The sequence below is a fragment of the Leptinotarsa decemlineata genome, unplaced genomic scaffold (genome assembly GCF_025532065.1).
Source record: "Leptinotarsa decemlineata unplaced genomic scaffold, Ldec_3_MD MMD2_tig00078422_RagTag_RagTag, whole genome shotgun sequence".
Lineage (NCBI taxonomy): Eukaryota > Metazoa > Arthropoda > Insecta > Coleoptera > Chrysomelidae > Leptinotarsa > Leptinotarsa decemlineata.
Genome location: NW_027412747.1, coordinates 6,298,504 through 6,875,219, shown reverse-complemented (window position 1 = coordinate 6,875,219; position 576,716 = coordinate 6,298,504). Strand labels below are relative to the sequence as shown.

The 576,716-nt window shown below is 35.1% G+C and overlaps 5 protein-coding genes, 5 long non-coding RNA genes and 2 pseudogenes across 18 annotated transcripts in view; 7 read left to right on the top strand and 5 right to left on the bottom strand.

Annotated features, from left to right (window-relative positions):
- nolo (ADAMTS-like no long nerve cord) overlaps positions 1-121,781 on the top strand; it is an 875,808-nt gene extending 754,027 nt beyond the window's left edge. For 3 of the 6 annotated variants that reach the window (XM_074186240.1, XM_074186239.1, XM_074186238.1), the window contains 12 exons: positions 21,464-21,608; positions 33,805-33,934; positions 61,608-61,710; positions 66,299-66,394; positions 67,178-67,443; positions 93,924-95,322; positions 101,545-101,667; positions 104,355-104,629; positions 110,749-110,909; positions 111,667-111,815; positions 120,907-121,057; positions 121,150-121,781. In XM_074186240.1, the coding sequence (XP_074042341.1) occupies positions 21,464-21,608; positions 33,805-33,934; positions 61,608-61,710; positions 66,299-66,394; positions 67,178-67,443; positions 93,924-95,322; positions 101,545-101,667; positions 104,355-104,629; positions 110,749-110,909; positions 111,667-111,815; positions 120,907-121,057; positions 121,150-121,256 (3,105 nt within the window). In that variant the 3' untranslated portion in view covers positions 121,257-121,781. The remainder of the gene's footprint in view (positions 1-21,463; positions 21,609-33,804; positions 33,935-61,607; positions 61,711-66,298; positions 66,395-67,177; positions 67,444-93,923; positions 95,323-101,544; positions 101,668-104,354; positions 104,630-110,748; positions 110,910-111,666; positions 111,816-120,906; positions 121,058-121,149) is intronic. The other 3 variants (XM_074186241.1, XM_074186243.1, XM_074186242.1) reach the window with 3 other exon arrangements.
- LOC141487358 (ubiquitin carboxyl-terminal hydrolase 2 pseudogene) lies at positions 36,235-37,253 on the top strand (annotated as a pseudogene).
- Positions 121,782-138,211: 16,430 nt separating the features above from the next.
- On the top strand, positions 138,212-160,154 carry LOC111516257 (uncharacterized). Its single transcript, XM_074186064.1, has 3 exons — positions 138,212-138,499; positions 148,153-148,687; positions 159,637-160,154. The coding sequence occupies exons 1-3, from the start codon at positions 138,249-138,251 to the stop codon at positions 160,072-160,074; spliced, it is 1,224 nt and encodes a 407-aa protein (XP_074042165.1). The 5' UTR covers positions 138,212-138,248; the 3' UTR covers positions 160,075-160,154.
- LOC141487231 (uncharacterized) lies at positions 157,547-159,637 on the bottom strand. The gene is made up of 2 exons (XR_012468279.1): positions 158,313-159,637; positions 157,547-158,011 (listed from the first exon to the last, which is right to left on the bottom strand). It is a non-coding gene; the product is annotated as an uncharacterized lncRNA (long non-coding RNA).
- A 14,176-nt stretch (positions 160,155-174,330) lies between the features above and the next one.
- LOC111506332 (Adipokinetic hormone receptor) lies at positions 174,331-504,438 on the top strand. 2 transcript variants are annotated; one of them, XM_074186182.1, is made up of 9 exons: positions 174,331-174,464; positions 297,007-297,117; positions 308,528-308,848; positions 390,762-390,910; positions 394,782-394,881; positions 400,508-400,715; positions 412,547-412,673; positions 467,982-468,123; positions 503,963-504,438. In XM_074186182.1, the coding sequence occupies exons 3-9, from the start codon at positions 308,576-308,578 to the stop codon at positions 504,131-504,133; spliced, it is 1,170 nt and encodes a 389-aa protein (XP_074042283.1). In that variant the 5' UTR covers positions 174,331-174,464; positions 297,007-297,117; positions 308,528-308,575; the 3' UTR covers positions 504,134-504,438. The 2 variants fall into 2 exon arrangements, with proteins under 2 accessions (XP_074042283.1, XP_074042284.1); XM_074186183.1 differs by lacking the exon at positions 297,007-297,117 and having other exon boundaries at positions 174,338-174,464.
- Positions 196,996-212,521, bottom strand: LOC141487282 (uncharacterized). 2 transcript variants are annotated; one of them, XM_074186186.1, is made up of 4 exons: positions 212,357-212,521; positions 212,071-212,290; positions 211,812-211,986; positions 196,996-197,170 (listed from the first exon to the last, which is right to left on the bottom strand). In XM_074186186.1, exons 1-3 carry the CDS (start codon positions 212,506-212,508, stop codon positions 211,957-211,959), a joined length of 402 nt encoding a protein of 133 aa, XP_074042287.1. In that variant the 5' UTR covers positions 212,509-212,521; the 3' UTR covers positions 196,996-197,170; positions 211,812-211,956. The 2 variants fall into 2 exon arrangements, with proteins under 2 accessions (XP_074042287.1, XP_074042286.1); XM_074186185.1 differs by having other exon boundaries at positions 211,812-212,290.
- LOC141487284 (uncharacterized) lies at positions 242,476-254,358 on the bottom strand. Its single transcript, XR_012468307.1, has 2 exons — positions 254,087-254,358; positions 242,476-242,726 (listed from the first exon to the last, which is right to left on the bottom strand). It is a non-coding gene; the product is annotated as an uncharacterized lncRNA (long non-coding RNA).
- Positions 371,351-373,358, top strand: LOC141487281 (uncharacterized). The gene is made up of 2 exons (XM_074186184.1): positions 371,351-372,510; positions 372,574-373,358. The coding sequence occupies exons 1-2, from the start codon at positions 372,359-372,361 to the stop codon at positions 373,319-373,321; spliced, it is 900 nt and encodes a 299-aa protein (XP_074042285.1). The 5' UTR covers positions 371,351-372,358; the 3' UTR covers positions 373,322-373,358.
- On the bottom strand, positions 423,507-451,827 carry LOC141487283 (uncharacterized). The gene is made up of 3 exons (XR_012468306.1): positions 451,677-451,827; positions 432,346-432,458; positions 423,507-423,786 (listed from the first exon to the last, which is right to left on the bottom strand). It is a non-coding gene; the product is annotated as an uncharacterized lncRNA (long non-coding RNA).
- LOC141487357 (ubiquitin carboxyl-terminal hydrolase 2 pseudogene) lies at positions 478,747-487,858 on the top strand (annotated as a pseudogene).
- Positions 504,439-508,945: 4,507 nt separating the features above from the next.
- On the top strand, positions 508,946-511,582 carry LOC141487280 (uncharacterized). Its single transcript, XR_012468305.1, has 2 exons — positions 508,946-510,308; positions 510,996-511,582. It is a non-coding gene; the product is annotated as an uncharacterized lncRNA (long non-coding RNA).
- Positions 511,583-567,295: 55,713 nt separating this feature from the next.
- LOC111511476 (uncharacterized) overlaps positions 567,296-576,716 on the bottom strand; it is a 54,547-nt gene continuing 45,126 nt past the window's right edge. For both annotated transcript variants that reach the window (XR_012468372.1, XR_012468371.1), the window contains one exon: positions 567,296-567,686. This is a non-coding gene — a long non-coding RNA (uncharacterized lncRNA). The remainder of the gene's footprint in view (positions 567,687-576,716) is intronic.

Here is a 576,716-nt window from a genome sequence, read left to right as displayed (position 1 = left end):
TACATATATGTGTAGATCATGCAAAAAAGTTACTTTCAGATACGAACTGGAAGAAAAAGCCCTCCTGAAACAGTTAATTTCATATAAACATTGAATTACATGAAATAAAATTCTTTTGAAAAAAATACTAACATATGAACATTGAATTATGCAAAAAAAAACATTCCTCTACTCTGTTTGTACTCTAAACATTTGTTATCGAATTGAATCAAATATCATTCACAAGATTTCTACACAATATACTAAATAAAATGTAAAAATTTCACTTACATGAAACACTGTCATCCCCACTAGTAGACATCGATGTTTTGCCGAAAAACACTTGCCTTAGGGCTCTTCAGTACTATCTGGATAATATTATAAGAAAAAACACACAATGCATTCATAAATTACGATTTTTATGTCACGAAATAAGTTTGATCTACTTATGTCATCGATGGCATCGTAATGACATTCAATCACTTATTTGATTAAATACCATCCAAAAGGAATCTTGTTTTATTTGAAAGGGTTATATTTTCAGGAGTGAATAATCCTTTATTTTTCTCATGAAGCTTGAAAAACGTTAAGAAATTTGCAAAATTTGGGTGCATTTAGTTGAAAAAAGTGAAAACTAGTTTTCTCATTATTTCATTTCTCCTTGTTTTTGTAAAAAAGGGCTTCAGACTATTCCAATATATAGTTTCAATAATCCTTTCCTATAGTTTGAAACGAGCTTATGAGTAGTTCAGTCAGCACTTGAGGGTGTGAATACTTCTGAAGCTACAGCAATTTTTCATAATTCCGAAGGGTTTCAGAAATATGACAATTTGCTAAAATTCAACATTTCATTAATAGGGAATGAGCAGCAAGTATATTGTTGATATAAATGTGATTAGTTAGAAAAACATTGATCACAAACTGAGCAATTTATAGAGAAAAAGAAGAAGTATAATATAAAAGGCCCACAAAATTAAAATAATCGAGCAGAGAGGCAACCTACATATTCTGAAAACTGAAAGAGATCAATTCCTGAAGAGATCAGGGAGATATTCTTATTGTATCAGAAAGTTCATCAATCCATCATAGTCGAATTGAATTTCATCTAATTCGATAGGAAATTTCAGAAATGAAAATTTCCGATACCAAGTTGACCATGTCATAACAACCCAAAAGAAAAATCGAAATAAACAATGGCCCTTTTGATGAGAAAGAATCTGTTACACTGAGTGCGAGAAGTACTTTTTCAAAAGTTCTGAATATCCTCTAAGCTGATAATTTCCTTTTATTCTTCCTCGAATTGCTTCCCTAATATTTAATTATCCTGTTTCCAACATCAAATTGAATTCTCAAAAGTTTTGAGTAACAACTTTCGATGTAAAGTTGGTGTCAAACTATTTAATTACACTCCAAACTGCTTGCTTCAATTTGCACTTGTTAGCATGTGTCTCTTCTACGGTTCCCTGAAACATACGAGGGTGAATAGTAATTTTCAATGCAGGATGAAAAAGGGTTCTGGATCAGAAATTGAAAAAAAATTGTTCTTTCAGTCGGAAAAACCTTGCGGAGTTTGTACTTGATTTAAAGGGTCAGATTAAATACCACAGAAGATCCGTATTTTGTATACTCACCAATTTACTGATTTTTGAAAAAAGCATAGACATGCTACTGAGTAAAACTGAGAGGATTTATGAAGATATCATTCGGTGGTCTGAAAAGAATTGCCTGTTACTAAATCACAACAAAACAGTCACAATATTTTTTGGGCGCTCCAAACAAAGATCACCTGTGTTATTCAAAAATAAAGAAAAGCTAATAACTTGTAGTGAGGAGGTGAAACTTTTGGGAGTAATTTACGACTAACATCTGCAATGGGCAAGTCATATAGAACTAGTGTCTAATGAGCTGAGAAGTAGTTGCTACGGCATAAAGTATATGTTAGACCACTGTAGCAAAAATGTCTTGCTTACGCTGTACTTTGCACATTTCCACCCCCACATGAAGTACGGTATACTGAATTGGGGAAACAGTGCCAGTATGAATCGGATTTTTATTCTTCAAAAATATGCAATTAGAATAATGGAAAGTATTGATATGAGAACCAGTTGTGGTCAATAATTTATAACTCTTGCTGTACTAACAGTTTACAGTTTATATATAATGGAAGTTTGCACTCATATCTATAAGAATAAAAATAAGTTTGCAATAGATAACAATTATTGCTATAACACCCATCATAGCCTGATATTCATCGCACATCTCTGTACCAAATAAATTTTTATTGTATCGGTTGTAAGATCTATAATATTCTTGATGATCATATAAAATCATCCCCCAATGTTCATATTTTCAAATCAAGGCTGAAAAAGATCCTACTTCGTAAGTGTTGTTATTCCATAGACGATTTCTTTTTATGATGGAGCCTGTGGAGTTTTTCATCGCTCACCAGGAACAAATGTAAAGGACTGTATGCAGGAGTTAGCTGATGTACTGGTGTTAGTTGGTGATATTAATATTAATTTGTTAAACTGTGACTCTCGCGACACTCAACTATTCACTGCCCTAGTTTCTTGTTTCGATATGAATCAAATTGTAGAAAATTCTACTCGGATAACAACAACTTCTGAATCTCTGATTGATGTCATTTGCATTAGTAAGGAAGTAATGGTAAGAAATTCTAATATGATATGAATGGTATAACTGATCATGTGATGGTATTTTGCGATATTGATTTCGAAGACGAAGATACTTATGATCTTGATTTTTTATAGAAATTTCAAGAATTTCAATAATGAACTTTTTTCTCAAGATGCTGCTAACTTACCATGGGGTGATATTATATTGTGAATAGGCAAGATATTAATTCCAAAGTGAATTTTCTCAACGAATGTATCATTATGCTTTTTAACAAAAATGCTCCAATTTGAACTGTAAATAGAAAACATAAAGCATCCCCGTATATAACTTATAATATCAAATTGATGATGAAAACCCGTAATAGAGCTCATGCCAAATATCTTAAAGAAAAGGCAGCAGCCGCTAGACAGTACTATGTAAATTTACGCAACTACGTCAATGACGCAGTAAAACGTGAAAAAACAGCATATAAACAATTTGTTTTGAACAAAAATAAAAACAATTCAAAAATGACATGTTACTGTTTCTACAAAATCATCCTCGCAAACCAATAGCCTGCCAATTGAACTACGTAGACCTGAAGAAATCAATGACTATTTTTTAAACGTAGCTGGACATTCAATAGTAAATAATGACACTATTTCATTCTACAATAATAATAAATTGAACGCTCCTATGAACTTTTACCTCACCGATATAAGTATGTAATGATGATATCTTGACTGATATCAAAGAAATAAAATCTGATGCTTTAGGTATTGACAATATAAATATCAAGATGAATTCGTTAGTGATACCACACTGTAATGATGAAGTTTAACATATTTCCAACGAGTCCTTCAGATAGGGTATTTTTCCAGATGTTTGGAAGGTTGCTAATATAATTCCAATTCCGAAAAGGAATGCACCTACCACGTTCAGTGACCTAAGCCCTATAGACATTCTGCCCTTATTCTCTAAAATATTCGAGAAAAATGTTTCCCGTCAAATAAGAGTTTTTCTTGAAGGAAATCGAATACTCCCGTACGAGCTGTATGGGTTTCGCAAAAAACACGGAACACAGACTGTCCTCTTGAAAGTAATCGACGATCTTGAGAGATTCAGAGATCAATTAAAAGTTACCATTTTAGTACTGCGTGATCAAAGTAAAGCTTTCGATTTAGTTAATTTCGATTTACTCATCAGCAAGCAAGTTCATAGGATTCAATGACATTTCTCTTAAATGGATGACCAGCTATCTCATTTTCTTATACTCACTGTATAATTTTTGGGAGGAGTGGAAGATAGCCTTTGGCTAACCCTTTTCCAGAGGGTCAAACTGGATGATTACTCATGGTCATCCCCAAAAAAAATAATCTCAGGTGTACCGCAGGGAAGTATTTTGGGACCCTTGATATTTTCAGTGTTTACTTTTGATTACCCCACTTTCTTATCACATTGTCAAGTACATCTATACGCAGATGATATACAGTTATATTTGTCTTCTCATAACACCGATACAGAAAGTTATGTGGCCAATATAAACACAGATTTGCACAAAACATTCCTATACTCGGAGAGTCATGGACTGAAAATCAATCCAAATAAAACTTTGGCCTCATGCATAGGGTCTCAAAGACAAATAGTAGAAACTCACTGTAACTTTAGGCTCACTCTCGATAACGCAGACATTGACTGGGCAGCAAGTGCTATAAATCTTGGCGTAACCATTGATAGCTCTTTGTCTTTCCATGAACATGTAATAAACACTTTCAAAGTATCATTTTTCAAACTCAAATCGCTATATAAATTCAAGTATCAATTATCAAAAGAAATGAAACTCAGGTTAGTTAAAATTCTTATTTACCCCCATATCGAGTATTGTTGTTCGGTGTATTACAATTTTTTGCCGCAATATAACAAACAACAAGTTTCAAACAAAGTTACAACGTATACAAAATGCTTGCATGCGATTCGTATGCTGTATACCGAATGGTGAGAATGTCACCCCATTTTTGTTAAAAATGAAGGAGCTCAATGTGAGGTACAGAGTCCAATATTTGATAAAAATGTTTTTGTTCAAGTTGCTTCAAACTGAAACACCTAGTTATTTATATAGTTTATTAAGCTGGCTTTCTGACATACATATGGTCAATTTGAGAATTAACTCATTCAACATACCTAGGCATCGTACTTCCAAATTTCAAGGATGTTTTTTTTATATAGACCCTTCTTATCTGACTTAAATTTTACCCTTTTTAAATCATAATATTCATCAATTTGAGAATGAAATAATATCACAGATGCTCAATACTCAGATGATGTAATAATTTTTTCTCTTCTCTATCATTGTTATGATAGTAAACAAGTATGTTTATAATTATTTTCTTATACTCACTGTATAATTTTTGGGAGGGGTGGAAGATAGCCTTTGGCTAACCCTTTTCCTGTTATGTACAAATGTATTTCATTTTTATTATTATTGATGTTTTTTATATATGCATGTGTACGTACGTAAATTTGTGATTGTTGACATGTCTTCGTCCAATGTACCGATGTAACAGAAATATTGACGTTTTTAATCATTATTATTACTGGCCAAATAATAGTCTTCTACACTCGTTGTGTGGTAAATTGCCGCTAGAATACACTTATTCAAATTTCGATTCTGAGGTTTCTGCTAACTATCAAAAGTTATTGCCATACTAGCGAGAATGATCCCAAAAACTTTGAATTAGTTCGGACTTCCATTGTGTCTAATATGATATAAATTGATTTGAAAATCTATAAAAATAAAAAAGATTTGGCTAAAAAAATAACAATTATATCAAGCAAAAAAACTAAAATTACAAAGCAACAATAAAAATTGAACTAATAACAAAAAATTAAAATTAAAAATTAAAAAAATCCAAGTAAATTCACTTCACGACGTTCCACAATCGTCTTCGGGTGATGACTGGACTCATTCATCGTAGATCTGACTATAGGTCATCAGACTGCTTTCACCTTCTTGCCTCTCTCTGCTTCATCGACAGCAACAACCTTCAAAAAACTTCGAAGTTCATGAGAACTCTCCATGCCGATGTCTAGAGCCTTTAAATACTTCGATAACTACATTCACAGTCATTCAACTGCCCTGCGCAAAAAAAAATTAATAGCTTGAGCTGCAATCTCTTCTCCGTTGAAACAAATACTGTTAACGCACCTATCATTTCTTTTCGAAGAAATTATTGTATACCAAAGCACATGTCTGGGAGAATCTTCAATTTAACTGTTCAAAACGGTTTGATCATATTCAATGAATAATAAACAAAAGAGAATGAAAACAAATATATTACATTACCAGTTATTGAGAAAATGAAGGTTGCTTTCTGGGAATAATGATTCATTAAGTAGGTCCATCAACTTTCAGGCAAGTACCTACGAATTAGTCGCACCAGTCAGAATTTATCCGGTAATACTGTTGAAAGGACAAGAACTTATACTTTAAAAACTACACATCATCTTCAGAGCCCTAGGATATATAACATAAATCTGAAGACTCATTCTACCCATTCTTGTTATTGGCATCAAACACAAAAGCAACACATTACTTTTAGTTATGTTCTTGAATATTAAGGGCACATTCAATAATACGCCCTTGGAGTTACTCATTCAAGTGACGAAAAGTAGAGAAACTGATGATACATGCTCCTGCTTGATAGACCACATGCTCAGAGAAAGATAGGTATACATACTCATAATGGAAATCAATCAAATTGATTAATTCAATTTAATTTGAACTTTATCTTCTTCTTTTATCACGTTTATCATCAGAATCAAAACATTAAACCAATAATTAAACCATAGGAATTGTAACGAGATAATGTTTATACCTCACTTTGTTATAATACTGGCCTAAATCCAGAGACTTCTAGCCAGTGGCGGATTAACACATTTGCCGCCAGTAGGCTATTCCAATTTTGCCGCCCCTTCTGACTTCTGCATATCGATACCCTACACGGACAAAAGACGGTGAACGAAAATATTTCAGAACTGAAAGACTAAAAAATTATTCTTTGTTTTTTAAAAAAATCATATCTCATGAAAAATTAAGAACTAATAACAGTCATTCTAAACCTGTCTAGTGAAGTTTCTAAACTAATAACATTCATTCTAAGCCAGTTTAGTAAATTTTCAGAGCTTCTAAATAATGTAATCCATGAAATCAATAAATACTACCATACAGCAGCATACGAATCGCTAGTAAGCAAGATACTGCTATTTAACATCATTGGATTCCAAAAATAACAATTGGTATACTCATCACAATTATTAAACTATATAAGAATACTTGTACTAATTTTTGATAAATGGTTGACAAAAAAAGATGAATAGTTTGTGAATTTACTAAGCCGTTAATTTCCCATAAAGCTGGATCTTTATTTAGATTATTAGATTTACTTGTACTTGACGTGTGAAACTGAGACGCATCTTCAACTGTGACACATATTCATGATTCCTCTACCGCAACTACCGCCTCTTTGTCAGAAACATACATATCCGTTTTTTCAAAAGCAGATTGTTCAACAGACCCCAGTTGTTGTTGGGCCGCAGAGTTGAAGTCCGTTTCATCTTTTTCAGATTAGTGTATCACTGCATATGGTTGAAGTTCCTGGTCTTACAATATTGTTTCCCCTTACACTTTTGAGAAAACTGTCAATTTTACTGATAACCTGTTCTTGTTCTTCTTTTTTCATTTTGGCGTTTTTTCTATACACATCTCCACTTTAACAAGTTCAGTTAGGTGGTGAAATCTAATAACATTTAGGTATCATGTTTTATTTCTCTAAGACAAAAAAATTTTTTTGGGACTAATTTGCCGCCCCCTAAAATCAGCCGCCCTAGGCTCAAGCCTACTCAGCCTGCTGGTAAATCCGTCACTGCTTCTAGCATTTCATAAAAGTGTCATTTCTTCGTTTTCTATCATTATTCCATTCTCATCTTTCCCAATATACCTATGAATTTCAGAACCAGAACATAAACATTCAGTGTGTGAGTTTTTGATTCACTGATCAGGTCAGAAATATTTTTTATTATTCTACAATGCAATATCAACAAATTGAAGAAAAAAAGTTCAATAATGCTACTGAATATCATTAGTATTAATATTTAACACACAATGGTGTACTATATTTTTGAATGCACAAGTTTGAAAGGAAAATGGAATGGGGGACGGTTTGAAAAGTTATTATCATTATTTTCGAAACTATTTTCAATTTGATGCAGTGAAAATTGAGAAATGAAATTATAAGATGATGAAAAGTCATTATGAAGAACTGAAATTCTCCGAGCACAAGAATTTGACTTGACATAATGGGACCATTTCAGTGATTGAGCCAATGTGCCTAATCCTTGTGAAATGCCAACTGATATTATAACCAAGATGCTAAGAATATCTCTGGCATGATCACTCTGACCCCCTTTCCATGTAAAATATTATGTCAGAAACCCTCGACCTACGGCACTTTTGATGAAGACGTGACGAAGAGGTTCAATAAATTACAGCATTCCACTCACACAGGTTCTAAGTACAACTCAAGTGACGCAGATTGATAATGTCAAGGTCATATTTGGGAATGAACTGAAAGATTATTTTGCGTTATGATACACCCGACAGATTTTGATTATTACACCATCTAACAATATGTTTACAAAGTTGGGTGAATCTAATTTCTTGCATCGGGAGTTTTTGACAAAATAAGGCAAATATATGCATCTTTTTTGTAATGGACACTTTCAAGAATGTGTGTCAGTGTCAGCAGTATCAATAAATATAATAACTGTGATTTATAACTTTCATTTTATTGAAAGATGACAGAACTCGCGTTCATTTCATTATTACAAGCATCGAATTACAAGTCCTATATCGTTGATTGATGAATAACGTATTGTGTGAAGGACACTTTTCGGGATTTTTGGCCGTTTCCTGCAGGATTTCATGCCTGACGTTTTGTCTGCTACAGTGGTAGACATCAAAGGCTACGGTCCCTTGGGTTTCTTGTTCCATTGTGAGTTGTATTTTTGGGTCGGGAGAGATTAGATTCAATAAAAAATTGTTCAGTGCCTCTTCACCATCTTTTCGTACCATGAACGTGACGTCAACATATCGCAGCCAACAATATGGATTCACGGCTACTTGCTTGCTACTTGCCCATTGTTCGAAATTTTCCATGAGAAAGTTTGCCACTGCAGGACTTGATGGACTGTCATTGTGGTACCATCTGATTGTTCGTAAAATACACCATCTCACTAAAAATAAGTTTCTGTCCTCTCCGAGACTTGATACGCGGATAAGAAGATTCGTTTTTCTCAAGCTTCCGGAGGTCAGGTCCCGACTGAGTCTTTTGAAGATCCCTGGATCGAGTGTGGTGACAATTTTCTCATAATACTTGGTGTTTATTACGTTGGTAGACGAAATGTCAGGCACAAAAATCTGCAGACAAAAGCCAAAAAACAAAAAATTGCTCCCACAATGTGATTCTTCGAGAACATCGAAACGGAAACTTGAATTGTATGATGGCATTTTCACAGATCTTTGCCTTGCTTTCCCGGATCCCAATCATCTACAATGTGAAATAAATAAAACTAGAAAAATGAAGATTCTGGTCGAGTGTGGTATGGGCAAAATAATAATATATGAATGACATTTCGTCAACCATTTCTGTTTGTTTGAATGCAATTTACGTGAATATTCGATCTGTTTTGCAATTTCCATCGAATTTTCCGATACTTTCAATAGCTCGCTAGTCTCTTCGGTTTTTTTATTCCGGAAGAAAATCTCATTTTCAGCCCGAAGACGCCAACGAAGCGACACGGAAATCGTTGCGGAAAAAGGGAAAGTGAGAGACTGCATCCAGGGCGTTATTGGCAGAGATGCCTCACGTCTCGATACACTTCAAACCTCTCATTTATTCATCAGCTCGTCTCTGTAGTGACACTCTATAAAAACCCGGGTGGTTTCGTGAACCGTACGTCATTATCGAGATATACACTTCCAGCTGAATATTTTATACTGAAAAGGGTTTTTGCTGCTGGGGAATATCCTTCAATTATGTTCGAGGAGGATTCTCGAGTATTTTGGAAAAGGTGGTATTGGTTATACAGGGTGTTTCCTAATAAGGGTACGGAACTCCAGGGGGTGATTCGTTAGGTTGTTTTGAGAAAAAAGTTTTCATGAACATATTTTTGTAGTTACTCCGTTTCTGAGAAACAGGGCGTTGAAGTTGAACAAAAACGGCATTTATAAAATATCGTAAATATCCTTACACCAATTTGGTTGAAATTCGCTACAGTTATTTGAAGTAATGAAACGCTTACTTAATTTCTCATTTTTTTATATTTAGCAACTGAAAATACAACTTTTTCTTCGCTTGTGTTTTCTTAATATCAAGCTTTGTTTTCGTAAAAATAATCACCTCTAGAAACTATCCATGGACAATATAAAATAAAAACCAAAAGTAAATAATAGACGATTTCGACCTTAAAGTAAATGGGCAACATGTCCACCTTCTGATAATCACATTCCACCTTCTGATAATCAATGACAATCGATTTGTCATTGATTATCTGACACGTTCAAAAATACCTGGAGTATTCCTTATGACATTGCAATTGTCAATTATTCGGTTTCTCAAGTCATTCACATCTAGTATAGGAGTTTTATGGACCAGAGTCTTCAGATGACCCCATATCAGGGCTGCGAGTTGGTAAATTTTGAAATGCTGCATGTCCAATCCAGCGATTGGGGTGTGTGATGTCGAGATGCTGACGAACCAGAATACTGAAATGAGCTGGAGCTTCGTCGTGCATAAACCACATGTTACCTCTTGCAAGTTCTAACGAACTGGGTGAATGATCTCGCGAAAAGTTCATATAGGATTCACCTGTTAATCTTGCTGGTAGAAAAAATGGGCCAGTTAGGTAGTCACCAGTCATTTCTACCCAAAAGTTCAGCAAAAATTGTTGCGGAAAAAGACTTCCTCTAATAACGTGGAGATTTTGGTTGACCCCCAAAAATGGTCATTGCGAAAGTTCATACCAACGTCTCGTGAAAATTTGCTTCGTCCGTGAATAAAATATTCGACAAAAGTTAAAATTGTGTGCCATCGTATGAATCAACCACCTGCAAAACATTAATCTTGGGTGAAAATTCCGAGGCAGTAGAGCTTAGACCCGCTGTGTGTGATATGCGTGTTGGAAGTTTTCTTTCAGAACTGTGCATGCGGTTTTTGTGCTGACTTTGAGCTGCAGTGCAATCTCCTTGGTACCATTTGGAGGATCTTTTTCTATCGCATATATAGCTCCTTCCAGTTCAGGCGTTGTTACACTTTCTGTTCTTCCACCACCTGCATTTTTCATATGATCTTGCATGTAGAGTTCTGAATATTTCAACACATGAAGTTAGCCCGTTAAGATTGCTTCTTCCGCATTTAAATTTGCTAATTCATAAATGAAGTGCATGTTAACCATTTCAGCCTTAGTGAAATTATTCATTTTACTGATATGACAACACTATCACTATCAGCTGGTCTCCAAAGCATGTGTTCATTAATTGCAAAATGGCTTCAAAACACAAAACACAGAAAAGTTGCACTTTCAGTCGATTAATCTAAAAAAAAATAATAGAAAACTACCACAACAAGTCAATAGCGGTTTTATTTTCAATATTGTGGGATTTGGTGCCCACTGAGACTCCACTGGACCTGATAATTTCAATCTAGTTAGGGCTGAATAAGCGCCTTATTACTTCAAATAACTGTAGCAAATTTCAACCAAATCGGTGTGAGGAAATTTGCTCCTATATCTCAGAAAGGAAGCAACACCAGACCAACTTTTTTGATCAAAAACGTTTAAAATATAAGTGTCAGACAATATAGGTACAAAAGAAAATGGGGACTAACCAAATGAAAACACATACACCACAGACAAATTAAAAAATTATTTGAAAATATTTTGGATCACCAAACCAGGCAAAGTTAATATCAGATTAATTATTATTAGATGAATTAGAAAAGTCATAATTCAAAAGGTGAGGGTACCATTTTCTGTACCATTTTCTTTCGTTTCAAACAATCATTGAGTCCTTCAAAAGCTCCGTATGTTTTGTTTCTCAACTTCTGAGGGTTGTCGTTCGCATGTGGGCGACAGCTGATTTTTAGATAAAAAAATATATAATTGCGATCGAATGAAACCCATCAATTTATTTTATTTTAAAATTCACATGGTATTAAAGCTTCTCACGAGAGTTACCACTTTGATGAAAAAACATATTTTATATATTAGAATTACCCATGTCAAGATCAAGTTACATAATACATTCTTGTTCATACAATGTCACCCCCGAAGTATGTACAATATGGAAAACTTATTCAATAAGCGTTTTTTGACAAAAAGTTATTCTTGATAAAAGTTTGTGCATCCCCTAAAGCTAAACATGCACCAACAAAATACAGTACAACACACGTAATATAGGAGGAGCCTTCAAATATTTGATTTCGTGACATGAGTAAAGTACCCTTATTTTGAAAAAGTTCGGAAAATGTTATTTACAAAAGTTGTTCAACATTGAAAAATACATCTAGATTCGAAGTTATGGCCATCTTAGTGAAATTAAATTTTTTTACCTAGATGAATAGACAGCATCCTGTATATGACGGTTCATTTTAAAATCCTGTAATATTACAAATCACACAACTATGGTGTTAACCATGGTCAATTGTTCTGAAAAGTAAATTACTTTTCAAAGTTTTTGGTGCAAAGTTATTTTTATTTTTTGTCAACACCGAAAATCACTCAAAATTATACAGTATTGTAACAAGAACTCAATATTCAATATTATCAAATCACAAAATATCAAAATAAAATAGGCATTTGGGAACAAACTCATTGATTTTCAGGAGATTCAACTTGAAACACTTATTTTAGACAAGAAAATCTCCAAGAAATCAATGAGTTCATTCAGAAATATCTATTTTATTTCGATATTTTATGATTTGATATTATTGAATATGAAGTTTTTGTAACAATACTGCATAATTTTGAGTAATTTTCGGTGATAACAAAAAATTAAAATAAGTCCACCAAAAAGTTTGAAAATTAATTTACTCACAAAACAAGACCCTGGTTAACACGACAGTTGTGTAATTTGTAACATTACAGGCTTTCAAAATGAACCGTCGTATACAGAATGCTATCAACTTATCGTTCTAGCAAAAATTTATTTTCCGTAGTCTCCATAAAAAAATGGGTAAAAAAAACTCAGATGGTCATGACTTCAAATCTAGATGTATTTTTCAATGCTAAACAACTTTTCTGAATAACATTTTCCGAGATATTTCAAAATAAGAGTACTTTACTCCTGTCACAAAATCAAATATTTGAAAGCTCCTCATATATTAAGTGTGTTGTACTGTATTTTGTTGGTGCATGTTTAGTCTTAGGGGATGCATAATTATCAGGAATAACTTTTTGTCGAAAAACCCTCAATAAGCAAGTTTCCCATATTGTGCATACTTTGGGGATGACACTGTATATACAGGTAAATATCATGACAAACTTATATGTCAAGTAAATTGTGTGATAGATTGATTGAATTTAGTGTTTATATTATCTTGTTTTTAGATCATGTGAATAATTATTATGTTCAGAAGACTGCTTTTCACTTATAAATGATTTTTCGTTTTTAAGTAATTGCTGGACATGTTCCTTAGTTTGTACATTTTATTCAATGCGTCATTGTTACAACAATCGTTCGAGCACCACCAGAATATTCCTAACCTCAGCCAAATCACAACTGTTTCAAATTGGTATGGCGGTCATCAAATTTCATGTTTTTCCTTGAACCACATAATAGGGGTACATAAAAAATATACAGTTCGCCCAATTCGAAATATCGAATTCTGAATGATATTTCATTTTTTGTATTGTTCTCATTCGATACCCTTATAAAGATTGTGCATCGAGGATGACTAGCCCGTTATCTTGAGTGGTCCGCCATAATGGACTATGAGGCTGAGACATATTGTTTTTCGTGTTATCACCAACAAGCACTTTCGTTTATCAATCAAACTATGAGAGAGCATAAAAAATAAATAGTATATCATTTCGGGTGATCTATCATATTGGATTTATTTTGACGTCATGCCATTTTCAGTAACAATTTCCTTTAGTACAGTCTTCCAAGTTTAGCTGTATGAAATTTTTCACTGTGCAAGAAACATTAATTTGAGGCCTGAACAGAATGAGTGGATCAATATATCCATAGATAGCAAAGCTACGCTTGGGAAACTGACGAACACAAAAGTGACATCAGTGACATCTACCTATGTCATCAGTGACATTACGTTTTGACATTCATTCGCTCATTTGATTTGATCCGAGTCAGAGTAATCTCTTCGGGAGATGCCCACATTTGTCCTATTCAATTCACATTCAAAACATACGTTGGAGAATTGGATCAGGTATCTTCCACGAGATTGTTACACTATATGGTATTTGAAAGAAATGAAATATCTGCCTCAACGGCAGACATCGATGTTTCGAAATGAAACATTCGTCGTATTGCCTCTTCAGCTCAAATCTGGATAACATTATGAGATGAAGCATTTAATTTATTCATAATATTACATCTCCATGTCACGGGTGAGTTAACTCTACTCTGGACGTAATTCTAGTTTGGAGACGTGTTATCACAAGGAGGCAGAGATGTCCATTTACGGAAGCTTCATAACAATATTCTCAGTTGAAACAGTGGGTTTCAGCAACTGTTTTTGGTGTAAAATGCTTTTATCAATTTTTATATGGAATTGAATGATTCGTGTTTTTGCGCCTCCAAATATTATTTCCCTTATGGCAGCAAATTGTTCAAATAAATATGCATTCTTCTCAATTGGAAGTGATTTTGCTGAAGAATATATAAATATATACCTACCTGTTGTGAAAGTGACATTTTTTAACAAAAAACTTTTTCTTCTAAAGACGATTTGTTCATCTTTGCTTCATGACATTGTGACAATAAGGCATGAAACATTTTTGGATCTGGTACTTATGGAAATATTGTTCAATATGAATGATAGATACATTTAAAATCAAATGGTAATATGGAACCTTGTTTCAAAGAGAGAAATGAAATAGACTCGAAAAAAAGTGTTCTGCTTTGAGATCACTGGATGACTGTTACTTCATACGAAATCTTAATCTGGTAGAAAAACATAGCAGTCATTTTGGTATTGTAATAATGAGGCCATTAACGAGATCATGGGTATGGTGGCCAACGTTGGAGGTTGCTCTGATTGACACAAAACTCATTCGACACCTGAAAAAACACCGTGAAAACTCGGCATGGAGCATGGCAGTCCATTTTTATGAATCTTGTCGGTATCTTGAACCAGACATATTATCGAAGGCTTTGTACTTCCCCATCTTTATACAAAAAATATGGAAAACTTCCGAATCAATGAAGTTCTGAAAGAACTCTTCACAAATATATGTAGATTATGTATATAGATACAAACAGGAAAAAAACCCTACCGAAACAACCACTTTCACATGAACATTGAGTTACACTATAGAACAAGTGCTTCCGAAACAATTACTTCCATATGAACATTGAATTCTACGGAGAAATCACTATTTCCTATTCAGTTCAGTTCCTATTTCACTTATTTGGAACACTATAATCCCCAATGGCGGACTTCGAAGTTTTTGAATAGAATACTCACTTTTCTGGAGAACATCACAAGATGAAGCACTCAATTCATTCGTAAGACCATATGTACGTTGTTAATAGAAAACATACCAAAATTTTCAAAGCAGAGAGAGTGTTTCCGATGAAACGCGAGTTGTCCGAATTCATTTGTTTCAATATTACATGCTCCATGTTCATGTTTCCAGATGAAACTTTACCAAAACGAATTTTCCAATATCAACTCGTATTTCTGATCTTCACTAGACACAATTTTTTTCCTGAAAACATTACACCAACATGGTTTCGCAGCCTAGCATACACAATCTGATCCATATCCAATCTGTCCTCCCAGTGAAATTTTGTATTAGATATTTGAGCGATATAATTGTTGCCATTCCTTTTAGTAGCGTAATCAAATCTAATCGAATTCTTAGAGGACTTCCTGAAAATAATTTGATAAAAATGAATATAAAAACAAATTCACATTTTACAGGTGATTTTCAGATCAACTGTTCAAAATGTTCTAACTGAACCTCCTAACAGTGAAACAGTCTATTTTCGAACTAACTTCTATAATTTTGGAATGTTTCTGGGGTAATGCTAACACGAGTTTCAGTAACTCCGTCTCTGAGTTTCCGTATTGTCGCAGGTTGGGTAACACACCATTTTGATTTTATAAAACCCCAAATGCAAAAATCGAGAGAAGTTGAATCCGTTGAACCAGCAGGCCATTCCAACGGACTGTACTTATCAACCCATATACCTGGGTATGTCCGTTCCAACCGATCTTTTACAGACGTGAAAAATATGGGGGCGCACCATTTTGTTGGAAAATGAATAATTTTTTTTATTCATCTCGATTATTACCCACAATTTCTTGAATCCGTGGGTGAATGGGGTTCTGAAAAATTTTCAAATTCAAATCACCTGTCAGATTTTCCTTCAGATATATGGGATCAATAATATGAGTTTCCAAAATTCCTGCAACCAAATTTATTTCTTCAGGATTTTGAGTGTGAACTTATCGAAACATTTTATACAGTTTCGATTTGCAATCAAATGAATACTTTATCTGCCTCATGAAAATTGCAGCCGACCTCGACGTTAATAGAGATTGCTTCGGTTTCATTCTCTGAAAATATGGCGCTAACCATTCTTTAAAATTCAAACGAAATGAAATTAAACGAATTCTCAGATTCAATAGTGTCAGCCATCGACATAACTTGAAACTTAGACTGCTAATGGTCATATTCCTGCTAGTGGAAAAATTAATCCAAATTGAATTTCTGCGCAATGCGTAGAAGCCTCAAAAACTGTCATTTCAGGCGTTGACACAAGACTACGACCATTTTGTTCACAGGCGTCGTCGACTTGATAGTCATTCTTGAAAGAAAAATTAAAAATTGTGAATAATAACAGTGCAATTTTCTGAAAAATTGCATTGAGTATTTTTCACTAAAAATAAGACCGTGACATGTATTGATCATATAATCATGAACAATAATTTTTTTCAAGATAATGAGGTGGAAGCCATGATAACTGAGTCAAAAATAACAGATCATTATCCTATAATCAACAATTTCAATGAGTCACAAGAAAAAACGGAACAAACCCAACATTCATCTTTATCTGTCGATTATAAAATGCTAGTATTATTGGCGATCAGGGAAGACTGGGGTAATGATTTCATTCAACATACCAATGTTGATAGTATGTCTGAAAATTTAACAATAAAAATGAAGAATACAAAGGAAAGGGTCACACGACAAAAAGTATTACCATTCCTACATAGTAATAGACCATGGTTCACCTCAGAAATGATTTTATGGATGAAAACAAGGGACAAACTATTTAAGGAACATAAAAAAATTCCTAACAATGAAGAACTGTTCAAAAAATATAAAACTCAGCGCAATGAAGTCAATAATACAATAACAAATGAAAAATACAAGTACTATAAGAAGAAAGTATCAGAGAATAGAAATAACCCAAAAGTACTATGGTCTACTGTCAATGAATTTTCAGGAAAGCATAAAAAAAGTCAAACTGTCGAACTGAAAGAAATAAAAACAGAAGATAATTCAATAATCACTAACAAACTCGATATTGCTAATGTATTCGTTAACCATTACTCAACTGTGGGTGGAAAAATGGCTCAAAAAATCAGCCAAACAAGTACATGAGGTAATAACTCAAAATTTCAATACTGTGGGTGTTACTATTTTCCTAACACCATGTGATTAGGCTGAGATACAGAATATAATTAAAAAACAAAAGACAAACACTACACCTGGGTACGATGGAATTTCTGTGAATGTTATCAAAACATTATCTGAACATATAACGAAACCTCTGTGTATTTTGATAAACGCTATTTTTGCCACGTTCATATGCCCCTCGAACTTCAAAATAACAATTGTTAAACCTGTATTTAAGTCGGGCGAAAAACAAAGTAAGCATACACCGTCCAATAAGCATAATATTCAATCTGGCAAAAATTTTTGAAAAAATCCTCAAAAAACGTTCAATGACTTTCACAGAGAGACATCATATAATTTCAGATTTCCAATTTGGTTTTCAAAATGGAAGATCAACCTCTGATGCCATAGTTAATTTAGTCATACAAATATATGATCAGTTAGACAAAAAACGACCATGCCTTGGAGTATTTATCGATTTGGCCAAGGCTTTCGATACCATTAGTCATAAAAATTGCTGTCGACGTTAAATAATCTTGGTATCAAAGGTCTGGCAAATTATAAATCAGAAACTACCTCAATGAAAGAGTACAAATGGTTAAAATAGATGGCGTACTGAGCGACTCATTAGAAATCAAATACGGAGTTCCCCAGGGCACTGTTTTAGGGCCAATCCTATTTATATTATATTTGAATGATATGTTATCCTTGATATTTCTGGAAAAGTTGCCGTTCGTATCGGGGCGACAGCTGATTAACGAAAAAAAAAAAACAGATTTTAAACAGAAACAGAAATGCTGATGATACATAATTATAATTGTCGAACAACCTGGGAAGATGTAATATCTCATACAAGAAATAATATTGACATGATGGTAAATTGGCTTGATGACAGTTTACTGACAATAAATATTGATAAAACATCTTACATTTCATTTTTTAGTCACAGCCATGGTTTTCCCAATGCACAAAACATTGATATTGATTTAACTAGCAGAAATAAAAACATAACTTTGAAAAAATCCAGTTCAGTAAAATATCTCGGAATACAAATTGACCATAATCCTAATTGGAAAATACATATAGACTTTTTTTGTAAATGACTCAGAGCCCTTTTGTATGTTTTTCGAACCATTAAAAATAAACTGGATATCAAGGATTTGCGCAGCATATATTTTTCGTTAGTTCAGTCATTCTTAATGTATGGAAATCTAGGATGGGGTGGGGTCTATAATACAACTGTACAATCGCTTATGATACTACAGAAACGATTTTTCAAAATTATCTATAATTTGAATTTTCGTGTTCTGTCGTCACAATTATTCCAATATTGTAATCTGATGAGTTTGAGATTTTGAGCAATTATTATTATTTACAATAATGATAAAAATCAAAGCGATTCAAATGAACAAAGCTATTGGACAAAGATTAATTACATATATTGGACCCAAGTTATTCAATCTTGCTCTAGATTATACAAAAAAGGAATATATGTTTCAGTTTTTCGAAATTTCAGTGATCAAATGGCTCAAAAATGAAAGTATAACATTACTATAAACGAATCCTACTGAATTATTGTCTCAATTTTTATATATATTTTCCATTTCTACCTAGCATTTTGAATAATTTTAATTTAAGACGAGTTTGTATTTTATATTGTAACATTCATATTTTTATACGTTCACGGTTTTGAATTTTTACGTTTTATATGTTTTACAATATGTACACGTTTAGAGATTTTATACTTTCAGATTTTATATTCAATGTGTTTTTTTTGTAGTATGCTAAGAATATTATTCACTACTTTTGAGGAAAAGATAATATCGACATTGTAATTACTATTTACAAGTATAAGCACTAAAATTTTTTGCCCGAGTTACTCAAAATACATTATATCTCGACCATCTTCAAAGGAAAGAATTTCATATTGATGTTTCGCAGACAAGTTTTCCAAAAACTAAAGTGAATCATCAATACCTATGTTTCCTCTGATAAAAATTCAATATCAAGATTCGTTTTGACAAACCTTTCCTTATATCTATATTAATTGCCCATTTTTCCTATTGTATGCTTTCATAAATACATGTAATTTAGTGACTATTAAAGTACTACTAAACTACTACAACTACTACTACTACTATATTTAGTTACATTTACCATGTGAATTGCTAAGAAATGTGCCTACATGACTCATTGGAGACTATTGTATTGTAGTCTGAAACACTTGCTTCTCTATTCAATTAAACAAAATCGAATTCATATTGAATTTTTTAATCTATTTATACTGATGTATCATTTTCATTTGTTTGCGCTTATTATTTGAGTATTATTTCTACCGATGTTACATAACCATCTAATTTTATTAATGTAAGTTGGTATTATGTACACCAATATTTTCTGGTTGCGTGAATTCTTCCTTAAATTGTAGTTTGCAAAAACAATATATCTATAACCATTTGCAATGAACAACATACTTATGTTTATCTTTATGTATATGAAGATATCTATTTCTAATAAATCTATTTCTATTTCTGTGTTATAAGTACCTGGTTAATAGAGCTTTGCTTGGTATTGATAGTATTACTACTCGTCAATGGATGTCAGGAAGAGTCATACAGAGTACCTATTATAATACAGATGTTTATTTTTGTTTCGCAGATTTCTCTATGAACATAAGTTTGAAAAGCAAGAATTTCACCTGATATCTCTAAAAAATATAGCTGAAAAACTTCTTAAAGGCAAAGCATTCACTGGCAAGTACTGAGAAGAGATTGATGTTTCATTCTCAGTTCAATTTGCATCAACGATTGTTCGGAAGAATTACAAAACCGAATTGCTCTCATAATTTTATACATGAATTTTTTCATTTTCTTTCTGAAACTCAGGAATCATCTGTAGTTAGTTATTGTTATTTATAGTATTTTCATACCAAACGCCATCATTTTTGAAGTTCTTCTGCAAGTAGGCCTTGTTACCCGTACGCCAAACCTCAGGAGCAGCTTGGATATTCGCGGCGAACCAGTCAACCATGAAAAGAGTCATTTCCCAATAAGACAGAGAAAATTTTCAAAAAATTAATATCTGACCCATTAGTTAGGATATCGAAACCACGGTCACATAAGCTTTTAGCTGAATAAAAATTAATGACGCATTTTAAAAATTGATTGATATCCAATCCCTCTATTTCCCGCCATATGCCCCTATGATTTAAAAACGTCATGAAATATTTCATTGCGCATGCCCTGAAGACTCACTGAAATTTCGTGGATGAATGAAGTTTTGTTATAACTTCAAAGTTAGGTGAGGTTAGGCTAGGTTTAAGGTTATGTCGATGGTGTCAGCTGTTGAGTTGACACATTTTTCTCTGTTACAAGGTGTAAATATTCATCTTTTCATCTTCATATTCGATCATGAAACTATCGTCAATCGGATTGAAAACGGAAATGCGGTTTTTAGTAAAATACTTTCGTTCAATTTTTTTCTGAATACAATTCATCCCCATCAACAGTTTCCCCTACACAAAATTTCTGTTACCGGTGATAATTAATTTTGGAGCTTCTTTGGTTGCCAAATTAGGAATTTTCATTTCTTCGAATATCCAATTCATGTAACAATAACGGAAGTGTTTATACAAATCAAAAATAATGTAGGTCACTGTACTTGTACAGGTATGTACTTTGGCTTATTGAAACACTAACCTTGAATCATTTCTTTTGAAATGAAAAAAGTTCATCGCTCGAAAATGGCAAGGATGCACTTTCGTGGAACACGTTCAAGTCGTCAAATTTTCTAAATAGGTTCACTGTTTTCAGCATATACTAACTTGACTCGCTCGAGAGTATGATGAAAGGAACCTCTGTATCTTATACCAAAATCCCTTTTTGGTCTCTCCCACTATGAATTATACATAATGCGGCTAATAATCGTTTCTTCATCATTTCAGAGAGTTGGTTGTGATTTGAGGATAGGATCTGCCAAGCAAGTAGATGAATGTGGTGTTTGTGGAGGAGATGGTTCATCTTGTTCGAGACCTTTGTATCATTGGACGCTAACGTTCACGTCTCTATGTTCGGTGACATGCGGAGGAGGTGAGTGTACCTGAAGATTTTTGCATTTACTTGAGAATAATATAGATGAATACACATTTTTTTCGACGTAATTTTCTAATGCAATGCGAATATCATTCGTTTCAAAAAAATTTGACTTCGATCCACCACACTTTTAATGGATATCCTAGGTATATGATAATAATAATAATGATATATCTTCATTCCGGTCCATACATAAAGATTTTTATACGCTTGGAAAATGTATTCCAATCCTAGGGCTGACATCAAATAAATAACTTATTTGTTCTACTACTTAACCTCACACAAGCTTAACATTCTGGAATATGCGTTTAATACATAATGTTAAAAAACAACAATAACTGGGTCTCTTAACAACTCAAGGATCAAAAATATATTTTTTAGTTTATTGCTCACTCAATAAATTCTTATAGTAGTACTTAAAACTAATAACATTATTTTTTTTTATTTCTTTTGGTACACACGTAGCCAATTTGGTTGAATTAACCAATCGATGGAGTTGAAAGACCTTTAAATCGAATATGGATTGTATGAACATTGGTTCGAAATGGAACCCACATATGTGGGTGAACCAAATGCGCTCACGATGGGACGAAGGGGGCAGTTTTGCTTGTGTATTTTTGGTAGGCCATACAAGCGGGGTGTAAGAGAAGATTTCTCCCTTGGAATGAGAGGTTTCTTTCTCTCAGTGGGAATGTTGGAATTGTTGATGAGTGCTTTGGTCTTCTTTTCGAGGTATACGGTTGGGTATCTAGGGGTTATTTGGTATTCCGGAGAGTCGACTACTGTCGTCAACTTGCCGATGTAGTCTGTGGTATTGAGAACCACCGTGTCATTGCCTTTGTCTGCTGGAAGGATGACAATATTTGGGTTGTTGTTCAGGTTTTTCAAGAATTGTCTCTCAGCTGGGGTAACATTGGATTTTGGAACTTTTGCTCTTCCTAATGTGGTGGCGATGTCTTGACGTGCTTCTTCAGCTAGGTTTTCAGGTAGAGAGAAATGGCCGATTCTGTTTGGGTAATAATAGTTTCGATGGGAATGGATCTGGGAGTTGTGGAGAAGTTGAAGCCTTTTGACAGGATGCTGAGAGTGTTATTATCCAATGGGGTATTGGAGAAGTTGTAAACTAGGACTGGGGGATCAGAAGCGACTGGCTGAGGTGTTTTTCGTTTCCTAAGTGAGTCTAGCTTTTTTACCTGAGTGGCGGTTTTGTTGTCACTGAATGAATTTTTGAATTTGACAAACGTCCGTAATATTAGTATAAACTCATGTTGGTGTAAATAGATCGCGTCTGATGTTCTGAATGGTTTTTCAAATGGGGGCGAAACTGGATCGGTCAAGAATTCGTCTAATCTCTTCAGCTTCATTGTGATATTTGATCTTGAATGCCTTAAGTATGACTTGATGTGTTCTGCAGGCTTTAATAAATGCGAGGTCACACAGAAGTTTGGCCTTTCGAGTGAGTAGTGTGGAATATGTTTTTGAGTGTTTCCTCCCCGTAGAGGCGTAATATGTGTTCGAGTAGGTTTCCACGGTCTGGTTTTTCGAATAAATATATATATATATATATATATATATATATATATATATATATATATATATATATATATATATATATATATATATATATAAACTATTGGATAGTGGGGTATTGCAGCAAGTAAATGAGTACTCTTTTAAGTTAGTCCAAGCTTTCGGAAAATTTTATTTCCATCATCAGGGAAACTACAATAATATAAGTTTTAAGGTAAAATCAACCTCAGTTAAGAGGTCCTTTCTAGAAATGTCTTACATTTTTGAAAATAACAATTGTATGAATAAAAAAACAGACATTAATCACTTGAGTGAAATTTATTCCTACTTATTGACTCTAGATAAAAGCTTTTACAAAAACAATATCAATTTAAACAATTCCATTGTATAATATATCTTAAATTTAATCTTTCATAATAATTTTACCAAACATAAATTTTACATTATACACTAGAGTACACTTGGTACTCCTAGTGAGAGTATATAAGTTTTATCAATTGACAGATGTCACTCTGGCATTTTAACGTTCTATTCTCAGACTCGTTCATTTGAATCCTGCACGCATGGTGTGAATAACGGTCTAACGAATAACAATATTTTATAAAAAATAATCTCAAGCATTTAGAATTGTGTATCAAGTTTCATCTTCTCCAATGTATTAACATTTTTTCTTCAACATCAATGTAACCATCCTCACATAAGATGTAAGTCATGAACAATTAATATTTTTGATTTTACCTCAAAACTTATATTATTGTAGTTTCCCTGATGATGGAAATAAAATTTTCCGAAAGCTTGGACTAACTTGAAAGAGTACTCATTTACTTGCTGCAATACCCCACTATCCAATAGTTTTTATTCTTAACTAGTCAGCAACGACTACCCTTCCTCTATATATATATATATATATATATATATATATATATATATATATATATATATATATATATTATAACTTGGAAAATACGTTATTTTTACCGGTTACCAGAAACTCTGAATATCAAGAACGGTCTCTTGTCAGAGAAGTCGTGAAGAGATAAGGCGAGATGAATAAATGCCTTTTCTCTTCAAAAAAAATCAATTTTTTTCAAAACTTAGTCAAGACTCAGTCGAAACAAGACGAAAGAGGCCATTTTGTTTCCTTTTCTTGACAAGAAGCAACACTAGTATTCCAGATAGTATATGCTTACTTTTCCAATTTCACCTTTGACGAATCAGGCCTGCTTCGAATTTGATTTGAGGCGTAACGGAATTGTAAATCAAGACTTCTACCCCAGTAGTCTGTTCAAAATTGGTGATAATGTGAACTCATTTTCAAGTCACACAATGATTTCTGTCATTCATGGAACAGTTTTTCATTTTTGTCAATCGATGAAGGGCTCCTGCAATTGAAATTTCCGATGGAAGATGCCTATGCATCTTCCAGGAGTTTCTAAGTGGAAATAATTTTCATGACCTTCATTTTCAGTTTTCAGTCAACCATATGAGACTATTCAACCATGAAAATTCACTTTGCTTCAAGAATATCGACTACTTCTCGAAGTTCAGCATTATTTGTGAATCTTCAACCCCTTCAAAATTCTGAAGGTGATCTTCAAATCAATAAGATAAGGTATATTTGTCAATCTTATGAGACATCTCATAACTAGTTTCATTAAACCTTCCAAAATTGGCTGTACGAACATCATTATTTCAGTATCAACGATACTTGTGAAGATGACGTCTTCCCAACATGTCGATAATTTCCACATACTTTATTTCTTGTGAATTTTGAAGTATACACCGTTTCGTTTTGGATACTCCAGAAAAATGCAGGTATCCGAAGAGTAGGTTTCATCATTCCTTCAATCTGTGAGCCTCAATCAATACTTCCACTCGCTGAAGTCAAACTCTGAAAAGTGGAACACTCTACATTTCGACCTCCGTGTGGATTTAGGCGAATAAATGACTCATCAAGTAGAAATGCAATCAATAGTGAGCTGTCTCCGTTACAATAAACAGCATCCGATATACTCTCCTAACTAATTAACCAGCGGTCACTGATAAGGAACTTGTTTAATGACGTGTTGAGACAAAGATGGTTCGTGGATCAATATGTTAGTTGGTAATGACATGAATGATGTTTGCATGGATTGAATAGATACCTGCGCTGCAGTGTAATGTGGTATTAACAATGTCGCTGGATCACTGCAATAGACTCGTTGATTGGGAGAATTGATTGACTCCTTGAGGTTTACACAAGTAGAATATGGAGGTGTATGGGATGGGGATGAGTGCATCTAGGAGAAATAGGAGTGAAAATTGGGGTTATCAGTATGATTAGATGAAACAAAGTTCTCGTCGATTATGAAAACAGTTTGAAGTTGATGTGACTAAACGAAAAAATTGAGAACCTTTTTGGAAAGGATGTGTATACCTAACTATCAGTGTCTCATTTTGCAGAATCTAACAGAAAAAAAAACAAAATAGTGAGACGAGTATTCCATGAAGTTCAGGTTTGTGACCAATTCTGTATATCATTTGTATAATTGGATTTTTTTCAAAAGGGAATTGGGATGTGATCTTGTATTTCGCAGATGACGTCGTTTTTTTTGCAAAGAACAGAACTGAAGAAGATGGTTGGGAATAATAACACTAGTTTACAGCCAATTCACGAATGTGATGCCAAAGGCAGTTTTCTGTTCATTTTTGTTCCCTGAATGCGAAAATAATAGTGAAAATGTCCTAACACATAAGATTTTTGAGTTATGATTTTTTTCACAAAAATTTAATGAACACGACATTCCAAATTTGCTTCTCCCCTAAATTGAGGAAGTTGTTTAAAATTTGGCAACACAGCGGCTCTGCCCAGTATTCGAATCTGCTTTCGATGTATATGAGACTTGTAACGCCGCTTCTCGAACTTCCGATATTCGAAGTTTCCAAAAAATATCAGAATTACGGAACCGCTATAAAAGTAGCAGATTGACAATAGGATCATCAATATTGATTTAACGCGAGTAGTGGTGAGTTAGTATTGGAGAAGCCAGGTGAGCAAACTCGCGAATATTGAGAGTATTATAATAGTGTTATCTTTGTGAATGAAATAAGTTGACTCCTGAAAACGCATATATTTGAACTCGACGTACGCAACAGTAGAAAAATGTCCAAAGAACAGAAACGGGACTGCGTTAATCCCGCAGATAGTTTTTGCGTTATATGTGGTCAGTTTACTCATAAATCGCAGAAACGGCCAATTAATCAAATGACAAAAATAGCTTACCATAAGTATTTTGGATGTGTTGTTGGTGTTCAAGATCGGGATCGGGCCCCTCACATATGTTGCCAAACCTGTGCAGCAGATCTAAGTAACTGGTTGAATGGCAAACGTTTTTTTATGCCTTTTGTAGTTCCAAAGATTTGGCGAGAAACAACATATCATTACAACGACTGATAAAAGTGTCTGGTTTTTCAAGAAAGAACAAACACAAAATTGTATATCCGGATATTTCTTCTGCAAGAAGGCCGGTTTTTCATGGAGAAGATTTACCAGTTTCAACACCCCCGTCAAATTGGGAGAAAGATTTGGAAATATATGATGACCAGGCAGGTTCCCATGATGTGCCAGAAAAAGGCGAGAGTGAAGGAAGAACACCCCATTCATTCTAAGAATCTGAATTGAATGAACTAGTTCGGGACCTCCACTTATCCAAGACGAATGCTGAACTATTAGGGTCTAGATTACTACAATGGAATTTACTAGCCCCTTAAACCAAAGTTACAATATTTGGGAACCGTAACCATGAGCTATCTTCGTTTTTTACTATGCAGGATAAAATGTGTGTCTGTGTAAATCCAAGTGATGTGATGGAAAAATTAGGATTTGCACATAACCCGGAAGAATGGCGTTCATTCATAGATTCGTCTAAAACAAGTTTGTGAGCTATTCTGCTCCATAATGGAAACAAAAGACCCTCTATTTCTCTTGCAGATGCAGTTGCCATGAAGGAAACTCACGAAAGTATGCCACTTATTCTAAATGCAATAAGTCAAAATACGTATAAGTGGTACACGTTAAACTGGGGTTAATGAAAAATTTTGTGAAATCATCAGACAAAGAAGGTGATGCGTTCAAATATCTTAAACACGTTTTTCCATAATTAAGTGATGCAAAGGTCAAGGAATGTATATTTGTTGGACCACAAATTAGAAAACTACTAAGTGATCAACATTTTGATGAAAAATTAAGTGATGTTGAATTAGTTGCGTAGAGTTCTTCCAAAATAATTGTTTCGGGGTTTCTAGAGAAAATGAAAGTAGAAAGTAACGAAACACTTATAGAAGAACTACTTGAAAACTACTGCAGAATTTTTCCCCAGAAAATTTGGGTGCTGTTAGTGACATACATACATACATACTGACAATACAGCAACGTTACCAAGGCAGATGTGATGCAGCAATGATGGGGGATTATTGTTGGTTCCTTATAAGGAAAAACGATGAAACACATAAACGAAAGTCAACATCTGCTAAAAGGTTATGCACAAAAGACTTAATTTGAATGTTTTCTCATATAAAACAAATCATCTAAAGGAACAATTCGTTCAGGCCAGTCTCAACACCCTACACAGTAGGTTAATGGACTGACACCTATCAGAAAACAACTACTCCCCTGGCTAATACCACGAAGGGCGTTGGATTATATCCGACAGGTGTCAGTGCAGGATTCTTCACAGAAGTTATTCCTGCATATGCTGTTGGCGATACAACTGCCGCAATAGATTTTCAATTATTGGAACACACTTGCAGACCGGTTTCGGGCTGTTTGGCCACTCGTCAGTGCAAGGTAGTGTATATCATCAACATAAAGTCGATGATTTCCGATAATTGAAAATCGAATTCCGTCAGAGTATCATTCCTCGAACTAAGCTGAAGACTACAACAAACAACAGGTTTGTCGTCGCTCCATCTGCCTGTGAACGAGGTAACCAACTGCATATCCAAATTTGCCCAATTCCTCGTAAAAGGAAAGAAATCTTTCACGTATAGTCAGTGGGCATACTTGAAGACTGGCTATAAATCAAATCATCTAAAGGAACAATTCGTTCAGGCCAGTCTCAACACCCTACACAGTAGGTTAATGGACTGACACCTATCAGAAAACAACTACTCCCCTGGCTAATACCACGAAGGGCGTTGGATTATATCCGACAGGTGTCAGTGCAGGATTCTTCACAGAAGTTATTCCTGCATATCCTGTTGAGACTGGCCTGAACGAATTGTTCCTTTAGATGATTTGATTTATAGCCAGTCTTCAAGTATGCCCACTGACTATACGTGAAAGATTTCTTTCCTTTTACGAGGAATTGGGCAAATTTGGATATGCAGTTGGTTACCTCGTTCACAGGCAGATGGAGCGACGACAAACCTGTTGTTTGTTGTAGTCTTCAGCTTAGTTCGAGGAATGATACTCTGACGGAATTCGATTTTCAATTATCGGAAATCATCGACTTTATGTTGATGATATACACTACCTTGCACTGACGAGTGGCCAAACAGCCCGAAACCGGTCTGCAAGTGTGTTCCAATAATTGAAAATCTATTGCGGCAGTTGTATCGCCAACAGCATATGCAGGAATAACTTCTGTGAAGAATCCTGCACTGACACCTGTCGGATATAATCCAACGCCCTTCGTGGTATTAGCCAGGGGAGTAGTTGTTTTCTGATAGGTGTCAGTCCATTAACCTACTGTGTAGGGTGTTGAGACTGGCCTGAACGAATTGTTCCTTTAGATGATTTGATTTATAGCCAGTCTTCAAGTATGCCCACTGACTATACGTGAAAGTTTTCTCATATATATTGTAAATAAAGACTGTTATCCTCAAAATATATTGTTTTTTTCTTGTTTTGATCTTACGTTTCACTATAATATGTGAAAATTTTTGTATGAAATAAAAGTAACTATAACTCAAAATCTTAACGTCATGGAGAATTTTTGATGTTGCAGTTAGGATGCTTCAAACTCCCATGTATAGCCATTATAATACTGGTCACAATTTTTTTTTCTTATTTGTTGGCTAGTGTAATCAATTGAAAAAAAATTGACAAGGATACAGACTACTAACAATCAACATGGAAAAGACCCATTACTTTCCATTCACTTATAACAGATCGATAAAATCATCATTCCCATACTTTAATGTGGGTGACCATACAACCGAACCTAAACCGAGAGTAAAATACTGAAGTGTCGTTTCAGACTGACATCTTTGATATAATTCCCATACGAATTATTTATGCAATAAACTGCGTTTCATTCTTTTTAAATTCAAAATTAAGAAATATATTTTGAAAACCACTCAGCTCAGGACTCTGTGGTTAAGAGTTACTTACGCTATGGAATTCCGTCTGGATGGAGCCTTTCACACTCATTCATCCGTTGAAAGTGTTGCAAAATAGGTGTTTCAAATTGCCTTCATTCAAGTCCCCATGCATCTCTATGAAACACTGTTCTATGAGGATCATGTTTATTTACCGCCTCTTTCATGACAACGAAAATAATTTATATGAGAACAAATTCTCTCGACTACCAATTCATTTCTACGATTCCCGGAAAAACATTTTGTTCTACGGACACATAAGTCAGTTATTCTACACACATACAATTATTTTTACTAATACTATTCATACAGTTCTGGAGTTGATGCATTATATGAATGTATTTCTATTCCTAATCAACCAAGACAAGAAATTGCTTATTTCATTGACAACAGAGATATTTTGAATGAATTGAAAGGGATATACTTTGGGAAGAGATTAATTTTTTGGAGAAGGAAGGTTTTTGCTTTCTATTTTTCCATCTCCATACAAAACAAATTTGAATAACTCGCAAATGAGGAAAAAACAATTAATTCAAACTGAAATCATTTAATTGTAGATGTGTAGATCATGCCAAGAGGTACCTTTCAGACACGGATTGGAATTAAAAGTTCTCTCCAAACAACTACTTTCATATAAACATCATATCACACGTGAGGAAAACTACTGAAAATATTTTCATAGGAACATTGAAAATACTTGTCTCTATTCAGTTCGCACTTCGAACATTCGTTATTCACAGGATTGCTATTCGATATGGTATATAAAAAAAGGAAATTTTCACTTACATCGAATACCGTCATTCTCAATGGCGGACATCCGATGTTTGCCAAAACCTTTCTTTTCCAAGATATTTTTATATATTTTGGACAATGTAATATACCAGTATTTATTATTTCACCTCATCTCTTGAATTTTTCAATTCATATCATCCTATTCCGGTGTTACTTCCAAGTATATTTTATGTTTTCTCATACCAACTTTGTGTGGTATTTCATATTTCACTATGCTATATTTCATTCTATTGACTGGATATTTAGAATTATTAATTTCATTCATAACTGAAATCAAGTGGTTAACTCACTGACAACGGTATCTGTTTGTAATTCTGTATACTTAGTTTACTTGTAATAATTTCAGCTTTGCAAATCATTATTATTTTTTCATCTAAAAATTTGCTTTATCAATATGCTAAGAATGTTCATGCAGAATCCTTACACAAAAAAGTGCAAAAGTATGAAGCATTTATGTTTTGGTAGGTTTCCGGGTTTTGCCATGGTCTTCTTTGGTTATAATCTCGAAACTGCAACTGTGGCAGTCATCTTCAGTGGCGTGGTCGAAGTACTCTTCTTGACGTGTCAACTGTTGACACGTCAGTTGATATGTCAAAAAGAGTACTTCGACCAGGAAATGTTTGGCAGATTATAACCATAAATGATCACGGCAAAACCCAGGAACCATCCAAAACATTGACGCTACCCGTGAAAGACTACATTACTGTATAAAGCATTTATTCCCTCAATCAACTGTTGACACGAGATCTTGACACGACAGTTGACACGTCAAGAAGAGTACTTCAACCACTCCATTGGAAATGACTGCCGCAGTTGCAGTCGAAACGTTTGGAGATTATAATCAAAGAAGGCCACGGCAAAACTCGGAAACCAATCAAAAACATTGACGCGAGCCGTGAAGCCTACATTAATATATGAAGCATTTCTCTCTCTACCTATTTTACCAGAATTGATCATGATTGAGTTTTGTAACTATCTACTGTTGTTTAAATGACATTATAGAATAGTTTGATGTACCAAACCCATCCATGACACTACCATCAAGGATATCAACATCATAAACCTTTCTTCAGAACAATTTTTTTCAAAGCATCAGATGAGTTGGCCTCCTCCTTTGATGTGTGTTTCTTTCTCTATACTTTGTGAATGTCTTAAATCAAAGATTTTTTTCTGAAGCTCATTCACTGCAAATATATCATAACAACTACTCAGAAAATCAATTTCATCATGGTAATGGTGTGAGTAAGGAATGATTAGATTAACTTAGGTGTTGAATTTGTTGATATTTGGTCTGTGGAGGGTCAATGTTTCTTGGGTTCAATATGCTCTTCAATAATACTCACTCGAAAAACAGCAAGAAACTTGCTGAATTTTTTAGAGGAGGCATTAATTTTCCATTTTTCACTCAATGATAGTAGAAGTAGATCGATTATATTCAATTCAACTATACAATGAGCAGATTAAAGAACTCTTTGTGTATGTGGTTCGAAATTGGGGTGAACGAATGTTTTTTGTTATATTGTTCAATTATTCATTTCTAACAGTTTTATTCTCGAAGTTGTTATTGTTACTGATATAAAGATGCCTTTTTTGAAATAAGTAGGCAGAATAATTGAAAAAATGTAATAGCTATACAGGGTAGGTACAACACGATGATCTTCGACAAGACGCAATTTGGGACATAACAGTTCTTGGGATATATATTTGTTCATTTTGAAAACTAGGGATTCGGAAATCAAGTAATTCACCCATGAAATTGAAGACTAAAGTAGAATACATGTATTAGTTGGTAATGATTCTGCTATGATTTCGACTCACTTGTAATATTCTCTCTATCGAAAATTAAGTATGCCGACGAGATTTTTCAGTTTCTCGTGAAACAATGTATTTCACAGGAAGTTTGCCGACATGGTTTTCATTCTATATATGATTTCAGATGGATAAATATAAATTCAGCCTGAATATTTATTATAATCGCAAAAATTCTAAAAAAATAACATCGTTTCATCACAGAAAATTTCACAAAATATTCTTAGACATTTTCGTCAACTTTTAGACATTTGATACTTCTTCATTGAATCATTATTTACAACATGATTGACACCATCAAGGGCTTGGGGTGCAAAGATGTTGCCCATTATTGACCAACTACTCTTCATAAAATTTTGTTCGGGTACACGTTAGATGTTTGGAAGAGCAATGTCAGTTTTTGAACTACAAGAGTGATATCGTAAATAATGTTTTCGAGTAATTGTTTAGTGTTGTGTTTTATTCTTGTATTTTTCATATAGATAGATACATTGATAGATACATTTATTTAACTACGTTACATAATGTTTTGTAGCAGGACATTTAAATAACAGTCTAATTCTAACACTAGGTTGTGGATATCTCAACATAGACATGGGTAAACAAACCCTTACATATTGAAAAACAATGTAAAACAATGATGAACATAGCACAAACAAACCATTTCACAAAATGCTATCGATATCGTGGATCTACAACAACTCAAATACCATGATTCACAACTAATAGTCCCTTCTCATATTATCTTATTATTATATACCACTACAATAATATCAAAAATTATTTTGTGAATATTTTTCCACACTGTAAAATCATCTAGATTTGAAATATTGTTTCGAACAGATTGAAATTAAGACTTCTTGAATTTGACGGACTTTCACTACATAGATTCAAGTTCAAATAATTCATTTTTGAAGTTGTGAAACGAATACAGAAAATAAACATTTGCAATGATTCTCAATGTTTTTTTTTGCAATCGGAAAACCTGTATTGAAAAACTGGAATTACCCCATAAAATAATGTCATAAGAAATTCTACTAGCAATGAGAGAAAAGGTAATGTTAAGTAGAACATCTTTATTACAAACCCGTTTTATCTGCCTCAGAATGAATAAGATATGAGATGACATAGTTTTACATAGATTCTCGTTATGAGTGGAATTTCCGGTTTGTATATTATTTTGACTGAAGACGATAATGGTTTGAGTTTCCATTCTAGTTAGTTTAAGATTATTGTTATTGTACTAAAATTCAGCTCAACCTTCAATTTGGTTGAAAGCTGTATGGAGACTGTCAATATTTTTTGTGATAAATAGATAGCATCATCCGCATATGACACCATATCATAGGGGTATATATAAAAAAAAGGTCAATAATATATATGATTAATAAGAGTAATCCCAAGACAGACCCCTGCGGAGTACAATGTGAATTTTCCTGAATTAATTAAATTAAAGTTAAATTGAACTTCGTCGAACATTTCTACACACACAGATCCAGAAACCGTAAATCGTCTACATGTAGACGATCTCCTATTTTACTCTCTCCATATTTTACAAAATGTAATCACAATATGTCAGACTCCTCTTTATTTATCATCCTCCTTCAACAGCTCACAAACGGCATATAATACGCCGTTTCTCAGGCTTAATAAGAAAACCGACTGATAACAACGAGTAACTGCAACTTCTCTTCTCTTCCAGGATACAAGATGTCACGCCCTTTATGCCAGAATCGAGTGACAGGAGAGGAAGTTGAAGAGGAACTCTGCAACGATACACAGAAGCCTGATTCAACAGTCGTAGAATGCAACGTCCACAACTGTCCTCCGAAGTGAGTATTAACTGCATCATGCATCTAATTAGAACGAAAGGAGATGAAATGATTTTTGAAAAATTTAAGTGTGAGAAAGACGTAATTTAAAAACATATGCTTTCACCGTCGGAGTCACAAGCAAAGAGAACAAAATTTGGGAGACAAAAAAAGTTATATTTCGTAGTCTCAGTATCAAACGTTCGTTACATCTCTAAGTCTCAGTAACGAACGTTCATTATATCACAAAGGCTCAGTCAGTAACGAACATTCGTTATAATTCGATATCTCAGAATCGAATGTATGTTACATCACGAAGTCTCAGTAACGAACGTTCGTTATATTTCGAAGTTTCAGTAACGAACGTTCGTTATATCTCGAAGTCTCAGTATCCAACGTTCGTTACATCTCGAAGTCTCAGTATCGAATGTTTGTTACATCTTGAAGTCTCAGTAACAAACGTTCGTACTAATATCTCGAAGTCTCAGTAACGCATGTTTTTTCTGTAGTGGGAGACTTTTAGATATGACTCTCATCCTTGCAGTAAACGCATCCACTATTGCTGTTGTCTGCCGCAGTAGAGGACGAAATGTTTGGTACTTCAGGTTCCATCCGAACACGGCCTACTTCTCTTTCAAACGAGATCTCATCAGCCGTCTGTTATATTTAAAAAAGATTGGAATGAATGTGCATCTCAAACAAAATACTAAGATCTGAAGATACATTTCCGTTCAACTCCAGGTAACTAACTCATATCATTCAAAAGAAACAAAAATGGTTTCATTGAAGTGTCACTATTCTTCGGATTTGAAGGCTATCGATTTTTGAAATTTCTTCCTGACGTTTTCCTGGCGTGAGTGACTAGCTTCTTCAGACGGTTTTCACATCCTGAGTTTATTGCGATAACAATAATGACATAACATTCATCAAAAATATCATACGTTGTATGAACTAAGAGTTGAAATGGCTTTTCGAAGCAAAAATCAAGGAATTTTGATGAACACAATAAGCTCTACAATAAATTGTATTCATAAATGGTGTTTCAGTGATTCACTTGAAATAAATGAAAATAAAACAAAGTGTATGTTCATTGCAAGAGAAAACCAGATTCAAACACTGCCGAGCCAGAATTTGAAAATCAAAGAATGCGGGAACTCAATCATTTTCAAAATCAAAACAGGACCTGAATACTCAATTGATAAAATGAGTTACAATTTTGAACTGCACCAATACCCAAGTACGTGAAAATGAATCAAAGCACTAAGATAAACAGAACTATAGATTATACAATTGAAAATAAAGAGATAAATATGAGAATGCTATGAATGATACGTATAAGTAATATGAGTGATTTTTGTGTATATGTTTGTTCAACACAAATGCAAATGTGGAGTCAAAGTAGACAGCCGAGGATATCATGGATTGAGTTTTATATATAGCGCCGGGCGCTTTTCCCGTCATCAAGCTGTAAATGATGTCATCAAACGTGCCTTAGGTTCGGCAAATATACCTTCTATCTTAGAACCCACAGGCACTTGCAGTGATGATGGAAAACGACCAGATGGCATGACTCTCATTCCTTGGCGGAAAGGAAACCAGTTGCCTGGGATTTCACTTGCGTTGATACTTTGGCTCCTTGTCACGTTCCTTCGACTTCTGTATCCAGCGGTGCAGCAGCTTCATCAGCTGAATTGTCAAAAATACGAAAATGCAATTATTTGAAAGATAATTTCATTTTTTATGCAATAGGAATCGAAACATTTGGTACCTTAGGCCCTCAAGCATTGGAGATCATTTATGAAATCTTTCTTGATTCAAAAAAATAGCATTCTGATTCAAAGAGGAAATGCAGCTTCATGTTTAGGTACAATTCCTCAATCAAAAACCTTAAGTGAATTATCAATGTTTCCCATGAATAAAATATATCGGCATCTACCTATGATAGTACAGCCAATCCAATTCTATCCTCATCCCCAATCGAGCATTATCTGTCGCAAATCTCTTTCACCGATGCCGCTATCCCATTCTCATTTTTTCACGCAACGCAACGAATATGTACAGACAGTGCAAGAACTGGAGTTGTGCAGTGTGATGGAAGACTCGCAGCAAAACGGCCAACCTTTGACAGAAAAGGAAGTCGGAACCCTAAATTAGGCTCAGTTAAGCCCTCTGGCTGAGCCTTACAGTCCCCAAAAGAACTTATATTCAATTCAGTTTTGAGCGGTTCTACTTCGAAAGAAGATAGTAGTGGCAAACATAGTATCAACAGTTATAACAATAGATCGGTGATACATTCTTCACTCAAAATTACTGGGCTATAATGGTTGAAAAATTTTGGAAAGACCTGTTTCATGAACAGCGTAATCCAATATTTATCAAACACGGGATTGTTGCTGGGATACTTAAAAGAGGATACATACATGGAAGATATCAATACTGGTATTTCTAGTATGAAAGGTGTTTTATTCAAAGCGTTCGCAGAAGTTCTCAAGGAATTGTGGTCAGGAGATACATCTGATAAAGTAATTAACACAGTCTACTTCAAAATTCAGGTTCAAAGATTTGCCCCTCGATTCATGGGTTCTGCCCATCAAAACGTCCACGAATTCCTTCGATATCTTTTAGAAGGTTTACATGAGGATCTCAACAGAATTACTGAGAAATCTGAATCGATCTTAACGAAGATTGACGAAAAATTTAGCGACAGCAGAAAAGCACAAGAGTACTGGCTGAAATAGTTGAATATGAACAACTCTAAGATTGTAAACTATTCCGTTGGTCAATTAAAATCCACTATGAAGTGCACACACTGTGGACACTCATAAATAACCTTCGATCCTTTCTGGGATTTGTCTCTTCCCATACCACGAAGAACTGGCCAATTGAGTTTGTCACATTGCTTGGATTCCTTCACGAGAGAGGAAACTCTAGATGGAGATAAAAAACCAACGTGTTCGAGGTGCGAGCAAAGAAGAAAATGTACAAAGTCCTTATCAATCTATAAGTTTCACCGTATCTTAGTCATTCATTTGAAAAGATTCCAATGGAAAGATTCAGAGGCATATTGAATGTTTCTATTGACTTTCCTTCAGATGACTTAGATATGAGCAATCATGCAGCAGACAATGTGGCTCCTCGTCGTTATAATCTATATGCACTTTCAAATCACAGTGGGACTACTTACAACGGGCATCACACACCATATTGCAGACAACCATATAGTGACACATGGCATAAATACAATGATTCACACGTGTTCCCAATTTCGCCAAAATAACTTGTGAGCGATGAGGCATATGTCCTCTTTTATGAACAGGAGGAAACGAAGCAGCACCTTTGATGTGATTTTTTTTCTTCTTTCTTTTTTTTTATAATCTTAGTTCTCTGAATTGACCTGAATTTCATGATTGTTCCTAATTTCATTATTTATTGTAATACTTAGATTAGTAAAAAATGAAATATTTGATTTAATAAAAGAAAAAATAAAAATCAATAGGGAAAAATCAATGTTCTCGTCGCTCTTGGCAGACATTTGAATATTGACAGGCTTATACATGTGACCTCTAGATGTACATTACAATAGGAGAATGCATTCTATACTTTGTATAATGGAAGAAAACGTTAAACAGATCATAAATTCTGACAGTTCTTTTTGGCACATGTAAATAAATTCTCTCGAGAAGTTCCGGGTATGTAAACGCCAATATTTTTTTTTTCAATTTTCTATCTTCTTCTGCTCAAAAAGTATATAATATTCTTTATTAGAATTGTATAATTATAATTGCCAATGTGCATATTCGTTTTAGAAGCACAGAATCTCTGAAATTTATGTTGGACTCTTTCCAACCTGACACGGTGATTTGTATGAATTGATGACCATAATCGAGCCATATTTTGAGCAGGAGACTATTAACATATTTTTTTTCCAATCTGAAAATAGTTCCGACAGATAGCACGATGGCACGGCAATGGAAAACTCATTCCTCCTTTATAGCTGTCCATGAACAGATTCAAATTGGAAACAAAAGAGGAGTTAGGTTACTTTCTTCGAACTTGGATCCGATATGAAGATGATACATTTGCGATTTTTCACACAAAAAATCTTAGATAGAGAACTTTGTTTAAAATCTCAACCATTTTTGAATTTCTTGATGATGATGAGTAATCCGGATGTAGAATTTGATACCTAAAAAAATAACAGCACTTTTAGATATATTCCTGTTGTTCACAATACAAACTGCCAGGACTGAACTGTCTTGTCCATAGGCTTGTTACACGAGTGTAAAAAAATACGATGTTGTGAAAAATGTTATGAGTCAACGACTATTCTTGGAATATAGTAGAGGAGTTGATCATGAAATGTAAATTTAGGGAGAATCTTTGTGAATTTTCGACTTTTCTAAAAGACAATATTGCAGCGTTCATTGTCATTCTTTATGAACCAAGATACACTTACGAATCGGATCAAATTTCCAAAAAGTTGAAAGTAAAAGTGGCCTCCGTAATATTTGCTCACTACAAAAAATGTTTTGTTACTCTTCAAACAAGATGTTGTAGAATCGAAAGTACATAATATGTGAAATAATCTGTGAGTACTGTTACAGAAAATACATCGGTTAGACGAGGCGAGTTGTTGAAACTCATGTCAAAGAATACGTAGCAAATATTCGATTTCAAAAACCAGAAAAATTTGGTCTCGTTCAACTCGCCTTGAAAAACAGCGATTGAATGGATGAAAAAACTGTCTACAATTGTTGAGATCGTCACATAATCCAGATTTTTGTATGCTTTGGGAAGTCTGGAAATAGCAAAGTGTAGCACAAACACTATAACAGTAAACAAAGTTTCGATCCAAAGTAGTCCATTATTTATCTTTATATAAATTGTTGAAATAAGCGGGAACTTCCAGGCGAAAATTTACCAGAAATATTCAACCGAAATCATTAATGTGTGTCTGGAAGTGAAAGTGTACGCTATTAGATATACACAGAGATCCATGGGTAAAAGGCTAAATGAACATCGGAGAATCTATAGATTCTTCAACATTGTGTACATAATTTATTACTGAATCATCCTACCATTCGATATATTTGTTTTTGAAAACTTTTATAACCTTGTCTTACTAGTAACTCTCAATAGTATCAGTTTTTCATCAAAATCTGTAGCTATTTTTCAAATAATATTGTATTAGATCTTGCTTCAATTTTTCACGTAATCACATAAAAATTTGTCAAAATATTCAAAGTAATATTTTGTTAAAAAACTCTAAATCTTTCATCACCGATTTGAAAAATTTGTACCAATCAACACCAAATCATCAGTCAAAAATTCGTACAGCACATAATAATAATTTACTGAAATTGTGCTAATAATTGCAATTTATTGTAGACGAAATTCGAACAAATTATATGGGTAATTACTATATGCAATATGTAATGAATGAAAACCTATCTGTCACTTTTTGAAACAGGATGTTGGAATTATCACTAAACATTGTTTGGAGAAGTACAACTCCATTTCACAGTTAACCAAAATATGTTTCTGATTCATACATTTCGTCAATTTCATTTAGAAAATATAACAAAAATTGAATTCAAAAACTCAAATGTAACATCAATATATCTTGAAAAAGTGATTTGTCAAAAAGTTAAGGAATTACAGTTATAGTTAGGAAGTTGAAAAATGGTCAAGAATTTCAAAATTCAAAATACAAATCATTGATCTAATTTTTATTTTGAATGGAAAGTTTGAAAGATGACAAACGACAAAGAAAAATAATAACATAATAACATAATGTCTTTCTAGTTTGAGTAAGTAGTAAAATTTTCTAGGTTCAAACTATCGATTTTTCTCATTTCCAGATTTTCCTAATAGTTCAGTTAAGTCGATGGTAAAACCTCAGGAATAACTGTTTCTAGTATTGCCAGTCCTTATCAAAATGGGAATGGTATTCAAAATCCTGTTTACAGTCTAATATTTGAAAAAGAAATAATAATTAATGTAAATAATAATACGCAGCATATTTCAAAAGGTATATAAATTCGATACTCTCCTGAAAAGTATTCATGAAATATATCTATATAAAAAAGAAAATCGGGGAAAAATCATCACCGAATTGAGAGTTATCCCTGCTAGAGCAATTATATATGGTAACCCCACTTTAGCTTTTCTGCTGTAAGGTCTCACGTGTAGAGGTTCCTCGATGTCCTCACGAGTGTATTCTTCTGAAGTGATAGTAGTAGCGTCTTTTCCCTGAAAAATAATACTCTCAAATATTTATGATAATCTTCCCAGAGTTCCAATCTGCCTCTGATTTCCTGTCACAATAATCCTTCTACTAATATTTGAATAATTTATGCCAATAATGACTGAGTAGGGTCCTCAAAACTCAGATGAATTGTATCTACCTATGATGAAAAATTAATACTCTCAGTTATTTATGATAATATCCCAAGAGTTCCAATCTGCCTCTGATTTCCTGTCACAGGAATCCTTCTACTACTATTTGAATAATTTATGCCAATAATGACTGAGTAGGGTCCTCGAAACTGAATTTAACAATACATTAAGGGTGCAGATGAAGAATAGGTATCTATGTTCAAATACAAGGTATCAATATGAAAACAAAACGTACCAAATTACTTCCGAGGTTACTTCCTCAAGGTTGATCTTCGACTTGTTATTCAATAATCACATTTTATCAATCACACGCTGAGTTTATCAATCACACGTTTTGAGTTTTTGCCACAATTCAGTTCGTGGCCCAATTTTTAGAACCAGTGTTTTCATTGTTTCGAAATCTAGATATAAAAGAGCCCAGCCCCGTGGTCAAATTCATTTCCTTCAAATAAAAAAGCAAATTATTGGCTAAGCTACATGAAAAAATATAACTTTCCGGAACAGTGTATATTGTGAAATTTGAAATGATCTGTAGTACATTAACTGAACAACGAAGTTATACATTACTCAAAAAACATTTTCCTTTTCTAATTTGGTTCACTTAAATATCTTCGAACATAATCATTCTCAGAAACGAAAGGAATATCTAATTAGAACAACGGAAAACTTTCGAGACGAATGGGATATAGCACTAGTTCTCATAGAAGTCATACAAAATATAAAAGATCTGAAACTTCTTTGGTACTCACCTACGAAAACTACGGTAAGGTTTTCAAAACCCCATTTCTTCAGCATATTTGCTATATCGGTGTCATCATTCTTTCCAACAATTGTAGTGATATATGATATTAATTTTTGTCGTTTTTTTTGGAAAATATTGTTATGACTTCATTGTAAAGTTCACAGATTTTCATCATAAATTGTAGTACACAATAATTACAGTAGATTATACTATGGAATATATTATAATATTAAAACAATTCATTTCGTAAATTGCTGCTTATTGGCAAAACTGGAATGAAATGTTTTGATATATTGCATACGTTATTTCATGAATTACTACAATCATCAACTACAATTATATTTGAAATAACCTAATTTGAAAACTCAGTTTAAAAAAAAATGCTGTATCCAAAACAACAATTTGTGAACAATTACCGTGACATAATATTGTTTTAAAAATTCTAGTTAGATTTTTTCCGTGTTGTAGTATATATGATGGAATCGGCCAATACTTGATGGAAATCCATAATGTATTCGAAAAACACTGTTGTTTGTGTGAAGAAGAAGCCATTGTATGACAAAACACGTTTTACTTTTTTGTAAATCTGTTTAGTGAAAATATCACAATGAAGTGTTTTTTGAGTATTGTTTAAAAAAATCTGTTCAAAATATGTTTTTATGTTAACCAGCTGTCGCACCCCTACGAACGTCAACCCTTAGAAGTCGAAACTTGTGTGAGCTAAGGATTAACAAGTCTTACCTTTTAACGTGTGATTCCTAAAGCGGGTTGGACGATAGCAAGTGAAAATCTACCGTTCAGACTGGGGCTTGAACCACCGACCAACATGGCAGTGGGTTAGAGTGAGTGAACAAAGCACCCACGTCGAACCGCCTGGCTACCGACCGACCTGTTCTGGTGTTTGACAAATGTGGCTGTTTTGAATTCATTCTACACCAGAGGTTCCAGTTCTACCCTCCATTTCAGTTCGCAATGTTGTTGTAGGGGGATACATATACTCATTCAACAACGAAAATAATTGCAAGTGCAATGAAACTATAAAATATTTCAACTAACCTACAATTCAGTAAAAACTGCGCTTTCCGGCATTGTGACACCAACAGTTATGGTTTCTGTTGAACTGAAAAAAAAGTTACAATACTTCTTCATAGAGAGCATTTATTGCTTTGAGAATGCATGTTGCCTGTATATGTTGCCCCTTGATTCCGCTTTACTTAATATTTTCAATACTATTATTCGTCGTATCAGCTCCTTCTATGTTACGTCCAACTGACAATTTTATATTTTATAGTGGTTGTGAAAACTTTTTGGAGAAACAAATTATAAAACTGTATTTATCCCAGAAATGTTTTCAATGTGTTTATAAAACAGCTATAAATAGGAAAATGACACCGTTCTATAAAACATTATAGTCTTTATTAATATGTTGTAAGGACTTTCAGAAACACTACAAAACAGTTTTATAAACATTTCGGCATTTACTATAAACTATTGTAACACTATTCGTGAGGAATCTTATAAAACAATCGAAATACAATTCTATTACAGTTTTTTAGTAATTCCAAGTAAGCTTTATAAAATATAATGCAGGCTAAAACGATAACGAAAAAATAAATGTTCAAAATGTTTTTTCAAGGGCGCAAGAAGTAATTTTGTATTAGAAACTACGAAAATATAATAGATATGTCACCAATTGAAAACTAACAAATAGAAAGGTAAGGGCCATTTTAATAATCTCACTCTTGTACTTATAAAACTGTTAAAGACAATGTTTGTGCTTCATAGATTGATATTTCAACTGCAAATGAAATTTTATTGACAAATAGCTTATTATTAGTAAAATTTGAGCGCCCCACCCTTTTATTAGAATTTTTAGAAAAAATTATTAGTTATACAAAAATTCACTCTGCCGACGTATTACTTTTCTAGTCGTAAATTAACTGTGTTCTAAATGATATAACCTTATAATTTCTATGTACTTTTCACCTGTAAATATTACTATATGTGCAGTATTTCATAATTTCAACTCATCTATTGTCAGTATTCCGAATTGCTATAATTTTAAAATGGCGTCATTCTATAAAATAATGTGTTATCAATAGAAAGAGTTGAGACACATTCAGTTCCAGAGGTGATGGTATTGCGGCAGAGTCAGACTACTTTTAAAGCTATAGTTTGCTATGAAAATGAAGATAGGATTTCTCACGTATTGTTTATGTAAATATTATCTGTCCGGATCTTTTGGCTGAAAAGCTTCTTCCATGGATTATAAAGGCTGAATTTGGAAAAAGTTTTGAGCTAGTGATTTGAGTGTATATTAACATGGTGCTCCATTTAAATTGAAAGATTTCGATTATCAATAACCTTTTCCTGTTTCTAGCAAGAAGAAAATGAAGCACTAGGTTACGTGGGTCTCCGTCCAAAACGAAACACTTTTCCTAATTTTTTTCCAATGACCAATATTACACGACCTTATTAGGTATATAGTTATTGGGACGCAAATTATAAATCGCTACACAACCTCTGAAATCAATGTCAGCTGTTTATTTTTTATTATTTTGGAATTGTAGTAAACATACCATACTATGAAATAGTTGGGAAATTATCATTGAAGTGACAATATGGTTATGAAAACAAAATTGTGTTTGAAAGCATTCCAATAAAATAATTTCATTAAAGCTACAGGAATCAGTTGAAAAAAATCTTGAAATAGTTTAATAAAGAGCATAAAAACCTCACAAAACAGTTTAATTTTATGGGAAAATATTTTTTATAAGTTAATTGTGAAAACGTTCCTGTGATAATTTCGTGACTATTTCATAATAAATTTTCAATTTTATTTTATAAACGTTTCTATGACAAATTTATAAAACACTTTTATTGCTAACAACTGTGTTATGTTCACGGCTCGACTAATATAATCAATTAGCATTTTGAAAGTAATTATAAAATACCAACGAAATAAAACTGTTGCAGCACCATGAAAACAATTTTGCTGGTTAGGTGTCCTCTCCCATAGTCCTTTACAGAGTAGAAAACTCTAGATACACGAAAACATTATTGTAATTGGTAGAAATTGATTTTACGGAATAATGATACAACTTTAGAAGTTAACGTGTAGCCATTTTTCATACGATGAGTGAAATTTTCATATATTTTATCATCTTTGTCCTTTTTTGTTACAGCGATAGTAACAACCCTGACTTTCCCCTGTCAACCCGTCCGTGAGCTCTTCACACTCCTAGTCCCTTTCCACCGAAAAAGTCGCCCGCACCGTACCTTATTCGCCTTTATATCGTTCTTTCTCTAGAATTATCATCCTGAAGAATGGTGTTTATGTCTGAGAACTTCGGGACCTGAATTTATACTGGAAAATCCCCGAGAGGGATGCCGGCTTCATGTACTATAAAATGTTACATTAGTGTTCTAAATTATATGCACTTAAAAGTTTGTTTGTTATTGAAGCGACCAAGCGTCCTTTAACGGCTGTGCGCAAGGAGATATATCAAAAGGCTCGCTTAATTCTGTAATAAGTGTGATAATTAGCTAGCAGTATGTGACGCAAGATACACATTTATACCGAAAGTTATCAGACAATATCCTATCGGAAAACCTTTATTATGTGGTTATTACCCCTAGTTTGGCGCTAGAATCGTGTTTCGTCTATCAGTTGTTACATTATTTCATTGTTATAAGTGACGTATAGAGTTGATGAATATTTTTTGCGAATGTTTTCCCTGGAGTTGAATAGGTATTGATGTAGATTTCCAGGACTACCAAAGCACCCACACAGCACTAGATATTCATGGAATATTCCCTGTATATCATAAAACGAACGTATATATTCCAAATATTCATAGAATATTCTTGGAATATATACATACCTTTAGAATATTCATAGAATATGCTTGAATGAATATGGCAGGATTATTCCCGAAAGAATGTGCATAGAATGTCTATAAATGGATTATTCTCCCTTGAATATTCTAAGAATATTGTCGATCGAATATACCATATGGTATATTCTCAGAATATATCCCCACGGTATATTTTGGAATATTCTATACAATGGAATTTTGAATTATCTTATAATAACGTATTCAAATAATTCAATATTATTAAAAACAAAAATATTTGAAGATCTTAATCGAATGCATAACCTAATGTATATAACCCTGATAGTGTTAACCAGTTTTTGAACTCAACGCGAAGATTCTGGATGGACAGCAACTGTTGGAAACGACAAAAAAATTTGAATGGGCCAATAAATGAACCAATTGAATCAATAAATTGGTTAATTCTCACCCTATTTGTCTTTTTGTATTTGAAATTATTTAATTACAAAGCGAAAAATCCTGGAAACAGAGAAATGGGAAAGTGAAGAATTGGAGTAAACGTTTCTCATTGGTCAATTGAAGTGTAGCGCGCGACAGTCGAATAAGCTCTGTGAAAGCGGCCGTCCCTTAATGCTTGGTACATTTGCGTTAAATTCGACATTTGATTCAACATGGCGGTTGACGTGGCAGGTTCGCGTGTGTAATGCATGGTGTGTTGGTGTTATTATCAAAGTATAATTCTGTCACGTTCATTGTACCATTTATAATTTGGGGTTGTCCAATTTGCAGTACAGCGAATAGTTTGATTTTGGATCTTCAAACAGGAGAGTTGCATATATTCAGTCTTCAAGAAAAGTGAGTAAAATGCAATAGTATCGATAGTAAAGTCATGGTGATTAACCTACTATACCTCATTTTAGGTTCGAGGAGAGTTGGTGTGTGGGATTTGTTGGTTTGACTAAGTACATGTTTGAACAAGAGTGATTTCAGTTGTGTATCTTCAATAGAGAAAAGTAAGTGAATGACACATTCTTTTGTATCATTTGTTTTCATAATTTTTATCACTCGTTTTCAAGATAGTATCAATTTGCCCAAAAGGAAACAGAGTGGTACCTGGTACAGGCAGGTGCGCCAAGGAACTGAAAACGTAATGAGTACTTTTCAACAAGACAATGCAAGTTGCTCTCCAAGTCATAAAATGTTGTAAATGTTCATGAGTAACCTATGCGAAAAATATCTATTTGATTTTTATTCCAGTTTTATTGTGCCACTTTCAAATAGTGATAATGAACTTTAATGTACATTTTGTTCCAGGTATTACTATTGAAACACTGGCTGATGCATTGTTGGACAAATATAAGGAAAACTATTCTGGTGAGCAAAGTTTGGATAACTTTGAGTAAGTGAAATTCATTGAAGAACCCATCATACCACTCATTTCAAATACTTCATTTGTGCGTTTATTTTTTCAAGTGAGAAACCTAACCTAACATATTTCTTGATGTAATACACTTTTTCTTTTTCAATGAAATGATATATTTATTATTTTTTAATTAGTGCTGATGAATTCACAGAGTTGTTATTTTAGTATATTTTTTAGTATACATTTGTTTGAGAGTAGGAACATCCTAATTTGAATACATTTCTAATATTTGTAATATGACAGTATTCAGGAATATTTTATTCAGTGAATAAATATTTTGAATTAGATTTTTTATTTTTAATATTGGTTGAAACGTCAAATATTAGAGTGTATATTGTTTTTAAAATATATTTGTTTATGAATATTATGTGTTTCATTACTTGTGTGAATCTTGTATCAAAATGCAATATATACATGCCTAATAGCGGTTACTCGTCACATTCTTGGAATATTCCTAGAATATTCATAAAATATATTCAAAGAATATTCTATGGTGTTTCTCTATTGTATATTCCTACAATAAACTAAGAATATCCTGGATATTTCATGAATATTCCTCGGGTTCTATTCCTGGAATATTCTTAATAGAATATAACTTAGATAATCTAAGAATATTATGAGATATTCCAAGAATATTCCCAAGGAATATTCTTAAAATATATCAAAGGTTCGCCAGGAGCACTTCCAGGGAATATTCTCCAGAAGATATATATATCCATGGCCTATTCATAGCATAATACAATATCCTTAAATGTATATTCATGAAATATACCTGGAATATCTATTGCTATGTGGGCAATGCAACATTTGTGATAGTTTTTCGCCCGAGAGAGACGAATGTTTTCCCAAAAAAGAAGCTGAAGCGATTGTTACATCAGTATTCACTCTTCGAATCCCATAGAATCGACACAGGCTTCATTCGTATGATTGTACTGATCATCAATATGAAAAAAAAATCTTTCGCCACCCCGTAGCCCGTAGAAGATGCTTGCAATATACTCACACAGAAGTTTTTGTTCATTTGGATGAATAATAATGAGTTGACCTATTCTTTAGAAGATGGAGCTACTGTGTCCTCTTAATTTATACATTTAAAACTATTTTTTAAGAAGCTTTTTATAACAACTTCATCGGTGGAAAAAATTTTACTTTTTTTAACTGAGTAAACTACTTTTTAAGAATATCATGTTTTGCCAGTGCCATGCAAAACTTTAATATTAGTGAGTATTTGCTGAAATTTACGTCTTACTATTTTCTCAACTTGCTGGTCTTCTTTTGGGCAGGAAAAGCACATTCTGTTCTTTCAAATATTTATTAAACTGCCCAAAATTTTCAAATCAACACTAATGTTATAAGGACCTGATTCAATTCAAAAGTTCATTTTTTTCATATATTCTGTACTAGCGGTATGAACCTTTAATAATACATTCCTGAGATTTTTCGTTTTGGCTCAACCCAGCAACTCTGTCAATGTGACGCTGAAACTGGTAGAATTTCTTAACTAAGTATTTCTTTGTCGAGAGTTCCGTAGCACGAGAGTTTTTACATGGAAAAGGAGTCCACCAGGGATATTTTATGCATCTTGAGGGCAAATTACCCAGTTTATTCGACTTTTTCGAAGTGCTGCAGTGAGAGACGACGTGAAATTCTCTATAATCGTGATGATACCGATGTTACGTTTGGCCTGGGGCCACGTTATTTACATTCTGGAGTCTTATTGATTGAGTTATTTACCATTTTGTATTTGAATTGTAATTGAGTAAATACAATTTAGGTAGAATGAAACTCAGAATCAAATTATCGTGTTTAATCTTTTTTATAAAAATGTTTTTGCTGTATGGATCTCACAACTTGAGTTTCAATTCAGTTTTGGTATATTATGCGAAATAAGAAATGAAACTTCATATTTTTTTGTAACACTTGTATTCGTAACAGAAGTAATTGCAGTTTATTTCTGAACACCACTGTAGGAAATAACAGATGTACTTAACTTTGAAAACCCGTGAATAAACTAGATCGATTTTATCATTTAGTAGGTTACATTACACAATGCTCATGCTTTCTGAAGATCCCAAATGATTGTCTTTCCAACCCTTGCTTGCATAGTGCAAAATTTCTGTATCGTTCAGATTCGGGAACTTGTGATTGCATTCCTAGGGATGGTTTGAAAATTTATAATAATTTCTACCTAGCCTGAAGGACCTTTCACGTTCAGCTTATCGGCCACATTGTCCCACATAAACACTATCACACTCAGGAAACTTACATTGAAAAAAAAATGAGATAATCTGGCAAGTGGTCTGAATGCCACTTCCACATAGTTTTTTTTTTAAACCCGAAATTGTCTCTTTTATCAAAATATGTTAGAGCTACAAATTTCTTGATTTCTGATTGTTTGATCTAGGGGTATATTAATTTGTACGTGAATTTGAGAATTTGTTTTCTAAATAACTTCTGGATTGTGTCTGCATTGGAAGCATTATAATGTCCTATCTGTATAATTATTTCCATTTCCCTATCTAGATTGTTAGCGGATGAAGGTAACGGAATGATATGTACAAGAATAAATTGTAGGTTTCTAATTTATCAAATCATCTAAAGGAACAATTCTTTCAGGCTAGTCTCAACGCCCTATACTGTAGGTTAATGTACTGACACTCAGAAAACAACTACTCCCCTGGCTAATATCACAAAGTTGTTTTCTGATGGGTGTCAGTAGAATAACCTACAGTGTAGAGAGTTGGGACTGGCATGAAAGAATTGTTCCTTTAGATGATTTGATTTATAGCCAGTCTTCAAGTATGCCTACATGTGAAAAGTTTATTTTCCTTATACGAGAAATTGGATAAATTTCGGATATGCGGTTGGTTACTTTGTTCACAGGTAGATGGGTCGATGACAAACCTGTTTATTGGCCGCTTTAACCTAATTCCAGAAACGGTACTCTTAAGGAATTCGATTTTTAAATATCGGAAATCATCACTTTATGCTGATGATATATACTACCTTGTACTGACGAGTTGCCAAAAAGCCCGAAATTGGTCTGCAAATGTGTTCCTTTGATTGAAAATCTATTGCGGCAGTTGTATCGCCAACAGTGTGGGGAGTTGAGACTGTCCAGAACGAATTGTTCCTTTCGATGACTTGATTTATAGCCAGTCTTCGAGTATGCCCTCTTACTATATGTGAATTGCTAATTTATGACTTCGGGATGGAAAGAATCACTCGGTGTTATAATGTCTGTAGGTACCTACAGCTCGTATTTCTGAATACACTGAAATCAAATCTATTATGATTATGTGTCAGGTCTGATAAATTATTCTGTTTCGAGTTTAAACTATATTTTTCTGTTGAAATTATTCATAAATGTCATAAATTGGTTCTGCTGTCGTGTAGTACCTTCGAGACAGGCGAAACTATCATCTACATCTGTACCAAAAATGAATATGTTTTTTAATTTACTATATTGGTCTCCAAGTGCTCCTCCTTGGTTAACCTGAATCTTGTTTATGAAATTTGATGTTGAAATGTACTAATATCGATTTATCAGTTTTGGAATATTTAAACCTTTGAAAAATGATGCTCTCAATAATAAATTATCTTTGTTGTTCTCTCGAGGTGAAAGAACAACAAAGAACAACAATTTTTTCATTTACCTACTCTAGTATTCAAGTGACTCACTTTTTCTTAATAAACTCTCAATGATAGAATTCAAACAAGAAGGGGTACTGAATTAATTTCTATTGTCTTTTATTTTAAATAGTTTCAAATCAATATCAGCACTTTCCGGCATCTTTAACCATTGACTATTTTTCATACCATGAGAAATATGATCATTGGGACCAAGAATCGTTTTTCCTAAATAGACACAATGAGCTGAATAATACAACCAAATGCATTTGTTCAGTCTAACTCTTTTCTATAATACCGAAAATTGGTATAATCTTCTTCGATAGCAACCTCCATTATTTTGCAATCAATAATTTTGGCTGAGAGAAACAGCAAACAATGATTATTATACGTAATTTTGATGGTAAGACTGAAAATGTGAGGAGTGGAAGGATCCTCGTTCTTTATCACCATGTAGGTGCTGTAAGATGTACTACGTATCATCACTGACATTTTTTTGAATTTGATAAGGCCCTTCAAACAGTGATTTTTTTTTTACTTCAGCCCGAAGAACAGAAGAGCTATTATAAGTATTCAATGATACGAGATCATCAACTTCAAAACAAACTCCTGACCTGCCTGGATTAGCAGCAGAAAGACGGGCAGTCTTTCCTTTGAGCGTAGACGCGACAAAAATTTGCTTATTTCCATAAGAAGATTCAATTGCAGATAAACAAAGGAAATTTTTGGGTAGTGGACGGAATATTTTGATGCATACCTTACGTGCAACTAGTATAAAATATGAAAATTGTGACCGTATTTATAATACCTAATGAAACGAATTCATTAACAGTAGATAATATTACCGAACACTCACTAGTATTTTTCTAGACCACTATTCTTGAGTTTATATCTCTATGGTGTAATCATTTGAACATCTTCCTGTGTGGAATATTATGACACAAGCACTTGATCTGAGGCACTCTTGATTATTCATACAGTAAAGACCGACCAAGCGTCTTCAATTCAATCAGGTTGGATCCCAGCTCCCTTACCCTTTCAGTTGGTATACAGTAAATAGATCCAACGTACTTCGGTATAACTTTCATATAGGCGAACAAGCTCACACCAATGTTTCCATTTAAAAAATATTCTTGTGTACAAAGTTGTGTCAATCTCATAATCTCTGAACGCGACCAGAGATTTTGACAAAACAGAAGCGGAGCGGTAAAAACATCAGGGTTTCTATGCATCCTTCTTGAAAGTCTGAACTGTTAACGTTGTATTACAAAATCTGATCTTGAACCATCTCAACTAGTATGAACGACTTTGATTTGATAATTTATCGGAATATGCTGATTACAGAGATATAGAAGATGCTTTAGAGAAATTTCAAACTGATCCCATCTAGTTTTAAAGTTGTAAGTTCGTGTGTAGTTGCAGATTTTCATTACGATTTTATGCAAAACAAAGTAGGTACTCATGAAATTACAGTATCAAAACATTTCGTAGATATTGTCTTCTTTCATACAATATTGTCCACTTGTCAAAGTACTCAGTAATATAAGCTGATGGTCAATAAATCTTTTCCTTTCAAAGACATTTTCATTGTGTTATTGTTTTTTTGAAAGTATTCGAATTAAATAAAAAGCGACCATATGAATAGACACTTGATTGAACAAAAAATATAATAACTAAAACTCAACATAAATCATATTGAGGGTTTTACCCAACATAGTGGACACTGATAAATTGGTAAAGGCTTTCGCGGCCGAGATTTCCAGTGTAATGATTTTCATTCAGATTTAAAGGCCGCCGTAGTTTGGAACTGTATCCTAACGTTTCACCAGCATGAGTGTCTCGGTTCTTCAGATGTTTATTCATCTTGATGATTCACCGATGACTGGTGTTGATGCGTTGCTATTGGCCTAAGTGTTATTACTTGTTGATGACGTGAAATTGCATTGCACTGTTGCCACCTTAGCATCTTTTAGTATGGTATTCCAAATCCGGTTAAGCGTTACCGTCTTCTCCTTTCTGTTGTAGTTTACCGTAAGTTTATGGATTTCTATGGCTTCCCGTACATGCCGATTGTGGTATCCATGATCGATGGCATGTAGTTTCACATCTTCAAACAATATCGTGTGATCTCCTTCAGTGAGCGTGTGTTCCTCTACTGCCGATTTTTCTATTTGACCTAATCTAAAGTTTCTCCGATGTTCATTCTGCTTTGTACCCATGGATCCTTTGATATAAACTTTTTCGCAAGTGCATGGTATACGATATACCCCCGCAGCTGATAGTGGAGAAAAGTTTATTTCGGTACCACCAAAACATTCGTGGGTACAAGGCTGAATGAACATCGGGGAAACTGTAGATTAGGTCAAATAGAAAAATCGACATTTGCGGAACACGCGCTTAGTAAAGAAGATCATACGATACTGTTTGAAGATGTGAAACTACTTGTCCCGATGAATACCACAGTCGGCTTATACGGAAAGCCATAGAAATCCATATACATACAGAAAACTACAACAGAAAAGAGGAGGCGGTAACGCTGAACCGGATTAAGAATCCCATACTAAAAGATGCTAAGGTGGCAACAATGCAATGCAATATCACGTCATCAACAGGTAATATGAATTCGGCCAATAGCAACGCATCAACAAGAAAGACGGGCTATCTGAGTCAACATAAATACAAGCTACGAACTAGAAATCATCAGTCATCGGTGAATCATCAAGATAAATGAACCTCTGAAGAAGCGAGCCACTCGTGCTGGCGAAACGTCAGCATGCAGTTCCAACTAAGACGGCCTTCAAACTCGAATGAAGATCCTAACACTGATAGTGGACACTGTAATAAAAATATTTCTGAACAATAAATGCAATTTCACTGCATCACAAATTATTTTCAAGAATAATGGTTCAAAGTGCTGATTTTCGTAGAGTTGTGCCTCATTATTACTTAAAAATGTTATTTATGAATCTGACGGTCTATATGAGAACCACAAATAATAATGTTCAGTTCCTTCGTTAGTTCCTTCAAAGCTTTTTCATGACGAGTTAATCTTGACGTGACTTTTCTAGTATTTACCATGAGGAAGTTTACAGAAATTTTTTGTTTGACTTTTATGCTCCAGTATGTCATGTTTCTCACTAATATTCACTCAATAATTGTAAATGAGTACTTCTGTGATCATTTGGACTAGTGGAAAACGTATAGTGGAGTTGGGCAAGATTTTCATTGGATTTTTTTTCTGTAACTGCATCGTTTGAAAATAATATTTTTGGAAGTGATGGACAAACGAGAAAGAAAGTGAGTACTACTTTTTATTGGATTCAAGCATAGCGATCCTGAAGAAATTACAAAATCAATTAGGCTCTTATATAATTTGTGAGCACAGGAACCGACTATCACTATACAATGAATTCGGAGATATAATAATATCATAGGTATACACAACGGATGTAAAAATGAGACTAGACAATTAATTCAAACAAACTCAAGGTTATAAACCGATTAAAAACGCTTTCCGTCGTTATCTTCTCAATCAAAACTATGGTGTATCAGGAACAATAGAAACTCACAATAGAGGACACTAATGTTAGGAATTCATTTTCTCTTCATTGATTTCGCAATAGAACTAGAATTGTCAAGAACGTTATTAACACGCCTTTATTAGCTTCACTTGTATATTTGTTTGTTTGTAACCGACTACTTTGGACTCGATTTTGACTAACTTTGAACCGACAGATTCATTTCAAACTTTGTACACGTAGGTATCAATAATTGGTTACAAAATAATTTACGGAAAAATAGAACCAGATTTGTGAGAAGGTGATTCCAAAAAAGAAAAGTGCTATAGTCTGAGGAAACCAAATTACTAATGGAACAACGATATTGTACCACTACGAAAACAGTGTCATCAGAAAAGGAGAGAATATACGAGAAACGTTAGAAGATTAACGCTCATGGAAAACCAAATCCACTGGGATCACTATATGGAAAGCAAAAGAATACTAAGGAATGCTATCAAGAAATCAAAAAGGAGCTGCTGGAAAAAACTATGTGAAGAAGTAGATAGAGACATTTTGGGCGATGGGTATAAGATAGCGATAAAGGGGATGCTAGGATTTCCTCCCAAACTGAATTTGAATATTGATAAAATGAAGGAAGTAACAGACCACTTGTTTCCCATCCATGAGGAAGTCCGGTTCACTTGTTATAAAAACGAGAGTTTCAATAATTTCACGAACGAAGATCTGATTAATGCTTTCATGAAACTGAAAACCAACAAGGCCCCTGGACCAGCAAATATCCCACCAGAAATAATTGAAGTAGTGGCCCTACAAAACCCAAATCATACCCTATCTTTCTACAATGAGCTAGCGAGGTAAGAAAACTTTCCAATTGAATGGAAGAAAGATGAGCTTGTGCTCTTGAGAAAAGGCAACAAACCCCTAGATAATCATTCGTCATATAGAACAATATGCTTACTTGATTCGGAAGGTAAACTATATGAGCAACTCCTGCTTACACGTCTCAATGAAGTACTAATAATACGTACTATCAGATCAGCAGTTTGGATTTCGAAAAGGAAGACAAACTGTAGACGCGATCAATATGGTAATAAATGCTGCACAAGGAGCCGCCGTTCAACAAAAACTATGTGCTTTAATCACTCTAGACGTAAAAAATGCCTTCAATAGTGTACCGTGGCAGGTGATTCTGGTGTCACTTAGAAGTAGGGGAATCAACGAGAGCGTGATTACCATAATGGCATCCTATCTATCAGAAAGAAAATAGAGATCCTTCTGGACACAAAGGAAGGAGCAAAAGTTGTTAGCATCAATAGCGGCGTTCCTCAGGGCTCAGTTCTTAGTCCTACTTCATGGAATATATCATACAATGATATATTTTCAATAAAAATGCTCGAAGGAGCCTCCTTGGTCGGCTTTGCTGATGATGTGGCGATAATCGTTGCAGAAAAAAGATTATAGAACTTTTAATAAACACAGCACTGGCAAAGCACTGTTGATGGATGGAAAGTAGACTTCTTAGTTCAGCTTCAGAAATACCGAAGCAGTATTGCTCACTGAAAAGAGAAAACTGAGACTAATAACTTTTGATCTGCAAGACACAGATATAGTACTGAGCAAAGCTGTTAAGTATCTTTGGGTATGGCTTGACACGAAGCTCGCCTTTGCCGAACACGTAACTCAAAGTATTCTCAAGGCAGAAAAAACAGTTTTTGCGCTGGCAAATCTGATGCCCAATGTTGGGGTTCTTAGGTCTTCCAAGAAGAAGATTTTGTTTGGAGTAGTACACTCCCAGATTTTGTATGGTTTACCATCATGGCACACAGTAAAGCAAAACAAAAAATTTATCCAAAAACTCACAAAAGAAATTAACAATTAGAATATGTAGTGCATATAGAACTATATCTGCAGAAGTATCATATTTTATTGCTGAAATTCCACCAATAGAGCTCCAAGTCATTGAGAGAAAAGAGCAATATGCAGGCATTTCCAAGGGAATTCCTTGAGAAAATTTGATGAATAACTGGCAACGAAAATGGGATAGCTGTCAATACGGTAGATGGATACACCGGTTGATACCTGCAATAGAGAGTTTGTTGAATCGAACCTACGGAGAAGTAGACTATCACCCCACACAGGCACTGTTGGAGCACGGTTGTTTCTGTACGTACTTATATAATCGCAGAATAGCAGAATCTCCAAATTGTCTTTACTGCAATGCAAACGACGACGTAGAAAACACCCTTTTTTTTCTGTATAAGATGGAAAAATCCGAGACTTCTGTATGCACGTGAAACAAACACAATATTCAGTGCCAGTGGAAAGTCTCTTACGTGGAGAAGAGACTTGGAACAAAACCTGTAGGATGATAGGAGAATAACGAAACTAAGGAAAGAGAGAGCAGGTGACGAGAAACTCGTGTAAAAAGCTCAAAAAAACTTGAGATCAGTCGGAGCACAAATCGATGACTAAATGTGATAGTTAGCTGCCAAAAGTTCATGTTAATAACTGTGATATTTTCTTTAAATGTTTATGTAAGCGTCGTATAGTTCTTAAATTTAGTTTTCAAGTGTTTCACACAAACACTGTCCAGGGCATATGTATCGAAGTAAAGCGAGAGCGGTTTCCGGTACGTATTGCTGAACAACGGGGGAGGAGGAGAATTAGTCGTTAGGAATCCGGCACAGAGTCTATGAAGATTTCCCCTCCTCTTAAAAAAAAGATAGACCTCATGGAACTGTGCATACAAAATAGTGAGGAAAATTATCGAGACAAAGAAGAGGGAAAGTAGAAATTGAAGTATCTAGTTACTATACATTTTTTTTTGTTTGTTTTTCCGATCTTTGGATATATCACGGGTTAAGTACTGAAGTAATGCGAGAGCGGTTTCCGGTACTTGGCAAAGAGAATAGGAGGAGGGGTTTTAAGATTGGATACGTCAACTAATATTTTGATCTGACACATATAAAAGGTACTATAAATAGTACCTTGTTTACGCAGTTTACGTATCTGCGTTTACGCAGCTATTTTTATCAAGTACTTTCTTGGTTTTTCTCATTTTGTCTTCAATCGAGGACCGCCTGCCCGGTACTGACGATGCCCAATAGGCTGAAACAGCTGTCTACCGGTGGCTCTTGAATTGAAATCAATATGGGAATGATCAGAATGGTACTTATTTATTTATCTTTTGATTTTCATGTAATTATTTTTCAGCAGCTTGACTGCATTAATCTTTGTCGATTTCATATCATTTCTAGAAACATGTGGATTCGTTTTTCGATGACATTCCGGGTTACCTTCCCAAATTTCTGCCACCGCAGTTGTCGGTTGATTGGTCAAACCACCAACACTGACATAAGAACTTGGCAAGTTGACTTGTGAATCACACCAAAGGTAGTTCCACTTATGTCTCGCTTGCGTTTACGCAGTTATTTCTATTAAGTACTTTTCATGGTTTTTCACATTTGTCTTTATCAGTCCAAAGGGTAAGGGAGCCAGGCTCCAACCTGTCTGAAATCAAGATAACCTTCCATCACATTTGTCTTCAATCGAGGACCGCCTGCGCAGTACTGACGATGCCCAATAGGCTGAAACAGCTGTCTACGGGTGGTTCTTATATATATATATATATATATATATATATATATATATATATATATATATATATATATATATATATATATATATATATATATATATATATATATATATATATATATATATATATATATATATATATATATGAACGTGTCATCCTGTGTATCCTTTTATACGGTCCGAACGCCTGAATACAGTACCTGATGTAATCCAAATACAGGCAAGTTTACCTAAAGTGCCATTTGACGATAAAAATGATTTGAGTTTTTGTTTAAAGGCAATTGGTGGCACTGTCTTTATACTGTTTGGCACTATATTAGAAATACTCGTTCCAACAAACACAGGAGACTTTTCATATTTTGTATAGACATATTTTCGATTTGTCAGCATATCGTTTTCCTAGTATTATAATTATGTACTTCCGATCATTGGTCAAGATGTCTTATATTCTCATGAATGTATGTCAAGAGTTTCAGAATGAACATGCTTGCCACAGTTGATATTTTATTCTCTTGAAATATTCCCCTACATGACGTTCTGTAATCAAGGTTGAAAATTAACCTCAATAGTGCCTTTTGTTTCACAAATATTTTGCTAACCCTCATTCAGCAATGTTACAACATACTATGGAGTGAAATTTTTGAAAGTTTGTGATGTTATTTAAGCGTGTTTTTTCAGTTTTTCGAACTATTATTTATTTATCCACTAATTCCAAGCGTGGCGAGTTTTCACGATCACTTGAGCATTTTAAGCGAATCCCAGTACGCTATGGATAACAATTTTTGAAGCATTTTCACTGAAGCGAATTCAGGAGCCGATATCAACTTTGAAATGCTAATTGATGTGATCGATTCCCAAGACAGAAAATACTTTGTAGAGTAGATTAGAGTGAAGTCCTTCATTGACGGTTCGAAGGAAATCAAGACGCTAGGTAGACATCTCACTAAACGCTGCATCGTCGAAAGCTGCTCTAGAGTTTCGAATTGTGATGAATATTTCGAAAGCAGTGAAAACTAAGCTGGTAGAAGTGATGAGTCGACTTCAAGTCGAGATTAGAATAAGTACCTGAGGAAAACGTTATTGCAATTATTGTACTGCCTGTCATAGAGAGATAATGCAATCTCATCCAGTTTCAGTGAAAACGATTCTAGAATTTATATTCCCTTATACAAACCGTTTAAAAACACTATCCGTCGTTTTATTCTTAACCAAACATCTGGTGTAGCAGGAAAAACGGCAGTTTCCAAGAGAGACGCCGCACTAAATCACAGCACGTCAGGAATCCATTTTTCTTTTCATTAAATCTGCGATACAACTGGAATTGTAAAGGGTGTTAGTTACCCACTAATTTAAAGCGGGACGAGAGCTTTCACGACCACTTGAGCATTCCCAGACGGATCTCATTCATCTCATTCACAACGAAGGGTTTTCTCGTCGTTGACAAAATTGAGAACAGGCACTCCAGTGTTTCGTTGGGTGTTTTTCTAGTTATCTCCAGAGAGGAATTTCTAGGCGATGGATATTTCTGTGGATATTTTGTTCACCTGTCAGAAGAGACCTCTACTCAAATATATTTGTGTGGAAAGTGTTTCGATATGCTATGTTAATATTTATCAACACTCAAAATCGAGGATTATCCGAATACAGAAATCAACTGTGAAAATGACCAGATGTGGACATTTCCTCGAAGTCAGGCGTTTTTCTAGTTATCTATGGAGAGGCATTTGTAAGTGATATATAGATAAGGATATTTTTTTCACATGTGAGAAGAGACCCCAAAATTTAGATTTGATTCAGAGTATTTTTCTACTCGAATATGTTTGTGTGTGAACTTTTTCAAAATGCTATGGGAATATTTATCAACAGTCAAAATAAAGGATTATCCGAATACAAAAATCAACTGTGAAGAAGAACAGATGACAAAATTGCCTCGAAGTGATGATTTTTAATTTTCAATTTTATAGAAAGTAAGTCTGTAGCCGTATCTGGATTGAAATGTTTATCGAAAAATTTTGATAGAATTCATGGTATTCCGTATGTCTTGTTTTTCTTTCGAATCAGATACCCAAATCTTAACTGCCACTTCAACAAGACGTTGATGATAATGATAATAATGATAATATAATTCATTGACAGGAGGAAGATATTAATACACATGAAGTTACGTGGTTTTATATCCCTATGAAGTCCTGACAAAATTAAGTTCGAGGTGTCAGTCTCTGGTTTGAAGCATAATTTCTTTTTTATGTGCTGGATAAATATATAGTACGGAAATTTCACAACAAATATTTCAATTACATTGAACATCTTTTCAAAAAGTTATTTATAATACAGTAATATCTCCACCTCATCAGTGATCCGTTCTATTTTTTTTATCTCTTCTATGATTTCTTTTTTGATAGATTACTCTTAACCTCATTAACCGTAAAACATTCAGAATATTTCCGTTTATTCACAATAAATCATGATTTACTTGAAGAAATGTGAACCTGATATTTATAAACAGTGTATCATGTATTTCATTATCACTGAATATGATTAATTTTGTCAATAATGTAAATATGATGCACTGTTTGGAACCTTTGGTGTAGTAATGAATATTACTGGAGTTTTTTCTCAACACCAAATCGTTATTTTTAACACCTCGACACGTGTTTCGATCACCAAGTGATCGTTTAAATCTTCATCTTTGAAGATAATCACTTAGTGATCGAAACACCAAATCGTTATTTTTAACACTGGAAAAAACTCCAGTAATATTTAATAATGTAAATTGAAAAAAAAAGGTGAGGAAATCTTTGAATGTCGTCGAGCATTATATCAGTTCTTGATCTTCATCATGCCAAAATAGTATGGTATTGTTTACGAAGCTAGGAAAGATATTCCACCTGATGGCGCGGTTCATATAAAGAGAAACAGATTGAGAATCAGGACTGTATTCCAAGGAAGATATGTTTCATAGAATTCAATTTGTATGATACCTATAGTTCTTTCAAATTATTTTTCATTCTCTAAATATAACTGAATCTAATTCAAATATAAAATTATTTCATATTTTTTTGTTTCCTTTCACCGAATTTTGAAGATTACATCAATTAGTCTATAGTTTTGGGTATTGATCCAAGTTCCGGACTTTTTTTCAGTATTATTGAATGAATAGCGCCTGGTTCTGGTGACTTATATAGTTTTTTATATGGCGAATTACAGCTCAGTTACACTTCTTCAATCTAGGACTGTCTCTGTCACTTACCAATCCTTCCTGGATGCCCTTTTGCAAACCTCCCCTATCAAAGTTTTGCTTCTGTTTGGTATGCTTCCCAGTATTTGTTTCTAGGTCACTTATTGGCACCTATATCTTGGGTGTGTTCGACCTCCACGCATTGCTTTTTCTTCAAATCACTCTTGGATTTTCTCAAGGCTTTGTTATTTTCAGTGGCTAACTTTTCTGCTTTCCCTAAGGCTCAGTAGTATGTTGTCTCATGCGTACCTGAACTTCATTCTATCAGGAAATATTCTTGCTTTCACCGTGTATAATCAGAGTTCTTAAATGAGGGCAACATCAAACTTAGTCATAACCTCTTTAAGGACCGCCGAAACCCCCTTAGTAGGTTTGCTCAAACTTCTTTCAACATCAATGCTGATGTTGAACTCCTACAGTACCAGGAAGGTGACAATTAACAGTAGAGTTTGAGCATACTACCCACCAAAGCCCTGAAGGGTCTTTATTCAGTGCCTGGTGAGGAAGAGCCACTTTTTCAGTCCCAAGTAAGGATTCTGCTCACTAAGACGTGTTCTAACTGTCCACTCCTCAACTTTTTGACTCAATATGAGTTTCCACCACATTAAGTCCGCCTCTCGATATTTATCCAGGGCTCGGACCCTGTTCCTGGAATATTTTAATTTTACTTCATCAGATCATGTTATCCTTAAGATTCCTGCGCTGAAGAAAGTTTATTCGAACTGAAGTTCAATTCACTCCTGAGTCAGGTCATCTTGTTTCTGACTCAGAGTGATCTCCGGGTTTATTTTCTGTGCTTCTGTATCATTAATACGATAATAAATTATATACTTTGTGAAAATGCATTCCTAATATCACATGGGGATGAAATACGAGAAAATTTACAATTTCAAAATTATGATTGATTTCAACTGGTTTGTAATCAATTCTCTTGGTAACCAACTGCTTACTCAATGCATGATAACAAATCATTTTATTTTGCCAATAACTGTGAAATTTAAACTTTTTGTATTTATTCAATGAGTTATCAGCGTAAAACTCTGTCTTATCGAAGTACTTATAGTACAACCGAAAATAAATACTCAATAACTTGGAGCTATTGAATTTGACATCTCAATATTCTCCATACACCTGGAAATTTACTAGTACGTACTTATTCTTCAGTTTACGGCCTCAGTTGCCAATGCTTCCCGACTAAACTTCCAACTAGTGACAGAAAGAAAAATGACGAACTCTCTGACAAAAGTAAAACTTTTTATAGCCAATTTCGTTTCTAACGTGCTAATAACAAACTTCTGTTAATTTCAGGTGGCATGCCGGAGAATGGGGCCCCTGTTCCGCCAGCTGTGGAGGTGGATCAAAACTCCGACAAGTCCATTGCGTAGAAGAAACAAACAACACCAAATTACGGGTGAGTTAATGAAGAGAGCGATTTATTAGATACGCAACAGCGGCCTCTGTTTTGACAAAATTCCGCTTGTTTACTTTTGATTAGGGATTCTGTATTCTTTGAACGCGTCGCTTTACGTAATGGGAAAGTTTGAGACGATGAAATTTGGGACAAGGGAAACAACCGCGATGTTTGAGTTTTCATTGCGACGTTTCTGAGGTGGAAGCAGAACCATTTCCAGAACAAAAAGGCACTTCCTCCAGAGGCAGACAACCGTCTGCTACAGTGTTAATTGAGCTCATGGGCATTTCTAACTTTGAAATTTGGGATGTAAGGATGGAAACAGTATTGTTATTATTATTATATTCCGGAAAGAGATTTTCTGCTCAATTTTTTCATTCAAAGCGCTGATATATTTTCTCTTTCCGTTCCAGAAAAACATGAAGTATGTCTCTTACTGACAAAAACTTTGAGGTCTGTTAACACCAATATTTTTCTCAATCAAATAGTAGTTATGCTAGCGTATGTTACAATACGATATCTTGTAGAACTGTCTTCATTGGATATCAACTATTTTACCATCCCAAGACGGTTTCAGAATGTTACCATTCTTTCCAAAATCATTCCGTTCATATTTTTTTTATGTCTTCCTACTCTGGAAATTCCTATCGCTGTTGTAAATATTCTAATACTTTTCATTATATGATTATTCGAGTATGATAAATGTGAAAATGGTGCATCAAATCTATTATAATACATTCAGAAAGATGTATTCGGAAAAGTTTATTTTGTTAATCAATACATAGAGAAAATGATGTTATTTCCCTTCCAAAGTCTCCAAACGTGATCCGAATTGATCTACATATATATATATATATATATATATATATATATATATATATATATATATATATATATATATATATATATATAAATCGATTTAATTCGTGAGGTTGCAGTCAATAGCTGGGCTGTTACAAAGAAAAATCTTTGTTATATGTCAAGCTTTCGGTATATTTCACACCTTCGTCAGGACAACTACAATAATAAGATTATATATCTTGTAAAAAATATATAAATATGGAGAACTTACTAACGTGAGAATAAAATATAAAATGGTTAAAAAACAGATAGAAAAACATTAATAAATGACAGTTGATAAAAATTTTGGCTGACAATGTCAAGTGGGAAAATTCTGAATGATACTCGAATTACTAGATCTTTTATTTTCTTTATCATATTTCAGTAGGTACGTGTAGTGAAACGCATATTGGAAATAAATAAATTTGTTATGATTATCATGATTAGTGTTATTGATCCTCATTAATACCGTTTATTATATAATTTTTACTATAACGGGATTTACAAAAACCGCTACACGTGTTTCGCCATACAGTAACTTTCTCAAGCGGATTGTCGCGGTTTTTATCAAACCCTTTAGGTATCGTGAAATCATACAATAAACAGTAATAATGAGTTTTAATATGGATTTTCTTCAAATATCGGCCAGTTCTATCAAATTGTTATTGATTTCCACCAAGTAACAGGTTAGTGTGTTCAAAATGAACAATAAGGAAAATAAGTTTTGCTCTAATCCTAATGAGAGTATAATAATAATCCTCTGTTGTGAATATCTCTGTGTTTTTCTCCAGTGGTTAATAAAAATTATCCTGAGCATTTTGGGTATTTGGTAATCCTATTTCCCAAGTGGAATGGAAACGTTTCTAGTTTGTAAGCGAAGGAAGGAAAAAGAAAATAATAATAATAATAATGTTCATCAACCATATTGATCACATGTATATAACAGAGATACGGTAAATAAACGTAGGCATTACAGAAGCAATTCGAAAATGTTCCTTGTGCGTGATATTGCCAAATTCTGAATTATGACTTAACTAAAAAATATGTATTATACAATGAAAAGATATAAACTGTTAACTATAAATTAGCATAATGAATTGAATACAATACAATGAATAGATATAAACTGTTGAAAATGAATTAGCATAATGATTTTATTCTTACTTATAAGTTATATTGTATTTTAGTAAGATAGGCATCACAAATAATTTTTTTTAAAAGTGTGCTGGTTATTAATTTGATGAAACAGAGTTCGATCTGAATTTTTGACCCAATTTTTTGTTCTTTATTTGAATTTCGATTTATTTTGTATAATGTATTTTTTCCGGTACTATGGTTCAGATCTCTGGGTCAAGATTATCACAGTGTCTTTGACCTACCAATTTTTGGCATCTTGGAGATAAAAATAAATTTTTTCTTCTCTACGGGTATTATACATGTGTTCCACTGGTTTTATTTTTATTTTGTTCTCAATGACTTTCAGAATAATCTTTTGGCAGTATAGCTGTTGTGTATCTAGAACATTATATCATTTAAATAAGAGGACACTGAAGAACGTTCTACTTTTACCTAACAACATTTTTTTTTAATTTTTTCTGTAAAGTATCCAGACATCTCAAGTGGGTATCCCTAATACCTCCCCAACCTAGAATACCATATGAGAGTTGCGATTGAACCAAACCACAATATACAATTGTCATATAGGGAATTTAGAGGCGATGTTTCATTAGTTTGAAGCAAAACAAAAATCCTGGTAATTTTTGAGTAGGATATAATACGTGTGAATCACATTTCATGTGTCGATCGATCAAGGTATTTAATTGAGGTACTTTCTGGAATCAATAAGTTTTGATTAATAATCAATGGACCTATGTTCGGTAGTTTATTGGCATGAGAGGTAAATGGTAGATATTTCTTTTTTCCTACGTCAAAGGTCAATTTGTTATATTGAAACCATTTCATGATGATTTTGAAATTTCTTTCTGATTTCATCAGAGAGATATTGGACCCAAGACCATACCTTGTGGAACTCCATGGGTAATTGTTCTCGGACTACAAGTAGGAATAAAACAGTTCATATGCTCTGCCCCGTATGCCGATGTTTTCCAGTTCCCGAAGTCTTTAATGGCAAACAGTATGATTTGAAATAACGACTTTTCCATTAATTTCATTCTAGACAAAATTATTTTGTGATAAAATTCATTCCGTTTCCAGGTTTTACTAAAAACAAACAAAAATCACAAAACAGATTGAAATAATAAGTGATACGATATTTTGTAATTTATAGGCAATCAAAAAAATTTCTTGGAAAAATAAGTATGTGGACAAGTTGAGGCATGACCTTCTGAAGACATAAAAATGGAAATACTATATTCATAAACTGGTGAAAAATTGGAGGGGCATTACCCAATCAAAATGACACTCTGGTGTTTTCATGAAGTCACAAATACATTCGATGGATCTAAAAATGAGCATTTGTTTCCATTGGTATATCATTCATTATAAGCACTGATGATTCATCTTTCAGAGTTACTTCATTGCTCTACGATCAACCACTACTTTCAATGAAGATCTATTTATTTCAACATTTTCTATGGAGAAGTGAATTGTATGAGAGACTGTTTTTCAGTCTGCTGTATAGACAGTGATAATAAATTTTTTTTATCTCTTGTAGATGAAATCAAACACGCGAGTTTCAAAATTAGCAGAGCCCCACCATTTATCTTAGAAATAAAATTTCAATTTGGTCAAATATAGTTGGGACAATGAAAGGATATACATACAGAATAGTCTACCTACAAGACTACATACACATACCTACATTATATTGTCCGGAAATTCAGTTAAGGTTCATATCTTCGATTTCAAACCCTTGCAATGATGACCAGATACGATCAATGTCCAATAAACCATTTGAAATAAACTTGTTATGTGCTTAGTATATGTATAGGGAGGATTCTTTGAATTTTTTCATTAATTTTTGTTTCACTCCATTTCATTGCTTTATCACCAGTTAATTTTGAAATATGCTATGCTATTTCCGATACCGTTATATATTTTTTTCAGAGAAACGGGGGTTATTTCAATACTTTCTCGCTTTATCAACCGTATCAGAGGAAATCTCAATATATTGATAAAAAAATTCTATTACTTATTTTCCAATTCTGATATCTAGGAATTCAAATATTCCACTATGCGAAACATCAGACAGAGTTGTTGTCAGTATGGGGGTAGATTTATAAAATGTACCTACCATGAAATATGAAAAGCTCAGAGTTGTTTCTTATGAAAACAACTCTTTGAACCGTTCAAAACTTCACAATAACAGTATTCAACTGTCGAATGATAGTAAATCTCATAGAAAGACTCTCAAACTCTGAGAAATTATCAACGACTTACTTCGTTCAGCTATCTCTATTCTATATCTTGAGTGCAAGTTATCACCAAAAGGCAAACTTTCACTGTTTTGTCTTCGTTTCACACTTGCAAAAGCGAAGGCTACGATACAAAAACTATATGTTTATCGCATATTTTATGGTACATAATAATTTCGATTTCTGACATGTATTACGTTTATTTAACATCTGAATTCACTTCCCCTGTATAGAAAACAAATACAAACAATTAGTTTCACGAAAAATTCCCTTCAAACGCTCAGCCCTCAAAGATATTGAAAAAAATCCTCGCATCATGTCATATTTCGCGATATTAACGATATAAACCGAATGTATCTTTCTTTCTTTTTCAGGTTGATGACATCAAGTGCGGCGGTCATAAACCTTGGTTTCAGGAAGCCTGCAATCAAATGGATTGTCCTACGTGGCTAACTACAAAATGGTCGGGCGTAAGTACAAATCCCATTACGTTCAAGGATTTATACAATCATCCTGCTGTAAAACAGAGCCGGATTAGCGCGGCGTTCATCATCCCTTTCATTTGGTTCCTGTTTTTATTGCAGTGGCAAAATACTGGATTTTTATTCCCATTGCGAGGTTGAAATATGCATATGAACTAATTGATTTGGTCTCTGGAGTTGATGGTTTCGATTTCCTCGAATGAATGTTTGTTTTTCATGAACTAGAAGGAAATATTCCTCTCCCAGGAAACTATGGACTTTGTTGAATTACAAAAATTGGTCTGGAGGCTATATCATTCAACAGAACGTTTTTCAAACCAGAATTTCTCTCACGTTTTCTGATTAATTGCATGTAATCCACTTATGAGTACATTATGATTGTCAAACGTTTCAATAGGGTTGTTTCATCTCTACCCATTTCTCTCTTAATCTATAATGAATGAATAATCCTTGAAGATATTTTGAGTAGTTTGTGATACGCCCCAAATTTTTTTCCACAAGAATTATTTTCACTTACAGTTCAAAAGTGAAAAATATTCTGAGAAATGTTTACTCTCTTAGGAGACATATTCATCAACTGATTGGAATGTTTTTTTTTTCGTTGGGTTGATATCCGAGTTTACTAGAACCACATGAATATTTGTATATTTCTACATAGAACAGCAATAATTATTAGTTTTTTGCACGACTGATCACACATTCCCTTGCCACCCTCATGCCATCATTATCAACTTTTGTTCCTTGTTCTGTATATACTGTTTCCATTGTTAGTGTTCGGTATCATGTGGAGAGGGCCTCCAAGTGAGGGGCGTGGAATGCAGAGACTCCGCTGACCAACTCAGCACGTTGTGTTCCCAAGACACCAAACCAGTCAATACGAAACATTGTTCCACTGGTATCCAGTGTCCCTTCACGGTAGATACCAGCGAGGAGCTCCTACCAGGGTTATACCATACACAGCCGCTAGTTCAACCGTACCCTCCTCCTCCCATGCCTGAACGGTTGATAGGCGAGCAAGTAGTGCCATCTGAGAGCACGTAAGTTGATTGTTAAATAGGATGATCACACGTATGAAATCAGACGAGTTATTTTTGCTATAAAATTGTTCATTCAAAATAATTAGTGATTGAAATTTTCATTGTTCATTTTATATTTTATTGTTCATTTTTATATTTGATTCTCGAAGACATTGTGGAAGGAGAAAATAACACTTTGGTAACGAGTTTTGGTGACAATACCATATCTTTGCCTGATGGAGAAAAAAGGAAAGCAGTTAATATAGTGCCGAAAGTTGAAGTAAATTCATCAGACTCCTGTGCAACGACATCAGTTGCATGCGCCATGGCCCATCCTACCAAATCAACTACACGCAGAGCTTATTAATAGTTAGAAGGAATTTCGTTCGTTCGGGATACTCAGATGATCTGAACTGACCCAACCAGCAATGACAAAGAGCTAGTACTATAAAACTATCAGTGTTGATCACGACGAAATGGAATCAATTTTAGATTTTCATTTTAAGAAAGTTACTTGTGACAAACATGCATAGAAACTCTGGTGTTAAAACCGATTCGTATTTAATTTTGTTTTGTCCAATAAGATTGACCCAACTTGTTACACATGTTGATATATGGAGCAATAATCGAAATCTATCGCTCGTAGTTTATTCATATATTCAACTGATGGACCATAATATAGGAATGTATACCCATTTGACATTGTCAAGCAGCGTCACTTTTTAATGGACTTAGCACCTCTGTGAATGGGCGGCTGCCACAGATCGAGCGTTTCTGACAAAATATGTTACGTCAGAAAAAGGTCCAAGTGATTAAACGGAAAACGTTGTGCACAGGTATCTGATGCTTTTATTACAACGTTCTGTGCGGCATTAGCTGGATTATTTGTTGTTTCTTCGTCAAGTATCTCTCACACTTACAAAATTATAGATATCACATGTGAGGCGGAGTTGAGCCAAAAATATGGCTTTTAGGTGTTTCAGTCGATGGTAGGGCTGTCTCCAAAAAAAATTCCATTTTCGTCAAGCTTTCGGTATGTCCTTCCTCAATACACTAACGTGAGGAAGAGTGAAAATTAAAATCTCTAAGAAAAAAACATTCAATTCGATAAAAAATAATGACAATGTCAGTAATAAAGACCATTCTTCATTAAATTTTATGATATTTCTTTCAAAAAAGATTAACATTTCTGATTAATCTCGCATAATAATAAGGTATAAAGACATACCGGAAACTTCACAAAAACTCTTGAACTGAAAGTCGCATTTTCTGTTAGGTTTTCGTCTACTATACTATCATGATCTTTCGCTGTTTCTGCCAATTTCTAAGAGTGAAATTTCATACAATTATTATTTTGAAAATTTTAAATTCCACTTTTCTCTACTTTCTCAGGTAGTGAACCTGATGCATGATGAAATGTTGAAAAGGGTGAACTCCCCGCTTCTTTATATGCTATTGCTTCTTTTTATATTCAGTCTTCAAATTTTATATTGGATCTAATTATCAAGCCAAAGAAGTTGTTTAACTAACTGGAGTATTGTCGAGAGACATTGAGTTTTGTGGAGAATCTTCTTCATTAATATATAAAATAATAACGGAAACTTCAATGAAAAAAATCTCCCAACTGGCTTCAATATCTCGTTTGGTTTCAGATTATATAAATGTAAGCTTGCTTTTTTTGCATTTCATATCACAATATCACGTCATTGTTTTTCTTTTCATTTATTATATTTCATTGATGAAGAAATAATGACGTTGAAACATTTTCAAAAACTTTTCATAGCAATAGTGCAGTGAACAAAAATGAGCATTTTTCAAATTATGGTTACTGGAACACACGATCTTTTTATCCAATAACTATTTAATATTTGCTGAATGGATCTGAGCACTAAATAGGTACCAACCCTTAGTGAAGGAATGATATCGACAAAATTGTCACACCAATTTGTTTAATGATATATGATGGAATTGGCCAATACTTGATGAAAATCTATAACTAACGTATTCAAAAAACACATTATTGTGAGCTTTTCACTAAACAGTTTTCGCCAAACCATGGCTTTATTGGCGTGTATTTACTAACTATATTCTACACATTTGATTCTTAATATACTGAATTTTACAATTGGAAATACCTAAATTTCAATTACCAAGTTTTACCTAAGTTTGTAATGAATTAAATTACCTGAGCTCATGTCCCATGTTCCACATTTTCAAAAATATTTAGTAACGGGAAGTCATTCGATTCTAATTGATCATTAAGTTAGTTAAATGCTCAAATCTATTGATTTCTAAACATTTTAGAAGATTGAGTTTCAAACTTTTCTCTTCTAAATGTAACACGTCGTATTCATGATTGAATTCATGTCCTTCTGTTAAAAGGTGATTGGCGAATGTGGAATTGGTCTTTCTACTTACAAACCTACTTCTATGCTCATCAATTCTTTGAGAAAATGTTCTCCCTGTTTGGCCAATATACAGTTTTGGGCAAGAGCCACATGTCAGCTTATATACTATCCGATACCGAAGTTTTGTCTATATTTTTAAATATATTTTCAATAAATATCTTTCATGATATTACGGAAAAAACTAAACTTCCATTTGATAAAATACATTTTTTCAATAAATAGGAATTCCTACCTTGAGTTATACATTCACCAGTTTGTATTTAGCGATACTTTGAGTGAATGTTGAAGTAACTCGAATGGAATTCAATAATTTCACTCAAGTAGTTCATAATCACTAATGTGATGAATGTTATCCAGTCGCAGTAAAATTGAGCCCTGAAAGTTTTCCTGTCCTTTTGTCCTGATCACGACGACAATAAAGCGTTCGCTGCGATTTCGCTAATCAGGTTAACGTCATTGTTTCTTTGTAAAGCTTCAACATTAAATGTAATTCCATTACGGTTTGTGCAGACCAGATAACCTTAATATTTATTGGCTAATCTGTTTAAATCGCTATGAAATCCTATTTTGATTGGTTATCTGCTCTGAACGTGATGTTTGCATCAGCCTAGAGCTTGCATTATTCACTAGCCTCCCATTCATTTATACTAATTTCGATTCAAGTTGTGTCCGCTAGTGCATTTCGTCCGCCGCAGAAAGGGGCAGTGGAGTGTGGATTGTGTTTCGGGGGTAGTTTCAATTGATACTCTGTGCGGTTGTTATTATGAAAGGCCTAATTTACAATTGGCCTAAACTGCAGTAGGATTCAAGGTTTTATCACAGCCCGACAGTTATTTGAAGCAGTTTGTCTCAAATTAACGTAAATTTGGAGCTTGGCGCATACTGGGTCGGGATGGTACGGTACGGATAGTACAGTACGGACGGTACTGTATGGAAGCTACGGACGGTACAGTGTGGAGGGTACGTTAGCTTCGCAATTTCTAAGGGTCTGCGTGCAATGGTTCGGCCAGTTCAAAAGTTGGGAAGAGATTGGACCTTGTGAATTGCACGCTCTTTTTGCTAACCTAATAGAGAATGATTACAAATTATTTTTCCACTTCTAGATGACCCACAAAAAATTCAAGAACATTTGAACATGTGACATGTGAACATGTGAAGATGCAACTTTGAAAAGAACGACAATTATCAAAAAAGTACTATGGATAACACATATTCTAGTAGTTTTGTACAAACCTCAATAATTTGGCATCCAATGTCAATCACTAAAGGTGTTAGGTTAGGTTAGGTTAGGTCCAAAGTGAGTGGGTCTATTCGACCCTCCACCGCAACCCGCAAGGGTTTATTGTAGCTCACACCTATTCACACTCGGACAAATAAAACCAGCTTCTTAACGAAGCCGATTAATTTGTATGGTGAGTGGTCTTTCAGGTCAGATGGTAAGAGTATGGATCTACCGAACTCTAAGAACCTGATTTGGTCCTCAGCGAGGCGGGCACGAAGTATATGCTCTGCTGTTCCATCATTTTCCAGACAGAAGTGACACATACTATCTTCCGACAGTCCAAGTGTCTGCATATGATGATTCAAATGACAGTGGCCAGTAAGAAGGTCTGTTAGACATCGTAGTTGATCCTTACTGTAATCCAACAACTGTTTGATATCAAGCTTCGAAGAGTGGGCAAATGCCTTGGAGTGATCCAATCCTGGAAGATTCTGCCAGAAGTTCATAAATCTTCTTGTCATCCAGGCGTTCAATGTTTGTTTGGCGATGCCAAACAAACATTGAACCGCTTGCAGCACCCTCCTTTGTAATAGAATCAGCAGCTTCATGACCTTCCAAGCCAGTATGGCTAGAAATACAGACCACAGACAATCTGTTGAGTCTTTCTATCGAGGAGAGTCATTTTTGGCATATTGCCTACCAATTTAGACGTTGCTCGGTAGGAGTCAAGAGATTCCAACGCCGCTTGACTGTCCGAGAATATTTTTATTGACTTGTGTGTGAGGTTGGATTTATCCAATCTCTCCGCACACAATTGAATAGAGTGAATTTCCGCTTGAAATATAGTCGCATAAGTTCCTAAGCAGGCAGATATCTCTGTCCTGGGTCTGCGACTAAAAACACCTGCATGAGAACCGGAAGGTGTTTTTTATCCATCTGTGAACCAACAACTATCTGCTCTTAATATTTCCTTCTCCCGGAGGATTCAGGTCTCTCTACTTGAGAAAAGTACTTTATAAGGCATTTCGTAGTTGACAGTTGGATGCATAAAGTCAAAGGTCATTTCCAGAATGCTGTGTCAGTGTCAACCAACAGTTTGTTCCACTCTGCATTTGATTGATTTGTGCAATTGGCAATGTGCACAAGTCTGTATGCAGAAGGATCTCCTCGGCCGCTGACGGTGTGGTACTGATGGCACCAGTGATAGCCAGACAAGCCTGTCTCTGTAAGCCAGAGAACGCTTGGGCCGTTTTCTGTAAAGCCTTCGGCCATCAAGCAACTGCACCGTAAGTGATTATTGATCTGACAATCATCACATAAATCCAATATAATTGTTTGGGATCAAAGCCCAAAGTTTTACCACAAATCCTTTGACATGTTCATAGAGATAGTCTGGCTTTGTGTAAAACTTTTTCCAAGTGAGCGTTTCAGGTGAGTCTTTTATCAAGGACAATGCCAAGATATTCCACCCCCGTTCCAAATGGAATGACCTCAACATTGAGGGAAATTGGTGTTAGATCGTCCAATTTTCTACTCTTGGTGAAGGGATTAACACAGTTTTGCTGGGGTTGACAGGCACCATCTGTGAACAACGTTCAATGTGCTCTGCAGTATATTACAAGCTACCCTTCCCGACGTGGACCTTGCCAGGATGACAAGAGCATCAAGCAGATTATCCATCAGGAGCAACCACAGAAGGGGAGATATAGTACCCCACCTTGAGGGCAGCCGCGGGTGACCCTGAACCTGATGGCCTCGCCTGGAAGAGTCGTAGTTGCAGTTCTGTTTACTAGCATGGCATAGATCCAGTCAGTTATGATCGATTCTTTACCCTTTCTAGCCAGAGACAATCCTAAAGATTTAGGTAGTGCTTTGTTAAATGCTCCTTTAACAGCAAGAAATACAGCAACCGCGCGTACACTGAAGGTGTACGCGCACTCTGAAAATCGAGCGTTCTTATTCAATTTTTCTTGGGCAAATTCAGTGAAAAAATCCGATCAAAAAAATTTAAAAAATATTTCGATTTGACAAACCTCAAGGACTGTCTGCCCTAGAACCCACTTTGAATAGGCAATTCCTGATAACTGAATTGAAAAATATAGTATAACTTCTTCAGTGGAGTTTCGTGGTGGCCGTGGTAGTGGACGGATGTGCTGATAATGTCTGCCCACAAAGAAGGTACGCGGATGCCATGTGCTACCGTGGGGATCCGTTGTCTGTTGTGTGTTAGTCCATTGCGTTGATAATTGAAATGTGTGAGAAGTCTTTTCAAAAGTGAAAAATAAGGGACCCTCTTTATTCACGCTGGTATCCAGGCCGAGGTTGTTCGGATAACCACGTGAAGGGGGCTGTATATGTGAAAAAAAACAAAAGCTTTCCCGAGCAGGAGGCGACTTATTTTATAAAAGAAACGACAAAAAACGGGTGGCAGCATTGCTTCGTGCAAGACCTCTGCACCCCCCGACGAAGATCCTGTCAACCTTGATAGGAGGAGCCTGGCCTAATGCGCCAGGCTCCTATATATATATATATATATATATATATATATATATATATATATATATATATATATATATATATATATATATATATATATATAGAGAGAGAGAGAGAGAGAGAGAGAGAAAGAAGAGAGTGAGAACTTCTTCAGTGGATGAAAAACATGTTTGTGTATATTACATATATGTTGGAAATGTGGAGTCTATTCTCTTATTCGACTGAAACATCGTCATCGATACGTCAAGTCGGGATGTCTAAAAAGATATTGTCCATGAGAACTTCGTGTTCCATGCCATACCGTCACGTCACTTGACGGATAGAATAAGGTTTCCTTCCATTAGAATATCCTGCCACGCCGCGCATCGGCACGTCAAATGACTTACAGAATGAAGTTGTCGCTCATTAGACAGATCCTAATGTTGCTAGTCATGTCAAATTTTGGTTTTTCAACAATTGGCTGTAATTGTGAAATGAGAAAATCAATTTTTCTTCTACTGAATAGACAGTAGAGAGATATGCACTCTTGCAGCCAAGAACTCTATAAAATCATAATGTGGACCGGCCTACCGGCAACATATCGGTACGGGAAGTGACGAGGCGATCTAAAGAGCGACAACTTCAAAAATCTTTCTTTCGAACTTTTCGAGCAAGTCAAAGAGTGCGGGATAATAGGTTTCGACAGTGACTACCTGTTGCACGCTGCACTAGGGAGAACAACGCTACTTATATTTTTCTGAAAACTTCCGTATCGTCCGTGCGTGCCATCCCAACCTAGAGGAAATAAAGAGATTAGATTGGAAAAATTTGTTTCCTGAGTACAAATCAAATGTTAGTATACCAACATCTCATGATCAAAGTTTGAAGTGAGTGGAACTTTTTTTCAACAATCATCACACAAAATTGATATTATTCACGTGAGTTCAAATTCGAAATATCCACCTCTCGCAAAGTTCTTAGCAAATATGATTTGGCTGTATTGATGAGGAGTAATATTCCAGAACCAGTCAGGAAGTGAAGGTTCTGCTGAACAAAACATGTCCTCTGCAAAAAAACTTTCCACAAATATCTGTCGAATATTATATAATGTCTGTCACGGTATCAGTCAGAAAATTGAATTCTATCTGGCAGGCATTATTCTGATCCAACTGTATAGACACGACGGTGAAGGTGAAACATTTTTTTAGATATGAATGAATATTCCATCGGCAGGTCATCAGAATCATTTGCTATTCGTTACAGTTTTGGTCCAAGTGAAGTGATACTTTTTTCTGCTTAGTACTTTTTCACTCTGGTTGAAACAACTCCTTAAAACGAATGTTTCGTATATGCGATGGAGAACTTGAATTTGTTGAACCCAGATGCTGTCCTGCACTTTTTCTCAAGTACAAAACACACGCACTACAGGAAACCCCGTAAGGCACTCTCAGAGGGGTGCCTGTGCGAAAGTAGCGATTCACATTGAATTTGAATCGCTGAAGATTAAATCCATTTGGAAAAAAGTTCTCAGGAAGTTTATTTCATATAAACACAGTTCTCCAGATGAAAGAGTTTCCAAACAGTGAAGTTCGAGATGTACTTAGTTGAACCTCAAAACGATGAGCAGCCACATTTCGTGGCATATTTCTGATATGTACCGCTCTTGGTGGAATCGAATGTGCCAAGTCATTTCAACACTTCCCTTGAAAGTATCTATAGAGAAGAGACAAATCTCCAACCTTTCTTCGATGTTCCAGGGTATTAAGATTGCACTTGATGTTCGCGTCTTCAATCAGGCGGATGGCTCTTTTCTGGATGGAATCCAGGAACTTCGGGGTATGTTCGGAGGCAGAACTCCATACATGACAACAATACTCCAAATAAGGTCTGATCTGAGCTTTATAAAACATCAAAATTTGCTGAGGTGTGTACAGTTTTCTGGTTCGGAACAGTGTTCGAAGCTTTTGAGAAGCAGCCTTTACAATTCCAGCGACACCATTGTGCTAAGACATAATATTGGTATTGATTTTAACCTCCAACAAACTTATCGAAGCAGAGAGCGGAGTTGTCCGACCTGACATAATTATAACCGGTTCGGCGACATTTACCTTCTTGGACAAAACCGAGGTCTGTGTTTTCGTGATATTGATTTCAACCTGGTTACTTTTACTCCAATTCGAAATCACTTCTAGATCCTCATTAAGATATGCAACCTCCTGCTGTCGGTGAAGATGTGCCTCCGTAGCCAATGTCCTGGTATCCAAATGAAATGACGAGACAAGTGTGCTGTCGTCAGCAAAGCAATATATTGGATTCTCGTTTTTTTTTTTTTCAATAAGTCGTTGATATACAATAAAAAGAGGATTGGAGACAATATGGATCCCTAGGAAACATTAGCGTTGATTGTGAAAGTTTTCGAGAGGTATACATCGACGGACTCTCGCAAGGAACGTTCTTTCAGAAAGCTGGAAAGCCATACACAAAAATGATTCGACAAGCCATAGCATCCAAGTTTGGCCAGCAAATTCTCAAGCCACACACGGTCAAAGGACTTACAAATATCACTGACGAGGAGTAATACTGCGAAACCGATCCGTTGGTGATCACATCATCACTAGACGAACGATCATCTGCAGTTTTCCTGTCATGGAATAATACAGTATATTTACAATTATTAATCGCTCGATTTAGGGTATATCTTCATTTTGAATTGAATTGAATTGGAAGTACCCCAACGTTTTGAAAAACAAAAATCTTCTTTCAATTTTTCATTAATACTGATGTGATGTTTATTTGAATAACCTGAATTAATTGAATGAAGTTACGTCAATCGGAAGAAATATTAATCATTGAAAAATGCCAAATTTACCTCTCTCGAAGCTGCTACACATTGAGTTCTGACAAATGTCTGTCAAAAAACTGCTCCCTCGCCTACTACTATCACGACACATATTGTGTGAATTTTGTAAGAGGATATTTTTGTAACATTTTTTCGTCCCTTCGGTATATCAGCTTTGCTGAATTCAATCGACTGATCAAGTACAGATTGATTTTGAAATGTTACTTCTCATCAGTGTATGACAGATCTGAGCAAGACAGAAGTGCCATTTTGTACACGACTGATTTCATCGACGCTTCATAACGAAACTATCGTCTCAGATTGAAATTGTTTGAACTACAATGATGTATCCGTCGTTATCAAAATTCTTGCTACTGGAAAAACGAGAAGTATTTCAAAGAATATCCTCAGTGGTAACAGAAAATTATTTGTTTTCCAGCAAGTATTCGACAGATATACGGGTGTAACTGAATAAGTGTAAAACATTCAAGGAGGTGATTCCTCATCGGAAAAAAGATAGGATCTTTCATATAAATAAACTTCATTGGAGCATTCTTTGTTAAGATACAGCCCCTTAAAGGGGGTACATAAAATTTGTATAACAATGTTTTTCACAAGCACTGAAAAAGTTACAATATTGAAATTAACCTGACGCTTGATACTACCAAAAAGACACTTAGCCAGTGATTTGTTTGATTTACCCCATGGTTGTAAGGGATGGAAAATGCAACCCCTGAAATTAATTTCCAATGTAACTTTTGTCTTATCATTTGTTTACCATTTGAAGATTTATTTCCGATAGCCTGTTTCATTCTAAACAAAAAATGTCTCTTGGGTTTTTTGCCCAAAAGAAACCAGTTCGCAGCAAAAAATTATTTTACGAACAACTACAGAGATACATTGTCATAAATGCGAACTGGATTTATTGTTATTTTGTAGTTAGTACCTGCATTAAACGATTAAAGGGTAATAAACAAAACTCATTTATCAATAACAAAACAAAAAACATGTAGAAATCATAGTAAATGTTCAATATGTCTACCTTCAGACATTACGCATGCGTCTAGACGTCGGCGCGACGTACTCGCTCAAATATTCCTAGAGTCTCTCTAATTACCCTGCACGCATCGATGATGTGGTTTTTTAAGTCCTATACATCGCGAACAGGAGTACGATAAATCGAATGCTGTAAATGGCCCCAAATAGAGAAATCGAGAGGATTGAGATCCGGGAATCGAGCGGGCCAGTTCTCTGGTCCTCCTCGACATATCCACTGATTTGCATATGTTTCAGTTAAATTCTGACGTGCTACTTGACTGAAATGGGCGGGAGCCCCATCATGCATAAAAACATATCCCTTCTGACGCCCAAAGGAACTTCCTCCAGCAGTACTGGATGCACTTCTCTTCAAAATTGAACGTATGCCTCACCATTTGATCGAGGAGGTAGAAAATGAGGCCCAATTAAATCATTTCCAATAACTCCGAGCCACACGTTAAGAGAAAACTCTTTTTGATGGTAAGTTTCGACAATAGCGTGAGGGTTTTCATCAGCCCATATGTGATAATTATGAAAATTAATAATCTTGTCTCGAGAAAAACTACATTCGTCTATGAATTCTATCGTCTTCAGAAAGTCACAATTTCTTCTAATCATTTCCAGTATCCAATTGCAAAATTCAAGACGGTTCGGAAAGTCTCGCGGTAACAGTGCCTGTACTCGTTGCCGATGGTAAGGGTATAAGAGTTGTTCCTTTAAAATTCGAAAAACCGTCATATAATTAACATTTAGCTAGGAAGCAATCTTTCTAGTACTGGTAGTAGGTTGTTCTTCAATCAAATTAAGTACTGCTTCCTCAAGCTGTGGTGTTCGTACTTCTCGATGGCGTGAAGGATGCTGCCGTTGAGGATACATTTCAGCATATCTTTTAGAAGCTTCTAACCCATTCCCCTGCGACAGACTGTAAACGTTATGCATATCAGCCATTTCCTCATTTGTGTATGCCATATTGATAATAAGTGAATTATTGAAGTAACAAATTGAGAACAGAAAAACAAGACATAATTAGTATTAATTCAATTTCGAAAATTCACAAACTGACAGCGTCATACGGATTTAATTGTCACTATCGCTAATAGCGATAGTGACAATTTATTACGATGTATCTCTATAGTTGTTCCTAAAATAATTTTTTGCTGCGAACTGGTTTATTTTGGGCAAAACACTCAGGAGACATTTCTTGTTTAGAACAAAACAAGCTATCGGAAATAAATTTTAAATGGTAAACAAATAATAGACAATAAGTTACATTGAAAATAAATTTTAGGGGTTGCGTTTTCCACCCCTTACAACCATTGGGTAAACCAAATAAATTTCTGGCTGAGTGTATTTTTGGTAGTACGAAACGTCAGGTTAATTTCAATATTGTAACTTTTTTAGCGCTTGTGAAAAAAATTGTTATACAAATTTTATGTACTCCCTTTAAGGGGCTGTATCTTAACAAGGGATGCTCCAGTGAAATTTCTTCAAATGCAGGATCCTATCTTCTTTTCGATGAGGAATCACCTCCTTGAATATTTTATACTCATTCAGTTACAACCTGTATTTATTTTCATGGTGTATATACGAGTCTGTTTAAAAAATTAGGTAAATATTCAAATTTCACGGCCTATGTACATTCTACTGGATATTTTTGAATTGTATCATGTTGATACACTCGTTTCGAACATATATTCCAACTGTTCAGCATGTTCGGTTTGTTGGTGAGAGGCATAACGGTGAGAAATATTCTGGGTGTTCAGCCATTTTCTGCTATCAAAAAGAAGGTAATCAAATTTCATTTTGAAATATGTAAATGAAAGCTCAAATACACTCGAAATAATATGACAGTGATTGTACTCTGGGTCATAAAAATGTTTACAAGTGGTACATATAACCAGGTTTCCTCCCTCAACTCCTTTCTGTTTTCAAGATTGAAGAGACCCATGAGAGTATGACGTTTTTGCCACGATTGAGAAGACTTAAACCGAATCACTGAGAAAGCTCAACGACATATCAGAACAGCTTCGAAGATTGGATAAAACGCTGAAACAAGTACTATATCTGAGAAATTGATGAATGAATAAATATTTTCTGTGAAAAATTAAAATGAAAAACAGACCACGTATCTCTTTCCGACATAGTTATGACACTAATTTAATTTCTGAAACAAAAAATTAACTGGTGTAATATGGTTACTTTCACTTCATTTGGAGTAAATTTCCATCAATGAAGAAACATTTTAGGACGGTAAACCTTTCTCAACTTCAAAAGTTACCAGAACATTCATAATTGCAAATGTTCATCTGCATATCGCTCTTGTCAAAGAAGAGTTCACACTGAGACACCCTGTTTAGAGTACACAACGATCTTATCACCCAGAAATAAAATGTATCACGCTTGACGACTCAACAATCGTCCGATTATCCAGACTCCACATCATCCCTGTCACACTCATCTATATTTTATTTTCGCTAATTGTCGATTCTGTCTGTGCCTTGTAATACATGTCCATGTTTGCTTATTGTCTTTTCAGTGATTACAAAGTGTACTTTGCCTGCGGTTGGGTATACGTGAGGTACTCGAAATCTCTTTTAGTTTGTGAACTATGTTCCTCCGAACATTCAACACTTGCACTTTTCTTCACATTCTTTTTTGTTTTCTCCGGAATTGCCGCCTGTTTAGCAAAATTAGAAAAAACATACACATATGTGAATTATATAGCCACCAATGAGGCCCATTCATCCAAAATAGACGTCGAGCAAAGACAGAATGCCAACAAATGGTCAAATGTACATAGAAGTGACGTAGCGTGGTCGGCTATCTTCCCAACTGCTTCACGTCTCGGTCGCACGAAAAACAGTCGAAAACGCCCGAAAAGCAGTCACACACGTAACAGTCACACGCGTAACAGTCACACGCAAAACGGTAGCACGAAAAACTTTCGAAACTCAGGCAAAACAACATATTTTGAAATGTCATGTCGAAAACTCAGCTCCTCCATTGTCCCCACGTTGAGTCCACAACGCGTATCTTCAACATGATAATGACGATTACATACTACGGAAATCAAAAATGCTGTCAAGTATAATGAATGAGTCAATTTTTTATTAAACTGACGCTGTAAATACCCATCATTCGCAGTTACTTTCAATATCTTACGTTGGTGTAGAGGCTAAGGACAATGTCTACCACGCGGACGTCCTGGGTTCGATTTTCATAACTATCAACTTTTTTAATTATGTTAACTACTATATCTAGTCTGCCGTGACGGCGTGTCTGTCTGCCTGAATTATTTTTGTCCACAGAAAATTCAAATCTCCCGCCACAATGATGCAATAGCGTGCGCTCTGATTATGCGTGACAGTTTGAGGACGCTGCGTGACAATTTGGTACACTCTGATTGGTTCGCCGATGGGTGGGACACCACGTAACAATTTGGTTGACTGGATGGTCTGTATACCTTGCTGAGAAGCAACCTGGCTGGTGTGATGACGTCACTGTCTGCCTATACCGACGGGATCTCTTCACACAGAACAAACGTGTGGCAGAGACAAGACTTCGGCATGGCACAAACGTGGCGTATACAATGCGGGGCAGGACATTGACGAGAAAGGACGTCAGAAACCTGTTGGTTTTGTAGACAACAACATGGATTCTTCAAGCAGTGTCGAAGATGGAGAAGATATGTTGGATTTGGTGTATCAGCAATTTTCTGCCAGGCCTAGTCTTGGGCTCTCGTATTATAATAACCAGTACGATTAAAATCGAATAAACAAGAATATTTGACAACTTCTTCGCAAAATTGTATATTAGAGTCATCATCATTCCGCATTTTTGAAGGTGAATACGGAGAAACACGTAGCGAGGAACTGGCGTGCCTCTTCTTGTACGCCACGAGAGATAGCAAAGAGACGGGGCGAAGGTGGAAGGGCAGATACCCTGAATCATCACCTCAACAAAAATGAATTCCACACAATTGCATACGCAAACATAATAGATATCTTGTACTCCGGCAATTTGTGAACACACTGTGCGATAGGGCGCAGGATGGGCTTAAATTGATAGAAACATGGTGTAAGCAACACTCACTGTCGATCAATCCCAAGAAGACTGAGATGGTCTTTTTCACTAGAAAAAAAAGTTTAACGGGCTCAAAACCTCCCGAAATCTTCAAAAGCAAACTGAACTTCTCTGAAGAGGTGAAATACCTTGGTGCTATCCTCGACTGTGAGCTAACATGGAACTCTCACCTACAGAGTAGAGCAAAAAGAGAATATGTAGCTTATGAGCAATGTCAGAGGACAGTGGGACGTGAATGGGGTCTTTCACCCCGTGTGGTCACCTGCTTCTACACTGCAATAATAAGACATATGTAAACGTATGGAGCCATTGCATGGTGACCGAAAGTTCTACAAGCAACGGCCATCCAAAAATTATATCAAATATAGCGACTGGCTTGTTTAAACATCACAAGAGCTAAGAGAAGAACACCAACCGCGGCACTGGAATAAATTACGGGTCTGAGCCTTCTGGACCTGTACGTTAAGGAGGTTGCGTTAATAGCCATGGTACGGTTGCGCACGGCTGGTGTAAACCTCGAGGTAGGAATGGGTCAATTGAGGCTGAGCCTATGGCGAGAAGCGCTTACTGTGCAACCTCTGCTGCAGGCAACCAGTGATGCAATTGAAACCAGGTTTGTGTTTATTAAACCCTACAAAATACAAATGAAACAGAACATACAGTCAGATGCTACAAATACAATACCTACACATTTATACAGACGGCTCGAAAACCAAAAAAGGCTCAGAATGTGGAGTGTACTCCAGATCACTAAGCCTAAGGATTGGGTGGGGAATGGAAAGAAATACCAGCGTGCTCCAAACATAATTGGCTGGTATCTCAATCGCCACAAAAGAGATAACCAGGAAAGGAATTTCTGGCAGGCAGAAACCTAACAATTTGCACTGACAGCAGACAAGCCCTAGTAGCCTTGAACAGATAACGTATAACCTCAGGGCTAGTACTAGAATGTCACCAAGATTTAGCCAGAACCTCGGTAGATAATAACATTCTACTTCATTCTACTTTGTCGTGGTGGATACTGATCGATAGAGAATGTTGTACTCTGAACAATGATGCTGTTCAGTACTTTCCAAATTTTGGCATTTTTTTGCCTTTTTTCAGCTTATTACTATATGATGTTGTTGGTTGAACCAAATTGAACCAAAGCGCTGCGAAAACAGCCCGAAAAATCACCCAGGCATTTGGCAATGATAGTATTAATGAAGACACAGTTTGATGTTGTTTTGTGAAATTTGAATCTAGAGATTCTAGTTTTGAAGGTGAGCCTCGAAGTGATCACCCACGACAAGGATTCGAGGACCTTGATGTAGACTGACAAGATAAACGGTACGTGGGATAGTGAAAGACCTAGGTGTCAGCACCCATGCGCTTTTTGATGTTTCAAAACGTTTCGGAATGGTCAAAAAGCTCGAATAGTGAGAACTCCACGATTTGAACGATCGACAGAAATTGTCACGTCTGATGAAAAGTAGATCATCTACGACAACAGGAGACGTTTAGGAATGTGGTTGGTCACCGATGAACCCCTCAGGCACTTCACAAAGGCAAAAACCCCCCAAAAGTAGACTACGGTCACTGTACGGTGGTCAGGGGCTGGTTTGATTCATTATAACTTTCTGTTACCGGTCCAAATCATCACAGAGTCCTACTGTGAGGAAATCGACGGAATGTACCGGTAATTGGGTCCGCAGCACCCAACACTAGTCAACAAAACAGGTCCGATTCTGCTCCACGATAACGCTCGTCCGCACTTTTCACAAATCATAGTCTGGAAATCTAACGAATCGGGCGTCGTAGTTTTGCCTCACCTACCGTACTCCTCAGATCTTTTATAAATTGACTACCATCTTTCCAAGCACTTCGATAACTTTCTCATCGGTAGAGCATTCGCCAATCAGGAACAGATAAAACGGTGTTCGTCGACTTCATCTTTTACAGAGCACCCAATTTTTATGCTGACGAAATCAATCGACTTATGTTTTGTTGTACAGTCTGCTTCAAACTGTAATATTCCAGTTGATACTCATTCAATCTAATCAAAATAACGTTCAAAAGAAAGCTGTTGAAATTTCATGATAGTCTACTCTAGCTTGTGATTTATTGTGCTAAAATTGATACTATTTCTGTTATTTTCAAAACAATGGATCAAAAACAATTTCTTGTTTTAATTTTACACTGCTTCTTGATGAGGAAAAATACCGTTCAAGCAAAGCAATGGCTTAAAAAGTATTCTGCTCTATCAGAAATAACAATTGACCGTTAGTTTGGTGACTTCAAACGTGGTCGTAGAGACATCGATGATGTAGAACACAATATACGTCCAAATGATGCAGTCACACCACAAAAAAATGTAAAAAATCCACTAAAATGTTTTGAATAATCGAATAGTGAGTTGCAAGAGTTACCTGACATTATAAAGGTATCAAAAGAATGTGTTGACTTTCTATTCTTTTCTAGCATTTGACTATGAGAAAGCTCTGTTCAAAGTAAGTACCGCGCGAGCTCACTTTTGACCAAAAACAAAAACATCTTGATGATTCTGAGCAGTGTTTGGTCATGTTCAAACCAAAATTTGTGCATCGATTCGCGGCAATGGATGATATATGAATCCATCACTTCACTATAGAACAGGGGTCTCCAAACTACGGCCCGCGGGCCAAATCCGGCCCGCCAGCGTCATCAATCCGGCTCGCGACAGCTAATGATTTACTGTCATCAATTGAAATGAATCACAGTGAAACAAAAACACTAATGATATTTATGTAATTGTGATTTTCTACCGACAATACTTTGTAGTTGTGGATCAATTTTACTTGTACCAATTATCAAAAGAGTTTCAAGATGCTCATCGGGTAATTGAGATCTGTAAACATTCTTTGTGTACTCCATCTTGGAAAACGTTTTCTCACACAAGTAAGTAGTACCAAAAACAGAAAACAACCCACGAGCAAATTTATGCAAATTATCAAATTGTTCCAGTGAAGACTCTTATGAAATTGATATTTGTTCTGAAGCATATCACTGTAGCGTGAATCAATAATTTCCATTTGGACTTCCGGAGCCAGGGTTTCAATGTCAGAATCGAAAGGATTTTGAAAAAGCTTGATTTCATTCGCAATGACATCAAAATTACATCAAAATCTGAAAAACGAGTATCAAAATTTATCTTCAAAGCACTCAAAGTTTCGATTGCAAAATTGACGGAAAATTCAGTCTCTGTAGTGTAGCTGAATATTTCACATATTTCAAAATATGTGAAACATTTTTTACGTAATTGCGATTAAAATAGTATTATTTTCTGCCTGAAGGATTTGATATTGGTGTATAAATCAGGGAGAAGCTGATTTTCTCCTTGCAATCTCAAATTCAGTTCGTTCATATGATTTGTCAAATCGACATAGAAGGCAAACTTCCACATCTATTCACTATTTTCTAAATCGGCAAAAGGGCGCTGCTTCTCATTTAAAAAAAATACGATCTCTGCTCGAAGTTCAAAAAAGCGGTTAAGGACTTTTCCACAACTAAGCCAGCGGCAGTGTGATATGGTAAATCATTTTCTCCAATCTGTTGAATAAACTCGTGGAATTTTCGGTGATTCAGCCCAGTGGATCTAATGAAGTTAACAACTGATATGACTGGTTTTAGAACTTCAGACATATCCAAATATTTTCCGCACAAGGGCTGTTGATGAATGATACAATGCAAGATTAATGGTTTTGAACCACCATCATTTTCTACAGCCTTTGACACAAGTGCAACCACTCCTTTATTTTTACCATACATATTTTTGCCTCCATCAGTTGTTATAGATTTCAAATTTCTCCATCGAAGGTTCTTTTTATCAATGACATTTTCAACTCCCTTAAAAATATCTGCCCCAGTTGTCGTGCCGTGAATACTATCAATATCAAGAAGTTCTTCATACACTTCATAGCTTTTATCTACTCCGCGAATAAAAATCAACACCTGAGCAGTATCTGACTCATCCAATGCTAGAGAAAACCACTCATGATGTCCATTTTTGTCAGACAGTTGAGATGATATATTTTCTGCGATGTCTTGCACCCTCCGAGCCACGGTGTTTGCTGACAAACTGACACTTTTAAATAAATTTAGCTTTTCGGGGCATATTTCTTCCGCTACTACAATCAAGCATTCTTTTATCATTTCTCCATCGGTGAATGGTTTGCCACGTTTTCCGATTTCAAAAGCCACACGAAAGCTGGCGCGAGTTGCAGACTTTTGGTCAGTATTCGCTTTGGTAAACAAAGATTGCTGCGATTTGAGTCCGCGTTTCAAAGCTTCAAATTTTTCCTTCCGCAAACTTCCTATATACTTGGAGTAACTTTGAAGATGTTTCGATTCATAGTGTCGTTTAATGTGATAGTCTTTGAGAACAGCTATGGTTTCATTACAAATTAAACATAGCGCCTTATTACTGAACTCAATAACAAAATACTGAAAGTTCCATTTTTCTTGGAACGTTCTGCATTCACTGTCGATTTTTCGCTTCTTTTCCATACTAACAAATCACACATAGAAACAATAAGTCAAATCAAAATACTTTTATTGGCGGGTGTTACTTTATTTCACAATAGACAGTTTCGCTTCCTTCGCCTTTCCTACGCAGACTAACTCGCAGTTGCGCCGCTAGCCTTTTCATATGCAATTATTACTGCCATCTCGAGGTGATCGTAATACACTAGCTAGAACCAGAACTTTCTCGAGCTAACGCGGTAATTCCAAATATTTAATTACGCGTGATTCCACCTAGCGGGTATCTAAAGAAGATAATACATAGTACCACTACTCGCCACTAGATGTCGTTAAGTGTCACAATACACAATAATAATTGAAATGCAGAGAAAGCGTAAGTTTGCTTAGGTCACGCACTTTGCGACTATCCTAGTCTAGAAATATAGTTGAGGGCAGAAATTGGCCCTTGGAACAAACTGAAAAAATCATTATGGCCCGAAGGCTTCAAAGTTTGGAGATCCCTGCTATAGAATCAAAAAGATTGTCTTCTGAGTGGAGAGCCACTAGTGATCCTCGTTCAACAACAATCGACTGAAAATGTAATGACCTTGGTATTTTGGGATGTGCGCGGGGTAATATTCATTAACTATCTTGAGAAGAAAAATACCATGAACAGTGAATATTATATAGCGTTATTGGTGTGTTTGAACGCCAAAATTTGAAGAAAAAGATTATGCTGCTCCATCAAGACAATGCACATTACATGAAATGGGCTTCGAATTGCTCCTGCATATACCATACTCGTCAGATTTGGCTCCCGAAGACTACTGGCTGTATGCAGACCTCAAAAAAATGATCATCAGTAAGAAACTACATTCGAATGAAGAGGTTATTTTTGGAACTGAATCCTATTTTGGAGCAAAAGATAAAAAGGATAAGTCGTTCTACAAAATTGCTATTGAAACATAGCAATCGGCGCTGGAATGATTGTATGGCTCTTGATGGAGATTACAATGATGAATTAAGCCACTATAAAAAAAGCTTTTCTTTCTTAGGCTCGGGACTTACTAGCCCAGGCGAAGTCGATTAATTCAGTCAGCCATGAAAATTGTGTCCTCGGGATTCGATGACATCATTTGATTTCAGTCGGTGATTTGTGAAATGAGCGTACCGGCGATTTCCTCACAATAGGGAAGCAGTTTCGAATTCAGTTGAGGAGGATCCTAGATTGAGTAAACGATAAATATCTCATATTTCTGAATTTATTCCTATCACATCCAACAAGTTTAGGATTTATTTGTACTGTTGGCCAATGAATACTTCAATAAGTGATTAGGAATCAGATGACTCATTTACTGATGAGTCCTTGGTTAGCGAAACGCGCGTCGAGACACACTGCTTAAGTGATTTTGTTCAGATGTGGAGCTTTTCAACACTCACGTATTCTTTTCTCCACTCGAGGTGAGCTTGGTGATTTCTAAAAGGTGATATTCGTCAGAATTTATATTTGAAACAGTATTGAAATCGGCGTTATTAAATTTATAAACCAATAATAGGCAACTGCATTTAAGTTATTTGCCTATTAAAAACTAGTGAGAAAACTTACTTTGTTTCTTCACTGAAGACCGAGTTGAATAACAAAATTTCATTCATCTTTTCTGATTATTTCATTCCGAGAGACGGAGTCTTGGAGTCATCTTCATATTCCTCATTGGTAATAACCGTACTATAGCAATGCTTTAATAATGGCAGTCATTAAGAAAACTGCTTCATAGACTGAGTATTCCGTAATCAAAATCCAATCTGCTAAGTAATTCTCAGAATGCGCCCTTCCATAGAGCAGAAATCATAGTATGCATAAACAGGCAGCAAATTCCAGAACAAACACGATATATAAATAGGTGATAAGCTTGTTCAAGAGCACCCGCTGTTTTGAGCACAATCTCAGTTTATTCAAGATTTAGAAGCTTTTCTTAAAAATGTTATTTTTCAGGGCTCATTACCATTTCAGTGTAATTCACGATTCTTTGCTTGATAACTCTACCAGAGCCGGATTTGTTTTGTGCGTTACCACTCCGAGAGAATTAGTCAAGTGAAGAAATATTTACGTTTCCTGCATACAATTAAGTTTTCTTGAGAGTTTTCAATTACTGGTTACTGCATGAACACATGGTTTGAAAAGTTTTTTCACTTGAGTCGAACTACAGAAAAGGGAGGAAAAACATTTCAGATATAAATGAGGATACCTAACAACTACGAAAAATGATATTTCTTCGCATAAGAAGACAAATGAGTGCGAAAATAACCATTTTTATGTGGCAATAAATTGATGTATGTAGCCGTTACTTCGTGGTAGAAGACCATGAAAAAATGAGGAATGAAACTTCCTTTGTTTTTATACCACATGTTTTTGTAACTAACGATACTGCAGTTCCATCCTACAAGAACATTTTCTAACGAATATAAAAACTGAAACAATGTACACCCTCAGGTGTATACCTTTTTGGTACAGATATGTAGACGATATACTTACTCGCCTGTTTCTGAGATACTACACGACATCTGAACCAATTCATGACATTTATGAGTGATCCTAATAGAAACATACAGTATCTCGAATCGAAACAAAGATAGAGAAACATATTGATTTTTTGGACCTCACCATCACACATAATCATGATAAATTTCAGATCAGAAAATCGAGCTTTTTAGATGTTACAATCCCAAGTGATCATTTTCATCCATTCCAGCCTACCATTCGATGTTACACAAAACATTCCCGTAATTTTGTTTGCTAACAATCTAGAAACGGGTAGGACAGGATAATGATTTCAATGCAGACAAAATTAAGATACCCCCAGATCAAACAATCAGAAATCAAAAAATTTGTAACTCCAACGTATTTTGGTAAAAGAACAGAGACAATTGCGGGATTATTTCAGAAAAAACAATGTGTACGTGGCAAGCAGGCCATATGTCAGGTTGTCTAATTTCCTTTTCAATGGCGAAGATAAAGTAGACAAGATGGAAAAATTTGGATTTTATGAGCTCAAGTGTCCGGAGTTTCATAGTGTACATGTGAGACAATGTGACCGAACTTTCTCAAAACGGTATGCTGAACATGAAAGGTTCTTCAGACAAGATGGAAATGAATCGACGTTTTTATACCATTCCTTGGAATGCAACCACAAGTTCCCGTATCTGAATGATATGAAAATTTTGCACTATGCAGGCAAGGGTTGGATAACCAATAATTTATTATCCTTGAGAATTCATAAACATAAGCATTGCGAATGTAACCTACCGAATGACCAAATTGATCTGGCCTACCCGCCGGTTTTCAGATTAGCGTGCCCACATTGTCACAGGTAAACAAAATAAAGTAATAAAGTCATTAAGCACCGTCTATTGTTACCGACAGTGATTGTATAGGTGTATAAGGGAATACATTATCAATTATATTTGTTTACTGTGTTTGTTTGAAAATGTTCTTGTAGGACGTAACTGCAGTAACGTTAGTTACAAATAAAAATGGAATAGAAACATAAGAAGTTTAAATTTCCATTTTCCATAATTTTTATAGGTATTTGACTCTTTTGTATAAGTGTGAATATGTATTGAACTCAAAATTTTATTAAAAAAAACACGAACTAATTAGAACAGAATATTACTGGAGTTTTTTCCAACACCAAATCGTTATTTCAACACCTCGACACATGTTTCGATCACCAAGTGTGATCATCTTCGAAGAGGAAGATTAAAACTAGAAACCAACGCGAAGCTAACCCTATTTATGCTATATAGATATCCCATACAGTAAACCATCCAGGTGTATCACCCATACAGGTATACTAACCTAAATTAATTTTAAAATTTTTCCTTATCTATTATTTTACAATATATGTTGGGTTTACTGATTACTACATAAGGACGACACATAGCAAGCAAAAATAAATTTAGATAGGCAATATTATGAAATTTGTATCAAGCTGAAAATTATTTCATATACAGCTATAACAGTTAAACATATATTGTAAAATAATAGATAACGAAAAATTGTAAGATTAATTTAGGTTGGTATACCTGTATGGTTGATACACCTGGATGGTTTACCTGTATGGGATATCTATATTGCTCAAATAGGGCTAGCTTCGCAATAGTTTCTAGTTTTAATCTTCCTGTTTGGAATTGATCACTTGGTGATCGAAACACGTGTCGAGGTGTAAAAATAACGATTTGGTGTTGGGAAAAAAACTCCAGTAATATTCATTACTACACCAAAGGTTCCAAACAGTGCATCATAAGTGATTAGAACAAAAATATTTTCACGCAAAGTACCTGTTGTTAAGAAGAGTACCTACATATTATTTGCAAAATTGAATTTATTATATCTCATACTGAGCACGTTAGATCAATTTTACAAACCCTACTCTACCTTGAAATATGTTACCTGAATAATTTTTCCTAAGGAGGCCTGAGGGGTGAGGAGAAGTCTCAAGGGGCCCGAGGGGTGAGGCGGAGTCCCAAGGGGACCCACGTTCTTTGAATCTCTCTGATACTTATTCAATTCTTCTTTGCATCAATTACGTCACACGTTTCCTTCTTCCACTCACTAAAGTCACTCTGCGAAACACAACTATGTCGAGTTGGATGTTCCTCAAGATTCCGATCGGAAATCATGGAAATTGCAGAAAAAATCAGCGGCATAAGTAAATACATGGGATTTTGTGCCAGAATCAATGTTGTTCATTTACTGATTTGAATTTCCCGCTGTAGGCGCGATAGCTTCTGATTAGCCAAAAGTGTAGGAGTGGGAGCGTCTAAGGTGCCGCCATCCCTACTTATCAACATTCGGATTTTGTTTGGAGGTGAAATATGTAGAGGTAGTACAAATCATCTAGTACTGAAACTGATACCATTTCATGTGAATTATGTCTGATCTCAATTTTCTTGCATTGTTCAAAAGCTGATACAAATGTTTTTCTTCTTCAGCACTGTATAGGTACTATCAAATTTTCAAAATTGTTCCATACATTTCCCATACATATAGATTCATGCGTATGACAATGGGATATTCTATTATTCTTTTATTTTTTGATTATTTGAAATATTTTGAGTGATAGTTTTCATCTGAAACTATTCAAAATGAATGAACATTCATGTTTTTCCAAATACGAATAATTTTGTGGGACTATATCCATTTCAGTAAATCCGTTTTGTAAACTCCGTTCACTTTTAATTTTCAAAGGCTCGCTAGTTTTAGAGGCATTCGAGTCAGAAATGAGCGGAATTCGATTAACATGGTTGTGCCAGACACTGTTGAATTTTTCAACGAAGGCCGACTGGGCTTTGTGTGAAACATTTTCATTTAATCAAAGCAATGTCTGAGATTCTCTCTCTGACTTGATGTGTATGTGCTTCTGGGAGTTCGATAAAAAAGAACTCATCGATATTTTGTTGGTTATTTTGTATACATGAAAGAAAAAATAACAGAAAATATCAGAACTAGACAGTTTTGATTTGTTTTTCCGAGAAGGGGAAAGACACTAGCCAACAGATAAGAGCAAAAATGCAACTAATATTATAATGGCTATACATGAGAATTTAAAGCGTCCTGACTGCGACTTCAACATCAAAAATTTTCCATCACGTTATTGTTATTTTATTCAAAATAGAAAAATATAAGATTGAAACAAGAAAAAACAATATATTTTGAGGAAAAGAGACTTTATCTACAATACACATTCAAATGAAGTCTTTTGTGCATAACTTTTTTGCAAATGTTGATTTTCGTTTATATGTTCTATCGTTTTCCCTCATAAGGAACCAACAATAATCCCCCATCATTGCTGTATCCCATCTGCCTTGATAACGTTGCTCCATTGTCAGTATGTCTTTGTGGAACCTTTCCCCTTGTTCGTCACTGATTGCACCCGAATTTTCTAATAAAGAATTCCAATGGGAATGCAAGAAATGGATTTTGAGAGACATGCGACATCTCATTTTGCAGTACTTTTCATGAAGTTCTTCTACAAGTGTTACGCAATTTCCTACTTTTTTGTTCAATAAAAACTCCGAAACAATATATTTGAAAGAACTCCTAGCAGCTAATTCAACATTACTTAATTTTTGATCAAACTGTTGATCACTGAGTAGTTTTCCAATTCGTGGTCCAACAAATATACCTTCCTTGAGCTTTGCATCACTTAATTTTGGAAAAACGTGTTAGAGATATTTGAACGCATTACCTTCTTTGTCTAATGCTTTTACAAAATTTTTCATTAACCCCAGTTTAATGTGTTGGGATTAATAAAAGGCATATTCTCCACGTTAGCTTGACCTGCAATATATTTATCTTTCGAGGCCATTTTTTTACTCGATAATGGTTCTGTGTTGCCCCAAAGGCAAAGAAAACAGCAAAACTTCGTAAATTCGTCCTGAAGACCGAGTGATAGTCCTATGACCTTAGGTCACCAACTTATAACTTATTGCATTTAGAATAAGTGACATCCTTTCGTGTGTTTCCTTCATGGCAACTGCATGTGCAAGAGGAGTAGAGAGTCTTTTGTTACCATTATGGAGCAGGCTGGTTTTCAAACTTGTTTTAGAGGCTATATTGCCAGATTTCAAACATTTTTCTCAATTTAGGGGAAAAGCAAATTTGGAATGTCGTGTTCATTAAATACAAGTGAAAAAAATCATAACTCAAAAATCTTGCGTGTTAGGAAATGTTTACATTTTCGCATTTAGGGACCACAAATCATCAAAGAACTGCCTACGGCATTACAGTCGTAAATTGACTGTGTACTAGTGTTATCTTCCTTTTTAGTAAATACGTTTTTGGAATCATCTATTTGTCGGAGAGAAGAAAGATGGAAGAGACAAACTGCACATGAGTAAACTGCATACTTCTGAGTAGTTGGTATAAAGGACGATTATGACAGAAACAATAGTGTCACGGAAAGCAACGTATTTCCTCCGTTTCAAATCGTATGGAATCTTATAATGGATGAGTTGTAATATCTTCTGCACAATAATGTTGAAGATCTAGGAGTAATGATATATTCCATACCAACATGAAGCCAACACATAGAAAACCACTGAATAAAATGAATTAAAAGGAAGTTGCAGCTAGCACTGATGCCTATCAGACAAGATAACAAAGAGGCGTGAAGGCTGCAACAAGACGTGATGTACTCGTTGAATATGATGGTCATATATGCTGCCAACACAAAACACGATAGAAAATTAAGAAATGTCTTTATGAAATATGAATAATTCTGAAAAACCATACTCGAATATAGACATAAGAAAACAAATTGCTTTGATAGGTTGGAAAGTTACTCAGAATGCTCATGAAGCTACTCAGTGGACACTGCCCTCTACGAGATCATTGCCCTCTTAGAAAGCAGTGAGTAAAAAATAGGGTTTAACAATGGAAAACTCAGCTGTAGACGATGTGACCAAGAAATATATAGCTTGTCGTACTCACCATACGAACTAATCGACTTCGGTAAAAAGCTGGGATAATTTGGTCGAGTGTGAATAGATGTGAGCCACAGTAAACCCTTGCGGATTGCAGTAGAGGGTCGAATAGACCCACTCATTTTGGACCTTACCTAACCTAACCTGTATCTTTTGTATCATCAATAATATCTTGAAAATGATTACTGAGATATTATATATTTTAGTCCACCAATTTCCATTTCTTCTCTGATGATCAATAACTTGCAAATAACACTAAATCGGTATCTTTCTCTATAACATGTAGGTATATATTTTGTATTCGTTATAGAACTTTTTTTGAAATGCTATACATAGTTTTATGGATATTGCATGATTATATTGTTCAGTATTTTTGTCGATATATGCATGTTGATATTCCCGTTCATTTTGAGCATTAACCACGTTTCTGACCTGTATATTTTACTTTTATGATAATCTAATTCTTTTTCAGATTCATACCTGATGAATGGGGTCCTTGTAGCGTATCCTGCGGGGAAGGAGTCCGCAAACGCGAAGTCCACTGCAAAATTTTTCTGGAGTTCTCCAGAACCATCGCCAAACTCCCTGACAAACAATGTACTGGCCCAAAACCAATAGAAATCGAAGCCTGCTATATGGAGCCCTGCGCTTCCGAACGAATGGGCGTAGACATCAAAGATGACCCCTACAGTAGATCAGATATTAAAGTAGCCCCTGGCTCTCCAGGAAAATCATATTCCTGGAGGGAGCAGGGCTTCACGCATTGTAGCGCTACTTGTCTGGGAGGCATTCAAGAGTTAATAGTCAACTGCGTTAGGGATGACACTCAGAAAGTAACCTCCCCCTATATGTGTCCTATAGAACTGAAGCCTGAGACAAGGATACAAACATGCAACGACCACCCTTGCCCTCCCAGATGGAACTACTCAGACTTTTCAACTTGTTCCCAAAGCTGTGGTATCGGCATCCAAACTCGGGAGGTCAATTGCATTCACGAGGTCACACAAGGTGGAGGTAATACCGTAACGGTTCCTAACAATATGTGTCCCCAACCTCCACCCCCAGATCGCCAGTATTGCAACGTTTTGGACTGCCCTGTGCGCTGGAGCGTCCACGCGTGGTCCAGATGTTCCAAAAGTTGTGGTGGAGGCGTTAAAACGAGAAGGATAGAGTGCAAACAAGTTATGGCTCAGAATCACACTGTAGATAGACTGCCCACTATGTGCCCCTCTCCAAAACCGCTTGAATCCAAGCCTTGCAATACCAAAAGCTGCCTGGTGGAGAGCGACAAGCCTCACATTGACGTCTCTAATAGCACGTTTATCCAGCACGATTCTAAGAAGAAGAAGATTTCCCTGAAAGTTGGAGGAGCCGCAACCGTGTTCTTTGGCACCACCATTAAGATAAAGTGCCCGGTGAAGCGGTTCAACAGAACAAAAATACAGTGGATGAAGGAGAAGACCTTTTTGCCGAAAACCAAGAAATATAAAACTTCTAAGAAAGGGGCACTGAGGGTTTCTAACCTGTCTTTGAGAGACAGCGGTTTATATACTTGTGTTGCTGGCAAATCTATGGCCAGCATACATATTTCGGTGAGGCCTAAACCTGGGGAATTTCCTACTTCCGAAGAGATCCAGAAGCACGGGTATAAGACTGACAAGGTGGACCTGATCTCCGACATTAACACTCATAGAGAAGACGGGGGTACTATCTTCAGTGATGATCATTCACACGAACAAAGGCCAGATAGAGCAAGAAAAAAGCCTACCCCTAGGCCGAAATTATTCACGCCGACCCTGCCTTCATTGAGGCTAGATACCAGTTACAACAACGACCATCATCAGAGTACTCTTGATAAAGGCAATCATCAGGTGAGTTTTGTTTGACTGAAACCGTATAACTTTACCACGTCTTCAAATCATCATCAACGATGAAAAATTATAAACAATCATAATGCCATACATTTTGGATTACGCATAGATTGAATACCAGAAGGAAAAATGTGTCAGAAATAATTTGAGTTTCGCATTGTTTGATTTCTATTCTTTAAATTTGTGTGAAAAAAATAATCAAACGAACACATCAAATGAATTTTCCGGATTCATTTTGTCTCTTGTCTTAACTTTGCAATGTAATGAATATCAATATATTTTTACCTTCGGAAAATTAATCTGTTGAACTCTGATTTTTCGTTAACCAGCTGTCACCTGACAAACCACAAAAGGCGATACTTGGGCGATCTAAGGATTGAAGAGGTCTCATTTGTCAACGTGCGATTCCTAGCATGGAAGTTATAACCCACCACATTAAATTTACAACTACTTTCAGGAAACTACTCAATTCTTCAAGATACAAACTTGAAATACATTCATCCTTATAACGAATGTTGGTTTTCTGAGTCTCATCACAAATTCAAAATGGAATTTTGCTCATCAAAACTTCCGGTAGACTTGGATCCAAGTTTCAATCTTTCTATTCAAAACAGAATTGAAAAATTATTGGGAAATTTACTTTCCATTTATGGTGAGATTTTCATATATAAGGTTAACCGTAAGAATCTCTATGTTGCTGACTCGAAAGACGTCATAGCTATAGCGGCTATGACAAACAATTTGAATAACTACTATTCCATTCGTCAAATTAGAAAAAAAGGACAAACGCGAAAATGACCAATAATACCTATTTTCTCTTATTTCATGAACGAACGGTTCAATTGTATAACTTACTAAATTATCTCAGAAACATTATATGTAATGTAAGCAATTATTTGGTAAACAGGTCTCATTATTTTCAGAAAATGAATATTTCCAATAATTATTCGGATTAGCCGGAAAAAAATTTTGAATATTTTTTTTTGTCGAAACTGTAATATTTATTGTGAGTTTTCAGAATTTGAACGGAATATGAAATAACTTATTGTTCAGAATCGGCTTGTCTCATTTTCAAAAAGAAAACAATGTTGTATAATGAGTGAGATACCCATGAATCGAGAATCGTGAGTCCTTAGCTCGTATGTAAAAAAAGTCAGTACCGCCTTTCCCACGATAACTGATGGTATATTTCTGTCTTTTTCACTAGGCAGTTTTTTTCTAGCCTTTTTTTCACTTTGAGAGAGAAAGGACTCATCCCCTTTCTTTTTACTTTGAGAGAAAAATGAGTTATCCTCGTACTTGTTATACAACGTTCGTATTTTGATTAAAATGGTTTCCGTTATATGCATTATTCAAAATATACGGCATGTTAACGGATTTCATGAGTAATCAAATTTGTACCCTTTCATAGGTTCAGGATGAGGGTTGATTCAACATTTACTATCCCATGCACCAACTTTCTCATACGGTATGAGAAATGAATGACTTTTGTTTATATACAGGGTGTCCCTGGACTTCCTCTTTTCCTCTCGGGAATGTATAGATGGGGTCAAAATATCACCAGTATTTCATATAACTTTTTTTCCTAAAATCCTTCGTTACCAAGTAACGGGCCCTCGAAGTTACAAAATGAAAAATGTTTTTTTTTAATAACTTTTCAAGTGAATATTCAAAATCATCCAACTTTTGGTAATTGACTGAACAAATGAATTCCTTCGATGAGCTTTCATGCAGGAGTCAGTTGTTTTGCTACAAAGTCAGGAACGGACTACCCCCGATGGTCCACACCCCAAAACTTTGAAATGACAGATATTTTTCAATATTTTTCAACAAATTAAGGTTACTTGGACAATTTTATGAATAAAAGTACTCGTGTGGAAAGTCGATCGGAGCAACGAGTCTTGATAAAAATGTAGTTTCACTCGACGACATCAAACCCGCTCGTCCACCATTATTTGAAATGAATAATTATCAAACCAGAAATAATAATGATAACGTTAATTCAACAACATTTATCCTGAAATGTCTACCATTATTCGAAAATATTAGTTTTTAAGGAAAATGGAAATGATAGGTAAAATGTTCATAACGAATTTTTATAATGCAAACACGTTTAACTAACGAAACTCAAAAGCCTCAAGAGCAAACAGAAATGAAAAATCCGCTACAGAAACTGCTCGATATGACCACCTTCTCTCTCTATACATTTTCTTAGTCTGCGAAGACACCCTCTCTGTACTTGAAATAGCATTCCAGGGTCGTTTCGTATGGCTTCACAATGTAATGTTATTCTATTCTACAATGCATCTCTTGTGTGAATAGGTGTAGCGTAAACAAGGCTTTTTAGATGCCCCCACAGAAAGAAATCCAATGGATTTAAATCCGTGGGCCATGAATATGGCCCACCTCTACCAATCCATCTATTGTGGAAAATATGGTTTAGATGGTCACGCACAATCAAACTAAAATGAGGAGGAGCGCCATCATGCATAAACCACATATCTCTTCGGGTTTGCAATGGAACATGTTCCAAAAGTCCATTCAAATCGTTCTGAATGAACTCCAAATAACGTTCTCCATTCAATCGGTCCTGTAGAACGAATGGTCCTATAAGATGGTTTCCTATGAAACCAGCCCAAACATTCACGTTGAATTTCCGTTGGTGTTTGGTTAGCAATATCCCATGGGGATTTTCTTCGACCCATATATGGAGATTATGAGAGTTGATAACTCCATCTCTACTGAAACCTGCTTCATCAGTGAATAAAACTCGATTAATAAAAGTCATATCCTCTCTTTGCCTATCCATGAACCAATTGGCATATTCCAGTCGTGCTGGAAAATCTTGAGGTGTCATGGCATATACCTTCTGGATGTGAAATGGGTGGAGCAGTTGTTCCCTAATTATACTATGAATAGTGGACTTGGATGTATGGAACTGTTCTGATAGATTTCTGATGCTCATTGAAGGATCATCAGCGACGGCTTCCAAAATATTTTCCTCCAATACAACGGTACGTACAGTCCTAGGAGCGCCCTCACCACCTCGTTTTGGCAAAACTGTACCTACAATAATATCGAAATAAAACAACGTGCTCAAATTAATTATCAATTATTACATACCTGTCTCCCTCAAGCTGCGATCGTAACGCTCGAATGTTTCTCTTGACGGTACCGTTCGATTGGGAAAATGCTCGGAATACAGACGACGAGCTTCTGCAGCATTACAAAATGCTCGTCCATAAAATACATGCATATCTGCATATTCATTGAATGTAAACTGTTCGGCCATATCAAAAAAATTCAAAATATCCTATAGAATATTGACAATACAATGATAGTCATATGACAACGCACCACTCAACAAAACAAAATCGCATTTCAGTTTCTCATTTTTTATCAAAACTTTCTAAAAGGTTTTTTTGTCAACATCTGTGAAAGAAATGGAATATAATTATTCCCTGGATATTTTTCACCTAATCATGTGCAGCCGTTTTTGTAGTTCATTCGTTTGCTTTTTATTAGTATAGTAAATATTTTTTCCGATGTGCGTTTTTTCAGCTAAATTTAGATTCGTGTTAAAGAATTTCTCCCATAAAATTATAATTATCAGTGAAACTCCTCAACAGTTTAGCTGTGAAGAAGAATTTGAAACATTCGAATGTTGAGTTTCATGAGATTCAGATAACTGATCAACACGAAACGTGATTATTCCACACGTATTCTGTACATACAAAATATGGAATGAATTCGATATTTCATAGTAGAGTAGCTTGTTAGTTTAAAAACACCACGAATCTACAGAACTTGATATTTCTTTCGAAAAAATATCTGCTATCACAATTGTGACTTAAACTTCTATATAGGTACTGTACTTTTTGTTTACGACTTCATTTTAGCATACTTTGTATTATTCCTGTTATAAATGTTGTTGAATTAACGTTATCATTATTATTTCTGCTTTGATAATTATTCATTTCAAATAATGGTGGACGAGCGGGTTTGATGTCGTCGAGTAGAACTACATTTTTATCAAGACTCGTTGCTCCGATCGACTTTCCACACGAGTACTTTTATTCATAAAATTGTCCAAGTAACCCTATTTTGTTGAAAAATATTGAAAAATATCTGTCATTTCAAAGTTTTGGGGTGTGGACCATCGGGGATAGTCCGTTCCTGACTTTGTAGCAAAACAACCGACTCCTTCATGAAAGCTCATCGACAGAATTCATTTGTTTAGTCAATTACCAAAATTTGGATGATTTTGAATATTCACTTGAAAAGTTATCAAAGAAAAACATTTTTCATTTTGTAACTTCGAGGGCCCGTAACTTGGTTACGAAGACTTTTAGGAAAAAAAGTTATATGAAGTACTGGTGATATTTTGACCCCATCTATACATTCCCGAGAGGAAAAGAGGAAGTCCAGGGACACCCTGTATAAAACGAATTCTTGAAGATCTCCGAAGAAAACCATTCAATTTGTTTTCACTAGCCTAGATTTACATGTGCATAACTTCCAACTGAAGGCATGGAGCTGAAATGAAATTTCTATTTCTAAAACGATTTGTTAGGTAGCAGGAACAAATCATCTTTAAAAACAATTGTTTTTGCCAACGTTTCTAACTCAATCGAATTTTTTTCAGGACTCTGTATCAATGAAGTTTATGAAACATACCTGCCACAAATTTCATAACTGTTGTTGTTTCTTAATGTTGTGAGAAGTGATGATAAAATTACTCAACGAAAAGCAGTTGTTCTATGTCAAAACTATAACTCGAATGTAAAATCATCGGACTTATGTGATACATAAAAAAAATCAAAACACTATAGTAACCAAAATATTCAAGATCAACACAACCTAATGACATGGAAAAAACGAAAGGTTTCGTCTTTGATGTTGATAAGGTAATACCTGTTTTTATCGTTGTGAAAAAGAATGAGAATAGGAAAAAATGAGAAAGAACTAAAATAGAAAATAGGTGCATTATTGGAAATAAGAACCACCTTATCGAAATTATAGATGAAGTCATTCGTTTGTTTCATATTGTGTTGTTTTCAAATATTTTGGTTGCTACAGTGATTTTATTTTTTCCATGTATCTGATAGTCTGATGATTTATGAAGCTCAAATCAGACCTTCTTTGGAGTATTGTTCACATGTATAGAGCTCCGCCCTTAAGCATACCCTGAAGCTGCCGGATTCCATCCAGAAAAAACTTAATGGTGTATTTGGAGACACGAACATAACTTGCAATTTGATATTCTGGAACATCGAAGGAAAGTTGGCGATTTGTCTCCCTCTTATATTTACTTCCACGTGAGGTGTTCAAGTGACTTTGCACATTTGATTCAATCAAGAAATACGCGACGGACTGTGATTGCTCATCGTTTCGAAGTTCAACTCAGTACACCTCGAACTACACTGTTTGAAAACTCTTCATGTGTATAACTGCGTTTATGTGGAATAAACTTTCTGAAAACGTATTTCCAAATGATTTTAATCTCCAGCGATTCAAATCCAACGTGGATCTCTTGTGTTTTGTCCTTAAAACATTGATATAGTTTCAACATAGAAAAATCAATTTTTGGTAGGTAATTCTATTATAACCTCTTATAGCATTGAAAAACTACAACATTCATAATGAAGTTTGTAGCAAGTATGTTTTATAAAATTAATTTTCACAGAGCCGTGAACAAAAATTCAATTAAACTTGAAACGTTCTCAAAAGAACAATTAGTTTTCGAGATAATATCATTTCGATATCATTTTAAGTGTACTCGGTCCTTTTGTATGAAATTGTTTATATTACTACACAATAAATAGTTTTTTTGAAGGTGATTGACAATGTTTCAGGATGAGTTTCACTAAATAGTTTATTACTATCATAATTTGATCGTTACCCAACAAACCTTTCTCGAAATGAGATGTTCGAATTACAAGACTATTCAACACATCAATTTTCTACTTTGGTATGATGAAAATCATACATTTATAAAAAGTATATCATGACTCCCTAAAAATTCAACATGGGCTTGCAGCCTGAAAAATGTTCTCTGCTGAGACTCCATTTCTATACATGGTCACTAGCAAATTTCCGATTTTGAAGAATCTAACGATTGAAATAATAACCAAAACCTTAATACTTTCCTATATTCCTATTCGTTTTCGAATTTTCTAACTAACTAATATGTGAATATATTTTCCTTATTGCTGCTTGAAGGATCGAATTTCCCATTTACCCTCTAGCTCGTCCGAATCCTTGAATCCCCCCAATCATGGGGATTCACCCAGTTCTGCGAGCCGAGTGATGCCGAACTTCCAAAGACTAATATTTAATTTGCAGGTTAGAAATTCGACATACTGATGATGTTTTTTTGAGTGTTATTCTGTGAAAGCTGGGACATCAAGCTATTCGTTTCAACGTTAAGGAGTTGAAACCATGAACTATGAAAATATCAGAATCTATAGGATGATTTTAGATGAATTAATGAGTGAAAACGATGATTGGAACACAATCAGTTCATAAGTATGGTTATCGATTTCAAGGGAGTATAATGAAATTGAAGTTATTTATGCACACCTTTGATCAGATCTATTACTAAACACGTTTTGAATTTCCATAGACTTGTTGTTCATTAATTTGTATTCTAATATTTTCATAATATTCGTGAATGATGTCCCAGCTCATTGCATGAAACGTACATACTGTTATGGTTGTCCCTTTCTAATGGTTTCTTTCCTTCAACCGCTACACATCTGACTGCACTACTACACCTTTTTAGGTAAACCTTTATTACACAGTATTTGCATGTACGTAGCGTTCTTGTAGTTATAGTAATAGTTTATTTCAATTGTTTTATTGCTAGATAATTCAAATTCATGCAAATGAAAGGTCAAATGAGTTTCTTGATCATTCATAAAACTCTCTTCACTTCAATATCATACCAAGCAAAATCGTAGATTATTTTTATTATTATATAAAATTTGCTTATATCTCCTTTTCTCCATATCGTCGATTTACTATCGTGTGGTTACAAAAATTGTAGCTTAAAACGTTTGCCGTTCTGTGAACACAAAATTCCCAACCCATCTGGAATCCATCCGCCTGATTGGAGACGCGAAAATCACGTGCAACCTAGATAGCCTGGAACATCGAAAAAAGGTTGAAAATTTGTCTCTCTTCTTTCACGGGAGGTGCTTAAGTAACTTGGCACATTTGATTCCACCAAGAACGGTACATATCAGAAATACGCGACGAACTGTAGCTGCTCATTGTTTTGAGGTTCAACTTAGTACACCTCGAACTCCACCGTTTGAGAACTCTATCATCTGGAGAACTGCGTTTATGTGGAATAAACTTCCTGAGAACAATTCTCCAAATGGATTTAATCTTCAGCTATTCAAATCCAATGTGAATCGCTACTTTCGCGCAGGCACCGCTCTGAGAGCGCCTTAAGTATTTTTATGTAGTGCTTGTGTTTTGTCCTGAAAAAAAATCCGAACTACCAACATCATAGTAAGTTGTATCACAAAAAAATAGTTGTATACTTGGATATGAAATTGCATCGTTACCACTTGCATTTGGTTGATTCTTCACATCACCAGATATATTAACAGTTGACAGAGAAATATTTGTAGATTGACAAAATGGTTAAGGCTTTCGCGGCCGAGTTTTTCAGTGCCACTGTTTTTCGGGATTGAAGGCCGCCTATTTTTGGAATTGGGATTAGGTGAATTGTGATAACATTCGTCGACCCAGGTCTACCTGTCATTATACATGCCGTTGTTTGTTTCAACAGAAAAACAATTTTAACAGAAAAAATGAGCTGTGAACCTGAACCGAATGTAACATCCCATTCTTCAAGAATAGCAAGCAACATGACGACAAATTGGTTGATGCCTTCGCTCCCAAGATTTTCAGTGTCACTATCTTCATTCAGGGGGGAAGGCCGTCGTTGTTTGGAACTGCATCATGACGTTCCGCCAGCACGAGTTGCTGGCTTCTTCAGAGGTTTATTCATCTTGATGAGTCATCGGTGAATCATCAAGATGAATAAACCTATAAAGAAGCCAGCCACTCGTACTGGCGAAACGTCAGGATACAGTTTCAAACTTCAACGGCCTTTGAACCCAAATGAAAATGGTAACACTGAGCATGACAACAGTTAGAAAAGGGTCGACGAATGTTATTCCAGGTACATGTATTAGCACACCAAACTGCCTGAGTGAATATAAATTCGTTTTACACAATTTATCTAATCCAGGTACAGGTATTTGCATATTACTAGGATTTAGGAATTTCTTTGTTTCTTTGTCACGATGTAACATAAGACGAATGGGTTATATTGAGACATTATTTTGGCTTCCATCTTTTTCTCTGCGATATAGGATAGGATAATACCAAAACGAATACCTTTCCTAATCACCAGGAATCTTTTCGACGCTTGTTTCAAAAACTCCAGAAAATGAAGAAAACTAATTCCTTACTCTGAAACTCTCTATTTATATCTCACAGGACACACTTTCTCTTTTCAATACAGACCCATTATTTTGGCTAGATATAGAAGGAAAATTTTCTCCATGTCAAGTTTTCGATGGCCCACCCTGTATAAACTTCGGAGAATAAAAATGTTCCCCTCCCAATAAAAATCGACCTGTCTGAGCGTTTTTTAGGATTTGCAAGATTAGTACCCAAAACCTCCATGTCAAGTTTTCGATGGCTCACCCTGTATAAACTTCAGTTTAGTTCTGCTCATGTGGAATTCACAATAAGATATTTCACATAAATTGGGGTCAACGAGAAAACATTTTTCATGGATGAATCCTCCGAAACAATTTGTTTTCAATGGAAATAGTTTCCATCTGAATTTTCGTATTTGCATTTTTGAAAGTTGCATTCCAAATACTGTAATTTTAGTGTACATCAACATTTTCCCACGTATTTGAAATATATTTTGAAACATTCCACTAATTCAGCTGCTCTACAGCAGCATATAATTGTAATGATGACATTATTAATAAGAAACGTAGCAATTCTGGCCTTTCCAGACATTCAGCAACTCCAGGGGGCACCGAATGATCGACTTTCCTGACGATCAGCAGGCTCCTGAAGAGTTCTTCGCTAACCCACCTCTGGAAGAAGCAGAAAATACGACGGACGATGCACTGGGAGATAACATAGTGGTGCTAGGCAAGGGAAGAAAGGAAAACTTGGTGTTCGAGTGGAAGATCGGATCATGGACCAAGTGTTCTGAAACATGCGGTGGTAGTGGACTGCAGATGAGAAAAGTTACCTGCATTGTTAGGTGGGTTGAAGTTTTCAGGAAAGAATTTTTCGAATGTTAATTATTGATAAATCTTCTGTTTACTCCTGATTCGAAACGAAAAGAATCGTGCAAGTATGTTTTTTTACTTAGTGCATGCAATGTACTCGTTCTAAAGTCATTTGCAAAAAATATCTGTTACAAAAAATATCTCATCGCTTCCCAATCAGAGAGTCATTGATTTGATAGATTCTATACTTCTGAAAAATTTTCAGTATAAAAATTCAACATATTTTCTCTCCCTCTTCTTAATTCTCTTTTCTTCTTTTCTCTTCTTCTTTTGTTTTTTCTCTAGTTTATTATTTTTTGTTTTCAAGGCTAGAATTAAGATCAACAGTACTCTTCCGGTACATGTTGTTTCTAGCCTCATTGGTAGTTTTTTTTATTAATTATATAAAATGAATAATTATTGTATTCATATGTAATAAGGAACTACAATTAAACAATAAATTATTTGTTTGAAGGTGGTTGACAATGTTTCGTAGTGTATTTCATCAGTTCGGACTTCCATTGTCTAATATAATATAAACTGATTTGGAAAAAATCTAAAATATTAGTAGAAAATAACAATATTTTCAAGCAAAAAACTGAAATTACAAAAAAGTAACATACAAGCAACAACAAAAAAAATAAATAATTGAAATATCAATAAAATCTGAAAATTAAAAAATAGTATTTACAAAAAATGAAAAATAAAAATTAAAAGATTCCAAACCAAGTTACGTCACGACGTTTCGATTGTTAGTATCCACAATCATTTTCGGGTGATAAGTGGACTTATTCCTTCAAGATCTGACTATTTATAGGTCATTCGAGTGGTTTCACCTATCCCCTCTTCCCTCTCTCCGCTTCACTGGTTATAGCGGGAGATGACTGTTTGGCGGCAGTTAGTCGTTTTTCGCTTGATTAGACATTTCCAAATGTTACGTATCTCTATGCTAGCTTATCTATATGCATTGTTGAACAACATATACGCACCTTCTTTGAATTTTCTCCAAAACCAGTGTTCCTCTTTATGGATGGTTTCAGATTGATCCCACTTGATGTCATGTTGATGAGTCCAAACCAGCAAATCCTATTCTGGATTTGCTGGTTTCTCCTTGCTGTGTGTGTTTCTTGTGTTCAGCAATGCGTACTTCCAATGTCCTCTTAGTTTCACCGATGTATGATTCTCCGCACTCGCAGGGTATCCGTTAAATGAAATTCTTGGAATCGCAATCCGCGTTTGGTGGCCTGGTTTTTGTGAGGCTGCTACGAATAGTGTTTCCAGATCTAAAGCAAGTCTTGATGTTATACTTGAACCCAATCCTTCCTATCCTTTCTGATAATCCTCTGATGTAGGGAAGTACAAGTACTGATTGTGGCGGCTTCTCTTCCTTGTGGGGCTCTTGATGTCTTCTAGCTGAAGCCTGTTCTACCATCACTCTGGAGTAACCATTCCGTTGAAGGTCATTTTTGATGATGCCTAGTTCCTTTTTGAAACCTTCCTTATATATTACGAAAGCACGGTCTAGTAGAGTCTTGATTATTCCTCTCTTAGTCGATTGATGGTGGTTGGATTTATGGTTCAGATACTTCTGTGTGAGTGGATTTTCGATATACAGATGTTTTCCATTTAGTGTCGGTCCTCTTCACCAATACGTCTAAGAAAGTAAGAAAGGTAGTTCGTTGTGGACTTCCTTCTCCATTGTGAAAGTGATGGAAGAACTTACGATATTGAAGTGCTTCAGAAAAGTATCTAGTTCTGCATTCCCATGGTTCCATTTTATGAAGGTGTCTCAACCAGAATCGGGGCTTCTTGTGGACTTATTCAATGGCCAGAATTTCAAACCACTCCATAAATCCTAGTAATTCCATAAAAGTACTTGTATCGGTAAGTTTGTTCTATCTTTCAGGTTTCCATCTTCGGATAGTTTCTTCTGTATGATTTGAAGTGCTTCTTCGACAAAAACGTTGGTGTAGAGGCTTTCCACGTCAAAAATGATGAGTTGATCCTGCTCTTTGACTTCGATTTCCCCTAGTAGTTCAACGAAATGCCTTGAATTTTTTACAAAAGATGGCGTTTTACCTTGCAGTGATTTGATTATTGGTAGTAAAAATCTGGACAAGTTCTGAGTTCTGAGAAAACGATTGTGGGTACTTACAATCGAAACTTCGTGACGTAACTTGGTTTGGAATTTTTCATTTTTATTTTTCATTTTTTGTTAATAATATTTTTTTATTTTTTCATTTTCAGCTTTTAATTTTATTCCAATTTTCAATTTTTTGGTTGTTGGTTGTATGTAATTTCTTTGTGATTTCAGTTTTTTGTTTAATAAAATTGTTATTTTCGGTTAATCTTTCTGATTTTTTTTCAGAGATTTCAAATCAATTATAGTAGACAATGGAAGTCCGAACTGATGAAATGAATAATATATTATATCATTATTATTATATTTCCAGAAGCACTAGAATATTGCAATACTTTTTTTCAATGAAATCATTTGTTCGAGGTAGTTCCAGTATTATACAACCTGTATTATACAACGAAACAGATCGAATATCTGCAAGACACATTGTTCTGAAAAAAAATGCAAAACTTGGTCGATTTTCAATTCAAATATGACAATTTTTTATCTTAAAGTCGTCTATCATAACTATCTTTAGAATTTAAATGAGGAAAGTACTAAATATGACCTAACATCAAAAACGTAAATTTTTGCCGAATTTGTCAATCATCTATGTGACTGTTCATTGTGGCGCCTACTTGCGATAACAAAAAATTTAAAAAAATTACATTGTGTGAACCTGAAAGATGTAAAACTGGGTATGATTTCAATCATTCTGATCTATGATAATGCACAGTAGATACTCTAACTGTTCTCCATCAACTGTCATGAACTGGTATTCGTTATTTTCGAAAGGTTATCTTACATTTCAGAATATTTCTGAAGCTACTCGATGATATCATTTTTCCAGCAAGAAGGGCGCCAAAATGAAAAGTTACGTAATAAACAGTCACATAGATAAATGCATTATAAAATCACCAATTGGCGCTAGAGGGGGTATATGACAGTTGACGTTATGATAGAAAGATGTCCCCTTTGGACTGAAATCGACTTGTTTTTGCATTTTTTTTCAAACTGATGTGTTTCAAGGATATTCGATCTGTATCGTTATCGGCTCTAGATTAATGCATTAATCTAGATTAATGCATTAGAAGGTTCATAAAATTCAAAATAATCGTAGTGCAGTTCTCATGCATATTATCTCACTAATGAATTGTTTTTTTCAATACCAAAAAAATATGTCTTAGTTCCAGCAATAACCTCTTCATTCGAGTGAAATTTTTCACTTTGCCTTGTCTTCGAACCCTCTCTCTTAGAGCACAGGTCACAACGCTCACACCACTCTTTCACGTCTTGGCGGCAATTGACCCAATAATACCTCTCACGCACTCTCGCTAGAGTTCTATTCACTCCAAAATGCCCTCCAGTGCGACATCGTGGAGTTATTCAAAGATATTCGGGATACATGTCTTTGAAAGGAATATCTGAAATTTGTGGGTTTTTTCATCCGGGCTTTCCTATTTCCGAGTGAGTAGGTCATTTCGAATGCACATGGCGTTCCGTTGGAGCCACTAACCGTTTTCCTGCTGACTGTGCTTGTAGATATCTTGCTAACTCCTTTGTCAATCCATTCTTGTATAGTTTTCAATAGCAGATCCCCTTCCTGCACTATCATAATGTCTTGCCTTGTCATGACCCTTACAGGTTGCTACCCTCCCGGTCAGAGGGAGCCCGAAGAGGCGTGAGGTGACGAAGCTTATCTTCCTATTAAAGCTGTCCATGAAAGAGTATCTGCACGCTACCTTATCACGTCTGGACAAAAAATTTTATTCTGGTAACTGGGTATCCTTTTCCTCTTGGCGTTGACAAAATTTGAAGCCGTATATCAGGCACAGTCTTCTTCAGAGGCTATCTGCGTTTCCATGACTCTTTCCTTCCCGAAGTTTCGGAAAACCTCCTCAATTTGTTTTTCGACTCCTTCAAGCTTCGTTTCAAGTTTTCTTTCAGCCCCGTCAAGCTACTCATCTACTACTTTTCCCAATCCCTCCTTTGTCCCCTGAAATACTTTCCCTAATTCTTCCTGAATAAATTCTTGTACCTCACCTTTACTCACATGAGAAGATTTTAAATCTTCAAATAAATGAAAGTATATCTCAATGCCATGTTTCTCTTGAATGTTTATCAATTATTCACGATATTTCTCTCTGTTCCTTTCTTATTTTTCCAGAATATTCAGTAGCAATTCACGGTCTTCATTTCGGTGTTCAACTTCTCCTTTCCGAGTGAGTAGGTCATTTCGAATGCACATGGCGTTCCGTTGGAGCCACTAACCGTTTTCCTGTTGACTGTGCTTGCTAACTCCTTTGTCAATCCATTCTCGTATAGTTTTCAATACCGGATCCCCTTTCTGCACTATCATAATGTCTTGCCTTGTCATGACCCTTACAGGTTGCTACCCTCCCGGTCAGAGGGAGCCCAAAGAGGCATGAGGTAGGGAAGCTTATCTTCCTAATAAAGCTGTCCATGAAAGAGTATCTGCCCGCTACCTTATCACGTCTGGTCAAAAAATTTTATTCTGGTAACTGGGTATCCTTGTCCTCTTGGCGTTGACAAAATTTGAAGCCTTATATCAGGCACAGTCTTCTTCAGAGGCTATCTGCGTTTCCATGACTCTTTCCTTTCCGAAGTTTCCGGAAAACCTCTTCAATTTGTTTTTCGACTCCTTCAAGCTTCGTTTCAAGTTTTCTTTCAGCCCCGTCAAGCTACTCATCTACTACTTTTCCCAATCCCTCCTTTGTCCCCTGAAATACTTTCCCTAATTCTTCCTGAATAAATTCTTGTACCTCACCTTTACACACATGAGAAGATTTTAAATCTTCGAATAAATTAAAGTACATCTCATTGCCATGTTTCTCTTGAATGTTTACCAATTATTCACGATATTTCTCTCTGTTCCTTTCTTATTTTTCCAGAATATTCAGTAGCAATTCACGGTCTTCATTTCGGTGTTCAACTTCTCCTCTCTTCTACATACATCTTCTCTTCTGCGTTTTTCAATCTTCGCCAGGCCAGCTTGCATACCTCAGAACATTTTCTTAAGTTCGTCTTAGTCGAAACTCATTGTTTTCACCATAAAACATAAAATTTCCAGTCAATTATTACACACCAAATGTTACGTTTTTTCCGTGGGTCTACCAATTATTGACTACAATGAACGATAATCGAACTCAACTTTATTCTACTTTAAAAATATCAAAACACTTCAACTAAAACTGAACTATTATCCAATTGTCTACCGCCTTATTAGATCGCTCTGCCTACCGCGCTGTCACTTCCACTTGACTGTCTCGATAGGCGAGTGAATCGTCTTTATATTTAGCAATCGGAAGCTGTAGAAAATTCCTCGGAATTCCATCGAAGTCGGTGGAATATTTGCCGGAATTCCATCGAAGCCGGTGCAAAGACTAGAATAATCGAGGCTGCGCGCGCCCTTGAGCACGTCACAGGTGGTTTATGACTATCAGTGGCGGCCGGCGTTATTTTTTTCAAAACATGATTTACTACGATATGTTGTGAATTGTTCTATTAAACGATTATCCCAAAGAAAGCTGGAAGGATAGCACTACCGCCTCGACTTGGCACGAAAAATATTGTCATATTCCAACCTAATCACACAAAACCTTATTGAATCCTACACATTCCCCATGAATCATTCCGTTCATTAGTTAAAACCGTATGAAGATTCGTTTATTGGGTTTTAAGTTTATCGCGTTGATGCATTTTGTGATTCGCTCGTCACCTATAAGTTGAGAGCTTTCGGAAAACAATTTGAAAATGTTAACCACTCGAGATATTATATCTTTTTGAGTGTCCCAGCACGAGGTGTCCCGTTACCAGAATGCTGACTCTACAGAAACTTCTCATAACTGAAGTTGAACTTTTACAGATTTTCGACGAGAACTCTCCCACTGTTATATATGAAATCAAGGAAGTTTTCATCGAATTCCCGAACTGAAGTTTGAAATTAAGTTATATATAATTTTGACATTTCAGGTTGAACAATACAACACAACCCGTGGATGATATTTTATGTGAAGACGCTGGACTGGAAACACCCAAAACCAAACGGAAATGTGGTTTTGATCAGTGCCCGGAGTGGACACCGCACGAATGGAGTCCTTGCGAGGAATCAAAATGTTTCGCGTGGCACAAAGGTGAGAATTTTCAACATTCAGAAATGAAAAAGCGTGATCATCTTCTGAACAGTGCTGGTTGCTCTCAATTCTGGAATCGACACCAGCAGTTTTCTCCTTACCTAGGCTTCATTTACTGCAGTGAAAAATGAAATATCCTTTGAAAAAATCGACTGACTTTTTTATATATTTGGCAGGTTTTTATTTCATCATTAGCATAAAGTAAAGTAAAAATGCCAAATAATATCAGTAAATATAGACCTTCTCTAGATGATCCCACTATTTCCATCTCAGAAAGGGTGAGATTCGAAAGGTTGATTAGATTAGTCAAAAGTTGACTTTATAGAGGTAATAAAAATCTCTTTTTAGATCACGATCATCAGAAAACTAAAACTGTTGATTTTCATTTCATTTTTACTACTATTCATTAAGATCTGGTATAATTTTCAAATCAATTGTGTATTAATTGTATTTCATCAATAAATTCTTTTTTAATATGGGCATTTAGTTATTTTCTCTCGCAAAAAAGTTAGTCATATATCACAACTGATGCATTTCTTGGCATGTCTTTCCGGTAAAACATCTGCACATATACAATTCTCTTCCAGAGATGCAACAAAAAATCGGAGACCAATTAAATTAAATTTGACGGGTTATAACATCACTTAATTATAACTGAGTTTGGAGGTCAGGGTAATTTTATTTTGTAGGACTTATCATCATAATTACCTTTCATAATCTTATATTCGTGTCACTAATTAGATTATTATTGATATAGCTTTACAGCGAAGGATCGTTAGATGTGAAATAGGAGGCAATCTCACAGTGGATCCCTCAAAGTGTGACTTTCAGCAGAAACCAGTCGACAAGCAAGAATGTTTCAGTGAAAGATGCATCGGTAAATGGAAAGTTGGTCGCTGGTCAGAAGTACGTTATGAACATTTTTTTTTCGACTCATCTTCCCCAAAGAACTAAGTAACATCACCTTCATCCCACATTATTTTATGATTTTTTTTGCATAAACTATTTGCTGAATCCACCAGTTTTCAATCTCTCAACGATTTTAAATTGTAGGAAAAGGAGTTTTATATCATTCCTTACGAAATAATTTCATTCAGAATAATACTTTCCAAATGAGGAACAATTTTCATGAAATATCTGATAACACTCTATTTTGAATATACGTCACCTAAGTGTATCAACTATTTTTCAAGAATACTGTTTTAATCTTATTTCCCAATTGGCAGATATACAGGGTGTTCCTTAAACACATGCTGATATTTAAGGAGGTAATTCTTACACCCATTTTAAGGAAAAAACGTCCTATGGACGTATGTCCTAAACGCCTTAACTTTTCAGATACAGGGTGGCAAAGTTTTCAAAAATAATCAGTTTTTTAATAATAACTGAGATAATTTTGTAGACATCTTTGGCATATTTTGTACATATGTTCCATGCCTTAAGACGCATTTTCTGATGTACAATTTTCTTAATTTTCTCTTGCCAGTGGCGTACGTACGAGTTTTGAAATGTATATTTTTGGCGAAAAAAATACTACGCCACTGCTTTATCTTGAATTAAAAATTATTTTTGAAATCTCCATACATTTTTGAGCACATTTGATTTGCTGGGTTTTCTTTGTTCGACGCATGGTTTTCGCTCAAAAAATTAAAAATCGCTTTACTTAAGGATAAATTCCTTAAAAAGCTGATGCGGTATCGTGCATCGACTGAAAGCAAACTAAGAGATCAGATTTGTTGCAAAATAATTGAGGATCTAAAAGGTATTTGTTTGTTGTCAGATGCTCTGTTCTCAATTAAAATTACGTTATAACGCAGCACCGCTTAATAATTTTTGAAAACATAAATTTAGTTATCCTGGAATAAATGACGTGTAGCAGAATTTATTTACTGCACCTCTTGGAAATATGGAGTTTGTCGATATGTGATTTCTTTTAAAGATTAAAAGCAGAAAAAGCAGCGTACTCACCATAGCAATAAAAAACGAATTCTCTATATGTACAAACGTCAGTAGCTAATATTGATGTTGGTTTAAAGTAAGGTGTTGGTGTTAAAAACTGTCACAGCGCGTTTTGATTGATTTTGAAGTGTTATTGAAATTATTTTGTTAGTCCGCTGTTTTTCTGAATATCAGTAAATATGGTGAATTATACGAATACGGAAATGGCGCAAATGCATTACGTATATGGCCTTGCCGATGGTAATGCAACAGAAGCCAGGCGCATTTATCAGGAAAGATATCCTAGAAAGAACTCCTGAAATTGAGGAAGCGGTGCTGCAAGAAATTGAGGAACATCCTGAGACGAGTACGAGGAAGATCGCTAGAACTGTGGATATTTGTCATTAAATTGTTTGGCGTATTTTGGTTGATTTTTTGTTATACCCATACCATATTTCAAGAGTGCAGGCACTACTTCCCAGAGATTTTCCACAGCGTGTGAACTTCAGTCAGTGGTATCTACAAAATATTGCACTAAATCCGCAGTTTGAGACACAAATTTTGTTCACAGACGAAGCAAATTTTTCTCGGAATTCCATTCAAAATTTCCATAACAATCATGTGTGAGCTGAAGAAAATCCCCATGCAATAACCGAAACCCATTTCCAACACCAATTTTCGGTTAATGTATGGGCAGGAATTATAGGTGATCATCTAATAGGCCCATTTTTTCTACCAGGACGCCTTGATGGTCGTTTTATTTACACTTTCTCGAAGAAGACTTACCTGAGTTATTGGAAGATGTGCCACTTGCGTTAAGGAATCGAATATGGTACATGCACGATGGCGCCCCTACTCATTCCAGTGTAATTGTCCGAAACCATTTAAATACAGTTTATCCTTGGATAGGTCGCGGAGGACCTCAGCAATGGCCAGCAAGATCCCCCGATCTCAACAGTTTAGATTTTTTTTATGGGGTCACCTTAAAACTCTTGTGTATAAAACTTCCGTTAATACTTTAAAAGATTTAAGAGAGCGAGTAGTTGCCTCGTCTGAAACTATACGAAATACGCCGGGAATATTTGAACGGGTGCGTAATTCCATGCGTAGAAGGGCGGAAGCATGCATTCTAAGTGCAGGTGGCCACTTCCAACAATTATTATAATCAGTTTTGGTATTATTACTAATTAACAAATTTGTGCTATTCGTTTAGACTTACTGTCACAAAATAAAATAAAACTCGTTTTTGTGAAAAATTTATTTTTTTGCAGATTATGTTTTCAAATATTATTAGGGAATTGGTAATGCGTTATGAAGCAATTTTCAGATTCTCATTCATTTTAGAATTGATCTAATTTCTTGATTTGCTTTCTGTCGATTTTTATTTTTTTGTGTGAAAATCATGCGTCGGACAAAGAAATACCAGGAGATCAAATTTTCTCAAAAATAAATGAAGATTTCAAAAATGATTTTATTTTGAAAAGAAAGCATTGGCGTAGTACTTTTTCCCCAAAAATATTCAATGCGAAACCCGTAGGGATGCCACTGTTTGAAAAATTACAAATTTGTGTACATCAGAAAATGTGACTTGAGGCATGGAACATATGTACCAAATATGCCAAAGATGTCTACAAAATTATCTCAGTTATTATTAAAAAACTGATTATTTTTGAAAACTTTGCCACCCTGTATCTCAAAAGTTGAGGCGTTTAGGACATACGTCCATAGGAAGTTTTTTTCTTAAAATGGGTCTAAGAATTACCTCCTCAAATATTAGCATGTGTTCAAGGAACACCCTGTATATTTTCAAAGGTGACTGTTTTTGTATGAAACTAGAGAAGCAGAAAGTCAAAAACTTTTCTTTTCCGATCGTATTCATTCTTTTGTTCTCTAGTTTTGTTCCAAAATTTTCACTAGAATGGGTAGTTTCAATTCTCAGCCTGGACGATAAGATATTTAATTAATTTTTGTAATTAGTAGGCAAGTCCTTCCTAGTGACTCATTTGATGGAGTAATTTCAGTACAGATAATATCTACTTGGCTTACAAATCAATATCTAACAATATCCACCCATTTATCTTTTTTGAACAGAGTTCTTTGGCGAATACAATTCTTCTTGAAAGTAGACAAAGAATTCTACGAAATCGTTGAGAAAAATATTTTGGAAAAGTGCTCAGACACAACTATAAAAAGTTTGATGGAATCAATCTAAGAGTGAAGAAGATATTCATCAAAATATACAGGGTATTCCATATTCGATGGTCTATTAGAAGTATCTAGAGAACAAAAAAAGATGAGTATTTCAAATTTTGGTTACCGATGTAGATGGCTGTGATCTATCATTTGAAAATATTTTCATCTCCGCATTGTTGCCACATCTACATGTAACAAACATCAACTTGTAAATTTCAAATGGAACACCCTATATATTATATCATTTTTGAATTCTGCATCGAATTCCAAATAAGTTTTGTGTACCATGTCATATACCTATCTCTCACCGTTTTTAAAATATTAATTATTTTGTAATTTTTTTTTGGCAAACCATGGTAAATTTATTATTTAATATCGCATGAATTAACTGATAGACTAAACTCAAATTCTGGCAACATTGAGATAAGTTATGGTGGTTTTTATTTCAGAACAAAACTCAAATCTTATTTTATACAGAGTGTCTGAAAAATACGTCTGAATTTGTATCTTTGATAAACGACCATAACTAATTATTTTCAAATGGAACACCCTGTATATTATTCAATTTTCGAATTCAACCAACCAATTTGAACACTTTGATCAGCTATGTCCTATACCTATATCTAACCCTTTATGAGATATGACTTATTTAAAAAAAAATTGCTCCTATGCAAGTATGCAAGCATATAATTTCCAATAAAATCAAAAATCAAGTGCATCAAATGACAAAAAATCAAAGCTAGATTTTTTGTAGGTTTGATTTTCTGGTGGTTACATTTGATACTGAATTATCCCTACTTAATGCTTGCCATTCACTTAAAAACTTCGATAGATCGACGTCATTGCATGATCAGTCAGTCTTGTCACAGCACATTTCCATCGGGTCGCTTATTTTGAAGACACCCTAGTTTCTAGTATTTTTTTTATGTAATCCCAGGTATTCTGAACACCGGGCAGCGACCGAATACCAAGTCTCCAAAAGTCGTACCCCTCGATTCTCGGGGGGTACGACTCACGTCATCAAACTATTGTTCAGGCATTCCCTTACAGTCGTTTTCAGAACATCCACATAATTTTTGACACTTCAAATTTGTGATTCAGAGGGAAGCAGAAACAAAATGGATAACTGTCATACAATTTAATGATTCTGACACAGGTGTTTTATTTAGTAAATTGTAAAAACATGTTTCACAAGTATTTCATGACTACAAAAGAGGGGGACCCGTGCGCAAAATTCACCTCGTATTCATGTGCCAAAATAGTATCCGCACGATAATACTCATAAGTATTGCCTTTTGTCTAATACTGTTCTCGTGTTTGTAAAGATGATTGGCCTTTCAATTCAATGAGAGCTCGATATTGTTTATCGGAAAGCTGTTGAGTTGTAAACAGATTTTTAACTTCAGTAAGGAACATAACCTCAAATTGAAAGTTGGTTCATCTGTAAATATCCAATAAGGCATTCCAGATACTTGTCAAATGACGAAATTAAGCTGGCTATATGACGAAATGAACCAATACGACGGCATCTGCCCTCCAGAAACATTGCTTTTTTTTCTCAAAAGTGTGATTTCCATAGTAAAACTGGTGTTTGCCACCCAGACATCACGTGATCTGGAATTCCTAATAATATGCATACGTTCTCAATAACATACATATAATACACACATTCTAAAAATTTCAGGTTTGCAATAGGACGTAGGTCTCGGGCCTTCGGAAATTTACTCCTTCTGATTAAAAATTATTACAAAATGAGATTGTTTTTGCAAGAAATACTTTTTGAATATTATCAAATCAAAGAAAAATTCAATACACGGTGATTTTTTTTCTATTTCTAATCAACTACTCGAATATCAAAAGAGTTTTAAAAATTAATTTTGAATTTTGCAACTGAATTTCGGCAAGGATAATGGTGTGTCATGATCCAAGTCTGATTTGAAAAACAAAAGAATGGATTTGTCAATAACTTGTTCAAATAGTCCGACTGTCATATTGAAGTAGTGAAGATAGATAATAATAGTTATTCGAACTCTGAAATCCTAAATTTGTTTTATATTCATGGAGAGTGCGCTAAAATCATATCAAGGACCTGTAAAAGATTTAATGAGTTATATCCTAACTTACCGGCCATGAATGAAAGAAAATTCAGAAGACTTGAACGAAATTACCTCAACTATGGAAAAGTCCGTGCCTCAAAAAATCGAGTGAGTCCGGTGACTGGTGATATGGAAAATGAAATAAACATTTTAGGATATTTTTATGCTTATCATCATGCATCAGTGTCTAGTGCTGCGGTTGATTTAGAAATCTCTCGAATTTCTATATGGAGACTTTTACAAAAACATAATATGCACGATTATAAATTCATTAGGCTGCAAGCTTTGCATAGAGATGATCCACCAAAACGGGTAGAATTTTGCGAAATGGCACTGACATGGACATAAGAAGATCCAAACTTTTTCAAAAAAATTATATTGACTGATGAATCACAATTTTCATGCGAGGGAATATTTAATCGTCGAAATAATCACTTCTGGGCATCAGAAAATCCTCATTTCATCAGACAAAGGGGATTCCAACAAAAATTCAGTTTTAATGTTTTTTGTATGCTCATGGATGATAAAGTTTCTATTTGCATTTTTGAAGAAAAGTTGAATTCCGAAAAATATTTAGATATTCTGAGATCGACTGTGAGTGATTTTTTGGACAATTTGCCGCTAAACTTGTCTCGGAATTGTTGGTATCAGTTGGATGGAGCTCCTGGACATTGCACAAGTGAAGTGAGTAGGGAACTAACCGATATGTTCGAAGATCGGTGGATACGACGTTTGGGTCCTTGGATTTGGCCGCCTCGATCACCGGATCTGACTCCCCTAGATTTTCACCTCTGGGGAAAAATCAAAGAAAAGGTATATAGAACACCTATCCATTCGAAACAGGAACTGAAAGATCGGGTTAGACGGGCCTTCGAGGAAATCGACCCGTCGGAAATCCGCAGAGCCACGACTGATCACGTTTTAACATCGATCCATCAATGTTTACAAGTGAATGGCCAGCATTTCAAGCACCTGAGCTACTGAATTTTTGTCATGGCAGTATCAAATATCAAATAATTGCGAAGCTAGTTTCACAATACCATCTCTTGTTTTTTAGAATTATTTTGGTTGTCAATTTAATTGGCTGTCAATTTAATTTTGAACAGTGTTCGTTCTGTCGAAATAGTAATGTTTGTCTTACACCCACTATGAAGGTCCATTGATGTATTCCATTAAACCTTTCTGAACTAATATGAAGTTATTATTTATCATTCGATGTGTTCAATAATACATTTTTACCGAATTTTGTATTTGAAATGTTATATTTGTAAAGACGCAAAAAAATTATAAAATAATTCATATCTCATAAAGGGTTATGACGTCGATCTATCGAAGTTTTTAGGTGAATGGCAAGCATTAGGGAGGGATAATTCAGTATCAAATGTAACCACCAGAAAATCAAACCTCCAAAAAAATCTAGCTTTGATTGTTTGTCATTTGATGCACTTGATTTTTAATTTTATTGGAAATTATATGCTTGCATACTTGCATAGGAGCAATTTTTTTTAAATAATTCATATCTCATAAAGGGTTAGAGATAGCTATAGGACATAGTTGATCAAAGTTGTTCACATTGGTTGGTTGAATTCGAAAATTGAATAATATATAGGATGTTCCATTTGAAAATAATTAGTTATGGTCGTTTATCAAAGATACAAATTGAGACGTATTTTTCAGACACTCTGTATAAAATAAGATTTGATTTTTGTTCTGAAATAAAAACCACCATAACTTATCTCAATGTTGCCAGAATTTGAGTTCGGTCTATCAGTTAATTCATGCGATATTAAATAATAAAATAACCATGGTTTGGCCAAAAAAAAGTACAAAATAATTAATATTTTAAAAACGGTGAGAGATAGGTATAGAACATGGTTCACAAAACTTATTTGGAATTCGATGCAGAATTAAAAAATGATACAATATATAGGGTGTTCTGTTTGAAATTTCCAAGTTGATGTTTGTTACATGTAGATGTGGCAACAATGCGGAGATGAAAATATTTTCAAACGATAGATCACAGCCATCTACATCTGTAACCAGAATTTGAAACTCTCATCTTTTTCTAGATACTTCTAATAGACCATCGGATATGGAATACCCTGTATATTCTGATAACGAGCTGACTAGATAGTTGCTGTCTTGATATATGAGTTATACTTTTTGAACCTTATCTTCTATTTCTGTCTGACTAGGCGATTTTTTGACGAATCCTTTCCTTCCGCGCCTCGAGGACCATTCGATAGATCCTCATCTGCCAACCCACTGAACTGAACGTGCATAATATCGAGACATATCGTCTTGTTGCACCCAAATTATGTGATCTGGTACAGCTGGATCTTCTAGCCCAGGAAAAAATACCTCTATAATAGAAAATATTTTTTTCTAAAGCTACTTGACACTAACTGGCATTCGAACCCAATTATTTGAGAATCCACTATACCAATCCTCACATCAATAAGATTGTGGAGTTGTTGTGTATGCGCTTGCATTATCCGATGTGGATTTCGAATTGCCCAGTATCGATAATTTCGGTACCGTTCGAGAACAATATTGCCTCATTCAAAAAATATATTTCTAATCAAACGAGAATTTACATTGGCAACTTTCCTTATTGTCCCACACATTTGTACTCATCGATCAAACTTACCATAGGTCGGTTCTACAGATCAAAACAAAGACCGTTAGAACAAAGCAGGGTTGTGAGGTATCAGAGCGAGATGAATAATAGTGGTGTTCTGAAAACACAATTTTTTTCCTAATTACCTGAAAAGTCACAGAGGAAAGAATTGTTTTTCTGCTGGTGGAGGTGAATGTCACTTTGTTATTATTTTCCTTTGAATAACATTGTTTTGTGAAACCCCTCTTGATGAGAAGTTATTCCTTTTTTAGGATATGCCTAAACATTTTTAAACGCTACTGTTGATGCATTATAATGTCTCAGAAAAAACATATGTATTGTAGCTACTTTACTTGATACGCTTTCTGGTCATGAGATTTAATTTCATGAATTCTGTAGACAATTTTTGTACTAAGTACACTCCATACGAGTAAAAGGTATTCTCATGAGGTCTTGGAAATGTATTTTTGAATATTCTCACATCATGAGGAGGATTGGATGCAGGTTTCTCTGCACCGTTGAGAAAATATTAGATTTCAGTTATTTCCAGAACCAATTTTCGATTTTGTAAAGTATTATTTTTTTAAATTTTTTTGAATAAAGGAAAACTGATATGTTTTAAATGAATTGAAATTTTTTCTATACATTCTGGTACAAAACTTCCCTGTTCAAGAATTTATTTTCACAAACTATTTGTATTCAGTATGAAAGATCGATCAATTAATTATGAGAAGAGGTACTTTGAATATGAATTTTTCCAAGTTCGGGTTATTGTAACTCAATATTGGAAGAGGTACCTATACATGCTCAAATGACAATTTTGAAAATAAAAATCGACTTCTGCAAGGATTTGTTCTGAAATATTTGTATCAATGACTCTTGAATTCATTCGTTAGTTTTTAATGATACGATAGAAAAAAATGCACACTATCAGTTCGAGAAAATTTATATTTTCATGACTTTGTTTCACCCATCCTATGAAGTCAATATTATCTTCATAAATTTGTGACAAATCTAGTGATATTCCCTGTGTTATCTGAAAAGTTTGCATGCAATTCGTAAAAAAAGTGGTGTAGTATATCTATTTTGACAACGTTAATTGAATTAATTTTATACCATAATACTAAATCACGTATGGAACTTTTTTCAGTGCGACACGAAATGTGAGAAGAAGGGGTTGAAATTCAGAATCATACAGTGTGTTTGGTACGGAACCAAGAAAGCTGCAGGGACGGCTTGTAAAGATATGCCTAGGCCTCCAGTAACGAAGGATTGTATAGGACCACCTTGTACGTCGATAGGTATGATAGTGACGAATGATTAGTTTACGGTTGCCATCGACAGCCATCTTGGTTTCTTCCAGGGTGGATATTTAAATGATAATCTTTTCCAGAAACGGTATGCAAGGACCACTCGATGTTTTGCCCAAATGTGAAAGCCATGAACATGTGTAGAATAACTAGATACCAGCAGCAGTGTTGCCAAACTTGTCAGGATTGAAGAAGTTATTTGTGAATAAGAAGAAAACGGCAACAGTTGTGAATCCAGGTGACTGGAAAGTGTGTCCATGTCAAATAATTCGTGTTTCCCGAATTCTCCACTATTCTGTTCGAAGAAGCAAAGCACATGGCAGTAGTTATTTAATTGCAATCGGGTCTTACAGGATCTGTGTGTTATAAAAATCACTTTCATTTCAGAAAAACTATCGAAATCTAAAATATTTGTCGCAGACAGAAATCCAAAAACAAATAATTCAATAAGCATTCTGATTCTGAAGCTCTGTTTTGAGAAAATTTGCGTGTTGATTCTATTTGTTTGACAGTTGTGACAGTAAGAACCAATAACTTCTCCAGGCAAGAATGTTTGGTGTTTTTGTTTTTTCCTTCATGATGATTAGGCAATAATCTCAGACTTTGATTGAAACTCAAAACAAATTGACCCATACTCTGATATCAGAATATTCCATTTACGGAAAAAATAAACTGAAAAGGGGTTGACGAGGTTTATTTAGGTAAATAACTTTCAGGAGTACTTTCAAAAAAGATCGGCCGTGAAATATTTCGTCATAGTGGTTAGCCAATCAGATCAAGATATTTCATGTTAGTCGCAACGGTGTTTATAATTTATATCTATGATGATTATTGAATGATTTCCACTTTTTTTTCCATTCTAGATTCATTCCACCACTGTAGCACCATTAGTAAGTAGTAATAGTACAATATGTTCCTCCTTCCATCCGTTTCGGTGGATATGAGAAAAAATCCTCAAATCGCACATACATTTTGAGCTAAATTCATTTATTCATTTATTTGTATTCAAACAGATCGAAGGTCTAATTACATGGATAATGTGTAATAAAATCGATAATGATAATATGTACGTAAACTAGCTCATGGATAGAAAATCATATTCATGAACAGATGAAAATACTTAATATAATAAATATGTATACCGTATCAAACAGATGTATTCAAGAAATAATCTAATATTGCTCCACGAAATACTCCTTCAGGTAGAGTCCAATCTAAATCTACAAGCAAACTACATGTATTGGCCAGTCGTAGCATAATCACGAGAGGGGATATGTTCGTTATAACCACCAATAGATTGGTACTGATTGATTTATTGTTAACAAATCTTCGCTGTTCTTCAATGATATATATTTTTGTGTAGTTAAATATTCCTGTATGAATACTTTGCTCAAATAACTTGGCCGGAGCACCCATTATGGAGATTACCCGATAATTTTCAGTCACATTTTTGCCACTCTTATAAATATATGTTGTTATAGTCGTTTTCCACAAATCTGGAAAAACAATAGACTTGACGATAAGTTTGAATATGTGCAGAAGTGGTATTTTTATCTAATCGCCACAAGCTTTCAGAATATATGGGGGAATTCCATCAACACCAGCTGCTTTCTTTAGTTTCAATTCCTTTATTGCATTTTCAAAATCTGACTCTCCTATTTCCCTGATGTCGTAAAAATTGTTAACTATATCAGCATCATTTATGGAATATCCACTGGTCCATAAATTCTAGAGAAACGAACATGTTTTACGTTCACGAAGAAATAAGTATGTCAAATAGTAAGTTTTTCTAAAACTCTTTGCTCTTTTTTGAACTCTTGCGTTTCTGTATCAAACTTTTGTTTAGTTTTTCTGTATTGCTAGCCTAATTTTCACAAGATCTTTCTATTTTCAGTGGTATTGGTATCATATGAAGTGGAAATCGATACTTATGAACTATTAAATGCTGACTAATGGATGTCAAGAGATTTTCCTCAATAGGCATAATTTGGACCAGTAAATGACGACCGATACTCAATAACTGGATACAGATCAGGGAATTCATTTGCCCAGAAAGAGTTTCCAATGTACTCAAACTTATTAGATCTTGAATCATTTATATCACATCTGGAAACTACATCAGTAAATTGATTCAGTTTGTGCTGTTCTGTTAGTCCGAAGATGCTCAACTGTTTTCCAATCAATGGAAATTGAATATGAAAAAAATTTCAATGATTCGACTCGATAACTCGTATCTCTGAATTGATATGTCATGTCGAACAATAGACACTTTTTATGTAACCATCAAAAATGATAATCTGTTTACCTCTCACGGCTTTTTCAATACCTTTCATAGTCTTCTATACAATCCTGTCGTGTGGACACTCACCACATACTACTGACGTATTTTGGGCACAAGGGAAGCCGTAAGAGTTATTTCAAACCTAAATTATAGACACGACTGTCAGGAAAATTCAAACAAATGAAAATACTCACTGATCCCTACATTTAAATCCTACATTGTCTTTTATATGCGGAAATAAATGAGCAAAATACATTATTATCCTACGAGAGGTTTAAAAAATAAATGTATAAACCACCATAAAGTCCAACTGGTATAAACTACTTTGGTCCAAAATACTTCAACGTTCTTCCACTATCCATGAGACAATTAGAATACAATCAGAGTCCAAGATTTCTTAATAACAAATGCATTTTTCTCATTCTCAAATTCTAACTGCAGTTAACACCACCAGTAACAAAGCGCACAACCTCGAGAGACTCTATTCTGTGATGTATATCAATTTGTGTTGTATTCATCTGTACATCTGTATATCCGTATTTCTGTATTTCCTTCATTTGTATTACCACCAAGTGTAGAAGCATCCATAAAGATTTGTCATTATCAAGTAAAAATCGTTATTCATGATATAGTAATCTGACATTTCTCTGATGAGTCTAATACTATGAGAATATTGAAAAACCGAAAGAATTTCATCTAAGATGTTTTCTCTAACGCTTTACTATTGCATACGTTTTTCAATTCGTCAACAAATCTCCATGAATCATAGATTTGGATCTTTTTAAAGTTTTGAAAATCATTTATACGATCACACTTCAAAAATAAAAGCACAGGAAATAATACTATTGAACGAATAATTCTAAATGGCACGCATTTTATCTGATTTGATAAAAATTATGTCAGATGTCTGTGATGATCAGGATCTTCAGTGAGTATTTAGGAAGGATCAGAAATGTTCGGCTGTCAGATCATATGGATCCAAAATATTGAAGTAAGAGAAGACTGACTTTTTACTGACAACTTATAAGTTCTCAAATATCATCAAAAATAATACATTTTTCCATAATCGAATGTAACCACACTAATGATGTATCACGAAGATTTATTATACAGATCCTTACTTGATTGAAATAATATTTCATCATTTCTTTTCCGTATATCTACAGTGAGTTAATTCAAACTCAAATCTTTTCATATGCTATTCTCGTTTTTACTTGTTGGTTGCGATTCTGTGAAAACGTGTTAACTACAAATATATTTTTTTCCCAATTGCACTTCACATGCTTGAATTTTTTCAAAACTATTTATGTTTGAGAATTATTGTACTTTGATGAAATATATACCTAGATACGGGTTTTTTGTATGTGCCGAAATACAGATTCAAATGTTTTTTTCTCAAGCACAAACTGAAATTATTTTCTAAAATGAATGACTTAATGATATTCCGACCTATTCGAAATATTCAAACTGGGATTTACACCTGAATATTATTTGCAAGTGTTTTACATGTTGCACTGACATCTCTTAATTGAAAGTCTAAGAATGAATGTGAATAAAAAAGTAATAATGGAGTCATATCTATATTAATTTTGACTCTAATCATATTGAATATTCTGCAGTTTATTCTTTGGTAGTCTATATGCACAGGTTTATTCAAATAACTTTCAGTTTCTGAATTGATATTCTGATTCATGTTGGAATGAATATATTTTCCAAGAATTCTTTAATAAATCCATGGCATTGTAAAATATTCCTCTACCGCTCGCAAGATGGCGACTCAATGCTTATTCTTCAAAGTGTCAATTTAAAAGTTATTTTGGATTAAAATCTAAATTGCCACAGTTTTTCTGAAATGAAAGTGATATATTTGAAGACTGAATTTTAGTTCATTTAGTTTTGTACATTGAATATTTAATTTACTAGTTTTAAGTATCCATGACGTTTCAAATAAAATATCAACACTGAAAATAAAAAGCATACATAAATGAAAGACATTGCATTCACGCCAAATTGAAAACATTTCTGAAGCTTTTCATTATATGGGATAGTGTTATGAAACAAAGAAAGCTAGACAAGCATTATTCTCACAAAATTTCAAATGATACACGTGTTCTTGATATCTTATGAATAATAACGTGAACATTCGTTCAAACATTTATTTTTTGTTATTTCGAAGAAAATATAGCTAGAAAAATATTCTAAGTGATAGATTATTTCTCCCACTAATACAAAAAGTAAGGTAACGCCACCACATATCTTTCTCCATGAGTGTTGAAGTTGTTTTACGAGGCAACTGACTGCGAAATGACCCTGATTTCCTTAGAAAAAAGCAGATACACTACTTCAACATTTTTATACAAATGAATGAAAACATGAAACTTTATAGGTAATAATGGACATGGCTGGAACATTAAGTAATATTGATGCAAAAATAATTTAAAATTACACTTACAATATTCTGAGAAAATCAAGCTTTTTTTAATTGTCTTGCCACTGAGTAGTTGTCTGTCAAATTCAAAACAGTACTTTTGATTAAATAAAAATCTTATGATGAAATGAACAAGGCTTGACTCGCTTTCTGCATTTGTATTACTCAAGAAGTCAATATTATTCCGCCTGAATATATTTTCGAGCAAACATGGTCATACAAGCTACTTTGAGAAAATCACTCAGTTTCTGCTGAGTGTTTGCATGTTAGTTTACGAAAGTTTTGAAGTCGTTCAGATAAAATCACTGACCTGATTCATACTCCTCATAAAATGCAGAAAATCACTTTTATAACATCTGTTTTTGGTAAGCTGAAGATTTTGTTTTGATTGGTTTCTGGGTTTTAACCGTGGTCTTCTTTGGTTATAACCTCCAAACGGTTCAATTGCAACTGTGGCAGTCATCTTCAGTGGGATGGTCGAAATACTCTTCTTAATGTGTCAGTTGACACGTCAAGGAGAATACTTCGACCACGTCACTGAAGATGACTGTCGCAGTTGCAGTTGAAACGTTTAGAAATTATAACCAAAGAAGACCAGGGCAAAACCTGAAAACCAATCAAAACATTGACCCCAGCCGTGAAAGCCTATATTCCTGAATTAGCTAAAGATTATGTTTAATATTCCTTCACAATAATCTTTCTCTTTCAGAATTGTGAATAATGCTCCTTTCTGACAACTTCTAAACTTTACGTTTTTATATTTTTTAGATAATTGCTTGATATTTTGTAAAAAACTGAACATACGAGATACCTATTCAATATGTAAATTGTATATTAGGAATTGATCCACCTGACATAGTATATTGTTGATTTATTGCGTATAGACAAGCCTGATGTTATATATTATGGCAACAATGTAAAAAAGTCGGTGTATATCCAAATTTCATGTCAGCACTGCAGCAACAATGACATTTTGAATTCTGCAGTACTCACATTGCTTTGGTGGTCCTTCAACATTCCAGTATTCTCTAGATTTTTATTACGTTAGGAAATGTTATATAACTATATATAGGAGACGATTGAAGATCCTTTTTAGAGGTTCTAAGAACCGTAGTTTTTAGTTTCGAAGTATAATTCTAATTTTGTTGAATTCCTATTGTTTAAATAAAGGCGCCAAGAAACTATCTGTAGCTTCTTTTCAACTGATGTAGAGATTATGTTTGTTGCAAGCATATACTTCAATTTCGAATATTTGGGATGATAACAGAATTCACAAGTGTTGTAGTCATTGTTCAGTTCGAAATTGTGCTTTTCACATCTGCTTTCTGTAAGTGGTACTAGGCTGGAGTATGAATGGAGCATTTGAAGTCTGTCGTCTTGAGAAGAACAATCCTGAGTGTGAAAAAAACAACAGCAGGAATGAAAAAATTCTAAATAATAACTAATTTCCTGAATAGTATTACGATATTTGTGCAAGTTTCTTCATGGAAAAAAATGTTTGTAGCTGCTTTTCTAAATTATTCGAGCAATCATTCACATACCTTTTTTGAAATGTTATCCGTATTCAATATGGAATCAATGTGAAAATCAATGTGATGGTTTTCATTTTTGAATGTGAAACAAATCTATTCGGTACATCACTGAGTCTGGTACTCGAACAATTCCATTCCTAATATGAAACATCCATCTGAGAATGACGTTATCTAACCATAACAGGTTATGAAAGCCACATTTCTCCAACAAAGCCTAGACAGAGAACAGTTTCTCCATATACCAAAACTGTTTCAGAAATCAAATGAGTTTGACACACAAATCTGTCGTCAATATGTTCGTACATGAATTCTAATCATATTCCATTAAGTTTTGGTTGATTTGCAAAACTCTTCTGCTGTTTTCTCTATCAAACATTACCAATTAATATATCATTTTATCACCTAGATTTCAGAAACTAGTCGGAACCCAAGTTCAAAAAAGAAATTGAAAAATTTTTTTGAGTCTTAATATTTACGAGTTACCGCAGAAATTATTGACACTTTTTTCTTCTTTCTCAATAAATGTTATGATATGATCAATATAATTGATGAAAAATAATTTGCAAGATATTATGTCCAGCATATGCGGTCTCAGCCTATCTACCCATCGACATAACGCGGTCCTACCTACGACACTTTTACGGTATTGACGAGACACCAGTGTTGCCCTACGCTCCGGGAAGCACTGAATCCGTTGTGGTGAACCAGAAGTACCAAATTCATTGAAACTGTTTGTTCCTCACCCTCAAACTCATACAAGCTGATGAGCCTGATGTGGTTTTTCTCGAACATCAGAGAAAGACGATATTTGTCCAAGGAGTTTTCAGCTCCTCCTAGCGAGACGAATATCGTCTGAAGAAGGAAGAAAAAATGAAATTATATTGAGATTTTCTCTTCGAACACTACAGACTCTATCCATACCATTCTGTCGAAATGATTGTTCTGATTATTGGTTGTTAATGCTGATGCCTTCCCACGAATATAACGGGGCTTCGGGGCCCGATCAGCGTAATAATTAAATGATAATAATAATTACTTTCGGACCAAAGATCACTTACCTAACGATATGGGAAGTGGGTAATAATGCTGGTGCGCCTTCTCGAATGTGTCGGAGTTTGAGACAGGACGCGACCAGCTTACCCTCCAGTGAAAAAAATGTATTCATTCATTATATCAAAAACACAAAAACAATCATGAGAAGAACTGAAAGATGATGAATAGGCAATGTTCAACAAGAAAAGCTGTTTTTGAACCTAACTTTGAATGACAACTTACATAGGAGGAATTGAAAATTATTCCCAACTGGTGTTTGGGTATTTGAAAAAAAATTGTTCAAACAACACTCAAACATAATTATGAAAGAGAACACAGCATATTTTACATAAAGTGAGTGGGTATACTTGGAGACTGGCTGTAAATTTAATTATCTGAAAGAACAATTCGTTCAGGCCAGTTTCAAATTACCTACACTATAGGTTGATGGATTGACACCTAGCAGAAAACAACTACTCCCCTGGCTAATGCCACGAAAGCGTTGGATCATATTCGACAGGTGTCAGTGCAGGAGTTATAACTGCATATAATGTTAACGATACAACTGCCAAAATCGATTCAGAATTATTGGAACACACTTTCAGACCGATTTCGAGCTATTTGGCTACTCGTCAGTGCACGGTTAGTGCAAGGTGTTAGTTTAGATCATTTGATCTACAGCCAGTCTCCAAGTATGCCTACTCACTTCATGTGAAGTTTTCTTCCTTTCACGGGGAATTCGGCAAATTCGGAATATGCGGTTGGTAACCTCGTTCACGGGCAGATGAGGCGATGACGAACATGTTTTTTGTCGTTCTCTTCAGCCTAGTTCGAGAAATGATACTTCATGTTGATGATAGACACTACCTTACGATGACGAGTGGCTGAACAGCCCAAAGCCGGTCTGCAAGTGTGTTCCAATAACCGTTAATCGATTCGGGCAGTGAAGTATCCTGCACTGACACCTGTCGGATATAATCCAACGGCCTCCGTGGTATCAGCCAGGAGAGTAGTTGTTTTCTGATATGTGATAGGTGTCAGTCGATTAACCTACCGTGTAGGTAATTTGAGACTGACCTGAACGAACCGTTCTTTTGAAAATTTCAACACAGCATAATTTAAATAGTATAGGTACCATAAATATAGTTATGGCATTCAATTTTTTTTAAAATTTAGTCAGTTCTTTGAATCGGGCAGGCAGCGAGTTGCACAGTTAAGCTAAATTATAGGAGAAACTTCTGGTGAAAAGTACAGTGCTATGCCTAAAAATCATGAAAGTGTTTTGATTACGACTACTTTCGTATTGAAATGAAAAAACCAATTTTTCACGCATATATGAAAGTGTATTAGAATGCAATATTCCATGAGCCAGTGTGAGATGGTACATTTCTCTAATTTGTTTTAATTTCATTCAACCGGAATCGCCGGAAGATGAGCTGATGAGGTCGTAATTACGTATGCTATACAATAATGTCATGCATATTTTACGTATTCGCTGTAGATGTCTATTTTTTTGTGAGGAGGATGGTCCGTGAATAGAGTCACAGTAGACTAGTCGAGGGGAAATTAGAAAAAACTTCAATTTCTAGTTTTTTGACAACAAATGTCTGCTGGGATGAAGCTGTCTCAAAATATTGAAAAATTTTTGGCATTAATGAATAATATATTCAATAATTATGATCGTTATCGGACTGAAGGCCAAGGTTTTTGTTCTCTTGAACAAATTATATCAACTTGTTATTTCCACAACTTGTGATGCACTGTTTGAAAACTTTGGTGTAGTAATGAGTATTACTGGATTTTTTTTCCAACACCAAACCGTTATTTTAACACCTCCACACGTGTTTCGATAACCAACTGATCATCTTCAAGAGGAAGATCAAACTAATTATACTTACAAAGTATTTATACCATAGATACCTGCGTTTCAAATGTCTCAAATTAATTCCACAATATTGCCTAATCTACTAGGCAATTTACAATGTGTCCTTGTGTGATAGTCAGGTAAATCTAATAATTAAAATATAATTTTCAACAAGTTATATGGTATACTATCACGTATTGATCCACCATCGTTATTCATGATATTCATAATACACTACAAAGCCTTTTGAGAAATCTAAAAGACAAAATCGAAAATTCGGAAAACTCTGGAATTTACGAAATTAAATGTAAGGACTGCGATGCAAAATATTATGGAGAGATAAAAAAGTCTATCAGAATAAGACATGAGGAACACTTAGCACACTTAAAATATGGAAGACCTGAAAAATTAGCACTCGCCCATTATATTTTGCAACAAAACCATTCCATAGACTTCAGTTCATTAAGCTTAGTTGGACAAGTTAACAACAGACATCTAGATGCCTATGAGAGTGTAGAAATAAGTAAACATAATATCATCAATAGCAACGGTGGACCAATACCTAATAGAAGACTATATAGCTTGTTAGAATAACATTTCAATTATTAGATTCACTTGACCATTACATAAGAACATATTGTAAAATGAATTCAAGATTAGTAGATGAGAGATTAACGTGGAATTAATTTCATATAACTTGTTAAAATAATATTTGAGTCTATTACATAAGGACACATTGTAAATTGCCTAGTAGAAATATTGTGAAATTAGTTCAAGACATTTAAGACGCAGGTACATATGAGAGGTATCTATGGTATAAATAAGGATAACTTTGTAAGTATGATTAGTTTGCTCTTCCTCTTGACGATGATCACTTGGTGATCGAAACACATGTCGAGGTGTGAATCTTGTGAAACACAGCCTAACTTCTGTAACAGAGCAGTGTCAGTCAGCCAATCAGAATGGAGAAATCAAATATCGTCGGTTGAATATGTTAGATGAAATTGAACTGGGGAATGAGGGTCGAATAATAATGATAATAATAGTGATGAAAGATAAAACAATAAAACTTTGAGAATAACGTAGTCAGCGTGGTAAAAAATGAGTGATGATTCGTTAAAATGAATTAGTTGTTATAAAAAAATGGCGCAACAGTCAGAAGGGCACTAAGTTGTATATTCGCTTATAATGATCGGATCGTGACGTATAGCACGTCAAATGAAAAAAGAAGTTGTGCAGAATTCATCGACAGAGAAGAAACGCAGACAGCGCAACATGTCAGAAGGGCGCTAAGCCACAATTTCGTTAATGATAGTTGAATCTCAACGTGCAGCACATCAAATGAAGGGGAAACGAATGCAGAATTTATCGACAGAGAAAAATCAAAGATGACGTAACATGTCAGAAGTGCACTAACCCGCATCTTCGTAAAGAATATTCAGATCGTCATGTACAGCACCTCAAATGGAATGGAAACGAATTCACAACTCATCGACAAAAAAACAAAGATGGCGCAACATGTCAGAAGTGCACTAACGCACATCTTCGTTAATAATATTTCGATCGTGATGTATAGCACGCCAAATGAAAGGGATTGCAATGCAAAATGCAGAATGATGAAGAGTTGAACTTTCAAATTTTTTCTTAAATCTGATTCATTGTTGATATATCACTTTCGCGCTTCCAACATTCAATTTTATGAAACCGGCAACGCTACAATACCTCATGGAAAACTATTTATTTTACAGCCGACAACACCAAATCGACCATGCTGGCATTGACGGCGTATCACCTCGATACCATCTCCATCCATTCTTTCTCAAAACTAAGGATATTCTCCTATCTTCTTCAAGGAAATGACGTTACAATTCTCTTAAAATTTTACGGAAATGAAAAAATGCAATAAAATATATCGAATAAGTCAATTTCACTCCCGACAAAATAACCGCTATGAATATTAACAATTCGCACTTACTTTCAACATCTTACGTTGGTGTCGAGGCTAAGGACAAAGCCTATCACGCTGACGTCCTGGATTCGATTCTTATACAGATAAACTTTTTCCCTTGTCACATACCACGTGACTGGTACATGACAAGGGGAACCGAGGGGTGAGGAGGAGTCCCATGGGGTCCACGCTCTTTGAATCTCTACGATACTCATTCCATCCTGCATTGATTACGTCACACGTTTCCTTCTTCCACTCACTAAAGTCTCTCTCTGAAACACTTACCAGCGACACGCGACCTTGAGGTGTGCTCGTACCCGCCTTGCTCCTCTACTAGGATTTGAATTTCCCGCTGTATATCCGGTAGCTTCTGATTGGTTGACTGGATGACGACAAATGTGGCGTGGGATCTGAAAGTCTAAGGCCCAATTCACATAGAATGGACGTCTGGCAGAGAAGAGGGGCGGACCTTTGTCCCTACCGTGTGAACTAGGCCTGAGGTTCAAAAAACGCCAGAATCGATCTACTCAAATTTGCACGTGTTTTTCAAAAAGTGTCGAGCCAGAACTCTTACAGCCATATTACTGAGAGTAAGATCCATGAACAAATATGACAATCTCAAACACGGACTACGATTCCAAGAATTGCATTTACCAGATACCCTGCGAGTGCGGTGAATCATACATCGGTGAAACTAAGAGACCATTGAAAGTTCGCATTGCTGAGCACAAGAAAGTCACACAGCGAGGAGAAACCAGCAAATCCGAAATAGCAGAGCATGTTTGGACTCATCAACATAATATCAAGTGGGCTCAAGCTGAAATCATCCACAAAGAGGAACATTGGTTTAGGAAAAAATTCAAAGCCGCGTATATGTTATCCAACAACGCATTTAGTCAAGCTAGCATAGAGAAACGTAACACATGGAAATCTCTAATCAAGCAAAAAACTACCAACTCCCGCCAAATGGTCATCTCCCGCTAAAACCAATGAGGCGGAGATAGGGAAGAGGGGATAGGTGAAAGCACTCGAATGACCTATAAATAGTCAGATCTCGGAGAAATGAGTCCAGTTATCACCCGAAAACGATAATAGGTTTGGAATCATTCAATTTTAATTTTTTTTTTGTTTATAATAATTTTTAATTTTCAGTTTTCAATAATATTTCAATTTTTTATTTTTCTGGCTGTCGTTTGTTTTATGTTATTTCTTTGTAATTTCAGTTTCTTTGTTCAATGAAATTGTTATGTTCGGTTAATTTTTTCAATATTTTTTCAGGAATTTCAAATCAATTTATATTATATTAGACAATGGAAGTCCGAACTGATGAAATACACCACGAATATTGTCAACCACCTTCAAACAAATGACAATCTCAAAATGAAAATCGCAGTCTTGGTCAACAAACTCAACCTTTGGAAGGAGAACAAGATATTCATTCTTCGGAACATGAATTCTATCCAAGATTCGTCAATCTGTCAAATAGTAAGTTCACCAAAGACGAAAGAGAAGTATTGGAGGAAGGCCCCAGGTTCACTCCTCTAATTAGTAATAACTTCAATAGAACCAAAGAAATCATAGGAGAGCAAACGAATGTAATCATTTCGAACAACCTCAATATCATTGATAATCCAACATTACAGAAACACAAGCTGATAACTATGATAAAGAAAGCAAAAGATCCACCTACAAATAATAAAGTCATGAAAAGAAGAACTAATTTTCACCAGAGTAGACACAGGTAACAGAATAGTATATCTGAGTAAACAACAATACGATTCAAAAATGCGAGAAATAATAGAACAATTAGACACCACAATGTTGAAAAAAGACCCCACAAATCCCTTCACACTGCAACTGAAGAGAAATCTTGAATATTCTACGTTCTTTGTCCCCACATCATGGGACAAGAAGAAGACTACCTGCATGAACCCCCATCCACCTGAGACATATGGACTCATTAAACTACACCAAGAAGGTAACCCAGCCAGACCGGTAGTTTCATATACCAATACTACTAATTATAAGCTGTCGAAACATTTGAATTGCAAATTCAGGGAGATCACTAATTTCAAACCTTTTCACACCATTTTAAATTCAATATAAAAATTAAAGTTAACATTAAATTAGTATCGTTTGACATCAAGTAAATGTTTTCAAATATTCCAACAGATGAATGCCTTCCCCTGATACTAACCCATATGTCAACAGCGAACTCTGAACTGTTCAACACGTGTTTGAAACAAAACTATTTTAAATTCAATAATACCTTTTATATAAAAAATTCAGGCCTACCGATAGGATCCCTGTTACTAACGAATATATTCCTAAATAATTTAGAGAATAATCTCATTTTGAACGACTCGTTTCCCATAAACATATTATGGTCTGGTTTAGACATGTAGATGACATATCAGTAGGCTTCGATGGTTCAACGAGACAAATAATGCATTACTTGAAATTCCTCAATAGTCTAAACAATGAAATAAAATTCACCGTAGAGATAGAAGTGAACAATGAGATACATTTTTTAGACCTGACAATATCCAAAAACAATGATAAATTCGACTTTAACATTTTCCGAAGAAACAATTCACAGATTACACAATATCTACCTTTTGACTGTTTCAATCCGATTTCACGGAAATTATCTGCATTCAGGTCACTAATACATATGGCTTTCACAATACCCCTTCCTAATTAAAACCTCCAAAGTGAAATCGCAATAATTTAACAAATAGCAGTTAATAACAAAATAGGTACCTATTACTCTAGTTAACAACATTATGGATTCGTCAATTACGTCAGAAGTGTATACTTGGTTTCGGACGAGAATATGCTTCGTGAAAATTCTCATGATTCTGATTAAGATACATTAAACATCCCTGCCTTCTCTAAAATCGATATCATTACTGCTTCAAAAAAATTAAGAAATAAACTCACCGCAGGCGTTGACAATGTTCCTAGTCTTGTGATAAAGGACTGTATCGACGTTCTCTCTATACCTCTAATAGGCATATTCAACTCAATTTCATCAACTTGTGCTTTCCCTGAGCAGTGGAAAACGGCTCGAATTTGTCCGATATTGAAAAAAGGCGACTCTAGCGATATTACAAACTACAGGATAATTTCAATTTTATGTAACTTTCCTAAACTCTCCTAGAAATGTGTGCAAAATATTATATACTCCCATATCCAAAAAGTTATTTCTCCTACTCAGCATGGTTTCGTACAACAAAGATCATGTATGACAAATCTTGCATATTCAAATCAATATCTCTGTATTTACCTGGACAAGCAAAAACAAGTCGATGTTGTTCATTTAAACTTTCAAGTAGCCTTTGATCAAATATACCATTACGTTCTTCTCAGCAAATTGACAAAATTGGGACTCTCTGACCAACTGCTTACTCTAATTGAATCATATCTAGTTAACAGAAAACAATTCGTCGAATATGAATCTTTCAAATCGGCCGAGTAACTAGTTGCATCTGGGGTACCAAAAGGTTCTAATCTTGGACCTCTCTTATTTTTAATTTCCTTTAATGACTTGGCAACCTCTTCGAATATTTCTAGCCAACTATTTGCAGACGACCTGAAACTATATTATGAAATCGACGACATTACTGACTGCCAACGTGTACAACATGAATTACATGTAATCAAACTTTGGTGTAATAATAATCGTCTACAACTCAACGTATCCAAATGTAAAATAAAATCATTTATAACAAAAAAGCGAACCTTAATGTACGATTATTCAATCAACAAATTTACAGTCAACCGCGTACATGAGATAAAAGATCTTGGTATAACATACAGTAAATTAACATTTACAACACATATAAGAAATATGACTGCTGATGCAATTAGGATGCTTGGATTCATTTACAGAAATGGTAAGAACTTCAAAAGTATTTCCACCTTAAAATTGCTATATTTTGCGTATGTCAGATCTAAATTAGAGTATGGCTCTTTGTTATGGAATCCGGTTTACGACTACCAAAAAACATCAATTGAGGGCGTACAAAAGAAGTTCCTAAAATACTTATGTCTAAAAGTTGATGGTCAATACCCCACGAGAGGCATCGATCATAATATTTTGTTGGCACGATTTGATATGACATCTTTGGAAATTAGGAGAGTTATCCTTGGTATAAAATTCCTGCATAAATAACTCAACAAACAATATTGACAGTACGGTCCTTTTACCCGAGATAGATTTCTTAGTACCAAGAAGTGAAGGTCGACACAATCTGAAATTCTATTGCGAAGCATCACGCACAAATATGCTACGATCACCATTGAATTGTATGTGCAGTAGCTTCAATAAAATCTGTGAACACTGCGATATTCATTTCGACTCTCTGAATGCCTTGGTATCTTGTATCCACAATCACTTTTTTAATAATACTATAAATAACTTTCGTGTCAGTACTGTTACAATGCATGATTTGTAACTTTTTGTGTTATATACTCAATTTCTCATTCCTCTTTGAAATTGTACTTATACGAATATTTTATATATACTTTGTTTTAGCATTTACTTTTATATATTTCTACATTCACTTATTTTTAATATTCATTCTATATATACTCTGTAATAATAGTAACTGGGAACTCATGTTGGAAATGAATCGATTTTTTTTATTATAACGATATATCAACAAAAATCAGGAATGTGGTGAATGACCCGCCACATATACAGGCCAAACTGGTAGAAATGTTGATATAAGGTACCATGAACATGTCATTTCGAATAAAAAATCATTAATGTACGAACATCTTCAAAATTCGAAACATGAAATAGATAGATTATTTAAAAATCCTCCACATAGGCGAAAAAGGGAAAATGATGAATCTGTGAAAATAAACAAGTAAAAGAAATTTCCCAATTCTGTTATCCTCAACGAGCAATTTGACTAAACAATAGTCCTCTTCTGGAAACACCTCCATGATATGGGGCTAGTGGATATACCTTTATGCAGGATGTGTGAACAGGAAGATGACACTGTCAGGCATGTTCTGTGCGAGTGCCCGGAGTAATCGTCAATAGGAGAGTGTGTGTTCGGCGAGTCTTGGCCTACACCTGCCGATATAAAGGAGATGTCCCCCAGCGACCTGTCCACCTTCCTGGAAAGAACAGGATGGACGATGACCTAGGAGGACAACTCCTCGGGAGAATGTACAATGGGTCACATGTGTCCTAAGTGCTGTGGGCTTACACTCCCCCTCCCTATTCTGCAGATACAGATAGTCCTCTCCTGAACGTATAACCCAGTTCTCAAAACCTACATTATATCAAAAGTTTTGTTTTTGTTATTTCCATCGATATTCTAGGCATAGAAAATGTGGGTACCAAATTATTTATGATAAGATAGGCAATGTAGGTAAAAGTTATTCAGATTTGATTGTGATCTAGTTAGTTTTAAAAATGGTGTTATGACCTAAACTATTCAACAAATATAGAACTATAGTTGAAAATAGATAAAAGTGTGTTTTTATAGTTTTTATAGTGTATCTTCAGATAAAAAAAATCGCTCATCGAATGTACGTACAGCTTGTCAAATGCAGAAAAACTTTTTGAATTCCGTTATGGTCCCGCCAACTAGATGTGCGTTCGTTAGAAGACTATGAGATCGAAAGAAAGAGAGTCTCTTCCTAGATTTGACAAGCTGTGGCCCGAGAAATTTGAACATTCGCTTCATTTTTTAAACAGTCCACGTAATGAATTCAATGTTTCCTTGCTTCCTGAAACATTTCATGTTCATCAACATAATTGTATAAATAGATTTGCAGTAATAACACAAATATTTTTTTAAGTATATGCAATCAAGGGTTAAATTAACCTTGCGTGAATTCATTCCAGTTCAGAGAAACATCTCGAATTTAAAAAGTATTAATTTTGTCCACAAGCATCAAATTTGTTTTGCGTGTCTCAAACCCACAATTATTTGTGGAAAAATTTCGTAACAAAAACTAATAGATGACCGCTATCGTGATTTTTTTATAATTGTTGTAACAATTATCTCCATAAAATATAAAGTACAATAACATGAAGGAATTCTCATTCAATCATCTGAGTTTTATCATCGGAATGGGCACCACTATCGAAGATTTAGAAACGTGGGTCGACGAAATGATGAAGAAACGAGAAATCACAAGTTATAAAATTGACGTAGCGGGAAGTACTTCCAAGGGTGATGGGTACCTTGGAGAAGTGAATTTTCTTAAGGTGGTAGCAAGTTTGAATGAGGAAAATGAGAAAGTATACAATATTGTTGTGAAATCTGCCAATAAGAGTGAAAAATTTAGGAAGAACACACCAATCCAAGAAGCATACTACAGGTTAGTTCTTTAGAAGTTTTGTAAAATGGTGCATTTGTTTCATAAATCTGTTAACTTGTTCAATAGAGAGTAAATAATGTAAACATTCACGGCCGAAGATAGCTGTATCAAAGCCTGACACTCTGTCCACGACTGTGGTGGACATTATCAAAGACGATAAGGTAATGAACGCACTGTTCTCACTGCCTTTTCTGCAGGTAGTAGATGCTGATTTTGCCATTTTTTTGTGTTGTTATCATTTTTATTCTCTCCTTGGGAGTTTTCAACAGTTTCTGTTCAATGATGGAGGAGAAGGCCAAAACGTCTTTTTAAGTGAAAATTATTATGTAGTTCTTCATTTGATCGGTTAGGTGTAGCATAATATCATTACCAATTTATGCGCAATTAGTAACTTTGTTACGAATGGAATAAAAAATGGCTGTCAAATAGACGTTATAAAGAGTGACTTGGTCAAGGCATTCGACAGAGTTAACCAAGAGGTTTTGATTCTGAAATTGAAAGCATTCAGTTTCACAAACAACACACTTGATTTTGCTATCTATCCAACAGAATACATTTTGAACAGTTCAACAACGTATCTTCCTTCAAATTCACCGCTACTTCGGGAGTCCCGCAGGGCTCGATTTTTGGACCTCTCCTTTTCGTGTTATTTGTTAATGACGTTTCTCGGTACATCGGGCGCTCTCAATTTCTCCTATATGCCGATGATCTGAAGCTGTTTGGAAGAATCGAAAGCGAAAAAGATTCTGATATGCTTCAAGATGATTTCAATGATCTATCTAGTTACTTTTCAGTATCTGACCTATCTCTCGACGAAGCTGAATGCAATATAATGAGTTTTACACGAAATAAGTCACCTACTCTCAAGGACTATTTCATTAATCATACCAATTTATAGAGAATCAATGAGATGAAAGATCTCTAGATCATTTTTAATGGTGTATTCAGTTTCTCTCGGCACATTGAATACTTATATGAATGTTATAGAAATGTTATAGGATGTTATAGAAAAATGAGCTTTGTCTTGACTCTTTCTTTAAAAGATAAAATTAAGTTGGTTTTCATCCATGAAGGATGCTGTGAAAAATAACTAATGAACCTATTGCTACATATAGATTTTCTGTGCCACGTAGTCTTAAGAATGTTTCCTTCAAACCTGATGACTCTCATGTCAAGCAAAGGTAAAGAATCATTAACTTCTTTTTCACATGTGAATTGAAGATGTGGATTGAAAGAGTTGAAAAAGTCAAGAGTGTTTTCGACCAGATCTGAAGGGAGTGCTAAGAATATATCAACATATCGTTTAAGGAGGGGGATATTATATTTTATTTTATTTAAAATTTCAGTCAGAAGGTCATCTAGTACAAAATTGCAAAGAATTGGAGATAAAGTAGAACCCATAGGTGTACCAAAAATTTGTTTATAATATTGATTGTTAAATTCAAATATATGTGTATCAAAAACAAATTTCAATAAAATAAGGAATTTTTTTTTGTCTACAGTGTTCAATTTCGTTTCAATGATTTTCAATGCTTTGAATTATTCATTGTAATGGAAGATTAGTAAATAGAGAAACAACATCAGTACTTACAATTTTATATTGATCGGGTAACTGAAAATTGTTGACGATTTCACTAAAATGAAAAGAGTCTTTAATATAAAAATGATTATCAGTTTTGTAGGCAAGAGTTGAAATATATGTCAAAAATTTTGCAATAGGGCCATTGGGAGAAGAAATAGAGGAAACAATAGGTCTCATTGGAATAGATGGTTTATGAATTTCAGGTAAAGCGTAAAATCTGGGAGCAGTAACGTTATAGATTTCAATTTGTTTTATATATATATATATATATATATATATATATATATATATATATATATATATATATATATATATATATATACATAAAACCCTTTTTTCTATTCAGTTTGTATGAATGTTTGAATGATTACTGATTCAATTCCATAACGAATGTTTGGAATACAAACTGAATAGAGAAAAGTATGTTTTTCCAAAAAATTTTTTTTTCGTGTAATTCAATGTTTATATGAAAGTAGATGTTTCGAAAGGGCTTTGTCTCCAGGTTGTGTCTGAAAGTTACTTTTTTGTATGCAGTAAACTTCTTTTAATTTCATTGCTTCCTTCCTTTTTTCGTAAGATTATCACATTTTTTGTATGAAGATGGAGAAGTACAAAAAACTTTCCCAAAAATATTAATTTATATATATGGAGTTACTTCCACATATCACTGAAGTTTGTTTTCTATATGACAGTTTTTTTCCATAATGACTTTATTCTGAAAATTACCGTTATTCTTTTTATGACGTACCAGTTCGAAAATGTGTTACAGTATCGCTCAGTACTTTATGGAATGCGGGCATGAAGGTAAAACAGTTTCTGAATAATCTATCAAAACTCTTATTGAAATATAAATATGTAGGTATATAAAATTCAATCATATCCTACACGAACTACTCTTTCTCTGAAGATATATTATCCCCCGAATATCCTTCAACAAACCACGTCTTCTTCCATTCATCAAGGTTCATTAACATGGTCATAATGGCACTACCCCAAACTCAGATAGTTCCCAATAATTCCTTTCCGTCAAAATGCATTCTTTATCGCTTCGTCTTGGTCAATAATTGATTCCAAAGTATTTTCCAGACAAATCTTCAAGACTATTTTGACTTTCATATATGGTTATGATCTTTGTTTCAAATAATAGCCTGACTCCATAATATTCATATTTACCACATTATTCTTCTTCAAAATCGACGTGAAAACAGTTTTCCAAATCTTTTATTTATCTGGAATCGTTTTTTTCTTTCAACCAACATGCTACTGGTCATTATCCAACGAAGTAACCATGAGAAGAACGATGATTAAAGTGGATGGAAAGATGATGGAAAATGAATAAAATCGTGCTGACACCAAATGATGTAAATTGGAAAGGAAATATTGTGAATACTGATCTGAAAAATTGAAATATAACTAAAATAAAAATTAAAGTTGAATAATTCAAGAATATATTGGAGAAAGGTACGCATTGGAGTGGTATGGATAACATTTTCTTCGATATCGATTCAATGGTTTACTGTCATAAGAAATATTTGGGTGTAAGAGCAGCTTTAGAGAAATTTTCTAATAGAATTCATTCAGGAATATCAAAAAAGAAGTAACGTGCATTGAATTATGTTAATAACATTCACTCGGGTGGAGATGTTAATATTTCACATTTGAAAGTCACTAACACTACACTTTATTTTTTTTGCGAAATTAACGTGTTTTTCGTTTTCCTAGTCAGCTGAATATCAAGTGATTTATTACTTGCGACTAATAATCATGCTTGGGACGGAAGACCTAGTTGTTTTTCATGAAAATTTTCCGTTTCTATTATTGTCTGCGCCATTGGAATATCCTAAATATGACTCAGTTATTGTGAAGGCCGGTTAGTATTTTATTTCTTTTATTGAGGTTGAGTGAAATAGCAATATAACTTTTATTTTCATATAACAATCAAATTGTTCCTGATTGATTTGCTTGGAATGTTAATACGATATTATTATTCTTGAACCGTAGTATGCGCTGGTCAGCGCATACTACGGTTCAAGCCCCCGAAGCCCCAATACCTTCGGGAGAGCGCGCCAGCATTATCAACCAACGACCAGTCCCCACACCGTTGGGTAAGTGATCACTGGGTCAGAGGATCATGTGCCCCGAGCAAGCACAGTAAGCCAAAAATGACAGCCTTATGCATCTGTCCGTCTGAGATTTATGCCTTAGTGCAAGCCGGTATGATTTTAAGATTCGAGATTAGAGACGGCATCATCCCACCAATGACTCCAATAATCATAATAACCATGTCATGCCATGTCTCTGTCTCGAGGATGTATCAGAGGCCATGCTCCTGATAAATGTTCGCAGAAAAACACTTCCACAGCGATTCCTTCGGAAATCTGATTAGGCTATTTCATTCGCTCAGATTTCACACACAAAGATCGCTGTTATGAAATATGAAATTTCTATTGTCAGTCTTTGAAGCAAGAATGTTAATGGAATAACAAAACGGCTTGGCCACGGGGATCGGCGGTGCGAACGACGAAGCGGGGAGCGAGGCGACCATTCGCGCGACACCGTTTGCAGGCCACGGGCAGTCACGTTCGCCGTCGCGACCAATAGTCCGACAGCGAAATGTCTTTATCGAAATTATCTCGATATTGCTTAGAAAGTAATAGTTTTTTGGTTCAAGACCTAATATTTGGAAGAGATTGTTGAGTACATAATTTGAATAAGAGTCGGGGTATAAATGGAGAATTCCACAAGAAGTACGGGAAATACATATTATATCCAGAAAAATTTTTTGAGTACACCAGAATTAGCATTGAAACTTTCGATTATATTCTTATGAATATTCAACCAGAATTGGATAAAAAAGTTACTGCAAATAGAATTTTAAGTGCCGCTGAAAAATTTATTTTGACATTAGGGTATGTATTCACCTATCTATACATATCCATCTATATTATTCTACATTACGTATTTATCTATATAGCTGCGTATACAGGTAATATTCAATTAGCTGATCATATTTTGGAGAATTACCTATAGTATCCATCAGTATAAACAACTTTCCCCAAGAAAGTAATGGTCGCAAACGGATTTTTATAACTAAATTTATTTGGAACTATCTTTGCCCAAAATATCATCAGCTGATTTGATGTTACCCTGTATATTATTATTTCATGAAATAAAAACACTTTCAGATATCAATGTTATTTATTGCAAAAATCTAAATTATAAGGCAGTAATTTTTCGTACAACTAAAACAAAAAACAACTTCTAAATTTTAATTGACGGTAAAATGAATGATGAATTTCTAACTTATTAATCAGTCTTTTATTTAGCAATGAAAGTCTCGGTGTCCATTTTTCGCGGCAAAAACAACTAAACTCGTTTGATCACTGCACTATTCGCCGCGACTACCGCTCGCCGGCCGCGCCGCATGTCGCCCACGTGATTCGCTCGGTATATTTCGCCGATCGCTTCGCCGGTCGCCGTTGCGCGTGGCTTCATAAGCACATTGCTATGCGTTTGTTTCAGTCGCTAGACGCTTCGCCGTTCGCACCGCGCGAATATTAAAGCGTCCGATTCGATATAATGTTACCAATTCCAAACGAAGGTAAACATATAGGGTCTTCTTAAAGGTATTTACGAGTTTAGATAATTGATAACGGCCATTGATAATGAGCAGGCCAAAAGGGGAGATACATGTGCCTTGAGCAAGCGCAGTGAGCCTTCTGCATCTGTCCGGCTGAGATTTCTGCCTTAGTGCGGCAAGCCGGTTCGACTTTGAAATTCGAGAGTAGAGAGGGCATCATTCCACTAATGACTCCAATAATCAGAATAACCATCTTGACAGAGTGGTCTTGATATAGACTCACTCACTTTGAACGTTCCCATGCTCTCGGGCGACTAATAAATCTTCGAGACAGAGGATATGCCTTATCGATACATGTTCGCAGAATAACACTTCCACAGCTATTCCTTTGGAGATCTGATTAGGCTATTTCATTCGCTCAAATTTTTCACACAAAGATCGCTGTTATGAAATATGAAATTTCCATTGTCAGTCTTGAAAGATAGAATGTTAACGGAATTACAAAACGTTCACTAAAAGGTAAATTTAAAGCGTCCGATTCGATGCAATGTTACCAATTCCAATCGAAGGTCAAAATATAGGGTCTTCTAACAGGTACTTCCGAACTTTGATAATTGATAACGGCCATTGATAATGAGCAGGCCAAGAGGGGAGATACATGTGCCCTGAGCAAGCGCAGTGAGCCAAGAATGACAGCCTTCTGAATCTGTCCGACTGAGATTTATGCCTTAGTGCGGCAAGCCGCACTAAGGCATAAGTTTTAAGTTTTGAGTTTTAAGTTTTAAGTTTTGAGAGTAGAGAGGGCATCATTCTACCAGTGACTCCAATAATCAGAATAAACATCTTGACAGAATGGTCTTGATAGAGTCTGCGGAGTTCGAAGGGAAAATCTCGATATTTTATCCATTTTTCCTCCTTTTTTCGGAAGATATTCGTCTCACCAGGAGCTGAAAACTCCACGACAAATATCGTCTTGCTCTGATGGTCGAGAAGGACTACATCAGGCTTATTAACTTTTATGAGCCTATGGGCGGGGAATGTATAGTTTCAATAAATTCGGCACTTCTCGTTTCCAACAACGGATTCAATATCCCCAGGAACGTTGGGCAATACTAGTATCTCATCAATACCGTTAGAGTGTTGTAGATGGTAATATAACACTCTTAGGGTCGCGTTAGGTTGATGAATATAGAGAGAGACCGCATATACTAGACATGCTGATAGCAAGTGCATTAGGCTCTTGAACGCCTCACGTCAGGTCCTGCACCTTGTGTCAGGAACCTCTATACCCATCATGCGACTGCGGTAAACTAAGATGTTGAAGACACCATCCTGGCAAGCTATGATGAACCCCTCAGTTTCAGACTCCAGACCACTCGACCTGAAGAAAGCGAAGTTAGACACTTTGATAATAATTATTATTATTGATTATTATTTTTATTAGTTATGGTTTGGGTGAAGCAGTTTTTGATATTCATCGATTCTGATACGTATTTCTTGCATCTCCTCTTGAAGTTCACTACCGATAATTTTTGTTGCTGTACTAAACAATGCAATTCGTGTTCGGTATGGGAAGAATCGAAAAGACTTACTCTCGGGCGACTTATAAATCCTCGAGACAGAGGCTATGCCTTATTGGTACATGTTCGCAGAATAACACTTCCTAAGCGATATCTTCGGAGATCTGATTAGGCTATTTAATTCGCTCAGATTGTTCATACAAAGATCGCTGTTATGAAATATGAAATTTCTATTGTCACTCTTGAAAGCTAGAATATTAACGCAATACAAAACAATCACTAGAAGGCAAATTTAAAGCGTCCGAGTCGATGCAATGTTATCAATTCCAATCGAAGGTCAAAATATACGGTCTAACAGGTACTTCCGAACTTTGATTGATAACGGCAATTGACAATGAGCAGACCAATAAGAGAGATACATGAATTAATTGACAATCCTTGATCAAAAATTAACTGATTACATACATTGGCTGTACTATAGTTGTGCAATGATGTGTCTTTTCTTATGTAATATAACATTTTCTTTTTTGTTACTCATTGAATCTTTATATATAACATCTACTGAAATTTTACAATGGGCTTTCGTTCGATAGATAAGTTGAGATATAAGTATTCATCAAGATTTTATATATTTTAACTATTGATTTTATTTTATTCTTTATTCTTCATTCTCAAGAGATTACTGTCTACTACTAAATGCCACTAAATCGAAACTCATCCTTTTCGGATCAAAAAAGAATCGCCAGAAAACAAGTGAATCTCTTACAATCACGATTGATAATGTTCCTTTACAACCCACAAATGAATGCAAAAATCTTGGAGTTATAATTGACTCTGACTTGCGGTTTGAGAAACATTTAAACAAACAAATACAACTGGCATATTCTTCGTTGAAACTTATTTATGGACACAGACACGTACTCACGAAGCAGACGAAAACAACTCTCTGTGATGCACTGGTTATATCGCGCTTCAACTACTCGGATACTTTATATTTCATACGGCTCATTCACGGAATTCGGAAATATCAAAGAATATCCCATAAGTTACGGGATACGGGGTGGATCACAATGGAAAATAGACGGATATTGAATGCTGCTAATTTATACAACAAAATTATACAAACCAAAACGCCGCCTTATCTGTACAGAAAAATCACTTTTCCTACTGATATTCACAATCTGAACATCAGATTTAAGGGTACTCTTACCCCGCCTAGTTTTAAAACTGAATTTTTCAAGCGATCTTTCAGCTATAATATATACCAAGTGATCAACCTGTTACCAAATGAAATGAGAAATTTAGAACTTTCTGTTTTACGGAAAAGATTCAAACTTCTTCTGTTCGAAAGCCAACTTCAAAAGTATAAACTGCCCAACCCTATACATTTTTCATCATTATGACACCAGAATAAGTCTCAGTAATGGACGTCTTCTCCAGCATCCTAATAGATATTTGAACAATCCCATTTTTAATTTTAATGTATTACTTTCTTTTTGTTTTAGCTTAGATAGAATCTTTTTGAGGTTGAGTGGAAGAATAACTCAGTAGCACTTGTGCTAACTGGGTTGAACTTCGTCTTTTGTTATTTCAGCAACTAGCTCTGTAATTTATTTAAATATTTGTATGTAACTACAGCTGGGAAACAATAAAGATGATTATTATTATTATTAATTGCCTCACCCCGTACAAACTATCGGCCAGATCGTTTCTGTGGTTTTATATGTGTTTATTGAAGTGTTTTCTGTTTTAACTTGTACCTGTACCATATTTATGTCAATGAACATTCATTCACTCATATTGTTCAAGCTACATCTGTCAAATTAGTTGTCATTTGTTCAGCCTATTTTTCCAAATCGCCATGGACGGATATATCACTCAACAACACATGCAAATAATAAAATTGTTTCATCACAGTTCGTGTTCTGTTCGGACCACGTACCGAGCGCGTCGCCCATTTTTCGGTTGCCATACTCGTCCTACCAAGAGGTACAGTAAACGATCGGTCTATACTCGTACGTCTAGGAAATGCAAGATCTGCCGAAAACATCGCCTCTGTCTAAGAGAGTGTGCAGGGGAATTCGAGTCGGTCAATTCCGCATCGTTCACAAGAATCCGGTCTTTCGCAGACCACAACTCGGATAATTTCACGTCTTGAGCCTGCAAGGTAAACAACTATAGACAACGACCTGTATTTTCTGAATGGGCTCTGGAGCAGTTGGCAACTGAGCCTAATTTTCATCGAGAAATCATCTTTAGCGATGAGGCTCATTTCTGGATAAATGGGTATGCGAACAAACAAAATTGACGAATTTGAGAGGATACCAATCCACACGAGATCCAAGAGCGTCCAATGCATCCCAAGTCACTATTTGGTGAGGATTTCGGGATGATGGCATCATCGGTCGATATTTCCTTGAGAAAGACGTTGGACAGGCCTTTACTGTCAACGGCGAGCACTATAGGTCGATGATTGCCAACTTATTTCGGCCTGAATTGAATGATCTGGACACATACGACACGTGGTTTCAACAGGACGGCGCTACGTGCCACGCAACTCATTAGGGCATAGTCATCCCACGTAGAGGTGATGTGAACTGGCCACCGAGATCGTGATATTTCATCCAGGTAAACTTTTTCTTGTGGGGTTTTCGTAAGTGGCAAATATATGCGAACATGCCACAAACCACAGCGGTCCTAAAAGCCAACATAACTCATGCCATCAGTCAAATTCAATCTGATTTATGTGCCAAAGTTATGGAAGATTGGACGTTTCGGATTCACTCCATCCAGAGATGCATACATTCAAACGATGTTATATTCCACACACAATGGCATCAATAGGTCTTTCAAACGAATAAACACTTTCGATGATAAACCACACACACTTATTTTTTATTTGAATTCAAAGATAGGAAGAGCTCAATGAGGGACCCTAGGTAGGAAAATAATTTTCTGTTCTTCCTTTCAGGGAGATGTTTATGTACACAAAAGTATTTCCAATTTTCGAAGAGTTCCAACGAGAGTACGCTATCGAAACCATTTTCGATAAATACGCTAAATGCTACAGTGTTTGTCAGACTGACAAGAAAGAGGCTTTAGTATTGAACAATTTGAAAACGGACGGATTTTCAGTCCATAATCGTACCATACCTCAAAATTTGAACCACGTCCTATTTGTGTTCCGAAACTATGGCAGACTTCACGGCATTTCATTAGCAATGAAAGTAAAGAAACCTGCCTTATTCAAAAGTATGACTAAAAATATGACGAATGTCTTAGGACAATTCATTGTTCAGGCGAATATGGCTTCAAGTTTTGTCGATAACTTCAAAAACGCCAGGATGTTGTTCATGAAAGATGGCAAGGAGGCCATAGCCAATAAACTGGAAGATGTGGAGAAAAAAGTGGAAGTCATATTAACCAATATGTTCAGTGATGATCTCAAGGAAGCAGTGGTGCTTCATGGAGACTGCTGGAATAATAACATGATGTTTAAATACAAGGTAAGCATTTCTTTCAACAATTATGGGAACACTTCATTGTTTTTTTCGAAGTTTATATGCAGATGAGGATCATTTGAATATTTTCCAAATGTTTCTCAGATGTACGAATTTCAATTTTCCAAAATATGTTGTAAAAGAGTATATCATAGCATTGGTTCAATCAAGTTCCTATGATTTTCATGTTGCACATGTTGATTCCACTAGATGAAGGTCAGCTAGTTTTAGTTATCCTAATATAAAAGGCGTTTGATACCAATAATCGTAGGAATCTGCTTGATCAACTTCAGTACTATGATTTTTCCCAAATTACGTGAGAGAACAAGCAGTTCAGGCCAGTCTCAACTCACCTACACTGTAGTTCAACGAACTGATACCTATATGAATGCACCTGCTCTTCTGGCTGATTCCATGAAAGGCGTTGGATTATATTCGACAGGTGTCAATGCAGGATTCTTCACATAAGTGATTCCTGCATATATGTTGGTGATACAATTGTCGGAATTGATCATTGCACTCGTCAGTGCAAGGTAGTGTCCATCATCAACATGGGGTCGATGATTTCCCATTATTGAAAATCGAATTTCTTTCAGAGTATCATTTCTCGAAGTGGGCTGGAGTGAACGACAAACAACATTTTTGTCATCAGCCGCGAAGTGGCCAAATAGCCTGAAATCGGTCTGCAAGTGTGTTTCAATATTTGAAAATCGATTCTGACAGTTTTATCGCCAACAGCATATGCAGTAATCACTTCTGTGAAGAATCCTGCACTGACACCTGTCGGATATAATTAAACGCATTTCGTGGTATTGGCCAGGGGAGTAGTTGTTTCCTGAAATGTGTCAGTCCATCGAGCTACAGTTTAGGTGACTTGGCACTGGCTTGAAGGAGTTGTTCTTTTAGATAATTTGATTTACAGCCAGTCTTCAAGTATGCCCCCTTACTATGTGTGAAATATTATTTTCTGAGGATGAAGCTGCAGCAGTCAGTTTATACTAGTTTATTCGTCAAAAATATATGCCCTAACCGTTGATTTCAGAGTCTCTCAGGGCTCCAGATTTGCATAAACAATTCACTTTTTTTTTCAAAATCGAAAATGATGTTCATGTTGGAAGTTACTTCATTTCGATATAATAATTCATGGACTTTCATACCTAACTAGCTTTAACACGCGGCTTCGCTCGCATTTATACCATTAAATAAGTGTCAGTATAATAGAAATGAAGCAATATGAGACCTATATTTTGATGCTTGGCTGAGATTATCAATTTTTAAAAATTGATAATCTCAGCCAAGCATGAAGTATCGAAGATTTGAAATATGCTTCATTGAATTGCAACAACAAATGTTAAAATATATTTCACTGTAAAAAAAAATAAATAATTTTCAATTTTAATCTTACATAAAGATATTTTTATAATAAAAAGTATCCTATGATACTTCTAATACCTCCAAAAACATGTGTACAAAATTTCATGATGATCGGTTGAGTAGTTCTCGCGTGAAACCGTAACAAACAAACGTACATTCACATTTATAATATTACTAGCTTTCGCCCGCGGCTTTCTCGCGTTAAGAAGTATCATTATTAATTAGGTATAGTTTTTGCGGCTTTACTTTTGTTTAGCGTGTGTAAAAAACTAGGGCTTACAAAACTTCTTTGTACACAATATTCTTAAATAATCTGTCATTAGGCGCTAAAACTATCAAACTATTGGGTGAACTTACTCGTGAGCAAGAAACATAAAACTGTCCATGAAAAAAGCAATGTTCTCTCAAGTCAATACCCGCAAATTTGAGAGTTTGCCCCTGAGACTTGTTTATTGTCATGGCAAAGCAACTTTAAGGGGAAACTGTAATCGTTTAAATTCGAACGGGATACCATGAGGTATAATGGGATTCGCGGTATAAATACAGTTTCCCCTTCCGCATACCCAGTGGCTTCCACTATATTGCGACGTAACGCTTTCACTTGCAGTCTCGTACCGTTACAAAGTTTTCGTGTTTCAAATTCAGCAACAACATAATTGGAGTGCCCACACGCAGAATAAGCTTATGACAAGGAAAACCTGGCGGTTTCAATGAATTTAAAAATTCTACAGTGTAATTAGTGGCGTCATATGTATTAACCACAGTATCAATCGAACTATAGACCTTTTCTTCGCCCTCAAATGACATGAGCAGGATATCGTTGATGGCTGCTGCTTGATCGTTCTTTGGAGTAAGTATGGCACGCTCAGATAACCATTCAATAGGCATGTCATGGATATGAATAATGTCTGCACAAACTTCAGACAGCAATTCTTAAACCGTAGTAACAACTATGCACAATTCTTCCGAAATGGTTATCATTCCATCAAACGATGGAAAATCACCATTACAGATTTTAGGAAGGAGATCTGAAAATCTACCAGCAGACTCATCTCCGCCCAAATGTGCTCTCATATTTTTATAGAGGTTAAGAATATTAACCTGGGGTCACAAATTAGATTTCTTAATGCACGACTTTACTTCGTCAGCTCTGGTTCCTTTTGGCACCACTGGTAGAGTCTGCCGAAAGTCTCCGGCCAGCAAAACTGTTACGCCACCCATTAATTTTGTATTACCCCTTATATCCGTTAGTGATCTGTTTGAGGCTTCAATACCACCTTTATGAGCCATCGTTATTTCGACCCATACGATTATTTTTGTACTCTTTAAAACTTCAGCAAAATTACTTTGTTTTAATCTGTGATCTGTGATCTGTTTGAGGCTTCAATACCACCTTTATGAGCCATCGTTATTTCGACCCATACGATTATTTTTGTACTCTTTAAAACTTCAGCAAAATTACTTTGTTTGGAGATGTTACAAATGGGAGTCTCGGCAGTGATTAAATTGAGTGGTAACTTAAAAGTAACATGAGCAGTAGTGTAGCAGATATGCCGGTCGACGCCACAGCCAGGGCAATGCCATGAGTACTTCTTACTTTCCCAGAAGTAAAATGATAAAAAAGGTTTTACCAGTTCCACCTGGAGCGTCTAAGAAGAATATTCGACCGTCATTTGCATCTATACTTGTGATAATTGTATTGTAAACTTCCTGTTGGTCGTCATTCAAGGATACTTCATTTTTTCTTTCTGCGTCTTCTAAGGCCACTGTATCGTAACTGGTCTCTTTCACGTACTCTCTATTTTCGAAATGTATTGATGTTATTGGCTGGAGTAATCCATACTCTTCAAGAGGACGGCCGCCTGATGATAATACGGCATCCTCTAATACCGACAGGCATTTGATAAATATCAGATCCGATGAGTGCTCTACATCCACGGTTCCTTGCCTTTCCAGTTGTTTTTCAAAGTCTTCAGAAAGGAATTCTTCGTATTTTTCCCAAAGACATAAAAGGGGTCGGAAACCTGGCAGAACAATAAAATGATAACAGAAAGCTCTCGAATCATATGCGGTGTTTGACAAAGTGCTGCCTTTTCAAGAGCTGAATCCAAATGCCGATCATCTTCGAGTAGACCAAGAGCCTTGCACGCGAATTGGAAAGTGGCATGTAAGTGACCATCTACATTTTTCAAAGCTTCAAATGAAATTGGGCCTCTGATCTTATGTAGAAGCATTCGAAGGTGGTATCATTCTGTATTGTTTGGATGAACAGAATAAATTCTACCTAGAAAGCTTCCTTTTTTGACCCCTGACCATCCTTCAACATTCACTCCCCTCTTCCTTCTCTGAAACGAACGCTTGTTCCAAAAGTAATACGCAGGGACTTCCAGGTATAACAATATTTTTGCAAAGTCATCCACGTTACACACATCGAAAAAGGACAGGAGTGTAGTAGTAGGAGGACCACTCAATTTGTCGCACAAGTTCTGCTCATTGAAATAAATTCTCTGTCCATTTTCTGAATGGACAGCAAGGTGCACTACAGGAGGAAAACGCTCATGTATTGGGAATTCAAGGATTCGCCAAACTGATTCAGCTGAACTTATATATCGACCACCTGCGTAGGTTGTAACTTCATCCTTCCCATCCTTCCCGTTCTCTAAAGTAAACGTAGCCTGATCTGACCCTTTATTGACATATTTGCAAACGTATTCGATTGACTTCACTGAATGGCAATACTCTACGTTCACGTGAGCGTTACATGTTCTTAATAGCACTGGATTATAAGGAACCACCCAACGATCATCTATTGTAACACCCTTGATATTGACAGAGAATCCACCGTCATCCAGAGAACGTCTCCTGTACTGTGGATAACCATCATCACCGGTTTGAGTTTCCTTAATAAGAGCCTTAGGATAACGTTTGCTGCACGAATTATCTTTCATGCATGAAGAATTTCGGTTTGCATTTCCACAGGGGCCATGTATCATATTACTTTTAACAATTTCGCAAAGCTCCGGATCACGATCGGAGTTACGTATTTCAGCACAAATAATATTGTCAATTCGACCCGGAGTGATGCGATGTTGAAGCCATGAAAGTATATGAATATGCGGAAGACCTCGCTTTTGCCATTCCGTCGAATACATATAGCATCTAACTTCACCAAATATTTTCCCTTTCATCAACAAATCCATGATCTTTTTTATCTTTTATCGAAAGACACGCGAAATAATATCTTATCGATCATAAGATTTCAGTCCTGCGTGGGTTACATGTAAAAGTAATAAAAAGGTCGGGACGACCGTAATGTCTAACATAGGTCATGGCGTTTTTTTGTGCATATATCTTGGTCCACCAGTAAAAGATGATGGAAGTACTACCATTTGTCCCAGCTGATTTGCTTCAGTATCTTGCAGTACAATTGCAATTTTTAAATAATATAATTATCTGCGCGCAATTTGGCTTGATTGTTCTTTATGTAGTTTGGTATTTCACTTTTCATTTTTGCGTATTCATCTACCAAATATTGACTAAAACGTGCACGACATTCTCTCTCTCGTTCTCTGATGATTATTCTGTATGAATAGAAACACACAGCAGAGACTCTTTTTTTCAAGGGCAACTTAGTTGTGTTAATTGAATAGCCATCATCCCCCCAGCAAAACATCAACGGGTACTGCAGCGCATCGTAAGCTCGATGTATCTCAGTGATACGCTGAAGTGAGTTACTTCGGCTTTCGAAGATGATGTCTCTTAGGTCAAAATACTGATCTACCAATACAACAGCCACTTCATTTGCCGTTGGTGCATTGAATATGCCTCTGTGTTCTCTTTGTGGTTTTTTATCTGCATGTATCACGACCTTGAATGACTCTGAAAGCGATATTTTATCAATGGTTGTTTTTAGATCTTTTATGTATGAGTTCACCTCATGTAACATAAGCTGCAATTGTTTGATTGAATTCAAATCAGGAAATTTACAACATCGAATATTAGCTTCTCTATCATCTTCACCGACGAAATAAATTTGCAGACACTGTGCATCCTGCCCAGGTTCCGGTAATATACTTCCAAATAAATGATAGACTGGTCCTTAAACCTAAATATTTGATAAAAACTCGCCTTCTTTTATTTGTTTTCCACCAAATGACGTCATTTGAAAACAGACTATTTTGGATATTATCCATGAAGTGTACATGATTATGGTGTAAATCTTTAATCAGACTGTAAAGTGGTTCAGACAGTTGTTTAAACGGCTCAAGTTGTACTTTACCGGCGCTACAATACATGCCAGGTGTCTCATTTTTCCACTTCAAGGCAGGCGTTAAACCACTGACACTTGTACGTCATAGAACCTAAGACTACACTGCTGTCAGTGCCATAAGAAATGTCTGGGTCATACGCCAAACTTGCTTCTCCATACACGCTTGATTGTATTTTCTTTATACTGTGACTGAATCACTCTATGCACATCGGTATACCTGGCCTGAAATAGTGCAGCAGATTGCCTATGTTTTTCAGGGTTTGCAGCCTGGTAGGTGGCGACAGATTGCCTGTGTTTTTCAGGGTGTGCAGCCTGGTAGGTGGCAACAGCTTGCCTGTCTTTTTCAGGGTGTGCAGCCTGGTAGGTGGCGACAGCTTGCCTCTGTACATCAAGTTTTTTTTCTTATATTCAGACACAGCTTTATGGTGAGATTCTTTCGTGTGTAATTAGTAAACCTTGCCCTACGTTTGCTTTTTTTTCTATTAATGTCACAGACTCAGATTGGGACAATAAACTTTTTATAAAATTTTCATCATAATTTATTGAAGATACAATAGGTGAATGTTCACGCTCTACCTCCTGACAACCCTTATCGACTTTAATTTGCGAAGGTGTATCAATTCCAAAATCATGTTCTTCTACAGCTACCTCCATACGATGCCAAGTAATTTTCTGTGCTGCTATGGAAACATAGACATCAAAATGCCCACTGGACAAATCTTTGCTGAAACGTAATCGCCTTACCGGACAGTCGTTAAATCCAGATTCCGTGTATATGAGACCGTTTCTATAAACTTCAAACTTGAATGGGAATATCAATCCTGCTGCTATTAACTCACGAAATCCGCCATGAGTAGCATTTTTATCATATCAGCAAAATATTCGTCAGGTGTAACGTAGTTATCACCATTCCTGTCGTGGGTCATAATCGAAAACTTGCTCCAGTCATTAACTACATATATGACAATTTCTAAACGTTCTGTACATGTCTATACATAAAAAGAGAGATCACGAAACAAACATAACCGTCACCAACAATAGGGACGACAGTACATTTTTCAACTTCTCCATTAACGTTCAGATTTTCTTTAGCCATTTTGAAAAGTCTAACCGACAAAACCTATACTTAAACCAAACGAAAACAAAACAAATGCCAAATAGAAAGCAGAGTCTATAACCAAAACTACTGAACCAAAACAAAGCAAATGCAATCCAAAATATGCTGAGAAAAGTACAGCCAAAATCGTCAAATATAATCCTCTAGAAATATTTAGGTATAGTATGTACTATTAGATACGGTGGCCACTCATCATCGGGTATATGTAACTCAGTGAAAACACAATGATAGCGTGTTTTAAAATACTAATGCCATTTATTGTCAATATTCAGAACTAAAAATTATTCTGTTCGTCTTAATTTATTCGTTCCATTAGGTACCGATAGGTTCAAACTAATACATTTACATCCTCCATCATTCCTTATTTTATCCCCTCAGGGATGGAATTTATCAAAATCTTTTCTTAGGGGATGCCTACGTCATAGTAGCTTCATGCATGCAAAGTCCCAGCAAAATCGGTTTGAAATTGACAAAGTTTCATACAAACTTTTATCCCCTATTTTATCCCCTTGGTAGAATTGATCAAAATCATTTCTTAGCGGACGCCTACGTCATAACATCTACCTGCATGCCAAATTTTAGCCCGTTCTCTCCAGTGGTTTGAGCTGTGCGTTGATGGATCACTATGTGAGTCAATCAGTCATCTTCGACTTATAGTCGTATCTGCATTTATTTTTGAATTTTTTGGAATATCACAATGAAATATCACTGAAAAAATAGCATCCACCAATATGTACTCCCACCCCGAGAATAATCAATTTCCTATCAGAAATGTGGATGGCATTGAAATAAGTCTTAAAATGCGATTATCTCAAAATGATCAAATTGTCAGTTACGATCTTCTTGCTTAGCACGGCAGTATTTCCGTACTACTATTTCCGTACACTACTTCAAAGACCAGATTCATAGAACACTAAGTTGAGATGTCTCATCAAACATCCAATGGAAAATAAATTGACAGGTATCCTAACTTTCAATTGATTAAAATTGAAGATATATCAAAATATATTTTTTTTTATGAATCTCACAATCTGAAATACTTGGAATCGAATAAAATTGAAGCCATCATTAAAATATATGTAAGAAATTTGATGAATTACTAGAAGTGCTCTTCAATAAATTCGATGGTTACTTAGATGAATTGCCACTGAATATCCGCCATGAAATACAATATTGTATTTCAACAGGACGGCGCTCCTCCTCATAATGCAGCAATAGTAAGGGAACATTTAGATGCAATTTTCCCAAGAAAATGGATTGGAAATAATGGAGCAATTAACTGGCTAGCTCAATCCTCAGATCTTACTCCTTTAGATTTTCTTGTCTGGGGATACATAAAGTTTTTTCAACACTAAGTATGTACAAATATTGATCATCTCAAACAAAAAATAAGAGATGCATGTATTAGTATTACACCTATTATGCTAGGAAATTGTCACAGAAATTGTCTGAACCGACAACTTATGTGCATTCAACAAAGATGTTGTCAATTGAAGTATTTAATGTAGATTTCCATGTGATTTTCCATATTGGTTTCATTTTTCCCAAAAGTTCATGATAAAATAAATTTTCCTGTTTGATTGTTGTCACTGATGATGGTGGTTATTTCAAATGAAACACTATACAAATATCAAATGCGATATACCCTTGGATTGTGAATTTATTGCTCTATCAACATCTGTAATAAAAAAGACAGGTCCGTATTCAGAAAAAAGTTGATGGTGACCATGTTGACACGAAACGATTTATCGAATACTTATTTACTATTACATCGTCATAGTACACTTCGAATACAATAATATTTTCTTTTTTCATTTTCTGATATTCTCCAAAATAACAGTTCCATTCGAAAAAATATGGAAATTTTTGGTTTTCCCCATATGACTCGAGAACCCACATAGCAATAGATTCATAAAATATTCAGGATATTCTTAGTTTATTGTAGGAATATACAATAGGTAAACACCATAGAATATTCTTTAAATACATTTTATGAATATTCTAGGAATATTTGGAATATTCCAAGAATGTGACGAGTAAACGCTATTAGGCATGTATATATTGCATTTTGATGCAAGATTCACACAAGTAATAAAACACATAATATTCATAAACAAATATATTTTAAAAACAATATACACTGGAATATTTGACGTTTCAACCAATATTAAAAATAAAAAATCTAATTCAAAATATTTATTCACTGAATAAAATATTCCTGAATACTGTCATATTACAAATATTAGAAATGTATTCAAATTAGGATGTTCCTACTCTCAAACAAATGTATACTAAAAAATATACTAAAATAACAACTCTGTGAATTCATCAGCACTAATTAAAAAATAATAAATATATCATTTCATTGAAAAAGAAAAAATGAGTTACATCAAGAAATAGGTTAGGTTTCTCACTTAAAAAAATAAACCCAGAAATGAAGTATTTAAAATGAGTGGTATGATAGGTTCTTCAATGAATTTCACTTACTTAAAGTTATCCAAACTTTGCTCAGAATAGTTTTCCTTATATTTGTCCAACAATGCATCAGCCAGTGTTTCAATAGTAATACCTGGAACAAAATGTACATTAACGTTCATTATCACTATTTGAAAGTGGCACAATAAAACTGGAATAAAAATCAAATAGATATTTTTCGCATAGGTTACTCATGAACATTTACAACATTTCATGACTTGGAGAGCAACTTGCATTGTCTTGTTGAAAAGTACTCATTACGTTTTCAGTTCCTTGGCGCACCTGCCTGTACCAGGTACCACTCTGTTTCCTTTTGGGCAAATTGATACTATCTTGAAAACGAGTGATAAAAATTATGAAAACAAATGATACAAAAGAATGTGTCATTCACTTACTTTCCTCCATTGAAGATACACAACTGAAATCACTCTAGTTCAAACATGTACTCAGTCAAACCAACAAATCCCACACACCAACTCTCCTCGAACCTAAAATGAGGTATAGTAGGTTAATCACCATGACTTCACTATCGATACTATTGCATTTTACTTACTTTTCTTGAAGACTGAATATATGCAACTCTCCTGTTTGAAGATCCAAAATCAAACTATTCGCTGTACTGCAAATTGGACAACCCCAAATTATAAATGGTACACTGAACGTGACAGAATTATACTTTGATAATAACACCAACACACCATGCATTACACACGCGAACCTGCCACGTCAACCGCCATGTTGAATCAAATGTCGAATTTAACGCAAAGGTACCAAGCATTAAGGGATAGCCGCTTTCACAGAGCTTATTCGAAACGTTTACTCCAATTCTTCACTTCCCCATTTCTCTGTTTCCAAGATTTTTCGCTTTGTAATTAAATAATTTCAAATACAGAAGGACAAATAGTACGAGAATTAACCAATTTATTGATGCAATTGGTTCATTTATTGGTTCATTCAAATTTTTTTGTCGTTTCCAACAGTTGCTATTGGAGCAATTCATCCAGAATCTTCGCGTTGAGTTCAAAAACTGGTTAACACTATCAGGGTTATATACATTAGGTTATGCATTCGAATTAAGATCTTCAAATATTTTTGTTTATAATAATATTGAATTATTTGAATACGTTATTATAAGATAATTCAAAATTCCATTGTATAGAATATTCCAGAATATACCGTGGGGATATATTCTAATTATATACCATATGGTATATTCGATCGACAATATTCTTAGAATATTCAAGGGAGAATAATCCATTTATAAACATTCTATGCACATTCTTTCGGGAATAATCCTGCCATATTCATTCAAGCATATTCTATGAATATTCTAAAGGCATGTATATATTCCAAGAATATTCTATGAATATTTGAAATATATACGTTCGTTTTATGATATACAGGGAATATTCCATGAATATCTGGTGCTGTGTGGGAAGGGCGAGAGTCCTCGTAAATTTTCTTCGACCATTGTATTGTTCCCGTTGACGGTTACCTTTTTTCCTATTTGGTCGTTTTCGTATCTGTTACAGTCTAGAATATAGCGATATTAGTGATGCTAAGTATTATTATTTCATAACTTTCTGATTTCTTATGTTACTGCTAGGTTAAGTTGGAAAACATGTGCTGAACTTCATCGAATGATCCATTTCTTATTATTCGATGAATAAATGATTTTTCATACTATAGCCGTGAGTAACCGTATTCAATTCATTGCAGACTGAAGAAGACCTTCAACCAATCGACATGCGTTTCATCGATTTCCAACTGTCAAGGGTAGCTTCCCCCATATTAGATCTGTCCTACTACCTATACACTTGCGCTGACAAGACAGTTTTGCAGTATTTCGATATCCTGATCCGAGCCTATCACGACAGTCTTTCCAATTTCTTGAAACAATTCGACATGAACGTCGACGACATTTTGCCGCTGGATGATCTGAAAGATAAGTGGAAAACTTACGGCAGATTCGGCTTGGCATTAGCTCCGTTTATTATAAAAGTCGAGTTATGCAAATCGGATGAAGTAGTGGATATTGCCTCATCTGTGGAGAAGGGGGATTTGAAAGACGCTTTAAAAATGGGGATCAAAGATCAAAGTGAATATGAGAGGAGGGTTAAGGATGTACTGGAACACTTTGCGGAAAAGTTTTTGTAGAGGAATTTGTGAGGGATAGGAAGTGCAATATAGTTTATAGTGTTGTTCATTGGATAATAATAAATATTTTGTGGAAATCCTTCAAGAAACTCCTTATTATATTTCATCGTATCATGTAACGAATTGTTGTGGATTGAGCTCAATGTTCCACTATATATTGTATATAATTGAAAGTATAACTATCAAGTAATAAGAATATAAGATTAGTTGCTGGAGATAATGAAAGTCGATACGATGAAAGACATTAAATAAGAGATCGATCATTTCACCACTATACATGATTATTTCATACATGAGTTCTGAGAGAATATTATAGATTGATAGAACTTGTTATCGATTGTTTGATCAATTCAGAAATCAATCAACCTATGCTTGCAAAATTAAACCACTACAATTCATATTCTCTTACGAGGGAAAGAACTCTCTGATCAGTGTGGTAGAATTTCAATGTTGAGGAAAGGATATATTTTTAAGTAAGATTAACTTTGGAAACTAAAATTTTTGCCATTCTACTTCTCCATGTTGAAAAAAAAATGTGGGAATTTTTCAAAGAAAGGAAAACAGCAATCAATTTCAAAAATTAACTCGATACAAAGATGTGTAGACGAAAGAAAAATATTTTGAAACGAATAATTTTATATAAATGCTGAATAATACGGAAAACACTGTTTTTTATTTCGTTCGTATTCCAAACACTCGTAATGGGATCGAATCATATATCATCCACAGGATTCCTACAAAATTTAATTAATGATAGTGAAATTTCACTAACATGGAACTCTGTCATCCTCACTGCTAGACATCTCCTACAAAATAATGATAATAAAATCAAACCTATTATGAAATTAACAATTATTGAATGTCATAAAAAGCTTGTACGATTTTTGACAGTCAATGTGAGTGGCAAGAAGAAATTATTATAATTTTGAAAACAATTATGATAGAGGTAATAGCTGAAGTTCAATCTCATCAAAAACATCAGCAAATTATTTTGACGAACCAAAGTAACAAAAATATATAGAATTCAGAAGAAATGGAATCCAGAAATTGAAAAAATGACAGGAGAAGCTGAGACCGTTTTCCTGAATATTTTTAATCTCCAGCGATTCAAATCCAATGTGAATCGCTACTTTCGCACAGGCTCCGCCTTAAGGATTCTCCTGTGGTGCTTGTGTTTTGTTCTTGAAAAAATATGAAATAATTTTCAAGTAATTCAAAAGCCTTTCTGAATCTATTGGCAATCGAAAATTTGATACCCACTGGAACGTAATAACTGCAAATTGTTGCGAAGGAATTCATCTTTTACAATTCAGATTGATAGGATAGTAACTCTTACATATTTTGGAAATAGTATAATTGGTTTTCTGAAACTCCATATATTCTAAAGAAATTTTTCGATTTTATTCATTTACATAAAGTCGAAAACCCTTCTCAATGAGGTATCAGTGTCCTTCCATTTCCATGAAGGAATTGTAGGAGACACCACCGCTTCAACAAATGAAGATTGAGTCGTCCAAAATTGTACCTCTCTCATTCCTGACGTGTTTTTAGATTTCTTCAAAAAGTTATTTTCCTGGCAGTTCTGCTTTGCGTTACGTTCGTACATTGTTGATGGTCTAGGTACTTCATATATACCAGACTGTTCAGAATATCCATCGCAATGATCAAATCGAATTCGATGAAAGATACAAGATAAAAAAGATATTGTGAGTTATATTTTTGGAGTAATGAGAAAACACTAATGAGTTGCAGTTCTTTCAATAAATAAAACAAAAACCATTTCAATTGAGAACTGAGACTTTGATTGCATTTTTTCAGTGTTACACATACCGCACCTACATTGAGTTGGGTGTTCTACAAGATTCCTATTGTAAGCCTGAAGATGACCAGTGACAATGACGACGAAACGATAACGAATAAACGTACGAAAAATGGTTGAAACGCATGTAAAACAACAACCTGTATACCTAATGATTTTTCGACAAGCAGCCGCCATGTTTTTCTCTTTAATGTCATTGCCAAATACTTCGCTCTCCCCATTGCCTCATTTTCGAATGTCAACTCCACAACACGCAATTCTCCAACACTGTTTGACGCACCCCTGTATATTCCACTCAATGCCCGTTACATTGCCGCTAAGTTTTTTGTTTTACGTTAGCAGACATGTTTCAACGCTGCACGCCCTGTATACCTCTATGGCGGCCATGTTTTTTTCTTTAACGCTGGGAGCCATGTTTTTTTTAACACCGCACACACTTTGTATATTATTGTTTTCATATTATTCCAAGTGCTCTCGAATCGATACCTTCCTAACCCCATATCGCTACTCGATTATTGGCCGTACGCGTGACCTTGAAAAGAACCAAAATGTCACGATGGACCTTAGCCGTTCTTCCATGTTAATCTCCATAAGCCAACTTCTTGAACCAGTGCAGCATATCTAAAGTATTAGTTTGTTCTATGTATCACGAGAGCTTATTCAAGTTTATATGGAATCCATCGCATACAGTGATGGGAGAAACATCAATAAAAATGATTCAATAGTTACTACTTCTCACATCTTATTTAAACCTTGACTATGTAGAATCGCCAATGAGAACAAAAAAATGTTGTTAATTAATTATCAATCTTACCTAAAATGTATGAGATTTCTTTATATCATTCCGAATGACCGATTTTTCATAATTTTTTTGAAATTCGGGTTCCAGAAAGTCAAAACAAAACTTAATTTATTATTTTCTCAAACAAATGAACGTCAATATAAATTAGTCCAGGAATTCAAACAGTAACATTATTCCCCCAGTAATTGTTCCAGGAAAGAAAATAACAATTACTCAATCTTCATGTCTTTTTTTCACATCCAAGACACAAAGTCTTGAAACATGTCTTCTTAGAATGACTCCGTTGGCTAACTGAACATCGATCATTCTATTTGGGTTTCATTTCACAGGATACAAATTCAAAACTCTACCTTTAACCTGGGGTCAACTATAAGAACAACATCGTTCTATAGAATACTTGATGTTTCTTGTTTCCATTTTCATTTCCATTTGCTTCGTTTTGTCAGATATGTAAGGTATTATTCATATGTCCACCTCTTCCAAAATATATCTGCTAGTTTTTGGGCTTGTAGTATATTCACCCAAGTGGAGAACAACGTGACAACACCGCATATAAATAAGATCAACAAGTAGGGAAGTGGATGTTAAGTTGTCTTTGAGGAATGACGTTTGAATACGTAAATAAACCATTCAAAGTAGTGTTAGTTTTTTGCTCAACTTCCCCAATTCCACAGGGCTGCTTTCCATCTTGAGGGTAGGTTGAGATTTTCTTTTTCCAAGTCAGCGCAAGACATTGCAGCTTGAGAAGGTCCGATTAGAAAATGATTTGGTGTGAGTTGTTCAGAGTCGCTAGAGTCCAGAGAAATGTGTGTCACAGGTTGTGATTTCACTATTTGGACTAGATGGAGAATTGAATTTCCAAAAAGTATTCTTCAGTGAGCAAAATGTTTTATGTCTCTCTGGTTCAGACTGTTAAACGATTCTTGGAGTTCACTTTGTGCTGATTTGGAGTTGGATCCATTATCACCATAGAGTTCTTCTTGAATTATATCAAAACATTAATGAAACTATCAGTGGAAACATCGTGAGCAATTTCTAATTGTTTTTCATTTGCATTGTGGCCATGCAAATGAAAATCACATCGTAACGTTTTTCATGACTTCTCCTGACAGTTACCACCTAGGCCCAAAATAATCTACCCCTGTCCTGATGAATGGTCAACAAGGTGGCAGTTGTTCCATAATTGGTATATTTGGAATAGCTCTTTGATTTTTGCATGTTTTACAATGTGCCTATACTGATATAACTGCTAGTCTAAAATGTAAAATTCAATATTTCTTCCTTGAATTATGGACAACTTCTTGTTCATGTTGATGGGCTTGCCCGTGGTAATGATGAATGATGAGTCTGGTAATTTTTTGTTTGGGGCACAAAATTATTAGGTTACTGAAATCTTCTCGCGCATTCGCCATATTGTCTAGCCTTACTCGTTAGCGAAGTAGGTAATCCATCTTCCTTCATAATACAGGTTAGGTTAGGTCCAAAGTGGGTGGGTCTATTCGACCCTCCACCGCAACCCGCAAGGGTTTATTATAGCTGACACCTATTCACACTTGGCCAAATAAACCCAGCTTTTTGACGGAGCCGATTAGTTTGTATGGTGAGTGGTCTTTCAGGTCAGACGGTAAGAGTATGGATCTACCGAACTCTAAGAACCTGATTCGGTCCCCAGCGGGGCGGGCACGAAGTATATGCTCTGCTGTTCCATCATTTTCCAGACAGAAGTGACACATACTATGAGAGACGACTCAGTCTTCAACTGTATGCACTACCACACCTTTTTTTAAGGTTCAGTTATTGAATCAGGAGTTGGTGAGATGAGAAGCTCTCGCTCCTGAACCAAATTTACAGGGTGCTCAGTTGGAGTCGTGAACTCAACATCCATCTCCTCTATAGACTCGCTCTTGAACTAAATTTACAGGGAGGTCAGTTGGAGTCGTAAACTCAATATACACCTCCTCTGTAGACTCGCTCCTGAACTTAATTTACAGGAAGGTCCGTTGGAGTCGTGAACTCGACTTCCATCTCCTCTGTAGCCTCGCCCCTGAATTAAATTTACAGGTAGATCGATTGGAGTGGAAAACTCGACATCCATCTCCTCTGTAGACTCTCTCCTGAACTAAATTTACAGGGAAGTCAGTTGAAGTCGTAAACTCGACTTCCATCTCCTCTGTAGACTCACTCCTGAATTAAATTCACAGGGAGATCGATTGGAGTGGAAAACTCGATATCCTTCTCCTCTGTAGACTCGCTCCTGATCTAAGTTTACAGGGAGGTCAGTTGGAGTCGTAAGCTCGATATCCTTCAAAGACTCAGCGTCAGAAAACATTTCAGGTTTACTCCATCCATAAAAGTCCCACGAGTAGCTAAGGAAGGAAGGTCAATCATGGCAGAGCCCCGCATTATCACGACAAGACGAGAGGGTGCCTGGTAATTCGAAGGTTCCGTAGAGACAGCTGATAGGCTCAGATTCATTCATCCTCTCGGCACGGGTACACATACCTCAGGATCAAGCCATCGTTAGGATGCTATTCAGTTAGGGAATAACAGAACCACAAGTGATTCTGTGATTCCAGTATCCAGCGGTGCTACGTGGAAGCAGGCATCTCATGGTCGGTTTGCTCAACCCCCACATTCCAAGCCAATGTACTCGCCGAAAACAGCATGCACAGTGGTTGAGGCAGTGAAAAATTGAACAAGGACAGCCAACCCGCCTTCCATGATACAAGGCAATGAATGAAGAACAACAGAACAACAACAGAACATTTCATCTTTTCGGAAAATGCATCTATTTGAATTTTCTTACACAACAGCTTTTTTGCTGACATAATTTTTTCTTTTTCTAGTTCTTTCACTTTTGTGGAGAGATTTTTTAATTTTTTCCAAATTAACGTACCTTTTGAAAATTCTCTCCATTACAATTATTTTTATGAATCTGGACATTCAGCCAGTTGCTCTTAACAATTTTGTAAATTTTGAAAAATGTTCTGGAGTTGGAGTTGGAATAACAGTTTTATCAGAATAATTTCCCTAGTTCGGACTTTCATTGTCTAATATATAAAATGATTTGAAATCCCTGAAACAACTAAAAAAAGAATAATTCAAAATGAATGGAAATATTAAGCAAAAATAACCTGAAATGAAAAAATAGAACGATTGAACAAAAAATTGAGAAATATAAATGAAAATAAAAATAAAAAGTTGAGAGATTCCAAGCCACGTTAGTTCACGACGATTCATTTGTTAGTATCTACAATCGTCTCCGGGTGATGACCCGTCTTCCTAAACTGTTTTGTTCATTATTCTTAGAAATGTATTTCCAATCGCTATAGGCCAATTTTCCCTAGGAAATTTCAGAAACTCAGTACCTTGGAGCTATCGACTATTTGAATGGATATCCAAAATTTGTTATCTTTTATTAGCTTCATTCGCAACGCTATTATTGGAGTTGACATGTTTCCATCGATTTTCTTCGGTGGGGCTTTGTATTTTCCCCAAACGTTGAGACAAAAAGACTTCATATATGTGTGCTTTAGATCTAATCTAGTATAATATTATTTTATACTCTGTCCAATAAATGACTTCTGATATTTTCAAATCCAAATTGTTAATCAAGTAGTGCCGTAAGCCAGCTCCCAACAATGCTGCTTGTAATTCCAACCTGGGCATTGAAACATGTTGTTTCAAGGGGGTTACTCTTGCTTTCGCATATAGCCAAAGTTGCCATTTTGTATTAAGAATGTCTGTAATTCCATCGTCCCACCCAAGTTTTATTTTCCAAATACCTTTCGGAAGGATTTTGCTCTGAATTGTGAAATTAGTCAAAAAACCTAAAGGGTCAAAAATTGGCATGACCAATTTCAATATTTCTCCCTCAGTTGGTCGTCGTTTCAATTTCAAAATTTCATTGTCAATTTCATGAAATTTTGTTTTGAATGTGAAAGTATCACTAAAGGGACTCCAAAAAACACCTGGAATTATTTCAGTTATATTTTCCGAATTTGACTGAGAGTGTTTCTTTGTAAACAGTCTCAACATGAAATTGAATCAGAGATACAGTTACATATGGTAAATCCACATATTGAATGAAAATATATAATATCAACATTGAGTTTCTTACACTCCTCAACGGAATCGGTATTACCTTGGTAATCATCCATCCTTCGTTGCTGCTGGAAATTTTTCGCTAAATTCCCGAGCATTTCGATTCTCTGCATTCTCTGCCCATGCGCTAGGCATGGGCTATTTGATGATCCAAAGAAAACTACTCTGATTTAATATTCACCGGGTTCCCTGTTTCTGTCAAGTCGACGCCATAGGAACTTTTGAGCTGGACAATCTTCGTGGCAAACTTTCACTGGTACAAACATTTCTTTGATATCACTGTCAAAAGCGTATCTCTTGATCCTGAAATTCATCGAAATTCTATGAAGCGAATTATATTAATCGGGACCTATCATTACACAATCATTTAAGCTGATGTCATTTGATCTTGAAGTATCTATCAAACACAATTCTGAATTTATTCGGTTTATTTGGGTTAATAATATCAAAATGTGGAAGATGCCAAATCTTTGGAGTTTGAATTTGACATTCTTTTTGCGTGAGTTTGTGAAATTACCCTTTTTTCAGAAGGTCATCCATTTCCTCATAGTATGTCTTACCTTACTCTCAGCTTTTTTCAATTTTTTTTTTCGTACATGCTAACCTATTCAACGCATAATTTCTGCTTTCTGTGAGAACAAAATTTTCATTTCTCCACCAAGAATCAACTTTCCCATCCATCCACAATTCTTCTCATAGTCTTATCTAGAATAGTTTCTGCCCTCTTGTCATCTTTTTACATGGGTTTCCCAATTCTATCCGTTCCAGAAATGTCAATGTTTCATTGCTCTTTCACAAGTTCGTGACGTTTGTCTAAATCATCCCTCTGTTCTGCATGAGTATAAGAAGCAAATAATTTTTTTTCAGAATTGTGAGTACCCGGTCTAGAACAAACGTTTCCATGTATAACCAAACCCAGTAATGTTTCACTTACCGCTGGACCATTTCATTTCGTGAAACTGGAATCTCTGGGATCTTCTAGTTCTTTGACTTGATTATTAGTCAATTGAATGCTAAGTGAGATCTTTGGAGATTCTATTCAATTGCCAACTGTTCTTCAATCAAAGTGACTGTCGAAGCATCATCTGAAAGTGCATAGGTTTTGACATTTATCGTATTATAACTGACAGTAACAGGTAGAATTTTGAGTAAAACACATTTGTTTGTAAAAATATGACAATTGACTTCAACATCATTGACATTTTCACTGGAAATCGGAGTGGATTCCAAATTTGTAATATCATTTTTATCATCTGATGGGTGTGAAAATGATGATATTTTTTGCAATTAATAATATAGGAAATATTTTATTTACGAGCATACACAAAATCAATCCTTTTCCAACTGAGAGGGATTTGAATGAGAAAACTATGAGAAAAATTTGAATGTACACAAATTCAAACGATATAAATCTTTTTCAGAACATATACACTTCTTTTTATCCCTGTAGTCAAAGTAGTTTTTTTTCTACCAGAACGCCTTGTATATGGGTTTCTGTCAAAAACATTTCCTGCCATTTTGGTATTTCGATCTGACAAGCTGCTATTGGCTTTCGATTGAGCCAGTGACATAATTCAACCAACTTGAACTCATACGAATTTTCTTTCGAAATACGCTCAATCCCCATGATTTTGTATGAGTTATTAAGTTTAGTCATAAATTCTTGTAGAATTCATTGAATGAGTCGATAGTTCCAAAAAGGTTTTTTACTTCATCGAAAAATTGTATCAGTAAGTCCAGTCTTTCCTCTTTCATGATAGAAAAACATTTCTCCTTTTCGAGTAGCATAAAAATTATTTGTTGAGGTTGTCCAAATGTACTTTCCAGAATGTTTATTATTTTGTCAACATTCTTAGGAATATTACTCAAGTATTATCTTAACACCAAACCGCTATTTTAACACCTCGAAACGTGTTTCGATCACCAAGTGATCATTTTCAAAACAGTTTTGTTTTTCCACTTGGTGAGCAAAACACATGTTGAGGTATTGACATAACGGTTTGGTGTAGGGATAAAACTTCAGTAATATTCATTACTAAACCAAAGGTTCCAAACAGTGCATCACAAGAACATTCTTAAGCATAATTAGTAGACTCTTTATTTTAAGAATGAAACACAGGCACTATAGAAAAATCCTTAAGACGATCTAAGAGCGGAGACTGTGCAAAAGTAGTGATGAAACATTGTCAAACACCTTCAAACAAACGTAGTGATTCACATTGGAATGGAATCGCTGGCGATTAAATCTTTTTGGAGAAACGTTCTCAGGAAGTTGATTTCACATAAACGCAGTTCTGCAAATGAAGGAGTTCTTGAACAGTGGAGTTCGAGGTATACTGTGTTGAACCTCAAGACGATGAGCAGCCACAGTCCGACGCGTATTTCTAATATGAACCGCTCTTGCTGAAATCAAATGTGCCAAATGTGCCACAAATTGTCTGATCTGACATTATTATATCCGATTTGGAGACATTTTTCTTCTTGGAGAAAACCGATGCCTGGTTATTTTCACCCCAATTCGCAATTACTTATAGATTCTCATTAAGATCTGCAACATCCTGCTGCCGGTGAATATGTGCATCCGCAGCCGATGTCCTGGAAGTCAAATGGAATGACTAAACAAGTTTGCTGTCTTCACTAAAGCGATATATTGGATTTTAGTTTTTTTTCCGTAAGTTGTTGATATACAAAATAAATAGGATTGAAGACAATATAGATCCCTCAGGAATACCAGCGTGGTGATAAAAGTATTCAGTAATATCCGTCGACGGCCACTTGCAGGGAATGGTCATTCGAATGTCCAGCGAATCCATATGCCCTCATGTCAAAGGCCTTAGAAATATTAAGCGCTACTGGTCTTGATGATAGCTCAAGATGTTGAAACCTTTCAATTTTTTAAGAATATATTGGTTTACGGCTTCCTTCATTTTTGATATCACTGATAGCAAAGCGACTAGTCTACAGTTATTTGGAAGAGTTGTTTTGTTCTTTTTAGGAATAGGCTGAATGCGAGCAATCTTCCAACAAGAAGGAAAAACCCCCTGTTTTATTAGATAGGTTGAAAAGTCTGCAAAATACTGGTACGAGTTCATTTGCGAACTTTTCAAGTACGACGACTAGCAATTTATCAGGACTGGATGTTTTTTGATATTGAATTGTTTCAAAATTCGCCTGAATACACGTTGTCGAGAAGTCATTTCCGGCATTTTCCAGAAAATTGACTGTAGATCGGGACGCAAATTGTTTGACCAGTAGATTTTACTTTTTCTATTACAATTGAACCATTCGTTTGTCAGAAATGGAATTGTGGATTTTATGACGTTTTGATCAACTGCTACCGGCTAGAAGTATCTAGACCCGTTGTGATTGGCAAGCAGTATATCCCTAACTCTCTGATTGCGAAGTTTTTTGCTTCCATTTATCCTAATTTTGCAGCTGTTGTGAGCATTAACGAACCTGGTTCGGTTTTTGGCACTGGGATTTTTGCGCCACTGCCGATAGGTGAGATTTTCAGAAGCGACAGCTTGCTCGCAATTTTTGTTGAACCACGGGTTGCCATTAAAAGTTCGTTTCATTGAAGAAGGAATATATGCAAGCTTGGATGATAGAATAATTTCCGTGACTTCAGAAACACAAATAGATAGATCTTTAGACCTAAAACAAACATCTAGCCAGAGGAAATTTCGGAAATTTTCTTGAAAATCCTTCCACTCAGCAGATGTGTAATGTCAAATTTTGTGCGGCTTAGATTGTTCCCCAATATTTATCAGCAATTCACTCAACACTGAAATGAGTGTGTGAAGAGAAAATTCAAATGGAGACCTTACGGTCACTGTGTCTGGGTTAGTTGTTAGATATAGATCCAGACGACTAGTATATTCCCCATTATGGTCAGGAATCATGGTTGGCTCATTCATAATTTGAGTTAGTCCCCTGCTTATTGCGAAAGCCCCAATTTCGCGACCTTGAAAATTTGAACCATTCGATATTGTGGACATTGAAGTCCCCGAATAAGGAAATTTTGGCACTGGGGTGATTGATTCGCAGAAAGTCAATGGTGTTTGCAAGTGAAGATAATAGTGTGCTATATTGTCTACCGCTTGGTGGTCGATAAATTCAGCATAAAAATTTAGTGATTTTCGGAGATATTATATCGAACCACATAACATCCTCTCGTTGAAAGGAGCGATCGCTTCTGACAAGAAAAGATATTGCAAAGTTACGTCTGAATCGGAAGTGGAAATCATAGTCGTGATGTAGAAAACTGACGGTGTTTGTTATAGCACTGACTTTAGTTTCTGTCAATGCTAGAATATGAGGGATATTTGTCTGTAGATGTTGGTGCACTGAGTTTATATTTGAGTTTAGCCTTCTGATGTTGCAGAAATTAATTTTGAAGTTGCTAGTGGGCCACTCAGCAACTTCAGTTACCATGCTATTTCCCTGTAAGCTGATGTTAGTAATGACCCTTTTCTTATTTATTTATTTTGTGGAAATTCATTTTCGATTAGATATAGGAATAAAATACTAATGTCTAATTTCCACTTACTTAATGTATTGATATTAACACGACCAAGGTTTCGGTTTTTACACCATTCTCAAGTGTTCTAACACTACTGACCTGAAATATCCTAGTATATATACCCGAGAGTAGGTAATGAGATATATACCTACATTCATTAATACCAACTACATGAACTTCAAACTGTGATTGATTGCGTTGTCATCTTCATAAATTCTAAAGTGAAGAGCTACACGAATCTGTTTCTTCGTTAAGGGTTTCATATTTTGAGTTTTCAATTGATTTATTGATTTCCATGGCTTCCAACAAATTCATTTTCCTTCCTTTACTACATGTATGTAAGATATTGAGGTTTTCCTCACTCATTTTGTGATTTGTTTCTTGTAGATGTTCGTACATAGAAGATTTTTTGTCTACACCTATGTGTTCACGGAGTCTTACTTCGAAATTTCTGCCGGTCTGGCCTGTATATACTGCAGAGCATTCACTACATTATATTCTATATATGCCAGATTTCTTCTGTCACGTCTAGGTTTTGCATTAAATATGATTTTACCTAAATTATTATTACTTATGAATGATGGTATTATGTAGAATTTGGAAAAGTAATTTTGAATATTTACTGAAAGTTCACCTGGGTAATTAATGCTGCTATATCTGTATGGACTGATCAAGATACACAAAGAAGGAAACCCGACCATAACAGTTGTATCATATATTGATACCCCAACTAGTAAGTTGTTGAAATTTTCAAGTTGATAGTTCAGAGACCTCCCAAAATTCACTCCATCCAATACTGTTTTAAATTCAGTAGACCTAGCTAATGAGTTGTCCAATATGAATATCAAAAATAATATAAAACTGATATCTTTTGACGTAAAAAACATGTTTCCTAGCGTTCCAACATTTGTTGGAACATCTGTTGGAGGCATTCAGTTGAATGCCTCCCTCTAGTAGAAGGCATACTAGTTAAATGTGATACTAACCCGTATATAACTTACGAATTCTGCAATCTCTTAAATTCATGTCTGACACAAAACTTTTTCAAATTCAACAATAACTTTTATTCACAAAACTCAGGTCTCCGTATGGGCTCACCATTAAGCTCCATACTAGCAGATATCTCCATGGACAGAAAATACCCTCATCCTCAACAACCCCCTGTCTCAGAAACATATCATTTTTTGGTACAGGTACGTTGATGACATACTAGTGGGCTTTGATGGTTCTAACAGACAAATTAGCCAATTTTTGAACTTCCTTAATAGTTTACACAGCAAAATTAAATTCACTGTAGAAATAGAACAAAACAATGGACTTAACTTTTTGGATTTGAATATTTTAAAAATTAACAACGGTTTTCAATTTAATATCTATCGAAAGAATACATTCACAGATTGTACGTTCCTCTTCGACTCTTTCAGTCCAACCTCGCTTTTAGGTCCATGATACACAGAGCATTCACAATCCCTTCACCTGAAGAGAATTTTCAGAATGAATTGGAAGTCATCAAACAAATAGCGGTCAATAATCAGGTACCTGTGTCCACAATTGAAAATATTATTTCAGGTAAAACCCATCAAACTATTATGGGAGAACTGAACCCACACATCAACGAACAGAATACATACAGATATAGCAGCATTAATTACTCAGGTAAACTTTCAGTAAATATTCAAAATAACTTTTCCAAATTCAACATAATAACATCTTTCATAAGTATTAATAATTTAGGCAAAATCATATTTAATGCATAACCTAGACGTGACACAAGAAATCTGGCATAAATAGAATATAATGTAGTGAATGCTCTGCAGTATATACAGGCCAGACCGGTAGAAGTTTCGAAGTAAGACTCCGTGAACACATCGGGGTAGACAAAAAATCTTCTATGTACGAACATCTACAAGAAACAAACCACAAAATAAGTAAGGAAAACCTCAATATCTTACATACATGTAGTAAAGGAAGGAAAATTAATTTGTTGGAAGCCATGGAAATCAATAAATCAATTAAAAACTCAAAATATAAAACCCTTAACGAACAAACAGATTTGTGTAGGTCTCTCCACTTTTGAATTCATTTAAGATGACAACGCGATTAATCACAGTTTGAAGTTTATGTAGTTGGTATTATTGAATGTAGGTATATATCTTATTACCTACCCTCGGGTATATATACTAGGATATTTCTATTCAGGTCAGTAGTGTTAGAACACTTGAGGATGGTGGAAAAACCGAAACCTTGGTCGTATTAATATCAATACATCAAGTAAGTGAAAATTAGATCTGAAGCGTGAAGCAGCTTCACGCGACGGGTGGAACCAGCATTTTAATAATTTTCAAGGCATTGCCTTTCAGACACTTTTGTAATCTACAGTGATTTTCTTCCTGAGAAAATCCACACCAATCGTAACAAACAAACTTTCATTCGCATTTATAATATTAGTAAATTAGTATCTCAGCAACCAATACAAATCAATAAATGGGTCAATAAATGAGTCCAGTAATTGAAACAGAAACAAATGTGTTCAATATACAATATTTTCTGAATCACTCACTGTTTAATAATTTTTGGTTACAAAAGGATACATCACAAGAGGAATTCTAAGTTGTATGTTGTTCACTCGCTGAACAATGTTTCCTTCAATTAGTATTATGATTCTAAATAAATTCTATTTTTTGTCCCTGTCAATATAACAGCTTCTAAGCCGTTGTGACAGCCATTAGAGTCGAACAAGTTATGAGGATCTTACAGGTAATATTTTATTTAACGAAATCTCGGCATAGTTTCTGACTTGAAAAAATTGATAGTGCGTGTCGAATAAAATACTCTTTCTCGTGGTATTCAGCTGTCCTAGAAAAGTTGTTATGAAAATATAAGTATTTATACCTTTAACAAGATAATTTATTATTTTCATTAGTTCAACTCGAAGATGATTAAATAGTTGAGACTGTAGCACCAACTAAACAAAATTTGACCTCTGGGGTCAACTGATACTTCGCATGTTGTTACGATTATTAACATATTTGTGGGCGATTTCAGTAGTTCGATGCTTTTCCTATACGGTGTACACGGATCGGTTGGTTTCGGAAAATCTAGTGAAAATAGTTTCATAAACGATCTGGCCGGCAATGATTTTGGTGAGTAAGGGATATCATAGTTCATTGGAAATAATCAAATCTCAAGCAGTATAAATTTGTGTCAATAAATATTAGGAATAGCACTCTTTTAGCTTTTGTTAGCTGACAACTTCAATAAAGTTTGGATGGTGAGTGATTATGAATAAGTGATTATCTGATAACAAATTGACCCACTTTAGAGACTCCTGATGAGGAAATAGGCTCAGGAATTCAAAGAAACATAGAGTGGACTTTTTCCTACTTTATTCGAAAAGTCGTCAGATTTCTTCAACTAATTTTAATTCTACTCACAGTATTTTTCCAAATAGCCTCTTTTAACATTGAGAGAAAATTATTCTAGTTACGAAAATGTAGTTAATACACTTACCTAACTAGTAACGAATTCCAAGAAATTATACTCTGCAACATTCTTTCTATACCTGAATTGAAGAAAAAAATAAGGAGGTAATAGCATTCGGAAAAAAAAAGAGTTTTGGCTTCTCACTTCTGAATCTTCAAACAAACAATGAAGATTTTTAACAGATTTATTCAACAAAAAATCTCTTCTGTCAGAACAAAACATCAGATTGGTCAATAAATGAGTAGATCTGTATTCTTATAAATTATATAAAAATATGCATTTTGAAAGTTAGGTATGCACATGATTTGAAGCATTTGATGCCAGGAAGACAAATGATTATGATTTAAATTTTCTTCCTCAGACTATACTTCAATACTTGTCAAAATGTTCATGGCTTTTTTTTTCACTCCGGATATTTTTGAATTTAGATTTCAGATTCAGATAACAAAATATATACCGTTACAGCTTTTCCTACTGAACTATGAATTGAATCTATGAATGATTGTGGCTAGCTTGTATAACAGCCACAAATCCAATGCATTTACAAACTAATATGAAACTACTCGAAAGTTCCAGACTAAAAAGTCCTACAGGGATTACCAAAGTGATGAGCAGTCTTTCAGAATGTTAAGGCCTCAATACGAGACATTGCAGTATAGTGAGTTAGTCAACTTTCCAGTATTATTTAAAATATGTGGTATATATTTGTTGTTGATACATATTTTCGAATCCGTTTTCAATTCAGTATAACTTCTAATACACTTCAGTGATGGCAGTAAAGAACTGTAGAGTTTCCTATTAACGTACTGAAGAATTGAATATTCTTCCTCATAGTAATAAACAATATCGTGAAATAGAAGCACCGTTCCCTGAGGTACGCCGCTGCTTGTCAACAGTGGATGCCTAATTGAATCATTCATTTCAAGTATATCTTGATCCATCGTATCAATTCTGAAAATACAGTAATAGTTTTGCCTTGATTTTAAGAAGGATTTAATGAAATTTACTGCTTCATAGATTACCTTTTCAGTGGACCTGCCTTTTCTGAAACCATATTGGCACTGAGAAATTTTTCAAATTATTTCCTGAGAAATGCACAACTCTTCTTCTTATATACTTTTCAAAAATGTTAGCAAAATGGTCTATGAAGGTTATAGGTCTATAATTAGTTACAAGTTTTTTTGTTCCCAGACTCAAAAACTGGTACTGTAATTGATTATTTAAAGGAGGCTGGTATTTTTCCGACTACAGGATTAGGTTTAAGATATGACAGAGCGGTATAACATAGTAGGTGTGATATTTTTCAATTATATGAACAGAAATTCCATCAGTTTAGCTATAACATTGATTAGCTCGTTTTTTGTTATCGATTGATGAAATAGTAAGTTGCACAATTTTATATAATGTACAATAATGGGAGTTTTGGGTTTCTCGATTTTTCGGCTATGTCTTCCCCAATTTCAACGAAAATCTTTAAAAAATAGTTGGCTTTCTCTGTATGAAACACTATCATTCTTAATGGAGTAATTTTTCGAGATTTCAGATTGAGAACACTTGTCTTCAACTTTTCATCAGTACCTTTTTGAACTTTAGAAAAAAAAATCGCTTTTCTAACACAAGATTACGACTTTATGTCACCAAAATAATCAATTCCGTTCTATTTGAGATGAGAGTTCGTGAAAAAATTCCAAAGTTTTTTTTTGTGATTTAATGTTCATATATGAAACTGGTTCGAAATAATTTTTCTTTCAGTTTGTATTTGAAACTGCAAATAGTTTCCTCAGGTGGAAATGGAGAAATATGAAGCGAACACGTATTTTCGAAAAAAGTATTACTCTTTGCATTTTATCATCAAGTTGGCATGATCAGGAGATGATCTTCATCAGTCATTCTTCTTCTCTATCACTTTCAGTCATGCATTAGTGATTTCTCACATACAAATCAGATGAAAGTTAGGTTCATTCTGATTTAGTTGTTTGAGACTTTTGTCACTATTTCTTATGTCATATTCTGCTATTACCAGACTTTCATAAACAGTGAAAAGTCTGGAGTCATGAATCAGCTTCAACTACATGAGGTTATGTTCTGTTTGGCGACACCAGAACTTTTGAATTTTCCTCGATAACTCACAACGTAAATTCAAAGTATTTCTCAAAAAAAAAGTTCTATTTATCAGTAAGTTGTCATATTTAATAATTTTGCCTATCAAAAAAATCTAAGAAATTATACATTAACATTTCCGAAGATAAAATATTCCCTCGTCTTCAAAATTGGACGAACATTGAGGTTTATACGCCGTTTTTCCTCTGCCCAAAGGAATTTTGGGAGAAACATTCCTTTCGAGATAACATTGATGTGAATATTGAATCTCCGAGGTTAATATATTAATTTTCTGAAGTTTGCATACCTAAAAATATTGAGATGAGATCTTACTTAGAGAGTACCTGAAATATAGTTGAATGTAACAAGTTTTGGACAGTTTATGACTAGGTGAATTATTTTCTAGTTGACGAGAGTTATCGAATTCAATATGGCATATTTTATGTTCACGGATAATATCAAAAATAGTATTTCTCCCATACACCTGCACTAAATAATTTTGAAACTCAGAAATAGAAAGCCAAAACATTTCTTTCTTATAAAAATATACCCCTTTCAATTCATGTCATTCCTTCACATGTTGTTAATTAGTATGTATTTTGTATTGTATTGAAAATGTGAACAAATAGTGAGATTTCAACAAAGGGCACTTAAAAACGTTTTGTTGAATGGTATCATCATCATTGAAAATTATGCATATTTCTATATTTTTTCATTTCTCTTTACACCATGCCAGTAGCGATAATAGTGATATTTGGAAGGAAAATGACATAGATATGAACAGACATTTTCCACTTTATACACTGGTTCAGTTAATATTTTCTTTGTTCTCCAACAATTCATTCAGATCACTTCAATGAAATGAATGAAAACACTTTTGCCTAATTTTCACTAGTTATTTTAGACGGGATAAAACCTGAAACCGAATAAAATTATACATACTTTGAAAGGTCTTTCGTCCCTCTATTACTTCTGTAATTATTTTCGAAAATTGGTTAATTCTTAATTGAGAAATCAAATGTTGAAGATTTTATTTAAGAAAAAACTGAAATTTCGGTGTCGCTCATTTTATTGAGGAGTTTGAGAAAAATAATGTCAATGTCAACACGATCAACGAATTAAGTGTTCAAAATGACCTTCATCTAGTTCCATACAATAATAAAGTCTACTTTCGAAACCGTTCCTTAGATTAATGAAGGTGTACGGAATCAGAAATCGGCATTGCCGAACAATTCTCTGTCGCAGGTCCACTGGATTTGTAAAATTTATTTGATTACTAATAAACGTTTTGAAATGGACGACACTGTTAGTTTTCTCTCACTGGTAGTTTTTGTTGAATCCAGTTGTCGCGAACAAAGAGTAGATAGTTGGCCACTGTCACTTCTTCACGATTTATTATCCATTCATCCTTGTTTACTGTGTTCCAACATGGTTTATTCTACTGAAGAAAGAATTGAAATTGTTGCAACCTATTATCGAAAAAATGAATGTGCTGAATCTGCTGCTAGAATTCATAATACGAATCATCTAGACCACAACGTATCCATCAATACGTTATACAGTTAATGGATAAGTTTCGAACTGTTCACAACAGAAAATATTCCGTCCTGTCAGAAATGGCGGAATTTAAGTTGCAGTTTTGGGACATGTATAAATGGATAATCGACAATCATCAGACAAGTGTCTGGTGTATCACCTACTAGTGATATATATATATATATATATATATATATATATATATATATATATATATATGGAGTGGTTTGAAACTCTGGCCATTAAAGAAGCCCCGAGTCTGGTTGAGATACTTAGACGACACCTCCATGATATGGAACCATGGAAATGTAGAATTAGACACTTTCCTGACGCATATCAACAACGTAAGTCCTTCCATCACTTTCACAATGGAGATGGAAGTCCACAATGAATTGCCTTTCTTACATGTATTGGTGGAAAGGACCGACACTAAACGGGAAACATCTGTATATCGAAAACCCACTCGCACTGGACAGTATCTGAACCAGAAATCCAACCACCATCAATCGATCAAGAGAGGAATAATCAAGACTCTACTAGACCGTGCTTTCGGGCTCTGTAATACAAATGAATGTCTCGAAAAGGAACTAGGCATCATCAAAAAAGATCTTCAACGGAATGGTTACTCCAGAGTGATGGTAGAACAGGCTTCAGCTGGAAGAGAGCAAGAGCTCCACAAGGAAGAGAGCCGCCACAACCAGTACTTGTACTTCCCTACATCAGAGCATTATCGGAATGGGTGAGAAGGATTGGGTCCAAGTATAACATCAGGACCTGCTTCAGATCTGGGAAAACTTTCCGTAGCAGCCTCACAAAAACCAGGCCACCAAAAGCGGAGTGTGACTCCAAGAATTGCATTTACCGGATACCCTGCGTGTGCGAACAATTATATATCGGTGAAACAAGAGGCCATTGAAAGTTCGCATTGCTGAGAACAAGAAACACACACAGTGAGAAGAAACCAGCAAATTCGGAATAGCAGAGCATGTTTGGACTCATCAACATAACATCAAGTGGGATCAAGCTGAAATCATCCACAAAGAGGAACACTAGTTTAGGAGAAAATTCAAAGAAGCCGCGCATATGTTGTCCAACAACGCATTCAGTCAAGCTAGCGTAGAGATACGTAACATATGGAAACCTCTAATCAAGCGAAAAACGACCAACTCCCGCCAAATGGTCATCTCCCGCTAAAACCAATGAAGCGGATACAGGGAAGAGGGGGATAGGTGAAAGCACTCGAATAACCTATAAATAGTCAGATCTCGGAGAAAGTGGTCCACCCGAAGACGATTGTGGATACCAACAATCGAAACGTCGTGACGTAACTTGGTTTGGAATCTTTAAATTTTTATTTTTCATTTTTTGTTTTTTTTCAGGGATTTCAAATCCCTGTTGTTGTTGATTTCCTCATTAAAATGAACGAGAGCAAATTTCCTATTTTTTCTTAAATAAAACGTTTACCATTTAATTTCTTAATAGCGAATAAACCGATTTCGAAAAAAATACGGAAGTAATAGAGGGACAAAATACTTTTCAAATAATATATCACTCGACCCCACATGCCATTGAAACAAATAAGGGGGAAGTTGCTGACAGCATAGGGGTGAAGTTTCGGGTATGATTTTCATATCAGAATTAGTCCGCCTAGAAATAAAAATTGACGTGTTCTTTGAAATTTTTCGATTACATTTCCGTTTCTGACTTACAGGGGAAGTGGAGTTTTCGTTAGAACGCCCTGTATAAGGATATTGTAGGTGAAATATAAAAACATGGTTATGTACGGAGTTTGTAGTTGGGCTTACCTACAAACTCCCTATACAAACACGTTCTTAGATTTTAATTGTATTAATTAGTTTTTATGATGGGATAATGGAATAAAACCCAAAACCGGTCGTTAAAATAAAATAACTAGTGACGATTACACAAAAGTGTTTTCAGTCATATTTCATTGATGTGATCATGAATTTTCACAAAATAAACATGTCATCAATAACATAAGTCCATGCAGATGAGAAAAATTTTAATGAATATCAGTTCATCAGGTCAACCTAGGTATTTTAGAGGAACTAATTTGTACGGAGAAATTCCCAGGCACGTCTCGCAAATTTCCTTTCTTGGGTTTAAAACTGATTCTAAGTTATAGCTCAGCGACACAGTCATAGCGGGCGACAGTTCTGATCCTCAATATTAATGACATCGAAGCCAGAGAAATACATTTTCACCATCATTGTTATTTTTCAGTTGAAGGTTGATGTGAAAGAAAATTAATCAGTCCATAAAAACTTCGCAAAATATACTAATTCAAATATATATTCATTATGAATTTCTACAAAGTAGATAGGTCATCAATTGAACGAAAAAACTCATGTTTTCATTAATATTTGTTTTTTCAATTGAATACATATCACTTTGCCTTTGCAGTCTATAGTCATTCAAATGACAAAATGGCAAGAATGCCATACCCAACTAGCAATTTTATATTCAATAATAATTGCGAAATCGTTTGGAAAAATGAATTATGAAACTATATTTCTGCCAGAAATATTTTCAATGTGTTTATAAAACAGCTATAAGTAGGAAATTGGTACCGTTACCAAACGACTAAAATGATAACGATGAAATATAAAAGAGTTCATAACGTTTTCTGAAATGCGCAAAAAGTAATTTTGTCTTGAAAACTAGAAAAATATAATAGATATATCAACCATTGAAAACTAACCAATACAAAGGTTGAAGACATTTTAATAATTTTCTTTTTGTACCCATAAAACTGTTGAAGACAATGCTTGTTGTTTCATAAAAATGGATATTTCTACTGCGAATGAAATTTCATTGACAAATATATAGCCTATTACCAGCGCCACTCGTTTAATGAAGTTTTTGGAAAAAGTATCAATTATATAAAAATTCACGCTGTCAAAGTACTAATTTTCTAGTGACAAACTTAACTCGGTTTGTTCTTAATGATATAATTTTATAATATCTATGTATTTTTTAACTGTAAATATCACTATATTTGCTATATGATGGAATTGGCCGATATTTGATAAAAATTCACAACTAACGTATTAAAAAAACTCCGGGCATATATTAACACGCCCGAAGAAGCGTGGCAAAACACGTGCTATGTTTTTGTAAAATTGTTTAGTGAAAATCTCACAATAAAGTGTTTTTGAATACGTTCGTTATATGTGGTATTTCATATTTTCAACTGATCTTATGTCACTATTTCGAATTGCAATCATTTCGAAATGGCGTTACAAAGATATAAATTTATACAAAAGCGCTTGTATGAAGATGGAATTTCTCACGTATAGCTTGGAGAAATATTATCTATCGGGATGTTTTGGCTAAGAAGCTTCTTCTATCGAGTATTGAGCTAGTGATTTGAGGGTATATATACATAGTGATTCACCTAAATCGACGGTTTTTATTCACTTATAACCTTTTTGTGTTTTAAGCAACAAAAAAATTGATGCACTAAGTTACGTGGGTCTTCGTCTAAAGGAACCATTTTTGTTATTTTTTTTCAATGACCAATATTACAAGACATTATTAGGTATATAGTTATAGGGACGCTAGTCAAATAAATCTGACAAATTATACTTCATTACACGACCTCTAAAGTCAATGTTAGCTGGTTCGTCTTGAATACTGCATTTTATTCTTGGCGACAGCAAGAATTTGATTTTATAAGAGTTATTTTACTGTTTTCGAATTGTAGTAAATATACTATGGGTACTATAAAATAGTTGGAAAATTATCATAAAAGTGACAATATGGCAATAAAAATAAAATTCTGTTCAAATGCATTTCAATAAAATAATTCCATCAACGCTACAGGAAGTAGTTATGAAATAAGCTTGAGATACTTTTGTAAAGATCCTACAAACCTCTCAGAAAATTACTATGAAACTGCTACGAAACAATTTACTTCCTTGGGAAAATATATTTTACAAGTTACTTGTGATAACGTCTTTGTGATAATTTCGGGACTATATTATACCGGTTTTTTATTTTATTTTATAAACATCTCTATGACAAATTTATAAAACACTTTCATTACATACAATATATAGTATTAACGGCTCGTCTAATATGATCGATTTAAATTTTGGAAGAAATTATAAAATACCAAGGAAATGAAATTGTTGCAGCACCATGAAATTATAAAACAATTCTGCTGGTCTCTCAATAAATTGATGGATGTAGCCATTACTACGTCATAATGAAGAGAGAAATAAAAATTTCTATGTTTTTTACCACTTTTAATTGTAATTAACGTTACTGCAGTTTCATCCTATATAGACATTCTAAAACTAATACAATAAACTTTATAAATAAACTAATACAATGAACTTTATAAAGAGAAGTTGTTGCTGTTCTTTTGGGCTCTTGTGATCCGATTGTTAGCAAACTTAAGTTTATGTTGGTGAGAAAATGTGAGACTGAGTCATGTTTATGAATTTCCTTCATTCTGACGTGTTCTTTTATATTTTTCTGACACCTAGTTCTCCTGAATCCAGTATTTGATAGTTCCATCTAGGTTTCAATCTTCTCCGTGGTCTTTGTTTTACTGGTTTTCATTTCGTTGGTTATTCAATAGTGGATATTGTATTTACTCTTGTCAAAGTCAGTTGAGATTTTGCGATTTGAAAAATCCAAACGAATCTTCTAACATAAAGCTGTCAGTGTTCTGAATCAACTATTTCTCTGAAACTTTCCTTTCGTTCCCGATGGTAGGATTTGTAATTTTTCGTATAAGTGGTTTCCATGTGCTATGTTATGATGTATTCAATGGTAGTACGCGAGTAGTGCGGACGTATAAACCCGAGCTCCGTTGAAATAAATAAATACAAGGTTAAGAGAGCTAATAGGAAGGTGAAAATCATCCTGCTGCTATATTGCATATTAATCAACACAACTATTTTGATAGAAACGTAAAAAAATGGTTATCACGCGAGAAATCAGGGAAGAAATAGAATCGTCAGTTAATTCATCGATAAATAAGTGCCTGAGTAGTCAAGCGTTTATAAAAACAATTGTAGACAGTGTATCGGAGGCTATAATAAAAACGCTGGAAAATAAATTATCACTACTCGAAGAAACAATTACTGGTGTACAGTGTGAACTCTCTAACATGAAAACCGAATATAATCTGAGAACGAAACAACTTGAAGATACAGTAGCGAAAATAACATCTGATCAATCTTCCATAGAAAAAAGATTTGATTACATAGACCAGAATACAAGACGATGTAACTTAAGAATATTCAACTTTAGAGAAAAGCCGAATGAAAGAACCAAGGAAGAAGTTATACGCTTAATCAATTCCAAAATGGGCATCAATTTAGTGGACCAAGATATAGAGATATGTTACAGAGTGGGAAGGAAAGAAGAGCATAAAACTAGAGGTGTTTTCATTAAAGCAAATAATCATGAAACCAAAAAGAAAGTTTATAGCAATGAAAAAATGCTCAAGGGAACTGGAATAGTAATAAGAGAGGACCTGACGAGTTTAAGAGTGAAACTTTTAGCCAGAGCTATCGAAAAGTATGGTATAAATAATGTATGGACAGATTCAGGAAATATTTATGCTAATACTGGGGTTAAAATAATTATTGTCAAGACTGAAGATTTCAATAAACTGATATAATGATGATATATTATTCCATATTCATGTTTATGTCTCTGTTTATATGATTATATATAATGTTTTTTTAGATTTACATTAAAATATTGGAGTTTGGGTGTATGTTAAAATTTGTACATATATTAGCTTATTTACTTACATATGCTCGAAGTACTTAATAGTTTGGATAACGATGAGGAAACAAAAACAAATGTTTATGATGACTTACATGATTACTTTTGTGGAGATAAAATCAGACGAGTTGGTGATATAGGAATTGTTCATTTCAACATTCGGAGTATAAGAAAAAATTTTGATGAGCTACTTCTTTATTTACAAGAAGATTTGGACAAATTAGACGTAATTGTTCTATCAGAAACATGGAAAGTAGAAGAGGTGAGTGAATTTAATTTACAGAATTTTGCTATTTATTATAATGAGTCTAAAATAAATCAAAATGACGGGCTGATTGTTTATATCAAAAATACTATTTCAGCTAATGTCCAAATCATTTCTTTAACCGACACAAAACTATTGAGGATAACATTTTTCCAGAATCATTCGAATAACAATATTGAAATAGGAATTACAGCCTCATACCGGCCCCCTTCTATCGATTTGCCAACCTACTTACTTGATCTGCAGAATTATTTTTTAAATTATAATAAAAAAACTATTGAACTTTTTTTAGGAGATATTAATATTAATCTACAGGATATGATTACACAACACACTAACCTATATAAAAATATAATGAGCGAAAATGGTTTCCATTCATGCATTAACGCTCCCACAAGAGAAACAAAAGACTGTAACGCCATCATTGATCATATTTTTATTAACAAAAATAATTTTATAAACCATAAAATAAATGTTGACCCATCTGTTATTCACAGTAGCTTGACAGATCATTATGCAACATTTATATATATCTCCCGATTACCGAAAACGAATGCACCACCGACAATAACAAATTTCAAAACAATAAATTTCGGTAAACTGAAAGCACTTTTGAATAGAGAGAATTGGAATGAAATTTTATCATGCAATGAGCTACAAATTTCATACAATAAATTTATAGATAAACTGAAAAAATATATCACGGAATCAACTAAAACGAACATTATAAATAACAAAAGAAACAAAAAGCTAAAACCTTGGATAACATTAGGACTGATACAGTCGATTAAAACGAGGGATAGCCTAAAAAAAACATTTCTGCTTAAAAATACTCAAGAAAATGAAAGAAAATATAAGGACTATAGAAATAAACTCAATAACTTAATAAAACGAACAAAAAATGATTATTATAAAAATAAACTACAAGAGGTTAATGGCAACTGTAAACAAACTTGGAAAATAATCAAAGATATCACAAACATGGATGCAAATAGAAATAATGTAGAAAGCACAACAATCAATAAAGGAAATGGTGAAACCGTAAGTTGTAATGAAGAAAAAGCTAATCTGTTCAATAACTTTTTTCATAGTGTAGGTGCAAATATGGCAAAAAAAATTGAAAAATGTGACCTACCCAAAAACTTTTTAAATGATACCAAGGTAGCATCCTCCTTATTTTTCGAACCAGTGACAGAAAATGAAATAATATGTCTAATTTCTAAGTTAAAAAACTATAGTGCACCAGGTCCTGACGAAATAACTAGCAAACTGATAAAACATATACATCAATACCTATTGAAACCACTAGTTCATTTGATTAACTTGTGTTACAAAAAGGGTAATGTACCGTCTCAGTGGAAAGTTAGTAGAATAACTCCAGTCTTTAAATCTGGAAGTCGAAGTGAAATATGCAATTACCGACCAATTTCTGTCATCAATAATTTTGCGAAACTATTCGAGCAATCTGTCAAAAATCGAATAATGGATTTCTTTAGTAAACATCAGGTAATAACACAACAACAATTCGGGTTCATAAACAAATCGAATACAGAAAATGCCGTGCTCGACTTCGTAGAACAAACAGTAGGGGCCTTGGACAAGTCTTCGAAATGTCTTGCGGTATTTATGGACTTGGCAAAGGCGTTCGATACTGTGTCACATGAAATCCTACTCCAAAAATTGTGTAATTATGGTATTAGAGGTCATGCTCTGCAACTAATGCAGAATTATTTAAAAGAACGGACTCAAACTGTTAAAATTGGTAGCAAGCTCAGTACAACATTACAAATCAATGTTGGTATACCCCAGGGCACAGTACTTGGCCCGATTCTTTTTCTTGTTTATATAAACGCAATTACACAAATTAATGAATTTCACGGTCATATAGTGTGTTATGCTGATGATACGGCCTTGATCTTTACTGGTGATAGTTGGGATACAGTCTATGAAACTGCTGAAATCAATGTGAGAAAAATTCTTCTTTGGCTGAATAATAATCTATTGAGTCTAAATGTGAATAAAACAAAATTTATGGCTTTTTCACTAAATTCAGATGATCAGCCGCATATTAATGAATTGAAATTACACAAAATGACCTGCACAAAAAATTACAATTGTAAATGCCCGATAATAGAAAAAACTGTATCCATTAAATATTTGGGTCTTGTTATTGATCAACATATGAGATGGGACAAACAAATTTCATATGTAATACAAAGGATGAGGCTACTCATGCGTAAATTTTATAGTCTCAGAGATATTCTATCTAAAAAAAACTTATTATTAATATATCAGTCTTTGGCAGAATCCATTATAAGATATTGCATGACATCATGGGGGGGTACTTTCGACAACCACATTAACAGCTTACAAATAACACAGAACTCAATTTTGAAAATAATTTTGAAAAAAAATAGACGATTTTCAACGGATCATTTATATCAAGAGACTAAATTACTAAACGTAAGATCATTATACAGTTACCTGTGTCTAATATGGATGTTCCCGAAATTTAGTAATTACTCAACACGTATAACGGTAAGAACTAGAGCAATCGAGAATTTAAATATCAAAATACCTCTATACAAGAAAAGCCATACACAAAGATTCGTGTTTTATTATGGTCCGAAATTATACAACATACTCCCAGTAGAATTGAAAATTATCAAAGGAATTAATAAATTCAAACAAAAGCTCAAACAATTCATAATCGAAAACCCTCAAAAATTTGACATATACTAAAAGGAATAAAAAAGAATTTTACACATTGAATAGCAACTCCTATACCATTTGTATATTGTTGTATATTGTATTTGTATATTGTATTTTTTTTTTTTTGTTTTTGTTTCCTCAGAGTTTGAAAAAAAAATGTTTATTTTATTTTTTTTCTCTTTCTCACTAATCGTATTACCATGAATTATTATAATATTATCATATTTTTTTATTATTTTATAAAATGTACTTACTGAGCTCTTATCTTGGTGAGTAACAGATCACAATACAGGCATTTCAATGTCTAGGTGAAAGTTACTCATTCAAGATAATTGAAATTTATTAATTATGTATGTCATACAACAAATTGTATATTAACATGGAATAAATTTGATTTGATTTGATTTGATTGAATCAACTTATACTTTCGAATGGTTGAACTAACTGCTTATTGTAACATATGAACTGATAGTTCCTCATTTTCATCAGCATTTTCATGTTCGTTTCTTAACCTACCATGTTTGCGTCCATTCCTCCTACTCTTTAATGGAATTTTCAATTGAAACAGAATACATGCCAAGTTCGCGGATTTGTTCATAGCTTCAAATATACTTATATTGTACCTCTTTTTACCAATGATCAAAAATTCTGCCTTTAATTTTGAATTATACCTTCCCGCCCTCCGTCTACACAGCCACTAGAAATGTCTCATATACAATCAAGGTTGGACAGTAGCCGCTCAGTTAGCGTGAGTGGTTTGTTTTACTCATTCAATAATAGTTACTTTATGAACGTTTTTTCGATAACAACTGTGGGACGATATATGTGCAACCCGTATTAGAAATTGCATGATGAAAGGTTGAACCTCGCTAATCTTCCATACACACCAAGGGTCGTTTTTCATAGGTTGATTGGTTAACAAATTTCAAACAAGTACCATTTTCAAACACATTTCTTTAGCTATAAGGTTGTTTCAAAAATGTAATCCGTTCATATGTCATATTTTTGTGTAGCTCCATATCAAAATAAACATTTACTCTACTGTATACTGGTATATACTGATCCATAGGTGATTTTCCACTCTATGCATTGATGCGGTTCATATTTTTCCCCCAAATTTTGATTTTTGTCTCTTTACAGCTTATCACTATATGATGTTTTGAGGCGATTTGCCGCAAAATTTTAATTTTCTATACTAGTTCAAATTGAGCCGAAGCACTGCCAGAAACATATCGAAAAATCAACAAGAAATTTGGCAGTGAGAGTGTTAATGAACGTTATGTTGGTTTCCGAAATTTCGTTACGGAGATTTTTGCCTGGAAGATGAATCCCGTCGACTTACAATGATCCACGACGAGAATTTTGTTGTTGTTGTTGAAGATTAACCCATCACAGACGGTGCTAGGAATGGCGGAAAAACTGGGCTCCAATGTGGTTGGTAAACATATTGGCAAGTTTAAAAAGCTTTAAAAGTGGGTGCCCCATGAATTAAACGATCGACAGAATATGTCACGTTTCGAAGTTTGTTCTTTGCTTTTGCGAAACCGAAACGATCTTTCTTTGTATAAGATCGTCACGTGTGAAGAAAAGTGGATACTCTACGACAACAGGAGATGTTCAGGATACAGCTTGGACACCGATAAGCCACCCAGGCACTTCTCAAAAGCCAAAAATCCACCAGAAAAAGACCGTGGTTACTGTATGGTAGTAAACGGCAAGTGTGACTCAATATAATTTTCTGCAACCGGGCCAAACTACCACAGATACTACCGATAGAACACTACTACAACACCAGGTATAGAAACGCAAATAATTATATCCCCATCCAACCTGAAGAGAATATAATGCAGAGAGCGTGTTTCAACTCCTTTGCACAAAAACTAAAGCAAATATCGCCAAAGAACACATTCAAAAGAGAACTGAAAAACTATATAAAAAACACCCCAAGAATTGAAATCCATAGAACTCATCTGCTAACTCATTTATTTGGACTTTGAGATTTTTTTCACGAAAAGGTGGTCTTTCTAGATCGAATAATGACTGAACTAAGAATTTGAAGAACTAAGAATACTTTTATGACTTTGTAAATTTAGATTATATGGGCATGAATGATTTCTTGGCAAATATCAACTGGGATACCGAAATACTGAAGGATGAGGATTTGAATATTGTAGTTACAAATTTTCAAAATATTCTCTATACAGCTCTGGAGTACTTTGTTCCACTAAAAAAAATAAAGGTTCCACTTTCCCAATATGGTTTAATACTGAGCTGAAAAAATTAGTTTCCAAGAAGAAATTGGTTCACAGAGAATACAAAAATGGAAATTTTTATAAATAGGAAGAATTTTTTTATTTGTGTGCAAAACTTTGAGGAACACTTGCCATCAAGCATATCTAAATGAAATACAGAATAACATCAACAATAATCTTAGAAGCTTCTGGAATTATATTAATAATAAAAAAAATCACACTCCTTACCATCTAAAATGTATTATGATGATGTGTCAGTGAAAGTAATAATGATATTGTGAATCTTTTTGCAGAATATTTCTCATCAGTCTGCAGTGATGAAACAGGTAACCAAATTCCAGAATGTAAATTTAGTAAAACGGTTGATATATGTAGTTATAGCGTTGATATTGAAGAAATAATCGATCTAGTCATGTCATTACCTGGGAAATCGTCTACAGGTCCTGATGGAATTCCGCTATTCCTAATCAAAAAATGTATTTTTACCCTGGTCAAACCAATTCACATGATATTCAATATTTCCTTGAAATCGTCGATTTTTCCAGATTTTTGGAAAAACAGTTTCTTGAAACCTATTTACAAAAGTGGAACACATAACGATATAAAAAATTATCGAGCAGTCTGTAATCAATCAGAATTACCCAAATTACAAAAAAACTAACATCGAATTGTAGACATATAATCATTAATCAACAACATGGATTCAGTTGTGGTAGATCTACCAGCACAAATCTGCTAATTTATCAACACTGTATTATATATAAGGGTAATGACAATAAGGGTAGGAAGAGATAAGATTGAAGTTGCTGATTATTGTGAGAATCTTGGACTGATTATGGATAATAACTTACGATTCAAACACCATATTACCCAAAAATTAAAACATGCATATATATGTCATTGAAACTTATTCACAGTCAAATACATTTTCTGAACTACAAATTGAAAATCAAGTTTTGTGATAGTATGGTTCTCTCCCATTTCGATCATTGTGACGTAGTTTATGGACCTTGTATCGATAGTTCTGATATAAGAAGAGTACAAAAGGTTCAAAATTCTTGTATGAGAATGATATATGGAAAACGGCATCCTATGCGTATTTCACATAAATTTAAGGATGCTGGGTGGCTAAGTATATTCAACTGTCGAAAGCTTCATATGGAATGTTTTTTTACAAAATTTTGAAAAATAAAATCCCCTAATACTTATATCAAAAAGTTGGATTTAGGACTGACGTGCATCATTTGAACTTGCGACGGAGGAACATGCTAACTATACCCAAGCATAAAAAAAAAGTATTCAAACGATCTTTCTCTCATAATATAGCGACTTTCGGCGATGTCCTGGATGTACCTAAATTTTCGTTGTCTTATGATGCATTTAAATACAGGTATAAATGATTTCTATTTAGTCAACAATAGTTTGTTGCCTGTACCTTTTGATTATGTTTTATGAAATCTTACTCAACAACCATAGTTGGTCAACAAAATATTTGATTAGAGTTCGAAAATGTATAGTTTACTTTTCTTATCGTGTATATATATTTATTGGCTTCTCAAGGGGACTGTGGAAGAATTGGCTGCAGAGTCTAAAAGTTCTCCTTTTATTTACTTGCATTTGATACTTTCGTTTTGCAAAAGTTATTCTGTATCACTTTATGTATTGGTAAATGATATATGTATTATTATTTTTTTTTTCACCGTAGTGTGCGCTGGTCAGGCCCTATCCACCGAAGCCCCGATACAATCGAGAGGGCGCGCCAGCATTATTAACCAATGACCACTCCCCACACCGTGGGGTAAGTGATCATTGGGTCCGAGAATCATGTGCCTTGAGCAAGCGCAGTGAACCAAGAATGACAGACTTCTGCATCTGTGCGGCTAAGATTTCTGCCTTAGTGCGGCAAGCCGGTATGATTTTGAGATTCGAGAGTAGAGAGGACATCATTCCACCAAGGACTCCAATAATCAGAACAACCATCTTGACAGAGTGATCTGGATAGTGTCTACGGAGTTCGAAGAGAAAATCTCGATAATTTATTCGTTTTTCCTCCTCTTTTCTGACGATATTCGTCTCGCCAGGAGCTGAAAACTCACGACGAATATCGTTTTGGTCTGGTGGTCGAAAAGGACTACATCAGGCTTATTAGCTTGCATGAGCCTGAGGATGGGGAACGAATAGTTCCAATAAATTCGGCACTTCTCGTTCCCCACAACGGATTCAATATCCCCCGGAGCGTAGGGCAACACCAGTGTCTCGTCAATACCGTAAGAGTGCCGTAGACGGTAATACAGCACTCTTAGGGCCGCGTTATGTCGATGGATATAGGCCGAGACCGCATATGCTGGACATGCTGATAGCAAGTGCATAAGGGTCTCGGGCGCCTCGCGGCAGGCCCTGCACCTTATGTCAGGAACCTTTATACTCATCACGCGATTGCGGTAGACTAAGGTGTTGAAGACACCATCCTGGCAAGCCATGATGCACCCCTCAGTTTCCGACTTCAGCCCACTCGACCTGAGAAAAGCGAAGGTCAGGCGCTTTGATAAGCCAAGGTCTCCAATGTTATTGAAGAAAACCCCATGCATTGGCTTATCCTTGTATTTCCGCAGAAGTAAGGTGATCTCTGCGGATTTCATCTGAGCTTTTTGCTGAACAAGTTCCAACTCGGTGACAGAGTTGTGGTCACCTCGTTCAGTGTCGAAAACTATACCGAGTTCATCAGCTGCTCGGGCAGCTGCTCTAATGAGAAATGCTCCAATTCCTGCTCTCTCATGGTCACGGACCATGCAGAGAATGGGATCCGAACTCCTAACGACTTTACAGGTTGTATCCAGCACCATTCTGTCATATAGACACTCCAAACTCAAAAGTCCACGGCCTCCCTGTTGTCGGGGAAAGGATAACCGTGGAACAGACGATTTGGGATGCAAACTCCTATAAAGATACATCATTTTTCGGGTTTTCACGTCGAGTTGATACAGCTCCTCCCGTGTCCACTTCACTACTCCAAACGAGTAGAGTAAAATCGGAACGGCAAGCATATTTGTTGCAGCAAATTTGTTCTTTCCCGACAGTTCCGATGACCAGATCTGTCGAAGTTTGTGCTGATACTTGCCGCGGAGAGAGTTTTTCACTGCAGTTACCTCTGCAGCCTTCTGCATATGTGCGGCTAAGATTCCTGCCTTAATGCGGCAAGCCGGTATGATTTTAAGATTCGAGAGTAGAGAGGGCATCGTTCCACCATGGACTCCAATAATCAGAACAACCATCTTTACAGAGTGATCTGGATAGAGTCTGCCGGAGTTCCAAGAGAACATCTCGATGTTTTATCCGTTTTTCCTTCTCTTTTCTGACGATTTTCGTCTCGCCAGGAGCTGAAAACTCCACGACAAATATCGTTTTGCTCTGGTGGTCGAGAAGGACTACATCAGGATTATTAACTTGCATGAGCCTGAGAGTGGGGAACGAATAGTTCCAATAAATTCGGCACTTCTCGTTCCACACAACAGATTCAATATCCCTTGGAGCGTAGGGCAGCACCGGTGCATTGCCAATACCGTGAGAGTGCCGTAGATGGTAATATAACACTGTTAGGGCCGCGTTATATCGATGGATATTGGCAGAGACCGCATATGCTGGACATGCTGATAGCAAGTGCATTAGGGTCTCGGGCGCCTCGCGGCAGACCCTGCACCTTGTGTCAGGAACCTCTATACCCATCACGCGACTGCGGTAAACTAATGTGTTAAAGACAGCATCCTGGCAAGTCATGATGATCCCCTCAGTTTCCGACTTCAGCCCACTCGACCTGAGAAAAGCGAACGTTAGGCGCTTTGATAAGCCAAGGTCCTCAATGTTATTGAAGAAGACCCCATGCATTGGCTTATCCTTGTATCTCCGCAGAAGTAAGGTGATCTCTACGGCTTTTATCTCAACGGGTTCAACTCGGTGACAGAGTGGTGGTCACCTCGTTCAGAGTCGAAAACTATACCGTGTTCATCAGCTGCTCGAGCAGCTGCCCTAAGGAGAAATGCTCCAATTTCTGCTTCCCCATGGTTACGGACCATGCAGAGAAGGGGATCCGAACTCCTGACGACTTTACAGGCTGTATCCAGTATCAGTCTGTCATGTAGACACTCCAAACTCAAAAGTCCACGGCTTCCCTGTTGCCGGGGGAAGTACAACCGTGGAACGGACGATTTGGGATGCAAACTCATATAGAGATGCATCATTTTTCGGGTTTTTACGTCGAGTTGATACAGCTCCTTCCGAATCCACTTCACTACTCCAAACGAGTAGAGTAAGATTGGAACGTCAAGCATATTTGTTGCAGCAACTTTGTTCTTCCCCGACAGTTCCGATGACCAGATCTGTCGAAGTTTGTGCTGATACTTGCCGCGGAGACAGTTTCTAACTGCTGTTACCTTTTGTGAGTGGCGTTGTTTCACCCCGAGGTAAGTATACGGCTCTCCGGCATCCAGACGGTGTAGGATGCTTCCATCTACGAGCTGCACATCCTCTCCGTAGTCCCCGCATCGTCCTCTTTCGAGATGGACCATTGCACAGTTGTCTATCCCGAATTTCATACCGATAGTATGCGTGTACTCTTCCACCACCCTCAAGGACTGATTGAGATCCTTCTCTCCAGAGGCATGAAGTTTAAGATCATCCATATAAAACAGATGGGTGTCCTCGTGCCTCCGGTTTCCGGGGGTGCCACAATTATACCCTCGAATATTCCTGAGTGCCACGGATAATGGCACTAGTGAGATGCAGAAGAGAAGGGGACTGAGGGAATCGTCCTGGAATACACCCCTTCTGAAAGTGACTTACCCTGTTTGGACTCTTGCTTGACCAGATATTATGGTGAACGGAGTTCGCCAAAGTGGTATCAGTTATTCAATGCATCTCACTATGTTGTCGGGTACCGCAAGACATCTGAGAAAATGCAAGATGAATTTATGCGAAATTGTATCAAATGACTTACGGTAATCGATCCAGGCCATAGATAGGTTACGCTTAGATTGTATCGAGTCCTGCGTTACACATCTATCGATGAGCAGGTTCTCTTTACATCCAGCGACTCTTCTCTTCGACCCTCTCTGCTCATATATCCATTCGAAAACTCGGTCAAAACTCGGTTATAAGACAACTTATAGCATGTTATCTGTCTGTAATTCTCAGGAATCGACAAATCTCCGCTTTTGGGCATAAGAACGGTCCGCCCCTCGACAAACCAATTCGGAATCGTCATGAGTTAAAAACTCTTGCCAGATGGCAGTGGCTACTTGGTAGTTTTTTCAACCAATAAGTGTTCAGCCCCTCTGGACTTGGAGCAGCAAAATTCTTGGAACCAATAAGGGCCCTTCGAAAGTCATCCGGGGTTATCGGGTTGCGCAGTTCATTGAGCTCAGACTGTCGAAGCTCTCTGTTGAAGGCTTCGAACTGCGCTTGGGTTGGAGTGTCTAAGTTGAGTGACTGCGGGTGTTCATAGATATCCTTCCAGAAGGATTCCACCTGATCAGCGGTCGGCGGATTATCCACAACACGTGGAGGCTCTTGGAATAAGCGAGAAGGTTTCTCGCGGAACCCAAGGTTTTCCGCGATACTTCTTTCTCGCCTCACTAGTGACTTCTTAGCAGCCACTAGCATTCGTATCCTATCAAGGCAGTGCTGTTTGGTGGTCAGCAGCACGCCTTGGCTTGGCTTGGTGGATACGTCGTAGATTGGCGGCTATTCGCCGCACTGCGGCCGTGAAAGGCCTATAGGCCGCCCTGTAATCCATCACACATTGGATACGAGACGCGTGTTGTCTCGCCGACGTGATCATAGCCTCCATCTTGTGTACACGTTTTTCAATCTTCCGAACCTGCAGACTTGCAGAATGGATGACAGAGTTGCTAAAGCAATTGTGCTTTAATACTCTTATACCTTAGCCTACGTACTTGGAACGGAAACAACGTTACCTGCGATCACCTGGGACAACTTAATATTTGATGAACTCGATCACTCACCGTTAAGTGTTAGGAATGCTTGACAACGGGAGAACTCACCCTAGTTTGCTCATCATCCCTCTAAGTATGTCGTAGATTATTCTTTTCGTTTGAAAGTAGACAATGTTTCATGTTGAATTTCATTAGTTCGCTCAAAATGATTCTAATATACTTTAAAATCTATGAAAGAACAAATAAAACTGAAATGAATAGCTAATATATCACGAGTGGAAAGAAATCAAAATGAATAAATTAAAAAAACATTTCAAACCGTGTTACATTATATTAGCTTCATTCTTTCCACCAAACGACGCCCCTGGACGACTTATGTGTATTGTTTGGACGTTGTTTCTCCTGGTGAAAACTAATGGTGGGATATGTAAATTTAGTTCAATAGGATGTGAGAAGTATGTCATAGACATTCAGAACTATAGGGGGCATATGAAATGGTCCTAGATTTCCATATTTCGATACTGAACGCTTTCCAAGTCCACATGAAGAGCCGTGAAAGTGTACGAATAGGGTTGTAGTAAAAAATGTTCATAGATATGATTTATTGAAATTATGAAAAAAAATAAGTTTTTCGGATTTGACTGCCTTAGTCACCAAACGATTCATAGTCTAATCGAAAGTATTCAACAAACGCAATATGCAGTTGATCGGTAGATTACCTTTTTCTGTTACCTATTACCTGATTTCCGCGTATACACACAGGTAGATTGATATCAGTTATTGCTCATCTGCTTACCACTTGATGAGTAAGTATATGTATTAAAATGTAAGTAATTTTATTGCGAGTAGAGTACCTACTCGCAATAAAAAGGTTGGTCGTGAAAATCTGCTCGTAGATAACGATAGCACCGCTTTGAAGCAGGCAAATATGTGTGACAGAGAAGCGTTGCTTGTATTGTTTCATGTGATAAAGGAGGATGCGGCATAGCAGACACGCGGTACCTACTTGTTAAATACAAGAGAGTGTGCATGCTTCCTATTTGTGGTACAGAAAATGAAAAAAATAGAATACTATGAAAAATCATTTTGGAGTGTAATCAAAAAAGTTTTAAAAAACGAAATTGTTTTTTAACAATGAAAATTCAAAATATCAATATCAAACAATGCAGGTTTTTCCGGGTTTTCCTGCAGTTGAAAAAGCAAATGTGCCACTGGAATCAATGAAATCGCCCCGGAGTGCCAATTAATTTTTATTGTTGTTTTTATTTTATTTTTATCGTTTTTTTAATAAAACATAAATAAGTGAAACAATAATTATATGGAAAACTGATTCAACATTGAAAACACTAGCCAACAAAGGAGAAAAAATTGCCACTGATATTATAATGGCTATACATGAGAGTTTGAAGCATCCTGACTGCGACTTACACATCAAAAATTTTCCATCACGTAAAGATTTTCAGTTATGATTGTTTTTGTTTTATACAAAAATGTTCACATATTATAGGAAAATATAAGATCAAAACAAGAAAAAACAATATATTTTGAGAATAAAATACTTTATTTACAATACACATGAAAAAACATTCAAATGAAGTCATTTGTACATAACCTTTTTGCAAATGTTGACTTTCGTTTATATGTTTCATCGTTTTCCCTAATAAGGAACCAACAATGATCCCCCTTCATTGCTGCATCCCATCTGCCTTGGTAACGTTGCTCTATTGTCAGTATGTCTTGGTGGAACCTTTTCCCTTTTTCGTCACTGACAGCACCAAAATTTTCTGGGAAAAATTTTAAATGGGGTTACAAGATATGGATTTTGAGAGACATGCGACATCCCATTCTGCAGTAGTTTTCAAGAAATTTCTCTACAAGTGTTTCGTAATTTCCTACTGTCTTGTTCCCTAAAAACTCCGAAACAATTCTCTTGAAAGAACTCCACGCAGCTAATACAACATTACTTAATTTTTGATCAAACTGTTAATCACTTAGTAGTTTTCTAATTTGTGGTCCAACAAATATACCTTCCTTGAGCTTTGAGTCACTTAATTTTGGAAAAACGATGTTTGAACGCATTACCTTCTTTGTCTTATGCTTTTACAAAATTTTTCATTACCCCCAGTTTAATGTGTAATGAAGGTGACAAAACGTTTTTAGAAATAATAAGAGGTATATATTCTTCACGTTAGCTTGACCTGGAATATATTTATCTCTCGGAGGTCATAATTTTACTTGATAATGGCTCTGTGTTGCCCTACTTTTCCAAAGGCAAAGAAAACAGCAAAACTCCGCAAATCCGACCTGAAGACCTAGTAATAGTCCTATGACTTTAAGGTCACCACATATTTGCCACTTATACGTATTATAACTCAACTCAAAAATCTCACGTGTTAGGGTATTTTAACTATCATTTTCACATTTCGGGACCAAAAATTAACAAAGCACTGCCTTTGGTATTGAAGTCGTAAATTGGCTGTAAACTAGTGAGATTATTTAGGATTGGAATCGCCCTTCAAGTTGGAGGAAGCTTCTCCATTTGCATTCTCGGTAATTTTAAAATATAATCTATTTTTGGTTTCAAATGACCATCTAGAAACCAATGACAATTTTCAGGAAATGATTCGATGCAATCGGCAATTAGTTGCGTGTTACCACATTGAACCATCATAAAATGCGCGTATTTCTCTAGCCCTAATTTAGACATACTGTGACGTCATCACACCAGTTAGGTTGCCTCTTAGCTCTCCCAGTCGACCAGAGTGCATCAAATTGTCACGTGGTGTCCTGTCACCCATCACGGAACCAATCAGAGTGTCCCAAATTGTCACGTTGTGTCTTTAAACTGTCATGCAGCCCGCCAGCTAATCAGAGCGCACGCTTTTGCATCTCAAACATTGTGGCGGGAGATTTGAATTTTCTGTGGACATGAATAATTCAAACAAACGACCAGGCGTATCCCTCAACGAGACAGACCACCCAGTCACGTGGCGCACTTACGTCAGCCAATTTTTGTTTCATGACGTCATTAAAAAAGCTTTCGTTGAAGAATTGAACGCAGGCCGTTGGTGCGATAGATTTATTCGTTAGCCTCGACACCGCCGTTAAATATTGAAAGTAATTGCGAACTGTTGATAGTGATGGCTTTGGTCATAGCTTTTCGAACTGTGTTTACATTTTAATTATGATCCCTGTTCAGAAAAACGTATTTAGTTTGTAAAATGAACTGTATTTAGGTACCTCTGAATTCTAAATTAGTTTCTTGAGCGAAATGTCACGAATATCTATATTGACTATCACAATGCACAAAATCGCATAGGCTAGTTTTTCTAGAAGCATTAAATGAATAAAATCGTTCAAAACTCAATGGCATTCAATATTTCATTTCAGGGTTTTTTGCTTGATACAATTATTATTTTTCAGCAATTTTTTTTAATCTTATTTTTCATTAGTTATTTCAGAGATTTCAAATCATTCTATATGAGACAATGGAAGTCCGATCTAATGAAATTCATCACGAAACATTGTCAATCACTTTCAAACACAACGTGTTGAATTGAATGTAAATGCGAATGTGCATTATTCTGATTTTCTTGATGTCACCACCGGTGTTCCCCAAGGAAGTAATCTGATACCAATATTATTGATTTTATTTATCAATGATCTCTGTACTATAAACAGAAATGATTTCACAACCGAATTCGCCGATGACATCTGTTGATATACATGCTGATGATACCACTGTACTCTCAGAAACAGCCAAAAATTCAGTAGATAACATGAAATCACACTACTTCAGAAATAGCCTCGTTTTGAATAACTCTTAAACGAATATCATTGTATTCACTTCAAAAAATTTCGATTATAGTGTTCTAGTAAGATACAGCCATACTTTCAATACAACAAGAAAGTCATTGAATTTTTCGGGGAATAAGTCGACTTACACCTCACTTGGGGGCATCACATGGACTATATGTCCCTATGGAATCTCAGAAAAACTGTTCCTCTGAATATCCTTCTCAATTACTTTCATGCATATGTTCACTCCACCCTCAATTATTGCATCATTTCCTATAGGATTCAACCAGAATCAATGAAGCATCAGTTCTCCAAAAAAAATCTTGAGAGTTATGAAAAGGGTCCCAGAGACTCATGTGGGGGTTTATTCTCATATCTTTCTATCGATATTAGAAACCTCACAAGTCCAAATACATCCAAAAATGAGGCAAACTCCTTTTTACTCAAATATCCAATTTATTTCACAACATACTAAATGTAGTTTTTGATATGCCTTCTGTTTTGTATGTATCTTTTCATTGTGAATTTTATTTCAATGTTAGTATATCATGAGACCATTTGTAATGCGTATTTTAATGACGTATCTGACGTATTTCTATGTTCATTGGTATAAACCTGGAGAATCAAACAAATACTAGGTACTACTACAACTTTTTTGTCATTTCAAAATGTTTTCACAAGGCACGTGTTTATCACAACACATTATGCTCCAAAATGATTTTTTATAGTATACAATGTTTTTTCTTTTGTATACTACAAATAGGAAGCATGTGCACTCTCTCATATCTTACAGGTAGATAGGGCAACTGCTATCATGTGTCCTTTATCGCATGAAACAGTACGAGCAACACTTCTCTGTCATACATATTGGCCTGTTCCGATTTTTGACTTCAAAGCCTTCCTACCCTTAACTATGAACAGATTTTTCATGAGCCACGCTGTACTACCAGGTGATTGGAAACAGAAAAAGGCAAGCTTCTGATCAACTGCATATTGCGAATGTGAAATACTTTCGATTGGATTAGGAATTGTTTGGCAACCAAAACAGTCAAATTAGAAAACATATATTTTTTTTTAATTCAATAAACCATAGTCATAAACATTTGTTCATTACAACTCTATTGGTACACGTTCAAAAACATATTTTAATAGCGAGCTGCCGCGGCTCCCCACGAGTGCAATGCTAATACTAAATACCGACCGACCAAGCGTCTTCATTTGAATCAGGCAGGAGTCCAGATCCCTTACCCTTTTAGCTGATTTGTGTCGAAGTAGGACAAATGGTCCTACACCTGGCTGGGTTGGGATGGATAAAAAAGATATTCGTCCGTTAACGGGGGACATGAAGGCCTCATTTCACAGAGTGTTGGGGCCTTCTATATCGTGAGGGGTCGTCTACAGCATAATCTATAGCTTCCCTAACTGACGAATTTTCGTGAGTTTCCGCACCATCAAAAACTCGCCGATTTCTCGACTGAATGGACTGCCGAATGAAAGGCAGCTTCAAATCTCTGCGGATGGCTTCATTCCGCACGAACCAAGGAGCATTCACAATCATCCTCATTAACTTGTTTTGTAATCTCTCCAGAGTGGAGATATACGTAGCCGCTTGTCCCCAGATGCCTGAAGCATACATGATGACAGGCTTGAACATTGTATTATAGATGGTGATTTTGTTCTTCGAGCTCATTTTGGATTTTCTGTTGATCAGAGGGTACAGACTAGCTATCCGACTCTCGATCTTTGACTTAACGCACATAATGTGCGGGTTCCAAGTGAGCCTACGGTCTATTAGAAGGCCGAGTTACTTTACTCCCGCTTGCCAGTCAATCTCCCTTCCAGAAATTCTAACTTTTCTGGCTGGAGAAGATAGCAATCTTCCCATGGTTATCGCCTGAGTCTTGTTCGGGTTCACTCCGATTCTGCAATGGATGTACCAACCCTCGAGGTCGTCCAATGCACGTTGCATGTAGACGACGCCGAGCTTTCGACCCATGGAAGATGAGAGGAGAGCCGTGTCATCGGCGTATAGGGATATCTTCACACGTTCAGGCCTCGGAAGGTCACTGGTGTAAAGTGAATCTAATACTAAATATACTACAAAATGTCTTTATATACAAAGTTCACAACTTTTTTGTCAGTAGAAAATACAAACATGTTTTCTTTAGAGGTTACTATTGAAAGAGCGACATATAATTGGCCCAGTTCCGCCGCAACGACTTTGTCCATGCATTTCAAATCTGCAGTACCTTCAATAATAATAATTGGATAGAAAAGATAAAGGATATATTGAAGATAATTTTATAATCGCGCCTCATTTAGAATATTTGAAAATTTGTTTTTAATGCATATTTTGAACATAAAACGAACCTAAATACAAAATTTCAGCCGCCGAAAGTATACCGATATGGAAAAACAGTGATGGGCAAATAATTTTGTTTTCTGAATGCTCCTTTTTCACCGCGGCTGAAGCCCTAGTTGAAATATTTGAAAACCTTTTTCTATTACACATCTATAATATGAAACAAACCTAGATGCAAAATTTTACCTTCGAAAATATACCGGTACATAGAAACAGAAACATCTACAACATAAAGCGAACCTACATAAAAAAAGACAGCCTCCGAAGATATAGCGGTACGGAAAAACAGTGATAAAAAACTAATTGTTAAACATAAACGCGCCCTTTTCATCCCCAGGGAGGCACCCCAGTTGAAATATTTGAAACCTTTTTCATATCGCAAAAACACAACCAAAAAAGTCCATTTAGGCAACAAACTTTACTGTTTACTTTTCAGTTTATGCTGCTCTACGACGAGACGAAGGTGTTTCACAAATATTTTGTAGGTTTAATCCACTATTCTCTGAGGCATTATTTAGGGCAATTGTTTTTTCCGAAAATGATCTGTGGATATTATGAAACTTTCAAGGAACAAAATCAAAAGATATCAATGAATAGTTTTATGTTTAGGAGTAACAAATTTTTGTAAAAGAAATTTTTCGTTTCTACTACTCCATCTTGATACAGAAAAATGTGGGAATCTTCCAAAGAAAGAAAGAAAGTAATCTACCATTGAGCATAACACTGTTCTTTTTTTATTAATTCGGCCGTTACTTAATGAAGATCCATTGTGATTTCAAAAACTACACCTCACGATTTGATCTCCACAAACTTTATTTGAAATAATATAATCACAACATGTAGCGCTAGCACTGTAGTTTTTGGAAAAAAGTGAAAAAAAGTGTTTTCTGTATAATTCAGTGTTCATATTAAAGTATTTGTTTCAAAAAAAAAATTTTATCCGTGTAATTCAATGTTTATATGAGAGTAGCTGTTTCAGGAAAGCTCTTTCTTTCAGATTTGTGTCTGAAAGTTATTTCTTCGCATGATATACACATCTATGTATACAGTTACTTCTTTTAAAATTAATTACTTCTATCCTTTTTTGGAAGATTCCCATATTTTTCTTCGTCAAGATGGAGTAGTAGAAAGGTAAAAACTTTCCTTCCCAAAAATATCAATGAAAAATAAAAAAAGTATAAAGGGAGCTGATATTCTTTTACAAACTGGAAGAGATGACTACAATTTTTTGTAATCTTTGAATTGTGAAAAAACCATTCTGCTCGAAATAGAATTTGAATCGGAAAGGGTGTATTTCAGAGTGATTCCTTCAGTCCCCTTCTCTTCTGCATCTCACTATTGCCATTATCCGTTGCACTCAGAAATACTCGAGGGTATAACTGTGGCAACCTGAAAACCGGAGGCACATCTATCTGTTTTATATGGATGATCCTAAACTTTATGCCTCTGGAGGGAAGGATCTCCATCAGTCCTTGACGGTGGTGGAAGAGTACACGCATGCTATCGGTATGAAATTCGGGATAGACAAATGTGCAATGGTCCATCTCAAAAGAGGACGATGCGGGGACCACGGAGAGGATGTGCAGCTCGTAGATGGAAGCATCCATCACCATCTGGATGCCAGAGAGACGTATACTTACCTCGAGGTGAAACAACGCCACTCACAAGAGGTAACAGCAGTGAAAAACCCTCTCCGCGGCAAGTATCAGCACAAACTACGAGAGATCTGGTCATCGAAACTGTCGGGGAAGAACAAAGTTGCTGCGATGAATATGTTTGCCGTTCCAATCTTACTCTACTCGTTTGGAGTAGTGAAATGGACTCGGGAGGAGCTATATCAACTCGACGTAAAGACCTGAAAAATGATGCATCCCTATAGGAGTTTTGCATCTCAAAATGTCCGTTCCACGGTTGTACTTCCCCCGACAACAGGAAGGCCGTGAAATTTTGAGTTTGGAGTATTTGAGGGGTTCATCATGGCTTGCCAGGATGGTGTCTTCAACACCTTTGTCTACCGCAGTCGCGTGATTGGTATAGAGGTTTCTGACACAAGGTGCAGTGCCTGCCGCGAGGCGCCCGAGACCCTAATGAACTTGCTATCAGCATGTCCAGCATATGCGGTCTCGGCCTATATCCATTGACATAACGCGGCCCTAAGAGTGCTATATTACCATCTACGGCACTCTTACGGTATTGACGAGACACAGTTGTTGCCCTACGCTCCGGAGGATATTGAATCCGTAGTGGTGAACGAGAAGTGCCGAATTTATTGGAACTATTCGTTCCCCATTCTCAGGCTCATACAAGCTAATAAGCCTGATGTAGTCCTTCTCGACCACCAGACCAAAACGATATTAGTCGTGGAGTTTCCAGCTCCTGGAGAGACGAATATCGTCAGAAGAGAGGAGGAAAAACGGATAAAATATCGAGATTTCCTCTTCGAACTCCGCAGACTCTATCCAGATCACTCTGTCAAGATACTTGTTCTGATTATTGGAGTCCTTGGTGGAATGATGTCCTCTCTACTCTCGAATCTCAAAATCATACCGGCTTGCCGCACTAAGGCAGAAATCTTAACCGCACAGATGCAGAAGGCTGTCATTCTTGGCTCACTGCACTTGCTCAGGGCACAAGATTCTCGGACCCAATGATCACTTACCCCACGGTGTGGGGAGTAATCATTGATTGATAATGCTGGTGCGCTCTCCCGAATGTATCGGGGCTTCGGGGAATAGGGCCTGACCAGCGCACACTACGGTAAAAAAAAATAGTTTATTCACAAATATACAATATTGACTAGGTAACATATTATGATTGTCTAGTTTGCGGTTGAACTATCTGAAAACCGAAAGTACGAAATACTTGTAGGTTTAGGTTTTTGAGTAATTACATGTCTATTTCTTGAATCCTACCCCTAAAAAAACCCAGTTCTTGATACATGAAGTAAAGAGATTAAAAAGTTGACAATGTAAGCATCAGAGAGTGAGTGAGTAATGCTAGGTCTGCAGCAAATATCTTTCATTGAATATGATGCATATAATGTTCCTAATGATGTGTGAATAACAAATATGCAGTACCTATCTATATGTAGGTAGGTTATATTTATTTCCTGAGTACCTGGATATGTATTGTTATAAAAGTTTCAGCTTCACATATGCCAACACTGGATGAAGAACACACAAGTTTTGACTACGAGGATGATTTGTTTGGGAATTGATATTAATTTGATTGGCGTCCGGTTATTTTTCAATTGATAGATGAACAATTTTAAATTTGTAGAATATTTGTATGTTTTTTGTTTCATTTGGAAGGAGGTCATGAACTTTCAGTGCAGTATAACAATGATTTCTAGAACCTATTAACTTTTTAATGGATTTCTTTATTGTTACTTTGGTGTTGTTTCTTGTCTCATAGCTACATATCTCTACATATCGAATATCGTTTTTATTTTTGAACTAGTGAATCAGTAGAGTCTGACAGTAAATTTGCCTAAGATCTAACATGCCAGATTCCTGGTATAGTTGTTCACTTGAGTAGGTTTTTGGTTTATTAAATATAGTTTTAAGTAACCACTTCTGTAAAACTTCGAAGTTCTTCAGGTGAGTTCTGTTGACATTTCCCTATCCTATGATACCGTAGCTAAGCTGTGATTGGATAAATGAGTAATAAAGAATTTTCAGTTGAGGTAAGGTTAAAAATTGTTTAAAGAGTTTGAACTTCGGTAGTAGCATCCTTAGTTTGTTAATCAAGTATTTTATTTGCAGATCCCATCTGAAATGCCTATATATTATAATGCCAAGGTATTTCATGCTAGCTGCTTCCTCGAGCGTGATTATATCATTTCAGTTTCTCTTTATTGTTAGTGAGTCGAATTTTGGTACCTGATTATTATAAGTTGTAAACGGAAGGTATTTGGTTTCATCGGCATTCACCATGAAGATGTTCACATCAAACCAATTTTGTATCAGCTGAAAGTTTTTTTCGGAGCTTTCCTTCAGTTTTTCCCAAGAGTTGGCGCTGTGGATAACTATAGTATCATCTGCAAAACTTATCATTTTACCGTTTTTAGATATATTGAGTAGATTATTCAGATATATGTTTAATAAAATTGGTCCCAGCACGGTGCCCTGGGGGACGCCGTGCTCTATTATCCCAGTATCACTCCTAGTCTCATCAATTTGAACATATTGTATACGATCAGTGGGATATGTTCTTATAAGCTGTAGTGCTCTTCCTCGGAAGCCAACTTGCTCCATTTTTTTCAATAGTCTAGTATGGTTAACTGTATCAAAGGCTTCACCTAGGTCGACAAAGATACCTGAAGTTGGTTTACTATCGTCTAAATTTTCGTATATAATTTTTGTTACTTGAGCTATAACGTCTTGTGTAGAATTGCCTGATTGAAAATCATATTGTCTATCAGATATTTTTTTTTTCTTCAAAAAGCTATAAATTCTGTTTTTTATGATTTTTTCGACGACTTTCGAAGATATAAGTGTAATTGGCCTATAGTCAATTAAAGTTTCTTTTTGTCCATTTTTGTGAAGTGGTTTAATTATGCCAATTTTCAGTTGTTGTGGAAACTAGCCACTTTCAAAAATTTTATTAGTAAGATAACTCAGAGGTTTAGCTAAGTTATCACAGTTTTCTTTTAGTAATTCTGATGTTATACTGTCGTATCCAGGCGCTTTGCCTGATTTCAGGGATTTTATTATTGATTTCACTTCAAAGGGATTAGTTGGAAATAGGAAGATTGTTTCATTTATTGAGTTTGTATCTTCGGTGTTATTATCCAGAGGGGATATTTTTGTCGCGAGATTTTTTCCTACATTCAAGTAGTGTTTATTGAAAGCATTGGAAATGTCTGCCTTTTGAAGATCCTTTATTTTATTGTATTTCTTTATCAAAATATTGCATTTTTGCATTTTTTATTTGCATATTCAGCGTGTTCCTATATTTTCTATAAGTGTTTTGAATATCTTCGTTATTTGGATTACGTTTTGCTTGTTTACATAGTTGTTTTTTTTGTTCACCGATACAATGATTGCCTTTGTTATCCGAGACTTCTTTTTATCAGAATGCTTTAATTTTACTAGTTTTGTGTGCTTACTTGTAATTGTCTTTATTTTCTGTATTAATATTTCGTAATTTCTTCAACTTCATGAACTGTTGTAAGAATATCCCAGTTTTCGTTATCAAGATCTTTTTCAAATTTTTGTAATCCAGAGAAGTCTTATATTTAATATATTCATTTTTGAGTTCTGAATCATCTTTGTTTTCACTAAGCTTCATATTTATCATTGTGGAGTAGTGGTCTGTGGTTTCTGTTTCGGAAATAAAAGGTTTAAATTTTTCAGAGGCAATTTTTGTTTGATGAATATATGATCGATACAAGAAGTGCTAATTTCGCTCACTCTTGTATATTATTTTATGTATTACCTATATAGTAATACATAAAATTATGGCTACATGAAAAATAAAAAAAAAATATCAGTATAACTATGATTTCAAGATGATAACAATTATCGATGTGTTTACTTGGTTCTCTTCGGATCCGTGTGGATTTATTTTCCTTTGATTCTTCTTCCGCCTCTTTTAATTTCAGTTGTTGATAGGTAAACACCTCGCCGTTTACTAACAATTTGTTTCCTTGGATTTTTGCTTGCTTATTATTTTCTTTTGCAATTTTGAAATTTTTGTACAAGAAGTTTCGTTCTAGTCTATCTTCTTCCGCGAGATCGTTCGTGATAGATATCTGAATTTCCTTAAGTTTTGTAACGTTTTGAAAAATTTCCACTTTCTTGATGTTTCTTGTAAGTTCTAATAGCACTGGTCTAGGTTTTTCAACTGATTTCACACCTATTCTGTTTATATTGTTTATTTCGTTTTCTCCCAGTTGAATTTCCAATTTTTGTTCAGCGATGTCTCGGGAAGTAAACCGAATATAACAATATTGTTTCTTTTTATTCTACGTTCTGTAAGTTTCAACTTCTGTTTCAGAACTTTATTATCGCTTTCTACTGATTGAAGTTTCATTTCGATATATTTCGAAATATGACAATCTTCCTCGTTCAATACAAATCTTTAATTATGTTTTGTGATAAAAAACGTTTCCTGTAAATATCAACTGAGAAAAGAACAAGCAAATCCGAAATAGATTTATTTATTCTTTCCAGCTAGAACTGGGCTCAAATAATATGTCCTTGTGGGATTAAACAAAATACTGAAGTCTCGTTAGTAAATATAGGCAAGTTCATTCCGAAAATATATCGATTTCCATAACAATTGAACTGAAATGTGTCATCTATACACTAGGAAATTTACGCACGCGAGTTGTTTACGAATATCTACATTTTTTACACGAGTATCTTAAACGTTATTGTTGATTCAATTACTACGCAATTGTTTTTCAACCGATAAGTCAAGCTTCGTGCAAAATACCTTTAGGTGTAATACGCACGGGGCTAGTTTCCATATTTTGTCCTCTGTTATCATTTGCTCATCTCTAGCTAGCCTCCTTTGACCTGCTTTGTTCAATATATAATTCAAACTTATTTTTCATAGAAGATGCTCTATTATCATCAATAGCATATTCTAGTTTCTTATATAAATTGTAATTGCAAGACGTATGCAAGAAACATGATACAAAGTGTACACTTTTTATTTTTCTCCTACTATGTTTGGACTATTTCGTAGATGTCGTTTCGGTTTTGCAGCGTTTTTTGAACACGTTATGGATATACAGCAATTATCGGCCAATTCCATAACATATCAGATTTTCACTAACATCATCGAAATACATATCACCTAAGCGATGACGTCATGTCGAAGACGACCCGAACTTTCTTCCTACAAACCATCTGATATGTCGAGTGGTGGTCACCAGTGTGTTTTATGAATAATTATGGAGTAATTGTTGAGTGATTGGGGTTTGAAATCCCTTTAATCTAGATTGATTGGTAAGTGCCATACGCATTATAAAGATTTAACATAGGGGCGGGAGGGGGGGACTGACTACCGTATTGGTCGGTGGTTCAAGCCGCAGGCTAAACGATCGATTTTCGTCCAACCCGTATTAGGAATCACACGTTAAACGGTAAGATCTTGTTAGTCTTTAGCTCGCACAAGTTTCGACTTCTGAGGGTTGTCGTTCGTAGGGGTGCGATAGCTGGTTAACGGAAAAAATATTTTGAACACATTTTTTAAACGAAACATAATAATTTTTTTAAAATATTCAGAGCTGAACTGAAATTTGTGGTGCTATTTTTCGAGGCGAAAAGCGGGGTGCAATTTTCTTATCTCTGATTGGTTGAATGCGACAGCCCGTCAGATGATCTGTTGTGTTTGTTCACAGTTATACTCGTAGTAACCACTTTTCAAAAAAAAATTATTTGCAAAACATCATAAACTTAACCGAAGATTTGTGATGCACTGTTTGGAACCTTTGGTGTAGTAATGAATATTACTGGAGTTTTCTCCCCAACAACAAACCGTTATTTTAACACTTCCACACGTGTTTTGATCACCAAGTGATCATCTTCGAAACTAATCATACTTATTTATACCATAGATATCTGTTCAAGGTACCATGTGTCTTGAGTGTCTTGAATCAATTTTACAATTTGCCTTATATACTTGTCTTGTATTAATTTAACAATATGTCTCTATGTAATAAATAAGGTGAATTCAATAATCGAAATATTATCATAATCTAATATATAAATATGGATTTTTGTTGGTTGGTTGATTGGTTGGTAAGTGATAAACTTCTACATCACTCAATCGATCGTGATGAAACTTGACATGTATGAGTAATTCTTCATAGAGAAGGTTTTTAGGCTATCAATTTTTCTGTAACTCGCCACTAGATGTCGCTGTAGAATAAATTTTTTTAGGCACTGTTCCATAACGCTGCGCACGCCTAAGTTTGTTGTTTCTGAATATGTCAAAACATTGAAACAGCAGCGATACAGCACCTTAGTACCAGTGAGCTATATAACATTAATTTCACAAATTGCCTTATCTACTAGTCTTGAATTAATTTTACAATGTGTCTTCATGTAATAGTTAGATACATCCAATAAATAAAATATTACCATATCTACTTGTCTTCAATCAATTCTACAATGTGTCGTTATGTGATAGTCATGTAAATCTAATAAATAAAACATTATTTGAACAAGCTATATAGTATACTATTAGGTATTGGTCCACCATCGTTATTCATAATATTACTATGTTCATTTATTTCTACACTCTCATAGACATGTAGATGCCTGTTGTTAACTTGTCTAACTAATCTTAATGAACTGAAGTCTATGGAATGGTTTTGTTGCAAAATATGATGTGCGGCTGCTGTTTTTCAGGTCTTCCATATTTTAAGTGTGTTGAGTGTTTCTTATATCTTATTTTAATAGATCTTTTTGTCTGTCCATAATATTTCGCACCGCAGTCATTACCTTCAATTTCGTAAATTCCAGACTTTTCCGAATTCTCGACTCTGTCTTTTAGACTTTCTGAAAGGCTCTGTAGTGTATGATTTGTTTTAAAACCACCTCCATACCTAGTTTCTTGGAAATATTTCCAGAGTTCCTCGAGTATAGGTGGTATGGAACTGAGATATATTTATCTTGATTGTCCTTTCTAAAAGACGAGATTTCGTTCATTCTTAACCTGAACTTCTTCTTCCTTATTATGTCATCTACAATACCCCTCGAGAAATCGTTAGTGATTGCTATTTCTTGTAATGGACGTTTTTCTTTTGTGACCCCTCATGTGTCAGAGAAAAGGTCAAAAGACGATGCACTAGATGTGTACTGTCAGCAATATACCTGTATGTGCTCGTTTCCTTTTTAAATACATCGTATTCTAACCGTCCATTATGGCTCCCCATTGCCAGAATGTAAAGAAATAGAAGTTGTCCTTTATTTTCTAATTCATACGTATATTTGATTGACGAAAATCTATTACCTGAAAAGGAAACAAAGTCCTCAATATTCGTTTTTTTGTTATCGAATACCGCGAAAATATCATACAAATTCCTTAGCCATATCCTAGGAAAATACTTTGACTTTTCTTTGGTTTCCATTCTGCACGGACTTATTTAAGACAAGTAGATAGAGCAATATTGTGAAATCAATTTTATTTAGCTTTTCATATAGCTAATAATATTTGAATTATATTAGCCAGGCGGTTCGAGGTGGGTGCTTTGTTCACTCACTCGAATAGACTGCCGTGTTGGTCGGTGGTTCAAGCCCTAGTCTGAACGATCGATTTTCACTTGCTATCGTGCAAACCGTGTTAGGAATCACACGTTAAAAGGTAAGACTTCGTTAATCCTTAGTTCGCACAAGTTTCGACTTCTGAGGGTTGTTGTTCGTAGGGGTGCGACAGCTGGTTAACGGAAAAACAGATTTTATTTCAGACCTCACAATTGCATAAGGGCAAATTGTAAAATTAATTCAAGACAAGTAGATAAGTCAAATTGTAAAATTAATTCAAGACACTCAAGAGGCAGGTACCTAGAACAGGTATATATGGTATAAATGAGGATAGCTCTGTAAGTATGATTAGTTTGATTTTTCTCTTGAGGATGATCACTTGGTAATCGAAACACGTGTTGTGGTGTTGAAATAACGGTTTGGTGTTGGGCTAAAAACTCCAGTAATATCAACCGAAGATATAATGGAAAGAACAATACCTTGTATAGGCACCAACATTCAAATTTGGAGCAGCACGAAAAAAACATATAACAACCTTGTGGGGATCGAAGCATGCAAGCTTCAGATGAAGAACACATCCTGATGCATCCTGATGATGTTGAAAACAGTGATGTTCCATCAACATCAACATCAGAATTGACATTGGTACCAACCTATAATAGAAACTTATTGGGATTGAGGACTTATTGATCCAAGACGACGGAATGCAAGAGTTTGATCTTCATACGTTATTAACAACTGGTCCTTATGGTTCGCTGATTGTAAACTACTACAAAGAAGGTACAGTATTGAATGAATTATATGAGGAATAAATTGGTCGACATCATAGGCAGACCTCTCTTTCGAAGAGGTCTCTGCTTTACACCTTTTCTCCAGAGATGTTTCCTCCCGATCTAGTTCAGCCAATTGTTTCAATAGATCACTTCGTTGGCTAGCAATTCCAGCCTTTCGGCGGAAAAAGCTAGACAACGCAGCCTCGCTTGATCGGGAAGCATTCTCTGCTTCCTTACGTCTCTGCAGGAAACCGCTCAACATTTCACTAACCTCTTCGATAAGCTGTCGCACTGGCACTTGTGGCACCCACACTTCAGGATTCGCCGGTGTTGCTGGCAGCGGCGAAAGCGGCACCGCCAACGGGTTCAAGTCACCCTCGGTTTTTCCACTACTGCTGCGGGCGGCGTGGAGGGTCTCAAGCTCTTACGAGCGGTCGTCCAACTACCTGCATAAGGATTAGTCTTATTGCAAGCAACTCTGTACTTATATGACTAAAACGACTAGACCTAGCTGCAGGTTGTCGACATACCTTCTTGACAACCCTGTCCTCCTCCTCGAATAAGTCAGGGCTGCTGTAGGTTGTTGCTGTAGGTTGTTGAATAACCTTCTTCACAACCCTATCCGCTTGGATTAACTCAGGGCTAAGACAGCACCCCCTACCGCTTGACGTTGCTGCCTTCTCCTTGACCACCGGCATGATCGATGCCACAGCATTATTGATTTCCTGTGTGTTGGTGTTGGATGCCATTCTGAAAATGTAAAATAATACAAAGTTAATGAAATAAAAAAAAATAAAAATAATATTGTTAACTTACTCAAAATTCTGCTTCTTCACCGGACTGGACTGAGCTGGAGTGGACTGGACTGCTAACGTTGACTTGAGTCGTCGTACTGAATGTTGAGTAGCGCTCTCCTCGGGGTGAAGACATGGATGCGCGAATGGTGGGAATGTAGCGGAGGCACGCATGCGCAAGTGTTGGGAGTTAAGGGTGGGGTGGTGGGCGGGACAGTGGGCGGGGTCTCTGACGGAGGGGGGGACGTTATGTCAGCGGCTTTTCTTCTTATCTTTCGTCATTTTGCATTTTCCTTTCTTTTTTTTTCTTTTGATTTGATTACCTCACATATAAATGTAAATACTTTCGATACAGCTTCCGATTTCAGCATGTTTTCTATCACATTGTCTGGTGTTAGGACTTGTCCTAGAGATGAGAAGGTACGCATTCTCATGCATTGCCATCTAGCACAGTGGAAGACTGTGTGTTCGGGATAATCCACTTGGCCACAATATACACATCTGTCGTCCGTTTTCCCTATTTTATTCGTATAACTTCTAAAAGCTCCATGGCCCGACAGAAACTGGGAGAAATGGAAGCTTGTTCTTCTATGTTTACTCAGCACCCATGGGATAAGGTCTGGTATCAATCTTTTCGTCCATTGAGCTACCGCTGTGTTCTCTTCCCATCTACCTTGCCACCTTGCTAATGTGTCTTCTCTGACATTGTTCACCAGGGCTTCACCTCTATATAAGGCAGTGCGCTCTTGTATGAGCAAGTCAATTGGCATCACTCCTGCTATAACGGCAAGAGTTTCTGCTGAAGTAGTCTTATACGCTCTAGCTACCCTCAGTAGCATCCTCCTTTGCAGAGCAATCAACTTGTTTTTATACAGTTGTATGGCCATAACTCTCCCCCATACTGGCGCTGCGTAGGTCATTATTGACTGTACCACCCCTTTAAGCATCCTTCTTTAGCCACAGCTCGGTCCTCCAATATTGCTCATTATAGCATTTAGTGCCGTTACTGTTTTCTGAGCTTTCTCGATGGTCTTTCTTATGTGACAATTAAAAATCAGCTTATCGTCGATCCACACTCCGAGATACTTTATATGTTTGGTCGGTTTAATACTATGACCACCCGCCTCAAACAATATACCTTCCTAGTTCCTCTTTCCCGTAATAACAACGGCTTCTGTTTTCTCTGGGGCCATTTCTAGGTCATTGTCTAAGATCCAGGTCTCAATATTTTCAAGAGCTGAGTTGGCACAGATCATTAGGTGATCCTTGTTTATTGCTCTAACTATAAGGGCAAGGTCATCTGCATATGCAATAGTTTTGCAGGTATTTCCAGTCTTAACACTCCATCATATAATACATTCCACAAAGTTGGTCCTAGAACTGATCCCTGGGGTATCCCCTGCGTCATTTCCATATTGAAGTTCTTGTCAATAAGTACTCTATCTTCCAAATAACAGTCTATAATCTTAATTAGATGTTGATTTATCCCTAATTCTTGTAGTCTTTCTATTATATTAGTCCAGGATGCTGTATTGAATGCATTTTTCATATCGATTGCGATCAGTGCTTTCCAATCGAAGGACAATGTACTCACATGTTCCAGTACTTTTTCTATAGCTGATACCGTCGATCTTTCCTTTCTGAAGCCATACTGGTCGTCCGACAGCCCTTGTTTTTCCTGTAGTTCTTTCTCCAGGCGTTCCTTAATAAAATATTCATATATTTTACCTGCCGTGTCAAGAAGACATATTGTTCTGAATTTAGAGTTTTCTAGGTTGACCGTTCCTTTTGGAATCAACGATATCCTCGCCTTCTTCCAAGCTGTTGGAAATCTATGAGTAGAAACATCGTTTCTGGGATGACCTTAATGACCTCTTTAATTTCTTCCGGCGAAATTCCATCTGGGCCACGGGCCCTACCTGATTGGAGATTCTCACATGCTCTTACTAGTTCTTCCCTAGGAAAGCGCTCAGGCAAATCCTGAGTCCAAATGGGGTTTTTTTATTGATCCTTGCTGTAAATAAACCTCTGATAACTTCAGTTCTCTTTTCTTAGGTAAAGTTGTATGGTGAGTATGCTTTGAAGGTTTTCATCGTAATTTTGTATCCTTGTCCCCATATATCATTTTCCAGGTCTTCGCAGAGTTTATTCCACGCCTTGACTTTAGCATCTTTGATGAGTTTGTATAGCTCCCTTCTCATTGTTTCTAGTTCTACTTCTTTTGCGACTAAATTTTCTTGGTTTATTCCTCTCCTGTCTCTTGTCATCTTCCTTCTTTTTTCGTTACATTTCTTCCTATGCTCCTCGATCGTCTCATTCCACCAGTAGGGTTGTGCTTTCCACCTCGTAGCTGATGCGCCTTATTGACTTGCCTTTTTCGCCTTCATTATAATCTGAATTAACTTAGTATTCGAGTGCCCGATATTGGGTTCCAGGATTTCGATGACTGACTTGAAGATTTCTTTATTGATTTTTGGTTTGCATGGCCTTGTTTTACGAGGTGCTCTCCTTTCGTCCTCTATTTCAAAATAGATATATCGATGGTGACTCAAAGACTCTTGTTGCAATACTTCCCAGTTCACTAATTTCTCAAATATAGTGGATGTTGCAAAAGTTATGTCCATAATGGATTCGCTGTTTCCTCTAACAAAGGTGGGAGAGTTTCCACTGTTCCTGATGGCCATATCTAGGGCATTTGACCAGTCCGCTATATATTCTCCCCTTCCATCCTCTACCGCATAACCCCACAAGTAGGATTTTGCGTTTAGATCTCCTACCACTACTGCCGCTTTTTTGTCAGTTCTTATACTGTTCATGATGGTATCAATTATCCTCTCGAAGTCTCGTAATGTACTGTTTGGTGAGACGTAACAATTATAAAGGGCGAAGCTGCGGAAATGCACTACCGCATACCCTCTTCCTACATCATGGGACTCCACGCCTGCGTCTTTATTTCTACAAAATATGGCGGTATCCTGGTTGTCGTCGGTGATGAGATTTTGTCTCGTCGCATATGCCTTATTTGGTTCCTGCAAGAGTACCAAATGTACGTCCCGTTGTTCGGCGGTCGCAAGGGCGGGGTCGTGGGAGCTTTCAGATCTCCCAACATCAATTTGTAGTATTTTGAGGCTCATTGTTAGCCGATATACTACTTGCTGTTGATACGTTTCTTCTTCTTTCCTTAATCAAGGTTCGGAAGACTGGAAATTTTGTTTGGTCCGCCCTGTGTCCCTCACATCTGCATGTCAAGCAAAACGGGTCATTTTTGCAGCTCTGCGCTCTATGACCTTCCTTTCCACATTTTAGACAGGTATAGGTTCTGTCCTCCTTTCCTCTACAATCCTGTTTCAGATGTCCAAATTTAAGGCATCTGTAGCACCTGGTGGGGTTCACCCTTTTCCTTATCATACAGTCAACCCAGCCTATCCTGATTGTACCTGACCTCACGACCTGCTCCGCCACGAACCTGTCCATGACTAAGGTTGCCGTCTGGTTTCCCCATGAAATAGTCATAACCTAACCTAACCTAACATAACGCGTGAAAGCGCGCGCGGAATACATTCACCATGTTCGTTCAATTAATACGTCATCTGTATGTTTTGCTTCTATCATTCTAACATTTGGATTAATGTCCAGTCCTGGATATCCCAGTCCATCTGATGACTTGAGTTTATGTTTTTCCTCCAAAACTACAACTCTCTGTTCCAAAGCGTCATATTTTTCCATTGTAGACGTTGTTATGTCAGCCATTTTCATTTCTACATCACTTTTAAGATTATCATATTTACCAGTCAAAGTTATCCGAACCTCTGCAATTTTATCATCGAATGCTTGACGTGCATCGCGAGCAACATTACCAATTGTGGATTGTATTGCGGCTTGTAGGGCTAGAAGTATGACCTCTTTTGTTCCATTAATTTCCCCCTCAATATATGATACAGTTACACAATCACTCTTGTCAATTGGTTCGCTGGTAATTTTCAATATTTGTCTTTGCATGTCATAATGACCATCTTTTGTTAATTTGAATCCATTTCCGGGAAAACCTCGAATGATATTACCACCCAATTTTCTTTTTCTACTAAACTTATCTATCGTTTTAGACATTATGCACCCTACGATGATTAATTTCAAACTGATATTTCTTTCATTCACATTATGCTATATACTTTGTAGTAATTGGTTAGGAAAAATATAAGTGAAACCAATAACATTTTTTTTATCATTTTTATATTCATCAAAGTAACTTGGCAAAAGTAATATTTCAATGTAAAAAATTAACAATGAAATAATCACAAATAATGAATGTTCCGGTTTGAAGGAAAAAGCAACAACACTATGAATGATGATTCAGTTATTCATCTCAACAGTCAACAAATTAATTAGTTGGTCCAAGGCGATCTCTTGAGAAAAAGAATGAACGATTTCAGACACCCAACGAATGTTGTCATTAGGATCACTTCGATAAAACTCTATATCGCTATGACCCCATGGAAGAGTTCGAGTGGTATTCGGAATGATGAATCTTTTGTCGTCGTGATATGATAATGCGACTTTATTTTTCAATTCAGTGTAAATATCATGCAATACGCTTCTGAACGAGTTCATCTTCCTGAATATCATACCTCCCTCTTCAATGATTTTTTCATAGTCTTCACATGTCAATTCATTCTTTATAACAGATCATTTGACGCTTTTGGCCTTCTTCAGTTCACCATCAACAGATTTCACATAATACGCTTTAGCACCTGTACCATAAAAGCTGATTATTGGATCATTTGGGAATTCATCCTTGAAACTACCCAGAACTGACTTTGTCATTGGAATATTGAATTGGTTTCCTGTTTTATAATTAGATGTATCGAACTTATTTATATTATTTTTGATAAATTCATAGAAATTGTCTGTATTTACTTCGAGAATAAGGAAGTCGGTATCAGTGTAGAGTAAGGACGCATCTTCTCCAAACTGTTGTTTGATACATCCATAGAAAAAATTATGCATAACTGTTTTAGATAATTTCAGAATGGAAAATCCCAAATATAGTGGTTTATCATAATGAACTTTTACTCCAACCAATTGAATGGCAACGAAATTTTCTGTAAAAATGGAGCATTTTTTAAAATTTGGTCGCGATATGAGACAACTAGCACCTATAGTTCTTTTTATATTTTCCCAATGTGTAATGAGTCTAACATCAATTCTATTGTCTACGTTTTCCATTGTTTCTCCATAGACTGCATTATTCATTAGTTTGTAGAAATCTTTTTCAGATTTGTTATTAGACCGATCACACATTTCAGTATTCAAATCTATATAGGGCTTCATCCAACATGATTGCTTGAACCTCAATACTCTATGTATGTTCATCACTATCAAACCATGATTGACAGCTTGCTATACGTTTCTATAGTGAACAATATATTTTCTTTTGTCGTTTAAATTTGGAATTGATTTGGGAACTTTCGATTTTGCATATGGAGGTATCAAACGTTCAACTAAGAATGGAAAATCGGAATGTTCATCGTGAAGTTCTTGGAGATAATGTATATCCACTTCCAATACATATCCATAAGGACTATCAACATCCACATTCATTATATCAAGATTGAGAATTTCATGAGGTGTTAACCATGAAAATTCACCTGTTGGTAATGATTGTGACATGCTGCTGTGACCATATAGATTTGTTGCATCCAAATATGAAATGAATGAAGATGATTCATTTGGATTATAATTCAGTAAAAATTTATTGTTTGCTTTATGTTTCTTTTCACTACATTGACTGATTCCACCACGAATACCTTATGAAAGAAGTGAACCATATCAATGCCAGTTAGTAATTCCAATTCAATATCAGTATATTTCAACATGGCATCCCATGATAATCCGGGTGCGGTGAAGTATTGTGCAGGATCCAATTTATATTCATCAACAGATATATTTCTAAAGTTTTCAAAAATGTCACATAATAGTAACACATCTATCTTCAAATATAAATCAGAGTATTCACCCAAATTCTGACATTCGAACAAATTCCAAACAAGTTGAGCTCTTCCATAATCATTATCATTATCTGATATATGTTCATAATTGAGTTTATCATAAAATTGATTTTTGGTTGGAAGTCTTGGATGATTTAGTTTGTCGATGTCATCAACAAAACTATAGGGAAATACACCTTTCTTTCTCATTAAATTGAAATTTGCAATTTGTGGGAAATGTTTGCGCATCTCGATACACTGATCAGATGTTGACTTCGCTCCTAAATTCTCCAAAAAACTAGGCATGAATCTGAAACTATCAATGAATATCATTTTCAAATAATTCTCCATCACCCTACCATCTTTATCCGTATAGGAATGTGTATAGAGATGTTTCGTGAAAGATATATATTTTTCATTAGTTTGTGGGATGACATCCACTTTATCTTTGTTTTTATACAATTCCTTTATGAATAAGTGACAATCATATTCACTCAGACTGTGAAAAATAATAGGAATGAAATTTGGTGGTTTAAAATTCAAATTACATGATGAATGAGCAGCAAGGGACCTTTTTTTTCCTGTGAGATGACAATGATCCCTCACTTTAACTCCACTATCATTGGATTGTTCAGAACAAATGCCACAATTTGTAGCAGAAGTAAACTGTTTCTCTTCCTCAGGAGTTTGTGCATCTATTGGAATAGAAAACCTGAGATGATTTTCATAAATATTTTTCAAATCATCTTCAATTTTGCTGAAGAATTTTTGGTCTGCATCCACACCCCTATACGATACAAATTTTGACAAATCATCATTGTATGAACATTTAATCAAATAAGCAAATGAATAAGGCTCATGTTTGAATGTCTTGATCGAGTACGAGTATTCAGGATTTGGCTTAGTGGTTTGAATCGGTTTAAGTACTGATTCAAAATCGGCATATACTACAAAACGTTCCTTCATTTGTTTCTCAAAGTTTTCAAACGTTAGTATATTTTCAGGCACCATTTTCCCATATTTATTGACTTTGAAATTGGTTGATGGTGTTGTAGTACTCGAGTGATCACAATAATTTATCCTATGACGTAATAGTAATTGCTCATTTGAAAAATATAATAAACATCCATCACAAAAATATTTCTTATGTTCATGAGCCGATAATTGCCTTGAAACTAATCTTGAAAGATCTTTGATCGAACAATAATGACTATTACCGAAATCATCTGTGATAAGTAACAAATTGACATGGTCCAATCATTGCATACATTATTTTACCCTTCTCGAGTTTACTTTCTAAACCGTACACATTAACTGAAATATCATTATTGTCCTCAAATTTCTCAATATCCTTCAAATTTACCGGAAAATTCATACCTGTAACATTTATGACAGTATTGAAATGTGGATATGATAAAACTTCTGACATTCTATCGATTGCAGGATGTTGTGCTGAAGTGATAGCCAATGCAAAACAATGCTAATCTTCATTACGGACAGTAATCACGGCCTTTCTACGCTCGATACATTCAGGTAGCTTCAAATATGAACATCCACTGAGCGGGCTGTATTTATTGATGTTCACCTCCAGAAACATGATTTTTACACAAGTCCAACCTTAAATACAAATCAAAATTACTGATACATCCAATTGAAACTTGATAAAAATGCTTACCTGAATCACGTTCCTGGAATTCTGTAGTTTGAGCGATAATTCCATTTCGAAATCCATCAAATAAGGAATTCAAATCAGTAGATTGGTCAACTGTTCCATTCTGAGAGTTAAATGATTTGGTTTCCTTCAGGTCCTGCGTTTGCAGAATATAACTCCCAATTTTTTTATCGACTTTTTTTTGGGTAATTGTTACCTTCCACAATCTTTTACGTTTCATATTTCATATTTCAAAACTTCTTTGACATCTGTCGAAGAAGTAAAGAAATAAGCTCTCAAAAAAGGAATAACTGCGTATATATTTGAATTTTTATCCATTTCTGAAGACGGAGGCAGATTTTGGCCTCCAAAACGTAAAAGATAAAACTGATGATAAAAAAACTGATTTTTTCCTTCACAAAAAATGACTTTCGTTGAATATAACTCCCAAATACTTCTATATCCACTTTGATGATTTTGTGAACCCTGATAGCTGATTCCAATAATTCAATAACTTTCTGCGTGATTTTGTCAAAGAATAAATTATAATCAGTGGAAACAATGGAACTCTGCACCCTGTATGTAGCACTCCGACGCTTGAAGGCACTTTTTATAATTTGAACACCATCACTGAATTGTTCACATGCATTTTTCTTATGTTGCAGACTTCTATTGTGAGAATTCACTTGAATCAATGGAATCGTCACATTACAACAATTACATGTGTACATAGGTGTTGCAGCGTCTTCTAATCTCACTCGTTTCACTAATGGACCTCCTTGACAACTCTGGAGCTGATGACGACGAAGGTTGTCACTACGAGTAAAAGATTTACCACATTCACAAGAATACATTTTCTATGATATGTTCTCACTAACTCACTCGATGAAAACTGACATAACCAACACTCGCCCGCTTCTTAAATAGCTCAGTCCTCGCCGCCTGCGCGTCACCATCGAAAGTGGGGGTAGAGTCATGCTTTACGTCATAGCCATCACCACATCGACGGAGGTAAGAGCACATCGATGAATACGCATTATTCAACCATACGCCGTGGAATGCACATCTAGCTCTCCTACCGTTGAACGGTTGCTGCTGGGGTAGAGCGATGCATTACGTCACAGCCTTTACTGCATTGAGAGAGGTGAGGGCAGACCGATGAATACGCATTACTCAGCCGCACGTCGTGAAGTGAACATCTTGCTCTCTTACCGTTGAATGGTTGCTGAAACCCTGTACCGTCACACACACACACACACACATACCTGTCGCGCAATAGTAGTGTGGACACCACGCCCTGGTGTGAATTGTGGGGTCTTCGAAGTTATTATAACCAGGCGGTAGAGGCTTATTAGGTGAATACCCAGCTATTTCCAGTTCTTCTTTACACACCGAAGCCAGTGACTTTTCATCAAAACAGACATCTGTGGCCATGACCACACCTCAACGGTAACTGCAGGTCAACCCACTGATGTCATTTTGTGGCCACATACACAATTCACACACCTCAAAATTTCAAGGTCATTATCTCCAAGGACATTATTTCAGGTATCATTATGTGGCCATATACACTTGGTTAATATAATGTTTATATAAAATCATAGAAAATATCCTGAAAGCTGGCAATATAGATTTTTTTATTTCGATTATTTTCGAAACAACTGAAAGTATTAAAAACTCTAACGGGAATGATTTTATTTGTCAGTGGATCATTTCTACATATGATAATAGAAAATTTCAAATTAAAAAAAAAATTTGATTTGAAAATTTTATAATCGATGCTTGTTTTATTTGGTGAACGTTTCGTCGTTCTACCAACATCCCAAAAATGCGTTTTGGACTCTTCGAGCTCTTTAATTTTTACCTTTCTCTTGTTCATACTTCAAAAAGTTTTTCATGAAATTAAACTGCTGAAACTTGAATAAAATTTGCTCTCGATAATGCAGTAGTCGCCATTGATTTCATGCAGTATATTTCAATGTATTAAATTTCGATATATGATTCACTGAAAAATCTAAGTAGATTGAAAAGATACTGGAAATGAATAAAGAAATAAAAATAATAACGTCTTTATTATTCTCGGATATATTTCTTCTCACAATTGTTTAGTCAATGTTGGATAAATTGAAAATAAAATACGGAGTTCAACTCGGTGGCAAAGAAAGCCAGTTTATTGTTCTTTTATAAAAGTTATTATTGTTTCTATCTCGATTATTTTCAAAACAACTGGTACTTTTGGTTTCTCTACAAACACCGAAGTCGGCAACTGCACCGTTCGCTCCATATCAATGTACTGATGCCACTTAGTGGCCATATACACACTTCACACACCTCAAAATTTCAAGTTTATCATCTCCAAGGTATCAGGTATCATTATGTTGCCATACAACGTCATATCCAACTGCGTTAATAAAACAATAATCAATGAATCTACATTAGTTTGATTTGTACTACAATTCCCAAAGTAAATTCCATAATTTACTTCGAAATCTATCGAAACAAAATCTATAATAAATTAAAATATTGAAAATCCCAATATGTAATATGGAGTCAGATGCTAAAAGTCCTTCAAAATGAGTTATAAAACGTATTGTACAAATTCCTTCGGAAAGTGCTCACTCAAAATTAGATCTCACTATTTTGAACATATTTTCTATCAAGCTCAATCTTTGAAAATACAAGAAGTTGGATATGTTCTTTGAAAAGTAATCGATCGTATATTTTTGCCGATTTATCAACCTTATTCTGACAATTAAACACGTCTTCTTCCACACTGGTTTAATTTACTTTAATTTTTTTATATACACCAAAGCTTTCGACTTATCATCGGAAATAACTAAAATGCATATCAACCTACTGATATCATTTTGTGGCCAAAATAATTATGTTGCCATTCATACACAGTCGTGCCCGAATGCCTTAATAAAAATAATGAACTCCTGGCCACTGAAAGTGGATTGAAATTCCATTGAAATCGAAATTGAGCATGCGCACAAAATGTAGTCATCACAATTGATCTTATTGATATATTTCAATGAATGGAATTCCCAACTTTGATTTCATTGAATAGTTGAAAAGCCTAATTCAAAATATGAAATGTAATGAAAAAATCTTTCAAATTTTGAAATTTGATTTATTACAATTAGTTAGAAACCAGACTGATGAATGTGCTACCGTCCGCCCAAGATGTGTAGAAACCCTGGTGACATTACAGATTTGTTTGGCGTGAAAGCAAACAAATGAGTAAAACAATTATAGAAATTTCATGGTATCAGTCTTCATTAATTTTTTTTTACTTCTTGACTGTGTTGAATATTGAGTTTCCATACTGGAGTTCATACATTAATAGCGTTGAAACAGGCGAATTTCTCCACATCAAATTTTGGATGTTACCTTCTGTCTTCTCTGCCTTTCAAAAAGCCAGGAAGAAATCACGGATGCTTCCTCCCTCCCATTCCTCAAACCGTTTTTCGTAACCATCGTCCACGTGCGACGGGGGTCATCAGAAAAACCTATTTAGCTGAATTGACAAAACTTTCAATCTAGGATATTTATATGCCCATATTTACATCTTGAGCTACGTGACAAATATATCTGATTGTGCATCTTCTCAAAACACGCCGATGAATAGTGTTTATATAAACACTATCGATCCCTCGGCCATAGTTTTACATTGTATGAGAGACAGATCCAGTGTTTAAAAAAATCTGAATTAAAGAAATCTGTTTCTTCCCGAAATTAGAATAAATATTGCCATACAATGCTTTCGCTAGGTATTAATTGAAGGTGTTGTCACTGTCGAGCGATATTGTGAATACCTCACTTATATCTGAACTATTCCCAATTTGATCAGGTACGTCGATACATCTCTATTGGAACTAGTGTGTCAATAAGCTTGCTGCAATTTAAACAATATGTCGAGAACGTTTGTATGTGTTATAAAAATATTGTTTTTGATCAAGTACTTCATACTTTGAATCCATTCAAATAAAAAATAGTTTGTACTTTCACTTCAATTGAATAAATTTAATGAATCGCTTTTCCGAATAACGCGTGTTGGAGTTGTTATGAATGAGCGGTTATGTTTAACTGCTCAGAATATATTTCGCTCATCAAACTTGGGCTACTTGGGGTAATTAGATTTATAAGAGTAATTTCACTGTTGACGCAGAGGTTAATGAAAATCATTATATACAACTAGTATAGTACAAGTTTATAAAGTGAAATAAAAAGTTTTCAAATTGTGCCCAAATAGTACCTATATGAAAACTAAAAGTAAAGCTGAAGCAAACCTCAATATTCATCTTGACTCGCCTGTTGCATTATAATACGACTGGACCACTGGACCTTTTCAGTGCAAACAAATCATTCGTCGTATTTTAAAATGTCATTCTTCTAGACTAATAAATATAAAAAGGCTTTTGAGCGTTAGCTAGTTGGGTATATAGATCGATTCCTACTAACGAAACTATTGATATTCATTGCGATTCACTTGACCCGGGCTAGAAATCACAAGTTTAAAGATAAATATTTCAAATTTTTTTAGTATGTTTTAAACAAAGTTGAGGCATTAATGATTTTTTTAATTCGTTTACTAGAAATTCAATACGAAATATTCAGTGAATGCTCAAAATTCAAACTCTAACTTGCTCACTGATTGTCGCATACTTTCCAAAATTCTTTGGGTGATGCATATGACACCACAAATATCATTAATTCATTTCCATCCGTCACTCTCGTTGAATAAACATTCAATTTGAGATGACTCCAGATGGAATAATGCAAGGGATTCAAGTCCGAAGATCGTAGTGGCCAAGGCTGAGGTTCCTCAAGGCCTGTTGAAACTGTAATGAAAAAATGTAACAAAAATATTAACGAGCAAAACGACTGAAATATGCAAGTACTCCGTGTTCTGAAATGTGTCTTCGAAAAACTATCTTTATATCGGTCGGTCGGTAGCCAGGCGGTTCGACATGTGTGCTTTGTTCACTCACTCGAATTGACTGCCGTGTTGGTCGGTGGTTCAAACCCTAGTCTGAACGATCGATTTTCTCTTGCTATCGTCCAACCCGTGTTAGGAATCATACGTTAAAATGTAAGACTTCGTTAGTCCTTAGCTCGCACAAGTTTCGACTTCTGAGGATTATCGTTCGTAGGGGTGCAACAGCTGATTAATGGAAAAACATTTTTCTAAACAGATCACACCATTTAGTCAAGGATGAAGAAATGTTTCACGAGTTTGACACCAATGCTAAAATCCACTATCTGCCATAGCATATAGATTGAGATAATCCTAGAAATGATTGTTATGAAAGTTTGTGCTGGCCTCCCGAGAAAACTTCATATACAGATGTGGAGAATAAATATCGGAACATAGGAACCCCAATGCAGTCTGGACGTAGGTCGCGATAGCAGTAGACCAATTCAAAATTGTAATTTCGTCATTACAGAATATCAAATATTCGATTGAATCACTCTACGATGATGTATCCTTACTCACAATGGGCTCGTGTCCGCACTGGCACGGCAGTGTTAAACTGTTATAGAGGATGTGTGTATGTCTGACTTTGAGAAACATTTTGAGACCCTGAAGCTTCATTGTTTTCGGGAAATTATTTGCTGCAGTGACTATAACAAATAATTTCTCTTATGAAGAAAGAGGTGCTGTTGAAACCAAATGTCCCAAAAAGTAATAGGAAATAGAAGAACTGTTAAAATAATTTGATTTTGTAGTCTTTCTAGGTATTTGGCAGCATTCAGGCTACTGTAGATACAAAAGGGACCTATAATATACTATCCTAATATTCCTGTTCAAACATTGAGATTTTGTGGTTACTGAGTACGCACAGAAATACCTAGCTGTTGATGTGCCCGAAACCAATATCAAACAATGGATGATGGATTGTGTTTCATATGTGAAGAAAATGATCACTCATCAAAAATTTGTATGGCGAAACACGTGTTGCGTTTTTGTAAAATCGTTCAGTGGAAACCTCACAATAAAATGTTTTTTTGAATACATTAGTTTTGTATTTTCATCAAGTATCGGCCAATTCCATGATATAACCAAAATAAAATTTATATATTTCTTTCCTTTCTGAGCGTGAACAGTTTAAAGTTCACAAGAAACTATTTTATTTTCAACCGTTATGGACTGACTTGTTACCTGTGAGTACTGACGATCAGTTGCAACAGTGCGGAAAGGGCAACGGTGGTTCAATTAAATAGTTGATATTCCATCGCGAACAAATCTCTAATTTTGAACTGGTCGACTGCTTTCGCGGACATAGTCCAGAAAACATTGGGTTTTATATGTTCCGATATTTATATTCCTTTTGCTATACGATAGCTTTCTCGAGCACGAATAATGAATCAGTTCTGAAATACCACCAACCATATTCATACTGAATATAACTGGAGTTTTTTCCCAACACCAAACAATTATTTTCAACACCTCGACATATGTTTCGATTACCAAGTGATCATCTTCAATTATATAAACACATTTTAATGGTTGAGAGTAGGAGTTATCTCATTTCAGGCAGACTGTGACGTCAGCATAGCAGTCAGGTTGCCTCTCGGCTCATCATAAAAGGCAGATAGACCACCCACTCAACCAGAAAATACCAAATTGTCACGTGGTGTCATGTCACCCCGCGGTGAACTGATCAAAGTGTACCAAATTGTCACGTAGTGTCCTCAAACTGTCACGCAGCTCACCAGCTAATCAGTGCGCACACTTTTGAATCTCAGAACATCGTGGCAGGAAATTTTAATTTTCTGTGGACATAAATAGTTCAGGCAGACAGACGACCAGACGTATCCCTCAACGAGACAGACCGCCCAGTCACGTGGTGCGCTTACGTCAGCCCATCTTTTCGCTCAACACATTTTTGTTTCATGACATCATAAAACAGTTTTCGTTGAAGAATTGAACGCACGTCTTGGGTGCGATAGACTTGATCGTTAGCCTCAACACCACCGTTAGATATTGAAAGTAATTTCAAACTGTTGATAGTGATAGCTGCGGTTATTGCTTTCGGTCATTGCCATCCAGGTGTCCAAACTTCGTTTGACAAAGCCTAAAGCGATGTCAATGACAGATTCCGGTCCGATGAAGTTGTTTGCAACACCCCTCGTTTGCAAGGGAGTCAGCAGCTTCATTACCTTCCAGGGCAGAAATTCAGACCAAAAACAATCTATTGAGTCTTCCTATCGAGGAGAGCCGTTTTTGGCAATGTATACGTTGCTCGGTAGGAGCCAAGAGCTTCCTACACCACTTGACTTTCCGAAAAAATTTTCATTGACTTGTGTATGAGATTGAATTTGATCCAATCTCTCCGCAAACGTGTTAGGAATCACACGTTAGAAGGTAAGGCCTCGTTAATCCTTAGCTCGCACAAGTTTCGACTTCTGAGGGTTGTCGTTCGTAGGGGTGCGACAGCTGGTTAACGGAAAAACAGATTTTAAACAGATTTAAACAGAGTAGCATAAATTTCTGCTTGCATAAGTTCCTAGGCAGGTTGTTATCTCTGTCTTGGGTCTACGACTGAAAACACCTGCATCATTCCGCTAAACTAACTCATACTCACTTTTCGCAACACTCCCCACATTTCTTATATTTCACGATATCTTTCAAATAATCTCATGACGATCATGTTATTTCGCTTTGATTGATGTATTTTGTTCTCATATTGTTCCAAACGCACCCGACTTGTTATCTCTCAAACGCCAATGCCCCTACACTGATAAGCCACTTCCAAATCTGTCATAATTGCTTTTCTCAATACATCTTCAAACGAAACTAAATATGTTTTACTGAACAGTGATCATATTTCAAATGTAAAAACAATTCGAAAAGCAATGAAAAGCAAAGCCATCACTATCAACAGTTCGCGATTACTTTCAATATCTCACGGTGCTGTCGAGGCTGACGATCAAGTATATCGCACCAAAGACCTGCGTTCAATTCTCCAACGAAAACTTCTGTAAGACGTCGTGAAACAAAAATGTGTTGAGCAAAAGATGAGCTGACGTAAGTGCGCCACGTGACCGGGCGGTCTGTCTTGTTGAGGGATACGTCTGGTCGTCTGTCTACCTGAATTATTCATGTCCACAGAAAATTTAAATCTCCCGCCACGATGTCCTGAGATTGAGAAGTGTGCGCTCTCATTAGCTGGCGAGCTGCGTGACAGTTTGTGTAAACTACGTGACAATTTGGTACACTCTGATTGGTTCACGGCTGGGTGACAGGACACCACGTGACAATTTGGTGTACTCTGGTATATGCAGGGCCTTCCATTAGAACAAGAAATGTTACCTACCAAAAAGGCAATGCTCAATTGGTTTTTGTTATTCCTTGCGTGTTATTTTGTGTAAAAAATCACTCATTTGCTAATGTCGTTTTTTCAGTAACAAAGTCAATAATGGTGTTCACTTAATTTAGTTCAACTTGTATATCCATTTATCTAACTAATAAACTACCTTGTAACAAAGTAAGGCGTACCCTTTGGCATAAATTTAATAAATTTGAGAGTTTTCATATTACCGTTTGAGTATTAGTAAGTGGTAATAAGGCATTTTTATAATATTGTTTTCTGGCTCAAGGGCGTGCAGAGATTTTTTTTTAACTTTTTTCTTCGTAAAGTGAGCACGACACGATAAAAATACATGAGAGCATACAATTGTATTTTTAATTCTTTATTTTGATATTGATAACAGAGTTGTATAAAACTGGTGGTGAGTGAATATTGATTTTCATCACATATATCAATCAGACAACTTTACCAAGCTTTAACACAATCGCCAAAATTCCTTTTGCAGGTAATACAAAACTGTTTTTCTATTACTATTCAAGACAAGTGATAAAGCACTATGTTTATCCAAAGTTGTTTTATAAGATACGAGAAGGAATTACCCCACGAAACTAAAGTCATCACTTAACCTATGCCCTGCAATTAGACCAAATTTCAAATGGGAAACTGACAAGTTTAAGGAGTCTTTAAGTCCCATATTACTCAAACACGGTTTTGTACAATTAATTCCTAATAATTCATATATTTTGAAAACCTTTATTGAAAAAACTTCGTGAGATTTCCACAACCGGTTTGATAAACCCGTAATACTTGTTCTCCCACACAATAGCGTCAACAGGCTTCATTATTGGTTTTTGGGGTAATTCATTTTTGAAAGATATATAGTCAATATTGTGAAGCTCACCAATAACCACACTCTTCAACGATTGTCTTACATGGAAAGCACAATCTTTCGATATATTTTATTTTTATTCTGCTTATGAAAATCTGTACATATTTCTATACAGTTTTTCATCATCCTGGAATGATACAATTAGATAAACTGCCTTTATTCTATTAACTAAATCATGTCTCAGAAGGCTAATAAATGATAATTTCTACGATCTGTATACTTTTTTGTTAGAAGCCATCCCAACATTTGGGATGTGGATATACCTATCATGGACGGACGTTGGAATTTATTCAACCTCCAGCATTTTAGCGGCAAGAATTAACTGTAGGTAGTTAGTCTTATTTGAAGAATGTGTTTGACAAATTTTGAAAAAACTAGTTGAATAGATCGCTAGTTGAAATCTGTAAATTGTGTCACATATCATATCATATTTGAATATATTTTATTTGCATTAGGTAAACATGAACGTTTGATTTCTAAAGATCGTAAGAAAAGCCTCTTGGCCTCAATTAATAATGAACACCTGATGGTCCACACAAGGCACCTTTAAACACAAGTTGCGAGAATTCAATTTTGCTTCAGTCCGCTCGATAAATAAATCGAGAGTCCTTGAAAGTAGTTTCCAAGATGCATGTTATTGTAGAGGCAGTACTGGGCAGACGAAAGTGATGGCCACATGAGGTAGACAAAATTTTGATGAGTTGACACAACTTTTGACACATCCCTGAACCATCACTCTGGGGTCAAATAGAGAAGTAGGTACCATTGTGATCAGCGGACCGCGTAGATTCGTTTAAAATAGGTCCGCATTCAGTGGCCTCAAAAATTGGCCGCTCAAAGTAGGTAGGCCACACCATGCGTGTTGCTAGACGGCATGTGGCCACACAACTATTGCGCGACAGGTACACACACACACACACACACAAACACACACACACACACACAAAATCTCATAGGAAAAAAAATCTGAACGATCCATGCACCAGACACTCAAGGTCACATCGCCTTGACTTCACAAAACAACAACAAAAAGCAATTAATACGTCATAGTGGTGAGGGGAGACTTAGAACCGGAAAAAAAATTCTGAACGATCTATGCACCAGACACTTCAAGGTCAGATCGAGCAATTAATAGGTCATAGTGATGGGGGGGGGGCTTAGAACCGGCTCAAATCTCCTACTCACGTCCATAGGAGTGATACTGTTCATGACGATTATGTATTTTTTATTTTTGATATAACGCAAAAGAGTTAGAGGATTTTGTGTAGTAACTCTTAACAAGAGGTCTCAAAATATTGAATTGAGATTAGGAGCTGTCTTCTAAGATGTTTGTTTTATAACAAATCTGGTACGTGTTTAGTATTTACGTGTATGGCAAAATTACCGGTAGTTTTAGATATATTTCTGACAGCTCCTACCAAGACCAGAATGAAGAATGGTAATACTACACGTTGACTACATGTGAACATCAATTATTTCATCGGCTGAACTTCTGGGATGAACCAACATGAGTATATAGTTTCTTAGTTTCATTTCTGATATGTCTTATATTTAGGTAACATACTGTGCAATCACTATCTGCTATCGTCTTCTTTATTATTTTTTGAGTTGATCGGTTGTTTGGAAAGCTTGATAAAAATTGGATACAAATATTTAGAAGGATCATTTCGAAATAATCATTTCTCCCAACTCAACTACACTATAGGTTCTGGCAAATGCCTGTCGACATACAACTACTTCCCCGGCTAATAACACGCTGGGTATTGGATTATATCCCACTGACATTTATGCAGCAGGAGGTTGCATATCTTAATACGGTTCTTGAAGTGATTTCCAATTGAGGTGAAACCCACAAAAACCCAGATATCAGTTTCTCCAAAAAGATAAATGTTCCCGAACCGGATATAATAATGTCAGGACAGGCAATTCCGCTTACTGCTTCGATAAATTTGCAAAGGCTGCTTTTCTAAAGCTTGGAACACTGTTCCAAACCAGAAAACTGTACACACTTCAACAACTGTTGATGCTTTATAAAGCTCAGATCTGACCTTCTTTGGAATATTGTTCTCATATACGGAGTTCCGCCCCTAAGCATACACTAAAGCTGCTGGATTCCACCCAGAAAAGAGCTATCAACCTGATTGGAGACGCGAACATCAATTGCAACCTTGAGAGTCTGAAATATCGAAGAAAGGTTGGGGATTTGTCACTCTTCTATATATAGTTTCACGGGAGGTGTTAAAGTGATTTGGTACATTTGATACCACCAATAGAGGTCCATATCAGAAATACGCTACGGACTGTGGCTGCTCATCGTTTTGAGGTTCAACTCAGTACACCTCGAACTCCTCTATTTAAGAACTTATTCGTTTAGTGAACTACGTTGATGTGGAATAAACTTCCTAAGAACGTCATTCCAAATGAAATTTGATCTCCAGCATTTGAAATCCAATATGAATCGCTAATTTCGCAAAGGCACCGCTCGTAGAGCGTCATGAAGATTTTTTGTAGTGCTTGTATTTCGTCCTTGAAAAAAGTGAACGAAAGATCCCACCTGAACAGCAGTGTGTCTGAGACTAGAATAATTTCAACGCGGCTCGACTGCATGTATGAAACCTTCGTTTGAAAGAAAGATTCCTAACTCTCCTCGATTAAGTCTCAAGACTTAATCGAGGACAAATACGTCCGTTTAAGAAAATGAATATTTCGAAATAAAATCTCAAAATATTCATCTATCCCAACTCATCTACATCGTATAAAAAATTTGGATGCTAACGATTTCCACTCTCTTTAGAAAACGTATATCTATTCATGGACGCTCCATTAGGCCGGATGTCAGAGTTATATATATGTTTGACAAAATGCAAAGGGAGAAAATCTATGCACGATATATTCCTGTCCGTTTTATTTAACTGTTTGCAATAAAATTCGATCCTTGAGCAGATTTTCTGAGACACCCACTTGAATCGTAACTTGATTTGAAAACTTTTTCAATTCATTTCATTTTCAGTTGTTCAATTTTTAATTTTTTCCTTATTTTAATTCAATTGTAATTTTATTTTACGTTTTATTGCTCAATTATAATTGTTAATTTTTAGCTATTTATTTCAATTTTGAAATCGGTTTCATATTTATTTTATTTTATTTGTTTCTTTTAGAGATTTCAAATCATACCTTCTTCTATACTAATGAATGATCGAATACTGTATAGAGAAAATACACAGGCAGAAGGTCACAAATAAAACCATTGCCATTTTCTCCGACAGCCAAAACTCGAAACGGCTGTGGTAGAGGAGCGGCAAAATCTCCCCCAATTAGATATTTAGAATATCGTGGATGGGTTACCAAACCAACTCCAAGAAGTCTTATGGGCTAGAGGCGGCAATACCCATTATTAATTTTGGAATTTTTGTAGATAATCCATTAAGAAACGACTTTTATTGAAATTTCTGTTTTTTATTATCTTGAGGGTAGTTTACAACATACCCTCCCATGAAATGTGATTTAAATTTGACTCTAAGAATTGATAGAAATACAAGGTGTGCGGTTAATTAACTGTGAGATTCGGTTTAGTATTTTCAACATATAATTTATCATACCTTTCTATCTAGTGTTATGTACAGTTCGTAAATATATTCCTTTTCTTCACTTGCGTACTTTACCATATCGAATAAGTTGAATTGAAATTACACAAAAAAGTATTCAACGACAAGTATTTCTTGTGACACAATTATGAATAAGGTGGATATTTAGAATATCGTGGATGAGTTACCAAACCAACTCCAAGAAGTCATATGGCCTAGAGGCGGCAATACCCATTATTAATTTTGAAGTATTCGTAAAGAATCCATAAGGAAACGATTTTAATTCAAATTTTTGTTTTTTATTATCTTGAGGGTGGTTTCCAACATACCCTCTCATGAAATGTGATATTAATTTGACTCTTTCTGAGAATTGATAGAAATATAAGGTGTGCGGTTAATTGTGCCTGTGAGATTTGGTTTAGTGTTTTCAAAATATAATTTATCAAACCTTTCTATCTAGTTTTATGAACAGTTCCTACATATATTCCTTTTCTTCACTTACGTACTTTACCATATCGTAGAAGTTGAATTGAAATTACACAAAAAAGTATTCAACGACAAGGAGTTCTTGTGACACAATTATGAATAAGGGGGATATTTGGAATATCGTGAATGAGTTACCAAACCAACTCGAAGAAGTCATAAGGGCTAGAGGCGGCAATACTCATTGTTAATTTTGAAATTTTCGTAAAGAATCCATTAGGAAACGACTTTTATTGAAATTTTTGTTTTTTATTATCTTGAGGATGGTTTACAACATACCCTCTCATGAAATGTGATATTAATTTGACTCTTTCTGAGAATTGATAGAAATACAAGGTGTGCGGTTAATTGTGCCTGTGAGATTTGATTTAGAATTTTCAAGATATAATTTATCATACCTTTCTATCTAGTTTTATGTACAGTTCGTACATATATTCCTTTTCTTCACTTGCGTACTTTACCATATCGAATAGGTTGAATTGAAATTACACAAAGAAGTATTCAACGACAAGGAGTTCTTGTGACACAATCATGAATAAGGTGACAAAATATATGACATTTCTTGTGATGTTTTTTTTATCCAGGGGCTACTACTTGAAAATAATACATTCAATGAACCTAGCGTTGTGTGCATGTACGAAAAAACAAATATATCAACGATATCAGTGTTCTGACCCAAATTCAGTTGAACCCAGAAAAAAGATTGAGAACTGTAGCTAGTGAATGCAATAACTGATGTTGATAAAATAATCAAAAGACGCGGATACAATGATTTTAAATTTTAATACCAACCAGCCTTGCAAAAACTATATCGTAATGATCTTGAACATTTCGATTCTGTAATTTGTTTTAACGAATGACAAATCCGACAACAGTGATTCCTTGCGAGAAAATTGAGAATGCATTGGAATATATTCAAGGAGAAGAAATAAGCAAATGTATAAGAGTTTGAGTTAAGGAACCGTAAAGTACATTTTACAAAGCTATAGACATTTCGAACACTTTCTTCAATAATTTTCATTTACCTTTGGATAATCATTCAATTTTTCAATCAAATAAGTGAGTCGTTTGATTATTATGAATGAGGTTTTTTTTCTCTTGAAATAGGTACCTGCATAATTATTAGTTGTTTTTTGCTTTGATTCTCATACGCTCCATTCAGTATAGGATGAGTGAGTTAATTTTCTTGATTGAAAGTAAACAGAATTTTGGGTTGGTAAAAAATATTGTAACTATTTGTTTGAAATGCTCTGTCACGAAACTTATCTAATGTGTAGACATCTTGTGAATGATATCTGATTTGATTCCATAACGATAGTTTGGAATACAAACTGAGTAGAGAAAAATGTTTTTTGTATAATTCAGTGTTCATATGAAAGTATTTGTTTCGAAAAAAAATTTCTTTCGTGTAATTCAATGTTTATATAGAAGTAGCTGTTTCAGGAATGCTTTTTCTTTGAGTTTGTGGCTGAAACTTACTTCTTTGCATGATGTTCAAATCTTTGTATGGAGTTAATTTTTCAAATTGATTTCTTCCTTCCTTTCTTTGGAAGATTCCCACATTTTTCTGTGAAGAAATGGAGTAGCAGAAAGCCAAAAACTTCCTTTCCAAATGTAGTTCTAGAAGTTTCAAGTGTAGACACTAATCTTCAATTTCTCATCAGTACCTATTTGGATAACTTTGGAAGACGGTCAACTCAATATTTGCAAAAACTTCTCGACTTTATGTCTGCTGTTGTCATTATGACAGTTCGTAAAAAACATGCATGCGGTTACTCAATTTATGACCAGTCAAAGAAGTTTCGTTCAATATAAGAAGGATTTCATTTGCGAGAAATTGGTTTTTGAGTAAAAACATTTTGACTTACTGCTCCTGCATTATTCTATAGGAAGTTCAAAACGTCAAAACAAAAGGACAATGATATATGGGTCATGTACAGAAGTTTGTTCAGATTCAAATCGAATGAAAAATCGATCAGAAACGACTACTTTTAAATATAAGAACATTTATTTACACGCAAGTCTTTATATCATTCACAGTGAAGCTCCAGAACGAAGTATTTGAAAAAGTATTGATATAGAATTTTACTTAAAAGTAAAACTTTTGATCTCTAGATGTACCATCACTTCCATTTTGGATAACATTTAAAGACGAATCCTTGCATAAACTTCACGACTTCAAATCTCTCGTCAAAATAGAGTTATTGCAAAACATTTTATTTCACATGAATGACTCTAAACAGCAAATTTTTGGAAAGATGAAAGTGCGGTTTTAGAATTTTCAACACTGAAGATTTTATTCCAGAAAGCCTATTGTCGTCTTCTTCACGAATCACTATCTTAAGATTGTCTGGATTTCAGTAAACTCAATGTTAAGTTGTACTTAAGACTATCAATATCTGACTAGAAGTAGAATGAAAAGTTAATTCAGTCATCTGGAGTATTTCCTCTACCAAGTTGGGGAATAGCTCGTCAAAAAGAGTTTTTGAGTTCTGCTCTCGGGAAAAAGGGTTCGTTGGATTCATTCTACGTCAGATTGATTCAAATTATTTTATGTTTCCGAGAGACTTTTAATTAACTTTCTGCAGCTGTTGTGCTGTCATGTGCACGAATTCTCCAAACTGAATGGAAATAAATATTTTGATGAATCGTTATCATTCACCCACATAAAGGCTGAAATGTTTACTTTGAATAGAAATCAAATTTATTTATAACAGTGACCTGATAGCGCTCAACTAAGTAGAAATGAGATAGTGAATATGTTATACAATCATCTGATATAAACAAAAATGGATAAAATGTTACGGGAGGTTTACTCCGGAACCACACATTGGGGCTAGTATTGACGCCAACGTTGGGCTATGTTGGCGGTATTATTTTTAAAAGTATCCAGACATTGAAAGTTATTGAAGCCAAGCTCAGTCAGCTTCAAGCAGAGCCAACATGTCGGACTTATTGTGGTCTTTGACTGTTGGATTCCATAAAACTGGTTCCGCTTGATAAAGCTCCAAAAACGTTAAAACGTTTTCATTTGACCATATCTCCTGGGCTGACATTATTTACTTTAAATAATAATAAAGACGATGCGCACTCTCACTCCCAAACATTGGGATAAATTCCCTTTGATGTCTCGTCAAAAAACCGACACAAGACGGCCAACTACCAAGTTCGAGCCAACGTTGGCGCCAACAGGCACCAACACCATAAATCTCGATCCACACATTGGACGAGCTTATTTGGCGCTAACATTGGCCCCAATGTGCGGTGCCGGTCTTATATGGTGTAATGGTGAAGACGAAGAATGTTCATTACCAGCATGGTTCCCCGTGCTGAGTAAATACTCAGTACGGTGCCCCGTGCTGAGTATATACAGTGCATTCCATTTGAAACGAGCCACTCTGAATAACTTTTGGTACAATGATTTTCAGGAAAAATGAAATAACACTTCAACAAAAGTGTACAGGGGGACACATTTTGACATATTCACATTTTCCTATCGCCCCCCAGAACATGTCACCAATTTTTTTTAAATGGATCGCCTTATATTGTTTCGCATCATCAGATGCTCTATGAAGAGCAGATTTCAACAAAGGATATTTGACTTGAGAAAGAGCCACCCTGAATAACTTTCGAAACAATGATTTGCAGGAAAAATAAAAAAAAGTCAACAATTATACAGGAGGCCACATTTCGAAATATTCGTTCTGGAAACAAATACGGAAGCAATAAATCAGAAAAAGAGATGTTTTCAATAGTTCATGAATCAAAATCTGATGACTGGACAATGAGAAGGAAACAATTTCTATAGTAAATGTTCAGAAAGTTTCCATCAACTTCCATACAATGGGACAAACAAGCTTCCATCTCAACATGGTTGAGAATCTCGGGAGTTATTTCTCTGCAATGCCTCATGATATTTTTTCTCAAATCTTCTTATGGAGTGAGATCCGGAGACCTTGGTGAACATTCTGTAGGACCTCTTCTATCAATCCAGCGATCAGGAAAATTATCATCCAAAAATTGTCGCACTGGAGCTGCTTAATGAGAAAGTGTACCATTCTATGCAAAACTATTTCGTTTTCGAATAAATTTATATCCTCCTCAATTGCCCTATTACACAGTATTATTCGATTCTCCAACATATCCAAATATTTATCAGTAGTCAAATTATCATCGATAAAAATAGGTCCTATGATGTGGTTACCTAAAATTCCTGTCCAAACATTCAGTTTTTGAGGTCGTTGGGTATGAACTTGACGGTATAAATGAGGATTCGTACCACTCCAATATCGACAATTTTGCCGATACACTTCTTCATTCATACTAAACGTACATTCATCGGAAAAACAAATTTTGTACAAGAAATTCTGATGCAAGTTGATCTGTTCAGTGAGACTTTCAGAAAACTCGATCTATCAAAATCATCTTCGTTCAATTCATGAACTAGTCTAATCTTATATAGATGAAACTTGTACTTATGAAGGATCCTGAAAACATAAGTATGACTGATTCCTGATTTTTGGTGTAGCTTCATCGCTACACCTGCAAATAGCTTCATCGTTGACAACTCCTGAATGGTCGTGCTTTTTATTGTTCAATAATTACGAAACGTATTTGTGTCGTAAATTTCTTTCAGGATGATTATCGGGCGCAGCTCTAGCACTATTTCCATTCTGGTAGTACAAACTCACTATTTTAATTCGTTCTTGAAGCATATATGTAAATAATTGCTTCTCAAGAATTCACTAAAACAAAAACACCAACGTACTCACGTGAAACTTTTAATGAAAGTAAAATTAAAAATTCTGAAAATGTCAGTTAAACTATTTGGAACATCATAAAAACTGGAACAGGGAAAAAAGTACACAAAGGCTGTATTCAAAAAACATAAGTTTGAAAAATTTGAACTGGTCATTTATCACTCGTGCTGAAACTCTAGTAAACAGTTTACCAAACAGTTTGAAGGATATTGAAAAATATTTAGGCAAAACGAATAATACTGGATATTCAATGTTTTTTAGAGCAATTGAAAGATATGATATTCTAGCCGTGATACAGACGTTGAAAAACAAGAAGACTGAGGATATATATGGAATAAGTGTCTATGTTGTTAAAAAGTGTGGTCATTTATTGTTGGACGTTTTTGAAAATATCATTAATACCTCTCTATATGACGGATGTTTTCCCTCAATGCTTAAGTTGGCAAGAATCTCCCCAATCAATAAAAAAGGATCCCCAGAACTAACTTAAAACTTCAGGGAAATATAAATCTTGGCTTACTTTTCAAAAATATTTCAAACTATTCTCTATAATCAACTAGTTAATTACTTCGCTAAGAACAAAATCTTGAGTCCTCAGCAGTATGGTTTTAGGAAAAATATGTCCACTTTGGATGCTATCAAGTCATTAACTCGTGCTATAAAAGTCAGTTTTGAAAGGAACAAAATATTTTTGGGAATCTTCACAGACCTAAGTGCAGCTTTTGATTGTGTTGATCATGACATACTACTGAGGAAGTACTACGGAATAAGAGGAGTGGCACTGAAACTAATCACATCCTACTTGTCCAATCGATTTCGAGTAGTTTGTATTGAAAATCAGAGAAGCACTCCTCAGATAATAAGTAGAGGAGTTCCTCAGGGATCAATATTGGACCCCCTTTTCTTTATATTAACGATTTGCCAATTATGTTCACCTTGAATATCGGGACAATTATATATGCTGATGACACCACATTTGGCATCAGTATCAATAAAGGGGAGTGTCCGGCTACAATCCTTGGAGAAGTTATGGAACAAGCAAAAACCTGGTTCTTGACAAATAAGCTCCTACTCAATGAAAAAAAAACCAAAAGTCTCATTTTCGAATTCAGAGTATACTACAATGAAGAAAACGACCTAGACATGCTGCACACTAAATTTCTGGGTGTAGATGTAGATGTCAGGCTAAATAGTGCAGTATACGCTATAAGAAAAGTTAAATAACTTATTAACCAGTCCGCTGCAATAACTACTTATTATTCACTGTTCGAATCCATTATTAGATATGGCTTGTCTGCCTGGAGCTCGGCAGCGCAGTTTCATTTGAATGCTATATTCGTCATTCAGAAGAGGGCTGTGAGATCTATTATTGAAGCTGATTTTGAAGACTTCTGCAAACCAATCTTTGAAACGTTGAGAATAATGACACTTTACTCTCTGATAGTTTTTGTAAAGTTACTATATGTCAAACAAAATATTAATAGTTACTCTGTTGTGTCCGATATACACGGTCACAATACTAGAAATAAAGATAATTTGATTATACCTCAAACCGGGTTGCAAAGAATGGACGATACTATTGATATTAAAATGTACAATGCTTTCCTCTTACAGTGCGTTCTCTGAACTATACTAAATTCAAAAATCATTTAAAGACATTACTAACGGAAAATCCCCTATTTGGTATTAATGACTTTTTCCATTCATTCCCTGAACCATAGAGCAAAGATGCCTTTCACGATTGTATGTATGTTCTGTATTATTATATTTATTGAACTGTATCTTCTGAAGATTTTATATTTTACTTTTGGCATATGTTAATTTGATGGTATTTTGTGACATGTTCTGAAGCTGTAGCTTTTTTATGAACCAAATAAAAATTTGAATTTGAATTTGACTAAATGTAACTTCACTTGGTAGGTAATCGTTATTGTAGAATGAGACAAATACAAAATGGAGAAAATATCGAATTCAAACTTAACTAGGCAAAATAAGACTTTTTTGAAGTATACTTCACAAAAACACCTATAAAACCTAGGTAACAGATTGTACAGAAGTTTATTCAGGGTGGCTCGTTTTCAACTCCAAAAATTTTTAGCTTTCAAATTATGAGCTTCAGACTATAATGTATTCCACTTTGTTGAAATTTCTTCATCATGGAACATCTGATAATGCAAAACAAATGATCCATTTAAAAAAATTGTGACATGCTCTGGGGGTGCGATAGAGAAAGTTAGATCAAATGTGAATATGTCAAAATGTGTCCCCCTGTATACCATTGTTGGGGTGTTTTTTTATTTTTCCTGGCTCAGGTAATGAATGAACTGAATGTTTTAAAACACACATAAATGTATTGTAAAGTCTCGCATCATAATACTTCAGTGATCATTAATGTTAATTTTTACCTTTGGAATCCCGTTGATGTATTTTTAGATTTTCTGTGAAAAATATATTCTACTGCTTTCAATAAAGTTACAATACATATTACATATTTTTTTAAAATACCGAAACATGTCAAATGTAAATTATTATTTGACATTCTTCAACGTAGATATGCCACCCCTACCTTCAACTCCCTTCGAATGACAGGTACAACCCCCAATTTTTTTAAAAAAGTACTGAGAACTATAGATGTTAAAGAAGTATATGTTCAAAATGTTCACCGCGAACGTCTTGGCAACAACCTAATCTCAAATAAAACTGTTTCCTAACATTTTTTGGCATATCAGGCGTGACCGACCCAATCGCAAGCGTTATTCGTTATTTCAAGTCATTCAAATCAGAAGGTTTAGTTTTGAACACATTGCTCTTCACATATCAAAATGACATCATTTTGAAGTAGTGCCAAATAATTATCGCCATTCAAGTTGCCCCCAATGGAAAAGGGATCAATGTTATGGTTTTCTACAATTCCTGCCCAAACATCAACCTTTTGAGAGTATTGCGTGTGTTCTTATCCAGTGAAGATTTTCTGTTTTGGCCAGTAGTGGCTATTTTGCCGATTAGCATGACCGTTAAGAGACAAAGTACACTCATCAGAAAACATAATAATGTTTTCTAATTGGATGATATTGTTATCGAACATGTCCATCATTTGCTCACAAAAATAAGCTCCTGAGTTCCTGAGTAGGTATGATTTTATAGGGATGCATTTTATTTTTTTTCAATATATTTACTTTCGATGTATGGCTAACATTGAATGTAGTGGATGCCTGTCTACTCGAAGTATGTGGGTTTTCCTCAAACTCAAGCATAACATCTAATTTGAGTTCATCACTCATTGCACTGGTAGCTGCTTTTTTATCTGCCCCACATTACCAAGCTCGCGAAAAGGCTTCTCTATTTTGCTTTTATTCCTGTGCGGTAAATTAGGAAATTTCTCATGAAATAGGCAAGCTACTTCCTGTTGTATTCGGGTTTTATCTCCGTAACCAGTCATTTGTAAAACTGTTATTTTATACATTTCCGTTTGTCAGACTTGAAGTTAACGAACTTTAAACTCAAATTGAAATACTGACAACTAATATTTCAACATACAGAACATGTTGACAAGGCGTTTTATACTAACGTTGCCACGGAAATTATTTACATAATGATATTGCAATGGTTTTTGCTTACTTTCTTATCATCAATACCTCAATTTAAAATAGGTTTTCAGAGTATTCTATCGAATTTCGGTAACCACATAATTTTAATTTATTTCATCTCAATTGTTGCAATGAACTTGAAAGCGATTTTTGAATGGAGAATGAAGAGACCTTTCAGATGATATATCACAAGCCTATACTTTCCATTCAAAAAATTGGGAGTTGTACCAGCATTCGACGGAGGTTGGAAATAGGAGTGGCATTTTTTTCTTGAAGTATGTCAAATTATAATTTAAATTTGACGTGTTTCGGGATTTTGTTAAAATGTTTACCAGAACTGAAATAATGAATTTATTCCATTTAGCATTTACATACTGTATATCCAAGTTTGGTTATGTTTCATCAATAATGCACGTGAGAAACTCACTCATCACACAATCCATTCAGGATATATGAATGGTTATATGGAATCAATGAAATGTGAATAAAAATGAAACATCATTCGTGCTGCTTCAAATTGGTTATTGATTAACCCAGAAGGAATAAATGCTTCTGGTTATTCGATAATGAAAAAAATCGTTCGAATTCGCAGAAATGAAATATATCGTTTGAGATTGGATATCTAAAACAAATGAATACAAAACACAGTGATAGAAGTGGCTCCTATACAATATTCGATTCAGTTTGGTTGGTTCTATTATCTCATGATTGAATTTATTAAAATCCAGTGTACTTCATGAGCAGATAATTATCAGTTGAACATGAATAAGACTCGCCGAATTCAAGGTCTAGTAATTTTGAATTATCAGAACACTTGAATGCTCATTATTAACTATTATTCATTAAATATTATGGAGGGAAAAGGGGTAATATTATACTCGTATATATGATTGAAATATCTCCGTATACGTATACGTTGAAGAAACATCTAATTTGCATTCCTAAAAAGATGGAACATGACTTTATTTTTGGAAGTAGAAGTCCAAACTCCCGGTTCACAATGAATCAATCTGAATTATGCAGGATGTCCCTGAAATTCCTCTTTTTCATTTGGGAATCTATAGATGGGGTCAAAGTATAACCAGCACTTCATATAACTGTTGTTCCTGAAATCTATCGTTACCAAGTTACGGGATCTGAAAGTTACAAAAAGAAAAATGTTAATCTTTGATAACTTGTCAAGTGAATATTCAAAATCGACAAAATTTTGGTTAATGACCAAATTAATAAATTGCTTTGATTAACTTTTATGCAGAAGTCATTTGTTTTGCTAGAAAGTCAGGAATGGACTACCCCCGAGGGTCCACACCCCAAAACTTTGAAATGACAGATATTTTCCAATTTTTTTTAACAAAATCAGGTTACCTAGACATCTTTCCGAATGAAAATACTCGTGTGGAAAATCTATCAGAGCAACGAATTTTAATGCACTTTTGTTCTACATCCAACCTGAGATGCCTACCATTATTTGAAATGAACAATTTTCACACCAGAAATAATTAGGATAACGTTGATGCTACAACATAAAAAGGATAATACAAATGAAATATCAAGTTCTGTAGATTCGTGGTTTTTTTAAATTAACAAGCTACGTGAATATCGAATTCAATCCATATTTTGTATGTACGTGTGGAATAATCACGTTTCGTGTTGTGTTATCTGAATCTAATGAAACTCAACATTTGAATGTTTCAAATTCTCATTCACAGCTAAAATATTGAGGAGTTTCACTGATAGTTTAATTTGATGGGAGAAAGTCTTTAACCCAATAAATTAATCTGAAAAAAACGCCAATTTACCTATACTAATAAAAACGACGGCACATGATTGGTTGAAAAATATCCGGTGAATAATTGTTATCTTCAATTTGTTTCGCAGATGTTGATGAAAAACATTTCAGAAAAAAATAAACTATTTATGATTGAAAATGAGAAACTAGAATGCGATTGTGTCAATATTTTGTAGTTTGTTGACATGGCGAACAGTTTACATTCAACCAATATACAGATATGCATGCATTTTATTGACGAACATTTTCTACTGTTCGTCGTCTGTATTCCAAGCATTTTCCCAATCGAACGGTAACGACAACAGAATCGCACCTTGAGAGAGACATATACGTTTGATGGACAATTAATTGGGGCATGTGGTTTTACTTCGATATTATCGTAGGTACAGTTTTGCCAAAACGAGATGGCGAGGATACTCCTAGTGCTGTGCGTACCGTTGTATTGGAGGAAAATATTTTAGAAGCTGTCTCTGATGAATTTTTAATGAGCATCAGAAATCTATCAGAACAGTTCCATACATCCAAGTCCACTATTCAAAGGATAATTAGGGAACAACCGCCCCCCTATACCTCATTCAGAAGGTACACGCCATGACATCTAAAGACTTTCCAGCACGACTGGAATATGCCAATCGGTTCATGGATATGCAAAGGGATGATCTGACTTTTATTCATCGAGTTTCATTCACTGATGAAGTAAGTTTCAGTAGAGATGGAGTTATCAACTCTTATAATCTCCACATATTGGCCAAAGAAAATCCCCATGGGAAACGATTTCATAGGACCATTCGTTCAAAATGAACGATTGAATGGCGATCGTTATTTGGACTTCCTTTAGAATGAATTGAATAGACTTTTGGAACATGTTTGGAACATGTGGTTCATGCATGCAACATGCATGCAACATGGTTTATTTCAGTTTGATTGTACGAGATCATCTGAACCATAATTTCCACAATAGATAGATTGGTAGAGGTGGGATTTAAAACCATTGAATGCCTTTATGAAGTTCACAAAAACGGTATTTATGGAATATCATGAATATCCTTACACCGATTTGGTTGAAATTTGCTACAGTTATTTGAAATGATGAAGCGCTTTTTAAGCCCGAACTAGATTAAAATTATTAGGTCCAGTGGCGTCTCAGTGGGCGTTACAGCCAATAATATTGAGAAAAAAAGAACGCTACTAACCATTTTTTAGTAAATGAGCGAAATATCCACCTTATGATGGAATAAATGGATTTGTAATTGATTGTCTAACACGTTCAAAAATAACTGGAGTATTCTGGAATATGACATTGCAATTGTCAATTATTCGAGTCATCAAGTCATTCACATCTAGTACAGGATTTTCATAAACATGAAAACAAAAATGAAAATCTAGAGGATTCATACCAGGACTGCAAGCTGGCCAATTTTGATGTCCTGTACGTCCGATGCAGCGATTAGGGTAGATGATGTCGAGTTGTTGAGCAAGAACACGAAAATGAGCTGGAGCCCCGTCATGCATAAACCACATGTTGTCTCATACAAGTACCGGTACTTTTTTCAGCATAGCGTCCGTGTAGGATTCATATGTTAATCTTGCTGGAAGAAATGGGCCAATTAGGTAGTCACCCATCATTCGTACTCAAACTTTCACCAAAAATTGTTACTGAAAATGACTCTAACAACGTGGAAATTTTCGTCGGCCCAAAAATGGTCATCGTGGACGTTCTTGATAGCATCTCGTAAAAAATTTGCTTCGTCCTCAAATAAAATATTTGATGAAAAATTATTATTGTGTGCCATCGTACGAATCGAATAACTGCAGAACATTAATCTTGGATGAAAACCTCGAGGCAGAAAAGCTTTGACCCGCTGTATGTGATTTGGGTATAGGAGGTTTCTTTTTAAAATTGTCCATATGGTTTTTGAACTGACTTTCAGCTGCAATGCAATCTTCCTAATACTATCTGAAGGATCTTTTTCAATCGCAGCAAATAAGATATCTGTCCTTGTTGATTCTTCGTGCTTCATCCGCATTTTCATTTGCTGATCCATAAATTTCAGCCATTTTGGCGTAAGTGAAATTATTCATGATGGAATCACTGCTAATTGACAACTTTGACTGATATAACAAAACACATTGTTAGCTGATCTTCAAAGCAGGTGTTCATGATTTACAAAGTGGCTTCAATTTTTCTCCTCAAAAACAAAGCTAGATATGAAAAAAACACAAGCGACGAAAAAGTTGTATTTTCAGTTGATTACTTTGTTCACAACTTTCACGAATTGAACTCGAATTGAAGTCGAACTTGTGATCCAACTCGAAATGATGTACTCAATACTGTGTTATTATCTTTTCTTCGGTTCGTTTCAGAACATAATCTTCATGTGCTTTTGATCTGGTTTAAAAAGAAATATCTTTGTTTATCCTCCAATTGCCATATCACCATCGAAACAAGGTATCTGATAAATAACATTGGCATGATCCGTCATTGGTATTTTGTCTTTCAGCCCATTTTCCAAAAAGATAATTTCGAAAATTATCTGCAATATTATCCAATTTACTCTGAATAGGTGTTTCACTCACCAGTATTCGTACTGTATACCTGTATAGTTGATAAATTGGCTAAAGTACATAAACATATAAATAAACTGATGAATTTCTTGGTTATCTCATATTCTCAGTCGTTGTCTAATGGAAATATATTACAAACACAATCATACAGTGTCACCGATACAGTCCGCATCAAATGGGAAACTTTTTCATTTATCGTTTTATGTGAAATTTGATTTTGGCAGTAGATTTTGCTTAAGAAATGATGTCAAATGGCGTCTACAAAATAGGTCACATGATTTCCTTAACCTGTCAAAATTGACATTTAAAAAAAGAAACATCGAAAAATGACATTATTCTTCAAAATATCCAAAAATATCAAAGGATAAAAACATTTTCTTTTGTAATTTTATACCCACACAGCAAGTTTCAAACCCATAATAAGTATTTTATATTTTCACTATTTTTCCGCATTCCTGCTTTTTCTACTTATCAAAATTTAAACACACCTGTACTAAATCATTTATTTTAACTAAACTCGTCACCGAATTTCTTTTTTTGTAATATAATAATATTTTAAGAGCCTTTTTGATGTTAAAACAAATTTTGAAAAATAAAAGTTGTCAAACTTGATGCAAAGTTCATCTAGTTTCAACGGGGCTTTCCAAACTATACAGTACTTGAGTTTTTTAATGAGCAAATGGCCTCACAATATGAATTAGAACAAAACGGAACATTAGGAAACTTAGGAAACACTATCTTAGAATGTTCATTGTTTTTTTAACAAAAAATACAGTGGAATTTAATCTTAATTAAAAGGAACTGAAAATAAACATGTACCTATACCTAATAGCAAAAAAACACGAAAAAAAGACTCATGACATTAAATACACTACATTTCTGTATGTCTTCCATCGCGTTCTATGCAGATAATTGTCCTTCTTGATACATCTTTCATCGAGTTGCTGATACTCACAGGGTTTATGTTTAAAAATAGAGTTTCTAATAACAGTTTCTAGGTGATTCACGTCACGAAAATGTCTTTGTTTATAAACGATTTGTTTTAAGTAACCCCACAAGAAAAAATCTAGTGGGGTTAAATCTGGCGACCTAGGCGGCCATATTTGCTCCATATTTCGCCCAATAACTTTGCCCCTAAACATTTCTAATAGTTTCTCTTTGACTTGTCTTGAACTATGAATAGGAGCCCCGTCACATTGATACCACATACTGTGTCTTATTTCAACCGGCATATTGTCCACTATATCACTGATCTCAGTATTTATAAATTGCAAATAATCCTGAGAAGTTAAATTGTGTCTAAAAAAGAATGGTCCCATTACCTGATTATTTAAAACACCGCACCACACATTTGTTTTAAATGATTATTGGTCCCGACATTCTATCACGAAATGAGGATTTTCCTGAGCCCACCACCTACAATTCTGGGAACTGACTACGCCGTTCGATGTGAAGGTAGCTTCGTCGGTCCATTGGATTTTGTAAGGAAATTTTCTGTTTAATTCTACTTCTCCTTGGTACCAGAAAGAGAAATCTAGTCGAACATCGAAATCTCTTTCCTTTAAGGTATTTATAAATTTGGGTTTGTAGGGTTTGAATTTATTTTTATGTAAAATTGCTCTTACGCTTTCTCTTTTAACGCCAGTTCTATCTACAATATTGGTAATACTTGATTTTCCCTGTTCGATAACATCCAGGCAGACAGCCAACTGAACCTCATCATTATTGCGTGATGGATTATGACGTTTTTTAAAAGTATTTTCAACTGAACCAGTCAGTTTAAATTTTTTTAAAATCCTACTTACAGTGGATTGCTGTACATGTCTACCAGGATGTCTTGCGTTAAAAATATCAGCGATTTGTCGATGCAATGTGTTTTCACCACAAATTAGCACAATTTCAATTTTTTCTTGTAAAGATAACATATTATTTTAATTTTCATACTTTACATTGAACTAACGGGCATTAATTTATTCAGTGACAGTGACGTTTTCTAAAACACATTATGTAGTTTCATAGTTTTTCACAGCCTACCCAGTTTTTTTAAATTAGTGTTGTTAGCGGAGTAGGTAAATGTAAATACTATGAGTTTTTTCTTTTATTGAATGGGCTTCAAGAATCACGAAATGATGTTTCCTAATGTTCCGTTTTGTTCTAATTCATATTGTGAGGCCATTTGCTCATTAAAAAACTCAAGTACTGTATAGTTTTGAAAGCCCCGTTGAAACTAGATGAACTTTGCATCAAGTTTGACAACTTTTATTTTTCAAAATTTGTTTTTAACATCAAAGAGGCTCTTAAAATATTATTATATTACAAAAAAAGAAATTCGGTGACGAGTTTAGTTAAAATAAATGATTTAGTTCAGGTGTGCTTAAATTTTGATAAGTAGAAAAATAGTGAAAATATGAAATACTTATCATGGGTTTGAAACTTGGTGTGTGGGCATAAAATTACAAAAAGATATTTTTGGATATTTTGAAGAATAATGTCATTTTTCGATGTTTCTTTTTTTAAATGTCAATTTTGACAGGTTAAGGAAATCACGTAACCTATTTTGTAGACGCCATTTGACATCAATTCTTAAGCAAATTCTATGGCCAAAATCAAATTTCACATAAAACGATAAATAAAAAAGTTTCCCATTTGATGCGGACTTTATCGGTGACACTGTATATTTCAAATAGGTATATATTAAAGGAAAGACACGCCAGATGAAGCCATTGTATGGCGAAATACGTGTTGCGTTTTTGTAAAACAATTTAGTGAAAATCTCACAATAAAGTGTTTTTGGAATACGTTAAAGAAAAACAATTGTTTTATCACCAAATGATCATCTTCAACAGGAAGATCAGTTCGATCTTCCTCTTGAAGATGATCACTCGTTGATCGAAACACGTGTCGAGGCGTTGAAATAACGATTTGGTGTTGGAAAAAAACTCCAGTAATATTCAAAATAATAGTTGTTTTCAGCTGTTCTTTATTAATTCTTCTTTTCATTAGTTCTTTCAGGGACTTCAAATAATTTCATATAATACTAAATTGATCCCCATATTTTTATGTATCAAGATATATATATATATATATATATATATATATATATATATATATATATATATATATATATATATATATATATATATATATATACATACTCTTGTATGCTTCAAAATTTAGATTGTCTAACTGCGAGACGATCATATTTGCTCAAACTTCACTCATAATTACTCTTCATTTGGATAAATATGGCAAATCACCCCTAAGAAATCCAACAGCATCCCACCTAATTATTACGCTTTGTTGATAATGACGACTTCCTGATGAGCACTAACAACTAACAAAACAAAAGACTGTCCGCAATCTTCCATGGTATTTTCAACGCCCACATTTGGTGATTAACAACTTGCACTTCTTCTTTTCGAATTGTGAGCGCAAGCGTCCATCCAATTTTCTACGCGGCTGGGGTGCGAACAACTCCTCAACTCCACTTCACGACGTTACGCTTCGAGAGCAGAATCTGTTTAACATTTAGGAGTTGCGAAAACTTGTTGAATTCTATTGTCGCGTTTTTCGGTTATTGTAGGTTTTGCATAGATTCGTGATAGTGTTTGATATTCAAATTTGGTGAACTCTGAAAGTTGTTTTTGCAGATGCGTTTTTTCCGAATCCGAATCCGTGGATTTTCACAAATGGTAGGTAGAAATAAATTTTTATGATTATAGATGTTTCATCTTAGCATAATGATTTTGGTGTCATCACTTTCGATATCCGAACTGATAAATGACAAAGTCACTCACATAACACACATTAATCTCTGTTTCTCCGTACTGATGCGTACTGGTGAGCCCTAAGAACCTGAAATATGGTATATAGGTGCTTTTCAGGTGTTAGATGCGCAAAAAAAAATAATTTCAAATATTCCAACTGGGGAGCCAGCCGAGGGGAAAAGGAGCGTTCATAAAATGAAGTTACGTTTTCATCAACATTTCTCCATACCGGTATATTTTTGAAGACTGAAATTCTTATATAGTTCCGTTTTATATTGTAGATTTGCAATGAGGAAGGATTTTCAAATATTTAAACTGAAGCGTGAGCCGCGGAGAAAAAAGGCGCGTCCATAAAACAAATTTTTCTACACCCGTACTCTAACAATACACTTATATGACCATAATCCGTTTCATAATGATATCCATTATGATACAGATTTTTCATAACGATACAGATTATCAACCAATAGAAACCCATAATTTTTCAATCAAGAATCCTGTTCCTTTGTTTGTCCTAGATTCTAACCTTAGTAACTAATTGCTTTATTTGTCAAAATCAGTTTTCATATTACCTACCTATATTATCAAAATGTCTAAAAACAGCGATATAGAAGGAATACCATCGACTCCAATATTTTTAAAAGATCAGGTTAATTACAGTTGTTATATTCAATATAAATATAATTAGAATCTTTATAGTTTTCATATATCCATGATAATACCATTAAGTTAGTGTTTTTTTAAAAAAATATGAGTTAATTACTGTAAATGTGTTCAATACAAATATAATATTTATAGTTTTTCATTATTTATCGGGTTTAGAAAAAATAGCGTATGCAACTCTCATGTAATGGTTATTAATACACTCGCATATACCATACAAAACTCGCCTTCGGCTCGTTTCGTATCCCGGTTAATGCTCGTGTCTTAATAACCATCATTACATGATCGTTGCATAATATACTATTATTGTTTAATCACCGTTTCGTAATGCCCTTAAATTTCCGGTGATCAAATTTATATTTTGTGTCAACATTACACCTGTGCAGAACCGGGGCAGTTCGCTAGTGATACATAAATCTCATTAATGTAAGTTGAAGGTTTCTATTTTGTGAACTATCTAAAATTCCAAATCAGATGTAGTATATATTGAGAAAAAATTCAGTGAGTCTGTAAAAAAAATCCACGTTCCACTTTTGTCACTTTTAATATTGATTTTTCATTGCGGATCTGCCTGTTTCCAATTCAGTACTCCGAATTCGATCCTGTTATTGACAGAAATTAATGTTGTTTTCAATATTTTCTATTGAGACTGAAAGTTGTGAAAAATGTACATATTCATCCTGATTCAGTATCGCACAATATTTCAGTCGTGACTATTTCAATATATTATTTTCACACAACAATTTGTTTACCTGCTGAAGTATAGAAAATTGAACTTCATTAAGAAAATTGTGGAAGCTACTATCACAGCACAATTATTTATTGCCACAGTTTGGTTGAGTCAAGTAACCAAAAATATGCCACTGAACTCGTAGCTGAATTTAAAAAGAATGATTAATTGATACATAAAGAAACGACAGAAAGAAAGTAACCTTCAATATGATATTATATTGAGAAATGGAGCTACTGTTTTGAATCCACATCATCATCCCACGTTGAGTACCAAATAACTAACTATCTACATTTTCTGACATTAGTTGTAGGAGCATTCCTAGAATTCTGGAATATTAAAAATCTCATCTACTGTGAGAATGAAATGAGATGATGTTGACAAAAGTTTGCAATTGTAATTGAAAGTTATTCAGTGGACGAATAATATAACCCCAATTTATTTATCAACACCTGTTTTATAGATTTGTGTATGTATTTTTCTGAACTGGGTTGTTATTCGCCATCGGTCTGACACAGTGGTCAGTGGGCTTCAATTTATAATAATAATAGGAATGAAGAATACAAAACAATGTAATAAGAAGATGAAGGTGAATAAACGAGTAATCGATAAGTGTTTTTCAGACTTGTTTCGAGAAAATACAATGTAATTAAACTTATAAATAATAAACATGCTGACTGACAATTGCGAAAATATGAAAATATCCAATCTAAAAATAAATATTTAAAAATCATTCGCACACACGCATATAAATGTGTAACTATAAATTAATACAATGGTTGATGCGTGTGAGTGGTATAAGATTGTTTGTATTACATTTAAATGGCACAAATGTTATTAGCGGTGTGTTAGAAATTATAATAAATAAATAGGGTGAAATGGATAATCCTGATGTACTGATATATAATATGAAGTTCTATTGTGAAGTAATAACAATTTTCTTCTTTCACACATGTTTTACATTAATAAAAACTTCATTTGAAAATTTGTTTTGTCATCAAAATCAGAAATCATTTTTGGCTGTCTGTATATGAATTGCCTCAATGACTTTTTGAAGTGGTGAAATATTAATGTTTTTTATTGTATTGAGAAGAGTATTGACTAATTACACGAAAGAAAAAAATTCTTTCGAAACAAATACTTCTATATGAACTTGTTTTGTAGTACCTACTCCAAGTGGACGAAGGTGTGTTCAAAATGCTCCGCCCCAGCATGCTATTCCATAGCGTAAATGACTTTCTACTATTGCGAGATAAAGAATTTTCAGGTGGTGGGTAGAGAATATTTCTCTTGAGGTTTTGAATTTGTTTGCCTTATAGAATCATTTACCTTATAGAATATTTGCCTTATAGAATACTGTTGCGTCATCTAAAAATCCTAAAATGTTTCCTTTACTTTCTAGAAAGAATAAGTCATTTATGTACAGATTGAATAGAGAAAATCCAAGAACCGTGCGCTGAGATATCCCAGTATCAATATAGTACTCAATGCTTATAATTTCATCTATTCTCACTGTTTGTACTGTTTTCGTGAAGTAACTTCTGAATTGATTCAAGGGAATACCCCTTATGCCATTATCTTCTATTGTTTGTGGAAGCAATGTGTGGTAGACGGTATCAAACACTTTTGATAGGTCTATTGAAACAGAGAAACTCGGCTTATTTTCATTGAGCGCTAAAGATATTTCAGATGTTAATGCTAATATTGCATTTTGGCTAGATATATTTTCTCCAAATCCAAAATGATGATCAGATATTGAATGATAAATAAGTTGTTTCTTATTCATTTCAGAATCTCACAGCAATTTCAAAACGATGGACCCTTTATTTCTACTTGCTCCGCTAGTTAGTATTCATATCAAATCTTTTCTGCTTGTTGAAAATAAATATTTCATGAAGTTACCATATACAAAGTGAAACACAAATGGGCTCCATCACCTCTAAACTATTTTCAAAAGCCTTTTCGGTTTTGTAGAAAAACACATTTGAAATAAGCAACTTTAAAGAAAACGTGACACTATAAAGCATTTTCAAAACAAAGGACTTTTAAGAAATTGCGCTGAGTTTTATTTTGCAATAGTGGTACAATGAAAAAAATCAGAATCATCTTCAGCAGTTGAAATTCTGCATATGAACTCAAAATTGTATGTTTGACAAAGTTTTCCAAATTGCTTTTGGTAGTTTGAGTAATAACCCAACTTTTGGAGTTGAACAAATTGAAATTTGCCAATCTCGTGACTACATTTTTCAATTCGCTAATACAGTTTATTGTATGATTTTGACTATAAAGGGTTCTACAAAAGCCGCGACACGTGTTTGGCCTCACAATAGCTTTCTCAAGCGTAATAGTAAGTTATTTCTGAATTACAAATATTTTATACTCTAACATAATACCAACTCATTTGCCTACTTTCTAATGAATGAATCTGCCTGAAAATATCGGGAATAAATTCATTACCTATATGAATAAATTATATCAAAGAAAATACCCTACCTGAAAATACTGATAATACCCTTACCTGGAAATAAACAGATTCAATAATGCCAAATTATTAGGAGTTTTAAAATTTGTTTGATCCCACACTTTCCAATACGTTAAGTTTTAAACCTTCCTTCTGGAAATGGAGAGCCATGAATTCTTGATTGAACTCATGTACCTCTGTGATTGAATGATTGGCATATGTGGAGTTTATTTTTCCATTCTAAAAACTATTTTGTTCAAACTCACCAAAGTACAACAATATTTTGCTACGAATTCAACTGACTAAGACTGCCCCAAGACTTATACCAAAACTGAGACTGAGACTAAGCGTAAGACCCAAGAATGCACAAAAAATGCAACTTATAACATAAATACAAATCAGGTTAAAACCGCCTCTCTTGACGAGGGTTTTCGATCAGATACAAAATTTGGCAGCTTCACAATTTTTGTGGAAAAGTGCTACCTAATAATGTAAGGTTTCGAGGAAAATATTGCACTTACGATTATGAAGGAGCAGCAGCAAATGTTAATCCAAATCAAGGTACTAGTTTTCCACCAAATGTAATGAATAGGTTCACAACGTATCTACATAATGAAACATGAAAACCAGTGTACTTAACATCAGATAAATCACCATCATATTTAATTCTTCGTGAACTGTTCGCTACTTTATTCAAATAAATGTCTCGTTCAAACTTGGAGAACCATTTTTTTCAATACCCTGGCATTTGAAACTTTTTATGGAGTGAATAGAATGGTTTGCCTGCCGAACTTTCTACAATCTTTAACTGTCAGTAGACAACCGCAAATTCATTACATTTAATGGACAGTACAGGGTGTTCCTGAACAGTCATGCTCATTCTGTTCTAACGCTTAAGTAGCTGTTACAAGTTGGAGCTATTTTTTGGAAACTTCAGATAAGATCATTTCTGGTGAAATGTAGAGAAAAATTTCATTTATTCAGAAATAGTTATAAATCACACGTTAAAAGGTAAGACCTCGTTATTCCTTAGCTCGCACAAGTTTCGACTTCTGAGGTTTGTCGTTTGTCGTATGTAAAATAGTACATAGTTGAGCCTTGTATTGGTCTCATCATAGAGACAATATGCATGATTTCTTTTATTTTTGATAGAGAAATATGATGTCATTTCTACTGATTTCTCCTCTGACGTGAGTAATATTAATGGCTTCATGCTATTGATGTGTTGCATAAAGACATCTGCTTCTATATTCACCTAAACGGATTTATGACATCTCTCAACCATATAAGAAGCTTTTTTCCTTGACAGACAGAGTTTCGAAACATTCGATATTAGTCCACCGCATTGAAGGAGTTACCTCTCACCTGGAAGTAGCAGCTTTCAGATACATCATTCTAGGCGTGTTCATATTTCCTTCAACTGGTATCAAAGCAATCATTCCTAATTTCTGTTCTAGAGTATTCAATTCCATAACGAATGTTTGAAATACGAACTGACTAGAAAAAAGTGTTTTTTATAATTCAGTGTTCATATGAAATAATTTTTCTTCCGTGTAATTCAATGTTTATATGAAAGTACCTGTTTCAGGAGGGCTGTTTCTTTCAGTTTGTGTCTGAATGTTACTTCTTTGCATGATCTTTACATCTATGTATATAGTTACTTCTTTTAATATTGATTGCTTCTTTGCTTTCTTTGGAAGATTCCCACATTTTTGTTCATCAAGATGAAGTAGTAGAAAGCCGAAACTTTCTTTCTCAAGTATTCAATATATCATATCGATATTATATTCAGTCATACATTCAAATCAACTCATTGGTTTCGACTTGGGAAGTCTCCTCTGACAGAAAGATCGTTAGAAATAAATGATATAATTAAAGGTAACAAGAAACTAGGCCACACGGAAAAAAAATTTCAACCAAAGATAAAATTATTTTTCTTCTTTATCCATTTCTCTACTCTAATAGAAACATTCATCTATCCGTATGTCTAAGATTGTATGTGCGGAGGCTCCTTGCCCGAAGTATTCTGCGGAGCATGTCAGAGCACATCATTATTGATATGATGGATCATTCCGATACTTGAGGCATGAAAAATTGATTTCACACACTGGGAATTTGTAATTTTTCACGTGATGAATATGCTGAGAGGAAATAGGGAAAGCAACTGGTAGCTTTGCACAAAAAAATACGGGTCTGGCAAATAACTATTCACAGTGAAACAAACTGATCAAATAAAGTTTTTCGTTTGAACTATATCATTCAACCATTAATCCTTCGTTTACATACCAGAATATTGTGATTGCCCAGAGGAAATCTTTTTATAGACACACAAACATCGATAGGTAGTTGAAATATTTGAGCCATAATGGAATATGCAATGACAGAGTGAATAAAAATTAGTTTTGGATTTCTAATTCTTTATCTTGCTACAGAAAAATGTGGGAATTTTCCAAAAAAAAAGCAATAAATTTCAAGAAAATTACTCTATACAAAGTAACTTTCAGACATAAAATGAAAGAAGAACCTTTCGAAATAGCTACTTCCATACATATATTCAATTATTTGAAAGGAAAATACATTCGAAACAAATACTTTCATCTGAATACTAAATTAATCAAAAACATTTTTCTCAATTTAGTTTTAATTCCACCCATTTGTATTGTAGCTGATTGGCATCATTTACAGAATTCCTACACAATATACTAAATGAAAGAGGTGAAGTTTCACATACATGGAACACTGTCATCCTTACCGGTAGATATCCGATGTTTCGCGAAAGATATATGCCTTAAGTGATCTTCAGTGGCAAATCTAGATGACATCATAAGAAGAAACACAATTCATTCATAAAATCATGACTGAAGAGCTGATAAGGTAAGTTTCTCACGGCGAAACATCGGATATGTACCAGTGAGGATGACAGTGTGAAGGAAATGTTGCCTCTTTCATTCAGTATATTGTGTAGGAATCCCGTGAATGATATCTGATTCAATTACATAACGGATGTTTGGAATATGAACTGAGTAGAAAAAAGTATTTTTTGTATAATTCAGTGTTCATATGATATTACTTGTTTCGAAAGTATTTTTTTTTCGTGTGATTCAAGGTTTATATAAGAGGTGTTTGTCTTCCAATTTGTGTCTGAAGGTTACTTGCCTACATAATCTACCAGTTGGGGTTCCAAGAACCACAATTGGTAGATCCATTTCGTGGGTAGAATACCTAACCAGAATTTAAATGACGGGTTATGGTTTTCCGCTGCGTAGTCTGCATCACTGTATCCTGTCATCGTAAGATCTGAATTTTTGGAGCATAAACCTGATTTTTCAGTTGTCCTTTCAAGATATCTCATAATCCTTCTCACTGTGATTTCGTAGGGGTTTCCATGAATTGACTAACAGTGCATTTCTTTAATGTACCCCCCTTTTATTTTTCGAATGGGTCAACTAAAAAATTGAAATTTTGGATAATGAATTCAACAGATGCAACTTTCAAGATGGCGACTGGGTGTCATCTGGGAAAAATTGAATGGAAAGGGGGGTTTTCTGACAAAACTTTTTGAAGTCCCTGACAAACGCGTCACAACTCTGAAATATGGATGTCAATATCTTCAACTACTACAAAATGGTGGAACGTTTAATAATTGTTGAAATACATTGATATTCAACTACATAATATGAGATAATAAGCTTGAGGTCAGTTCAGAAGATGCTTGAAATGGTTGACTTGAACTTCTTGACATATGAACGGCCTATCCAATATTTCACGCCGAACATTTTCTAACACAGTAACGTCAATATTTATTATTCTCTGCCGTATATCCAATTCAGTTCAGTTCCGTACACCTTTTTGCTTCAAATAGCCCCATAAAAAAAGTCCGAAGGTGTCAAATCTGGCGAGCGGGCTAGCCATTCTGTAGGACCTCGACGGTCAATCCAACGACCGGGAAAATTAGTATACAAATAGTTTCTTACATGTCTGGAGTGATGTGTTGGTGCTTCATCTTGTTGGAATACAATATCCATATCGAATTCATTAGGATTCGCTTCGACGATTTCAGTGATGAGAGGGTCAACAGTAGATAGATAGATAGATAGATAATATATTACCTTTTTGTGCCATTTGTACAATGTATAGGTTCGTCACATAGAATAAGAAATATTGTACAGTAAATAAAAATTGTATCACGCAAGTATCACAAGAAACAAAATACATTGTTACATCATATTAAAAGATTAGACTCATCAGTTTCCATGTATGGTTCATATACTCATTCAGATCATAAAAACATCTATTCGAAAGAAATTTCTTCAATTCCACCTTGAACTTTTTTGGTGAAAGTTGCATTAGGTGATTTGGCAATAAATTATAGAGGTGAACACCCGCCCATTCTGGGGATTTTTTGTAGTAAGTGTGATTGAGTTTTGATTGATATAAGTGATGATTGTTTCGTGTTCTATACTGATGTATTTGAGCATTCGATGTAAGCTTTGTTTTGTTATTATGAACGAATATAAGTATTTTAAATAGGTAAATGCAAGTGGTAGTCAGAATTTTATTTCTTTTAAAAGTTCCTCTACAAGACTCACCAAAATCTAAGTCGAATATTAATCTTATTATTCTCTTTTGTTGCCTGAAAGCACGCACCCATTCGTTGGCTCGACCCCAAGAGATAATATTGTAGCTAAGTGTAGAATACACCATGCCAAAGTAAACACTCATGAGTGAATGTCTGTCAAGAGTGTCTTTCAAGGCATGGATAGCATAAAATGATTTATTGAGTTTGCCACAGACTGTGTTAATTTGTTCATTCCATTGAATGTTTGAATCTAAAACAGTTCCTAAAAATAGAGTTTGTTGGCTACATTTAACAGTGTAACCATCAAATTCCATCACATCCATTGTGTCAACTCGTCTTTTTGTGAACTCCATTATTTTTGTTTTTGAAATGTTCACCAATAGGTGATTAGCCAAACACCATCGGGAGAACTGTTCAATGACATTTCTGATTTTCGAAATTATTTCCTCAGGAGTGTGTCCGCTGACCACAATCGTTGTGTCATCTGCATACATGAATAGCCTTCCCTCCTTTATATAGTTGGGAAGGTCATTCACATATAGCAGAAACAACAGGGGTCCAAGAACACTCCCCTGAGGAGTTCCAAGTTCTATTTCATGTTTTTCAGAGGTATAGTTAACAATTTTCACTACCATTTGTCTTTCCCTTGTAAATGACATGAGCCAGTCGTTAATATGACCACGTATTCCAAGAGAATTTAACTTGATTTTTAAAATTCCATAGTTTAGGGTGTCAAAGGCTCGGGATAAGTCAAAGAAAATTCCATATACTAACTTATTGGCATCCATTTGGTCATAAATATATTGTACGAGTTCAGTAGTGGCTGTTTCCGTACTGAGGTCTTCGCGGAAGCCATATTGGCATATTGTCAATGATTTGAATTTAGCCAAGAAGTCATTTATTCGGATACACATGCCCTTTTCAAATATTTTTGAAATTGGATTCAAGATAGAGATACCCCTGTAGTTTTCAATACTTTCTGGATCACCCCTCTTGAATATAGGAATGGTTTTGGAAATTTTTAGGACTGATGGAAATTTTCCACATTCTACAGAGAGGTTCAACAAATCAGCAATATAGGACGCTAGGAATTCATGGCAGTTTTTTAACAAAGACATTTGAACTTCATCTATGCTAGTGGATTTTTTATTTTTCATTTCCAAGATTATGTTTTTTATTTCTTTCTCATCAAAAGGCTGGAAAAAGAGAGAGAAAGGATTGAAGGAGGAAGTTGTGCAAATATTTTCCTCATCTGACATGTTAACAGTTCTGCCCACTAAGTTTTTTGTGAAGTATTCCGCAAATAGATTAGATATTTTGCTTTCATCAGAGATTTTTTTATCATCAATAGTCAAAGATATACTTTTTGTTGTAATATTATTTTGATGAGTTTTGATTTTTACTAATTCCCAAATTTTTTTGGTTTTATTGTCCGAATCGTTTATAATATTCCGATAGAACTCTCCTTTCTCTTTTTTTATCCTTTTATTAAGTTCATTACGAATAGATTTATACCTGATTTCTACATTCTCGTCGTGCGATAATTTTCTCATCCAGTTCAATTGCCTCAATGAATCCATATCTTTTTGAGACCGTTCACTGAGATTGAATTTCATTCGGTTCTGAATTGTACCCTTACAGGCGGGGTACTTTTTTTGGGGGTGAGATACCTCAAAGCACCAATAAAAATGATTCCAGAAACTACCGAAAACCACATCTATGTCATTTGACACGGGAAGTTATAAGGGCTCTTTATTGAATAAGTAGCTGAACTCCGATACCGGGTCAGAGTTCGAAATTCTTTTTTTTTATGAAAGGTGTAGTACTTACATAATCCCTATGAACTGACCATTTCATGTACTGTGCTAGATGATCTGAGAATCCGGGGTCTAAGTTTTTGATGATCAGGATATTATTTAAGTTTGATGAGACGTAATCTAGCCCGGTAGTACTAGTTATACCATCGGATCGGGTAATGATACGCGTTGGTTCGTTGATATGGTTGATAAGCCCATATGAGTCAAGTATGTCGAAAAGCGACTTTGTTTCTGAGCAGTTAGTGTTCAGAAAGTTGATATTCAGATCACCACAAAGAATTATGTGTTTGTACTTTTTCATAACTTTTGAGAAAGTTGAATCTAGCCTCTTTAGAAAATCTTTAGTATCCGAAAGAGGAGGCCTATATATACATAGAATAGCATAGTCCCCACCTCTATAACTTAATGCTGAACATTCAAAACATTGTTCTGTAGAAAGTGAGATATCTATTTTACAGCATTCTGAGACAATAGAATTTTTCGCATAGATAGCAGAACCACCATGTAAAATGTTTTTTCTACAATATTTAGCTACTAGTGTGTAACCCTGAATATGGTTATATGGTAATTGAAGTTCATTCATCCAATGCTCGGTGAGACACAAAAAGTCTGGGTTGAGATTAGTACTGATATTTTCTAGTTGTGTAAGTTTGTTGCTAATGCATTGCACATTTATATGCAGTAAGGCGCATTCAGTCTCCTCAGCTAGGTGTTGCGAATTGGGAAATCCTGCTGAGTTTTGTAAAAATTTGTTTTTCTGAATTTGAAGCGTTGGACGGCTGCTCCCTCAGGCCATATGTTAGGATTGTAGTTTCCAGCATATTCAAATACAGTTCCCCTGTTGAATTTTGATCATTAAATAGAGGTCCTACAATATGGTACTCCAATATTCTTGCCTAAACGTTAATGTTTTCTGATTAACGAAAATCTATTTGAACTATGTATAATACAAAATCATTCTCACACATGTGCGAATTAGGGAGGAGAAGTAAAGGGATAGCTATGGGGGGGATGGCAGGAGGATGACTGTACTGTTGAGCCCAGGAAAACAACAGAATGCACGCCACCACAAGCTACTGTAAGTTGTCCGGAACCTCCCGGAGATAGTTCATGAAAGAACCAGATAAGATTAATTCGGCGGTCGCGCTAAAGCGTGAATTGTCTTATCCAATTTTTTCACGAAGTAAGCGCGATCGCATTCGCGATACTCATGGTAGATACCCAATGAATCATAGATCAGTCCGTGTTTACGGGGCTGATCATGAAAGGCAAGGAGCTTCAACACTGAGCTATCAGCGACATTGAATGTGCATGTCATATCTGTTTCTTAACATACCGTGTTTTTCGAAACATTTTATACAACGGAATAGCTTTCAAAACAAAACAAATTTGACTCAAACCTGTCAACATTATTGTTTGTGTACGTAAATTTCTGAGTGGTTTGATGTTTTGTGTAAAATTATGCGAACTGAAGAAAGTATATAATATGGCCTATAATTTTTTACTGGCAAAAGGTAAAGAAAAGTACTTCAGTTACTGAATCGACTTTGTTACTACACTATACTGAAATATCCGCAAAAATATAAATCTTCAACACTATGGACCTATTATTAAATGCTCAAAAGTACAATCATCTCACATCGAGAATACAACCTCATTCACAAGTCAACAAAAATATTCTTGGACAATCAAGCGGCGATGGAAGCTCTTGGCTCCTATCAAGTAACGTCTGAATTGGTAGCAAATTGCCAAAAATTACTCTCCAAAGACTCTCGATAGGAAGACTTAACAGATTGTTTCTGGTCTGAATTCCTGGCCATACTGCCTTGGAAGGCAATGAGGCTGCTGACTCCCTTGCAGAGGATGGTGCTGCAAGCAGCTTCATCGGAGCAGAACCTGTCATTGGCATCGCTTTAGGCTTTGCCAAACGAAGATTGAACAATAAATTGATGGATGTAGCCGTTACTACGTTACTACTATGTTTTTTACCACTTTTATTTTTGAAAGTGATGAAAAACATAGAAATTTTCATTTCTCTTTTCATAAAGATTGAACACCTGGATGACAAAAAAGATTTATAGACTTCTGGCAGAATCTTCCAGGATTGACTCACTCCATGGCGTTTATTCACCCTTCGAAGCTTGATACCAAACAGTTGTTGGACTACAGTAGGGATAAACTACATTCCTCACAGGCCTTCTTAAAGGTCACTGTCATTTGAATCATCTTATGCCGGCCCCGCTGGGAACAGAATCAGGTTTTTAAAGTTCGGCACAGCCGTACTCTTACCATCTGGCCTGAAAGACCACCCACCACACAAACTAACTGGCTTCCTTAAATAGCTGGGTAGAGTGTGAATATGTGTGAGCCACAATAAATCCTTGCGGGTTGCGGTGGAGCGAAGATATCAATAACTTTTCAACTGAAGCATCTGATGATAAATACCTAGCAACAAGGTTTCTCTGATTCAAGGATGCTTTAGTTGATAATTATAATTTTCGATAACTGTGTACTGTATATAGATGAACAATAACGTGTTGTATAACAAGTGTGTTCGAACTAATTCATATGTGTAGCCTTCTTTACCCTAGACTGTACCGCGCTGATGAGGCCAATAGCCAGAAACACGCAGAAATAGCAGCATTCGCCTTTCGCTAAATGCACACACACCGATTTTGGACGGCCGATTTTATACCGGCCGTCCAAATTCCAATAGTGAACCACATGTGGGTACGGAACCTGGCACACAGGCCGACCGGTGATCGGCGTCGATCACCAGTCGGCAAGGTCTCGTTCCTACATGTTGGTCACTATCGGAATTTGGACGACCGGTATACAGTCGACCGTCCACAATCGGTGTGTGCAATTAGCCTTCGAACTCAAGAGTGAGAGACCCGATTTTGCCGGGTATGCCTACAGACACGTACGCTGTATCAAAATGTGTAATTACAGATATGTTTAAAGGATTTCTGCTCATTTCATTATATTTAGAAAAGAGTATAGAAGGTTTAGACGACGAGAGTTTTTGAGAAAATAAAATACTTTTCCAAATATAATTGTGTGAAATGTCTTGTTTGAAGGAGTTTTATTGAACTTCTGCACAGGATAATGCTTACTAAAAATTCAAATATGTCTTCGTCCGAACCTTACAATGCCTATGTAGCTTACAATAAGACACTCAGGTTTCAATAAAATTAATTATAAGATAATATTTTGCAAAATTGAATTTATACAAACGCCACTAGTCAGACAAATTGATCACATCAGATCATCGCTAGTTGACTGAATTCAGGCGTGACAGAGAAAGTTTGCCAGAGAAAGTAGCCACGCCCTTAGAACAGCGGCGCGAGAATACATATTTTAATATTTCTTTAATAAAATGTAAATGGGATATTCCGAAATTATTGGGAATGAATATTTAGTACTGGATATTTCACAGGTTCACTTGCAGGTAACAAACTAACCAACAATGTGAAAAATATTGCTAGTTGAATTTGACCCAGTTCTAATCATCCGATTGATTTGAAATTTTGCAGGTGTACATAATCCCGGTGACAATGCATTATGGAATTTTTGTTAACAGGAAAAACAAAATGGAGAATTCATATGGCGAACGAGTTTTGTGATTATAATCCGATTCGAATCAAATTTGGGATCCATGAATTTTTGGGGTCGGAGATTATGATTCTCTTGTCAAAATTGATGAATTCAATGTGGTGGCTCCAGAATGGTGGACGAGTTTTGTGATTATTGCCCGATTTATTCAAAATTGGAATCTGGGGGTTTTCAAGGAAGGCGATTATTATTTAAAAAAAAAAGAAGATGGAGGCGAAATAAACGGGAAAAAATGTTATTTATAGTTGTCAATAACAAGAGAACTGAAAAGTTGAAAATAAAAATCATAAAAAACATTTTCAAACGAAAGCTTTTATACAAATACACTGAAAAAGAGGAAAATAATTATCATTTATTGTTTGATCTAGGTTATTCTGTGAGTTTTTCATTTCAAACTATATACTCAATTTTTCATTTAGAATCTAGGTGCAAGGGGTCGGAAAATCTCGTATTCACTTGACTTGCATGAAACTGATGCGCTATCGAGAGATTGCGAAATTATTGACATATTGTATTGCTGTAGGTCTAGTGACATCTGACTCATTTTCTAAATATAGGTATGTACTTTTTAAAAATACTTCACCTTCCACTGATTTCTATCATTTTGCAAAATACTGGGTGTTCTATAAATGAAGGGTGAAATTTATACTTATATAATAGAATATAAGTTGTTTAGGTTATCAATGTCAATAAGTTATTTCAAAGATGACGTACCATACATCACTTTTACTTTAGAGAGAAAAAGTACAACTTTGCTTCCTACAATGAAGTCAGGAAATGTATACTTTCGATAGAGGTATGCGGAAAACATATTCATTGTCCATTTCTCAGTAAATTTTTTTCCTAATAAAAATGTGTGTATTACTTGAAACCCAAAATGAACTACCTGCAAATACACAAAAAAACAAATATGCAAAATATTTCTCTTTGTCACAACTTGGGGAGTTTAAGAAAGTTTTAATAAAGAAGTTATTTTAGTTAGTTAGTTGTTGTCCTAACGAGTATTTAGTGGACTTCAAAAACTCCAGGAAATCGGTTGGAGGGAAAGATGATACATTCTTACGAAACTGCAGCTGCATGAACAGGTGTGTGAATTTGGTGAATAAGTAGGAAACATTCCCGTTCTCGTTCATCATTGAAACCTCGTTGTTGAAATTCTTCGTCATAAACAATACTTGTAAAATGCTATTCATGTAGCAAGTGTTTTCTAAATTATCCAATTCAATTTTCTTCTCTAGATTTTCAGGACAACTCTCTATTGATTCGTAAGGAAGAACATGTTTCACAGAATCTCCATGAGAACCATTTCTCAAGCTGTGAAGAAGGGTTTCGTAGAGGGAGCGATTCGGCTCTTGTTTCAAGAAGCTCTTCCACTGAAAGGGAACCAGAATTACGAGGACTTCATCTCATATTTCGGGAGGCAGGAATGACCTAAGTTCATTGACTGCACTGAAAAAGAAGAAGGTGGATCAATCATTTGTGAATTAACCTTGATAGGAGACTGATGAATATCCACGTATCTCGGCTTATTTCGAAGAGATTTCAGTTCCGTACTGAAATTAGGGCAATGCATGATCTCATCAGAATTATGTGAAGGAGGAATAGTTCCAAGGACCGAAGCAGCATTGCCACGTTGAATAGCAATACTAATTCTTCCTATCAAAAATGAGGTAGAACGGTGATTTTTCGTTGCTTGGCCTATTCTCCTTCCGAATTCATGAACAAATAACAGAGACTCCGGGCCATAAACACCAAAAGTTTCAACCGCTAGTGGATGGAACAGATAGTTGTTACCAAGATTTTGGTATTTTTTCCTTTCAATTTCTCGCCAGACAATGCTGCAGTCCCAGCAGACATCGAACTTCCGACTAGATGGAAGCCGCGACCGTGTCAACGCAAGTGAAGTCCCATACCACAGGTTTACCGTATTTCCATGGTATGAGATACATACCATCTGGTCGTTTACCATCATCTCGAAATTAAACATCAATGTTTTAATTTTAATATCCTAATTAAATTTCAATCTTATCTTGATAAATGAATTTCACTCACCTGTAAGCTTCATATTAGTTATTATTGAGTTTGCATTCGACTTTTCATTGCAGAAGTATGATGAACAATTTCTGTGTTCTCCTAAAATATGACTGGGCCCATTCAATATATCTTTCCTAAAATTTTCAATTTTTTCATATAAAAAAGCATTTTCTTCTGTTACTAAATCTAAACCGCAGAAAATTCTTCTGAAATTATTGAAAAAAAGTATCATTACCCGAATATATAATAATGTTCATCATTATTGGGGCATATTTCTTATAAATTCTTTCATTTGTACTGATTTAATAATCGTTCATTGACCTCATTTTGTTTTCTCGAAACTGCAGGGCCAGCATATTTGTTCGTGCAAATATCTGCCAACTCATTGACATAATTCCTCAAGAGATGGTTTCTACATTCAATTTTTTCCACTGTAATGTTGTATTCTGCATAAGGGTCGCGTTCCAATAACTTTTGATAACAGGAGCTGTCTCCATCTGCAATCATAGTTTTAAAAATTACTCCGTGCTTTTCCAAACTTTGTTGAAATGCTGCTGCAAGTACATCCGATTCCATGGCACTTGAAGACAACATACAATTTTTTAAACAGCGATGGGGCTTTGGCTGACTTCCTTTATTTTCATATTTTATACTCAAAGCAATATTTATTTCTAACACCCATGCTGATGACTTCATTTGTTTTTGCACCAATCACCATACCACATCACCTTTTATATGACCTTTTGGCCCAAAATCTATCGCATTTTACGGTAATAAATGGAATTCCGTTGATAATATTTCCAGACTCAATAGCAATTGTTATTCTTCTTCTATTGCTTCATCTATTACTTCTTGTGATTTCTCATCTATCTTATCACAAACTCTATTGTGAAATTTATCGTATGTTCGATGGGATCCATAAGGAATTTCTAATGTTGCTGCGATCTTTTCAACATGTTTGTTGAAAAGATCGCAGTTAGTTTTTATATTGTAATATCTATGGAACATGTTAGCTTTCCATTTTATAGTCGATGCGAATCCAGAACGACGTTCATCAATAACAGAAATATTTTGTAGAGTGCATTCCGTACGGAAATCATAATTTTCTGGAAGTGAAATTATTTTCAGTGCAATTATTTCAGTGATATCTATTCTATAATTCTTTTCTCAACCAGAATAATTTCTTTCCCAACAGTGTCTTCGAAATTTCTTTTTTTACATTCATTGGTTTTACCATCCATTTGGGTTTTTGTATCTTCACCAGAATTCGTATCTGATGATGATTTATCTCTGTTAACGCTTTCCAATTGATCTGCAGATATATTTTCTATATTCGAATCGTTATTCTTATTATTTTCCAAAATTAAAGGTAACTCATTAGTTACATTGTTTGTTTTGGACCCGTACCCATATGTGGTTTACCATTGGAATTTGGACGACCGGTATAAAATCGGCCGTCCAAAATCGGTGTGTGCGCATTTAGTTTAAGTCCACTTACACTAATTACTTTCATAAATTCACAAAGTTCTCAATGAATACGAAACGAAGTGCGGAACCAATTTCATTCTTTCACCATAGACGTGCGCTCATATAAAAACGAAATTTAAGGATATTATGGAAGGCTTCGTGGTAAGTTACTTATAACTAACTATAAAAACTCAAAACAATAATAACAACAGCGAATAAACTAAACACAATATAAATTTACGACCGTTTATCATAACTGATCCGATGCCCGTGATACCGTCGAATCCTTCGATACTACAGCACTGATAGCGTTGGATAATCTCATCCTAGGAGCGGCAAGTCGGGCGGATCATGTGGTAAGAGAGCCTAACGGTTGTATTATTCTACTGTGGTAAAACTTTGAACTGGAATAATCCTTATTCAGTTATTGTTTCCGAAATATTCACCAAAAACTAGAATTGTTGAATTTAGTTTTTCAGCTCCACCGCCTCCATTTCGAATGATATAAAAAGTCAGAGAAAGTTTCAATGACTCAATACAATACAAAATAATACAGTAATCTGTATTCTATTATTTTGTCCTCGTGAGACGAAACTGAATTAACGTTAGTTGAAAATAAAAGTGGCAAAAAAACATTGGTTTATATCAGATCATAACCTTTCTTCCAATTGATTTGAGGTATTTAACTATCCACAATTTGAACAATAATAGAGAATCTGCTGAAGTGTAATGAAGAGCAAGCTGAAAAGTTTACCCCGAATAGTTACTGCGTAATATAAACTACTGAAGAGTCCAATTAGTCAGTAACTTGTCGTATTCATGAGTTCTGCCTAGATATTGAAAAATTCATTGAAAAAATTAAATATATATATACTTAGCTTCCTTTAGTGGTCAACGTTTCGAAAAACAATCTTTTTCCATTTTCAAAATTTGAAATTCACTATAAAAAACTTTTGCCTCAGAATGTGATAGCTCTAATCCTATTTGTCATACGTATATCGAAATAATTAGAGTTTATTCTCATATTTTGTTGATATTCACTCGCTTTATCATCTTCCATATTTTCCGTTCCATTTCGGAACTTATTAATTTCCAATGTCAGTTCAATCTTTATCAACATTTTTTGTATGAAAATATTGTACTTTCTCGTTTTTCATTGATTTTTCGTCACGGGTTTTTAACATCTCAACCGATTCCGGATGTATTTGATTTTCTTCATTGTTGATTACTCAATAAACTTCTTGCTTTGAAATGACATCTCCACTGATATCGACTTCATTTCCATCGGAATACTGTATTCTGTATCTCCTAATATCATCTGAGAAACCTTCAAATAGACTTTTTTTTGTTTTTGAAATATTAAATTTGATGGTTCTGTTTTGGTACATGAGTAAATACCCCCGAAAGAAAAGCTCTCAAGTTAATGTCTTTGGTTTTCACTGTATCATATAGAGGGTGTAATGTGAGTAAGTCAAAATATCCAAGTGACGTATTAATGAGACAATTTTAAGAAGAACGCTTCGTTTCGGAGATAAAAGGGTTTTGAAATTGGATTCTGTTGTTCGTTTTCGAAAATAAATTTTGCCCTGGGTATTTTGACGTAGTAAATGATAATTTCGTATTGATTTTTATGTAACAACCAGAGGGCACTGCGTTTGCTGTCATTACTCATTTAAAATTGACCCATCTTTTTTGACAGTTACCTTTTGGCACTTTTCATGAAAAAACCTAATTTTCACACCTTTTCCATGTAAAAAAGGTACACTTCCTCACAAACGCTGGATGTGATCGTTTTCGAAATATTTACAATTTTCTATATCAATGCATATTACTTAGCTTCTAGGGCGCTAAGTGAAGTTGCTGAAAACATTACAAAAACTGAATATGTGGTGGAAGTCGTAAAAATAAACAACTTTTTGCATAAAATATACATCGAAAAATTATTCATTTTCGAGAGACAAATTGTTGAAATTTTTCAAAACATGGTTTGTTATTTTCATGAGATTTTTGTAATTTCAGTTATTAGAAAATGAATGTTTTCCAGATGAATATTTCAAAACAGATAGTGAAAAGTATCAAAAGTTTACTGTCAAAAAAGTTTGATGTTAAATAAAAATGAAAGTATGATTTTCCTTGTCAAAAAACTCCGGCTACCAAAATTCTTGCAAATAACTCATTTTTTGCAAAAGTTATTTTCTAAAAACGAAAAAAAAAATTCAATTTCAATGGCTTGTATTTCCGAAACGAAGCATTTCCGGACACAAGTTTGACAAAATCATTCTTCTTGAAATTGTTTCAGGAATACGTCACTTGAATATTTTAACGTATTTATCTTACACCCTGTATAATATGGTAATTTATCTCGAACTTCACTTCTACTTAAAACACATGCAGTCGGAATACATAAGTTTCAGCCTATAAATTCAAACTTTCTGAGTGAGTCATTGTTCGTGTTCTTTCAATAATTATAGTCTTGGTTCTCGTTCACCAGATCCATTATGCTCCTATACAGGCCTTTTTGCATCATGTGGTGACATTGATATATACTAAACCGTAACAGATACGATAACGATTAAATGGGAAAAAAGGTAACTAACATCGGGAACAATACAATGGCCATCATCTTTGTATCTGTTACAGTGTAGAATATAGCAATGATCCCACATGATAAAAGAAACGGCCTGTATATGAGAAACGATTTTCTGATATTGTACTTCATAATCGTCTATGAATTTTTCTTCAATGATAAACTTTGTCCCATTCCTTGATGAAATATAACTTCCAAAAGTATGATTATTCATTTTTCAATAGTAAAATATAGATCTACCAATGAATTGACTCTGCATTGGACCATATAGATATGTAACAATCGATTCAACAGATATTTTTTGTGATTACTCGTAGAAAATGGCATTCGATACTGTATTTTCTACATACATGCATCAAGAAATAAATTTCAGGAGTTAACATCAATATTTTTTTTTTTGAGGAAATACTCACCATTTGGATCAGCCGATATCTCACCTCAGTTTTGAGGTGTCTTCTACTGTAATAGTAGCTCTAGGAGGAACATTTTTTCAAGCACTTCATCTTTGAACAACATGGAAAACAGTTTAGAGTTAAAAACCCCAACTGCAACAATTTCTTTAATTTTTTATCAAAATGCACTCACTTCGGTCAGAAAACATCGTGAAACCTTCATCCATTGCTGCTTATAATGAAAGTTGTATAATTTTGATTTCGGTAACGAACAAATCAGCTTTCAATAGTAGACAATATTTCTTCTACCAGGCTTGAATTATTATTATTTCCCTTCTCTCCTGTTTTCTATTCTTATCATCTCATCTTATCATTTTGAAAACACGATATATTATTGAAACATTTCGAATATATGAGTCAGCATTCTACATAAACTCATTATATCAGCCAACTGTCCCTATACAAGCATTAATAGAGAGAAAAATGTGAAATAATAGTATAAAATGATTCAGGAAAAATTCATTTGTACCGAAACAGATAGCGTATGGGAACTGGAAAACTGGTTTTTCGGCAAAAATTTTATGACTTGTAAAAAGTATGTCATTTGAAATATCCTGCGTTAAACAATACCGAATGCCCAGGAAAGACTCATCAACAGAATATCAAATTCATCACTTATCAAAAATAGTTTGTTGATGAAAATTTCACAATATATTATTTGTAACGGAACGGTAATAGGAACAGTAGGGACTGTATACCGTTATGATACTTAACAAAATGTTAAAGTAAATCCCCCAAAGACGACTTACCTTGAGTGAATTGCGGCTGTCTCATCAGAGTCCTGAGATTGGTACCAATTCTTGGAATCGAAGCTAATCCGTGTATCAAGAAGCACGATATTATGCGGTGTGATAAACATAAATATTATCAGCAAAAAACGAATAATTCACAGTTGAACTGGGCAGTCGAGAATGGCGGACAATCAACCACATAGAAAAACAATGCAACAACAACAATGTTCGTCCCTTTTGATCGCTCCAACACACCACAGAGGGCGCAATCATATTGAAGTCGTTTTGAGGGTACAGGGTGAGGCAAAATTAAGAAAATAAAAATGAGTATGTTAGCCATTCCGCAACATTTACTGGCCCGCAAAATGCAGAAGGCATTTTCTAATATATAACCGAATAAAAGCAATAATAAATATTCACAACATCAAATAAAAACGGAAAATGCTGAAAAAAAAAGTTGAAAAGTCGGGTACTATTCAAGTGGAAGTGGACACAACTTGACCAGGGGGCGCTTCAAGGTACCATGCGTTGTTTTAATTGTTGCTACCCTCGCGACTTGATCATCACCAAAATGCAATTTGGAGATACGACCGAGTGACCACTTGCATGGGGGAAGGTTATTAGTTTAGATAAGTACAAGAGTACCGATGCGAGGGGAAGTACCGCCACCTAACCACCTACCTCTTTGCTGCAAAGTGTGCAAATATTCTTTATGCCACCTATGCCAGAAATCCCGATGTAGGCGTTGTAATAGTTGCCATCTCGTTAAACGATTCAGGGGTATATCAGAATAATCAGGCAGCGGTAGACTGGAGACAGGTTCCATAGTTGAAAAATGGCCGGGAGTGGGAGTGTTGAGATCATCAACATCGGCGCTCATGGACGTTAAGGGTCGCGAATTCAAGATGGATTCAATTAATGTTAACACGGTATAAAATTCTTCGTAGATGAGGATTTGTTGGCCGATAACACGAGTCAAATGTGATTTAACGCTCTTTACTCCGGCTTCGCATAACCCATTGAAATGAGGTGCACTTGCCGGAGTAGGATGAAAAACAATATTCTCGTGATACGCTGAAGATTCGAGCAAACGGAGTAATTGACGCTGGGCACCTAAAAAATTTGTGCCACAGTCGCTATAAATATGGGATACACGTCCACGACGTGCAATAAACCTTTGCAAAGCTGCTAAAAAACTGTCAGTAGAAAGATCGCTGGCAAGTTCAAGATGAACCACCTTGGTAGCGAAACAAACAAAAATGCATAAATATGCTTTTATTGTTTTCACACCACAATGGCGACTGAGAGTTATCGAAAAGGGTCCCCCATAATCGACACCTGAGTGAGAAAATGGTTTGACTTGAGAAACTCGAGAAATAGGCAAATTCCCCATGAAAGGTTGAAAAGTCTTAGGATTTTGTTTCCAGCATGGAATACATTGAGAGAGAACTGAATTGATTGCTCCTTTTGGTGATAAAATCCAAAATTGTTGCGACATAAGGAAATGAGTCGTGCGAAAACCTGCATGAAAAAACTTCTCATGAAAATATTTGATCAAAAGTATAGTCAAACGAATTGAACGTGGAAGCAACATAGGATATTTGGCAGAATGGGAGAGGGAGGCATGTTTCAGACGACCTCCAACACGTAAAATTCCCTCAGAATCCAAAAAAACTTGAAGTTTTCTCAAAGGTTTAGAAAAACGTTTACTTTCGATTTCTACAGAAAAATGGATACTTTGGACATGTCGAACAAGTCTAACTGTTTTGTGAACTCGTCTTTTATCGAGTCCAACTCTTCGCATCTAACTTTAAATAAAGTTCGAATAGACTTATCAGTTTTAACCCTATCTGTAAGGGCTCTCAATACTGTAATTTCATTTATAACAGAATTACGATAAATTTTGTATTTTTTAACCTTATCCATTTTGATATGGGAGCAAATAAACAAAGTGAATTCGGAAGGAATACCCAGAAAGTAACAGGTGATAAAAAACGCGAGCAAAAAACGACAACGGGAATTGAGGAATTCCAAAAAATATAAAAGCAGTTCAGCGATCGACGGAGCAATGGTATGTTGAGCGCAAGATAATTAGTTGGTCATGCGCTGTAGATACACTTCCACTTTTCGAAGGAAGTACTGTTTGGCAAGAATATGAAAATAAAAATAGTTCAGTATATTCGGAACTTGAATTACTCAAAAAAAAACAAAATATTTCTAATGAGTGAGAAATATGACTTTTCTGAGTAAGTCAGTTCCGAATATACGGAACTATTTTTTTTTTGCACCGAAGGAACGTATGGTACGCAAATCTGTTAGAACACGTCGTTAGATATACTTCTGAAGAATATATTCTGAAATTTTCATCGACAAACTATTTTTGATAAGTGAGAAATTTGACTTTTTTTAGTAATTCAGTTCCGAATATACGGAAATATTTTTTTTCGCACCGAAGGAACGTATGGTACGCAAATTTGTTGAAGCTCGTCGATAGATATACTTTTGAAGAATATATCCTAAAATTTTCATTAACAAACTATTTTTGATAAGTGAGAATACTGACTTTTTTGAGTAATTCACTTCTGAATATGAGGAACTAGTTTTTTTCGCACCGAAGGAACGTATAGTACGCAAATCTGTTTAGGCAAGTCGATAGATATTCCTTCGAAGAATATATTCTGAAATTTTCATCGACAAACTATTTCTGATAAGTGAGAAATTTGACCTTTCTGAGTAATTCAGTTCCGAATATAGATATACTTTTGAAATATATTCTGGAATTTTCATCGACAAACTATTTTTGATAAGTGAGATATTTGACTTTATTGAGTAATTCAGTTCCGAATATACGGAACTATTTTTTTTCGCACCGAAGGAACGTATTTATTGTATTTATTTATTATTTATTTATTTATTATATTGTATAAGTTTGAGAATGTCCATATATGACGAAACTGCAGTAACGTTAGTAACAAATAAAAGTGGTAAAAATATAGAAATTTTTATTTCTCTTTTCAATATATTCTAAAATTTTCATCAACAAACTATTTTTGATAAGTGAAAAATTTGATATTTTGTGGATGAGTATTTCCTGAGTATTCGGTATTGTTCAACGCAGGATATTTCAAATGACATCCTTTTTACAAGTCATAAAATTTTTACCGAGAATCCAACTTTCCAGTTCCCATACGCTACCTGTTTCGGTACAAATGAATTTTTCCTGAATAATATTATACTCTTATTTCACATTTATCTCGGAATTAATGCTTGTATAGGGACAGTTGGCTGATACAATGAGTTTATGTAGAATGCTGACTCATTTATGCGACATGTTTCAATAATATATCGTGTTTTTAAAATGAAAATTTTTTGCCAAAAAAATTATCCTATCAAATTTGTCTATTTCTAGTCATGTGTGTCGAAATAACCAATGATAAGGGGCAAGGTATACCAATGGCTAAATAACTACCTCCAGCAACGTAGCCAAAGGGTACGTTTCAAGTCTGAAGTTTCGTCTGAGTTAGATAATGATGTTGGCATTCCACAGGGAAGTGTTTTGGGCCCATTATTGTTTCTATTATACATTAATGATATTAACCTCTTTGTGGAATGCGAATTCATTAACCTCTTTGCTGATGATACTTTAATTGCTTGTAGTGACGTCTGCCTAGATACGGCTATTCAAAAAATGAATAATGTTTTACAATCAATTAGCAAGTATTTGAGTTTGAATAAATTGAAATTGAATGTGTCCAAAAGTCAGGCTATGATATTCACAAGTAAATACAGATATGATACCATTAATATTAATAGCCTTAACCTAAACATCAATAATGAACAAATTGAAATTGTATCGAATATCAAGTATTTGGGCTTCCAGTTGGATAACTTTCTGAACTTCAATACCCATTTCAATTATATTCATAAAAAAATTTCAAAAAAACTTTATTTTTTCTCTCGTATAGCCCAGGAATTATCAACCGAAACAAAAATCACACTATATAATTCAATTATTCAGCCGCATTTTGATTATTGCTCATCAGCCCTGTTTTTGTTTGATCTTACCAAGCTGAATATGCTACAAAAACTTCAAAATCGTGGCATGAGAATAATTCTGAGAACTAATCGTCTCACCCCCATAAGATCTATGTTAGCAACGCTTAATTGGTTCTCAGTCGAAAAAAGATTGTATTATTTCACCATGATTTTTGTATATAAAATATTGAATAACCTGGCTCCTGTTTACTTTCATACATTTATAATATTGAATAGAGACATTCACACTTATAACACTCGGGGTAAGAATGACATTCACATTAGCAGCACTGCTTATCGCAGTACTATAAACTCTTTATTTTTCAAAGGTTTCCAAGAATTTAATAAACTACCAGACTTCATTAAAACATCATCATCGTTGAATTTGTTTAAAAAACAATTGAAAGAACTTATTAAGATGAAATAGATAACGTATTGAAAGCAATTCTTGTAATTTTTGTAATTCTACTATAGTCTATTTCAAAAGAGTGTAGAGTAATAAAATCTCATTAAGTATTCAAAAGCGCTACAGGGTGATCCGTCAATAAATTCTGTCACTTCCCTAGTCCGCATTGCAAAATTATGTCGTTTCATAAAGAGCAGGTAGGTATCACCCTGTTTTAAGGGATTTATCCATTGTTATCGACGGATAAATACTGAGCCAGAGGCGCGCTAGTGGGATAATTGCCAAAAGAATATGCATTCATAAAAATTATATTAAAGGAAATAAAAATTTAATACAGCAGAACAGTGTTATTAAAAAAATATAAAATGTAACAATAAAATATATACGAACCGAAATCGGGAAATACTTACAAACACACACGAACGAACTTTACGTATTGAAACACTTGTGGGGACTTTAAATCAATTTATTCACAAAAACGACAAGAACTTTACTGGATACGTTATTACAATTTGACACTTGAACAATACTAAAACTGTGAACTTCCCTTAACGTTTAACAACACTCTATTTATACCCTAATTGAATGTTCTAGAGATTACTAGGTACAATTTTCGAGAACCTTCAGAGAAAATAATTATTCAGACTACCCTCAATTCTAAACCCTAACCTAAGCAAAAGTGTCACTGTCACTGATACACTGGTCTCTGTCCAGATTGCTTATCCCGCTACAGTATATTTACAATTCAATTAAATTATTCTACATCAGTATAGTCTTCATCCGAAGAACTGTCATCATCCCCTGGTGTTATAATTATAGGGTCAACCACCTGATCGACCAAGTTGTCCAGTTCCCACATTTTATCTTCCTCTTTTAAAACATGCTGGATTGCTTTTTGTCAGTTTTCTGATGTGATTTCCATAATGGCTTGATCAAACAATACCTTGACATCTTTCATTTTAAATGTGGTATTGTGCCTTGCAACACATCCTTTAACTTGTGCCCATATAAGTTCTATAGGATTTAATTCGCAATGATATGGCGGTAGGCGCAGCACAGTTACTTTATACTTTTCTGCTACATCTTCTACGGCATATTTCATGAAGCGAGATTTATGTTGTTTTACTATGGCTAGTAGTTCCTTCTTTACTGAATTCGTCTCAAACTGAATACCTTTATTTGACAGCCAGTTAATAATTTCTTGCTTTCTCCAAGCTGAAGTTGGTACCTTCTCTAAGCGCCTTGAATGGTAGCTTGCATTATCCATAACCACGACCGAATCAGCTGAAAGAAATTTTAACATTTCCCCGAAGTAGTCTTCGAAGACATCCGAATTCATGTCCTCATGATAATCTCCCGTCCGGCACGACTCAAAGCTTAACAAACCTTCTTTTGAAAATCCGTCTTCGCTTCCAATGTGAGCAATTATAAGCCTCTTCCCTTTTCCCGAAGGCACTTTAATACCCGTCGAAAGGCCTTCTATGAAAGCTTGGCGAGAACTTGTTATATTTTTATCTTGCCACATTTTTTTGACTATATAACCTTCGTTTATCCACGTCTCATCAAGATAAAAAATTTTCTTTTGCTCTCTGCGGTACTGCTTTATAGTTGTCAAATATTTTCGTCTCCAGCAAACAATTTCATCACTTTCCAGTAATAGTGCCTTTCGATTGTGCTTTTCCCAGGCAAAATTCATACTTTTTAAAGTTTTCCATAAAAGTTTTCTGGATATCAAAGGAATATCGTTATCTTGGCTTATCTCGATAAATATTTTTTCAAGAGTGGGTATTTCCTTTTTAAAATAAAACGAATGAACTTTTCTTCGAATGTCACATTTGGTGTCTTCATCTAAGATTTTTATTGGTCTTCCTGATTTTCTCTTGCATGGACTTACCTGGCCTGATATCTTTCTTTCTCGCAATAATTTAAAAATCGTGGACTGTCCAATTCCAGTCATTCGGGCACATCGCTCAACACTTTCTTGCACAGACAAACTAGGGTGATCGTGTTTTATGCAATCATATACATTTAAAATTATAACTTTTTCGCAAACAGATAGCGGAGAATTTTTTACACTTCTTTTCTTTGGAGTAAATGTCCCCATTTTATAACTTTTTCACTATTTCTATATCACAATATCACTGTACGTTTAATTGGTGTAGTAACAATTACTATTATAACTCGAATGTTTAAGACACCATTACAATATATTCAAACCCTTTTTCTTAATTACCTGGGTTTAATAGGTATTGCATGATTGGTGGGCAGGGTCAAAAAAGGATTATTATAATGACATGGCACCTTGGAACTAAGTGTTAACCCTTTTTTGAGAAATCATGCTCAAGTATATGAACCCAAATTGCATATTAAATAAGTTTACAAGAACCACTAAAATTAATCTTAATCTTTTTTTAAGAAATTTTACTTACCTAAATACATGTAGGTACTTAGTTTTAGTCCAAATTACTTCCCAAAAATGGCCTTTTATTATTATCTATGTCTGTAATTTTTAATTCACTTTAATTATTAAGTTTAATAATCCTAAGATTTGCCTACGCCCATGGACGACAACGAAATTCAGGCAAATTTTATGACACTTCATGATTTATTACTCTACACTCTTTTGAAATAGACTATAAATCTATTAATTCTATTTTTGAAATTGTGATTTTCGTATATTATTGCTGCATTGTATTTCTTTTTTTTTTGTGTTTGTCTAATGTTGTATATATACACCGTTGATTTAATTGGGATATATATGTACATTAGGGTTACCTATTTTTGAAATAAAGATCTATCTATCTATGAAACCATCATTACACTGATAACTACCCATGGATAGTTTTCACGGGTAGTTATCACTTATGTCATGAAATTGCTAAGCAACCAACACAATAAAGTTGTTTGACATTTCAGTAATTCAATTTATTTCGAAAATGTCACTTCCTCGCTTTGTTGTTCAAAATGATGCGGCAATTGACAAAATCATTGAAGAAAATACACCAAAAAATACTGACCTATGCAGTAACCGAGGCAAATACAGCAAGATCAACGGAATATCATTATACGAATTGTTCTTTTAATAACTGTGTGTTCAATAAATAATTTTGTTCGAATTGCAAAAAATTTTCTCACCGAATATCCCTCGAACATTGATAAATAACTCATAATTTTATCACAACTTCCTCAAGCACGTTATTTTAGGTAACATCCCTCCGCCTTCGGCGTCGGGATGTTACCAAATAACGTGCTTTCGAAAACTGTGATAAAATTATTTCGTTAGTTATCAATGTCCTTGGGATATTATAGCTGATAACATCGAAATACAGGTAAAATTCTTAATATTTGCAATCTGGCAACACTGTTCGCTAATCTCATTCTAAACCCGGTTCGGTTGTCCCTCGTCATAAACTGTGGAAGAAAAGTTGTGGGTAACTTCACACTAATGAAAGGTTTATATTCACTGAACCACAGAATCGACTTGAGGTATGATCACTGGCACCGAAATCCAAGAACCAGTGCTCAGAAATTTCTAATTCTTGAAATGTAGCTTATAATTCGTCAACAGAAGTTTCTAGATCAGAAGTTTCTTGTTTTCAATGGCCATTTTTCCCACAATGAAAATATTCTTTTGGTTTTCATTTAGTTTTCTGTTTGAAGTAAACTGATCAGTGGAATATCTGCTGTTTTGACCAGCTGATTTTATTTTGAGATATTGATTGATATTCTTGATTCTTCTGACAGTAATCTGGATGTTGTGTTGAACAGATTGCGTTTTTCTTCTGGTGGGAAGTGACACGCACTTTAGAAGTGGTCGTATTGCGGTGGTGGAGTCATTAAAATTTTTGTAAGCATCACTGATTCTGATGAAGGTTTCTCTAGTATTTCAAAGACTCACCAAGCAACTTCAATTAAGAAATATGGATGGGCCGAATATAAATGAACTTCAGACTCCTCTTCAGATAATCTGTGTAACTTTTCTTACATATCTTTGGATATTTTCAGGACATCGGCTACGGAGGCGCATCTTTACCGGCAGTAGGAGGTTGCATATCTCAATGAGGATCTAAAAGTGATTTCGAATTGGGGTGAAAGTAACCAGGTTCAATTCAATGCCACAAATACCCAGACACCGGTTTTCTCCAAGACGATAAATGTCTCAGAACCGGAGACAATTCTGCTTTCTGCTTGGATGAGTTTGTTGGGGGTTTAAATGAACACCAGTATGTCTTGACACACTCATGTCACTGGAATTGCAAGGGCTGCTTCTCAAAAGCTTTGAACACTGTTTTGAACCAGAGAACTGTATAAACCTCAGCAATTTTTGATACTTTATAAAGCTCAGATCAGACCTTCTTTGAAGTATTGTTCGCATGTATGAAGCTCTGCCCGCAAACATACCCTGAAGTTGCTAGATCATTTGCAACCTTCATAGCCTGGAACACCGAAGAAAGGTTGGAGATTTGTATCTATTTTATGCATACTTTCACGGGAAGCATTCGAATAACTTGAGACATTTCTTTCCACCAAAAGCGGTACATATAAGAAATACGCGACGGACTGTGGTTGCTCATCGTTTTGAGGTTCAACTCAGTACACCTCGAACTTCACTGAGTAGGAACTCTTTCATCTGGAGAACTGCGTTTATGTGAAATAAGCTTCTTGAGAATGTTTTTCCAAATGGTTTCAATCTCCAGCTATTGAAATCCAATGTGAATCACTTTCGCACATGCACTGCTCTAAGGGATTTTCCTATAGTGCTTATGTGTTGTCTTTGAGAAAACACATGTGTTCCATTGAGATAAGTCTTTCTAATACATTCATCTATCCTGTTATTCTATTGCCACTCTCCAGTTTTCGTCAACAGGGTTTTCTTCATTTCAAAACATTATCGTATTGATTATTATTCACAATAGCATATATATTCATTCATTTCAATAAAAACCAGTTCGTGAGAGATAGGTTTGAATACTTGTCGAAAAAATATTGATATTGGTGGAATATTGATGAGTATTCATGAAAATATACAAGAAAGTAACAGGAAATAAATTAATAAATTAAAATGAACAGAGAAGGACGACACAGAGCTATTGAACTGATATAACGTCAGAGCTTCCAACTAGTGAACACAGTAATTGCAGAAAATTTACTTTTATAAATCAAATTCACAACACTTTTGCGAAGGGTCAAAACATCAACAACATTGACCAAATGAGACCGACTAGTAGGAGAAATTAGGACATTTGGTTGTCGTCGGATTTTGCATACGCAATTAATATCCTGCCTATTTGTGTTCAGTAAGACTGAAAAAGTAAAAATGATACATAAAATGTATCATCGATTCAAAAGTGACACTGATGAAAGCTGAATTCTCTATAGAACCTGAGTAGACGTATACAGTTGATTCTTGGCCTCCCCCCACCACTATGACGTATTAATTGCTTTTTTATTGGTTGTTGCTTAGTGAAATCAAGGCGATGTGACCTTGAAGTGTCTGGTGTATGGATCGTTCAGAATTTTTTTTTCTGGTTCTGGGCCTCCCCCCCGCCACTATGACGTATTAATTGCTTTTTTTATTGTTTAGTAACATCAAGGCGATGTGACCTTGAAGTGTCTGGTGCATGAATCGTTCAGAATTTTTTTTTCATATGAAATTTTGTGTGTGTGTGTGTGAGTGTGTGACATAGTGACGTAATTACATTTGGTTGGTGTGTGGGAATGCACGGTACGGGGTTAACATCCTTCATTTATATTCATACATTGTAAAGTCAGGGTTTGATATTGTCCTTCATGTGTACTCTGTACCTGTTTGTACAGAATAAACATACGTCTGAATACAACGAAGATCCATCGACTGATGAGCGGTCCTTTTTCACCAGCTTGGACGGTATCCATCGTGACAGAGAGCGTACACGTCTGCACTCCGTAAAGTTTCAACGACCAGTGTTTGCTTGTATCGCCTTCTGTCAACACATCGAGTTGGAATTGGTTGTGGTGATGGTGGTGGGGAGGGGGGGTCAGCGCCTGTGTTCGACGCATCTAGTTGGCTTCGACCTTGATCTACGTCACACCCTTAACGTACGTCACAAAGTAATAAGGATAAGGCGACTTTGAGGTAGTGTTTTGGATTTGACTTTGAATGACTTTCATTCACACTTCATATTTTCACAGCTATTTCGAACAATGTTCAAAGTCGCATAACCTTGGGGTTGACCTTGAGATTTTAGTCTGTCTCGGGTCACATTAACACTGAAATGACCTCTACATACGTCACATGATCATGTGCTTGTCTATGTACAAACATACGTCTGCATACTTCGAAGATCCTCCATGTAATGAATGTTCCATCGGCGTGAGCCCGCCAAGTTAGTAGTGGTGTGACGTCACAGCAGCAGCAACCGTTCAACGGTAAGAGAGCGAGATGTTCACTCCACGACGTGCGGCTGAGTAATGCGATTCATCGGTGTGCCCTTACCTCTATCGATGCAGTAAAGGCTGTGACGTAACGCATCGCTCTAGCCTCGCTATCGATGGTGACAGGCAGACGGCCGAGGACTGTGCTAACGTCTGCCCTCTCCGAGAGCGCAACGATCACAGCCTGTTGGTATCGACATCCAGTTGGGAGGTGGGCTTGGCTGTGATGTCAAGCATCTCTAGTGGGTAGCCAAGTAGGTTGAACTGAAGAGAGTTAAATAACGTGCATTTGTATAGATAATATTGAAGAATCTCGTGAAGTTTTAATCTGAAAATTATCATCTTGAGCTGTGCCAAGGTATGGTTAGGTGTGACGTCAGGCATCTCTAATGGGTAGCGAAGTAGGGTGAACTGAAGAGAGTTAAATAACGTGCATTTTTATAGATAATAATGAAGAATCTCGTGAAGTATTAATCTGAAAATTATCAACTTGAGCTGTGCCAAGGTATGGTTAGGGCGAATTGGATAAATATAACAATTGACAGAAGTTCTCCCTATATAGCAAAATTTGATCTCACATTTTCGCTTTGAAACCTCATTGAACTATTGAGGCCCGCGTCGGACTGCAAAGTTGAAGGTTATAAAATAATTAGAGATAAGTAATGAGAAGAGTTCATTGCAAGTATTCAAATGATTCAACATGAAACAAACCAATAAAGCACAAGTGATAAGAAATGAGAGTTCAGAGAGTGAATTCTTGTTGCTTGTAACTATCCAATGGAATTTAAGATCTGAATCTGGTGCAATGTTAAATTCATGATTACGAATAAAAGAACGGTTATTATTTAGGTCTATTTTATGTACGGAAAACACTGAAGAGAGTGAAATTGAATTACAGAATACATATTCGGAAAAGAAATAAATATAGTAGGATTTGGAAAAATCTTGAGGTTTGGTTACAATTTAAAAATTGTCGAAAGAAACAACTGCTCTGATGAGCCGATTTTCTATAGTTTGTTCACTCCACGACGTGAGTGGAGTGAACAAACATACGTGGTCCCGTATGACAAAAACTTGTCGATTTTGATATTGCACGTAGCTTTTGCATTCCGTTTCGACCTTCACAGCATATGACATCAGCGTAAATATAACTGAAAAGTAGGATGTGCCATCACTTTGATCGAAAATAAATTCATTCACCTGTCATTGCCAGATTTACCCGGCAAGTTTGGTTTGACTTTGAAATAAATGCAAGGTTATTATCTGCCCCAAAACAGATGCGTAGACTCAACACATAACATTTTACAGGAGAACAGACTGACATTTCTCACGCATATGCATGTCTAACATGAACTAGGTACCGCATACTTAAAGATGATTCAAAATGCTACACTATATTTTTTCTTGAAATATGATTACATTACAATTTGAACCAAAATAGTGGATGATATTGACGTAACTTCAACTGAAACGTGGGTATCGCCTCACTTTGGTCTCTTTTTTTCCACACATTGGCAAATCTGATGGTAAAGTTTGGTTTAACCTTGAAACTAAATACTAGGATTTTCTCGAGGGTCGAGTTTTCATGTATGCCGATGACACAACATTGTGACGTCCCCAGATCTGAATGAAATTGAAAATGAAACGAAACTAGTAATCAATGAATTCGAATGTTGGTGTAGAAACAATTATTTAATAAATAATGGAAATAAAACAACATTTATCCAGTTCTCAAGTGAGTATCAGCGCTCTTTCCAAATAAATCTAGGTTTCGAAACTGAATTGTCTTTCAATAATCACATCGAATACTTGTGCACTTCTCTGAAAAACGTATTTTGCCTTCCTAACAATGAAATTAAATTTTTTGAGACATAATCTCTTGGATATATACTATGGTCTAGTGTATTCTAAGCTTAATATAAATATTACCATTTGGGGACACTCATCAGAAATAAATAGAATCTTTATAAGGCAAAAACGCTTCATTAGACTAATTTTGGATCTCAAATACAGAGAATCTTGTAAGAAAACATTCCAAGACAAAAATTTTTTCACATTATCATGCATTTATCTTTACAAAATATTAAGCTACGTTCATGTACATTCCCATTTGCTAACAAGAAATGAGGAAATTTACTGTCATTAAACGAGACGGAGAAACGATTTCCATCAGGAAAAAATAAACCATAATGAAAGAAATTTTCTCATATTCAAAAAAAAAGTCAAAGACTTTTTTGTAACAAGTTGTTTTTACTTCCTGATAGAGTATGAAAATAATATTTTTGTGTAACATGTGCTGTTATTGATATAAGTGCTATAAGATAAAATATCTTTTGTAAAATGTGACGTGTCATATATACATTCATGTATCAAAAATGATGACTAAAATTTGACTTTGACTTCTCCGTCAATGTCATGCTAGACGGAGATTTGTAGACATGTAGTGTCAACACTTGACATTTTACAGGAGAACAGACTGATATTTCTCACACATATGCATGCCCTACATGAACTTCCGCATGCTTAAAAATGATGTAATAATTCAAAATGTCACATTACGTTTTTCTTTTCAAAACATTATTGATTACAAATCTGAAGCCATACAGTAGATGATTTTGATATGATTTCCACTGAAAAGCAGGTTGATTGCATCATGAAAATGATGAAATCAAACAAATTTTGGCCAATTTAGGAGTATCCAAGAAAGCGAAGGGCGTTAAACATAATGTTGTCAAAACAAAAATCGCTTTCGAAGATTACGTGGCCTGTTTGGAAAATTATACCGAAAAAGCAATCACACAAAAAAATTAATAAACTCGACTACGGCCCATTTTTTACTCTCTTACATAATGGAAAAACAGTGAAAACACCTATGGCAAAAATATTTTTTTCAATTATGGTTGTCGAGTTGATTACTCACCAAACTAGATACCTCTTTTATTCAAACAAAGTGTTTTCTGGTTGGTGACGTAACATCATAGACATTTATTGAATCCTTACATTTTTCAACGTAATACATGTCTTGAATCATGAGTTGATTCAGATGTTTGCTTTTATTTTTTGCTATGCTCAATCTTGGCGGTATTACAGTATACTTGGATTTAAAAAGTTTCAACGTGTAAACATTGACTGAGAGATCATTCTGCTCTTCGAAACTATTTATCTGAATAATTTTCATCGGAAAGTGAATACCTCACAACTTCAGAACTTTTGAATAGTCAGGATAAGATAGGATGTGATCTGAATGTTGTCCATGGGGAACTGGATACAACGCCGAAACAATAGCACAAGCGAAGCAGGCATTATCATGATTTTTTGTTTGATTTGAGAAGGTAGTTCAGTGTATGATGAACCTCTCTGCGGCACATTTTACAGTCTGTTCTCCTGTAAAATGTTATGTGTTGAGTCTACGCATCTGTTTTGGGGCAGATAATAACCTTGCATTTATTTCAAAGTCAAACCAAACTTGCCGGGTAAATCTGGCAATGACAGGTGAATGAATTTATTTTCGATCAAAGTGATGGCACATCCTACTTTTCAGTTATATTTACGCTGATGTCATATGCTGTGAAGGTCGAAACGGAATGCAAAAGCTACGTGCAATATCAAAATCGACAAGTTTTTGTCATACGGGACCAAGAAATACAGGCACAAACTATAGAAAATCGGCTCATCAGAGCAGTTGTTTCTTTCGACAATTTTTAAATTGTAACCAAACCTCAAGATTTTTCCAAATCCTACTATATTTATTTCTTTTCCGAATATGTATTCTGTAATTCAATTTCACTCTCTTCAGTGTTTTCCGCACATAAAATAGACCTGAATAATAACCGTTCTTTTATTCGTAATCATGAATTTAACATTGCACCAGATTCAGATCTTAAATTCCATTGGATAGTTACAAGCAACAAGAATTCACTCTCTGAACTCTCATTTCTTATCACTTGTGCTTTATTGGTTTGTTTCATGTTGAATCATTTGAATACATGCAATGAACTCTTCTCATTACTTATCTCTAATTATTTTATAACCTTCAACTTTGCAGTCCGACGCGGGCCTCCATAGTTCAATGAGGTTTCAAAGCGAAAATGTGAGATCAAATTTTGCTATATAGGGAGAATTTCTGTCAATTGTTATATTTATCCAATTCGCCCTAACCATACCTTGGCACAGCTCAAGTTGATAATTTCCAGATTAATACTTCACGAGATTCTTCAATATTATCTATAAAAATGCACGTTATTTAACTCTCTTCAGTTCACCCTACTTCGCTACCCATTAGAGATGCCTGACGTCACACCTAACCATACCTTGGCACAGCTCAAGTTGATAATTTTCAGATTGATACTTCACGAGATTCTTCAATATTATCTATACAAATGCACGTTATTTAACTCTCTTCAGTTCACCCTACTTCGCTACCCACTAGAGATGCCTGACGTCACAGCCAAGCCCACCTCCCAACTGGATATCGATACCAACAGGCTGTGATCGTTGCGCTCTCGGAGAGGGCAGACATTAGCACAGTCCTCGGCCGTCTGCGTGTCACCATCGATAGCGAGGCTAGAGCGATGCGTTACGTCACACCGTAACGCAGGTAAGGGCACACCGATGAATCGCATTACTCAGCCGCACGTCGTGGAGTGAACATCTCGCTCTCTTACCGTTGAACGGTTGCTGCTGCTGTGACGTCACACCACTACTAACTTGGCGGGCTCACGCCGATGGAACATTCATTACATGGAGGATCTTCGAAGTATGCAGACGTATGTTTGTACATAGACAAGCACATGATCATGTGACGTATGTAGAGGTCATTTCAATGTTAATGTGACCCGAGACAGACTAAAATCTCAAGGTCAACCCCAAGGTTATGCGACTTTGAACATTGTTCGAAATAGCTGTGAAAATATGAAGTGTGAATGAAAGTCATTCAAAGTCAAATCCAAAACACTAGCTCAAAGTCGCCTTATCCTTATTACCTTGTGACGTACGTTAAGGGTGTGACGTAGATCAAGGTCGAAGCCAACTCGATGCGTCGAACACAGGCGCTGCCCCCCCTCCCCACCACCACCACCACAACCAATTCCAACTCGATGTGTTGACAGAAGGCGATACAAGCAAACAGTGGTCGTTGAAACTTTACGGAGTGCAGACGTGTACGCTCTCTGTCACGATGGATACCGTCCAAACTGGTGAAAAAGGACCGCTCATCAGTCGATGGATCTTCGTGGTATTCAGACGTATGTTTATTCTGTACAAACAGGTACAGAGTACACATGAAGGACAATATCAAACCCTGACTTTACAATGTATGCAATCTAGTTTCCTTATCTCAAAGTTGAATTCCATGTTCAAGGTCATGAACATAAATGAAAGATGTTAACCCCGTACCGTGCATTCCCACACACCAACCAAATGTAATTACGTCACTATGTCACACACTCACACACACAAAATTTCATATGAAAAAAAAAATTCTGAACGATTCATGCACCAGACACTTCAAGGTCACATCGCCTTGATGTTACTAAACAATAAAAAAAGCAATTAATACGTCATAGTGGCGGGGGGAGGCCCAGAACCGGAAAAAAAATTCTGATCGATCCATACACCAGACACTTCAAGGTCATATCGCCTTGACTTCACTAAACAACAACCAATAAAAAAGCAATTAATACGTCATAGTGGTGGGGGGAGGCCGAGAATCAGCTGTATACATCTACTAACCTGTATATAACTGACTATAAAGTTACTTCATTGCCATTTTCACCGATTATTTCGGGCGTATTATTTAACTGGATAGATCAACAAAAAATTAACATGAATGAATCAATTTCAGGCAAAATCAAAGTATGATTACTCGAATGTGTACACAGAGAACCGCTTTGAATGAGTTCCTTTTTGGTTGCTGGAAGCTAGTCTGCTCACTTCGTCTCGAGCACATTTCGGCCACCCTTCGCTGATTAGGGTGTTTGTTGTGGAATTTGAGGTATTCGAAACCAAAGAGTTAAACTCACCGCCCACATAAAACTAAACAAATTCATATTATGATATTATTATAAGCCCCTAACTACGACTTGTTGATGTAACGAATACAGAGAAAATCAACTCAACTTCGGCAAAGCAACGAACCATTTTCTTTGCAGATAGCCATCCACCGCAGGGTAAATTACTTTGTTGACCACATCTACACAATTGAGTTTGCTTTTGTACTGACTCAAATAATAGCCGAGTGTAGCAGGGCGGATAACAAAATCACTGGAAATCTATACAGGGTGATCCATGGGGAGTTAAACTCATTGAGGAATGATAATATGAACAATTGGTGATATAATTTCGAATCATTCACCTCCACCAAGGTTCCTACACAAAAAAGGTCTGGTGAATGCTTGCTGGAAAATTACTACTTTCGTGGGTATTACCATAATGGACATTGAATTGTATCCCTCAGATCGGTTTTGAAGTTTTCGAAGGAGAGATCCGAAAGCAATGTGCTTGGGAATACACTGAAAGATATGTGGGCTCAAAGGAATGAACGAAAAAAAATTATATGAACTCGGTTATCACCTACATCAGGGGTTCCCAACCTTTTTGCACCTGCGTACCACTTGACTTTTTGAGAAATATTGGCGTACCACCAGACCTAAATATTTTAATATACGTATGATATTTACTGTCCTGAGAGTGTTCAAAGGCTTTTATAATTAATTTCCTGAGAAATCTTCAAATTCAATAGTTATAAATTTGTTTATTTATAACATGCTTATAATAAAGGAGGAATGAAAATTTTAAAATGGTTTTAATTTACAGTTTCATTTATTACTCATGGGTCTAAAAACATACAAATGAAAAGTTATTAAAATGTCAGTAAAAAATCAATCATCATACAACATATACTTTATAGTCTTTGATGCGAAACTGGTTGTTGTTTGCCTGTGATTGAAATGTCAACATTAGGAGTAATGTAACTTATCTTCACTCTTGAGTTCTCTTCAACACTTATTCTGCTTCTATATTCATTTTTTATGGACAAGAGTTCAGAAAATTCACTCTCACACAAGTAACTCGTAACAAATGGCATCAAAAATAGCAGAGCTTGCCGGAAGAGCAAAGGGTACTCGGTTTTACATCCGATCCAGAAATTAGTTGAAGATTTCTCATTGAAATAATCTCTCATGGAACTATCTTCTGTAAGGTCAATAAAACTTTCTTTTAGTTTCAATTCATTTGGTGAGGTCCCCGAAAAAGGATTTCTGGTTCAATCCACGTTTGAATAATCTTCAGAGAAATACTTTTTGAAGTTTTTTTGAAGGCTTTCCAAGTGATATCTGCAACCACATCTGGCATTGAAGATATTTCATTTTCGTCAAAGAATGATGATAGAGTGGAAAATGCAGATGAATTCTCCTCCTGTATTTGTGAACAAAACAGGACCAACTTTCTCTTGAAGGAGTTTATTCTGTCACTGGCTGTGAAGGCGGAACCCACCTTAAAAGTGAGTTCCGCTCTTCTATCAGCTTTTCATTATAATCAAATCGCACGAAAACAAGTAGCTGCGCCATGTCCATGTTTGTAACATCAGTGCTTTCGTCAACTTGAAGTGCAAAATAAGTGCATTTTTGGAGTTTTAAAGCCAGTTGTTCTTCAATATCATTAGACATATCGTCAATTCTTCTTTTTACTGCGTTATTTGACAGTAGTATTTTTTAATTTCTTTGGCTGCCTTTTCTCCTAACACGGTCTGAACCGTATCCACAGCGACCGACAGTTATAGAGTCTTAACTATTGTGTGAGGTTTTCCATCGTTTGCAATTCTTAAACTAGCGAGGTATAACGCCTTCATCAAGTTAGCATTAGTATTGTAGAATTTCGTCAAACATTGGGTTTCTTTCTTTAAAAAATTAGATTTTTTTTTGAATTCAGTGGTCTTTCCAATCAAATCAGGGTGCTTAGTATTTTGGTGTTGCACATTGAGAAATAGGAATGTCACTGTTTTCAGTCCCTGGCTTCACTATAAAACCGTACTGTGAGTAGCTTTCATGGTATTCACGATTGGCCGGCCAATTAGGTTTTTTAGCACACTCCTTTGAAGTAGAAAAGGATCTCAGAAATCGTTTCACAGTTCAGTTTTCTTATAGGAAATCATAATTAACAATCACAACACCTACAACGAATCTGTAATGCCAAGTGAAAGAAAAAGAAAATGCTTTTAAAGACCCACAGGTAAAAAATGAAACACCTTTTGTTTACCATTTGTACTATCTGGGGATCCTTAGGTAAAATTCCTAAAGTGTTTTATTGTTTTATTACCTTGAAATTATAAATTCCAATGTAATAAGAAAACAAAGATGTCAGGTCTTTCACTGGGTTATGGGTATGGGTTATGTTTCCTATTAACAACATGTTGCTCACATCACTCACGCGTACCACCTGAAACGTTCCCGCGTACCACTGGTAGTCCGCGTACCACCGGTTGAGAACCCCTGACCTACATCCTAAAAGGCGATTGTGAATTTGAAAAAGACATGTGAAGTCACAAAAGTTCATATTGTTGTTAGTGAATTGAGAGGATGACGGCAACTGCGGTTATTTGTCGCATCAACCTGTTATACTTCTCATTCAAATATACCTAGCTAGTTGGTGTAACTAGTATATAGGTCGTAACCTAGAGGACTGTGGTTCGGATGAAATAGGGATATTTTTAAGAGTCTCAGTCTAAAATTACTGTGTACAATGCGATTATCCAACCACATTTTGATTACTGTGATTCTATTATTTTCTTGTTTGATCTAAATCAAACATCTCAAATACAAAAACTTCAAAATCGCGGTATGCGATTTGTTACAAACTTTGCGGTGGTTACCAGTTTCTTTACGGTTGTATTACTTAACTATGACATTTAGATATAAAATTCTGAATAACTTATCACCTTCATATTTTTCTGAATTTGTTAGTTTAAATTCAGAAGTGCACAAATATGCCACAAGAAATCATACTAATTTGTATTTATGCAGAACATATAGAAGAAGTGCCATAAATTCTTTATTTTTCAAAGGGTTTGATGCATACAATAAATTACCAAATGAAATTAAATCTAGCCCGTCATTAAGTATTTTTAAAAACAGTTATTGAAATCCATCCATAATGTTAATGTTGATAAATATAGTATTTGTATGTTGTTTTCTGCTTTTTATCATTGTATTGGAGCTGCGCCTGTATTGCAATGTATTTTTAATAGCATATGTCGTTATTTTTAAACTAAAAATTTTTATTTTCAATTTTGAACTATATCTACACTTTGAGTTTTTTATATGAATATTTTCAATTTCTATGTTAGTAATATGTTTTATATAATATTGTTTATTAGGATTACCTATTTCAGTAAATATATTCTTCTTAAAATACAGAAATTTCAGGTTTTTTCATGTAGACTTTGAAACGCACACTTTGGTTGAGTAAGCTTTGGATGACACGGCAATAAAACTGAAATAAAATGTTCAGTAGTAGGTATCAAATGTTGAAAAAGCTTTCCACAGCAGTAATTGAATCGCATAATTTCAATTAAACTGATAACAATTTTTATACTATATTTAATACTAATAAATGAAACTTCAACAATATTAATAATGATGATAAAGAACAAACAATGAAATGTACTTCTTGAGAGAAGGCGTTCGAAATTCCTATCAGCTTCTCTCACACACAAATGACACCTTCATTGAACGATTTTTGTCGAATTAAATAGTTCAATACGACTGAGAGAAGCAAAACTTTCCATCACTTTGTATCTAGAATTCGTCGGCAATTCAAAAATGCAATAACTCAGCCTTTCTCAGAGGTAAAAGTACATAGGCGTTGGGTCCGGTGACCTAGCCGGACAACGATGGGGTACTTGGTTGGCTATCCATGAGTGCTATTACCATAAGTGTCATTATAAATGAATGGAGCGATGATTATTTTTCTGTGAACACCTGCCTACACACTGAATTCAAATCTTCCTCGACTTTTCTGCTCCATTATAGATTGATGAATTTGCTGTGCCCGCGTAATAATTGTAGCGAATTGAAATGCCGGCACTGCTCACATAAGCTTCGTCTGTTCAAATACAATTCAATGCAAATTCACGCACTTATAACTTTCTAGGTACCTCTGGCAAAAAGCCATGTGGCGTTCAAAATCTGCTGATCCTGTATGGCTTGAATTTGTGTTCTTTCAGAATTGTCCTAACGTTAATTCTTGGTAGGCCTGTTGATATTTACAAATTTAGGGTTGTCGTTTTGGGATTATTCTCAACAGCTACTAAAACGAATATTTCTACCAACTAGTCATCCCTAGTTGATTCATATAATTTCGCCCTTACTTTCTCAAATTGACCACCATCAATAAGGCTATGTAGCAATCTTGCGAAAATGTCTCTGAAAGGTTGTCTTCTCTCTGAATACCTCTCCCAATACAAACTGCTTGCTGAATCTGCATTTTACCCGGTTTCTATAAAACAGACTATCATTGCGAATGTGTTTGAACATTGAACTAATTGAAGAACGTGTTTACTGCTCAAATCAAAATTTGACAGCTGCCAGTAACGATTTGCATTCTGCTTCATCGCCGCATCGTCCAAAGCCTACTTGATCAAAGTGTGTGTTTCAAAGTCTACAAGAAAAACCTAAAAGCTCTGTATTTCAAAGATGAATTCAGCAAAACATCAAGTATGCTACATTTTCAAAGAGTTCATTTTGAAGTAATGAAATATGCAGGAATAAACAGGATGTCTCATTGAAAAAAATGTTTTCCATCAATAACCATTGATATCTCATTTGAAAAAATAAGTTCTTCTGCACCATTGAATTCTACGTGAGTGCTTTGGAAATTATTCCATAAAAACAAAAAAAAAATTTACAAGAAAAAAATTGCAGCATCTTTTAGAAAATGCGGTTTTCACCAGTGAGTTTTTCATTCAATTTTACTCTGACACAGCCATCAGTTTTCATTTATCAAGTTTAAAAACAAAAGTTTCCTTTTGAAAGTGTCCAATTTGGCTTATTCTGTATTAGTATTATATAAAACAGGTTGCCGTTTTGTGAACTGTTCAGTGAGAATTTCAAAACGAATTGTTACTTGAATACATTATCATGTTATCTCAAATTGTGTCGGCTAATACCATCATGATAGTTTGTGCCCGACAAAACGTATACGAGTATTAACCAACTATGTTATATATCCAATGAGCTTAGTCAAATTCCAACGGTTATTATTCAAAAACTTATTGGAACATAATACGGTTATATCACAGTACTCATAGTATTGAAACTGACTTCTCTTACGGAAATTCATATAGTGACCTTAATCCGCGGAATTTATCTCGAAATGGGTAGATAGTATCGTGGAGTTATTGTATTGAAAGTTGTATGTTGATAGCGTGCTGCTGTGCAAGGAAATTAATCGAAGGTCGAAGTTATAAAACTTCTGAATTCACACCCTTTTTTCTAGGAAGAAATAATGCAGATATTTTTAATCAGCAAATTATTTTCTTAAATTCATCAAATTGATAATCATTCAATTCTATTTGAGAAAAAGCTCAGATTCCCAATATTAGGAAGAGCTGTGATTGAGTGATTCAAATAAAATATGTCAGATTTTCCCCAGAAATCCAGAGATAAAAAAAATAAGAAGTGTTTTCCATACTCAAATGTTCCTGGAAAACATAAAGGGGGACTTCCTCAAATTTTGACTACCATATCTGTTGTCCATGATTCTGAATAAATATGTTTTTCGCATCGTTGTCATTTCCACGTACATCGACAACAAGGTGAAACTTTTAAATAAAACACTCTATATATACGGTGACCACCACACTTTCCAGTTTTTAAGGACAAAATACAAGCACTACAGAAAAATCCATAAGGAGCTTTAAGAGCGTGCCTGTGCGAAAGTAGCGATTCACATTTGTTTTGAATCTCTGGAGATCATATCTATTTGGAAAAACGTTCTCAAAAAGTTTATTTCACATAAACGCAATTTTCAAACAGTGAAGTGCGAGGTGTACTGAGTTGAACCTAAAAACGATGAGCAGTCACAGTCTGTCGCGTATTTCCCATTATTAGGCTGAATTTCCTTAATAAAATTGAAAGAACGTAAAAATGTTCATACAAATTACGAAGGTATACAAGAGACTTCATGAAATGTGAATTTTCCAGTTATATTTTTGCAGCTGAAGTCATCTACACTAGAAAAATACAAAGATATCAGCCGTAATATTATTCATTTTTGATTTTCTTGGGGCAAAGTGAACATGACATAAACAAAGCTTGTTGCATATCAAAATCATGATATCAGCAATAATATGTGTATTTCAATACTGTGAGCATTGTGAAAATTTTGTTACGTCAACTCCCATAGTCATTTAACCGATTGTTCATTCGTTAATTTTTCATATACTGTCCATTTGATATCCGAGTCTATCAACTTCTATCAGTAGATGTGAGTGGCTTACATATGTAATATATGTTTGTCAGAGGCGAAAAAGATATTTCAATACTTACCTACTTATCCTTTGAGGCTTAGATCTCTTAGATATGTTCATTTCCCTGTTATGATTGCTGGTATTTTCAAATGTCCGTTATAAATGTCCCAGTTCATCTGCCACGTGTCGTTCACCTCATTTGTCATGAATTTTTATATCTTGTGAGGCCGAAATTGCCAGCAGCCTCTTTTCCAGATATTCCCACATGACCTGGAATCCATATGAAGGGAACGTCTTCTACAAAATGTAATTAGTGTTCATACGAATTCATGGTTCTGAATTGAACGTACCAGAGTTTGTGATGACAGCGACTCCAAGAAGTAATTTCAAAATTTATCAGAAGCATCTGTATACAGATCATAATCATTGTACTCAGATTAAATTTAAAGAAACAGTTGTTTGGTTTCAGACATTGAGGATTTCGAGTATTGGGTGGGGAAGGTCATACTGAGGTATTTTCACGATCTAGGGTGCTGATTGTTGTGGGGATTGCAGAATGACATTTGACATTTGTTCTTATAATTAATAATGCGTGTAGAATTTGGGCTTTGAATTTCGATGTAATACTTCCGAATGGTGACTCAAGAAGGTGTTGACAAATGTTGGATTGTATTGGTTCGCAGACATTTTTGCATCAGATATTGTATTCGACTAGCAGAAGAAGATTCATCCTATGTAAAAGCTTTCCATCCAGCTCGTACGGCAGGCACTGAGAGTGAGTCTTGATGCTGTGTGGTGCATCGTATTCAACTGCCCATTACAATTTTGCAGGTTGATTGTATAAATCCATAGTCCATTTTGCATCCTATTAAAGCTCTATATATCCTGAGGAGTGTTGAATAATCAGCAGCCTAATATTGACTGGCCAATAACTTCATTTGATTGACTCCACTTCAGCACATTTGTTTCAAATATCAGGAACTATGCCCAGGAATTCACGCTCATGAGAATCAGTTATGAAAAGTTAGATCTGAGGTTCAGTTTGCGAGAAGTAAAAATTGGTTTGTTTTTTCTTGGGGCAAAATCTCACAATTTATTTCAGAACAGGATGAATAAAATCCAGTTCAGAAAAGATTTTTGTCATCTTCCACTTTTGACAATAGATGGTTGCGATTATTTTTCTGTTGATACAGCTTTGCTTGTAGTTCTTGTCACTGAAGTGGCCTTCAAACAAGTCTGACAAAATGATATAATGATCTGTGTTCATTTATCTGATTCTCTGTGCTTTTTTACATGATTTTGTTACAGGGGTAGGGCTGTATAAAGATGTGATGTATTCCTTCCATGAGTCTTTTTCACTCATTTCCATTACACGAGTATATCTATATTTGGCACTTATTTCCCTGAAATTCAGCATGTTCTCTTCTGTATTATATCTCTTGACTTTTTTGAATGATTTCTGTTTGGGTCTGATCATGATAAACTTGATTGCGGCTTGGACCTGCTTTTCGACGAGTAACAGTCGAATGTTTGTTAACCAATTCTGAAAAAGTTGGAACTATGATATTGATCATCTTCTCCAATGAAATGAATTTGTATTCATTTCATTGGAGTATTTTCGGCAAAACATTGATCAAAATTTTCCCAGTTTGCGCTTCTTGTTTTTATTTCTGCAGGACTGAGTATGTTGATTCACTGTTATTTCCAAATGCTACTGAAATGTATGAAAATTGTCAGGCATCGCTCCTTACGACTATGAGAAATGATCCTTCACAGACCCCTACCGACTCTGAGAGTAATTTGAACTGGCAGACTAGAACATCCAGAAGGCTACAAGATGATATATCCAGTGGGGTCCGATAACCAATGGATCTGAGAACGAATCAAATCTAGGTTTTCCAGTGTAGTCGTATTGAGGATATTCAGGTCAGATGAGTTGAGTCATCCTTCGAAAGTTTTTCCTCTATTGATGGTCTCGTCACTTCTCCATTTAGATTAAAGGCAATTGAAATGCTTAAAATGATATTTGGTGATGTGGCTTTTAACCTTTATTGATCCTGGAGAATTCAGAAATTCTTCCAGCTCTTCTTAAATTGCTGAGTAAATGCTTATTTCGTTATATTTGACTCATTACTTCAGTAGCTCTAATTGAATTCTGATAGGATATCGTTTTTTTTTTCAATCAGATGTTCTTATATACTGTAGTTCTCTTACAGCAACTTACAGTTTCTACACAAAATATCTTCAATATAACTATTGATTTTATATATTTTCTTAAGTTACAACACCCTCCAGGCCCTGACTCCCGGCCAAAAATTATTTTGTTCAATATTCCACAACACCAACTTTTTCAGTTTTTTATTTTTATGAGGAATTACTTAGATGGGATGTTTAATGTCATCAGTTCTGTTATAACCCAGTGGTTACACAGTCGAACATTTCAATAACTTTCCAAAATTGCAGAAATTGCAGGGATATGAAATGAATATTGAACTGTAGGCAAAAGGAACTTACATGAGAAGAAAGTGAATTGAAAAGGTTATGAAAAATGGAAAGAAAACAGCGTAAATTTCTTATTGCAGTAAAAACTTCTTATAAGAATTCCTCTGAGATTTAATGAGTTACTTTCAGAGAAAGAATTTCAATGAACTCACGATATTCAGTGAATTAACCTCGAATGGTATCTGACTAATTACCCCTAAAACTCTATTGACGTCGAACTGCAAGAATTCGAGGAATTTTCGATCCATATTCCCTTTCTTCCAATTTCCCCTTTCACTAGGTTCGTCACCCGCCGTTGTTTCCAATAATGGAATTGATGAGAGCATTTTCTTATTTCAGAAAGCAGAACCAGGGTCGTGCTCAGGTTGCTAGAGGTACCAGGTGATTGTTTCAAATGGAAAAATACGTGACACCGAATTTGTTGCTGGATACTAGAATTTCACACCGATAGTGAGTATTTCATTGCAGTTTCGAATGTGACAATGAAGTACCGCATAATCTCATTATTATTTGAATTATAGTATTTTACGTTGAAAATATGATAGTACGAATTGTTTCACGGAACAGACGAAATATAAACGGGTATCTAACAGACATAGACCGTATGATATTTCTTTCAATTCTGTTTTCAAAATATATCATGAATAAATGAAATTACAAACTTCACTCGTCCAACCCGCGTTAGGAATCACACGTTAGAAGGTAAGGCATCTTTAGTCCTTAGCTCGCACAAGTTTCGACTTTTGAGAGTTGTGTGTAGTGGGGTGACAGCTGGTTAACATAAAAATAGATGTTTACCTGATTTTTCAACTGAAGTTGGTAGAAACATATATTTCACAAGTAAAAAGACTTGAATTTCATCAATAGATAGCAATATACAGTGTCACCATTAAAGTGCGCACCATATGGGAAACTTTTTTTTCGAAAAGTTTCAATGAAGTTCAACTTCGGCACTTGCTTGTGCTTTAAATTTAACTTTAAATGATGCGGCCAACTGCGACCCACTGACGTTCAGTGTTTGTCAAATTCAACTTTTTTTTTTGAAAAAAAGCCAAATTTCATGCAACTAGGATAAAGTTAACGTTTTGCTTATTTTTGACAGATATCCTCTTTCTTTTAAAAAACAAGCTAGGTTGATTGTCATCAATTCATGTATACATAACAAACTCATCATGGAGTTTAACTTTTCTGATACATTTTTACTTACACGGACATTTTTAGAGAAAAATTAAAAATTTGCTATAAAAATTTTAACATGACTGGTGCAAAGTTTCAATCACTTGGCTATTTTCTTAAACAAACCTTTGATTTCGAAAAAGCAGAGGCAACTAAAAAAAATGCAAATAATTTCGATGGAACTATTATTATTACTATGAATTTGAAACAACAATAATATTATAGAAAATACAAATGGGTACAAAAACTACTTATTGATCTAAATGACGTTGTCAAACACTTATAGCCTACATTTCAGTATATCGTCCTCCACGTTCAATACAAATTATGGTTCTTCTACTGACATCTGTAACTGCATTTTCAATAAATCGGGGATTTATATTTGCACAGCACTTGCGAATGGTATTTTCCAGATGTTGTATGTCAGTAAATGTTCTACTTCGGTACACTTTTCGTTTCAGGTAACCTAACAAAAAAAGTCTAAAGGCGTCAAGTCGGGTGATCTAGGTGGCCAATAATGTTCCCAGTTACGTCCAAAAACTTTGCCTCTGAACATTTGTTGGAGGGACTGTTCTACAGCAACCTTGTGATGTATTGGTGCGCCATCAAGCTGATACCATAGGCCGTATTTAATATTTGAAGGAATATTATCTAAAACTTCACTAATCTCATTATTTAAAAGGTTGAGATAACCGACGGATGATGAATTTTCCCTAAAGAAAAATGGCCCAATTATTTGGTTGTTAAGTATCCCACATCATACATTAGTTTTAAAGGAATACTGATCACCACATTCAACTGTGGAAGTGGGATTTTCTTTGAGAACTTACCGTTCCATCTGAAGAGAACGTTGCATCATCTGTACATAAAATTTTATACGGAAACTTTACATTTTCTTCTCTCTCTCCTTGAAACCAGAACGAAAACCCCAAACGGACATCAACATCTCGTCCTTTTAATGTGTTAATAAATTTTGGCTTGTGAGGCCAAAATGTACTCTTTAATAAAATTTTTCTAACACTTTCTCTCTTGTAATCGGTATTTTTTATAATATCGGTTATGCTCGTTTGCCCGTGTTCAATAACTTTTAAACAAATGTTAAGTTGGGCCTCCTCATCATATTTACTCAAATTGATTTGCTACGGATCCTGTTTCTCTGAATTTCGACATTGAAGGTACTGACGTTTGCTTAAGAAAATAGCCAAGTGATTGAAACTTTGCACCAGTCATGTTAAAAATTTTATAGCACATTTTTAATTTCTCTCTAAAAATGTCCGTATAAGTAAAAATATCAGAAAAGTTAAACTCTATGATGAGTTTGTTATGTATACATGAATTGATGACAATTAACCGAACTTTTTTTTTTAAATAAAGGAGATATCTGTCAAAAATAAGCAAAACGTTAACTTTATCCTAGTTGCATAAAATTTGGCATATGGATATAAAATTGCCGTAGACACAACTTTTTTTAAGTAACTTTTTGTTAAATTTGATCTAGAAAAAATACACTTTTTCAAATTTAAAAAAAAAGTTGAATATGACAAACACTGAACGTCAGTGGGTCGCAGTTGGCCGCATTATTTTAGGTTGAATTCAAAGCACAAATAAGTGCCAAAGTTAAACTTCATTGAAACTTTTCCAAAAAAAAGTTTCCCATATGTTGCGCACTTTAATGGTGACACTGTATAAAAGGACCAAACTATATAAAAAATATGATTGGAGGTCTATTCTATAGTTTTCCAATTTTGTCATCTGCTTACTTTGATAGAAGAATTTATTTCATAAATGAAATTACCCAAACTGTATCGATAGATATAAGTCCTGATTGAATGAAAATGAATGATCACGGATATCACTGAGTCACTTGATATAGTATTAAGATTTGAATTAGGATAGGATAGAGTAGAATGAAATGGGATGGGATGGGTTTGTCATCTCCCTTTGAAAAAGCTCACCTTGAAGACGTCAATATTGAAGAGTTTGGTGCTTGATTGGACGCAATAACTTTTGTTACTCTGGGAACACTGAAACACTATTAGATAATGATACTCTCAGGGTATCCATTGGACACAGATTGAGTTTAGATATTTGTACTCCTCATGAATGTATTTGTGGTAGTGAGGTAAATGAAAAAGGTACTCATGGTTTGAGCTGCAGAAAGAGTTATGGACATTTTCCAAGATATCACCAAGTCAACGACAACGACAAACGGCCTGATGAAATGACCCTTGTTCCCTGGAAATGTGGCAAAGCTGTCGTTTGGGATTTCACATGTGTGAACACATTGGCTCAATCTCATTCAGTTGGAACGTCTAGAAATGCAGGTACTGCCGGCTCAACCAGAAGTATCGAAATGTTGGAAATAACTTCATATTTTATCCTGTGGCTGTAGAAACTTTCGATGTTTTTGGCCCCTCATCTCTAAATTTTGTTAGTGAAATTGGCAGAAGGATGACTGAAGAAACTAAAAAAAAAGCACCACTTTTCTGATTTAAAAAATTAGTTTACCTATACAGCGTGGTAATTCAGCCTCTGTTTTTGGCACCATTCCATCGTCACATTCACTGAATGAAATTTTTCTTCATACCTTGTTCCCAAATCATATTCATATCCTAGTCACGAAGGGAGATTGGTTTCTTATAAAACCTCCCATATTCCTTGGATTAATTCCCATAAGTTTCCATCAGAAGATACTGAGAAATATGATCAAGTTCTAGAATTATCTTCTTCTACTAAATTCAATACATCTGCGATATCCAATACAGTTTTGGACAGTTCAGTTTCGAATTCCTCATCTCACCGATCCATTGAAAGGGTGAATCATCTAATCCGTGATTACTCAGAGGAAGACAGCAGTGGGAAACGTAGAACCAACAGTTACAACATCAGTTCAGTGATACATTCTCCAGTCGGTTTGATGGGTTGAAAAATATTGGAAACACCTGTTTCATGAACTGTGTAATCCAATGTTCAACAAAAACGAGATGGTTGCTGGAATACCTAAAAAATGTTACATACATGGAAGATATCAATACTAGTATTTCTACTATGAAAGGTGCTTTAATTAAAGCGTTCGCAGGAGTTATCAAGAAATTGTGGTCGGAAGATTCATCTGATAGAGTAATAAACACTGCTTACTTAAAAGTCAGATTCAAAGTTTGCCCCTCGATTCATGGGATCTGCCCATCAAGACGCCCAGGAATTCCTTCGAAAGCTTGTAGAAGGTTTACATGAGGACTTCAATAGAGTAACTGAGAAACTTTAACCGATCTCAATGGAGATCGACAAAAAATTGAGTGACAGCGGAAAAGCGCAAGAGCTGAGATATTTAAACATGAACAACTCTTAAATTGTAGACAATCTCGTAGGTCGATTAAAATTCACTATGAAGTGCACACACTGTGGACACTCTTCAGTAACCTTCGAATTTTTCTGGGATTTGTCTCTCCCCGTACCACAAAGAACTGACCAATTGAGTTTGTCACAATGCTTGAATTTCTTCACAAGAGAGAAAACTCTAGATGGAGATGAAAAACCAACGTTTTCGTGGTGCAAGGAAAGAAGAAAATGCACAAAGTCCCATCAACCCATAAATTTCCCCGTATTTTAGTAATTCACTTAAAAAGATTTTCTCCTACGGAAAGATTCAGAGACAAATTTAATGTTGTCATCGACTTTTTTTCAGAAGGATTAGATATGAGAAATTTTACAGCAGACAGTGTGGTCCCTTGTCGTTATAATCTATATGCACTTTGTCACAGTGGGACTACTTACAACGGGAAATACACAGCATATTGCAGACACCCACGTGCGATGAATACAACGATTCACAAGTGTCCCCAATTTCACCTAATTCACTTGTGAGTGAGGAGATATATGTCCTCTTTCATGAACAGGAGAGAACGAAGCAGCAATTTTGAGGTGTTTTTTTTCTCTTTTCTCTTAAATTCTGTAAATTGATTTGTATGTTCTATAATATATGAGTTATTATATTTTTTTCAAAAATATTATCGACAAAAAAAATTCAATAGAATAGAATAGAACAGAATAGAATGAAATGGAATAGAATCGAATGAAATAGAATAGAATAGAATGAAATAGCATTTATTTCGCCAATATAAAACAAGTAAAATCAAGGACAGAACAAATATTCACAAGACAAAGTAAATACAATGACTTACTCACTCTGAGACTATTGGACAGTATGAAAAAATTTAATCATGAGCTGGAGTTACTTCATCATGTAAATGGGTTAAGCGTTCACAGTTCGGAGTTTGAATGCAATTTTGGAAACATATTATTTGAAAAATTCATCGAAATGAAAGATGCCCAATCCAAAATCTCCAGGATCTTCGAAAGTGAACTTTTCCATTATTGGTGTTGAAAAAAGAAATTCCACTCTCAGAAACTCAGTGAGAGATTGAAATTAGAAAAAATTGATTTTTCAACAGATTCATATTGTATTTCCCCATTATCAATTGATGTAGGCTAGAATGAGGATGGGACATGACAGTTCAAGTTTCTTCTGAAGTTTACACAATCAGAAAAAATAAGTGGAGGTATCAGAAAGTTGTGATACTCACATATTCATTTCATGTACTTGTTGCTTATGAAAATGAAAAGGAATGCCAGAAATGTTCTCAGAATTACCTTCGGAATATACAGAGACGTGAAAATTGCCTAAGGTCGAGCAATTATTATAACCATACAATAATTTATTTGGTGACCATCAAATCAGCAAAGCTCTCAGGATCATCGAGAATAACTGAAATTTAATATCATTCAATAGAAGGAATTCAAAAATAGACAACTTTTCTACAATTCAACATACTACCTACCTGTATTCTATCGTTTACGAAATCCTCACGCAGAAATTCAAATTCGAATAGCTATGTCTGTATTTTGAATTCCCAGTAAAGAAGTACTGAAAAATTTTTGGGAAAGAAAGATTTTGGCATCTTGATACAAAAAAAGATGAGGGAATCTTCCAAAGAAAGGAAGGAAGTAGTCAATTTGAAAATAAGTAACTATACACATGGATGTGAAGATCATGCAAAGAAGTAACTTTCAGACACAAACTGAAAGAAAGTCCTCCTGAAACAGCTACTTTTATATAAACATTGAATTATACGAAAGAAACAAATTCTTTCGAAATAAATACTTTTATATGAAAACTGAATTATACAGAAGATAATTTTCTTTACTCAGTTTTTATTTCAAACATTCGTTGTAGAATAAAATCAGATATCATTCACATGAGTTCTACATTAAATGAATGGTAACAAATAGCACTTATTGAATGGAACTGGCCGATACTTGATGAAAATCCATATTCAAAAAACTAATCATTAGAGTTTATTCTATGATTTTCACTATAAGGGTTTTAAAAAAACCGCGACACGTGTTTCACTATACAATAGCTTCTTCAAGCATAACTAAGAGTTACTTCTAAATTACAACCTTATATACTATAACCTAGTACCTATTCGTCTACCTAAGTAATAAATCTACCTGAAAAAAAAATACCTCAAAAAGTCAGGTTTCAATACATTTTTCGAAAGTATACCTGTAAATATACCTAACTATTATTACCTGCGTATGAACAGATTCAATATTGGCAAATTATTCAAGTCAGTTTGATCGTTCATAAGATGGTGAGAGTTTTTGAATTTGTTTATTTCCATACTCTCCAACAGGTTAAGTTTCAAACCTTTCTTCTGGAAATGGAGGGGTTCGTATTCATGGTTGAACTCATGTCCCTCTGAGATTAGATGACTGGCATATGTGGAATTTACTTTTCCGTTCTGAAAACTATATTTGTGTTCCTTTATGCGGGTTTTGAACGTTCTTCCAGTTTGACCTATATAAAACATCGGACATGACCCACACGATAATTTATACACTCCTGATTTCTCTGAAAGTGAACTTTTATCTTTGTTATTTTTAATGGGCATGCTCAAGTTGTTGTTGGTTTTGATAGCAGTATTTACACCTTTGTTGTGCAGGAAATCTGAAATATTTGTAGTGGGTTGGTCTAAGTAGGTTAAGGTTCTATAACTTTTATCCTCTTCTCTTCGAATTGGGTAAACTTCTTTCAAAGCTTGACTGTATAACTTCATTGATAATAAAGAATGTATCAGACCACTATCATAATCATTGTTGAGGGCTATTTGCTTTATCATATTCAGTTCTTTATTGAAATTCGCTTCTGACAAGGGTACATTTATCAGTCTGTGGATCATACTGTTGAAAGCTGCTACCTTATGCTGATATGGGCTAGTGGACGAATTATGAATGATAATATCTGTATGTGCCGGTTTACGATAAATTGAAAAATCATGTTTGTTGTTAACTTCTGCTATTGTCAAATACAGAAAATGTATAGATTCGTCCTGTTCCATCTCCACTGTGAATGTGATAGATGGGTGAAGAGAATTTATGAACTTCAAAAAGTTTGTCAACTGTCTGTTCGTTCCCGTGAAACATACCAGAATATCATCCACATATCTATACCAATACAGGAAACTTTTTACCAGTGGGTTACTGTGTATTCTTCTCTCCAAATCGTCCATGAAAATCTCTGCCAGCATAGGACTAAGTGGGTTTCACATTATGAGACCTTTGCAAGATGAGTAAAACTTGTCATTGAATTGAAAGTAATTCTGTGACAAACATACCGGATTGATAGAGTTTTTGTCCAATAGATTCACCACCAAAGTAATCGTTTCATTCGGAGGGATACTGGGAAACAGATTCTTTACATCGAATGAAATCAATTTGGCATTATCCGGGAGAGTAATATCTTGAATTTCATTGATCAAATGGTATGAATCCTTCAAACTGAATTTAGATTTGAAATTGGTGTGGTTTCGAATAATTGCAATGAGTTTTTCTTATCGGGTAGTTATCTTTGTGTAATTTAACCAATGAATTCAATTTTGGTGGTTGTGGGTTCATGACTAACGATCGGAATTTTTCCTTTCCATCCATGACACAATGAATACTTTTAAAAGTTTCCTTGACTTCTTTCTGATATAAATGAGTATGATCATTTCTGAGACTATCGTACATGCCAGCATCTAGAAAGTCTAAAGTCTTCTTTACGTATTCTTCTTTGTTCATGGCTATGACCGTTTTTCCTTTATCAGCTCGCGTAAAAACAATATTATCTTCAGCCGATTTCTCTTTTATGGATTTCACTAGTTTCAATTCCGGATTGAACCTACCTTTATGCATCTTTTCAGATTTTAAAATTTCTGCAGCAATATGTTTATTGGCGTAGCAAGTCTCCATCAACGCGATATCTGTATCAATTCCCAAAACTTCTAAATTTGTCGAATTTATGTTGGGTTTAATATTGTAATTGAGACCTTTTTCTGATGTGAAACTAGTGTTCGTGAGATTGACAAATCTGTCAAAGAACCTATGATTTGAAAATAGTTCACTGTCTTTGGCCTTTTTCTTTTTCTTCGGTGGCTTGCTCCGAATTAAAACATCTAATTTCCTTCTCTGGGTTAAAAACTTCTTATGTATGATATAATTGACTTTATCACGAATATCCGAGTATAGGACTTGAAATTCAATGTAGTGGAGTTCACACAACAGTTATGTATGAACCACTTCAAGATAGATGTTGGCAACGTCTCTTTTGCTGTACTGTATCTTCCATAGAATGAACTCTATTGATTAGTTTTTTTTTAAATTGCACTTACATGGAACACTGTCATCCTCGTTGGTATACATCGATGTTTCGCCGTAAGACACTTGCCCTAAGGCTCTTCAGTACCAAATTGGATAACATCATAGAAAATACACACATATATAGGTCAACGAAGGCATGATAAATTGAAAGTTGGTGATATAGTATTGCTTAGTTAAGATAATACGAAATGCATAAGTTGGCCGATGGGACGAATTCTAGAAGTATATTCAGGAAGAGACAATATTGCCAGAGTGGCGAAAATCAAACCAGCCACAGGAGGGGAAATAGTTTGCCTTTTCCAGAGAATTTACCCTCTAGAAATCTCCAGACCAGATGAAGAACTTGTATCTTCTGAATCCCAAGAGAAAACGGCTGAAGAGAAAATTGAAGAAAGAGATTCTTCAATTCAGCCTCAACCATCGACATCTCAAACAAGAGGAGAAAAAAGAAATTGTCACTAGTCATGTATGTGAAGTTAACGCTCCCAAGCGTTACGAATTTTCATTTTTTTTACTGTCGCAATAGGTGGAAGTATGTTGTGGATAGAGAAGAAAGAAGTTTTGATTTATTTGTTCTGAGATACCTTGTAGATCTAGATATAGTTTGTTTTTATGTTGATAACTACTGTCAGATAAAAATGTTATAGAATTGTCAATACACGTTTTTCAAAAAAGTCACAAAAAAAATACTCATTCTTTCATGAGATTACTCCATAACATTGTTATCCAATTTGGTACTGAAGAGTCTTAGGGCAAGTGTCTTACGGCGAAACATCGATGTATACCAGTGAGGATGACATTGTGCCATGTAAGTGCAATTTGTTACCATTCATTTAAAGTATAACTCATGTGAGTGATATCTGATTTTATTCCACAACGAATGTTTGAAATACAAACTGAGTAAAGAAAAGTATCTTCTGTATAATTCAGTGTTCATATAGAACATAGTATTTGTTTCGAAAGAATTTTTTCTTTCGTGTAATTCAATGTTTATATGAAAGTAGCTGTTTCAGGAGGACTTTTTTTCAGTTTGTGTCTGAAAGTTACTTCTCTGCATGATCTACACATCCATGTATAGAGTTACTTATTTTCGAATTGATAACTTCCATCCTTTCTTTGGAAGATTCTCTCATCTTTTTTTGTATCGAGGTGAAGTAGTAGAAAGCCAAAAACTTTTTTTCCCAAAAATTAATCGCTCCTAAAAATATAATCCCTTCAATTCAAATAATGAAAAATATTTGGTGATTCACAGGGATTTCCTTCCTCAATTCATTTGATACTCCCTGATTCCGGAGAAGCTGTAGCCATGCCTTGACGAAACATCAAACATAAAAACGCCCGGAAAAATAGTAATAATAATAATAATAATAATAATAATAGGTCTTCATTCCCAGAATGATACAATAAATAAATGTGAACATTTACTGAAACGAGAAAGGCTGAAAATCAGTTGGCAACTTGACAACTACTAACATAAAACATGACATGTGACTTAGACAACAGTTATGCCACTTCAACAGTATTGCCAACACACAGCTTCCTGAAAAAAAATGTTTCCTGTGTATGGCAGTCGATATATATCCCCCGAATAATTTTACCATCATTACCATCTACGCTGGTGTTCCTACAGGATCCATATTGTCTCCAACCCTATTTTTATTTAATATCAACGACTCTTTGGACAAAAACGAGTATCCAATATATTGCTTTCCTGACGACAGCACACTTGTCTCGTTATTTCATCTGGATTCCACGACATCGGCTGCAGATGCACATCTTCACCGACCAGCAGCAGGAGGTTGCATATCTCAATGAAAATCTAAAGGTGATTCCGAATTGGGGTGAAACTAACCAGGTTTGATTCAATGTCACGAAAATCCAGGCATCGGTTTTTTCCAAAAAAAATAATGTATCCGAACCGGATATAATAATGTCAGGACAGAAAATTTCGTTTTCTGCTTCGATAACTTTGTTGGGGGTTGAAGTGGGCACCGATATGTCTTGGCACAATCATGTTGCTGAAATTGCAGAAGTTGCTTCTCAAAAGCTTGGAACACTGTTCCGAACTAGAAAACTGTACACATCTCAGTAACTGTTGATGCTTTATAAAGCTCGGATCAAACTTTCATTCGAGTACTGTTCTTATGCATGGAGCTCCGCCCCTAAGCATACCCTGAAGCTGCTGAATTCCATCCAGGAAAGAGTCACCTGCGTGATTGGTGACTTCAACATCACCTGCAACCTTGATAGTCTGAAACATCGAAGAAAGGTTGGAGATGTGTCTCTCTTCTGTAGATACTCCTACGGGAGGTGTTCAAGTGACTTAGCACCTTTGATTCCACCAAGAGCGGTTCATATCAGAAATACGCGACATACTGCGGCTGCTCATCATTTTGAAGTCCAACTCAGTACACCTCGAACTTCACTGCTCAAGAAATTTTCCATTTAGAGAACTACGTATTTGTGGAATAAACTTCCTGAGAACGTTCTTCCAAATATATTTAACCACTAACGATTCAAATCTAACCTGGATCGCTACTTCCTCACAGGCACCGCTCTTAGAGCGCCTTGAGGAGCGTATGTTTTGTTCTTAAAAACACTTATGGTACATATTTGAAACTACTCTTCATAAACGCGGAGGAGGTGTGTGTGAGTGCACTTTGGAAAGAAATACTTTTCATTGAACTTTTTTGGATCCTTCCATCTTCCACAATCTGATAAATATAAAGAATTCAATAGAGAATTTCATACAGGTTTAAGAAGGGCAAGCATTTCAGTTCACCCTGATAGTAACTCCGTGAATTTAAAGTATTTTTCACAAATAAAAATATTCTATTCATCAGTAATTCGTATTCAATAAATTTGACTATGAAAAAAGGCTAAGAAATTTTTTGAGATTTGTTCTGTGTCAGAAAATTTCATCACGAAAGAACTATCACTTCCTGTCAAAAAAGCATTTCTAATTTCTGAAATATTTTTTCAGATTCTTCGAAGGGTGCTCTAGAATATCATCTGAACGAAAAATTTTACAATGACGAAAATCGACGTAGACGAAATCGTTCAGGACCACAGATATCTCCCAGGATGGTCCGAAACCAACAGAACTGGTGGAGTACACCATCATCTGCCGATAAATATGCAGTTCAATGATGGACACAGACTCTCAATTACTGTATATAGTATTTTGATGGTGTTTTCAGCCATCGCTAATATAACTGTGCTAGTGTTGATTGTGAAAAGACGCAGGAAGAATCCATCCAGGATAAATGTGATGCTGACCCATCTGTCGATAGCTGATTTGTTGGTGAGTGAGAGTATTGTTTTCATACATCATATAAAGTTGTAATTTGGTCTCTAGATGTAAAAACAATAACATTTATAACACTTCAATCCTTCATTGTAACTCTGGAAATGAAAATATGAAAACCGTTTGTGAAACGAAAATGAAGTGAAACAGATAATCTGAAGGAATAATCATAACAATGAAAATTCGCCCGATCAGACTCAAAAGGCATATTATGGCTATGAATGGCATATTCAAAGATAACTTGGATAAGGTACATTTTGAAAGTGAAGTTGAAAAAAAAATTACAGGATTTCGCGATATTTTCAACGTTGCTTTTACTACTCAACGTACATGCGCCGTTAAAAAAGTATGAATCAGTTAACTAGATGCTTTTTGGCTAACTGATAACATTAATATGATGATGAAATCTATATCTGAAGCTTTCTTTTTGCAATATGAACACACTCTGCAAAAAATCATTATTTGTGATCTGGAAGGTGATGGAATGAAGTATCAATATTGAAGTTGTTGGAAATCTTGATGATATAACGTGAGTTATCGCCAATATCATTCAGATATCAAAGATCAAGATACTGATTTGTTTAGTTACCAGGGTCTTTTCAGGAAAAAAATTGCCGAAGGATAGTCACCAGGATTGTTTCAGATATTATCCAGATATCTTTCGGGGGAGGCTTTGAGTATGTATGTCACAGGATAACCATCAGGATTGTTCCAGTTACTATTCACATTTCTTTCAAGTTAGACTTCCAGTGTGAATGTCAATGAACATGAGGGTACACTCATCTCAATACAATTTTGTGAAGTCATCAGAAGTTTGGACCCATTTCCTTCATTTGCATGAGTCCAAATCATTAGAGATTTGGAATTGAGTCAGTTGTCTGAGCGACCGACAAAATGGGCTTGGCTTTCAATACTTTACTGCACAACTAAATATACTCAAGATCAAACCGTTTCGCTTCCAAACATACATGTTCGCATTGGCGTGAAGTTATCCACAGACTTCTGGCCACACATACTGACGTAGAGGAAAATAAAAATCTGTGGTTGGGATACGAAATTCTTAGCACCCGTACTATTATCTGTGGCTGGAAATAACTATTCACTATAGGTTGAACGTGAAATTATTAGGACTATTCGGTGTAAAACTTTTTTATAAAATATTGAGTAGATTGACGCGTTGATAATCGTTTTCTCATCAACAATACAAATTTAGGGAAAAATAAAATTGGAAATATTAGACTTACTTTCCAATACCCCATATAAAAATGATATCCGATGATGTGCGTCTACAAAATCACACAACTTCCATAGTTTCTTGAGTAGATTAACTTGGTGATGACAGTTTTCTTGTCATCTGAACAGATTTCAAAAAAGAAATTGTTGAAACAATCAGAATAATTTTTTGGGATTCCTTGTATTCATGAAAATCACACAACTTCTATAGAATCTTGGGTATATCAATATAGTGACAGCAATTTTCTTGTCACCCATACAGATTTCGAGAGAAAAATTGATGCAACACTTTTTAAAACACCTTGTAGAATTGTAACCAGAAGATGTGCGTTCATGAAAATTACAGAACTGTTATAGAATTTTGGGTAGATTGATATAGTGAAAACCGTTTCCTTGTCACCCATACAGATTTCGAGAGGAAAATTGTTGCAACAATCAGACTCACTTTTTAAAACACCTTGTAGAATTGGAACCAGAAGATGTATGTTCATGAAAATTACACAACTGTTAAAGAATCTTGGATATCTTAATACTGTGAAAACCGTTTTCTTATCACCCATACAGATTTCGAGAGAAAAATTGTTGCAACAATCAGACTCACTTTTTGAAACACCTTGTAGAATTGTAACCAGAAGATGTGCGTTCATGAAAATTACAGAAATGTTATAGAATTTTGGGTAGATTGATATAGTGGAAACCGTTTCCGTGTCACCCATACAGATTTCGAGAGAAAAATTGTTGCAACAATCAGACTCACTTTTTAAAACACCTTGTAGAATTGTAACCAGAAGATGTGCGTTCATTAAAATTATACAACTGTTATAGAATTTTCGATAGATTGATATAACGGAAACCGTTTCCGTGTCACCCATACAGATTTCGAGAGAAAAATTGTTGCCACAATCAGACTCACTTTTTAAAACACCTTGTAGAATTGGAACCAGAAGATGTGCGTTCATGAAAATTACACAACTGTTATAGAATCTTGAGTAGATCAATATAGTGGAAACTTTTTTCTTGTCACCCATACAGATTTCGAAAGAAAAATTGTTGCAACAATCAGACTCACTTTTTAAAACACCTTGTAAAATTGGAACCAGAAGATGTGCGTTCATGAAAATTACATAACTGTTATAGAATATTAAATAGATCAATATAGTGAAAACTTTTTCCTTGTCACCCATACAGATTTCGAGAGAAAAATTGTTGCAACAATCAGACTCACTTTTTAAAACACCTTGTAGAATTGGAACCAGAAGATGTGCGTTCATGAAAATTACATAACTGTTATAGAATATTGAATAGATTAATATAGTGAAAACTTTTTCCTTGTCACCCATACAGATTTCGAGAGAAAAATTGTTGCAACAATCAGACTCACTTTTTAAAACACCTTGTAGAATTGGAACCAGAAGATGTGCGTTCATGAAAATTACATAACTGTTATAGAATATTGAATAGATCAATATAGTGAAAATCGTTTCCTTGTCACCCATACAGATTTTGAGAGAAAAATTATTGCAACAATCAGTCTCATTTTTTAAAACACTTTGTAGAATTGGAACCAGAAGATTTGCGTTCATGAGAATCACACAACTGTTATAGAATTTTGGGTAGATTGGTAAAGTGAAAACCGTTTTCTTGTCACCCATACAGATTTCGAGAAAAAAATTTTTGCAACAATCAGACTCCCTTTTTAAACACCGTGTAGAATCGAAACCAGATGATGTGTGTGCATAAAAATCGCACAACTCTTATGGGATCTTAGGTAGATTGATGTAGTGATAACAATTTTTATGTCAACCGAACAGATTTCGAAAACAAAAATGTTGAAACAATCAGACTCATTTTTTAAAACACCGTGTAGACTTGGAAAAATATGTTATGTGTTCATGAAAATCACACAACTCTTATAGAGTCTTGGTTAGATCGATATAGTGAAAACCGTTTTCTTGTCACCCATACAGATTTACAGACTCAAAATATGAGTCTGATGCAACAATTTTTTTATCGAAATCTGTATGGGTGACAAGAAAACAGTTTTCACTCTATCAATCTACCTAAGATTCTATAACAGTTGCGTAATTTTCATGAACGCACATCTTCTGGTTCCAGTTCTACAAGGTGTTTTAAAAAATGAGTCTGATTGTTGCAACAATTTTTCTCTCAAAATCTGTATGGGTGACAAGAAAACGGTTTTCACTTTATTGATCTATTTAAGATTCTATAACAGTTGTGTAATTTTCATGAACGCACATCTCCTGGTTCCAATTCTACAAGGTGTTTTAAAAAGTGAGTCTGATTGTTGCAATAATTTTTTTCTCGAAATCTGTATGGGTGACAAGAAAACAGTTTTCACTTTATCGATCTACCCAAGATTCTATAAGAGTTGTATGATTTTCATGAATACAAGGAATCTCAAAAATGAGTCTGATTGTTTCAACAATTTCTTTTTCGAAATCTGTTTAGATGACAAGAAAACTGTCATCACCAAGTTAATATTCTCAAGAAACTATAGAAGTTGTGTGATTTTGATGGACGCACATCATCTGATATCATTTCTATATGGGTTATTGGAAAGTAAGTCTAATATTTACAATTTAATTATTCCCTAAATCTATATTGTTGATGAGAAAACGATTATCGACGCGTCAATCTAGTCAAGATTCTATAAAAAAGTTAAACACCAAATAGTCTCAATGATTCCACGTTCAACCTATAGTGAATAGGTATTTCCAGCCACAGATATTAGTACGGGTGCTAATAATTTCGTATCCCAACCACAGATTTTTATTTTCCTCTACATCAGCATGTGTGGCCAGAAATCTGTGGATAACTTCACGCCAATCATGTTCGCTACATTTTGTCAAGTACCCTACGATATAGAGATTTTTGAATAATTATGCTATTGTGTGTTTCTGGAGTGTCTAAGCTTTGAATAAATGCCATTTCCTGTAAACGTTAAGAAGTACCCACTTTGATCTAGGCCTCTTCTTCTATCTAATAGATCCGATTACATCAATTTTCATGCAATTACCAGAACTTCCAATGTGTACGTTTTCTATATTGATATTCTGATATCTTTATTGCTTAGAATTTGATTTCGGGAGTTTTTCCTCAGAATGTGTTTCATCTTGAGTAGCTTCTTGATGGCATATAGAAAATTATTTGTTCATTGCTATTGTTTTTTTTTTCCAGTTTCAAACTTGAATAACTACTGTTTTTGAGCGACTTGAATTCAAAAAAACTCACTTTGTCAATGTTACCTAATACGAAATCAAGAGCTTGTGTAGACGTTTCATAATGCGGAACATATATTTTTAAAACAGTCAGCTATAATAACGATTCATTTTAGAAACCTATTGTACTTCTCATTAGAATATCTTTGGTAACATTGTATGACGAAAGCATGTATACAAATATAAATGAACATAAATGAATACATAAATTCAAATAAGATGAAAGGACGAAGTGTCACTGAAGGGTGTTTTTCAACTCAACCATGGTGAATACGATACTATAAAGGATAACCACAGTGCAAATGAACGAGCACAGAATACTGAATAGTATGGTTCACTACTTATTATTCATGATGAAATAATAATTAGGACCCTAGCTTTTTTTTAAATGATGCTTTAATATCTGAAATGATAATTTATTCGAAAGTTAATTATAAAACTTATACATGAAAGAACGTTGAGATGTGGAGGTTTCATGTTTGAGCATTGCCAATCGACCTGAGTTATATACGGATTTTAAACTCACTAAAATTACCTATTTTGATAAGTTCATCATATAAATACAGTTGTGTTGTGTCTTCCAATATTTCATGAGTCAAGTACAACATATTTGATTTCTGCGTATCTGCTAGTTTCAATTTACCCGACTGACGATATGTGTGGCTGATAAGCTCATAGTTTCGTATTCCAAAAGAAAGTGTAAACCAGGATTATTGATTTTTTCGCAGACAGTTAATTTATCTGGTTATGGTTACTATCGACTGTTGAAAGAGCTGGCCCATTTACGCAATAACATAATGTCAGTTTCGATGAAATCAGTGATTCACAAACACCCAGTTTCAGATCAGAACTCATAAAATGTCTATTTAGATACAATTGCTTCAATATATTATAAGAGCTACGAACAAGTTGGTTAATATATTTGTGAACCTCAAATCAATGTCTCACAAAAGTACTAGATTTTTTGTTTCATTCACCACCGGAATTTTCAGTCTGTCTTCCAAAACTATATCAATTGACGAACTGGCTGGCTCATTTTCCAATTTTAATCCGCAAAACAACACACTGGACTTGCATTTGACTAATGATTATGTATCGCAGATATATTCACCAATAGCTCTATCGAACTTTACTCCATTGAAAAAAAAAATATTTCGATATCATCCGCTTAATGATGAACGTGACAGTTTCTGATGCATGAATTGAATTCAGAGATAATAATAATGATGAAAGGTCATCATTCACCATAAAAATTTCAATTGAAATATGAGGAATTAAACTTACTATGTTCTTTGACACTTTTAATTGTAACTGCAGTTTCATCTACAGTTACTGCAGTTTCATCCTATATGGATATTTCCAAACTAATAATTATACAATTATTATTGGATCAGTTTGAAAATGTCCATATAGGACGAACCTGCACTAAGGGTACAAATAGAAGTGGTAGAAACATAGAAAGTTTCATTGAAGGCGACAGGTTTGTGTTTGGGGATTAATAAAACTGAACTATTCCGTGTGGAAAACCTATTAATTGTTGAGAAAGTTTCAAGCTTCTTGAGTAGTGAATGACTCCTTGTTTCATTTCTTTCGATTAACATTTCATCAAAAAAACTGAGCTGTAGTCGAATCCAGAGAATCTTAATTCATTGAGAAGAACGTCATGATCCACAGTATCAAATGCGTCATCATCCGAAGACTATTATGGATACCAACAATCAAACGTCGTGTAGTGTCATGACTTGATATCTTTCAAATTTATTATTTTTTATTGTTCAATTTTCAAGACCTGACCCGATATGACCTAACATATCCTGACCTGACCTGACCTGACCTGACCTGACCTAACCTAACCTAACCTAACTTAACCCGACCTAGGTCGGGTCGGGTTGAGTTCGGTTAAGTTAACCTAACCTAACCTGACCTGACCTAACCCAACCTAACCTGACCTGTTCTATATTTGAATAGAATGGGAAACTCAGTAGTTACAGAACAAAAACAGAGCCAACAAAACGCAAGTAAGCAATGTTAATATTTGGATCATAAAAAATCGGCTTTCGACACAATTCGATACAGAGAATGAAAATACGTTAAAAATGGAAATGTTTGAAAAAACTGATGAATATATGCAGAACAACGTTATTCCGGAATTGACGTCCCATTATGGAACAAATAGCAATGCTTTGGTGAATGAATGAGTAAAAAAGAGAAAATTCATCTGAAGACATCTGTTGAATTTACATGACCTAACATGACCTAACCTGACCTGACCTAACATAACCTGATCTGTTCTACATTTGAATAGAATGGGAAACTCAGTAGTCAGTAGTTCCAGATAAAAAACGAGCCAACAAAACGCAAGTGAGCAATGCTAATATTTGGATCATAAAAAAAGCCGCCTTTGACATAGTTCTATATTTGACAACATTGCAAAAAGCAAAATATTGGTTTATTTACGTTCAAGATTGAATAGAGTTGTTTTCTGGCGTTTAATCTCATTCGAGCGTGTACTAAAAAACGATTCGTAGTGACGTCATTGATAATAAGATTCTCTTGAATAGAATGATTCAATTTGTGTCAGATGAGGAAATCAATTATAAAAACAAACCTCAATTAGAATCGGATTTGTGCAAGTATTAATTTCCCAGCTTCATTTTGTAAATCCTCACTACGTATTTGGTGCAGAAGTTTTCAGCATTTTATAAACTATGACCATCAAAATGAAGCAAAATCTGACAACTGACGTAACGTAACGTCAAATTCCGATTCAGAATCAACCTCATCAAAATCAACCTCAATCATCATGAATACGTTTCTCCAAGCACTTGTATGACAAATATTTATTTTGGAAGAAATTTGACGTGTAGATTTCCCCGTCTTCATGTTTATCTGCAAATTATTATTTTTTATTGAAAAGAACACGATGTCTAACTTACCTCATACATACCTCATTTATCAAATTTTATTTAGTTTTCTGGTTTATTCTATCTCCGCATTTTTTTATTGGCTTTTCAAACGAACACTCAGTGAAACGAAACGAAAATGGTATTCAATAAATATACAGACATATTTATGGAACTTTGAAATTAGGTTTGAAATTGCTGCAAATGAACTAGGATACCCAACCTGCAAAGACAGTATTCTACTCCTTGATAGAGTCACATTTGCGATACTGTTTGCCATTCTTGGAGGTGTGCAGTAGTAATGTTATTCAAAGTGTTTTTATTTTACAAAAAAAACCCTGAGATATCTCTATAAACTGAAATATCGCGATTCGTGCAGATTTCACCCATCTCAAACCATTACTATCTTCCACTCTGGTTAAGGATTCAATTATATATAATGGCTGCAAAATGTACAATCACCTTCCAAATAGTATTGAAGATATACCTTCCAACGCCAGCTTTAGAAAAGCAGTAAAAAGCGTTCTTTCCGATAGAACCTATTATAGTTTGAAAGAATATTATGTGGATAGAATAGAATGACTAGTTGATCAAAACTATACACTTTGGTATAATATACCTTCTATTGTTTGTCATATTTTCAATTTGAAATAAGTGACTGGTTGTTTCATTTATTTCAATTGTTTATAGTAGTGACTATTTTTATACATTTATGAAATGTTATTTATTTAATTACATTTATATTTATATATACATGCTTTGTCAACAAGATGTTATTCTTTGATATTAAAGCATATTTTGATTGATTGATTGATTCTAGTGAATGGACGGAGGTGTTAATTATGAACGGGTGGCCTAGTAATAAAAAAGGTAGTTTACTTAATTGATCTCAAATGCTTCTAAAGAATTGAGTTTCAAGTCTTTTTCCTAAACATGAAATTTCAAATTTTGGATCAAACGTATGGTTTTCTTCTATAAGGTGATTCGCATAATTTGAATCTCTCTTGTGGTTATTAAAGCTTCTTTCATGTTCAAAAATGCGGAAATTTCTAAATGTTCTACCAGCATATATTTTAGGACAATCTTCACATTTTGATTTGTAAACCTACGATTTTTCTTGTTTTCAATGAGTTCGCTCAAATTATTGCTTGTTTTATAGAAAGTTGTAAAACTATGTTGTGTTAAGGATGATTTAATTTTGTTACTAGATTTGCCTGAAGAGGTTGATGCAAAGTACTTAATTGGTTCTTGTTTTTGGATGGGGTAGACTTCTCTGATAGCAATAGAGTATTCTTTTTTTAACTTGAGCTTGGGTCATAGCCATTGTTATATACCTACTGCATGTTTTATAATATTGAGAACACCACACAAAGCATATTGAAATTCACGACTAAAAACTCATTTCAGCTAGTTAACAAAAAAATATGACGAACTCTCAAACAAAATTTATTTAATTTTACGTTGAAATATTTTCCAAGTGTAACCCCAGAAGAAACATTTATACTTATAGACAAACTGTTAATACGACATAAAGTCAACCCAGTAATCCATACAGAAATAATCTCGTTACTAGAAATTTATATCAAGCAGAGTTATTCTACATTAAATAACATCATTTACAGTAATGTAAACGGCCTCATCATAGGAAAGTATTTGATCCCCCTACTAGCTGAAATTTCAATCAACAATTCAGAAAATATCATCAATGTACACCTCCTCAGCGAAAATATTCTTGATTGATATTGATATGTAGATGACATTTGAGTTTGAAACACAGAATCACAAAGAAAACTTACTAATCTCGAGAATTGAATCAATACTCTACACCACAATATCATATTCACATCAGAAATGAAAGAAAACAAGTCAATAAACTTTTCAGACCTCACTATAACAAGGACAGATAATAGACATAGCTTTTCCATCTATCATAAACCATGACACACGGATATAACCATTCTTAAGTATATAAGTTATAGCATATATTATAATATAGCAGCATATAACAGCATGATACAAAGACTACTAAATATCTCTATTTCAGGCTCCAACTTCAAAAAAAACTCAAAATTATAAAACAAACAGCATAAAACAATAGCTGTGACAAACTCAATAGATCAAATCATTTAAAAGAAAGAATACTCTATTGCTATCAGATAAGTCTACTCCATCCAAAAATAGGAAACAATTAAATATTGCTCATCAACATATTCAGGTAGATCTAATGACAAAATAGAATATTTTTCAACACAACATAGTTTTACAACTTCCTGTAATAAAAACCATACTTTTAGCAAATTCATTACAACAGTCAAAATGAAACCGCATAATCACAAAAATCTGGGGTTTACAATTTGAAATGTTGAGATTGCCCTTAAATATTAGTCGGTAAACTTTTAGAAATTTCAAAATCCGCATTCTTGAACATAAAAGAAGCTTTGATAACCACAAGAGTGATTGAAAAATATTCAAATCATTTATAATGGAAAGCAGACTTTTGATTTAAATTGAGATCAACAAAAGAAAATAATCTAATAATTCACTGAATGACCAGATGTTAACCTTTCACCACTCCGTTGCGCGGCTTCTTCAACCTTCTTGGGATTCCCTCCGTGGAGGTGCACAAGTGAGGGAGCTTTCCTGTAGGAGTAGCCGGCTCCTTGCCTTTATTCAAGGCGGAGCTCTTGGCGTGCGCCGCAGGAAGTGTCTTTGCTTTTTGAGGGGATCTGCTATGTCCAGCCTCATTCCAAGTGGTAGATTGGGAGGGACATTTCTGTTCATCCTCAGCCACCGCCTTAGATTGAGGTGAACACTACTGTCCAGCTTCGGGATTGGTTTTTGTTTTTGTTGTTTCTGTTGTTTCATTCATGTGTGTTTCCACGAGTAGCAAGGGAAGAGCTGGTCACTTCTGGCAGAGCCCCGCATTACCAGAGGTAGGCTGATTACAATTAGGTTTCGCCCAGGTCCCCAAGGGGATCGTTCGTGACCGCATTTAACTGTCGGCACGATTCCTTACACCTTAGCTTGGGTAGGTTGGTCCACGGTGGCATGTTTCACAAAGGCTTCTAGGCTTCATACTTATTTCTGCCAATGACCAGGAGTCCGGTGATCCCATCCGTAAGGCTACATTGGCTTCCCGGACAGAGCCCCCAGTCCCCTGACCGTTCCCCTTTCCACCACCTGGGGACGCGCCCAATAGGTAGGTCACCCCACGGGACACCTTCTTCTATTTTCTAATTTCAAACTACAATGAATATGTCTGTACATTTACTGAATACCATTTTTTTTTGAAAAACCCAAAGGAATAATGAAATGCGTCACATATTACAAGCGGTAATGAATTGTGGATATTTAAAAAACAAATGTTTTTCATTTAATCATTGTAATTATGGATATATCCATCAGATATCGGTCAAATCAATTAAGAAATGATGTGTTATTTGAATCCATTATACTAGAAATATTTCAATCATTACGCTGATATGTTTCAACAACAACGAACAACACAGTTCATTACAGTAAATAGAGGGAATACAAATATTATACTGAATTAAGGAGGTATTCTTCACCAGGAATCATCAAAATATCATATCAAATAATCACGGGCATAATTGAGTTAGATACTTTATCGTTACAAAATTTTAATAACTTTGCGGTATTCATTTCTGGAATACTCTGTGACTTCCATTTGATTTTCGGACGTATAATAGATATGTCTTCAGGATCTTCAGGAGCCATTGACATGGCAAAACTGAAATCGTTTTTTGCCAAAATGTTTCCGAACAGAAGCTAAAAACATCAGAGCTATACATCACCCTCGGTGAATCTATAGAATTCAATTAACAGATACCCATTATTTGAAACATCACCTAATGGACTGTTTTATGGGGGTTGAATTCGGCGGTATTTACATACGAATATTCGGTTACCTAGATGAACTCACTGATTACAACTCAAATAATTACTTTCTACGTTCAATTTGAATCTGCTTGGACGGGTGATGATAGATAATCAGTAGTATCATTACTTGTCTGGAGAGGTAAACAATTCCCCAAATTTGAAAGTGACCTCACAAATGCAATAATAATGTCATGCCAAAAGTTGAAGAGCTGTTGAATATTTCCATATTTTGTTCAGTAGAAGTATTCCTAGTAAAAGTATTACTGGATTTCCATCAAGAATCGGCCCATTCCACCACTCATCCTCTCATCTCCCTAATTTCGAAATCATGTCAGCTCACCGCACTGAGGCACACCATTTTCGGATCCATAGATCATTTACCAGCGCAACATTCAGTAATAAGAATAATGATAATAATCGACACAACGCAGCTTTACGAATGCTATTTCAACATCTGTGCCACGCTTAAACTATTGACGAGACACTAATCTCCTTACGTTCTGGAGAAAATAACACTCATTATGGTGAAATAGTGTCAAATTGAATGGAGATACTCATTTCCCACCCACATGTACAAGCTGATGAGTTAGGATTTCTTTTTCGAGTTCCGCAGACTTTACCTAAACTATTTGAATAGTTGTTCCAATTACAGGAGTCGTACTTCCCAATTTGAGGATTAAACAGGCTTGCTTGCTTGCTTTAAGACGACCAAAATTATCAAATAAATTCAGGAGACTGCCGTTCTCAGTTTGCTATATCTTTACAGATTACACGATTCTTGGACGTGAGCTTGTCGCTCATTTGTCCGACACAGCACAGCACGACGCTGTCCGTCGCCTGGTGGTGACGGGTAGTAGCATCGCCCACTTGTCCAGCGACAACCAGCTTACTGAAGGTGCTGTTTGTTCGATTTCAAGGGAAATAGTCAGTAGAGGGTATACGAGAGTTCTAAAGCGTATTCTCTAGGGGACGTACTTACGGTAGTGAGTGGGAAAGAGAGAAGTATGGAATGAGCATCTAGTAGATTCATTTGATAGATAAGAGCGCGGTGGAATTACAAAAATAACATGCCTGTCATACAGGGTGTCTCATCGTTTAATAAAAAACATGTACGGGGTGTCTCAAATACGTCAGCGTGAAAAATAATGATATAATAATAATAATGCACGAAAAATCGGATTGAAGAAAACATGGCCACAGGCGTTAAAGAAAAAACATGGCTGCCATACAGGGTGTTTTATCGCTTAGGAAAAAAAACATGTACAGGGTGTACGTCGGCGCAAAAAATAATGGTATAATAATAATGAATGAAAAATCGGATTGAAGAAAAAAACATGACGTCAATATGTACAGGGTGTCTCAAAATACGTCATTCAAAAGATATGACAGTTAAACGAGGCTTTATCGTTTTGCCGTGTGATTCCTCAGTGTGTACAGGGTGTCTCATCGTTTGAGAAAAAAACATAAACAGGGTGACTCAAATACGTCAGCGTGGAAAATAATGATATAATAATGATAATGAATGAAAACTCGGATTGAAGAAAATAACATGACGTCAATGTGTACAGAGTGTCTCAAAATGGGTCATTAAAACATGGCAGTTTAACGAGGCTCTATCGTTTTGGCGTGTGATTCTTCAATGTGTACAGGGTGTCTCATCGTTTGAGAAAAAAACATGTACGAGGTGTCTCAAATACGTCAGCGTGGAAAATAACGGTATAATATTATTAATGAACGAAAAATCGGATTGAAAAAAAAACATGGCTGCCATACAGAATGTTTCATCGTTTGGGGAAAAAAACATGTACAGGGGGTCTCAAAATACGTTGACGTGAAAAATAATGGTATGATAATAATAATGAATGAAAAATCGGATTGAAGAAAAAAACATTACGTCAATGTGTACAGGGTGTCTCAAATACGTCAGCGTGGAGAATAACGGTATAATATTAATAATGAACGAAAAATCGGATGAAAGAAAAAACATGACTACCATACAGGGTGTCTCATCGTTTAGAAAAAAACATGCACAGGGTGTTTCAAATACGTCAGCGTGGAAAATAATGATATAATGATAATAATGAATGGAAAATTGGATTGAAGAAAAAAAACATGACGTCAATGTGTACAGGGTGTGTCAAAATGCGTCATTGAAAAACATGACATTTTAACGGGGCTCTATCGTTTTGACGTGCGATTTTTCAATGCATGTACAGGATGTTTCATTGTTTAAAAAAACATGACGTCAATGTGTACAGGATGTCCCAAAATGCGTCATTGAAAAACATGACAATTCAACGGGGCTCTATGACTTTAACGTGGGATAATTAAAAGTGTACAGGGTGTCCCAAAATACCTCATAAGGAACATGACGGTTCAACGGGGTTCTATCGTTTTGACGTGCGATTCTTCAATATGTACATGATGTCTCATTCAAGGAAAAGCATGACAATTCAACAAGGCTCTATCGTTTCAGCATGCGATTCTTCAATGTGTACAGAATGTCCCCAAAATACGTCATTTGAAAAACAGGACAGTTTAACGGGGCTCTATCGTTTTGACGTGCCATTCTTCAATATGTACAGGATGTCTCATTCAAGAAAAAACATGATAGTTCAAAGGGGTCTATCGTTTTAGCATGCGATTCTTCAATGCGCTCCTTAAATGCCCCAAAATGTGTCATTTAAGGAGCAGGATAGTTCAACAGGGCTTTTTTGTTTTACCGTGTGATTCTTCAGTGTGTACAGTGTGTCTCTAATACGTCATTTAAGAAAACATGACAGTTCAACAGGATGTCTCAAAATACGTCATTCAATAAAAAACTTCGCTTCTGGCTCAAAATCCAATGCTTTTACTTATGGAGCTTAAGTTTAGTCATTTTCAGGCCTCGTTGCGAAACCTTGTGGAATACCCAACTCGAAGTAGATGTGACGTGCGTGAGAGTTATACGATGCAATATATATGTTTATATGAGGAAGAAGTGTATATGAAGTCAGCATGGAGTAGAGAAAAAACAAATATTGCAGTCAAAATGGCACTTAACCACATTTTCGTTAATAATAGTAGCAACGTGATGTACAGCGCGTCAAATGGATGGAGAAGAAATGCAGAATACATCGACAGGTGAAAAACAAAGATTCAGGAGGAATTAATCAGATAAAGGTAAACATAACAGAAAAATGTATATAGGATGTCGTTTGAGAAAGGAATGTGGTAACGAGGATCTAGGAGGATATATTGCGATAAAACGTTCAGTTTTGTTTCGAAAACGCATTGAAAATTTCGCAAAATTTATATGCGATAAATGAGACAGTTTCGTCATTTGAATCGCATCGAAAAAAATGCATTTTCAAAACTCTCATTTCTTCTAAAAACCCATATGATTTGCGTTGTATCGCGTCACGGAAAATGATGCAAATATGACATGAGAATCGCTTCAAAAATATGTCAGAAATTGAGCGTGATAAAACGTTCATGCATGCCGCGATTATCGCATGAAATATTTCGCGGAATTTCAATGCGTTGAAACAATCAATTCAGGCACTCCAATCGCTTCGAAAAAACGTTATATCTGCCACACATTTTCCAAGCAAAAAATTGTAAACGCATATACACAGTAACTTAATGCTTCAAAATAAGTATTAAACAAATAACGCCTGATAGAAAGATACAAAATCGTTTATGATATGAACTAGAACCGAATACGTTAATTTATGCCGCGATTATCGCATGAAAAATATCACATTTCAATGCGTTCAGGCACTCCAATCGCTTTGAAAAAACGCTATATTTGCTACATATTTTCCGAACAAAAAAATATATAAACGCGTATACAGAAAGACTTAGTGCTTTAAAAAACGTCTCGAACAAATAACGCATGACAGAAAGATCGAATATCGTTTATGATATGAACTAGAACCGATTTTTCGGTTCCAATCAATTTTCGTCTGAAAATACAGACTATCAGCCAATAAAAATCATCTCAAAATTACTATGCAAATTCAGTAATCAAAATATCGAAATCATTTCCTTCAAAACATTATTCAGGATGTTTCACCAATTAAAATTTATGCACTCCAATCGCTTCGAAAAAACGTTATTTCTGCCACACATTTTCCAACCAAAAAAATTGCAAACGCATATACACAGTAACTTAATGCTTCAAAATAAGTATCAAACAAATAACGCAAGATAGAAAGATACAAAATCGTTTATGATATGAACTAGAACCGAATACGTTCATTTATGCCGCGATTATCGTTTGAAAAATTTCACATTTCAATGCGTTCAGGTACTCCAATCGCTTTGAAAAAACGCTATATTTGCTACATATTTTCCGAACAGAAAAATATATGAACGCGTATACAGAAAGACTTAGTGCTTCAAAATACGTCTCGAACAAATAACGCATGACAGAAAGATCAAAAATCTTTTATGATATGAACTAGAACCAATTTTTTCGATAGAATAAGTATAGAATGTAATTGAGAACAATGGAATAACGAATGCGCTGGTACGTCAGTCATATAAGAATCAATTGCCAATTTCGTCATCGCTAATTGAATTGGATTTTGTTGATACCAAGGAAACATAATGGAAGATTTTTCATCGCTATGTCTCAATCTAAGCAAAATTTCGAAATTGGAATTTGAAATTGGAAACTTTCGAAGCAGTTGCATAATTTACATATTCAAGACAGAGTGCTCGATCGAAAAGTGCCTCAAACGAGATATCCACTGCGAAGAATTCAACCTCACAGCGTAGATTATGTCGCTGCCAATGCTGATAATGAATTTTATGCTTTTAACTGAAATAATAAATAACGTTTTGTATGTGAACGTACCAAAGGGCGCAAAATTCATGGCAATATGTGTGAAGCCCAATGATTTCGATCATGGATGCAATAGAACACAATGAAAATTAATAAGTTCAACATTCGTCAATGCCGAACAGTGGGCAGATTTTGCAAACAACATTTTAAATACTGCCTTCAAATTTAAACTGAGGCTGATTTTCCAAGATCTTCGAAAGTGGAAACAAAAAGTGTTGAATATGTTCCAGAACTCGCAAGGATAACGGAAAAGAAGTCACAAATGGAATTTGGCCTTTATAGAATTTTCGTTATAGTATCTAGAATATTAGCATGCATTTGAATAGCACTTTATAAATATGAAATTTAATTAAAAATAGTGGAATATTGACGATGTGTTAACGAGGCTCTAGCGTTTCAACGTGCGATCCCCTTCGTTTACAGTGTGACTTATATGAAGCGTACAATAATTTTGTCATTAATGGTGTATCGATAATCGAGGTGGCTTTGATCATCAGATCAACTTGAGAAAATACAAGGACAGCCTGTTGTTTGTCATTTATGATGTTTCGACGCTGTAATGATTCTACGATTCCATTTCAACAACTCTTTATTTTGAGGAAGTAAACATACCATTCATCAAAAACATATATATAAAAAGTGGTAGGTACAATGTGAATATACATGGTGGTACACACATACAAATAGGATCTATTTCAATTTATTACATTTCCCTTACTCAATAATTTTTTTTTTAGGAATAGTTCAGTCTACATGGAGCTCTCATTTCCCTACCAGATTAAGTACAATTGGGAACAATTATTACATCATCTGAATCGCTAATTTGATCTGAGATATTTCTATTTCTGTAATAACTATAGATAGTTTGTTGTGTACTTACTATTTCTTCATTTTCATTTGAGTTATTGTTGAAAATTTTTATAAACTTCTTATTTCTATTCAGAATATTACCTTCCGCCATTTCTACATCGTATGATCTAGGTTTCTCAACATTTTTTGATACAATTTTGGCGTTATTCCAAACCTTATCAGATAATTGTTTTTTTTTCTAAAACATTATCACCCTTTCGAAAGTTGTGACTATCTGTTTTTGAGTTTTTGTTATAGTATTGTTTTTGAATTGTTTGTCCTTTTTCCAGAGCATTTTAAATTTTTTTATAATCAATTGTACTTGGTGTGAACTCGGAAATTTCCCTTGGTAGGGTATCTCTAAGATGTCTTGACATCAGGAGTTTAGCGGGGGAATCGATATGAGATGATAAGGGTGTATTTCTATATTGCAATAATACCATGTACAAGTCTTTATTATCATAAAGAGCTTTTTTCAGCATTCGTTTCAGAGTTTGAATTTGTCTCTCTACTAAACCATTTGATTGAGGATAAAAAGGAATAGATCTAATGTGTTTAAATTGCCACTCATTTGAAAATTGTTTGAAATGCAAACTTGTAAATTGCGGACCTCCATCACTAATCAAAATTTTTGGAATTCAACGCATTTTGCCAATTCAATATACTTTGAGAAATAATCAACAACTAATAAATATGTCTCATTGTTGAAAAAGAATAAATCACAACCCACTTTCTCCCATGGTAAATTTGGCAATTCGTGGGAGAGCATGATGTCCTTTGGCTTATTTGTTCCAAATTTTGCGCTGGTTTGACAGTTTTTTATGCGATTTTTGATATCTTTCGACATGCCTGGCCAGAAAAATATTGCTCTTGCTTTATTTTTAGTTTTATTCATACCCATGTGTTCGTAATGTAGTCTAGAGAGCATTTCTACGCGCATGTTCAAAGGACCAATCAGTTTTCTATTTTTATACAAAAGGCCATCCGCCTCAGTTATTTCATCTTTAAATTTATAATAAAAATTAAGTTTACAATCCTGACTTTTTTCTGGCCAGCCATCTCTAACATATTTTAATAATTGAATTAATTCTGGGTCATTTGCAGTAGATTCCTTTAATTCCGTTATTCTTTGATCGGTGGCGTTCAAATTCAACCGGAGCATACAATTTGTGCCTCTATTTCTTTTTCAAAGTCTCCAACTTCTGCAGAATTTTCTACAAATGACCGGGACAACGTATCGGCAATGTGAAGTTCTTCACCAGGTTTATGTACGAGACAAATATCATACCTTTGTAGGCGTATAAACATTCTTTGTAGCCTAGGGGGACAATCGTATAATGGTTTGTTGAAAATTTGAACGAAAGGCTTGTGATCGGTTTCCAAGATTATTGATTTTCCAAAAATATACTGATGGAACCGTTCACATGCGAAACATAGGGCATAAAGCTCTTTCTCAATCTGCGCATATTTTTTCTGTGTTTCTGATAGAGCTTTTGAAGCATATATGCACGGTAAATTTTTTTTGGAACAACACTGCCCCTACCCCATTTTGAGATGCATCAGCTGATACAACAATCTGTTCATTCTGATTGTAAAATCTAAAAACGGGTTTTTCAACAAGTATTTATTTCAATTTTCTGAACGAATTTTCATGAATTTGATCCCAAGACCAAGCAACATTTTTTTTAGTAACATACGTAAAGCTGGTGTCATTTCTGCGAGGTTGTCAACAAATTGTCCTACATACGTTATCATGCCTAGGAAACGCTGCAACTCGACTTCATTTTTCAGTGCAGGCATCTCTGTAATGGCACTGATCTTAGAATCATCTGGACTAAAGTCATTTGAAGTTATTTTATGATCTAAATAGTTGATTTCCGTTACTGCAAATTTACATTTTTCCTTGTTAAATTGGATATTATTCAACTCTGCCATTTTCAATACTCTCTCAAGATTTTCATCATGTTCTTTTTTGTTTCTTCCCCACACAAATAGATCATCTATGTAAATTTCCACTCCAGTAAAATTAAAAATTTCCTTGAATTTTTTTTGGAAAACCTCTGGTGCACAACTAACCCCATATGGAAGCCTTAAAAACTTATATCTTCCGAAAGGAGTGGCAAAAGTGCAAAGATCTGAACTCTAAGAATCTAAAGATATTTGCCAGAACCCGGACATTGCATCCAAAGTACTAAAATATTTCGCACCATTTAACTTGGACACAATTTCTTCAAAAGTAGGCAACGGAAAGTATTCCCGTAATATATTCTTATTTAAATCTCTAGGATCTAGACAAATTCGAAGAGATTCTTTAGGTTTTTTCACAAAAACTATGGAATTCACCCATTCTGTAGGATAATCTACTTTACAGATAATATTTTCTTTCTCCATGTTTGACAAACAGTTCTTAAATTTGGTTAATAGTGGAAACAGAACTTTTCTGACAGAATGAATTACCGGATTTGTTTTATTATTGAGTATTATATGATATGGATTTTTCAGACAACCTATGCCATCGAAAAGGTGAGAATATTTTTCTAATAAAGAGTCACAATTACTGTTCAAAAAATCGATTTTTTTAATTAAATTCATTTGTATACGCGAATTCATACCTAAGATGGCGAAAGAATCGATATCTACTATGATAAATTTTAATACATAATCTTTATTTTTCAAAGAACAATTCAAGTCACACTCTCCTACGAAAGGAATACTAGCATTGGAATGGTTGGTTAATTTTACATTAGTTTTCTTCATTTTTTCAATCGGCAAATTGATTTTTATCAAATCTTTTTTACTCAGAACATTCACCATCGCTCCAGTATCTAGCTTAAAACTAATAGTGGCTACTTTATTTACAGAAATTTCTACTTTCCATTGTTGACACTGAATCTCAGATGTGTCATTTACCATTCCAATAAATACTCTATTTTGAGGTAAGTTTTCACCTATGTCATCAGCCTCCTCCATATTACAGTTCTCAGAATGAACCAAATGAATATTCCGCTGTCGACACATTTTGTGGAATTGATTAAACTTACCACAGAAACTGCATTGTTTACCAGTAGGCGGACAATTTTTACCTCTCATGTGTTATGAGCGACACCTATAACAGAGACCTTTCATCAGGCTTGGTACTTCAGATCTCTACTGCCTGAATGACTGACCTGACGAGCCCGCTACCTGGTTTTGATTTGGACATTCACTTGATTGCTGCCTTGTCTGGTGCTGATACGTATTAAATTTTCGCGTTCCTTGAAAAATCCTTGAATGTTTTTGTATACTACACACTGTTCTTTTTTGGACTCCTCAACCGACAAACATATTTGAACTGCCTTTTTCAGTTCCAATTCATCATCTTCTAATAATCGTTGTTTCAACTCAACCGAAATTAGTCCACTTATTAACACTGAACACGTTAAACTTTCTTATATGTCTCCCAACTCACAGTTTTTTGCCCTATTCTTAAGTTCCGTTACATATTGTTGTACTGTTTCTCCCTCAGATTGCTTCCTATTGATGAATTTGTATCTTTCAAACGTAAGATTCTTTTTCGGTTGAAAATGCTCTTGAAACTTTTTTATCAAAGGTTCAATTTTATCTGTTTCACCATCCGAAAATTGAAAAGTATTATAAATGTGCAATCCTTCATCACCAATGTATTGCATTGCAATGTATTGGGCACACTGCAGATCTTCCTTTTTTCTATCTAACTCTGCTGCCTTTAGATAATTTTTGAACTTTTTTATCCAAAAATTCCACTCCTCCGAAACATTTCCACTCATGTCAAGTGGCGCAATACCTCGATAATCAGCCATAACTTATTTTTCACAACTTTTAAAATTCACACAATTTATTAAATTTTTTTATCCTGTTCGCAGCGCCATGTAATGATTCTACGATTCCATTTCAACAACTCTTCATTTCGAGGAAGTAAACATATCATTCATCAAAAACATATATATAAAAAGTGGTAGGTACAATGTGAATATACATGGTGGCACACACATACAAATAGGATCTATTTAAATTTATTACAGACGCGTGTTTGAAAGTCACATTATTAAATTTCACAAAAATTTAATGCGTTGAACCGATTATTTTCATTATTACATTTTAGACGCGTGACAGAAAGACAGTAAACCGTTTAAGATAGTGATTTTATTTCCATGTAAAATATAGTAACCCAGAATCGAAATTTTTTTCAAACAATAAGACATTGGTGAAATCAACGGTAATGTTTTTGTGTTCTTTGGAATGTTTTTCTTTATTGAATCGAAATTTATCAACTGTGGACATCATAATTTACGCATATGCTTCTTTTTATCTTGCAAAGAATTCGAAAATCTCGTTCTCCAGTATATCCATTATGTTTGGATATTTGATAAACTCAAAATAGCGCCTTTGGTCAGTTATCAATTTCAGGAGATGCCTAATATCAAAAAATCTCGAATGTGTGTAAACATATAACAGAGAAAATTTACAGGATGAACAACCGTTTCATCGTGCGATTTCAATCAGGAATGTATACCAGGTGCGTGCTATCCCAATGAGAAACGTATACAAGATGCCTCAAAATACATCGTTCACGAAAAACATTAGGGACGTCATTGGACTGAGGAAACTAACTTTGTTATTTTTCAAAGATACAGAGATGTGTGTGGGTACTGTCACCTCACAATTTCACTGGAGAACATGAAAATATATTCAACGAATTTAGAGAAGTCAACATTATTTCAGTAATGAAATAATGTGTATGTGTATGTGTATGAAGTGTATTTTATTTGATGATATAATGAACATCAATATTTTCCCAAGAATATAACGCGCCCATTTTGAACACTTCAATAACCCATATATTTCCATATGTGCCAAATTATCACATTAATTACTCAAAAAATACATAAAACTCGATGAGAAGTACATTTTTCTACGAAATTAAAAAACAAAAATAATACTTGACGGAAAAGCAATAAGCCATTAATGATAGTCGGTTGATCGTAGGGAAATTGTGATGTCATTCGACGTCAGCGAGCGATAGAGAGAAACAAACAGCGGCTTCGTTAATAATTGTTGAATTATGAGAGATGCTCAATTTATTGAGAAAGAAAACAAAACCAAGATTATGATGTGCCGAGATAGCGTCTTCAATAATAATTCATTGAAATTGTCATACAGCGCGTACTGAACAAAGGAATTCTGAAATCATTTCAGCAATATGATGCCACACAAAGTTCGTCAAATTTCTTGCGTTAACGTTATGTAAAAATTTGTTTTCGTTCTGATCGATTTTCATTGATTTTCAGTTTTCTTTTTTATTCTCATGAATTTTTTAACATTATATAATCAAATTCACGTCATGTGAATTATTTGAAATGAAACATGATCCCTTTTCTGATTGCATAATGATATAATTTTTTGTGTTGTTACATGAGTATTCATTGATTACATTATGTACAATATTATTGCGAAATAGTAATTTATTCATGAATAGATGTATTTTTAATCAGGAGTTCTTTGAGCTGGTGCAAAAGTCCAGAGCTGGAACACCAAATAAATTCCAATTGAATTGTCCAGCTTCAACTATTTTTCGAGTGAACTAAGTCATTGTATTTATAGTAGGAGTTTTTTCTTTAAAAAAAAAAAATATGAACTGAAGGCTTTTTCAGCATGAAGCAACATTTTGGCAGATGCTTACAGAAAAGACCATTTATATTTTTTTTGTTCCATTTATCCCGAATCGTGAAAGCATTTTCAGCGATAATACATCTTGGTCTTTGAATCAAACTCAAAGTATCTGAATTCAGTGTACCATCCACGGAAATATTATATTTCCCTTGAAAACTATACATAGTCGATTCAAAATCTACGAGAGAATTATTGTTATGGATGTGCCCATATCGAAATATATACTACATTGTTTCTTCTTTGGTCACATTTTCACAAGTAGTGAGGTAAGAAAAATATGAGTACCCACCACAACATTTTGAAAAAATACTGAATTCACAAGTCATTCTTCATTTTTATATATATATATGATCCTAGTGAGTATGTCGGTATTAGGTAGCCGGGCGGTTCGACGTGGGTGCTTTGTTCACTCAGTCAATCGGCCGATGTGTGAGTCGTTGGTTCAAGCCGCAGGCTGAACGCTCGATTTTCACTTGCTATCGCCCAACCCGTGTTAGAAATCACACGTTAATCCTTAGCTCACACAACCTCTGAGGGGTGTCGTTCGTAGGGTGCGATAGCTGCTTAACGGAAAAAAGCATATTTCAAACATTTTAAAACATTTGTGGGCAAGATGGTAATGACGCCAGCATGGGATTACAGAAAAAAAATTACGACTTCAACCGCAACTCAGTTAATAATGATCTGCAAACGGGATAATATTGAAAGTATAATGAGTAGGTGTCAAAAAATAATTTACACCAAACTGTACTGTATCATAGGACTGAATCTCCATGGCTTCGAGAATACAATATCCCAACTCTACGACTTTTTCAATCTCCTCAATCACCTAGGTCCCGGTTAATGCACGTTCATCATCAGAATGTTGACACTTATGAGGGCTGAAGTTTTCACCCTGTTATGTTCGACAAAGAACAATGACAGATATCATCCAAAGTTCTCAGTTTTTCACCTGAAGCAACATTTTGAAGAATTCAGCTGGCTGATTGACAATAGATGTTTTAGGCTGATTCTCACGCTGACCAAGGGGATCGCACGTTGAAACGCTAGAGCCTCGTTAACACATCGTGAATATTCAACTATTTTTAATTGAATTTCATAATTATAAAGTGCTACTCAAATGCATGCAAAAGGCCAAATTCCATTTGTGACTTCTTTTTCGTTATCCTTGCGAGTTCTGGAACATATTCAACACTTTTTGTTTCCACTTCTTGAAGATCTTGAAAAATCAGCCTCAGTTTATATTTGAAGGCAGTATTACTTGAAATTTTGATTGCAAAAACTGCCCACTGTTCGTCATTGACGAATGTTGAACTTATTGATTTTCATTGTGTTCTATTGCATCCATGATCGAAATTATTGGGCTTCACACATATTGTCATGAATTTTGCGACCTTTGGTACGTTCACATACAAAACGTTATTTATTATTTTAGTTGAAAGCATAAAATTTATTATCAGCATTGGCAGCGACATAATCTACGCTGTGAGGTTGAATTCTTCGCAGCGGATATCTCGTTTGAGGCACTTTTCGATCGAGCACTCTGTCTTGAATATGTAAATTATGCAACTGCTTCGAAAGTTTCCAATTTCAAATTCCAATTTCGAAATTTTGCTTAGATTGAGACATAGCGATGAAAAATCTTCCATTATGTTTCCTTGGTATCAACAAAAACCAATTCAATTAGCGATGACGAAATTGGCAATTGATTCTTATATGACTGACGTACCAGCGCATTCGTTATTCCATTGTTCTCAATTACATTCTATACTTATTCTATCGAAAAAATCGGTTCTAGTTCATATCATAAAAGATTTTTGATCTTTCTGTCATGCGTTATTTGTTCGAAACGTATTTTGAAGCAGTAAGTTTTTCTGTAAACGCGTTCATATATTTTTTTTGATCGGAAAATATGTGGCAGAAATAACGTTTTTCCGAAGCGATTGGAGTGCCTGAATTGATTGTTTCAACGCATTGGAATTTCGCGAAATATTTCATGCGATAATCGCGGCATAAATGAACGTATTCGGTTCTAGTTCATATCATAAACGATTTTGTATCTTTCTATCATGCGTTATTTGTTTGATACTTATTTTGAAGCATTAAGTTACTGTGTATATGCGTTTACAATTTTTTTGGTTGGAAAATGTGTGGCAGAAATAACGTTTTTTCGAAGCGATTGAAGTGTATAAAATTTTGATTGGCGAAACATCCTGAATAATGATTTCGATATTTTGATTACTGAATTTGCATAGTTATTTTGAGATGATTTTTATTGGCTGATAGTCTGTATTTTCAGACGAAAATTGATTGGAACCGAAAAATCGGTTCTAGTTCATATCATAAACGATATTCGATCTTCCTGTCATGCGTTATTTGTTCGAGACGTTTTTTGAAGCACTTAGTCTTTCTGTATATGCGTTCATATATTTTTTTGTTTGGAGAATATGTAGCAAATATAGCGTTTTTTCAAAGCGATTGGAGTGCCTGAACGCAATAAAATGTGGAATTTTTCATGCGATAATCGAGGCATAAATTAACGAATTCGGTTCTAGTTCATATCATAAACGATTTTGTATCTTTCTATCATGCGTTATTTGTTTGATTCTTATTTTGAAGCATTAAGTTACTGTGTATATGCGTTTACAAATTTTTGCTTGGAAAATGTGTGGCAGAAATAACGTTGTTTCGAAGCGATTGGAGTGCCTGAATTGATTGTTTCAACGCATTGAAATTTCGCAAAATATTTCATGCGATAATCGCGGCATAAATGAACGTTTTATCGCTAAATTTTTGACATATTTCTGAAGCGATTTTCATGTCATTTTTGCATCATTTTCCGTGACGCGATACAATGCAAATCATATGGGTTTTTAGAAGGAATGAGGGTTTTGAAAATGCATTTTTTTCGATGCGATTCAAATGACGAAACTGTCTCATTTATCGCATCAAAATTTTGCGAAATTTTCCATGCGTTTTCGAGACAAAACTGAACGTTTTATCGCATTATATCCTCCTAGATCCTCGTTACCACATTCCTTTCTCAAACGACATCCTATGTACATTTTTCTGTTATGTTTACCTTTATCTGATTAATTCCTCCTGAATCTTTGTTTTTCCTCTGTCGATGTATTCTGCATTTCTTCTCCTTCCATTTGACGCGCTGTACATGACGTTGCTACTATTATTAACGAAAATGTGGTTAAGTGCCATTTTGACTGCAATATTTGTTTTTTCTCTACTCCATGCTGACTTCATATACACTTCTTCCTCATATAAACATATATATATTGCATCGTATAACTCTCACGCACGTCACATCTACTTCGAGTTGGGTATTCCACAAGGTTTCGCAACGAGGCCTGAAAATGACTAAACTTAAGCTCCATAAGTAAAAGCATTGGATTTTGAGCCAGAAACGAAGTTTTTCATTGAATGACGTATTTTGAGACATCCTGTTGAACTGTCATGTTTTCTTAAATGACGTATTAGAGACACACTGTACACACTGAAGAATCACACGGTAAAACAAAAAAGCCCCGTTGAACTATCCTGCTCCTTAAATGACACATTTTGGGGCATTTAAGGAGCGCATTGAAGAATCGCATGCTAAAACGATAGACCCCTTTAAACTGTCATGTTTTTTCTTGAATGAGACATCCTGTACATATTGAAGAATGGCACGTCAAAACGATAGAGCCCCGTTAAACTGTCCTGTTTTTCAAATGACGTATTTTGGGGACATTCTGTACACATTGAAGAATCGCATGCTGAAACGATATAGCCTTGTTGAATTGTCATGCTTTTCCTTGAATGAGACATCATGTACATATTGAAGAATCGCACGTCAAAACGATATAACCCCGTTGAACCGTCATGTTCCTTATGAGGTATTTTGGGACACCCTGTACACTTTTGATTATCCCACGTTGAAGTCATAGAGCCCCGTTGAATTGTCATGTTTTTCAATGACGTATTTTGGGACATCCTGTACACATTGACGTCATGTTTTTTTAAACAATGAAACATCCTGTACATGCATTGAAAAATCGCACGTCAAAACGATAGAGCCCCGTTAAAATGTCATGTTTTTCAATGACGCATTTTGACACACCCTGTACACATTGACGTCATGTTATTTTCTTCAATCCGAGTTTTCATTCATTATCAATATTATATCATTAATTTCCACGCTGACGTATTTGAGTCACCCCGTACATGTTTTTTTCTCAAAAGATGAGACACCCTGTACACACTGAGGAATCACACGGCAAAACGATAAAGCCTCGTTGAACTATCATGTCTTTTAAATGCCGTATTTTAAGACACCCTGTACACATTGACGTCATGTTATTTTCTTCAATCCGATTTTTCATTCATTATTATTATCATATCATTATTTTCCACCCTGACGTATTTGAGTCACCCCGTACATGTTTTTTTTCAAACGATGAGACACCCTGTACACATTGAGGAATCACACGACAAAATGATAAAGCCTCATTAAACTGTTATATCTTTCAAATGACGTATTTCGAGACACCCTGTACACATTGACGTCATGTTATTTTCTTTAATTCGATTTTTTATTCATTATTATTCTTATATCATTATTTTCCACGCTGACGTATTTGAGTCACCCCGTACATGTTTTTTCTCAAACGATAAGACACCCTGTACACATTTAGGAATCACACGACAAAACGATAAAGCCTCGTTAAACTGTCATATTTTTTAAATGACGTATTTTGAGACACCCTGTATATATTGACGTCATGTTTTTTTCTTCAATTCGTTTTTTCATTCATTATTATTATTATACCATTATTTTTCGCGCCGACGTACACCCTGTGCATGTTTTTTTTTTCTGAACGATGAGACACCCTGTATGGCAGACATGTTTTTTTCTTTAACGTCCGTGGCCATGTTTTTTTTTCTTCAAAACGATTTTACATTCATTATTATTATTGTACTACTATTTTCCACGCTGACATATTTGAGACACCCCGTACATGTTTTTTCTCAAACGATGAGACACCCTGTATGACAGACATGTTTTCTTCTTTAACGCCTGTGGCCATGTTTTCTTCAATCCGATTTTTCGTGCATTATTATTATTATATCATTATTTTCCACGCTGACGTATTTGAGACACCCCGTACATGTTTTTTCCTCAATCCGATTTTACAATCATTATTATTATTATACTATTATTTTTCATGCTGACGTATTTGAGACAGCCCGTACATGTTTTTTCTGAAACGATGAGACGCCCTGTATGGCAGCGATGTTTTTTTTTCTTCTTCAATCCGATTTTTCATTCATTATTATTATTATATCATTATTTTCCGCACTGACGTATTTGAGACACCCCGTACATGTTTTTTATCAAACGATGAGACACCCTATATGACAGGTATGTTATTTTTGTAATTCCACCGCACTCTTATCTATCAAATGAATCTACTCGATGCTCATTCCATCCTTCTATGCATCGATCACGTCGCACACCTCTTTTCCACTCACTCACAAGTCTGGGGGAGTTCCATCATCTTTCCAACGATCTAAAAGAAGACGAGGAGAATTTTTTCCAGTATTTCCGATCGGAGAGCTGGAATCCTTCACGGCGGCGGACGGTCTTGGCTGTGCCGTGCCGGGCTAGTGGTCGCTGGTCCATTCATCTTCATTGTTCCAATCTGTAATGTATTCTTCCCTAATTTGGGGGTGATGTCATTATTGCAAATTATACACAATTGTTTCTCTTTTACGTTTATTTTCCAACTACGATATATGAAACGATCCGTTGCTCTTCGAGCCTTCTGTACATAAAAAACCACCAGTACATAAAAAACTATTCATTGTTAACTTACAGGATGATTCACACTAATATCCTGCATTTCCCCCTTTCAATAAACAAGTACAATATATTTCAAAGCCTTCAAAATTATATAAAATTAAATCGACCTATGACTTTAACAATTCTTTTAGGTCTTGCAGGTGTAGCTTCATCGACCGAAGTAGTAGAAACGCCATTTGAATCCTTTCCTACATTTTCTGAGCTATTCACTAGAGACGGCAACTCAGAATCCCTTACATGAAACTTTTCAATCTGATTCAAATGTCTTTTCCACTCAATGTTACCTAATTCTGTAATTTTTACCACATAAATAACATTTGAAATATTTTTCCATTATGATTGCTCTGATCCATTTAACTACACCTTTCTTCCTGTAATCACGAACGGTCACATGTTCACCTGGTTCAAAAACTGAAAATCTCCTACCTCTAGAATACATTTTTTTTTCTCTTGAACTGCTGTAACGTGATTTTTCAAATTCGTTCTGTTACCTGGTATAAGATTATCGAAACGTGTACAAAAATTAAACATTAATTTTGCTGGTGGTTGAGTGTGGTGTGGAACGATAATCAATTGAAAAATTATTCAAATTTCCATTTTCATTTTTTCCCAATGTATTTTTCAACGCATCATTAATGGTTTTTTCCGCATTTTCTGCCGCTCCATTAGATGAGGGGTGGGAAGGTGGAGAAGTGATATGCAAGATATTATTATTTTTCAAAAATATTTCGAATTCGTTCGAACAGAAAGAAGTACCATTGTCTGTAACAATTTGCAGGGGTAAACCAAATCTCTATTGTGGAATTCGATGCAATTGATTTCATAGAAAATACCTCTAACCATTTACTGTGCGCATCCACAGTTATAAGAAAATATCTATCATGGAATGGACCCATAAAATCCACGGTTGTTCTCCACGGTTGTTCTGGCCAAGGCTATGGGTGTAAAATCATTTTTCTGGACATATTTTATTTCTATGACAATTTGGGCATTCTCTACAAATTTCCTCTATTTATTTTCCCAAACCAGGCCACCAAAAATAAGAACGCGATAAATTTTTCATTTTAACTACCCCATATGTGTCGAATGTAACTCTACCAAAATTGCTTCTCTCCAAACTTGAAGAATGATGATGAGGTTATTCCAAATTAAACAATCGGATTCAATTGATAATTCATGTTCAGTTTTATAGAAATGTTTTAAATTCATATCTTTATGAAACTTTTTCAAATTTGGCCAATCTTTTTCAACAGAATTCAACACTTAATTAAAAATTCTACCATTAGCTGTCTCGTTTCTAATTAATTCAAAATTTACTGAAAAGTGTCAGCATTCGATAAATATTCAACAAAATTAAAATCAACATTTTCCTCTGAATTGTCCTCAATTGATTGCGGAAGTCTAGACTGCTGGGTTATCTTCCAATTTCACTTTTATGTCATATTGATAACTCGACAAAATAATTGCCCATCTTCGCAATCTATTTGCAGCATATTCAGGGTTTTTTTCATTAGGATGGAATATACACACATCGGAAAAGTCTAGGGATATTTTTATAACATACTGAATATCATAAAAATAAATGCTTGAGGTCGTTTAATTTCGATTAAATTGGTACACTCGACCACCCTGTAGATTTCTATGGGTTTAACAAAGCCTGCAAAAACGGTAACTATTCTTTTATCAAGTTTTTTACAAACTGTAGGTTTTCGACTAAAATGAATAATCTGAAAGTGTCGAGTTTGTACATTCTATGCAGTTCTTGCTCAGCAGTTAAACTGGAAATATTGTGCTTTAACATGGAACGCCATCACTTACCATTGGCTGAGATGAATAGAGCTGTAGGGCTTCTTCAAGGTGGCATGCGACAAAATGATGTAGCTCTTCGTTTGGGGGTCTCCCAAAGTGTTATCAGTCGATTGTGGCGGTGTTTCCGTGAAACTGGCAGTCCAACCGAACAACATCCAGGGCGAGGACGCGCTACAACTGCAGTTCAAGACCGATTTTTGGTCTTATCCGCAAGAAGACAACCGACAATCACAGCACCTGAGTTGGTTAACGTGTTGCAGCAGACACACCAGGTAACTATTGGTCGTGATTCTGTCAGAAATCGACTGCATGAAGCAGATCTCCACAACAGAAGGCCACTTAGATGTCCACCTTTGTCGAGAGGCAATCGCGGTAGAAGATTAGAGTGGTGTCAAGAACATCAAAACTGGGATGCAAATGATTGGGCCACAGTTTTGTTTACAGACGAATCCAGATTTGGATTTCATCCAGATTCTCATCGAGTAAGACTGTGGAGATGACCTGGAAATAATGAACTTTTGAGACACGTCCAGGAAGTCCACACATACAGAGGTGGTACAGTAATGCTATGGGGCGGAATCATGATCGGCGGCAGAACCGATCACGTTTTTACCAAATCGCTCCCTCACAGCTCGACAGTACCTCGACACCATTCTTCTACCTATCGTCCGTCCGTTTGCTGGTGCTGTTGGTGAAAACTTCCACCTAATGCACGATAATGCTCGTCCACATGTCGCGCGTCTAGTGACTGACTGGCTCACCAACGAAGGAGTTGATGTATTGCCATGGCCAGCACAATCACCGGACCTGAATCCCATTGAGCATGTGTGGGACATGCTTCAACAAAGAATTACTCCGCATATGGGGAACAGTCACACAATGTTTCAATTGAGAGAGCTTTTAATCGCTGAATGGGCAAATGTACCTCAAAAAGACATTGACAATCTCATTTTGTCGATGCGCGATAAATGTAGGGCCGTAGTTAACCAGCGTGAAGGCTGGTTAACTACGGTATATGAAGGTATATGGTATATGAAGGTATTATGATTTTTTTTCGGGGTGCCAAAGAAGGGCCATATTTTTTTTAGTTTTGCTTGTATGCGCACTCAGTATTTTTGACCATTTAATGAATTTTGTTGTGAGTTACATTCATTTAATAATCACCCGTCAACTTTTTTTTCCCTAAAGCGATCTAAAAAAAAATTATTGCCATTTTTAAAAATATCCCTAGACTTTTCCGATGTGTGTATATGATAAAGGTTCATTATTGGTTTCCAATGTGAATTTTTTTCCGAACAAGTAATAATGAAATTTGTTCAAACCGAAAATAACTGTTACAGCTTCTTCATCTGAAATACAAAATTTTTCCTTCCTTTCTAATAGAGTACGCGAAGCATGAGCTATAACCCTTTCTATGCCATTAGGCAATGTATGAGATATTAACGCTCCAATTCCGTAATCACAAGCATCAATGACTAACTTTATAGGTAGTTCTGGGTTAAAATGAACTAAAACAGGAGGAAAAATCAATTTTCCTTTCACTTCCTCAAACGTTTTTTGACAACAATTTGTCCATTTCCATACTGTATTTTTCTACAGTAGATTGTAAAGAGGTTATAAAAAAATGGAAAGAGTTTTTATAAATTTGTCATAGTAATTCACTAAACCTAAAAAAGATGATAATGAAGTTACAACGAATGGAATTGGTGCATTAATATTAGCGGAAGTTTTAGAATCAGAAGCATGCAAACCTTCTTTACTAATGTCATGTCTAAGATACGATATTTTGGGTTCAAAAAAACTACATTTGATGAAAGATAATTTAAGTCACGCCTTTTGTGAACTTGAAAGCACTGTTTCTAAACGAAAAAGATGCTATCATCTGGGTTTTCCCCTGATGAGAATGTCGTCTAAAAAATAGACCACTCCATCCAAATCTACTAATACCAAATGGAGCACGATTATATCGATACAAGCCTTTGTGTGTCGAAATTGTAACATATTTTTTCGGAGTCTCATCTAAACAAATCTGCTGATACGCATTGGACATGTCTAGTTTAGTAAAGTGGACACCACCAGCTAGTTTACTGAACAAATTTTCAATTTTTGTTAATGGATAAGGGTCAATTTCTATGAAAAGATTCATCGTAACTTTGAACTCCCCGCAAATGCGTACTGAACCGTCCCATTTTAGTACGGGCATAATAGGTGTACTCCATTCAGAGAAATCCACTGGCTCTATAAATTGTAAATTTTTAAGTCGATCTAACTCCTTTTCCACCTTTTCTTTCATCGAAAATGGTAAAAGCCGTGCTTTAAAAAATTTCCGACTCACTTCCATACCTGATATCAGTCCAATTGATATTGTCCCTCTGTTAAATTCACCTATGCCTGAAGCAATCAAGTCCTTATCACCCAAATAACTGAAATCTGAAGGAAATTTTGATTGATTCTCCATATTAAACATTGTCAGTTCGAATGAATTGAAAAAATCACGTCTCAGTGAAGGAGGTCCGCCATTTTCAATTACATAAAAATTCAAGTTGCCCAGTTTTTCCTAATATTCAATTTCACAATTAATAAATCCCAAAGGTTTAATATTATCGCCATTATGAAAACTAAAAATTTTGTTTGTTGTCTGCAAGGTCTTTTCATCAAAATTTAATTTATAAAATGATTCCGACATTACAGAAAAACTAGCTCCCGTATCCAAAGTAAAAGTATACATATTTTTATCCACAGATACATTTATTGAAACCGAATTGGTTTCGTTATTCAAGGTAAATAATGAATAGTCCTCAGAATCTACAATTTTTTTTAATGAAAATTCCTATTTTTACTACCTGAATTTTTATTTGGGCACATTTGTGCCAAATGACCCTTTTTATTGCAAAAATGGCAAAAACAGTCACGATATCTACCGTGTGGTTTTTTCTTCCGCAAACTGAACATTGGGTTTGGTTTTTTCCTCCACCGTTGGTTCTTCTGGAACAGCTGCTTCGTGACCTCGATGCCGCAGAAGTTGACGGGTGTGGCTAGTTACCTTGGATTTAGGTGAATTTGCGCCGGCAAAATGAATCCTTGGTTCTTGCTTAACTTCGGCTGAAAGAAAGGTGCTGTTGACCGATTTGGAGGATGCAATCTCAATCACTTTGGAAAACTTGACTCCTGCATTCTCTTCATAAAGTCGGTCTTCTACTGCGCCCTTGTCATAACCAATAATAAATTGATTGACTAATGCTTTTTTAATCTCGGAGGAACCATCAAACTGACAAACGGCCACTAAACTGCGTAACCGTGCTGCCCAGTCTTTCGGACTTTCATTCGCCATTTTTCTTGATTCAAAAAATTTTTGTCGGTCGAAAAACACTGGTTTTATTGGTTTGAAATGTTCATCCATAGAAGAAATTATATTTTTGGTTCATTTGGTATACACATATCACTCACTAATTTATACGCAGGTTCATTCAATAAACTCAACAGTATTGCCCGTTTCCTACTTTCATCGACAATGCTGTTTGCCGTGAAATAATTGCCAAGACGTTTTTTATACACTGACCAGTCCGAACACATAGAATCAAATTCCAGGATACGATAGGATAATTGTTTTACTGCCATTTTGATTCCTCGTCGCCACTTGTAATGTATTCTTCCCTAATTTGAGGGTGATGTCATTACTGCAAATTATACACAATTGTTTCTCTTTTACGTTTATTTTCCAACTACAATATATAAAACATCCCGTTGCTCTTCGAGCCTTCTGTATATAAAAAAACACCAGTTCATGAAAACTAAAACTATTCATTCTCAACTCACAGGATGATTCAAACTAATATCCTGCACAATCATATCCTTATTTTGACGGGACGAGTCGTGCTGTGCTGTGCCGGACAAGAGGGCGATAATCTTATGAAGCTTGTCACCTATTTGTCCGGCACAGTACAGTACGGCGCTGTCCGTCGCCAGATGGCGACGGGTAATAGTATTGCCCACTTCCGAGAATACCTATCACAGAGAAGCGACATTAACATCGGATCCTTTGATGTTCGGTGTCCCAACTCCGAACCGAAGATTTTGAGTGATAAACAACCTGAGTTCACTGAGAAAAATGACCGCTCAGCGATATACACTAATAAAAATACATACTCTCACGTTCTAGTATAGTACGCGGGCTCACTGTCAAATATAGAATTATAGTGTGAAGGGAATCTTACTCCATTCAATTTTTATATTGCTAATTGAACAACTTTCACAGTAATAATACAGAATATTCAACTTTGTTGCCAATTTATTATTATTTATGATGAATTGGCTTTTGAGAAATAAATTAAATTACTTTTTTTACGATAATAGAATAATGCTTATATTATATAATCATTTTATATCCTCTGAAATAAATAAGTCCACTGAGGATGAGTAACTTTCGTTATTTTATGTAATCTCAACTCAAACTTTCATTAACAATATCGATACAATCTGAAGGTTCTAATTAAGTAAGGTTCCGAATGAAAAAATAATGAAACAAGTTATTTTACCAAAACCTCTCAATTTTAAAATGTGACAGAATCTTAAGTTTCCTTCTTACAGTTTTACCTTTGGTATTATTGATATCCCTATTAGTATATTTGATACTATAAAAATTTTCATTCTTATGAATAGCTTAATTATGTACATTTTTGGAAAAATTTCACAAGGATGAAGAAAATCTACATCCTCCATTAGGTTGAATAATATATTCGAAACTGCTCCCCCAGTAGAAATTTCTGTAAATCGATTGTTAAATAAACATTCCAACTGATATATGAAATTAATGAATTCATCTGGTGGTGAGCGCAAATTTCCAAACATGTTTTTTTCCGTAGCATAAGCTTTAAAATAGCTTAACAGCCGATTTACATCCAAAGTCCTGCACTTCGTGCTGAAAGAGTGACACACATAACATGTTTGAACTTAAAGAGCTTTTTTTAAAATGTATCCACAAACGTAAATGAATGAATTCTGAGTACATACATCTTCATTTTCATAATCATAATCCGGAAGGGCAAGGGCTGGAGAAAAGTGATTCTCATCTGATATAAATATATCATTTACGTTTGTGGATTGTATACTGATTAATTAATCATCTAAATCATTCTTACAATTCATATGATTGGAATGAAAATGATTTTGGCAAAACAACTTCTGGAATGCCCTTTAAAATTGTATGGGGGTCATGTTAACATTATTTCCGCATTGTTATCTTACAGCACCAAAAAAATTTTCAAGACAATCTGATATGAGTAGTCTCGTTTTAAAATATTTATAATTTGATTTGGAAAGCTCATCCCATATTTTAATTATACTATTCATGGAAATAATCCAACATTTTCTGAATCTGACTCGATTTGTGACATTTTTGTCCTCTGAATTGAAAATTTCAAGATTTTTCAAAAACGTAAGAGCCTCTTCAAAAAAATCTAATTGGAATTTCGAACCTTCTAAAACGTTTTTGTATTTATAGGAATGTCCTAAAGAATACGAATTCAACAAATGAAAAAGGTTATCGAATGTCTCTATTACGTGTATTGTACAAAAAAAGAAGAAGCAGGAAGTAAGTTCATTCCACTGGCAACTGTACGGCTTAGAACTTGTGTTGCTAGACTCACTTTCATTTTTTCAAAGTTGTTCATTCAAAAAAAAGAATACGTGGTAAATGAAATAAAAATTCAACAAGATGGTATTGTAGTATCAAACATAGACATGGCCAACAACTTCAATAATGAGTTTTCAAATTTCATACAGCCGCGAAATGTAGACTTCGATTACATGAATAGCAATATCTCAATATGCGAAAAATCAATGTTTTTGCGTCCACTAACGGAACCCGAAATTATAGAATTGATAAAGAGCTTAAAGCATTCAAACGCAAGTGGTTACGATGAGATATCAAACAATTTATTGAAAAAATGTTCTTATGAACTTTGCAGCCCAATGACGTATATCATAAACTTGTCTACTGAAAATGGATTTTTTCCGGATAGTCTAAAACTAGCAAAAGTAACACCAATTTATAAAAAAGGGGATAGAAACCTCTATGAAAACTACAGGGGAATTAGCTTACTCTCAAGTATTTCCAAGATTTTTGAACTAAATTTAAAAAATCAATTAATGTCTTTCTTCACAACAAATAACCTTTTTTCAGAAAACCAACACGGTTTCACAAAGAACAAAAGTACAGAAACAGCACTTTATGAGTTCAATGAGCATGTGGTTAATGCACTTGATGGTAAATTCCATATTTGCGGATTGTTCATAGACTTCTCCAGAGCTTTCGATTGTGTTAATCATGACCAGTTATTAGGGAAATTGGAAAGATATGGTGTAAGAGGAGTTGCCCTAGATTTAATGAAATCCTACCTGGAAAATAGAGGGCAACGTGTCAGTGTTGGAAACACTCTCAGTCAGTTGGCAACCATTAGGCAGGGTGTCCCACAGGGATCAATCCTTGGACCTATACTATTTTTGATATATGCAAATGACCTGATGAAATATTTTCAAGGATTGTCAACTATTCACACAGTAGTGTATGCAGATGACACAAATTTCATAGTGAAGGAAGTTGATGTAACGACCCTACAGGAAAGAACCCAGGATGTACATAAACAAGTACATATGGGCAGAAAAAAATCACCTAACACTCAATACATCTAAAACTGTGATGATGAAGTTCACAATTAGTAAGTGGCCCGAACATTTTGTTATCCATGAAAATGGGGATCTGCCAATTGAATCTTGTACTTCTACAAAAATGTTAGGCGTCACCTTGGACTACAAACTCACATGGACTCCTCATATTGAGACCCCCTGTATTAAATTGAGAAAAAACTGCTATGCTCTGAGATTCATGGCTAATTTTGTAGTAAAGAGATTTTACTGAGCTTATACTATGCGACCATAAACTGCCACTTAAGATATGGAATTTTGAATTGGGGTACCGGATCTGCTGCTGAAAGAATATTTATTTTGCAAAAATATGCAGTAAGAATCATTGCCGGTATTGGTTGGAGAGAATCATGTAGAAATGCTTTTAAAAATTTCAAGATACTAACTGTTGCTGGTCTCTATATTTATGAATTGTGTATATACGTTTATAGAAACAAGCATAATACACCTTTCCAGCAACATAATTATCCAACTCGTTCTAGAGGCAAACTAATGCCCAATATTCATAGAACAACTCTTTATCAGAAAAGTTTTCTTTATCTTGGACCAAAAATGTTTAATAAATTAGAAGAATCAATTGAAATATCACCAAATCTTAACATTTTCAAATCAAGACTGAAAAAGGCACTTATTGAAAAAAATTGCTACACACTTGACGAATTTTAAACTGTTTTTTTATATTTTAATGACAAAATATCACAACTATGTGATAAAATTGACTTTCATTTATTTATAGTTATTTTTTTACATAATCTAAGCCAAACAAATAATTATATGTATATACCTATATGTATCATATTTTTAGATTATTGATTACTACAAACATTATACTCTGTAACGTGCCCTACCCTCAGACGTTTTCCTTGTCACTGTAAGTATAACAATGTACTTTTTAACAAGGAAATAATAAAAAATTATTATTAAATTATTAAATTGATATGTGATTTGTTAAGATTTGGTGCGAATCTATAAAATTGCCTTATGTCTTGCTCAAACTTAGCTGAAATTTAGATTCCTCTAAAGTGACCCCTAATAACTTTTACAATTCATGAAAGTTAGAGTCCATGTCACTCACAATGCCATCAACATGCAGACCTATATTGGATAATTTAGAAATGCACTTATCCAAAATATCACGTAGATTTTTTTTTGTAACTAACTACGTATTTTTACCACCGCATTAGTCGATTGATTGATCAAACAAACAACACTGACATAAAAACTTGACAAGTTGACTTGGGTGTCACGGTGTAACACCAATAGGTGTTTTCAATTATGCTTTGCTTACGGTTACGCAGTTATTTTTACTACTCCTTAGTTCTAAGGAAGAGGCAGATTGATAACTTAGAGAGAACTCATAACAAGACCTGGGGAGTAGGCAGATTGAGGCCCCGGCGTCAAGTCACATCAAATTCTTGAAAATGTCGATTCAACGAATTCAACAACAATATTCTACTGACCGTGGAAACCTATCCATCCGTGGTCGAAAGAAAAGTGTATTCAGAGTTGGATTTATTAAAAAACTAATCATTACAATACAATAGCTATACAATAGCTTCCTCAAGTATAGGTTTATGCTTGAGGAAGCTATTGTATAGCGAAACACGTGTCGCGGTTTTTGTAAAACCCTTTATAGTAAAAATCATATAATAAACTGTATTAATAAGTTTTTTAATATGGATGTTCATCAAGTAACGACCAGTTCTATTCAATTACGTATATTATGAATAATTCCGGTCATCTTCAGTCTATTTGGAAGTTGTTAATTACCAAATATAACATTTTTATTTAATTGTTTTTATTATTTTTGTTTCACACTTGTAAATATGGTTTATGTTGCATTTACAATTTATGCTGGCAAATAATTTGAATTGTTCTTTTTAAGAACCTTACTTTGATGAAATCCTACTACTTACTCCTACTATTCAATTCTACTCATGCCGATCTTGTCAATTTTTTTTGTTTCCTCGAATTGGTCGTTCCGAAATATATTCAAGGAGAGGAGCAGAAAGACAGAAAACGTTCTTCGTCGTGAACGGGTGTAAAAACTGCAATACAATTTCGTCGTGGTGCGAACCCACAAAGTTACATGTGCGATTTTTCCTCGTCTAATGAGGAACTTCCACTCCTACAATACATCCTTCTGCCATACTACATCAAACAAGGTGAGTTAACTTATTCGTCTGACAATTGATTTTCTTATTCGTACTTTTACGCATAGTTTGAGATCAAAACAAATGTCAGTGGTGAACCTGCGTGTCACTATTTCATACACCGCTTCAAAATCGTTCAGAAGTTGGGTGATGATTCTGGGAAATCAGTATAAAAAAAACATTGCTCATGAATGCAATTCTTTATAATTCAACTGGACATAGGCGACCAAAGCAATATTTGTTTAAAATACCGGCTAGAACCTGCTGAAGACATTTGTAAATGAAATACTTGAACAAACTAGAAGTGAAGAACTTGATCTTTCTCTCACTGTATATTTCTTGTCACCAAATCATCAATATTCCTTGAACTCAAATTCACTCAAGTAGCTACAACTGAAACCATATATGTGCAGTTAGTTTATTTTGGTGACTCCGATTCGAGTTTCTGGTAGTCAAATGTTGCCACATAACATCAGGATATTGGAAAACTATTCAATTACTTTTTGACGTTGAATTACAATTCTGATATATGTGAGCAGTGTTAGTATTGAATTAATACAGAATCCATTATATTGTTAGTCCACGTGAGAGTAATATTAGTTCAGTCAAACGAAGTATGATTCTACGAGTATTGTTATATAGTTGAATGTTTGTTATAATAGTAGATAGAATGATCATGTACGAATAACTTTCCTACGTCAAATTGAAACTGATATTATTGTCAGTTGGAAAATGTTGATGTAATTTCGGTTTCAATGACAAACTTCTGATGAGAACAGTTGTTTTCCATTTAACGTACCTATACGAGTACGTTAAACCACCACCCCACTATTCTCATCCATAATTCAAGTCATTTTCTGCGACAAACCACTGTTGAATTCTTTGTCCAAGTTTCATTCAATATGTTTTATCTTGCATTCCAATACAAATTAAAGGACAATTATTCATAGGTAAATATCAACCGAAGGGAAATTCAACTACATCATTCAGTCGAAGTATCTAATGTGATGATAATATAGTTATATCATTCAATTATCAGTTTGATTATGAAACAAATTAGTTCACGTGTTCAGAGAGGACCCCATAACCCCATTTTGATTTAGGCATTTTCTCACTCTTTAATGTCTACTTAGGAGAGATAACTATTAGACTATGTCAAATATTTGAAATGTCATGTTTTGCTTGATTTATTTCGCTTTTCACTTTGCTGGAATTATTTTCCGGCAGCGTACTTTCTTCTAATTGTATATACTTTCTAAAAACACGTGAATTCATTTTCCGATTACATTCCAGGAGACCTTCCCAAATTTTTGCTAACACAATTGTCGATTCCGAAGATTGATCAAACAACCCACGTCAACATGAAAACTCGGCAAGCAAACTTGGGTATCACAGTGTTATAAAATTCGTAAAACAGCACCTACCCGGTGAAGAATACTTATCGAAAAGGATACAAATGGAATAAACCGTTTATAAAGACTGATAACTTTTCGGAAATAGAGAAAATCTCAAAAACTTTTAATTTGACAATTCTTATTTCAAAATCTAACGAATCATATTTCACTTTTTTTATATAAACAGCCAATACCGGGATCTCCAAACTCCAAAAGTTCATGAAGTCTCGACGGTTTTCAATACACTTCCACATATTTTAAGTCCACAAGACTCAAAACTTGAATTTGAAAATATTAATAGGTCAATCTGTTTTAGTAATTTATAATTTATCGGGATTTGTTAATGAAACAACGTTCTTATTTTTCACGAACTTGAGAAGAACTAAAAAACTTTATTCAAGGTTGAACCGTCATACAAAATTATATTCAATGTGAACATATGTGGCGCCATATCCATAATGAATGGTATTCTATTTTGAACATAAAACTACAACAATCTGTTGGGTGGATGAAGTATTCTACCAGATGGGTTTCTGTAGGTTCAACTTTCCTCTGAACTTTCTTTTCTCTTTCTCCTTCTTTTCTGTCACTTCTGAATTTGAGTTTCAAAAGCTCATCTTCTTAAACATCCAACTCCAAAGGATACAATCGTTGAATTGGTCGCATCAAGTGTTCACTCGAAGTTCTCAATCTTACTAGTCTAATCTTGCCATCCTTCCCTAATAATACCTCTTCAATAATACCCAAAGGCCAATCGAGTCTCTTTGAATCTTCGTTTCCGATAAGAACTAAATCCCCTACTTTCACTTTTTGAATTTGTTTTCTATTATTATCGAATAATATTAGCTGACTTAGATATTCGTTTATGAATCTCCTTCTGAAGATTTCTCTCAACTTCTGCAAATATTTCCAGTACCTTCTTGTAGAATCACTATTTATGTTGTCCAAATCAGGAGTTTGATATCCTGCATGAATATCGACGGTTTTAATAGCAACAAATCATCATTATTCTCTGAAAGATAAGTCAAAGGTCTTGCGTTTATCACTGCTTCACACTCGCATACAACTGAAAAACGTTCTTCACAAGTCAAACTTGTCTTTCCCAATTGTGTTCTCAATAATTTCTTCACAATTCTAATGCTGCCGCTGGTGGATTGAATTTCCATTCAATTCTCTGGACGGTACTAATTTCTAATATCTTTCTTTCCCGGACAATCTCCTCTCCGTTCAATTCAAAATTTTGCTCTGGCCAATCATTTCTATTTCTCAACCAGGCTGGATCCCTCCCCTATTTCAGCAATAATAGTTGATTTGACAAGCAACATTTCGATGAAAGATCAGCTGGACTCATGTAACCAGGTATATAAAACCAGAATGATTTTGAAGTAGATTTCCGGATTTCTTGAATTCTATTCCAGACGAATGGCTTTCAGATATCTTCTTGACGAATCCAAGCAAGAACAGCAGTTGAGTCTGTCCAGCAGAATATCTTTAAGTTCATTTTATCAACTATAAAATCCAAAACAGAATTCAACAATCTAACACCAATGGTGGCCCCCAACAACTCAAGTTTGGGAATCGTTATATTTTTTATTGGTGCTACTTTGTTTTTAGCTTGAACCAACCGTAAATTATTATCGTGTGATGATTCAGTTCTGAGAAAAATAACAGAGGCATATGCCTCTTTACTTGCATCGCAAAACATATGCAAGCTTTTCCTAGTAGCAGCAGATATAGATATACATCTAGGTATTTTCATGTCTGAAACCAATCAATATTGATGAAATCAATTCAATCAAACTCACTTCTATTTCGAAACAGCGATTTGAAGAAGGATGATTTTTTTTCTTTGGCAGACCCATCAAAAACAGGACGTAATTTTGTTGACGAGCTGTTCAATTTCATTACATGACGATGTGGCAAAAAATAACTACCAGAATCATATTCTACAATAGAAACATTTTCTATAATCTTTTCTTGAAGCCATTCTTTGAACACCGCATCGTAATCGTTATAACATCCATCGTTTTTCAATTTTTTCATGAGAGTATCTAGTCGTCGTTGTGCAAAGAGTGAAAATTATTTGGTAGTAGCGGATGCAGAATTATATTCTATAATAGAAACCTTTTCTATAATCTTTTCTTGAAGCCGTTCTTTGAACACCGCATCATAATCGTTATAACATCCATCGTTTTCCAATTTTTTCATGAGAGTATCTAGTCGTCGTTTTGCAGAGTGAAAATTATTTGGTAGTGGTGGATGCCTATCCATCCACATAACGACCCTCATCATTTATAGAATAGTTTCGGAAAATTTTCTCAATATATCGGTCTCATATTGTTTATTTTCATTAAGATCTGCAATACCTGAAATATCTAGATTCCTTAAACTAGATATATCGTTCGGACATAACAAAGAAGCAGCTATCAACGATGAAGATTCAGGCACATCAGACAATTCACTAAATATTTTACCCATCAGAGTCCAACCAAGTTTCGTTTCCATTGCAACTAAACCATTTTTTAAGATATGTTGGTTTCCAGTGAATAGTTTCCCTGCAATATCTGCGCCTATCAAAATTTCAATTGGAACGTCTTCATTATCAGATATCGAAATTCCTAACTCAGCAAGTTTTTACATTCAAGGACCCTCTCGAATCGAAATAATTTGACTACAGATAACAGTTTGACTAAGAGCTTCAAAATGACATTGATATTTCGCAGTAACATCTTGTAGACCGACAGCTTAAAAGCAGAGGGAAATTCACCTGTTTCCAGAGATTTATTAATTATAATATTTAATGGTTTTTTTATATAGTCTGCTATGAGTTTTAATGTTTCTGCCTTTAAACCGTCGATTCCCGGAGCCTTTTTATTTTTCAGTTCAGATATAACATTTTTTGTTTCCTGTTCATCCGTCGGATTCAAAAAAATTGTTTTCTCATGAATTTTTTTATGTTCTACATAATTTAAGGGCTTCTCAATTTGTCTTTCTTTGAGTGCTGTGTCAGATGAAATCATTTTTTGGATCTATACTAAGACACACGATATTCTTGACATCAGTATGATTTTCTGGACCAGGAGAGTGTGGAGGATTTTTTTGTTTGTTGAAAATCATTATGAGTTCAGGAGAGTTTGCACTTACACGGGTGAAGTTGAAAAACGTTTCAACTTTACGGCTACTGGAGTAAGCGCTCGTGATAGTAATCTTCTGGTTAACTGTTTTATAGGCCTACCACTTCTTATAGTCGTATATTTACGTATATCTGAAATGAGTGTATTTTTTCAGTTTGTTTTTTTGAAAAACATTTGCAAGCATTCATCGTTGTATGAGAAAATTTCAATTTCGATTCTCATGAAAATTCTTCAGACGATAATACAAGATCTCTTCTTTACTCTCTCTATATGGTTTGAAGCAGTAGGTACATTAACGAATACATTTTAATTCAGTAAAATAGCAATTCAACGGTCGATTCTGTCCAATTTATTGAGTTGACACTCACAATGAATTCTCAAATCATGCATTCCATAATATCTTGTTGCCTTGTGACCCACTTTTCTATGAGTGAACAAAATATGCACTACTTCAAAATATTGTTGGCAATCGAGAGCTGGAAATCAATTTATTTGAGTAAAAAACTGTGACGATTAATTTCTCTGCACTTGAAGATATTTTAAATGTCATAATCAAATTATTTCTTTATCAGACATTAAAAACTACCAATTTCAGATTCATGAACCATGGATGCAAACGATCTCTTTGCAATCAAATTCTTGAAGATAAAAGAACATTCAATAAGTGTACCGATTCCAAAAATAATATTGAACACCTAATTTCTAACTACAAGGTACTGCAATGTTGTTGCGAAAAAATGTGATAGTTTCTAGTTGCAATGTAGTTTTCAGGTTGATTTATCAACAAAAGACGTCACGTCATCAGTAATCAATTATGTTCTTTCCAATTTTGATCCTTGATTCCATTAGTTATTAGCTTCGTCTGAAAAAACTTTATGATTTAGGTATTTATGCCCGTAGTCTGAGTTAGGTGAAACTAAATTCAACCGTACGCAAAGTTTCGCTAGAATCTGAAATCTATGAAGTTACAGCAGGGATTCCCCAGGGTAGTGTTGTTTCCTTCTCTTTGGTAATGAATTCCACTTAGTTCTACGGATTGTGAAAGTTTATTGTCAAAAGTTAACAGAGCAATTGCCAATATTTAAGATTATTGCTCTAGAAAAATGATCATTCTGAACAATACGATAAAGAATACTGTTAAATTTTCTCTTGAAGATATGAATTATTTTGGAAATACCAAAAATTCTCTTGCGATATTTGTGGCGACATCTATGTTAGTTGGCAACACTGCCGTGCATTTGTGTTTTTGTATTACCAATAACTGAGTGGAAGCTTTCATAGCGACAACGGCGTTTTTTTACCTTCAGCATCTGTAATAGTCTTGCTATTCAAAATAACAGGTTATGGGACCAGTTCGCTCCAAACTGCGAAGTTTTGTGTGTAACTTATTTGAAACTTCTAAAAGTGAAAGAAAAAGAGTTTGACAAGTCGCGTTTAGTTCCTCTTCCTCACAAAAGCAAGATGGCCGTTAATTACCCAACGAGTTTGCAGAAGCTTATAGGCCGTGAGAACTATAATGATTCTTCGTTTGCTATCGAAGTGTACTTATTCTCGAAGGCTTGAATGAATGCATCGAGGGCAAAGAGACCGATACGAAAACTATCCAAAAGGCAAAAGCTAAGCTGATCCTTATAATCGACCCATCTTTGTTTCCGCACGTGAAAGATGCAGAAACGGCCAAGGATGTTTAGATGAGTCTGAAAAACCTGTACGATGACAGTGGATGCATGAGTAAAATAGGTCTTCTACGAACACTGATAATGTCAAGATTGGAAAATCACGATATCATAGAAAGCTACATAAATCAAATTGTCGAAACATCCCAGAAATTGAGCCGGACTGGTTTCAATATCGATGAAGAATGGGTGAAGTCACTCTTGTCGGCGGGGCTTCCTGAGAGATACGTACCTACCAATGATCATAGCCGTCGAACATTCGGGAATCAACATTACTACAGATACCATCAAGATACAGTTGTTGGACATGCGAACAGATGGCGGCATCAGCGGTGCGTTTGCAGCCAATCGACATCCTGAAACAAGTTTTCAAAATTCTAGAGATTGCGGTAGTAGGGTGAATTTCCGAGGGAAATCAGCTGGTGATCATCAACATCGAACTATGAAGCTGGGGGTCATTCGAATTTAAGTTCAACCCGTTGTGTTCTTACCAACAAAGACCTCAACAACTTTATTTACTACAAATGCAAAAGGAATGGTCTCTATATGTCCAAATACCCTAATAATAATAAATCCCAAAGTGGATTTCGTGCTATGTTTACCACAGACAATTTCAAAGACACATATTGGTATGTTGACAGTGGAGCCAGTGCTCATTTGACTGCCAGCAAACAGTGGCTAGTCAACACAAGAAAACCAGATTCGCAAGAGATTTTAGTGGTCAATAAATCAAAAATAAATGTGGAATGTGCAGGTGACATTGAAATGAATACACTCACAGATAAAAGGCATGGTATTTTATTGAAAGGAGTTCAGTATGTCCCCGGCTCGACAACTAACCTTTCGTCTGTTTGCCAAATATAATTAAAAACGGCAATAGAGTATGCTTCAGTAAACATGGATGCCAGATTTACAACCCACAAAATGTCCTACTAGCTGCAGCTAGCCCGAATGTCAATGTTTGTTTATAAACTGAATGTTTTCACACTGTGAATAATGAAATTTGGCATTGGCGCTTAGGACATCTGAACAATGATTTCCTTGAGGAAACAGACAAATTAGTAGATGAAATAAGTTATAAAGGGCAAGCTTCATATGCTTCCTAAAGACATTTGCTGAGACATTTGAGAAGTTTGAAGAATTTAAAAATATGGTCGAAATTCAGAAAAACCTGAAGATAAAAATCTTTAGAAGCAATAATGGTAGTGAATATAGCAGCATAAAATTCAGCAGGTATCTTAAAAATGTTGGTATCATTCATATCACAGCAAAATGACATGGCGGAGAAACTAAATCGAACCCTAAGGCAAAATGCCTTATATTCGATGAAGGCCTTAGTGAATTGTAATGGGCGTAAGCATTCAAAACAGCTTGCTATATCAGAAACCGCTCAGCATCTTCAGGAATTTTGAAAACTCCCTACGGACTGTGGTTTGGCAAGAAACCAGATATAAGTCATCTACCACTGTATGGAAGTACGGCCATGGTCCATATCCCTGAAGACATTAGGAATAAGTGGGCTCAGAAATGAGTGAAGCATATCTTTGTAGGATACGATGAAACCACCAAATGATATAGATGTTTCTATTCAGTGACAATTTTTGATGTACTGTTTGGAACCTTTGGTGAAGTAATGAATATTACTGGAGTTTTTTCCCAACACCAAATCGTTATTTTTACACCTCGACACGTGTTTCGATCACCAAGTGATCATCTTCAAGAGGAAGATAAAACTGTTTTATCTTCCTGATAACTTGACGAAATAATTGTATAAAGATATTCACTACCTATTTACAGCATATTCCGGTACTTTTTAATTTAGATTTCAATCCGCATCAACCACATAAGGTTATTAATGGCGGTACATAAAGATACAATATATATCAGTATACATCAAATCGAATAGAAAACATGCCAGCTAGATTCAGATCTTTTTCCTTCTGCTGGTGTTGTTGCCTCTATTTCAGTCAGAAAAGGGATCTCGTTTGCTTCTATAGATTCTGTGCAGTGAATGTAAACACCACCACTTGCTTTGTAGCCTATTTATCTGGTTTTGTGCAAGGGATAACAATTTTTTAGAGAATAGATGTGATAATTACTGAAATCGGTTTTCTTGTAAATAAATAATTGTAGGAGTAGCCTTTATTCAGGCAGACTGTGACGTCATCACACCAGCCATGTTGCCTCTCAGCTCGCCATACATGGCAGACAGATCACCCAGTCAACCAGAGTACACCAAATTGTCACGTGGTGTCCTGTCACCCAGCGGTGAACCAATCGGAGTGTATCAAATTGTCACGTAGCGTCCTCAAATTGTCAGGTAGCGTCCTAAAATTGTCAAGTTGCATCCTCAAACTGTCACGCAGCTCACCAGCTAATCAGAGCACATGCTACTGCATCTCAGAACATCGTGGGGGGAGATTTGAATTTTCTGTGGACATAAATAATTCAAACAGCCGACCAGGCCTATTCCTCAACGAGACAGACGACCCAGTCACGTGGCTCGCTTTACTCAACCTGTCACTTTTTTCGACTCTCCACACCTTTTTGATGTCTCGGTACACTTCCAATTCTTTCAAATCCAGATTGATATTCCATTGCTATATGAATGTCGAATAATTTGTTAATCTGTTGAAATCTGTTTTTCCGTTAACCAGCTGTCGCCCCACTATGAACGACAACTCTCAAAAGTAGAAACTAAGGAGTAACAAGGTCTTACCTTTTAACGTATGATTACGAACATTCGAGATACTTTCGAAAGCTAAATCAAGAAGTCTCTAGCGAACATTCGCTTTATCTGATACTGATATGTTGGAGCTGATTTTCAGTTATGTATTTTATTGTTCAATTTTTTTTTTATCTAAGTGACTCTTGATTTGATTCCACGGTCCGTGATTGAAGGATATATCTTCAACAGCAAACCAAGCGAACCATTGATATCTTCAGTATAATTTCTTACAATACTTAGGAATTATTTTCGAAAAGCTTTCTAAAGCTGTTGGTGAGTTACTTCTTTCTGAATTTTTTGAGATGTCTTCTGTAGATATTGTTATTTGTTCCGGAGCGAAGTTGCTGTTTTCTGTCGTTGTCTTGCTGTGGATTGCCTTTGAGACAAGTGGCTGCAATGTGTCTATTTTTTTGCATTTGAAACAGTTGAGGTTGTCATTGGATAGAAAAATACGGTAAGACGTATTATCGTGCTCAAAAACGATAGATTTGGGGATGGAAGAAGAAATGTTTCCCTTTGAAAACTGAGTACATGCCTGTACTCGGAATTAGTAATTCCAACTTTTAGGAAAGTAATGTGACAAAGTATATCTATACCAATTTCTTTCAGTTTACTTTTTACGACATCGTGGGGCAGACATTCGATTAGAATAGACAATATAATGATAAAACTAGTCTACAGGCTATGATTGTTTCTTCATTTATTGTTATGTGTCCATGTTATTAAAATGTGTCAACATGTGTTTCACTGGCGAGGTAAATACATATCCTTTCATTTAAGATACGAAACCAAAAATATTATGTTTTTAGGTTGCAGTTTTTCACCGAGAGTAAGTGCAGTTTTTCTTCTTCTGAGGCAATAAAAAGAATTGCTTTTTCAAATACGGGATGAATATAATCTCATCATCAAATAAAGTCTACTGACTTTTTAAAATCTTAATATTCTTATACTCTTATCAAAATCTTCTTAGTAATGAACTTGATTTAATTCTAAAAGACACATCAACTAATTTGGAAACCTATATATATATATATATATATATATAGGGAATAATAATAACATAAATTCTCAACCCAGATATACCGATTGTCCTTAAATAAGGACACCTGTTACAGCCACCTACAATCATTTTATTTTTATAGTTTCGGTTGTTTAAATGAGATGGCGCTTGGTATTGCATCGCAGAAGATGTGATTGAAGGTTTATAAGTTATTAGAATTGCGCGTGTGTTGTTGTGCTATCCCGTGAAGGGCGGCACTGGTGTCTAAGGACTTCATGAATTTTTGGTTTCAGCGGTTTGACGCTACACGAGTTACTAGAAAGCTTGGAGGAAGACGATACATCCAATAGAAATGACATACAAATTGCCCTTATGCCACCTACCAACTGTTGCAATGATTTAACAGATGAAGATTCGGGGGATGAGGACTTTATGACTGTAAGTAACTTACTTGTTACCCAACTTAGAGCGGAAGCTGAATTGGTTCAAAATGAGGAAAAGGAAGAAAATGCAGACTTATGGGATGAAGAAGACAACATCCCGCTCAGCCTTTTAGAAACATCTTCTAGTTAAAAATATGTATGGGAAAAAAAGGATCTGCAACCATCTGCAATAGAGTGGCAACCAATGCAAAAGGCAAATGCAATTTTTTCTCCAACGGAACTATTTTTTCAAATGTTTGATGAAGATATCATAAATATGTTTGTAACCTATAGCAATATATATGCTGCAAAGAAAAATAAACCCGGAAATATAACACACTCTGAAATGAAAGCATTTTTTGAAGTATTGTTTCTAAGTGGATATGTGCCTTTTCCAAGGAGGCGTATGTTTTGGGAAAAAAGTGGCGATACAAGGAACGAAGTAGTAGCAAATGCATCAGCTAGAGATAGGTTTGAGTTTATCATGTCAAATCTTCATTGCTGCGATAATGACAATTTGGATATAAATGACAGGTATGCCAAAGTTAGGCCATTTTTTGATAGACTGAGTCAAAATTTCTAAAGATTCGCGCCTTATTCTGAGACTCATAGTGTGGATGAATCCATGGTTCCCTATTTTGGGAAACATGGATGTAAGCAATTCATCAAGAATAAACCAATTCGCTATGGTTACAAGGTTTGGATGGGTGCCACAAGTAGCGGCTACTGTGTGTGGATTGAGCCTTATCAAGGAGCCAAAATAAAGCTAAAAGAACGATACAAATCATTTGGTTTAGTCCATCCGTTATTCTAGAATATGCAGACATACTCAAGTTGCTTGGAAGTTTTCCCTACTATATATTTTTTGATATTTTTTTTACAACGGTCCCACTCTTGGGTCAAGTGCAAAAGGGCAATGTAAGAACTACAGGAACTATCCGGGAAAACAGGATATCAAAGTGTCCAATATTATCAAAAAATGAAATAAAGAAAAAGAAGAGAGGAGAATACGATTTTAGATCTACCCAGAACAAAGTAGGTATTGTCAAATGGCATGATAACAATGCAGTAGATGTTGCTTCCAATACTTTATCGGTAGAGCCATTACACCAAGTATCACGGTTTTCCCACAAAGATAAGAAAAGGATCACTGTAGATCAGCCACACCCGTTATATATTTATAATAAGTTCATGGGAGGAGTAGATCGTTGCGACCAGAATGTAAGCCTTTACAGAACGTCAGTAAGAAGTAAAAAATGGTATTTTTGTCTAATTGCGTATGGTCTAGACATTTGCGAACAGAACTCCATAGACTACAAGGAGGTTCACTTGACAATCTATCGACTAGACGACAAATTACTTTGTCGCTCTTGGAAATCAATCGATGTGCGAAAAAAAGGGGAAGACCTTTCGCGTTGGAGAACGTAGAATCAAGATTAGATAACCAAGATCACTTTCTTGTATCCCAACCCAAACAGACTCGATGTCGTGTATGTCACAAAAAAGTTCAGAAAAGATGTGAAAAATGTGACGTGGCTTTGCATATGGAGTGTTTTGTGAGCTATCATAGATCTGAAAATTAGTTTGCTAATCAGTTACCTTAGAACTAGTATTTAGGTTTCTTATATAACACTACTACCTATATGCCGATTGTCCTTTTTTAAGGACACCCCAAAAGACAGATTGTAAATACTAAAAAATTAACGAAATGTGTTTTTCTTGACTCAAGGAAGGTAAATTGTTAACATTAAAGCAGTAATGTTAAAAAAAAAACAAAAAAAAATAATTCAGGCATATCTGGGTTGATCTAACATCCTTTCCTTGAAATTGAAATGAAAAACAAAAGAGAAATATCAAAGTAACATTATAATTTCACTCGAAACCATAACGATGCGGAGCTCTGACTTCCATTCGTTATTTTTCTTGAATCCAAATTTTTTTCTTTGTTGAGAAACGTTGATTTTTTCCGTTTGGTCAAGGGAGTCATATCCCCACATTTCACTGTTTCCGGTTCTTTTGATATATATATCTTACTCAGTAATTTATAGGCAAACTCATTTAATGAAACCAACAGTATTGTTCGTTTCCTACTTTCATCGTGAATGATATTTACAGTGAAATAATTGCCAAAACGTTTTTTATACACCGACCAGTCAGAAAATATTGAATCAAATTCCTGGATATGACCGACTAATTGTTTTACAGACATTTTGATTCCTCCAAAATTTCAGCAATATGGAAACAATAACTTAAGTTAACTACTAACACTTTGAATAATATTGTCGCCACTTGAAATGTATTCTTCCCCAATTTGAGGGTGATATCATTCCTAGAAACTAAAGACAGGTATTTCAGCTTTCACATTCATTTTCCAATTCTGATACATAAAACAATCCATAGCTCTTCGAGCATTCTTTTCATAAAAACATCTATATAAAAAAACTTGAACTATTGATTGTTGAACTTACAGGATAGTTCCTGCACAGATGATTTTCATGGATTAGTCGCTCTGCAGGGTTACTTATACATATAGTGTGATTATATGTGAAATAGAGAAGCCCTAAGATAATTTCCATAGATCAGTTGATCTGTAGGGTTACATATACATATAATGTAATTATATGAGAAATAGACAAGTCGTGAGTTGTGTAATGATTTATTTTCATGCATATTTTTTATGATAATATAATGCTTATCACCATAGTCACATCACCATCAAATTTTGTTCCTTTTTACCGAGACGCATGCAGGTTATTTACGTTTATTCCCAACAAAATTGGGGAATTTTTTTGGGACAAAACACAAGCATTGCAGAAATATCCTTAAGGCGCTCTAAGAGCGGTTCCTGTACGAAAGCAGCGATTCACATTGGATAAGAATCGCTGAAGATTAAATCCATTCAGAAAAACTTTCTCATTAAGTTCATTCCACGAAAACGCAGATCTCTAAATGAAAGAGTTCTCAATCAGTGAAGTTGGGGGTGTTCTGAGTTTAACCTCAAAACGATGATCAGCCAGAGTCCGTTGCCTATTTCTGATATGTACCGCTCTTGGTGGAATCAAATGTGCCAAGTCACTTGAACACTTCCCGTGAAAGTAACTATAGAAGAGGGACAAATCCCCAACCTTCCTTCGGTGTTCCAGACTATCAACCCAAAAAAGTATTACGGGAACGTCATTATGATGCTGTCCATCATTTTCAAAACGAAACTCAAGTCAGCATATACAGGAAAAATATTTACCGGGAAGAATAGACGCATCTATACAGAAAAAGTATTTACTGGGTAGACAATAATGTTTATTTTAGCGTTTACTCACTGTACGATGCAATTTTTCATTCAATTTTGGTAGTTTTCACCGGTATCATCATGTATGACTGGACTCAAAAGTCCAGTCATCCATGCAGAAAATGAATCTCAAAATTTGTCAGTTAGAGTTTCCTTGAAATGCAGATTGAATTTATCATCATCATAAATGATGTGTTGAACGATATTATGCAAATGGTTTATTAGGGGAAAGTTACGGAAACTAGGCTTACATAGAAACAGAAGTTATCACAAAAAAGACAACTAGATGAAAAGGTATTCCATGCTTTGAAAACAAGGTAAGACAGATCATGCCATTGAAGTACCCGTGTTTTGAGCAGAGAAATAGGATTATTCCAAACGGTGTATCGAATTATGGAAGCAAGTAAATTTTATCCTTTTCATATGCAATCGTTACAAGAGTTCAGAGAGAGGGAGAGAGAGAGAGATTTAGAGAAACGTGTGCAATTTTGCAAATGAGGCTTAAAAATGCTTTTTTCGATTTTCTCATTTTCTGATAGAGCGACATTTCATAAAACGGAACTGTGAATTGGCATAACATACGTAATATTCTGCGTCGTTCAGGAATATATTTGACGTGATCTCTGAATGATCTGCTTTCAAATAGGGCCAAAGTCATACCTACTCCGACGGTTTTATAATTTATTTCATGTAACACATCAAAGGTGAACGATAATACATTTTGAGAATGATCCATGCGAAACTTTCATTAACTCGTACTTCCATAGTCTAATATGATATAAAATGATTCGAAATCCCTGACCCGGAACCAGGATTTATTTCCAGGATATGAGATCAGGGATTTATAGTCTCATTTTATATCATATTAGACAATGGAAGTCCGAGCTGATGAAATTTGCTATGAAACATTGTCAACCACCTTTCAAATAAATGATCCATGGATTCAAAACAAAAACGTATATGCATAATATTATTCACCTTATTATCGTAAAACTTTCAATTAACACTTGCATTTGTATGAAATGTTTTTGAAAGATTTTTCCAAGTAGTAGAGGACAATGTGTTTCTGATCACATTATCATACATACGAGAGTGAGTTCATTAATGTAACCATAAACGATCGATTGGGTGAAATTATCGGAAACGTGTTCTCGGTCCGTATTTTCTGATGGATTAATGAAAGAAAATTCATTGGTCGATGTTCCATATGGAACAAGACTTAGAATATGGCTACAAGAAGTCCATGCGTCAACATATTACAAAACTGAGATACAAGAATACCAATAATCAATTTCATCAAAAATTGATAGGTATGGGTGGATTAGTGGCATGGACACACAAATAATCGGACCTGAACTCTATCTCTTATATGAATAAATAAATATATAGCTATATATATATATATATATATATATATATATATATATATATATATATATATATATATATATATATATATATATATATATATATATATATAAACAGAAGTTAATATCGGACATAGCACTAATGAAAGTGGCAAACCATAGACACGTGTTTCGGGCTTTTGGCACATCATCAGTATGGTGCAGCCAAGTGTAAGGATGGGCAACACTTGGTTACCAAAAGATAGAAATACAAATGCACGGAGCCACCAACAGGAGCCAACCGCACATTTGTGGTTTCAGATGATAGATCTCGTGTTCACAAAAAAACTATCAAAATCACCACGGAGGCAGTTACAGCTACCTGCGTGACATCCGGGTCCAGGAAATTATACAAATATGAAAGTTATTGAGTGTCTTGATATAGAAACAGAAGTTAATATCGGACATAGCACTCATGAAAGTGGCAAACCATAGACACGTGTTTCGGGCTTTTGGCCCATCATCAGTATGGTGCAGCCAAGTGTAAGGATGGGCAACACTTGGTTACCAAAAGATAGAAATACAACACGAGATCTATCATCTGAAACCACAAATGTGCGGTTGGCTCCTGTTGGTGGCTCCGTGCATTTGTATTTCTATCTTTTGGTAACCAAGTGTTGCCCATCCTTACACTTGGCTGCACCATACTGATGATGGGCCAAAAGCCCGAAACACGTGTCTATGGTTTGCCACTTTCATGAGTGCTATGTCCGATATTAACTTCTGTTTCTATATCAAGACACTCAATAACTTTCATATTTGTATATATATATATATATATATATATATATATATATTGATTGATGCATTTTCATTGTTTTAATATCAATACTTGTCCACAAAAAGGATTTGAAGCTCAAATAACTTATAATTATCATAAGAGCGCGCTTTCGATAGCAGACTGTGCTATCATCTTCATGTTTATACTCAAACTAAACGTTTTATCTTCTTGTTTGTTTTTTATACGGTTATATCGCCTTAGTGAATTTGTTATTATTGTTGATGTTTCATCATTTGGAGCTTTCATCCGAAAGGATCATTAAATTTGCCTGTGCATGCGGTTACATCAGATAATATCCTTTGTGTTGGTGTTTCTATAAGTTCATTGTTTCCAGGAATATTTATTGTTTCGTGGCGTATATTGACTGTTACGTTTTGTTGTGTTTTGATTTGTATTTGTTCCTCGATAAGTGAATTATGACTTTTAAATTTATGTATGTTTAGGTTTTCCCAGATATACTATCTCATTTATTGACTTGTTTTACGAGTTTCATGTTCTGTGGTGGGGAAAATTTATGTGGTTGTTTTGTATGGCATGTGTTGCGAGGTTTTATTTATCTGTTATTAGATTTATGTATGGTTTGAATTAGTTTTTTCTTGGTTTAACCGATATGGAATTTGTTGCAGTTCGAGCATCGTGTGCTGTACACTCCGTTTAGGTTATCGTCTTTCTCATAGCTGTTTATTTTTTGTGTTATTTTCGTGTTCTGCTTGTAAGTAATGTTGATTTTTAACGGTTCGAATACATTTGTTATGACCTAGGAATGTGAATGCATTTCATCTTTGTGTGGTTTTATCTGTTGCAGTTGTTTGATCCTTGTTCTGTATTTTTTGTTCAATTCTACTCTGATAGGTGGAACAACACAAAGATCACCAAACCAAAAAATTATCAAATAACAACAAACCCTTGAACATCAAAATCACTTACAAGCCAAATACGAAAACGAGAAAAAAATAAACAGCCATGAAAAAGGAAAAGACAAAAACCTAGACGGATTGTACAGCATACAATTCTCGGATTGCAACAAATTCTATATCGGCCAAACCAAGAAAAAACTGATCCAATGGTACGAAGACCACAAAAAAGCATGCAGTACCCAATAACATATAAATCAAACCTCGCAACATTCGCCATAGAAAACAACATTACTTTCCCCCACCAGAAAACATTAAACACATAAAGTAAGTCAATAAAGGAAACCGTATGAATATCAAGGGAAAACCAAAATATACAAATCAATGCACAACAAGACCTAACATCCAATATACTCCACAAAACAATACACATTCCCAGAAAAATGAACCTAGAGAAACGCCAACACAAAGGATATTACCTGATGTAACCCAAGTATAGACAAATCTAATGGGACATTCAGGTGAAAGGAGAGGACAAATACCTGCCCAAGCCCTAAATGATAAACCATCAACAATAATAACAAATTCGCTATGGCGATCTAGCCGTATAAAAAACAAACAATCAGATGAAACGTTCAGTTTGAATAGAAAGTCATGATGATAGAAAAGTCTGCTATCAAAAGCGCTCACATATAATGATAAGAAGTTATCAAAGCTTCAAACCGTTTTTGTGAACATTTCATTCCCATATGATTACAAACAAATACAAAGTATATATTGGAAAATGGCCGTAAGTAGTAAAACAAAATAACGTTATTTCAAAGTTTTGTGGAGAGTCATTATTTTAAAAATGCAGAAAATTCATTATACTGATATCTTATGAAACATCTATGTTGATTTTAGGATGTTATATGTACATTATTGATATACTTCAAATATTTAGTAAGACATATTGTATCGACATCTCGAGACCATTTCCTGTGAGCTGATGAAAATATGTAATTTTTTATTTGGGAAATTTTGTTTTCTTGATAATGATAATGAATAGTAACATTAATGATAATAATAATGATTATAATGATGATAATGCATAGTGATGATAATACTGAAAAATTATGAATAATATTATAATAATAAGTTGTCAACTCATGGTTGAATGAAGATGATCCGATCTCTGTTTGATTTCTCCAGAGGTGGACTGTTCTCCACACCAAAACTAAAATTTCTCGATTTTTAAGATTTACAGATTGAAAACATTTTGTGTTATAAGCTGCTTACGATCATCTTATACACATAAATGCTCATCCAGTTGCCAAGTATTTGAACAGATATATAGCAGAGAGAATTGAGTAGGGGAGTTGCTGAATGGAAAGAGAACATACGTATCGATGAATGTGTAATGCAGAATACGTACAGTATAAGCGTAACCTCTATGGCCTGAATCGATAAACGCAAGGCATTTAGCATATAATATAACTTCGCGTAAGCTCTCTTGCATTCGATCAGATGTCTTGCGGTACCTAACAGAATAGTGAAATGCCTTCAACAACAGATAGCACAGTAGGAGATTTGAGCCGGTTCTAAGCCTCCCCCCACCACTATGACGTATTAATTGCTTTTTTATTGGTTGTTGTTTGGTGAAGTCAATGTGATGTGACCTTAAAGGGTGTGGTGTATGGATCGTTCAGAAATTTTTTCCCGGTTCTAATTCTCTCCCCACCAATATGACGTGTTATTTCCTTTTCTTGTTGTGCAGTGAAGTCAAGGCGTTGTGACCTTGAAGTGTCTGGTGCATGGATCGTTCAGATTTTTTTTTCATATGAGATTTTGTGTGTGTATGTGTGTGTGTGTGTGTGTGTGTGTGTGTAAGAGAATGCACGGTACAGGGTTTCATCATGTGCTTGTTTGTCTATGTACAAACATACGTCTGCATACTTCGAAGATCCTCCAAGTAATGAATGCTCCATCGGTGTGAGGGCACCAAGTTAGTAGTGGAGTGACGTCACAGCAATAACCGTTCAACGGCTAGAGAGCGACATGTTCACTCCACGACGTGTGGCAGAGTAATGCGTATTCATCGGTCTGCTCTCACCTCCCTCGATGTAGTGAAGGATGTGACGTAACGCCCCAGACTCGCCATCAATGGTGACACGCAGGCGGGCGAGGACTGTGCTAACGTCTGTCCTCTCCGAGAGCGCAACGACAATTGCTTGTTCGTATCGCTCTCGAAGCAGTGAATGATGTGACGTAACGCATCACCCTACCCTCGCTATTGATGGTGACACGCAGGCGGGCGAGGACTGTGCAAACGTCTGCCCTCTCCGAGAGCGCAACGACCACTTCTTGCTCGTGCCGGCAACTGTTATCGCATCAAATTGGGAGATGGGCTTGGCTGTGACGTCAGGCATCTCTAGTGGATGCATCGATGTGTCCTTACCTACCCTCACTCTCTACGGAGATGCGCAGGCGACGTGGATTATGGTATTTAAGAAGCGGGCGAGTGTTGGTTATGTCAGTTTCCATCGAGTGAGTTAGTGAGAACATATCATAGAAAATGTATTCTTGTGAATGTGGTAAATCTTTTACCCGTAGTGACAACCTTCGTCGTCATCAGCTCCAGAGTTGCCAAGGAGGTCCATCAGTAAAACGAGTGAGATTAGATGACGCTGCAGCACCTATGTACACATGTAATTGTTGTAATGTGATGATTCCATTGACTCAAGTGAATTCTCACAATAGAACTCTACAACATAAGAATAATACATGTGTTCAATTCAGTGATGGTGTTCAAATTATAAAGAGCGCCTTCAAACGTCGGATTGCGACATACAGGGTGCAGAGTTCCATTGTTTCCACCGATTACATGATATTCTTTAATGAAATCAGGCAGAAAGTTATAGAATTATTGGAATCGGCCATCAGGGTTCACAAAATCATCAAAGTGAATATGGAAGTATTTGGGAGTTATATTCTACAAACACAAGACCTGAAGGAAACCAAATCATTCAATTCACAGAATAGAACAGTCGATCAATCTACTGATTTGAATTCCTTATTTGATGGATTTCGAAATGGGATTATCGCTCAAACTACAGAATTCCAGGAACGTGATTCAGGTAAACATTTCTATCAAGTTTTAATTGGATGGATTAGTAATATTGTTCTGTATTTAAGGTTGGACTTGTGAAAAAATCATGTTTCTGGAGTTGAACATTAATAAATACAGCCCGCTCAGTGGATGTTCATATGTGAAGCTGCCTGAATGTATCGAGCGTAGGAAGGCCGTGGTTGATGTCCGTAATGAAGATCAGCATTGTTTTGCATGGGCTATCACTTCAGCACTACATCCTGCAATCGATAGAACATCAGAAGTTTCATCGTATCCACATTTCAGTACAGTCATAGATGTAACAGGTATGAATTTTCCGGTAAAGTTGAAAGATATTGTGAAATTTGAAGACAAGAATGATATTTCAGTTAATGTGTATGGTTTAGAAAGTAAATTCGAGAAGGGTAAAATAATGTATGAAATAATTGGACCATTACGTTACTCTCAGAGAAGACTTAGAAGACATGTCAATTTGTTACTTATCACAGATGATTTCGGTAATAATCATTATTGTTGGATCAAAGATCTTTCAAGATTAGTTTCAAGCCAATTATCGGCTCATGAACATAAGACATATTTTTGTGATGGCTGTTTATTATATTTTTCTAATGAACAATTACTATTACGTCATAAGATAAATGATTGTAATCACTTGAGTACTACAACACCATCAACCAATTTCAAAGTCAATAAATATGGGAAAACGGTACCTGAAAATATACTAACTTTTGAAAACTTTGAGAAACAAATGAAGGTACCATTTGTAGTGTATGCCGATTTTGAATCAATACTGAAGCCGATTCAAACCACTAAACCAAATCCTGAATACTCGTATTCGATCAAGACATTCAAACATGAGCCTTATTCATTTGCTTATTTGATTAAATGTTCATACAATGGTGATTTATCAAAATTTGTTTCGTATAGGGGTGTGGATGCAGCCCAGAAATTCGTTAGCAAAATCGAAGATGATTTGAAAAATATTTATGAAAATCATCTCAGGTTTCCTATTCCTATGGATGTACAAACTCCTGAGGAAGAGGAACAGTTTGCTTCTGCCACAAATTGTGGCATTTGTTCCAAACAATTTAATGATGGCGAAGTCAAAGTGAGGGATCATTGTCACCTCACAGGAAAAAAAAGGTCCCCTGCTGCTCATTCATCTTGTAATTTGAATTTTAAATTGCCAAATTTCATTCCTATAATTTTTCACAATCTCAGTGGATATGATTGTCATTTATTCATAAAGGAATTGTATAAAAACAAAGATAAAGTGGATGTCATCCCACAAACTAATGAGAAATATATATCTTTCACAAAACATCTCTTCACACACTCCTATACGGATAAAGATGATAGGGTGAAGAAGAATTATTTGAAAATGAGATTCATTGATAGTTTCAGATTCATGCCTAGTTCTTTGGAGAATTTAGGTGCAAATTTAACATCTGATCAGTGTATCGAGATGCGTAAACATTTCCCACAAATTGAAAATTTCAATTTGATGAGAAAGAAAGGTGTATTTCCCTATAGTTTTGTTGATGACATCGAAAAACTGAATCATCCAAGACTTCCAACCAAAAATCAATTTTATGATAAACTCAATTGTGAACATATATCAGATAATGATTATGGGAGAGCTCAACTTGTTTGGAATTTATTCGAATGTCAGGATTTGGGTGAATACTCTGATTTATATTTAAAGTCAGATGTGTTACTATTATGTGACATTTTTGAAAACTTTAGAAATATATCTGTTGATAAATATAAATTGGATCCGGCACAATACTTCACTGCACCCGGATTATCGTGGGATGCCATGTTGAAATATACTAATATTGAATTGGAATTACTAACTGATATTGATATGGTTCACTTCTTTCAAAAAGGTATTCGTGGTGGAATAAGTCAATGTAGTGAAAGGAAACATAAAGCAAACAATACATTTTTACCGGATTATAATCCAAATGAACCATCTTCATTCATTTCATATTTGGATGCAACAAATCTATATGGTCACAGCATGTCGCAACCATTACCAACAGGTGAATTTTCATGGTTAGCACCTCATGAAATTCTCAATCTTGATATAATGAATGTGGATATTGATAGTCCTTATGGATATGTATTGGAAGTGGATATACATTATCCCCAAGAACTTCATGATAAACATTCCGATTTACCATTCTCAGTTGAACGTTTGATACCTCCATATGCAAAATCGAAAGTTCCCAAATTAATTCCAAATTCAAACGACAAAAGAAAATATATTGTTCACTATAGAAACTTACAGCAAGCTGTCAATCATGGTTTGATAGTGATGAACACACATAGAGTATTGAGGTTTAAGCAATCATGTTGGATGAAGCCTTATATAGATTTGAATACTGAAATGCGTAATAGGTCTAATAACAAATCTGAAAAAGATTTCTACAAACTAATGAATAATGCATTCTATGGAAAAACAATGGAAAACGTAGACAATAGAATTGATGTTAGACTCATTACACATTGGGAAAATATAAAAAGAACTATAGGTGCTAGTTGTCTCATATCGCGACCAAATTTTAAAAAATGCTCTATTTTTACAGAAAATTTTGTTGCCATTCAATTGGCTAGAGTAAAAGTTCATTATGATAAACCACTATATTTAGGATTTTCCATTCTAGAATTATCTAAAACAGTTATGTATGATTTTTTATATGGATGTATCAAACAACAGTTTGGAGAAGATGCGTCCTTACTCTACACTGATACCGACTCCCTTATTCTCAAAGTAAATACAGACAATTTCTATGAATTTATTAAAAATAATATAAATAAGTTCGATACATCTGATTATAAAATAGGTAACCAATTCAATATTCCAGTGACAAAGTCAGTTCTGGGTAATTTCAAAGATGAATTCCCAAATGATCCAATAATCAGCTTTTACGGTACAGGTGCTAAAGCGTATTACGTGAAATCTGTTGATGGTGAACTGAAGAAGGCCAAAGGTGTGAAACGATCTGTTATAAAGAATGAATTGACATGTGAAGACTATGAAAAAATCATTGAAGAGGGAGGTATGATATTCAGGAAGATGAACTCGTTCAGAAGCGTATTGCATGATATTTACACTGAATTGAAAAATAAAGTCGCTTTATCGTATCATGACGACAAGAGATTCATCATTCCGTATACCACTCGAACTCTTCCATGGGGTCATAGCGATATAGAATTTTATCGAAATGATACTAATGATAACATTCGTTGGGTGTCTGAAATCGTTCATTCTTTTTCTCAAGAGAGCGCCTTAGACCAACTAATCAATTTGTTGACTGTAGAGATGAATAACTGAATTATAATTCGAAGTATTATTGCTTATTCCTTCAAACCGGAACATTCTTATTTGTGATTATTTGTGATTATTGTATTATGTATTGTATATGTATCACTTTTACCAAGTTACTTAGATGAATTAAAAATGATAAAAATATTATTTATTTCATTTCTATTTTCCTAACCAATATAGCATAATGTAAATGAAAGAAATATCAGTTTGAAAAGAATCATCGTAGAGTGCACAATGTCTAAAACAATCGATAAGTTTGGTAGAAAAAGAAAATTGGGTGGTAATGTCATTCGAGGTCCTCCCGGGATTGGTTTTAAATTAACAAAAGATGGTCATTATGACATGCAAAGAAAAATAATGAAAAATATAAGCGAACCAATTGACAAGAGTGATTGTGTAACTGTATCATATCTTGAGGGGGAAATTAACGGAACAAAGGAGGTTATACTTCTAGCCCTACAAGCTGCAATACAATCCACAATAGGCAATATTGCTCGGGACGCCCGGCAAGCATTTGACGATAAAATTGCAGAGGCTCGGATAACTTTCACTCGTAAATTTGACAAACTTACAAGTGATGTAGACATAAAAATGTCTGACATAACAGCGTCTACAAATAAAAAATTTGATGCTATGTCAAACATAAAAGGGACTACAATGAAAAAGTATGATGTACTGGAACAGAGAGTTGAAGTATTGGAGAAAAACCATAAAGAAGTTTTGGAGAGAAACTATAAAGTCAGGCCATCATCATCAGGTGGACTGGGATATCCAGGACTGAACATTAATCCAAATCATAGAATAATACAACCAAAACCAAAACCAACTGATGATGTATTAATGGAACCAACATGGTGAATGTATTCCCTCGTTAGGTTAGGTTAATAGTTACGTTAGGTTAGCTGCATAGTTACGTTAGGTTAGCTGCATAGTTACGTTAGGTTAGGTGTTAGGTTAGTATTCCCTCGTTAGGTTAGGTTAACAGTTACGTTAGGTTAGCTGCATACTTACGTTAGGTTAATAGGCGATCGCGAAGCGATCGCTCAGCAGGCCGCTTCGCGGCCTGGGGCGCTCAACATCCACCACTTGCATCCGGGGCGCGTTTTTTGCCCCTTCTCGAAGCCCCGCCCCCTTTCCGAAGCCCCGCCCCTCCCCTCCCCGAAGCCCCGCCCCCCCGACTCCCAACATTTGCGCATGTACACCCCTACCCTCAACGCGCATGTGCGCTCCCACCATTTTCCCACCACTCACGCATCGAAGTCGATACCCTCCGGAGAGCACTCCACAACATTCAGTTCGAGAAGTCATCTCATCGAGAGCAGTTCACTCCACAACAAGGCAGTACCTTCCAACGACCAACTTGATATTTGAGTAAGTAAATTAAGAATGTTATTTTTTATATCAACTAACTTTGTATTATTTCTTCTTTTTCAGAATGGCAACCAATACACAGGAGGTGAATAATGCTGTGGCGTCTATTCTGCCGGTGTCCGCTGACCAGGAGGAGGCAGCATCTTCTGGAGCGGTGCCGGGTGACCAGGCAACCACTTCGCGTTCGCGAGTTAGGTGCAGATCGGCTAGCCCTGACTTATTCGAGGAGGAGGAGGAAGTCAGGCCTGTGAAGAAGGTTTGCCAACGACCTGCAGCGAAGGTTGGTCCTATTTCTAAGTACCGAGCTACTTGCAATAGGACTAATCCTTATGCAGGTAGTTGGTCGACCGCTCCAAACAGCTTAAGGCCCTCCACACCACCCGCAGCAGTAGTGGAACAACCTAGGGCGCCTTCTCCGGAGGAGCCACCAGTCATATTGTCCCCATCGGAGGAGGCTCCCATCGTATTCACTCCGTCGGTGGTGCCACTTTCGCCGATGCTGGCAACACCGGTGACGAATCCTGAAGTGTTAGTGCCACAAGTGCGACAGCCTATCGGAGAGGTTAGTGAAATGTTGGACAGTTTTCTACAGAGATGTAAGGAAGCAGAACATGTTTCTCGAGCTAGTGAGGCCGCGTTGGTTAAAAGGAAGCGCGAAATGGCTGAAATTGTTATCCGACGGAGGAAAGTAGAAAAAGAAATGGCCGAACTAGATCGGAAGTATGCATCTCTGGAGAAAAAGTGTGAAGCAGATACCTCTTCGATAGAGACTTATAAAAAGTTAGTGACTTTTATAAAAACTTTCCCCTAGATTAAGTGTAAGTGTAGTAAGATTAGTTTTAGGTTAGTTAGGAATATTTAATTAAGATAGTTTTAAGTTTATGTTTGTAATTTTAGGAAATAAAAATAAAATAAAAAAAAGAAGTGAAATTGAGGGTATACATTGTTTTGTTTTGGTACACATTGAACAATGCGATGGTTGGAGCATTTTTCTTCACTTCGTCTTATTATTATCTCCTTTTTTTTATTTCAATTACAAGTTCTTCTATGCAAATACCTCACATCAATTTTTGTGTTCTCTAATCTATTGTAAATAATCTCTTGGGAAGAAAATATGTTTCATAATGAAATCAATAAGTATATTTCATATAATTCATATAGTATTTTCAATTTTCTCTTTCATGGAATATAGCTCATGTCATTTTTGAAATTCATTCCCACTTAATCCCCTCTCCTCCCCACTCCTCCCCCACTCCCTTTCAAAAGTATAAAAGTAGGAATTATCTGTTGGAATATTCAGTTGATCAGCCACCTTCAACATGGAACCTGATTCAACTACTGAGCCGTACAGTGACCCAGCGCATCAACATCCTTACTGGGCTTCTATCCATGGTTTCGTTACCTCCACGACGGCACCTCACTCGATGAATTATGATAACATAATTTATGATGATCGGATACAAGTGCTTCACGTTACTGGAACCGATCAAGCGGACCTGTCTGATGGGAATTATCCAGATCCCTATGATTGGCGGAATGATTACGAATGGGATACACAGTCCGGAAACACAGACGACGACGACAGCGATGACGATGATGATGGTGACGCTGACAATGAGTCCGATGATAGTCCTCCACCATCCCCTATCCTGATTGATGAAGTCCTGAATTCAGACGATGATATGTAATCGTTTCCTCGTTTCTCCCATCCTTTCTATTCCTTTCCTTCCACGGAGTACACACTTTTTGGTTGGTGTACACGAGGCACTGCGAGGTTGGGGCAGTGTCTTTTTCCCTCTCCCTTATTAGTTTTTTTATAATAATCACTCAGAGTTTCTCATAATAATAATCACTTAGAATTTCAAGAAAATTGTCATTCTTATTGCTTTCGAATTTCAAACACTGAATTGTTCTACATTTACACTTCACCCCCTCCTTTTTTTCCAATATAAATAAAGCATCAATCCCAGTTCTATATCATTCTTCCACAATGTCGAGTGCTGATTCCACCACCGAACCGATGAGTTTACCAGAGTATTCTATGACGAGTACAGGCCCCATCCAGGTACATGGAATAGATTCAACGTTCGATCATTTCAGTACAAATTTTGCACAAATGCTGCAACGTATCTATGATCTACCTGATGATTTCCCGGCACGTATGGAAGAAGGTATGCAAGAGGAAGTAGAGGCAGAGTTAGAGATGGATGTCAATGAGTTAGACGATCTAGAGGATAACGAGCTAGATAATTATGCTAATGATGATGCCATTAGTATATCGTCTGATTCAGATGATTATGAGGATGACATCATCAGTATATCATCAGATACAGAAGATGATACAATCATCATTGTTTCTGATGATGATGAGGAGCGTTAGTCCATACCATTGCATGGATTAATAGAAAAAAACAGCCCTTTTCAGGGCTACAATTGAAGACTGAAACAATAAAAAAAAATAGCTCTTTTCAGAGCTATCATTATACTTTCAAACAGAAACAGGTTCATATCATTGTTAACATTATAGTCTCAAACAAAATGTATGTATGTAAAAGTATTCATCATTATATGCATACAATGATTGACAAAATGCCAACTTCAACTTTCATTTAAAGTAGTACTCATCATATGCATAGATATTCAATGACTATCAAATTCTAAATATCGACTTTTCAGTCAAAGTAGTAAATTATTTGTCATATAATGTATAGATATTCAAAGACTAACAAATTTCCAACTTAGACTTTTATTAGTCAAAGTATTCATTTGTCATATAATCTATGAATACTAATACAACTAACTACTGTTTGTGTGAATAATGTAGCCCTGAAAAGGGCTGTTGTTTTTTTTTTGACCAGTAGGTCCACGGTTATTGTGCCACAGGTTGGACATTATTACATATAATACATGTAGATACTCGGGTGAAGTTTGTTAGTGGCCTCTCGCAAGCTTCACACCAATTCTGTCCCATTTCCATAATTGAGACAGTGTTGTGGGTGTTGACATGGGCATACCACCCTCCATTATTGTTTCTATGCGAATAAAACCGAAAGCAGCACCAACATAGTTTTTTGTTCTCTCCATCTATTGTGCTGATCAATACGTATGCATCCATTGCACAATACAAATCCAAGGGATCTTCCAGTGTCTCACTGACATTGAGCGTTCGCATACCGATCCTCAAAGCACCATCGCCTTCAGTTGTGTCAGCTTCTATCCCTTCATCATATCCTTCTTCATCCATGACCCTCTCAAACTCCATCACGTCATCATCTTCGTCGCTTTGGTTGGCCTTGTTTTCAACTTCGTCTATCTCATCTTCATCGACTCCAACATCTTCTGCTTCAACTATCACTTCCTCTAGCGGAACATTGACATCCTCATCATCTGATTCGTCTATCCAATTGTTTTCATCAACAGCAGATATTCTATTTAATGCAGCATTTATTTTTGCAGAATTCATCTTGTTGTTGTTTGCTCACAGTTGTAGAGAGTGAATGAATGAACTCTAGGTTTGCAAGTCGACTTATATAGGAGGTGATGCGTCTCCCACTTGACTCGTTTAGAGTGGAATAGTAGGAGAAGTTATCCCACTATACTTTCACATGATGTTGATTTGTATAAATAGAGATCGTAGGTGTAGGAGAGAGCATTCAGAGTTTCTGTAAGTCATCTCTTAATATTTCTAATCGAATTAGTAAAATGCCGTTTCCAAAAGAGTGGAATGAAAAACCAAAAGTGTGTGTCTACCCAATGATGATTCCAGGGGCTATTGTGTGCTACTTTTGTCAAATAAGTAGACCTAAGGATTCAATCAATCCATGTACTGGTATGTGTAGTGATTGCGTGTTGCGGATTCAACTATCGCCTCCTTCTCATCCACCGAAGCGAACAATATCGGATTATCGCCAACAACAGTTACAGTGTCTGAAGTGTTCCGAACCTATAATATTTAACAATATAGGTATCTGTAGAAATATTTGTGGTACCTGTGCTGCCGTTCCAGCTCCACTGCAACGTTGTTTGCGTTGTGATACATATTCCATGAATTGTTGGAATCATATATGCAATGCATGTAGAAGTACTTGGGACCTGTGTGAGAAGGTTGGTCAACTCTACCCCAATAGGAGAATCCATTTTTTTCAATGTTGGTGTTTGACGCACGAGCAACAACTATAAGCAATTCCATCAACGTTCGAGAATGCAAGCTCAGGCTGAGCTTGAGGAGTCGACTAAGCTTTATGAGACGGCATTATCAGTGAGAGATAATTGGCAAAAAGAGTTGGATACTGCATTTCAAAGTGACGGCGATTAGTTTTGGGAATGATAATGTGTTTTCAATATCGTGAGTTGAAAAATATAAGCGGGAATGGAGTATACAATTAATTTGGTTTGGTATACACAGAACATTGCGAATGGCTGGGGCAATGTTTACCGCTGCAATATTTTTCAATTCACATACTTATAATTGAAATGAAAACAATAATGAACTTCAATATTACTTTATTCATAAAAGTCACTATTAGATACATTTAAACCATATTTAATTCATCAATCCAAGAATTTTGTTCGCTAGGAAGACCTAACCACTTTACATATACTTTATTTTTTCTTCTCTTCATCACCTTCTCAATCAGATATACGTCAGGATTCTCGGTTCGTAATAACTCTTCTTCGTAAAAACATCCTCTAATCGGCTGTTCATTAATATCTTCAAGATTATAAGTCGTTGGGATGGTTTTATTAATTTTAACAATCTTGAATAGCTCCGTGGTAAAATTCGCAGTGTAAAACTTTTCAAAAATATTTTTGTATTTACTTATACGTACAATATCATTCAATTGGAATTTGGGTTTACTTTGTCTTCCTCCAATTCCATTGATACCCTTGAATTTCAATTTTGTTGTTGAATCAACATTGATGGGTGCCATACCTATTGTACGATGAACTTTATTATTATATCTACTAGTTATAATTGGAAGAATATCAAGCCATTTGTGGTGACCTCTCATCGAAAATTCCTTGTAGAGCCATGCCTTTATTGTACGAATCACTCTTTCTGCTATAGCTGCCTTCTTTGTGCTGAATGTTGAATAATGATTGATATTATATTCTCGCATGAGAGATGAGAAGCTTCTATTAAAAAATTCTTCCCCTTGATCGCTTTGTATATGTTTAGGGGAAAATTTGGCTTCCTTCAGTACATATTTCATTGCATTAGTTATTGTACTACCTGTTTTATCTTTAACTGGCACAGTCCATAGATATTTTGAGTAACAATCAATTACTACAAGTATATATCGGTATCCTTCATTACTTTTTGCATAAGGTTGTAGTTCAGCTAGATCTATTTGCCATAGATCTGCAAAACCTTTGATGGTAGTTATTCTTCTACGAAAATTACGTCTTGCAGGTCTATGTAATTCATTAACAACTTGTCGTTTGATATCACTTACTTCATTAGTCATTCTATTTCAATATGATTAAAGAGAAAAAAAGTGATAATGTTACTGCATTGAATGATGATGTGACAGTGATCATTACTTGTGGATATATATTAATATATTATACCTTCTTCACGTGATTCTTCAATTATTGAAATTATTTCATTATCATGTCTGGTATGTCCAGCTGACTTTGAAGCTACCAATAGTCGTAGGCGAGCAACTAACTCTTTCGGTGAATTCCAGTACACATAATTCGCAGGTTTAGAATTATATGTTTTCTCCATTTTCACTCGTTTGAGTGCTTCACCAATTTTACTTCTACTCCTTATTGGATATTGTCGTGAGTCTAATAGTGGTTTGATAACTTCACGAAATTTTTTAGAATTTGTATTTTCAAAACCATTCTTCAGATGATATTGTTTATATGGAGCATTCGTTATTTTCAATATTTTGGAATATACTTGACGAGTTTCTTCATTATCAACATCTTGTGGATTCTTCAAAAAGATCATATCATACAATTCTGGACTACCTGCGCATTCATATTTTTTCACTTTATTAGCATCCCAAAATGAAATGTTTCCATCTTTGAAATGTACCACTAGACTTCCCATTTTCAGATTTTGTGTAATTGGATCCATACGTACGCCAAATGTTCCATCATATGCTGGATTTCTAGATTTTACATTATTCAAATGTTTCATCAAAACATCTTCACCACTTTCATTCATAACAGGTGAGATGTCAGGATCCGAGGAATCGATGTGGGACGATGATGGTGTTTCGAATAGAGTTGTTCTCATATCGTCTTGAAGTGTGCTCGTGTCACTATTCACAGATGATACACCATCAAAAGATTGTTTTCTTCCTATTGGAGTACTCATGGGATAATTTGAAGAAGATTGAACAGATCCACGATTTGGTGATAACACTGCTGATTTAGAAGTAGCGTTTGATGATGAAACATTCAATGGTTTCATTATGGGCTCATACAATCTTTCAAGTGTCGTACGATTTTCAATATTATCATTCTTGATAGAGTTGAATTTCTGTCTGAAAGCTTCTGTTGTCTCTACTAGTTGACGTTTCAAATTCATTTCATTGTTTTTATGTTCAGAATCGTTTTTTATATTCATAATGCCCTTTTTAAATTATAGCTCAATTCGTTGATGAAGTGACCTCTACAATATTCAGTGATCGAATAAGTTTCAAAAACAAGATCATGGGTATATAAAACTATCGAATCCTTTGCGATATCTACCTTCATCTATTTTTCTATCCTTATCAATTACTAGAAATCCATATTGATCCTCCCAGCATTTAACACACATCAATTGGAATTGTTTGAATGTTACATCGGGTGAAACATGATCTGAATAAATGTGATGTAAATTCGTCTCATCTTGTTTGAACATTATAATGAAATTGGTATTGTCACGCACTAACTGTTTGGGTACCCGTGAATATGTCTGTGCTAGATAAAAACAATCAACATCCTTATGACGTCCCATACAGAAATATGATCTAATAATATCTTGCTTTTCACATATCACATCATCGAAAATGAAAACAGAATTAGGCTTTGCGTCGGAGGGTTCCACTATTTCTGCATTATTGCTGAATGTATAAAAACCTAATCCTTTTATAGGTTCCAAAACACTTCGCAAGTACTGATATTTAGGTTGATTGAGTGATTTCGAATAGAGATACACATTTCTAAATCTCAATCCTTGTGGATGTGTTAATAGTGATATCATTGCATTCGTCTTTCCACAATTTGAAGGTCCTATAATGAGTCCTCGAACTGATGATGGAAGTAGTGGACCATGTCTGAATACTCTTTGTCCATTCAATCCACACCCAAATTTCTCATCTAGATTATTTACAGAGAACTTTTCTTTCTGTTTTGCAATGCGCATCGTGCCGTGGTTGGAGACTATATAAATGTTATTAGCTTATTCATTTCAATGTGTACCATCAAACGATACGGACGTATTGAAAGTGATCGTAAAATTAAAAGAGGTTGTGGTTTTGTTAATGATTTAATAAACAAACTTCCTTTCGAATCACATCTACCCGGAGGATATCAATACTGTGGACCGGGTACAAAATTGAAACAACGTTTAGCTCGTAACGATCCTGGAATCAATAAATTAGATATTGAATGCAAAAAACACGATATTCAATATTCTGAGCATCCATCTGATCTTGCAGCAAGACATTTAGCCTACAAAGAACTTGAACACAGCGCTTGGGATAGGGTTAAATCGAAGGACGCGAGTATTGGGGAAAGAGCAGCTGCATTACTTGTCACCAACATTATGAAAGCGAAAAGACATATGGGCATGGGTTGTAGTCCCAATAAGAAAAAATGTAAGAGGAAACAAACGAAAAAAAATAATATTAAAAAAGTTGCATTTGGTGCTGGGATAGTCCATAAAGTGCGAAATGTATTGAAGAAAGCTGGTGGGAATCAATTTGTGACGAATAATAGCAAAAAAGCTATCACTGTGGCATTGCAGGCGGCACGTAAATACCTTAAAGCTGCCGGTGGAAAGAAGAAAATCCGCACACCACGCATAATTCCTGTTCCCAAGATCGGTGGACTTTTACCATTGATACCAATTTTTGCTGGACTATCCGCACTAGGAAGTTTGGCGGGAGCCGCTGCTGGTATTACCAAGGCCGTGAATTCGGCAAAAGCCAGCAGAGCGGCTTTAATGGAAGCCAATCGTCACAATAAAACCATGGAGGCTGTAGCATTAGGCAAACGCGGAAGTGGAATATATCTCAAACCATACCGTAAAGGTTTAGGACTATATTAAAAACCATACAAAGCCACAAACAAAACAAAAAACTAATCGAACCCCTACCTCAGAGGCCTCTTACTGATCTCGATCTCAGTTATTATGCACAAAAAATGAAAATTCCACATTTTCGTGGTGTTTTTATGCGTGATAGATTACCATCTTCAGGTCCAAAACAAAACGAGACAGCTATTGTTAATTTAGATGGAATAAGTGGACCAGGAACACATTGGGTGGCATATAAAAAATGTGGGAAAGAAGTCACATATTTCGATAGTTTTGGAGATCTACCCCCACCATTGGAATTGACTCGATTCTTTCGAAAATGGTCGAATGTAAAAATCAAATATAACTATGATCGACAACAGAAATTTAATACAGTTCTCTGTGGTCACTTGTGCTTGCAGTTTCTCTCTAAATAATTTTCCAAATAAAAATGGATTCAACACCAAAACTGGATCGGGAGGCTATCAAGGGAATGGGGTTTTCACTTAGAATGTTTTCAAAATATGGTACCTTGAAAAAAATGGATAAAGTGATGCTTGCAAATATGCCTAAGGAAGTGATACTTGCATGTGTTGCACATGAGATTGCATATGTTTGGGAAAAGTTGCCTAAGCATCTGCAAGATGACATCGATATAATGAAACATAGATATTGTTATGAGCACCACCACGATCAAAATTCAGATTCGGATGTTAATGATGGTCCTATACCTCGAAAATCTATGTGTTGTATTTGTAATATAGAGGATGTGAATATTGGTATCAATAAAAATGATACTTATTACAATACAACACCTTCCAAAAAGTGTAAATTGTCTCAAATGTGCTGTTGCTGTGTACAATAATAAATTGAAATGTGTTTCAAAATATTCATCAGTCATGTCACGAAAGTTCGAGCTACAAGCTGTCGGGACAAGTGTCTTGAGTGCGGATTTTTTTCCACCAATTGAATTGGATAGGAACAGTCGTTATGGATTAGGACTTTTGGGATTCTATGGATGCAATACAATCAATAATATAACTGAAGCTAATAACTTGGTTAGTTTTAGAATCAGTAATGACAACTCATCGATACCCCAAAAGTTGACAATTGAAATACCATGTGGTGCTTACGAAATAGAAGAGATCAATGCCGTCATACAGAAACATATCATGTTCAGATTGTTTCATGATAAAAAACCAAATGATGTCGTTGCAGATGATATTTTCTATCTACACGCCAATAAGAATACATTCAAATGTGAAATGCGATCCAAATATGAAATTGATCTGACACATCCAAATTCTATAGCAGAAATGATGGGGTTCGCTCATGGAATATTTCCACCAAATCAGATACATGAATCATCATTACCAATAAAAATTACAACTGTGAGACTTATCCGCTTAGATTGCAATATAATATCTGGTTCATATATAAATGGTGAAGAATCTCACATTCTTTTCTCATTCGATATTGATGTTGAACCTGGCTACAATCTTACTAAAGAACCACACAGTATTATATATATGCCTGTCAGTCCAGAAGGTCGTCAATTGATTCACAACATTACAGTGCGTATTTTGGATGAAAAAAATAACCTTATCGATTTTGGAAGTGAAGAAGAGATTTTCATTATTTTGGAATTGAAGAAAATCGAATAACTGTTGTTATGGGTTTCATTTACAATAGACAAAATCGCATTGAACAATCCCAAACGAGTTGCACTATCAAAAAGAAAGGTGTGCATAAAAAGAAAAGTGTGCATAAAAAGAAGCTCATTCCACAAGTGTATGCTAAACAGTTAGCACATAACGCTCTGTCTGTGAGTGATCTTAAATTTTTGAAATCGATTGGATTGAAAGTGAGAAAATAACAATGGTGCTCGAAACAAACAGTGAAAAGTTGAATATATTCAATGAACCAGTGCTCGATCATTCTCTCATAAGTTTACATGAGCACACATATAAGCCCTATGGATCACCGCTATTCAGGAATTCGGATGAAATCAGAATTGCAATCAATAATCAAGATGTTATACTAGATATTGCCGACAGCTTCATTTACATAGAAGGTAAATTCACCCCCAAAGATGTAGCGAAAACATGCTATCTCTCGAATATTCAATTGCATTTCTCTTTGACGGAATTCGTTATGAAATGGGTGGTGAACAAGTGGCTGTTGTTAGAAAACCTGGGATAACATCTACAATGAAAACCATGATATCATTTGGACAATCTCATGCTAACACATTATTGACATCTGGTTGGGGACTTTCACAATTGAAGCAAGATATCTTGGATACAAACATTCATGTTTTTAGTGGAAAACTACCACTGAAATATTTGATGGGTTTTGCTGAAGATTACAACAAAAGTATCTTGAATGCCAAACAGGAATTGATTTTGATTATCGCTCGATCATTCAAAAACTCGTATATAGGTGAGGTTGATGCTGATTTGGAAATAAATAAAATCGAATGGAAAATAAGACATATTGTACCAGATGATAAACACAAGCTCAAACTTTTGAGTAGAATAAACAAAAGCGGTCTGAATGCCAAAATCAAGTTGGCGTATCGTATGTGGGACCTCTATGAACTTCCATCATTACGTGGGACTTCTTCAGACATATGGGCCATTAAAACAACTAATGCATTGGAAACTCCTCGTTTTGTCATCATCGAATTCCAAAGTACTACCACATCTGAAGATAGAACACAGGATATTACAAAATTCACAACTGCTGATATCAATAGTATTCGAGTATACTTGAATTCTGAAGTTTATCCATATGAGCGTTGGAATTTGAATTTCGATAAAAAACTTGATGCTCCTGCTTATTATGCTTTTGAGAGTTTCCAGCGGAGTTATTATGATAAAGATATGAGTGAACCTCTGATGGACATTGGGCAATTTAGAGAGAATCCACTATTCGTCATCGATTGTTCCCATCAACCGAATGCAACAAAATCATCAACTATTGATATAAAGATTGAGTTTGAGACGAGGAAGACCAAGTTTCCAGACAACACTAAAGTATATGCATTAATTTTGCATGATACAGTTTTAACATACAATGCATTGGATGGTTCAGTTCATAGCAGATATTGACACTTTTTTTCACTCTATCAGTTACTGTTTTATGATCTTTTTTTTATTTGTAAGTGACTTATATCATGTATTGTATTTTATATCATATTTATTGTTTTGTAATGATTTTCTATTGTATTTAATGAGATTTAAATAAATAAAACATGAAAATAATACAAAGTTTTTTATTTTACATTATTTATGATTTACAGGAACATACAGACTATCTAAAATAACTTCTTCCTCATAATCATCATTTTAGCGACCATCTTCAATTTCCTCTCGATTTTCATCATTCAATTCAAAGTGATGAATAATCCATTCTGGCAAGTATGGTTGGAGGCTATACAGGAATCTTCTTAGGTTCAGTTCAATCATAACCTCACAAAGTTGCCACAATTCCAATTCATTATCCAAAAATTTGTTACAAACTTCTGCACCACTCCAATACTTCTCAGCATCGCGAAGGCATAATTCGATTTGTTTTTCATCATAGCATACACTCATATCATAATTGCTTGCATGTTCGACTCCATCACCCAACACCTTCAATTTAGACGACAAATGTTGAACCGATGATTTGAGATCTACAACATCGACCCAATCTTGACTTGCGTACTGCATCCACATCTTTAAATGGTGGAACTGAAATCGAATAAAAAAAACAATGAGCAACCTCCAATTTTTCAGTGATATAATACTCACATTCCCATTTTACTTGTAGTTACAAAGTGAGTGTATTCAACTAAGTTAGTAATGTTTATATTTCCATATAATTATCATCTAATATATGAATATTAATAAAACAATAAGAAATTCATTATAATTACTATTATTATTCAATCATATTGAATTTGACTAGAGTTAGCGTTTTCACACCAAAAAACTTTGTAAGCTATGACCTAAAGAAATTCACTATAAATTATTACTATTATTATTCAATCATATTGAATTTAACTAGAGATCGCGTTTTCATGCCAGCAAAACTTTGTTGGCTCTGACCTAAATACACCATCGTATATTTACCACCTGATGAGTTGATACAAGATATATCGTCATCACTGAATTGCAACGGAATACGTTTTGGTAGCCATGTTTTAAATAATTTATCATTGCTCACATCTTGCAAAGTTAATAAAATTGATTTACCAAATCGTGTAGAATAAGTTGACATATTTTTAATTATGTACACTTCATCAATTGGCAATGATGATAAGGCCTTTTGCTCTAGTATTTCAACCTACTGTACAATCAAATTATTAATTTTATTCAAGTCTACTTTTGAAACGGACATGATGATAATATATATGAAAATATAAACAATTTCCAACAGACAAATACACTCACCGTCTTCCTTCTATTACGAACTGAATAACACTCTACCAATTGCTAACTGCTGCAGATATATTCGTCTACTGATTTCATAGTGTGCCAGGCATTTCTTTTATATTAAACAGTGCGAGTCACCCCCACCATGAAACCGTGAAAGGTTCACATTGCTAGTTGCTATCCACTAGAGATGCCTGACGTCACATCCAAGCCCATCTCCCAATTCGATGCGATAACAGTTGCCGGCACGAGCAAGCAGTGGTCGTTGCGCTCTCGGAGAGGGCAGACGTTTGCACAGTCCTCGCCCGCCTGCGTGTCACCATCAATAGCGAGGGTAGGGTGATGCGTTACGTCACATCATTCACTGCTTCGAGAGCGATACGAACAAGCAATTGTCGTTGCGCTCTCGGAGAGGACAGACGTTAGCACAGTCCTCGCCCGCCTGCGTGTCACCATTGATGGCGAGTCTGGGGCGTTACGTCACATCCTTCACTACATCGAGGGAGGTGAGAGCAGACCGATGAATACGCATTACTCTGCCACACGTCGTGGAGTGAACATGTCGCTCTCTAGCCGTTGAACGGTTATTGCTGTGACGTCACTCCACTACTAACTTGGTGCCCTCACACCGATGGAGCATTCATTACTTGGAGGATCTTCGAAGTATGCAGACGTATGTTTGTACATAGACAAACAAGCACATGATGAAACCCTGTACCGTGCATTCTCTCACACACACACACATACACACACATCTCATATGAAATCTCATATGAAAAAAAAATCTGAACGATCCATGCACCAGACACTTCAAGGTCACAACGCTTCGACTTCACTGCACAACAAAAAAAGCAAATAACACGTCATATTGGTGGGGGGAGGATTAGAACCGGGAAAAAATTTCTGAACGATCCATACACCACACCCTTCAAGGTCACATCACCTTGACTTCACCAAACAACAACCAATAAAAAAGCAATTAATACGTCATAGTGGTGGGGGGAGGCTTAGAACCGGCTCAAATCTCCTACTTAGCACTGTGGTAGACTCGGATCACCAAAACAATCTGGTCAAGCTATTGTCCGTTGCACTCAGAAATACCAATGGTATAAATTTGGCACCCTCTGAAACGGGAGGTATGAGGTTACTCATTTGTTCGATACGTATGATCTTTAATTCCATGCCTCTTAGTGAAAAGGATCTCCGTCAGTCCTCGAGGGTGGTGGAAGAGTAAATACATGCTTCGAGTATAAACTTTGGAATAGATAAATCTGCAACAGTCCATCTTAAAAGAGAATGATGTATGGATTACGGAAAGGATGTACAGCTCCTCAGATACAAGCAACATTTGGATGACGAAGACACTTGTGGTCGAACAACGCCACTCACAAGAGGTGACAACAGTGAAAAGTATCAGTACAAACTCGAACAGATGTGACCATCGGAACGGTTGATAAAAAAAAGTTGCTGCTACGAATATACTTGCCGTTTCTATCGTTCAGAGTAGTGGAGTGGATTCAAAGAAAGCTATATCAATTCGACATAAAGACCCGAAAAATGATACATCTGAGTTTGCATATCAAACCGTCCGTTTCGAGGAAGTACTTCTCACGACAACAGAAAGGCCGTGAACATTTGGGTTTAGAGTATCTGCATGACAGAATGGTACTTTCTATAAAGTCATCAAGAGTTCGAATACCCTTCCATGCATTGTCCACGATCATGAGGAAGTGGGAATTAGAACAATTGCCTTCGAGGCAGATGTCGAGCGGTAGATGAACTTGGTTCAGGTATCGATACTACACTACGCTACACTCTGTCACCAAGTTGAAACCCGTCCAGCAAAAAGCCCACTGAGAAGTCACAGATATGACTTCTCTCCTGCGCAGTATACAAGAATATGCTAATGCATGTGCTCTTGAAGACCTTGGCTCATCAAACCGCTTGACCTTCGCTCCCCTCAGGTGGAGTGGGCTGAAGCTGAAAACTGATGAGTTCATCATGGCCTGCCAGGATGGTGATTTCATTACTTTAGTCTGCCGCAGTCGCGTGATGGGTATACAGATTCCTGATACTAGGTATAGGGCCAGCCTCGAGGCACCTAAGACCCTAATGCACTTGCTGCCAGCATGTTCAGCATATGCAGTCTCAGCTTATGTCCATCGAAGTGACGCAGGTCTCGAAGTGCTTCTATACTACCTACGTCACTTCTGAAGTATTACGAGACACCGGTTGTGACTTGAGCTCCGAGGATAATGAATTTGTTATGAGAAATAAGAAGTTACCAATCTGTTGGAACTATTTATTCTTCACCCTCAGGCTCATGGAAGCTAATAAACCTGATGTGCATCAAAGCAAGACAATTTCTGTGACGGTGTTGTCAGCACCAGGTGAGACTAATATTGTTCGCTGAGGAAAAAACAAACGAACGAAATATCGTGATGATCTCTTCGAACTACGCAGATTTTTTTGCGGTCACACTATCGAGAGGACTGTTTTGATTATTGGAATCTTTGTTGATATGCTGCCTCCACTACTTTCTAATCTCAAAATCAATCCGGCTTGCCGCACTCAGGTAGAAATCTTGGCCGCACAAATTCAGACGACTGTCATTCTCATCTCATTGCAACTGTTCAGTAATTGGATAGAACTGGCCGATACTTGATTATTCATGAGCAACTGTTCAGGGCGGACCTAGTAATCATACACCCTGTTACATGGGAAGTGATAATAACCTTAGACTATAAAAATCATAATACTGATAGTAATGATGATAAAAATTCAAGAAATATTCAATGATCATAGTTATCATAGTGCTATTGAATATCATTATCATCACTATGGCGAAAACCAACATTGGAAAAATATGAATACATATTAACTCATCAAATTCTATATTTCATATTCCGTTGCGTTCCTTAGTCTCGTCAAAACTTTAAACTTATTGCTCCAGAAGAAACGTATCACGAAAACATTATCGTTAGATTGTCAATCATTTTCGAATCTAAAATGAAAAATTCCTTTGATGTTCAGTGAAATTGGATACAGATGCATTCCCATAGTGTGTATGTGCCTCTGAATATACGTAAAAGTAATAAGTTCAAAGGAAGTAGCAAAAATGAAAATATAATTATTAATACACACAGCATCAATAGTCTTGAATTTGACAGGTATTTCGTGATTCATTTTATTTTGGAATCGAATAACAAATTGTTAGCAAAAAAATATTGCCACAAAATTTAAAAAAGGACAAAACCAACGTAAGTGAAAGTATTGGAACGTTTAGGAGAATTATTGAAAAACAAAAACCCACTGAATATCAATTAGTAGTCAGTAAGATCGTCTTCATTTCTCAGTAACATATTGACATGACTGTGCATTGAAACAACCAAGCGATTGATCTTCTCTTGAGCAATGTTGTTCCGTTCTCTTGATGCTGCTGCAATTCTGTTCTACTTACTAAGGCGGTTCAATGTGATTGTTAACAGCTTTAGGAACAAAATCCCACGTGTTTTCAATTCTAATCCAGCGAGTTAGTTTGAAATTTGCCCTTGTTCTAATACCCCTTGAAACATTCTTACTCGATGTGGCCGGCTGTTATCATACATGAAGATGAAATTTTCACCTAATTCGTTTCGTAACAGATAAACAATGAACCTGATGAAATTTCGAATATCATGTAAGATAATTGATGACTTTCATCCCTTGAACATGCTGCCCTCCAAAACATTACTGCCCCTCCTTGATAGGGAGCAACCTCTTGAAGAATTTAGTATTTGTTGACGACCTGACTCCCTTCAGTTCCTTTGCCTAAGGTCATCACTCTGTAGTACAATCCTGGTTCAATATGTAACGGAACTGTTGTCGCAAAAGCCATTCGCTATGCTCTCGCGCCCATTGTGAGCTCGCTGTCATAAAATTAGGGTAGGTGCTCTCAAAAATTTGCACAATGGAGTCTTCTTCTGGCTGTAGAAGTAGATATAACACAGCAAGATGAACTTTGAATGTGAGACCTAAGGACTGGTGCTGATTCATTTTGGTGTCTATGCACATGATGAACCAAATACCGGTCCTGTCTTTCATGTGATACTCGAGTTGCCAACTAAATGTTTTTTTCACTGTTTCAAATTCCTCAATACCTTTTACCTATTCGCCGCACAATGACAAATTTTGGAATGTTTTAAATCATGTGCATATGACAATAATTCTTGTCCTATCTAAAGTGTTATTTCTGAAGAGAAATATCAATTTTTGGTGCTAAATAATTGCTGTTCGTTTACCAGATGCTTCAATTTCTCATCTAACATCAGAAACGCAATAATCATACAGTATGTAGATTATATGAGGATCCAAGACTTTTGATGTAGTCTGTATTATCTGTAAAGAAACTGGCCAAAAGTAAAATCGACTGGAGTCAGAGAGAGAGAGAGTGATTCTTATTCCACTACATAATTAGCTTTGAATAACTTCAGCACACAAAAAAATTGTTGTAAGGAATATAACATTTGTATTCTCACAATGATATTTTTCAATGAATATTATTTGTTTTTTTACAATATATGGTGCCAAAACTAGCAAACAGTTATAATTGTCTGGATTTTATAATAATCAACTTCAATCCCTGCAGAGCTGCTATATATAGCCAGGTCATATCAAACAGGAATAAATTTTCAATTTTGTATATATCTGAAAACCTTGTATCTTGACAACAGAGAACACAGCAAAATAACGAAATAGAAAGAATCACTAGCAAGTTCAACAACAGAAAAATATTGCAAAATATTCATTCAAATTTTGTATCTGATCGATAATTATTTCAAGGTCCAAATAGTGTGTGAAGGTATGTTCAGTATATATGAGTCAAGCGTTTCCTATTTGTATTGGGAGGATGAGATTGTCTAGGTTGGTAACGTCTATGTCATCCTTAAAATATGATCGGTGAACGACCAGGCACAGAAGAAGAAACTTCATCCTCTTCATTTTCCTGTAACAATGTTTGTTCTTTAATATTTCTGGGTTTTCTAGCGGAACTTTTATGATATGTTCCGGATTGTGTTTGAATATTGCTTTGATACCTACTGAAAAATGGAATTAACCAAAGGTAACTATTTAAAATCAATCAGAATGGAGCAAACTAGAAGTTTTTCCCTAAAAATATTTTTTTGAAATATTCATTTTTGAATTATATCAATTGATTGAAGTATAACTCTAATATCTACGATATTTATGAGACGCATGAGTTACATCATTATTATATCCTCCAAAAACAACCAAAATGTTGATGTCACATTTACACGTGACATTTGATGCTATAGTGCATGCCTATATTGGAGCTATTTCTGAGGACTTTCGAAAAATTTCTATTTTATATATTCGTTAACACCCCTACTAGTCTGATAATGAAGGATATCGAATATCTAGTTTTTTTGAATCTATCACCACACCAAACTTCATTTATTTCATCAGTAAGTTCATCCACCCAGTATGATCTTTTCTGAAAAGAAGTGATCATTCAATTTCCCGAAAAATATCGTCCATCATCCAAAAGCGTTGTTGCATACATTGGAGAGTGAACATTTGTCTTGTTGCAGGTGACGTTTCTCATGATGCCAATGGAAATAGGATGGGCGTGGACCGTTCAGTGGAAAGCAGGAGACGCCATGTGTCGAATAATGATGTTTTTCCGGACGTTCGGTCTGTATTTGTCCAGTTTTGTACTGATCTGTATCAGCGTTGACAGGTTAGTTTGGTTCAAAACGTGAAAGAGCAGATAAGAATGAAATGTGTCTATTTGGCAGTTGAAACTCCACCCTTCGAATAACTCTCTACACAAATCAATATATTTTTCAGAACATCTGCTGGCCAATTAGTAACTCGTTCACTATTCAATAAATGGATGTGAAATGAATATAGGTATGCGTGACAGTACGTAACTCATATCCAATGTGACAAAATGTGTAGAATCCAAATGGCAAAACACTTTATTCAAACAAAATCAATATTTTTCACATATAGTCAGTGGGCATACTTGAAGACTGGCTATAAATCAAATCATCTAAAGGAACAATTCGTTCAGGCCAGTCTAAACTCCCTACACTGTAGGTTGATGGACTGACACCTATCAGAAAACAAAAACTTCCCTGGCTAATACCACGAAGGGCAACAACCTTCGTGTTATTAGTATGTCCACTGACTATATACGAGAAGTTTTCTTTTCTTATACTAGGAATTGGGCAAATTTCGGATATGCGGTTGGTTACCGCGTTTACAGGCAGATGGGGCGATAACGAACTTATTGTTTGTTGTCCGCTTCAGCCTAGTTCGAGGAATAATAGTGTGAAGGAATTCGATTTTTGATTATCGGGAATCATCGACTTCATGTTGATGATACATACTACCTTGCACTGACGAATGGCCAAACAGCCCGAAACCGGGCTGTTTGGCCATTCGTCTGCAAGTGTGTTCCAATAATTGAAAGTCTATGGGGCAGTTGCATCGCCAACAACATATGCAGGAATAACTTCAGTGAAGAATCCTGCACTGACACCTATCGGATATAATCCAACGCCCTTCGTGGTATTAGCTAGGAAAGTAGTTGTTTTCTGATAGGTGTCAGTTCATCAACCTGCAGTGTAGGGAGTTGAGACTGGCTTGAACGAATTGTTCCGTTAGATGATTTGAAATCAAATCAAAATCAATGCACCAGCTCAAAAACTCAGCAAATCTCTCACTTACCACAATATATTTCCTCGATGTTTTTTATCCTCTGGTGCTCTAACCGATTCAGTTTTTATCAGATAAAAACTGGAAGAAAAAGTTCATTCAACACAACTACTTTCAACTTCTGAATCACACGGAAATTACATCTTTTTATCTAGCTTATACTCCAAACATTCACAAAATTTGAAACCGATATCATGCACAGTAACCCTACATAACGGAATATTATTATGACAGAGTATTCATATAAAATTACACTTACATGAGAAACTTCCACTTTTAAGTACAGGTCCTTCAAAATTTTCTGGTGAAAGCACTTGTCTTCAACTCCTCATCAACATACTCATTTTCAGCATGTTGAAAGTTGAATGAAGAATTGTTACTGGTGTATTCAATTTTTTATCACTTTCTTTGAAATATTCCCATTTTCTATACAGGCCGTTTCTTTTATCATGTGGTAACATTGCTATATTCTTAACCGTAACAGATACGAAGACGATTGAATAGGAAAAAAGATAACTGTCATCAAGAACAATATAATGATCGAAGAAAATTTACGTGGGCTCTCACCCCTCTCGAGTTATACAGGAAAAACCAAAAATGATGTTTTTAGTTTTTTTCGAATGGAATTGGTGTTTCGAACAATATCAAAAAATGGAAAAAAATTGTTATTGAATTTGAAGAGTACTATAACATTGTAATAATGAATATTCGATAAAACGTTTCGTGTCGACATGGCCACCATCAACTTTTTTTTAAATACGGACCTGTATTTTTCATTACAGATATTGCTAAAGCAATAAATTCACAATACAAGAGTATATCACATTCGATATTTTTATAGCCTTCCATTTGAGATAATTACCATCATCAGTAACAACAATTTTAAATTACGGTCCTGTCGTTACTTCTTTTGTAAATTGTTTCGATTTCTCCAAAACATAATTCAGACAACCCAATAAATTCTACAGATAGGTACCCTAACACAATAAAAATTCGTATTTTTCGTTTTGGAAGTTACTTTGTATTTCTCCCTAATCAATTATAATTCGCAATATTTTTATAATTCTCAATCCTGGAAGTAACGAAAATATCAGTTTTTGGACAAAATTCAATTGTTGTATAATTTGGTATAACCAAATAGCATCTCAATTCATTTACCATTTTAATCGCGTAGGCTTTGCTTGGTTTCTATGGCAGGAAAAATGAATGCGTTGTTAATATCTGTTGAGAACTGTCAGAGGTTTATGAACATATCAAAGATGTATTCAAATGATGAAAACACTGATATGCTATTTAGTTATGCAAAATCGAATCAAAATCCTCTTTTGGCAAGGAATATGTATGCTGAGCTATACCCGAATCGTCGTATTCCGAACATTCAAATGTTTAGACGATTAGAAAGAAATTTTAGGGATTATGGTACAGGATACGCAAAGTTCATCACCCCAATGAAAGGAATTACGGAAGGAGAGTAGGATTTGCTTCGGAATAAATGTTTGGTTGTGCCTTTCTTTTATGATGATCATTTGATTGGTGAAATGTATCTTCATTTTCTATTCAATGAATTCGATGGCTACTTAGATGAATTGCCACTGAATATATGCTATGAAATACAATATTTTCAACAAGACGGCGCTCTTCCCCATAATGCAGCAATAGTAAGCAATAGTAAGGAAATAGATCTTACTCCTTTAGATTTTTGTCTGGAGATACATAAAGGATAAAGTTTTTTCAACACCAAGTATAGATATCGACCATCTCAAACAAAAATTGGGAAATGCATATATTAGTATTGCACCTATCATGCTAGAAAATTGACATAGAAATTGTCTGGACCGACAACTAATATGCATTCAACAAAGATGTCATCAATTCGAGATTGTCATGTAACTTTGATTTTCCGTATTGGTTTCATTCTTTCCAAAAATTCATGATGAAATAAGTTGTTTTTCCGTTTAATTGTTGTCACTGATGATGGTGGTTATTTCAAATGAAACGTTTTAAACATATGAAATGTGATATACCCTTGAATTGTGAATTTGTCGCTTTATCAATATCTGTAATGAAAAAGACATGTCCGTATTAAAAAAAGTTGATGGTGGCCATTATGACACGATCGAATATTTATTATTACATCGTCATAGTACATATCGAATACAATAAAAATTATTTTCCATTTTTTCATATCGTCCGAAATAACAATTCCATTCGAAAAAAAAACAAAAAACAGCATTTTTTGTTTTCCTCGTATAAATTAAGAAGGGCGAGTGTCCCCGTAAATTTTCTTTGATCATTGTATTGTTCCCGATGACAGTTATATTTTTTCCCTTTCAATTGTCTTCGTATCTGTTATGGTTTAGAATATAGCAATGTTACCACACGATAAAAGAAACGGCCTGTATAATGATAGAGAGGTGAACAAATGACATTACGAAATAGATAAATCGAATGTTGAGTTATATTTTCAAATATGTGTTACTTTCTGGTTGATGATAAAAATTGTTCATATTGCTAAATCCAGAAATACAGGTTTTTCGTCGGCAAGAGACCGTTATTGATTCGAAACCATAACCATGTTGAAAATTGCTCTGTTATATGTTTTGTTAAGTCATTATCAGTGATGTGATATTGTTAGTAGTGGAAAAAGTAGTGGAATATGAATTGGCAGGTATAACTACTAGTCGAGTATTTTTAAGTTCTGATAAATACTGATCGTGTATTGAAACAGTATCAATACTGGATCACCCAGCACGTAGAAAATGTATTGAATGAAAGAAATATAAAATTTTCTATGCATTTTATTGAGTATACCACTAACAAACATATTTTGTATACACTTCCAGGTTTCACCACATATCTTTTGAGTCACTGTAAATTTTCCATTTCAGATTTCATGCTGTATTGAAACCTCTTAGTATGGGAGTGTGGAGAGGAAAATTAATGATTTTGATAGCGTGGATAGCGGCATGTTTGTGTAGTATTCCTCAGGTGAGTTGAATATAGGCTAGTTTCATGAAGCCAAAGAGATTTTTGTTTTTTGTCTGAACTGGATTAACCAGTTAGATTTGAAAAATTATTTTTGTGTGTGTTAAGCACATTCAGCCATCTAATATTATGCTACAGTTCTCAGTTTTCAAATACTGATATTTGTGAAGTGATGATTATTCATACGTGAGTATGATTCATAATGGAATAATGAAGTTTCTTAAGAAAGATGTTATCAACAGTAGGGGAAAGTGCCCTATGATGGCCCCCATAACTGTAATTGGTGATAATTTTGATAATTATTGTGTTTTGAAAAAACAAATTGGCTCACAAGGAAGCTAGTGTAGGGAGCCTCGTAAGATAGCATTGAAATTTTCAAACACTTCTCCTTTCCCCTGAAACCATATTAAAAAAACTTCATGTGGGCTTCTATGACGGATTTTTTTAAATGGGTAAAAAAAGCAAAACTTCAGGAAATGAGTAATATTTGTGTTTTCTATTATTGAAGGAATATGTCTTATAAATTATAAAGTTATGTGTCGCTATTTGCAAAGATCCCATTCTAGGGGCCCCGACACATTCGGTGTGGCACCAAATTTTGTATTTTTGGCATTTTATCCAAAAATTATTTCGACGTGAATGGGAATAAAATTCTTTGCAATATAAACATGCGGCATCTGAGTTGTCATCAGATACTTCCTCGATACCTTCGTTGTCGCTATGATTTTCCAGTTGTTCACTGATCTTTCTCTTGGCTGCTTTAGCGGTTTCTCTGCGGATTTTCTCCAGAGCTTCGGTCTTCCTATCTTCCAGCTCCTCAACATCAGGAATGGAGTTAGGAACACCTGTTACGCTTTTTTTTCGTGTCGGTCTTTTTCGACGCCTTTGGGATAGGAAACAATTCTTGTATTTGTTCTCTGGTAATATTTTTGGTGATAATGTTTGCCTCATTCTGATCATTTTCGGGCTCATGAACTTCGTCGTTTTCAGATTCACTTAGACTTTCATTTGGTGTGTATTTTTGCCCGAGCTGGATGATCTGGATTCATCTCTTTGTTATTGAATTGCTGCGGTAATTTCAATTTGTCCGTTCTGGTCGGTTGTCATAGTTGCTGTAAATTCCCAATCTTCAAAGTTGGCTGGATTCATAGGACATATATTCGTTTCCCTGAAGGAGTTTATGGCATTTGAAGGAACAGCAGATTTTGGGTAAGCGTTGTTGGAAAGTTTTGTCACTTAGAAGTGAGTAACATTACGCCCTAGGTAATCTTCAAGTCATTTTTGAACCTCTATATTGTAGTATGTTTGGAGTGAGCAAAAATAAATTCAACACAAAGCCAGAGTGTCCCTATGGACATGTCGAATGATTTGTGGTCAAACTTGAGGTTTGGGTCCGAAACAAATCCATTGGATTTATGCGATGATTGTCTGGTGGCCGAAGGATTTACAGAAAACGGCCCAGGCGCAGCTCTCTGGCTTACAGAGGCACGCTTGTCTGGCCATCAATGGTGCCATCAGTACCACACCGTCAGCGGCCATGGAGATTCTTCTGGATCGACCTCCTCTCCATATTTTTCTGGAGGGAGAGGCTAGATGGACTGCATATAGACTTGTGCACATTACCAATTGCACAAATCAATTTAATGGAAAGTGCAACAGTCACAGAATTCTGGAAATCACCTGTGACTTCCTGCCTCCAACTGGATCCTCCGGGAGAATGTAATATTGAGAGCAGATAGTTGGTTCACAGATGGATCAAAAACACCTTTCGGTTCTGGTGCAGGTATTTTCAGTCGCAGACCCAGGACAGAGATATCAACTTGCCTACGAACCTATGCGACTGTATTTCAAGAGGAAATTTGCGCTATTGAATTGTGTGCAGAGAGATTGGAAAAATGCAGCCTCACACACAAGTAGATCAAAATATTCTCGGACAGTCAAGCGACGTAGGAGGCTCAGCAATGTCTGAATTAGTAGCAAATTGCCAAAAACGACTTTTCTCAATAAGAAGGCTTAACATATTGTCTCTGGTCTGGATTTCTGGCCATACTAGCCTGGAAGGCAATGAGGCTGCTGACTCCTTTGCAAAGGAGGGTGCTGCAAGCAGCTTCATCAGACCAGAACCTGTCATTGGCATCGCTTCAGGCTTTGCCAAACTAAGATTGAACACCTGGATGGAAAAAAGAATTATGGACTTCTGGCAGAATCTTCCAGGAGTGGCTCACTCCAAGGAGTTTATTCATCCTTCGAAGCTTGATACCAAACAGTTATTGGAATACAGTAGGGATGAACCACGATGTCTAACAGGCCTTCTTACAGGTCACTGTCATTTGAATCATCATATGCAGAGACTTGTACTGTCGGAAGACAGTGTGTGTCACCTCTGTTTGGAAAATGATGAAACAACAGAGTACATACTTTGTGCCAGCCCCATCTGACTTTAAAGACCACTCACCATACAAACTAATTGGCTTCGTTACGAAGCTGGGTTCATTTGGTCGAGTCTGAATAGGTGTGAGCCACATTGAACCCTTGCGAGTTGCGGTGGAGAGTCGAATAGACTCAATCACTTTGGACCTAACCTAACCTAACCTAAACAGGTAGGCAGGTAGGCAAAATGAAAAATTTTTATTTTGTTTTGTATACTCCAGAATTTTCAGCCCCTTATAACTGCTATGTCCATCCAAAATTAAGAGGATTTGATTGTCACATGACGGTTACAAATGCTGCATAAAATGTTTCAACCATTTTAGAAAGGTGTCGGTATCCATCCATCCATTATCCTGACAAAATGCCACACTGCCCATCGGTGTTCCATCCATTAGTTCTGCCTTGAACCGTTTACGTGGAAAAATAAACGCAGGAGGGACAAAGGTTCCTATGATATTCATGAAATATACCGTAGTATAATTTTGCACCCCCTCGGAATTGCTGAGTACTCCTATTTGTTCGCGTCCTTTCCATGCAAGACTTTTTGAGGCTTTTGTTGATGTTTTTAGTTTCACTAAATATTGCATATATTGCTTTCTTGATGTTTATTAGGATTTGACTATCCGAATCCATTTTTTGAATACTTATAATAGCGCTCAATGAATCCATAATGATGAAGGAATTTTGTATGAATTGTTCTAGTGTATGCTTGAGAGTTTGACGAATATAGAAGAGTTCACTGTTGTTAATCCTTAAATTCGATGCATCGGTGTAAATTTGAGTGTATGTTTGATTATTCGATAATGTTACTAGCAACAAGTCAATCCACTTACAGATATGAGAGAAAATAACTGCCAATCCAGTATCATTTCAGAACAGATCTGTTTAATAATTTCTGAATGGTTCAGTATAACATTCTCATGAAATCACTTATTTTTTGAAAACATTATTGATAAAAACTTGAAATCAATTTGGGATATTTCATACAAAATATCATAATACTCATAGACCTTTCTACTTTCATGTACTCTGTATATTGATAATCAAAATGATGAATGCTCAAATACAATATCAAATAGCTGAAATGTTCAAATACCAACGATGAACAAGGTCGCGAAGCTGAGGCTTTTGCAATACGCAGCGGAATTACTCGCGGAATTACGTCGCCTCTAAAAATCTTGCATAATGGCAGTAGCGCAAAAATCCCAGTGCCAAAAACCAACTAGGTTTGTTGATGCTCGCAACAGCTGCAAACTTAGGATTATTGAAAACAAAGAACTTCACGATCAGAGAATTAGGGATAAACTGCTTGCCAATCTCAACGGGTCTAGATCCTTCTGGTCGGTAGCTGAAGATGTTAATTAGAACTTCACAAAATTCACAATTACACTGCTTACACAAGCAAATGGTTCAATTGCAACAACAGCCGTAGAGAAAGCAGATCTAATAGCAGATCGATTTGCGTCCCACTTCACTGTCGATTTTCTGGGAGAGGCACCACCCACTATTCCCACAGTAAAATTCGCAATGACGAAAATTACTTTTTGACAGCGTCTGGTCAGGCGAATTTTGAAACAGCACAATATCAAAAATGCGTATGGTCCTGATGAAGTGCCCGTCATCGTACTCAAAAAATGCGCAAATGAACTAGCACCAGACTTTCTGCAGACTTCTCAACCTGTCTTACAATAAATGAGTTTTTCCTTCTTGTTTGAAAATTGCTTGCGTTCAGACTAATCTCAAAAAGGGCAAGAAAACTCTTCCAAACAACTGAAGATCAATCGTTTTGCTCTCAGTGATATCATAAATTATTGAGAAATCCATAAACCACCACATCCTTCAATATCTTGTGCGATCATCAATACAGCTTTCGGAAACGAAGATCAACAGGTGACCTTTTTTGGCATGTCATCCATATTTGGAATAATGCAATCAATTAACATGGAGAGTCAATAGCTGTTGGGCTTGATATTTCTAAGGCCATTGACCATGTGTGGCATGAGGGTTCGCTGGCCAAACTTCAATGCTATGGCTTGTCGCATCTTTTTTGTGTAAGGTTCTTGAGCTTTCTGAAAAAACGTTCCCTGCAAGTGGCCGTCGATGGATATTTCTCGAATACTTTCACCATCAACGCTGATGTTCCCCTGGGATCCATATTGTTTCCAACCCTCTTTTTATTGTATATCAACGACTCATTGTAAATAACTAAGAATCCAATATATTGCTTTGCTGACGACGCACACTTATCTTGTCATTACATTTGGATACCAGGACATCGGCTGCGGATACACATCTCCACCGGCAGCAGGAGGTTGCATATCTTAATGAAAATCTAGAAGTAATTTCGAATTGGGGTGAAAGTAACCAGGTTCAATTCAATGCCACAAAAAGACAGGCGTCGGTTTTTTCCAAAAATGTGAATGTCTCCACACCGGATATAATAATGTCAAGTCAGGTAATTCTACTTTTTGCTTCGATAAGTTTGTTGCGGGTTTCAATGAACAACAATGCCTTGGCACAATCATGTCGCTAGAGCTGCAAAAGACGCTCCTCAAAAGCTTGAAATACTGTTCCAAACCAGAAAACTATATACACCTCAGTAACTGTTGATGCTTTATATAGCACAGGTTAGACCTTATTTGGAGTATTGTTCTCATAGCTCCACACCAAAAATACCCTGAAGTTGCTGGATTCCATCGAGAAAAGAGCCTTCCGCCTGATTGAAGACGCGAACATCACTTGCAACCTTGATAATATGAAACATCGAAGGAAGGTTGAAGATTTGTCTGTCTTCTATAGATACTTTGGCGAGATGTGTTCAAGTGACTGGGTGATTCCATCAGAAGCGGTACATATCAGGAATACTCAATGGGCTGTTGCTACTTATCGTCTTGAGGTTCAACTCAGTACACCTCGAACTCTCTCATTCAGAGAACTGCCTTTATGTGTCATAACATTTCTGAGAATATTTTTCCAAATACATTACAACTTAAGGGATTCAAGTTCACACAGGCACCGCTCTAAGAGCGATTCATGCATTTTTCTGTAGCGCTCGTGTTCTGTACTTGAAAAAAAAGTGAAACGTGTTGCTATAACCTCACTTCTTTAGGTTTGCGTAGTGATTAAAAACTAATACTAGTTCAATGCAACAAACACTGTGAATGTAATAAAAAAATTCTAACGATATTTATCTTTTCAGATGATTATTTTTCACGTAGAAAACCATCCCAACATTACAGATTACATCCAGTGCGTGACATACAACGTTTTTCCTACCCCTACCCACGAAATGTTATACACGGTAACTGGTATGATTCTGATGTACGTGTTGCCTTTGATAGTGATAATTTTCTGCTACGGATCCATTCTCCTAGAGATCTTCAGGCGGACGAGGAATCCACTTGGAGGTGAGAGATTTCTTAAATTTCTGTCGATATTGGAGATAATATTGGATATGAACTGTGTAGCAAATGTGTGAACTATTCTATCTGAGGTCAGTCTGAGTCAGTCGGTACTTTTCCAAATGTTTTGAGAATAATCCATAACACCTTAGGTAGAAACAGAATTTTCGTTACTGAAAATAATATTCTTGCTCATCTGGTTTCTACTACAAGAGGCACTGTTGAATATAAGCGAATTCATTGGAAAATATAAAAATACAACTAAAAAATGATTGTACTTTCTCTGAAGTGATTTCGAAGCTATAACATTAATTTTTCTGGTTAACTACGTGTACTATTGCTGCCATGTATGGCGTCAAACTGATCATTCTCGACAACTTCATGCGCTTGAATATTCTCAGCTTCCATTCCATCTAGAAGAATCAACGAGTGGTTCGTTATACTTTTCCAAATGTTCCATTGTTGCCTTCAAAAAAATTCCGATACACCTCTTCAAACTAACGCTTCATGTGTAACTCACTTGCTTGGGTTCAGCGTAATTATTTGAAGGATCGTCATAATTGTATGTAAAAAACTTTCTACGTTTACAATTATTGATTTGTTCCGTGGGGTTAAATAGCTGTGTTAGACCATATCGTACAGTTTCATGGTTATCAAGTACAGACAATCTTTTTCAAACACTTCTTCATCTGGTCACTGGTAATCGCTTCCATTTCATTCTCTGCTTTTTGGGTCAAATGTCTTTCTTCGAAGTGCAAAAATTGCTTTATTCGTACCATTCTTCAACACCGCGGCAACAGTTGGTACAGTGGTACCTAGCACGGAGTTGTTCTTGCACTTCTTCTGACTCATACACTTGGTAAGACTGAAAGGCTATCGCGACATTTTGAAAATCTCATTGAATCTTGTTATCATTGAAAAATTGAAGACATTGACGATTTGTCGTCAATTAACTATCTTCTGAATAATTCTGATTTGGTCCATGGTCTATGAATTTCACTCTTCGGTAGCAGAACGTTGCATGTTCTGCATTGTTTGTATTTTTGTTAGAGTCCAATTTCATTCTCATATGATTCCATACGCGTACTCTCTATTACTGAGTCGTAATTTTCAATATTCATTTTAATGCTAGTGTCGATGATATGCGCTTTCTCTCGAATATGGGCGACCTGAGTCTCTCCTCGATCATTTGCGATCATTTTCTTCTTCCTGATATTGGTAACTTATTGTCGATCCTCTTACCATGGTCGATTCGGAGATTGACACACACATCCAGCTCTTCACGTTTGAAAAATCTGTTTAAAGTCTGTTTTTACGTTAATCAGCTGTCGCCCCCATACGAACGACAACTCTCAGAAGTTGAGAAACTTGTGCGAACTAAGGACTGACGAGGTCTTACCTTTCAACGTGTGATTCCTAACACGGTTGCAAAATCATCCCAGCTTCAACCAGATGAATTCTCTCGAGAAAAATATCTGGTCGAGGCAGGAATCGAACCCACGGTCTTCCGATCGTGAGTCGGGTGCACTACCACCGCGGCCAATTCTACAGTATTTTATTCCTTAGTATTTCCATCAATTTATTCAAAAATACTCTAGTTGTCTACAGTTGTAACAACACTATTGCTTGGATAATAATTCTCAATACTGACCTCACTACTGTCGATTTTCCGCTCCACTGCTTGCTGTTCAGACAAATTCACTAGTCCACCTCCTTCTCCATTCCTTATGAACGTTTGTTACACATTCAAATTTTAGCACATCTAATATATAAAAATGGATGTTTGTTGGTTGGTTGGTTGGTAAGTGATAAACTTCTACATCGCTCAACCGATCGTGATGAAACTTGACATGTATGAGTAATTTTTCATAGAGAAGGCTTTTAGGCTATCAATTTTTCTGTAACTCGTCACCAGATGGCGCTGTAGAACAATTTTTCGGAAGCACTGTTCTATAACGCGGCGCACGCCTAAGTTCGTTGATTCTGATTCTGTCAGAATATTGGCGCTGTAGAACAGTTTTTTGAAAGCACTGTTCTAAAACGCTGCGCACGCCCAAGTTCGTTGATTCTGATTCTGTCAAAACATTGGAACATCAGCGATACAGCAACATAGTACTATGTACTAGTACTATGTTAGTACTACAACTACCAAATTGTACGTGGGCGAAGCGGCGGGCAACAACTAGTAATTCAATATAACAATCAAATATTCTGCACCTAATGTACAATTCCCTACTAATAGGCATTACATTCTCAAAATCACTATAATTGGATTAAAACTAAAACATGATTTACTTGTGATGCACTGTTTGGAACCTTTGGTGTAGTAATGCATATTACTGTAGTTTTTTCCCAACACCAAACCGTTATTTCAACACCTCGACGTGTTTCGATGACAAAGAGATCATCTTCAAGAGAAAGATCTTCCTCGAAACACGTGTCCAGGTGTTAAAATAACGGTTTTGTGGTAGTAATATTCAGTAATATAAAAAAAACTCATTTGTTTAGTATAATTTCAGTAAGGCAATGCAAAAGACAGATCAGGGTAAAAACATTATTCATTTCTGAGAATTCAGTGTCTACTGTTTGGGAATTATAAGGTTCGTTCCAACCTTGAGTCACAAACAGATTTCCAACTGTTTGTAAATCGTTGTCAACGCGCATGTCTGGTAAATATTGGTTTCTGATTAATTTGAAATTTCTGATTGGAACAGCTGATAGTTCAACTGAAGTTTGGCATGGAATTTCAACATAACCTTTAAAAATAATTTGGGAAAGAAAGTTTTTGGCTTTCTACTACTCCATCTTGATACAAAAAAAGGCGATGAGGGAATCTTCCAAAGAAAGGAAGGAAGTAATCAATTTGAAAATAAGTAACTCTATACATGGATGTGTAGATCATGCAAAGAAGTAACTTTCAGACACAAACTGAAAGAATGTCCTCCTGAAACAGCTACTTTCATATAAACATTGAATTACACAAAAGAAAAAAATTTTTTTTCGAAACAAATACTTCTATAATTATACAGAAGATACTTTTCTCTACTCAGTTTGTATTTCAAACATTCTACAACGAATGTCACTCCTAAAAATATAACCCTTCAATTCTTTAAAAGTAAATCTAATCAAGTGTATTTCTGGAGAGTAAAAGAAGGTTGCAGTATTTTATATCTCTATTCTATTTACTTATCAACATGGAACTGGGAGGTCACCGCAATAATTAATTTGTGTAATTGGTTAAATTATAGGTTCACTTAAAGAATTCCCAATTTTTCCTGCGCCAGCAAATACATAATTTATTTTATAACAATTTTTGCAGGTTATGGTGTTTGTAAGTTGCATGAACATAAAACAGAAACAGTAATACGGAATACGCATGCGTCAGATTGATGGTTAGAAGATAATCCTCAAACCATTCTGATAGATTTCGAACAGGTTTCAATCTTGGATGGAACAGAAAACTGATAGTTTACTAATGGTTGGAAACTCACGTTGGAATGCAATCACATTACTGCGCAGAATCCTGACTGTCAGAAACTGTTTCTGACGCTGGTTGGAACGAACCTATACTGCCGTCCTAAGAGTAGTTGTCCTAACTGCAAAATTTACAGTTTTGTGATATTGGTACTGTTGGAAAGCTCTTTGTATTCTCTAGCTATCTACAAAATCACAAAGTCCTATCTACTTTAATAAACCCAATATAACATTAAATATCTTGTCCTATGTGAAAATATAACATGCTTTCCTAAATCGAATAGTCAGTTGTGTAATATACTTAGATAGTTTGTCCTATCTTCAAATATGTTTTAGCTTAGGACAAATAACCTTAGCAATGTGTAAAGTTCGTTGGAAATTTGAGGCGATGCTAGTTCAATAAGTCCTATCTGCGACACTTAGGACAATTCTTTCAAGCAAGTATGTACCAGAAAGGTTGAGTTGATGTCATCATGAATGTCAGTTTCGTGCCATAACCTCTAAAAAAGTGATCAGATGCAGCGTGCATCACGTTTGATTGTACTGTTTCATAAATAAGTGGTTGTTATTTGGCATTGTTAACATCACATTAGGGGTGAGTTTGATTTTATTGTTCTACATAATTATATATACCTATAATAATAATGTATCATTTATAAATTGAATTGTTAGTATGACGAGCAGCCGTAGCAAAAAGTTAATTTCAATGGCCTTGAATAAGGAATTTAGACATAAAGTCGACTCTTTTAAAAGTAAGAAACGGCCAAAGAGACGACAAAAAGAGAAAGACAATGATTATGATGACAAAGCAGAGCTATATGAAAATGCTACGACTTCCAAAAATATATAAGACATTATCAAAACGTCGACGAATGTGTTTTTCGCCATCCAATTCAGATACACAGGTCCATGTAGATGCGATTGATACGACAGAAGCATTTGTTCATAACATTGTACTGTCGGATATTTTAGACCAGGTATTCCTAAATTTGGATTTGAACTGTAACATAGCAGAAATTGAAACAGAAACTTTACAAAACTCGTGCAGAGCTGGACAAATCAATATCATATCAAATATTATAATACTCAGTCCACCAAATGTGATAACCGCGACTTCAGTCAATTCTGTTTCATCTAAAGAACAGCAAGAAATTCTTGTTACATCTCAACAAGGAAATGAAGACGTTTGTTTGAACGAAAATGGCACTGAGACATTCATCTTAAAAATTTTACAAGGTGTTGTGAATTCAGCGATGAAAATTGCGGAAACAGAAAAATATACGAAAAAAGGAGAGCTCAGGAAGAGAAAAAAGTTCAGTATCGGCCCTTTGGAAAGAAAGAAACAAAAAAAAGATGATTATATAAACTCACACAACGTAAAAGGTTCATGTAGCTGCAAAAAGAAATGTCCGCAAAATATACCTGCTGTACGACAAAAAAACATTAATACTCAGTTTTGGTCGCTAACCATTGAACAGCAGAGGCTTTTTGCTGCGGGTTGTGTTATGAAATCGGAAAAAAAAGGCAAACAGTTGAATCTGGAAATAATTCCCGAAGAACATGGAGTTTTAAATATACTTTAAAAAATGAAAGTGGCAATGATGTTGAAGTATGTAAAATATATCTTTTGTCAACACTAGGCTTTGAGCCTGAAAATGATAGGTTATTGAAAAATGTTCGTAGCACAGACCCAAATCTAATAGCACCATTGAATGATGGGAGAACTCAGAAGCGAACTGAGGTCCCAAAAAGAATAGACAGAAAATGTATCGTGGATCACATCAAGTCATTTGGACCCACTATCTCACACTATCGTAGAGAACATGCGCCAAATCGGCTGTATCTGGCTAGCGATGTGTCCATAACGCTCATGTACAAGAATTTCCAAGAAAACCACCCACATAGCAACTTTTCTTACGAATTTCTTACGAATTTCTTACGGACACGAGGAGTGTTGGGAATGCGAGGCATTCAATATACATAGAGATTCGACCCACCACAGTGTTGAAGAAAACAAAAACTGCGAAAACTGCGCAACGTGGAAGAAACATAACTTGAAGTCGATGTCTGCACGACAAGAGTACCGAAAGGACGCTGAAAGCATTATTGGTGATGAACATCTTATTGTATCTGCGGATTTACAAAAGGTTTAACATAACTGACGGCTGCTTGGCACAAATTATAAGTATGTAATATTTTTTCAGGTCATCATGCTCCCACGCATCGAAATGTTTAAAGAAATTATTTTTACTCAGAGGATCATCGCATTCAATGAAAGTTTCGTTTCTCTAGGAAAGGAGAAAAAATCATATCCGTACGCAATAATTTGGCATGAAGCAATAAGCGGTCGCACCAAAGACGATATTGTGTCTGCTTACTACGCATTTTTTTTAGCAAACAGAGACAAAAAAAATTGTAATTTGGCTGGACAATTGTTCATCGCAAAATAAGAATTGGACTCTGCTTAGTTTTTTCATGTATATAGTCAATTCGTCCCAAGTAGCTGTTGAAAATATTGAAGTAAAATATTTTGAACCAGGTCATAATTTTATGTCTGCCGACGCATTCCATCATCAAGTTGAATTAGCATTGAAACGTAAGAAGAAGGTGTACGATTTTGAAGATTTTGGAAATGTGGTTCAGAGTTCCAATTCTGCTCGAGTCGAAGTCATCAAAATGAATCTTGATAACTTCTTTACATTCACGGATTATACATCTAAATATAAATTACAGAAACTAGCTCCTCGCGTTTACCTTGAAGATATTGTTGGGCTTTCATTCAAAAGAGACCAAAAACATTTTCAGTACAAAATTAATTTCTCAGACACCTTTCAAGACATTGCCAGCATTTGGAGTCAAAAATATATTAAACGGTCGTTTACTGATCCTGTAGTAAAGACACAATATCGCGGAATTACTTCTGAAAGAAAGCGTAATTTGATTACAGTTTTAAAGTCTCATATACCTCAAAATAGAATGAACTTTTGGGAGAGTTTACCAGTCAATGACAATGTTATTACAGATTTAAATGACGAGCAACATATGGTTGAAAAATAATAATTCTTGTTGGTGTTATTTTATATTTCCTGTATTTTTTGTGTTTATACTTGTTTCTAATTATATCAGATAGGACAATAAATATGGAGTGAGTTAAGTTGTGTTTCACTTGGTGATATTGTCATATCTACCATTGCAATCAAAGTACTCCTCCAAATCCAATGAACTGTTAAGAATATAATTTAATTTATTCCCAATAACATTTTGCCCCTGTTTCATGAAGGAGAAAAAGAAAAACAACAGAAATATATGCCTAAGCATTAAAAATTGAATAACTCAGAATGTATAATAGCCACATCGGACAACTAGCCTTAGGACGGCAGTATAGTATAGGTGAACTTTAAACTGTCGATTGGAGCGAATGCCCCCTTTATTTCACAACTCCTTTTGTAGTTTGGAAAATGGTCCACTTGATCTTTTTTTTTTTGACTAATGCTTTATATTCCTATAAGTTTGCTTTGCTACATACTGAGAAATAAATATTTTTAATTGAAATGCTTCTTGCTGATAAACAACTACATTTTCAATATACATATCAACCAGAAAAGTAGTTGTGTTTCGAATTGTTGTTTTCTGTTGTCATATCCTACTATTTGGGAATTCCAGTTTTAAATATTCATTTCTTCAGAACAAACGATTTTCTCATCGACACAATCCTCACACTTATTCGAATTGGATTTTAGTATATTCATTTCAAGTATTGAAACTTTTGGTTGTTCACATCGGCTTCCAAATCACCACCATTGAACATGTTTTAAGTTGTTTTGTATTATCAAAACCTCCTGAATTCCTTGATATTAATTTTGACTGATATTTGGAATGTTTTGCAGTATTTTTATCCATTGATGTTGTCTGCTTTATCGAATTGTTGATGATAGAAATAACACTTGTTGAATTAATCATTGTTGAAATCGATGTACTCTGACCAAGAGGTGATGATTCGCTGATCTTAAGAGTATATATATTCGACTGTATATTCGAATATCTATACGACTTTACATATTCTCCTTACCTCCCACTTTAGATATTTTCGGTTATTAATTTTTTTTGTTTTTGTCTCTCTAATTTTTTGTTTCTTCTTTGTTTCAATTATTTAACTCATTCAATCCTTATTTTCTTGTTCTCATCACAGGCTGTGCGGGGATATGTACACTCCGACAAAAAATGTTCAAGAGCGAATGATGGAATCTTGATGAGGTGATCTGTAACTCCATAAAGGGAAGGCATCGCATACAATATACTTGTTCTCCCTGCTGGAGCAATATCATTTTTTGTTTTCCGTATTCTATAAATACACCATTCAAAACATACTTGATCAAGATCACTCTGAAATATAAATTATAATTGAAATTTCATTAACAACAACTCGTCTCTTACTTGTATTAATGGTATGAAACAAAATTTAACTAGAGACTAGTCCGGAAATGATGCATCAAATAAATTATCATCTATTAGAGTTTGAAATAAATTCATCCAGTATTATGCATTATGTTTGCGTAATATAAACCACCAAGATTCTATCCTTTGATTGTGCATTCTTTTTCCATACAAAAAAACATGGTCGATTTGTTGATTCAGTAAATACTCCATTACTTCATTTTCAGTGACTCTATCGGTTCGTAAAGTTCTGGGACATCCTTCTTTTGAGAAAAATCATCCAGTTACCTGGGAAAATTTGATTTCATGTGAAACAATATGAATCGGCAGCTTCACGAACATCAGAGAGAAATCCATTTGTATTATTCAATTCTATTGTTTTGATCATGACAAATATGACGATGATATGATCTTCAAAACTACAAATTATTTCAAGTGTGAAGATGAGAAATAATAAATAGTATGGTAACATTCAATGAAATATCTTTGACACGAGCATCTTCAAAAATGAATATTCAACTGAAATATTTGTTCTTATTCCAACATCATTTCGAAATGATTATTGCTGAAATTATTGATTGATTCAGAGTTAATGATTAACCTTGAGGTTGCTAGAGGTTGATCCCACTTTCAACCACATATTTCCATTGAAATTTCAATCACACAACAATTTCACGAACCTCCTGTTAACATCTCCTCGTAGTAAATCATAATGCACTCAAGGAATCATATTTCTTCTTTTGACTCAAAATTATGAGTATCAAGTCGAAATTACGAGATTAAAAGTCATTCAATCCTTATTTTCTTGTTCCCCTTTTATTTTGCTTTCTAAAAGGAGTCGTATGCCTCTTGTGCCCAGCCCCAATCCTCTACTTTTGCCGTCATCCAGTCGACCAATCACAAGCTACCGCGCGCAGAGTGGGCAATTCAAATTGTTCACACTTCAAAGCTGGCTCATTTTCTGTACTTAACCTGACTTCATGGTTTCCGTAGAATTCTAGGGAATTCGTAATCTTATTTTCATGTAAAAGATAGGGAAATATCTTTAGATCTGGGTAGAAATTGATGTTTCATGAGATGTGTGTGTGTAAGAGTAAGAGGATAGTTTGACGTATAAGTTTGAGAGAGATGGGTATGTTATCGAGGTGACCTATTGTAAAGAGAAGGGATGACCAGTGAGGCCAGCGCAAGCATCATAGATTCAGTGTTGTCGGTTGTGAAATAATTCGTTGGTAATGGGGCGATGTAAAGTATAAAGCGTTGCCGGTTTTTGAAATTGAGCACGAAGGGTTACGTATACGGCACGACAAAAAAATGAGATGACGATGACACTGTAAACGTTCCTCATAAGAGATGGGGATCGCATGTTGAAACGTTAGATCCTCGTTACCACATAATTTTCTGCCTCAAACTACACCCAATATGAATTTTGTTGTTCATGTTCATCCAAATCTGATGTTCTTGATCGTTTTTTCCTGATGGTGCTAGCTTAGTTAACGAAGATACGGCTTAGTGCTCACTTCTGGCATGCTGGATCACACGTTGAAACGTTAGGCCGTCCTAGTCATCGTCGTCGTCATCTCGAATTTTTTTGTCGTAATTTTTCATCGATGCATTTGGCTCTTGAATTGGTACAATTGAAATGAAAGCAAAGAACTTCACAATTAGAGAATTAGGGATGAACTGCTTGCCCCCAACGGTCTACCTTCTGGTCGGTAGCTGAAGCTGTTAATCAAAACTTTACGAAGTCCACAATTGCACCACTACACAAGCGGATGGTTCATTTGCAACAACAGCCATAGAATAAGCAAATTTACTAGATGTACAATTTGCGTCCCACTCCACAGTCGATTTTCTGGAAAAGGCACCACCCACTTTTACACGCTAGAATCTACAGAGCTAAAAATTATTTACTTTCCGGCAACGTCTATTCAGGTGAATTTTGAAACAGCTTAATACCAGTACCAAGGCTCTGGTCCTGATGAAGTGCCCGTCATCGTACTCAAAAAGTGCGTAAATGAGCTCGCACCAGTATTTTGCAGACTTTTTGACCTGGGGTTTTTCTTCTTCTTGGAAAATTACTCGCGTTCAACCTATTTCCAAATAACTATAGACCAGTCTATATGCTATCAGTGATATCAAAAATTATGGAGAATGCCATGAACCACCATATACTCAAAAATTTGAAATCCTTCCACGGAAAGTGTTCAAGTGACTTGGCATATTTGATTCCACCAAGAGCGGTACATATTGGAAATACGTGGCAGACTGTGGCTGTTGATCGTTTTGAGGTTCAACTCAGTACACCTCGCACTTCACTGTTTGAGAACTCTTTCATTTGAAAAACGGCGCTCGAGTAGAATAAACTTCCTGAGAAAGTTTTTTCAAGTGGATTTGATCTCCAGCGATTCAAATCCAATGTGAATCGCTATTTTCACACAGGCACCGCTCTGCCTGAGATTTCCCTGTAGTGCTTGTGTTTTGTCCTTAAGAAAACCACATGTTTTAAGAATCCTTCTGCTACCTTTTCGAAGATTTCAAAATGCTTCGGTATTCGATCATGTTGCTTTCTGGAATATTCTTTTCCTCATGGTTTTGACTGTTCAAGTTTCATCTTGCAGTTTCACTTGGGTCTGTTCATTCAATTTCATTTCCATAACAATTTTATTGATTTCACTCAATTCATTCTTGATTCCTTTCACTCTGTCCCTTAATGTATGAAATTTATCCGTTTTCTCCGAATATACATTATACTTGTACTTTTTTTCTGTGATATGAACTTTTTTTATTCTTCATCTGTTTTTTTTTAGTCATATCGAGAACACTTGTCGTACATCGGAACAGACTGAACTCATTTCAATTATTCTCCTGATAATGCTGATTTGGTTAGCAGAACGCGCGACAGTATTGTTGTCGCGCGTTGTTGTTTTTTCAATAGATCCATTTTTGACAGGGCTTACAATTCTACCAACCAAGTTCTCCTTATTTCTTTTTGTTTTTTTTTATATTTCATTCCTATTTAATCTCTATCTTTGCTAGACTGACATTGAAAACACAGAAATACCCGCCATTTTGTTGTGAATTTCTGTATTTTTCTTTGGAATAGTACAAATCGAATAAGCCATACTGAAATAATTCAAACTTTGATGGCTTCCTCTATTATTTTATAGATCCGCGCCAGAAATCGCATGTTGAAAGCTATTACTTCGTAAATCCTTAGTTGTGGAATTGACCGCGGTGGTAGTGCGCCCGACTCACGATCGGAAGGCCGTGGGTTCGATTCCCGCCTCGACCAGATATTTTTCTCGAGTACGCCACATTGAAAGGTAAGTCCTTAGCTCGCACAAGTTTCTCAACTTCTGAGAGTTATCGTTCGTGTGGGGGCGACAGCTGATTAATGGAAATATAGATTTTAAACAGATTTTTAAACTATTCAGGGTCAATAACTGGCGATCGGGGAAATCGAACTTAACCCTATTTTTGAACCCATCACCAATCGCTGCCAGATTGGTTTCCGTGGATTAGTCAAAATCTGACTGATTTTCAGTCATCAAATGACATCTAGAAGACATTTCGCAACTCATTTTCGATTCAACTCAGAGAATTCTCGAATTTATGGTCATCAAACATTCTGCTGCATATTTAAAGTAATTTGATCACATTCAATTACAATCCTTCATCATGTGTCTTTTAAAGGCCAAATCATGACAACATATATTTACAAATGACATTTACAAAATTCAACAATGACATACTATCATTGTTGAATTTTATTCGAAAAAGTACCTACTACTTACTCAGCTCCACTTATTTTTCATTGAATCAATAGCATTATCAAAAGTAAATTTTTTTCAACAGTTCGGTAATCTGATATTATATCGTATATGTTCATTATCAGATATCAATAATATATATGCAAAAAATTTCAGCTGATAGTATAACTAGATCAAGTCTGCCGTTCCTTGGAAAAGCTAAGATCAGGACACTGAAAATGACGATAATAATCGTTTTCGTCTTTTTCGTGTGTTGGACTCCATATCAAGTGATGAGTATTTGGTGAGTACCTACAAAGAATTTAAATATAAAATCATACTTATTTGTTGTTTCGGCCTTCTTCACACACATACATCAGATAAAATATATATGCATGATAATAAATCATCGATTTGCCAATGGGAATGTTTCTGTTCAAAAAGGTTTTGGCAAATTAGGAATATTCTAAAGAGATACTTTATGAACATAATAGGAAATAAACATAGATAATACCTCAAATCCACTCTGATGCTCAACTGATGAAACGACTCAAATTTCATCAATTTCGCAAAAGGAAGTCACAAATATCAATATCAGAATGAACATATCAACATTGAAACATTTATAAAGTGGAAACAGCAAAGTGAAACCAAAATAAAATTGTAGTTCAAATCGAAATGAAAAACATTATGATATAGCGATACAATACACCCATAGAATATTTTCGATGGATCAGTTGTCTATATTGTAAATGAAGAGTCAGAAAAATATTTTGGTTATCTCCTTGTAGATGAGCTCTTCACATTTTGCTATGTCTTGACTTTCTGAAGCATCCAAAAATGTGGTTGTCTAGTACTGATCTCAACAATCTATGGCCATTCTCGTAAGGCGCATTGAGCAACACTGGGTTTTTCTGATCTCCGAAATTGGATATATTCTGCATTTTCTCTGAAACTGAAAATCTAATGAAAATTGGGTATGTTTTTCTATTCTGTAGACAGTTTTGCTTCCGTCGAGAGCGGTGTATGATACAAATATACACAAACTATAGCTACCTATCGCTTCAAACTTCAATTAAATAACCCTGAACTACATGGCCTATATAACATTTTATTGGAAAAGTGTGTTGCCTGAAAAACAGTGTTGAGGTAAATTCAGTAACTCGATTCATTGATTAGAAATTACAACTGAACCATTATGACGAAGGGCAAATCTCTTCAAATTTCAAAACCGTCTTAACCAAAAAAAATAGCAATTTCTCAGATACCAATTATGATTTTTATGTCGATGGAGTACTGCGTTCTAGATAAATTGTACCTCATTCACCCCTAAGAGATCTTGGTGAACAAGTTCCAATTTCTTATGTCTCCATCACAGGGGGACTTTCTCATACTTTGAGTTTGAAACAAATTCATACGAACACAGTCACCATTCTAACAGAATTTCTGATAATTCTCAAATGATAATAGGTTCACGTTTCGAAGCTCTGGTGTATGCTGTGAATGGAGCTTCTTCATCCACTGATGGCATTTCTAGAAAATGAAAAACAAAACATTTTTCCTAATTTTCAAGTGTATCATTGACAGTCTTGTTTCTAGGTGGAAACGCGTTATTTTACACATCAAAAAATTATATGTACTAGAACTCCAGTCAGATATCTTTTGCATGCGAATCTTTCGATACCACCTAAGTCATTAATTTCAAGTGTATAAAATTATATACGAAATGATCAGAGAATTCCTTGGAGAAATTTTGTGATTTTCATTTGGAAAAAATGATTTACGGCTGTTTTCAAATGATTGTACGGAAGCGTAGAAGGGCCACATATTATTTGTTTATTTGATCCACAGTAATTTCGAATTGAGTGGAAATTTCGACTTTTATCTCGTAATTTCGACTTTTATCTCATAATTTCGACTTTTATCTCGTAATTTCGACTTTTACCTCGTAATTTCGACTTTCATCTCGTAATTTCGACTTTTATCTCGTAATTTCGACTTTTATCTAGTAATTTCGACTTTTATCTCGTAATTCCGACTTTCATCTCGTAATTTGGACTTCCATCTCGTAATTTCGACTTTTTTCTCGTAATTTCGACTTTTATCTAGTAATTTCGACTTTTATCTAGTAATTTCAACTTTTATCTCGTAATTTCGACTTTCATCTCGTAATTTCGACTTTTATCTCGGAATTTCGACACTCTATTCATTGAAATAAATCACTTCGACAGTGCTCCAATCTTCTTAGAGTGGTATGTTTTTTTTATGAAGAAATATGACAGAAACCGATTTTATTGAATATTCGAAGCCTACTATGATTTTTTTGGAACGAAGAGAGAAAACTCATAATACCTAAGAAATGAACATTGTATCTCTTCGAAGATCATACCGACAGTATTAGTTGGTTGCCATTGCAAAATGTGTTTCTACATGATGTTTAAGACATGAATGTGTAGAGTGTTTTTTCAAAATGTTAATAAATTTCTATCAGAAATTTCTTCAGTAATAGTGAAAAACTGAAATTTAGATAAGTTTTGATAATGCAGTAAGGATATTACTGATCAGATTGATTTACTATGATGGGAAACTGATATTTTGGCCAAAATCGACTTTCTCATACTCGTACGGAAAGCATTTGATTTTTCAAAAAGGTACTGAATAATATCAATGCATAATTATCAATCTAAAATTTATTGAAATAACATAATTAATTCACTTCTCAGGTTAATGTATAAATCAATTGTGGCATAAGGATCTAGGGACCTTGTGTAATAATTTTTTCATAAAAATAGAACATAATTTCCAAAAATCTTCATCACAGGCTGTCCGGGGATATGTTCACTCCGACGAAAAATGTTTAAGAGCGAATGATGGAATCTTGATGAGGTGATCTATAACTCCATAAAGGGAAGGCATCGCATACAATATACTTGTTCTCCCTGCTGGAGCAATAGCATTTCTTGTTTCCCGTATTCTATAAATACACCATTCAAAACATACTTGATCAAGATCACTCTGAAATATAAATTATAATTGAAATTTCATTAACAACAACTCATCTCTTACTTGTACTAATGGTATAAAACAAAATTGAACTAGAGACTAGTCCGGAAATAATGCATCAAATAAATTGTCTTCTATTAGGGTTTGGAATAAATTCATCCAGTATTGTGCCTTATGTTTGCGTAATATAGACCACCAAGATTTTATCCTTTGGTGTGCATTCTTTTTCCATACAATAAAACATGGTCGATTTGTTGATTCAGTAAATACTCCATTATCATTTTCATCCTCATTCACCATCATTTTCAATGTCAATATCGGTTCGTAAAGTTCTGAGACATCCTTCTTTTGAGAAACATCATCCAAGTTACCTGGGAAAATTTGATTTCATGTGAAAAAATATGAATCGGCAGCTTTACGAACATCAGAGAGAAATCAATTTGTATTATTCAATTCTATTGTTTTGATCATGACGAATATGACGATGATATGATCTTCAAATTACAAATTATTTCAAGTGTGAAGATGAGAAATAATAAATAAGTAGTATGGTAAAATTCAATGAAATATCTTTGACACGAGCATCTTCAAAAATGAATATTCAACTGAAATATTTGTTTATATTTCAACATCATTTCGAAATGATTATTGCTGAAATTATTGATTGATTTAGAGTTAATGATTTTTTCTAACCTTAGGGTTGCTTGAGGTTGATGCCACTTTCAACCACATATTTCCATTGAAATTTCAATCACCCAACAATTTCACGAACCTCCTGTTAACATCTCCTCGTAGTAAATCATAATACACTCGAGGAACCATATTTCTTCTTTTGACTCAAAATTATGAGTATCAAGTGGAAATTACGAGATTAAAAGTCGAAATTACGAGATAAAAGTCGAAACTACGAGATAAAAGTCGAAACTACGAGATAAAAGTTGAAATTACGAGATAAAAGTCAAAATTATGTTGGATCAAATAAACAAAAATAATCTTTGGCCCTTCTACGCTTCCGTATGATTGTGATGAATAGTTCATGATATCATTGAGAACCTCGTATGAAAATTCAATAATTTTACCACTACCAGTCTGCCCCTCCACTCGCCTAGAGACACAAATACCAAACTATAGCCTCTTTGCCCACAGTCGACGCTTGGGAATGGGCGGGTTAAGATTCTTACGGAGACCAATGACGAGACCTGGGGAATAGACAGATTGAGACCCCCGCGTCAAGTCACAAAACTCTCGAAGCGTGACGCTTTCATCGGCTATATGAAAATCTGACTTGTTCTCAAATTTATCTCAATTCGAAAAAACATGAAAACAGATCTCAAAAGTATAATGGCAAGAAACATTCAAATGTTGAGATTTACAAAATATGCTTTGCAGCTAATCATACCAGATAAACCAACCATAGACCTAATAATTCGCTTCTGCGCTATTGAAACATTATATAAGTGAGGAGTCCAACCCCAAAGGGGTTACCATACCGGAAGGGGTTACCACAACGGATTCGGGAGTCAATTTGTCCATAAAGAAATAATTTCAGGAATCGAGTTCGGAAGTTAATTTTTCACAATGTGTAGCTCAGCAGAGCGTATTTTCAATATGGATTTCCAGAAACTTCACCGAACACTTGTCCACCGATTTAAGTGATGTCAACAAAATGCTTTTTGGAATAAGACTGTTTTTCGCTGTTTATAGATTCCATTTCACATTTTTCGATTTCTAAACCTTCGAAGAGATATAAAAACCTGTTGTTGGACAGTCAACGGACAGAAAAATATAGTTCCGCCTGTTTGTTGTAGACAATGGTGAGACCTGTTATTGATATATCTGAAAGTATTTGTATTCTTTCTATATAAATGCCAAACCCTTTTGAGCGTTTCTCATATCTAAACCAAGGAGTGGCAAATTATTTTCAATTTCATACGAGAATTTCATATTTGGAGATCTGTTATTGAGAAAAGATACATTATTTTTACCTCACTACTTTTCGAATCGGATGTGGTAAATATATAATCTATGTATCCGAAGTATAAAGTAATCTTACTCTTCTCTTGATTTCATTTCAAGTGAGATCTTTGGCTACTTCACCACAGAGTTCATTCAATATTCAAATGTTTTTTAGGTATTCGATATAGAGACACTTAAGTCTAATAGAGACAAGACTGTGGAAAAAAAAATTGAGTTTTACGAAATAAGCTATAGAGATTACGATAAGAAGTATGTTGGTCAAACTAAGCGGATTATAATATGTAGTTCGCTGCAAGGAACTTAGTTCACATATTCGGTTACATAGACCAGTAGCTCAGCATACTAAGTAAGAAATGTGTGAATTTGTGGGAACTGGTACATGATAAAACGTATTTTGATGCCTTCGAAAGTTCATGGAACGAAAAATATAAAACGAGATCTTTGAAGAACGATAAACGTCCCATATCAAACAGTTCATTGTTTATCTTCGTACGTCATAAATACAAGTATAAAACAGGCAATTTCACTGTATCTGTAGAATAGGGAGGGTGAGTGTAAGCTCACAGCACTTAGGCCACATGTGACCCATTGTTTATTCTCCCGAAGAGTTAATCTCCTAGGTCATCGTACATACTGTCCTTTCCAGAAAAGTGGATAGGTCACTTGGAAACATCTTCTTTATATTGGCAGGTGTAGGCCAAGTCTCGCCGAACATACACTATCTTATTGACTTCGAGCACTCATATAGGACATGCCTGACAGTGTCATCTTCCTGTTCACACATCCTGCATATAGGTGTGTCCACTAGCCCCATATAATGGAGGTGTTTTCTTGGTTGTCAGTGGCCAGTCAGAAATCCTACTGTCAAGCGTAGATTTTTTCTGGTCATCGCCAGATATTTCTTCGGCGTGAGCTTCCCAGGGTCGCCCAGAGTGATCCTGGCAAGATTGCATCCTTTGATTCCATCCCATCTCTTCAGGGATTCAGCATGGGTGTAACATTTGGCTAGTTCTGCAATTGTAAAAGTCATCAGGCCGTAGGTGCCACTGGGTCCTGAAATTCCAGCCGCTTTCTTGACTAAAGAGTCGGCAATGCGATTACCTTCACTCCTGTCGTGCCCTTCAACCCACCTTAGGATAATGTTATTACCTACCGAGGCTTTGGCTATATATTGGTGGCACCCTAGTACTTACCCTGAGGTAACCCATTGTCTGTTCGAAGCTAATAGGGCTTGTCTGCTGTCAGTGCATACTGTTATGTTTTTGCCAGGATACCAGCCAGTTCTGTTTGGACCACGCTGATATTTCTCCCATTCACCAATCAATCCCTAGGCTTAGTGATTTGGAGTACACTCCACATCCTGAGCTGTCTGTATATACGCGTATTGCATTTGTAGCATCTGACTCTGTGTACTGTTTTATTTGTATTTTGTAGGATTTATTAAACACAAACATGGGTTCGATTGTATCACTGGTGGCCTGCAGCAGAGGTTGCGCAGTGAGCGCCTCTCGCCATAGGATCAGCCTCAATTTACCCATTTCTACTTCGACGTTTACATCAGCCGAGCGCAATTGTATCATGGCCATCAACGCAATCTCCTCAACGTACAGGTCCAGAGGGGTCAGACCCGTAATTAATTCCATGGCTCCTGTGATGTTTAAACAAGCCAGTCGCTGTATTTGATATAATTTTTGGATGACCGTTGCTTGCAGAACTTTTAGTCCCCATGCAATATCTCCGTACGTTAACTTAGGTCTCATTATTGCAGTGTAGATCCAGGTGACCACGCGGGGTGAAAGACCCCATGCGCGTCCCACTGTTCTCCGACATTGCTCAAAAGCTACATATGCTCTTTTTGCTCTAGGTACTCTGTAGATGAGAGTTCCATGTTAGCTTCCTGTCGAGGGTAGTACCAAGGTATTTCACCACTTCACTTTTCACTTCACTTCACTTTTGAAGATTTCGGGAGGTTTTGAGCCCGATAAACTTCTTTTTCTGGTGAAAAGGACCATCTCAGTCTTCTTGGGATTGATCGACAGTGAGTGTTCCTTACACAATATTTTTATTAATTTGAGCCCATCCTGCGCTGTATCGCACAGTGTGTTCACAAATTTTCCGGTCTGCAAGATAACTATGTCATCTGAATATGCAATTGTGTAGAATCCATTATTGTTGAGGTGATTAATCAGCGTATCCAGAACTATGTTCCAGGGAAGGGGTGATAAAACTCCTCCCTGTGGACATCCCCTCATGACCAGTCCTCTCATTATGATGTCTTCTACATCGATACTTATTGCTCTACTGGAGAACATCTTGAATATCCATTCTCCTACTACCAGAGGTACATTCCTGGAGTGAAGTTACTGGGTAATTGTTGGAAAGGTTGTTTCATCAAACGCATCCTGGATATCTATGAATATACCCAGGGTGGATTCTTTGTTGTCCAATGATCTCTCGATTCTGTCAACCAAATGGTGAAGGGCCGAATCAGTAGACCTTCCCGGAGTATATGCATGCTGATTTGGATGAAGTGGTGTGAACTAGTACTTCATCTCCTATGTACCACTCACATAGCCTCTCCATAGTTTTTAAAAAGAACGATGTGAAGTAATTGGTCGGAATGCTTTTGGTAAGGTGTAGTCCATCCTACCTGGTTTGGGTATAAATACTATTCGTACTTCTCTCTACTTACTGGGAATATACCACAGAGCTAGAGAGGTTCTGAATATCCCAACCAGGTGCGACATAAGAATATTCAGTCCCCATTGAAGTAGGGCTGGTCATATACCGTCAGGTCCTGGTGACTTGAAGGGGGAAAAGCCCGATATGGCCCATCTTATCTTGTCCTTGTCAATTATTGCCCTAGCAGAAATAGGCTCTCCAGGCCTCTCTTTGTCGTTCTCGCTGTCTTCCTGAGGTGTTCCAGTTCAGGGCACCACCATCTATTGGTTGTGACATTTGTTTGAACTATCATCATCGGAAGGCAATGTCTATTTTGTTTTGGATAGATACTGTGTACCTTTCCAGTTCTTCATTATTGCCAGGAGTCACGACCTCTGTGTTCCGCAGAGCTCCTTTGAGGAGTCGATTGTAGAGAGCTGCATCTATCCTCTTCGGGTCACGGGATTTTACAGTGGTCCTGAGATCCTGGCTTACCGTATAGGTCAACCAGCGGTGATGTGACATAGGAATATGGTCCGAGACTTGCCAGTCCTGAATTTTGTTTGATATTTTGGCTGTCGTTAGCGTGATATCTATCATTGTTTGGCTACGGGCGTAAATAAATGGCGGCTCCGTGCCTCTGTTCGAAATTGTTAGATCTTTCTTAATTTTATATTCATAAAGGGACTTACCTCGAGCCTTAATATCCTTGCTGTACCTTGCCGTACCACTAGTACCTCCATTTCCCATTTCACCGATGCGAGTATCAACGCCGTATATTTGCCTAGGACCTAGGGTCTCCAGAGGTACCCTCTGCTTCTTTTCGTGTTACCCTTATAGTCAATGAGGTAAACGCGAATCTTATCCTTATCGACTCCGATCCCAAAGACGAAGAGGTGTCCTTGTGGGTTAACCTTTACCTCATGGTGGAAAGTGTACCATCTTGCTACTATCAGGTCAAAGTTCTGCGCCTTCGGCCGACCCAGCAAAACAGGCAAAGATTGGATACAATCAATAGAGAGTAATTAATTCTTGAAACAAAATCAATTGACACAATAATTAATAAATACTGGGAAAATTGTACATCGTTAGGTATGTTGATGGTTTGTTCTGATGTAAATAAAAACATCTCATCAGCTGCTGGTGATGCAAACTCAGTTAACGATCGCAATCGACACATTTTGAGCAGGGGTTCAAATTTCATTTGTCAACTTTTTCATTGGTGTAAGAAGAGATGAAGGTGTTAGGAAAACGACAGGGTGTAAAACTGAAGAAATCACGAGTTTGAATCAAATTTTCTAACCCTTAAAATTTGAAAAAATGTGCGATTGGTGTTATAGACTTCGCACACAAATATTATGAAAACATTCCAATGAAATATCGAATATGTTAACAGAAATGAGTATCACAGCATAAATATACAAACTACTTATGATGTAAAAATACAATTCTCATCTATAGTTGCTCGGGGTTATGTGCACGAACCGTTGAATATTAAAGAAATCCAAGTTATATGAATAAACAAACAATGTAAAGCAATTATTTGCTATTGGGTGAATCAGGTTGAAGTTTTTCTCCCCGGTTGATGACGCCGTATAAAATCCATGAAATTGAAATTGTGAGATGTCGTGGTGAATTAAAGGGGTTTGCATTTGTTCAATATTTGGTTTAGGTGAAATTAAAAAAATTCCCTTATGTTATCATATGTGCAATTCTTTATAGCATAACGAAATATTCAAATAATGATATTTCAACTCATATTGATAAGGGAATCGTTCAGGGTAAACAACCAGATGATATTTAGATGATTCAGACATTTCTGCACAATATTCATCTGATACACTGCCAAGAAAGGGACTGCAAGTGGACTATAAAGCACGAAAGGAATAACAAATTCATCCCAAACTTTTCAAATGATACTTCATAGGTTTGGAGGGTCTCAATAAATAGGGCAATCGAATTTCTATCACCAAGACCCACCCACAGACTTTGATTCAGATTTACATTCCTTTTTCGAACTGACAATTCATATACTCTCGTCACATACAATTTCACTGTTTGATTTTGCTGAAGAGAACCGATGTTCATCTTTTTCATGGACAACCCTCCACTGGAAGTTGATTTTACCCTGGAGGTGGATACCACTCCTCCATGGGGATGAAAAATGTTTCGTTGGAAATGAGTCTGCAAATAGATAGACTCACTAATACTGAGCAACTTCCGTTCCATGAAGTTTTTCCCGAGAGTCAATACTTTTTGACCCATAATCAAGTGAAACGCACCAGGAACAATTTCAATATGCGAATCACACTAAGATAGACCACTTCGGCCATGACCGCATCGCCTTCAATGTCTGCAATAGTAGCAAACGAAGCAAACATGAGAACCTGCAGGCCAAGGCTGATGAATATGGAAACATCGAAAAATATTTTTGACTATGGCCATGTGAAATCACACTCCATAATCAATGAATATATTTTTTACTTTATGGGCACACTGTATATGGATATTTCGAAAACTGTACATAATAGACGTGAAGAAAAAAGTAATTTTGGAAGTGTGGGTGAGTTGGTAATATTTAAAATGTATTCACATTATCCATAACTCTTTGTGTCAAGTTTTTACATTCAAATCATAGAACTTCAGAAATATGTTCAACTAAGTGTCGTCGAAACATCAGTGTGTAAATATAATAGGTAATAATATTGATTTTGAAGAGAATGACATCTCTAAGCAGAAGCTTATTTCCACTTCAGTTAATGAACTAAATCCTCTTTACTGAGTTTGATTTTTTCTGATATAATGAATTTTATTCGTTGCACAGAAATTATCAAAGGATCAAAAGACGCATTTCATTTGGAAACAATAATTACTCTTTGTCAAGTACATTAATTATTCTTTGTTAAGTTTTTATATTTAAATCACATAAATTTTCAAACTACGTCTTTTAGCAGAAGCTTATTTGCACTTCAGTGAATAAAACAAATCCTTCTATTATCAAAAAGAGCATGCCATTTGAGAACAATAATTACTCTTTGTCAAGTACATTAATTACTCTTTGTCAAGTTTTTACATTCAAATCACAATAATTTCCAAAATACCTCTTTCAGCAGAAGCTTATTTGCACTTCAGCGGATAAAACAAGCCTCTTTCCGGGGGTTAATTTTTCCTGATATGACGAATTGGATTCCTTTTCTCTTGCCAGAATACGAAACTCCTCTTATTCTATGCACAGAAATTCCCTATTATCACCAGGCGCATTTCATTTGAACACATTAATTAATTAATCTTGTCAATTTTTCACATTCAGATTAAATAACTCTCCAAAATACGCCCAATTAAGTGTTATCTATTCATATGTATGAGAATATATCGAGCACAATTATATGATGAAATGATTTTGAAGAGAAATGACATTTCTCAGCAGAGGCTTATTTGTACTTCAGTGGATGAAACCAAACATTTTGTCAATTGATAGAATCAACTACATGTATCCACGTAATTTTCCTTTGATACATAAGACTGAATTTTTCTCCTGACAGAACACGAAAATTTTCTTTATTCAATGCACAGGCATCCTCTTTCATCACAAGGCACATTTCAATTAAAAGCTTTGCTGAGTTTCAAGATGTAATTGAAATGTTCCAAATTCAGTCTTGTTTCTTATGGAAGTGGATTTTTGTTTCGTTGTTGAACATGTACTCTGAATTGAATCCTACTTTCGTCGTCAAAACTTTTATTTGAAGAAAATCCATTGTAATAGGAACGGCTGGAATCTGAAAAATAAAAAGTGGATTTGCAGATCCCCATAGCAATAGATCTGAGTCTGATTGAACACGAGCCTATTGTGTCTCAAACAATATTTCAGCTTGAAATAATAATAACGGTGTTGTATCAGTAATGGAGGATGACAAAGTTTCAAGCAAATGGTTGAGAAAACCCACTGTTCTCCTTCATAGATAATTTGTTCATGAAAAGGTTTGATCAAACTCAGATCAATTATTTGATGTCTCAGTATTAAACTATATGGATAATGTCAAGATAGGAGTATCAAGAGCTATGAAAAAATATTGATTATTCCAAGAAAAACCAAATTGTTAAATATCGTCGAATAACAATAATCTCAAGTAAAGTTCAGTGAAGAAGTACTTTCACATATTGATCTGAAATACTTAAAATATAAATTATTTTGGAATCGAAACAATTTTCGATTTTTGCATAAAAATGTCATCCTAAAAAACAGTCATAGTCTAGTGAAAGTTGTACCCGAGTGAAATGTCTAGACGCAAAAAAAGAACTAGTAATTCAGACAATAGCTACGATAATATATATTACCATATATACATTACGATAAATAAATTACCAGGAGAATGTAGAAGCATCAAATATAAGAAACGGTTTTATCAAAGGTCTCAAAGAAGAAAATAGACGTTTATGGAAAATTATCAAGGAGAAAGAACTTTTGATTATTGAAAAAGACAAAAATATTAATCGAATACAGAGGAAAATTACAATATAATCATTACAATATAATCATGATTCAATGACTACTAATTTAGCAGAAAAAAAAACAATTAGGAAGAGTTTGAAGAGGATAACAGAACAAATAAATAAAATAGAAGAAAAACAGGTCTTGAAAAGTGCATTATAATATTCTCAGGTCATAAACCAAACAGATGTGAATAAAATTAACAGGTATTCTGATTCAAGCATCAGCAAGTTAAATTTATCTCAAGATCTATCAAAAACGGGAAAAGATCTCAGCAATAAAATTGATATTAAATGGATATCACTGGAGTTTTTCCCAACACCAAATTGTTTCGATCACCAAGTGATCATCTTCAAGAGGAGGATCAAACTGGAAAAACTTGCAAAGCTAACCCTATTTATACTACACGGGTATACCATACAAGTATACCATACAGGTGTACCACACGTACAGGTATACCACACCTTTAGTTTCTCAAATTGATTTTTCAATTTGCCTTATCTATCAATTTCACAATACGTCTAGTCTAATCCAATCTAATATTTGAATGTTATAGATATACAGGGCTATTCAAATTCGTTTCTGTACATGGGGATCTCGTAAACGATAAGAGATAGAGTGTCGGTTAAATTGTGGCAAAGTTGCGTATTTCAGAGACTTATTCAATGATGTAAAATAATGGAATATAGCTCGTTTGATTCTGGAGATATACAGGAAAAACAAAAAAATCCCAAATTATTTTTCTGCCTATATATTCTTTATTCGCAGACATATTGAAAATCTGTTCACATTTTGCTCTTGGCACTTGATGTGGGCTATCAGAGTATGTCCATGAATCTCTTATATAGGGAGTCATCTGATCTTTGAATTTTCAAATACGGACCTGTATTTTCAGTTGTAGTTTTTGGATCGTAGACGTTCACTTCATACTGAGAAATTGAATTTCATTTTATATTTCGGGATGTTTCGGTAATATTTTATTATACTTGGGTGAATTATTCCCTCTTAAATTACGGCCTTGGAAATTGGTTGAGTAAGATAAAAACACAATAACAATTTTCACGTCTCCCTATGTACCGTAGAGTTTTTCGAGATTTTTTTCTCATTTCTAGGTACCTATTTATATTTTTCCCACTGCTCTGAGCGTTTTCTACAATGAACTTCGTATAAGAAAACCTTTTATGATTATCTGAAACATATCTACAACAAAAATATATTATATGTGTTTTGATGAGCAGAAAAAAAAAATGATAGCAATAATAACATCCGAAACGAACACTATAATTATAATGAAAATTGAAATGAGGTAATTTATATACACAAAAAAATCAATTATTCAATAAATGTTTGAATAGGAGTCCTTCCATTTTGAGAAAAATAATGGGCCAATAAGATGGCCTGCAAGATCACCAGATCTTACTATTTTGGACTATTTCCTATGGGGACATTGAAAAATAGGATTTACGCTGGCAGAGAGATAGAAAATGTAAAAGACTCGAGATTGAGGATTATGAATGCTTTCGCAACAATGCTGCAAATAAGTTTATTAAGGGCAATACATAATATGAAAAACCGAGTTCAAAAATGTTTGGAAATGGAAGGACTCCAATTCGAACACTTACTGCGACATTAATTTTTTTGTGTATATGAATCACTCCACTTCAGTTTTCATTTTCATTACAATTATAGTGTTCGTTTCGAATGTTATTATTGCTATCATTCCTTTTTCTGCTTATTAAAACACACATTATATATTTTTGATGTAGATATATTTCAGATAATCATAAAAGGTTTTCTTATTCGGAGTTTATAGTAGAAAACGCTGAGAGCAATGGAAAAAATATAAACAGGTACCTAAAAATAAAAAAAAAATCTCGAAAATCTCTACGGTACATAGGGAGACGTGAAAGTTGCTATTGTGTTTTTATTCAACTCAGTCAACCATTTTCCAGGGGGTGGCCCAAGATGAGGGTGGCCCAAGTCAGATGACACCCTGTATAAAAGATTCATGGACATATTCTAATAGTCCACATCAAGTGCCAACAGCAAATTATGAACAGATTTTCAATATGTATGCGAATAAAGGAGATATGGGCAAAAAAATAATTTGGGATTTTTTGGTTTCTTCTGTATATCTCCAGAACCAAAAGAGCTGTATTTGATTTTTTCCCATCATTGAATAGGTCCTCTGAAATACGCAACTTTGCCACAATTTAACCGACACTCTATCTTTGAACAGAAACGAATTTGAATAGCCCTGTATATAAAACCATTTTCAAGCTATATAAAAATTAATTTCACATTTGCCTATCTACTTATCCTCAATTTATTTTTACAATGTATTCTTATGTAATAGTCAGTAAATCTAATAATATTATTTTAACAAGCTATACATGCTATACAAGCTATGTTATGCTATTTGGTATTGATCCGTCGTCGTTATTCATAATATTATTATGTTTACTTATTTCTACACTCTCATAGGCATCTAGTTGCCTGTTATTGTTAACTTGTCTAACTAATCCTAAAGAACTGAAGTCTATGTAATGGTTTTGTTGTAAAATATGATGGGCGACTGCTGATTTTCCAGGTCTTCCATATTTGAGGTGTGCACACTTCGCTATCGAAAGCGCTCGCATATAATATATAGAAGTTATAAAGCTTCAAATCCTTTTTGTGACATATGTTAATATCAAAATACTGAAAATATAGGAAAATTAGTTGCATCATTCAAAAACAAAATATAAATAATACAAAACTGAACTGTTTCGTTTTTGGAGATCTAATTATTAATATTTTAAGAACAACTCCGAGACTTCCATTTTCAGTGATGTATGCTATTCAAACAATTTCAAAATTCGCAATGAACAAATACCTATCATAGACTTTCAAAACACATTTTTGTTAATAGACCATGTTTCGACTAATTCAAATAGACAATATGAAATTTCAGTAACAGATCATAAATTGAGTGATCATACACTTATGATAATTGATAAATGTAAGACAATGATTCCAAGAAGAAAAACAGACTAAAAAAATTGGTTATTTTCAATGAAGCTGCAACTAAAGAATATCTAAATTCTCTCAATGATAACTGGGAGATTTTTGATAATCTGAATCAATTATATGATCAAATGTTGTTCCTCAGATAAATCAGTGCATATAAGAGAAAATTCCAAACCATGGTTCAGTGAAGATCTTTTAAGATTAATAAAACAGCGTGATAAATTTCACCACAAAAAAAAAACGTTATCCTAACAATCAACTCATAGCTGATTTATGTAATCATTTTCATAGATTAGTAAAAAATAATGTTCGGATTGCCAAAAATTATTATCTTGAAGAAAAATTCAGTAAGCCCGCTCCAAAGTACGTATGGAAATCAATAAACGAAATTCTTTATGATAAGAAGTATCATGGAAATGATGAAATCAAATATATCCGTTGATGGAAACAAAATTGAAAATCTACAAGATATCTATGAAAGTTTAAACAATTATTTTGTTACTGTTGGTACGAATTTATCATCTTCTATTCCTATTCCTATTCAAGATAGTCCAGCAGTTCAATCAAAATCATCGTCTATGTAACTCAAGCCTACCGAACCTGAAGAAATAGAAGAAATTTTCCAGGATTCGATGGAATTACCATGAAAATTGTTAAAAAAGTTCAATCAGAATTAGCACCTCTGATGTGTGAATTGATAAGTCTTTCTTTCTCAACAGGTTTAGCAATGCTGTAATTGACAAAGTAAAACCATCATTTGAAGTCGATAGAAAAGACCAAATGATGAATTATAGACCAATACATTGATGGAGTAGCCGTTACTACGTGGTAGGAAATCATAATGAAAAAAAGAGAAATGAAACTTTCTATGTTTTTTACCACTTTTATTTGTAACTAACGTTACTGCAGTTTCGTCCTATACGGACATTTTCAAACTTAAACAATGAACATATAAATTATACAAATAAGTTTTAAAATGTCCATATACGAAGAAACTGCAGTAACGTTAGTTACAAGTAAAAGTGGTAAAAAACATAAAAAGTTCAATTCCTCTTTTCTGAATCATAAACAGTTAAGCAGATCGATTACAAACATTCATGCACATATAATTGAAGGGAAATTCATATTTTCCTTTAATATTGAAGGGGTGGGAAAGAAAGTTTTTGGCTTTCTATTACTCCATCTTGATACAAAAAACAAGGATGAGGGAATCTTCCAAGGAAAGGAAGGAAGTAATCAACTTCAAAATAAGTAACTCTATACATGGATGTGTGGATCATGCAAAGAAGTAACTTTCAGGCAAAAACTGAAAGAATGTCCTCCTGAAACAGCTACTTTCATATAAACATTGACTTACACGAAAGAAAAAAATTCTTTCGAAACCAATATATATATATATATATATATATATATATATATATATATATATATATATATATATATATATATATATATATATTTGAATTGTATATAAAAATATAACCCCTTCAATTCATTGAAGGGGTGTAATTAACAGAATCGATCGTATAAACATTAGTGAGAGTTTGAGATATTCAGAATTAGAATATTTTAATAAACTCCAGTAATATTCATTACTACACCAAGGGTTCCAAACAGTGCATCACAAGTATTTTAATAAACAATGAGACCGAGACTTCAATAGGCACTCTTTGATTATATCATTGCGAAGATGAACTATTTTGAATCAAGAAAATATAATATCATCTCAAAATCCACCACCTATTTGAAGGTAAAAATAAACTGTTTCAAATGGAGAGCAATATCAACTTGATCTGAACACATAGTGTTTGTTTGAAGTTAATACTGTATCTCTTCAAATAACTCTATTCGAGTTTTGTGAATCTACATTCAAAACTATATTATGATCGACTGAAAATAACAGGAATTTTGTATAGAATGAACAGGGTTTCTTTTAAAGAAGTATTTCATTTATTTCAATTTGAAAAAACCTGTGGCGCTCTGGTCTTTCTATGACCCTCTTAAGTGAGAGGGGAGCGGGGAATTCCATTGTAAGCATCGCGTACGCGCCAGTATGTGTTGGAAAGTGATGTTGGTGTGTTGCGATTTTGGGAAGGAAGTGTTTTCTGTGTCTGTAGGCAGTACAATTTCTTTCCGATTATTTTGTATCTACCATAATGAAACAGATTTTACAAGACTGGGGTCTTGCACAGTTGAAAGATATTCTCACGGGTAAGTATTATAATTGGATACAACCCAACTATATCAGTAAATACCGCGTTGTATACGTAGTACAGAAGAGAAAGTGGTAAACTTTGATGGCAACTCTTAATTTTGCCTTCATTTTTCGAAAATTATACCAATGCTCCGTAATTTTTCACACATGCATTATTACAGTTGCCGAGCTCTGCAAGCAAAGTATATTAATTTAATCTGAAAAATCCTCCACGTTGATTCAAATTTGCCAATCTCTTTGTTTTGAACATACATTTTATCTTGTTTCAAATGACAGCATTTTCTCTAAATAAAATTTGATTTTCTCTTAGACCGAATTCATTTTTTATTGAAAGATAGAGGTACTTATAGTTTTGACAAGAAATTATAAAACAAAAAATACCAAAAAAGGCACCAGTAGGTATAAAAAGCTTCTACCTATATGTGACAGCCACTTTCTGATTTCAACATGTAAATATTTGTTGAATTCCAAAACGTCTTTACTTTCTGTAATCACTTCAGAAATGTTTTTATGTTATTCATTGGGAACAAATTGAATATACCCTACTCAGCTTGAAATCATTTGATACATTTCCTTTAGGAATGTAAAAAATAGATAGAAATTTTACCAAACTCACTAGAGATGAAATATGAATTTCCAAAAACCTGATAACAGTGAATGCTGTTATTTAAATAGCGAATCATATTCCTTCAAGTATGTTTGTATGATCATGAATTGCATTTTTTTAATGAAACATTTTATATTTTTCATTGATCCTCTAATAATACTCACACGACACATTGAATTCCTATAACGGTTCCAAAATTATTATTTGGAAAGGCAATTTTTCTGTATAGACCACTGTCCTCTTCAAAGGAATTTGAGGTTCATCTTTTGAATTGATTATTTATTTCTGATCGAATAATGTTTAAGCACCTTTTAACTTGCTAGGAATCGTATGTTAAATAATAAGATCTCAGACAAGTTTAAAATTTTGAGGGTTGTCATTAACATGCGAACAACAATTGGGTTGGTTAACGGAATAAACACACTTAAACAGTGTTTTATTAAAAAAAAATTTTTTTTTGATTGAGTGGCTGATGTTTTCATATTTTTACCCTTCTATATATTTGAAATAGTGGCTGAGGATGATGTGCTGATTTCTTCTTTCGTTTCAGAATCCAAGTGATGTTCCGGCAATTGTGGATAAATAAAAGCAGAATGCAGAACTTGATCGACGATGGTGATTTTTTTTTAATTTTATTTACCAGAATGGCATCTAGTTTCAAAAACTTCATTTGTGTAAAATTACTAATAAATTCATTCATTTTCTTGTCTGAGTTGTAATGTTGTTTATAGGCTTCGATTTCATTTCATTTGTTAATTTGCAGTTTGTCAAGAATATGTCCCTTTTTTATGTATGTTTCCTTATTGAATATTTATTTATGTTATTTATATAACTGTATGATCTCTCAAAAGTGTGCGGTTGGAATATGATATTTAAGCAAAGATTAGCAAAGAAAATTTAGTTCTCTATTACGTTTTGTTTTTTATCACATGCTTTTTCAAGATAATATTTATGATTTGCAATTGCTTCGAATGAACCAATCATATTATGTAATGTATTATTTAGTTTCTTTCCTTACCACTTAAAGCTGTTCATATTATCGATGAGATACTTTGGATTCAAGTAACTAAATACTCAGATTAAAGAATGCATACTTAATACTTCTCTTGAGCTAATATGATTATTTCTATTGAAATGTATGCACAATCTTGGTGGAATATTTTTTTACTTAAAAGAAGCGTTTATTCAGTCCATTTGAAATAATGATTCAAATTCAACTTGGGAGAATATGTTTCTCAGTTTAAAAAAATATTTCTTCATGAATATAGGAGAGCAAGATTTCTTTAAATCGAGATAATGTTCTTCACTTTGAGAATTTTATTTTTACTGTGTTCTTCTTATTTTTTCGAGTACAATAGAACACACTTTCCCTGCTTTCATCCTTACCATTGTCAAAGTTCAACAATTTGGGGAGAAATTTGACAAAACTGAGTTTGATAGTTCACAATGTGGCAAATGATTAATCAATTACCCGTTAATGAATTTACGAGGCGTTCGGCCAAAAATAGGGTATACTATAAGCACATGTTTTCACACGCGAAAAGGTAAAAACGTGTGAAAGTATTCACGGTTCAAAAATAGGTCCGCAGGTCTGAACTTTCTTGTCCATACGTCTGTATCATTTCCTTCGAATGAAGAAAAATACGATAATATTGAGAAAAATGTTCTCAGGTATATAGTTGAATGAAATGGGTAATCTTCAAATACAATAGATGAGTTAATTAGGAAACTGACAAGATATTACTCCAATTTATATGATGTAAAGAGCAATTATGTTTTAGATTGAAGGCCCACTGCAAAATCGAAGGTCTTATTTATTTTTTTTCATAAATCTTGTAAGAACTACCATATATTTTTGAAAAACTCAAATGATATGTGAAACATGAAGTCAATGTTGAGTATAGAAAATCAGTGGAATGCCAAAAAACCAATTGATGATTCGAATATAGACCAGTGAGATGAAGAGAAGAATAAATGACTTTCCCAAAAAAAATATAAAAACATAATTTACTTACTTCAAGGGCTCTCTACTTTTGAATCAACCCTGACAAATTAATTCCTGTTTTCTTCATCTCCTGAAGACGCCAAATTGTTGTTGAAACGTTCGTCAAGGATAGTATTGCAGTTCCTGTGTTCGAAAAAATTATTGTTTTGAATCTATTCTACTCCAACATTCCATATCTCAAAGGGATTATGCAGCGTTTTCTTCGAGAAACTCTCGGTTTGGCACCGGGTCACAACCACCCTGACTTCGTACGGACGACATCATATATCAACCAATTTACACAAATATCAATAAAATATCAACAAAAACCTTCCATTTGAATAACTTTGCCAATTGTTTGAAAGCGTATGCTAATCCGTTTGGTAGTTTGAGCTTATCAAACGAACAGTCACGGCGGAGGGATTATGCACTATGCAGTGATGGTATTCACGAAGCTGCATAGTGTTTATTTTTTTTTAGAAATATTCCCAATCACAACTCCATTCCCCATACTTCGACTTTATATCGAAATCTTGGAACTTCCACTAACTGACATGTTTGCATGTAACATGTAAACATGTAACTATATGTATAAGGTGAAACACTAATTTGTGAAACTGAGTGTCAGTGGACACCTAACTTATCTAAGTATTTGGTCAGCTATCTAAGAAACATTGTTTCTGTAGCTTACTGCATAGAAAAACATTGCTTTCTGTGGTTTGCTGAATGGAGAAACCAACAAACTTCAACATAGCTTCAGGGTGATTCACGCATTCTTTTAACTGTCCATAAGTGAACGTAGCTGATGTCTTGGTCTAACGTGACCCCAACCGACGTATTGATCTATATCTGTATTCAGCTTTCAAAGAAACATTACTTTCTGTAGGTTGCTTCATAGAGAAGAGATAAAGAACCCTATTCTTTTTCACAATTTCAAGGTTATTGAATTTGGGGTCAGAAGAACAAATGGATCTTGCTTTTGAAATTTCACCTCAAACTTAGCTTTTCTTTTGAGAGTTTCATGAAGGTAAGCTAATCAATTGCTATTTTTGGTGGATATCAATCATGCCATATCATTTGGAAAACATAAAAGAGTTTTTTCCTAATACAACTCAACTGAATCCTGCATTTCATCTTGTACTCGGTCGAACTGAGAGATAATAAGGAACGATTTTTGTTTTCAGCGAGAAGAAAAGGGTAATTACATCCAAAGGGTGTGAAGGACCACGCACAAACCTTATGGAAAATTGCTTTTGATGAATTCTGCTGATTTTTTGATATGATGAACTTTTCAATATCGTGATGAAAAGTCTTCACGGGTACAACGAAAAATAATGAACAATTTTTGAGAAAAAAATTGCTCCAGTCGGCAAAATGGCGAATTTGATAGTAAAACGGAAGAAATTGGTCATGTTATGTTGCAACTTAATGCCTCTTGGGAATTGTAGCATACGCTTCAGCAATTTTTATGGGTCTTGCCAAGACCCACTGTTTACCACGAATGCCGGACCATAAAGGGTGACGTATAAAGCCATAATCCGAGAAATGAAAAAATAATTTTCATAACATTATGAAAACAATAGATTGTGAGGAAGTTAGTCAATGGATATGATATGGTTTTATGAAAGATGATTTCATTGTTATATAGGGGGTGATACAGAGGACAACAATGAGAGTCAATTTTCTTACAGAATCGTATCGCAATGAAGTTCATTTGGTGCTTCCCTCTGATTTGAATCTTCTACATAAGATGGACCAAATCTCAATTGACATGTATCGATAGTCAAATCTCGTAAATAGTTCAAAATCAGCCTAGGAAAATATTAAAAACGATGATGGTCCAATGGTATCAATCTTCCCCATCCCCTCTTCCTTCCTCTATCATGTTATGTAGCCTATTTATCTAGTGTGATCTTTCCGGAATCAGTTGGGCTAATTTTGCATATGTTACTCTCATTCCAATCACTGGATGGTATTTGTTAATATAATTGCTCCACAAATAAGAAGAAAGTCCCTCAAATGATAAAGGTGATGCTCTGATATTGTACTTGGAAAAAAAAACTAAAAGATTGATTTCATGTGTCCATCACGCGCTTCAATTATCCACCGGGTTTTGATCACGAGGCGAACGGTATCAGCCTCTTCAGTGTACATTGTTGTCCATTGTGTACACTTTAGGGCATTTCATGTACAATAAGTAATTCTTTCAGGAAAGGAATGGTAGCTATATAACCACGATTGACAACAAAAATATCATTCTCAACAAACCAATTTCTTATCCCAATAATGTCTGGCTGAAAATCATTTCGCAAACTTGACGCGTCGTTGTTTCTGGGTCGGAGAAGTAAGATCACTGAATTGACAAAATATGACCGTTGGGAGCAACAATTGATGTTGGCTTCGATAAATGGTATAATTTTTGTGTTTGCAGTAAGACTTTGAAATTTTTGCTTCTCTCCACTTCACAATAGGTCTCATTTACGTAGGCAATGACTTCACGCTGCTCAGCATTTGGGTTTTATAATATATTTGTGAAATGATTAACATGGCGTTGAGTGTATTCTTCCTGAGTGATTGAAACGAAACCAATATTTTCTGGGACGAATCTTTGTGCAAGTTATCTTCTCCTATTTGAAATTTCCATACTTGTGCATTGCCGTTAGGGATATTCGAAAATAACTTTCAAAAAGTCATTGGAAAGCCCTTGTTCAAGTTTGCAAAAAAAGCCAGATCTTTTTTATAAATATATCTGTCTCAATCTTCTACTGGTACAGAATCGCAGTAAGTATAGATATTATGGAACTGATCCTTATTTATTTGCCTACAAATTCCTTTTCTTCATTCTACATGATCTAAAAATTGAACTGCATTCCAGGAAGAAATTGTCCCAGGAAAAAACCTTTCTCATCCAAGTGATGTCTGCAGGACCTAGCATTATGAATTGATGAATTTAGCCGTTACTACGTGGTGGGAAATTATAATGAAGAAAAGAGAATTGAAACTTTTATGTTTTTTAACAATTTTATTTGTAACTAACGTTACTCTATAAAGTTAAGTTTGATAATGTCCTTACGAAACTGCAGTAACGTTAGTTACAAATAGAAGTGGTAAAAAACATAGAAAGTTTCAATTCACTTTTCTTCATCTAGCATTATCTCTGATATAAATGTTTTTCAAAACCAAAAAAATTGACTCGGCACTTCAGAGTTAACCGATTTAGATTGAGTGTAGCGGTACATACTACGCACGATTCGTTCGACGTTGATTTCAAAATATTCAGCTTGAGAAACGTCTAGTCGTCTTTCAAAGCAATTATCTCTTTCATTATTGCCCTATTACAATTCATGCAGTCTTGTGAAGTTTTCAATGGAAATATCTGGTAATCCTGATTTTTCCCTTTGTTGAATAGCATGTGCTATTCGAGATGGCATTATTTGTGGGGGAGATTTCAAAATCAATTTTTCAGATTACGATAATGGAAATACCGAAAAAATGTTGTCAGTTATACAGTGCTTTGATTTAGATCAAATTATAGATGTCCCAACAAGAATAACTACAACAACATCAACACTTTTAGATGTAATTATAACTAAAGCTGAATGGGTTCTTGACAAAGATATCATTGACACTAATGGAGTTTCAGATCATATGCTCCTTTCCTGTAAAATAAATATTAGGACTGATGAAGATAAGTTTAAAATTAATAAATTAAGGGATTTCAAATATTTCAATGAAGATGATTTCAAGAGAGACCTTTACTGTATTCTTTTCTTCAATATATTTGATCAGGAAGGAACTGATGAAAAAAAAAACTTTTTTAGTTAACTGTTTGACCAATCTTTTCGATAGACATGTTCCCTTGAAAACATCAAGAATAACTAAGAAGCGATCCCCTTGGCTAACTGAAACAATAAAAGAGATGATGTTGATAAGGGATAAAGCTTTCAGAAGATTCAAAAGAACCAAATCCAGAAATTCATTTTCAGTTCTATAAGGACATGCGGAACGTCACAAATCAGGCGATCAAGAGAGAAAAGAAGGAATATTTCATTTCAGAGCTCAACAAATAAAAAACAAAGATCTCTGGAAAACCATAAAATCTAATGAGTTCATACAATAATATTCACAGCATTCCAGATAATATGAAGAATCCCTTGCAGTTAAATGATTTTTTTTGTTAACTCAATTGCTATTAATGAACCACCCCCCGAACTCACCTCTTTCTATACTGACAATAAATTGATAGACTATGAATTCAAATTTCAATAAGTACATGATATGTTCGTATTTGAAACAATTTCTAATATAAAACCAAATGCAATGGGATATGATTTACTGAATATAAAACTCATAAAGATGTACCGTCCACATATAATTTCATATGTAACACATATTGTGAATTTTTGTCTGAAAAATAATATTTTTCCCACGGTATGGAAGAAAGCAATTGTGAAAGTTGTCAAAAAAAAAAATCCATCAGAATACAAAGACCTACGCGCCATTAATTTATTACCAACTTTGTCAAAAGTTCTTGAAAGAGCTATTGAAGTTCACTTGAAAGAACACATTGACAATTTCTCTATACTTCCAATAACTCAATCCGGATTTCGTAAAGGACATAGTTGTACAACTGCTTTGTTGCATATAGTGGATGATATTATAAGAGCACGTGACGCAAAAAATAATACAGTATTGGTACTTCTTGATTTCAGTAGAGCATTCGATACTTTTAACTTCGATTTGATGTTATTAATTCTTGGCTATATAGGACTCTCTAAAAATGCTATATCACTAATCAGATCATATCTCACCAACCGTAAACAGAAGGTTACCATAGAGGGAAACAGCTCACAATATTTAAAGTTTATATGTGGAGTGCCACAGGGCTCTATTTTGAGACCCCTTTTGTTTGCTATCTACACATCTCAACTTGCGAAATGTTTAAAATTTTGTAATATACATTTGTATGCAGACGATACCCAGTTGTATTATAGCTTCTCACCTGGAATGATAGATAATGCGTGTACTCAAATCAATACTGACTTAAAATTATTTGTGAAAAATGCTTCTGATCACTGCTTGAATATGAATTACAGTTAATCCATTGTTATTGTTTTCGGACCAAAAGGTCCTAGAAATGATATTTGCAAATCTGTGAAAGTAGTAGTAAATGATCATGTATTTGGGGTTGTCCCAGAAGCCAAAAGCCTGGGCATCATTTCAGATAAGGACTTGAAATTCGAAAGTCAGGTCAATCAGTTTATTAGGCGTGCATATTATTCGCTCAAAATTTTATATGGACACCGAAATTTCCTACCCATGAAGGCGAATTTGTGTGAATCATTAGTTTTATCTATATTCAATTATGCTGATGTTTTGTATGACCCATGTTCAAACAACCAATTCAAGAAAAAGATACGGAAAGTTCAGAATTCCTGCTTACGGTTAATTTTTGGTATTACAAGAAGAAAAAGAATATCACATAAACTGAAGGATACCGGCTGGTTAAATATGAACGACAGGAGAGTTATACATGCTGCAACTTTGTTTCACAAAGTAATTAATTGTAAAGTGCCATCTTACCAACACCAGAAAATTACTTTTAGAACTGATGTGCATAATATTAATGTAAGGTATAAGGGCCATCCTTTCGCACAGAATTCTTAAGAAAGAGTTTCAGCTACCAGATCTGTGCAATTTATAATGACATTCCCGAGCCCATGGAACGATATGACTTCGATCATTTTAATATCAATTTCAAACGATTCTTATCATCTTCAAACTATTAATGACCCAATAATATTTTAAGATATTTAAAAATTATTTTTGTTTATTCCTTCGCGTACCAGGCGACATTTTTGAAAGAGAGTGGAAGAGCAATTGAATGATGACTTGTCATCATGTAAATTGAACTTCGCCTTTTATAAATAAATGAACTGTACATGCTTAATTTGCTTTGAATGTATTAGAAGATAATAAAGACGATATTATTATTATTATTATATTATTATTATTAATCTTCCGGTTTTCTTCATTATTAACCCCATTTAATAATAATAATAATAATAAATCGACTTTATTCATCAAAAATAAATTAGATGAACAGGCGGATTATCAGCATAAGCTGTTTTTCAAATCAACCTTACAAAAATATACAATAAAAACTATAATAATAACAAGTATAGAATAGAAGATAAATCAACCAATACAACAATAAACACAATAAAAAAAGCTTGATTGAAATGAATAATAATGAGGGTTTTGCAAAAATCGACATACAGAGCACCAATTACCAGGATTTAAGCAGAAGTTTCAAGCGTTTTTTAAATGTCATTATCGTGTAAAGTCTGAAGTCACTGGGCAACTTATTATACAGTTTAGCGGAAATATAGGAAAAACTTTGAGTAAAAAGTGCCGAGTTGTGTTTGGGAATGACCAAGACAGATCCATTTCGAGTATAATAGTTGTTAGTCTGGGAAAAACTAACAAGTCTATTATATAAATAATCAGGTGTATTTGTTAATAGTAATCTATGTGTATTTGTGAGGATGTGTAGAGTGCGTAGTTTTTCAAGTCTTAACCATCCGGAGTCATCAAACCTACTACTGATGTGATCAAATTTACGTATACCGAAGGAAAATCTCAAACAAGAGTTTTGAATTCTTTGGAGGCGAAGAGAGTCGTATTGAGTAAGTGCAGGTCCATATATGCAATCGCAATAAGATAATTTAGAGAAAACTAAAGTTTCGCAAAGCTTAAGTTTCAGTTGTGTAGAAAGAATGTCTCTATTGGGAAAAATTTGTCTGAGAATGTTATAAGACGATTTACAAAGATGACTGATATGTTTAGAAAATATCAAATCGAAGTCAATCCACAAACCCAAGTTTTTGCATTCAGAAGTGAAAGGCAAGGCAACATCATTTATGTGGATTTTGATGAGGTTGGAAATAAGGCTCCTTTTAGATTTGGGTCCAAATAACATAAATGATGATTTTTTAGAATTCAATTTCAAGTTATGTGCACACGAGACGTTATACAGTGAATTGAGATCTCTATTTATCAGTTCTTGTGCTTCCAGGTTGCCTTCCGGAAAAGATAAGTAAATTTGAGTGTCATCAGCGTAGTGATGGATATTGCAAAATTTAATACATTTGTAGAAATCTGAGATATAGATTAAATAAGAGAGGTCCAAGAATGGAACCTTGTGGAACTCCAAATTTGGTGTTCAGAACTGCAGGTTTTAAGTGATCAAGGCTGATACACTGAGTTCGGTGTTCCAGAAAGCTTTCAATAAGATCTACGGCACATTTATCCAAACCAAAGTGACTAAGTTTATTACATAAAAGACTGCGGTCTAAGGTATCAAAAGCTTTACTGAAGTCCAATAAAACTAGACATGTAACATAATTTTTATCGGTTGCTTTGAAAATATCATCCGTTATGGAGAGGAGTGCGGAAGTCGTGCTATGTTGAGAACGAAACCCAGACTGAACGCTAGTTATGATATTGTAAGAAGTGATGAATTCAGTCATCTGATCTTTGAGAATCAGCTCAAGTGTTTTAGATAGGGGGGGTAAAATACTAATGGGCCTAAGATCAGAGTAATGTGTCGGAGAGTTACACTTAGCCAAAGGAATCACAAGTGCATGTTTCCAAGGGAAAGGAAAACACGAGGAAATGATATACGAATTCAGTATAAAGGTGATGTATTCCAAGAGGAATACCAGGGAGGGTAATATTGCAAAAGAACTGATTGATTTCATCTAGATTTTTCAGGTTAGGTGGTAGTTCAGGGTTTGACTTCTGACGCAAGATGTCTAAATTACGTAATGTGCTCCACGTTGCCTTGGCATCTTCCTTCAAAAGAACAAATTGAAGATACGCTTTTTTCTCCCGACGAATAACAGATGTCGTATAGTTCCTCAGTTCTTTATAGCTATCCCATGCTACAATGGTTTTAGTTTGCTTATATTTTTTAAATGCGCGGTCCCTTAAAGATATCATCTGACGGATGTTGTACGTCAACCAAGGTGCGGGTGGCTTGGTAACTCTGATATTTCGAAAAGGAGCATGGATATCAAATAGAGTAATGAGATTGTGGTTGAATGTTATTACCATGTCGTCAACGTTATCCAACCTATATATTTCATCGTCGTCAACGTTATCCAACCTATATATTTCATCCCAGTCAATTGATGTAAGATCAGTCAAAAAGCAATCTTTATCAAAATTTGAAAAATCGCGATAAAAAATCCAATTGACATTATTCTTTTTGATGCCAAAATTTTTGATAGTACACGAAATGGCCATATGATCTGAGATTCCTTGAATATCAGTAATATTCACATCTGAAATTATTTTAGGATGCGAAACAATCAGGAGATCAAGTAAAGTTTGACTTCGAGGGGTAACTCTAGTGGGGGAAATAATTAACTGGGAGAAGTTAAAGGTCGAAAGAAATTGATAAACGAGATCGGAACGGTTATCGATTGACATTTAATTTTGCTATTCATTGTAAATGGAAAGTATTGTTTCATATGAAGCAATGTCTTTGATTTTGAATAAAAACCATCAGAGAGGTATGAAATATCAAATTAACAGCCAAAAGATTCAAACTTCAAACAAATCTTTTATCTACCATGTATACATTACATGAAAAAGAAAATGCGCCACTGGAATCGATCAAATAGCCCCGAAGCGCCAATTAATTTTTGTTGTTGTTTCATAATTTGTATTACTTTTTTTTATATGTTTTTATTATATACATTTCTCATTTCATGAGTACAGACATTACTGATGTATGATATGTCATCATTACAACCAATAGACAACTGGTAACTTGATCAATAAAACATGATACCGGTTGAAATATTAATTCAGTAGCAGATGAAGTAGATAAAGCTATGTGACAATATAGGAATGCGATTATGGAATGGTTGGTTCAATTATATGATGAATAAAAATCAATGTAGTAGTCTGCTTCACATGTACTTTTTTCCTTATTTTTGTGAAATTTTACGACCCAGTTGTCATTGGATTTGTATTTTTACCAATAAAGTTTAAGGGAAGGTCCGAAAAGGGGTCAAAGGAAATTACAAAAGTTATAAACAATTCGGTGAAAAAAAATTGGTCTTTTGTTTGTTTTTTTGAATATCTCGAAACATTTTCAAAATTTTGGAAATTTGAAAAAAGATCTGAAAAGATCAATAAAATTGTGTAAAAAAAGTCTCGACTCTTGAAACTTTATCTAAATTATTTATAATTTTTACAGAGCCCTGAAAATAGAGCCAAAATGGGTGACGGAATACGGCTTCCGCGCGTATTCCGTCACTCTGACATAAAAACAAAAAAAAAATTTAAACATAGTAAATGCGAATATTGAGTAATGAAAAAATTCATGTTATGTTGGGACACATCAATAAACAATAATTCGCAGTCAAAAAATTTTTATCTCAATTTTAACATTAATTATGCATTTGTTAATTAATAACTTTTTTTAATTGAACGTTGCTATAAACAAATTCATTGTTCATAAGCAATTTAAAATTTTTTCTTTGCATTATGTTGATTGAAAAAAATCATGTTTTTTTAGAAAAAAAAAGTTCTTTAAAAAATTTTTTTCATTGCCAAAAAATGCATTTATCAAATAACAATCGTTTTTTGTGACGAAATAATAAAATTGAGGAACTGTTTTTTTTAATCATGAACTCTATTGTTCTTCAAGGTTTTGAAAAGATATTATAGATAAAAACCCGCAGCTGATGCAATACGTGAAAGTCTTCTACAATCCCGATGCATCTCGTCAAGATATCGAAGTAGCTGGAGAGCGAATTATGCTGGCCTTGTACGGTCAATTCGATACTAATTCAACATCAGGCCAGTGCCGAGTTTCTCGATTTTCAAGTATGATTGCGAAATCAAATACTGCGATCAACTTAGCGAATTTACCTTCAACAACAATAGCAACACATCTACACTCATTCAGGACGTATTACCAAGTTCAGTTTTGGATTGGTAATTATAATTTGAATCCAGAAGATTGGGGTTGGATCAAATCTGAAACAATTTTCCTGCCAACAAAAACAACGGAAAATCTGGCGCCTGACGACTTGCTTAAGCTAGTTAATTGTGCCTGCATAAAAGAGTGTACTAATCGATGTGGATGTAAAAACGCTGGGCTTCCTTGCTCATCTTTATACAAAAATTATAAAGGTGAAACATGTTTTAACAGTACAAGGCCACCACTTGATAATGACAATGATGATGCTGATATCATGATCGGTCCATTAAATACTATCGATAGTAATCCCGATAGAAATGAAGACGACCTTAATAATTATCAAGAGTATCCAATGGGAGTTCAAGAATACTGTGAACCGATACTTGAAGAAGTCGAAGAGGAGGAGGTTCAAGGAACATCACGACAAAAAAATACAGAAGAAATCACAGATGACGAGCCACCGCCACTAAAACGATCTGAAAAATTACAGAAAACTGATGAAAATCATTAAACAATTTTTAACTGTACTGAGCATGATTTAATAAATTTCAAAATAACTTTCAGTATGTTTTTGATTTTGTAAATTCCCTGAAAACTATTTTTATAAATAACAATCAATAAATGAATAAATAATAGGGCCACAACTTCAGTGAAAGGCTTGAATTGTTAATGAATTCATAATTTCCAAAAAAGTCCCGGAGCATATTTGTCATATCTGCAATAGTTTAAAGTTATTATAATTATAAAAGCGGAGGAGCGGATGAAAAAGACGAGTATCAAGGTATCACAATATTGATAAGAAAAAATCGAATTGCTTATAAATAATGTGTTTGTTTATAATGAATTCATTAACAATAGCAGTAAAAAAATATATTTAGTAGTTTTTAACCATGATACATTGAAACAATTGTTAATAAAAAAGTAGAAAGTAACATTTTTTTCATTTTGACAACGGTAATCTATTTTGCCGACTTTCAGCCGTTTTTCTCGAAGACTGTCCATTATTTTCCGTTGTGCCCATCGAGACATTCGATCAGGACGTGGAAAAGTACGTATCAGCAATGTTATTCTTCAATAAATCTTGCTACAAGTTTTCTCATGCATTTTTATAGTGTTTTAAATTGTAACCTTATCAACATACTCATTTTTTTACTTCGATTATTTTTCCATGTATCAGCCCCTATACCTTGTGACACAGACTCATGGTACACCCTCTTGTTCTCCTTTATTTCTTTAGCAATATTTTTGAAACTTGGAACATTGAATATGCGCACTAGACAGCAATTTCTGACGTATTTGTAAAACAAGTTCAGCTTTCAGTTTTTCCAAAAATGACAACAACTTTTGATTTTCAAATTGGGCATTCTTTAAATTATTACAATATCCATAAGGATGATCATGAGGAATCCAGGTATGATGGTGTTATCTCTGATGGCTACGGAGATATCGCCAATTATTTTATACATAATATACTGGGTGTCTCATTTGACAATCAAAAATTGATGTCATTGTCGTAAAAACTGGAAGTTGAATTTGTTTTTCAAATATGTCAAAAAGGGAAACAGAGAAACAAAAGAGAAAAGGGGGCTGTACCATAAATATGTGTCACACGGTATATCAATTGAATCATCTTCTATATAACCATATCCATTGACTAACTTTCTCACAATCTATTGTTTTCATAATGTTATAAAAATTATTTTTCCATTCCTTGGATTATGGCTTTTTACGTCACCCTGTATGGTCTGCAATTATTGAATTATTGGCAAACTTTGAGCAATTTTTTTTCTCAAAAACTGTGTATAATTTTTCATTGTGCCCGTGGAGACTTTTGATCAAGACATTGGAAAGTTCATCATACCAAACAACTAGCAGAATTTACCGAAATCCATTTTGCATAAGGTTTGTGCTTAGTCCTTTCTCCAAGCCTTTCAACTTTTCATCGTATTTTTGCATTTGAGGAAAAAATCATTCAATAACTCTAAGTTTCCTTCAATATGTTTTATTCCTTTGTGTTCTCGCAGATATGCATGTTTTGCATTCATTCCTTTCCACTTTCATTTCTTCACGCGTTCATTTCAAATTTTCGTGAAAAAATTACTAAAATTACAATATTTCACTAGAGAAATGAATCATGGACAGGCCACTTCTATCTTCTCTATAGCTACTGTAGTAAACTACAAGACAAGCTCCGTCAGAGACAATCAGTAAGTCAAATAACCAACTGCAGATAGATACGACTCAATATAATCAATGACGAACTGCAGATTCGAATGCCGAATCGACACCATTCTGATCACGCGTTCAGCTGTGTTGCGTTGGGAACAAATGAGTATACGGAAAGTCCATCTATCATATTTAAAATCACTCACAATAACAAATTTCACTATGAGTATTACTAGAGTTTTTCCCAACACCTAAGTGTTATTCTCAACACCTCGACACGTGTTTCAATCTCCAAGTAATCATTTTCAAGAGGAAGATTAAACTAAAACTGATTTAGTTCCATCTTTCTCTTGAATTGAAACACGTCTCTAGGTGTTAAAATAACGGTTTGGTGTTGGGATGGAACTCCAGTAATATTCATTACTACACTAAAGGTTCCAAACATCACAAATTATGACTCTATTCATTTCTTTCATTCGAGACAACGATTTAAAAAAAACAATATACAAAAAAGATTTCGAAAGAAGGTAATAATTGAAAATACATGTTCCATATTGAAAAAAAAACAGTTACTAGCAACGTTCAGGAACAATCTGATTTTCATCTAACCTATTTCCACTCCCTTCGCAAAACAAACAACTATTTCTACCAGCATTTCTCGTACTGCTACAAAACGAAATGATTAAAAAACAAAAAGATTGACAAGTTCAATTCCAAAGGGAACCCGAGTTCATTCCGCGTCCTCACTGGACATAGATAGGATGAATCCAATTTTGCAGCGGCCTTTGTAAACGTTATCTACCCCAAATACTTCGGATAGCAGGTTATAGCCTAGTCAACGTAAAGCTGTAAACCAAATTTTTCACATAAAACTCAGACGTGAGTGGATTTCGTAGTGGTGAAACTGTGAGCTAATGGAACGTATTTTATGATATCGTGATTCAACAGACAATTTTGCATTCATTGGATATTAATGAGAATACACAATCAGTACAGAATACGTCTCAATAATTCAACTTTGAATGAACCATTTACCCAACTATTTGATATTATTATAGACCTAAGTTAATTATAATAATGATCACAACATCTTTCTCTAATAGAAAACTGATTCAATACTGGTGGATGAAGATAAGTGACAATTCGTCGAAAAAGTTGCTGATGCCATAGTCGAACGCTTCAGATACAGAATATTTCCTGATAAAATATATCGCACTAGTATTTTTAAAATGAGACAATTCAAAAATCGATATTTTTTAGTTGTGTCACTTTAGAAATACTAGTGCGATATGTATCCTAACTTTTGAACTTCAGGGTGTTGCATGAGATGGCGAATCCTTGCCTATAGTTTGTCTTGGAAACCTTTGAATTCGGCCTTGCCTGGAATTTTCCGATGTTTTCGGATGTTGTGGTTATGGCTCTTTTATATTGGAAGAGACTTCAGTTTTGTCTCGATTTTGCATAGAAGGCAAGATAGGAGTTTTTTCGTTACATTATACTCGTTAGTGTTCTTTCTACTTCCAAGTGAGCTAAATAGCTATTCTTATGGTTCAGGGTTTTCCACTAAGAGACCTCCACTTGTTAGATGTCTTTATACTTCTAGTACCTAATCAGATCGTTTAATTTTGATTTCACTTTCATCTTTCCCACGTCAAAACAAAGTAGGTGCCATTTCATCATGATTTAAGTTTGAATCCTATCAGATACCGTTATTTGAATTCAAATTAGGTGGTAGCATGTCCTTGCTAATTTCACCTCCTGATTGGTTCGCATTTTGACTAAGTTATTCTGTCCACGTTGTTGATATTATGCTGCTGGTGGGATGTCGATCAGAGTTATATTCTAGTCCATTTCTGTACTTCTTGGGTACCAGATACCACGTCCTGTTGACCCGTTCATATTCTCAGTTTTTTGTTTGTCAGAATCAAAATCACGGGATTCGTTTCTAAAAATATCAAACTTCCCCAAGATTCGAATAAAAAATATTTCACATATCGCGGTTTACTGATAAAATACCATGAAGGACAGTAATATACCTCAAAATTGACTAGAAATAGGTATTTCAATTGAAATCAACCTGGGTTACCTTGTCTTTACTTTGATGTGGACGGCGGTGTAGCTACGTTGACGGCAGGCTGGATAATAATGGCAAATTAGCGAATGTCAAACGTCTGTGACTACTGACTTCAACTTTATTGAATGAAAGCCAAAAATTATTTACTCATAATCCACTGTTTGGAATCTTTAGTGTAGTAATGAATATTACTGGAGTATTATCCCAATACCAAACCGTTATTTTAAATACCTCAACACGTGTTTCAAGCATCAAGAGATCATCTTCAAGCGGAAGATCAAATAGTGATTCATCACCAGTAATGGTCCTTTCAATCAAATCTGGACCCCAAAACAAAATTGCATATAATATGCCGATATCCTCAACAACTGGTTTGCATGATTTTCACATCGTTGTAAAGAGTTCATTCTGAAATTAGTTGCTTTCTTTCTTTGAAAATTTCCCACATCTTTGTATGAAGATGGAGGAGCGGAAAGCCAAATCCTTTCTTTCCCAATTTACATACGACTATTACTATAGTCGTATGTAAATTGGGAAAGGCAGGTGCAGATACTTGCCTAATCGAGAATAACGGGTGCAATAAAAACCACTTTAATAGCATCATTGTTAACACTCTTGAATTCTCCTTCTCTGCATGTTGGAGAAAAAATATTTTGCCAGTTGTAACTGTGAATCTTATCAAATTCAAAGGAATATATTACAACTAAAATTTCAAGAGGAAAGAACTTCAAAAATGTTTACGAGCCACGTGACACCAGAATACACGTTTGTTTGAAAGTGGTTGACAATATTCCATGTTGAATTTCACTAGTTCAGACTTCCATTGTCTAATATGATTCGAAATCTATTAAAGAACAAATAATATTAGAATGAATAGCTGAAATATCGATTATAGATAGGCAATGAAACTTGAAATGAAAATACAATGAAACAAATAAAATAATCAAGATGAAAGATAAAAATGAAAACAGGGTAGAAAGAAATAAAAAATGAAATGAAAATTAGCAAACAATTGAGACAAAATCAAAGAAGTAAATAGGATATTTCAAAATAAGTTACATCAAGACGTTCAGATTGTAAATATCCAGAATCGTCTTCGAGTGAAGATTGAACTATCTCGGAAAGATGACTATAAGTCATAGGAAATCTTTTCAGCTGATGCCTGGTTCCTTTTCGAAACCTTTTTTCGTATTATAGAGCCCAAAAGCACGATCCACTAAAGTCTTGATCACTATTCTCTTGGTAGTGTTTTCGTGCTCAAGTGGATCGTGTTTTCAGGCTCTGTAATACGAAGGAAGGTTTCGAGGAGGAACTAGGCATCATCAAAAAAGATCTTCAATGGAATGATTATTTCAAAGTGATGGTGGAACGGAACCTGTACTTGCCCTTCCCTACGTCAGAGGATTTTTGGAAAGGATGAGAAGAATTGGGTCCAAGTACAACATCAAAACCTACTTCAGATCCGAAACACTATCCGTAGGAGCCTCACGAAAACAAGATCACCAAACGGGGACTGCGATTCCAACAATTGCATTCACCGGATACCCTGTGAATGCGGTAAATCATATATCGGTGAAAGAGATGATTGAAGAGGCTATTGAAAGTCCGCATTGCCGAGCACAACAGAAACACACAGCGAAAAGAAACCAGCTAATCGAGAATAGCGGTGCATATTTGGACTCATCAACATAACATCACTGGTCTCAAGCTGAGACCAGTGATGTTATGTTGATGTTCCAGGGGGAACACTGGGATAGATTTCAAAGAAGTGGCAAATATGTTGTACAAATACTCATCCAGCCAAGCCAGTGCCAAACAGTCAAGTCCCGCTGAACCAGTGAGGAGGAATCAGAGAGAGGGGATAGGTGAAATCACTCGAATGACCTATGAATAGTCATCTCTTGAAGGAATAGTCCAGTCATCACCCAGAGACGATTGTGGATACTAACAATCGAAACGTCGTGAAGTAACTTGGTTTGAAATCGTCCTAATTTTTTGTTTTCTCAATATTTTTTTGTGTTTTCAGTATTTTTTTACTTTGTGATCATTTTCGTGATTTATCTTGATTATTTCATTTTATTCATTTTATCGTATTTTTATTACATGCTTTTTTGCTCATATATAATTGATGTTTGAGCTATTCATTTTAATTCTATTCATTCTCCAATAAATTTTGAATCATATCAGAATCATATTAGACATGGTAGTCCAAACTGATAAAATTCACCGGAATACACTGTGAACAGTGGAGATTAAACATTTATCCCCAGAACATATTCGTCAGAAACACCTGGTTAACAGACGGATTGAAAACTGAACATGAAACAGGAACTGGAATACACAGTGCCTGGAGAAATTTTCACACGCATTAATGACCAGTCGGATGAGCTTGAATAGCCAAAACCGGAAATGTTCGAACAAAGAAACTTTCTTCATGTTCTTGATTGAAAACAAAATGAATGAATTGGACTATAATACTCGTTTAATTCATATGGGATTCTAATTTCTGATGGGTTCTATATGGGATTCTAATCTAATGAATATGTTGAGTTAATAAGCTTTTCAACCGTGAAACAGAACATACAGAAAAAAGAGATTTTGAGCATGAAAAACTCATAATTCTAAGTTATTGAATTCAATAAGTTTGAAGAAGATACAAAGGACTGGCTGGCTTTCTGTGGTAAATGTCGAAGAACATCATCATATCATCAAATTAATAGCACATCAACTGTTATATCACTCCCAGTAGGTGAAACTATAAAAAATTATTTTGAGTTCAGAATCCCGTTCCGGAAGAGATAAAAAACTTACTGCATTTCACGTACGAGAACTTTTGAAATTGACAGTAAATAATATCAAAAATGAATCAGAATTGAGAGATTTCTTTGATGAATTTGAGTCAAACCGCAGAGATCTACAAACTTTGGTTTGCGAAGAATAAAAAATCGAAGTCGTCTACACAATTTAATGTCACCATTAGATGTTAGAGCGTAAAACTATTAATCACTACATATTTCGAACCTATACAGGTTCATCATCGGCTAATATTTAGAATTCTACAATGAAAGAAGAACAACGTAACAATAGTTAATATAATGCAGTGTAAAGTACTTACATGGAGAAGAAAATATTTTATTTTATAACGGAGAAAAGAAAATGAATCCATATTACTAATGAAACGAATAGTCACAATGACATATTAATAATTAAAACATATTTTTTTATATAGTAGAAAAAAGGAGAAATTTATAACATCATAGTTCTCAGTATTTGAACTATGGGCAGCTTGAAGCCTTCATACCCACTTATTAACATCAAAATCATCAACCGGTACATGAAAACGACTTATAAAGAATATATCCTAAATTGATGAGCCTTTTTCCTGAGAATAGTACAGCGAACGTGTCACGAGAGGCAGCACTAGTAGTTGGGACAAACATAAATTATTCACAAGTAAAACAGTGTTATTTATGTAATATTGATTTATAATTTAAAAATATAAATCTGATATAAAAAATTATTTTGTGCTAGTATAATGCCAACAAAGCATTGCTGTTTTGCGAATTGTACATCGGATAATAGATATCCGAAAGAAAACGTGTTTTTATAACATTTATAAAACCTCATATTGATGAGGTTAGATGTAAGAAATGGATACATGCTTCGAGGAGAGTGGATTTACAGTCCGAAAAATAAATAAGTATTCATATGTATGCTCTAAACATAAAATGAATAGTGAATTTTTTATAGTCAATTACCATTGATTAGAATGAGATATAACCGCAATCGTTTATTAAATCATATTAATTTATTATAATTAATTAAATTTATTTCATTACCATCTATATTTGATCCATACTCCACTCGGAAATAAATCTGAAATTCATAATTATTTTTAATTTCATTTATTACAGTTTGAATCTACAGCTATTCTTTTACTAGAGTCTGTATACTAACCTATCTATTAATTCACTTTTTTCCAGTTACTTTTGAATTACGGTATGCAAGATAACGTTTCAATGTTACAACATTGTTACACTTTACAGTTGCAAATTTTAATTCTGCTCCAGGAACATGTTTTATTAAAAAATTCTTTTTTAATTGTACTTTATCATGTGTTTATATGAGGATTAGGCAGTGTTTGTCCCTACCGAACTACTAGCGCTGCTAGTGAGTGATTTTTCGTACTTCAGGAAAAAGGTTCATTGAATGAGAAAGGGGAATCAACTGTCAAAATGATATCAAGAGATTAAATCAAGATGACATGGAACAATGACTTGAGATCCACAAACTCATAACACAATAAGAGGAGAAACACCTCATACAAATCGACTCGTTTTCTGAGCAAACAGATCCCGTACCATCTATACGTGCCATCTCATTACAAAAATAAGGGTTTATGGAAGATTAAGGAAGGGAAAATTTAGTTAAAATTATGAGAATTGATAAAATTTTGGCAATCAAACTGTACTTGTTCGTTAAGAGATATGACATTAGGGTTATTAATAGCAGAATTACTTTCAAAAATTTCAAGTGAATTAAGTAAAGTTCCTTTTTGGCAGACGTAAAAAGTATCTAAATCATAATCAATATCAAAAATATGGTTGTAATTAACAATGTGGTTAGAGAATAAACTTATTATACAGTGTTATACTCATCTAAGTTTAAGTTTCTGAAATTGTCAATTAGTTTAACATGTTCAAGAACTCTTGTTTTAATTTCCCTACCACTCTGTCCGACATTGTGAGCACGAAATTCTGTAAAATGGACAAATTGGTAGGAAAATCAAAACAAATTAATTGACATCTAACATTTTACTGTTTTAGTTTCAAAATAAACTCTTCACAAAGATGTGTACATCACACAAATAAGTAACTTTCAGACACAGTAACTGGAGAAAACCCTCCCGAAACAACTTCTTTCATATAAACATCAAATAACATCGAAGAAAACACTTTTGAAACAACTACTTTCATATGAACATTGAATTATACAAAAGATACTCTTTCCTATTAAGTTTGCACTATAAATATTCTCTATGGAATTATGGAATTAAAAATCAGATATCATCCACAGGATTGTTACACAATACAGTATATGAAAGAGAAAAAATTTCACTTACACAAAACACTGTCATCCTCAATGGCGGATATCGATGTTTCGGGATGAGACACCTGCCTTATTGTCTTTTCAGCACCAATCTGAATAACATTATGAGATAAAGCACTCAATTCATTCATAAAATTACGACCTTATGTCACGAATGAATTGAATCTATTCATGTCATCGATGACAGTACGTAATGACATTCATTCGCTTATTTGATTCAATCCCAGCCATAGAAGAGATTGATTTTTAGGAAAGATTTTGGCTTTCCATGGACTTGTAATAATATGGTCTGTTTCTGAAGACAATGAAAGGGGAAAGAAGAAACTGGAGGTTTCAAAGTTTCGAGTATAGGAGCTTTCTAGCTCGTTTCTCCTTCATTTAGCAGCGCTGTCACCAGATGCAGATTTCTCCGCATCAAATTTTGAATATCAAAGCAGGTCCGAAAAAGCTGTAGAGTTCGTGTCGATCGCACGAAGGCCGGTCTTTTTTAAATCTGATCATTTGGTATACTTACTTATATTCTCTCTCATTGTGTGGTTCCAGAACTGAATTTTAATCTTAATTGAAATGCTTTTCACTCACTATTCTCTTCTCGGTAGATTGACAAAAGGTCTCTTATTTGTTTGTGTTCTCTTAACTTCATATTACTCTACTAGGATGGTATTTTTCTCAGTCCAAGAGAAAATGAAAGTCCAAAGTTTCAAATATAAAGTATAATAAGTAGAATACGACTCTATGGACAAAATAATAAAAACACAACGTGTAAAATCTTATATAAAAAATGTTGAATTGCAATAAAACAAGAGAAAATAGAACAAATAATTCGCCGCAAATGTTTACTGTGTTATTCACTATTTAATTCAAACTCTTAAACAACTATAAACATACCAACTCGGTACAAAATACTTTTAGTTTTACTTTTACTTCAGGGAGAGTGGTGTATAACTTCAAATTTTCACCATTTTTTTTTGTAATTGTACTCTAGCTTAACTATCAGCACTAGGAACCCCACAATATGTAACCTCTTTGTATATAGGAAGTGGACTCAGATAGAATATTATGTGAACTCTCTCTAAATATCAACTGGTTAGTAGAAAAAAAATAACAAACACTTACATAACGCCTCTTTGTGTGGTTTGTGGTCAACCATAGGTTTCGTTGACCCGGTGTGTCTTCTACACCAACACTTTTAATTTAAACTCCCCTGTACCCCATACCGGCTTAAGATTTCACTATCGTTTTCACTTAAATTTCGCCCCACGCGCTTACAAACAAAATATCTCTCCTATTTAGGCCACCTCCCTCAGCCTCAAAGGCTGAGGGATGAGACCCCCGATCTCGTCTCGACGAGATCCGGTGACCGACCTTTTCTGTCTAGTCTCTCGCAAGCCACTCCCAAGCCCTCGCGTCAGCTACGCTATCCACAAAAACCTTATATCAGCGTTTTTTTTAAACCTTCCCAAGTGTATGATCATCGGCAGGATGCAATACATTTATTTGTTTAGTCTAAGTAAATTTTAACATGACCACAACGACGCTCGAAGGTTCGACAGTCATAAAGTAATTCAGCGCTTTTTCAACTGGAAAAATATCGACCTCGATCTCAATGAATAAAATAATATTTTATGTTACTCTCGCAATGGCCGTTATTACACTACTCCCCCCTTCGTAAAAGTTCTGGGCACACAGTGCCATAACTTTTCAATCAAATAAAACAACAATATGATACCAAAATGAAAATTCGTAATGTATACTAATGCTGACAAAAATTCTGTCACTTTTCGGCGAACAAAGATTTCGCGTCTGATCCGCGCACTGCACTCGCGAACACTCGCGTTAGTGCGTGATTCACTTCTGCAGTCAGCGAGGCTCCCTTGCCTGCTGTAACCTGATGTGGTGTGGTGTGATGCGGGAAGTAACCTTTTTCACGAGTCCGGGAAGTCCCAGGACTTTCCGCAACTCTGCTACTCTGGAACGCTGCTACTACTAGACTCGAGAGTTAGCGATTATAAGTTTCGCAACCCTCACCAAATGATGCTTACATTAATATTCACATGATTCTCGCTAAAAGTTCTCTCGCGCACTGGCGACAAATTCAGTCCATCGTACTGTGCCTTACTATGGCTTGGGCACTACAGCTCGCGATAACTGGTCCTCTATACTTGGCCGAATGCGTTGGCCACTGTTCATACATATTTTCGATGAGCCCACTTGCTCTTCTGGATTCCTTCGCAATATATTGATTTGGGGTTGATCCTGACATTTTCTACCATGGTGCAATTATACCAGCACCTCTATAGTGGGGTATGTCTCTGAACAGTCAAGACGTTACTACTACACCTCAATAAAATTTGAGTGTACGCCACTCCTGCTTCCTGATATAACGTCAGCGACGCTACTGGTTCATTATATATAAAGGATCCCTGACCTTTTTGCCTTCATCCTGGGTTGGGTATACCACTGTTCAAATACCCTCGTGGCACTCATACTGCAATTTATCTGCCGCTCGCGGTTCACACTGCAATTCATTAAAAGTCTAAAGTCTATTCACCGCGAACTATTATTTGTCGCACTCCGATACTGTCGTGGTCTTCACCTGGGTGATGAAGCCAGACGTCATGAGCAAGGTTACTTCCACAATCTGCTAGGTTGGCAGCTCCCTGTTGCCTTCTCCCATAAGCAAGGCGATTGCCTCACTCCGGTTGCTCCTTCTCCACCATAATTGTTCATATTATCCACAAAAGTCCAAATAAAATAATCACAATTATTCAAAATAGTGCAGAACATCATATGTCAACCACATAATCAATTCTATCGAATCAAATTCCTATCAAATCAATTATCCAACAAAACATAGAAAAATTCAATCATACTACGCATGGTTTCAATCCACAACTCAAGTCGCTAACTAATCCTACTCTTATACAATCTAATATAAGCGGCTCAGGCAGACTTCATGACCAACTAAAAATGTCTTTATAGGAATATGATCCTGCCTACCCATATCTACGGTAGATCATTTTCTCGCGATATCCAATATCGGGAGTTCAGACCCTTTCGCGACCTGTCCCTTATTATAACCTTTCCCTCTACTCTCGCGCCCTCTTTTTTCGGTATTCCCTACTTCTAATCTCATGTCCTATTGACATGATCATCCATTTTCGCTATGAAACTAGCGGTTTATAAATCGTGGGACACGATTTCCTGCACTTCTCAGGGTCGCTCATAGATGAGCACAAGTACTTCATCCGTAAATCTTCTCTAACAGACACTATGTGCCTTTTCCTAGCAGCACGTCTCCGAGACATAATCTCATTACACTTGACTCTGAGGTCTATACTTCGTTGTAGCAATGGGTTACCAATCACCCGCTTCTGTGGCTTTTAGCCACACTCTCTCTATGACGGAGGAGATACAGCGTCCTCGCATCATACTCCTCTAAGGCCAATGCCTCGCTTTAGCAATGAGCTACCAATCATCCACTTCTATGACGGAGGAGATACAGCGTCCTCGCATCATACTTCTCTGAGGCCAATGCCTCGCTGTAGCAATGGGCTATCAATCACCTGCCTTTGTGGCGCCTAGCCACAATCTCTCTCTCTATGACGGAGGGGATACAGCGTCCTCGCATCATATTCTTCCAAGGCCAATGCCTCGTTGTAGCCCTCGGCTACCAATCACCCGCTTCTGTGACTTCTAGCCACACTCTCTCTATGACAGAGGAAATACAGCGTCCTCGCATCATACTCCTCTGAGGCCAATGCCTCGCTGTAGCAATGAGCTACCAATCAGCTGCCTTTGTGGCGCCTAGCCACAATCTCTCTCTATGACGGAGGGGATACAGAGTCCTCGCATCATATTCCTCCAAGGCCAATGCCTCGTTGTAGCCCTAGGCTACCAATCACCTGCTTCTGTGGCTCCCAGCCACAATCTCTCTCTATGATGGAGGAGATACAGCGTTCTCACATCACATTCCTCTGAGGCCACTGCCTCGCTGTAGCAACGGACTACCAATTTCCTGCCTTTGTGGCGACTAGCCACAATCTCTCTCGCTATGACGGAGGGGATACAGCGTCCTCGCATCATATTCCTCTGAGGCCAATGCCTCCATTTTGTTCTCTATCGTCGCCCCTGTCTGCAGAGCGTCATTCCTTCAGAGCTCCAACAACCTCTACCACCGTATCGTGTGCGATGAAAACAAACGATACGACGGGAGGAATAGTATCCGTTTAGTGGGACTCCTACCCCCACGGTCGATACTTACCGGCAGTAGTATTCGAGCGCCCCTATCTGCAGAGCGTCTAGGCGCCTACTATAAACAAATCTGCCCCAAAGTTCCTAGCTATATACCAAAAAAAAGTACTTTCCTCCACAAATATAAGTAACCCAAATATCCCTAGCTATTAGGCTTTCAACCAAACAAACATAAAGTATCCTAAACCGAATCGCCTAGCAAAAATAAAACTTTTCCCGTTATTTGAAATTTAAATTACTTCAACCTCTGATCAACTGACCATCCGTCTAATTACGTGTCTATCCACCCTTCAGAATATTTTTTCACATTTTTCTTTGAAAACCTTCCTATATAGCCCTTGTGGATACGTCACTGGTCCCCACACATTATGGTGGAATTTCTAACGTCACGTCCGTGCCACCTCTCAGTCACTGGTCTTTTTCATTACTTGGAGCGTTAGTGAAAACATTGGAGAGAGTTCAGCATTTTGCAAAACATTACATAAAAATACCAAAAAAACAAAAAACCTACCTTTATTGGCTTCTTTTATGACCTGAAATGCAGCCTGAAGCAATTTTTTTCTTTTCAAACCAAACAAAAACCTACTTTTTCTTTTAATTATTTTCTAGGCAGCAATGGCTTTTTCCTACCCCTTAAAAATTGTACAACTATTCAAAGAACTACCTAGCTTATTTTATTCACTCTAGCTTCTACCCAAGGCTCACTTATTATCTCGTTTATTGATTTATCCCATGAATAGTAGCTCAAGACATATGAAAGAATAATTCTCTCAGTTGACAAAAATTTACTCTAATCACCCTGTATATGTATTCCTCTTCACTAATTTGAAAAACACAAGAATTTCCTCTCTATATACATCCCGCTAAAACAATGAAATCACATAAAAATACGAAGCAAAAACCGCTTTTATTCGTACCACCCTCTTCTTTAATAACACTATAGAACCGACTGTCTGGGTTCTAAAATAAGATAAAGAAATTATCTAATCCTCTGGTCCCTTTTTCTCTTTGTCCCAATACTAAATCAATTAGCATACTAAAACGAATAGGCAAAATAAAATTCACCCTGAACTTTTCCTAACAGAATGTCATGAATTTTGAAGTTATTTGCCAATGCTGCTGGGACACACAAATGTTATCAAAAAAATTAACTGTTCAAAGCCACAGAGAACTCTTTTGCTTTGTAACTTCTCAGTATTTTAAAATAGTTTAAAAGTATACTATTAAACCCAAAGTGGTTTAACACAACACTAGGACACTCAATGTCATTTACAAATGTATAGTCAACTTATTTAATGCACCCTGTATGCGCTACGCAACTCAATAAAATCATTCCTCCCTTTGAGACCTATCGGACACACCCAGTATGTGTCGCTCACACAAAGTTATTTATCTCTCTATAAATTATTACCTCCTGCAAGCATTAACTTCACACTTCCACCTATCTCAACAAAACTCAGTTTATTCAAAATATTTAACTTCGCTCGCTTAAGCTCCTACTTTGCCATTACTATTTTCCGTCGGCAAACGCTACAATTAAATTCACCTTATTCCTCCCTAACACCAACTTTAGAAAATAAACTCCCTGTGGCTACTTTAAGTTTCAATTTCTTCAGACTGCCTACACTCCAAAAATTCCTTTTTTTTTCTATAAAACCTAGCTATGAATCATATTTTAATCCACTTCCCAAACTAATAAGAATGCAGATACTTCCAAAATACAAAACGGAAATACAGTGTGTTACTTAATTAACCACTGCTTCTTCACTAACTACATTGTCCACTATCTATTCAACACAGAATCATAGTTATTTCAAAAAAAAAATTATTTCACCTCTCAGTTAACCAATGTGATCAGATTTATAAACAAAATAAATCATCTATTTATCCCACCGCTAGGTCACCAGTGTAATAATATGGTCCTCTTCTCAATACAAGAGAAAACGAATGAAACTGAAGGTTTCAAAGTTTCGAGTATAGGAACTTTCTAGCTCGTTTCTCCTTCATTTAGCAGCGCTGTCACCAGATGCAGATTTCTCCGCATCAAATTTTGAATATCAAAGCAGGTCCGAAAAAGCTGTAGAGTTCGTGCTGATCGCAAGAAGGCCGGTCTTTTTTAAATCTGATCATTTGGTATACTTACTTATATTCTCTCTCATTGTGTGGTTCCAGAACTGAATTTTAATCTTAATTGAAATGCTTTTCACTCACTATTCTCTTCTCGGTAGATTGACAAAAGGTCTCTTATTTGTTTGTGTTCTCTTAACTTCATATTACTCTACTAGGATGGTATTTTTCTCAGTCCAAGAGAAAATGAAAGTCCAAAGTTTCAAATATAAAGTATAATAAGTAGAATACGACTCTATGGACAAAATAATAAAAAAACAACGTGTAAAATCTTATATAAAAAATGTTGAATTGCAATAAAACAAGAGAAAATAGAACAAATAATTCGCCGCAAATGTTTACTGTGTTATTCACTATTTAATTCAAACTCTTAAACAACTATAAACATACCAACTCGGTACAAAATACTTTTAGTTTTACTTTTACTTCAGGGAGAGTGGTGTATAACTTCAAATTTTCACCATTTTTTTGTAATTGTACTCTAGCTTAACTATCAGCACTAGGAACCCCACAATATGTAACCTCTTTGTATATAGGAAGTGGACTCAGATAGAATATTATGTGAACTCTCTCTTAATATCAACTGGTTAGTAGAAAAAAAATAACAAACACTTACATAACGCCTCTTTGTGTGGTTTGTGGTCAACCATAGGTTTCGTTGACCCGGTGTGTCTTCTACACCAACACTTTTAATTTAAACTCCCCTGTACCCCATACCGGCTTAAGATTTCACTATCGTTTTCACTTAAATTTCGCCCCACGCGCTTACAAACAAAATATCTCCCCTATTTAGGCCACCTCCCTCAGCCTAAAAGGCTGAGGGATGAGACCCCCGATCTCGTCTCGACGAGATCCGGTGACCGACCTTTTCTGTCTCGTCTCTCGCAAGCCACTCCCAAGCCCTCGCGTCAGCTACGCTATCCACAAAAACCTCATATCAGCGTTTTTTTAAACCTTCCCAAGTGTATGATCATCGGCAGGATGCAATACATTTATTTGTTTAGTCTAAGTAAATTTTAACATGACCACAACGACGCTCGAAGGTTCGACAGTCATAAAGTAATTCAGCGCTTTTTCAACTGGAAAAATATCGACCTCGATCTCAATGAATAAAATAATATTTTATGTTACTCTCGCAATGGCCGTTATTACAGACTTGAAACGATGCATTTGTAATACTTGACACAAAGAAATCTGAGGACTTTGTTTCATCTCACAACAATTGGAAAAATTGGAAAGTTACATTATTGGATGTCCTAGTAATTAGAAGTAGCCATGGTCTAGAATTTTGTGTCAACAGGAAAATAGCAGTACTTTCAGATATATTTCAGATAGCTCATACCATTGAGAAAAGGATGGATCTGCAATGAGAAAAATCTTATTATTGGCACAACTAAAAGCAACAAGTATTCCTCATATATATTGAATACGTTGATGAGCAAACATAGATTCAGGGATAATTTTCGTATGTCTTCGACTGGATTGAAAGTTTATTGCCATTCGGTAATAACCAAGATACACTAACGAATGGAGTTGTATTTTCAAGAAGTTAGACATAAAAGTAGCCTTAAAAATTTCTTGCTCTCCTCAACAAATGTTAAATAAACTTAAAGACAAGGTGTTGGAGAATAAAAGTCGTGGATATATGGAATATGTTGAGGACTCTGACAAAAAATATGTCGGCCCGACTAAGCGAGCTATTGAAAGTCGTTTCAAAAAACACGCGGCACATATCTGATTTCGGAGACCAGAAAAATCGCTTAACACGCCTTGAAGTATGGCCAAAGAATAAATGAACGCTGCCTGAAATTGTTGACATCTGTACAAGATTCTAGAATTTTGGATGCTTTCGAAAGTCAGCAAACAGCGACGTTTTGTATATGAATAGTGACGAAGATGCCATTCCAAACAACATATGGTTTACCTTTTCATGAATCACTTTGTTGATATAATCGGGAATTTTCAATGAAAACATCCCAAATCTACAATGACGAAAGTAATGAAAAGGTTTGTTGAATATACACAATGAATAAACGATCTGAACAACGATCTGAACATTTTTCAGAAGTAATTGTTATTTATAAAATCAATCGATCTTTCGAAGATCTTTCAATGACCACAGAACTATTCTTTTAATCTGTTTTTGAGGATTTGTGATGCACTGTTTGAATGAAACCTTTGGTTTTAGTAATGAATATTACTGCAGCTTTTTTTCCAACACCAAACCGTTATTTTAACACCTCGACACGTCTTTCTATCACCACGTGATCATCTCCAAGAGGAAGATCAAAATAATCATACTTACAAAGTTGTCCTCATTTATACCATAGATACCTTTTCTAGGTGCCTGCGTCTTAAGCGTCCTAGATTAATTTCACAATATTGTCTTATCTGCTAGTTTCAATATAATTTTACAATGTGTCCTTATGCAATAATAATCAAAATATTATTCAACAAGCCATACTAAATTAATTTCACAATGTCTAGAAATGAAATACGATCTTAGGCCAGTCACATTCAAAAAATATGTATGAATAGAACATTTATTTATTTTATTTGAGTTAGAAATCGGATATCACATAATCAAGGCTGACGCGTAAAATTAACTTAGGACCAATCGTTACCAAAGTAGCAACTTTTTGTCGTCGAGGGCACGGGTTTCACATGTAGGCGACATTCTAAATTACTTTCGAGTCGTCCCCAATTCTGAAGCAATATTCTCTTTAACCTGAAGTCTAATACAAAGAGCACAGTCGGAGAATTATTGATGCTATATAAAGGCCGTATATTCCACATACTCAAAAAGGATATTCGACTTCTTTGTTTGTGATTTTCCCTTACTAATTTTTACACAAAAACTAATATAGAAATGAATAAAAACTCCTCATATTATTCAATTCGCGAATATCACTGGAAGTTATTGCACTGACCCAGGATTCGTTTCTGTTTTTCCAACTCGTTGAAAAAAAAAGTAAATTCCTGTAGGAACATTTCTTTTCATCGTAATTCGTAATTTGAGAATCTAGATTTGACCTAATGAAATTTCAAAATGATCCGAACTACTTGTTCATTGTTTCCAATTCGTATATAATTCATAATACGAAAGAAAGTAGCTTGTGGAGTTATTGACTCAGCCTATTCACTACAACGTTTTCAAAACATAGCATTGAAATGTTTCAAAGACATATGAAAAAAGAAATATAGGGCCTACTATGAGTAAGAGTTTTCCTTGATCTCACAAATGGCGTTTTAATAACGGGAGATATATTTGGAGTAAACGGTATTGTGTGTGATTAATGACTTGTTTACTTTATTGTAATTCATGATCACTTTAATGAAATAAATAAAAATACTTTTGTCTAAATACCACTGGAAAATTTTTATTTATACGACCGGTTTCGGGTTTAATTTCATCATTGGTATGTATGTTTGTACTTGATAATGGGATCAAACCCGAAACCGGTCGTATAAATGGAAATTTTCCAGTAGTATTTAGACAAAAGTGTTTTAATTCATTTCATTCAATGGAAACGTTACTGTGCATACTTACAGGTATCGGCGCCCTCAAAGGCCAAAAAAACCAATGCATAGAAATGAACCCACTGCGAACTAGTCCACGTGAACTGAAGAATTTGCGGTTCGTATTGGATAATTTTCACTAGTTTTACGAGTTTTATAATTGGCTGAAGAGTCATAAAATTAAATTTGAAGTCATGTTACGGTGACGACTAGAATGCGTGGATGGTTATAGCCGTCGTGTAGTCAATGTTCAGTTCAGGAACTGATCGCAATTGGAGTGTTGAAATTCGATAATAGTGCAGTTACAACGACTTGAAATTTTTGTTACCTGTTTGAAATGTAGCGTCCTTGGACAAGTACTAATGGTAATAACGAGTGTGATAACAACGCAGACTTTTTTCTGTATAGTGATTCAAATAGCGATGTAAAATATTACGTAAAATAGTTGAAAACAAACCTTATGAACGCAAGAAGCGATGTGATACGGGATACCTAAAACCTTCAGATGTTCATCTAATAAAATTATTGTAACATGTCTGCAATCAAATCATAATTTTTTGTTTTAAGAGTCGTTACCGACAATATAATAAAGTTTGTCATCCTGAAAATTATTTACTATTACCCAGATTCCAGACAAAATTGACCCCTGTTACAGTAGAAAAACAAAAATTGTCTTTGGATATCTGTGTGAGAACAAAATAAAATCATTTGCTTCAAGTTTCCATGTACGATGGAAATATTACTTTTCCTCATCATTGATGTTATTTACTTCCAGGTTCGCTAATGTTCAATTCGAAAATGTTATCTTCTCTCTCGTAGAATGAAATATCTGAAGAGTTTTGGAAGCTAGCCTGAAATTTTATTTTTGAAGGATGGCGTTAATATATTTCAGCCTATAAGCAAAATATTTAATGATCCGGCCCTGATTCCGGTAGCGAATCTATAATATAAGGAAAACGTATATCCTTCAAACAATCCGTACTTATTTACTGAAAGTATAGATCCAAAAGTATTTTGGATTTGACAACATATTTCATTTTCGCAGAAAAACATCATGAAAGACTGAATGGAAAAATATAATGATTTGCGGGTACATCGATAAAATCGTCCTTAGGACGCTAAAAGAAGCAGTCATGCGATTATTATAACTGTCCACGAGCTACACATGTCGATTTTTTCAGTCATCACGACTCTTCGATGGTGAATAAGAGATATATCAAAATTGTTTTCCAGCAGATTTATCACGTTAACTAGTGTCCTTGAGAATGTCGTTAATTTCAACAAAAACACCAACATCATTCAGACGACAACAAACCCTAATGGGCAAGTTGGAAGGGAATTGTAATGCGGGAAAATGATCTTGATTGATGTTGGTGAGGGTTGAACTGAATCTCTCCATCAATCGTAAATATGAGAGGTGTTAGAAATTGGAGTGTTTAGGGAATGAAACAAATAATTTTGATTTCGAAGATATGTGTGAGGAACAAAATGTATCTGTTTGTTGCTACAACTCTTCTAAGGGTAAAGTAAAGTGGTTGAAATGAATACGATCACCTAAATTTCAACACATAACTGTTTGTTATGCCCCTCCATACTAGTATTTTGATTTTGAAAGCCTCAAAAAAGTGTTATCATGTGGCCTCATTTGGAACAAGCCAGATATCCAAGAAGGAGATAAAGTAAACGAAAATTAACCAAACGAATATAGTTTTCAAAATGAACATGGATTTTTTTTACAAAAAGTATCAGCTTATATGACCTTACATTAGTGTTGCCACACGTGCTATACGGCGCTATATCGTCAGCTGTAAGGCTTCAAAATTTTTCGTAAACATAAATTCCGCAAGCGGAACTTAAAAACATGTCACTGCTTTCTAGGGTTTTCAATTGTTTATAACTTTTAGAATTTTTTATGAACTAATTTACTTTTTTTTTCACAATAATCTAGACAATATTCCGGATCGAATGAGCCTAACCACTTAATTTTTCAAAAAGTATGTCCATTTAACACGAATCTAAACTTAAAGCCCAGACTAATTCATACAAACATAAGTATTTCTGAATTCGTGAACTCATATACTGACAAAGTCACTGACAAAGAGAGGACAGCGCTATGTTGCGACATCTCCGAGTCTCACGCAGCAAATAAATCGAAGGCACCTTTGGAATACACGAATGAAAATATACGGGAGGAACAGCGACCTCAAGCGCCCTGTACATGTATATGTATATATATATATATATATATATATATATATATATATATATATATATATATATATATATATATATATATATATATATACATACATACATGTACAGCTGTTTCAGCCTATTGGGCATCGTCAGTACCGGGCAGGCGGTCCTCGATTGAAGACAAAATGAGAAAAACCAAGAAAGTACTTGATAAAAATAGCTGCGCAAACGCAAGCGAAATCACCTATTGGTGTGACTCCCAAGTCAACTTGCCAAGTTTTTATGTCAGTGTTGGTGGTTTGACCAATCAACCGACAACTGCGGTAACAGAAATTTGGGAAGCTAACCTGAAATGCCATCGGAAAACAAATCCACATGTTTCTAGAAATGATATGAAATCTAGAAAGGTTAATGCAGTCAAGCTGCTGTAAAATAATTCCATGAAAATCAAAAAATTAATAGACAAAGTAGGTACTCTTTGATCATTCCCATATTGATTTCAATTTAAGAGCCACCGGTAGACAGCTGTTTCAGCCAATTCGGCATCGTCAGTACCGCGCAGGCGGTCTTCGATTGAAGACAAAATGAGAAAAACCAAGAAAGTACTTGATAAAAATAGCTGCGTAAACGCAAGCGAAACATAAGTGGAATCACCTATTGGTGTGACACCCAAGTCAACTTGCCAAGTTTTTATGTCAGTGTTGGTGGTTTGACCACCAACCAGATATATATATATATATATATAATATTAGTGTTGAAAGTATTTTTAGCACGATTTTTTCCAACTGAATAGTCATATAATAATATGAATAAAACATAAATATTCAATTTTCAAGGAAGTTTCATTATAAATAATAGATGTAGATACAAAAAAACAGAGTTACAAATGTATTATATATATTAATTACATTATTATTATCATTTATGAACATCATTAATGAAAGTACAATTAGAACAACTGCTGATATTGATAACTTACGATGTTGAAGAGCCTTGTAATATATTCGAACTATCTGAGTTGACAATTTCATGGGCATTAACAGTTAATTCTTGAAGTGAAGAGGACGATGCTGTAATGCTGAAGCTAGCTGTTAGAATTACTCTTTCAAAAATAGCCTCTTTATGAGGAATAGATTGATCGATGTAATTCTCAGCCACTGTTGTAGACTTCCATCCTCCGTGCTTCTTAATATCCCTTATATTTTCTCCTGATTCTACTAGCAAAAAAGCAGAAGACCTTCTGAAACAGTGACCTGTATATTCCCTTGGTTCAGGGAGATTCAGAAACTCAGAAATGGTAGAGGGCATTTTCCCAAACGTGTTTATACCAACTAGGTTAGCACTGCATTTATGATTTGAGTATTTCAGAAAAAAAAACGTTGATGATTGATAACAGAAGGGCGTAATGCAAGGAATTTATCAAAATAGTCATTTTTTTCCCAACAATGTAAAAAGAACGTTTTTGAATTTGGAATTTGAACAATGAATAATTTATCGATTGATTTAATGCCTTCTATTAATAAATGGCACAGCTCTTCACGACGGCATGCTCCATATATTCCTAAAATAGTACTAACTTTTATCATCAAATAATTTCCATCTGGCGACTTGTTCAAAGTAAGAGTTTTTGTTTTTTTGGGCCAACAACTTTTATTTTTCCGCAGTGATCATCTTCAAGAGGAAGATCAAAACAGTTTTAAGCTTCCTCTTGAAGATGATCACTTGGTGATCGAAACACGTGTCGAAGTGTTAAGAATAATGATTTGTTGTTGGGAAAATACTCCAGTAATACTCAATATAGCAATGCCAATTTCCACGGAATTGCTTGTATGAATATAATTTACTTCTTTGTATATGTCATGATATGTTCTATTATTATATTGTAATTATTGAAAGTATTTGTTTGACTTCAGATTCTTCCCTTAGTAATTATTGAATGTTGATGTGTGATTTTTAAAATTGATGAAATATTACACGAAGTGTACACCAACTTTGTTTGTATCTTGTTTTCCCTTTTCAGACAAGATCTGAGTAATATTTTGAAAAGAATTGGGTAGCGTCCAAATTTAACTTCAAACACAATCAATTATTGAACCTTGACCACATGCTCCACCTATTTCAATAGCTAACGGCATAAGCATTTCCTACAAAAGAAAGGAAACAGTACAAATTTCATGAGGTGATGAATCTTTCCAGTCCTCAATTAACAATAATAGTCTACTTTTATCCAGTACTTATCTGAATGTGAAAATAAACAATTGTTTTTTCACTACAAACCTGAGAAATTGCTATTATTCATTCCAATCCCCTAACGAGAATTAATATTTCTCGCCCTTGGTAAATAATGATAATAAAAAAACACTTAGGTAAATAATGAGAACAATTCTATAATTTTAAAGATGTTTACAGAAACTTTTGTAAACTTAATTATCAACTAGAAGTAGAAAATTGAACATTGGAAATACGCTTGAAAATTATTTGAAATTATAATTAATTGTACAATTGTGATAAATCATATGTATTCCAGCATTTCCTTGTATTAATGGAACTAACATTTGGACCAGGTAAATTCACTTCTGTGTTACAAACAATCCTCGTATTTGGAACGCATCCAGTACCTTTTTCCACTAAATTATCTTCAACATGGACGTTTTCTAAGAAAGCACCTTGACTTGCAGAAGAAGTTATATTTGAAGCTTCATTGGGTAAATCACATTTTTGCACTAATTCGGCGATTCTCTTCTTATCAGCTATTGATTCCTCAATATGTCCTCCAGCCACTGCAGCCGACTTCCACCCACCGTGCCGTTTCAGGCTTAGTAAGTCTCCTCCGTTTTCTGCGAGAAGTGTTGCCGAGCTACGTCTTAGAGAATGACCAGTATAACACTCAGGATTTTCTAATTTATGATAATTAGCCACGACATATGGTACTTTACTAGTAGTATTGTGTCCAATATTTTGTTTAATATGTTCACTTTTACAGTATAAAATAAATAGTTTTGTAATGTCAGTTGGCCTATTAGCTAAGTATTTTTTAATAACATCAACCCATTGTAGCTCAACAACAACAAATTTCCTTGATGTTATGTTCTTTGAATTAAGAATATTTATTATGATAATATCATCGCGAACATCTAAATCGTCTAGGAGCATATTGCATAATTCATCTGTTCTGCAGGCACCGACAACACCAATTACCATAACAGCCTAAATGTCATTCCACTGAAAAATTAAACACAATCTAATAATAAAAAAATATACCTTTTTTGCTAAATATTCGTCATCAGGAGTTTCAACTATGAATATGTCAATTTTTCCCTTTGTGAATAGTTTTGATTTCTTAGGTTTATAATTACTGATTTTTTGTTTTCAAAAATGCTACAAGCTTGAAAAACTTTGAAATGTCAATATTTTCTTTTATTGCAAGTGATGATTTTAGCATGGAATAATTTGCCCGCAATGTCGATACCTTTTTTCCTTCAGATTTCTCTTTGAAATACGCTAATAAAACGTTTTCTGTTACTTTAGCAAATTTCCTTTCTTCACACCATGTTTTCAGTTGGTTATATGCATTAATGTACAGTCTCTTTGATTTTTCTGGAAATAAATCACTACTTATACTAGCTGCCACCACTCTAACTTCAGGCGAGGTAGTACACATCACCTCTAAACCATCGTCACTTGAATTTTTACCTATTTTTCAATTAATTATATTGACGTTTTACTTATATAGATCTTTTAACTTTTAACAAAATGAAATCTAAATTTGAATTAAAACCGCATTTGGCAAACTGACAGCAATAATAATCATTGTAGAGTGTTTGGTTGTCATGGAAACGCCGGCAAACCTTTTCATGACCTAAGTAAATGTTGCGCGCTTATCATCGACATCGCGTATTCAACATGGAAACTGTACCGTTTCAATTTGACATGCAACAATTCATAGCTGCCTTGGGTTATCATATAACCAAGGAGGAAATTTTTTTCTCACTATTATGCAGAATTGAGAAATTCTAAGTTCTGGACATACAGAAGCGATGAGAGAAGTGGAACATTGGAATATATCGAAAATGCAATGAGATATTTCCTAGATTCATAATAAAATTTGAAGCATGCCAAATTTAGCTCACTTCTCACTTTAGGTATTTAATAGATATACTTTTATGCTAATGTAAAACTGTAACTTCACATACCCCTTACTGAAAGTCACAATATTCTGCAGGTACTGGTACGACAGAGAAACTGCTCTGGAAGTGGACCAGCGCATCCAGAAAGCCCTCTTTCTCTTCGCTTGCACCAACTCCTGCATGAACCCCGTCGTATACGGGGTGTTCAACATCCGCGCCAGAAGGAAGGGACTGAAGGTGAGGCCTAGAGCAAACAGCAATCATCCCACTATGCTTACTCCAACTTCCACGCAACTTCGCATTTCGCCCTCAGATTTGCCTGCCAATGGAAATGCTTGTAGCACTGTAGAGCCTTTTGCAACTGGAATTGCATTACAAAATAAGCAAAATTTGTGAGTTGTTCCGGATAAGGAGCTGAAAGTATATGTCATTTGTTTGAAGGTGGTTGACAATGTTTCGTGATGCATCTCATTAGTTCGGACTTCCATTGTCTAATGTGATATAAATTGATTTGAAATCCCTGAAAGAATCTATAAAAAAAAATTCAAAAATAGCAGGAATATAACAATTATAACAAGCAAAAAAAACTGAAATTACAATGAAATAAAATACAAGCGACAATCAAAAAATTGAACTATCAACACAAGATGGAAATTAAAAATCATTGACAAGAAATGAAAATTGAAATATTCCAAGCCAAGTTACTTCACGACGTTTCGATTGTTAGTATCCACAATATTCTTCGGGTGGTAACTGCTTTTTGTTGCTTGATATAATTGTTGTTCAGGGATTTCGAATAAATTTATATCATATTAGACAATGGGTGTCCCAACTAATGAAAAGTACATGTCACGTTTGAACAGCAATACTGTAAGAAAAATTCAGATATTAGTTTTAAGGAAATCGGTCCGTGTTACTAGCTGACTATGGGAAAATCTCATTTCTCTACTAATTTCACCAATTGTGAACCAAACTTCCATTGATCACTTGGTGAATTTATTGAAAGTTGATAAAAAATAGTTCAATAGAAAAATTTTTGAAAAAATCATTTTTAAACAGATTTGAAGATCAGAGAAACAAAATATACATCTTTCCAAGATCAATTCAACAAGACAACTTTGATATTGATTCATAATGGTTGGAAATTGATTTGCCTTGGAACTTCTGAGACAATTGAAAATCATTTCTTCATGATAGTTAGTAGACTATATAATTCTACTCCTGAAACCTAAAATTATCGCATTTCAGAACATTTCAGTAAATTTTGTGAAAATGAACAATAATTGAAAAAAAAAGATATTACATTTGGCTGATACACACTGAATTCAAAGCTGCAATCATTTGCGGAATATATAACTTTCATATATTCTTCGAACAGGAGTATTTAATGGAGTATTCAGCGTTACTTTCAGAGCTGTGATTTTCAGACAAGCCATTCACTGCAATATCTGTATGATGTTTGTTCGTTTGATTTTTTCATATCTTATCAAAGTAACCATAATTTGAAAGAGTTGACTATCAGATCAGTCTACATTATATTACGATAGCTAATTATACAGTGCATTCCATTAAAAACGAGCCACCCCGAATAACTTTCGTCACAATGATTTTCAGGAAAAAATTAAAAAACATGTCAACAAAAGTATAAAGGGATACACATTTTGAGACATTTACATTTGATGTTACTTCCCCTATCGCACCCCCAGTGCATGTCACCAATTTTTTTTTAATGGATTACCCTATATTGATTCATATTATCATATGCTCATATTATATCATGTGCATATTTGAATTGAAAACGAGCCTCCCTGAATAACTTTTGAAACAATGATTTGCAGGAAAAATAAAAATAAGGTCAACAATTATATAGGGGGCCACATTTTGAAATATTCGTTCTAGAGACAAATATGGAAGCAATAAGTCAGAAAAAGGGGGTTTTTAATAATTCTTTCATCAAAGTCTGATGACTGAACAATGAGAAAAGAAAAATGCAATAGTGAATGTTCAAAAACGTTTCCACCAATTTCCATACAATGGTACAAACGAGCTTCCATTGTCGCCCTCACCTGGTTGAGTTATTAATCTGCAATGCCTCAAGATATTCTCTCTCAAATCTTCTAATGTTGTTGATTCTATCTCATACAGTTTAGACTTTGAATGACCCCATAGAAAGAAATCTACAGAAATGAGATCCGGAGACCTTGGTGGTCATTCTGTAGGACCTCTTCTGCCAATCCAGCCACCAGGAAAATGATCTTCAAAAAATTGTCTTACTGGAGCTACATAATGAGGAGGTGCGCCATCTTGCTGAATAAAAATATTCCGTTTTCGAATAAATTCATATCCACTTCACCGTGCCCTATTGATGCACGGTACTACTTGATTCTCGAACATATCCAAATGTTTATCACCAGTCAAATTAACCTGCCCAAACATTCAGTTTTTGAGGTCGTTGGGAATGAACTTGACGGTATAAATGAGGATTCGTATCACTTCAGTATCGACAATTTTGCCGATTCACCTCTCCATTCGAACTAAACGTGCATTCATCCGAAAAACAAATTTCATACAAGAATTTCTGATGGAAGTTGACCCGTTCAGTGAGACTTTCACAAAACTCGGTACGTCTATCGAAATCATCTTCGTTCAATTCATGAACTAGTCTAATCTTATATGGATGAAATTTGTACTTATGAAGGATCTTGAACACATTTGTACGACTGATTCCTTTTTCAAGAGATAACTCAGTAAGAGATTGCGAATTTTCCATTAGTCTAACGAGTCCTAAGGGGAAGGAGAAGAGAAGGAGGAAGGAAGTTTCATTATTTAAATTCTTGGAGGAATATGAGAAATAAACTTCATGATGGTACATTGTCATTGTACTTTTTGATACGCATTCAATAAAAAGGTTTGGTTGCATTTTCTACTGACTCAGATATCCCATGGATCAGAAAATTGTAATCTTGTTTATTTATGTTGCTTTTCAATGACAAAAACTTGTATTTGTACTTATCTAAATCGATATGATGAAGGAAAACACTGGCTTTACACTCATTAGCAGCGAGTAACATGAGCTATATTTCATTAAAAAAATTGAGATCCCTACAACATTTGAAATAATATAACCCAAGGTATCGAAAATTTGCCTATGAGAGAAAATAATTTGGTGGTACCCAATGAGGATATGTGTATTGGTGTTAATTTTCGGAAGAGGAAAATATGTTTCCTCAAGGAAAAATTTAATTTGAACCTTTTGAAAAATTTTTTCATGGATGACATAAGAGCACTTCGTTAGCCAAGTAGGAATACAGCGTTGTTGATCAAACTTGAACCCCTTCACATGGCTCACAAATTGAATTGAAATGTCTTTCTTCCTGCAGTTCCATTTGTAAATAATGTACCTCTTTATCTTCTGATTAATCGATGTGATAATATTTTAGATCCTGCATGTTCAGATATCCCATTCAAATTGTGATAGTACTATAGTCTTTAGAACATTTTTTATGTAAATATATACATATTGTATCATCGGAGAATGCATTAATGATTGATCAAGTGTACAACAAACATGACTGTGACAGTGATTTCAATTAAATAAAATTTGCTACAGTGATTTTATTGTGACCATTTTGAATATGGATAAATCTTCATACTGAAAATATATGTCATACATGACTTATTTGAAATTCCCAAGGAAATGACTCTGCATACTGAATGAAAAACAATGTACAGAGTGTATCAACGATAGCTGCTTCCCAGTTGAAGGTACAGAAAATGTTTCAGAAAAAAGTTGTGGTGATTATTGAAGACTATGTTTTAATTTTCATTACTAATATACAGGATGTCCAATAAATGTGTGACAGACCATACTTCAATAGGAACACTCCAAATATTTTCACTCTACTGAATTTCTTGGGCAGAGTACTTCTCAAAAATATGGGTTCATTCCGGATGGTTCAGAAGTAATAGTGAAATGTATGTCAAAGAATAGGTTTATTCAACACAGAACATCTCCTCACTCGATCGAATTGAATGAGGACATTTTTCAATCAAATATCCTTGTGGATAATGTATTTTTATTTCGTTTTCATAAGTTTATCGAACAGCACTTTTTTATACAGGGGTAAACAAAACTTGAACTCACCTTTTCATGAGTTTTTTCACACCCTGTACATAAGGTCATACCAGAGTAGGTAGTTGGTACATTACCAAACATAAAATTTTCATTTTTTTTTATTTATTTTTATTCGCGCTTGTAAATATGGTGTTCATATGTCCTCCGAGGCCTTTCTGGCTGCTTTACGTAGGTTTATTGCCCGAAGGGGTACCTGCTTGAACATATACTCAGATTGTGGTTCTAATTTTATAGGGAGTGAGTCATATTTACGTCAGATATTTACAAAATCCGCTAGATCTGAGTCCATCTCATGGCATTTCAATCCCCCTTATTCTCCTCATATTGGCGGAATTTGGGAAGCTAACATCAAATATTTCAAAACTCATCTCAAACGCAATCAATTTCTCACATATGAGGAATTCAACACCGTAATCCCTAATGATTTGGCAGTGCTTACACCTGCTCATTTTCTGACATTAGAGCCTATTTCAGCTTTACCTGATCCTGATGTCTCTCATTTGACGATCAATCGTTTAAATAGATGGCAATTATGACAAAGACTTCATTGTGACTTCTGGAAACGATGGCGCCTTGAATACTCACATACCCTACAACAAAGATATAAATGGACTAAACCACTTGAAACAATTACTCCGGGAACCATGGTTGCTATTTAAAATGATAATGCTAATCCTTTAGATCGGCTAATGGGCCAAGTAACTGAATTGATTTTAGGTACTGACGGGGTCCCTCGACTGCTATTGTGAAAAATACAAAAGGTCTTATCAAAAGACCTTTAGTTAAATCATGTCTGATTCCGATGACTAGTTCTGAAAATACGCTTAGTATTTTCAGGGTGGTGGGAAATGATTCATTATCAAACATCAATCTTTTTTTTCATTATTTTTGATTCACACTTGTAAATATGGTTTATTCATTAAGTGCTGGACAAAACAAGTCACAAAATGAATACAAACAATTTTGTGACGAATGAATGCACAAAAATCTTTCATTTCGAGTTATGTATAGATGTATTCAATCAAAAGTTTCTCTCCGAACTCCAATCAAAGTTGATTTTGAAATAGATCAAAAAACTTCTCTAATCCAATTCTTCATGTCTTCTGTTGTCGTTGGTATCTCTCGATAGAGCTTTCCCTTTCAATATATTTCCATAGATAGAAATCTAGGGACGTGGGGTCTGGGAATCGTGCTGGCCAGTGAATAGGTCAATTTTTTCAATACATTCATTCCTACGCCACCTGTTCAAGAACCTCCCCACCCTATTTTGGATGTGGGGAGGCACGCCATGATGTTGGTTATATAACCCATACCTTGTGTCAATCAGAACAAACTCCAACAAATTTGTTGAATAATTTCGTAGAAAAAAGTTTCTCTATTCAGAGGACCATCAAAGACCATGATTCTATAATTTGATTCCCGGTTATGCCTCCCAAATATTTACCTACCATCTGTTTTGGTTATCGACTTCTCTCATCCAATGGGGATTCTCTGTTGAGATATAGTGCATATTATGTCTATCCACCATGGCATTACTTTTAAATGTGAACTCGTCAGAAAACAACACATATGTCAAAGTATTCGAGTCCTCGCTAATTAAATTCAATAAATTTTCGCAATAACGAACACTAGTATCATAATTCGTTTTATAGAGTTCTTGATTAAATTCAGTTTGGTATGGATGGACTTTAATTTTGATCAACATTCTGTTCATGGAAATATGACTTACAACCCAACTCTCTTGCAATTTCCCTCGTATTCAGATGAGAATTTTCAACTTTTTCAAGCATCACTTCATTTCCTTCATTTGTTGCGTATTTATTAACTACTGGCCTTTCCTTATACTGCAGGAGCAATAATGTTCCCAGAATTTATTTCTTTAGATTTCTATTAGCTCGTTGAGGGATTGGCCTGCTGCGAGAAATCAACGAAATCAAAAAACAATAGATTGTTTTAAATAAGTTTTTAACTCCATTACAAGATAATCAGTAGGTAATTTAAGTTTGGAGAGAAATTGTGGATAGATTTTTAGGACTGTTCATACTTCCTGAGTCATTATCTTCGATGACTGTCATTGGAGATTTTAACTCATATTATATACGGGTTCCGGCTATTAAATAACGAGACTGGTTACAAAAACGGGTTTTATTTTAAAAATTATTCTACATTCAAATGCTCCTTCAATATACTCTCCTGCCCTTGCCACATAGCTTTTCATACGTTTTTTCCATTGATCGAAGCAGTACTGGAAGTCTTCTTTGGTGGCCATGAAGCTCTTCCACTGAAAGGAAACCAGTTCTACGAGGACTGCAACTCATATTTGGGGGACAAGAATGACCTGAGTCCACTAACCTCACTGAAAAAGAAGAAGGTGGATCAATCACTTGTGAATTAACCTTGATAGGAGACTCATGAATATCCACATATCTCAGCTTGTTTCGAAGAGGTTTCAGTTCCGTACTGAAATTAGGACAATGCATGATCTCATCAAAATTATGTGAAGGAGGCATAGTTCCAAGGACCGAAGCAGCATTGCCACGTTGAATAGCAATACTGATTCTTCCTATCAAAAAAGAAGTAGAACGGTGATCTTTCGTTGCTTGGCCTATTCTCCTTCCGAGTTCATGAACGAATAACAGAGACTCCGGGCCATAAACACCAAAAGTTTCAACATCTACTGGATGGAACAGATAGTTGTTACCAAGATTTTGGTATTTTTTTCTTTTCAATTTCTCGCCAGACAATGCTGCAGTTCCAGCAGACTTCGAACTTACGGCTAGATCAGAAGCCGCGACCGTGTCAACGCAAGTGAAGTCAGTTTTGCTGACGACACTTGCGTTGTCTTGTCATTTCATTTGGATTCCAGGACATCGGCAACGGAGACATAACTTCACCGGCAGCAGGAGGTTGCATATCTTAATGAGGATCTAGAAGTGATTTCGAATTGGGGTAAATATAACCAGGTTCTATTTCAATGCCACAAAAACCCAGGCATCGGTTTTCTCCAAGAAGATAATGTCAGATCACACAATTCCGCTGTCTGCTTTGATAAGTTTGTTGGGGGGTGAAAATGGACACCAATATGGTGGTGGCCTTTAGGAGCTCTGTCGTTTCTTGCTTCAACGCTTCCATCGACTCAAATCGGGTTCCTTTCAAAGCAGATTTTATCTTCGGAAACAAAAAAAATCGCACGGTGCCAAATCTGGAGAGTAAAGTAAGTACATTTTCCTGTTGAAACTTATGGTTTCTTGTCATAACTCTTTTTTAGTTTTAATTTTCAATAGTCACGTTCTCCTTGAATATGTTTATATAATGAGCTTGCTTTGCAACAAATATTTTCAACACTTCTGATTGATGATTTTCCAGCTTGCAATGTGTTTATTTTCTCGAATCCTCCCTCCTCCCCCTCCCTCCTAGAAAACATAGTATTTGCAGAATACTTGTCATATGAAATATCTATGATACTAATTGTACTTCTTTGGTGAGTACCTTCAGGAGCTCTGTCGTTTCTAGCTTTAACGCTTCCATCGACTCAAATCGAGTCCCTTTCAAAGCAGATTTTATCTTCGGAAACAAATATTATCGCATTGTACCAAATTTGGCGAGTACGGCGCGTGTTCGAGCACTGAAGTGTGTTTATCGACCAAATACCGCTTCACAAATATCGCGTCATGGGCAGGTGCATTGTCCTGCTGCAAAATCCACGGGTTATTCTTCCACAATTCGGGCCGTTTCTTACGAACTCGTTCTCGTAGTGTTGCCAAAACTGACAAATAATGAGTCTGATTGACAGTCTAACCCTTTGAAACCCATTCAGTCATCACAATACCGTTAATGTCGAAAAAAACGATCAATATTGCCTTAAATTTTAATTTGGACATTCTTTTTTATTCTGGGCGTTTCGGGCGTCTTCCAATGCATCAATTGCCGCTTTGTTCCAACAGCGTATTGAAAAATCCACGTTTCGACGCAAATAATAGTGTTTTAAATCAGTCCGAGAAATCTGAGCAGACCTGTTGACGCAAGAGCTTTTGGTCAGGAGTCAGGTTTTTCGGCATCAACTTTTCACAGACTTTTGTCATGTGTAGTTCTTCGTATACAATTTTTCTAACTGTTTCTTCATCAGCGTTTACAGCCTTGGCTATCATCCGGATGCTCATTCGACGATCCTCACGCACAATTAGGTTGATTCTGGTCACTGTTTTCTGAGTTGAAACAGTGACGAGGCGACCTGGGCGCTGGTCACCTTCAGTGCTCTCTCGGCTCTCACTGAAACGCTTACACCACTCAAAAATACGCGCACGAGATAGAGAATTATCCCCATGGAACCTCTTGCAACGATTGCACGTTCGTTTCAAACCGCTACTGTACAAATACTATGATAATGACGAAAATGTGTTTTGGTACGTGAATAATGAGGATTTCTAGATGCCCAATGCAATATTAATTTTCCACACCTCTAGAGCACCCTCTAGGCGCTCAGTCTCGTTATTCAATAGCCAGAGCTCGTAAACCTCTGAGGAAGCTAGTTACTCGCGCCAGTGAAACGTCAGGAAAAAATCCAGAAATCCACGGCCGAAAAATAGTGACAAAGTCTTAACCATACAGTCCTATACTTTCAATATCTTCAATGGGACAAATAATTGGAAAACTCGTAGAACTCATACCTATTTCTTACACAGAGGAAACAAAATTTTGAAGCGGAAGCAGTTTGGTTTCAGAAGTTATGAACCCACAGGAGTTGGGAATATATTCTGTTCATAATTTATGTTCTTTAACCTTGTAACACTGATGAGTAACAATAAACGTCTCCGAACGCATCTGTCAACTCTATTTCTTTCAATTTCTAGTCCCAAATAATGTGAGAATGTCCCTCATAATGTAAATTTGAAATAAACTCAGATAATTAGTCGTTAGCAACTCCTAACGGATATACATTTTGTCGCACGTGAATCACTACAACAATGAAAAATAATGTAAGTAAATTTTCCCGCTGAAACTTATGGTTTTTTGTCATTTCTCTTTTAAAATTTCAATTTTCACGTTCTCGTTGAATATGTTAAAATAATGTGCTTTTCAACAAATATCTTCAGTAGTTATATGATAGATAATTTTCCAGCTTGCGATGTGTTTATTCTCTCGAATTCTTCCCCTCCTCAGGTTGACATAGTTTTTGCAAAATATTGGTCAAATGATATTCGTTCTACTTTCTGGAAACATTCTATTGTTTTCTTATCAGTCAGTGGGCTATGCGTGGGCGTTTAAAGTTCATTTGCTTTAGACGTTCTATTGTATTGCTAATCTTGAACAATATAGCTAACCCACATTGATTAATATAAAAAGTTGATTATTTCAGGGTCTGTAAAATATAATTTTTGGCAAATGAATTCAAAGATGGTAGGAAATTACTCACACATTAAGATTATATCCAACCAAAATGTAAATATCGAAAAATGTACTGAATAAAATAGAATTATATATTCAGAATGGACATGTTAACAGGTAGTTTTCATTTCTTAAAATAATTTGGAAAATTTTCACAAAATGAGAATTTTGCTCCAATGACTTGTATAGTTGGAAACAGTAAACAAAAAATTAGTGCAGATATTTTCGAAGAATTCTTCTTCGTGAGATTTTCACTGGACAGTTTTAAAAACCACAACACGTGTTTGACTATACAAAAGCTTCATCTGACGTGTTTATACTAAGTAATATAGTATGACCACGCTCAAGAAAACTATTATACAGTAAAATTCCACAATTCCATCACATAATGCAAATATCCAGCCTACTCTGTATTCGTAAATAGCACAGGGAAACGAAATTGTCTTATATCAAGACTATATTTGATTTGATTAGTTTGTTTGTTTTATGTCGTTTTGTGTTGGTGTTGTCTCGGAAATTTTGGTGGTTTTGCAATGTTTCTAATTATTTTTTTTAATATGTATCTAATATGTCTGATGGTTTTCAAAATAGTAATATCACCAACAAGAAAAAACTATTTGATTTGAAAGGGTTATATTTTTAGGAGTGATTAATTTTTTGGGAAAGAAAGTTTTTGGCTTTCTACTACTCCATCTGATACAAAAAAAATGGATGAGAGAATCTTCCAAAGAAAGGAAGGATTAATCAATTTGAAAATAAGTAACTCTATACATGGATGTGTAGATCATGCAAAGAAGTAACTTTCAGAAGTAACAGATGGAGTAGTAGAAATCCAAAAACTTTCTTTCCCAAAAAAAAAAGAAAAAACTACTTTTCGAGTCTTGAAGAAGAATTTGAATAAATTCGAAATATAGGCAATTGTTTTTTTAAGAAAAAAAAATGTCTCATTGATTCGGCCGTTACTTGATGGATATCCATAGTAATTTCAAAAACTACACTTCAACGATTTGATCTCCACAAACTTTATTTGGAAAATATATCACAACATGTTTCATTGTTGAGATGTAGTTTTTGAAATTAAGAAAAAAATGATCCTGTTACCCAACCAACCTTTTTTCACTATATTTGATGTAATATATTTTGATGTTCGCTTCTGTAGTTGTAGTTATTTCCATTTTCTTTGTAAGCTTGTGAATGCATGAATTTTTTCGATTTATCGAAGGACAGATACCAACGGTGTTTTATATTTTATTTATTGTTTGAGAAACCTGTGGTTGCTTCAATAATATATATACCTTTTGAAGTAAAACGCGCGCTTGACCTGGGGAGTAAGCTGGTGAATGCGTGACGAGAGCGTTACGAAAATTGTGATCGAGCGAGGCGAACGGAAGTTGGGAGGAAGGTTTAAGTTAAGTTTCGTATATTACTGTAGGGACAAGAGCAAGAAATGCGAGCACACATTTACGGTCGAGTAGGCTTTGAAGATTTCAATGTTGATTTCGCGTCCGGAAATGGACGCGGACTCTAAGTAAACTCTCTACAATATGAATTAGAACTACAAATGAATGATTACCGAAATGAACCTGCCACAAGACATGGAACAACAATCGATACAGTTCCATTTAGATATCTTTCTAATTTTCATTAAAAAATTAGAAAGATATAGAAACGTATGTATCTCATTTCTCATACCATAAGCCTATTGTCTGGGTCTTACATTCCACCATATTAATTACTGATGTATCTGTAGAAGATTATATGTCTTCGGATAGGTTTCCGCGGTCAGTAGTTGAGTTCAGTTGAAACGCATCGGGAGTTTTTTGTTTGTCATTTCGGCTTCCATTTTGGAGCCATTTTCAATAAATTGATGTAACTTGACACCGGAGCCCCAATCTGTCTACCCTCTAAGTCTCGTCATGAGTTGTCTCCAAGGTCTCAATCCGCCTACTCCTTAGACTGAACTGAGGTATCGATGGGTGTTCGATGGCATTTCCGAATTATCCGAGCTTGTAGTGTTTTCGCTGTAGCGATTGATCTAGAACACTAAGGCCATCGCCACAGCAAAAACACTACAAGCTCGGATAATTTGCGAGGCCATCGAAATCAAAAAGCGACCTCCTTCCGGAACAAACGTGATTACGGCCAGAGACTTCCAACTACCTGAAAACCCCTAATTTCCCGATGCTTACCCCCCACCAAGACGTTCGATGATGGTAATCACCCGAAGTCCCGCATCTACATTTCCACTACAGTAGCTGCCGCCAATATAAATACCACCGAACACCTATCACCTATCACCTATCAGTATCAATTCATTCTGAGGAGTAGGCAGATTGATACCTCAGAGAGAACTAATGACGACACCTGGGAATAGGCAAATTGAGGCCCCGGTGTCAAGTCACAACTATTTCTTGAAAATGGCTACGAAATGGGAGCTGAAACGTCGAACACAAAATTCCAGACACAGTTCAACCCGACATAACTATATAATCTATAGTTATATTTATAACTATAGGTTACTTATTAGTTGAGTCTTTCAGACAAATTTTCCCTGGCTATAAGAACACTTTTTTCTCTTTTTCAAGTTTTCGAAAAGTTATTTTTTTCTTCATCAAGAATATCTACAAAATAGAAATGCAACCGAAGTTATGCAACCAAAGTTATTTTGAAATATAAAAAATGAATACACTTTCAGACGTACAAATTCGAAAAGCCAAATTCAAGTATGACATTGAAAAATTTTGTTACAGCCCCAGAGAAAACGTGATTATTATGATATTTGCACATACAGCGATATTTAAATGTAGATAACAAATTATTTGTGATCTTTAATTTTTCTTGTTATATTGACACAATTTCTTCAATTTTGTTGATCAAAAGTTGAAATATATTTGAAAATTTGATTTGAATTTTGTATTTCTGATTTTTTGTCAAAATTGTTATTATTTTCACTTACTAATGTTAACCATTTCCAAAAATAGCCTCTCGGCTTTATTATTGTCAACTGCAAAAATTTTGTATTAACGTAATCCATAACACTTTCATGTTTACATAACACTTTTATGTGTCGTGATTCTTCCAGATAGTAAATCACATAGTGAATTACAAGAAGAACATAGAATACTGTATATCACATTACATTTTTCTTTATTGCTGAGAGGGGTTTTGATTTTGGATTGAAAGAATAGAATTGTTTAATAATTTTTAGTAGAAATTCTAATATTTTTTATGTCTCGAAATATATTAAGTAATTTAGGGTTGAATTTGGAATATATCCTATGAAATAATCATATATGATTTGATTAGAGGGAGGAAAATTATCCATTTCAGAAGTTGCATACCTAATCCGGATGTAACTCTCTGTTTAAGGTTTCCATCTTTGAAGGATGTTGTGAAAAATAACTAAGGAACCTATTACTATATACAGATTTTCTGTACCACATAGTCTTGAGAACGTTTTTTTCAAATCTGATAACATTCATGTCAAAGAAAGGTGAACATTCATCAAGTTTTTTTCTCACATGTGAATTGAAGATGTGCATTCGAAGGGTTAAAGAATTCAAGAGTGTTTTCGATTAGATCTGAAGGGAGTGCTAAGAATATATCATCAACATATCATTCAAGAAGGGCAATATCCAAATCCTCCAAAATTTCAGTCAAAAGGTCATCTAGTACAAAATTACAAAGGATTGGAGATAAAGCGGAACCCATAGTTGTACCAAAAATTTGCTTATGATATTGATTGTTGAATTCAAATATATTTGATTCAAAAACCTATTTGAATAAAATAAGGAATATGTTTTCTGTGTATATTGGTATATTGTTCATTGTCATTTCAATTATTTTCAATAATTTGAATTATTGATTGTAATGGAAGATTAGTGAATAGCGAAATAACATCAAGACTTACGATTTCATATTGATCGAACAACTGAAAATTTACTGATATTAGTTGATTTTATTCCATGAATCGGATTGTTGAAACGTATATTATGACTCTGTTTATATTCAACAAAAGTATAAAGTCAAAATTGATTTGAATTTGGTCTAAAGATCAAGAAGTTTTATCCAACGGCTCAATTGCAAAATTTTTATATCTAAGACTCTTTTCATTTGGATGAAATCATCAAAAATTTTCAGTTACCTGATCAATATAAATTAAACAGTATACCCCTATAGACAATAACAATTTCCTTATTTTATCGAACTTTGTTTTTGAATCAATATTTGAATATAACAGTCAATAATATAAGTAAATTTATACTGATATACCAGTGGGTTCCACTCCATCGACAAGCTGGCCGTGGTACATTAAAGTTAATTTGTCAAGAATTTCAAGACAGTCAACTCTCTCATTCACTAACTTGAATAAAAATATGAGCGACGCACATTTTCTGCGATGCTCTAAACTAAAAAGTTTCAAACGTTCATATATGACATCATTACTGATACCTCTCTCAGGGTAAGAACCATCTATTCTGAAAATAAGAAATTTACAAAACTTTCTATGAACTATTTCAATGGCTATGTTATGAATCTGATAGAATGGACTCCAGACGATACTTGCATATTCTATCTTCAAACGTACGTAGGTGAAATACAACAGCTTCATGGCTTTAATATTATGAAAGTTTCTGCAATTTCTAACAATGAAACTATAAGCTCTGAGAGATTCTGAAACTTTTTGTGAAATATGTCTACCAAATGTTAATTTATGATCGAATACCACCCCTAGGTTAATAAAAAACATTATTATTCACTGTACTAACTTTGTTCAAAAGTGAGCCAGATTTTGAATATACCTCACTGAAAAAATTACTGAAGGCATCAACGATATCTTGAGGATTCTCGAATTTATTTCCTAAGTAGGTTACTGATCCTGGTATTCTCGTGCTGTTATTCTTTGAGTGGACATATGACCAGAATCTGCTAGGATCTCTAGACAACATTGTTTGTATGTTTGCAAGATAGTTATCATATGCGGTTTTTATTTGGCTTTTAATCAAAGCACGCAAACGTTGGAATCCAAATCTATCCTCGTCTCGTCTGAATTTCCTGAATTTTTTTCTGAATCCAGGCTTCTGTTTAATGTTCTTTATGATATCAGAATGAAACCATTTAGGATAAACATGACTAAAATTTTTGAATTTTGGTATATGATCCTCAAAAATGGCATATAAAATTGAATATAGGTTATCGACTAATTTATTAACGTCCTTGGACGTATCTAAATTACTCCAATCAGTTTCCTCTATCTCTCTATACAAAGATGGAAAGTTTGCTTTCCTAAAGTTATATGAGATATTTGATTGGTTTAACTTGAAAAATTATTTTCTTTGATGTGTATATCAGCTATTTTGATACTTAATGCAGGATGGTGGTTATCTTCAGGTATAAAAGACAAACTTTCATGGGTAACTTAACAAGAAAAACGTGAAAACACTAGATCTAACATTCTGTTCAGGTAATTAGTTATACAGTTTGATTGTCCGTACTCAAGCATGTCAAAGTAGTTGGGGGTTATACGCGTTTTTTGATCATTACCATCCCTTTCGATGAAATTCGGAACATTGAAATCACCAAAAAAAAATTGAATCAACCTCATATAAATAATCTAACTGTTCCAAGGCATCAAAAAAACATTCAAACTCAACTAATCTAATCGTATCAGATATATACAAAGCTATTGAGGAGAATATTTTATGCTCCAAATGACATTTAACTATTAAGATATCAATCAAAGGAAACTGTATATTAAATGTATTAATATCCATTACTTCTGAATCTATGAAGTCCCTTAAAGCAATTAATACACCTCCCCCTGTTACCTCATCCACCATTTCCAGTTTGCGATCTTTTCAATTTACACAGTAAGCGCTTGTAAAAAGTTCACAATTTGAAACATCCTCACGCAGCTAGGTTTCAGTTAACACTATCAAATCAAATTCACAATCACTGACAGCTACGTTGAATGAGTCAATTTTACTGTTGAGACCCATCACATTCTGATAATAACATAAGATGCTGCGTTGGTTTGGTTTACTATAACTGCTGGACGCATTTAGTTTGAAGCTTCAACTATTCTGGGGTTACCATTAACATTCTTAATTATATACTTCTATAGACCCTCGGCATTTTTTGCATTAATTTCCTCCTTCAGCTTCCTGTAATGTTCAATTTGTCTACGAGTGCGGTCAAACGAAATAGATATTTCCTTATATGGACTGTTTTGCAGGTTTTTTGGTTTTCTTATCAGATCAAGGACTGGTAATTCATTCTGCAGCACTGTTTTCACTGGACGATTTCATTTTCTCATGAAATCCACCCAGTCTAATTGGTTTCAAATTTTGTTGTTGGAAGTTTGAATCAACTGTTTTCATAACTCCACATCATCGAAAACATCTTTATCTAAACGAGTTTGAGGCTGATCTGATTCATTTTGTTCTGGTAAACCAAATATTATTAAATTCATCTTTCGAGAGTTACGATCACTTAATTCCTCCATAATATCTTCAAATTCTATAATAGGCGAAGGTTCAGTAGTGGTTCTTAAAGTACTATTTTCAGCTTTTAGAGGTCTAATATTCTTTTGTAATGATAATATAAGACTCCTCAAATCATTAATCTGACTACCAATATTCCTGCAGACCGAACAAGACCATGTATAACCCTTATTCTGTTCACACAGGATCTTAATTTCCTCTACTGAGAAGTTAACACATACATGCAGGAAAAATCGCATTTTATGTGTACTACGGCACAGGACGTTTCTTGCAAAAAAAAGATTCAGTGATGATAAGCACCCGTACTATTCAATCTGGTATCAGATTTAACTCGCCTCTGGAAGTGTATTACCTACCCATTTGTATTAACGGATGTGGCTAATTGCTTGCAATTTACGGCTTAGATCCAATACAATGAATCGGTTTTAGATATAATTCAAATTTTCACTGACTCAAAATTTGAAACTGATTTTTATTTTCACACAATTGTTCACGGTATTTTCACTGTCGTTTTGGTGGGAAATTTGAAAATTTTCTTCCGTAAAAAACCACTAAAACTTTAGTTTTTGTCAGGACAACGGAGATGCACGTGTAAACTTATTCTCAGATGGTGCTATTATCATATGCAAATATCATATTAATCACGTGGTGACACAATGTCACATTTGTATTTGACTTTTCGGTTTTGTATGTTTGAATTTGTATGCCTTTTTTATATTTCAAACCAAATTGTGTAAGTCCTTTGTAAAATGTTATTTTTATATTATGATTGCTCAACATTTATTCTGTAGATATTTTTAATAAGGTATTTTTCGAAAGCTTGTATAACAAAAAATAGTGTTCATATAGTCTGTGGAGATGGACTTTATTCAACTTCAACGTACCCTTAATATGAAAATAAATATTATTCAGAATTATTTCAGAATTATTTCAGAAATATTCAGAATTTTAGTGGGTTATCTAATTGCTGCAACCACATCAAATCTTGCAATAGAGTATGTAGAAGAAAACGTCATCAAGTCACTCACTTCTAAACCAATTTTTTTCAAAAGAACGTAGATGATTGTTTGACATATATGCCTAATAACAAACTTGAGGAAATTTTAAACAAATTTAATAACTTTTACCCTAGATTAAAATTTACTGTGGAAAAAGAAACCAACCCATAAATAAACTTTCTTGATACCACGTTAATATATGACAATTCTGGAGAGAAATGTACAAACTGGTTTACCAAACCAAAACGTATCACATCTCTACACGAATTACTTATCCAATGCACCACTTACTTATAAAAAAAAATGTTATTCAGACCCTAACTGACCGAGCCATAAAACTTACTCACCCAGAACTCTGGAAAGGCAATATACAAAAAATCAAAAATATTCGAAAAAAAAACAATTAACCATCTCATTTCGTTGAAAAATCAATAAAAAAAACATGCTATTTATAATGTTAGTAATACCCCTAGAAAACAACAATACATACCCTGACCATTCGTCCAAAAATTATCCAATAAATCCAACATAACAGTAGAAAAATACAACATAACGATTAGAGCATATCGATCACAAAATATAAATAAAACCTCATACTCAAAATCAAAACCTGAAATATCGAATAATAAACAGACCCACACAGTATATAGAATATCATGCAGAGACTGTGAAAGTACGTATATAGGTCAGTCCAAATAATACCTACACAAACGAATACAAGCACACAAATATTTGAAAACTGACATCACAATCTGGTTCAAATATGAAGAAGAAAATAACATAAATTCGACTTTGACTTGGTTGAAATTTCGACCAAAGAACGAAATCCAAAAGTTGTAAATTTTCTTGAAATGATCTACATAAGAAAAATCCCAAAAGTATTTATAATAGAACCGATATCAAGAACCTCAATCAAGTATATAATAACTTACTGAAATGAAATTCATTTATAAATGTTCTCAATGGAAATTACAAAACGTTAACTAGAGCTCACATACTATGATCAAACAAGTCGAAAATTCCAATACATTTAAGAAATAGGGGTAAACAACAATAACAGATGAAAAAAAGTGAACCACTCTCATTCTGAACGAGAAAATGAAATGAGTACAAAATAGCAATTTTTTCATTTATTTTGTAAGTTAGTTTTATTAGTTAAAAATTGGTTTAGCCATACAGTTTGGTAACTCAGTCTCTGTTTTTGGCACCATTCCATCGTTACATTCACTGGATGAAATTTTTCTTCATCCCGTTGTTTCCAAATCATATTCATATCCTAGTCACGACGAGAGATTGTTTCCTCATAAAACCTCCCATATTTCTTGTATTACTTCCCATAAGTTCCCTTCAGAAGATACTGAGAAATATGATCAAGTTCTAGAATTATATTTTCCTACCAAATTCAATACGTCAGCTATATCCAATTCAGTTTTGACAGTTCAGCTTCGAATTCCTTATCTCACCGATCCAATGAAAGGGTGAATCATCCAATCCGTGATTACTTAGAAGAAGAGAGCAGTAGCAAACGTAGAATCAGTTCAGTGATACACTCTTCAGTGAGAACTCTTGGGTTAAATGGGTTGAAAAATATTGGAAACACCTGTTTCATGAACAGTGTAATCCAATGTTTATCAAACACGAGATGGTTGCTGGAATATTTGAAAAATGATACATACATGGAAGATATCAATACTAGTATTTCTACTATGGAAGGTGTCTTAATCAAAGTGTTCGCAGAAGTTATCAAGGAATTGTGGTCAGAAGAATCATCAGATAGAGTAATAAACACTGCTTACTTGCAAAGTCAGATTCAAAAATTGGCCCCTCGATTCGAGGGATCTTCCTATCAAGACGCTCAGGAATTCCTTCGATATCTTTTAGAAGTTTTACATGAGGACCTCAATAGAATTACTGAGAAACCTAAACCGATCTTAACGGAGATTAACGAAAATTTGAGTGACATCGGAAAAGCGCAAGAGTCCTGGCTGAGATATTCAAACATAAACAACTCTAAAATTGTAGACAATTCCGTTGGTCAATTAAAATCCACTATGAAGTGCTCACACTGTAGACACTCTTCAGTAACCTTTGATCCTTTTTGGGATTTGTCTTTCGACATACCATAAAGAACTGACCAATTGAGTTTGTCACAATGCCTAGATTCCTTCACAAGAGAGGAAACTCTGGATGGAGATGAAAAACCAACGTGTTCGAGGTGCAAAGAAAGAAGAAAATGCACAAGGTCCCTATCAATCCATAAAATTCCCATTATTTTAGTAATTCATTTGAAAAAATTCTCTCCAACGGAAAGATTCAGAGACAAATTGAATGTTGTCATCGACTTTTCTTTAAAAGGATTAGATATGAGCAATTATGCATCAGACATTGTGGCCCCTTGTTGTTATAATCTATATGCACTTTCGAATCACAGTGGTACTACTTACAGCTGCCATTACACAGCATATTGCAGACACCCTTATAGTGGTACTTGGCATGAATACAACGATTCAAATGTGTCATAAATATAGATTTCACATTAATTTCTGGTCATATATGCCCCAATCTAAGCTTCGACGTATCTCTGGTAGTTTTGAAGATTCCTCTGAGAGGTACATAGCAGAAGAAACATAAAATGGTAATGAAACAGATTTTATGAATCAAATATGGAGTGAAAGAGTATCTATATAATATATTAACTAATAAGTAATGGGTTGAAACTTAAAAGAACAGGAATATAATAAAGACGACTTCAATAACGTCTATACTTAAAATGAACTAAGAACACACATCACACAGATATTAATAGGCATGACGATACGGTATTTCGTTCGTTTGTTGTTATGAAACAGTAGATTTGTGTGAATTCTATAATGTGAAGAGAGAAATATTATATGTGAGTAAATAATGAAAATAACAAATATACAATTTACCTCATATACTAGTAATTTGTAAAACATGTCCTATATTGAGTCTAAATTTGATGTAATATATTTTGATGTCCGCTTCTGTAGTTGTTCATTCTTCTTCTCTTTGAGATCTTATGAATGCATGAATTTGTTCAATGTATTGAACGACAGGTACCAACGGTGGTTGGTACCTGTCGTTTGAGACAGCTATGATTACTTTGATAATATATTCTTCATTGAATTTTTTTTTACTCTAAAATAATAATAACTTCGTTTCAAATTCGTATTTCACAGTTGAATTTCAGTGGAAATATCGATTTAAAAGTTTCCTTGAATATAAAGTTCTTATTGTATTCTCTCGAAATTCTCACTTTTTCTCCATCGGAGTTGCTATCCCAAAAGTGTAATAAAACTCTTGAAGATGCTTTGTTTCCAGTCAGACCTTTTTTATGGAATCTGGTTTCACCCTTCACTAGCACAAAAGAATGAAAAGACACTAAAAGCCTCAAGTGCGGTCAGCTTAGGCATGAAATGTAATCTACAACGCACAAAATTCAACGATCTGTTGTATACTTATACCGGAGGTGCAAAAACAAACATACAAGATCACGGTTGGTATTCACTCTTTTGATTAATCATTATCCAGCTTGCGATGTGTTTATTCTCTCGAATTTTGCCCCGGTAAACATCGTATTTTCAAAGTATTGCTCATAATATGGCGAATTTAATGAAACGCCTGCAGAAAGATCCAAATAATTTCAAGCAATTAGAAATAATTTATGACGTTATGCATATAGAGGCTGATATTTTCAATCCAGCCGCTATTGGAATCTCGAAAACCTTCAAAGTTAGGAGTTCAGTTGAATTACCAAAAAAGTTTCGTATCACGTAGGAGAATCAGATGAAAAATAAGAAATAATGCGTCCTATGTTTTTTACCACTTGTTTACTGAAATCGAAAACAGCATCAGGCGTTTTTATGATATTTCAAGAAAACAAAAAATGCTGATTTTGTTAATTCTATTCAGAACTCTCATTTTTCAATGGAAAACAATGCAAGAGAAATTTTCGTCTCCTTCAAATTTTTTTTTTTCAAATATGTACACATATTTTCGTCGGTATTTCCATTGTGCATCCAGCAATGTATCACACTCGATGTAACATTAAATGTTTCGGTCAATGATAACCATCATCATGGTTCGACCAAAGAAGGACTTGAAATTAAAATACGGACCTGATTTTGACTTCCATTCCTCATGACTTCATCTATTCAAATGAAAGTTCTTGCTCAAATGATCCAATAAAGAAAAAAACGAACAAATTGAACTATATGATCTTTCATTAAGGAATTCCTATCTTCGAATTTAAATTAAACAAAATGTGTGCAACATGAGTGAAATTTTGTATTCGTTGGAAAGACCTATTGATGCCATCATGTGTGGAATATAACATCGTTTAAATGTCCCTCAAGGCTTTTCTGAGTGGAGCGCATCGGAAATGTCCAATTTTCCATGACTCTGGCGCATTAATTAGTCAGAATTTGACCGAGGGCATGGGTTATATTGGCTTTGATTATCGATGAAGTTTGTGGCTTATTCGCATACACCTACGACTCAAGAAAACCCCACAAGAAAAAGTTTAACGGGGTCAAATCGCATAATCTCGGTGGCAAGTATACATCACCCTCCATGCCCTCAAATCGCTCGTGCAGAATATCCAATGTAGCCTGAGTTGTGTAGCCTGAGCGCCGTCCTGTTGAAACTAAATGTCGTTGATATCCAGATCACCCAATTCAAACCAAAAGAAATTGGTGATCGGCCTATAGTGCTCGCCATTGACAGTGATGGCCTGGCAAACGACGTTCTCGAAGAAATATGGACCGATGACGCCGCCAGCCCAAAGTCCACACCATGTGGATTGGTATCGTTCCAAATTCGACAATGTTGTTTGTTCACGCACCCATTCATCCAAAAATGTGCCTTCTCTCTAAAGATGATTTTTCGATGTGAATTAGTATCAGTTGCCAACTGCTCCAGAGCCCATTCAGCAAACACATATTATCTATGGACGATTACCTTCAGTTCCTAATTTAGTTGGATTTTGTTCAAGGGCAGATCCAAGTCTGCGAAAGGCCGAGTTTTTGTGAGCGGTGAAAAGTCGACTGCCTTGGATTCTTCTGCACACTTTCACAGACAGCGGCGATGTTTTCAGCAGATCTTGCGTTTCTTCGATATTCGGGTGTTAGTTGGTTTAGTGAACTCAAATTCATCCACCACGTTGCGGATAGTCCACTCGGCAGAGTGATTATAGCGACCGTAAAATGGATGAAGCGCGCGGTACGTTGACCGAACAGAACACCAATTTTGATAAAACGTAACTTTGGTCAACATATTTTCTGTGGTCATATCTTCCAAATCATCGGGTGGATAACGATAAAAATCATCTATAATATGGTCTCAGCCACATGATTAGACAAACAAAAGTTAGCATAACAAACATAATTGTATAAAAGCATAAAAAGACACAGAAAACTGAGTTCACAATCAAACATCTAAGTCACGTATATATTCAATTGCATCCTCAGTCGCTGTCCGGAAGTGCGAAGGGTGTGGGTCTTCTGTGGGGAGTCTTCAACGATGTGGCTGATTGTTTACATGTCATCTCCACAGTCGCACCTGGGGAAAGGTTTTTACCTCATTCAAAAAGTGAGTTAGCGCATCTCACGCATTTGGTTCTAATTCTATTTAAGGTTGACCAAGTTTTGCGGGGTAAGTAGGTCGAACCCATGTAGTTTTCTGGATATGCAAGGCATGTTGTGGTGGGCTAGTAGAGCATTGACCTCCCATTATTCTCGCCAGAGGGCAGTTATGTCAAAACCGGCATCATGCACAGACTTTCCAGTTCTGAGAGGGGGAGTCTAGAGCGTCTAGAGAGGGTCTAGAGCGGAGTCGGTTCCTTTGGTTTAGAGGGCAAGGGTATCGAAGTGGATACCCTGACAAAAGCGTGCTCTATACGAAGGTGAGGAGGGGCTATGTGGCTAAGCGTGGGGAGCCAGTTAGTAGATGTTGGTTTGATCATACCTGCAATAAGTCGCGTTGTATGGTTGAGCTGGATATCAACCAGGATTATACAGTATTCGTGGTTTATGAAATGAAACAAATTCTTTTGGATTCCGTTACACTTTTTTGGTATATTATTGCAGTACCCGCTAATGGAAATAGTGGCGAAGCAGCGTGACTCATATATTATCTAAGCATTAGTCACTGAGATGACTGGGACAGTGCCGATTACATTTTGTTATAGGATAGGAAATGTAGTATCGATCCATTACCGTTTGTCAATTGAAGTAGAAAAGTCTATAATATACAATTATAGTGTGAATACGCGTATGATTCCGTAATCTTGTTCAATCTACTACATCAGAAGTGGTGAACAGTGTGAATAGTGTGGTGTCATATCAAAACAGGGAAAGAAATCGAAGAGGCGTTTGTCACCAATCAATAGCACTCCATCCAGATCCTCCTCCAGCTCCAGTGAAGAGGATCGTAACCGAAACCGAAAGAGGATGTCAGTAAGAGCAAGAAAGTCTCCAAAGGAATCGAGTCGACATCGAAAAGAGTCGAGAAAAGTCAGGAGTCAAACTGTAGGTGTAGCCAGTTCAAATACTATGCCGCAAATGAACAATGTACAGCCAAGCTCTAGTATTGTTCTTTCGAGTGCAGTGTCTGAGTTTGATCCACTGAATATGGAAGTGTCCGATTGGATCGATATTTATCAAGTAGTAAATAAATTGGAGGGAACAGCTAAAATATGGTATGAAATTTACATACAGTGTGAATTAGGGTGGTCTCAGAATACGTGGGCGGAATGGATACAATTACCAAGTTCTACATTTCAATATACAAGAAACGCTTACGAGCTATTTATGAAGGTGGCTAATCATAAGCTAACAGAAGAATGCTCATTATATAAGTTCCATTCCAATCATTTGACAAAAATCAATAAATTTAGATTGAACTTTTGTGACTCCGACAAAGTTTCTCTTGTCTGGAATGATCATAATTTGAAATTGGCAGTGGAAGCGTCAAATATTCAGGATCCTAACATGTTGCGGGTGTACCTCAAAAATAAAACATACAGACAGGTAGCAACTAAAATCTGCAAGAGCCGTTCGCAATAGCCGATATCAAGTGGTAGTCATTCAAAATGTTTCAATAGAAGTCCCAGGGAAAATGATGAAATAATCTACTCTTGTTGTGGAAGAGCCGAATATCATCGGGATAATTGAGGACACTAAAATAAAAATTGTAATTTCTGTTCAAAAATTTTGGGAGTGACTGTTCAATTATGAAATCGGAAGTAGCTGGAAAACTTAAGCTGAGGGTCAAGCCACTCGAACAAATGGTTGAATTGTCTGGATTTTTGGGAACTGGAACAACAGTGACCCATTATATGGAGAATTTAACACAAATTGACGAAGTTTCGTTAAAAATAGTGTATTACGTAGTTGACGACAACAATATCGAAAATGATATTCTGATCGAAACAAATTCCACTGAATTTCAGAATATCATTTACCAAAGGGTGGATGATGTTTTCCTGCTCCTCATTGGAGCAGGAAAAATCGGAACTTGACAAAATTTTGGTGGAACATGAAAAAAGTATGTTATCCGATATGAAGCACCTGGAAAAAGAACATTCAGTTTTTCTGTCTACAAAGTTGAATTCAGATAGGCCTGTCACTCATCGACCATATCGCTTCTCAGAGAAAGACAAACAAATTGTCAGGGAAACGGTAAGGTAGTTGTTGGATGCAAAAATAATACGGGAAAGTAAGTCCCTTTATTCAAGTCCAGCTTCACTTGTTAATAAAAGAGATGGTCAGAAGAGGATGGTCATCGATTACTGTGCACTCAATAGAATCACAGTGAAAAATAGTTTTCTGATGCCTCCAATATAAGAAATCATCGAAAGTTTAGGAAAATACAGATATTTCACAAGTATCTATCTAGCTTCAGGGTATCAGCAGATACCATTAGATAAGAAATCAATTCACTATGAATACCTAAGGAGCCCATTTGAGTTATATAATGGTCCCTCAGTTTCTCAACAACTCATGAATGAAATTTTCCAGCCCTTAAGACAGTTTCACATAAGACCATATCTTGATGACATTTTGATACCATCTAAATCCAAAACTGAGGGGTTAGTTCTGCTAAGCGAAGTTCTGAAAATTTTGGGAAATTATAGCCTAACGCTAAAATTGTCAGAATCTGTATATTTGATGGAGAAAATAACATATTTGGGTTACAAAATTTCGTTCAATAAAGTATCTCCATCTACGGTAGAAACCAACGCGTTTGATAAATTTTCAATACCAAAAAATTGAACATCAGTTGAGACAGTTTTTGGGTCTGATCGGATTTTTTCGAAAATTTATAAAATACTTTGCTCGAATATCAGCTCCTCTTACAAAATTATAAAAAAATGTCGTTTGGGCATGGTCCAATTCATCGACAAAAATTGTTCGAAATCTCAAGATCTCAAATCCTGTATTATGTATTTTCAATCCTAAACTACCAATAATAGTTTATACAGAGGCGAGTCGGGAAGGCTTCGCAGGAATATTAGTTCAAAAGTCTGAAAACAAAGAAAATGCTGTTGGGTATTTCAGCAAGCAAACAACTGAGGCGGAGAAAAACTATTATTCATTCGAACTAAAGTTACTTGCAATTATGAAAACCCTAGAAAAGTATAGGTTTCACCTCCTTGAAAATGAGTTCACAATTTTCACGGATTGCAACGCCGTGAAAAGTGCCTTGAGTAAACAAGCAATTGTTCCACGCATAGCCAGGTGGGTTTTACTTTTACAAGACTTTTCATTTAAAATACAGCATAAAGCTGGTTCACAAATGCAGCATGTAGACACCTTCAGTCGTAACTTTGAGATGAGAAAGAAAATAGAGAACGTTAAAAAAATACACGAAAATGATTATCTGTGCGAGGCGCAAGGTGAAGATGTCTGTATCAAAGAAATAAAAGAAATATTGTTAAGTGGTGATAAAGTGAATAATTAAAATATTTTTGAGGAATGCGATTATAGGGGAAATAAAGTTTATCGTGTAACGCCATATGGTCGAAGATGGGTAGTACCGAAAAACTGTAGGTGGCAAATAGTAACAGCTAATCATAATGATGTAGGTCACTTTGCTCATGAGAAAACTATAGACAGAATTAGGGAAAATGACTGTTTTGAAAAAATAATAGATTCGTGAAAAAACACATGAATGCATGTTTACATTGTGTCTATCATAAAGAAAATAATGGTGAGAAGTTTGGATTTTTGCATTCCATGCCCAAGTATGCGAGACCACATCACACCCTACACTCAGATCATTTGGGACCATTTGTGGAAACTACAAAAAAATAATAATTATATTTTTGTAATTGTAGACGGATTCTCAAAATTCACATTTTTGAAAGCGGTTCTCAACATTGGTACCAAATGTGTCCTAGCGACATTGAGCGAGATATGTACAAGTTTCGGAAATCCGAAAAGAATAAGAACATATGCGAGAAAAGGATTTGCCAAACTTTTTATAAAATTGGTATTTTTTCGGTTAATCTTTTTTAATTTTTCTACAGATTTCTTCAGGGATTTCAAATCAATTTATTTTATATTAGACGATGGAAGTCCGAATAGATGAAATTAACAATTTTTGTTGAACCAAGGTTTGCCGTTAGAAGGTCGTTTCATTGAGAAAGGAATATATGCACCCATGGATGATAGAATAACTTCCGTGACTTCAGAAGCACAAGTTGATGAATCTTCAGAACTGAAACAAACATACTCAGGGGAAATTTCGGAATTTGTCTTGAAGATCCTTCCATTCAGCTGATCTGTAATGCCAAACTTTGCTTGACGACTAAAATGAGTTTGTGGTCAGAAGATCCCAATAGAGGCCTTACGGTGACTGTGTAAAATTCTAGATTTGTTGTTAGGTATAGATCCAGAAGATCAGCATATTCTCCATTACGGTCAGGTTGCCTCATTTATAATCTGAATAAGTCCGCTGTTTATAGCAAAAACGGCTGGAAAATGATTTCATGATAATCGAAAGATAAATAGATATGTACTGTTCCGATCATTTCTATATTGATTTCAATTCAAGTACCAGACAGGCGGTCCTCGATGACAAAACGTGAAAACCAAGAAAAGTATTTGATAAAAATAACTACGTGAACGCAAGTGAGACATGGGTGGAACCGCCTGTTGGTATGTCACCCAAGTCAACTTGCCAAGTTTTTTATATCAGTGTTGATCAGCGGCGGCTCGTCAGAGAAGGCCATTAATTTTCAATATAAATACATAATATGCCCGAAAAAACACTATCACTCACTGCGTTGTACGTACCACACTGTATCCCGCATCAACAAACCTCAAACGCACCGCCCATGAACGAATAACGAATAAACCATCAACCCGAAATAATAAATGCCATACTAAAATTTTTTCGAATGAATTAGATGACATTTTGAACGGAGAAACTGAAAATGTTGACTATAGCCTCATTATTGGTGATGCAAACATTGATCTTCTGACAGATATTCAAGTCTTAAAATATTATCTGGATACTCTTGGTGACCATGGTTTTCTTTCGGCAATCAATACTCCTACTCGGGAGCAAAGGGAATCTAGTACATATCTGGATCACCTTTTTGTTAAAGCAAATATAATTGAAAAAATCGAAAAATAACATCTTACAGCAAAATTTACGAAAGCGTTGAAGGGCTACACAAAAATATTTTTTTCGATTTGTATAATTCTGACTTTCATCTCAGAATTCTGAGTTGCAAGTCGGAATTCTGACTTGAATCTCAGAATTCTGACTTGCAAGTCAGAATTCTGACTTGTATCTCAGAATTCTGACTTGTATCTCAGAATTCTGACTTGTATCTCAGAATTCTGGGAAAATGGGCATTTAAGAAAAACAAATGAACATCGTCGGAGTGCGCTCAGTGAAAAGATCAAAATAAATGTTCTTCTCTCTGTCGAAGAAAATCCCCATGTCCCCACTAGGCAGATAGCTCAGGAACTCGAAATTAGCCAATCTTCAGTGGCAAGAGTTCTTGTAGCTGCAAAATGTCATCCATATAAAATAACAATCCTCCAGGAACTTACTGATCCAGATGGAAGACTTCAGTTTTCTGAAAAAATGATGGATCTACTAGACAGGAATGTTGTACATAAAGAAAACTTATATTTTCTGAGGAATCAACGTTTTTGTTGAATGGTGTGGTAAATCGTCAAAATTGTCGTTATTGGGCAGACAGAAACCCACACTGGATGAGCGAAGGCCACACTCAACATCCAGAAAAAGTCAATGTTTGGGCAGGGATCGTTGCTGATCGAGTTATAGGACCGATTTTCTTCCAAGAAAATCTTACTGGAGCAAGATATTTAGAATTCTTGCAGAAGTACCTAGTTCCGAATTTGGCTATTTTGTTTCCTTGTCCTATAGAAGCTGACGTGCCAAATAGAAACATCTGATTTCAACAGGACTGCGCGCCTCCTCATTTTGCAAGACCTGTCCGTGAGTACCTGAATGATGTATATCTAGGCAGATGGATTGGCAGAAGAGGACCTTATGAATGGCCACCTAGGTCTCCGAATTCAACACCTTTGGACTTTTTCTTATGAGGTTACTTGAAGAGCAAAGTTTTTAAAACCAAACCGGCAAATATTGAGGATTTAAAAGAAGGAATAAGACAGGAGTGTAGGCTAATTTCCGGCGAAGTAATCAGAAATGTTCAAAACAAGTTTCAGTTACGTTTAGGGTATTGTCAGTTAGTAAATGAACATTTTGAACACTTGTTAACGAAAGACTATTGATTTTGAATTCATTTTTTGAATTAGATAATGTTTGTTGAATATCTTTCAAAGGACAAGGAGTAAAAAAATTAAATTTGGCAGGCATGTGCAACTTGTTGAAGTCATTAAAAAAAAGGGTTGTCATTAAAAAAAAATTATCGATGACGTTATATCTCATATTTGAGACATACTGTATAATTTTTGTTGCATTAAAATAAAGGCACTTTAAAATACTAATCGACGTGTCCGAGCATATTTCCGAAAGAAACAACACCTTAGAATTAGTGAATTTGTTCCATGTTAGAGACTCGCACTGTATAAAGTATCATTTATATATTTTTTGATTATCGAGATTGCGTCAAAAAATAAATCTGCTGTAACAAGATATTCACTGGCAATCCGACAAAGTCGATAAATAGGACTATTATGACTTAAATTTGACTGAGGTGTTGGAGAAACATAAAGAACGTTGTATTATTTTTTTCAAATTAGGAGAGAGCTTAGATGAAAATTGAATACAGTTAACTTTTCCATTGATCACCTTGTAAATGAAAACTAAACTGGCTATTCAGCATGTCCCCCGCGTAATGTTTTGAGGATTTTCCATTGTAGTTGTATTGGTTCATTTTCAAAAAATATCGCTTTCTAGATCGGCATCACTGAGAAATCAATAATCGAAAAGCACATTTGTTAATTAGAAATTCAATGGTTTACAGTATAAATGAAAAATATTAATTTATACGTACACTTTCAAACTTAAATACAAAACAAAATGTTTTTTTTTGAAAGTGATGATTGCCATCCTACCCAGAACAACATACTGTAATAAATACTGATTCAAAATACTATGGTAGGACGTTTTATCTGTTGAATAACAGATCAACTCGGACAACGATACAGGCATAAAGCTAGTCGACTACAAAGTCAGAATTCTGACTTGTATCTCAGGGAATAATAATGATACATTCAGTATTATAAGGCAGATTTTTGCATTCATCAAAATATGAAGATTATGAAATTTTTCTCATTGTTTGAATCGTTTCTTTCGATATAACTGAAGATACAATTGCGGTATCGCCAAAAACATATTCAGGCCTTTCTTCTGCGAAGAATCCTGCACTGACACCTATCGGATACAATCCCACGCCTTTCGTAGTATTAGCCAGGGGAGTAGTTGTGTTCTGACGATCTCACTCCATTAAACTACTGTGTAGGTAAGTGAAGACTGGCACACACAAGTCACTTACAAGTCAGAATTCTGAGATACAAGTCAGAATTCTGAAATACAAGTCAGAATTCTGACTTGCAAGTCAGAATTCTGAGATACAAGTCAGAATTTTGACTTGCAAGTCAGAATTCTGAGATACAAGTCAGAATTCTGACTTACAAGTCAGAATTCTGAGATGAAAGTCAGAATTATACAAATCGAAAAAAATATTTTTGTGTGGCCCTTCAACGCTTTCGTAAAAATCAGTACACCAATATATAGGATATTTTCTATGTACCCCGGTTTCATTGGTTCTGTTCGACTGTTGATTCATTTGTAAAAGTTTTAGTTTGGATCTAATTATACCTCATCAAATTTGATTATTAAAAACTGATTGATTGATATTTCAATACTTTTTATTTTATGATTGAGATATTTCAACATGTCATTGTGAAAATGTAATATTTCAATTATTATTATTATTATTATTTATGTGTTATTCATATTGTTATTATCTGTCATATTTATGTTATCACGCACAAGTCACTTCTGTGACTTTTGTGATATTGTCTGTTTTTCAACTAAATTCTCTATCAAATGTGTATAATGATATATCTGTGAATAAACATTATGATTATTATTATTATTCTACGATGCAAGGGCGCCAAGCCTCCAATCGTTTAAAAAAACACAATCTTCGCGAAACCGATCCAACCAGCGACAAACGTCCCGATTTGTAATTTCAGTTGCAGAAATTATAGCGTTAGAGGAGGCTAGAGGCTAGCCTCCAGTTGGTCTCCGTTAGTGTGCGACTGCGTTTGTGTTTTATTCAATTATTCGAACGGGATGCCGTGACGAACCGGGACTGAAAAATATTTTGGTAAATCGTTTTAGTGTTTCTTGGTAATATTTGTTATTTGTGTATTGAACAGGCAGTTTTGTATTATGTCAGTGCTTTTTGGTAATATTTTTGATGTCTTTGTAATTTAAAATTGTTTAGCAAACAAAATATAGCTACAACTTTAGATAGAGCTCAAAAAGAGGCCATAATTTCTTTTAATAATCAGGTTAGGGAAAACGGTAGCCTTTTTTCGGGCACCTCAAAAACCATCCAAAATGAGCTTATAGACAGTGTGGCATATATTATTAAGGAAAATATAATCAAGGAGATTGAAAGTGTTCCTTTTTTTGCATGGAAATTGATGAAACTACCGATATTACTTGTACATCACAACTTTCAATCGTTTTTAGATATGTCAAAGATGGTAATGTGGTAGAACGTTTTATGGGTTATTTTGATGTTTCATCTGGGCGCACAGCTGACGATTTGTTTGATTTTTTAATTCGTACGTGTGACATCTATAATTTTAGGCAAAAGTTAATTGCGCAAACCTATGATGGGGCTGCCATCATGGCCGGCCATTTAAATGGTTTTCAAACTAAAACAAAGTCCATAGCTCCTCATGTACTTTTTACGCATTGCCATGCCTATGCCCTAAATTTAGTATAAAGCAAAACGTGCAACAACATAAAAGATTGCCGCGTATTTTTTTCAAGTTTGTCTGGATTTTCGGCATTCTTTTCAAATTCCACCAAAAGAAGCCATGTTTTAAATGAAATATGTGGTAGCCGAATGCCAACTTTTGCTGCTACGCGTTGGAATTCTACATCTAGAGCAGTAATTTCAGTGCATTCAAACAAAGACAAATTGATTGATGTCTTTAATTTTATCCTGAACAGTGATGATTTCAAAACCGACGACCAAAGTCGAGAGGTTTCAAATATATTTTAAATTATTTGTTTTTTCTATTCTTCAAAATAAATCAACAGATAATAATTCCTCAAAATAACCATTAAACAATTCAAAAGAAATTTTGATTAATTTCAGAAATAACGATAGATTTTTCAATAATATTTTCGAATCAATTGATTTAACTCTCGAACCGCCGGCGCCGAAAAAAAAACAATTTTGACTGACCCGATTTGAGACAAAATTATAAACAGATTTATAATGAAATATTGGACACCTTTTTGATGCAAATCAGAGTTAGATTTGAAGATTTACTTAAATTAAACTACTTTGATTTGTTGTCCTATATCAAAGATTTTTCCCAAAAACTTAATAACCACTTAATAGCTCAGTATCCATTTTTCGATATTTTTTAACTGAAAAATGAATCAATCGTAATGTGCAAATGTTTCAAATGAATATGAAATCGAAAAAAGTTAATACAGTAAAGCTGCTGGAAAATAATTCCATGAAAATCAAAAGATGAATACATAAGTACTATTCTGATCATTCCCATATTGATTTCAGTTTAAGAACCACCAGTAGACAGCTGTTTCGGCATGTTGGGTATCGTCAGGCAGGCGGTTTCCGATCAAAGACAAAATATGAAAACCAAGAAAAGTACTCGATGAAAATTATTGCGTAAAAGCAAGCGAGACATAAGTGAAACCACCTATTGGTGTGACACCCAATAATCAAGAAAGGTTAATGCAGTCAAGCTGCGTCAGTTTCATTCAAACATAAATCAATTGAGAAAACAATTTTCGCACAATATAATTATGAAATTATAGTAATTTATATACGTACATTCCAAAGTAACGTTATCCTGAATGTACTAGCAAAAAAACTGAATATAATTGAAATACACGTCACTCCACTCTTTATCTCCTGAACGGAAGCAGTCTTTGCAAATTTCCAAGACATTTTCTACCAGTTCCAAAACATATTCTCATTAATATGAATTAGTTCACTATAATTCAATATTTTGAAGAGAAAGAAGAGAGGAAGCACGCTAACTCTCTATTACACACCTCAGTTGATTCATAGCTATTCCATTGAAACAAAAAAGTATTCTACTAAAACTGCCGGTAATAATGTCGATGAAATATTCCATGAAAACATAGGAACTCATTCAATAACTTCCCCATATTCCGACTCACATATTAATGACAGGAAATTATTCATGAGTATTATAGTCAACACTCATTGAGAAAGCTTTCGGGAACAGAATATGTAATGGAAAGTCGCGAGGAAGTAGAGCCAATATACGTTGAATTTGTTGAAAATATAATAAGAAGCACTGAATATTTTCTGAACGGGAATATGTGGAATACTCATTGTTCGTATTTTTTGTGTGTACCAGAATATTTCTCAACCGAATCCAAAACCAAAAAAATAGCTCAAAATTGCATATTCTGTGAGCATTTGCGATAGTAATGTGAATTTTTTCATACCATCAGGAAGTGGGGATTTCGACGAATAAAAAGCACACCGACTTTCTGAAAAAAGCTGATATTTTGACGGGAGAAGTTTCGATTTTAAATTAAGTCAAAATACGGTGGAAAAATAATTATTTTGAATCAAATTGATTACAGTGTATTCAGGACATAAAAAGGTGAGTTTTCACCAGATTTCGTAGCAGAAAAAACTATGAAAAAGATAAAAATAAAAAACCAAAAACTTGGTTATTTCAGTTTTTCACATAAATTTTGGGGTTATGTGAAAAAATTTTAAATACAAAATTAGTAGATATTTTTATGACTTACAACTTTGCTTTTTGAATTTTATCCATAGAAGTTTGATTTTTGCCGAAAATCGAGATAAACAATTCTTCGCCCTTGAAAACTCACCTCTCCCCCTTCCCGAACCCAGATCGCCCGTAATTTACTTTTTCTTTCACTTCTATCATATTTTTTTCCTTTTCTAATGGGTTTCATCCTAGTATATTTTTTTAATTTTTTACCATTTTTGAAGGTACCCTGGTCTAATGGGAATACGAAAAAAAAATAACTTAATACACCAAAATAATTCTTGGACTGCATTCCAACCCGGAATTTGGAGTATAATAATCATAATAATTATTAAATATGGAAGTATTATACAACAAAGCAAGAAGTGTTCCTTATTTTTTTTGGGAGTATTTCAAATATTTCATACCACAAAAAACGATTAGCGAAATCAAAAAACAAGTCTGTTATGTAACAAGTTAGGTTATGTAAAATGTTTGCCAGAAGAGGGCATTTTTTAATTGACGAAAATAATAAATCAAATGCATTTTTGGATAAAAGTTCAAATTGGAATCGCTAGCGTGAAACGAATCAAAACAAGCACTTTTCCCAATCACCAGAAATGCGATACAATTCTCGACGCGCGTTTCGGTTACCAAGTTGGCGCCTTCATCTTCTGAAGACGCCAACTCGATTGGTGAAAAGCGTGTCGAAAAGTGTATTACATTTCTAGTGATTATAAAATGTACTTGGGTTAGATGCATTTTTGGAGATAGCAGGAAATCCTATAACTTAGCGTAGTCCTACACTCACAATTCAATTTTCTAATCGAGTTAATCCAGACATACCACATTCTTTTTCATTGTTTCGATAGTCCATGTTAAAGAATATTCGAATACAATATTTATGAATACCAGGGTAGGTTGGAAAGGTGCAATGAAAGAGCTGGTGATATCATGGGTCATCTCAAAATCATGAATACCAAAAAAAGAAACGCATGCAAAAAATCACGTTTACAAAAATGTCATAAACGTATTCCACTGAATAGAAAAAGGCACATTTTCCATATCATATTGTGCCAAAATAAAGTTATTTCAATATGATTTCTTTTGCCAAAACACAAGCACTGAAGTAAAATCCTCAAGGCGCTGTCAGAGCGGTGCCTGTGCGGAAGTAGTGATTCACATTGAATTTGAATCGCTGGAGATTAAATCCATTTGGAAAACGTTCTAAGAGAGTTTATTTCACATAAACGCAGTTCTCCAGATGAAAGAGTTCTCAAACAGTGAAGTTCGAGGTGTACTGAGTTGAACCTCAAAACGATGAGCAGCCACAGTTCTTCGCATATTTCTGTTATGTACCGCTTTTCGGGGAATCAAATATGCCAAGTCACTTGAACACCTTCCGTGAAAATATCTATAGAAGAGAGACGAATCTCCAACTTTTCTTCGATTTTTCAGACTATCAAAGTAGCACGTGAATTTCGCACCTGTAATCAGGAAGATGGCTCTTTTCTGGAAGGAATCCAGCAACTTCAGGTTGTGTTTGGAGGCAGAGCTCCATGCATGAGAATTATACTCCAAAGAAGGTCTAATCTGAGCTTTATAAAGCATCAAAAGTTACTGAGGTGTGTACAGTTTTCTGGTTCGGAACAGTGTTCCAAGTTTTCGAGAAGCAGCCTTTGCAATTCCAGCGACACGATTGTGCCGACATATTGGTGTCCATTTTAACCTCCAACAAACTTATCGAAGCAGAAAGCGGAATTATCTGGCCTAACATTATTATATCCCGTTCGGAGACATTTATCTTCTTGGAGAAAACCGATGCTTCGATTTTTGTGGCGTTGAATTGAACCTAGTTACTTTCACTCCAATTAGAAATCACTTCTAGATCCTCACTAAGATATGCATCCTTCAGCTGCCTCAGTAGCCGATGTCCTGAAATCCAAATGGAATGACGAGACAACTGTACTATCGTCAGCATAGCAGTATATTGGATTCTTGATGTTTTCCAATAAGTTGTTGATACACAATAAAGAGAGGGTTGGAGACAATATGGATCCCTGGTAAGGTATTCGAGATATATCCATCGACAGCCACATCGATTTCTATCAACTAAAGCATAAATAACTCAAATTCCTTCGAAGCACAGCAAGGCGCGACCCTTATTTGTAAATCATGATATGTTATAAAAACTTTCGGTGTTCAAAATGTTTTTTCTTGAACGAACTTTGGAAAAATAAAAAATGTAATGAATAGCTGAAAATTTAAAATCCTTCAAACTCCCCGTGTCAACACGAAATTCTGAAGGAGCTAATCTATAGGACAGAAAGTTGAATAAAGTTTGAAAATGCAAGTGATAAAATAGATTTTCAAATATAACAGTTCACCTCTATGTGCATTTTTTTTTTTAGTTTACACATATTCCAATGAACTTGTTATCGATAAATTCATTTTAGAATAAAGAACACCTTGTAAATATCATTCCTAGAGTCAGTATCACAATTTTTATCGTCTGTGTATCGTACTTATACATTTCTGGTTACTTTGTTGCAGGCTCCGGATACGTCCATGGGACAAGGGAGTCTAGCTAGAAGGAGCGAATTCATCTGTTTTGTGTCCTGGAAGAAACCAAATTTGAGAGTATCATCGAAACGTCGAGAAATATGCCCTAGTTGTGGGGAATCCTTTGAAATTTCCGATGGAGTTTGCCTGAACGGAAAATGACGAAAACATGATATTCAGTGTTATTGCTCTCAGACTTGTCAAAGTGATGACGCTGTCACGAATACTTTTGTGTAAATATTTTGTGCAAATATGTTGTCTTGTGTCACAAAGGTGTATTTTAGCCTTTAGTAAAATCATGAACTAGATAATTTTCATGTTTAATATGTCTGTCTTTTCTTCATAAACTGCTAAACGCAATACATACAAAATTGTAATCTTCTTTCATTCAATGTGGGCCATTGATAACAAATTTGTGACTAAAACGAATTTGTGTCAGTACAAGAAATAAACATATCAGAAATATATTTTTGAGTGTTTCTATTGTTTCAGCTAATACTCATTAGTTATATGTCAGAGATATACTGTATACTGGTGTATACAGTGAAAAGTGGTAATGAAAATCATTTTGGAGTCTGAACTCAATAATTTTGATCGGAGCGAATTCGAATTTCCTGCAAAGAAATTCTAAATCTACTTGGGACGCTCTTCGATCTCTTGATTTGTTGCGTGAAAAAGATAATACTGAAATATGACCCGACCTTTAAAGTTAGGACCTTATTATTAACCATTTCAATGGTACTCCTCAGCTTATACCTTCATGAGACCAGTTGTTATTACTTGATGAGTATGAAAATTTACCAACTACTGAAAAGTTATTTACCTTCTCTCGCGTTACAGAAAGAACGGTAAGAAATCACATGTACGACATCAAAAGCAATGCGATAGGGACAGATCAAATTTCACTTCGTATGCTCCATTTGATAGATGACCACCTACTGAAATATATCACTTTTATAAGAAATAATAAGTCTGGAAATACACTCTAGTCATTCCCCTTCCCAAATGTAATATACCTTTACATTTTTCTGACCTTCGTCCGTGATGAAAAACCAAATAACCCCCTATGTACATGATAATAATACCATCACATCAGTACAGTCTGGCTTCAGACAAGATTACAGTATCACAACCGCCCTTCTATCTATTACTAATGGCATATTCACAGCTACCGATGAAACCAAACTGACATGCTTAGTACTGTGGGACTAGAGTAGGGCCCTCGATAAACTGAATCACGAAATACTCTGCTAAAAACTTCGCTATTTCGGTTTCTCTAGTAAGGCTTTCTAGCAATTGCTTTACTTGTGTCAAAAGGTGTACTACAAGGACCCATTCTCGGGCCACTATTATTCAGTATATATATTTCTGACTTTTATAAATCAATAAATGAAAGTACGATACATCACTATATAGATGACACCCAATTATATTGTTTCATAGTAACATCTCCCAAGAAGCTCAATTTAATATCAACACAGACCTCCAATCTATCTTTGACATCTCTTCTGCACATATGCCTAAACTTAATGCGAATAAGTCTGTAGTCATACTTTTTGGGCCCAGAAAAGTGAGAGAATTAGCACTTGGAAATTTAGAAATATGCATCGATAGCAATAAATTACCATTACCTGAGGAAAATTAGAATCTAGGACGGTCGGTAGTCGGTCGATTCGACGCGGGTGCTTTGTTCACTCACTCGAATTGACTGCTGTGTTGGTCGATGGTTCAAGCCCCAGTCTGACCGATCGATTTTCACTTGCTATCGTCTAACCCGTGTTAGAAATCACACGTTAGAAGGTAAGACCTCGTTGATCATTAGCTCGCCCAAGTTTCGACTTCTGAGGGTTGTCTTTCGTAGGGATGTGACAGCTGGTTAACGGTGAAACAGATTTTAAACAGATCATCTGTGCCAAACCTCTTATAACACACTGAATCAGTCATATCCGATCGTGATATACTCTCTAGTGAACTAAAATAAAATTTCTTATTGTGATAGCATCTACAGACCTGCCCTACGCACATCGCTTACAACGTATTAAAAATTCATGTTTGAGACTTTGTTATGGAATTCATAAATATGATCACATCTCATCGATTATGAAACACTCTGGTTGATTGAGACTAGATACTCTCAGAAGTTCGCACCTCTTAACTAACACTCATAAGATTCTCATTCCCAAAAAGCCAGAATATATCTTTCGTAAGTTGACAATTTTTTTCATTATAAGTAGATCACATACTCGAAACAGTAAATCACTAAACATATCTAGACATCGTTCTGTCATTTTTACCAGCACCTTTTCATTGAATGGTCCTACATTATATAATCACTTAACCAGTGATTTCAGATCGTACTCTTTCTAATTAAAAAAAAGGTGGAAGATTCACTATATAGAAGCAGAGATGAACGGAATCCAAATATGACACGGCATGACTTTGTACTATCTAAAATCAAGATGAAGAAGTGAGTTCCCTACATATTTTCATCTGTTCATGGTATACTTATCTTTCTTGGCGTTTCTTCACTTTTTCAATCTGATAGTTTTTTGTTTGTGGTTAAATTGAAAAACAGCTTTTGCTGATACTTCCGACGATTCATCACTCATGGTATTCCTTTCCTAGTTTATGAGTTTGTTTTTTTTATGGAGTTGATAAATAACGCCGAATAATTACTATTATTATTATGATTATCATTTTTTTAACCGTAGATCGCGTTGGTCAGGCCCTATCTCCCGAAGCCCCGATACATTCGGGAGAGCGCGTCAGCATTATCAACCAACGACCACTCCCCAAACTGTGAAGTAAGTGGTCATTGGTTCCGAGAATCATGTGCCCTGAGCAAGCGCAGTGAGCCAAGAATGACAGGCTTCTGCATCTGTCCGGCTAAGATTTCTGCTTTAGTACGGCCAGCCGGTTTGATTTCAAGAATTGAGAGTAGAAAGGGCATAATTTCACCAAGAACTCCAAAAATCAGAACAACCATCTTGACAGAGTGGTCTGAATGGAGTCTGCGGAGTTTGAAGAAAAAATCTCAATATATTATCCGTTCTCAATCCTCTTTTCCGACGATATTCGTCTCGCCAGGAGCTGAAAACTCCACACGACAAATATCGTCTTTCTCTCATGGTCGAGAAAGACTACATCAGGCTTATTAGCTGGTATGAGCCTGAGGATGGGAGTGAATAGTTTCAAAAAATTCGGCACTTCTCGTTCCCCACAACGGGTTCAATGTCCACCGGAGCGTAGGGCAACACCGGTATCTCGTCAATACCGTAAGAGTGCCATAGATGGTAATATAGCACTCTTAGGGCCGCATTATGTGGATGGATATAGGCCGAAACCACTTGTGCTGGACATGCTGATAGCAAGTGCATCAGGGTCTCGGGCAGCCACGCGGCTGGCCCTGCTCCTTGTGTCAGGAACCTCTATACCCATCACGCAACTGCGGTACTCTAAGGTGTTGAAGACATCATCCTGGCAAGCCATGATGAACCACTCAGTTTCCGACTTAAGCCCACTCGACCTGAGGAAAGCCAATGTCAGGCGCTTTGATGAGCCAAGGTATCCGATGTTATTGAAGAAGACACCAAGCATTGGTTTATCCTTGTGTTTCCGCAGAAGTGAAGTGATCTCTGAGGCTTTTATATGAGCGTTTTGCTGAACGGGTTCCAACTCGGTGACAGAGTTGTGGTCACCTCGTTCAGTGTCGAAAACTAGACCTAGTTCATCAGCTGCTTAGGCAACTGTCCTAAAGAGGAATGCTCCAATTCCTGCTCTCCCATGGTCACGGACCATGCGGAGAAGGGGACCCGAACTCCTCACGACTTTGCAGGCTATATCCAGTACCATTCTGTCATGTAAACACTCCAAACTCAAAAGTCCACGACCTTCCTGTTGTCGGGAAAAGTACAACCGTAGAACGGACGATTTAGAATGCAAACTCATATCGAGATGCATCATTTTTCGGGTCTTCACGTCGAGTTGATACAGCTCTCCCGAGTCCACTTCACTACTCCAAACGAGTAGAGTAAGATTGGAACGGCAAGCATATTTGTTGCAGCAACTTTATCCTTACCCAACAGTTCCGATGATCAGATTTGTTGACATTTGTGCTGATACTTGCCGCGGAGAGAGTTCTTCACTGGTGTTACCTTTTGTGAGTGGCGTTGTTCCACTTCTAGGCGAGTATACGTCTCTCCGGCATCCAAATGGTGTGGGATGGTGTATCATTATCATTATTATTATTATATTCATATACCAAGTGATAATGTTTGGTAACACAATTTTTTGCCCCTAAGCATAGCCTGAACCTGCTAGATTCTACCCAGAAAAGATGCATTTTATTAAATTAGTATTAATCACTTTTGTAAATAGTGTATTGGTCAGATGAAACGAGCTATTGAAACTTTTTTCAGAAAGCACATATTCGATTTTAAAGTACAGAAAAGTCCAGTGTCGTTCAACACGCCTTGAAGACCTGGTAAAAAATGTTTTTTCGTTAATCAGCAGATTAAAGATTGTCAAGAATTGTAGAAAACAGTAGTACATGACACTAGACTTTCGGATGCTTTCAGAAATTTCGGAATAACAGAAAGTATCATGAAACATAAAATCATGACAAAGATCATTTTCCAAACATGTATTAACTATGGTAAAATTAATGCATGCCTCAAAGTAAAAGTGTACTCTTCCTGATATAGGTAGGCAAGTTTGGAATTGGTCATGATTGGTCGGTGAAGTGCGTCGATAAGTGGGTTGCAGTTCAGATGTATGGAAGTAGTATTCGTTTTGTATTTCACAGAATTATAGCTCCGTTGACGAAATAACATATATATGCTCATTTGTTGTTTGAGAAATAAATTTTCATTTTCATTTCGTACAATAATATCACAACTTTGTTGACCTATACGAATTGAACTTGATCTTTGTTTTCGATGATAAGCATTGTTATTTTGATAATTTATTATCGGTCTCTATTTACAGTAACTTGTCGACTCCAATGATATATTTTCTCGTTCCGAAATCGAAATCATATTACAAACTGGAAAAAAGTAGTACTTTCATAATTTAATTATCGAACAGTACATCACGTTTTCGTCTAATATGGATTGTATCATCTTCATCTCCGTTGAGATTTGGGTCGATATCACTGTTCTCTGCATCCAGTAAAGTATTCACGATTTGTCTCTTCTTCCTCTGATTATCCCCAGCAATATGATAATTTTTGGATCCCTTCAATTTTTTCACTTTCTTCCACGCATTATCTTTTAGTTTCCGAATCTTATCGAATATATTTCTTTCGGACCTCTTCTGGTCAATTCCTTCATTTTCTTTGATTTTATCAACATCAGACTTTGATAGAGAACTAGATTCTTTTTCACTTCTTTTAGTCTTTCTTGAAAATACTCGGTTGGTATTATTGGATTGAATATCCTCAGAACTGCCTTCCATCCCAGAGAAGGAGTCTAGAGAAATGTCACTTCTTTGTAAACCCTCAATACTTTCTTCCCTCTTTGACCACAGTGATACATTTCTTTTATTTTTCTCTCCATCCGAATTTAATCTATTTGCACCAGGCTCCGAAAGTTCGTCTTCCACTTTACTACCAATTTCCGAAATATGATATTCGTCCATTAAGCTCATTTCGTCCAAAATATTCTCTAGTTCATCTTCAAAACTAACAGAGTTTCTTCTGCTTACTAGCGATTCATATCTTTGATCCATTGACCTTTTGACGTTATTTTTACTACCTAACTTGCTATGTATCTTGAATTGAGTTAAAACCAAAGGATACCTATTATCCAAGTATCCCAATTTTTCCCGATAACTAACTTTCTCACCCACTTTCCTTGGGGTTCTCTTTACTGGTGATAAGTTTATATTCGTTGGGATCGGACTTTTTTCCACTGGTAAAACCATGTAGGAATTTTTCCATGGCTGCAGTATTCCTACAGGTTCATTATTTTTATACATGACTGCACATTGAAAGTTATTTTTCCCTTCACTACTTGTTGTGAAGGGAAAATTTGATTTACGCTTCGTTCTGAAACTCGATTGTTTGTATTTACTTTGTGAATTTTCATTTTTGATTTCGTTATTTCCAGATCTAACGAATAGAATCGAACATAGAACTAAGCAGAATTGAACTTGGAGTTTCATAGTCACGAGGTGACATATTTGTCACCTCGTGACTGATCGGTATTCGAGTGACAGTGTATTTTTGAGGAAAATGAACACATGCCAAAGTAACGTTTTGCATAGCCATTTCTGCGAAATTTGAAATTTGTTAATTCAATAAATATTCTACCTGAATTATTGCAATGAATGTATGGTGGTACGTACGGAAATAATCAGTTATATGAAAGAAATGCTAGATCTGAAGAGGGGTAAAAAGCTGTTCTCGAAGTTAACTCATGATATTCGTGTAAAATAGAGGATTTCGTTGAAATCCACTCCTCGGGTGTCTCCAATAAATCAAGCGAATAAATGGTGAATGCAAAATTTGCAATTTTACATATTTTGTTATGAGAAACTGGATAAATATTTGGGAATATATGTACTTAGAGTAAAGTCAACTTTGTCGGAGAGTGAACACATACATTTGTTGATTGAGTTACCATTCTGAGTATAGTTTTCTATTTTCATTCTGCTATACTCAAGGCCCCCATCCACGGTCAAACAATTTATTCAAATTTGGTGTTTGTGCAAATAATTGAGACTGTTTCATGGTTGTGCAAACTGTTTTAGTAAAATCGGTCTTGATCGAAATATTTTGCGCCAACGACCGTGGATGGTAGTATTGTGCAAACTTCGGATCAGTCTATGCCTTTTCACCTTCGTGAACAGACGCCTCTTTGCATCTTCCTCGGACTCGGCAAGTTTTTCAATTATTCTTTTAAATTCATTTTCGTTTTTGTCTTGTTCCAAGTTCCATGGGTTTCAATTCATCGTAGTATGTTAATGGCCGAGTTGAAAGTTATTTTTGATTTTTTTTTCAGTTTACTGTTATTTACTTTTTCAGAATATGGCGACAAAAGAAGGTGAACGGTCCAACTCCGGCCGACACCCGCAGGAAAACGACCGAAGAAAAATGAGCCCCCACCAGACAGTGCAAAATTCAAAATAACTAAACTAGTGTATCTTGCCTATGAACGCTTCGAAACACCCTCCTCAGACGCCCAGATCATAGCAAAAGGGTGGACTGTGTATTATGACAAAATGGGTCCAAACCAGCAAATGTTTGCTAAAAAATTCATTGATGATATTCTTTTCGAAGGATGACTTGGCAATCTTCACAGACAACAACAAAATATTTTGTGGATGCAAGAAAAAAGAAGTCTTGACTCCCAACTATTTCTTCAAGCATATGTTCATTGTATCAAACAAATGTTTGATTGAAACAATTTCGATCAGTTATTTCAATTTAAAGAAGAATTGAATTCAAGTAATATTTTGTCTAATTGATAGCGAGAATGATTTAGAGTAATTCGAATATTCTATTGAACAAACAAAATTTAAAGATGGATGAAACAGTGAAACTGATTGGAATAATCAAATGTATTTTCTATTTGAGTAAAAGTTATGTTGAAGAAACATAACATATCTGCAGGATGATGGATAACTTTGTTTGTTTTGATAATGGGAAAATTTCCACTGAAGTAATGATTTTGTTGAACAAATAATAAATAGTAGTTGAACGAACAATGTTTATGCCTCATTGTGAGTATCTTGCTGATAGAGTAAAGCATTTCGAAAGTTCAAAATAAGTATGAATAATGATGCACCAAATGAAATGAAGTTACAAATCAAAATCATTCCCTCTTGTTTGAATTTGGTTATTGGATTCAATCAACCAAATATTATACTAATTTGAGTATCAGCATCTCGTTGGTAGTAATGGAGCTTCAGATCGGTTCTACTGAAAAATACTTTTCTCTTATCTAAAACTCCAATAAGTATTTTTCCATAAAAAAAATAATTCTACTGCTGATGCTGATTCGATTAGTACATGAAGTTTGTAGATAAAAAGCATTACGTAGTTTTAGTATTGAGAAAAGTACTTTTCGCCAAAATTAGAAATACAGAGTCAGTGATTGAATTTACATGAATCTTCAATCAAAATAGATCAAGTTATTGAATAATTGTGAGAATATATTATAGTTTGTTCAACAACCCAATTTCTTAATACATGAAATACCATTTGTATAATTTTCTCAATTGGATTATTGATCTACTTACGTATCATGATTTTTTAATCAGCTGCTGATGGGAGTCTTGCGGATAATATTCATAATATTCATATTTCATGTAGGTACTGATTATGTAAATGCCATGGAAAATTTTTCAACACGAGAATGAGCAAAATATAAATAAAAATCGAGAAATTTTAGTAACAAATTTATTCAAACAATTAATAAATTATAATAGACTTCTACAAATATTTAAATATAAATTCTTCACAAATGGGTAATCCTGATCTAAAACATTAACATATTTTATTATTTATTATTATTGGTTATACCTACTAAAAAACAATAAGAGTCGATTTCGAAACCTTTCAGTGAAGTAATGTTGTAAAATTAAAGAGAACAGAGGTTAGTGATTGTATACATTTTCGCAATAATACTATTGGATCAATTTCTACTAACTAACTTGGATATTATCTCATAGAAATATAAAAATATATTTTTTTTTTAACAAACGGAGGTATCCTTATTTCTTGATAATAGGAAAAAACAATGACGTACTTCATCACAGTAAAATTTGATTAGAAATATGACTGTGAATAAGTATCTTACAGCAAACCGCAAAAATATATAGTTATTTGAGAAAACTAAATATGTTTTTAATTATAATGGTATACATATGTATTATAAAAGTTATGAATGAAAGACATTAATTTATTCCATCAATTGCTTCCTTGATTGAATATTTATCTTTTGCCAATTGAGGGAATCATTCCTTTGATTTCTTCATGGGTGAGCCTTTTAGCTATTTCTTAGGTTACATCATTTTCTGTTTGGAAAGTATGTGTTTCAAGTATATTATTGGGAGATAAATAATATATGTATTTTTTTACCTTTAAAAATGCCAATCAGGTCATTTAATCCCCAGTTATTAAGAAATTCCTCCATGTCTAAAAAAAAAAGAAATTATATTGCAAGTTTTTCCTTTTTTGCTCTTATTGATTTCAATAAAGTAATATAAGTGAAAACTGTGATTATTTCACAATGTTCATTAGAAGAAAAATTTTAAAAAGAGGTTCCTTCATCATACTATCATGATGAAAATCAAATCATTGTTTACGGCGCCATTCAATTATTTATGATGTAAGAAATAAAGGTACAGTTCTTCGCTGACATTGTATACCTGCACCTATTTCTGTGGCAAACACCTTAATTGTTATTTACTCTGAAAATATCCAATTCCTCCGTATCCAAAGGTCTAAGGTCAACTAGGTACCCAGTGTATGCATACCTACCTACCTCTCAATGATAATCATTTCACTCGACAACTTCTACTTTCTTAAAAACAAAATTGAAAACATCGAAGCTTTCCTTCTGGCATTACATTAAACAATTAGAACTTCAAGCCAATTTTATAGAGGATAGCTGTCGAGGAAAAAATATGGGCACGTATGCTTGAAAAAACGATGTTTATCCAATACATCCTATTCATAATTATTTCAAAATATGGAATGAAAGAAAGTATATAAATATGAACATATCTGTGAAAACACTGAAAAACTTCAATCCACGTATAATCAAAAAGAACCGGTAAACCTCGTCATTTCCTTGCAAAACACAAAACACGTTTTTAATTCTTATTCCATTCGATATTAGTTTACGGTTATTGCGCAAACGCAAATGGTGCCGACCGGCACTCTATCCCTTAGAAGTATTTCAACAATACCATTTCTTTCAAGGAAATAATTTAATTTTTCAAACCAACAAATAATAAAAATATTGAAATAAAATTAACCATAGGCTTGAATTATTTCAAAAATTAGTTAAATGTATTGATATGTATTGATGAAGTGAAAATAAATATTCAGCTGATTCAATTATATATTAGTGTCAAAAAAGCACCCCATACTGATGAACTGATTTGGAAAGTTTTCATTCAACAGACATACTTTTGATTTGATGAAATTATATTGTTTGACTCAACCGAATTATTTTGAGAACTCAATAAATGTTATTCATGAAATGATCCACAATTCATTTGACTAAGTAAAAGACCTCTTGAATTGAAATATTAGAGAAATCAAAATGAGAATTTCATTTTGTCTGCACAAATTTATTATCTAATCGATACAATACACACGTCCTTTGGAATGAATGATATTCAATCAAAATGATGAAATGAATTAGACTAAATAAATTTCTTTGAAGTAACAAAATCTTTTTTTTTTCCATGTACTCGCTGCCACCAGTCATTATCAATTCAACTGTACCCCTGCCTTCTTTCCATTCTCACATGCTACTCATTCAGCCCCACCAGCCCCATTCAACTCGTACCCATTGGGACCATCACCTTCTCACATTTCCATTCATTCAGACTCATCCCTGCCAGCCGAAAAAAACCAGCATAAGACACGTGACTCAACAGAGGATCCATGTCAATTTTCATCACATCAAGACCTTCTAACTGATGATTAGTTCACTTGACTGAACAGTGTCTGGGATTCTCCATGCGGTTACAAAACAAAAATTTCCAGAACAAATGAATTACAAATATAATGTTTCAACTTCATTTTTAAAGAAATGAACTGCAAACGTTCAAGCCAGTCTCGAATATACCTACACAGTAGGTTGAATGGACTGACGCCTATCAGAAAATAACTACTCCCCTGGCTAATACCACAAAGGGCGTTGGATTATATATGACAGGCGTCAGTGCAGGAATCTTCACAGAAAATTTTCTGTATATTCAATTGGCAATACAACTGAAAGAGTCGACATTCAATTTTGGAACGGGCACACTTGCAGACCGGTTTCGGCCCATTAGCCACTCATCAATGCAAGATAGTGGCCATCATCGACCTAAAGTCAATGATATCTCATAATTGAAAATCGGAATTCTTTCAGAGTATTTCATTCCTCTTCCTAAGTTGGAGCGAACAACAAAATGTTACTTCATCTAGTGGACGAGGTATTAACCAACTGTACATCCGTAATTTTCCCGATTCTTCTGAATAAGGAAGAAAAACTTTCTTATTAGTCAGTGGGATCGTCAGTTCTTTCAACCTAGTGTGTAGGTATATTCGAGACTGGCTTGAACGTTTAAAGTTTATTTCTTTAGATTTGTTTACTGCATAGCCCACTGACTAATAAGTAAGTCAACTTAATTTCTTTGTTTCTGTGAAATAAATAGCTTTTTTGAAGGACTGTTTAATTTACACACCTTTAAATACCCTTTTAAAACGTGGATCAGAGCGTCACAAGTTTTCACTATTATTCTTCCAGGCCCCGCTAACGATGTATCTCATAGTTGCCAATAATATTGCTTCTTTCATGTTCATGGTGACTTTCTGTATGAAGAGAGTGACCATTTCAAGTAACTCGCTGAACGTAGCTGCGTCCATTCTAAGGTAGTTTCTGTAGTCCGCAACTGAGGTAAGCCTGAGCTTTGTGACCAAGCGGTCATGACCAAATTTGTTCCTCTCCATAAACCAACTGTTCACCCAAATGTTTGGCTTTCTTCTTTCTTCTTTAAGACAACATAGAGTTGTATAAAAACGAGTCATCATTACAACCGCATGGTAGTACGGTCGGGATTTGATTAAAGAAATGTACAAAAGGAAAATAACAGTGCAGTTTCGGAATTCTTGTGAGATTCATCATCATATATTCTTGTGTGGAACCAGAAGGAAGTGTCTCGCGTGTTTTGGGTGGTTTCCGAAATTGAAGTTTAAACATGACAGCACATTGTTCAATTCAATAAAATCTTTTGAGTTACTATACGCGTCACAATTGAAATCTCCCACAAATATAAAGCGAATATTTGGTTCAAATATAAACTCCAATATTCACAACAGAAGCGTGTCCCTTATCTGCAGGTACTGTTGTGATGGATACTGATCTCTACGAACAGAAGATCGAAGAGGTGCTTCAGAAAGGAAAATACACGAAGATCGTAAGAGACCCTACTACATCAATTGAACGGAAGTTGTACCAGTCTTTGAAAAAACATCAAGTGGAAAAAGAGAGATCATCGCTAATACCGCACCACAGTAAGCCCCCTCACTTGTATGGACTGCCCAAAATCCACAAAAAAGATGTTCCTCTCAGACCGATAATTAGCTCCAGAGATTCAGCCACTCAGAACTTGTCCAGATTTTTACTGCCAATAATTAAACCATCGCAAGGTGAAACATCATGAGATAATTTTTTATTCAACAATCGCTAGCAGCCAATTTTAAGCAACTTCTCCATCTCCTTAGTCCACCAATGAAGTTTGTAATGTCATCTCATAAAATCAGTGAGTACGGGCCTCTGCGAGAAAAGAATTTGTTTGCGACAAAAAAACATTAGGTTCACAAATCAGAAGGGAATTCAATATGTATAGCTTTCAATGACAGACATATAAACAAACAGATGTTCGCTTTAGTCAAAATGTGCTTTCCTCGTCGTCGATATGATGAAAAAGAGGCCTGCGTAATCAGTTGCAACAAGTTTGAAAATACGTAATGTTTTAACTCTGATTTCAGTAGGTGGCGCCACTTTTGGTATGGATGCTGTTGGGAGGGTGGTGAATCTGAAATAGAACAATTGGTGGGCCTGCATGGAGACAATCGACAAAGTATTGATCAACAACAAGATCTAAAAAATGTCCATGTGATGGCCGCAATATATGATGTCTTTTTTCTTTAGAAAAATTTACTGGGTATTCAAATTGACACCTCACCCTTAGAAAGTCCTGAATATTTTCAATCCACAATTCGTTGCTTCGGCAATTCTTCCTCTTTCATAAGAAAAATTCTCAAAACTCGTACGAGTTTATGTCCCGGAAGTTAATTCTCTTGTCCTGAAGAATTTCTGAAAATTCATCTCTCGAATCCAGAGACCAATTCAATTGAATCTTGAATGAGTCTCCGAGTGTTGTACCTATTGACAAAATATTCATTCTCGCTATATAATGCTAATTCTGTGGAATAATGTTTTCATGAATTTTTGCAATGCGATTTTCTCTGAAGATTTTCCATTTAAGGAGTGTGAAAGTATCCAATATGAAATGACTTCGAAAGTGAATGCAAATATTGAATGAATCTAATGTATGAACTCTACTTTTATAACAACTATGGTAGCAACAAAGCGGCTCCCAACTCAAATCTAGCAATTGTGATTACTTGTTTTTTGTGCAACTTTTGATTTTGTGCAGAGCGGTTTCACGACTAATGATGATATTGTGCGTGTCACTCACTAGTCGCCAATGATTTTGTACCTGATTGATTTGGAATAATAAACTTTGGAGAAGTTTTTCTCAAATGAAGTGTTTCGAAATACAAGAATTGGAAGTTCCTTTCGGAAGTGTTCATAATATTCGATCCATTCTATTTCTGATTTGACAGATATTACAATTTAGTTGAGATGAATATCACGCTCATCTTCTGCCAGACAACAGGTTACATTTTTGGCAAGATATTCGAATTTGTAACAATTAGTACCATCTTTGTATATCATTATTATTGAATAAACTTTCTTGATGAATAAAAACCTTCAATTTTTTTTATGTTGCAATGTGCTGAAAATAAAACTTTAACTTTTCATTTCACCTCCTAATGTACCTACATGTTCTTCAAAATACATATAATATGTTTCTTTATAATATGAACATTGAAAATAAGGTTGAAATTCCTTGTACCTTCTGAATAAAAACACGTATTCATTAACATTTTGCTAAGAAAGAATAGCGTAAAACCAAAATATACGCAGTTTTTCCTTAGGAATATGATCGTACGTGTTTTTTCTTTAGTAAATCATGTCATATTTTGTAGTCAATACGCCATATTTTCAATATGTATCGTTTGTTTGAAGGTGGTTGACAATGTTTCATGATGAATTTCACTAGTTCGGACTTCCATTGTCTAATATATAAAACGATTGTAATAAACTCACTTCAGGTTCATTTATAAGGAACGGAATGAAACGACTTCGTAGAAAAACTTCCTCTATTCAGAATAACTCAAATTGATCTACCTTGTTTCAATTACATGATCCTCGTCGTAATCCTTCCCTATCTCAATGTTACATAATGTTTTAATAACATAAGATCGGCATACATCGAAAAGAGCTGTCCTGGCACGTATTAGGTGTTCTAATTAGAATATTGTTTATTTCTCAATTTGTTATTGTTCCACATTATTTGCTATACCAGTACATCTCCCCCCGATGACGAAAAAAAAAAAATTTTAAACAATATTTTTTTTTTTTTTCATTCAATAAACAATTTTGTCCTATTTTTGTGTATTTCTACCAGCTTATTATCTATTCTAACTACAACATTTGGATCTTTATCTTCTACTATAATATAAGGACCTTTGAAGATAGGATCATACTTATTTGAAGATGTGTTCCTTACTAATATCTTATCACCTATCCTAACATTAACAGGATTAATTTTAATATCTAGTTTTTGTTTTCGTAACGATTTTGATACCATTAAATTATTTCTCGCGTCATTCCAAGCTGTTTGCAATCTAAATTTTAACTGAATTGGGTAATCATCGAAATTATATACAGGGTCGACTTGTGTAGCAATGCTCGATGGTACTCGACTCATTTTGCCGAAAACCAATTCGTATGGACTATACCGAGTTTCCGTATGCACTGTATTATTATATGCAAAACACCAATATGGTATCCATGAGCTCCAGGTGTCTGGATGCTCTGATGCATGTATGCGTAAATAATCACCTAGATTTTTATGTGTGTTTTCCAATGCTCCAATGGTTTCGTGATGATACGCCGTTGAATTCAGCTGTTCGATTTTTAGCAGTTTGCACGACTCTTTGAAGGTCGACGCTAGAAATTCAGTGCCTCTGTCTGTCACAACTTGTTCTGGAATACCAAATCGTAAAATAAAATTTTCTACGAATGATTTCGCGACTGTTACTGCCTCTTTATTTTCTAATGGATACCCTTCTACGAATTTTGTTAACTCACATTGCAACGTCAAAATGTATCGGTTATTTTCCCTGTCTTGGTCTAAAGGGCCCACCAAGTCAAGAAAAACTTTCTGAAACGCTGAGGTAGCCGTTGTGGTTATTTTCATTGGTTGCCGATGCGGTCTTGAGTACTTATATCTCTGACAGTCATCACAACGTTTTACAAAATTTTCGATATCCTTTCGGAGACCAGACCAAAAGTAAAGTTTTCTAATATTGTTATACATGCGATTAATTCCAGCATGCCCTCCCGTTGGTAACATGTGGTAATCGTTCAAAATTAATTGCTGGGTTTCCTTCCTAGTTATGTGTTGCTGAGCTTTTATTATATTTATTTTTATACCTGCCTTTCGAATTTCATTGGGAATTTCCAAAATGTTTTTTAATAACGATGCGCATCTATCTTCTTTTACTATAACTAATTCTGAAATTCCATATTCTTGGCAAATTTCCTTCAGGTCTCTCAACGATGCACCGAATGCAGTCGCTGATCGAGATTCATCCTGATTCATATAAATAGTATTTGCCTTTTCATCATATAATATATTCCCTTTTATTTTACACTCAGAACGTTTTTTTCTTTGAAACTCAACTTTCGACAAAGGATACAACTGAACAAATTCTTTAGGTGGTTTCAATAATTCTACGACACCAGGATGATCAGGCCTGTTATCGAAAGAGATATTGGACTTTTCCCGTGAATTGTTGCCCAATTTCTTCGTTTGTGCCCTTGTCACGACATTCATGACTTGACAGGAATTAACTGACATTTCTTTCAGTTCGTCGGAGTCAATTTTTATACGACTTAATGCATCAGCCGTTACATTATCTTTTCCTTTAACATAACTTATTGTAAAATCATATTCTTCTAGTGTTAACCTAAATTTCGTTAGTCTACTTGAAGGATTCGTCATACCGAAAAGATATAATAATGGTTTATGGTCTGTAAGGATAATGAACTTTTTCCCGTAAAGATAAGGACGAAATTTTTTCACACTCCAACAAATAGCAAGTAATTCTTTCTCTATCACACAATAGTTGACTTCAGCTTTATTCAGCGATCTGCTGGCGAACGCCACCGGCTTATCATCTGAATTTGACAGAACTGCTCCGATAGCCAAATTTGAGGCATCGGTACGTAATTTAAAAACGTTTGATTCCGAAAAATCAGGATATGCGAGAATTGGTGGTTGTACCAGCGCCTGCTTTAGCGTTTCGAATGCTTTTTGACATTCTTCGCTCCAAGCGAATACTACACCCTTTTTTGACAATCTGTTAAGCGGTGCTGCGATATCCGCGAAATTCTGAATGAACTTCCTATAATAGTTCGCAAATGCTACAAACCGTTTAGTTTCATTCGAGTCTTTTGGAACCGGAAATTGCTGTATAACACGTATTTTTTCAAAATCTGGAGATATTCCTTCAGATGAAATCACGTGACCCAGATACAATATCTGTTTTTTCAAGAATTCGCATTTGTAAGGATTTAGTTTTAAATTGACCTGTCTCAATCGCTGCAAAGTTTTTACCAAATTCCGATTATGAACTTCCAAATTATTCCCGAAAACTATCAAATCGTCCAAATAAATGAAACATCTCTCATAATTTAACCCTGACATTGCTATGGTCATCGCTCGAGAGAAAGCACTTGGACTCAGTTTCAACCCCATCGGTAATCTCGTCATTTGATACTGACCTTTATCGGTTGTGAAACTTGTGTAAGCTCTAGATGTTGCATCCAATTCAACCTGATAATAGCCCTGAGATAAGTCAAGATGTGAGAAGTACATCGCTCCGGAGAGTGAGTCTAAAATTTCATCTATGCAAGGTAATGGAAATTTGTCATCCTCAATGCGTTTATTCAACAGACGGTAATCGATAACTATCCTCCATTGTTTATTACCCTTACTATCCTCTTTTTTCGGTACTATTAACAATGGTGCCGACCATTCGGACCTTGTTTCCTCTATAATTCCTTCTGACAGCATGTTGTCAATTTGTTTATTTATTTCCGCTTTCTGCGAATGCGGTAACCGGTATGGTTTTACGTATACCGGAATGGCATCCTTTTTTAAATGTATGGTCTGTTTACAGACATTTGTCACCGTCAGTGGGTCATTTTCAAAGCGAAATACGTCCGCATATTTTGCACAGATTTTATCAATAGCTATTTTTTCCTGCTTATTAAGACCTTTGGTATTTATGGAGTTGAGTAACTTATCTATACGCTCAACTGAAAAGTGTGTGTTTCCAAAAGTATGAACATCAAATTCTGAAATATTTTCAGTTTTGGGCCTAAAATTTTTCAAGTGTACCTCTTTATCCGTAATATTCAGAATTTTAACAGGTATAATGTGGTTGTGAGGCTTTGCGATAATTCCCGCAGTATAAACACCTTCTGAAATTTCTTCTGGTATGATAATACAATCATCTGAGTTATGTACTTGCAAATATTTAATAATTTCGCACCTTGGTGGAATCGTTATATAATTTTCATACTTGGATTGCAGTGGAATCGACAGTTTCCGATTGTTTATATATATAGAGAATGTGCATAATTCGTAGTTTAATATTGCAGAGTGCTTGACAAAGAAATCTGACCCAATAACACCATTCATATCACTACCAAAGTCATTCACCACATGAAATTCGTGACCTATCTTAACGTCAGATAGTTCTAATGTAATATTAGCCGAGCCTTGCGTGAAGACAAAACCCGCTATGCCGTTTATTTTGATTCTATTTGTCGTATCAACAAACTGATTTTTATTTATACATGATGTAAAAATTACGCTTACCGAAGCACCCGTATCCAATAAAAATTTCAACTCACTTTTTCCGTTTTTCATACATACATAATTAAGACCATTCATACTTAAAACCTTATAATCACCTACATTCTCACTGACTCGACCGAAAAAACTGATTAGCTTGCGGGGAAGGGTTGTTTAATTCAGCATCCTGAGCGTTTTCCATAAAAAACCCTCTTCGAGATGGACTGAAAGTTTGGTTGTTGTGATTATTCCAACGCCCTCTAAAATTTCCGCGAAAATGTCCCTGGTTTCGACCCCTAAAATTATTTTTACTATGCAAACTACTTCCTCTGATCTTATTCGATTGTGAGTTATTGAATTGTCCGGTACTGAAATTTGGTCTTCCCCTATTATTCTGCTGAAATCCTCGACTCGTACGGTTGAAATTATTAAGTTTTGAGTTCCCTCGCATGTGAAACACCTGCGAAGAAGAGGTTGCACCTCCCGTACATTCCTCATCTACAGCTCCCGTTATAGCATCTTTCAAAGCGCTATAGTTCCTAGCTTTTATGACAGTTCCCAGATCGTGACTTCGCAGTCCGTTCGCGAAAGCATGAATTGCCAGTTTTTCGTTCGCAACTTTAAGAATTTTCATTGCCTCGACATTTCCATCGGCTTGCGCTATTGTCAAATCGACCAGTAATTCCTCGATTGATTTACCAAATTCATTCACTGATTTATGTTTTTGTTTTGCGTTATGTAATTCAACTGATAAACTTGCGGCAGAATGCTTTGTCAACAAGTGTGTTTTGATGTCTTTAATTAAATCAGTATTAGACGGATATGACGACTCTAATCTCATCTTTGCACTTTGTGACAATCTAGTTTTAAGGACATAGTTTGTTAGTGTTATTTTTCCATTATCGTCTAAAAGACTATCGTATAATTCAATGGCATCTATTAACTGTTTTACAGATTCCTCCGAATTGTCGGTTATAGGCAATAAGCTTGACGCTATTCTGAGATCAAATTTTTCACCCATTATTGTAAAACTTCTAGTAATTTCTGTAATATTAGCTAATCTAGTCTCTAAGGTATTTCGAATATCGACTAATAATTTGTTTGAAGATTCAACATATAACTTAACTTTTTGAATTATATCTGCATCTTTAGGGCCCGCATTGAATTTATTTTTCACTTCATTTAACTCTGATTCAATCCTATTTAATTCTTCAAACTTGCGATTTATAGCTTTTAGATCGACTCGCCTCTCTTTGCTATCTTTATTTAAATTCCTATTAAAAACTTTGAGTTCTTCAAACGAGTATCTAAATAAGTCTATGATGCTCATTTGCTACGCTAAAGACGAAAATAAATCGATATATTGATACACAAACTTATACTAAATAAATACGACCTTAAAATGTCTTTCCATGTGTCATCCAATTTCCACTCTACTTGTTGTTGGTTTTCACTTTGGAATGCGTGAACCACCCATGAAATTCGTTTTCTTCTCACTCCTTACGCCTATACCAACTCCTGACTCCTCGTTATCTCTCTTCTTATCTTCTTTTCTAATGATTTCTGGCACCTCTTTATTAGAAATGCGCCGAGTGCCAAAATGAAACAGGCGAAAGCTACTATGCCTAGTACTTCGGAAACGGAGAACCCATTGCTAGCTGAAACTCCACCACTGTTCCCGGCTTGGCTTATGATTACTTCTTCTTTACTCTCTGTGGATCCCATGTTGGAAGATGTCAAATGCAACTCGTCTCTATTTCTCAGTATCTACCCGTTAATAACATACGTGGTAATCCTGGAATCATCCTGGCATGATCGCCATGTAATAAACTCACTTCAGGTTCATTTATAAGGAACGGAATGAAACGACTTCGTAGAAAAACTTCCTCTATTCAGAATAACTCAAATTGATCTACCTTGTTTCAATTACATGATCCTCGTCGTAATCCTTCCCTATCTCAATGTTACATAATGTTTTAATAACATAAGATCGGCATACATCGAAAAGAGCTGTCCTGGCACGTATTAGGTGTTCTAATTAGAATATTGTTTATTTCTCAATTTGTTATTGTTCCACATTATTTGCTATACCAGTACACGATTTGAAATCCCTGAAACAGCTAAAAAAGGAAAATTGAAAATGAAATGAAAATGAAATGAAAATTGATAATAACAATTATATTAAGCAAAAATAACCTGAAATGAAAGAATACAGAAATTAAACACAAGTAACAATAGAACGATTGAACAAAAAATAAAAATAAAATATAAAAATTATAATGAAATAAAATGAAAATAAAAAAGTCAAGAGATTCCAAGCCACATTAGTTCACGACGTTTCGATTGTTAGTATCTTTAACCGTCTTCGGGTGATGACTTGACTGATTCCTCTGAAAGATGACTATTTATGGGTCGTTCGAGTACTTTCACTTATCCCCGCTTTCCATTTTTCTGCTTCACTGGTTCAGTGGGAGATGCCCGTTTGGCGGGAGTGGGCCATTTGTCGCTTGATGATGGGTTTTCATATGTTGCGTATCTCTATGCTAGCTTGGCTGAATACGTTGTTGGACAACATGTATGCGGCTGCCTTGAATTTTCTCCTAAACCAATGTTCCTCTCTGTGTATGATCTCAGCTTGGGACCCCTTGATGTTGTGTTGATGGGTCCAAACATGGTCTGCTATTCCTGATTTGATTTGTAAAATCGTTCTATTGTTACTTGTGTTATATTTCACTATTCTTTCATTTCAGGTTTTTTTTTGCTTAATAAATATTATTGTTATTATCAGCTATTCATTTCTAATTCTCATTTTTTAACTGTTTCAGGGGTTTCAAATCGTTTTATATATTAGACAATGGAAGTCCGAACTAATGAAATTCTTCAATATTTATGTTGAGAAATGAATACTTTTTGTTAAATAATTACGTTGTTGTACTCATTCACCTATTTTCATAGTATACAATCCTAGATTTGAAGCAAAATTCATATAAAACAAATAATAACAGTACTTTTAATGATCTAAACTATTTTCTTCATTTTCTAGACTTTACCATTTCGTTGTTTACGTAGTTATTTTTGATGACGGCAGTATAAAATAACTTCTTTTGAAATTGATTAGTTCCTTTCTTTCTTTGGAAGATTCCCACAATTTTCTGTATCAAGATGGGGAAGTAGAAAGCCAAAAACTTGTCAACCATCTACAAACTAACTAGATCAAGCTTATTCCGTGACAAAAATCGTAATTTATGAATGAATTGTATGTTTTTTCTTATAATGTTATCCAGATTGCTACTGAAGAGCCCTAAGGCAAGTGTCTTACGGCGAAACATCGAAGTCTACCAGTGAGCATGACAGTGTTCCATGTAAGTGAAATTTCCACCCTTCATTCAGTATATTGTGTAGAAATCCTGCGAATTATACCTGATTCAATCCTATAAGGTATGTTTGGAATACAAACTGAGTAGAGAAGAGAAAAGTGTTTTCTTTATAGTATTTGGAAGCCAAAAATTTTCTTTCTCAAAAAATTAATCACTCTTGAAAATATAACCCTTTCAAATTAATATAATTTGTTCCTTGAATGTGTCGAGGAATCATAGTCCTTGATTGGTTTGAAAATTATAAAAACAGATATTTTATATTTTATAATGTAGCTTTGCTGAAGTAAAACTATCAGGCAACGTCTTCGATTTGGAAGATTCGTTATTTTCCACTATGAAAAACAGAAAATTTATTTCTTTTGGTCAATACGATCAACCGATAGACGGGTTTCTGGGTACTTGCCCTATCATCAGTACCAGGCATGATCTCTTCAGAATGGTGTGAACCATTCGAGAATCATGACCAAACACCGACCAAGCATCTTCATTTCTTTCAGGTTGGAGAACAGCTCCCTTACCCTTTTAGCTGATTTTTGTCGAAGAAGGACAAATGGGTTCATGACTGAGGGCAAGTATACGACCAAACTCTGCACGTCGTCTTGAGTTCAATCAGGATGGAGCCCGGCTCCCTTACCCTTTCGGCTGGCTTTTGTCGAAGAAGGACAAATGTGTTGATGACTGAGGGGATGGCGGTATGAAGTCCTCAGACATCAGTACCGCCCTTCACGGGATACCCCTACCTGGCTGGGGTGGGATGGATAAAAAAGCGATTCGTCCGTTAACGGGGGACATGAGGGCCTCATTCGACAGAGTGTCGGGGCCTTCTATATCGGGATGGGTCGTCTACATCATAGTCTATAGCTTCCCTAACTAACGGATTTTCGTGAGTTTCCGTGCCTTCAAAAACTCGCCGATTCCTCGACTGAATGGACTGCCGAATGGAAGGCAGCTGCAAATCACTGCGAATGGCTTCATTCCGCACGAACCAAGGAGCATTCATAATTATCTTCATTAGTTTATTTTGCAATACCTCCAGAATGGAGATATTATATTTTGCCGCCTGTCCCCAGACGCCTGAAGCATACATGATGGCAGGCTTGAACATTGTGTTGTAGATGGTAATCTTGTTTTTTAAGCTCATTTTTGACTTTCTGTTGATCAGAGGATACAGACTTGCAATCCGACCCTCGATCCTAGATTTGACATACATAATGTGCAGGGTGCAAGTGAGCCTACTGTCTATTAGAAGGCCAAGGAACTTCACCCGCGCTTGCCATTCAATCTCCCTTCCAGAGATTCTCACTTTTCTGGCCAGAGAAGATAGCAATCTTCTCATGGTTATCGCCTGAGTCTTGTCCGGTTTTACTCGGATCTTCCAATCGAGGTACCAGCGCTCGAGGTCGTCCAATGTACGTTGCATGTAGATGACGCCGAGCTCCCGACCCATTGGTCATCGGCGTACAGGGATATCTTCACACACTCGGACCTTGGGAGGTCGCTGGTGTAAAGAGAATACAGCGTCGGAGACAGCACAGCCCCCTGTAGCACTCCAGCGAAGATCTCTTTGCCCTCTAATCTAACCTGAAAATTTCTGTCTTTCAGGAAATACCCAATCCATCGGATCAGGCCCCGAGGTAGGTCGAACGCGATTAGTTTATACATACACGGTCGCCTTGCCAAACACGGCCTTCGTGCTAAACACGGTCGAAGGCCATTGAAGCTGGAACGATTCTGCAACCGTGTTAGGAATCACACGTTAAAAGGTAAGACCTCGTTAGTCCTTAGCTCGCACAAGTTTCCCAACTTCTGAGAGTTGTCGTTGGTATGGGTGCGGCAGCTGATTAACGGAAAAACAGATTTAAACAGACATTCGACGCAGTTGTCCGGGAGCCTCTTCAATAACTTGTTAGTTATTGAGTCGACCCCCGGAGCTTTCTTGGCCTTCGCGGCCCTGATGTATCCCTTCAGCTCTTCCACAGAAGCTGGACGTATGTCGTCATCGTCATCTTCCCTGAGGATTCGGTGAACCCGATCTTCCAACAGCATATCGCGTTCGATGTCGTCATCGTCGTTAAAGTTAAGCTGAAACTGACGTTCCGTCGTGTCAGCAAAGACTAACGCTTTGTTGACGGGGAAGTTGCACACTCCGCGCTCTCCGTGAATGGATGAGAGAGCAGTCTTTTTCCCCTTAGCCTGCGGGTGACTCGCCAAAACTCGTCACTCCCAGCTTTGAAGGATTCCAATAGCTCTTTCCACCTTTTATGCGACCAAACAAACCTGCAGACAGAGCCAGGAAACAACTCCACAAACACATACTCCGGAATGGGAGTCGGAATAATGATTATTATTCCGGAGAGGTGCATATGACATGCTCCAGGTTCAGGTGAAAACACTACGCCTTGAAACTACTCAATACAGTTTATTGTATGATTTTCACTATAATGAGTTTTCCAAAAACCGCGATACTTGTTTCGCTATACAATAGCTTTCTCTAGCGTAAACTAAGAAATGCTTCTGAATTACAACTATAAGTATTATACTCTACCATAATACCTACTTGTATGCCTACTTTCTAATGAATGATTCTACCTGAAAAGGTTAGGTATGTATTCATTAAGTATATGAATAAATTAAATTTGTCGAAAGTACCGTAAATATACTTAACTTTTTTTACCTGCAAATAAACCGATACAATAATGACGAGTTATTCAGTTCTGTTTGATCGTTCATAAAATAATGAGAGCTTTTGAATTTGTTTATTTCAACACTCTCCAACAGCTCAAATTTCAAACCTTTCTTATGGAAATGGAGGGGCTTGAATTCATGGTTTCACTCATGTCCCTCTGGGATTAAATGAGTGGCATATGTAGAATTTATTTGTCCATTCTAGAAAATAGTTCTGTGTCCTTTATGAGGGCTTTGAACGTTCTTGCAGTTTGACCTTAATAAAACATCGGACATGACCAACATGATAATTTATACACTCCCAATTGTTCTGAAACTGACCTTTTATTGGGTTCTTCCGTCGGGTATGTGCCACACGTGCCTACAAAGTCATAGGTCTTCACGAGAGGCTAAGGGTGTTTCCAACTGAACCTGGAGCATGTCATAAGCACCTCTCCGGAATATTATTCATTATTCCGACTCTCACCCCAGAGTCTGTGTTTGTGGAGTTGTTTCCTGGATTTGTTTGTAGGTGGCGCAGTGGACATTCCTCTGAATCAACTGCAGAAAAAGTTCATAACTAGCTGGAATTATATTCGTTTGGCCATGATTCTCAGATGGTTCACACAGTTCTGAAGAGACCATGCCTGGTACTGATGATAGGGCAAGTACGGAAACCGGTCTATCGATTGGTCGTATCGACCAAAGAAATTAATTTCTGCTTTTATAGTGGGAAATTTTATTGAAACAACGATAAAAATAAAAATAAAAATAAAAATAAAAACAATAATAAAAATTAATTGGTGCTCCGGGGCGACTTCATTGATTTCAGTGGCGCATTTGCTTTTTCAGCTGCAGGAAAACCCGGAAAAACCTGCAGCACCACATCATCTGAAGATCTTGATCTACCAATGTCCTCTCTCTTATAAAACAAAACGTAGGGTGTCTCCACAGGCTCCAATAGATTCAATGCATCGCCAGAACACTTCTTGATACGACTATCGTCAAACTTAAACCAGTCTGTTTCGTCTTTGACCAAGGCGTAATAATCCAAATCCAACGCCAGAACCACAGTAAACAATGACTGCATGAATATTATAATAGTGGTCTGCTAGATTGAAATGTTCATCTATTTCGAACCTTCCAAATAGTTTTTTGCTTCCGTCAGAGGTTGAGTCTTGTTTGAAATTACGACGAATCTCCCAAATCGCAGACGTTGCACAGGTGCTTACTGATTTTACTTCAAACAATATTGTTTTTGAATATTGCAGAACAAGGAGACACGATTCCGATTGTTATCAATTGCGCTAAGGCAAATATTAAGATAGGCATTACTAAAAAGTAATACCACATCAAAACTTGATAGAATGTAACCATTCGGAAGTTGTATATCATTAAAAATCTTAGAAATTTCGAACGATTCTTTGATATAATACTCATTACCATATTTATAAGCTGATCTGCCCATGAGACCAATTGCAGCTTCGATAGACTCAGTCACTGAACCCTTATCTGCTTTCTTAACTGATATCCTCACAAAAGCTCATGAATATGATAATGAATATTATATCAAAGTTTCGTTCGAAATTTCTAATAATATTAATAATATGCTACTTCCGAGTGAATATGGTCTGGCAAGTCTTGATGTGGTATCACTTTTTAGTAATGTATATATCTTGATATTTGCCTTAGAGCAATCAATAACAATTATTGCAATCATGTCTCCTTGTTCTGCAATATTCAAAAACAATTTTTTCAATCAATAACTTTTTTCTTCAATAATAGGTACAGTTTTTCTTTTGACAATAAAATTCACAAACAAACTTTTGGATCACCTATGGGTGGAAAAATGAGCCCAATTTTAGTAGCATGTGTAATTGATTACATTTTAGACATTGTAATCAAAGTTCTACCTTTTGAATTTATTTCATTAGGAAATATGCTGATGACATTATCTTGGCTCTGCCAAGTGAAGACACTGATGAGAAATTTTCAATAGCTACGATCCATTTATACATTTCACGATTGATTGTGAAAACAACGAACACATGGTGCCTTTCTTAGACACTAAATTTATCCGCACTTCGACTATGATTATCATCGACTGGTACAGAAAACTCATTTACTCGGGTAGATATATGAATTTCCTGTCTTACCACAGGCAGTCAATTGAAGTGAACTCAGTTGAACAAATGAAACGTGTACTCACAGTGATTTCCATGAGAGAATCTTGAGAGTGTTAGATGACCTATATCTACAAAATTCTTACCCTTCAACATAATTGGAAATATCTTATTCAGTTCTTCACACAATCATAATGATATGTATAATAATAATCACTTATCACAATTGAATACTAATGAACAAGTTAATATGAATAAATATAATAAAAATATTTCCTATACCTCTCTTTCCTACATTACAGAAATCACACCTAGATTGGCCAGAATTTTCAAACCTTTTGAGATTATCAAAATTGCAAATGAAACTGTTTCAACTATTGGATCTATCTTTACCAAATCAAAAAGTAAAACTCCAATACTTCTACGTTCAGACTTAATTTATTGTAAACCATACTCCAATTGCAACGGAGATACATTGGAATAATAACAAGAGTAGAATAGAATAGAATAACATCTCATAAAAGTGATTGTAGGTCGAGACCAGAAAAATGTGCTTTGAGTAATCACGTAAATAAAGAAGCTCATTGTATTGACTTCAAAATCTACAAAAATACTAGCAACTGAACATAACTATTACGACAGACTCTTTTTAGATATGCCCTTTACCTCACAATCACTCTCATGATATCACTTTCACTTTAAGAAACTGATATCAACCATTTGGGTAAAATAAATTCCTACCTGTTGCACTTGGATCAAAAAAAAATTCCAAAACCTTTCTAATGATTTGTCAAACATTTTCAAATGTTAGCTTCAATATTATTTAAAATTTCAAGAATCTCATATTGTGAAATTCAGAAAATTATAATAGTCTAATATATAATCTTCATTTTTGATCAAATAAAAGTTAGGACACTAGTCAATTCATTTTCCATTGGGTGTTTTATGATACATCTCTACTTAGTGTTCTATGAAACTGGTTTTTGAGTTGCCTCAACTGAATAGATTGGCACCACTGTTAAAATTTTGACCTTGATGTAAAAAACAAGCATCCATCAACTTCAATGTTCGAATATTCTCGTTATTCTGTTACTGCGTCGTATTAAATCACATCAACAACGTATTTTAAATATTGAGTGAAAGTTTCAAAAGAGTATTTTTATTGTAATATTATTTCAATCTGTTACAAAGATTGTATACTCAACTCAACCAAAATGTTTTGTTGTACATATACTTGATGTGGGTGACAAAACTCAGGCAATATGTAAATACACATATTCTTACGCTTGTAGTTTCCCCGATGATGACAATAAAAAGTGTCGAAATGTTGGAATCAATGTCCTAAGACATAGTGTGAAATAAATACCACTAAAATGAAAAATTTCTCAACTGGGTGAATATAATTAAATATGTCGCCACCACGCCTAATTGATTGAGTAAATTATTCCTCGTCAACTCAAACAAGTTGCCAGCACACAAAACTACAGGATGGTCTTTGAGGAATTCCGTAAATAGAACGAGCTCCTCCCTGCATCTGCCGGAGATATTTTTTCCTTTCCGAAGAAAACAAGTTCTCAATAACCTTTTTCCCTCTCTAATGGTTTCGTCGCAACAGATTATCGCGTAGAAAAAACCAAACTGAAACAATAAAAAAATTATTATATAATTATTGGCACAACATTGAATACATAGTGTCAACGATTTCATTAGACAAGTCATAACATCTACAATATCACTTGTCTCAAAATGATATTTGATATATGAATATGTAAATGGTCACTTCCGAAAATGACTATTTCTATTTTTTATTTTTTAAATTCTGTTCATTTTTCCCACTCTTGATCTTCAGTGCGATCTAAGAATTATTAATTAGTTCGATCCGAGAATTAATAATATACCACTTACAATGTTTAAAAAAAATGTGTATGTTTCTTTGACTAATCTTCATCTTCAATTTGAACTGTGATTTATTTATTAATTTAGCGATGGCAATGTTTATATTCCTTGTGACGTAGATGCATTTGAGAGTAATCACTGTTTTTTTTTGTGTTTGTCAGTCTGTACCTTCCGGTGCCGATTGCCATACTGAATCTCGCCCATTTACTTCTTTTTTTAGCTCACATGTATGAATATTACTGTAAATTAATGAAAGACCTTTATTATTATTATTATTATTATGCATATTTGAGTAGAATAGCCTTTAGAATTCAACATTATTGGATTTCTAAGACAATAAGAAAAATTTCATACTAACTGAGACTTATCACTTCTTATATAGATACTCAATGTTTACATCGACACATTTTACACCATTGCGTGGATCATATATGGGACGATAGCTGGTTGGGCTGGTGTGAATGATTTGTTTCACTCATTCAAGGCGTTTGGTTCTGATGAAGTGCCCGTCATCGAACTTAAAAAGTATGCAAATGAACTCGCACCAGTATTTTGTGTCTTACAAGAAAGGGGTTTCTCCTTCTTGTTGGAAGATTGCTAGCGGTCAGCTTATTCCCAAAAAGGCAAGAAAAATCTCCCAACCAACTATAGACCAGTCGCTTTGCTATCAGTGATATCAAAAATCATGAAGAGACAGCCGTCAACTACCATATTCTTGAATATTTGGAAGGCTTCAACATCTTGAGCGATCATCAATATGGCTTTCGGAAACAAAGATCAACAGGCGGCCTTCTATCCTACGTCATCCATATTTGAAATAATGCAATTGGGAAACATAGAAAGTCAAGAGCTGTGGCACTTGATATTTCTAAGGCTATTGACCGCGTGTGGCATAAGGGTTTGCTGGCCATACTTCGTTGCTATGGCTTGTCGGATCATTTTTGTTTATGGCTCTCCAGCTTCCTGAAAGAATGTTTCCTGCAGATGGCTGCCTATGGATATATCTCGAATACTTTCACCATCAATGCTGATGTTCTCCAGGGATCCATATTGCCTCCGACCCTCTTTTTATTGTATATCAACAACTCATTGAAAAAAAGAAAAGAATCCAAAATATTCCTTTGCTGACGACAGCACACTTGTTTCGTCATTGCATATGGATTCTAGGACATCGGCTGCGAATCTTCACCGGCAGCAGGAGGTTGCATATCTCAATGAAGATCTAGAAGTGATTTCGAATTGGAGTGAAAAAAACCAGGTTAAATTCAATGACACAAAAACCCAGGCATCGGTTTTCTCCAAAAGAGTTGATGGTTGAGATGGACACCAATATGTTTTGGCACAATCATGTCGCTGGAATTGCAGAGGCTGCTTTTCGAAAGCTTGTAACACTATTCCGAACCAGCAACACACCTCAGCAACTTTTGATGCTTTATAAATCTCAGATCAGACCTTCTTTGGAGAATTGTTCTTATCATGCAATCCAGAAAAGAGTCATCCGCCTTATTGGAGACGCGAACATCACTTACAAACTTGATAGTCTGGAACATCGAAGAAAGCGTGGAGACTTGTTTCTTTTCTATAGATACTCTTACGAAAAGTGTTCAAGTGGCAACATTTGATTCCACCAAGAGCGGTACATATCAGAAATACACAACGGCCTGTGGCTGCTCACCATTTTGAGGTTCAACTTCAATCTCAAAGGACTCTCATTTGGAAAACTGCGTGAAACGGTGGTTTGAATCGCAAGGTCAGACGATCGACTTCCACTGCCCATCATCGAACCCTGTCTAGGAATCGTATGTGAAGAGGTAGGACCTCGTTAATCCCCAGCTCGCACAGTTTCGACTTTCAAGGGTTGTCGTTCGTAGGAGCGCGACAGCTGGTTAATGGGGGAACATATTCCAAACAGATTTTTAAACATGATATATGTGTTGTTTACAGTAAATATATATTTGTTGGAATTTGATCCATTTCAATGTGAAATGGATTCATTATAGAACATCCTCACATTCTGAGGTGGAAGTCGTCCAAGTTCCGGGGTGAGATTTTATTATTTTTGGTGTGAAAAAACTGCAAAATATGTAAAAAAAAATGTTTGTAATAATGCACTGGTATTATGACACTTTACAGCTTTACTTTATTAATTTTATTATGGCACCATGAACTTCGAATTGATACCTGCCTGGGATATTTTCCACGTGAACGTTTTACTTCAGTTAAGAGTGATCTCAACACTCCTTACTGTGGAAACTATCTATCCCAAAAAGTGAAGAAAAAGTCAAACAGTTATGTAATTTGATTCAATATTGATATAAACAAGAAGTGGTCGTATTTTTCGAAACAAGCAATTTTTCGAAATACCTGAAATGCAGTATTCTTCTCGACGAGCGTTTTGCAACTAAGTTGGCGTCTTCAAGATATGAAAAATATTTTTTAGGAGGCGAAGAAAACCAGTTTTTTTTAAAACGCTAACATGGTTGATGAAACACACGTTGTTTTTATTCATCTCCTGAAGACACCAACGTGGTTGGTGGAACGCACAGGTCGGTTTCCTCCATCTCCTAAAAAAAGGCTTTCCTTCATCTCATGAAGACGCCAACTTAGTTGGTGGAACGCGCGTCGAGAAGAGTACTGCTTTTTTGTTGATTAGAAGAATTGCTTGTTTTTGAATGCATTCAACGCCAAAGGTTTCAGTTTAACCTTTCATTGTTTTCGTAGTATTTGTGTCGAAATGGTTCATAATTACAGTAATGTTCATGACTGACTGTAGAGTGACACACTAACATTATATATTTCAATATAATTCCACTAACATTATATATTTCAATATAATTCCATTGAGTGAATTTGACTTGGTGATAATGATTTGATTGGGTATGATATTACTGTAGAGTGACACACTAACATTATATATTTCAATATAATTCCACTAACATTATATATTTCAATATAATTCCATTGAGTGAATTTGACTTGGTAATAATGATTTGATTGGGTATGATATTACAAAATCACTAATCTATCATCTGTTTCTGCTTCTCGCAATTAATATTTTTTCTGTGTAGGTACTTAATTTTCAGAGTATCAAGGTGGTCATGATTAGACAAAAACTAATCTAAGAGCCTCGGGTGATGTCAGGAAATTACAATTGCAAAGTTTCAGCACGATTGGATTGATAAATTCAATAGAATTCAGTATATTAAAAAAACCAATAAAGTGATTAGGATAACAAACGAAATCAAATTTACTTATAACTTTTGCGATGTACTTGAATTATTTGAAAATACAACATTCGAAACATCTCCAACATCCATATGTAACTAATCAGATAATTTCGTAGAAATGATAATTTTTGTTCCTCAATGAGGTGGAAGCGGAGTTTACATATTTTGATAGATTTTTGCGTAATTGCCAATATGGGTGCAGAACTTGCGAGTGTTATTTTCATTTCAATTTCAGTAAACTTTTTTGATATTATTATATATGAATCTAGGACAAAAAATTGGTAATATAAAGCCTCAACTTGGTTTGATTGGTTCGGTTTCCTACGTTTATTGGTGGCCCATGTGAATTCACCTAATTTTTTTTATTATAAAGGTATTGTTTTGATCCACCAATGATACTCAAATGCTGTGACATTCAGCCTTTTATCGTTATTTTATTTCCCCTTCACTGTCTCAATAGATAAACGATTAGGATTACGTTTGGAGAGCATGTATTTTTTGTATTGGCTAATCCCTAACTGTCTGTATCTGTATCTGTCATTAGTGTCAGATGTCGTATGTAGATGAAAAATCAAATCATCTAAAAGAATAATTCGTTCAGGCCAGTCTCAACTCCCTACACTGTAAGTTAATGGACTGACACCTATCAGAAAACAACTACTCCCCTGGCTAATACCACGAAGGGCGTTGGGTTATATCCGACAGGTGTCAGTGCAGGATTCTTCACTGAAGTTATTTCTGCATATGCTGTTGGAGATACAACTGCCGCAATAGATATTCAATTATTGGAACACACTTGCAGATCGGTTTCGGGCTGTTTGTCCACTCATCAGTGCGAGGTAGTGTATATCATCAACATGAAGTCGATGATTTCCGAAAATTTAAAATCGAATTCCTTCAGAGTATCATTCTTCGAACTAAGCTGAAGCATACAACAAATAACAGGTTTGTCGTCGCCCCATCTGCTTGTGAATTAGGTAACCAACTGCATATCCGAATTTGCCCAATTTCTTTTATAAGGAAAAAAAAATTTCACATATAGTCAGTGGGCATACTTGAAGACTGGCTATAAATCAAATCACCTAAAAGAACAAATTGTTTTTGGCTTCAAGTATGCCCACTGACTATATGTGAAATATATGATAAATGTCTATTTCTAAGTTTTATTCACTGCTGGAAAGTTATTTCCTTTATATATGTATTGTGTATTTGTTCTGATAATTGTCGAATATAGTTGATGATTTATCGTCCACTCTTGACTTTCATTCGCTGTTTTCATTTATATTTAGTCTTCTAAATATTTAGTTGGTGTAACAGCATGAATTGGAAATGACATCTAACACTAATGATAAATAGAGTAGCCAACTCAATAAAAATATACTATTATGTTCTACAAATGAAATCCCTAAGCAAACTAGTTCATTTAATATCATATTCTTTCGAAATGGAAAGTGTACTCCCAAAAACTAAAACAAAGCAATTTTCGCTCAGGGTGTTATTCAAAATATTATAACTTTTATATTTTGTGTAGACTGCAAAAAAGTACGCGAATGCGGGAGATGTATGTAGAGTTCATAGAGAAGTATTCCAAAATGTAACATATGTTAGAAACAGGAGGAGTACTCAATGAGAGTAGCTCAACTACGAAACTTTGAGAATTCTTCAATAGTTCTTCGAAAACATCTCTGAACGATATTCAACAGACATTCAGAAAACATTCAGTGGTATTGTGCGCAGATATTGCAACTATATATCGCATGATATGGATTGATGCAGAGCTTAGAGTAAATCTTGCTGATGCATTGAAAGAGTACACTCTGAATACTGTAACGTATGGTACACGGTCAGCCCTGTTTCTAGAAATACAATGATTGAAAACTGGGAATGTATCATCCATCTGAATATCCAGCAGCCGCTGAGGTTATTTCGGTGGATGATATGTTAGCTGATACGAAATCCACAGAGATGGCTCTTTGCTTGTGTCCGAACATTTCCATTCGTCCTCAAAACTGGTGGAAAGGAAAGAAAATGGTTGTCAAACCATGAGGGCCTCCTTCAATAAATTGATAGTACTCTGATTGGAGACAATGTTGTTCGTTTTGGAGAAAAGGATCACAGTAAAACTTTGGGATTATATTGGCAGTTCAAACAGGATATTTTGAAATTTCCAATAGATTACCCAATGAATGGAAACAAACATACAAAACGAATAACACTATTCGATATTTCTTAAATATTTGATCCTCTCAGTTTGGTAGCACTATGTTTTATGATAGTGAAGATCCTGATGCAGAAATTGTGGTGTGAAAAATCATCATGGGATGAAAAAAAATTGAAAAAATCGCAATCCCAATTCTCCATTCTGAATGAATTGAGCATCGCAATACATACTCTCATGTCGAATTAAGTTCAAGTAGATATCCATGGTTTTTCAGACACATCATTGTAAGCTTGTGTATATTAAAGAAGTATTGGAACATATGCTATTATAAAAATATCTTTTCTTTGTTCTAAGGTCAAAGTTGCCCCTCTCTAAAGACCATAACCATCTCCAAATTGGAACTATGTGAAGCTCTTTTGCTCATAAAACTGGTTACAAAAGTCAAAGAATCTTTATCAATAAAATTTGAAGACACTCACTCATATATTCAACTGTTGTTCTCGGTTGAATAAAGATCCCTCCTCATCGGCTACAGACATTTGTAAGTCATAGAGTAGCTCAAGTACAGAATTTTTCCACCTCACAAGTTTGGTACTATATTAGTTCAGAACATAATCCAGCTGACATTATATCAAGAGGTACGTATCCTGCTGAAATCATAAATTCACAAATGTGGTGCCTTAATGTCAGTCATTAGAAGAGTATGAATGGCCCGGTGGAATAGCGTTAATCAACGAAGACTTGTCAGAATTGAAAAGGCTGGTCAGAACGAAGTCAGGTGACTTCAACTGTGAACTTTACATTCAAAACTACAGTTGCTTGACTCGAGTGAAAAGAGTAATCGGTCGATGCTTGAGGTGGACTCACAAGGGCAGATCAGGTAATCATGTGGGTTCCAACTATTCAACTATTAAAGAACTGAATCAAACTATTCATAGTTTGTATTCATAGGGGGTATTCAGGATGGAGAAACAATTACAATTATCTGTGCTGAATTATTCGAAAAAGCATTCTATGTTGTTGTCAGGCAAACATAGGCTGTCTCTGTTGCTTTTTGAGTCAGAAAATGAAAAATCATTCCACGTTGGACCAAATTTGGTAGTGAATTCGATTCGCAAAAACTATTGGATTTTAGCTGGTAGGAATTTGGCTAGGAGAGTTACACGTCAATATATCACAGGTTTTAGGGTTGATCTGAAACCACTTCAACAAGCTATAGGTGTATTTCCAACGGAGGAAGGAACCTATACTTTTTCATTTCATATAACTGGTATACACCAAAGAGTCCAAAGAAGCGCTTTGGAAGCATCTACAGCAAAAAAAGTTGATATTTTTTTTAGATCTTTGTAATGATGTGAAGTGGAATGATTTACATGTTCCCAATGACGACCCATTGAATACGTTTCATGAAAATCTGTCTAATAATTTCAATACTGCGTTTCCTATTAGCAAATCATAGAAAAACTTGTGAAACAAAGAATTATAATGTTTGTGAGTAGGCATTATTAGCAGTCAGTTTGGGTTTCAGAGCTTGAAAAACATGGAAGATAATAAATTTGAAACTTCACTTGGATGGCCATGACTCCAAATCTGGATGTATTTCTTAATGCTGAACAAATTTTCTAAATAACATTTTCCGAGATTTTTCAAAATAAAAGTCCTTTACTATTGTCACAAAATCAAACATTTGAAGGTTCCTCGTATATTACGTGTATTGTACTATATTTTCTTGGTGCATGTTCAGTTGTAGGGGATGCACAAACTTTTATCAGGAATATTTTTTTGTCGAAAAACCCTAAATAAATAAGTTTCACATATGGTGCATACTTTGGAGATGCCACTGTATAATGGAAAAAAAAGGTTTTTTACAATTTTCCAATTGAGATCAGAAGCATAACATGTTCCACTGAATCAAGAAAGTCACTAAAATAGCTTCTGATTTCAAAGGTCTATTATTCTTTAGACATAAATTTTAATTCTATTAACAAATATTTTTTTCTGTGTTTTCGTACCTACAGGTATTTAAAATGTGTGACTATTTCAACTTTTTGCTTGATATACACATTTGGCTCTGAACTGTATAGTTTGTAAATTTCTACAGAGTAGATACTTACTTTTATTTTGTATGCATTCACTTTTTACATTCTTATGCTTTATAGTTTTTATATTCTTATATCTACATTTATGTGTTGTATGATGATATTTATTATTATTAATTCCAATATCTAGTGTATATATTTTTACCTTCTGAATACTTTTTCACACCAAAATTCTGAAATTACCAAATATTCAAGTATTACTTTTAATTTGAATATTTTATATTTCTTAGAATAGTAACACTTTCTCAACGAAATTTTATTTTCGACAATATCTTTTAATTTATATATCTTATATTTCCTGGAATAGTAACACTTTGACAATGAGATTTTATCTTCGACAATAAAGTACCTTCCAATTTGATTAGACTATGTTGGCCCTTTTTTTATAAAACAATTTCACGGTAGAGGTGCCAAAGTCAATAAATAAAACGTTTGCTTGTTTATTTGTTTTTCTAACAAAGTAATTCACTTAGAGACGAGGTAAACCATCGCAAGTGGTTTCTGACTAGGGGTCTAACTTCATTGGAGCTGATGCTGAATTCAACAAATTAGATGAAGAAATAATTCGGAAATGTATCCCAGCGAATTCGCCGAATTTATTAGGTTCATGGAAGGCAGGTGTTGAGTTTTGTAAAAATAAGTTGAAGAGAATATTGGGTGAAGTTTCTTAACATATGAAGGTTTCTTAACATATGATTGCCTCAAAAAATTGAGGCAATCCTCAGTTCACGTCAGCTATTCCCTTTATCCTCCAGCCTTAATGATAGGGATGTCTTCGCTCTTTCCCATTTCCTTATTGAACGACGTTTGACTTAGTTACCAGATCCAGATATTCTGGAAATTTCAACCAACAGACTGTCCAAGTTTCAACGACTCCAAATGCATCTCCAACATTTCTGGTCCCGCCGATCATCCGAATAAGTCACTGAAATGCAACAATGATGTGAATGGATTAAGGAGAAAGCCAACCTACAAGTTGGACTACTCGTTCTCATCAAAGATGATAATCTGATGCCGCTATATTGGCCGATGGGAACAGTTAGCAACGTTTTTCCTGGTCCAGATGCGAAGATGTGAGTCGCTACTGTGAAAACTTCAAATGGTGAGGTGTAGCGTGCCATGACAAAACTATGTTCACTTCCTGAAGTGGCAGCGTTAGAGTGAATATATGCGTTCCACGAACTCTTATATAGAATAGAGTGTAGGTTATTTCAATCATATGTTGTGCGTTCCTTCAGTCTTTTCTGGTGAAGGCACCCTCTCAGGGCGGGGGGTTCAGAATATTATATCATTTATATTTTGTGTAGACGTTTGAAAATCTGGCAACATCCACTGTCTCAGGCGCGTATACAGCTTTTGTTTACAGGGGGGGTAATTGCAGAGGAAAATATTTTCACCATACCACCATTTCAACAAGAAAAAAAATGTATACTGGCCTTTTCACCAACTCACCTTTCACAATGACTTGAATTATTAGGAAACTGAAATAAAAACGTCAGATTTTTTAACATAAATAAAATAAGAAAGTATAAATAACTAAAAATTTCAATAAAAATAAACTTTAGATTTCAGAGAAAAACAACATTTTTTTGTCTTTGGCAAGGTGAGTAAAAATAAACAATGATATTCGTTATACTTATCATACTACATACCAATATAGGTAGGTTCATTGAAAAGTACATCTCACTAATTGTACGGAAGATTATACAACAGATAAATTAAATGATAAATTCTAGTTTTCGGTTTTTCTTATTGACATATCGATCTATTTCTGCATTAGCTTCTATGGGTAAGTCCCAGGCATGTACATGTTATACTGCTAGACCATTTAAACGATCCTAACTCGTTGTGGATCTGAGCCAAGTTTTGAGGCGCCTTAAGGCTGAAAAACTTCGCTCTGCTCAAGCGACACTGCTTGGCCTGATCAAATTCAACATCATGCATTTTTTAATTAAAGGAAAAATGTCAGAATCGCACTTTTTAAAAGCGTCATCTATGGAAGTGGGAACATCACTAACGTTACGCCAGAACTGTCTGTATAGTTCAATTTCCCCAGAAATACCTGAAACTATATAGTCTTCTGATATACTCTCTAATTTTGATAAATATTTGGAGATATTGCCAATTGCTGATTGAATTTCTTCAATATTTTTTGAATTTACCACTCGAAAATAAACATTTTATTATCATTGAATATTGTACAAAGATCACCAATTATATTGTCCAAGAGTGGAATGAATACTAATATTCGATAATAATCTTCTGGGTCATAGCACTCTGTATTGGACCGATGAACCTGTGATTTTGTTATTCTGGGCAGTATTATTGATACACCTAATTCAGATGCTGTATTCCTCACCTGTTCAAAAATAACGTGGAAATGCCTCGTTGCATTTTGACGTTTGTCTCTTAATGTTTTAAATTAGCTGTATATTGTCGAGAAATGGCCTTGGTTTGTAGAATTTTGCTTGCATTCACAGTTATGCTCAAAACTTCGCTCAAGCAATAAAGAGAAACTAGAAAATTTGTGGTCAATATAAAAGTCTTGAAACATTCAGCTCTTGAAGAAGATTCTGATTCACCCCATTCCGCTATATGTTCTAAACTATCTACAATGTTTTTAAAGGAACTTTTAAAAAGTATTACTGCATCATGCCTATCTATCCATCGAGTATCACACAAAGATTTTAATTTTCTCTGATTCATTTGCTTCAATACAAAAGACCGCTTAGAGGAGTCATTAACAGCTCCATTTTGCTCTCCTAACATTAAATTATAAGTATCCGTGCCAATACTAACACAATTATCTAAATTCAAGTTGAACTTTTTCAGAAAATTTATAACGGTCTCAGCTAGTACTTCGCCAGTTACTTCAGATATTTAAAGAAGCAAAAACACTGTTAACTTATATACATAGTGCGGAAAATTTAAATAAAACACAATATTCAAAGTACAATATGTATGGACTCTTAAAGATGCAATTCAAACTTCACAATTATTCGCACTGACCGGCATTGAATGACAAGCGTCAGTAGCAGTTTATAGTCGTTTGACCAATAACATTGCAGTTTCCAGCAGAAATGTGCGGCATATCAAAAAGAGTCGGTATTTCCCTCTAATTACTTGATTCTTACATATTACAGGGTTACAGGGACTAACAGTAAAATAAAATTGTAATTGATTTCTCACTAATTTATATCATTTTTTGATATCTACGGATATTTTTTTCATACATATATATGATGTGACTGATTATGGGGGGGTAATTACCCCCTTTACCCCTCGCTGTATACGCGCCTGTACTGTCTTGTATTGGTATGCGAATGTTTTCCGTTATTGAACAACTGCGTCACCCCCTTATGTATGTAGGTATATTTCTGACCCCTGCCACATGTTGGCAGGGGTCCACAGGTTGATTATAAACATCTAACAGCCTGGCCACGAGACATTCGCCGATGCTAATATTTGACGACGAAGCGTCACCGGCGAAGCGACCGGCGAAATGTACCGAGCGAACCGCGACTTGTGGCGCGGCGAGCGAGTAAAACAAAGGCATAAATCAGTACGGCACGAGTCACGGAGTCGAGCGGCAGTCGCAGCGAATAGTGCAGTGATCAAACGAGTTCAGTTGTTTTCGCCGCGAAAAATTAACACCGAGTTAGAAGTTGTTTCTTGTTTTAGTTATACGAAAAATTACTGTCATATAATTTAGATTTTCACAATAAATAACAGAATTATCTGAAAGGGTTTTTATTTCATGAAATATTAATATACAGAGTAACATTTAATTAGCTGATAATATTTTGAGCAGAGATAGTTCCAAATGAATTCAGTTATAAAAAAATCCATTTGCGACCATTACTTTCTTGGGAAAAGTTGTTCATACTGATGGATACTATAGGTAATTCTGCAAAATATTTTTTATTTTATTTTTCTGATTGATTCGGCCATTACTTGATGAAGATCCATAGAAATTTCATAAACTACACCTTATATACGATTTGATCTCCACAAACTTACTACACCTCTCGATTTGATCTTCACAAACTTTATCATCCATTTCATTTTTCCCGTTTTTATGACATCTTGCGCTGCCTGACTTCCATTCGATGTTTTTAGTTGGCAAAATCTTGGAAACACTTCTTTCTTGATGTAAATGTTGAAAAGCCAGATATTCTGATTAGTTATGGCACATCGAAGAATTTACTTGAAGTTCCACAAGGCCAAGAAACTAGTCGTAGCTTCCGTTAATTTTCTGATTGATTCGGCCGTTACTTGATGAAGATCCATAGTAATTTCATAATCTACACCTCACGAGGTGTAGTTTTTGAAATATGATCAGCTAATTAAATATTACCTTATTATACATATATTATACATAGGTATATAGATGAATACGTAATGTAGATTAATATAGATGGATGTGTATAGATACCTTGATGTCAAAAACAATTTTTCAGCGGCACTTAAAATTCTATTTGCAATAATTTTTTTCTTCAAATCTGGTTGAATATTCATAAGAATATAATCGAAGGTTTCAATACTCATTCTGGTATACTCAAAACAAATTTCTGGATATAATCGGTATTTCTCATACTTATTGTGGAAGTCTCCATCTATACTCCGATTCGTATTCAAATTATGTACTCCACAATCTCTTCCAAATATTAGGTCTTGAACCAAAAAACTATTACTTTCTGAGTAATATCGAGATAATTTCAATAAAGATGTTTCGCTGACGAACTACTAATCTCATCGGCGAACTTGACTGCCCGTGGTCTGCAAACGGTGCCGCGCGAATAGCCGCCTCGCCCCCCGCTTCGTCGTTCGCACCGCCAATCCCCGTTGCCAGGCCGTAAGAAAGTGAACAATATATACAGACACTAAACACTGGAGTTTTGTTGTTTAGAATAATTGGAGTTCGAATGCATCTTATCGTGATTCACTATTTTATTTGAATATGGTCTTGTTACTTTTTCCTCCTTTTCTCTCTTTTTATGAAATGAATATTGAAGAAGGCGCAGAAAAAATGATTGAATGGAAAGACAGCTGAACTAGTAATAGAATATAAATCTCAATACAGGGTAGAAATTCCAAATCATCAAATAAGGTTTATTTTTCTGAGTGAAGATATAGGGAAAACAAATTAGGTACCTTCCTGAAAACCTCGATTTTTTTTAATAGAGCTGATCTTGGCCCCAAATACTAGAAACTGAATCTGCTAGATACTAAATAACTGAACCCTGTGTATTTTTTCAGTAACAATGGGTGGTGGCACTACGTTTGTCGATAATTTCATTCGCCTGCTTCAAATACTCACTTTAGGTAACAACCCTTGTGTATGTATACAACTGAAAAATTGAGGTTAGTATAATTGAAAGTGAATATGAGATTTCATTCTATCGAATATGAAAAGTTAATTAGACTTTTGAAATTAATATATTTTGTTTCCTAGAGACGTCAAATTTGTTTTGTAAAATGTACTCCGAGAATAGTATTACTGTATTATATCTATTCGAAATGAGCAATATTTCATTCGATTGCATAGATTGTTGTTGAATTCAAATACATATTATGGTTGATCAAACTGATTTAAATGACATTTTCGGGACCATAATATTGATATATTCATTATCTCAATGATGATTAATATACTTACATTTTGAATAATAAGATTCTGAATGAAATAGGCTAGTCCTGATACATCAAATTCATTATGTAAAAGATCGGCCAAATAGTTCACTACAGTCAAAGTGGACAGCAACTGATGGCCCATTGCAACCAGCAGAAAGTTTCCGAAAACGCTATTGAAACTGTTCACCTTTTTCCTAATAGCTTGATATATAATCATCATTTCCTTCAAAGCGTCTATAAATTTTCGTTCGTTCGAGAAATATTCCTCAGAAGTTACCATATTCATCAACAGGTCATTTGTGGATTTGAGGCTACATGCTATGCTGGAGGAAACTACAACAGACATCATGTACTCGTGATTGAACATTATTCGTGGTATCAAAATCAGAAGGATAGGAAAGTATCTGATGTCGAGGAACACCTCGGTGAACTGATATAGTACGAAAACGAAGGATAAGATATAAAACATCAAGAAAACCCAATTCGAAGGGCTGTTTCCATAATATTGTAAGGAAATATTCAAATATCGCCTCGTGACTGATAAACACTTCCAATCTTCTATCTTTGTCGTGGAATAGTAAACAAGAATCGCAGCCAGAAGAAAATCATAAAATACTTCCAAACCAATCACTATTAAATACAATATGGAAAATGAGCTAAGGAAAAAAACAATTATTTCATAAATGATAAGAGTTAGAAATAAAAATGACATCATTCCGAAACTGTAATTTTTATAAACGATTGGTCTTATGAACACTTCCGTCTGAAAATTGTACCAGGGAGCAACTGCAAATGAATTGCACATCTTTAGAAATACCACTTTCATTGCTTCAATGTTCGTATTCATCCCGAGTATAGGCTGATAGGTAGTAACTGTAAATAGAAATTTTCTATGACAACACAATATACAAACACAAAAACTTCAAAATAATTAATCTCTCTCTTGAAGTCTAATAATGAATACATATTATTTATTCTCAATATGAATGATAACTGTTATTTTATCAGATCGATTTCGTTTGAACAACTCATAGTAATTATTCTCTAGAACACTTGAATGGGAAGTGAATATTGAGAAATAATTTCTTCGCCATTATTTTTCCCCAACGAATTGGGAAAGAGAATGTGTCCCAATAATACTGATGATAATAATAATAATGATGCTGCAGGTTCAGGGCCTGCCTCGAGACGCCCTATACCCTAATGCACTTGCTATCAGCATGTCCAGCATATGCGGTCTCGGCCTATATTCATCGACATAACGCGGCCCTAAGAGTGCTACATTACCATATACGGTACTCTTACAGAGCGTAGGGCAACCGGTGTTGCCATACGCTTCGGGGGATATTGAATCCGTTGTGGAAACGAGAAGTGCCGAATTTATTGGAACTATTCGTTCTTCACCCTCAGGCTGATACTAGCTAATAAGCCTAATGTAGTCCTTCTCGACAACCAGACCAAAACGATATTTGTCGTGGAGTTTTCAGCTCCTGGCGAAACGAATATCGTTAGAAAAGAGGAGGATAAACGGATTAAATATCGAGATTTTCTCTTCGAACTCCGCACACTCTATCCAGATCACTCTGTCAAGACGGCTGTTCTGATTTTTGGAGTCCTTCGTGGAATGATGCCCTGTCTACTCTTAAATTCATACCGGCCTGCCGCACTAAGGCAGAAATCTTAGCTGGACAGATGCAGCAGGCTGTCATTCATGGCTCACTGCGCTTGCTCAGGGTACATGATTCTCGGACCCAATGATCACTTACCCCACGGTGTGGGGAATGGTCGTTGGTTGATAATTCTAGCGTGCCCTCCCGAATGTATCAAGGCTTCGGAGGATAGGGCCTGACTAGCGCATACTTCGGTAGAAAAAATAATGATAATAACTGAGGAATTCATCATTTACCGCAGTAGCGTCCTAGTTAAAGAGGTACCTGACACAAGGGCAGGGCCTGCCGCGAGGCACCTACGGTACTCTTATGGTAGTAACGAGACACCGGTGTTGCCCTAAGTTTCGGGAGAATTTGAATCCGTTGTGAGGAACGAGCAGTACCAAATTTATTGAAACTATCTGTTGCCCACCCTCAGGCGCAATAAGTCTGATTGAGTCCTTTTCGACCACCAGAGCAAGACGATATTTGTCGTGGAGTTTTCAGCTCCTGACGAGACAAATATCGTCTAAAAAGAAAAAAAAAAGGATGAAATATCGATATGTTTTCTTCGAACTCCGTAGACGCTATGCACTCTATCTATCTACTCCACAGACTCTGTCATGATAGTTTTTCTGATTGTTGCAGTCCTTTGTGTAATGATGCCCTTTCTACTCTCAAATCTCAGAATCATACCTGCTTGCCGCATGAGGGCAGAAATTTCAGCCGGACAGATGCAGAAGACTGTCATTCTTGGCTCACTGCACTTGCTCAGAGCACATGATTTTCGGATCCAACGATCACTTACTCCACGATGTGAACAGTGCCCGTTGGTTGATGATGCTGGCACGCCCTCCGAATGTATCGGGGCTTCGGAGAATACGGCCTGGCCAGCGGAAACGAAAACATAAAGTAACATCCTATATTTCGGGCCTTTGTTGATTTGCGCCAACACTTACCCTGGTACAAAACTGGACTGACAGCATAGACCCATTAGGGATAGAAAACTTATTTCTTTCTCCGATACCGGCCGGGGATCCAACCACCAAATATACCCTATACTTGGATATGAATAATCAAATGAAAGGCCCCATTCCAGCTCACTGGATTAGGTTAGGTTGGGTCCATTGGAGGGTCTATTCGACCCTCCAATGCAACCCGCAAGGGTTTATTTATTGTGGCTCACACCTATTCACACTCCACCAAATGAACCCAGTTTCTTAACAAAGCGGATTAGTTTGTATGGTGAGTGGTATTTCAGGTCGGATGGTGAAAGTACGGCTCTGCCGAACTCTTAAACCTGATTAGATCCCCAGCGGAGCTGGCACAAAGTATGTGCTCTGCTGTTTCAACATTTTCCAAACAGAGGCGACACACACTGTCTTCCGACAGTCCGAGTCTCTGCATATGATGATTCGAATGACAGTAATCTGTAAGAAGGCCTGTTAGACAACTTAGTTCATCCTTACTGTAGTCCAACAACTGTTTGGTATCAAGCTTCGAAAAGTGAATAAATGCCTTGGAGTGAGGCTATCCTGGAAGATTCTGCCAGATGTCTATAAATTTTTTTGCCAACCAGGAGTTCAGTTTTCGTTTGTCAAAGCATAAAGTGATGCCAATGACCAGTTCTGGTCATTGGCATTCATTTTAACCGATAACCGATAACGTGGAGCGCTTCACCAAATTACTATCATAAAGACACAACAACTGGCATGACTGGATGCAGATGTTTCCAATGTTCTTACAAAACCAGCTGACACCGCCGTGTATACAGCCCTTCAATCGCTTTCCGAATCGAAAGGACGAGTGATCTTAAGTCGGACACTGCCAGGATGGTGTCTATCTGCCAGGATGGTGTCTATAAGACCTCAGTTTACCGCAGTCCCGTGATAGGTATAGAAGTTACAAACACATGCTTCCAGCATGTCCATCATATGCGATCTCAACCTAAATCCCTCGACATAACGCGGCCCTGAGAGTGCTATTCTTCTAGATCCTCATTAAAATATTCAACCTCCTGCTGCCGGTGAAGATGTGCCTGCGTAGCTGATGTCCTAGAATCCGAATGAAATGACGAGACAAGTGTGCTGTCGTCAACAAAGCAATATATTGGATCCTTGGTTTTTTCCAATAAGTCATTGTGTATTCTGGTGTGGGAATAGTGGGTGGTGCCTTTCCCAGAAAATCAGCTGTGGAGTGAGACGCAAATTACTCACCTGATAGATTTGCTTTTTCTATGACTGTTATTGCAACTGAACCATCCGCTTGTGTTAGTGGTGGAATTGTGGATTTTGTAAAGTTCTGATTGACAGCTTCAGCTACCGACCAGAATGATCTTGATCCGTTGGGATTGGCAATTCATCTCCAATTCTCTGATTGTGAAGTTCTTTGCCGTCATGAAGGGCACCCCATCAGGACCAGATGCCTTGTTGATGTTGAGCTGTTTCAAAATTCGTCGAAAAGTAATTTTCGGCATTGCAGATTCTAGTGTGGAAATAGTGGGTGGTGCCTTTTCTAGAAAATCGACTGTGGAGTTGGACGGAAATTGTTCAGCTAGTAGATTTGCTTTTTCTATGGCTGTTGTTGCAATTCAACCATCCGCTTGTATTAGTGATAGAATTGTGGATTTTGTAAAGTTCTGATTAACAGCTTCAGCTACCGACCAGAAAGATCTAGACCCGTTGGGGTTGGCAAGCAGTTCATCCCCAATTCTGATTGTGAAGTTCTTTGCTTCCATTTATCCTAAGCTTGCAGCTGTTGCGAGCATCAACAAACCTAGTTCGGTTTTCGGCACTGGGATTTTTGCGCCACTGTCGTTAAACAAGATTTTTAGAGGTTTGCCGTTAGAACTTCATGTCATTGAAAAAGGAATATATGCATCCATGCATGATGAAATAACTTCCGTAACTTAAGAAGCTCAATTACATGGATCTTCAGAGCTGAAACAAACATCAAGCCAGGAAATTCCTGAAATGGTCTTGAAAATCCTCTCATTCAGCTGATCTGTGATGCCAAACTTTGCGCTGCTTGGATTGTGTTCCAACATTCATCGGTTATTCACTGAATATTGAAATAAGTTAGCGATCAGAAGATCCAAATAAAGACCTTACGGTGACTGTATAAATTCCTAGATTGGTTGTTAGGTAAAAATCCAGAAGACTAGCAAATACTCCATCACGGTCAGAAATCCTGATTGGCTCATTTATAATCTGAGTAAGTCCGCTGCTTATTATAAAAGACTCAGTATGCCTTTCACCAGAGAATCAATATCTCATTAGTTTCGACATAATCAGAAATGAATAATTCATTTTGTATATATTATAGGTCAATAAAGAATATGATCAAAGTGGTTGTTTGAACCTTGAAAACAACTTTTTTTTCCTGCCTTCCTCTTGTGATATGAATAGACAATGAACCAGTGATACTAAGTCAAAATTAAATCGTTTCGACAACATATATTTTTTGGAGAACGAAAGTTTCGCCTAAATCCAGATAAATCAAAGTATGTATCGGTGTGTATATCAGTGCATCAAGGTTGTGTTTTAATAGCTGACACTGAAAATGGTACTCCGGCCTGCCACTTACTCATCTCTCACTGTCGGACACTGTAATAATATCTCAATAGAAATCGTTGGAGATTTTCGTAATTTAAATATCATTTCATCTCCCTTGACGATAAATTTGTCAGCGAGTTGATGAAATGTTTATGTTGCATCCTTAATTATCAAAACTTTTCCATCTTTCTTATCTTCATCTTGTGCTTTGCTTTTCATTTTAGAAGACTTGGAAAATTTGAAAGTAAAACCATCTTTATTTACTTCAGAATGTGTTATGCTCTCTATCTTGGCAGACACGGAAAATTTAAAGACTATACCTCCATTATCTTTTATTTAATAATTTGCATTCAAACTGAAATTGTTTCCACCTTTCGAACGAATAAAACTTCAATGTGGTAATCATAAGAATCACAAACGTAAAATGGAAAATTCAATGGAAAACGGAGGGTGGTTTCCAAAAGATAATGATAAATTTTCAATCGATCACAAAGGAAATTTAAATGTATGCATACCATTGAAATTGTGGTCGAGATTTTTCGAAGATTATGAATAAATTATAATGAATATGAGACAAGAATTAGTTCTCATTCGAGAAAAGGATGACATTGATGTTGTTATTACAAGAGATGATACGAAAATATTAAAAATTCAAATCCCCAAACTGTATTGGAACGTATCTCATACGTTGGATAAAATAGTTCGTAATATCACGAATTGAATTTCGAAGTTGGAAATTGATAGAATATCCCACTCTGAATGATTCAACTCGTCACACTTGGTCTGTAAAAACTTCAACTCAATTAGAAAGTCATCGACACATAATTATTGCCTTTCAAGATGCACGAACAGGTCAGATTCTTAATGATATGAGTGAATTCAATCATTGTAACTTGACGAATGTACGAGTATTTTTAAATAGTGAAAGATTTCCCTATCAAGATTCAAATTTGGATTTCGATTCAAATCGATTTGCATCACTTTTTAAAATGTTCGCTAATTTCCAAGAAAGATATTATCACATCCAAACAAATCAACCCATATTCAACTCGAAAGAATTCAAAGACAAACTCCAATTATTGATATTGACTGTTTCCATCAAAAATAAATCATTCAGAGCTGATCTGTAGTTTTTCAAATAGAATTTGAAACATCAACATCTACAGGAAATAATATGTCTGTCTGCATATTGTACAATATAACATGAGAAAGAATTCTCGTTCGATTGATGACTTATTTATTTTGTAGAAATTCATATTGAATATAGAATAAAGAAAATACTTTTGTCTAGTTTCTAGAGTGTTTATTAGATGAATTTAGGAATTTTAGGATCCATCCAATAGTTGGTAATCGTGACATATTGTAATATTGGTAACGTGTTAGGTCAGGTACCTAGAGCAGATACCTATCCACTTTATTTAAGACGCAACTTGACAATTTGTGGTAGTTACTTGAAAATGGCCTTATAAGCCGAAACTGGTCGTAACGAATAAATAAACACAGTTGAAACTAGACAAAAGTATTTTCTTTATCCTATATTCAGAAAGAATTCTATCATAATCCATTGAATAAAATTATGCCACAATGAGTGTAAGTCAGTCAGTTGATAATAATAGTTCAGTATAGATGTAGACTAGTTCAATTTCTGCGCCAGTTGACACAACTCGAAGCTGAATTTAAATATTTGGAGAAGAGAAAATTAGTTGGACGACAATTGAAAAATCTTCGAAGATGAGATTAGTTATCGATTTTCGAAGTTCCAGAGTCGAAAATAATAAATTCGTAGTAAAATAATAAGCCTGTCACGATGACAATCGCCGGATCAGTCACTACTTATTCAAACCACCATTTCCCTCCAACAATCTTCCATACGATCTGAAAAACTTGGTTAATGAAAACCCACCACTACATAGACTGGAATGTAGGATTCAACTCTCTATATCAAATTGAAAATATTACACGATATCTAGCGAAAGGTGCAGATGTTATGTATGTAAAAAGTAGAGAAAAATTCAACTTTATCAAGAAATATTGTGATTGTACGGTTTATGAATTGTATGAACATCCTGCACTGGAAAAAAAAGACCCCATGTGTTTTTATCATAGTAATAATGAAGATAATTGTGTATGTGTATGTATTCTTTTTGTGTACAAATTCAATGATGTATGAGGAAGATACACAAATATGTAATGAAAAAATGAAGTTTTAAAGTTTAGACTTGATTTGGAAATGCAATAGTTATTCTTCTTCTTCTTCCTACCACCCCATACCACAACACATTTTGAGTATATATAATGAAAATGTATCGATAAAATCAGTGTATGATGTTATTTCTCTTGTACCAACAGGGAATTTATTTTTTGAACCAAGATCATTGGCATCTCAAACAGAATTTACATCAATTCAGAACTGGAAAAGTTTCCCATACACTATTTGATTGGAAGAGCACACAAATACCTTGCTTGAGAGTACCGAAACAAGTTTCCATTTACAAGTGCAACTACACTTTTTCATTCAATACTACCGATGAAAATGACGCACTCACGCAGATGGTCCACCAACTCCACAATCAAGATGTCATTGACGTAAATTAGCTCTTGATCAATTGTAATTCAGAAGTGAATGAAATAAAAGTATATACGTTTGTTTTTTGTTTTAATTTCAATTTTTCTTATTGTCATCTACATCACTTGGTGTGAATGAATTGAACTGTATGGAAAATCAGTTCTGTTAACGATTTTGTCACTCACTTGTTTTCAGACAGACGAATTCTCCATAATCCTCTGGTTTTACACCCCCAGGCAACGAGAAATTCAGCTTGGCAAGGGAAATAGGTTGTGAAGAGTGTAAATATACACAGCACTGATTCTATGATAATCTAATAATTATTCTAGTTAAAAAACGTAAGAAAATGTTCACTGTTAGTCTGCTCTATCCTGGTTACGAAAACTTCCTTTCTTCATGTTTTTTGAACTCAACTATCCAAAAAACCACTTTCAATATATCAAAGCGTAAGACCTGAGAGATAGGCAACACAAATGACAGTAATAGTAAAGTCAATATTATCTCCAGGAAATCTGAAAAATTAACGATGGCAATATATTCTCAATAGCCGGAAACATCACTAATGAGAGTACATTTTTTATTAACATCTGTAATTCATTAATCAGCACTATCCTCGTTACAATAATCAATTTATTGTTCATATTATATAATTCCATCTGACATTCATAACGTAGCTTGACTTTGCACAAAAATTCCTTAAATCGAGTTGGATAGCACATAGAAGTATTTTGATGAATGGAGTTGATATGACATATTTGGTAAAATGGATGAAAATTGTCTTTATTCACATTCTTCTCCAGAATATGCAAAAGAAACTTATAACAAGATCTACATAAGAATAAATTGAGACTTAGTTCTATATCTACTAACTCAAATACAACATTCAGGTTCTGGATATTTCAATTCTCAATTACATTGACTGACAACTGCACTTTGTTCATTTGAAGTGGAAACTGTACTTTTGTAACACAAATCTTTTGGAATGTAAACATCATCGGTATTTGAACATTTTGAAATCCTCATCCATTTATAATCATTGAATTTTTTTACAATTTCCAAAGTTATGTCAAAGGTAATGATGGATTCGAAGTCTGAAGAGATGATTGGCTGTTAATGAAAAGTATCATATCTTCTATATTTCTACAAATACTTCTTATATTGATTCCAGAAACAAAAATATATTTGCTTCAATCTCCCAATGAAAGTGTATTAAATGAATTGGGATTTTTTTACGTTTATTTTGATGATGACTGAAAGCAATTTCAGATTGTTCTGGGCTCAATACGTTGTGAGCATAGAAACGAATATTTTGTTGTGATATATTTTTGTTTTTGAACTATTTCAGACAAGCAACATAACCCTCGAAAGTTATATTATTTCTCATTACATTTTTCTTGACTACTTCAGATGTTTTTCGTGATACTTGAATTCTTGATTTTCAAATCTATTCGTTTCTTACTCATACCCTTTTTCATCAATTTTTTTCTTCGAACGTTCAATATCTTGTTGGGTAACGGTAGTTTGTCTCATCTTTCATTAAACCAGATACTTTTTTATTCACCAATAGAATATTGTACTCGTTATTTTTCCCACAATCAAAGGTATCGAATTTTTCAATTTTTTTTGATAACATCTTCATAAACTTCATTACAACTCAATTTATGTGTGTTATGTGTCTGTGTACATTAACTTGTAACTATATAATCCACCTGTGGGCAACATGATATCGTAATGGAAATCATATATACAAAGTTTAGAAATGTCCAAAATTGCCATATCATTGTAAAGGGCTTTATTAAAAATCAATTCAGCTACCTCGATTCAACTGCCATGAAATCTTCATCATAAATTCTTCTACTATAGAAACGCGTACTAGTAATCAGATTATCGGATCCATAACGACATTCATAAAAATTAACCGATTTAACAATTCTTAGCTAATTTATATTGATTTCTTTCAAAGTTACTGGTAGCCATAACCCTCAAATGAGTTCATTATATGGTCGCAGCCATTCAGACTGTTTAAATTCCAATATTTAAAGTATCATAGATAAAATTAAACCGCTTTACATTGTTTGTTTCGAATTTTCATGATGCAAGATGTACTTTTTTTATTACGTAAATCAGTTATCAACTTTGGTAATTTTGAAGTGGGTGGAACTGAATTACCTGCCAAAACTGGAAAGTCTTCGTGTGAGTCATGTATTGTTCGAGCATTGGCTTTTGATAATCGATTACTACAAATCGAAATCCCACCCCTAATTGCCTTTTCAATGAACATCATATCGATATCTTTTAAAATTTGTAATTTACATTTTGTGTATTTCGACATGGCATCCCACGTATATCCGGGCATTGTTCGATACCATGCAGATGTTGTTTTACTTTATTTCAAATGACTCAAAGTTAATTGAATCTTTCCGCATGATTGAATCAAATTGCAACTTTTGAAAGCCATCCAAGCTGATAATCCTATTCTCATGTCGATCAGAAAATGGAAACTCCATATGTTGCCTGCTCTCACCCAAGATGCAAAAAGTGGAATATGGGCCATCAAGACTTTCTCGTTTCTCAAACAAATTGTTTGTTTTCAAAAAAATCATAATAGCGCTAAAGTCAACAATAATTCAACAATATTCAATCACTTGAATATCACCAACATAACGCTCACTCTCGAAGGTGAGAATCACCCCAAAGAAAATATGCATCTGAATTTTCCAATGGGAAATTATCCGCAAGCTTATTTCAACTACTCACAATTCGGCCTTAGCTACGAAATTACCAAACAATATAATCCTCTTCTCACTCCCATCGGCTTTTTGGTCGAAGCTCTCTTTGTCATCGATTGTTCCAGGAGGAACGAGAGCATCAGAAGTTCCATTGTTGATGTAAAACTTGAAATCGAAGCATCCGAGGGATTTTCACAAATTACACGAGCCTATTGCATCATTATGCACGACACTATCATTGAACACATTCCATTCAGCAAAATCATCAACCAATGGAACTGAACATATGGTTTTCCTGCATGTTTTTTCTTTCACCTAGTCAGCCATGTTTTTCTCTTTAACGCTGCACACATCCTGTATATCTTGATGGCAGCCATTTTTTTTCTTTCACGTTAGCAGTTATATTTTTTACTTCAACGCCACATACCCTGTATAGCATTTTATTATTGTGTTTTGAAACAACACCCAGTATACCTTATGATTTTTCAACATGCAGCCACCATTTTTTTTTGTTCCACGTTAGCAGCCATTTTTTTAACGCTGCACACACCCTGTACACCTTGTTGACAGCCATGTTTTTTTTATTCACGTAAGCAGTCATGTTTCTTTATTTAACACTGCAAATTCTGTATAGCATTTGATATAGCTTATGATTTCCCGACAAGCAGCCGCCATGTTTTTTTCTTTAAAGCTGCGCACCTTGTATGCTCAATTATTATTGTTCTCATATCATTCCAAGCGCACTCGACTCGTCATCTTTCAAATAGCAATAACGCTACCGCTAACCCGATTTCCAAGCCATACACATGAAAAAACAGTAATAAAACCAGTTGCATTTCAGCTCTGTCATGGTTGCTCCACTTACATCGACACAAACCTCACAAGTATAAATCTGTCTATCTGTATAATAATAATAATAATAATAATAATACAATACTTTTACGGCATTGACAAGACACCGGTATTGCCATACGCTTCGGAGGATATCGAATCCTTTGTGGGGAACGAAAGGTGCCGAATTTATTGGAACTAATCGTTCTACACCCTTAGGCTCATTCAAGCTAAGAAGCCTGATGTAGTCCTTCTCGACTCATAGCAAGACTATATTTGTCGTGGAGTTTCCAGCTCCTGGCCAGACGAATATCATCCGTAAAGAGAAAAAAAAAAACTGAGTATGTGGAGTGTACTCCAGATCACTAAGCCTAAGGATTAAGTGTGGAATGGAAAAAAATACCAGCGTGGTCCATAGAGAACTGGCTGGTATCTCAATCGCCACAAAAGAAATAACCAGGAGAGGCATTTCTGGCAATAACATAACAATCTGCTCTGACAGCAGATAAGCCTTATTAGCCTTGAACAGACAACGTGTTACCTCAGGGCTAGTACTATAGTGCCACCAAGATTCAGCCAAAGCCTCGGTAGATAATAACATTATCCTGAGGTGGGTTAAAGGGCACGACAGGAGTAAAGGTAATCGCATTGCCGACTCTTTAGCTAAGGAAGTGGCTGGACTAAAAATTTCAGGACCCAAAGGCACCTAAGGCCTGATAACTTCGACAATTGCGGAACTAGCCAAATGTTACACCCATGCTCAATCCCTGAAGAGATGGGATGGAATCAAAGGATGCAGTCTTGCCAAATCACCCTGGGCGACCCTGGAAAGCTGGCGCCGAAGAAATATCTGGCGATGACCAGGAAAAATCTACGCTTAACAGTAGAATTTCTGATTGGCTACTGTCAATTAAGGAAACACCTCCATAATATGGGGCTAGTGGACACACCTTCATACAGGATGTGTGAACAAGAAGATGAGACTGTCAGGCATGTCCTATGCGAGTGCCCGGAGTTATCGTCAATTAGAGAGTGTATGTTCGGCGAGTCTTGGCTTACACCTCTCGATATGAAGGAGATAACTTCCAGTGACCTGTCCACTTTCCTCGAAAGGACGATGGCCTAGGAGGATGTACAATGGGTCACATATGGCCTGAGTGCTGTGGACTTACACTCACCTTCCCTACTCTACAGATACAGATAGAGAGGTATAATAATAATAGGAGAAATTATTAGGAAATTATACAAAGAAAGGATAATTTATTTCATGTAGGTATTGGGAATTTTCTTCATATTTGATTTTTTTTGTTTTCAATTTGATTACTATGCTATGAATACAATGACTAGTAGCACTAATCTATATGGTATTTCCATGTATTATTTAAATATTTCTTCATTTTCCTATCAAATAGATTTAATAGTATCTGTTATTATATGTCATGAGAGAAATAATTATATTTTGGCCCAAGAGTTTTCTGCATGATATTTTTCCAGGTTTGATTATTGAGTAACATAATATTTTTTTCATCATAATCTATTGATCATATTTCAAGTTTTATTGAATTCTGATGAATTGTTGTCTTGAGAGACTACAGTTGTCAAATATCAAGAATTTTTGTGTATTCGAATGGTAACTCTGTTAGATAATTTTTGGTTTTTTGATACATAGTTTTCAAAACAAATTTTTGCATTGTTTCAATTCCTACTATATGACATTTTAGTGCAGCAACAACTTAACATACGTTAAGTAGCCTACTATTAGTGTAATTGATATGAATATCTTAATTCAGGCTGGAATTTTTATGCCCGCCTCAAAGGTCATTGTAGGTGATATAATAATTTGTTTTCCATCTTCTCTTTCCTTATCTAGCATATGATGTAAAAGAAATGAAACGAGTCTCATCGACGTTTATTGTGAACAGGCGGCCGTCAAACTATTGCATAATATTATCGAAATACCTTTCTGCAAAAAGTTTCAATTTTTCCCAACTATCAGCATAAAACATTAGAACAATGTCATCTGCAAAGCTCAGGATGTCTCCTCCAAACCCAGCCTAGAATATGTAGTTTAGATAAACCATAAAAAGAATAGGATAAAGTACTGTTCTCAAAGGAAAACCATATTTTATTCTTTTGAATTTTTTTATATTATCAGAAATTTTAACACATTGTTGTCTAATGTACTTATAGTGTTCCTGTCAGATCACATGTCTCCATAACTTCAAGAAGTTGGCTCTCAGTCAAATACTTTCGTCAGATGTAGAGAATCACATGAAGCTGTTTTTTTTCATCCGTGTTAGGAATCACACGTTAAAAGGTAAGACCTCGTTAATCCTTAGCTCGCACAAGTTTCGACTTCTGAGGGTTGTCGTTCGTAGGGGTGCGACAGCTGGTTAACGGAAAAACAGATTTTAAACAGATTTTTTAAACATTTTCAGCGATTGCATTTTTAAGTGGTAATAGTGCATCCTGTGTGGCTTTTTCGTATACAAATTCATATTGTTCATTTGACAATCACAATAAACAGCTCCTGTTGATTTACATCGTTGAAGATGAATGATTCAACCATGTTTGTTTTTCAAAATGATTTTTCTCTTTGGGTTTCCTCATTTTATTTGCAAATTTTTTCTCCTATAGACGTACAAAATTATTGGACTTCACAGCAATTCCTTTCACTTATATATATATATATATATATTTTTGTAACTGTTGTATTTTTCATGTTATCTGGAAGGGGTGTCTTTTACGTGATTTTATTTAGCTTTTTTTTTGCCTTTTTTCTATTTGTTATATTCTTGATTATTTTCATGAATGTTTGTTGCTATTTCCAAATTTCAGAAAGTGTATACTCGTTTAGTTTTTTGCATAGTTATGTGATTTTTTGTTGCTGTCAAACAGTTTATATTTAGTACTTTCAACACATATTTTTATATTTTCAAACATAATTTTAATAATGTTTGAAAATTGATCGATTATATCAGATTCTAGAATAAATGACTTATATCTGAACGCCTTAGTGAAATTTTTAATAATGCAATGGTCAATACAGGAGTTCATGTCTCCCTTTGTTCTTGTTGAACCATTTATTTATAACATGTTACTATTACTGTACATCGTAGATAGATATTCACTGCTGTTTCGAGAATTTTTATTTATGTCGACATTGATATCACCAACGATAATATATATAATATTGTCCCTGCTTGTATAACTATTCAAATTATTTTCCATAGCATCACATGGATTCTTTACCATTTAAGGAAGGAGGTCTATATGAAGCAGATATTTTGAAATATACATTTTCATAATTTTAATAATTTTATATTATGTGAAATTTTTATGTCTCCAGTATAACTGATTGTATTTATCACTTCGTTATTTTGATTTATTCATACCCACATTATAAATGAGTTTATTGACGTCTATAATATGCAGTGAAGTAATTTGCCAAGTTTCTGTCAAGACTATGACATTGAGTTCATCATTCATTTTTTCTAATGATACTTTCAATAAATGTAAGTTTTATTGAGATTTGAAATCTTTTTAAATTATCTGTTTCACATTAGAGAGAAGAATTCAATTCATAAGGTTCTCTCAAAACAGTGGATGAGATGGTATCATTTCAGAGTTAGTGAAATATTCATCCATCAGTAGAAAATATTTCAATCATAAACTGTATCAACTTGAACTTATAAAAGATATATTATGGGGTGAAGGACGAATTTGAGGGATGTGTACGTAGGAGACGGGAAGTTTTGAAATCATGAATAATATATAAGTATTTACCAATTCGTTGAGAAATGTTTATTTCTTTCTCGTAGTTGATCTCAAGCTAGTGGTGCTGTACCTATGGGGCTTTTATTGATTTTTTGTGGACTTCATACAACTTCTTATTATTTATAGACTTTTCCTGATGAGTTGACTTTGACATATTGACATTTTTTTTGACATTTGACATATTTACTTGCTTTTCCGTACTTCTGGTTTAACCGGAAATGACCCAAACTTTCGATTTTTAAATGGGACACCCTATAAATTTTTACTTATTTCCTTCGAGAATAACATTCTAAATCCAACAATACTTCACTTGTCAATATTTGACAAATAAAATAAATTAGTTCTATTCCAATTTTTATTTTTTGATCTAGAATGCCAAGGATCGTGTAAATCGCTTCATTCTTGATCAAGTAACATGGGAAAACTACAACTTTGAGGCTCATCACTTCACAGTCACTTAGAGAATTATTCAACAATCGCAAATATGAATTTTTCCAGTTAACTTGATTTTTTCAAAAGGGGGTGGCTCGTCGGCTTTTTGTGAAAGATCACGTCTTACGAATAATTTAATGCCACACACTTTCACTTTATTTTCTCTATTTTTATGAATAATTGCAAGAAACGATCATACCTAATAACAAATAATATGTATTCCGTATACTTATTCACTGAGTCCTGTTATTCAGGTATCCGTGCAAACAATCGAAGCTGTTGCTAGGACCACCTAAACAAATAGGCTAATGAATATGCTGTCACTTTTAAAAATTCATTTGTTGTATAGTTTATAACACAACACAACAAAGTTTTTGTTTCGGGGTTGAAATTAGATGATTTTAATGTATTTCCACGTGTTAAAACCGAAAGTGACCATAAAAATTATATATTAGCTCTTGTTTTCAAGATATAGTATCATTATATTATATATATATGTATATTCAGTTTTCAACAAATGAAATATTTCATCACTAACAGTTGGTACACATGTTTGTTCACATAACACCCCTCTCATCAGCTGTTCTTAAGTAGTAAACATAACCTATGTGAGTTTGTCAATTGTACGCACGTGGTTGCTATTGAAATTATCGTGTGAAGTTGATTTTTAAATTAATTTAAGTGCTGATCTGAAATGCCTCGAAAGTGTGTGAATTCTGTCGATAGCTTTTGCTATATATGTGGTGAAATAACATTTAAGGCTCAGAAACGTAAAATGACACCTATCGTTAAGACAGCCTATGAACATTATTTTGGTGTGAAAGTTGGGGACCAAGATAAATCATGGGCTCCTCATATATGTTGTAATTCTTGTTCCGTCATATTGCGAGAGTGGCTGAAAAATAAAAAACGCTTTTGCAGTACCTATGGTTTGGCGTGAGCCTACCAATCATACAGACGACTGTTATTTCTGCTTAACTCCTCCCATTAAGCAAGGTTTATCTATGAAGAAAAGAGGAACGGTTAAATACCCTAAACTCCCATCTGCTCTTCGGCCTGTACCACACTCAGACAATTTGCCAGTCCCTTCTCCACCCCAAAACTATGAAATTTCAGAGGAAGGTGACTGTTTAGAAGGAGCAATCCATCCTTCTACATCCTATGACCCTGATTTTGAGGTAAGCGATAGGTCTAGTGATCCGCACAGAATTAGTCAAGCAGAGTTGAGTGACCTTATAAGAGATCTTCGCTTGTCTAAGGAGAAGGCTGAGCTGTTAGGGTCAAGACTACAATAGTGGAATCTTCTAAAACATTATGTGAAAATATCTCAGTACAGACAGCGTCAAAAAGATTTGCTTCCTTTTTTTGAGAAAAAAGAAAACCTCGTAGTTTGTTCTGATGTTAATGGTTTGATGGACTGCTTGAATTTGGATCACACTCCATCTGAATGGAGACTGTTTATAGACTCTTCAAAACTAAGCTTAAAAGCTGTACTTCTGCATAATGGAAATCAGCTACCCTCTATTCCTATAGGTCATGCAGTTCACATGAAGGAAACGTATATAAATATGAAAACACTTCTCCAATCAATCAAATATGAACAACACAAGTGGCACATCTGTGGTGATCTGAAAGTCATTGCTATACTCCTAGGAATGCAAATAGGGTTCACCAAGTACTGTTGTTTTTTGTGTCTGTGGGACAGTCGGGATAGAAAATTTCACTATAAAAAATGAACTGGCCTACACGAGACCTAAACCCTAATGAGAAAAATGTAGTTTACGAGCCTCTTGTAGATCCTAAGGATGTTCTCCTTCCCCCATTACATATTAAGTTGGGACTAATGAAAAACTTTGTGAAGGCCATGGACCAGGAAGGACAAGCTTTTAAGTACTTGAGAGCAAAGTTTCCCAGGTTGAGTGATGCTAAAGTCAAGGAAGGCATCTTTATTGGGCCTCAAATCCGTGAAATCGTAAATGATCCTGCTTTTGACATGATTTTAACAGGAAATGAAAAAAGAGCCTGGGAAGCCTTTAAGGGGGTTGTACATTGGTTTTTAGGTAACAAAAGAGATGATAACTTCACAGCATTGGTTAAAGAGCTTCTTCAAGCTTACCACCAACTTGAATGCAACATGTCCTTAAAAATTCATTTTCTTCACTCTCATCTTAATTTCTTCCCACAAAACTGTGGAGCTGTGAGTGACGAACATGGAGAAAGATTCCATCAAGACATTGCCTTAATGGAACAGAGATATCAGGGCCGTTGGAATGAAGCAATGCTTGCAGATTACTGCTGGTCTGTGTGTAGGAATGCTCCAGAAGTGTTTTATAAAAGACAAGCTAAACGACAGCGATCTCACAATGAATCGGATGGACTTAATTGAAATTTGGTGGTACAAACTTCTTTCATTTGTCAAAACACTAAGAATAATGTTTTTTTTTATTAATTTTGTACTTAAAATATTCTAAAAGAAACATAACAATATTGTTTTATGTACTTTCACTTTTCACGTATAGTATAACTACTCTTTAAGATTAAGTACTGTGTATCTCAAAAACCAGAGCTAATAAAAATTTTTCATTGTTATTTTCGTTTTTATCACCCCAAAATTAGTAGAAATTGACTAATTTAGTGTAGAAAACATTCAAAAAATATTTTTTTGTTGTGTTGTGTAATTAGATATGGCAAAGTATACTAGAAAAGAGAAAATTGATATGTTGCTAATTTACGAAGAAACAAAAAAGAATGCAACTGATGCAGCTGGAGTTTATGCTCGGAGGTTCCCTAATCGTCGCCATCCCACTCGGCATTATTTTCCAAAACTGGAAAGAAAAATGCGAAATGAACCAGAAGAAAATGCCAATAACTCCATCGTCAGTGAAGAAAAAGAAGTAGACGTATTGGCCCCATGTTGAAGTAAATGGTACGGCGTCAATTCGCGTAATTGTTTCTGAGTATGATTAAAGTATTCGTCCGTTTGGAGAATTATTCACAAATATAATTATCGACCATTCAAGTATCAACTACACCAACATCTTAACGATAACGATCACAACCGAATATTGACTTATTGCAACTTTTTTTGACTGAATACAGAGAAGATGTACGTTTTACATTCAAAATTATTTATTCAGATGAAACCCGACTCACCAACTTGGGTATGTTCAATGGGAATAATGAAAGGTACTGGTCTTAAACAAATTCACATCTGATGCAAGAAGGAAATTTTCAAGAGCGATTTGGTTTCAATTGCTGGATGGGTATTATCGGGTATGGGTATTTTGGGGCCAATAATTTTCAACAGACAACTGACTGCGGAAAGATATGTATAGTTCCTTAGAAATCAAATTAAAGATTTCATTGAAGATTTGCCACTGGCTAACCAAGTTGATATCTATTTTCAACAAGACAGAGTACCACCTCACAACTCTCAAGTCGTAGGAGAACATCTGAATGACACCTTCCCAGAAAAGTGGCCTGCGAGGTACATTCTTTAGTTGTCATATTTTTACATAAATATATTATTTCTTTTTCATATTCTGGATCAACAGATCTTACTCCGCTAAATTTTTTCTCTGGGGAACAATTAAAAATCAGGTTTACAATCCAACATCAGCTACTCGTGAAGAACTAGATCATAAAATAAGGGTGGCATTCCAGAACATCTCTGAGGAACAGCTAATCAATGTGATGCGCGCAACAATTGAAAAAGTTGAACTTTGCCGTGAGTCTGAATCTCTGATTGATGTCATTTGCATTAGTAAGGAAGTCAAGGTAAGAAATTCTAATACACTTCATATGAATGGTATAACTGATCATCTGATGGTATTTTGTGATATTGATTTCGAAGGCGAAGATACTTATGATAACTTGATTTTTTATAGACATTTCAAGAATTTCAATCATGAACTTTTTTCTCAAGATGCTGCCAACTTACCATGGGGTGATATTGTGACTATGCAAGATATTAATTCCAAAGTAAATTTTCTCAACGAATGCATCATTATGCTTTTTGACAAACTTGCTCCAATTTGCACTGTGAACAGAAACATAAAACATCCCCGTATATAACTCATAATATCAAATTGATGATGAAAACCGGTGGTAGAGCTAATGCCAAATATCCTAAAGAAAAAACAGCAGCCGCTAGACAGTACTATGTAACTCTACGCAACTACGTCAATGACGTAGTAAAACGTGAAAAATTGCATATATACAATTTGTTTTGAACATAAATAAAAACAATTCAAAAATGACATGGAGAAATCTTGCAGATGGGGGTGTTACCACAAAATCGTCCTCGCAAACCAATAGCTTGCCAATTGAACTACGTAGACCTGAAGAAATCAATGACTATTTTTTAAACGTAGCTGGACATTCAATAGTAAATAATGAGACTCTTTCGTTCTACAATAATAATAAATTGAACGCTCCTTTGAACTTTTGCCTCACCGATATATGTAATGATGATATTTTGACGGCTATCAAAGAAATAAAATCTAATGCTTTAGGTATTGACGATATAAATATCGAGATGATTTCTTTAGTGATTCCACACTGTATTGATGGAGTTAAACATATTTTCAACGAGTCCTTCAGACAGGATATTTTTCCAGATGTTTGGAAGGTTGCTAATATAATTCCAATTCCGAAAAAGAATGCACCTACCACGTTCAGCGACCTACGCCCTATCAGCATTCTGCCCTCATTCTCTAAAATATTCGAGAAAAATGTTTCCCGTCAATTAAGAGCTTTTTTGAAGAAAATCGAATACTTCCGTACGAGCAGTCTGGGTTTCGCAAAAAACACGGAACACAGACTGCCATCTTGAAAGTAATCGACGATCTTGCGAGATTCAGAGATCAATCAAAAGTCATCATTTTATTACTGCTTGATCAAAGTAAAGATTTCGATTTAGTTAATTTCGATTTACTCAGCAGCAAGCTCAAGTTCATAGGATTCGATGACATTTCTCTCAAATGGATGACCAGCTATCTCACAGGCCAATCACAGAGGGTCAAACTGAATGATTACTCATGGTCATCCCTAAAAGAAACAATCTCAGCTGTACGGCAGGGAAGTATTTTAGGACCCTTGATGTTTTCAGTGTTTATTTTTGATTACCCTACTTTCTTATCATATTGTCAAGTACATCTATAAGCAGATGATATACAGTTATATTTGTCTTCTCATAACACCGATACAGAAAGTTGCATGGCCAATATAAACACAGATTTGTACAAAACATTCCTATACTCGGAGAATTATGGACCAGAAATCAATCGAAATAAAACTTTGGCCTTATGCATAGGGTCTCAAAGACAAATAGTAGAAACTCAGTGTAGCTTTAGGCTCACTCTCGATAGAGCTAAAAATCTTGGCGTAACCATAGATGTTCCATGAACATGTGACAAACATTTTCAAAGTATCATTCTTCAAAATCAAATCGCTATATAAATTCAAGTATCAATTATCAGAAGAAATGAACCGGAGGTTAGTTAAAACTCTTATTTACCCCCATATCGAGCGTATTACAATTTTTTGCCGCAATATAACAAACAGAAGTTACAACGTATACAAAATGCTTGCATGCGATTCGTATGCAAGCATGAACATGTCACCCCATTTTTGTTGAAAATGAAGGATGAGCTGAATGTGAGGTACAAGGTCCAATATTTTTAAAAAAAATTTTGTTTAAGTTGCTCCAAACTAAAACACCTAGTTATGTATATAATTTATTAAGCAGGCATTCTGACATACATATGGTCAATTTGAGAATTAACTCATTCAACATACCTAGGCACCGTACTTCCAAATTTCAAGGATGTTTTTCTTATATAGCCCCTTCTTATCTGAATGAAATTTTACCCCTTTCAAATCATAATATTCATCAATTTGAGAAAGGAATAAAATCACAGATGCTTACTACTCAGTGCTGATTTAAAAAAATATTAAATTCAATGTATAGTAAGTGCAATGAAATTGTTAAATTGACCAAAATAATGTTAAGAATATTAAACGTTATTAGCAACTAATTGATGTATTATTTCTTCTCTTTTCTATTATTGTTATGATAGTAAGTATGTTTATAATTATTTTTTTAATCTCACTGTATGATTTTTGGGAGAGGTGGAAGATAGCCTTTCGCTAACCCTTTTCCTTTTATGTATAAATATATTTTTATGCATAATAAACGATATTATTATTATTATTATAAGGAGGAGGCTATTTTGAAAATGTATAACCTTAGTGGACTAGTTTGCGACTTTCTTGCAATTATTCAGAAAAATAGAGAAAATAAAGTAACAGTGTGTGGCATCAAATTGTTCGTAAGAAAATGATCTTTCACAAAAAGCCAACAAGCCACCCTTTTTCCATTTGAAAAAATCAAGTAAACTGGAAAAATTCATATTTGCGACTATGAAATAATTCTTAAAATGACTGTGCACGATCCATGGCATTCTAGATCAAAAAATAAAAATTGGAATGAAAATTATTTCATTTGTCAAATATTGACAAGTGGAGTATTGTTGAATTTAGAATGTCATTCTCGATCGAAATACGTAAAAATATATAGAATGTCCCATTTTAAAATCGAAAATTTGGGTCATTCCTGGTCAAACCGGAAGTGCGGCAAAGGAAATAAATATATCAAACAATGTAAATTGAACTATAATACACAACCCACAAATTTCGTTTTTCTATCTCCAATGATGAAAAAATTATAGGAGTGAGCCACCGTAGAGTGGCTTCACACGTATATGTGAAGTAAACCCACTAAAAATGGAAATTTCTCAACTGGGTAAATATAATTTAATATGTTGCCATCACGCCTAAATGATGAAGTAAATTGTTCCTCGTCAACTCGAAGAAGTTGCCAGCACTCAAAACCACAGGATAGTCTTTGAGGTATTCCGTAAATAGAACGAGCTCCTCCCTGCATCTTCTGGAGATAATTTTTCCTTTCCGAAGAAAACAAGTTCTCAATAACCTTCTCCCCTCTCTCATGGTTTCGTCGCAACAGATTATCGCGTAGAAAAAACCAAACTGAAACAATGAAACATCTTTACTATATAATTAATGGCATAACGAAAACTAGGATACTGGATGTCAATATCAGTTGTCTCAAATTGAGAGTTGGTTTAGGTAAATGTTATATAAAGGGGGGAGTTTTTACATATTTTTCCACGTCACTTCCCAGAATGGTTCCGGTCTTGCAATTTTGAATGGAATACCCTCTAGAATTCAAAATTTTCAGAGTTCTGAGACAATTTTGGATCTAAATATGATATTTCGTGATTTTTTACACCTACATGACAAAAAATATTTCATATCAGCTGACTCTCATTAGTGCTCATATGGGTCTTCATTTTTCGAAAAATAACACTGACACATTTTACACCATTGTACGAATCATATATTAAGACGATAACCGATTGGGTTGACGTGACTGGTCAGTTCCACTCATTTAATCGACCGTCAGGTGAAACGGTTGTTCAAGCCGCCAGGCCAGATGAACGATTTTTCCTACCTGTCGTCCAACACGTTTTATGAATCATACATTAAAAGGTAAGCTCTCTTTAATCCTCAGCAATCACAAGTTTAAACTTTTAAGGATTGTCTTTCCTAAGGAAGCAACAGCTGGTTAACGAAAAAACATATTTCAAACAGATTCCTAAACAGGTAAACCAAAACGAACATGATGTATTGTCTAGAGTAAATGTCCATCTTGTGGATATTTGATTATTTCAGTATGACATTGATTTATTATGGTGCATCCTTTACTTTACGAAACAATAATTAATATTATTATAACACGATGAACTTTGAATCAACACCTGTCTGGGATATATGTCCTTATATATATTTTACTTCAGTCAATAGTATTTCTGACGTGAAAACTATCTATTCCTGAAAGTGGAAAAAAATTGAACAATTATGTATCATATAAAAATTATATTCAATAATCTCAGTACACTAACATGAAGATGTAATGATGACAAAAATGAAAAAAAATTGCCCCCAACTACCAGAGCGTGTTATATGCACCTCTCCGGAATATTAATCATTGTTCCGACTCCCACCTGCGAGTATGTGTTTGTGGAATTGTTCCTTGGTTTAATCTGCAGGTGGCGCAGAGAATATCCCACTCAATCAACTACAGAGATATTCCATGACTAGCTGGAATTATATTTGTTTGGTCGTCAGACTCAGACGATTCACACCGTTCTGAAGAGACCATGCCCGGTACTGATGATGGGGCAATCACCTCGAAACTGGTCTATTGGTTGGTCGTATCGACCAAATGAAATTAATTTCTGCTTTTCGTAATGTGAAATAACTTGCAACGAATCTTCCAAATCTAAGACGTTGCACAGATGCCTGATGGTTTCACTTCAACTTTCTGCGCGGCAGCTGGGTTAATTGTTGTTTTTCTGTCGGGTATCTGCCACACGTACCTACAAACTTGTAGGTCTACATGAGAGCATATCATATGCAGCTCTCCGGAATGATAATAATTATTCCGACCCCCACCCCGGAGTATGTGCTTCTGGAGTTGTTCCCTGGCTTTGTTTCCAGGTGACGCAGTTGACACTTCACTGAATCAACTGGAGACAGGTTTCATGACTAGCTGGAATTATATTTGCTTGATATGTTCTGAATAGACTATGCCCAGTACTGATGATTGGGCAAGTACCTCGAAATCGGTCTATCGGTTGGTCGTATCGACCATATGAAATTGATTTCGGCTTTTCATAGTGAAAAATAACTTGCGACGAATCTTCCAATTCGAAGATGTTACACAGGGATAAGCTGGGTTACAAGAGAGGCAAGGGGTAAGGTGTTTTTCACAACAACCTATTTGTACCTGTCCGGAATAATAATTATATATATGAAACTTTCAAGATGACGACTGGGCGCCATTTGAAGAAAAAATAAATAAATGGAAAGTGGGGTCTTGTGACACATCATTTTGAAGATCCTTACGAATACTTCACAATCCTAGAATATGAAGTCAATATATCCACCTACTACAAAATGACGGAATATTTAATAATTTATTCCTGAAAACAAACATCGTGAAGACATATCGATGTTTCTATAAATATTCCTTTTTATCTGCCATATGGCAATTCCAACAACCCGATAAGGTTCGTTAAATTATTTTTTGTTTACAAAAATGACAAAAAATGTCAGTACGACAATGAACATCATTGTTCAGTTAAAATATTTTCATTTAGTTTTCGGTTTTACTAGTAGAAAGGTATCACGTCAACAATCTCTAAAATGGTCAATTCTCGTCCATTGGAATCGTAGAAAATATTTGAGGGTACTTCACAACTTCCGTTAGTGTATATAACAAAAAGCCCCCAGGTCATCCGTCCATTCCGGAAGGACAGCAAGTGCTAATGTTTGTGAGGTGTATCTTTCTTCTGTGTGGAGAGTTGTGAAGAGGAATAAGTATCATTTATACAAATTTAAAATGGTACACCAATTAACTGAAGATGACCCTGATCGAAGAACAGAATTCTGCGAAACCATGACAGAGACCATTGCAAGGTATCCTACCTTTCTCCACAATATTTGTTTCAGTGAGGAATGTACATTTTTTTCAAACGGCAATGTTCACTGACAAAATTGGAGTGACACCAATCCTCACCTTTTCCGGGATACACATACCTGAGATCCAGAAAAAATTAACTTTTGGGCAGGATAATTGGGAAAATATATTGTTGGACCTCTATTTATTGATCAAAATTCAACAGGGTAATTGTAAATTCATTAATGTTTAACTTCCTTTCGTCGATTTATATGTTCAATTAATTGTTTTTTACTGAAGAAGCTTCCCATCAGAAGCGAAAGCTTGACAAAGTAAAGTTTTCATTTTTGATTTTTTGACTGAGAGACCCATTGATTCATTTTACTGTATATATATTTACATATACAGGACTGATGGAAATGCTCGAAATGCACATATCACATATTAGAGGGCAAAATAGGCTCAAAATTCCCTCAGATTCGTGATTAGGGCTACCAACTTACTACGAATACACTTTCCTGAAAATCTTCCACACCTGAAAAACTGAATTTGTCTCACTTCTCATGGAAACACCCTTGTATCTTCCGTAATTGTTGAAGTATTTTTTTGTTTTTGACATCAAAACACGAACTAGTCCTAGAAAATCATAATTTTCACATAAAAACTCAATTGTTTAAAAGAATATTGACTTTTGTTTTCATTTAAATTATTTATTCATTGATTTGGAAAGTTATTCCTCCTCGCAAAGTCAATAAGAGAAAAATAAGTATTTTTTTGTGGCGAAAAATTGTATTCAGTTCAAAACTCTTTCGAAGTAGACATTGTATGTATGTATTTGAATGTATTGAGGTTGAAATTGTTTCTTATGTTAACTGGCAGAAGATTGAATAATTTTGGACCGTGATAGAAAATACATCTCTGTGTGTGACTTTTATTAAATGTAGATATGTTTATGGAAGAGCTAGTAACGAATCTATATCAGCACAATTGCCATTTGTTGTATTAGTACAGTCTCTGTCATGTATACCTATGTTAACTGGCAGAAGATTGAATAATTTTGGACCGTGATAGAAAATACATCTCTGTGTGTGACTTTTATTAAATGTAGATATGTTTATGGAAGAGCTAGTAACGAATCTATAACAGCACAATTGACATTTGTTGTATTAGTACAGTCTCTGTCATGTATACCTGTGTATACATGTACATGTACTCTGTGTAGTATACCATGTATACTAAGAAGGTTGTGATCAAGCCATATCTGGATATCTTTCAGTCCCTTTTCTGATTTTTCAAATGCCTCCTTCCAATTACTACCTATGAATATGAGTGCTGTATCGTATGCATATGATATGAGATGACCCCCAAAATTGTTGATGGAACAGATACTATTAATGTAAACAAGCAATAGTATGGGACCTAAAACTGTTCCCTGTGGTACTCCTGTTTTATCTTTCATTGCTTTACTCAGGCTATTATCAACTTTGACCTTTTGTGTCCTATGTGATAGATAGTCTCCCAAAATATTGTATGTTGGGCCACGTATACCATACCCATGTAATTTTTTTAATAGCATGTCATGATCAACGGTGTTGAATGCCTTAGCTAGGTCTACAAATATAGCTTAACATTTTTCTGATCTATCCAATGCTCCAATTATTTTTTGTACAAAATCTAGTACTGCTTTTTCGGTATTGGAGTTGCTAATGAAACCAAACTGTCTGTCTGTTAGTATTTTTTCCATTGAGGTAATTTACAAGTCTACTTTTTAAGAATTGTTCAAATATTTTAGCAAAATTATTGATACTGATACTGATATTGATACTGATATTGGTCTATAGTTTCCAATGTCATCACGCTTACCTGTTTTATATATGTGGGTAACCATTGACTCTTTAAATTGATGTGGTAGTTTACCATTTTTATAGATGAAATTCATCATATGAGTTAATGGAAATATAACAAATAAATGAATATTCTTTATGAGTTTCCAGGAAATGCCATCAGGACCAGATGAACAGTTGGTTTTTAGCTTGAATATAATTTCAATCAGCTCATTTTGTGTTACTGGTTTCAGAAACATGGATTCTTGTTGCATGGTGTTTTTGAGGAAATGATCAGGTAAGTTTTCAGTTTTTTCAATGTTTTTTGCCATTTCAGTTCACATATCAGTGGAGTAATTGTTAAAATTATTAGGATTATCTTTTTTTATCAGAGATTGGTTTTTCGTTTTGATTTTTGAACGTTATATTACCGACTTTTGTTTTCATCAATATGTTTTTTTCCAGTTAATTTCATTTATAAGTTTCCACGGTTTTTTACAATTTCCATTTATTGTACCGTCAGCTGGGGTGAGATTGGCCCAAATCTAAAGTTTTGTTATGGTTTTATCAGCTCCATATCTTATGACATTGATTATTATGTTTTATTTATTTTCTATGTATCTTACTGTGTAAGCAACCTTTATATCAATAAATTAAAACCATAAAAACCATTAAAACCTCTCAATCATTTTACAATATTAAAATTTTTCAAATGTTTGGGCCAAAGTTGCCCTGAATTGGGGAAACTCTGTCCCATACTTTAAAACCATATGAAACCTATGTTTAGTGTTGGTTGGGCTAAAGTTAGACAAGATAAAATTACCACCAGACATATTAGTTTGTTGTTTCACCTGCTTTCACTTTAAAAACATCCATGAAATGATGAGGAATGGAAATGAATAGAACGGAATTCATTTTAGTGAAAAAAAAAGTTATTGTATAAAAAAAGAAATCAGTTTACATCATACATACTAGTTGTCCAGTTTTGGCACATGGAACTGGTTTCTCTTTGAAACTATTTTTGGAGGATTGATCTTCTAACAAACATCCACCCAGTCGTAAGTCAGGCAATCTTGTTTTTCTGGCCAGCGCCAAAACTTGAGTCATTTTTCCATGCATTCAACTATAGGTCCATCTTCAGATGATCTAACAATTTTGCCAGGGTATTTCTGTCCGGTATATGTAACAACTACAAACTTATCAATAGCAAAGTCTTCGGGCTTCAACTCAAGTGGTGTATCTTCATCATTAGAATTGTGAACAGGTATGCCTGCTACTTCCTGTGATATTTCTTCCAGATGGGAAAATGTTTCGCTTTGCCATCAGACTCTAATATCATCTCAACTTCATTTTCATCTGAAGAAGAATTTTGCTTTTTTTGTTTTCTTTTTTGGAAACTTTTTGGGTTTTCTTTGACGCACTGGTAGAAGATTTGTTGGCTGCTTCTGAGAATATTTCTATGAATATTTCAATATTATTTTTTTTCAAATCATAGATGAGTAGTTGTTTACAGCTGATTCTCGGCCTCCCCCCACCACTATGACGTATTAATTGCTTTTTTTATTGGTTGTTGTTTGGTGAAGTCAAGGTGATGTGACCTTGAAGGGTGTGGTGTATGGATCGTTCAGAATTTTTTTCCCGGTTCTAATCCTCCCCCCACCAATATGACGTGTTATTTGCTTTTTTTGTTGTGCAGTGAAGTCAAGGCGTTGTGACCTTGAAGTGTCTGGTGCATGGATCGTTCAGATTTTTTTTTCATATGAGATTTTGTGTGTTTATGTGTGTGTGTGTGTGTGTGTGTAGGAGAATGCACGGTACAGGGTTTCATCATGTGCTTGTTTGTCTATGTACAAACATACGTCTGCATACTTCGAAGATCCTCCAAGTAATAAATGCTCCATCGGTGTTAGGGCACCAAGTTAGTAGTGGAGTGACGTCACAGCAATAACCGTTCAACGGCTAGAGAGCGACATGTTCACTCCACGACGTGTGGCAGAGTAATGCGTATTCATCGGTCTGCCCTCACCTCTCCCGAAGCGATGAAGGTTCGCTCTAGCCCCGCTATCGATGGTGACACAACGGCAGCCGAGGACCATCTGCCTAGCGTCTACCCTCTCCGAGACCGCAACGACCATTGCTTGCTCGTACCGGCAACTGTTATCGCATCAAGTTGGGAGATGGGCTTGGCTGTGACGTCAGGCATCTCTAGTGGATAGCAACTAGCAATGTGAATCTTTCACGGTTTCATGGTGGGGGTGACTCACACTGTTTTATATAAAAGAAATGCCTGGCACACTATGAAATCAGTAAACGAATATATCTGCAGCAGTTAGCAATTGGTAGAGTGTTATTCAGTTCGTAATAGAAGGAAGACGGTGAGTGTATTTGTCTGTTGGAAATTGTTTATATTTTCATATATATTTTCATCATGTCCGTTTCAAAAGTAGACTTGAATAAAATTAATAATTTGATTGTACAGGAGGTTGAAATAGTAGAGCAAAAGGCCTTATCATCATTGCCAATTGATGAAGTGTTCATAATTAAAAATATGTCAACTTATTCTACACGATTTGGTAAATCAATTTTATTAACTTTGCAAGATGTGAGCAATGATAAATTATTTAAAACATGGCTACCAAAACGTATTTCGTTGCAATTCAGTGATGACGATATATCTTGTATCAACTCATCAGGTGGTAAATATACGATGATGTATTTAGGACAGAGCCAACAAAGTTTTGCTGGCATGAAAACGCGATCTCTAGTCAAATTCAATATAATTGAATAATAATAGTAATAATTTATAGTGAATTTCTTTAGGTCATAGCTTACGAAGTTTTTTTGGTGTGAAAACGCTAACTCTAGTCAAATTCAATATGATTGAATAATAATAGTAATTATAATGAATTTCTTATTGTTTTATAATATTCATATATTAGATGATAATAATTATATGGAAATATAAACATTACTAACTTAGTTGAATACACTCACTTTGTAACTACAAGTAAAATGGGAATGTGAGTATTATATCACTGAAAAATTGGAGGTTGCTTATTGTTTTTTTTTATTCAATTTCAGTTCCACCATTTAAAGATGTGGATGCAGTACGCAAGTCAAGATTGGGTCGATGTTGTAGATCTCAAATCATCGGTTCAACATTTGTCGTCTAAATTGAAGGTGTTGGGTGATGGAGCCGAACATGCAAGCAATTATGATATGAGTGTATGCTATGATGAAAAACAAATCGAATTATGCCTTCGTGATGCTGAGAACTATTGGAGTGGTGCAGAAGTTTGTAACAAATTTTTGGATAATGAATTGGAATTGTGGCAACTTTGTGATGTTATGATTGAACTGAACCTAAGAAGATTCCTGTATAGCCTCCAACCATACTTGCCAGAATGGATTATTCATCACTTTGAATTGAATGATGAAAATCGAGAGGAAATTGAAGATGGTCGCGAAAATGATGATTATGAGGAAGAAGTTATTTTAGATAGTCTGTATGTTCCTGTAAATCATAAATAATGTCAAATAAAAAACTTTGTATTATTTTCATGTTTTATTTATTTAAATCTCATGAAATACAATAGAAAATGATTACAAAACAATAAATATGATATAAAATACAATACATGATATAAGTCAGTTACAAATAAAAAAAAAGATCATGAAACAGTACATGATAGAGTGAAAAAAAAAGTGTCAATATCTGCTATGAACTGAACCATCCAATGCATTGTATGTTAAAACTGTATCATGCAAAATTAATGCATATACTTTAGTGTTGTCTGGAAACTTGGTCTTCCTCGTCTCAAACTCAATCTTTATATCAATAGTTGATGATTTTGTTGCATTCGGTTGATGAGAACAATCGATGACGAATAGTGGATTCTCTCTAAATTGTCCAATGTCCATCAGAGGTTCACTCATATCTTTATCATAATAACTTCGCTGGAAACTCTCAAAAGCATAATAAGCAGGAGCATCAAGTTTTTTATCGAAATTCAAATTCCAACGCTCATATGGATAAACTTCAGAATTCAAGTATACTCGAATACTATTGATATCAGCAGTTGTGAATTTTGTAATATCCTGTGTTCTATCTTCAGATGTGGTAGTACTTTGGAATGCGATGATGACAAAACGAGGAGTTTCCAATGCGTTAGTTGTTTTGATGGCCCATATGTCTGAAGAAGTCCCACGTAATGATGGTAGTTCATAGAGGTCCCACATACGATACGCCAACTTGATTTTGGCATTCAGACCGCTTTTGTTTATTCTACTCAAAAGTTTGAGCTTGTGTTTATCATCTGGTACAATATGTCTTATTTTCCATTCGATTTTATTTATTTCCAAATCAGCATCAACCTCACCTATATATGAGTTTTTGAATGATCGAGCGATAATCAAAATCAATTCCTGTTTGGCATTCAAGATACTTTTGTTGTAATCTTCAGCAAAACCCATCAAATATTTCAGTGGTAGTTTTCCACTAAAAACATGACTGTTTGTATCCAAGATATCTTGCTTCAATTGTGAAAGTCCCCAACCAGATGTCAATAATGTGTTAGCATGAGATTGTCCAAATGATATCATGGTTTTCATTGTAGATGTTATCCCAGGTTTTCTAACAACAGCCACTTGTTCACCACCCATTTCATAACGAATTTCGTCAAAGAGAAATGCAATTGCATTATTCGAGAGATA

Excerpts from the sequence above, each read along its gene's own strand:
- LOC111506332 (XM_074186182.1), top strand. The coding sequence starts at position 308,576 with ATGACGAAAATCGACGTAGACGAAATCGTTCAGGACCACAGATATCTC. Across the intron at positions 390,911-394,781 it reads ATCTGTATCAGCGTTGACAG|ATTTCATGCTGTATTGAAAC; the intron begins GTTAGTTTGGTT and ends TTTCCATTTCAG. Across the intron at positions 400,716-412,546 it reads GACGAGGAATCCACTTGGAG|CTGATAGTATAACTAGATCA; the intron begins GTGAGAGATTTC and ends AAAAAATTTCAG.
- LOC141487281 (XM_074186184.1), top strand. The coding sequence starts at position 372,359 with ATGTGCGCTCCCACCATTTTCCCACCACTCACGCATCGAAGTCGATAC. Across the intron at positions 372,511-372,573 it reads ACGACCAACTTGATATTTGA|AATGGCAACCAATACACAGG; the intron begins GTAAGTAAATTA and ends CTTCTTTTTCAG.
- LOC111516257 (XM_074186064.1), top strand. The coding sequence starts at position 138,249 with ATGGGCACCACTATCGAAGATTTAGAAACGTGGGTCGACGAAATGATG. Across the intron at positions 138,500-148,152 it reads ATCCAAGAAGCATACTACAG|GGAGATGTTTATGTACACAA; the intron begins GTTAGTTCTTTA and ends TCTTCCTTTCAG. Across the intron at positions 148,688-159,636 it reads ACATGATGTTTAAATACAAG|ACTGAAGAAGACCTTCAACC; the intron begins GTAAGCATTTCT and ends AATTCATTGCAG.
- LOC141487282 (XM_074186185.1), bottom strand. The coding sequence starts at position 212,508 with ATGCGTGCCTCCGCTACATTCCCACCATTCGCGCATCCATGTCTTCAC. Across the intron at positions 212,291-212,356 it reads GTGAAGAAGCAGAATTTTGA|AATGGCATCCAACACCAACA; the intron begins GTAAGTTAACAA and ends TTACATTTTCAG.